At 44.1% G+C, this 576,716-nt stretch overlaps 6 protein-coding genes, 1 long non-coding RNA gene and 2 pseudogenes across 28 annotated transcripts in view; 6 read left to right on the top strand and 3 right to left on the bottom strand.

Moving 5' to 3' along the window:
• Nucleotides 1–14,322: 14,322 nt before the first annotated feature.
• On the bottom strand, nucleotides 14,323–172,956 carry EFCAB11 (EF-hand calcium binding domain 11). Of its 10 annotated transcripts, none has more exons than XR_006599914.1 (7): nucleotides 172,753–172,956; nucleotides 172,125–172,220; nucleotides 167,346–167,391; nucleotides 148,355–148,456; nucleotides 147,376–147,466; nucleotides 132,754–132,934; nucleotides 14,323–14,544 (listed from the first exon to the last, which is right to left on the bottom strand). XR_006599914.1 is itself a non-coding variant. In XM_006933051.5 (6 exons), the coding sequence occupies exons 1-6, from the start codon at nucleotides 172,825–172,827 to the stop codon at nucleotides 14,463–14,465; spliced, it is 492 nt and encodes a 163-aa protein (XP_006933113.2). In that variant the 5' UTR covers nucleotides 172,828–172,953; the 3' UTR covers nucleotides 14,323–14,462. The 10 variants fall into 10 exon arrangements, 8 of the variants coding, with proteins under 8 accessions (XP_006933113.2, XP_011281743.1, XP_044916296.1 ...); XR_006599913.1 differs by lacking the exon at nucleotides 14,323–14,544 and adding an exon at nucleotides 67,729–72,994; XM_006933051.5 differs by lacking the exon at nucleotides 132,754–132,934 and having other exon boundaries at nucleotides 172,753–172,953.
• Nucleotides 94,321–98,716, top strand: LOC123386178. 2 transcript variants are annotated; one of them, XR_006599915.1, is made up of 3 exons: nucleotides 94,321–94,969; nucleotides 96,268–96,431; nucleotides 97,261–98,716. It is a non-coding gene; the product is annotated as an uncharacterized LOC123386178 (long non-coding RNA). The 2 variants fall into 2 exon arrangements; XR_006599916.1 differs by lacking the exon at nucleotides 94,321–94,969 and adding an exon at nucleotides 95,575–95,765.
• A 1,074-nt stretch (nucleotides 172,957–174,030) lies between the features above and the next one.
• Nucleotides 174,031–267,387, top strand: TDP1 (tyrosyl-DNA phosphodiesterase 1). 9 transcript variants are annotated; one of them, XR_002743235.2, is made up of 18 exons: nucleotides 174,031–174,169; nucleotides 174,462–174,803; nucleotides 180,650–181,212; nucleotides 184,710–184,753; nucleotides 185,935–185,990; nucleotides 187,621–187,717; nucleotides 192,147–192,181; nucleotides 196,880–196,972; nucleotides 200,819–200,986; nucleotides 201,436–201,514; nucleotides 203,326–203,511; nucleotides 204,114–204,162; nucleotides 206,741–206,807; nucleotides 208,461–208,568; nucleotides 246,551–246,653; nucleotides 259,238–259,346; nucleotides 265,445–265,552; nucleotides 266,131–267,387. XR_002743235.2 is itself a non-coding variant. In XM_011283442.4 (17 exons), exons 3-17 carry the CDS (start codon nucleotides 180,654–180,656, stop codon nucleotides 266,202–266,204), a joined length of 1,827 nt encoding a protein of 608 aa, XP_011281744.2. In that variant the 5' UTR covers nucleotides 174,031–174,169; nucleotides 174,462–174,803; nucleotides 180,650–180,653; the 3' UTR covers nucleotides 266,205–267,387. The 9 variants fall into 9 exon arrangements, 8 of the variants coding, with proteins under 8 accessions (XP_011281744.2, XP_044916294.1, XP_044916295.1 ...); XM_011283442.4 differs by lacking the exon at nucleotides 265,445–265,552; XM_045060358.1 differs by lacking the exon at nucleotides 265,445–265,552 and having other exon boundaries at nucleotides 174,072–174,169; nucleotides 174,624–174,803.
• Nucleotides 267,388–277,657: 10,270 nt separating this feature from the next.
• On the top strand, nucleotides 277,658–280,898 carry LOC101085639 (annotated as a pseudogene).
• Nucleotides 280,899–284,394: 3,496 nt separating this feature from the next.
• On the top strand, nucleotides 284,395–392,928 carry KCNK13 (potassium two pore domain channel subfamily K member 13). Its single transcript, XM_011283476.4, has 3 exons — nucleotides 284,395–284,528; nucleotides 284,944–286,020; nucleotides 391,151–392,928. The coding sequence occupies exons 2-3, from the start codon at nucleotides 285,681–285,683 to the stop codon at nucleotides 392,041–392,043; spliced, it is 1,233 nt and encodes a 410-aa protein (XP_011281778.2). The 5' UTR covers nucleotides 284,395–284,528; nucleotides 284,944–285,680; the 3' UTR covers nucleotides 392,044–392,928.
• Nucleotides 295,879–296,561, bottom strand: LOC109501083 (annotated as a pseudogene).
• Nucleotides 392,929–447,000: 54,072 nt separating the features above from the next.
• Nucleotides 447,001–460,718, top strand: PSMC1 (proteasome 26S subunit, ATPase 1). Its single transcript, XM_003987910.6, has 11 exons — nucleotides 447,001–447,106; nucleotides 451,086–451,139; nucleotides 452,386–452,482; nucleotides 453,955–454,079; nucleotides 454,329–454,514; nucleotides 454,668–454,796; nucleotides 455,616–455,712; nucleotides 457,906–458,095; nucleotides 458,590–458,741; nucleotides 459,290–459,444; nucleotides 460,366–460,718. Exons 1-11 carry the CDS (start codon nucleotides 447,104–447,106, stop codon nucleotides 460,498–460,500), a joined length of 1,323 nt encoding a protein of 440 aa, XP_003987959.1. The 5' UTR covers nucleotides 447,001–447,103; the 3' UTR covers nucleotides 460,501–460,718.
• On the bottom strand, nucleotides 452,219–508,333 carry NRDE2 (NRDE-2, necessary for RNA interference, domain containing). 4 transcript variants are annotated; one of them, XR_006599917.1, is made up of 15 exons: nucleotides 508,133–508,332; nucleotides 494,518–494,626; nucleotides 492,003–492,233; nucleotides 488,848–488,997; nucleotides 482,579–483,029; nucleotides 481,333–481,738; nucleotides 479,086–479,219; nucleotides 476,587–476,707; nucleotides 471,120–471,295; nucleotides 468,781–469,167; nucleotides 467,108–468,036; nucleotides 465,856–465,994; nucleotides 462,946–463,017; nucleotides 461,135–462,494; nucleotides 452,219–460,136 (listed from the first exon to the last, which is right to left on the bottom strand). XR_006599917.1 is itself a non-coding variant. In XM_045060367.1 (14 exons), the coding sequence occupies exons 1-14, from the start codon at nucleotides 508,194–508,196 to the stop codon at nucleotides 462,369–462,371; spliced, it is 3,495 nt and encodes a 1,164-aa protein (XP_044916302.1). In that variant the 5' UTR covers nucleotides 508,197–508,332; the 3' UTR covers nucleotides 452,219–462,368. The 4 variants fall into 4 exon arrangements, 3 of the variants coding, with proteins under 3 accessions (XP_044916302.1, XP_044916304.1, XP_019689039.2); XM_045060367.1 differs by having other exon boundaries at nucleotides 452,219–462,494; XM_045060369.1 differs by lacking the exons at nucleotides 492,003–492,233; nucleotides 494,518–494,626; nucleotides 508,133–508,332 and adding an exon at nucleotides 485,941–486,014 and having other exon boundaries at nucleotides 452,219–462,494; nucleotides 488,848–488,977.
• Nucleotides 508,334–576,147: 67,814 nt separating this feature from the next.
• The window catches only part of CALM1 (calmodulin 1), a 10,686-nt gene continuing 10,117 nt past the window's right edge, over nucleotides 576,148–576,716 (top strand). Inside the window, exon 1 of the mRNA XM_023255948.2 lies at nucleotides 576,148–576,345. Within this exon, the coding sequence (XP_023111716.1) occupies nucleotides 576,343–576,345 (3 nt within the window). The 5' untranslated portion in view covers nucleotides 576,148–576,342. The remainder of the gene's footprint in view (nucleotides 576,346–576,716) is intronic.

Genomic DNA, 576,716 nt, shown 5'->3' on the forward strand with positions numbered 1-576,716 from the left:
AGAGACATAAATCCCACATCCTTGCAATTGGAAGAAAATATCTTGTTTCTCCCAAACCACGTTGATTAACGGCATGCTTGATTTCAGCTCGGAAAGTGTCCTCGCTGGTTTCCGTGGGGGCAATGACACAGTGCAGGCAGCATGGAATCGCCACACAGGAGGGAGGGGGGGACACACGTGAGAATTTCTGTCAAAGTCTTCAGAAGAATCGTCTTTTCCGAGAAACTCATTATTCACTTAATTATTCATTCTGTTTATTTACTGTATAGTTATTACACATAAATATGGTGCAAATCCCCAGAATCCTCAAACACCAGATGCCAGTTTCCCTCTGCAGTCCCAAAAGACATAGCCAAGCCATCACTGTGAGAATTAAAACAACAACAACTAAAACCCAATTAAAATTGTGCCAGCATGTTCATTTCCAAAAGAAAAATCCTGCCAATGAATAAGCTTTTAGTCACTCCCCTGACTGCTTCTGTAAAGGAACAAACAAAAAAAAGCCCTTAAAATGAAAACTGGCATATAATTAGTATTTAAATCACAGCTACAATGGGCTTCGTATCTGCACAGAAAGGGCATTGGCTAAGTCAACTTTGTATCATCTCTTCCATTTTCAAAATCAAATGATTGAAGAAAACGGCACTTTGCTTTTCAGAATTTCCATGTGTCTGGCAAAGCCCAATGAGGGTGGGGGGTTGGTGGCGGTGGGGAGAAGCCAAGATGGCGACAGGGTTGTTGGGATTTTGGAATCCGTGGGTCACGCAATCTCTTCCTCCCAAGGGTCTGAGGGGGGTGAGACCGGGTGCATCTCACCCACCTGAGTATATGACTGTCACGCTGGGCAGGTGGGGAGGAGGTGGGGGGGGGGTGCATGTGTGTAATTTCTGATGGGTCACCCATCCCCTGGTGATGTTGGTCTCGTGAAGAACAAAATGGCCTTTTAGGTGAGCATGTGACTGTGGACATCTCTAGTATAGCGTCACGATGCAATTGGAAGATCTTTCTGGAGCACTACCCCCATACTAACATAATAGTCTGCCCTGTGGCAGGTGGGGGCTGGGGGGGGGGGTCACTGTAAGACCCGAAGTGACCTCTGAGATGCAGGCAAAGGAGTCCAGAGGCCCGCAGTGCTTCCCCGGAGCTCAGACTTGACAGGACAGGTCTCCATTCTCCACGCTGAGGTTATGAGGATAGGCTCAGACAGACTGTCCAGGTTCAAATCCCACGTCTGCCACTTACTACTAGAGACTGTTTTCACATCTCTGTGCTTATTCCCCGTCATGAGAATAAAGATAACGCCTCCCTCTTAAAGTTGCCACAAGAATTCAATATGACAACACAGAGAAGTGCTTCGAACAGTGTCAGCCCAGGGCCGGCATACAATAAACATTGTTTTTCACGATCAGTGCTACTAAGTTTCAGTGCGTGTGGCAATTTAGCACAGCACAGGGACTAAACAGTAGCCCTATTGTTTTCTATTTTTTTTCTTCCATTTTTTTTTTCCAAGGCAGCTGATAGAACAGTTCATTTCACTCCTGAGTAACAAGAATATTCCTATTCCTGGCACCTCAGACTGAAAGAAGTTCATTGCCTCCTATCCCACAATGCCTCATAGCCCCTTTTGCTACCTGTCGCTAATACTTTCTAGTCACGTAACCTGATTTGGGGCCTTTTTGCTGAGATGGCAAAAACATTTTCTCATCTATTCGGCAACCACATCATAAAGTATCAGGCCCACCAAAACACAAAGGTCTTCATTAATAATATATGGAGTACGAACTCTGTATAATATTTCATTATTGCTTTCTTATTAACATAACATTCATAATCTGTTGCTGCTCTAAGAATCCATGGGCAGGAAAGCCTGGTATATTAAGTTATGGCTCAAATTGGATACATTAAACAGCGACACCTGTGATATCATGAAAAAAATGTGGTAGACCTGGGAAAATCAATTTTAAATTAAAATAAAATCATTCTCTCTGTCTTACGCTTTAATTTGCAAAGCAGCTACTCTTCTAGATGAGGACTGACACTACCTCACGATCAGAGGTCCAAAGTTCAATGCCTGCACCTCGGCCCCTGCCTTCCTGACAGGCATTTCAAGTACAGTCATTCCAGTTTGTTCTCCTGGGGAGGTCAGGGGCTGCAACAGCTTGAGGATGCTGGGGCTTCGGGAGGGAAGATTAAGTGTGGGGTTCTGGGAGTTCACAGCCATACCATTATCCACGTTGGGCATCAGGAACAGTGAAACTGGGCAGCATCTTTGTAAAAGCCATAAAGCTATGGAACTGGAAGAAGATTCCTTAGAGACCAACTAACCCACCGTTTCCCAAGGTATGATCCGTGGAACATTAGTCCTTTAAGATGGCTCTCTCTCTCTCTCTCTCTGGACACACACATGCACACAGTTCCAATGTCATCAAATGAGTCTGAGAAACTCTGTGCATTCTACCTGTTTCTTGCAGTGCCATAAAGGGACCTTAGCATTTTAAAGTTTGGGGGACTCTTACAGTAAAAAGAATACCTGTGTATCATCTTTGGTCAAGTATCCCCAAGCTTCCTTAGCCATAGTGCTCTTTGTTTCATATAGCACCTACTTAGGTAGAATGGGCAATGAGGAACTTTATCTCAGTCAACCTTTATAGTAAAATTGATAAGAAGGAGGAAGCAGGTCCGGGAAAAGTGGTTGACTTGCCGGAGAGCACATGCACTGAGTGGAGAGTAGAATTCAGATCTTCTGATTCTTAGCTCCAAATCACACGGCCTCTCAGAGATATTCCCCCCATTCTTCAGTGTACCCAATCCCATCATATAGCAGGCCTGGTCAACACTAAGGACACAAACGTTAAAAAGACACATAGTCCAGGGGCACCTGGGTGGCTCAGTCGGTTAAGCATCTGACTTTGGCTCAGGTCAGGATCTCGCGGTTTGTGAGTTCGAGCCCCACGTCGGGCTCTGGGCTGACAGCTCAGAGCCTGGAGCCTGCTTCGGATTCTGTGTCTTCCTCTGTCTCTGCCCCTCCCCCACTCTCAAAAATAATAAAATAAACGTTAAAAAAAAAATAGACACAGAGTCCTGGCTTCAGGAAGGTCACAATCCAAAATTGGAGACAGATATGAAATGTACCAATTACACCGCAACACAGGCAGAACTCTGAAGAGACTGCAGTGCGTCTGGAAGAAAGTGTGACTAGTCTTTCTTTTAAAGGAGTAAGGAGATGGGGCGCCTGGGTGGCGCAGTCGGTTAAGCGTCCGACTTCAGCCAGGTCACGATCTCGCGGTCCGGGAGTTCGAGCCCCGCGTCGGGCTCTGGGCTGATGGCTCGGAGCCTGGAGCCTGTTTCTGATTCTGTGTCTCCCTCTCTCTCTGCCCCTGCCCCGTTCATGGTCTGTCTCTCTCTATCCCAAAAAATAAATAAATGTTAAAGGAGTAAAGAGAATTGGCATACAGGAGGTGGTGCTGTCGTGGGACTTGATCAGGAGTTAGCCTCAGAATGTTTTTCTATCCCTCAATCAGTTTCTTCTTCTTTGTTTTAAGTTTATTTATTTGAGAGAGAGAGAGAGAAAGTGAACGGACAAGGGGCAGAGATAGAGGGAGAGAGAGAATCTCAAGCTGACAGCGCGGGGCCCGATGCAAGGCTCGGACTCACAAACGGTGAGATCATGACCTGAGCAGAAACCAAAAGTCAGACTGAGCCACCCCGGCACCTCCTCCCCACCCCCACAATCGCTTTTTAAGTTCTCACAAGAGTCTCTCCTATGGGGGTCATTTCTGCATAAATTACCATGCTGGTGCCACATGACTGTCACCTGATTGAACCAGGATCAGGGCTCAGAGCTGCCAATCTAAAGGCTGGCCAGCACCCTATAAGAGTGTGTAGGGAGCACTGCCCAATCGAACTCCGAGCAATGATAGAAAAATGTTCTATTTGTCACTGTGCAATATGGTAGCTGCTTATCATATGCAGCCATTGAACACTTGTAATATGGCTCCTGAATACAGCTATTCAATGAGGAACCGAATTTCAAATTTTATCTAATTTTGATTAGTTAACAATTAAATTCAAGTAGCCACCTGTCCCTGGTGACTGCTGCATTAGATAGAATTTTACACTGACGAATAGATCCACTCTGTGCTTCTAAGTTAAAGTACAAGTTGGTTTAGATGTATAATTTTATGTTGAAGTCCAGGTTCACAAGTAGTATTGGAACATTCATGAAAATTAAGATTGATCAGATTGTAGAGTTTAATTAACTATATTGAAACAGTTATTTAAATACACGGAACGATGTCTTTGCTCATTGGAAAGTTAAAGGACTTCAAAGAGAGTTGACCCAAGGATTGAAAATATTCAAAAGAAGTCCTCTGCCCACAACGCAATTAGCTAGAAATCAATAGCGAAAGCTAGAAAGCCAGAATTAGTTTTGAAAATTTAGCAAATCATTTCTTTTCTTTTTTTTTTTAATTTTTTTTTTCTCAACGTTTATTTACTTTTTTTTTGGGACAGAGAGAGACAGAGCATGAACGGGCGAGGGGCAGAGAGAGAGGGAGACACAGAATCGGAAACAGGCTCCGGGCTCCGAGCCATCAGCCCAGAGCCCGACGCGGGGCTCGAACTCGCGGACCGCGAGATCGTGACCTGGCCGAAGTCGGACGCTCAACCGACTGCGCCACCCGGGCGCCCCTAGCAAATCATTTCTGAATAGCCCATGTACCAAAGGAGAAATGACAACAAAAATTAGCAAATACTTTGAAGATAAGGATAAGGAAGATAAGACACATTAAAACTTGTGAGATGTAGCAAAAGCAGCGGTTTAGGACATTTATGGCTTTAAATGTAAGTATAAGAAAAGGAAAAAGGCTGAAAATCAATGATCTTAGCCCCTCCAGTAGGTAGGGGGGAGAAAGCAAATGGGAAGGTAGAAGAGAAAAAATCAGGACAGAAGCAATGAAACAAAAATAAAGACACAAACCTGAAAGTTGATGTTTGATAAGATTAATAAAACTGATAAATACCTACAAAGACCAATCAAGAAAAGACAACATTGGGGCACCTGGGTGGCTCAGTCAGTTGTGTCCGACTTCGGCTCAGGTCATGATCTCCCGGTTCGTGGGTTCGAGCCCCACATCAGGCTCTGTGCTGACAGCTCAGAGCCTGGAGCTTGCTTCCTATTCTCTGTCTCCCTCTCTCTCTCTGCATCCCCGCCCCCTGCTCACGCTCCGTCTCTCTCCCTCTCTCAAAAAATAAACATTAAAAAATTTTTTTAACAAAGTGTGTTATGTATATATAAAACACACGTTATGTATATAAAACACAATACTATTCCATTATTCTATAATATTGCATATTTATGTAGTATTTGTAGTCCATTGATGGATTCATGGATACAGAAGTTGTTATATATATATATATATATTTATATTTATAAAATATATTACCCATATATATATTATCCATGAATCCATCAATGGACATTGAAGTTGTTTCCATGTGTTGGCCATATTAACAGGCCTTTTGAGACGACACAGGCATATCTTGTGGGGGGATGACCCCTTACAGTTTTCTCAGTGTTGTGAGGAATTATGAAGTTCAAAAGAAGAATAAAGGGCTTTCTTTTCAATAGGTCCAAAGCTAAGGGATTTCTTTCCTTGAAATGTATATTGAAAGTCATATAATAGGAAAGCTGGGGACTTTTTTCTTAGTTTTTTTGAAGGTTCTCCAAATGCAACTCAAAAGCAGGTACTTTAAACTACATGAGGTCTCTTCTTTGTCAGAAACCAACCCAGATCATATAAGAGGCTGTGAATATACTTCCCTATGGCAAAGGCTTGACCCTTGAGAGTTCAAAGAGTCCTCTAAAGGTACCATATAGAGTGGTGGTCTTCAAAGTTTTTTGCTAATGTATCCCATAACATTATATCAAAAAGTTATGTATTCCTTTGCATATTAAAAAGTTTTTTTGAATGTTTTATTTATTTTTGAGAGAGTGAGAGAGACAGAGTACAAGTGGGACAGGGACAGAGAGAGAAGAAGACACAGAATCTGAGGCAGGCTCCCAACTCTAAGCTGTCAGCACAGAGCCTGACGTGGGGCTTGAACCCGTGAACCATGAGATCGTGACCTGAGCTGGAGTCGGACACTCAATCTAATGAGCCACCCAGGCATCCCTCCTTTGCATATTTTTAATTGATATCTATCTACACTTTGATTAGGAATTTAGACAGTAGCATGGGATATAATTTCTGCCATACAGTAAAATATGAAATTTTTAAATAAGCTTTTGATTTTGTAAGTTTTAGATTTACAGAAAAATCATGAAATAGTACAGAGTTCCCAAGTATCTCAAACCCAGTTTACCCTATTATACCTCGTTATAATGAATGAAACAATATTGATACAAAAATATTAACTAAAGTCCTTACTTTACTCAGATTTACTGAATTTTTACCTAATTTCTTTTTCCTCTGCCAGGATCCCATCCTGGAGATCATGTTACCTTTAGTTGTCACATCTCCGTAGTCTCCTCTTGGCTGTGACAGTTTCTCAGGCGTTCCTTGTTTTTGATGATCCTGACATTTTTGAGGAGTATTATTAGTCAGGCATCTTGTAGAATGTCTCTAAGCTGAAGTTTGATGTTCTCCTCATTGTGGGTTTGGGGGAGAAAATCTAGAGAGGTAAAATGCCATTTTCATCACCTATGTAAGGGTTTATAGTATCAGCATGGTTTATTACTGTTAATATTGACCTTGATCACCCGGCTGGGGTAGTGATTGTCAGGTTTCTCCACTGTTAACTCTGTGCCACCGCCCCCCACCCTCCCCCCAGGCCCCGCCCTGCTTCTGTACTGTACTCTTTGGGAGAACGTCACTATATTCAGTCCACACTTAAGGAATGGAGAGTTATGCTCTCTCTCTTTGAGGGCTGAGTACTTACATTGATTATTTGGAATTCTTCTGCAAAGGAGCTTTGTCTCTACTCTTCCATTTATTTCTTGACTCAATCGTTTATCAGTATTTCTTCACTCAATCAGTGTGGCCTCACGGACATTTATTTTATACTTTGGGTTGCAATTCAATACTGCTTTATCAATGTTGTTGCTCACATTATTCCAGCTGTGGCCATTGGGAGCTCTTTCTGTTGGTTCCTACAAACCTTTGTCATCCCCCCTGTCAACAAAGGGGCTCTTGTTTATGTGGTTTTTTTGTTTGCTTTTTGAGCACTTCCTTACTTTCTAGCACAACAAGATGCTCCAGGCTTTTCTTGTATTTCTGCCACACTAAAAAAAACTTCCCTGTGCTCCATTTATTATACCGACACTCTGACAAAAACCCTGATCATCACTGACCTTTTAGTTGTCACTATAGTTTTGCCTTCTCCAGAATGTCCTATTGGTATCATAGTTTTTCACACTGGCTTTTTTTACTCACCATGCATTTTAAGATAGATCTATGTCTTTTTGTGGTTTGATAGCTCAATTTGTGTACTTGCTATCTGGATAATAATTCCATTGCATGGCTGTACCACATTTTGTTTATCCATTCACTTCCTGAAGGACATCTTGGTAGCTTCTAGTTTTTGGTGACTATAAAGGAAGCTGCTATAAACACTCCTGTGCAAGGTTTTGTGTGGAGAGAAGTTTTCAAGTCAGTTGAGTAAATATGTAGGAGTATTATGATTCCTGGATCATATGGTGAGACTACACTTAGCTTTGTAAGAAACTGTCAAACTGTCTTCCAAAGCGGCTGTACCATTGTGCATTCCCACCAGCAATACATGAGAGTAAAAATTACTAAATGGAAAGTGAAACTAAGAGAGATAGGAAGAGCAGGAAAAGGAGGAGGAGAAGGAGGAGGAGGAGGAGAAAGGGGAAGAAGGTGGAGGAGGAGGGAAGGGGAAGGAGGAGAACAGAGAGACATTTCAGATAATATCATCAGTATAATGTATGTATAACTGGAGCCCGAGAGGACATTTCTTCAAGAATGTGGTAAAAGATGTATTTGAAGAGATAATGGTCAAGAAGTTTCCATATTTAATGAAAGACACAAAGTACCCTGGAATTTTGTTTTCTATTTATAATAAGGGGGAAAAAAACCTGTTGATCTAAGTTTGCATATCAGCCAAAAAAGCAGGTCAGATTGAATCTTGGATGGCCCGATGTATTTAATTCTATTTATCAATGTGAGAGGGACAGTAAAAACAAAAGAAAGAAGAGGGAAGGAAAAAGAGGAAAAAAGACACGAATAAACAAACTTCACCTGACGAGCAGTCCAATACAGATAGCAGTAGGGAAAGCTTAGTAAACAAATTGACTATTGCTGCCATGTTTGACCTTCGAAACATTCGAAAGCAAGGTCAGCTTCTTTCTTTGAAATGAAGATGAAATGAAGATGGCGGCCAAACCTGACTTCTATTTTACAGTGCCTGTTACTGTTCCTATGACACTATGTGTTTTTAGACCCTTGGTCAACCGTTTTCCAATATGTATTGAAACTGTTCATCTTCAAGTCACATACCATAGTTGATTTGTATTTCACTTTATGTTTTCATGTAAATCAATCTGCAATTTCTGTGAAGTTACAATAATGTTCTTTCTGATTCACATTTCTGAGTATTTTACCAATTTAGTAATCTAAGGAATTTAGATTGAGCACTTCAACTGTTTTGTGTTAAATTGCTTTAAGCCACTTTTCAATCCATGGGGCTAAGTCAATTTAAATTTGTGTGTAAGAAAGGTCACTTTGTGAGTGGCTACTCTCATGCCATTAAATTTCAATTCATGTGTTATTTTAATTAATTCTGCAGTTCTAAACAGATTTCTCAAAAGTTACAAGAAAAAGTTAAGTAACCAATGTTTTGTTATTAATCCTGAATTATACTTCTGTAAGTGAAGTGTGAACACCAAGTAGGGTGATTGGAGAAACATACTACACATCTATTTTTAAAAATGTTTCCATTGTTTAGAGCATTTCTAGAACTCTTCTTTGAAAATTGTCTTTAAAGCCTGCAGCACACTTTAAAAGAGATTGTCTCTGGTGGCAAATCTTTGATTAATAACCCAATGGAAAGTGCATTTGATTAATTACCCAATGGAGTTTGGGTTGAGCCTGGTGATGCGTAAGATGGGAATTAATATTTAATACCTATTATGTGCTAGATGCTTGACTTGGGATGGCCAGTGAATCTGAATTTGGTTTTGACTCAGTTTGGGTCAAAACCAAAATGTAAATATAGAATATGGGCCAATGTCACGATTTTCCCACTGGAGGCAATGAAGCATGGTAGGAAGGAATTTGCATTTAGTCAGGCTGACTGGTTTGAATGGTCACCCTGACACCCTCCACCTACCCTCATCACTCGGCCTGAGTCAAGTCACTTAGACTCTCAGAGACTGTTTCCTCATTTGTAAAAGAAGATGACTGATATCCATCTCAATAAATTTTCAAGAATACAATTTTTTAAAACACAAAATAGTTAGCATAATTAGTCCCCATCCCTCTTCTGAAGGTGACAACTGTGAGGGAGAAATACTCATTAGGATGAAGGTGGCTCAATGTTTCCTTAACTGAATCTTATTATTTTATAGTTGCATTTTCCTATATTCTCGTCAGAGATTAATTCTAAGGCTATCTGTTACTTTCCTATTTGGGGCCATTTTGGTGTTTGGGGGCCAAGGGACTGTGTGCATGTGTGAGTCACCCAGTGGTGGGATGGGAGGATAGAGGTATTGGGAAAGATGAAGCTGAGTGTGTAAGTTGAGACCTGACTACAGAGGGCTTTGGATGACATATTAAAGGTAGAGACATTATCCAGTAGAAAAGGTGGCTACTAAAAGCTTTTGAGAGGAGAAAAAATAATATTGTCTGTGCTTTGGGAAGATAATGGACATGCTAGACGAAATTTCCTGACAGCCGGGTCTGTTTCTTACTTATCAGCACATCCTTGACTCTTCTTTATACCAATGACAAGAGCAACGAATGGGGGTGGGAATCAGAACGCAGTGGGGGAGACCGTGATGGGATAGGAGACAATGGCATGGAGTTGCTGCAGACACAGACACAGATGGGTTCAGCGACTGGCTGAGTGTCAGAGCGGAGGAAGATGGGGGAGACTTGAAAAGAACCCCGAGGCAGCTGGCTTGGATGACAGCTCGGGTGGGTGGCCGGGTGGTTGCCATGAACAGAAATAGAAAAAGCAGAGTGAGAAACCAATTTTGAAAATTAGAGGAAACAACAAGTCTGGTTTTAGTTCAATGAGTTTGTAATTGAGGTGGAAATGTCCAACAGGCAAATGAAAACACAGGTCTGGGCTGAGCAGAGGTCAAGACTAATGATGAAGATTTGTTTGTGGAGTCACAGCCATCAAGGTGTTAGCTGAAGTCTTGAGAGCAGATGGAATGATCCTTGGAGAATGTTGGTCAGGAAGACTGGCCAATTACAGGAGAACGGAGAATACAAACACTTACGGGAGGCCATAGAAGGATCAGTAAAAGACAGCAGGAAAAAATGGGCACGGAACTACCACAAGAGGGTGATGTCATGGAGACTGAAGAGAGAGGGGCCCAGGAGAAGGGACGAGTACAGTGAGGTCTGAGAGGCGCCGGTGGATTCGGCCTTTAGGAGATCACCAGTGAGCTCTTTGAGAAGTGTTCTCACAAGGGAAGACTGAAACTGATTATGGTGATAGGTCAAGTAGAGGCTTGGGTGTTGGAGAGAGAAGTGCAAACAGCTTCCTCTTCCATCTTCAACTATTTCTTCCCAGTCTCTTTAGAAGACTCTTTTCTCTGCTGCCCCAGTAAATGTTGATGTTACCTAGGACTCTGTCCTTGGCTCTATGCTTATAACAGTTAGGGTTCTCTTGGTTTCAAATAACAGAAAGCAACTCCAGCTGGCTTGAGGAGAAAGATTTATTGGAGGGATACAGCGTTACCTCATAGGACCCAAAGGGTTATGACTGGGCTTTGCACACAAGCTTTCACCAAAAACCAAGTATCAAAGGGTTTCCCCAGCTTCTTTCTTGTTCTCTTCTCACTAGTTCATTTTCTGCCCTCATTGCAAACCAGCTGCCTCAGTTTTCCAGGCCACGTGGTGGAAAACATGTCTGCCATTTGCTCCTGAGTCATAACCACCCGCTCAGCCACTCAGAGGAGCACAGCTATGTATCACTCACTCTTGCTCTTGATGTCTTCCAAGGGAAGGAACGGAGTTGATCAACTTGCATAAATGCCCACCCTTGGACCATTCAACGGAGGGTAGACCAACAAGGTCACACTAAACAGACAGCATCCTGTGGCCTGGGCATGAGGGTCAGGACTGGGGCCTGGAAGTGAGAAGCTGAGGGGAAAGCTTACAGGATGATTTGGATTGGGCCTAGGGGGAGTGATAAGGAGGGGGAGGTGACATGAGCAGCTTCTCACCTCCCCTTTCTTTTTGGTCTTTGCTCTCAGAGCCTGGATCCTCCTAAGCAGCAAATCCTTGGGGAGGGGGGGAGGATGGGGGCTCTCCATCCTAGACTCGGTGCAAATTCTTCTAAGAAAGAAAATGGAATGGCTGTCTAGCTTTTATCAACTTCTGCTCCCTGTGACTAGCCCTCAGTACACCTGGGAGTGCCCAGTGACCATGTCTATAGCCTCTAGAGGAACCAGAGTTGACTGATCCAGAGGCCAACCAGGTCTCCTTTCTGAGGTCTTTGGACTTGGAACTGGCCAGATCACGGGACGACTGCTTTTTGGAACAGTGTGAAGCCGACGGTGCTTATGGCACAGAGGCAGAGTCCGGAGGTACTCGCACTGCAGGTTCTAGTTATCTCGAAACTCAGCTGTACCACTGCCCCCCCTAAGTTAGCCCAGTATTTCCCAGTAAGTTCCCTTTCCATCTAAGCTAGTTTGACTAGGTTTCTGTCATTGAGACCGAAAAAAGCCTGGACTAATCCAGGGTCAAGGGAGTTGCCTGATAGCTATTCCCAGCCTGGCCTCTTGCCTCCCAAAGCAACTGGAGAAAGTGAATCCTCTCTTTCTGTTGTCATGTTTCCCAGGAGAAATGAGGTCCAAATAGACTGCAATACGAGGTTGTGGTATTCTGACAATTACTGAAATACTGGTGCTTTGTTGGTGGTTTACTCTAATTTTGATATTGAAAAAATCTAAAAATCAGTATCACTTATATATGGAGATGAAGACCAATGACTCAACCATTTAAGTTATGATGAAAAGACTTCCTGAACAAAACTCTTATCCAGAGTCAGAGAGGACTTGCCATCAGCTGGAACAATGTGCACTAAAACACACGATACTAGGGGTGCCTGGGTGGCAGAGTCGGTTAAACATCCGACTTTGGCTCAGGTCATGATCTCACGGTTCATGAATTCAAGCCCCGCCTCGGGCTCTGTGCTGATGGCTCAGAGCCTGGAGCCTGCTTCGGATTCTGTGTCTCCCTCTCTCTCTGTCCCTCCCCCACGCAAGCTCTCTCTCTCTCTCTCTCTCTCTCTCTCTCTCTCAAGTAAACAAACATTAAAAAAAAATTAAAACACACATAATACTCGAAGATACCCTGGATCCTCTTTGTTTTTGAAACAATATTTCATTTGTACTTCTCAATGATTTTCAAAATTTTCTTCATTTTTGATAATGTTTAGTTTGTTAATTTCTGAATAAGATCTTTTATTTTTTTTTAATGTTTATTTACTTTTGAGAGAGAGACACTCAGACAGGCAGACAGAGAGCGATTAGGGGAGGGGCAGAGAGAGAGGGAGACACAGAATCCGAAGCAGGCTCCAGGCTCCAAGCTGTCAACACAGAGCCCGACACGGGGCTTGAACTCACAGGCCGCGAGATCATGACCTGAGCTGAAGTCGGATGCTTAATGGACTCAGCCACCCAGGTGCCCCAGAATAAGATTTTTTAAACAACCTTTTTATTGTGGAACAGTTTTAGCTTCACAGAAAAATTGTGAAGATAGTACTTATTATTAACGAAAGTCCATTCATTATCAGTGTTTACCTAATGTCCTTTTTTTTCTATTCCAAGAACCATTATCAGTGTTTACCTAATGTCCTTTTTTTTCTATTCCAAGAACATCCCATTATATTGTTTTGTCTCCTTGGGCTCCTTTGACTTATAACAGTTTAAGACCCGGTTGTTAAGTGTATTTGCTAATAGTGTGTGATAGATCGATGCGTGTTTAATGTTTCTATTTTACAAATGTACGGTTTTACTTGATCTTTAAACATGTACTACTTTTAAAGTGGGAATTATATTCGATGTTTTCCTAACGTTCATGCTATGATTTCTGAACACTTACAGACAAAATACCGGCACTGATACCGGTATTTATTTAAAAGCGCTGAAGGTCCAGTGTCGCAGTTTTTGCTCCAGTGCAGCAATTATCAGATCCCACATACGGACGGGCCGAAGATGGAGTGTGTGAACACAGATGGCTAAGGCCCCTGACGCAGGCAGAGCCACCCAGACTCGGGAAGTGTGCCGCACGGGGCAGCTGGGTCCCTGCAGGAACCCCAGGCCCAAGTCATCCGAGAGGGCTGTGCAAATAAACCTTTGGCCTCCAATACCCTTCCTTCCTACACTCTGGTCTTCCTCTGCGTAGAGCTGGACAAGGCTTGCTTGTGTCAGCCCAATCTGGTTTTTTTTTTTTTATCTTGTACAGCGAGTGCCACTGGGGACACTTTGCAGTGATGATTTTGACACTGGGTACAAGATCTTAAAGAAATCTTAAGTCTTTGTTTTCTCCATGCTTTGCGCTCAGTACACACGGGTGCCATTCCTTGTTTGACCAAAGCTGAATGTGTGAAGGAAACGGGTACCATTGGCAGGAAAAAGTGACCTCTCTCCAGACAGTAGGAACCACTGAGAATCAGGGAGCACGTGTGTGGAGTGGGGAGGACTAGTGAGTGGAGCCTGTAGTGTGGGTGGGTGTGGGGGGTTGAGAGTGAAGGGGAAGGTGGGGCCGGCCCCAGTGGGAGTGCCAACACCAGCCTGGCTCAGGGCTGCTGGCTGCATGGAAGATGATCTGTCATGACCCCCTCTAGGATTCTGAGACACAAGTAGTGTCCGCATTGGGGGGCCTGGGTGGCTCAGTCGGTTAAGCATCCGACTTCGGCTCAGGTCATGATCTCACCGTTTGTAGGTTCGAGCCCCAAGTCAGGCTCTGTGCTGACAGCTCAGAGCCTGGAGCCTCCTTCAGATCCTGTGCCTCTCTCTCTCTCTCTGCCCCTCCCCTACTCACGCTCTGTCTCTCTCTCTCAAAAATAAATAAAAACATTAAAAAAACAAACCAAAACAAAAAACCAAGCAGTATCAGCATCTGCAAACCACGACCAAGAGTTTAATCACAAGCACGCAACCTTATTACATCATTAGCAGAGCAGAGGGGTGGAGCCTGTCAAGGAAATATACATTACAATCTCTTTGTCTCCCAGAAGTTGCCAAACGCAGTTCACCATAGTCAGGCTTCATTTCGTCCATAGTTCATGGCATATTCAAAGTCTTTAAAGCTCACAAGATCATCTGAATCTTGATCTACTTCCCTGGAAAATGAAATGCAAAGTTATTTAGCTATTTACAAGTTATTTTTGTCAAACTTATGCATCAAGAGCACTCCAGAATCTTTATTGCTTTGCATGTCTATTTGGGAGAGGCCCCTACTTGAAGGCAAAAGGTGATGCCTATTTGTTTTTTTCCTACATCGATATACCTAAGGTGGGACGGAAAGGAAAAGGTATTGATTAAAACCAACGAAAATAATATGTTCCATACATTTAAAGGAATGAAGCCAAATGCACAGGTTTTTAAAGAAAAGCAGACATGATGTTCTTCTTCTAGTCATCCTGCATGTTTTTTCTGTGATGTGTCAATAAATACATATGCATTACACAACAGAAATGTGGAATAAACCAACGAGAGAGAAGAAAAACGTTTTGGGAACAAGCGGCGATAATGGGAGTGATTGATACCTGCCCTGTACTGCCTATACGCTCCTCGTCTCATTGAATGTCTGCATGATGCAGATGGGTCCACTTTACAGACAGAAACACTGAGCTGAGAGCGGTACACCAGTTTCACAAGACCGCACTGCTACTCAAGTAGCAGACTCGGACCTCAGATCAAGACGGGTGCATTTCCAGGGGCGCCTGGGTGGCTCAGTTGGTTAGGCGTCCACCTTGGGCTCAGGTCATGATCTCATGGTTTGTGGGTTCAAGCCCTGCATCAGGCTCTATGCCGACAGCTCGGAGCCTGGAGTATGCTTTGGATTCTGTGACTCCCTCTCTCTCTGCCCTCCCCCACTTGTGCTCTGTCTCTGTCTCTCTCTCAAAAATAAACAAACATTAAGAAAAAAAAAAAAAAGACCATTACATTCCCAAACCAAGGCTCTCTATGCACTCTATTGCACGTTGCCTCTCTACTTATATGGAATATTCCAGAGAAAAGTGGTTGTGTTGCAATTTCACGTGGCTAACTCTAGCTGCCGATGTTTCCGCTGGCTTCACTTGTGGCCTCGGGAGTTCTGTTAAATCCGCACAGACACCTAGGAAGCTTTGCTGACTGACCATGAGAAGCAGTGAAGATGTGAGCTTCTGGCTGGTTGGCTGAGAGTGTGGGTGGCCTCAGCTGTGTGTCCCTAGAACTGCTGAGACAGGACCATCGCTCCCTCGACAGGGACAGAAATAGCGCCCACACCACAGGGCAAGAGAACTCACATCGCACGGCATTAGCGACACATTTCGACCATTACCGGGACAAGTAACGTTTATTTAAGAAGTGTGTTTGAGAGGATACCTGATGAGTAGTGGTCACAGTTCCTGGTTGGGGGCAGGGGGGACGGCATTCGAAAACAAGGCATTACATTCCTTACGTGGAGCATTTGTAGTTGATGCCAACTCCGTTTTGTTGACATCCACCACGACAGAGGGCGTTTTACAGCAAAGCCTGGCCCAAGTAACAGAGCCACTAATCACTGTAATAGTTTTAAAGCAGGCTTTTAAAATATTGAATTCTAAAATAAACTTTCTGAATATTTCATGCCAAAGTCTCTGAAGTCTATAATGGTTCTGGGTAGTGATGATAATTTTTCATTCTTTTGAAGTAGAGAAAATCCCTACTTCTCTGCCCCAGGGCAGAACCATGTTGCAGTGTGTTAGTATAAAATGACTACAGACTGCGGACGCCATTATTCTTGCGACTCCTTTTGGTAACATACACATGATGATTTCACGCTATACAGGACCAAAAGCAGAATGTCAGCTCTCTTCTAAGGGATTAGAAATAATCAGTATCACATGTGGCTGACTATGGAATAGCAACCATCACTTTTATTAAATTAGATAATTGAAGATTTCTTAATATTGCCTAAGTATTTCCCCCAAGGAATTGGATTAGATAACTGGCCTTTTTTCCTTTCCACTCTGAACTGGTATGGTTGCACTATAAATCTCAGAGGGTGAGTTAAGAGGACGACCTAGAAAAGTAATGTTTAGGATAAACTGCTTCCGAGAAAAAAAAAATATATATATATATTATATATATATATATATTATATATATACATATATATATAATATATATATTATTATTTTTTTTTGGTGTGTTTATTCACTTACCCAGATGCTGAATGCTTGCAGAAAAGGGAATCCCTTTAACTGATTTTTCTCAGTGAACAACCTTCATTGTGATTAACTTATTTTCCTCGCTGTGTTTGCCAAAGCTTCCCAGCAGAAAATGGACATAGTGTAACCAAGATGTGTTAAAATGGAAACGTTTACTCACAAGGTCTGTGGTGGCATTTTATTCACATAATGAATGGAGGAATGTTATGTTTATATTTGTAATGAGACATGGTACAATACTTTCTATCTTCTGACTTTTCCTCCTCCTCATATACTTGTATATATACATACACACACACACGTATATACATATGTAAATATAATAATATAATATAATATAATATAATATAATATAATATAAGAGAGGGCTGGCTGTCTCAAGGAGAGGGAAGAGGAAATTCACATTTCAGAGCTATAATTTGAAAAGCTAAAATATACTGTTTTTCATTGCAGGCGGAATTACTCTGAAGAGGGAAGGTTTCACAGCACCCACACTTGAATCACGCCGTGACAGAAGGGCAGATATGGCTGGTGGGTAGAAGTAGTGTGCACTGAGACGAGGAGACGTCATTAGGTACCAAGTTGCACCATTTCCGTTCACCGCATTCACCCTCAACGGTTCCCTCTAGTTCTGAGAGGCGAGGGTGCCGTCTCTTCGTCAGCAGCACAACATGTTGCGCTAAAATCCTCCACCAACTCGAAATGAACTCAGGGACGGGGAGAACTTTCTCTGGTTTCTGGCCGTGTCCCCACCTCTCAGCCCAGGGGAGACAACAAATGTCTGCAGAGTGGAAGAATTTGTGGAACCAACGAATCTGGAGCAAGAGTTGACAACATTATGGAATATCTACTACCTCCCGGGAGGGGGCTGGGGCGGGGGGGGGGTGGGGATCAAAGAAAGAGAGCACCTCATCACTGTTTTTATGGAGTCTGGAAACTAGCCAGAGAAAGAATACACACCGCAGAAGGCCCCCAGGAACCACCCCTCGGGGACCCGTAAGCGAGAGTCAGTTACGGTCTCCACGCCCAATCGCATTTTGTGAACACAGACTAGGTACAAGAGAGACCAAGCGAGAGACGAATTTTGGAAAATGAGACTGCAGAGCAGAACACGGATGGAAGGAGTCCCTTGAGTGTCGGGCTGAACAATACAGAGATAGATACAGAGCAAGACATTGGAAACTGAGGCAGACACCTGTCTCGTCTGAGTCTACCCTGCCCGAGAGCCGAAGCCTGGGCACTTGAATCCAGCTATGTGGTAGCTCTTCACCAGACACGAGGACACGGATGCAGACGAGTATATAAGCTTCTATCTCAGAACTGGCTTTTCAAAGGAATTAATAAGGCTCCTGCGGATGTACGAGAGGAAAATAAATGCTGTTAACAACAATAACGGCTTTCCAGAAATGTCGGTCCAGCTAAATTAAAGGCCTTCCGGCTGGCTTGTTTCTGAAATGCAAAAGGGACTGACTTGTGGAGCAGAGACTCAGGAGAGCCGAGCTGTTCTGTGTAACTCAGCACGAACAACTGAGGACCCTCGGGGTGGAAGGGCATGACAAGCCAGATAAAAGGGAGAGCGCGAAGAAGGGGCCGCTGAGAAGCGGGAGGCTGGGATGCTATATGAAGGGAAATGGCCCATGAGAAAGCCTGCACTGATGCAGCGATCAGAAGCCCTTTAATCAACCGCTTCGTGTACCGTGTGCTTCAAAGGCGTCCGTGTTACTTGGTATAACCTCCCCTATCTTCACCAAGGGGTGCGACAGGCTCGCACTCTACTAGGGATGGTGTTTGGGGTGGGGTGGGGGTCTGTGTGGACCTAGAGGCTGAAGACTGAGTTAGGAGGTGAGTTCCACCTGAGCAGGTGCAGAAGCCAGCAAGAAAAGTAAGTGGGGAACGGTCAGATGCATCAACCGAATTAATGCAGAGAAACAAGAGCTCAGAGTCATAGGCCTTCCAGGAGCTGTACAAAAGCGTGGGAAGTGCTTTAAAATCCCGCAGGGCGTAGACTGGGGCTTCCAGACGACGCTATTTGAACTGTGAAGTACAGAAACACCCAGGCGGATACTGGGCTATCTTGAGAATTTCAGGCAAGACCAGACTCTGTCCATTTAGCTAGGTTCTGGCAGTTTTCTGTTAAATTATAAACATTTTCTGACTCATAAGTGGTTATAATTACTTTCATCAGCATGAGCTTTAACATTTGTCTCTTTTGTCCTGATTGGTTAAGCAAGATTCTGTTCTCTCCTTTTTGTGACGCTGTGTGGACTCCAACGTCCCTGCCTTGCAAGGAGCCAGGGTTTCATACTGTGAATCTTTTACTAAGGTAGGACATAGTGTTGCTTTAATACATTCTGAAGAGAAACATAGGGGTTTTTCTAATTTTAAAAATATGTAAAGAGTGTTTTTCACAAGCAGTAAACGTTTCTTGTACAAAAATATTTACGGGATAACCATTTCTTGTGATGTCTTCAAAGTAGTAATTTCTTGGAAAACAAGTTTTTGTAAAATAATTTAAGAGTGCCGCCTGGCCAGGTCTCCAAAGCCAGATTTCAGATTGGAGTACGTGCTTTTGCCCAAGTTACTTAAAAAAGATTACATACATGATTTTTAAAAATTAAAAATGAGGAATGGAGTGTCTGGGTGGCACAGTCGGTTAAGCGTCCGACTTCGGCTCAGGTCATGATCTCGCAGTCTGTGAGTTTGAGCCCCACGTCGGGCTCTGTGCTGACAGCTCGGAGCCTGGAGCCTGTTTCAGATTCTGTGTCTCCCTCTCTCTCTGACACCCCCCCCCCCCGTTCATGCTCTGTCTCTCTCTGTCTCAAAAATAAATAAACATTTAAAAAAATAATAAAATAAAATGATAGACTATAAAAGTGACATTTTTAAGTGCCAACAAGAATACGAACTAGAATGTATTATAATTGCAATCTGAGAAGCATGTAACTCATTTGGGCAGAACTTGAATGTGAAATGTTAAGTGGAAACTTCTCTTACGGGTTACTTTGTCTTAAAATATTCCTTAATATTATTGATATTTTTCAACCGAAGGAATATTTTCTTTTAGTCCCAATTTTCTAAAAAGATGGCCGTCTTTTACAATGCATAAAGCCTCACCAGCTAGGGCAGGGTTTGGGCCGGATAATTCCCTATTGTGGGGGCTGTCCCGTGCACTGCAGGGATCAGGAATTTTAGCGGCATCCCTGGTTTCTACCCCTGAGATGTCAGTAGCACACTCTCTCCTCGCTCCCCAGCTTTGACAGCCCAAAACGTCTCCAGATATTGCCAAGTGTCCCTTGAGGGACAAAATTATCCCTGGTTGAAAAGCACTAAGCTAGAGGAACCAAAGTTGGAGACGATTCTTTGGAACATTCCAGCTAAATCTATACTTACTAAAATAATTGCTTTAAAGACTTTTTTTTTTTTTTAAACAGGTGATTTCAGGGGCAGCTGAGGCACACATGTTCCTTGGATGGATTATGCAGATAATTGCCTCAACACTCTGCTTGCCGACGCTAAGGTTCTGAATTGAGCCCAGAGAAGACCGCACTTGAGAGGCAAGCTCGTGGTATGATAACAGAGCCAGTGACAGGCATATCTGTGTTCCCAGCAAACACACTGACAGACAGCAATTATTTTGAGTCACTGTGATAGTCACACAGGGTTTTGAAAGTTGACGGTGTATTTGATTCACCTGAAACATGAATGAGAAATTTAATGTGGAGGCAAAGATTTAAATTAGAAAAGTTTTCTTAGTGGAATTTTTGGGGTGGGGAAAAAGGAGAGAGAATCTCTCTCTCTTTGATTCTTTATGGAATAATTTAAACTAAAGTCAAAACTGCCATCACATTAGGGACAAAGCTGTCATCCTGACTGAACAGTGAGAATAAAAATTACCCTCCGAGCAAGAAGCCCCTGCTGGGGATGAGAGGACCCGCCAATTGAAGATGTGATGATGACAGCTTCTCCCGCAAGCAGCCTTCTCTTCTGAGGAACCCGCTGGTTCTTTCCACGGGCGTGCTTGCCTCTTTGTTGATGAGAGTCCTGCAGGGCTCTATGGCAATCCAGTTGGTAATGTGTTTATTAATTTTACCTTTTTAAAGACATGTGTTAAGAAAAGCCATTCAGACACGCAGGAGAGATTAAAAAAAAAAAAAGATACGTAGATGATTTCTGGTCTTTTCTAGGCGCCTGCGTGACTTTGGCTGTGCAGTGTGAGGTTGACTCCCCACGTGCCCACCTCGTGTTCTCGCCCCCCATCATTTAGCCCAGCCATGGCTGGAGGGCCTCCCCTCAGGACACCCCACACCAAGTATCTCTCACTGGCTTCCTGGGACTGCTAACACTGGGTGTGGTCCTCACATACACGCAATCTGGAAGGATGAAAAACTAAGGAGGTAACACACCCCACGGGACGACCCTTGCCCAGTGAGGGGACAGGCGTCAGTGGATATCAGCTCGCTCCTGTCCCTCAGGCAGGCAGACAGCTCTGAGGTCGTAGTCTTGGCTCACTGGAGGTTCTCGTGGGATTGAGCTCTAGTTGCTTCCAGAAGGGACAAACTCTTTGTTAACAAACGGTTAACAGACCCTTTGTAGGGGCTTTGGCCTTCATTCTCTGTTCTGCTCGTGCTCCCTGCGGCCATCTTCCAAACAAACAAACTGAATGTGATTGATTCCTCATTGAAAGGTCCGCTTTCAGTAAGATGCCAGGCTGAGACATAGTAGAAAGCTTATTTCGAGAGGTGAAGTTCCCATGGGGCACCTGAATCGTCATCAGCAATAACATGCCATGTTAAGGGTCTCATTCGGTAAGAGGGACTACTTGAAATAGATCAGTGGGTTCCTCTGCTTGGAAAATTTTTTAGAGCCAATGAAATAATGCCTCTAAGAAGAGCTCTGAAGTTTTAAGCTCCAGACAACTGCCATGTCAGGGGTCACCAGCAAATGACAGGAGAGGCATTCTCTAATATACATGGCTTACTTAATGATATTTAGTCTGTCAACAATTAATTGTTCCTTCAGCATGAGACAATATATCCCTAAGTAGAAGAGAGGGCCTTTTGGATACAGAGGCACAGCTATGGACTGGCCATGAGTCGTAGGTGCTAGAATTGGCCACGTAGGATGAACTGTGAAGGATAAAAGGATGGCCAGATCACGTCAGGAACAAAGAATGACACAAGCCAGGCAAGACTTTGGCCTCATTAGGACCGGGCTCGGCTTTCTAGATGAAAGACAACAGTGGATGCTGTTAGGTCCTTCCCCAGCATCCATCCTACACCCTCTGTGCTGCTCAGCAGCTATGTGATTTGGGGGGGATGGTTTCCCATCCCAAGTTCCAGAAGTGGGCTCTACAGCCAATGACTAATAATCCTACCATCCTAACCACAGCGATTGGGTTCAAGGATTGACTGGCCAATCGGGACATGACATCTCTCCCCTGGCCACTATGGACTGGTAAAGAGTTGGCTCAACCATAATGAAGCCTAGGAGTTTTGTTTGTGGGCGAAGGAGAAGCCCTTCCTGGGATGCAGAGGCGAGGCTTGGTACGACCATAGCCCTTTTCCTACCGCACCGATGCAATCTCCACAGTTCTGGGAGCCAAGGGTGCATTGATCCAAAAGTTTCTGCACGTGCTTGTAAATGTCAATTATCAGCTTTGCGAATGGGGTGAAAGAGTCAGAACAGCAGAGCGAGCTGGAGCCTAATCAAACCAGGCTGGAAGCAGCCTGAGGTCAGAATTCTTAGTCACCTGACCCAGTAGTGTTGCTTGGTTGTTCAAGATGGTCTGAAATGGACGCCTGACGCCTTTCAGTGCAAGTGTCCTGACAATACCAGGGATCTCGTCTGAAATCTTTTCTGAACCTTGCAGTATCTGGAACTGGGTAGACATAGAATAGGCACTCATAAAGACGGTATTTTTGAAACGACTATTCCACTTCAAAACGAACCCGGAAATAATTCAGATTTTCCTGTTAGGTGCTATCTCAAGATTCTGGATTATTCTCCACAATCCTGCATTCAAAGAAGTTACTTTTCTTGCCGTATCCGGCAAAAATCCCTATTTGCAGTGCCTTAACTGTGAGGCTATTGGTGGGACCAATATGGTTTTTTCCTTAAAGAGCGACAGGATAGATTCCCCCGTCCAAGACAAAAAAGAAAAATGGATGCGAAATGCAGTCACAGCTGGCAAAAGCGATTAACTATAAATAATGACTCACTTGTTCCTATTTACTAGGTTTTAAAAATGAGGAGGCTTATTTAAAGCTAGAAATATTTTAAAAGGAGGAAAGAATGTAATTTCAGTATGCTTGATTATTGACTACTTGTGGGCATGTGGATAAATGCAATCAACATACGGCCCAGTGCCTCACTTCCGGCAAATAGTTTCATATTCCTTCCCTGTCAAGTGTTTTAGCAGAGCCGCTAATAAACAGTGACATGGTCTTTTTTCTCAGTTTGAATCTCTGGAAGAGAAATGGTGATGTAAGAAAATAGCACAGATCAGACAGCTTTAAGGATAAAGAACAAAAGCCAAAGTGAACATCTTTGAAGTAATTATAAAAAAAATCTGGTTCCTATGCTTTAGGGTCACAGGCTCTTCCATTCTTTCCCCACAGCAGATCTGTATGACAGGCTCACTCTGAATATGGTGGGGGTTGGGCTGGGGGGCAGCGTGGTTCAGCAGACATGGCCTAGGAGTGAGCTTTCATCTCAGGGAGGCTGTGTGACCTTGGGCAAGTGTCTTAGCTGCTCTGAATCCCAAGCTCTTCACTTGTCAAATAGAATGGTTGGGCTATGACTTGCCAAGATTTGATACAGCTCTAAATTTTGACGGATCTAAGCTGGATCTTAACTTAGTGTCTTTGTGCATAGAAAATTCAAAAATACAACCAAACTCCTGTTAGCTATTTTTGCCTTCAAAAAGTACTCTGAATCTTTAACCCTGCAGACAGTTGTAAAGAACCACACACATATATGAATGTAAATGGGGGAAAAATGATCCTGCCTTCAACAGTGTGAAATATGAATGGAGATAAAGCCATTTCTATTTCAAATATATAATCACTTCAGCTGAGATATCTAGTATCATCTTGAACTTGATTATGAGATAAAAGAAATGGGACAGAGATGGCAATCATTTAATCTCTTAAGAACAGCTATTCTGAAGAGCTTTTCACTCTCTGCTCAATAGATTTCTCGCAGGTTATGATCCGGCTAGAAAGAAAGCATAATGATGAGGAAAATTATGTTTTCAATAACACACGCTTTTACAGTACAAGTCCTTCCACAAAGGAGGCAATAAAATGAACTCTGACCACTTTAACAGATGGCGTAATGGCTCAGTGCACAGATGTGGCCTCTCTGAAAGCAACAAGTTCATATCCTTGACTGGAGGTTTAGGAATGAGCTGAACTTTCAAGTGTAATGTGGGAACGATTACATACTTCCAGACAAGAAAGCTGAGTATTAGCGGGTTCAGAGGCTTGGAGAGATGGACCAAAAGAATAAGGCTTAATGAGCTTCATTTTGCTAATGCAACAAACAGACTTGAAGTTGAAATATGAACTATAAACATTCGAGCCGTTTATAAATCCCTGCTAATAACATTGTTAGCCACTGTGTGCTAGGAAGCTTGCTTTTTAAAAGCATACTTCCTTGGAGTCAGAAGACACCAATGTCAAATAATGCTTATCTTCTCTAATGGTGTCATGTTTTCAAATAGAACATGTTTTTAATGATACACGACAGGAAGGGTTTTCTGTTTGCTTAGTTGTTTGTTTCATTTTATTTTTTTTTAAATTTTTTTAATGTTTGTTTATTTTTGAGAGACAGAGAGAGACAGAGCATGAATGGGGGAGGGTCAGAGAGAGAGGGAGACACAGAATCAGAAGCAGGCTCCAGGCTCTGAACTGTCAGTACAGAGCCTGACGCGGGGCTCGAACTCGCGGACCATGAGATCATGACCTGAGCCGAAGTCGGGCGCTTAACCGACCGAGCCACCCAGGCACCCCTGTTTGTTTCATTTTAAAGGAAATTTGATAAATCGTACCGCAAGTTTATCTGGAAAAGTAAATGCACCAGAAGATTGAGAATACTTTTTAGGAAATAAACATGTATCAAAACATAACACAGAGCTTCGGTAATTAAAAGTGTGATTAAGGCCCAGCAATCAATGAGCGAGAACGGCATCCAGACCGTGCATATAGGAACTCACCAAAGGTGAGAGGAAGCAAGACAAGGAGCTGGGATAACGGGTCATCCATTCCGACATCGGTAAAGTTTGATTCCGTGGCAGAGCCTGCCACGTGTTCAACGAAATTTATTTCCTTCTCTTCCTAAACCACACGCTCCAGCCTCCCTGACAATTAGATGAGACTGGGAGTTCTGGCAACAGAATGATAATAATATAATAACAGAGAAACAAAAACTAGCCATTGCCCCATCTAATTAAAAGCACTCACATTTCAAAGGAGAGCACAGGACCTGACAGTCACCCTAGGGACTGTGACATGGCCAAATCACACTATGTCAGCGGAGCCTCACCAGAAATCCGAGGGACTTGCTCTATATAGCTTAAAGAAACATTGTTTTAAAATTCTATCGGGTCAGGTTTTTGTTTTTGTTTTTCCATTAAATGAGGATGTAACAATTTATAAAAATTAATGCTTTTAATTGTTTACACTTTAGTTTTAAATAATCCATTTAGGAAAATAAGATTTTACATCTCAGCCCATTTCCAATTGATGTGCATCACTGAGCCAGTAGGAAATCTGGCCTTAGTTCAGAATAATTATAATAAATTACTTATGCCTTCGTTTACAACATGCTCCCACCATTTGAAACCTCTGTGTCTGTGGACAGTAATAAACAACATAGAAAATAAATAACATTTCATAATGAAACAATTCCCTCACATTATCAGAAGCTCTCTATTAATAAAGCCTACCTATAATCACAAAGTCACGCCAAATGGAATGACCACGAGGGCTTTTAATATGAGAATTTCAGTCGAAAGAGATAAAGAAGGTTCAGAGGGCATATGACAAGTGTTTAGAATATTATGAGATGCAGAGAATGTGCACACGGCTAAATTAATCAAATCCTAGGCTAAGACCAAGGGACTCCAAGTGTAAGTTCAGAGGGGATATTTTAGGACTGAAACCTGGGAGTGCTTCTTCATGTAACAGCTAGAAAACAGGACTTGTGTTCTATCCCTGAAATGAAAATGAAATTCTCAAGGTTGATACAGGGATGGGGGAAGATAGGAGGATGCACCCTCCTTAATAAGGTCTCAAAGATTCCATGATACCCCCTCCTGCCCAGCGCCGAGAATTACTTCTGAGGTGGGTGACCACTGTACTAGAAGCTGGCATGGCATTGACCTTGCTGGGTAGGTGGATGGGGCAGAAGCGCTGAGCAAAGGAACTGGCTCATCATGAGGGTTTCAGCAATGCGTAAATCACTAAGGGATACTGGGGTGCTGGTGGGCTCTTTCTAGCCTTGAGAAGAAACCGGCCTCTCCTATAAATGGCCACGCTAATACTGATTTCAGGGATTCAAATTACTAGCCCCATCCAGCGTGACATTTTCTGCCCATTATCTAGTCTTTCATGCCTCCAGGCAGGGCCACATCATTGATTACAGAGATTTTCAGCCACTAAAAAAGATCTAGATCATCATTAAAGACATTAAGTGTTGATCTGCGCTGACTAAGTGAGTTAAAAGGTTCGTGCCCTTCTAGTAACAACTCAAAGAGGATGTTTCAGGATATTTATTAAACAAATTAAGTATTTACATTATGCTCGAGCACAGAGGCACAGTCACTGAGTGTGTAAGTGTGAGAAGATGAAACCCAGAGAATTGATGGTGGCAAAACTCTGCTTTTTCGGTTTCCTAGAAGTGGGGGCTGAGGACCCACCAAATGCTTGGGAAGGAGTCTGAACTGGGCAGGCATCAATGGCATCCTGATGACCACCTGCACAAATCTTTTTAACGTCGTCGAACTAAGTTAACCAAAAGAAGTTCACCTTGACTCCCAATGTTTTCCTTCTAGAATGTACAGAAAAACGTTGATGAAGAGTTGGAGAGACAAGTTAGGGTATCCCCTTCAAAGCCTAAAGAAAATGGTATTATTTCTCCTACAATTCCCCACCCTCCACAATTAAAAATTTTAATGCCATAGGGGTGCCTGGGTGGCTCAGTCAGTTAAGCATCTGACTTCGGCTCAGGTCACAATCTCACGGTTCGTGAGTTCGAGCCCCACGCCGGGCTCTGTGCTGACAGTTCAGAGCCTGGAGCCTGCTGCGGATTCTGTGTCTCCCTCTCTCTCTCTGCCCCTCCCCTGCTCATGCTCTGTCTCTTTCTCTCAAAAATAAACAGACATTAAAAAAATTTTTTTAATGCCGTAATGATAACGGACCCCCCAAATAAAAATATTTTCTTTAGCCTGTGGTGCACGCTATGGTAAAAGAACCCATGTTTTCTCGAATACAGCAACAGTCCATGAATACTAGTCCATCTGTGTGATGATTATTATTAGTTTTCCTCCTTACTGGGCTGTAACCTTGCAGTGGGCAGAGACCACATACATCTTCACTGCGTGTTCTCTACACCTGACGCAGTGCCTGGCCCACAGTGGATGCAAGAAATGTGTGCTGAGTATCTGAACACGTGAACTGGAAAGTCTGGACACAGGAAAAAAGAAATATTCACCATCCCATGATCTAGAACCAATTGCTATGATCATTTTGGTACTTCTTCTGCTGATTAGCATAAGAGTATTTAATATCCTTCTATTTTAAACACAATATAAACATTCCCCCTCCCCCCCCCCCAATGCTATGGCTTCATTTCCATTTTGTGAAGTTTTTTTTTTAAGTTTTTATTTATTTACTGAGAGAGAGAGAAAGAGAGAGAGAGAGAGCCAGCAAGCAGGGGAGGGGCAGAGAGAAAAGGAGAGACAGAATCCCCATCAGGCTCCATAGAGGGCAGAGCCCGATGAGGGGCTCGAACCCATGAACGTGAGATCATGACCTGAGTCGAATGCCTAACCAACTGAACCACCCAGATGCCTCATTCACTTTCATTTTTAATGGCTATATATGATTTTATCAAATGGATTTTTAATAATTTACTTATTTGTTGGACTTTGAAAAAGCCCCAGTCTTTTTGTTTTTATAAATATGTCAGTGAACACATTCACTAAAAATGCTTTTTCTTAGAAATAGGCTAGTGAGTTTATTTACTCATTCGTGGGACACACACTGAGAGCCCACTAGGGACCAGGGGCATTAGGTTCTGAAGATACATGGGTGAGCAACAAAGAAACAGAGTTCCTTGCAGCTTTTAGCCTACCAGAGAGAATTAAGTAATTCTGAGCAAAGTAAAATCACCACTGTGCTAAGTGCTCTGAAGGAAAGAGAGAAGGTGCTTCTAGACGGTGGGATGCAGGACTGGGCGGGGAGGTCAAGGCCTCGATCTTAAGGAAGCAGAACGGGGCCGAGATCTGAGGGATGAGAGCTAGTTGGGAGGTGCAGAAGGGCTTTCCAGGCAGATGGAATGGCCTATGTGAGGGCCTCATGGCAAGAGAGAGCAGGAATGTTCAAGGAATGGAAAGAGTGACTGTGGCCAGAGTACAGAGTGAGGAAGAGGGTGCAGCCGAATGAGGCTGGGGGCAAGGGGGATAAGACTTTTCTGGAGCTCGCAAGCCACGTAAGGGTTTCGGTCATAATCCAAAGAGCAGAGGAAGACGTGGCGAGCTTCGAGGAGAGAGCTAATGTGCTTAAGTAGAAATTCTGAAAGTTCCTCCTTGCTGCGGTAGGCAGAACCATGGCCCTCCCAAAGACGTCCACGGCCTAATCCCCAGAACGTGTGGTGATGCCACATGGCAAAGGAAGACTGGGGCTGCTGGTGGGATTAGGGTTGCTGACCTTAAAATGGGGGAGATTATCCCAGATTAGCCAGGTGCATCCAATGGAATCTCGAGGGCCCTTAAAAGTGGAAGAGGGAAGTAGGAGACTCAGGAAGAGTCAGAGAGAACTTGGGAGATGTGAAGACATCGCCTATGAAAATGGAGGAAGGTGCCACGAGCCACGGAATGCAGGCAGCCTCCGGAAGCTCCAGAAGGGAGAGGAAGTGTATTTGCCCCTAGAGCCTCCAGAAGTGAGGCAGCACTGCTGACCCCTTGATTTTAGGCCAGCGGGGTTGCTTTGCATTTCTGACTTCCAGAACTAAAAGGCGATACGTGTGTGCTGTTTTAAGTCACTAAGTCAGTGGTGAATTGTGACAGCAGCCACAGGAGATGACCACAAGGGGGAGGACAGTGAGTTTGGTTTTGGATATTTAAGCTTTACATGTCCCTGACACGGAGAATACGAACATTTGGAAGCATTCGCCTGTTTAGCCACTCACCTCACAAGCTGTATGATCTTTAAATAAATCAATTTACCTTTATGACCTCACTTTTATCATATATGCAACTATATTTACGGTTGGTTCCGGTTCTAAATCTCTGAGTTTATAACCTTGGAAAGAAACAAATATGCTTTTCACTTAGATTACTGTCAGTACTTGGCAATCACTGGGGAAAAGTGATATTCAAAATAGTGGATCTAAACCGAAGGGGGAAAAGATTCTGTTTTTTAAAAAGTACCCCAAATATAAAATAATCTGGAAATACCGTAAAAAGAAATGTGTTGAATTTGTATACAGAACACCGCGAAATTCCACTGAGCCGTAGAAAAGGATATTTGAAAATGTGGGGGGATGTGCCCTACGTGTATTCCTGGTTGGGAAGGCGAAATGTTGTAAAGGTGCCATATTCTTCCCAATTAATTTATAGGTTGAATGCAATTTTCATCAAAACCCCAAAGGGAGGTTTTTGGAACTCCACGAAAATGACTCTACCATTCATCTGGAAAATAAACAGGGAGGAAGAGCTGAGAATGATTTGAAAACAAGAAATACTAAGTCTGAGAACATATGATAGCAACTGGGGAGAAAAAGCATGTCTTTGGCATAAGGACACCAGGGGATACAACGGATCACAACCTGGAGAGGTCCCCCGGTATGTAAAAAAAAAACAAACTCAGTACAGACTATGATAATGAAGGCACTGGAGATAAATAGGTATGGTTTAACAAATGATCATGGAAAAACTGGCTCTTTGGCAACAAAATTCTTTAGATCATCACTCCATGATATATACTAAAATGAATTCTAAGGGGGCGCCTGGGTGGCGCAGTCGGTTAAGCGTCCGACTTCAGCCAGCTCACGATCTCGCGGTCCGTGAGTTCGAGCCCCGCGTCGGGCTCTGGGCTGATGGCTTGGAGCCTGGAGCCTGTTTCCGATTCTGTGTCTCCCTCTCTCTCTGCCCCTCCCCCATTCATGCTCTGTCTCTCTCTGTCCCAAAAATAAATAAACGTTCAAAAAAAAATTTTTTTTAAAAAATGAATTCTAAGTACATGAAAGTGCCAGAGAGTCTTAAAATTCAAACCACAGATTCAAACCAACCGCGAAAATGGAAGTGAATCTTAACCTGGTCTCAAGATGAGGAAAACATTCTTAGGATAAAAGTAAATGGAAGAAACTGTGAAGGAAAAGATCACAGATTTAAATATATGAAAACCTAAAATGTCTGTACTTCAAAACATTATAAAAAATTAGGAAAAACTGGAAAAATTGTTGTGATAAAAAATGGAAACAGGTACATATTCTCATAGAAGAAAAATGGGGGGGGGCGCCTGGGTAGCTCAGTCGGTTAAGCATCCGACTTCAGTTCAGGTCATGATCTCACAGTTCATAAGTTCGAGCCCTGCATCGGGCTCTGCTGTGACAGCTCGGAGCCTGGAGCCTGCTTCAGAGTCTGTGTCTCCCTCTCTGTCTGCCCCCCCCCCCGGCTCACACTCTGTCTCTCTCTCAAAAAAATAAACCTTAAAAAAAGAAGAAGAAGAAGAAATGGGCAAATGGCATGAATAGAAGAAAGAGTAGAGATGAAAAACATGTGAAAATGTTCAATGCTATAAGCAATCAATGAAATAAAACAAAAAATGAGATACTATTGTCACCTGTTAGACTTGCAAAGATGTGAAAAGGAGGTAACATTGGGTCATTGCTCAGAACATGGCTAGGGACGCACATGCTGCTGGAGAGACTGTCATTTGTTAATCAGGAAACTTTGCTAATTAGGCAAAATGGTAAGAAGAATCAAGAGTTGTAAAAATGACAAAATAAGTTCATACTCCCTACTATGGGATGCCCACATCCAGGAACCTCTCCTAAGGTAATAACAAAAGTACAAACACACTCATTGTAGAGGTATTTAAAAAGTGAAAATAGCAAAATGATCACAAAGCAAAGAGGTAAAAAATACAACAAAACTCGCATTTATTTTTTTTTTTAATTTTTTTTTTTAACATTTATTTATTTTTGAGACAGAGAGAGAGAGAGCATGAACGGGGGAGGGTCAGAGAGAGGGAGACACAGAATCCGAAACGGGCTCCAGGCTCTGAGCTGTCAGCACAGAACCCGATGCGGGGCTCGAACCCACGGACCGTGAGATCATGACCTGAGCCGAAGTCGGCCGCCCAACCGACTGAGCCACCCAGGCGCCCCAAAACTCGCATTTATTTTAACAATAAAATCCTGGAGAGCAACAGGAAATAATAAATAGCAAAATATTAACACTGATTATCTTTGGTTTGGAAGGAATGTGGTTGCTTTGCATTTTCTTTTTCGTACCCTTCCCTATTTCCAAAGTAGTCTACGAGCAGCAGTTGTTACTTCTGTAACCATCTCTCTCCCAATACGCTTGCCCACGCGCCCAAACACACGCACGTACACACACACACACACACACACACACACACACACACACACACACACCAGAATGCTTGAGCCCTCAGAGCACACACAGCCACCTCTTGTCTACCCTGCCAGCTCCCCCCTGCATGCAATCAATAGCTAAGGGAAAAATTCATGTTTGATAAAATCATCCGGAGAGTGATGGCCAACAAAGGAAAAACATTTAGCACTCCGAGGGCTTACATAATGTGAGTTTATAAGAAAGGAATGAAAGGAAAGACGTTATGGACAGAACTTTTAAAGGAATGAGCGTGTTCGAACGTGCAGCGGGCAACGCGGGTCCAGGGTGCTGCCGTCTGGGTGCACATTCCTCCGCCATAGTTTTCTTTCTGTGACTGCATGGTCTGACTATTCGGATCACTTGACACTCCTTAATAATAAATATATCCCCGTATGGAAGTTTTACTGAACACGGCTCCCAGGGGAAGAGAAAACAAAACAAAAGCCTTTTCTTAGTTAGAATTGAACCACAGGGATAAAATAACTCCACTTGGTGCTTGGTGTTACAATCTCTGGAGCACTGGACTCAACAAATGTTCCCAGACGGGAACTTTCCATCTCCATTGATTCCCTGCCCCCCACTCCCACCCTCCTGAAGTGCTCTGTCTTGAGGGCTTAAGGGCCTGCCATTCGTGAGTCTCACAGACTCTGGAACATGGGAGGAAAGAAAGGCCTCTCTAACCTGCCTGCCATGCTTCCAAATTCCGACCTTCTGGCCTGAGCAATGGCATTAGTCATTCTTTCCCTTTAAGGAACTTTAGAAATTACCCAACCTACTTTTTTCATTTTACAGATGAGAAAATGAAGGCTCAGAAGCATAAAACAGCTTTCCTAAAGTTACCTGTTCAGTTGGCAACAAAATCAGGATAGAAAACCCGGTCTCTTTATGGATAGCAGGGTTCTACACCCAGCTAATAATAATTCTGGGCTTTCGGAGGTAAAGAAGACCTTTGTCAAAAATCCACCTAGGTCCTATTTGACACTGAAAGAAAAGCCAAGTTGCAGAATACAACCAGCTCAAAGCTATGTACACACTGCATGTAGTACTAGGACTAAGATCTCAGGACTCCTCACTTCCAACTCGTTCTCGGATTATGTGGGGATGTGGGGTAAACTCTGGATCAGGATCACTTTGCTGTGCAATCGCTCCATAGCTTCTCACAGCCATGCAGAATTGCAGGCTGCATAAGATATGGACCTGGAATGCCCTGATCCTCCTCCCATCCAGGGTGCTCCCCAGATCCTTGCAGAATAATAGCACGGACATCATTCCAATAATTTGGGGGTGAGAAAAGAAAACACGAAAACATTTCAAAATATTAGTGCTTAAAAATTATGCAGTAAGTGTACATTTGAAAATTTTCCATTCAAGTTCTTAATTATGTTTTTCTCCCGCAGATGCCGGGTTGTGCTTAAGAAAAGAGCCCTTTAGCAAAACTTGAGTTTAGCAGAAGCACTGCTATCACAATTAGAGGAATTTCATTATGAAATCGTTTTTAATTAATACTACACGGATAGCTGTAAACTGGAGTTTTGAGCAACGGTGAGCAAATCCCCCATTCAAGGGGAATGACTACCCTCGAATGTCCCGAAAATTAGGGTTTTGCCTGCATTGGTAGAGCACCTAAATGAAAAAATAAAAGTCAATGAGAAGAATCACGAGGAAAAGTCAAATGAGCAGACTGGAGGCGCTGCTGAGGCAAGGGGAGAATTGGAAGTCTTTAGGAGCTTTAGCAACAAGACAAATGCTAATTAATGTCTCCGCAAAAAGAAAATTTGGGAAAATTCACGGCAAACGATGAAAGTTTTGTGACCCAAAAAAGACTTGTTCTTTTTATAATACGGTTAATTCACTCCATTCACCCCTAGCGTACTTTGCTGCCATTTATAATTACAGTTGACCCTGGAACAACGGGGGTTTGAACAGGGAAAGTCTATTTCTATGCAGATTTTTCAAAAAGGGTTAAAGCCACAAGGCGTTCGTTTATGATTGCCTGCCCCAGTCTCCATGGAATCCACTAGAAAGTGACAGGTACTGAGGTCTCCCTTACTGCCCTCTGAGGATCTGGGGAAGTTCACAGAGGCCATCAGTAGCAGCCTGCCGGGGGTCCCAAGACCAGGGGTCTGGACTGAAGCAGAGGAAAGCACACAGAGGGCAGGCACAGTGCTGCGCAGGGAGCTCCAGGCCCCAGGGGTCCCCACCCCCAGAGTCCTCTGCGTGCTGGGCTTCCCAGGTACACTTGGGTGGCTGTGAGCCTTGGGCCTCTCCAGGGAGGCATAGACCCCTCCCCGTGGGGGCCCCTCTGCCAAGCACCTCCTCGTGGCCAGGGAGGCACTCGTGTGTGGACACAGCTGCTGATGGTGACAGGCTGGTGGCACACCCCCAGGCAGGTGAGGCAGCTGTACTGTTACCTTTTCTGAACCAAGGCCACCAGGCTGCAGAACATCACCATCCCCCTAGGTCAGGCCCATGGCTGCCCCTGGCCCAGCCTAACCTGCCTGTGCACAGATTGTTTTCAATAAACAGAGATACTTTACTGTAAATATATTTTCTTTTCCTTCTGATTTTTTTTCTTTTTCTTTTTTTTTTTTTTTTTTGGAATGTTTATTTATTTTTGAAGGAGAGAGACAGAGCATGAGCAGGGGAGGAGCAGAGAGAAAGGGAGACACAGTCCAAAGCAGGCTCCAGGCTCTGAGCTGTCAGCACAGAGCTGAATACAGGGCTCGAACTCACAAACCCTGAGATCATGATCTGAGCCAAAGTCGGGTGTTTAACCAACTGAGCCACCCAGGCACCCCCTTTCTGATTTTCTTAATGACATTTTCTTTTTTCTAGGTTACTTTATTGTAAGGATACAGAACATGATACATATAACATACAAAACAAGTGTTCATCGACTGTTTATGTTAGAGGTCAGGCTTCTGGTCAACAGTATGCTATCACGGTTTAAGTTTTAGGGAGTGAAAAATTATACCCAGATTTTTAGCTGCAAGGGAGCTGAAACCCCCATGTTGTTATGGGGCCAACTCTATTTGTATATCAGAAGGCTTAAAAGGGAATTTTATAAAATATAATGTACATTCTTGATTCTTAATTTCTGAAAACTAAGCAAAACAAAAACTTTAAAATCAAAAGCCATTGTTGCTCTTAATGGAGGTACAGATATTAGCGGCATGTTTCTGAAAAGCAAAGTCAAAACAAAGCTACTCTTTATCAGACAGGTTACTTAATAAACTGTTAGAGGGTCATGTCAGGGTGATAAGGGAGGAAAAACAAGCAAGAAAAATTGAAAAGAAAGAAACATGGCTAATTGCCAAAGTCATGATTATACAAACACAAGAAACTGAAAGAAATCTACAAAAAATTTCAGAAAAAAAAGAATTCAAAAATACTTATCATAAAACCCTTTCCAAAATAACAAGTAGCATTCCTTTTTAGCAAAAACAACGATTAAATTTCTGCTTCAAAAATCTGTTTCCCTTATAACAAGGACAAAATATATCTGTACTTAACACACATTTATTGAGTACTTACTTGGTAACTAACCTAAGGTGGGCTATATCGGCCCAACATAAATAAAACTACAAATATCTTGTAGAAGAAAAATAAATAAAAATATTGTAAACATGGCAACAGGTCAAGTTAATTCATATATTTGATACATTTTCCCCAATAACAAGAGGGCAATTTGTTACATAAGAATTAAAAATCTTATCAGAGATTAATTTTGACAATAAGTGCAGGGGTGGAGACGGGACTTGTGTTAGGAAATACCAGATTGTGTCATAAAGCAACCCACATCGGTGTATACTGCTGACTTCAGAAACAAGGGAACCAGGGTGCCTGGGTGGCTGAGTCGGTCAAGCATCTGACCTCGGCTCAGGTCATGATCTCACCGTTTGGGAGTTCAAGTCCGGCATCAGGCTCTGTGCTGACAGCTCAGAGCCTGGAGCCTGCTGCTTTGGATTCTGTGTCTCCCTCTCCCTCTCTGACCCTCCCCTGCTTGTTCTCTCTCTCTCTCTCTGTCAAAAACAAAATAACAAAATAAGTAAATAAATAAAGAGAAACCAGGGAACCAAGTGGAGACTTTTGAAAAAGCACCTAAGTTATATGAGAATTTAATACAGGGCAATCTGAGCGCAGCACAAAAGGAGAGCTGCTTAAGTTATTTCTTAATAATATTAAGAAATATAGGGGCGCCTGGGTGGCACAGTCGGTTGGGCATCCGACTTCAGCCAGGTCACGATCTCGCGGTCCGTGAGTTCGAGCCCCGCGTCAGGCTCTGGGCTGATGGCTTGGAGCCTGGAGCCTGTTTCCGATTCTGTGTCTCCCTCTCTCTCTGCCCCTCCCCCGTTCATGCTCTGTCTCTCTCTGTCCCAAAATAAATAAAAAAACGTTGAAAAAAAAAAGAAATATAAACTTAAACCCTTACTTTACACGAAACAAAATTATAAAGCCCTAATGACATTATAGTGAAGAAAAATTTCACATACAATTTCCCAAATTTAGAATAAAACAGAAAATCTAAGTGGCCACTTGGATTTACTGTTTAAAAAACAAGAGAAGTTGCAAATAAGTGGTAGCTGGAGTAGGGGATGAAACTAAGAGAAAAGGCAAATATTGATATGGAACTATTTTGTGATAAACATTGTATATCAATTTTGACATCTAAATTATATAAAAAGCTCTTACAAATTTCTAAAAAGGAGTCAACATTCCCAATGATAAATGGCCAAAAGTACAAAAGAAAAAACATTTAAATATACTAAATTTAAGTCAATGTTCAACTTGCCAACTTGCCACGGGAGTGAAATAAAACTGTAATGTAACACTTTACACTCACAGAAATAGCAGACACAAAGACAAGTGATAAAGTCCGGAGTTGGCAGGACCCCAAGGAACACATTGCCGTTACCCAAGAGCAGTGTTTCAAACTCTTCCAAAGGCGGTCCAACTGGAGGTAACCACAACCACGCACACACAAAAGATGATACTCTCTGACCCTTTGAGCCTGTTTCCGAAAATCCTGTTTCTGTGTATCCAAAGAAAAACACACTTAAAAAACTTCGGCTCTTCAAAAAATACTGTGAAGAGAGTGGAAAGATAAGCCACAGACTAGAAGAAAATCTTTGCAAAGCTCGTACCTGATGAAGTAATATATAAAGATTTCTCCAAATGCAATAATGAGAAAGCAAACAACCCAATAATAAATGGGCAAAAGACTTGAGAAGACACTTCACTGAAGAAGATACATGGATGGAAGATAAGCACGTGAAAAGATTTTCAAAACCATTAGTCATTGGGAAAATATGAGTGGAAACCATAATGAGGCAAACACTGCAAACCTCTTAAAATGGCTACATTTACAAAGAGCAATTATGCATGAAGACATAGGGCCGCTCCAAGTCTCACTCACTGCTGGTGGGACTGAAAACACTTTACAGAAACTTAGCAGTTTCTTAAAAAATTCAACATACAAATGGATTAAAGACCCACATGTGAGACCTGAAGCCATAAAACTCCTAGACAAAAAAACAGGCAGTAATTTCTTGGACATCAGCTGTAGAAACATTTTTCTAGATGTCTCCTCAAAACAAAGGCAAAAAGAAACGAGTGGGACTGCATCAAAATTAAAAGCTTTTGCACAGCAAAGGAAGTCATCAACAAAATGAAAAGGGAACCTTCTGAACTGGAGAAAATATTTGCAAATGATGTATCTGACAAGGGGTGAATACCCACTTTATGAAGAACTTCTATACCAACACCCAAAAACAAATAATTGGGCAGAGGACCTGTAGAGACTTTCTTCCAACAAAGACACACAAATAGCCAAAGACACGTGAAAAGACGCTCAACATCATTAATCAGAAAAACGAAAATCAAAAGCACAGTGAGATAGCACGTCACATCTGTCAGAATGGCTAAAATCAAAACCATAAGAAATAACAAGAGTTTATAAAGATGTGGATGGGAAAAAAAAAAAAAACCAACCTCATGCACTGTTGGTGAGAATGCAAACTGGTGTAACCACTACGGAAAATAGTCTGGAGGTTTCTCAAAACACTAAGAATAGAAATACCAGGGATCCCTGGGTGGCTCAGTCGGTTAAGCATCCAACTTCGGTTCAGGTCATGATCTCACAGTTCATGAGTTTGAGCCCCGTGCTGGGCTCTGTGCTAACAGCTCAGAGCCTGGAGCCTGCATCAGATTGTGTGTTTCCCTCTCTGTCTCTCTGCTCTTCCCCTGCTCACTCTCTGTCTCTCTCTCAAAAATAAATAAACATTAAAAAAATTTTTTTAAAGGAATAGAAATACCATATGGTCCAGTAATTCCACTACTAGTTATTACCCATAGAAAATGAAAACACTAATTTGAGAAGATATATGCACCCCTATGTTTATTGCAGCATTATTTACAATAGCCAAGATATGGAAGCAGCCCAAGTGTCCATCAATAGATGAATGGATAAAAAAAGTGAATGGATACTATATGTATGTGTACACACACACACACACACACACACACACACACACACACACACGCATACATACTGGAATATTACTCAGCCATGAAAAAGAATGAGATCTTGCCATTTGTGCCGACATGGATAGAGAGCTAGAGCATATAACGATAAGTGAAGTAAGTCAACCAGAGAAAGACAAATACCATATGATTTCACTTGTATGTGGAATTTGAGAAACAAGACAAACAAATAAAAAAAGAGAGACAAACAGACTTTTAAATACAGAGAACTAGTGGTTCCCAAAGGGGAGGTGGGTGCTGGGGATGGGTGAAATAGATAAAGGGGATTAAAAGGTACAAATATCCAGTTCTAAAATAAATAAGTCACAGAGATGAAAAGCACAGCATAGGAAAGATAGTAAGATTGCAACAGTGCTGTCTGGTGACAGATGGTGACGACACTTATTGTCCCGAGTAATGTACAGAATTGTTGAATCATTATGTTGTGCACCTGAAACTAATATAATACTGTATGCTAAGTATACTTTGATTAAAATAAACAAATAATAAAATATAAATAAAAATAAAGAAAGGAAAAGAAAAGAAAAGAAAAGAAAAGAAAAGAAAAGAAAAGACAGTTCAACATACACCTACCATATAATCCAGCCATTCTATTCCTAGGTATTTAGCCAAGGGAAAAGAAAGCTCATACCCATTCAAAGACTTGTGCCCAGATGTTCACAGCAGCTTTGTCTGCAACAGTCAAAAACCAAAACAATCTAAATGTCCATTATAGATCAATAAACTGTGGTGTGTCGACATAGTGGAATGCTACTCAGTAATTAAAAGGGAACAAACCGCTGATACACACTATAAAATGGATAAATCCCACATAATTACGCTGTGTCAAAGAAGCTAGACAAAAGTCGAGTGCATATCGTGTGGTTCCATTTATATAATATCCTAGAACATGGATAGAAAGCAGTTTGGTGTTTGCCTGTGAAGGGGGAGCAGGGAGATGGGAATAACTGTAAAGGGGTACAAGGAAACCTGTGATAGTGATGGACATCTTCATGATCTTGACTATGGTGATATTTCATGAGTGAATACATGTCAAAAATTAAACTGCACACTTGAAATATGCGTAGTTTATTGTGTGTCAATTATATTGCAATAAAGATGTTGAAAATGCTTTAGGTAGGAAGCCATGGATACCGCCACCTTTTATAATGGCAAAAACCCAGTAGGAAATCCCTGTGTTTGCCGGAAGGAATACAGCTCTGTAAATGATGAGTCGTCAATTTACCATGAAGCTTTTCTGTTATTAAGTATAATGTATGTGAAGGTCATATGGATACAAACTTCCTTAGAGGAGAACGTGAAATGATACATACAGCATTATTATAACTATACAAAATCCTATGACTAAAGACGGGAATAGGCCACAGAGAAACCCGACCAGTTTCAAGTACGGGATTATAGGTATAAATGTGGAGTTGTTGGAATAAATTTCTTTTTTCACAAAGAATCACGTTGGCCTGTTTTTTTAGTTTGATCAACATCTTTCTAAAGCCTTCTCCAAAGTGTTTGGGAAGTCCTGGCATTAAGGACACAAAGAAACCAAAGGAAATGTAAATGTGGAATTCTCCAAGAAAATATTAATCATGTGCCTCTCTCCTCTCTCTTTACACTCTCTCTGCGGGCTCTCTGCTCATTCCGACTGGTCCCACTACTGCTGTGCTGATCTTTGCATCCCCAGGACATTGCATTTTTCAGGTCCCTGCCATTCTCTCCCCCTAGCTACCATAACAATTCTGCACACTAAACCTCGGTCTCCACACTGCCTTCAAGACGGGCGACATCATGTACTTCCCTCGTAGAAACTGTAAGAAGACTCCCACTCTGCCCACATAATACAGTTAACTCCTTCACATAAGTCTCTCAAAGATACTGCAATCTTCCAGCCTTATTTCCAATATTATTTCCTTATACCCAAACTCCAGCTTCTTATTTCTCAGCTCTTAATTCCTATATACCACCCTAGGACCTAGGGGTGTAAAAGTAAATAAAATTTGCGTGGTGACTAATTTTATGTGTCCCCTTGGCTAGGCTATGATGCCCAGTTGTTTGGTCAAACGCCAGTCTACGTGTTGCTGATAAGAAAATTTGTAAACCAGTAGACTTTGAGTAAGGCAGACTGCCCTCCATAATGTGGGTGGGCCTCATCCAATCAGTTAAAGGCCTTAAGAGCAAAGAGTGAGGTTTCCTGAAGAAGCAGTCCTTCTTCAAGAATGCAACAAAGAAACCTTGGTTGAGTCGCCAACCAGCAGCCTGCCCTATGGACTTTGGACTTGCCAGCCCCACAGTTGCATGAGCCAATTCCTTAAAATAAATCTCTCTCCCCTTACATATGCTTCCTGTTCTGTTTTTCTGGAAAACTCTAATACCATATGGCTCCGACACTTATGGAACCCATGGGCTAGTCCAGGAAACAGGAATATAACCAAATAATTAAATCCAACTTGGAGGGTGCCAGACTAGCTCTTCCACTATAAACAATGAAAAAAATTTTTTTTATTGGCTTTCAGAGATGGAACAGAGAGCGAGACCTAGAATCCCTGAGAAGAAAAGCAAGTGAAGAGTACCCCATGATGACCCTGGCTCCCTGCCTGGAGTGAGGTACCGAGAAGGTAAACACAAGCAGGGGATGGTGGACTAGCTGAGTTGTGACAAGAAGCATGTCATTTTTGACACATTGTCCGCTATATGACAAAATCGCTTCCAGCCATAATCATGTGATCATCATTCTCTGGTTTTAAAACAAACCATTAACAGTGCCAAAAATAAATAAATAAATAAATAAATAAATATCACTCTACAAAATGTTATTCAAATTTAATAAAATAAAATAGGTCAGGTATAAATGAAAATTTATACATACCAAATAGGATGGCTCACATTTCCCACTCTGACTATTTCACATTTTACACACAAATTTCATCCCCTATGTGGTCATATACTATGACAGATTTTAATAACTCAACTAGTTTCTTGGTCTTTACAGCCATGTGCTATCACTGTTTTCAACAAATTCATTTTTAACCATGGGAGTTTCTTGTGTCACAGGAGATGGGAACACAAACTGTAGTTGAAGCCAGTTCAAATGATTCTGGACTGTGCTAAACGCACTCCCTAAATGAACACATGTAGCTGTTTAATACAGTGAAGAAATAATAATGTGCGATTTAAAGTTTACATATGTGTTATTAAAGCTCAAAAGGAACCTCAGAACTTGTTTAGAACATAATCCAACAAAAGTCCTACCTCCCAACCCCCACCCTCACCCCAGCAGTATTTTATGACTGATTAATCGGAATTACAGAGACATGGTGATAATTATAAGAAGACAGACTTTTAGTCATTTTTATAATTATTTTAAAATTATCTTCAGACAGCGTACCTTCAACCTTCCAGCACCCTAGGCTGGACTGCTCCCTCCACCCCACCTTCTGTGCACCCCTGTTTGGGGTGGCCAAAGGTCTGAAATCTGTGGGGTCGAGTACTGTAGGCAAAGAGCTATGCAGAAAAAGAACTCCAGAAATCTGCACGGGTCTTCCTTGAATACACCCTGTGGACATGAAGAGGGTGAGAATCCAATGACTTGGGAAAGGAATTTACAGCTGAACCCCCTCCAGACCTCATAGAGGGCTTGTACATGTTGGGGTTCCTACTAGTGAAACTGGAGTGATCTTGTTAGACACCTAGGTTACTGAGTAGACACCAGAATGGCCACACCTCAGGATTAGGTCTAAATTAGTAGCAAAGCTTATAAATAGGCCTTGAAAATCAAGCTGATTTACAAGTAGATTTTAAAGGCTTCCAGACCAAGTTTCAATACTCTTTAAAAGAAGACATCAAAATCTTGACTCTTAACATCATAACATTCATATGGTGGTAACAGAATTTTTAGGGATGGCACCTCGAGATTCCATACTCCCTAGTTCCCAGAACTTATGGGTGTGAGGTAATGGGATATAATATCACTCTTGTGATTGTCACATTATTGAGGTGAGATAAGCCAGCTTGACTTAAACTAACTTACACATGAGCCCTTAAAAGCAGAGACCTTTCTCCAGCTGGAAGCAAAAGAGGAGGTCAGAGAGATTCAAAGCACAGGAAGGCTCTAACACACCACTGCTGCTGTGAAGACGGACAGGGCCACATGAAAAGGAATACAGGTGTTCTCTAGGAGCAGAGAGTAGACCCTGGCTACGAGCCAGCAAGAAAAGGAGGACCTCCAACCTACAGCCACAAGAAAATCCAGTTGTAGAATCCAGTTGTTGGATTCTACCAACAACTGAATGAGCTGGGAAGCAGATTCTTTCCGTGAGCCCAGCCCAGGTAAGAGCCCAGCCCAACCGGCACCTTGATTTTGGCTTTCTGAGACCCCACGCAGAGAACCCAAGTGAGCACACCAGACTTAGGACCTATACAACTGCAGGGCAAAAACAGGTGCTGTTTTAAGCTGGTGACGTTGTGGCGAGTTGTCTATACAGCGATAGAAAGCCAATAAAGCAATGTTAGAATCAAATAAAAACATCGCTATACATGCTAAGAAATGGAAAATGTGACCCATAAGGAGATAAGTCAGTCCACAGAAACAGAACCAGGAACAACAAAGATCATGGAATTTGTAGACACAAACTTTTAATTATAAGTATGCTCCAAGATTTAAAACAAAAAATTTTTTTTAACATTTATTTATTTTTGAGAGACAAAGCGTGAGCAGGGGAGGGGCAGAAAGAGAGGGAGACACAGAATCTGAGGTAGGCTCCAGGCTCCAAGCTGTCAGCACAGAGCCCGACACGGGCCTCGAACTCACAAATTGCGATATCACGACCTAGGCCGAAGTCAGACGCTTAACCGACTGAGCCACCCAGGCACCCCCCACCCTGATTTTTTTTTTAAGTTATGACCATACTGAAGAGAGAAATGGAAGTCATAAAAATGAACTGAATGAAATTTCTAGAGATGGAAGTATAATACCTGAAGCAAATAATTCATGGGATGGGAGCAACAGCATATTAGACTTTCTAAAAGAAAACTTCTGTAAGGTTAAATAAATACAAATAGAAACTTTCCAAACTAAATCTTAAAAAAAAAAAAAGGCTGAAAGGACATCAGTGGCTTGTGGGGCAATATCAACTGGTTTAACATACGAGTGATTGGAGGACCACAAAATAGGAGAAGAAAAACTTTTTTAAAGAATGATGGCCAAACTTGTCCAAATTTGATGAAAACTAAAATCTCACAGACCCAAGAAGCTAAACAAATCCTAAGTAGGATAAAGAATACTATAAAAAGGAATACCACCACCAAAATGGTTAAAACACAGAATCTTCAGAGCAGTCAGAGAAAAAGACACATAGGTTCAGAGAAAGAAAATTACATAAAAATTACCACTGACTTCTCATCCGAAATAATGGAAACCAGTTAGAACAACAACTTTAAAGTGCTGAGAGAAAAAAAAGTCCTTCAAAAATGAAAGTAAAAATTTTAAAATTTCAAACAGAAGGTGGAAAAATTTGTCACCGGTAGATATGAACTACTAGAAATTTTAAGGAAACTCTTTAGGCTCACGAAAAATAATACAAAATGGAAAACTGGATCTACACATAGAAAAGAAGGGAGCTAGAAATAAAGGTAAGAAAGGAGGAAGAAAGAAAACTGAAGACAAATAGAAGAAACAGAAACAAGTATAAAGATGGGAGGCTGAAACCCAACCAGATGGATAATTACGTTAAATGTGAATACACTAAATGCTCTAATTAAAAAGTAGAGGTAGGCTGACTAAAAAAGGCAGACTCAACTTTACCCTATCCTTAGGAAATCCACTTTGAAAGATATAAATTAGTCAATAGCAAAAGAATAAAAAACATATGACAAAAAAAAGGAGAGACTGGGGCACCTGGGTGGCTCAATCAGTTAAACATCTACCTTTTTTTTTTTTAACGTTTATTTATTTATTTTGAGAGAGACAGTGAGAGAGTGCGTGCAAGCAAGTGGGGGAGGGGCAGAGAGGGAGGGAGAGAGAGAATCCCAGGCAGGCTCCATGCTGTCAGGGCAGAGCCCAATATGGGGCTGTATCCCATGACCCTGAGACCATGACCCAAGCCAACATCAAGAGTCAGAGATGCTCAACCGACTGAGCCACCTAGGTGCCCCCGTCCCATTCTTGATTTCAGTTCAGGTCATGATCTCATGGCTGTGGGATCGAGCCCCAAGTGGGGCTCTGTGCTGACAGTGTGGAGCCTGCTTGGGATTCTCTCTCTCCTCTCTCTGCCCATACCATCACTCACCCCCTCATGCTCTAAAAAAAAAAAGAAAAAGAAAAAAAAAGGAGTGACTACAGCAATATCACTTCAGAACAAGGAATTAGACTGTCAGGGATAAAGAGATATTTCATAATGATAAGACAGTGAATCAGTTAATCAAGAAGACATAACAATCCTAAATGTATATGTACCTAATAACAGAGCTTTAAAAATACATGAAGTTAAAACTGAGAAGACTAAAAGGAGAAACAGACAAATCTATTATTATAGATGATTACCTTAATATTCTTCTCTCAATAAATGATAGAAAACAGAGGCAGAAAATCAGTAATAATAATAGGAATAAGTAACACCATCAACCAACTTGACCTGACATCTAAAGAGCCCTACTCGCAACATCTAAAATATATTCATTCCATTCCAATGCTCATGGAACACTCACCAAGACAGATGATGAGACATTAAAAAGAAAATTACAGTAAGTTTAAAAGGATTTAAATTAAAAATCAGTAACAAAAAATCTGGAAAATCTCTTAGGTATTTGGAAATTAAACAACACATTTCTCAATAAGCTATGGGTCAAAGAAGAAAACACCAGGAGAATTAGAAAACTGTTTTGAACTGAATGATAATGAAAACAAGAAAACTGTGGCATGCAGTTAAAGCAATGCTTAGAAATATAAAGTTTTTTTTTTATTTTATTTTTGAGAGAACGAGAGAGAATGCAGGCAAGGGCCAGAGAGGGAGAGAGAGAATCCCAAGTAGGCTCTGAGCTGTCAGTGCAGAGCCCAATATGGGGCTTGATCTCACAAACCATGAGATCATGACCTGAGCTGAAATCAAGAGTCGGATGCTTAACTGAGTCACCCAGGTGCTCCAAAATATAAAGTTTTAAATCTTATACCAGAAGACTAAAATCAGTGATTGAAGTATCTACAGATATCTATATATCTATATCTATATAGATGCCGTAGAAAGAGCAAGTACACCAAAATAAATAGAAGGAAATAAATAGAAGCAAGTAAAGCAAAATAAATGAATAGAAAAGCAAAAATCAATTGATCTAGAAAACGGAAAGAATACAGAAAATGAATGAAACCAGAGAGGGTTCTTTAAAGATCAATAAAATTGCTAAACCTCTAGCTAGACTGATCAGAAGGAAAACCCCCCACAAATGACTTCTATCAGGATTGACAGCAAGGGGCAGATCCTACAGTCATTAAAGATATTATGAGACTAGCATGTATAGCTTGTGTTAATAATTTTGAATGTAGATGAAATGGACAAGTTTCTTATTCTTTAACGGTTCTTGAAAAAATGAAACAGAGAGAGAAAGAGAGAAGAAAGTGCAGTCTGAAGTAAATATGGCCAAACACGAAAACCTGTTAAATTTGGTTGGCAGGTATCTGGGTTGATTATGGGATTTTTCTGCATGCTGGAAATGCTTTGTGACTAAAATTTTAAATTAACTGATGGAAAATTATTTCCCAGGATCATTCAATCAACAAATATTGGTTGATCATCTACTATGTGGTAGATATTACATAGATACTGGCTAATACATTAGCCAACAGGTCAGACAGGTCTCTGCTGGATGGAGAACAGTTTGGGGGAGGGGCACACATACAAGTACACACAAGAGATGGGTACGGACTGTGGCAAGTGCTATATAAGGTACTTTGGTCGCTATGAAGATGAATTTTCAGGATGGGGGACTCTAAGGGGGAGGCCACTGCAAACATCAGGGGAGGAAGGGGGTGGCTCATGTAGGGTAGTGATAGTGGAAAGGAAACAAGTAGAATCATTTGAGATTCGCCATTTATGGCCTGGGCTGGGTGTTTAAAGACTGGAGTTTGTCATTTTTTTCCCCCAGGAACACACCGCCCAGGCAGAAAGAGACCATTCTGTACCCTTAGTGTCATCGCTACTACAACGGTGGCCTCAAGTTACTTGCTTCAGAAGCACTGCACCTCACCACCCACCTCATGGGTTGGGCTGACGAATCACGATGCCACCGTGTGACCCAGATTACTAACATTCCACTTTGCACTGGTGAGTGGCTCAGCTCGGCATTCGGAACCAAGAGGCAACCACACCAACCCCAGACCACCTGGACCCCCTCCGGTACCAAGTCAGGATCAGTCAGATTCAGTCAGGAAATAAACACAACAGTTATTTTAAAAGAGAGTATATATTATAAGAAATAGGCTAGACAGGTACTGGAGGGCTACAAAGGCAAAAGAGAAATGATACAGTTTTTAAAAAAGGTTGTAAAAAAATGGTAGTAACTATGTCAAATTTTTTTTATGTTTGTTTATTTTTGAGAAAGAGAGAGACAGAGTGCAAGGAGGGGAGGGGCAGAGGGAGGGGGAGACACAGAATCCGAAGCAGGCTCCAGGCTCTCAGCTGTCAGCACAGAGCTCAACATGGGACTTGAACCCACAAACTGTAAGATCATGACTTGAGCTGAAGTTGGATGTTTGACTGAGCCACGCAGGTGCCCCTCAAATGGTAGTAACTATGAATCCTTGAAGCCTCCACTGTCCTCAGGACTGAAGAAACAAAGAGAAGAGATGGACCTAGAAGGCCTGGGAAGCTGGAGCCCAGCCCATTGCAGAGGGTGCTGGGGGCTGCAGCTGGCATCTCTGAGGCTGCAGGGTGGGAACCAGCGGGAACTGAGAACCATCTACAGGTGTGGAGTGAAAAATGTTGTTGGGGCGACCCAGCAGAACTGAGAGCACTGACAGGAAGGAGCCACTGCTTCCCCTCTAGCCGCCTGGTATTCTCTGCAGCCCTAGGAGACCTAACAGGATGAGAGGCAACTGGTAAAGGAGAAAGGTGGTTTCCAGAGTCTTGGTTCCAGTCTTACCATGCAAAGGGCAAGGAAGGGCAGGTTTAGGGCGGAGAAGCCACAGCTTAACAACTAGCACGCGGATGAACTACTGGGACCTCATCAAAATAAAAAGCTTCTGCACAGCGAAGGAAACAATCAGCAAAACTAAAAGGCAACCGACAGAATGGGAGAAGGTATTTGCAAATGACATATCAGATAAAGGGTTAGTATCCAACATCTATAAAGAACTTATCAGACTCAGCACCCAAAAAACAAATAATTCAGTGAAGAAATGGGCAAAAGACATGAATAGACACTTCTCCAAAGAAGACATCCAGATGGCCAACTGACACATGAAAAAATGCTCAACATCACTCATCATCAGGGAAATACAAATCAAAACCACAATGAGATACCACCTCACACCTGTCAGAATGGCTAACATTAACAACTCAGGCAACAACAGATGTTGGCGAGGATGCAGAGAAAGAGGATCTCTTTTGCATTGTTGGTGGGAATGCAAGCTGGTGCAGCCACTCTGGAAAACAGGATGGAGGTTCCTCAAAAAACTAAAAATAGAACTACCCTACGACCCAGCAATTGCACTACTAGGCATTTATCCATGGGATACAGATGTGCTGTTTTGAAGGGACACATGCACCCCCATATTTATAGCAGCACTATCAACACTAGCCAAAGTATGGCAAGAACCCAAATGTCCATCGATGGATGAATGGATAAAGAAGATGTGGTATATATATACAGTGGAGTATTACTTGGCAATCAAAAAGAATGAAATCTTGCCATTTGCAACTACATGGATGGAACTGGAGGCTATTATGCTAAGTGAAATTAGTCAGAGAAAGACAAAAATCATATGACTTCACTCATATGAGGGCTTTACGTGACAAAACAGATGACCATAAGGGAAGGGAAACAAAAATAATACAAACACAGGGAGGGGGACAAAACAGAAGAGACTCATAAATATGGAGAACAAACTGAGGGTTATGGGAGGGGTTGTGGGAGGGGGGATGGGCTAAATGGGGAAGGGGCACTAAGGAATCTACTCCTGAAATCACTGCTGCACTATATGCTAGCTCATTTGGATGTAAATTTTTAAAAAACAAAACAAACAAACAAACAAAAACAACTAGCACTCGGTGCTTTTTCTGCAATCAGGTCTCATGAAACAATATGTCCATTCTTCAGATGCACCTTCACAGAAATGTTTTCATTAGCACCAGAGCCACTTGGGAGACCTTACCTCTGTTTTCCAGGGCATGTGGTCACCTTCACATCCGCTAAAGTTACTGCGGTACAGGACTTTGTAATTCTGTGCCTGGTACTGACATTGTACATTTTTATGTAAAGCCATTTTATAGCTATTTGCATCACATTACAAAGGGTGTGTTTTTAAAAATATTATATAATATATATAATACCTGAGAATTATATATGTGATCTCCAAATATGAAACCATTTACTGTATTGCTCTTAAAATGATTTTTAAAGGCTTGTCTATAATGATAGCCAATATTTGCAATTATGAATTTACAACACCAGGCACAGAAACTATATCTGTGTTAACTTTCATTCTTCCTCTATTTGCCGGTTTCATCAGGTGATCTCTGCAGGCATCAGAACCTCACATTGCCAGAGGCTGCTTCAGGCTCAACTACTATTTTCTTTTTATTCTTTTTATTTTATTTTGTTTATTTATTTGGGGGGGGGGGGCGAGCAAGTGGGGGAGGGGCAGAGAAGGGGAGAGAGAGAATCCCAAGCAGGGATGTGCAGAGCCGGATGCTGGGCTTGAACCCATGAACCTGTGAGATCACGACCTGAGCCAAAATCAAGAGTCAGATGCTTAACCAACTGAGCCACCCAGGCGCCCCATTTGATTTTCTTTTTAAAATAAAGTTACTGAGAGCATGTCTGGTAGTCTGAGAGACTTTGTAAGAGAATTAATTCTTACAAAGGGAATTAATTCTCATTTTATATTCAGTTCCATAAGGAAGTGCTGCTTAAATTCTCTGTGGTGAAGGACCCTTTTAAAAATTTTCCAGTCTGCTGCAAACTGATACTTTGTAAAAATTAATAAAAATGAATTATTAGGAAAACAAAATTAAAACAAGACATACAAGATAAAAGCTGCAATTTTGTGTTATTAGTTTAACAAACAGGAAATTACAGTGCAATAAATATTAACCAGGGTAAACATAATATAGAGAAAAAGAAAGAAGTAGCAAAATTGTACATGTCGCTGATTTGCTAAAGGTATGCATATGGGCCACTGATATCATAGGCTCACTATTATAGCTTTTTTTTCATCTTAAGCTTTTTTTTCATCTTAAAGGAAACGTGAATCCCTATATTAAATGGTTATAGGCACAGTCTGAATGAACAGTATATAGAAATATTTAAAGTTTTTAGGGTGGCAAACAGACTTGAGTCTTGATTAATAATTTATCTCAGATCGCCAAGACCACTAGCAGGAGGTGGTGTAGGTTTAAACGGTTTCTATGTTTTATTTTGATAATAATTAAGAAGGAGAGGGAGAGGAAGAGGAGTAAGGAGGAGACATTGCAGTCTCCCAGAGTGGAGTAAGAGACTTTAGAGCAATTTTAATAAACTCAGTTTATTCCCTTTTAAATTTTATCTAAAATGAAGAAAGTGCTGCTATGTTTTCAGAGTCCTTTAAATACTTAAATAGAAGTCAGTTTCAGCAATGTATCCTGTAAGTTACAGTTACATCTAAATCATCTTTTGATGAAAGAAATGGATTCTGGACCCATGAATTTTTTAGGCACAGATCTTCTTTTGATGGAAAAGAAAATTTAAAATGCTTTATCAAACTTTAAGGTGTTTTGTGATAGCTTTTCACAGATGTGCAATATCAAGATCATCACCTACATCATTGATAATTGTTAAATTATGGAATATGTGCCATAATAATCTGTAGAAACTGTTCTTCCAAGCTTCTAACTTTCGTTTTTGCCCTTTGATCTTATCTTGAAAAACATGTTGCATTTCTTCTTTGCATGGAAGCACTGAGACCATTAAAAGTACTGAAGAGCTTAAGCAACCCTGCTTGTCCAATTCACATTTTTGACAACCTGGGACCAAACCGTCCTCTGGTTTTGTAGAAATGGTGAGTTGTTCTGTAGATCAAACATTCTCAAACATTTGTTCTCTCAATTATCATCAGACCTCAGCATGCCATAATAGATCTGGTTCCAAAGTATCATGTAACACGAGAGAATAATCCAGGATGTAACACACCAGCTTTTACCTAATTCATGACTTTTAGTAAGGACACGATGCCTACTGTTTAGTTCCATCATTCTTCTTTCTCACAAGAGAAACAGTACTTGATTTGTATTCTCATGTGAGCCCCTTAATCAGGGTAACTACTCAGCACCATCAGAATGTGCTCCTACGCAGAATGTAAACTCCAAACCATCCTTGTAGACAAAAGTAATCCTTCCTAGTGTTACATAGTTCAGACTTGCTTATGTTAGTCGGCAACAAAGTTGAAAAAAAAGAAATCTCCCTTCCTATCACCATCACAAACAGGAAGATGAGTGAGATTATCGTGCCGCAATGAAAAACTATGTTGATGGTTGGAGATGCTCTGTGAGTTGGTCGTTCCCTTTACTGGCCAGTTCCTGAACAGCTGAGCGATGGAGGTCCCAGAGGTAGTACTTGAGCTACCTTCTTTGCTGTGGATTCACCCAACATTTCCAAACAAATACCTCCGATACACTCTCCACCAAGGTCTTGGCCGCCGTATACGGATTTTAGTCTTGGCAAGCTGAAATACTATTTATTAAGAAGCCTGAGGAAGCCCTAATGTTTATATGTGAAAATATTGAACATCTGCTTCAATCAGACTTTTAGGCCAATATTCTTTCTTTCAAAACATTTTTGTGGTTTTGAACTTAACGTTTGTAAGTCGGTGACTCACACGTTTTGATGGTTCCATTGCTTCGTAGCCACTACAAGTCTACAAATAATTAAACACTAGGTTTTCAGGATGTCAACATCAATGATGGCTATAAACTGAACTCTGTAGGTGAGGGATCATAGTTTCAGGGAAAACCAATATGAACTCTTGGGTCTTTTCTCTTTCAGAATTACTTCCATTTTCACCATTTGGTTTATACTCTTGCTACATTCAAAAAAGCTAAGTATTTTCTTGCCCCCCCCAAACCTCCTGAGACAAAAAACAAAACAAAAACAACCTCCGGTGGGGATTGTTTTGCCTTCAACAAAGTGAGGGTGAAAAGTAGCTAATATAAATTTTATTTCCCTAATTAATAGTGTTAAATCATGAAATGAAAATTGCCAATTAAAAATTAAAACTTGTAAATCTAAGTTGTAAAAATAAATGCTTACGTTTTCACAGATCTTGATAAACTTTTAGGGTACAAGTTGACAAATCTCATAAAATATCACGTTACAATATGGTTCTATTGCACATGATTATTTATTACACAACTTGTACTTTATGACTCACCATTTGAGCTTGCCAATACTGAGGTGGTCTATACCCCGTTCAGTGAGATGAGTTTACCCTGGTGAACTTGGCCATCGTAGCAATTTGAAACTGCTATGGAAGCCTCCCAGTGCTTACTCTCAATTTCTAGACCTAACTTGTCACAGATCAGTAAGACTTCACGGACCAGCACCAATCTGCAGACCACACTTTCAGTAGCACCTCCAAAAGTACTGTGGACACAGAACCAGTGGTATTTGCTGAGGAACTACATCAGGGATGTGGGATAGGGAGGCAGATAAAGGAAAGGTAGGATTCTAGGAAGCCCTTTGGGCAATTTTAGCTTGAATCAGTGGATGGATGGTGAAGCCATTTACTGAAATAGAAAAATGTTTGGATATGTTGAGTTTGGGATGTTAGGAGTCACCCAAGCAGAGATGGCTAACTATGAGCGAGTCTGGAACTTAGGTAGAGATCTGGGGGCACCTGGGTGGCTCAGTCAGTTAAACGTCCAACTCTTGATTTTGGCTCAGGTCATGACCTTACAGTTTGTGGGTTCGAGCTTTGAGTCAGACTCTGTACCTGACAGCATAGAGCCTGCTTGGGATCCTTTCTCCCTTTCTCTCTGCCCTTCCCCTGCTCATGCTCTCTCTCTCTCAAAATAAATAAATAAACTTAAGGAAAAAAAAGGCTGGGAAGTATATTCTTTATAAATACCATAGCCGGTGAAGACCTCACGGAGAAGGGGCAGCTGAGCAAACACTTGAAAGTGCTAGGAAGCAAGCTTTGTGCATATCTAGGGGAAGAGCACTGCTGGCAGAAAGCAAAGCATGTGCAAAGGCCCTGAGACAGGAACACACCTAAAGGAGGGAAAGCGAGAAGGCAAGGGTGGCTGGAGCAGCATGACCAGGGACAGGGGTGGGGGTAGGGGGAAATCGTGGGAGAAGGGGAGGGACCATTTAAGGCCTTGTCAACCACTGTAAGGACGCTGGCTTTATGCAAGTGAGATGAAAAGTCACTGGAGGGTTGGGAGCAGAGGAGTGACCTGACCTGATGCACGTTTGAGGGGCACCTGGGTGGCTCAGTTGGTTAAGCATCTGACTTCGGCTCAGGTCATGATCTCATGGTTCGTAAGTTCGAGTCCCACATTGGGTTCTGTGTGGACAGCTCAGAGCCTGGAGCCTGCTTCAGATTCTGTGTCTCCCTTTCTCTCTGTCCCTCCCTTGTTTGCGTTCTGTCTCTGTCTCTCTCTCTCTCTTAACAAATAAACAAACATTAAATTTTTTTTTTAAAGATCCCTTGGGTTGAGGACAGAATTGAGAACAGACGCAGGGCAAAGGCAGAAGCATGGGGCCTGACTGGGAGCCCGGGCTGGTGGCTGCAGCCTGGACAGGGTGCTGACGTGATGGATGTGAAATGCAAGAGAAAGGGAGCCTGGGGTGAGGCCGAGGTTTTTGGCATAAGCAACACAAAGGGTGCAGATACCATTAATTAAGATGGAAAAACTACAAGAGGGTGGTTTTTGGGGGGAAAGATGAGGAGTTAGGTTTTGACCACGGAGATGCCTATGGCATATCCACGTACCGAGCTAAGTAAGAACAGAAAAATAGGAGACCCCTAGACGCGATTTAAACGTCACTCATAGGGACTGGTTAAGTCAGTCACTGCACCAATACGCTACTGAAGGAATGGCCGTTATGAAGCATGTGATATAATCGTACTAGTACGAAAATTTGTATTATATGAAAAAGCAAGTTGCAGAATGGTACGGTAGCATTTTAATGAAATTATAAATAACCTATGTATGTAAGTATGTGCCTGTATATGTTAGCTTATATGCCCAGAAAAAAATCTGGATATATACACCACAGACAGCTAATTGTATCTATCTGCGGAATGGGATTGGCAGAGGGGAGAAAGGAATGAACACATTTTACTTTATTTATTTCTGTATTACTAGAAGTTTTCAATAAAGAACATGTATCACATATGTAATATAAAAACTAACAAAGATTGAAAAAATTTTTACAGTGTTTTAGTTTTAATTTTTATTAAAAAAATTTTAACGTTTATTTTTGAGAGAGAGACAGAGCCTAAGTGGGGGAGGGGCACAGAGAGAGAGGGAGACACAGGATCTGAAGCAGGCTCCAGGCTCTGAACTGTCAGCACAGAGCCTGATGTAGGTCTTGAACCCATGAACTGTGAGATCATGACATGAGCCAAAGTCGGATGCTTAACTGACTGAGCCACCCAGGTGCCGCTTTATTTAAAAAAATTTTTTTAATGTTTATTCATTTTTGAGAGAGATAGAGGGAGAGTGGGGGGGGGGTGCAGACAGAGAGGGACAGAGAGGATCCAAAGTGAGCTCTGCTCTGACAGCAGACAGCCCAACGTGGGTTGAACTCACAAACTCCGAGACAGATCATGGCCTGAGCTGAAGTCAGATGCTTAACTGACTGAGCCACCCAGATGTCCCTTTACAGGGTTTTAAATGCTGCTTGGTTCATACACACGCAAACACTCTCAAACCCAGGCACATTGTGTAAAGGCTGCTCTCTGAGACAGGTAGAAATTTTCTGATCGCAGCTTTTGTCTGAGGCAGCAAGCAGGAGATCTGGGGTGACCGGCACTGGGAAGAGGAAGTGTGAACCAAGGCAACCGCAAGGGGAAGACAGGAAATAAGTCAAGGGACAGGCATGATACAGAGATTGAAAACTCAATCTTGGGCAGGATTGAATATGGCTGGCATAGGGTTCATCAATTTATTTTTTCAAGTTTTTATCGAAATGCTAGTTATTTAACATATATGGTTAAGTTGGTTTCATGTGTAGAATTCAGTGATTCATCACTTACCTACAACACCCAGTGCTCATAGCAAGTGCCCCTGTTAATACCCATCACCCACTTAGTCCATCCCCGCCCACCTCCCCTCCAGCAACTCTCAGTGTGTTCTCTATCATTAAGAGTCTCTTCTGGGGGCGCCTGGGTGGCTCAGTTGGTTAAGCAGCCGACTTCGGCTCAGGTCATGATCTCGCGGTCCGTGAGTTTGAGCCCTGCGTCAGGCTCTGTGCTCACAGCTCAGAGCCTGGAGCCTGTTTCAGATTCTGTGTCTCCCTCTCTCTGACCCTCCCCCGTTCATGCTGTCTCTCTCTGTCTCAAAAATAAATAAATGTTAAAAAAAAATTTAAAAAAAAGAGTCTCTTCTGGGTTACTCCCCACTTCTCTCTCTTTTCTTCCCCTTCCTCTATGTTCAACTGTTTTGTCTCTTAACTTCCACATATGAATGAAATCATATGGCATTTGTCTTCCTCTGACTTATTTCACTTAGCATAAAACATTCTAGCTCCATCCACGTCATCGCAAATGGCAAGATTTTATTCCTTTTGATGGCTGAGTAATATTCCAGTGTGTGTGTGTGTGTGTGTGTGTGTGTGTGTGTGTGTGTGTGTGTGTATCTTCTTTATCCATTCATCCGTTGATGGACACAAGGGATCTCTCCATGGTTTAGCTATTGTTTATAGTGCTGCTGTAAACATTGGATGGATGCCTTTAGGCAACTTGGGAGCTCTTCGGTTTGGCATAAGCCTCACCACTCCCCATGACCTCACACGCAGCCAAAGTCACACATTTATGTCACTGGGGACAATGACTTTTACACTCTTCTACTGACACGCATCGAGTTCCTTCCCTGGGCTATGTGCCGTATTCAGTTCTGCCATGTGCTTTGAGAGCAGGAATATTTTCCCCCATGAATTCTGCACCTGTCTCAACTATCTGTTAGCCAGATTCATGTTCTTGCTCATGTGCATAAAAATTGACGTGGTCACATTACTTTTTTAGTTCATACTCAGGCTGTAAATGGGTGAACTGTACAAGTCAGCAGGCAATGGAGTCCTGACTTCTGATTTAATTTTCCTGGACTGATAAGAGCGTTCCTTCTGCTTAAGCACAGAAGTAGCACAAAGCTACCATGACCCAGGTCATTGTTCCGATGACTATGGCAGGGAGAGACGGAATCCTGACAACACAACACATGTGCCCATGCAGAGGGGATGCTGCTCACCGTCTGAAGGTGGGGGAAAGAAACCTTGGCAGGTAAAGACCCAAGAAAGTTAAAAATAAACTCAGCGTCTCTTTTGCCAAGCAACTTTCCACACATTAAATAATATCCATTCTAAGATGACTGTAAGTGGCTATTAACATAATTATTTGTTGAATGAATGAATAAACAAATGAATGCTCTACATGTGGTACCTCTTTATCTCAATGAAAAGAGAGCCCTAAATAGATCTCTGTGGAATTCTTTCTTTCAAAGTGGGTTTCAAGATCTAATGATGGCCCCCAGGCCAGCGTTGGGCCCTCAACTTCTGCGTATGGCACATAAAGCTACGAGAAACTTTACAAGACCTGGACGGGAAGGGGCCATCGCGTTTAACCGCACGTCTCCAGGGGGAAAAATACTCTGAAGATGTACTATTTCCAATAATCATGGAATACACATTGTCTTTTAAGATTTGTTTCTCAGAACAGCAGAGATCATTTAGTCTGAGAGAACAGAGAGTGGCTTAATTATTTTTTTTCCTTCTTTAGATTCTCTGCCAAAAACCACAGAGCAAAATGAAATGACAGTGTGGGTAGACAGCTGCTAAGTAATCTCTTTGTTGTATTTCTAATAAGATAGCTACATCATTTCTGTTGCTAACGTATAGCCATATTAGTTCTGAAATAAGCTATTATGGTTTTTTCCCCTCAGTGGACTCCAGTCGCAATAAGTAATACATCATTTATAATTGGAAATGCGTATCCTTATGAAAAAAGTTTGCTCCTTCTTGCTTAAACTTTTAAAGACTTTTGAGCATATTGCTTGAATTTGAAGCCAGCAGCTTGATTTGCGCATGTCATTTGAAACTGACTGAGCACCTTGTACGGGTCAGGCTCTGGGGGTATAATGAGGAAGAAGGGAAGCAGGTGAGGGCGGGACTCTGAGGGAGACGCACTCAAGGGAAGGAGACTGGGAAGGCTGGCCAGGAGAGCAGAAGAGCGTGGAGGTCAAGGGCAAAGAGCGTGGTTAGGAGGGGGTGAGCTCGTATGTGTCAAATGCTATGGAGAGCAACTAAAGCAGCCGCCGGTTTTAGCAGCAAAGAGGCCATTGTCGAACCTGGTCAGAGCGGTTACGGCGGCATCCCTGGGGCAGAAAAGAGGTCGCAGTGGACTGGAAGGGATTTGGATGCGAGAACAGAGGGGTGGGCATGGCCTAAACGCGTAGCTTCAGACAGAGTGGCTAACTGATGCACTTGGGTCCACAGGAAGCAGACAGGGGCTCCTGTGGAAGGGTCTATCCGACACTGTGGGGCAGAGGGAACAGCACCTTCACTACTGTGGCAGGAGGGAAGGACTCGTAGTGGCAGGTCAGTGGTGAGTGGTGGGATCTCCAGCCTCCTCCTCACCATGGCCTTTATGGACAACATACAGTAGAAACACAGAGGGAGCAGGGAGTGAAAGGCATTCCTGCTGGGAGAACTTCAATTCTCTTTCTTCCTTTTTCTTAAAGCCTGGGTTAAAAAAAATTTTTTTTAATGCTTATTTAACTTTGAGAGAGAGAGAGAGAGAGAGAGAGAGAGAGAGAGAGAGAATATGAGTGGGGGAAGGGAAGACAGAGAGGGAGACACAGAATCCGAAGCAGGCTCCAGGTCAGCACAGAGCCCGACGCTTGAACTCACGAACTGTGAGATCATGACCTGAGCCGAAGTTGGACGCTTAACCGACTCAGCCATCCAGGTGCTCCTGGATTTTTTTTAAGTTGATTTATTTATTTTGAGAGAGTGTGTGCACAGGTGGGGCAGGGGCAGAGAGGAAGAGAGGGAGGAGAGAGAGAGAGAGAGAGAGAGGCAGGGTGAAATCCCAAGCAAGGCTCCACACTGTCAGCACAGAGCCCGATGAGGGGCTTGAACCCACGAACTACAAGATCATGACCTGAGCAGAAGCTGAATACCTAACTGACGGAACCACCCAGATGCCCTAAAACGTCAATTTTCTTAAGAAATGGGAAGCAAGGTCACTTGCTGAGTGTGACAGGGAAGATGGTGGGGCAGGAGCCAGACATAAGCGGCAAAGGTTTGAAAATACTCCTGTGGGAACCAGGAAAGAGCTGCCTGGAGGATGAAGAAGGACCCACGGCGGCACAGAGGCCCAGGCGGGATGGACGCATTTATACCGTGTATCCTGTGTATACTGCAGGCACTCAGGAACTTCAGTGGAAGGCAGAAGACAGAGAGTCGAGCTGAGCTGTGGCTGTGGTTTGGCCAGGCTGGAGTGATGGAGGAACAGGGGGCGGGGGGTGCTGGGAAGTTGAGGGCATTGCCAAGAGTCTAGACCCTAGACAGGGAAGGAAGGCAGCCTCACACGAGCCTCACCGTCCGAGAAAAACACAGAGTGGGAAGGGACTGGAGGGACTTATGAAGTTAAGATCAAGTGTAATGGGACCAGTACTAGGCCCGGGCCAGACGGGACCCTGCCCTGGACCCCACATTCTGGAAGGGCTCTGCTCTGGCCCTTATCTGGCTACACCCCTCTCCATATAACAAAGAATCTGCAGGATGGGCCGACCCGAGCCTACACCCTCCACCTTTGAGAGGACATTCCAGGTACCTGGGGCCCTAGGATTGATTCCCTACCCAAAAAGCCCTAGGCCCACGTTCAGTGCCTCTGTGGGCCTCTTCCCGGGGGCCTCCTCAAAGGGTGGCTGTTTGTAAGAGATGTAGATGAAGCTTGGCGTGAGGGATGCTGTTCACATAAGTGTGTGAGACCCCTTGCCACTGGGAGCAGAGCCAGGGGACAGGGGCCATTGATGTCCCATGTGGACCTTCAAGGAATTGATGGTTTCTAAATCAAACCTTTGCCTTCTAGCTTGTTATTAAAGTATATTTTTCAAGGTAGGAAGAGAGAACAAATTTAATAACTTACCTTGCTTTACAATATATAGATAGATACGCTATATAGATAGATAGACATATGCACACACATACGCGTGGGATTCCACATGTACTCTTGTCCCAGGCGTGCCAACGTTAGGGGTATGCCTGAACGAGGGGGTCATCTGGGTAAGAGGTTGAAATAGGGATTCTTAGATTTCTGAGTCAACGTGGCAGAGTAAACACTTGCTGAAAATTCTCAGTCTGAGGCAACATACAGAAACAACAGGTAAAATATTTTGTGAAATCCCATGAGCCTTGTTCGTTTATTTTCTATTTGCATTCTCTGCTTTGCTCTGTGCCCCTCCGGATTACATGACTTGGGCTCCCTGCCTTCTAGTTGCATTTGGCCGGCATAAGGTACCAGCAAGAGATAGGAGGGTATGAAGAGATAGGATGGGATATTTGTTTCCTACTCCCTCCCTGTTTCGGGCCTGCTTTCTAACAGTGGCTCCTTCCCTCCACACTCAACTTCTACCAGGAGGCCCCTTGTCGCAGTGCAAGCTATCCCTGAAGGCCAATAATCACATCTCCTCCTGTGCGTCTGCAGGACTCGGTGTGGTTACAGCCTTCTCAAATGACCTTATTGGATTCTTTATTCCTGCCCATACTTCTGTAAATAGTTTCTTCATTAAAATCTCTTGAATTTAAGTATCTGAACGAGATTCTATTGTTTGCCAGGGCCTCAACTAATTGAAACCATTTTTAAAAACAAGAAAAGAATGCCTCTGTAAATTGGAGAAGAGAATGACCCTTGGTGGAAAATAATGATTAAGACTCTGGGGCTTTTGTGAAATTGGGGTGGGGGTCTCGCGTTTCTATATCTGCAGAAGAAAGGGACTGAATATGCCCCACAGATATCAGGGAGTGGGGAGGGTGGGATGAGATTAGTTTTCTGTTATTTCAGTTGGGGTTAAGTCCCCAAATTACCTGCGACTAGAAATGAAGGCAAGATGCCTATACTTGACTAGCCGCTGAGTCTGTACTGCTCTTGAGCTCAGAGACTTACTTCCCTGCAGTGGGATTCCCAGGTTATGCTTAATTTATGGCTTGTTTCAGAGCTAAGGATCTCCACACCACCCCTCAGAGGAACCCTTGGGGAATCCATAGGGGAGTTATGCCCTCCAGAAAAGAAAAGAAAATTACAAAATATGTAAGGATGTGCAGCGTGATTAAAGACAGTCCAATGAACGAGACAACTCACATCTGAGAAAGCAGAACAGAACACTCTGAAGAAGACTTCAAATCCTCAAAATCATAATGGAAGAATGGTAGGTATCAGATGAGGCTGTAATATGTAGAAGATCGTGGATAAAATAAAATAAAAGGCCTTGGGGATGGAATACACAACACGGTGACTAGTTAATAGTACCATACTGCATATTTGAAAGTTGTTACGAAAGGGGACCTCAGAAGTCCTCATCACATGAAGAAAATAATTTGTTATAACTGTGTAACATAAGGAATGTTAACATTGTGGTGATCATTTTGCAATATGTACAAACATCTAATCATTATGTTGTGTACTCGAAACTAATGTTATTTGTCAATTACACCTCAATTAAAAAAATGTTAAGGTTATGAAATATAGAAGAGATAGAAAGAAAAAGGAACCAACTGAAAATCTTGGAATGAACAAATATAACTGGCAGGTTTGACACAGCTTAAGAGAGATTTAATGAGCTGTAAGATAAAACTGGAAATCTCCCAGACTGCAGTACAGATATCTAAAAAAAGAGAGGGAAAAACCAAAAGGAAAATTAAGGAGACACAGGTGATGTAAGGGAAAGCAAAGACCTTAAACTAAAAGAAGTTTCAGAAGGAGAGAAAAACTGGAGGAGAAAATATTTAGTGCTGCAAATATCAGATTAAGGGAGAAAAACAATATGTGCATCTCACGTGTATAGGAAAAAACATTCAAAGAAGCCCAGTGCCTGTTTATAATGGAAAAATTTAGCAGATTTAGACTATAAGGGATTTTTCCTTCCAGCAAAACCCTATATAGCAACAACACACGAAGTGGTGAGACTTTAAAAACGTTCTTATGAAAAGCCAGAAACGCAATATGGATGCCACTAAACATTCCTACCACCTAATATTGTATTAGAGGTTCTAAATCGTGGAAAACAGATATCTGGATGTGAGATTTCAGAGATGATGCATTTCCTGTAGTGATCCAGGATACGGCTAAGGGAGCAGACAGCTAAAGTGATGGAGGTGAAGGTCACTGAACTGAGAGCGTGGAGGAACTGAAGAGCTAAAGCGCCGGGGAGCCCCCAGATGATGTCAGGGCGTTGGGCCTGGGGGAGGCTCTAAGTGATTCAGGTGACGTGGAGGTTGGTGGATGACAGTGCAAAAGAGTAGGGTTTGTCACAGGGTAGGAAATGATGGTCTCCAAACAGCATCTTGCGTCTTGAGCTGTGTTTGCTCAAAAGACCACGTGAGCAGAGCTCTTAGGAAAGAGCCCAATGCCACTTAAAGCAAGAAGGCAGACGCAATGTTTTACTTGCCGGTTAAGGATGCGGCAAAGTTCATTTATGATGGGGGAAAAATGATCAGAGATGTCCTCTGACAGTCTGAAGGAGGGGAAAGTGAAGGTGGGTCCGAACAAAGGAAGATCAAAGTGGAATGGGGATGAGGCAACCGGAGAGAACAGAGGGGCTTGTGGTTTTAACCGGATAATAGGGCCATGAGCCTGGTGGGATTAGGCGGGACCACGTGGTGTCAAAGACAAAGCCCCCTCCATCAGTATGTTGCAGCTTCGCCAACAGGAGAATCCATTATATGGATTTAGAAATGGAACACAAGGCCTCTTTGAGGCTACAATAGGAAGAAATGGAAAAAAAATACACTGACCTCCAGATTAGATTCACTAAGCATTAATGACAGATTTTTTAAAAAACATTTTGAGAGAGAGAGAGAGAGACAGGCATGTGTACATGGGAGAGGGAGAGAGAGAATCCCAAGCAGGCTCCTGGAGCTCGACTCAGGGCTCTATCTCGTGACTGTGAGATCATGACTTGAGCTGAAATCAAGAGCCAGACGCTTAACCTACCAGGTCACCCAGGCGCCCCAGCAGATTTCTCATTCAACGGTGACCTTGTACCATACTGTAGTTCACACTTAACACACATTCAACACAGGCATGCCCACATTTACCAACATTAGAAATCGAGAGGAATTAGGGTATGTCATTAAAGAATGTTTCTGGAACAAATACCAAAGTCTTACAGATAATGCATGTTTAATAGAGGGCTGTAGACTTGCAATCTGGAAATAGTAGTCAATGGGTTAATTTTATACGGAAGCTGCTTGAGATATTTTTATTTCACAATTTCAACGAAGTTGTTTTATACTTTGTATAATTAACCTCAAGAGAAATAGATTTTGGAGACCAGCCTCTCTGTTGACCACTTAGCTGCCCCCCAACAAGCAACTGTCTCCATTACATCTGCCTTATCATTTCCTCTGATGCACAGCATGGCACACGCAAGTCTTAGGAAGCATCCCTTTCAGTAAGGAACAAATATCAAAATAAGCAAGGATTGGCATCTGTTAGCCTATGAATCTGGACTGTTAATTATGTAAGACAAACATGATGTATTCAAGAAAATAGTACCCATTCATCTGCTTTTTTTCAAAATGGAAAAGCACTACATTTAATTTGTGGTTCTCTGCATTTTAAATAGGCAACTCAATGAAGCAATAAATGTGTTCATAATGAATAGATTTTTCTACATAGGAAACTCTTAATGGCAGTAGCATAACTGAAGATTTAACCTGGTGAACATAAAAGTAAACAACAGAAACACATAAGGATAATTTGAATTGGCCAGAAAATAACATTTCAGCAAAAGAAAAAAAAATCACCATTGTTGAGAGTAATTTTTAGGTTGTGATATAAAAATGCATCACTGTGTAAAAAGATAAGACTGCTGTAATTAAATTACCAGTATCTAAAATAAGATACAGCTCTATGCATCCTGCCTCTCTCCTCATAACTGCTGAGCTTGGTCACTCTGGTGAGCCCCTCTGGCCTTCCTATCTCTTCATCTTCTTCCTCACGCTGCTGCGTTTTTTTCTTCTTTCTTTTGGTCCTTTCTCTAAACTCCCACTGTTCTCCTACTCCTAAACCTTTTCACTGAGCATCGTGGAACCTCCACTTCTAATTAAACTAATCTATGCTAATGCCCTCCCTACATCATGCCTTGATTGGAACTTGGTTCCCTGTTGGAGACATGGTTTCCTTCCACCTGCTCTCCAAATCTCCTCCCCTCCTGACTCTTCTGGAGCCTCGCTCTACTGATTTCCCCCTTCTCTCTTGTGTCGTTAATCTTCCCTCTTGAATGGGCTCCTCTCCACAGAATCATAATAATCTCAAATCAATCCCTCTCCGTTTTCCCACCTCCCACACCCTCTGCGATCTTTTCCCCTCTCTCTTCCACCAACCCTCTCCCCTCTCTTCAAGCTGTTGGAGCCTACCACTCCACAGACGTTGTTCTGGGTACGGTCAATGATTCAATAACTTCCTTGTTGCTAAATCGAAAAGATACTCTTAATGTTCATATTACAGACCTCCTGACAGCACTGGTCACCCCTGATGCTTCCTCCCTTCTTGAAACTCTTCTCCCTTGGTCTCAATGACCCCATCTGTCTCTGGATTCCCCTAATTCTTTGGGTGCCTTTTATCCCTGGTTGGTGTGCCCTATGTTTCTCTCTTAGGCAGTCTTCCCTTCTTGCTTAAATCCTCTCTCTGAGAGATCTCACTCAGCCCCTGGCTTCAGCTGCTGTTCATATGCTGATGTCCCTCAAAATCTATGCCTCAAGTCCAGATTTACCTCCCCGCCAACTTCAGAACTGCAGATCCAAATGATGAGTGGGCATCTACTCTTGGACAGCCTGAAGGTGGCCCAAATGGACTCCATCTTTCTCCTTTTTAAGTTAAAACAATTTTTGTTTTTGTTTTTGAGAGAGAGAGAGACAGAGACAGAGACAGAGACAGAGAGAATGAAGAATGAGTGGGGGAGAAGCAGAGAGAGGGAAGGAGAGAGAATCCCAAGCAGTCTCCATGCCCAGTGCAGAGGTCAACGTGTGGCTCAATCCCACGACCCTGGGATCATGACCTGAACCAAAATCAGGAGTCAGATGCTTAACTGATTGAGCCACCCAGGTGCATTGTCTCCTTTTTAAAGCTGTACTTTTTATGTTCCCTCTGTCAGTGAACATTGTCATTACTCCCAAGTGCTAAACCTGAACTCTAGATTTGATCTTGATGCCTACCCCACTCTTCTCTAATCACAACCCAACTATTTACCTAGATCTGTAAACTTCTCCATGCAAAATATCTCTTACATCCATCCACATTTCCCCAACACCTCAGCCATACCATAGCCCAGACTCCATCAGCTCTCTTTCATGGCCACAATGACCCCCAACCAGTCCCCCTACCTCTAGATATCCATTCTCTATAGTCAGGGAGATCTGTCTAAAACACAATCTGATGTCACTCTCCTTTCTTAAAAACAGTCCAAGATTCTCCATTTCCCCTAGAAGGAGGCCCTAGCTCCTGATCTAACAAAGCCCCTCGGAATCTGGCTGCCGTCCTCTAGGCTGGCTTCATAGCTTGCCTCTACTCTGTGCTCCAATTACACTCGACTTCCTTTATTTCTGCAATGAAGCCATGATCTCTTGCATGGGGATCTGTACATGCTTTTCCATATATCCAAAGCAATCAACCTCTCTTCTTTGCCTGGCTAACTCTTATTCAACCTACAAGAATCAGTAGAGGGCGCTTGGGTGGCTGAGTTGGTTGAGCATCTGACTCTTGATTTGTGGCTCATGATGCCAGGGTTCTGGGATCAAGCCCTGCATCAGGCTCTGTGCTGAGCATGAAGCCTGATTGAGATTCTCTCTCTCTGCCTCTGCCCTTCTCTCCCACTTGTGTGTTCTCTCTCTAAAGTATACATGTTAAAAAAAAAAAAAAAAAAGAAAGAAAGAAACAGCAGAGACATTACTTCCTGCGGAGTCGTCCTTACACAGGGCCAAGTGCCCCAGCAATGTGCTCCTGTGTCACCTGGTGCTTCTCCCATCACTGTGCTTCCCACACTCCATGGGAACTACTGTTTAACTGTAGGTGACCATTAGTTCTGTGGGCAAGTTCCACGTCTGTCCAGTACACCACACTGTCCCTGAGTGAGCCCAGGCCCAGGTATGGTAGGTACTCAATATACTCTAGATCTGTGGTTCTCAACACTTTGTGGCTTCAGGATTCCCTTACACTCTTAGAACTCGAGAGCCCTGAAGAGCTTCCGTTTTTATAGGCTTTATCAATATTTATCATACTAGAAATTATAGCTGAGAAAATTTCAAAATATTATTTCATTAAAAATGACAATAATTTCACTGCATTTTTAACCAAAATAACATGTTTTTTTTTTTTTAATTTTTTTTTTTCAACGTTTATTTATTTTTGGGACAGAGAGAGACAGAGCATGAACGGGGGAGGGGCAGAGAGAGGGAGACACAGAATCAGAAACAGGCTCCAGGCTCTGAGCCATCAGCCCAGAGCCTGACGCAGGGCTCCAACTCACAGACCGCGAGATCGTGACCTGGCTGAAGTCGGACGCTTAACCGACTGCGCCACCCAGGCGCCCCAAAAATAACATGTTTTTAAATGAAAACTAGGTAGATTTTCCAAAACAAAACAGCGAGAAGAGATTTTATATTCGTGCCAGTCTTTTCGATATATCGCTTAACAAATTACAGTTAGGTTCTCGTATCTGCTTCTGAATTCCCTTTGTGGTGGCATGATTGTAGTATGTGAGGAAAAATAGTTTACACAGACATGTAGCTGAAAGGGTAGGAGTATTTTAATAGTCTTTTCAGATAATTGCAGATATTCTTTTCTGATGCTAGACTGTAACTCCATATGTGGTAGTTTCTTAAAGGCTGGCTGCAATGTAGAATATGAAACCGTATCAATTAACTTTTCATACTTTGTTACATTAAAATCCAGTGGTATATCTTGTACTTTCAATAGATCCTTTACCCAAGCACGATTTTGTAATATCATGCTTTGGTTATCTGAGAAATATTAATTCACTGAGTGACACAGATCTTCTAAATGTTAACACCTTTCATTATACAATATAAAAAAAAATCACATTTGTTAATATCACCATTGAATTCACCAGAAAAGTCTTTACGTATTGAGAAACTGTCAAGCTCACAGTGGTGGATACAAGTTTCCCAAATTCTAATTTTCACTTGAAAGCTTGAATTTTATCATTGGCAACAAACACTGTCAGTTGTTTTTCTTGAAATGACAGGCTCACATCGTTCATTTTTGAGAAAATGCTGACCAAATACTCAAGTCTGAGTAACGATAGCTTGTCAGTCATTCTTTCAAATAAAAATAGTGTTTCATTAAAACAGTAGCCGGTTCAGATCTCAACTTAAAGAGCTTTTCCTGGAGACAACCATTATGCTTCGGCATGTAACCCAAATGCTGTACAAATACTTCCTAGCATATTAAAAAGATGTATGCTTGAGGACTGAGATTTAATAAAATAATTCTTTTTTTTTTAACATTTATTTTTGAAAGAGAGAGAGAGTGCAGGTAGAGAGAGAGGAAGACACAGAATCCGAAGCAGGTTCCAGTCTCTGAGCACAGAGCCCGATGTGGGGCTCAAACCCACAAGCCATGAGATCATGACCTGAGCTGAAGTTGGAGGCTTAACCAACTGAACCACCCAGGAGCCCCTAGTAAAATAATTCTTATTGCTTCACCAAGGATATTCTTTTTTTTTTTTTTTTTTAGTGTTTATTTATTTTTGAGAGAGAGAGAGAGACACACACAGAGAGAGAGTGAGCATGAATGGGGGGGGGGGGGAGGGGAGCAGAGAGAGAGGGAGACACAGAATCCAAAGCAGGCTCCAGGCTTCAAGCTGTCAGCACAGAGCCCGACACGGGGCTTGGACCTGTGAACCCCGAGATCATGACCTGAGCTGAAGTCAGACACTCACTCAATCGACCGAGCCACCCAGGCGTCCCTCACTAAGGATATTCTTAAGTGAAACTGGCAATTCTTCCCCCCCACCGAGGGGCAAGGTGATGCAGAACGAAATGATTACGAGCACAGTTCGGTGCTACTGCCTTGATTCATGCTACAGACCGGTAGAACAGTTCCTGCGGGTTCATCTACCACAGCTTTTGCAGCACCGATGCAAATGTCAGCAGTGTGAACCAAGGTAAACAGTGCCTGAGCATCAGGAGAGTCGTTTTGACCTCACACACCCCGTCGGGCATGGATCATCTGTAGAGGGCCTCTGGGCCAGATGAATGACACAAGGAAGGAGATAGAAGCCAGTTTGGGTGCCTGCGACAACACTGCCCGGGGCCCTGGCTCTCCCCACCGGACCTCCATCCTGAGCTCCTTCCGCAGAGCTCATTCTCCTGCTCTTTACTCTGGGGCTTTTTGATTGCTTCCTTCCACCCAACCCTTGGTTTTGCCTCGACCCTGGGGTGCTGACACCTGTGCCTTAATAAAGTCCTGGCTGCAACTCAATTTTCTGGCTGCATTTTTGTTATTATTTCTGGGACCCGGCTTTGGATATCAGCCCTCTGGCCCCAGGCCCCACGATAAGGAGTAAGGCAAATCCTCCTCGGCATTTTTTCTGGACCATTCTGGGATGGACTGTGCAGGTTTACTTCTCACTAGCTCTGTCTCACACTGTGCACACTAGAGGAGGCCGGATTAGAGGGATTAGGGATTTGGTACAAAAGGATAATGTTTAGGAAGATACCTAACTTTGGAGGTAAAACAAAACTGTCTTGCTGGTTGTCTTCTTGAAAGATAAGATGAAATATTCTTTTACTCTTGCAGATATGGGTCAAAATAAAAAAAAAATCAAGTGGTCAATGAACATATGCTAAAAGAAATGCTCAACATAGAACAGTTTTGAATTGTGTGCTCATCCATTTCTCTTCCATCACTACTTTCTGATTATGCATCAGAAGTTCATCCAAGTATGAGACTTTGGTAAATGCATCTTTTAAATATGAAAGTTAGAGTTGGGCGTGTACAGGACAAGGTATTTTTTTTTTTTTTTTTTTTGCTGAAAACAGCTTTCAGCAAATAGCAAATTATTTAGAAGCAAATTAATATGATTTTCCAGGAGGTCTGTCCCATTGAACAAATCATTTTTTATCATTACAAAAGAAATGCTTTCTTCTCTTGGCATACCTCTTATATTCCTTTTCTGAGCATTCTTGAACTAAGGCTTCCTTGTACTTTGAACAGCCAAGCTCTATCACAGTAATGTATCTGTGTGAAACAAACCTCCAATATTTCTAAGAGTCAGTGATAGAATGAAATGCCTTTCATGTCATTGCTCAGCTCTCTTCAAAATGAGCCCAGAGGCTTAACCTCAAGGGGCTTTGGGAAGATATCTCTCTCTGCCCCTGTCAGCGAGGGGCACTGTTGTAGGAAAGCAGAGATTTATGGGGTGATGGTTGCTCAAAGGCATGTGAGGTGTATTCCATGGAGAAGCAGGCTGAAGATGGAGAGATAGAGGCCAGTCAGGAGCCCTAGTCCAATGGTGTGTCTATGGGACAAGGACAAGGGATCTCAAGGGTGGCTAGTTTCCCATTCCTTCATAAACAGGAATATACTGATGTCCTACATGAGGCTGACCTGGGTCTCCGAGACATCGAGAGGCAGTTTTGCATAGTGAGGGTCTTGAGTTGTAGAGGCAGACCACCTGGGTTTGAATATTGGCCCCATCATTTATAGGCTGAGTGACCCTGGGCAAAGGAGTTTTCTAATCTGTGTTCATCTCGGAGAGTTGTTCTAAGGCTGTAAAGATACCATCTACATAAGGTGCTTAGCATAGTAGCTGGCATGTAGCAGGTGCTTAACAAATGACAGCTATTATTATTCACATTATTCTTCTGAAAGCATAAGCTGTGCATCTCCTAGAAGGAGAAGAAACAGATCTAGGACTTTTATATTCTTTTGCTACCAATCCCAGGGAGAGGATCCTGAGAAAAAGAAGATTCTATCAGATCTCTCGGGCACCAATTAAAGAACACGCCACGCGGCTCTCCATCAGCAGGATTTACACCCTCACTGGGAGGCACATCTCTAGGCATAAACATCTGGATTCCTAACAAAGAATTATGAGAAGATACAGTCTTGTTGGGTGAAGAGTCGGGAGGATACCAGCCGGTGTCAGGTCTCAGTCAGAACTCTAGGCCTAGAGTCCCTTGATCTCCCCAATTTTGATAAACTTCATCTCTACTCTGCTTCAAAGACTGGCCTTCCACGCTGGACCAGGGGCCTTGTCGATGACATAGAACTTCTCTACGTATGAACTATCCAGTGTCAAGATCCAATCCACTGTATACAGCTCCCCACTCCTACAGCTCTATTGCTCTTTGATTCTCAAGTTCTTTCAGCATCTTTTGAGTCTCCTAGGACCCTGACCATTCTACATTCTCTTAGTCTTCAAGTACCTGTCTGGTTTTACTTTTTCTCTAGTTGGCCTAGAGTCTATGGTGCCATGCCGTTAGTTATATGGACCATTATCCTCAACCCTCCACCTGCTCCTTCTTCTAGCCCACCCAACCTATAAAGCCCAAACCCAGTACTGATCCAGTCATAGTTCCTCAGACAGGTTTTGGATCCCATTCCACCCGCCTCTTAAGGGACTTGGCTCCTTCGGTCATATTCCTCTGCCTCCACTTCTACGTATTATTTCTTCCCAACACATCTACGTTATGAAATATCTCTCCAGATTCCAAATTCTTCTCTAGCATCTTCGTCTTCAAAAATAGTCTTATACCAGTTCCCTCCACTTCCTCCTCATCAATTCACTCCTTAACCCAAAAAGCAAGCTGGCCTCTGTTTCCATGATCTTATCCAAACTGCTTTTCTTGAGGTTGGTCATATCACCAAATCCAAGGAATCCTCTTTAATTGGCATGTCCAACTGCTGACACTGCTTCCTCTTCTAAAGGGTATTTCCCTTTTCCATATCCAGGCTGCATCGCATTCTTCTCACTCTAGAGACCCTTGCAGTGTGACCGCATTCAAAGCTAAGACTTCCACAACTCATAGGATTCAGAAACTGATACCGTGGACCTTAGACGTCTCCGCTGACTGGAGACCCCATATGCACACTGGTTAAGAAGGCAGACTCTGAACTCAGGTAAACCTGCATTCCAACTCCTGTCTCTGCACTGACCAGCCATCCAGCCATGAGAAAGTGACTTCACTTAAACCTCAGGCTCCTCAACTACAGAATGGGGTAATTATATCGCTGGTATCCACCTCTAGAGTTCTCTTGGGGATTAAATTAAATAATGCACGGAGAAGCATATAATTAACACTCCATAACGTTAGCGATTGTTGTTATTACAGGATTCTCTACCCAAAACTCCCAAAGGAACTCAAACTTCAACTCAAATTACAAAATCAACTTAATGCCCTCATGCTCCTCCTTCATTACAGTAATCATCATAATAGCTTCTGTCTCTCAAGGATACATTTTGACAACTGATCTGTAAGTTAAATATTAGTGACCCTATTTCATATATATATATATATATATATATATATATGAAACAACTGAGGTTTAGAGAAGTTAATTACTCTGCTGGAAGTGACGGAAAACGACAGTTACGATTCAAACCCTGGCCCTTCTGACTCCAAAGTTAATGCTTCCTCGCTCTGGTAAACCACATCAGTGTCCGAGTCCCAGGCCAAAACCCAAGACCTTTATTTTGGGCTTCTTCCCGTCTCTCTCGGCTATGTCGTGTGCTGGGGAACTGGTGTTCATGGGAGAAAATTCCCTGATTTGTAACACTTGCTGATTTCCAGCTCCCAAGGCGATGTCACTGAATGTGAGCTGAGCAAAGATGGGCAGAACTGGCATGGGAGCCCGCATGGGCCGGCTCTGGCACACCGTTGGTTCCAGCGAGGCCCCGAATCCTGTTCATTTGGATCAAGATAGTTTGACTGAAAGCAATTTGCCAGAAACAACTTAGTCAGAATGACGTTGGTGAAAACAACGTGTTAAAACGACGTGACTAAAAAGAATACCATTCAGCGATCGGCTACACACATTTTCTCTGTTCTACTCTCTTCCTGAGTGACTTACTTCTGGCCAATTATTGTCCAGGACGTCCAAGCAGAGGCTGTTGGTGGTAAGGTCACAGCCTCTGCAGCCTCCAGGCCTCTTGGTCTTCCCTGTCTGGGCTCCAGGTACACAGGAAACTTCCCATTCCTCGGGGGCCAACACCTCCTCGCCTCCCGGTCTCCGCTCGGGCCTGGAATGTCCTTCTGTCCACCCCATCATCTCTGCCTGGCTGACTCCTCTTCCTCATCTTTCTGAGTAGGGAACCGCCACGGGGGATACTCAACAAACTAAATGTCAAACAGCGAGAATTAAGGTGGAATTTTGTACGCGTCCAACGACTGGCAGACTGCTTCAACACATTTTGCTAGTTTTTCACAACATATGGTATGACCCTATTTCAATAGCAAAGAGTGCACACGGATATAGAAAAGGATCTGGGAACTTAGTCTCCAGGGGTTTTAGCAGTGATTTTCTAAATAACAGGTGTGATTATGTGAGGGTTTTTTCCCCCCCTTTGGTCTATAGTTTCTATAGTAAGCATGCATTGCTTCTATAATAAAAAAAAAAGCCTATTTCTGTAAGATATTTTTATTGTTAATGTCTTCGTGTTTCAATTGTTCACTACTGTAAACAATTCTGGACTGGCTGCCCATTCATTGGATAGAAAAAGAGCTTGGAAAATAATGAAAAATGGGTAACTTTTAAGACCACAGAAATCATCACATGGTGGACAAAAAACCACCAGAATGGAAGAAACCAGACTCCAGAGAGGTTCACTTTCAACGGCAGTGTGATTTCAGCAAGATTATTGGGTTGACTAAATTATATTTGGCCAAATTCTATGCTATTGTTAACTCTTCCTCCTTGAAATCTTTTCTGATTCTTCAGATTTTTGTCTTTTTCATTTCCTTTGTTACCAGGTTAAAGAAACAACCAGATTCCTTATGGGACACAGACGTGTTGTGATCAGAGCCTTACCTAGTTCTTGGCATCCCTCTTGCTGCACTTTCCCCTTCACCCCCTTCTCCCCGGTCACCCACTGGCCAGCCTTGAGCTCCTTGCTCCAGGGACGCAAACTCTATGTCCCTGAACACGTCATGTGGTTTCAGTTCTCTGTACCTCTGTACGACCTGCATTCCCTGAGATGCCTTTAAAACACACACATGCACGCACACCCAGTAATACAAAGCAGCTACTCACACTGCAAAGTATTCCTGTTAATCCTATCTGCCTTATGGATATGACTGCGTCTTCTTCACTCGGGCGTTTGGAGTGTCTCCAGACCCAAAGTATGGTTTGCACACCTGCAGTGTCAATATTCCTTGCGAGCTTGTGACATATGCACATTTTTCAGGCCCCACCACACTATCTACTGAGGCAGAAACTACGAAGATGGGCCCCAGGAAGGATGTTTAAAAAGCCCTCCAGGTGTCTCTTACGCACCTAAGGTTTGAGAAGCACTGCTCCAGGGAATCGGTAATGTTGGCTGAATGAACTGATGGTGAGGAACCTGGAATGCTCCTTTACGTTTCTTTAAGACCTACATTCATTCCAAGCTTTTGCTTTTGTTGATGTCAGTCCACACACATTTGTATGTTCGTAAACAAAATGAGTAACCAACCTTTTCAAAATGTCCAGTGAAATTTTACTTAACTATTGGATCACTTTGGACAATAAACTTTCTCCTCCAAATGAGACAGTTAACATAGGGCTTCATTTATTATTATCAGCTATCGTTTAGTAGCTAACTGTGCGTCACAGTTCTGAATTTTGGTTGGAGGAGCGGAACCCCAGGAAGTTACAGGCACAGTGTCTTGCCTAGCACCCCGCAGCAGTTTAGTGGGAGGCCAGGCTCAGACTAAGCAGCTTCAGAATTTCCATTTACGCTGAGCCCATTGAGTCACTCACAATGCTGCTGTCCCTTCAGGTGGATCACAGTAATTAACTTGGTGGAGAGACCTTGGAAGGTTACAGTAAACACTTTATTTTGTGGTCAGGCAGTTAAATGTGTAAAGGTCCCTACCCTCTATCTGATCATTACTTAAAGGACATTCCTATCGGGCTAGAAGTGATTTGTTAGTGCTGTAATATAGGCAGCCTTTTCACATCTCCCTCTGTAGCTGCTGGAATCTTGGCTCTCACCCAAATGCCCCACTTGGGTTTTGTTCAGGGAAGATTTTCTCCAGCTGCTTTATTTGTTCCACGATTACATGTATGAGCTTCCAGAATGTAGAAGATCACAAGTCAAATGAAAGGCTTCAGTTCCCCATTCACCTAAAGAGATAAAATTCGAAACCAAGGAAACAACAAAACATGGCTAAATGAAGGGCTAAGTATAAATGAGACTGAACAGTATTCCTACTAAAATGTCAGCACACGCCAAAGCACGGAAGGAAAACAGACACTGTGGGGGTAATCAGAGTAGCCTTGGGCTCCACTTATGGCCACACTTGCAAAGGGATTCATATTTCTTCTTTACCATTTACAATTCGAGGCAAAGCAAGCTGACAAAAACAAAAGAGCTTCGTATTTAAAAATAAGCAAAAACTTGCACGGCCGTGTTCATAGCAGCGTATGTCACAAAAGCTGAAGAGGTGGAGGCGGCCCCACTGTCCCTGGACAGATGGATAAACAAGTGTGCTGTCCACATACGATGGAATATTATCCAGCCTTTAAAAGGAAGGCAATGCTGGGGTGCCTGGGGGGCTCAGGAGGTTAGGTGTCTGGCGCTTGATTTCAGCTCATGTCATGATCTCAACGGTTCGTGAGATGGAGCCCTGTGTCGGGCTCTGTGGCAGAGCCTGCTTGGGATTCTCTCTCCGTCCCTCCCCCTCCCTCCGCCCCTCCCGTTAGCATTCTTTCTCAAAATCAGTAAATAGTTTTTAAAAATGGTTAAGATCGTTAAAAAATAAACAAGAACAACTACATAAACTGTCCTGAGGATTGAAAGAGTACATTCAGATATGACATTTGGGCATCCTGGAGATTGGCCATCATTCACACTGAGAGCCTGGGGATCAAGATGAAGAGACGCAGGTCTGAGGGGAAAGGGCGGCTGGTTACTTGTGACAGATGGAAGACTAAGTGAAGACTAGGCAGATAAAGACCTATGGGTCATAGGGCAGGAAAGGAAGATGACTGTTAGCATAAAAATAGAGGCTGACCCCCCACAAAAATCATCAAAGGCCAACGACATCTGGAAACCTAAAAAGCAAAAGCAAAAATTTGAGGGCTCACGAATCTCACAATATATACTGGAAAGTATTTCAAAGTCCACAGAGTCCAAACATCAGTTCAGCTTCAAACACATCACACACGCTTGCCAGTGTCGTTAAGCCACAGGGTCTCTCTACATCACAAACGGGACAGCTGATGAATGTAAAGAACATCAAACACGGTGAGACCTTCAGAATGTTGCCCCTAATCAGTGAAGATGCTCTTATCTGAAGCAATCTGGACCAAGAGCCAATCGGCTAATTTTTTAAAAGTCTGTTGAAAGGGAGGAAACACATAAAAAACGGTACACAAGGCTGTGGATGCTGCGGGTGCTGCCATCAGATCCCCCAGCTGCTGGAACTGTTACCTGCTGAGAGTTCAACTGAGAAATTCAAGGGGCTCACCCCTAGCCAGAGGAAGTTGCCTCGCTAAGGCTGATGGCCCCCTTTCCCCAGGGGCAGCCCACACCCAATGCCTGGTCAGTGCAGGAGGACAAGCACCGATCTCTCTGCCACATCTCTGTGCCTTAGTTTCCAGTATTTAAAATAAAGAATAATATTTGCCTCACGGATCATGGAGATTGAGGGATACAGTGCAAGTTGCACAGTACCAATCACATAATAGATGCTCAATCAATGCTGGAAATATCTATTTTTATACAGTAGAAGAAGCTGTCTTATCCAGTTCACCAGCTTAAAAGAAGCTTCCAGTCCCATATGCAAAGCAGTCCTGCAGATGCCCAGCACTGGGTGGTGAGCCCAGCATTCCCTACGGCATTGGTGCAATTCACTATCTGTTAACCCTGCCTCCCCGGCTCCCGTACAGGCCTGGGTCCAGGAGCACCTTCAACAAACCTCCTGAACACTTGTCTCTGTCTCGGGGTCTGTTTCCCAAGGCCCAATCCACACACATCCATAACTGAAGTGTTTAATTTTAAATTTGAAATATAAGCCTACATTTGTTCCCTGAAGCTGTGGTTTATGTCAAAGCCTGCAATCTTTGAGACCAGGTCCATGGATCAGCATGCCTTCTCCTCTTTCTTATATAAACTACACTGGAAATGAATTACCTATGATTTCCTACTTTGGCTTCCTCAAAGTATGCAAACTGAAAGACCACTAGAAGGCAATCTAGATGTGGAATCCCTCTAAATATTTTTTTACCCACCCTCCCGCCCTGCAATCTAACAGTTATTTCACCCACAGCTAATGTAACAGCTTTTTCTAAAAATTTAAAAACTAATAAAATACACATTACATAATATTTACCTTCTAAACCATTTCTTTTTTTTTTAATTTAAAAAAAAATCTTTATTTTTGAGAGGGAGACAGAGCGTGAACAGGGGAGGGGCAGAGAGAGAGGGAGACACTGAATCCAAAGCAGGCTCCAGGCTCTGAGCTGTCAGCAGAGAGCCTGACGCGGAGCTCGAAGTCATGAACCGCGAGATCATGACCTGAGCCAAAGTTGCATGCTTAACCGACTGAGCCACCTAGGCACCCCTGGCATAGGTAGGTTTGAGAACAAGCAACACAAACAGGTTTGGGAACAAATACACCTCAGTTTGAGTAGAAGTACAGGAGTGTACTAGAGACAAGCCTCCCAATGACAAGCAGTCAACATGTTATGGGCAACTGCAGGACTGCTTTGCATATGGGACTGGAAGCTTCTTTTAAGCTGGTGAACTGGGTAAGACAGCTTCTTCTACTGTATAAAAATAGATATTGCCAGCATTGATTGAGCACCTATTATGTGATCGGTACTGTTCAACTTGCACCATATGCCTCATTCTCCATAATCCGTGAGGCAAATATTATTCTTTATTTTATATGCAGGAAACTAAGGCACAGAGAAGTACTCAAGCAATTTATCCAAAGTCAAACCACTAAGAAGTAGCAAGACTGACATTTTCAAATTGGTGTGAACCAAAGCCTGTCCCCACTCCCACTGGCCACACTGGCTCTCCAAATGAATATTAAATTTTTTTTCAACGTTTTTTATTTATTTTTGGGACAGAGAGAGACAGAGCATGAACGGGGGAGGGGCAGAGAGAGAGGGAGACACAGAATCGGAAACAGGCTCCAGGCTCTGAGCCATCAGCCCAGAGCCCGACGCGGGGCTCGAACTCACGGACCGCGAGATCGTGACCTGGCTGAAGTCGGACGCTTAACCGACTGCGCCACCCAGGCGCCCCTCTCCAAATGAATATTAAATAAAAGGGGCAAAAGGTTAGAAATGTAAGAAGTGATCCTTCGTTTTCTACTGGCATTGTACAAAATGACAAAAATATGTCACGTTTATTTTTTTTTAAGAGTATAATTAAACAAGGAATGCACTTAAAGGATCCTCATAACACAGGAGCGAAGGCAGTGCAATCTGCAATTGTTATTTGTTTACATAGGAATAATTTCGGTTAATGAAAGACGGAAGTGTTAGGCAGCATTTGCAAGGAAAGAACTGAAGTCAGACGTTTTAATTGTGCTCTCAGACGAATACCTACACAAAATAAGGTGGAAATTTTATAGAGCATAATAAAAGCTAAGCGTGTTACATCTCAAGATAACTCTTTGAATTAAAAAAGAAAACACAAAACAAAACAGAAAGCCAGCACATCTAAAATAATTCAGAGTCAGCTAGCAAGTGACTAATCAAAGATGTCTCATTACAACCAACTGCACCAACACCCACGTAGAAAACCCAAGCTATAGTTTTTTCTTTAGAAGTATTTTCCCAAGAAAATAAAGCATGAATTTGTGGTTGCTTTTAAAAAGAAAAATGAGTGACATTTCAACACAGATACAGACAACATTGTAAGCCAACATCCCCCCGCCCTACCCACCCACCCACCCACAAGGAGGTATATAAGACTGCCGGATCATAATGAGTAGAAGCAAGCTCTGTGTAAGAACCTATGGGAGGCTGGCAGAGAGAAGGGCCCTCGTCTTCCAGGGCCATGTGGCAACTCCCTTTTACAACCTCAAGCAGGAGGTCACTCATTGCTCCCCAAGACGTCCAGGACACTGACATATGTGTGGCAGCAGAGGAGACTGCCAATAGCACAGCACAGCACAGCCCAGAAAGGCTACCTGTGCCATTCGGCTCTTTTCTGTACCAACAATCCATGAAATGGAACATCAACAGACACACATCTAAGACCCAGGCGCGCTCCCAGATATCCGGGGGCAACTTCTTTTTAACGGAGCCATCTGACCTCCACGCCCATTTCTAGATGGATGAACACCTTCCTTGGACATCAATCCCAAATTGATGCAATCATCAGGCCCACACTTGCTCTCCCCTAGTGTCTGTCTCTGTCGCACTGAATGGAGCCACCATTCACTCAGACGACCAGCACAGAACCTGGGAGCCCCTAGTTCCCTCCACTGCACATCCTATCACTACGGTCCTCTGGATTTGGATGCAAAACCCCATTTCATGCATCTGCTGTTTCTCCATTCCCGTAGTTTGGGGCCTGAACTCTTGCAAGAAGACCTCTTCTTAGTACTGATCAGATTGGCCAAGGGCTCTGACACATAATCTCCTTATTTACTGGGTTCCCACTTTTACCTAGGTACCATGGTCGATTCCTTCATCACCCAGGGTAGACTCTCTGGGAAAAAAATAGGAAAAGCGATGGGATTTCCCTTAGCAGTTACAGAGGAATTTTTAGCATCCCACTGAGAGGCAGAAAAACATCAGGTAACACCAAAAATTCGCTTTTAGCCCAAACACAATAGGCCAGCTGAGTCTCAAGATCCTTTTAGCCGATCGAAAAACTATCTCCTGGCAGTCTCTCTTAAACCACGGTGACTCATTCTGGGTCAACACAGAAATACCTCCTACATAATTTCTCCCAGGTAAGATCTGTAAGGATGCTCCTGGGGCCTCCCGGCACAGTTGCCTCATGGAATCTTCCCAAGAGCATCTGTGCTGAAGCATAGACTGCAGCCCCGAATCTGAATCCCAAACTCTGCCACTTGGTAAGTGTGGGCCTTCGGTCAAATTGCACACTTTTTTCAGAAAAAAAGAAGATAATGGTACTCACTGATAAATATGGCTTGTTAAGTTTAACGACAATAAACATCGGCTGAGGGCCCTGCCTCCAGCACCTGGGACCGAAGGTGAAAGTTCCAGCTCTACCCTAGAGTTTCAGTCTAGTGGGGCAGAGAGAGTACAAGAGGGAGGAAAGACCGACTGGGGATGATGGAGAAGAATTGAAAGAGAACTCGCTGAAAATGAGGTAATCAGGTACAAACCCGATGCCTGATACCTGGCTCACTTAATAAATGCCTTTCGGTTGATTTTTAACCCCTCCATCCCACTAAGAGGTCAGTTAGGTCAGCTGTGACTGACCTAACTTTTCTTTTATCTTTTTGAAAGTTCACATCTATAAAATCGCCAACAAAATATCTGATGGTCACTGGCTCCGCTTTTGGGAGAAGCTTCCATTTCCCTTTAAGATGCTCCTCTCTGAAGGCTTGTTATTTCTGGCACCTGCTCTTACAATCATCCACGTGTACCGTGTAATTGGTGCTCACTGGTTCACTGGGAAACAGTTTTCTCAAACTTCTTCCCACCTCCATTAAGAAGGTTCCTCAGAGAAGATACGTTCTGAATTGATTTCTAGACAGGAAGAGCTTGTAGTCTGGAACGCAGAGAGAAAACGACACCTTTTGATTCTAACACTTCATGATTTTTACCACCGTACCTCATTATCTTACACGATCTGTTATGTTACACAAGAGAAGAAAAAGGAAGTAGACACCGGAAACAATAAAGCGAGAACCAGAAATTCGGATATCCAACATCTGTTCATGGATAAGAAATGAAATGAATAACTTGGTTCACAGTTGCTTCTACGTTCTGGACAGTATCACAGGCAGCAAACAGTGTTTTATGTTATAAGCTGTGGTGGTTTTAAGCCACATCTGCAAATTATTTAAGGCCTAATAGCCCTCCCTTTAAGTGTGGGCACTGGGATTTCCTCCACGCTCTCCCCCTCCTGGCTCACTCAATCAGCCCTGACGAGAGAGCCCCCTGTAAACAACAGGCACTAAATAAATCACCAGGTGTCTGAGTGAGGCACCCCGTAAGCGAATCCTCCAGCCCCAGTCAAGACTTCAAATGACTGTGACTCTGGCCAACATCTTGAATGTAGCTTCATGAGAGGATGTGAGCCAGAACCGCCAGCTAAGCCACTCCCAGATTCCTGACCCACAGGTACTGAGATGCTAAGTGTTTATTGCTTTAATCTGCTCAGTGTCAGGGTCATTTGCAGTGCAAAAATAGATAGCCAAGACTCAAGTCAATAGGGGATTAGGGATAGGGTTTTTGTCATCAGGATAGCATAATTTCCTTCATTAAAAAACAATTCCCTCAATTTCTTTTCTCTGGAGCACAGAATTGTGAGTGGCAAGACAACACAGAGTTAATGCTGGTTCTATTCCTTCCCTGTTTCAAGTCTCCCACCCTCAAAAAGAAACTACAGTTTGAAATACTGGAACTAGAGAACAAAAAGATAGTGGTGGGTTGTAACTTCTTAAAAAAACAAACAAGAGGGGCGCCTGGGTGGCGCAGTCGGTTAAGCATCCGACTTCAGCCAGGTCACGATCTCGCAGTCCGTGAGTTCGAGCCCCGCGTCGGGCTCTGGGCTGATGGCTCAGAGCCTGGAGCCTGTTTCCGATTCTGTGTCTCCCTCTCTCTCTGCCCCTCCCCCGTTCATGCTCTGTCTCTCTCTGTCCCAAAAATAAATAAACGTTGAAAAAAACAAACAAGCAATTTAAACAAGGTATATGGCACATAGGCGAGTCGTAACGGAAGCAAATGACTCATTACTAAATTGTTAAGAATTGGGCAAATAGAGCAAAGTAATCCTAGACAACAAAGCATGGGTTTTGAGCGTTATCAGAACTAGTGATCAGCGCGTTCAAATAATTTCATTTATTTAAAAATATAATTTCTTATGGGCAATGTGAATCAGTGTTTAAAGTTTCAAGGTATCATATCTGCTACCAAAAGAAAGGACATTTTATTATTTATCTCAAAATTGGGGTTCATTTATTCACAATCATTTACACCTAATTTCTGCCAGAAATTAACCTAGGGCTTGGGAATGAACTGACAGAAACTATCGTCTCTGACATCCAGGAACTCACAGAAGGTAGACAAATGTGTCTCCCATGAACAAGACCTATGGGGAGATTTTAAAATGTGGATGCACATTTCTAGAAACTCAAATACCAGAGGCGGGGGAGTGGGACCCGGAGATCTCCATGTTTTTAAACTCATAATCGATTCCAATGCTTAGGCTCGTGTCTCTCCACCGCAGGGGTGGACAATAATAACAGTATGGCCCAAGTCATGGGGATGAGAGGTACAGGGAAGAGAAGAGAGTTCTCTTGATCTCTGATGATACTGTAATAGTGTTGTAGGGTGACACATAGTAGCTACATTTGTGGTGAGCACAGCATAACCTATAGAGCTGTTGAATCTCTATATTGTACACCTGAAACTCATATAACATTGTGTGTCAACTATATTTCAATTTAAAAAAATAGAATGCAACCCATTTATTCGATCATCAAATATTTACTGAACACCCGATCTGTACTGGAGGTGCTTGGTGCTGGGGGGGAGGGGGGGGTACCACTGAATACGGGAAAATAGGCACCACGAGGTCAGGGTAAGAAGGTAAGAGCTGGCCACATGAAGGGGGAGATGATGGTCCCTCATAAGCGGAGGATACACTACCTTTAGGGAACAGGGAAGGGGGGAGCTTACAAGGAACCCGACCACATCTTCAAATTTGGAACCATACTACATGGTAGGCTTGATGATTAAGTTAAAGAATAAAGTAGTAGATTCATGCATTCTGAGATTTTTCCATTGGAAAGAGACCTAATTGTTCCTCTACTATAATCCTCTCACTTCAAAGATGAAAAACTCTAGATGTTGACCCAAGGTCATGTAACAAAGACAGGCACAGAACCTAGTTCCTGTGACTCCAGTTCTAATGTACTTTATTCTTGACTGGCTCCTCTCAGGAGTAAATGGTGTCTTCAAGAACCAGAATGAGGCCAAAGTATATTTCTCAATTCTAAAAAGCTGTGTCATTACTATAGCATACTATCTCAGAAGCTATCAATCTGGGTCATTTTTGAAAAGATACAATCAAGAAAGAAAAAGTAAGGTGGATGTAAAAACCATCTTTGAAGCTATTTTGGTTGCTACTGTCGGAAAATGTCTGAATTTAAAGTCTAGTAGGCATAAAATAAGCTTACAGAAAATACTAGTTTTGGAATCTGAATCAATGACCTAGAAATAAATCTCAGAAAGGGATAAGCAAAATTTTGAAAGAGAAGAATCAAAGAAAATAAAAACGTTATTTCCAAATGGTTTGTAAAAATAATGTTTTTGAGTTACAATGTGAAAATAGGTACATTTTAAACCTACAGGTATTAATAACAGGCTAGCATTTTGTTACTAGTCGGGTAAGGAGTGGATTTCCTCCAAAAGGGTTTCTTACTGGAAATAAATGACTCTGACTATTCCTCGTCTGGCTTCCCTCCTCACCATGGGTATCCTCTCAGTGCGCTGCCGGGTCCACTTCTCTTTTTAATCCTCCATTTATGCTAATGGAGCACCATGATTGTCCTACTTGCCTAGGCTCCCAGCCCTTGGAGCTAATCTTGGCAGTTCTCTTTGCATTGCTTCCCAATATCCAGTTCTTGAGGCTATCGGCTTCTTTTTGGGTAATATTTCTAAGACTTGACTTCCTTTCACATGTCCATTTCCTTTCCCCTTGAAGCAGGACCTCATCAGTTAGGCCCCAGTGACAACGGCTTCCTGTGGACCAGCCACCTCTTCATTCTATGGTATAGCTTGCAGCCAGATGAAGACCTTCCTCATCATGTCCCTTTCTTGTTCAAGAATCAGTACACACCCTGCTAAACCCAACCTCGGTGCCCCTAACATGGAAAGACTTTCCCTTTTGCAAGCCAAAACTAATACATTCTTACGGTCCACCATCTTGGATGATGCCTTCAAAGTCTAACCTACTTCCATACTGGATTTTATTTTCCCCAGCAGTCACATCTGGAATGCTCACATCTCACACTCAATTACTGAAACTAAAAGGCAGTTCTGGTAGACACCACAGTAACGGGGAGCCAGCAAAAGGGTTTCCATATATATTTGCTAAATTGAACTGAATTATATTGCAGCTATGCCAAAGCTTAATTTTAATCATGTAAAGATGGAGGGAGAATGGAAAGCACATCTTGCTTCAATTTAACGGTTATTACTTTGATTTCTTAAAGCTTAATAACAGAAATAGATACACACTGAAAAGCTTTTTTAATTAGAAAAATCACGGGGACAAAAATCTCTAAATATTTTTCTTAGTTTTCTCTCCTCTGATGTTTTAGATAGATTTTATCACTCTGAATAAAAGGGGGTCTTTTGCCATCTGAGAAGCTACAGATTGATGACAATGGGTAGACTCAAATTTGTGAAGGATGAATTGTGTCCAAAAAACTGCAGGTCAGAGAGAGATTTTCCAAATGGGAAATGAATTCTGACAGGAAGCTGACTGCTGGGAAATGAAGGAAGGCTTTGAAAAGCCAGTAATCACGATCAAATTTTAGTTGTGTTGACTAGTCTGAAACACATATGTGAAATCTACAATATATAAGTTGTTCTGAAAAGAACTTAATTATGCAGAAGAGGAAGCCAAAGACCTTTTAAAAATCTGAGCATCCATATCATCGATGTGGTAACATGTCACAGATAACAGGTCTGCTTTACAAAATAATTGATGTTCAAGCATCCTCTGCCAGACTTACAAATCTCACTGCCATTATATCAAGTTTAGCTCCTGGTTAGGTAAAACTAGCAGGAAGTTGCTATGACAAGATAGATTGTTCAAAATCATGTGTGAAAATTAAATCATAAGATGTACTTGTACCTAATTTCCTCAGCATTATTTCTTTCTATTCTTGTGTGAAATGTTGTTTTCATTCATTCACTGAGCACTCACTGAGCGCTGTCCAAAGCTCCAGGGATTCAACCATCCCAGTCCAAGAGGAATTCACAGCCAAGTACGGGAGCTCACGGGTTTGCTAGGAGGAAATGAACAGGAAAGGACAGGAAAGAACTTAAAAGGAGAAACATACGCTAAATGGAAACTTTCAGCTTTACTTCTAGATTTACTAATTGAAGAATAATGCAACAACTCGGCGTTAAATAAAGGTAGCTAAGAACTCTGCCAACTTGGTTATAGTCAGATTCAGTTTTCTGAAATTCTCATGTCTTATAAAATTCACATGAGGGTGTCAGGAGGCCAAGACATCCGTGAGTGACAGCACCGAACATTTTAAGATGCTATCAAATAGTGACTGTGTATCTGGGACAGTTTTTAGCACCTACAGATAAGTAACTATCCCTACCTTTACTTCATGAGAAATGTAACCGTTAATACTTTTATTTTCTAGTTTGCTTGTGACAATACTTTCGTCATCATTGTAAGAGAAATGTAGAATTACATTAGGATACCGTCGCAAAACAATTCTGAAAGGATCATAGGGAATCATTACAGAAAGGTTAGAAAACCACACAAACGATTGGAGGGGATCCACAACGATCCAATCTAACAATTCTGCGGAAAATATCAACAGCAAAGAAAATCTTGGAATTAAGCAACGTTGTAATAACAAGTTGAGGGAAGACGGGATAAAAGCCAACTAACTGCAAAAGTGAACTTATTTGGCCGGAGATGTTCTCCCCTGCCTTGCGATGCCCACACCTCTCCCATCCTCTGCATCCCCGTGGGCCTGCCCTCTCACCCCGGCAACTGTTCCTCCTTTTATCTCGCTCGGTGGCACTGGGCTGTGGATAACCTGCCACTGTTTATTTTCCATGTTTTTGCCTTTCTTCCCAGATGGAACCTGTGATGTTCCCTGAGGATAGGAAGTGTGCCTTTTATTTCTCTGTATCTCCAGCAATAGGAAGCCTCCTGTACATCATCTTTTTGGTGAGGATGTGTATGCTCCTTTTTATTTTAATATCTATGTGAATATTAACAACATATAGTTGGTCAGGCAGAAAAGAGCTGGGATTAAAATTTTTAAATGCCACACACACACACACACACACACACACACACACACACACATGCACACATGACACACACCCCCTTTTTTTTTTTGCCTTATTTGGGAATATTTCTGAAAAATTCAATATAGCCTTGTAGTAAATGTTATAAGAAATGAAACCGAGACGCCTGGTGGCTCAGTTGGCTAAGCATCCGACTTCGGTTCAGGTCACGATTTCTCGGTTTGTGAGTTTGAGCCCCACGTCGGGCTCTGTGCTGACAGCTCGGAGCCTGGAGCCTGCTTCCCATTCTGTGTCTCCCCCTCTCGCTGCCCCTCCCGTGCTCATGCTCATGCTCTGTCTCTCAATAATAAATGAACATTAAAAAAATTTTTTTAAAAAAAGAAATAAAACCATTCCCGTTAAAAAAATCTGAAAATTCATTTATTTGAATTTAAAAATCTATTTTAACTTAGATAAGGTAGATAGAGAACAAAGACCATCAAACCTCTCATTAAGCAGTAACCCTCATTTGCACCTCCCTCCCCTCCTGCCAAACTCCAGTTTATGAAGTTATTCTAACACATCCAATGAGGGACACTGTAATTTTTAAAAATAGCTTTAAATAATGCATAATTGTCCCAAACAAACAGGACCTACATCTTTTTTGAACTCCATCTACCACAGCCACACACTTAGCCTCTTTGAAGGTCACAGACACCTGAGCTCAAATGCTTACAGCACAGGAATGTCACAGACAACACTCGCTGGATAACCTGAGCCGTACTAGCAGATTGGTGACTGAATGTCAGGACAAAGGACACTTAGATGGCTCCAACGCCCACTCTAAAAACAATTCCCTTCCCATCTGCTTGCTGATGCCCACATTGCTCTAACATTCTACAAGTAGACAAAAAGTTTAAAATAGAAATACCCCTGGGCCATCAGCTTTGTCTGGCACTGCCTTAGACCACACTTGACCCTGCCCCCACTGCTGATATCTAGCAGCCCTGGGATTTGGGGGGAAAGGATCTGGCCCACAGCTCCAGGGGTGCTATCAGCAGAACGCCACCCCCTTGCTCACAGTGACTGGTTCTCAGATTAGCAAACACTCCTGGTCCTCATCATTGGTTCAGGGGGGTCCCACCACCTCAGGGAGAAGCCCAGGACTTCTGACCCTCCCGAGGAGAGCAGCTCGCAGCTCAGGCTGGTGATGCGGTGGCTGTGAGGGTTGGAGACACTGCAGTCAGTACAAGGGCATCAGACCAATCACATTGGACACGGGGGAGGAAGGGCAAGGCTGAGAATCCTAGAGATCCAGAGCGGAGCCCCAGCCTCGATAAAATTACACCCAAGCCCATCTCACCTCTGCTGGGTTCAGTTGTGTGAACCAACAGATTTCATTTATCACTTAAGGCAATTTGAGTTACAACGGGTTGCGCATTTACATGCTAGGAGAAGGCAACAGACCGATTGAAAATTGCATCATAAAGTTCATGTAAGTTCTATCGGGTCCTTTCTTGAAATCCTGTGTTGACTGACAGACTGACAGATGAGCTCTGGGCATCTGAAGGAGGAGATGTCACGGAGAGAAGAAAAAGGCACTTTAGAAAAGGATGACTAGGGTTCTGAACAATTTTTTTTTAATGTCACCTTATGCCTAAGCCTTGGTTGTTAGCGAACCTGAGTTTTAAATTACAGGATTTTAGACACTGTGTCAGGAGTGATTGGAAAGATATTTTGAAGTGGGGGCCTTGATGGGCACCCCTCAAATTACAAATCACACAACAACAGCATGTCCTGTGCTCCCTTCAGATTTTAATTTTAATCCACGAGTAGGGGTGCCTGGGTGGCTCAGTCGGTTGAGCCTCCGACTTCAGCTCAGGTCATGATCTCCCGGTTCGTGAGTTCGAGCCCCGCGTCGGGCTCTGTGCTGACGGCTCAGAGCCTAGAGCTGCTTTGGATTCTGTGTCTCTCTCTGCCCCTCCCCTGCTCACACTCTGTCTCTCTCTCTCTCTCTCAAAAATAAATAATAAACCTTAAAAAATTTTTTTAAAAATCCATGAATAGATTTCCCTTCTCTAAACCTCAGTTACGTGTAGAGTCAGGGCCACATGCTCTATGTGTGGGGGTCGCTCTTTTGCTTAAAAGCTTGAAGTCAAACCTCAGACCTTTGAGATTCCAAGCCCCAGACATGGCTACAACACTTGGCGACCAGCGCTGGTCTCTCTCTGGGCTCCTGAGCCCACGGGTCCTGCCTCTCTTAAGCCTCCCCTGGGGGCTCCTTCCAATTTGGAACATGGATGTTATGCACCCTGTGCATTCTCCCTGAGATGCTCTCCCCAACCTCTTCGTGTGGCTGCCCTGACTTGACCCCAAGTCTTTCCTGAAACACCCACCTCCCACTGGGAAAGCCATTCAACCCCCATGTCCATCAGGGCCCCCACTTACAGGCGGTCATGATAGCCTTTGCTTTATCTAATGTGGCAGGGGGACAGATGTGTGATGGCCTAGTTTTTGTGTGATTAGTTACCTAAGGTCTACTCTCCTGAATAGACTGTACCTAAGTATGAAGGCAGAAACAGGGCTACTTGCTCATTGCCAGTTGACAGGCCCTGAATATGCTGAATGATCTCACGATCTCTATTTAGCGTGATGCCTCAGTCTCTTTGCTTAGGCCAGTGTCCATGCCTTGCACATAATTCATACCTACAGTCACTTGGTCATTTATGTCCTCAGCCAGTGCTCTGGCCCTCCCCAGCCCACTCTCCAAACCTCATCTCCAGCAATGCAGCTTCTACTGCTGCCTTACTGCATTAACACTTGGCCTTTCCTGGAACTATTGAGTTCAGAAGCAGCACAAAGAAAGAAGTGATAAAAAGCAGGACTGGCTTAGGGAAGCTAGCCCCAGGGAGCAAGTTCCATGCTGAGCCCTTCTTCCAGGTTACATCCCAACATAACGTCCCTTGCTCTGCCTTAATCTTTTCTTTCACTTCATTTTAGGTCCTGAATAATCTATACTTGTTTAATTTAATAAGCATTTTCCCTTAATAATGCAAAGGCCTTTGGGAGGATTAAGGGGCTATCAGTCATGCACACTTCAGTGTGAATTAGTTTAATCAAAATACATCCCTACTACCATCCAGCTGAGATCAGCTAAAATGAGGAAATTAGGGGGTGGGGAGTGGAGAACAAGCAGCTGGTGATTTTGGAACACCATGATACAAGGACACTGGAGATCTCTGAGGTATGAGGACAACAAAGAAAGGGTGACCCGAGAGCCCAGAAAGGCAGAGGAGAGACTGTGCCTCCTTTTCCTTCTGTATTTTATTAAAAAAAATTTTTTAATGTTTGTTTACTTTTAAAAAAAATTTTTTTTAATGTTTTATTTATTTTTGAGACAGAGAGAGACAGAGCATGAACAGGGGAGGGGCAGAGAGAGAGGGAGACACAGAATCCGAAGCAGGCTCCAGGCTCTGAGCTGTCAGCACAGAGCCAGATGCGGGGCTCAAACTCACGAACCGTGAGATCATGACCTGAGCCGAAGTTGGACGCTTAACCGACTGAGCCATCCAGGCACCCCAACGTTTGTTTACTTTTGAGAGAGAGAGAAACAGAGTATGAGGGGGCGAGGGGCAGAGAGAGAGAGGGAGACACAGAATCTGAAGCAGGCTCCAGGCTCTGAGCTGTCAGCACAGAGCCTAACGCGGGGCTTGAACCCACGAACTGCGAGATCATGACCTGAGCCAAAGCTGGACACTCAAGCGACTGAGCCATCCAGGTGCCCCTTTCCTTCTGTATTTTTTTGTTTTTTGTATTTATCTTTCTGTATTTTAACACCAACAGGACACACAGGCTTGAGGGTATGAGTCAACCACACTAGGAATTAAAGATGCCTGGTGGGCTAGCCTGGGAAATTAAGCATCATTTTATTACACTCTCTGGGTATTACATTCCAGGTTCCAGATTCCACTTCCCCAAACCTTGGGAACCAACCCATTCTTAGCTGGGGACTATACTTTGTTTCTTCCAAAGGGGAAAACTCTCCGCTATGTCCATGAACAGTGTGCCGTAAGCAACTGTTTAGCTGGTGGATCCACAGCGTGTGACGTGGCAACTGAATTGGAGAACTGGCCCTGAGGAGAAGCCCAGAAGGACTGAAACGAATTTTTTTTTCTTTTTGATCACCGTCCAAGGCCTTCATGTATTTGTAGGATGGAGTGGCCTGCACTTCAAATTATGCATCATATTTCAACAGTGACCGTGTACGAGATTGTGTGGTCCTCGGGAAGAGCTTATGACGTGAAATATTCTTCCTACAAGGAAAGATATTTTGGTTTTGCATCAAGCCCTACCAAAATGAGGCACGTACAAGTATATATCAAGAGAAAATCACTCCACAGAATTAGGCAGTGAGCTGTCTTCTGTAAAATGCTCTCCTGAATCTACTGTAACTGGGGGTTCTCCTCCTGGGTTCTCAGGCACCGAGCACTCACCTTCAACACCGTCGCCAGCCTGGGGGGCCTCCTGGGGGAGGCTCACTCCTGCTATCTTTCACTGCAGTGCCGTGTTTTAAGTATTCTGTGGGTCAGATTAAAGTCTTTATTTGTTTTTTCGGTAGCCAAATAAAGACAAATCTGCAAGCCAAGGATACAGACACTTTAAACTCTGCCTTTGATACTCATTTCACTTAAAGTAAATGAGTTCCCTCATAGGGATCAGGAGGAAAGGGCCTTCACGCTACTCACGAGAATATCGGAAACCAAGCACTGTTCAAATGCTGCTTGCTTTCTTATAGAAACAAACTTGGGGACACTTGGTCTCATTCCAGCATGGTGAGGAAATAAAACCATTCTCAGCAAAATAAAAATATCCCTCATGTGCCCGTTCCCTCCCCCCGCTCACACTTTAGGAATGTTAAATCCTGCTTATCTCAAAACATTAGCCATCCAGATACTGATGACACTGTTTTGATGAGAAGGAAATGAACTTAATGGCATTCATTAAAAAGAGGGGTGATAGGATCTCAGCAACCCTCAACGTAGCCTCCCCCCTGCCCAGAGGCTACAGAGGTTGGCCCACTTGTCCTTACCACACCACTTCCGATCGCGCGTCTTAGGCACTCTGATTTCCATCAGAATGGAAAAGTCTGTACACTCACAGGATATTATTAGAATTAGCAAATTAAATGACAAGGCTCTGGCATTGCTAAAGCACAAGTTTTATAAGACCCAGTTTGCATTCTGGTGAGGAGAACATGAAAAGTCACCTCGTCTATACCAAAGCTGTGTTTCGGGGCGCCTGGGCAGCTCAGTGGCTTGAGCGTCCGACTTTGGCTTAGGTCATGATCTCACGGTCTGTGAGTTCGAGCCCCACATCGGGCTCTGTGCTGCCAGCTCAGAGCCTGGAGGCTGCTTCGGGTTCTGTGGCTCCCTCTCTCTCTGCCGCTCCCCTACCCGTGCGCTCTCACTCTCAAAAAAATAAATCAACATTAAAAGAAATTTTTTTAAAAAGAGTCAGATGTCAAAGCTCTGCTTCGATGTAGAGGAGGGGGGATGATAACAGCCACCACAGGTTGATGTACAGAATAAATGAAACAAAGTGCCAACAGCATTTGGTCTATAGTAGGTGATAAAAATATTTAGCTAGTAGTATGATGACAAGATCCTAAAGGTGACCTCACAAAGAAATCAGTGTCTTGACCCTCAAGGTCAGCCAGACCAAGGAGCGTGCAGTCCTCACACATGTGGTAAGGGATGAGGTTCCTGGAAGCCTCGTTGTAGACGAAGCTGCCAGCAAGGCGCTCCACTCATTCTCGGAAGACACCGGAGGCACAAAATTCCCCTTAGAGTTTGGCCTCCTGAGCAGGTTCGAAGAACTCTTCTCTGTCCTGACTCTATAGCAGACAGAATTTGGAAGGGAAATAAGACAGGCTTCCCCAATCCCCAAGGACAGAGACGTTGGTAGAGTACACATAATATTTTCCCAATTTCTCAAATGTCTGGGCAATGTCCCCTCAGCACTATAAATATAGAAAGCACTCACAATCCGTTTTTAGGAATGATGAAAATGAACCGTATCTAGAATTAGACCTCCAACTAAAATAATTTCTAATTAGTCTTAGCTTAAGCAAATACGCGAGCACTTAATCTGCAACGCAACCATCCCTCTTTACCCATGGGGGACACATTCCAAGACCCCAACGGGTGTCTAAATCGGTAGGTAATACCAAACCCTATGCACACTTTTTTTCCTACACATACATACCTATGATAAGGTTTAATTTATAAAGCAGGCACAGTAAGAGATTACAGGCATACCTCGGAGATATTGTGGGTTTGGTTCCAAACCACCGCAATAAAGCCAGTATCACAATAAAGCAAGTGAAATGAACTCTGGTTTCCCGGTACACATAAAAGTTACACGTGCACTCTACTCGTGGTCTGTTAAGGGTGCAATAGCATTATGTCTAAAACAACAACAACAACAACAACAACAACAACAACAACAACAACACAAAAAGCCCAATGTCTACACCTTAATTTTAAAATGCCTTACTGCTAAAAATGGTAACCATCAACTGAGCTTTCCGCAAGTTGTAATCACCGATTACAGATCTCTACGGCAGTAATAATGGAAAAGTTTGAAATAGCACAAGACTTACCAAAACAAAGTGAGCAAATGCCGTTGGAAAAATGGCGCCAATAGACGTGCTTGATCCAGGGTTGCCACAAACCTTCAATTTCTTAAAAAAAAAAAAAAAAAAAAAGCAATACCTGCAAAGTGCAATAAAGCAAGGTGTGATAAAATGGGGTATGTCAGTAGCAATAACTAATAATATAGAAAATTAAAACATTGTAATGAAAGTTAGGTGAATGTGGTCTCTCTCTCAAAATACCTTATTGTGCTGTAATGGATCTTCTTGTGATGTGAGATGACAAAATGCATACGTGATGAGGGGAGGGGGGTGAATGACACAGGCGCTGAGATGTAGTGTGAGGCTGCTACTGACCTTCTGAAGACACATCAGGAGGACCATCTGACTCTGGACTGCGGGGGAGTGTTGGTAACTAAGACCGCAGACAGTGAATACGCGGATAAGGGGGGCCACTGTAATCTCAGGACCTATCTATTATCCAAAAAGGTAAAAAACACTGAACCTCTCCAGAATTTCTCCCACTAAGGTATGTAGATATACCCTTTTCCTGTTGGATGCTGTAGGGATCTTATGGGAAGACATTAACCTCCACCCTACAAATATCCACACAGAAATCTAACAGCTGTTACATAATCCATTGAAATCCAGTAATTCTAATTAAAAACTCAGCGTATTGCCAAAATGTACCATGTAATTCTTGGAACAAAGAGTAAATATATGTGACAAATAACTGCCTTATGAAGCATGATAATAAAACCCAAACTTGCAAACTCATCCCCAACTTAACTAGAAAATGACCAACGTTACTGTAGCTACCTGTGAGGTCCTTCCTGATCTCAGCCCTGTGCCTCACCTTCCAAAGAAACTGCTCTCCTGAATTTTGAATGCATCATTCCCTTGCTTTTCAAAATAACTGTTTTCCAAATAAGGACCTCTAAATATATGTTAATTAGTTGGCTAAACAATGCAAAAACTTTGAGACCTTATCTCCCAATGGATCTACATTTGCACCATAGAACGCAGGAGAAGCCCAGCCATAATATGGCTTGGCTGTCGCCATTCTTCCTTAACGGGCATTATGTGCCCTGCTCCTGATCTCCCAAGAGAAAGAGCCAAAGTTCTAAGGCCACTTACTCTTGGTCTCTGCCTAGAGCACTCACAAATTTCCCTTCATTCTCACTCAGTCTATGTAGGTGTTGTCTGAAAAAGGAGTAGAACTTTCCGCCCACCCAATACGAATCTTTTCATCAGTCATTACTACCGAGCAGACTCAAGGTGGCCCACCATATTGGTGAGAAGTCCTCTTGCCCAGAAGAGAGTCAGCAGCAACCCAGACACTGTCTCCATAACTGTATTGCCACCACCTCCCCAGTCCTCTTTGTTAACAAGTGACAAAGCAGAGGACCATTATTGCCTGGCTGCCCGTCTAATTTGGTCAACACATTGCTACTAACTCCCATGGACTTTCTTCATCTCCCATTAGAGACCGCCATTTCCTCCTCCTTCTTCCAGAAAGCCACGTCACAGTCAGCATCCCAAACCGTTAAACTGTTGATCAAACTGTTAAAAATTGTGAAGGGCCTGGGAATTCAGCCTCCCTGCAAGCTAGCAAGGTAGCCTTGCCACAGATTCATGGATGCTGGCAGCGGACCCATGATTACTGGCTCACAGACAAAGGACTCCATTACCCACGGCAGCAAGCAGCACGGGGGTCAGCACATTTGTGTCGGTTCCCTTTACCCCGAGTCCTATGGGATGATGCAGATGGGCCCAGATGGGTGCCTACACATATGGAGGGCTGCATTACGGAAGGGGAAGCCTGAGTTGAGGGAGCCGGTTTCTTTTTAAATGGTTGATAAGCATGCCTACCTTTTGTTCTGGAGGAAGACCCTGACTCTATCTTCTAAGCCTGTTCGCTATCCAAACACCTTTGAAAAGATATTCTGGAAAAAGGAAAGTCAGTGCCTCACTCGCAAGATGTTTCTTTTTTTTTTTTTTTTTTTATTTTTAACGTTTCTTTATTTTTGAGACAGAGAGAGACAGAGCATGAACGGGGGAGGGTCAGAGAGAGAGGGAGACACAGAATCTGAAACAGGCTCCAGGCTCTGAGCTGTCAGCACAGAGCCTGACACGGGGCTCGAACTCATGGACCTCGAGATCATGACCTGAGCCGAAGTCGGACACCCGACCGACTGAACCACCCAGGCGCCCCACTCGCAAGATGTTTCAAAACAAGAGAGGTCCACTGAGAATAGTCTCTCATTATCTGCTATGCTTCAAAATTGTTCTTTAAGAGTTTTATTATATGATGGTTTTAAATTCTATCTTGAGCCCAGATATGGCAGTCCTGTTCATAAAGCCTCTTGGAGGAATGTGTGTCTGTGTGCAGCAAAGGGTTCCCCCCAAAGGGGTGTGTTTATTAGGGTTGACAAATACGAGGTTTATAGGTTCAGGCATTCAGAAGTTTGGAAGGAATCATTCTGTTTTTTCCTCTATTAGGCCAGAATAATGATTTTTCTCTGTAATATTAGCTTGGAGTTTAATCAAGAGTTCTGAAAGACATAAAGCTCTGCTGTAAGACGGAACCATAAAAATACCGGAAGCTCTAGGAGTGGCTGCATGGCCAGGGGGCCTCCTTGATAGGATGGAAGCTCACCATTGCAGTGAAGCCACTACCGTGCATTATCCTACAATTTGCACTTTTTCCTCCCAAATCTGCCAGTTTTCCCATGTTACTAATGTACTGACCTCTTCTTCACATTACCCTGTAATTTATACCTTTTCTTTAAGTCCATCATATTCCTTGCATTACTAACGGACTGACCTCCCCTTTATGTTATCCTGCAGTGTCCACCTGTTCCCCCTGACTCCATCAGATTCTTCACGTCACTCCTAATGTACTGACATCTCCCAATGTGTACTGCATTTCTTGCAATTTGTGCTCATATTTTCAGAAAAGCTGGGGGAACGCTGCATTGTTACTGAGTATCTAGAGCTAAAGAACAGAGGCTGCTGAGAGGGAGTGTGAACTTCACCACAACCCTTTGGATGGCGCTCCAGATTTAGGAAGGCGTCAGGAAGTGATTAAGTACGATGAGGGTCCTGAGCTGATGGCTAAGTACATGATGAAAAGGAAGACGAAAGTTTCCTAATCTGTCCTTTAGGAAAGCTCCGGGGGCTCTGCAGAATGAGAAAAGTCTGTAACAACTAGCTTAATTTACATTTAACATATTCTTTTTTATTACATTCATATGAAAGAGATGCTTTTTCATATATTAACATTTTCTCTCAGCTTGTACTACTGCTATTTGCCATATCTCCTCCAGGTTACTCTATGGCACCACTTCCTACAGAATGTGCTACCTGCATGGAGTCTTAAAGGAGTTGGAGGGGTGCCTGGGTGGCTCAGTCGGTTAAGCATCCAACTTTGGCTCACGTCGTGATCTCGTGGTTCGTGGGTTTGAGCCCCGTGTTGGGCTCTGTGCTGACAGCTCAGAGCCCGAAGCCTGCTTTGGAATCTGCGTCTCCCTCTCTCTCTGCCCCTCCCCTGCTCATGCTCTGTCTCTCAAGAATAAATAAACATTAAAAAATAATAATAATAAAAAAATGAGTTGGAGATGGCCCAGAGGGAGGTAATTAAGAATATTCCAGATATAGAGTGCTACATGTGCAAAGGCAGAGGTGCAGGTCTAAAACCTTTAGAGAACTTTAAATATTTCACAGTGGTTGGAGTACTATATGAATAGGACAGTGGCTGAACCAGATCATGGAAGAATGCCCTTTGAAGGAATCTAGAGGTTATACTCTATGTAACTGGGAGCCATTAAAGAGTTTGAAGCAAAGAGACTCATGTGCTCACATCTAAAATCAGAATAATCTTTCTGATGGTGGTATGGAGGATATATTAGAAGGGAAAGGATACTGGAAGTAGGGAAACTAATTAAGAGAGCACATATTAGCTTGTAAGGACATGATGAGGGCATGTGCTATGGGCTGAATTGTGTCCCCTAAAATTCATGTTGAAGTCCTCAGTGTCAGTACCTCGGAACGTGACTCTGTTCGGAGATAGGATCTTTAAAGGGTTAATTAGTTTAAAGTGAGGTCATTAGGGTGGCTCTAATCCATTATGACTGGTATCCCGGGAAGAGGAAAATAGGACACAGACACACAAAGAGAAGACGAGGAGAAGACACACAGAGAAGACAGCTATTTGCAAGCCAAACACACAGGCCTCAGAAAAAAACCAACCCCGCTGGTATCTTGATCTCAGACTTCCAGCCTCCAGAATGGTAAGAAGGTAAATTTCGGTTGCTTAGGCCACCCAGTCTGTGGCATTTGTTACAGCAAGTGAGCACAGCATGGATCAAGGATGGTGAGGAGGAAAACCATCTGAGACAGACCTGGGTGGTAGAATAGACCAAGTCTGATGGTTTTAAGTGGTCAAGGGAAGAAATTGATTTAGAGGACTCTGGAGTGGGTAACTAGGTAGATGGTGATATTGCGAACCAAGAAGAGTAATACAAGAAAAGATCAGCAGGTCTGAAGGGGAGGACAACAGAAAGCACTTAGAACATGTGGAGTCTGAGGGGTCGATGGAGACATCCAGAAAGAGAGATGTTTAGCAGTAGAGAAAGCTATAGGGCTGGAATTCAGAAAACAGGACTGTGATAAAGACTTGGAGCTGGGGAGTCTTCCACATGAAAGGGAAGACTGTGAATGAAATCTCCCAGAGGAAGGAGATTGGTAAACGGGAGACAATTGGAAGGGTCATCCAGGCAGTCCCAAAGGTCCCATACAGCCACCAAAGGATACAGTAGGACCAAGTGCAGGAATGAGCACTGTCACATACCGGTGGAAAAGGATGTTCCAGGGAGGGCGTGGTCACCAGGGTGAAGGCTGAAAAGAGGTCAGAGATTAGAGAGTATTCCTTGAATTTGGTAATTAGGAGATTACTGGCGAACTCCGCAGAATCATAGAGCAGAGCTCTCAGAGGTGGAAGCCACGCTGTACTGAGTTGAGCAATGAGGAGACTGGGGAAATGAACACGGCAAGCACAGATCACCCTTGGCTGAGTTGGAGCTGGAGGTAATGCGGGCTCCAGAGGGGGTTCTATTACTACCAGTAGCAGTGGTGCTGGTGCCGCAGAAAGGGAGGGAGTGGAGCCACTAAGCAGATGGGGGCTGCGGAGGTCATACACGAAGGTCAGAGGGTGCTGGGCCTCTCTGACATGTTATCTCTCCAAGACTTCCGATGTCATCCTTACAATGAGTTGCTCCTGCTCCTGTTTGGGGTGGCTGATTTGAATGAGAGCAAATTCCTTTTCAAAGAGTGTTTATGGGTGGAGGCAGCCCGCTGGTGGATCATTCCACACAGGCTACTCTGCGGGGTGAGGGAGATCACAGCCATTCGATGTTCTGAAGGGGTAAGCTGGGTCAGAGGAAAAGAAGAGAGGGACGGTAAATCACAAAGGAGGTGGAGAGGAACTTTATCCCCTAGCGGTGTCGCCCCTCATGGCCACAACTGGGTGAATTCTAGTTGCTCTCTGTGCGCTTACTCTCCCACCACGCTGCAAATCCCTTGTCTGCAGTGACCTGCCATCGTTGTAGCCTCTGCCACCCGCACAACGCCAGGCAATTAGAGGGAGCGTGACCCACCCGGAATGGAAGTTCTACCACGGCTGTGTAGAGATCGGGGCCCTGGGTCTTCACCCCCTGATACCCAGGTTCTGCTCGCAAGGAAAGAAAGAGCCCGGTGAGCATCCACAGTGCACGTCTACACCCTCTAACGAGGCTGAGCTAGGTCAGGAAAGGCTGTGTGACCGAAGGGTCAGAGACCAGCTCTCCAGGGAGGTGACCAAAACTCTCTTTGAGCGAAGTCAAAGTTACATCTGGGGAAATAAGGTAACGAGGCCAAGGAGAGGGTTTTAAAGGGCAGAGTAAAGTAAACTGGGTGGAGATAGGATTTAATACACAAAACCTGAAAACAATTCAGAACCAGGTGGCTATGAAATGTTTGTTTGGGCTTAAGGTGCATATTATCTGATTCCTTTGCTTCTCAGGGCACCTTTTCCACAATTTAAAAATCTCTCAAATTGTGATGCACTTTACAATCATTGGTATCTTAGCATTGTGTCATGGTTTAATGGGCAGAATTTCTTCTTTCATTAGGGGTACATAATATGATGGTGCCCGAGAATCAATGTGTCTCAGACTTAATGATACGGTATTTTACTCTATGAAAGGGTATAGCAGTTGTTTTGATCTGCTGCTGTAATTAGAAGTACTCAGCTTCAGCAATGGGTAAATTTTGAGTACTATCTGAAAAACAGAGTGTCTCAAAAGGCACCCCTTCATATATTAAGACATTGAGGAACTGTTTTGAGAGCCAACTGTGCACTTTAATTTACCACTCTCCAAACAGTGAGCAGTAAGGACTCTAATTGGCAGAAAGGGCTGTTATGCTATACCATGAGTGATGACATTCAGGTCCCAAAACTCAATAATAAAAAGAGCCTGATTATTGCCATTTTTTTTGTGCAGTCGTTTGTATGTCTGTAATTAAGTCTGTGCCTTCTCTCCAGCACTGTGGAATGCTGATCACTTCCTTCATGGGTGGGGAAGAAAAAGCTTGGAGAGTCTGCTCTTTCAAAAGTCAGAAGACACATTTTAGCTTGCAGTTGGGACAGACTAGAAGACAGCTCTGAAGAATACTTTGAGACAGTATCTTCCACCAGATGAACCCTGTGGTAACTGTGGTCTTTGAGTCTGTATTGCTTTCAGTGTTTACAGGTCAAATCTAAATTTATATATTGGAAATGTGTTCTATTTTCCCTACCGAATATGGGATGAATTGATTTATTTGCTTATTTTTAAATGCGTCTACTGGCCTTTAGAAGCTATTATTTACATAAAGGTACTTTTGAACTTTACAAACATGTTGGAGGCTACCTACTGTCCAAATATTTTAAATAAGGTATTAGATAGGTACAAAGCAACATCCGTATCTGAAATAATAAAATGAAAGACAGAAATCATTGCCAAATGCTTTCCTAAATAATATTTTTGAAATAGTCATTTTCACAGATCAGCTTTTGTCGTACTAAATTAAGATATACTTTCTTAAAATGTTAAACCATATGAATATCTAAATGTATTTTCAATGTTTTATAGAAAGAATATGGAGTATATTTTTGGTGGCAATCAATACATCTATATTGGGCAGTTATTTTAATGGCTATTACCATTCAGTGTCTAACTTTATTTTTTTAGCTGATGCAAGAGACAATTAACAAATATGAGTATTTATCTTAACCTTTTTTGAGGTCTGAATTCACTTTTCATCTTGGCTTTTCTCATTTTCATCTTGTACCTGATTACTTCACAAGGCGTATGCCTCTTTTCTTTCCTTAATTGCTTTTTGTACTTCCTTCTCCATTCTGTTTTTCAATTGCTTGTTGCTAAGCGATGTGCACAACAGTAGGATATACATTCATTACCTTTGAACATGGCCCACTTGGTATTATTTTCCTCTACTCCTTTACCTCATTTGAATTGACCTCAACTGCACTTTCTGCTTTCTTTTGACCTTTCTTTTTGCCAAAACACCCATCTTCCTGTCCTTTGATCATGACTCAGGGGCTAGTGTATTCAATACTTACCCCCATTTTGTCTATGCTCTATTGTTTTTGTTAAGCTCTGGTGGCCAGACTCATTTCACAGGACTATTTCTCTTTGTTAGTCTCTCCTTTTTGTCTTACTACTTTCATTTGTATTTAAAGACATTAGAAAGACACCTCTTCTTTGATGAAATTTAGGTCATTTCTTATTATTTTCCTTTGATCACTTCTGTTGTTGTGGATGTCGGTTCGTCTCAGTACGCCGGCACCTGCTACTCTCTTATAATATCAATTCTGGTATAATCTGATAAAACCACATCACTCACTCAACATAAATTTGTTCAATTTTTCAATGACCTATAATGTATTTAATTTATTTAGCCACGGTAAACTGCCAAAAAAAAAAAGCTCCCCCACCCAAACCAAGCAACCAAAAAACACCCGAACACCTCAATTAGTTACAAACACGTACCATAATTTTCTTTTTACGTACATGTCTGAATAAATATTTTTGAAGAATGCAGAGTATGCGTCACCTTTACCAAATGAGGCTAACTTATACTGATGGCCTCATACGGACTCTTGTTCCTATTATTATTGTTAGAGACCATTATTTCTTTAAAAAAATTTTTTAATGTTATTTGAGAGAGAGAGAGAGAGAGAGGGAACGCGCACACAAGTGGGGGAGGGGCAGAGAGAGAGAGAGAGAGAGAAGAGAGAGAGAGAGAGACACACACAGAATCTGAAGCAGGCTCCAGGCTCTGAGCTGTCAGCACAGAGCCTGACGCGGGGCTCGAACTCACGAACCATGAGATCACGACCTGAACCGAAGTCAGATACTCAACTGAGTGAGCCACCCAGGCGCCCCAACAATAATTTCTTTTCTTTCTTTCTTTTATTTATTTATTTATTTATTTATTAGTATTTTTTTAATGTTTATTTATTTCTGACACAAAGACGGAGCATGAGTGGGGAGGGGCAGAGAGGGAGGGAGATACAGAATCTGAAACAGGCTCCAGGCTCAGAGCTGTCAGCACAGAGCCCGACGCAGGGCCTCGAACTCACAGACTGTGAGATCATGACCTGAGCCAAAGTCGGTTGCTCAACCGACTGAGTCACGCAGGTGCCCCTGACAGTGATTTCTAAGTAGGATGTGGATGGGTTTATGATTCAGGGTTCCCTAATATTCAGCTTGACTCAATCTGGCCATAACCTTATAAGGCCTTGCTATTCTAATTCTAAAATATTTTTTTCCAATGTTTATTTATTTTTGAGAGAGAGAGGGTGCAAGCTGGAGAGGAGCAGAGAAAGGGAAGCAGAGGCTCTGAAGCAGGCTCCAGGCTCTGAGCTGTCAGTGCAGAGCCCGATGTGAGGCTGGAACTCATCAACTGTGAGATCATGACCTGAGCCGAAGTCCGACGCTTAACTGACTGAGCCACCCAGGCGACCCTTGCTATTCTAATTCTAAAAAGAGACAAGTGATACTTCTTTTCCTATTATGACACGGGGATGTCACAGAGTTACAGAAGAGCTTTAAACAAGATTCAATATATATAAACTCCCTGGAACAAACTTGTTCTATCAGAAATGTCAGACATGTGTATGGGTATACAGGTTACTACTGGTCTACTCTGTTTCACATCTGGCCTATTAATAATTATTTTTATTTCTGTTTATTCTAAATTTTGCAAGTATATCTTTCTTAATATTTATTGTAGGACTCCTTTCTCTTGAATACTGGATTGCATAACCAAGTGAAAGAACTCAAATTATTAACTGACCTCATAATCAAAGGATCTCATATTTCAAATTGATCGTAAACGGAGAATTTACTTCCACTTTTTTCTCTTGAAGGTGGTTTATAAGTTGAAAAATGATAATAAAAACTAAATAATAAAATGGAAAAAAATGTTAACTACTTAAAAGGAAACAAATGATAGAAACATGCCAGCTATAACTATCTATAAACTCTATGGCTTACTGAGAGGCAGTTAGTGTAGTTATTAAGAGAACAGGCTTGGGGATTAGTCAGCTTGGTTATCTTCGCTGTTTCACTAAAATGAAACAAGTATTACTTATGAGGCAATAGAACACAGTAGTTAAGAATGTAAGCTTGAAAACTTACACAATGAGTTAAGAACAGTCGAGACAATTCCAAAGAAATTACGAAGCTCTAAAAGTTATGCTACCAGATTATCAAGACTTATTAAAAAGGTATATAATCAGGAGAGTGTGCTATTGGCAAGAGGACAAACAGACCAGTGTGAAATAACAAAGACCTGGGAAGGGCTAATGTTACAGTCTCTAAAGTCCAAAGGCTGTCTAGAGGCAGAAACCTTTCTTGGAGGACCTGAGTCTTTTTTCTTATGTCCCTCAAGTGATTAGATAAGGCCCACTCACATTATGAAGGGTAATCTGCTTTACTCAAAGTCTAATGATGTAAACGTTTTTTTTTTATTTTTTAATTTTATTTTTTTACTTTGAGAGAGCGAGCACGTGAGCAGAAGAAAGGGGCAGAGGAAGAGGGAGAGGGAGAATCTTTTAAAAAAAATTTTTTTTCAACGTTTATTTATTTTTTTTTGGGACAGAGAGAGACAGAGCATGAACGGGGGAGGGGCAGAGAGAGAGGGAGACACAGAATCGGAAACAGGCTCCAGGCTCCGAGGCATCAGCCCAGAGCCCGACGCGGGGCTCGAACTCACGGACCGCGAGATCGTGACCTGGCTGAAGTCAGACGCTTAACCGACTGCGCCACCGAGGCGCCCCAAGGGAGAATCTTAAGCAGGCCCCACGCTCAGCGTGGAGTCTGACACAGGGCTCAATTCCAAGACCCTGGGATCATGACCTGAGCCAAAATCAAGAGTCAGATGCTAAGTCAAAAGAGCCACCCAGGTGATCCTGTAAAGATTTAAATGGTAATCACATCTTACAAATATCTTTGCAGCAATATCTGGACTGCTGTCTGATCAAAAACTGGGAAGTATGGCCTAGCCAAGTTCAAACCATCACTCTTGGCATTAGGCAAAGATTTCTAAAATCTAAAACCAAAAAAAAAAAAATCATGAATCAGTTGAAAATTGATAACTTGGACTTCAAAATAAAAGACTTCTCTCTTTTAGGGATACCCGGGTCGCTTCAGGGACACAAAAATAAAAGTCATAGACTGAGCCTGTATCTGGCATATGTTAAAATCTCTTACAACTTAGTACTTAAAAATTTTTTTTAAATATGGGCAAAAGATTTGAACATCTACTTCATTACAAGAGATATGGATGGCCAACAAAAACAAGAAAAATTGTTTAAGTCATGAGGGAAGTGTAAATTAAGAGTACATAGAGATACCACTATACATCTATTAGAAATGGCTAAAAAACAAAACAAAATAAAAAATTAACAATTCCAAGTGCCAGCAACAATGAACTGGCAATCTTTTTTCTTGCTAGTAAGAATACAAAATGCTTTGCCAGTTTCTTCTAAAATTAAAACATAAACCTATCACGTGACTCAGAAATGGCCTTAGTTAACCCCAAAGAAATGAAGACAACCATCCAAACAAAAACTGGAACACAAATGTTCATAGCAGCATTTTTCATAAATGCCCCAAACTGGAAACGACCCAGTGTCAAACTGTAGTAGAATTCATACAATAGCACGTGACTCAGCAAAGACGGGGAACTAACCACTGACACATGCGACGACAGGGGTGAATTTCAAACACATTATGTGAAGTGAGAGAAACCGATACAAGAGATTACTGTGCGACTCCATTTATGTGACAGTCTGGAAAAGGCAATAATACAAGGATGGAAATAAGATTGGTGGTGTCAGAGTTTGGGAGGAGAGGTAGGGAACTCAAAGGAATAGAAATATTTCATATGTCGATTGTGGGGCTGGTTACACAGCTATATATATATTTGTCAAAACTCATGACTGTACACCCATTAATATAATTCTGTGATATGTAAATTATACCTTAAGAAGGCTCATTTTTAAAAATTAGAAGTGAAAGAAAACTAAAGCAATGAAAGAAATTTACATTAGGGTAAAATTTAGTGGGAGAAAAAAATAGAAACAGGAATTCAAAAAGAAGAATCTAAATCTTCACATTGTTAAAGAAGAATCTGTTCACATCATTTTAAATGTTTGTTCACACATTTTTGAGGGAAAAGAGATGAGTTTCAAATCACAATGATACTTAAATTCCACTGGATACACTTAAGGGTGATACGACAGTTTTATTTTGAAATGTCAGTATTTACAATACACTGGAAGTTATATGCTTGGCAAACATTTAAAAAGTTTTGGCTATCGATCTTAAAAATGAACAAGGAGGGGCGCCTGGGTGGCGCAGTCGGTTAAGCGTCCGACTTCAGCCAGGTCACGATCTCGCGGTCCGGGAGTTCGAGCCCCGCGTCGGGCTCTGGGCTGATGGCTCAGGGCCTGGAGCCTGTTTCCGATTCTGTGTCTCCCTCTCTCTCTGCCCCTCCCCCGTTCATGCTCTGTCTCTCTCTGTCCCAAAAATAAATAAACGTTGAAAAAAAAAATGAAAAAAAAAATGAACACGGAAGTACACTGTTTTTAAGAATTCGTTTAGAGAAATACAAAGACCACCACCCTAGGCCACGCCAGAGATGGTTTACAGGTGTGACAACATATTGAGCCCCAAAGCCTCTTCTCGGGCAGGCAGGCAGTCTGCCTTCAGTCAAAAGCAACTTGTCTACATGAATGTGTTTTATAAATACTCTTATTGTCTATGAGGGCAATAAGGTGAAAAAGATTGTGAAGCACTGCCCTTGAGAAATTCTTCCACGTGTGAGTAGTGGAAAGGTAAAGAACGCTCAACTGTAGCATTTAGTTGAAATAGCGAATCACTGAAAACAGTATCAATGTCCATCCATAGGAAAGTGTATAAATAAAATGTAGAATTATCTTTCAGTGAGGTTTTATATAGCAATGAAAATGCATGAACTCCAAGGGCTACATGTATTATTGACGAATCTCAAAAACTTAATGTTGGGCGAAAAAATCAAGATCTTGGCTATGAACAATACAATACCACGTATATAACACTGGAAAACATGCAAAACAAGATAACATATTGTTTACGGATAAATATCTATGCAGTTGTATTAAACATGTACAAGATTGATAAATACCAAAATATAGAGTATCACAGTTCACTCTAGAGAGAAAGGGTAAAGAATCAGGGAAGGATGCATAGGGATTTTCAACTCTACACGTACAATTTTATTTCTTTTAAAAATCTGAAGTAAACATGGCAAATGTTAAGACTGGATAAAGCTAGGTGGCTGACGCACAAGAGTTACATTGCATTACTATCTATACCTTTCTGTGTTTAATATATTTATAATGAGCACACACAAAAAATGAAAGCATGCACTTGGTATCTTGAAATTTGGTAGGAGTCCCAGTTTAAAATAGATTTGATAATTTATGACAAATACACAATCCTCAGAGCCCAAAGCATCAGAAAACTTAACCAAGCCTACAAATGAAATAGAACCATTATTTATTTTTTCATTAGTTGCTTATTGGAACCCAAATCCAACGTCAGTCTGGATACCCTTTTTGAGTTCTAAGAAACCCAAAGAAAATCTTACACGTTTGAATGATAAAGATCATATATCATATCTAACATAAATGACTTATTTTTGTTGTTGTTTTTAAATCATTTTATTTAATTTCTTTTTTAAATTTACATCCAAGTTAGTTACCATATAGTGCAACAATGATTTTAGAAGATTTCTTAATGCCCCTTGCCCATTTAGCCCATCCCCCTTCCCACAATCCCTCCAGTAACCCTCTGCTTGTTCTCCATATTTATGAGTCTCTTATGCTTTGTCCCCCTCCCTGTTTTTATATTATTTTTGCTTCCCTTCCCTTTTGTTCATCTGTTTTGTCTCTTTAAGTCCTCATATGAGTGAAGTCATATGATTTTTGTCTTTCTCTGACTGACTAATTTCACTTAGCATAATACCCTCCAGTTCTATTCATGTAGTTGCAAATGGCAAGATTTCATTCTTTTTGTATATATATATATATATATATATATATATATATATATATATACCACATCTTCTTTGTCCATTCACCCATTGATGGACATCCATCGATGTCTCTTTCCATACTTTGGCTATTGTTGATAGTGCTGCTATAAACATTGGGGTGCATGTGCCCCTTTGAAACACCATAGCTGTATCCCTTGGATAAATACCTAGTAGTACAATTGCGGGGTTGCAGGGTAGTTCTATTTTTAGTTTTTTGAGGAACCTCCATCCTGTTTTCCAGAGTGGCTACACCAGGTTGCATTCCCACCAGCAATGCAAAAGAGATCCTCTCCGCATCCTCACCAACATCTATTGTTGCCTGAGTTGTTAAGGTTAGCCATTCTGATAGGTGTGAGGTGGTATCTCATTGTGGTTTTGATTTGTATTTCCCTGATGATGAGTGATATTTAGCATTTTTTCATGTGTCGGTTGGCCATCTGGATGTCTTCTTTGGAGAAGTGTCTATTCATGTCTTTTGCCCATTTCTTCACTGGATTGTTTTTTTGGGTGTTGAGTTTGATAAGTTCTTTATACATTTTGGATACTAACCCTTTATCTGGTATGTCATTTACAAATACCTTCTCCCATTCTTTCGGTTGCCTTTTAGTTTTGCTGATTGTTTCCTTCGCTCTGCAGAAGCTTTTTATTTTGATGAGGTCCCAATAGTTCATTTTTGCTTTTGTTTCCCTTGCTTCTGGAGATGTGTTGAATAAAAAGTTGCTGCGGCCAAAGTCAAAGAGGTTTTTGCCTGCTTTCCCCTCAAGGATTTTGATGGCTTCCTGTCTTACATTGAGGTCTTTCATCCATTTTGAGTTTATTTTTGTGTATGGGGGTAAGAAAGTGGTCCAGGCTCATTCTTCTGCATGTTGCTGTACAGTTTTCCCAGCACTATTTGCTGAAGAGACTGTCTTTATTCCATTGGATATTCTTTCCTGCTTTGTCAAAGATTAGTTGGCCATATGTTTGTGGGTCTGTTTCCGGGTTCTCTATTCTGTTCCATCGATCTGAGTGTCTGTTTTTGTGCCAGTACCATAGTGTCTTGATGATTACAGCTTTGTAATACAGCTTGAAGTCCGGGATTGTGATGCCTCCTGCTTTGGTTTTCTTTTTCAAGATTGCTTTGGGTATTTGGGGTCTTTTCTGATTCCATACAAATTTTAGGATTGTTTGTTCTAACTCTGTGAAGAATGCTGGTGCTATTTTGATAGGTATTGTATTGAATATATAGATTGCTTTGGATAGTATTGACATTTTAACAATATTTGTTCTTCCTATCCAGGAGCATGGAATATTTTCCTTTTTTGTGTGTGTCTTCTTCAATTTCTTCCATAAGCTTTCTATCATTTTCAGTGTATAGATTTTTAACTTCTTTGGTTAGATTTATTCCTAGGTGTTTTACGGTTTTTGGTGCTATTGTAAATGGAATCAATTCCTTAATTTCTCTTTCTGTTGCTTCACTGTTGGTGTATAGGAATGCAATCAATCTCTGTGTATTGATTTTATATCCTGCATCTTTGCTGAATTCATGGATCAGTTCTAGCAGTTTTTTGGTGGAATCTTTTGGGTTTTCTATATCAAGTATGTCATCTGTGAAGAGTGAAAGTTTGACCTCCTCTTGGCCAATCTGGATGCCTTTTATTTCTTTGTGTTGTCTGCTGAGGCTAAGACTTCCAATACTATGTTGAATAACAGTGGTGAGAGTGGACATCCCTGTTATGTTCCTGACCTTAGGGGGGGAGCTCTCAGTTTTTCCCCATTGGGGATGATATTAGCGGTGGATCTTTCATATATGGCTTTTATGATCTTGAGGTATGATCCTTCTATTCCTACTTTCTTGAAGGTTTTTTATCAAGAAAGGATGCTATATTTGGTCAAATGCTTTCTCTGCGCCTATTGAAAGGATTATATGGTTTTTGTCCCTTCCTTTCTTGATGTGATGAATCACATTGATTGTTTTGTGGATATTGAACCAGCCCTGCACCCCAGGTATAAATCCCACTTGGTCGTGATGAATAATTTTTTTGATGTATTGTTGGATCTGGTTGGCTAATATCTTGTTGAGGATTTTTGCATCCATGTTCATCAAGGAAATTGGTCTATAGCTCTCCTTTTTAGTGGGATCTTTGGTTTTGGAGTCAAGGTAATGCTGGCTTCACAGAAAGAGTTTGGAAGTTTTCCTTCCATTTCTATTTTTTTGGAACAGTTTCAAGAGAATAGGTGTTAACTCTTCCTTAAATGTTTGGTAGAATTCCCCTGTAAAGCCATCTGGCCCTGGACTCTTGTTTTTTTTGGAGATTTTTGACTACTAATTCGATTTCTTTACTGGTTATGGGTACATAACTTATTTTTCTGTGGTCTTTAACAAATTCACTGATTCACTCAACAAGAACTAAGCCACCATGTGCTTTGTGCTAACGTGAACCTCCAGAGGTAATCAAGATAGAATAGATAACATCATTTTATATTCAACTGTGAGAAACAAACAATGAGAAAAGATAGTGTCAGAGATTGGTAAGTGCTGTGAATGCTGTAACACCAGTAGTAGAGATTTAGTAGAGTGGTGAGGAGGTGAGGCAGGGCAAAGTCACTTTGGACAGGGAAGGCCTTTACTGTTGATGCAATGTTTAAATTTTTTTGAATGTTTATTTTATTTTTGAGAGAGACAGAGACAGAGCGTGAGCAGGGGAGGGGCAGAGAGAGAGAGGAAGACACAGAATCTGAAGCAGGTTCCAGGCTCTGAGGTGTCAGCACAGAGCCCGACGCGGGGCTCGAGCTCACTCACAAACTGTGAGATCATGACCTGAGCCGAAGTTGGATGCTTAACTGACTGAGCCACCCAAGTGCTCCTGCTAATGCAATGTTTAAACAGGGAACCACAACTGCAAAGACCCGAATAGAAGGTAGCAAAGGTGTCTAGATGTCTGAGACCCCATTAGCATTAACAAAATAGACATAAGCCTTCTAAGCCTATAGAACTACAAGGACATTTAGTATCATGCAGTAGTTTGCAAGTTTTACGATTCTTTTAAAAAAGTTAAAACTAGAAATAATTTGTTTCCTATCCATGAATATTTAAATAAGTTTCACAGCTCAGTCATATATCAACACTTCTGATATGGTATTTAAGTAAAAACAATTATTACAGCATGATACTGAAATAGAATCACTGAAAATAAATAATAAGGAATCCTTAAGGTATTTACTGAATGACACTGGTAAAACTCAACCTTTTCCTAACATATGTACCAACCATTTAGAAAAGACAACAGGCTGTAAATATATTCTTGGGAACAGGTGTTATGGAATAAAGCAAGCAGGCATAGGCAGGGATCAAAAAAGCAGGTGATTCTGAACAGTGAAATAATATTACGGTAGGACATTAAACATCTGTATCATATTTCAGCACATGTGTTAACACTCCAACTTTTCTTGAAGCTATAATGTATTTTCTTGGGAACGGATATAAATAGTGGATCTCTTCCTTTCAGTCAGAAAAGAAATAATCTAAAGTACATTTACAGAGAGGCAAGCTCCATCAGTCATGCCAGTTATCAGCTATATCCCAGATGGTCATCTAGGGGCATTTAAAGACCATTCTCTACGTCATTGTCCAATCTCCTGAGTAGACAATATGGCTAGCACAATGATGAGAATTACAAGGAGGGAAATAAAATGCTGAAAATACCGCCCTGTCTTTGTTCATAAACCGTGGTGCAGTGGTACCTCCTTTGTTGGCAGTCCTAATTGCTACAGCCCAGAAGATACCAAAAGGAGGTATAGAAAGAATAGTGGAACTAAATTAGTGGTCAAGGACCAAACAGGCAGTCTGTAGGGATATGGAAAAAAACTGATTCAGATCCTCTAATCCAGAAACACAAAGGTTGAGAAAAGCTTAGGAGATAAAGGTTTGTGTATGATAATGAGAATGATTTTTCAAACCTAAAAATTCAGAGCCATGAAGCAACACTGAAGAATAAAAGAGGTTGTATGAAGACAATTTCTTTCATTTTTTATTTGATTTTATTTTTTTTAACGTTTTATTTATTTTTGAGACAGTGAGAGACAGAGCATGAACAGGGGAGGGTTCATGAAAGGGAGACACAGAATCCGAAACAGGCTCCAGGCTCTGAGCGGTCAGCACAGAGCCCAACGCGGGGCTCGAACTCACGGACCGAGAGATCATGACGTGAGCCGAAGTCGGCCGCCTAACCGACTGAGCCACCCAGGCGCCCCGAAGACAATTTCTTTTAATGACAGTTTTATGGAAATGTGTGAAACATGTTATCCATGAGGTGGGACAAAATGAAAACGAGAAAACACACACCATAAAACATTTGATAAGTCACAGAACCTAAAACCTAAGTTTGAATCCTGATTTACTACGTATTAGCCGTGCAACCGTGGACAAGTTTCTTAACCTCTCTGTGTCTCAGTTCCTCACCCAGGAAACGGTTGTTGTGAGGATGAAATGAATAAAGAACAGTGCTTGCCACATAGCAAGTGCTTTAAACACTTTAGCCGTAAGTCTGTGTGCAAAAAAAGAGTTGATTACTCTCCTGCTTATAAGGATAGCCCTTGGCTGGCATCTGGGAACTTGGATTTCCAGAAGTTTCTCACCAACATCAACTCCTAAGGGTGGATCGCTGTGCTTAAAACAACGTGTGCAACAATATGGTTTAGGTTGAACACATGCTTTCCTTCTGGGATTCTGGAATTTTGGTACACGCCAGGTAGAGACTGTTTGCATAATCATCCCAATAAAACTCCCGGATGCTGAGCCTTGAATGAGCCTCCCAGGTTGGCAACACCTGACGCACGTGGTCACAACTTGCCGTCAGGAGAATTAAGCATGTCTGGTGTGACTTCACTGAGAGAGGGCCCTTGAAAGCTTGCACCTGGTCTCCCCTGGACTACACCCCACGTGCCTCTCCCTTTGCTAATTTTGCTTTGTATCCTTTTCCTGTTACAAATTGTAGCCGTAAATAAATTACATGCTGAGCTCTTCCAGTGAATCATCCAACCTGGTGGTGGCGGCCTTGGAGACCCACCAGCAGTCAAACATAATTATTTTATACTTAAGGTAAGTATAGTAAAAATGCATGTTAATAAATCTTGAAGACAAGTTCAAGAAAAGTGGTTTTTAGATATAATACCTTGATGAAAACAGAAAACGTTGTACTGTTTCTCTCATAAATAATAGATGAAATTAAAAAGTTGAAAGTCAGTGGCATGTTCATTAAATTATGTCACTATTTCCTGACAATATGCTTTCACATCACATGAAAGTAAGTAATTAGCTTACGCCTTCTTTTTTTTTAAGTTTTTTAAAATTTTATTTATTGGGGAGGGGCATAAAAAGAGGGAGAAAGAGAATCTGAAGCAGGCTCCATACTCAGGGTGGAGCCCGACGTGAGGCTCGATCTCATGAACCATGAAATCATGACCTGAGACAGAATCAAGAGTTGGACACTTAACTGACTGAGCCACCCAGGTGGCCCTAGCTTACACCTTCTAAATGATATTCAAAAGAGGAACCATCGTGGTGAGAAATACTTAGGTATATCCTTTAGGTAGCGACAGAACACAGAACACAACTGAAATGCCAGAACCACCAAACTAGAAATGCGTTACTAATTTTATATATTTTCTACATCTCTTACAAATAAGCTGTTAGTCTTCTCCAACACTTAGTAAACCCAATGCTCTGCCCAATAAATCAATATCTGGAAAAGAGAATTTACAAAAAAAAAAGTTTGAGAGAAAAAGTATTTAATAATTTATGTGAGTTTCTGTTTCAGGATAGTCCGATCAATTCCCCCACTTAAAAAAAAAATGCTGCATAAGAACTAAAACAAAACTACCTTAAAGGCACTGAGTTTAAAAGATGGTGGGGCCAGGCCACATGCTTGGGGTAGCTCAAACCCAAAGTGGTTAGTGGAAATTCCCCCAACCACTTTTGCCCTGAGGGTGAGGGTCCATATCTGCACCTGGGCTTTGGTTTGGTGGCTTCATAGGAGAAGAGACCAGGAGTAAAGACCCAGGGCTTGCCCACCATGGATTATCTCACAGGGTAACTTCCTCACATTAGCTGATACCCATAGGGCTACATGGAAGTTGCCCTGAATAAAGTAGCAAGAAAAAAATGAAAGGAAAAGTGATAACCCGTATCCGAGAGGTCTTATGGATGTTGACTGACCCTCATGCAGACTGGCACTTTGGATCTAAGCATACCTTGAGTGGTACAGAAATTTCAGTCTGAAAACTTGTTTTAACGTGGTCCTGTACTAATAGTGTGTACGCGCGCATGCACACACACACACACCTTAAGTAAAATATTAACAAACTGAATCTAACTACGTAGAAAGAAAGATAATAGCATGACCAAATAGGGTTTAAACTAAAATACAGGTATGTCATTCACCACATTAACACATTAAAGTAAAAACCAATTATCATCATCTCAATAGATACAGGAAAGGCATGTTATAAAACTTAATGCCCATTCTTGCTAAAAACTCTATGTACTAGACTAGGTGGCAACTTCCTTAATCTGACACAGGATCTAATTATAAAACTCTATAGCTATGATCAAATTAAGTGATAAGATGTTGAAGTCTTTCCCTCTGAGTTTGGGAACAAGACACTATCACTACTGGAAGTATTCATCTTAGTGCGTAAGTCAAGAAAAAGAAATTAAAGACATAAGAATTGGAAAGAAAGAAAATGGTTACTATCTTCCACTGATAGTATTATCTTCATAAAAATACCCATAAAAATCTACAAATTCAACAAGATATCAATATACAAAAATCAAGTATGTTTCTATTTGTTTTTACAAGTAATTTTAAAACGATTTTCAAAAGCTACCATTTGAATAGTAACAAAAACTATAAAATACTGTATGATGAACTTCAAAACTGCTAAGGAACTAGACTTTGTTCTCACCACAAAATGGAAATGATCATCGTGTGACATGATATAAATGTAAGCTAATGCTACTGTGGTAATCATATTGTAAGACATAAATGTATCAAATCAGCACACTGTAGGAGTTAAATTTATACAATGTTGTATGTCAATTATATCTCAATAAAGTATGTAGGACTCAATCCAACACAAGAAAAAAATCTATTTGTAATACAGATTAGTGATGAAAAACACAAATTCTGTACTAAGCACCTTGGCTCAGATCCTGCCTCTGCCATTTACTAGCTGTTTGATCATAGGTGAGTCAATTGACCACTACGTGCCTCAGTTTCCTGTGTAAAATATCTCCTGTTACTAGGACCTACCTCATAAGGTTGTTGTGAATACTGAATACAAAATAATAGAATAAGGCCTGGAAATTAGAAAACCTTATAAAACTGAAAAATATAATGATTATGACGGTGATAGTGGTGGTATGATGGTATAGGCAATTAGAAAACTTTTTGGAAAGGTTTTAAAAAAATAATTAAATGGAAAATACACCATATTCATGGATAGGAAGACGATGTTAGTAAGATATTAATTCTCTAGAAGTTGAAAAATTGATTTGTAGACTCAATGAAATGCTAATTAAAATATGAACAGGGTCTTTTTTTTTTTTTTTTTTTTTTTTTTTTTTTGGCTCTTCACAAGCCAGCTCTAGAATTTATATGGAAAAGCAGAGAACGGGATATAATCAACACACTGCTGAAGAAGAAAAGTAAAGAGGGACACTTGCCCTACTAATATTAAGATTTTATGAAGACATCGCAGAATTGGTGTTTGGTGACCAATCGAACAGAACAGAAAACACAGGAACAGAGGCAGTGTGGCAGAGATGTACAGAAAAAAGGGCACAGTCAAAAAAAAAAAAAAGCTTAAAATAATGGTCAACCATATGGAAAAAGTTCCAACACACCACGCAATACTCAAAAATCTACTCTAAAGTATGAAGGACTTAATTTTCAAGAGCAAAACTTTAGCTCTTATGAAGAAAATATGGGTGCCTCTCTGACCTTGAAATAAGAGTTTCTTAAAAAAGACACAATCACCCTACTACAAAAAAGATTCATAAATTCAACCAAATTAATTCATGTTTCAAAAGATATCTGAAGATAGTGAAAAGATAAGCCACAAAATGGGAGAATGTATCTGTTAAAATGACAAAATATTTGTACTGAGAACATCTATAAAGAGCATGGTCAAATCAATAAAAAATACAGCTGAAAAAGAGGTACAAACCATGGACAGATATGTCACAGAAGAGACCAATAAACATGAAGACATATGTTAGATGATCCACTATTAATATAATTATAAAATCAAGCCCACAGCAAGATACTATACCCACTCCATTGGAGAAGATTAAAAAGTCTAATAATACCAAGTGCTGGAGAGGGTGCAGGTCAACAGATTCTCTCATACATTGATGAGACTGCAAATTAATGGGATGATTTGGAAATATCATTTGGCATTATAAAACGCTGGCACTATCTAAGTAAACATTGGCATACCTCATAACCCAGGGATTCTACTCCTAAGAGAATCACTTGCACATGGGCATGAGGAATTATGGTACAAGACTGTCCATAAAGGGAGCACCAGGGTGGCTCAGTCAGTTGAGTGTCCGTCTCTTGATTTTGGCTCAGGTCATGATCCCAGGGTCATGGGATTAAGCCCTACATTAGGCTTTGTGCTGAGCATCTCTCTCTCCCTGTGCCCCTCCTCCCTACTCACGCTCTTTCTCTAAAATAAAATTAAAAATAAAAAAGACTGTCCATACAGTGTTACTAGTAATAGTAAAAACAGGCAAATCTAGGGGGAAAAACAAAATGCCCATCCATAGAAGAATAGATAAATTACGGTAAATTCATACAATGGACCGGTACACACATTTAAAATGAGTGAATTCTAATTCCACACAAAACAGGGATAAATATTAGAAACATATCACTGAGTGAAAAAAGCGTGTCACTAAAGACTACATACATTTGACACCTTTTTTATATAGTTTTAAAATGAGAAAGTTTAAACGTTAGGGAAATACATATGGGTGTGTATGTGTATATACATATATGTATTTGTGTGTGTGTGTGTGTGTGTGTGTGTGTGTAGTGGGTCCTATGGGAGGAAAGCAGGGAAACAGAATGGAGGGGAACCTAGGTAAATGGGAGTTAACGGTAGTATTTTAGTTCTTGGATTGAATGTGCTCATTGTATTATTAAACACACTAACTTAAATAAAAGATAGCTATTCATGGAAAAAGTATATTAAAAAAATAAGTACCTACATTTACAAATTTACATCTTATTACATCAGATTCAAACTATTACATCATAGGCTTAATGTACGCAAACTGTTGATACGCCATTTTGGAATAATTTATCTTCACACTTCACTTATTTACACAACCTGTTGGAAAGACTAGCAAGTAAACACCCGTAGAAAATAAGGAAGGAAAAGAGTACACACTACTTCCATAAGGCTAATTTAATGAAGTATGATAAACAGTTCCTTCAGTGTTGAGAAACAAAAAAGATGCCAGCAATGAAAAGCAAAATGCACCGAAACCTATCAGTCAAGGAAATGTAGCTGTAAAAATACACATCAACACGATAAAAATAGAGAATAAAGCTATAATTTTATAATCCATTTGCATAGACAGAATGTTTTATGTCTTCTCAAAATTCATATATTGAAACCTAATCCCCAATGTGACGGTATTTGGGGGGGGGTGCTTCTCGGGGATGCTTAGGTTATGAGGGTGGAGCCTTCATTCTGGGATTAGCGCCCTTATATAAGGGACCCCAGAGAACTCCTTTGCCTCTTCTACTATGTGAGGATACAGCAAGAAGGCAGCTGCCTATGAACCAGGAAGCAAGTTCTCACCAGACCCCAGAACTGTCAGCCCCTAGATCTTAGACTTTTCGGCCTCTGGAACTGTAAGAAATAAATATCCGTTGCTTAAGCCTTCCCCTATCCCCACCCCCCACCCCGTCCGTAGTCTTCTGTTAGAGCAGCCTGAATGGACAAAGACACCATTGCAATGGGGAGCCCGCTGCACCAGGGCTGACAGACCTGAGTCCCAACCTTGACCTATGTCTGCTTAGATGTGTGACCTTGGATGGGTCATTTAACCTCACATGTGTAAAATAAGAGACTGTACCAAGTTTTAGGGATCTTTCCATTGGTGAAAGTCTGTGACCCTTTAAGAAACCACCCTTACAAAGAATTAAGAAAATCATGATGCAATTTCCTTATCTAAGTAGCATGATATGTAATTTAGTACTTGAGTGCCTTTGGATGACAACAATGTCTACAGGCTCTGAGGAGAGAATAAAAGCATTAATACAGCATTAGTACAGCATTACCATCGGGTTAGTTAAAATGGAAAAGGTTTGTTACACATAGACAGTTTCCAAGTGGTCGATGAATTTGCTTTTTGATAGATCAGAGGTGTTTTGTGGTATACAGCCTTTCATGTAATTACACTAGTGGAGGCAAAAAATGAGAATTTAGGCCTTATGATTTAAACGTTAAGCCTTAAATTCTATAATGTAAAGGAATTTGATAAGTAAGGTCAGTCTTGCAGAGATTCTCCATCTTTATATTTCCATGCAGAGGAACCTCTTTTGGAGTAATATTCCCAGCCTCTCCCCTTGTCCTCACCCATTCCTCCTAGAGACTTACCTAATTGGCGTACCTCCTCCTTTTCTCTGTAAGAGCCACCTGACTGTGGGGGCATGCGCAGTGCTCTGCTCCCCAGTGCCAGAGCGGCAGGCTTTCATGTGGGGTGCCTGTGTCTGAGGGGAAACCTATTTAATTCTGGCTGCAATCCAGCACATCCACCCCTTCAACAGAGCCATCCCACAGATAGTGCTGACATTTTTAGCTACTACTCGTAACACTTGCATTTCTTTCCCGATTTACTCTGGATGGCAAAAGAGGGTGCTAGGCTACTGTGCCCCTCCAGCCCCAACAGAATACTTTGCAGCAGAAAAAGAAAATGAACGATACGTGTATATTAACGTAAGTAGGTCTCAAAAATATAACGATTAGAGAAAAAGCAATCTGAGTTTATGTAAGGCTTACAAGTAAATAAAACAATACTATATATTACCTAAAACACATAAATCTGTGTCATAAAATATAAAGGCACACGTGAGTGAGCTTAAAAATTCAGGATAGTGATTATCTCTGGGGCAGAGGAAGGGAAAGGCCAGCAGACAGGGCTCCCCAGGGTGGTTTCAACCACATTTGAAATGGAATGTTTTGTTTCTTATATGCACTTTTTTTTCTGCCTCGATGATTTTACATATACGTGACACACACTGACATACCACATGTACATCTACAAGAGAATGAGGGGTGGAGCTGAAAAAACTATGCCCTGTCACAGGGAGGCCTGGTCAGCTCCTTTCCAGAACCCCTGGAACAAAGTCAGTGAAAAGAGACATTGCCCATGCCTGGACATAAGACACTAAATGTAGCACTGGCTTCTACAGTTTTATTTTAAACGGGGAAAATCCATGAAACCACAGAATGAGAGTCAGAAAGAATAAAGCCAAGCAATCATCCAAGGAATGGAGTTACTAGCAGCAAACCATGGAAACTTCTAGAACTTACCTTTGCCAGAAGGAACCCTAAATTGTTGCCTTTGATAACAAAATCTTTTTATTAATTATCTCTGAAGGAAGACTCAGTAAGTGTTCTTAGTAATGCATTTCAATGTCTTATAAATCACTAGAAAGTTTAATTCAGTGGACATTGTAAGTCAGTATATCGTGACTAAGATGGTCTGAAGACACACAGAAAGGAGATGGGCTGTATTGTTTCCTGATCCCCTAGTCTAACTCGGACACCCTGAATCATAAGCATAATAGAACAGAGTCTACAAATCTGTGTTGCTTCATTTAAAAGTGCACATATTTTTTAAGCTTTCATGTATTGTATTTACTTGTTAATTTTTTTTAAATGTTTATTTATTTTTGAGAGACAGAGACACAGAGCACAAGTCCGGGAGGGGCAGAGTGAGAGGGAGACACAGAATCCGAAGCAGGCTCCAGGCTCTGAGCTGTCGGCACAGAACCCAATGTGGGGCTCGAACCCACAAACCATGAGATCATGACCTGAGCCAAAGTTGGACGCTTAACCAACTGAGCCACCCAGGTGCCCCTAAATTGTTAATTTTTTAAATAAAGTTTATTTATTTTGAAAGAGAGTGTGCCCTCACACGAATGGGTGAGAGCCAGACAGAGAGGGAGAGAGAAGGGGAGAAAGATACCCAAGCAGGCGTCACGCTGTCAGTGCAGAGCCTGATGCAAAGCTCGATCTCACGAACCGTGAGGTCATGACCTGAGCTGAAATCAAGAGTCGACGTTTAACTGACTGAGCCACCCAATGCCCCTAAATTGCTAATTTTTAACAAGTTCCTTCCTCAAGGAGAAAAATAATTCAAGTGATAAACCCTTTGGGGACTGATGCCCATGCAGGTCTCAAAATCATTTTTTCAAGTCTTGTGTCTCCAATGAAGAGGAACAAATGAAGACTACATTAACATTACAAATCACTGACATTTAGATTAGGTGTCTGGTCCTTCAAATCATTTTACAATTTGTAACCTAAGGATAAAAAAGACGTTATAAAAGGTAGCTGACCACGGACTGAAATGATCGATACAATCCAGGAAAGTTGCCTTCCAGGGAGGGTCTATCACATTTTCTGCCACGTTCATCCGTAACAGCCCAGGAGATTTAGTCCCTTGTGCCCAGCATGAACTCTGGACATCCACTGAACTGAACTTCACTGACAACTAGAAACTAATGTGGGGAGATGGTGGGATACAAGAAAGGATACTATGGCCCACTGCTGTGACTTTGTATACTGGAAATGCTCAGAAAACCTACACTTCCTGAGGACCCTTAATGTCCTTCTTTAACCTTTCATCTCTCTCTTTACAAGGTTTATAACCTTAGAGAAGGTTACAAAAATAAGTAATAGTAATACCATATACACAATACGATAGGATATATAATAACATACAGAACGTGATATGATATAGTAAAATATAGTAACTGCATGATATAACATCCTGTGGAGGGGCATCCATGTGTCATTGTGTGTCATTGTGCCCCCATCTACTTTTCGAGTCTCGCCCCCAATCCTGCTCTTACTCACTGCAATCCAGCCACTCTGGTTGTCTTTTACTTTCCCTATCCTGCCAAGTTTACACCCGCTTCAGAGCCTTTTCAATTTTTTTTAACTTTTATTTTTGAGAGACAGAGACAGAGAGTGAGCGGGGTGGGGCAGAGAGAGAGGGAGACAGAATCCGAAGCAGGCTCCAGGCTCTGAGCTGTCAGCGCAGAGCCCGACGTGGGGCTCGAACCCACGAACTACAAGATCATGACCCTAGCAGAAGTCAGACGCTTGTCTGAGCTGTCAGCGCAGAGCCCGACGTGGGGCTCGAACCCACGAACTACAAGATCATGACCCTAGCAGAAGTCAGACGCTTAACTGACTGAGCCCCCCAGGCGTCCCTAGAGCCTTTTTAAATGCTCTTCCGGTTTCTGGGTGGTTCTCCTCCCAGTCAGCTTTTCATCACTTCCGTCTCATTCAAAGGTTACCCTTCAAAAAGGCCTTCCCTAGCCTCCCCGTCTAAAACTACCCACCTCCCCCTCAGTCATTCTCTCCAGTATTATTTTACCTTCCTCATAGCATGTTATCCGTATCTGAGGTTAACTCGTTTACTCAGTTACTGTCGGTCGTCTTACAACTAAACTCAATTCCTTGAGAGCAGGGACCTTGTTTGCTTTGCTCACAGCTCTCCCCGCAAGCACCCTGAAAGGGACTAGGTGCACAGTAGGTACTAAAAAACTGTTTCCTAAATGGATGAACGAATCCCTCCATTTTAAGGCTTTGAAGCATGTAACAAATGCATTCCCTGTTTTATCAAATTCACGGTCTTGAATACTGGGTTTACTGGAAAATGGGGGAGGGGAGAAGAAAATGGACGCCTTCCGATACAGACGAGCGAGAGCCGATGCCACAGAGAACAGCACGGAAATGAATGCCGTTATTTAATTTACATATTTTAATCACATTCATCTGATCCATTAAAAACTAAAAATAAATCCTTTCACTATTTTTACACTAGGCACTAATTTAATTATATTCTGTGACTACAGCTATCACATTACGTATTTTCTATCCAAATTACCTTGTACTTTGCTAGCGATGATAGGAGCTATCTCCGTATGTCGCAGGTATTCTTGTAGTCTGAGAAATCGCATGAGGCAAAACGCAATATGAACATATTACTGAATAAAATGCTTATAAATGAGATCCCTTCTCTCGGCCAGAAAAAGGAGACACAACACATTAGGTCAGTCATTAGGAGTCAAAGCCCCGCAAACAGTGCTGTCTGCGTTATGCATGAATCTGGAAGTCCTCCACATCCACCAGAATTTGAATTACTGTGCTTTACCAAATACACATTTAAAGGAGAAAACTATCCCTTAAGAAACAAATTCAAGAATCGTTGAAACACAGTTTTACTGGCGCAGTTTCAGAATCTATCGTGAGGTATTTTGTCTAAGTTAAATTTAAAACTCCTCATTTTTCAAGCTGACCTGTTACAACTAATAGGTTTTAAAATGATGAACAGCCACAGAACCGTAAAAAATATTCCACTTTCATAAAACCAAAGATCATTCTGTCTGAAATGAAGTTTCATTTTTAAAACTTCATGCATTTGAAAAAAAAATCACATACTCCTGGAAGAAATGGTCATTTTCCGTGAAAGAAAATGTTAGTGGGATTCAACGGCGGCACAAAAGTAAAATGTACATTGTCAAACAAAGGCTGTTTTGCTATTTGGCAAATACAGGCCTTGTTTCCACAGAATGGGCAGGAGAGAAGGGAGGGGAAATTCCAGGTGTTTGCACACCAAGAACACAAGCGCTTTTTTTTTTTAACTGAGCCTTGTGAAAATATTAGCATTTTTAAAATCAATGTTAGCTTTGGATTACATTTAGGAAATTATAGAGACAACACAGAATTGTAGTATTAGAGTGTGTAAACAATCATAATTTATTACCTACTTTTAAGACCCTTTCTATAGAAATGCAGAACTTTATTTTTTTTTTAATTTTTTTTAACGTTTATTTATTTTTGAGACAGAGAGAGACAGAGCATGAACGGGGGAGGGGCAGAGAGAGAGGGAGACACAGAATCGGAAGCTGGCTCCAGGCTCTGAGCCATCAGCCCAGAGCCCGACGCGGGGCTCGAACTCACGGACCACGAGATCGTGACCTGAGCTGAAGTCGGACGCTTAACCGACTAAGCCACCCAGGCGCCCCGAGGTGCAGAACTTTAAAACGCACTGTCATTAAAGAAGCTTCTCAAACCACCTCTGTGTGCACACAGTGGGACGAAACCTCAGTGGCTGATGGAGCTAAAGGCATGGCTTCCGAAGGGATCCTTGGAGAGGGGGATTCCCAATGTGACCCTCAGGTTTTGGTGGTTTGCTACTTTTTGCCACAACCTTTGGTCAAATTAAGTCACAAAGTCAGCTCAGACTCAGACGGTGGAGGAAAACTCCACCTCTTGATGGGAGGAGCCATGGTACTCTGCAAAGGAGGGTGCCCACAGGGAAGGGGTGGAGGGAGTTGTTACCGCCATCTTTGCAAACAACCGAACGCCTCATGAATGCTTGTGCTCCTTTTCCAGTGAACTGGGTTTGTGAATAATAAGGTTTGGGGCATTAATGGGAGAGTTCGTGACTCAATGAATTACCATACAGTTACCATAAAAGCTGCTGTCCTCATACATGCACGTGGGGCCTGGAAACGTGCACTTCCGGGCACACAGCAATGTTCCAGATGTTCATGAGGGGTCCTAAGCACCACTGGGGGAGAGAGGCAGATCACAGGCAGGAGGAGCCGTATGGCATGCAAGGCAGGTGGCATGTGCTCAGTGCACAATGAGATAAAGAAGTACCATCACGAACACTGAGAAGAGGGGACAGTCACTGAGGAACGGACACATCAGGTCACACAACAGAGGAGGGAACCCAACCTCGCCGGAAGGGCTCACAGAGAAGGATGCAGAGGAAGGGACATCCCAGAAAGGAGTCATGCGCATCATGAGTGAAGGTCCTAGCTCATCAGGAGAGAAGTTAGAAGAACCTGAGGAGAGGGGGCAGAGGGTGACTTTAGCACGCACCCTTATAAGTGGGGCCTAGATACTTACCACACCAACGTCATGGGAAGAGGGGTTGACAGCAGAAAGACACTGCATGAGCAAAGGGACCAGTGGCTGAACAAATGAAGAGCCAGGGCAGAAAAGGAAAGATCAATGCTGACTGCACAAGTGAAGCTGGGAAAATCATGGTGTCACTGACAGAAATAGAAAGGAAGAGCCGACTTGAGGATAAGGATAATGGCTCTCACTTTAAATATGATGAACAGAGGGTGACAACAAGCAACTTAGAGCATTGCCAGCTATTCATTAACCGTGTGGCTTTGGGAACATTATTTAACCTCTCTAAGCTCAGTTTTCTTATCTGTGAAATAGGAATCATAACAATGGTGTACAACGCATTAGCTTATTGTGAGGAGTGAATGGAATAGTGGCAATGCCTGGCAATCAAAAAATGACAGGTGCTTTTGCCATCATCATTATCCAGTTTATTATTTGACAAGCGGCCCAGTAGCTGTTTTTTTGCCACGTGAACTTATGGTTATCTGATATACCCCTTACCAGGTCCCCCCCCACCCCGCCCCCGCCAAGTACAACTGAGGTAACTTAAAACATTCTATTCTAACGGCAGTCCTTGTAAATTTTCCATAGCATTTGAGTCTGAGCAATTTACAACCCAGAGAAGGTTCCAATCCGATGACAAATTTATCACTGCAAACCATTAAAACTAGTATGTCAGCTGACCCATCTGGATTAGATGCGAACATCTGACGGCTATGGTTTTTCCGGTAGGTTGAAATGGGGCTGCTTAACACCGAAAAAAATGGAAAGAATACGATTTAATCATAATTTGCAACATGCTAAGGATCCCTTTGAGATTAGAGTTTTCTGTTTGGCTCTGTTTGCTTGGGATATAAGAAAATAAGATTAAATAAAGAGTATAAGATTCTATAGTATATAATGCAGACATGAGAATGGGGAAACAGAGAAGGTAAATTCCAAGAAATCTGAGGATTTAACATTGCCATGACTGGTAATGCTGGGCAGCGAAACACATAATTTATCATGCACATAGTAAGTGCTTAATAAACATTTGTTAAATAATGCTGAAATTGACGATGTTTGATGACACTGATGAGCAAATTATTTGCATTTTTTTCATTTCTTGCCAAAGACATTAGAATCACTGTTTTCTTTAAAGAGCAAGCCAACAAGGGGGCCTGGGTGGCTCAGTCAGTTAAACATCCGACTTCGGCTCAGGTCATGATCTCACAGTTTGTGAGTTCGAGCCTCGCATCGGGCTCTGTGCTGATGGCTCAGAGCCTGGAGCCTGCTTCGGATTCTGTGTCTCATTCTCTCCCTGCCTCTCGCCCACTTGTGCTCTGTCTCCCTCTGTCTCCCAAAAATAAATAAATGTAAACAAGAATCTTTTTTAAAGAGTAATCCAACAAAAGGTATGAAAACAGAGAATCAAGGTATTTAAAGCTAGAAGGAGAGGCAACCGAAGTATAGGGAAGGTAACAGACATGCCCGAGTCAGTTCCCCACAATACGGGCTCCAAGCCTGAACAGCTGAATGACAGCCCAGGGCACATCCCACTCCCCCACCATGGAGAAGGCAGAGGAATGGAGAAACTCAAGCCAGTCACTTTGGTGATTTGTCTGAAGGTCTAACAAAAGGTTGAGAGGAGTAGATGGATTCTGAGAAACGTGGACTTCAATTATTTAAGCCATAAATGTTTCCCATTATGATGTTTAAACAGTTCATGACAGTCTAAAATACAGAATTTTTTTTGGCCCTTAACACAGTCACATTTTACAGTTTTGCAGTATGAGGTTTTTGAGATTTTTATCAAAAGGTTTTATGACCAAATTGTCAGAAATCAGGGAATTTTACAAAAAGGGTGTACAATTCAGCTAAAGTGTTTTCATATATCCACAGCCTTAGGTCTCTGAAAAGGGTTATAGCCATAGATTATACAGCTCTATTTTTTACTGTGAAAATTTATATGCTGTCCAGATCTTTATTCCATTGAAATTGAACTGGAAAGAGCCCTTAAATAAAATGATTCCTTCAAAAATCTGTAAACTGTAGTAGACGTGATTGATAAAGAGATTCAAAAATCCCTTTCAAGGGTGCACATGGGGCGAGATATAAAAGGGAAAGACAAAAAGGTTCTCCCTTGCATGATGGATGTGCTTATTTGCGCTTCCAATCTGGGGTCAGACTGTCTGGGTCAGGGCCAATTTCTGTCCGTTCAGGTGACCTTTGCCAAGTCACCCAGCCGCTCTGCCCCCCTTGGTCTCCTCATCTGTAAAATGGGAGGAATAACAGTCGCCACCTCCCAGGGCTGCTGTGAGGATCAAAGGAGTTAACGACAAGCAAAGGGTTGGGGACAGGGCTTGGCACCCGCGTCGTGTTCACTATTTTATCACGTCCTCGCGACCACTGCCTCCCACTCCCCTCCATCCGCTCACCGTCTGTGCTGTTCTCTCTCTCTCTCTGGGTGCCTTTCCTCCCAGGGTTTTTCAAATCCGGACTCCGTTGCTAAATTCTGCGACTGCCCTGGCTGGAATTAAATCCTCTCAGGCTTTCTGTGCTTCCGCAGTAGGTACTGTTTTCTACCTAATCTTACAGTCACTCCCTGAAAGACTGTCCTGTCTGATTTGCTCTTATAGACCAGAAGGGACCCTCTTTAGTGCCTTACACATGGAACTCATTTGTGGAATGAATCAAGAGAGAGAGAGAGAGTTGTCATCTACTCTCTGATCAACTAGTGGCTGTTATTATCACTATTAAGAAGCAAGAAAGGCTGGTCCTGGGAGGCTCAAACTATAAAGTTGAGACAAATATCGTGACTGTCTTTTGGAAGAAAGCACAATTGATGAAATGCACAGGGGATTTCATTTCACGAAAATGCAGCCGATCTCTGGAACAAAATCAACAGAATAAAATCTCAGATCTGAAATGAAGCCAACTTGGTCAGGACCCCTGACTGGGCAGGGGGTGTAGTATTGCTGTCATCTCTCCATTATCCGCAGTGGAGAGGCGGAGAAGACCTTTCAAGATGAATATCCATTCGGTGGTGGCAAATTATTCCTGAACTCAAAAGCCTTTTATGTTCTCCTGTTTCTTGCTCTATGATGGGCCGGACACCTTCACTAAAACATTAACGAACGGTGGGTGCCTATTAGGGGCCGCGCACGGTGTCCTCCCATGTGGTCCCTCGTACGACCCCCAAACAGCTCCGTGACGTACGTTCTCTCATAATCGCATCTTACACGTGAGGTGACCGACACACACAGAGGTCAAGTAACTTCCCCAAAGTCTGTTGGCTAGTTCAATTCATCTCACTTCAATCCCTCTTCTCATTTTTATTGTCCTACATGGGAGTGTAATGGAAACCAGCGTGGAATAGCTAGTGAAGTAAGAGGCTACGGGAATTCTCCCAGGTCAAGTCTGACCTGGTCTGGTTGGGCAGGAAAGGCCAAGTGTGTGAACTGCAATGAATTTCAGGAGTCAGAGCTCAGGTTACATCCAAGTTGGCCTCCACGTCCCCGGGGACCCAAGCTAGTCAGCAAAGTAATGGACTCTCCGGGCCACACGATGATAATCTAGTGGATGTCCCAGATGACTCATTTATTTTAGCACAAGTGCAGCTAGAAGCTTAGGAGAAGGCAGAGTTCTGGGTTTCAGGACAGGAAGCTAGAAAAGAGGCTAGAGTTTAGGGCAAGTCTTTGTGCTAATCAGGAAACTGCAAGAAGCTGGACTGCTGATCAGGACACGCAGTGGGGTTAAGGAGAAGAGGAGTATGGGAAGGTGGTCCCTGGGATCAACCCTAATAGAAGCTACGCTTGCCACATTTGAATCCACTCTCCACACTGCAAACCACAAATCTGATCACGTCACTTCCCTACTTTGTCAATGATTTTCCATTGTCCTCAGGACAAAGTTCAAACTTCCTGAAATGTACAAACCCTCCATGATTTGTCCTGTGGCTACCTTTCCAGCCCCATCACTCTGTGTTTAGCCTTCTGGCCCTAGCCACCCACCCAGACAAACGAGAGCGAGCGGATTCAGTAACAGACCAGCTGTATGGAGGAACTCTCAGCTGGTAGAATCGCCAGGCTCTGCTGCTGACCTCTGCAGATGCATTCTGCGTAGGACACTCTCTCCCTCCCTATTTCCATCCTTCACTCTCACACTGGCGATCGCTTTCTCTGAAGTCAGCCCCATGTCCATCCCCAGCCCCCATTAGGCATCCTTTGCGTACATTCCCATAATGCTTTGCAGTCACCTTTCAGGATTAACCATCTTGGATACTAACTACCTATTTCGCCAACTGGACTATAAGCTCCTCGAGGGCAGGGCAGTGCTTGTCTTGTTTCCTTTCATATCCTCCCAGTGTCTGCAAAGCAGTAGATGATAACACATCTTTATTTCTAAGACAGAAAAAGACATAAGTGTGAGGACAGAAGTGCACAGGGCAGAGACCCCTCCTAACGTGACTGGGGGCAAGAAGACAGGAGTCATGTTGCACGTTAAGTATACGGTGAGGACCACACATACGATCAGGCATCCAGGGAGGATCTGGAAACATTACCAGGTATCCACAGAGGGTCTAAATTTCAGTTGCCGATTTGAAAGCTGTATACGCTGTGTCCAATGCAGTCATCCCAACCAGCAATGTGTAAGTGTTCTGGGATATCGTCAGACTTTTACATTTTTGCTTATGCGGTAGGTGTGAAATTGTATTTCCTTGTGTTTGCGCATCTCTTCCGGTTTCCTCTTCTATGAATTGCCTGTTTGGGGTGGTGGGGTGTGGTGTACAGCTTTCTTTCTTTTTAAATTAAATTGCAGTAGTTCTTTACAAAAAATGTATTAGGTGTATTCTGAGTACCCATGTCACTTTGAGTGTTGAGAGCTTCACACGAAAGATATGAGAGTCTGACTTTTAGCGTCTTTCACCTGTGGGAAGAAGCAGGAAGGACATCCGGGAAGGGAGAAAACAGGATTCAGAAGAGTTCAACTACTGTCTCTTTTTCAAAACTGACATGAGCCTACTGGCTAGGGGAGAGGAAACGACAAAGAAAGAGAACTGGGGACACTGTGGTATAGTATTAGGATGTGGCAAAGGGGAAAACACAAAGGCCATTTTGTTCTTATCATTAACAAAAGTGAGCTACTTCCCATGCTATGGATCAGGCTGGCGAGAGAAAAGACCAATGAATCTAAGGCTACTCATTTTGTGATCGCTTAAAGCAAACAACTTTTAGCAATACTACGAAGCCAGCCAGCAAAATAAATAGAAATGAGGTCCAAGGAATCGAAACATGAAAATTTGGAGAGAAAAAGATCTGCACAAAGCAAAACAGACCAAATACAAGGCGAACCAAACAAAAGCTAAATCAAATAAATAGGCATTGCCGTGTGCCCTGGAGGACTGCCAAGGAGAGTGAATTTCAACAAAGAAAGCGTCTGCCACCCGTTCGGAAAACTTCAATTCTAGAAGGGCTGAAGGAGGGCTGCAGCCACTGCAAAGCAACACGGGAGCTTTAGGGTGGAGAGACGGCAGATCAGAGGCTATTTCAGGCTCTGTAGACAAACACTAGAACCTTCCCCTAGCAAGACCGGAGCAGGTAGCCCACTCCCCCCATCTCCATCCCAACACAGCCCTTTGTAAGAAACAGGTCCAGTCACAGAAACTTGCAACATTGACATTGATGGCCAATTTGCAGATAAAAGGCCCACTGTCAATACCCCTGTCAATACCAAAATCCTAGGAGACAAAGTGTTGAGATAAAAGGAGTCTATACAGCCCAAGTAACAGCACTGGCAATCACCTGTGAACTCGACCCTAAACACAGAGTCCTGGGCTTTGGGGATGAAATCAAGGGAGTCTCACTCCACATGTTAGCACTCAGCCCTGGCCTGGCATAGTTACAGCAGTGAGAGCAGTAATCTTACCAGTAATAACCATCACCACCACCACCACTATCCCCCACTGGAGCATTCATATTGTGCCAGGCAAGGAGCTAGGTGCTTTGCAAGAATTATTATCAACAACCCATTATTATCCTAATTTATAGCTGCACACTCTACAGTTAAGGGAACCAAGGTAAATTGAGATATTTCTCAAAGGTCTCCCAGCCAACAAGCAAAGGAACACTTACTCCAAACATGCTCTCTTAACCAAGAGACTTGGCCAGAAGCTCCATGAAATAAGGCAGATAATTGGCAAATATTTACTAATTGTTGGCATGGTAGGTACTATGAACTACGCTAAGTTAAACTGGGGCAAAAAAAAAAAAAAAAAGAGGAAGAATAACCAGAATTCCTTTTACTTACTCTGTAAAAAAATCTTGAACTTTATTAACCTTTAAAGAAAAAAGCCTCCCTACTCTTTAAAAAATCTACCATCATCTATCCAGCAAATATTCAGGTTGTTCAAACTCATAAGGAGGCTAACTAAACAAAACAAAAGGAGAGGTGATAATATATAGCTTAAGGGCTGTTTTTGGTTGGCATTACCCAAAATGCAGACTTATTTAGTTCCAAGCACCGGGAGGCCCAAGAGTCTGAAGCTCCTGAATATTTCCTGAGCGTAGCATTGCTTTTTGCTCAGATTTCTCTATTGCTCTCTTGATTGAAATTTCTGTACATTAATATGTGCTTTTTTTTTTTTTCTACATGACCTATTTTCCAATGGGACTGAGGGGGAAAATCACAAATGCATATTTAAAGCCACACGGGTATTTAAATTCTCCCTATTTTTGTCAGACATTTTTAGTACTTTCTATTTGAGATGAAAGATAAAAACTTGCGTGCATGATTAATTGTAACGATGAAAGAATGCGAGGCTGTTGCTTAAGAAACGAGAACAACAAAGGAATAAACTACTGCGGGCATCACCAGGACTGGAATGACACTGCTCTGTGTACTTGATTTCCATGGCAACTAGCAGTGGGAAGATGAATGTTTCATAGTCACTCTGCTCTGCAGTACACGTCTATAAATCAAACTTGCATAAAGAGCACAAGATTTCTGCTGTGGGCTGTACTCAGAGCTGGTTTATTTTCCTGTTACTGTATAAGTATGGAAAAGCAGCACAAAACAATGAGGTCATTTTTAGTGGGGAACAAACTCAGAAATTACTAACACACCTGCAGCAGAGGATGTCATTCATCTAGCCAGAGATGAGGAGCAGAGCAGGTAAGGCAGACGGGGAATGAAAACCCCGCCTGCTTCTGTAAGGGTAACAGACACAGGCACTTGTTTGCTCTGAGAACTGTGTGTTATGATGTGCCTCCCGGCCCTCCCCTAACTCTGCTCCAAAATGTAGGTAGGAGCATCTTAATTAGCTGTCTTGGATACAAAGTTTCCACTGTGATAACCCGGCAGAAACAATGCTCTGTGTTTAGTATGAAAGTTTATGAAGGCTGAACATACACACACTTGCTTTTATTTACACTGAAAATAACGCCTTGTGTAGAAGTTAGGACAGAAAAAGAACACGCTGGCGTTGAATTGGGAGTCAGGAGACCGGAGTTTTGATCCAGGTCTCTATAACCTTGGGTAAGCCATTAAGTTCGTTGACCTCCATCTTCTTAGCTATAAGAGAGATGGTGTACATGACGTCTCAAGACTCTGCCACCATTCGATGCCACAATTCTGTGATCTTTAAATCAAAGAAAAGCAAAGACCGAATCAATGAGCTCTAACCAAAGATACCAGCTGTGCCCTTTCTAAAAACTACGTACCTTACACAGCCATACTATTAGTTAATAGTGTTTAATGATTCTACCATCACAATGAAACCTCTGCCAACTTGTTTCAAACTTCTAAACGCAGAATATGCTGCGGAAAATTAAATAAATTTTATTCTCAGAGTTTTTAAAAGTTTTAAAAAATTTGTAATCTCATAACTGATTTTTATAACATTATAAAGAAGGTTTTTTAAGTTTATTTATTTATTTTGAGAGAGTGTGTGTGAGCAGGGGAGGGGCAGACAGAGAGGGAGAGAGAGAATCCCACGCAGGCTGTGCACCACCAGCACTGAGCCCAATGTGGGGCTCGTTCTCACAAACCCATAAGATCATGACCTGAGCTGAAATCAAGAGTTGGACGCTTAACCACCTGAGCCACCCAGGTGCCCCTAACATTGTAAAGAATGTTTAAATAATCTTCCTGTTACACAGATAAGGGCTGCCTATCAGTTCCTGCCAAGCAGGAAGCATCCTGTTTCTTGAAGTCTGCAGCTCTTAGAGATATTTTGAAGCTTTTCTGGAGTTCATCTTTGGAACAGTAAGTCTCAAAAAGAGTGAAACAAACAAATGAATGGATAAACCAACTCTGAGGGACCACCTTTTGCTACAGCTTTCAGCAATCTTGTATTCCCTTCCCCAGTCTTCAATGCTTAGGCAGATTTTGACCTACAGGTAAGTATCACCAGGATAGAGAGGGACATATCTGAAAACCAGATCAACTATCTCTTCTGTGAGCCAGCGAGTCTACAAAATCCCTGTGGAACTTCACAACCTAGAAATATCTTTTCATTAGTGGGGCACGAGGCATTATCAGACCCAAAGAGGACCTGCTGTCCTCAGGCCTGGCTAAGTCCAGGGGAGAGCAGAGGCTCAGATGACTGAGTCCCAGCCTGCGCCTCGAATGAGGGCAGCGCAGGGAAACAACACCCAAGGAGGACTCATTGTCTCATTTAATGCTTATGCCAACTCTGGGGAAAAAGATGTTTACACCTGAGCTGTAAAAGAATGTATGTAAGTGACTACAGGAAGACGGTTATGAAATGCATGGGGAAATTCAAAACCTGCTCTCCCTGACTCTAAGGCCTCTCTGATCTGCTACCTGCATCTTAGGACACATTCAAGGAACAGACTATCGCTCTACTGGACTTCTTTGGCATTAAATAAACAAGGGGTTAAAAAGAGCTAAGCAAAAAACCTAGCCCTAAGAAGCATGTTAAGGGTAAAAAGTAGTAATCAATATTTCTCAAGTCTAAATTTGGATCGTAAGTAGAACCAGGTATGCTTCTCGGACATGCATTATTGTCCATACTTCAATTCCCTAGACAACAGGCTAAAGGCTATTTCCAGGATGAAGCCAGATGTTACACAACCACGTAATTTCCAATATGTGAATACTGTGGGAGCCAATGACATTTTTACAAGAGTTTACTAGAAATGTATCCTGCTGTCTATCCAAGAGATTTGGGTTGCTTCCTAAGCTTAGAAGACGTAATACTTTGGTACTAATACATAGACTTGTGGTACTAATTTTTCAAAAACTAATAAAATAACATTTATTAAGGAAGGCTCCAGATTAACCTCCTCTCTTTCCAATTAGTTTCTTATCAGAGTTTTTAGCACCACCAGCTGGCTAAAGAGATCTACTACAAACTTGTTTGGTTCTCAACCTGCTTTGTTCATTAAGAGAGGATCATATGTTTATTTCACATTTAATTTGTGGTAAAGTAATTTACTTCAGCTTCTAAATAAAATTAGAAATGCCTTTCCTTGTCAGTCAAATAAGTAGTAATCCGCTTTGGCTTTTTTACATAAGAAGGAGATATACTGTGGTTAGTAAGTCATTAGGGAAAACTGAATCTACCCACTAACACTAATTTGATTTCTTACACCGTAATCGCACCCTCAAAACACAAAGACTAATAAGAACTACAATGAAAATCTGAAACTAAAAGAGAGAGGAAACTAAATGGTCCTGAATACTACACTAGCCTATAGTGTTTATATCAAACACTAATTTAATTGGGAATAAAAATGATTGAGGAGGTAATTTCACTTTTAAAAATTTTGAGTTTAGGGGAACCTGGGTGGTCAGTCAGTTAAGCATCCAACTTCGGCTCAGGTCATGTTCTTATGGCTCATGGGTTTGAGCCCCATGTTGGGCTTTCTGCTGACAGCTCAGAGCCCAGAGCCTGCTTCAGATTCTATGTTTCCCTTTCTCTCTGCCCCAATCCTGCTTGTGCTCTCTCTCAAAAACAAACATTTTTAAAAAATTATTAAAAAAATAAAATAAAAACTTTTGAGTTTTCCACCAAGATTCCTGATTTGCATCTGACATGCATATATATACACCACTATCTTTCCATTTATCTTTCCTTCCTGTTTAACTGAACCACATCTAGCAATGAATAACAGTACAAAGAGAGCACAACTAAGCCCTTAGGGTTCAAATCTGATCTCCATACAATGAAATCAGTCAGTGAAAATAAATATTCCTGAAGAACTAAGTCTGGTGATTTTCCCCAAACAACCAATTTGTCCATGAAAAGTACATCCAGCAACTTGTCGTCAGGACCAACTTCTAACCTGCAGAATGAATGGCACCAATATTGTAACAAATTTGGTCACTACGGAAACTTTTCTACTACTCTACAAGGCAATGCACAAGAGAGAAAGAAAAAGAAGGTTCCGTCCAATTAATCAAATCTCACTCCGATGGTAGAGTTCTACTAAAAGCTTTATGATAGAGTCTGAAACTACTGTAATAATTTTATGATGATAGCAGTTCCATACAAATGTGTGGTCAAGTTCATATTTTTTAAACTCTCTGAGTCTAAATCTGCATTTGAAAGCCCAGTAAAGAATACAATGTGTAATAGTCTCAGATAAAACTAAGGACCAGCAGATGCTCTACCCAATTTTTTTAAGTCATCTCTACACCCAACATGGGGCTCAAACTCATGACCCTGAGATCAAGAGTCGCAGGTGCCACCAACTGAGCCAGCCAGGTGCCCCTGATGCTCTACCCAATTTAACACATAATTTGAAGATGCAAACTTTGATCAATTTCATTCTATTCCTTCGCTCACTTGTTTACTCGTTCATTCATTCGTTCATGTATTCATTGAATACTCCATCAAACACAGTTAAATTTCTGCAAAAAGGGAGTGAGAGAGAGATTTTTCTATGGCCCTCTCCTCTCCTCTCCTTGGGTTGGAGTCTTGCCATGTCATCTCCAAGGCAGAGAAGATTTCTATTTGAAGTCATGAATGGGTTACAAGAAACCTCAACAATAATATTGACTTGGGTTGAGAAATACATTTTGTAACTTCTATTTTTGTTCCTACATAGGTTCTTTAACATAATTCCTGAATGCTACTAAAGGCTAAGTGTGTTCAGATATTTTATTTTAACTGCAAATTCAGCCTACTCTACCATTATCAGGCAGTGGTATTCTTAAATCAAAAGATATAAATTTGAGGTGTAAGAAAAACACATGACCATTAACAAGTACCAGCAACATGAGTGCCATCAAATAAAATGTTTTTGTTATTTGTGAGTTTCCCATGTTAGTTTTCTTAAATTTTTTTTAATGTTTGTTTATGTTTGAGACACACACACACACACACACACACACACACACACACACACAGCATGAGAGGGGGAGGGGCAGAGAGAGAGAGAGAGGGAGACACAGAATCTGAAGCAGGCGCCAGGTTCCAAACTGTCAGCACAGAGCCTGATGTGGGGCTCGAACCCATGGGCTGTGAGATCATGACCTGAGCTGAAGTCGGATGCTTCACCGACTGAGCCACCCAGGCACCCCATCAGTTTTCTTCTTTAACCAAAAGATAAAATAATTGAGAATTAGGTCCAGTATGGCTTGAAATTAGCAATAAAGGGTCTCAGCTTTATCTGTAGAATGGGTATGAGTAAGAGGTGATGTGTGGGATCACTGCACGGATTCAGGAAGATGACTCTAGCAGGTGTTTAATGAACAGGAGAATGAACCGATACAGGCCAAGAAAGCTGAGGGGGTCTGAGCATCAAGGACAGGGTTCCCTGGCAAGATGCTCAACACCCTGAGAAGCTGACAAGAATGAAACCTGAGAAAAAGAACAGGGGGAGCTACCTGGAGGGACTTAGGTGGTTGGGGGCAGCTTTCTAGGCTGGGGGATTAGAGTATGTGTGCAGACAGCTATGGAAGTTATACACACAGGAGAGGGAATGGCGGATGGAGAAAGGTCTTAGATCAGAAAAAGGGGAGGGGGTGAGATCAGAACAAAGGAGGGGAATTAGAAAAAGAGATCAGAAAAACAGAGAGATTAGAAAAACAGAAGAGATCCTCTTCCTTACAACTAGAATTGAAAGCAAATTGAGAGGTTTGGGGGCAAAGAGGAGGCAGGAGACATAACCCAGGCAGAGGCCACGGCCCTGTCCATGAAGCAGAAAGGCAAGCTCACCTGCAGAGCAGAAGGAAAGTTTTGGTACAACGATGACAGAGAGCAAGTTGATCTGATCGCGTGTGACAATGCTGAGGAACTGGCTTAGGGTGTGATGCCAAAAGTTCTGAGGCCCCTCAGATGAGTACAGGCCGTGGGTCCAGGAGAAGATGCTGACTCTCCTGCCAACAATTTGCTATCCCTGAAACAGGAAATCAAAGACAGATGAGACCAAGTTCTCCTGGATGCTGATAAGGGCAGGATATGACTTCGAGTGACAGCAACGCCAAACCTGAGCATGGAAAGGAAAGCATTCTGGAATTACACAGGACCAGGGCTGCGAAACTGTGTACAGAAGTGTGCCAAACACTGTGGTCAAGTAGGTACAGCAGTTTCTGCCTGAACTGAGAATGTGGTCCCATTCTGGGATTGGCCATCAGAGGACCAAAGCAGGCAGCAGGGGATCTAAGAACCGGGATCCAGGAAGGTGGACATAGAGTTCACAGACATTACTCTGGATGGGAGAGGGAGAGGAAAACGTACCATGGTGTGTTTGGGGGAGGGGATGGAAGCATTGGACAAAGAAGACAAATGGTCAGCTCGCTCCGGGTCACAGACTGGCAAGGAGCAGGTCCAACTAACTACCTAAGGCCACTTGAGAGCACGGGTTCTGCAATACCGGGCTGTGGGCAGGTCAAAACCAAAACCCCCTCCACAGAGGCTCAGCCTGAGGCTAAACTACAAGTGAAGATAAGGAGGGGAAAGTGGTGTTAAACATTCCGGGGGCTTAGTTGCAGCCAAAAACAACTGAGGCGGAAAATGCAGACACACTGGGGGAGAAAGAATGATGGGGTCCAGCACAAGATTCCAACAGCCATGTTCAGCCACCAGTAACTAGTTCTGGGATCCTAAAATCCTAAGTTCCATAGACGAGGGTGGGGGTAGAGGTAAGTGATAAGCAGGAGAGAGGACTGGGAAAAGTAAAGGTTATCTGAATAGACCTTTTTCCAAAGAAGACATACAGATGGCCAACAGACACATAAAAGGATGCTCAACGTGACTCATCAACAGGGAAATGCAAATCAAAACCACACCTGTCAGGATGGTAAAATCAAAAACACAAGAAATAACAAGTGTCGGCGAGGATGTGGAGAAAAAAGAACCCTCGTACACTGTCAGTGGAAACACAAATTGGTGCAGCCACTGTAGAAAACAGTATGGAGTTTCCTTGAAAAGTTAAAAACAGAATTACCATATGACCCAGTAATTCCACCACTGGGTATTTTCTCCACAAAAACAAAAACACTAATTCCAGAAGATATATGCGCCCCTATTTTGCTGAAGCACTATGAACAATAGCCAAGATATGGAAGCAACCCAACTTCATAGATGAAAGAAAATGGGGTGTAAAACAGCACAATACCTAGAAATAAACCTAACTAAAGAGGTAAATGATCTGTACTCTGAAAACTATCAAACTCTTATGGAAGAAACTGAGGACACAAAGAAATGGAAAAGCATTCCATGCTCATGGAAGAACACACGTTGTTAAAATGTCTATACAACCCAGTGCAATCTACACGTTTAATGCAAATCCCCATCAAAATACCACCACCATTTTTCACAGGGCTAGAACAAACAATCCTAAAACTTGTATGGACCCAGAGAAGGCGCCAAATAGCCAAAGCAATCCTGAAAAAGAAAAACAAAACCAGAGGCATCACAATTCTGGGTTTCAAGCTACATGAACAGACACATGAAAAGAGGCTCAACATCACTCAGCATCAGGGAAACACAAATCAAAACCATAGTGAGATACTACCTCACACCTGTCAGAATTAACAACACAAGAAACAACACGTGTTGGTGAGGATGCAGAGAAAGGGGCACCCTACTGCACTGTCGGCAGGAATGCAAACTGTGCAATTGCTCTGGAGAACAGGATGGAGTTTCCTCAAAAGACAAAAAATAGAACTACCCTCTGACCCAGCAATTGCACCGTTAGGTATTTATACAAAGGATACAATAATACAGATTCGAATACATGCACCCCAAATTTTATAGCATCATTATCTACAATAGCCAAACTATGGAGGGAGCCCACATGTCCATCGAATGATGAATGGATAAAGATGTGGTCGATATATTTGATGTAATATTACTCAGCCATCAAGAAGAATGAAATCTTGCCATCTGCAATGATGTGGATGGAGCTAGAGTGTATTATGCTAAGTAAGTCATTCAGAGAATGACAAATACCATATGATTTCACTCATGTAGAATTGAAGAAACACAACAGATGAACATATGGGAGGGGGACAAAAAAGGGGTGGGGGAACAAACCATAACACAGTCTTAGCGATAGAGAACAAAATGAGGGTTGATGGAGTGACGGGTTGGATGGGTGGAAACGGGCTGGATGGGTGACGGGTACTAAGGAGGGCACTTATTATGATGAGCACTGGGTGTTGTACGTAAGTGATGAACCACAGAATTCTACTCCTGAAACCAATACTGCACTGTATGTTAACTAAAATTTAAATTAAAAAAAAAAAAGATGCGGTATACACGTACAATGAACATTACTCAGCCATAAAAAAAAGAATGAGATCTTGCCATTGCAACAACATGGATGGATCTAGACAGTATAATGCTAAGTCAGTCAGAGAAAGACAAATACCATATGATTTCACTCAACATGCGACTTCAGAAACAAAGAAAAAAGAGACAAATAGACTCTCTCTCTCTCTCTCTCTCTTTTTTAAGATAGAGTGTGATCGGGGTAGAGGAGCAGAGGGACAGACAGAATCTCAAGCGGGCTCCACACTCAGTGCAGAGCCTAATGTGGGGCTGTATCTCTCCATCCTAGTATCGTGACCTGAGCCAAAATCAAGAGTTGGATACTCAAACACAAAGAACAAACTAGTGGCTACCACAGGGGAGGCGAGTGGGGAGATGGGTGAAATAGACAAAGGGGATTAAGAGTATGTTTTCATGATGAGCACCTAGTAACGTATACCTGAAACCAATCTAACACTGTATGTTAATTACACTTCAAGTTTTTAAAAAGGTAAAGTTTTATCCATATTAGGGCCTACCCTGCCTCTCCCGGGGTCAACTTAGGCACTGGGACAGGCAGAGGCGAGGGAAAGAACAGGAACTAAGAGGCGCCACGCGAAGTCCATGGTGCATTTAATTACTACTTCACCCTGATTGTCTCTAGCAGCAGACTGCAGCCAAGCAGATAATGTGGTCAAGCCAGAAATGATAAAACACAATGCTGAACTCACAGCTACTGATGAGAAAGGTCTTCCGAGTGAACCAGAGCAGAATCCTACCTTACCAAGAGACAATCATGGATTTAGATTAGCACCCCCACCCCAGTTAAAATGATAAAAACCCATATGTCATTAAAAATTTTTTTTTTTTTTTTTTTTGCTTTCACAGCTTATTTGGCAAAACACTATTATGATGTAATTCCCAAGGCAAAATGCGTAACACATGGGTTCCTATCAAAGCAACCCGACCTGGGATGAATGCTCCGGTTTCATGTGATAAAACACTACATCAGCTTCCTTTTGTATATTTTGTCAAGGATTCCTTTTGTTTATAGTGCAGATAACCAAATGAAGTCTCAAGTATAACAATCCAAACCAAACCAATTCATATGAACAGAGAAAAGCTATTTCATCATGCAACTGATTTAACAAGAGCATTTCTGGGCAGAGCAGGTGTGCCTTGCTTCCTCATGTTTATGCTCAGTATTGTGGGGATAAAAGGCATGGTTCCTGTCCTCAGGGCGATTATACCATTAAAAGAAAAGAGAAGGGAATATAACAGTGAGTAACAGCACAAGCTTGGTAGTTAACCTGCCTGAGTTTGAGTCTCGGATCCATTACTCACCAGCCGGTGACTTTGAGCAAGTCTGTGACCTCTCCAAACTTTTCCCTCCGTAAAATGAGGACAGATAGGGCCTAACCCATGAGGATCCTGCAGGGATTCATTCAACACAGTGCCTGGTACACGGTAAATACTCAGTAAGTGTTAGTGGCTAGTATTATCGTGCTTACTATTATTAGATACCTTAATGCTACAGGAGTTCTAAGGAAGGTAAAGAAACTTTCTGGGCTGGAGTGATCAGGGAAGGCTACATAGAAGACAGAGTTCAGCTAAGCTCTAAGGAATGGATGCCATTCAGGCATGTGGATGAGGGAGTCAGAGCAGAGAGGGCAGTGAACCTGGCACCAGCAAAAATGCCAGAAGAGGAATGATAAAATCAGTACATGGCAGGCAGATCGGAATGGTGGAGAATTTCTGATTTGAGAAAACGATGGGAGACACGCTAAGAAGGCACACAAGGCCTCTGTGTGTGTGTGCGTGTAGGGGCTTTGCATGACAGGCCAAGGACTCTAGGGGTTAGCTGGCAGGCAATGAAAAACTACTGAATTCAAAAAGTAAAATTAAAAAATAATGCTAAAAAAAGAAAAAGTAACGCTAATCTCCCTCATGCAAAACGTAACTGGAAGGGCAAACCAGTGATTTTCCAACGTGAACGTGCGTGTCTATCACTCAGGGATCACGTTAAAGTAAACACATTTGATTCAGTAGGTTTGGAGTGGGGCCTGAGATTAGGCGTTGCTAATAAGCTCCTTGGTGCTGATGCTGCTGGTCACTGGAAGGCTCTTTAAATGGCAAGTGTGTGTCTATTCAAGGTAGCCTGATAGAGGAGGACTGGGTAGGAGGCACGCAGACAAGATGGCTAGACGTGAGGTGGCAAATCACCGGTCCTTATGTCACAGTAAAAACACAGTACTGAAAATTTTAATTTCATTGTAGGAGATAGATAAGAAGGACAATCAAAACTCTTAAGTGGAACTCCTAACCCTGAGCCTATTTTTTTCGCATCTTAAAATAATATTAAGTATCTCACGTAAAATATAAATTTATTTTATTAAATACGAGCTTTTCTTATTTTACTAATACAACACACAGTATCATTAGGATTGTTTTAGCCAGAAGTTAGCTCTCGACTACAAAAGAAAAGCCTAAGAAATGGATTCCTCTTTCTATAAAGGAAAATGGCATGAATACATTCATGATGTGTGGCTATTAATAACTTCAGGGATGACTGAAAGGGTTAGCAACATTTGGTCATAAGAAAGAAACCATGGCAGCAGTATCTTATGTGACAGTTGGAGTAAAAGAAAAATAGCCCTCATGCTATTACAGCAGGAACAGCGTATTCGACCATATATGTAGATGAGGAATTAGATACGTCGGCCATAACACTTGTTATAGTGACACCTCAAAAACCAAACCCAGGGTTGGATAGCTGTCAAACCCAGTAATTTCCTCTTGAGAGCAGTCTTTGTCACATTGACAGACCACATCTGTATTCAGGCGGCGGTCGCTTCTGAATAATATCTGTGATACACAGAGAAAATAAAGGAGACTGCCATGCCACTCTCCATGATAGATGACCCCACCAGCGGGTTCTGGAACTAGAAGAAGCCTGCCAGATAATATAACACAACACCCTCATTTCTGAGATGAGGGGAGTGCAGGCCAGAGAGGTGCGGTGATTTGTGGCAGAACTGGGACCAGAACTCAAGTCTTCCTGCTCCCCGGCCCTGGGGCTCACTGCTCAACGTGACCTCAATATGGCGCTGGGTGTAGCATTTAGAGAGCAAAGCAAAAAATATAGAGAATAGAAAGCCCATTCGCTACATAAGCCATCATTTACATAAAATGGAGTTATCTGTTCAACATGTACGAAACTGCGCTGTGCTGTCTCTAGCGTGATAGTGAACACTTTCCTGTGCCTGCTCACATTAAGCTCGTGCCCTAATACTGGATTATAGGTATCCAAATTAACTATGAATAAGCATAAAGGAGAAAGATATTTATGACAGATTAGAAGTTTAAAGCAGAAGGTGAAGACAATTTCCCTTTGGGGGTTGGAAGGTGGTTGGTAGGGTAGGGCCAACTTTCAGGATAAGAACTTTATTTTAATTTAGTTATTTTGAGAGAAAGAGAGACAGAGCATGTGAGCAGGGGAGGGACAGAGAGAGAAGGAGAGAAAGAATCCGAAGCAGGCTCCACACTGCCAGCACAGAGCCCGACACAAGGCTCGAATGCACAAACCATGAGATCATGACCTGAGCTGAAGTCAAGAGCCCGACGCTTAACCGTCTGAGCCACCCCAGTGCCCCCTTAACAGCTGGGCTGTGAAGGTGAGTACAATTTGCATCTGGGTGGGTTTAACGTGAAACAGGACTACAAAATCTGGATATCTGAAATGTAAGAGGGATTAAATATTCCTTCCAATCAAATACTATATCCTTGATAATATAAACGAAGTTAGCTTAACTAAAGAAACCAAAATAGCATGTTCTATTTGAAAATCTACGTAATGAGGCCATCGCTCTTCTCTACCTGTATCCTGTCCAGATTCTGAGCTTCGATTCCTGTGGCACCAGTTCTAAAATACTGGGAAACGGACAATCTGCAAATGCAAGGATAGAAGTCTTTTCCCCAACTCACCACCTTTTGTTTGATTGGCCAGCACTTCAGATACGGACATGGACTCCTGTCTTACCACCAGGCCCCTCAGGCTGATGTTGATTTATATTCACGGTCTCCAGCCAGGTCACCGGCCGCCCTCGGTGCATGGTGTCCACTCAAGAAAATGCCCCAAGCCCGCACTTGATCCCCAAGGAGATAATTTTTCTCCATGGTACAAAAATCAATTAAAAGCCCTCAGAAAAGCTGGGATTTTCTTAAAATGATTCGAATCTATTTCTATAGCTGGATTTTTTAAGTAGTTGTATTCAATATTTTACATGTGAAATCCCCAGAGAGAGGAAGTTCTGAGGTCAGCCTGAAAAGCTCACACACATTAATACTGTCCACTCAGGAGCCATATGCACGAGGATCATCAGAAAAGGAAATCTCTGACAATAAGATTTTGAAACCAAAGAGTGAAATAAAAATTCAGGCATTACCATTGCCGAGAAGGTAGGAAAATTTGTAAAATAAAAATTGGCAACTCAGTAAGTCTACTTCTTTGGTCATTACATTTACATAGGTATAGCTGGTAATGACTATCTATGCATGGCTACAAAAAAATGACATATGATTTCTAGGCTTTTTTAATACTTTTCTAGGCACAGAAGCATGTAGATACTGCTGGGCCAATAATCACATTCATGCCAGTAGGTACTCACTATAAGAACGGTGCTCTTGTTGAGGTCACATGACTACAGTTAGAAGAGAACTGTTCTGATGCACAAAATAATGACTGAGAAATTTTTTCTTGTCCAAGAAAATGCTATGCAACAAGTGTGCTATCGGCAGAAAGGAATTATAGAAAGCTAAAGAATATAGGAATATTACTTCAAAAGAGATGCAAATAAATTGGAAAAGAAATGCTATCTTCAATGACTTTCCTTTTGGGCCCTGGGCTCTGTGAGACTCTCTTCCACTTAGCATAACAGAACTGTCTGTTAGTCTATTTTACCCAAGTTCGTGACAACCCTTGCCTCTATAATGGCCACGATAGGAGACATATCTGATCTTTCTGCCAAGAGGATAGCGGTCCCTCCTAATCCCCTACTCCCACTGAAACTTTGACATTGAAAACATATTAATCAACGAGTCGTGATGCTCTGATTGTCGACCATTGTTTAATAACCAGAAGAGGAGAGTTAGATGTTCTTTGTTTTTTGACCTTCCCACGTAACATGAAGAATGGGATTCTTATACCAAAATGATCAGATATAACTTTAAATGTCTCCGGTCATGATTAGAGAGCCTCGTGGAGCCTCGATATTTCCAACATGACATTAGTGTCTGGCAATCTGCCTGCACACTCAGAACCTGAGACAGTGGGTCAGGAAGTGGGCCTTCTGCACATCCACATTTCGTTTCATGGCTGGAAAGCAGAAGCTTCCCAGAGCTTTTCGCCAATTGACAGGTGGTGGGAAAGTGCAAATCTCAGTGCTTACAATGAGATGGAGAAGGCTCCTAGGCATGGAGGAGTAAATATACCCATGCAGAGAAAAATGCCTGCCAGAAGTATCACAGGGTGCTGATGGCAGGCAAAGTCAGGAAAGAACATTAAGCCAGCTCCTTGATAACAGCTGAGGCTAAATTGTGAATTGCAAGCGACCACAATATAAAGCAAAGAGAGGCCATCAGAGATTAATTTGTGAAAACCACATGCAAAAAGAGAAAAATGGAAGGCAAAGCCACATGTGGTTACAAAGCTCCTGATTGCATTTTAAAGTACTTTTTCCTAGTTTAGAAGAAGTAAATTAAACCATTAAAAAAAAAAACGCAAGTGAGAATTTCACTGTCACTGGATATTCGGAGTGACAATGAACCAACAATTATTTATTAAGTAACTACAACGCATGAGGCAACATGCTGGAGCCAGCGGGTTACGGATAAGCTCATAAACTCAAAGAGCTTGCAGTATCTTATGAAGATAATCCTAAACGCTGCATTTTGTTTATCAAGTAAGTGAAAAAATATACAACCATAAATAGTACCAAAATTCAGTGAAAGGAGACAAGACTATTCAGTATAAAGAGAAAGAAACTTTTATCGAGCAGGACCTTGAAAGATAGGTCTAATCTGGGCAGGTTGGAAGTACAGAAAGGCATTGCCAATAGGGGAAACAGAATGAAGTTCAAATACACATCACACATTCAAAGGAACAAGCATTACGCCAAGGGAAACACGGGAATTTGGGGCTAATGAAAGAGGAGTTTGAAAAGGAATCAGATTTTGGAGAGCCAGGTTAAATAGCTTTAATCCTACCTGTTAGAGGCACTGAAGATCACTGAATGTTAAAAACAAAAACAACAACAACAACGACAACAACAAAAACACCACCACTATAAAATCTTCTCTAAGTTCCAGCAGTATTTTTTTTTTAATTTTTTTTTCAACGTTTATTTTATTTTTGGGACAGAGAGAGACAGAGCATGAACGGGCGAGGGGCAGAGAGAGAGGGAGACACAGAATCGGAAACAGGCTCCAGGCTCCGAGCCATCAGCCCAGAGCCCGACGCGGGACTCGAACTCACAGACCGCAAGATCGTGACCTGGCTGAAGTCAGACGCTTAACCGACTGCGCCACCCAGGCGCCCCCTAAGTTCCAGCAGTATTAAAGACAAAAGATATTTTTTGTTTTAACCTTTTAGTGCTAGAAACAGCCTATTATCTCACATTCATTCCACTGCACCAACAATACTACCCACAGTTCTCAAACTCTTCTACCATTTGTAGTGGGTAGGGAAAAAGAGAAAAAAAAATCTTCAAAAAAGGAATTCCCTAAGAACTTCTGAATAATGAAACAACACCTCTGATACAGCCTCAGTTATTTTAGTACACAAATCACGATTATCAGTCCTAAGTGGAAAGCAAAGTTTCAAATACTGAAAGGATTCTCAAGTTTTGAAATCCATATATTAAACATTTTATGATATCTTTAGAGATAAGATAAACCAGTACCAATTTTTGTCTTTGTTTTTTGTATAATGTATCATCTCTTGGTTTAAGCAGCAATTTGTTCTTCAAAACCCTTTCCGTGGTAGAAAACTTGTTTCTTTAATTTACATGAAAAAAGCTATACTTAGCAGCCCCCAAGCAATCACTAATTAAAAATAAAATCTCAGGGTGCCTGGGTGGCTCAGTTCATTAAGTGTCTGACTCTTGGTTTTAGCTAAGGTCATGATCTCACAGTTCTTGAGTTCAAACCCTGCAGTGGGCTTTGTGCTGACAGTGTGGAGCCTGTTTGGAATTATCTCTCTCCCTCTCTCTCTCTGCCCCTCCCCCACTCACTCTCTCTGTCTCTCTCAAAATAAATAAGTTTTGAAAAAATAAAAATAAAATCTCAAAAACCATTGCTTCCCCTAATAAAACAAACACCTCTATAAAACAAGAATTGAAAGTATGTATAGAAAGGCTTAGGGAAGAGACTATAAAACATTATGATACAGCAAAATAACAAAAGGAAATTAAACATCAGTGTATATACCTTAAGAAAGAAATATAAAAGAAAAATAAAACCATAGCAGAGAAAAAAGAAAAGCCATATTGATCACAGCACAAAGAATAGACTTTGCTGAAAATATGTGATGAGATATAGTGAGCAAAACAAGCCAATGAAGGAGACACTGATAGAAAATTAAAAGGACTTCCGGGGTGCCTGGGTGGCTCACTAGGTTAAGTATCTGACTTTGGCTTGGGTCATGATCTCACAGTTCGTGAGATCGAGCTCTGCATCAGGCTCTGTGCTGACAGCTCAGAGCCTGGAGCCTGCTTCAGATTCTGTGTCTGCCTCTCTCTCTGCCCCTCCCTCACTCATGCTCTGTCTCTCTCTGTCTCTCACAAATAGATAAATGTTAAAAAAAATTTTTTTTTAAATTAAAAGGACTTCCAACGTAAGCATAATCAGCATTCTCAAAGAAAAAGAAAGTGACTCAAAAATGCTAATGTTCAATCCACTATGTATTTTTATTTAAGGGCAATGATAGCCCAGATATCAACATTTTGAAACATGAAAGACACCAGAGAATACAGTTCTCATGATCCCTACTAGAGGACAGACTTCAGCTAAGCATAAACTATGGCACAAGGTTTGGAGGTGAGCTTTGAATCCACATAACTGTAGAATTAAGACTAAAACAAGAGATTATGACTGCTAATCATAAATGTTATACTATATATACCCATTAAAAATGTGAGTGTTATAAACCCTGACAATATGTATTTTTAAAAATCACATTGCTGTTGAGGTGCCTGGGTGGCTCAGTCAGTTAAGCACCCAACTTCAGCTCAGATCATGATCTCATGGTTTATGAGTTTGAGCCCCAAGTCAGGCTCTGTGCTGACAGCTCGGAGCCTGGAGCCTGCTTTAGATTCTGTGTCTCCCTCTCTCTCTGCCCCTCCCCCACTTGTGTTCTGCCTCTCTCACTCAAAAATAAGCATTAAAAAATTTTTTTAAAAAGAAAACACATTGCTTTTATTCATGATAAAATCAATAATGTAAACATTCCCAGAATACTTAGGAAGCAATTCACAAACCTTCTACAAGTATCTCATTTAGCTCTTATGACGCTTTAATGAATGATCCAACAACTTAAAACCAAAATGATTCTTTGATGCCTTATGCCCCAAGTCTGTCTTCTTGAATTGGTTGTTTGGCTGGTTTTATTGTTGTGGTTCGTTGGTCAGGCTTAAAAAATGAAGGTGTGATATGGACAACTACTTCCAAAAGAGACCATTCTTGATCTTTAGAAGTTTCTTTAGGAAAAATATGGCAGTATATGAATGGAAGGTAATGAAAATTTCTTCAGTTATTCACACCACAGATGACTCTAATTAGGATTCTCCATCTCTGGCTGTCTTCTTCTAGTGTCTTTAGATATCAGCTTTCTTTTGGGTAACTATGGACCTGGGTAATGAATTCCATTCACAGTGGTCAATTAAGTCAAACTCTACTCCAGGTGTGCAAAAACTGAGTGTCCAACCTTAGAAATATTATGTAATTTTGTACTACTAACAGCCTCAGCAGCTGATTTTTTTCCTTACTTTTGAAAATTGTTGGGGTACCTGGGTGGCTCAGTTGGTTAAGCATCTGACTCTTGATATTGTCTCTTGTCATGATCTCATGGTTTGTGAGATTGAGCCCCAGGTCAGGCTCATGGAGCCTTGCTTGGAATTCTCTCTCTCCCTCTCTCTCTCCCTCTCTGCCCCTCCCCTCACACCCCCACCCTGCCCACGTGCGCTCCCTCTCTCTCTCAAAATAAACAAACATTTAAAAAAAAAAAAAAAGAAAATTGTTGGTACTACTGAAACAGAGTTGTGTGGAAGACAGACATCTCTGAGTCTTTGGCCTACTTCAATCTACACTTAGAGGAACTATTTTTCTCTCCTTATTTGGTTTTACAACTTTAATGCTTATTATGCATCATTTATTCTGGTTTAGGGTCCATGGTGCTAAAAAATAATAAAAATGAGAGTTTAAAATGGGCACTTTCAATTAACTAAAATGTCTTATTTGGCTATGGTCTCCAAACTGTTTTGATCCATAACCCTAGGAAGTATAAGATCTGTGGGCATGTGATACAGTTATTTACAGGTTATATGCACATGTGCTATTAATATAGCATGTACATTACAAGTCATAATATAGAAATTCTGAAGAATTAAAGATAAAAATATTTACTATTAGTGGCAAATGATTTTTTTGCTGTCAGTAAAATTGTTAACAATACTAATAAGAATGAAGTGATTTAATATACTTTATTTCTGAACATTTCAGTTTAATCTTTTATGATTGAGCAATTTGTTTTAATACCTGGTTTTAATGGCTGTCAGAGATACCTCATGAAGATATGTGGACCCAAACAGGAAAGGGACACCATGACACTGAGTCCCTTGATTTACAATTCCATCCTCCTATAAGGAAAAGGTTTAGGGGTGTTTTGTGGGGTTTTTTAAAAATTATTATTTTGTTGTTATTGCTAACTGAAATTTAGCTAGTCGATGTCCATCTCTCCTGATATTAGTTGCTCTTGAAAGCTTATTAAAGTTATTCAATTTTTATCTCTTCAGGAATTGTGTTCTAAAACCACTGAAACTTTAGAAGATTTTTTTCCACTGGGTTAGGACGTTCCGTTTCCAACTTATTGAACATGCGGGTGTGAAGGGCTTTAATAGGTGACAAATCATGTTTTAAAATAGAATCACATTTCCAAACACTCACGTTCAAAAATATGCTCCCAGAAGCGCAGATTTCTTTTGAGAAGTTGTTTGTCCCTCATTGTTAAAACTCTACTTCTACGTGGAAGGGATAGTGTATTTGAGTGTATTTTTCAAAAATACACTTGAGGTATGAGGTTGCACCTACTGAAACTGTTTAACACATAAAAGTCAGCAAACGTGGGCACTTGTTTTTGTAAAAGAAAACTGAAATAATAATTCTATGTTCCATGTGTAGAAATACATTGAGGTTTGGGGCACCTGGGTGGCTCAGTCAGTTAAGCATCTGACTTCGGCTCAGGTCTGATCTCACCGTTTGTGGGTTTAAGCCCCGCATCGGGCTCTGTGCTGATAGCTCAGAGCCTGGCATCCATTTCAGATTCTGTGTCTCCCCCTCTCTCTGACCCTCCCCCACTTGCACTTTGTGTCTCGCTCTCTCAAAAATAAATAAACATTAAAAAAAAAAAAGAAATACATTGAGGCGCATTACTCATCTCATCACAAAGCGTATCCGAAGATGTTACTAATCTCAAATGTCTTGTTGTTCTAGAATCAACTAAGTAATACTGTCCTATGGCATTCTGTCTACATGTGGCTTTAACTCCTTTGCTCTCCTTCAATAGCTTGTTCAATAACTGACTTGTGAATGTTGCAAAGAGCTTCATACAGGTCACTGTTAATGACAGTGAGCACAGACCCTTACTTCAAACAACCTGCTTAATAATTCCTATGGAGCAGGGCTGGCTTCTGGTCAGATTTCATGAATTTTTTTTTTATTCTGAATGGGAACACCGGCCGTATGTTCCTACTATCCCCTCTCTCCTTCCTCTATATCCAAAACTCAGAGGGCACATGACTACTCAGAGCAAAGACTACATTTTTCAGTCCCTTCTCTCTTGCAGCTACCTGTGGCCTTGGAACAAAGTTTGGGTCATTGGAATATACGTAGAAACAATGGATAGCCTTCAGAGGAAGGGGATATCTTTTGCTCCCTTTCCTCTGACCTAGCTGGAATTCAGATGTGATGGCTGAAATCTAAGCAATCATGTTGCAGCAAGGGGGAGAAGCCTGGTACTGAGGCAGCCGGAACAGTAAGAGACAAGGGGCCAGGGTCCTTCGTGACTACATTGCCATCAAGTCAGCTCTGGACTGCCCATGTTCATGTGGGAGAAGTACCCGCCCGTCTTTCTTGAGTTTTGTGATTCTGGGTTTTCTGGCTCTTGCTGTAGTATTGACCACCAACTAATGCACCTGGTAACAGTTGACGGAAAGCTCACGCAAAGACCCAGAGAAGGCTCAGCCCTCCCACCCTGTCACGTCAGCCTATGTTTGTGCCGTTCATACTACTTCGTTCTGCAGCTTCCTAACAGAAACTGCGTATAAGCCACTTGCCTACGTCGTCGGGACACGTCTATAAAAACGACATAATATAACCATGATGTCTCCTCTCTCGGGGATGTGTGAACGGAAACGCGTACCAACAACTTTGAAAGCAAATGAACGAGGGTGCCGCCACCAGGCAACCTCAACTCCACTCTCCTCCTGAGAGAACTCAAGACCCAGGTGGGGCCTGTGTCTGATGAAATAGACCACAGGGGAACACCAGCATCCATGTTAAACGTTAATAGAGACTCATTTTTTTTTTCTTGGTCAATACATACATCCAGAAAGACATTCCACTCTCCCCTGCTCTTCTCCCACCCTTACCAACGAATGTCTCTATACACCTCCCTGGTGTGCAAGCACTCCACTATGAAGCGTACAGATAGGGGGGAATCTGCATAAATACGTGCTCTCCATAAGACTGAAACCTTGCAAAGGCAAATGGTAAATCAAAGGGTGGGTGTACATAAAGATTGTGGTGCCTTACCTGAATACCTCCAGAATGGTCCGTTCTGATAACTTGGGAGCCACCTGCCTAAATGCTTTCTTGAAATCTTCCAATGTTAAATATCCACGGTCTGTTTTGAAATCAAAATATAAAACATTCACTTACTTCTATAAACCCTAGGAACTGTTATCTCCGCCATATTTGAGCGAAACTTCATTACTCCGGGAAAAGCAATAAATATAAGGTAATCTGAGACCGTCTCACTGGAAGAATGTAAGAATCTGGTAACACTCCCCTTCTGTGCAGTCCCAGATGATCTCACAGGCTACTTCTAGCCCTATCATTTGCTGATTCTTTAAGTGCCAGGGAATGGACCGCAGACATACAGTGCAATAATGGCATATTAGGCTTCACGTCTTTGTGAACTGCCAGAACAATTTATTCTTCGAAATCCATTTATTTTCTTGCTTGGTGTTAGAATTATAATATATGAATTTTTAGAGGGAAACCATCATCGCAGCAAAGACGCTGACCCTGGACTCCATGAGTCTTTCCATCCTGTGTGTGATCTGTGGGGTTCAAAGCCACTTCTCTTGGCCATAACCGGTGTGAGGAAACAATTCCTCCGATCATGTGTGGGTCAAGGTAAGAGTCAAAGGAAAAAGGCCAAATGATCTCCCACACCTCTGTAGGTGGCTCATGACCTATATCCCCATGTGGCCAGCCCTTTTGCTGTCCCCATTACAAAGTAGGCAAATTCCAAGTACAATCACATCACTGTAAATATTATTTTATCCATGGCAAATGTCAAGAATTTAAGACTGTGATAGAGAAAGAAATTCGCCCCAACATCTAGATGATGGCTAATGAATACAGTAAAATAATCTTCCAGGTCTATCGATCATTTTATTTAGTAAAATAATCTTCCAAGTATATTGATTATTTTATTTACTGAGAGTACATGGCAAGTTGTCTTAATAGCAATTTTTTCATATCAAAATGATTTAGAGATACTTACAGTGCCTGTCAAAAGCTGTGAAGATGTGTCTTATCTCGTTCCGATGGAGTTGAACTTCCTTCTTTTTTCTTACAATACTTAAAAACTCCTCAAGTGATAGGCCTAGAAGTTAGGAAAAACAATTTGCCAAAGATGACCATCTTCCTCTTTAAGAACAAACATAAATGAAAAGTGATACATATTATGAACAAACTTTATGTTAGTTTTAACGAACAGTGCATATTCCTCAAGATCTATAAGGATGAAAAGACATTTTGCTAAACAGACCCAACCCTACCAATCAGTAGCAACAACGATAGGCACGGTTGGAGTTCACTAAGATTTTCCAGGGAATAAAGAAATGGTGACCTCAAAAAAGCGTAACACTCTTCCCTCTAGAAGATGTGAAAGACAGGCCTGAAACTACTTATTAAACAAGGCGTCCTAATTTTTCTTTCCTTATGGTTCTTTGATCCCTTTTTTCCTGGCCAGATGTCACTATGGCAGTTTTTTCTTTTTCCAACTGGGAGATCGGGGCGAAGAAGTCGCTTCTCAAAAGTCAATACCAATTGCACGCCAGAGATAAAGGTGGAGAGAATGTTCCATAAACAATAGAGCCGGCACCATCCGCAGCCTTGGGTGCACCCCGCCACTAGTCTGCAGCCTCAGGCTCTGCTTCCTGTGATTCTCATAATAAAAGAGCCCAGCATGATCTTACGAGGTTGGATACTGTGATTACAATGTCTATTAAAATGAATTCTAATGTGATCTTTGTAGTAGGTCTAAAGAGTAGAGCCAAGGATTTAAGCATTGTAGTGAACTGAGCCCTAAATATATAAAAAGAGCAGTTCATTTTAGTAACTCAGAATTTCCATTACAGAATATATCACTATTTTAAAAATAGCCCCAAATCGTACGATAACCACATGCTAATTTCTAAGAACTTGCATTATGGTGAGGTAATACTGGGCTGTGTACCTTTCCTAAAATAGTTTCAATTATTAAAAAAACAACAACAACAACATAGAAAATAGTCTTCTTAGGGGAACCCTCGGGCAATGTTGGTAAGGATGTAAATTGGTGCAGACACTATGGAAAACAGTATGGCAGTTCCTCAAAGAATTAATAGAACTACCATATGATCCGGCAATTCCTCTTCTGGGTTATTTACCCAAAGAAAACAAAAACACTAATTTGAAAAGATATCTGTATCCTCATGTGCGCTGCAGCATTATTTACACTAGCCAAGGTATGGAAGCAACCTAAGTCTCCATTGATGGATGAATGGATAAAGATGTGGTTATATACACACACGATGGAATACTACTCAGTCATAAAATGAATGAGATCTTGCCATTCTCCACAACATGGATGGACCTGGAGGACATTATGCAGAGACAAGTAACATATGATTCCACTTATATATGGAATCTAAAGAAACAAAACAAGTTATGCTACGTGAAATAAGTCAGGCAGAGAAAGATACCATATGTTTTCACTCATATGTGGATCCTGAGAAACTTAACAGAAGACCATGGGGGAGGGGAAGGGGGAAAAAAGTTACAGAGAGGGAAGGAGGCAAACCATAAGAGACTCTTAAATACTAAGAACAAACTGAGGGTTGATGGGGGGTGGGGGAGAGGGTTTCGAAAGTGGGTGACAGGCATTGAGGAGGGCACCTGTTGGGATGAGCACTGGGTGTTGTATGGAAGCTAATTTGACAATAAATTATATTTAACATAAAAAAACTTGAGAGGATGGGGGGTGGGAGGGAGGAGAGGGTGGGTGATGGGTATTAAGGAGGGCACCTTTTGGGATGAGCACTGGGTGTTGTATGGAAACTAATTTGTCAATAAATTTCATATAAAAAAAATAAAAAAAAATAAAAAAATAAAAAAACTTGAGAGATACAGAGAACAGATCAGTAATTATCACAGGGGCTGAGAAAGGGAGTAGGCAAAATGGATGAAAGGAATCAAAAAGTACAAACTTCCAGTTATGAAATAAATAAGTCATGGGAATGCAATACACAGCATGGTGATTATAGTCAATAATATTGTATTACATATTTTTTAATGTTGATTTTTGAGAGACAGAGACACAGCACAAGTGGTGGCTGGGACGGGGGGGGGGGGGGCAGAGAGAGAGGAGACACAGAAACCGAAGCAGGCTCCAGGCTCTGAGTTGTCAGCAAAGAGCCCCACATGGGGCTTGAACTCATGAACCATGAGGTCATGACCTGAACTGAAGTAGGATGCTTAACTGACTGAGCCACCCAGGCGCCCCTCCCCTTGTATCACATATTTTAAAGTCACTAAGAGATCTTGAAAGTTCTCATCATAAGAAAAAACAATTTTGTAACTCTGTATGGTCACAGGTGAAAACTAGACTTATTGTGGAGATCATTTCACTACACATACACACACTGAATCATTATGCTAAATACCTTAAACTAATATAATGCTATATGTCAATTATACTTTACTAAAAAAAATAGTTGTATTTTTCACGCTTTTCTTATTTGTAGTTAAAGGTTTAGAAACTTAAAAAGCCAACCTATCTTCATGTTTAAATGCTCTTCTTACAACTCTTTAGGACCCACTGTGTGCTGTGTGCCACACAGTGTTAAGCTCTGAAAATAGAGGGTAAAGAGAACACACACGATTGCAGTTCCAAGGGAGTTACTGGTCTAGTTGGGGAGACAGTGATTATAGATTATACAGGCTCAACTGCAAATGTATACATAATCATAATCGTGGCATGTGAATGAGAGGGAAAACAGGAAGTTATAAAAGGATCACAGGACTCCTCCTGCAGAGTAGACTCTGATGAAGGAGGGCTAAGTGTTAGGAATATTTAAGATAATATCTATGATGAGAAGGTGCCAACTGGAAACAGCATGTGCCAAGGCCATGCGGTGGGAAGTAGGAGAACAAAATGGCCCCTGTGGCTGGAATGTGGTATTAGAGGGCTGGGTCGGTCTCGGTAAGGCAGGCAGGGCCAGAGGGCACAGGCCCTCATGGGCCACAGGAAATAGTTTGGGTTTTATTTGGGGTACGATAGGAAGTCAATGAAAGGTGTGGATTGGGAAGTGACATAATGTGATTTAAATTTTTTAAGGACCTTCATGGCCATTTTCTCAAAAAAGGAGAAGGGAGGAAGCAAAATGAAAGGGGAGACCAGTTCAGGAGCCTACTGGCTGGAGAAGAGGTTGCCAGACCATTAGCGGTGGGAACAGAGGAAATGGAAAGTTTCCCAACACAGCTCGGGAAAGATGAGGGGCGAGACGTAGTGGGTCAGAAGGAAGGAGACACCAAGAATAACCCCTAGGTTGAGGTTTGAGGAGTCATTTAGAGATGACGGGGAGAACTGCAGTGTGGACATGCCAACTATTTGATGCTTTGGCGAGGAACCACGGGCACAAGTCAAGAAGGCAGCTGCGTATACCCTAGGCAACAGGGCACACCTCCCAGCGCCTCCCAGACTGTCTGCCACGTGCTCAGTAAATGTGTGTTGTGCAGAATTAGCAGCCTCTCCCGTCACAGCTAAGGACACGCAGTGACGCGGCTCTGTTTTCATCTCGTCGCTTGTGAGACCAGAGAACATACTTAGACTGCTTACTGAGGACAAAACTGAAGTCTAGTCATGCCATGTTCCCACAGGATCAAATCTGTTAACTTTCAAATCTGTTTTACTTTCATGAACACCAGAAGTTAATCAGTTAGACAGCATCTAGATTAGTTAAAATTCCTGAATCATATAGTCACTGATCACACCATGCCCTACGAAGCCCTTCACAATCTGCCCGGTCCACCTTTCCAGCCTCCCTCGCAAACTTCCTGAGGCTTCCCCAAGGCAACAGGTCCTTTCATACTTTCACAAGAGCTGGGCACACACATTACCTGCAATGAGCTTCTCCTTTCTATCCTTCTGTAGGGAATTAATGCATCACCTCTTCCTTGAAGTCTTCCCTGATTTCTCCCAGCTGAGTGCCTTTTCTGTGACCCAACAGCCCTCTGTTCATAACACAATTGCTGGGTAATTTTTTAATCTATTAGGTCCTATGGTAATTATCTGATCACACACACGCTGCCTGAGACACACTAAGGGAGAGCACTGTATGGGGTTTAAAATTTTATCCCTAGTGTGTAGTGTGATACCTGACGCACAGTAGGCATGGATTACATGTTTGTTATATAAGTAAATAAACGAATAGGAAAATGTTATTTCTAGTTTTCAGCAAAGAGCATTACAATGTGTGTTTTAAAAGATCTCCCGGGGCGCCTGGGTGGCTCAGTCGATTAAGCGTCCAACTTCGGCTCAGGTCGTGATCTCGCAGTCCATGGGTTCGAGCCCCGTGTCGGGCTCTGTGCTGACAGCTCAGAGCCTGGAGCCTGTTTCAGATTCTGTGTCTCCCTCTTTATCTGACCCTCCCCTGTTCATGCTCTCTCTCTCTCTGTCTCAAAAATAAATAAATGTTAAAAAAAAAAAAAGTAAAAGATCTAAGTCTGTAGTACTAATGCCAAAAAGTAGGTTACTTTCTATTCACCTAGCCAGCAAAATAAACCATCCTTTTGGAAACCCCAACTTATTAATACCTATGGTATAGTAAAAAACAAGTGAAACTCAGAGAGAAAGGAAATGCATGCATAATATTTGCTCTTTACTTACCATTGTGTATGATTTAGGGAAATGATAAGAAACAAACAGGACAATGCCATTGTTCTATGTGTGATTCTCACACACACGTACATGAGTAGTGATATCTTTTAAAGCACATATTCAGGGGCGCCTGGGTGGCGCAGTCGGTTAAGCCTCCGACTTCAGCCTGGTCACGATCTCGCGGTCCGTGAGTTCGAGCCCCGCGTCAGGCTCTGGGCTGATGGCTCAGAGCCTGGAGCCTGTTTCCGATTCTGTGTCTCCCTCTCTCTCTGCCCCTCCCCTGTTCATGCTCTGTCTCTCTCTGTCCCAAAAATAAAAATAAACGTTGAAAAGAAAAAAAAAAAACTAAAAAAAAAATAAAGTACATATTCAGAAAACCCATTGGTATTTGAGGCCATAAAGCAGTGAGGGTCTTTATTTCATAATCTCGTGGGATAAAAAGCAAATGTTCTTTAGTTTTTCCTAGAAGGAAATGTGGGTGCCAACTGTATGTTTACTCCCACTTGGAAAAGGAAAACAATCTAATAACACAAATAACTCTATATACGTAATCAAGTTCTTTTACACTATTTTCCCCATAGGACAAGACACCTTTTTTTTTTTTTTTAAGTTGATTTATTTTTTGAGAGACAGAGACAGCGTGCAGGCCAGCACAAGCAGGGGAGGGGCAGAGAGAGATGAAACCAGGGACCCGAAGTGGGCTCCACGCTGCCAGCACAGAGCCCGATGTGGAGCTCAGACTCACCAACCGCCAGATCATGACCTGGGCTACAGTCAGATTGTTATGTTTTAATAAGGGCATCAAGTAATATTAAACCATGCAAACACATCCCCACTGCTCCCTCCACTCCCATGCCCTTATCTTAATCTTCCATGGCAACACATACCCAAACGCAAGCCCCTTTTCTAACAAGGATAAAGTTTCATTCAGCTTGGCTCTCACACTGTAGCAGCCCAATCACCTTCCGCAGTCAGCGCATAATGGTTTGCTACTCCTGCAGCTCCGAGATGCAAACACATTCGTGTAAGTTTTCTACATCTTGCTGCTCTTTAAATGGCCTAGAAATACACTTTCTACTGCTAGCTCCACCTGCTGTCACAACACTCAAACCTAAGATTACCGCTTCACAGAGACTTGCAATAATTCTATTGCCCTCAGATTTCATGCTCAATGACAAATGCATTACCTGTGTTCGCCCCTGGACTGAAAGCATATGTTCAGAAAATTCTAACTTCAAATACAACGTTGGGTCTCCTATGTGCATTGTTCCACTAATAACGGTTACCTAAATATGCTTTACTGCAGTTACACATTAGGATCATGACAACATCAGGAACCACATAGACCTGTGTGTTTATCTGAGCTTCCTATTACCCTGTTTACAAAAGGTGTTCAGAAAACACCTGGGTAGTTGGACTCTATCGGTAGTTTGCAGGGTTTTTTGTTTTTGTTTTTAGTTGTAGGAAATGTGTAAACCAGAAAGCCTGATGTGCAGACGAAATGAAGGCAGAACTATCTTGTCTGGAGCAAGGTGGCCCCTCCACCATTCCCTGTCCAGCAGTGTCTGTGGAAGTGTCCCCACAGGACCCAGGATTAAGGACCATGACTTAAAGACCACTGACACCAGTGACCTTTACAGATCCTTCTAGGCTCTGCAAGTCTATGCATTTTCCTTACCAATGGAGAACACGTCCTTCCATTTTATAAACTCCTCTTAGCAAAACGGACTCTTCGTGTTCTATAACAAACACGTATATTTTACTTTGCAAGCTATTTACTACTTGTGATATAGATATGTCATAGAGGAAGGCTAGGAATGTCTATCTTTTCTACCTTTTTAAGTAGTTTCCTAGGAGAATAATCATCTTTTATCATAGGGGTGGATATATTTTAAAACTATATAAATTTTTCCTTGAAAGTTTCATTATGTATATATTTTTGAGGTTCAAAAGACCACTGACCCTATGCTTCAGGGCCCACAGAGAAATTCTCTTGAAAATGAAGGCATCTAGTTTCTGGCTATCACAGTGAGCTTAAATTAGAAACTGCAATAAACCTGAGGAGAGTGAAGGAGAAAACAATAAAAATGTCAAGTTATTTAGACGGTAGGTCTGCTCCTAGATTTAGTATAAAAAGGAGGGTTCATGTTCATTGTGCCATATATTAATTTTTCTGGGGCTTGAAAACGCCTAAAAATGAGCTTTTAAAAAGATAAAGTGGCTTTTTAAAAGGTGTAAGGCAAGCCTTCTCTACCTTGAGAAATAAAATTCAGATTGTGACTTCCAGAGGCCATGAAGGAAAAGAAGGGACACAATATGTTCCCATAAAAAAGATTATAAGGACAGGGGCACCTGGGTGGCTCAGTTGGTTGAATGACTGACTTCAGCTCAGGTCATGACCTCGCAGTTTGTGGGTTCGAGCCCCGCATCAGGCTCTGTGCTGACACCTCGGAGCCTGGAGCCTGCTTCGGATTCTGCGTCTCCCTCTCTCTCTGCCCCTCCCCCATACATGCTCTTTCTGTCTCTTTCTCAAAAGTAAAGAAACATTAAAAAAATTTTTTTTAAAAGATTGTAAGGACAGAAGGAGCAAGTGGCATCAACAATGGTGAGCTATCCCCTGTTTTGTTTCTTATGGGATAAAGAGAGAGAAGCAAACCATAAAACAGACTCTTACCTACAGAGAACAAGCTGAGGGATGCTGGAGGGGAGGTGGGCGGGGATGGGCTAAACTGGGTGATGGGGATTAAGGAGGGCACACACGATGAGCACTGGGTGTTGGAAGTCATAAATCACTAAATCCTACCCCTGAAACTAATATTACACGTACGTTAACTAACTAGAATTTAAACAAAAATTTGAAAAGGAAAACAAAAAATAATGGTGTGCTGTCATATTAAGGTGGATAAGTAAATTCAGAGAACTGATATTTTCTTCTGGCTTCCTGAATAAGAGTAAGGGAATAAAGAGAAAAGAATCTACTTTAATGGAAGAAGTCAAGTTTTACCATATCATTGCGAGGAAAATGAAAAGGAAGAGTAAAAAACAGGTTATAATAGAGGAATCTGAACCAATAAAACCTTACTTCTGTCAAACAGGGACTGGAATCATTACTTTCTTTTATCATGTATTATCTCCTGCTTTTATCATGTATATCTCCTATATCTCCTGCTCATAAACCTGCACAGGTTCCTCAGTGTTATCACTGCAAAGTCCTGACACCTTATTCTGGAATTTAAAGCTTCATTATTCCATCTAGGCAGAGTGGGCCTCAATCCCCCTTCTTAACACTCAGTTTCCATCAGGGTAACTTACTCTGCTGACACAACAACTCATTTATAGGTAGGCACTATACTCCTTGCTGGTGTGGGAGGTAAGAATATTCCAAGGAGGGTAGAATCCATTTATGCTAGGACTCATTATTAACAGTATGACAGTTGATAGCTCTGGATATGCAAATCTGGGGGTGGGTAGGCAGGGAAGGCGGGGGGTCTTACAACCAGAGATCTGGGAGAAGTCTCCGCCTCCGAGCTAGCGTGGGCCCTGGGGGAAGAAGGTCTGGGAGAGAAAGTGCACAGAAGTGGACTGCACAGAGCCCTTACAGAGGAGACAGCACCAGCCAGGCCTTTCCCACTTCTAGCTGTGGGGAGTGAGGGATAAAGCCCTTCTCTGTACTGTTAGCAAACGCCTCGGCAGTCCCATGACATCCATCGTTTTTACGAAGAGTGTGCTGGGTAAGTAATCCACACTGAGTTCCGCATCCACACTGACCTAGCACAGACAGCACCAGGAGCCAGGAGCCAAGCGCAGAGCTGGCATCTGCATTCACTCATTTCACTATGTCCTCTTCTTTGCTTCTCCACCTTTGCAAATCCCACCCATCCTTTTCCGTCCAGTTCTGGCCCTCACCTCGCATCTCCCTCCTCCAATCTCTTAGAGGTTTTCTTGTCCATCGTAATTATTTGACATCTGGCCATAAATGAAGTGACAATACCCTTTTATGTTTCCTATCTTAGGTCAGTGTCTGTGTCTCCTACTTTTTTTCTACCCTACAGTGAAACGTGGTCAGCGTCCTCTAAATGAGTAATGAGATAAATTCATTTAGGGGTGAACATCTATGGGCAATACCACAAAATGGCCCTATGGTTAGGATTTCAAGATAAGGTAAGTGTGATGTGTATGCATTTCCTGATCACAGGAAAAAACTAAGAGGTCAGTAAATAATACTATACTATACCGTGGCTTTAGTTTGTTAGGCAGCAGCCCAAAACAAGAAAACATCCACAACCAAAAAAAGGTGTTTACAGTAGAATTTAAAACACTAGAAAATGGACATTTAAACTTAGGAAAATAACACAGTTCACAGTCAACTAGGGAGCTCCAAACAATTCAGATGAGATAGTAATAAATAAAAGTATACAAGCCAACTGGCCATTAAGCTCATGCATAAATTATTTTCCAATTGCACTGACAATGGAGAGCACAATTGAGTCAAATAGTCCACAATCACTGTTATGTTGAATCAGTCTCTTTGATTTTTCCATTAAGTTGAAGGTTAAAAGTAAGTTCCTGGAAGGTTTTTTCTTCTTTGAGTATGAAAGTGAAATATGTTCATTGTTTTAAGAGGGAAGTGAGAAAACAAAAAGAAAAAAAAAAACCTCGATCTAATCACCTTGTGAAAAGAAAATTCTGATGTACTTTGTTTTTTTCCATAGGCATATTTTATATGGATCCAGGATAAACACATACAGACAGCTGTGTAAGGATTCAGTGGGGGCAATGTTCATGTAGTTCTTATTCACAGCATTTGGCATACTAAGCAAAAGCTCTATAAATCTTATTTTTTTGTTATTCATATAAAATGCTCAACAATTTGTCATACAAAGAAGTCAAATCATCTGATATCACAAGTGGTCTTTCTTTGCCCTTCATGCTGAGCCATTCAGATGTGTTTGACATTAAACCACTGGCCCACAAGGAAGAAAGTTCAAGGAACAGCCTTACAAAATTCACCAGTGTATTTACCGAACAGTTTGTGGAACATCAATGTCCATTCATCAGTCTCTCTTCCATGTGACATTGTGAAAGAAATACACTGTACCAGGGAAAACTCTCTAGATAAGAAGTTTCTATTGTATGGACGATGATCACTGGACTGTCATTCCCTATTTGTTCTGGACATTAGGTAGCTCAGAACCAAATCTGTTATCAACCTCCAACAATGGCACAGAACCTTCTGTATACTGATCCACTCCTGACTTCAACTTGTTGGTTAAGTTCCTGGGGGATGAACACTGTCCTCAACTCTGTCTAATGACTAATATGACCCATGGCACCATTAAAATCAAGGGTTTAGCCAATGTTTGAGAGGGTAAGTTTGGAGATCAGACTGCTGTGGTCTGTTACTTACTTAGATAGCTACACTATGCATACTTAACCTCTCTGAGCACTGGTATTTTTTTTAACTTATAAAATGAGGTTAATCTTGGTATCATAGAGTTGTATTAAATTTAACAATTCGTGCCTAGCACTCAATCACAAGTCTGCACATGGTAAGCATTCAGAAAATCATAGCTGTAATTATTATCTATAATAAATATTACAACACATGTAGAAGTATTTTGCAAATAAAGAACCATCAAATGCCAGGATTGAGATATTTTATTATTCCTCTCTAGAGCCTAATCTCCTCATTAAAAAAATTTGTTTTGATGTTTATTTACTTTTGAGAGAGAGAGACAGACAGACAGACAGAGACAGAGCTCCAGCAGGGGAGGGGCACAGAGAGAGGAAGACACAGAATTCGAAGCAGGCTCCAGGCTCAGAGCTGTCAGCACAGAGCCCAACGTGGGGCTTGAACTCACGGACTGTGAGATCATGACCTGAGCCGAATTGGGACCCTCAACCAACCGAGCTACCCAGGCACCCCCCCTTAATTTCCTCTTTTTTAAGAAAAGGTAACAAATAACAGTTTTTTAGGTCTCTTCTAGTTGCAACCTTCTTTTGTGCTCTATACTTAGAGAAGGTATGAAATGTATCCCAGAGAGTGAGCACTGCAACAAAATACAACCCTTTAAAATAGGTAGCTTTAGGGGCGCCTGGGTGGCGCAGTCGGTTAAGCGTCTGACTTCAGCCAGGTCACGATCTCGCGGTCCGGGAGTTCGAGCCCCGCGTCGGGCTCTGGGCTGATGGCTCAGAGCCTGGAGCCTGTTTCCGATTCTGTGTCTCCCTCTCTCTCTGCCCCTCCCCCGTTCATGCTCTGTCTCTCTCTGTCCCAAAAATAAATAAATGTTGAAAAAAAAATTTTTTAAATAGGTAGCTTTAGTATACATTAGAACCACCCCAACAGTGATCTGTTGCTTCTTAAACAATTGACTTTTTTTTTTGTCTCCCACTAACATAATTCCTTATTCCTGCCGCCTAAACAGTTTTTGCTGACGGATACTTGCTTGTTAGGTTACAGGCATTAAAATGCCTTCTTGCTACTTATCCTGGCTGCCTTCAGACTCTCCCCGTGTGACTTTTCTGGAGACGATCTACTCTAACTTCTAAAGGTTTTGACTTAACTTTTCATTCTTCTTAATTTTAACAAGGAAAATCTACAGAAACGACCCACCTGTTAGACCAGAAGCTCCTGGAAAATAGGGCCCGGGCACCCAGGTTTAGGTACTAAAGTGTGTGCATAGTCAAGACTCGGCTGAGTCAGGGTCAATCCAGGATGTGCGTATGGACCTCACCCAGGAAGCTGCGTCTTCCTCACCCAGGAACTGGGGCCTGAACAGAGAATCCTTTAGGGTGGCACGCTAGAGACATGGCATGACCTTGTCTGGATGTAAAAAAGAGCCATAGCTAGCTGGAGAATTCCCAGGTCAAGGCTACCAAGAAGGACTATGGAAAAATTGATTACCTGAATAAATAGCTCCCAGAAAGCCAAGGCCACATTTCAGTTCTTTTTCAAGATCAAAACATGAAAGAGAGAGATAATATAGCTGACAGAACATTTCATCTGTGCATAAACCCTCTTCCTGCAAGAAAAATAACATGTAAAAGGTGACTCGTGTATGGAAAGGGAGAAAAGATGGAGCTGATGACCTGAAAGTTGTTCAGCTGTGAAGAGTTCTAACAGAAAAAGAAGTTATGTTAGCAGCAATCAGAGTTCAGCAGTGATTTCTTGCTAGGATGACTTTATTCTTTCTTTTGAGTATTTGTGGTCTTGAGTCTCCCTTTCAAATAAACATGAATTAAAGCTAGTTGGAAAGGTAGCACCCTGACTTTAAGTCTATTTCCTTTAAACAAGAAGGATATGATGCTCTGAGAAGGTTAATTTGCCATTGATACCAAGACCAGGAGAGGAACTGGGGGAGAAAAAGAGAAAAAAAAAAGAAGATGAAGGGAAAAGACTGGAAATCTGTAGACTGAGGAGGGTTCCTTCACACTAATTTTGAAGCCAGGTGCTAAACATCTGCACTTTGATCTCCTTCCCCCCCAGACCTTCCCCTGAATTTCTCAGATGGCTTGATTACTGTGACCTTTTGAAATTTATCTTTTTAAAAAAAATTTTTTAACATTTATTCATTTTTGAGAGTGAGAGAGACAGAACATAAGCGGGGGAGAGGCAGAAAGAGAGGGAGACACAGAATCCGAAGCAGGCTCCAGGCTCTGAGCCATCAGCACAGACCCCGACGCAGGGCTTGAACCCACGAACCGTGAGATCGTGGCCCGAGATGAAGTCAGATGCCCAACCGACTGAGCCACCCAGGCGCCCCTGAAATATATCTTAAAGTTAATTATTAGGAAAAGACACTGTGAAAAGAAGCATCCTCATGAACTGACTGAGAAGTGGATGTGAGAACAGATATAATACCCTTGATATTAAATGCAAGAAAACGCATACAGAGGCAGGGGCAGGAGCATATCATTAAAGTCAGAAAGGCCTCATAGGGAAGACTGTGTTCACTATTGAAATATTCCAGTTTTGAAGCAATCCTTGGGCCATAAGGAGTTTGAGAAAATGTTCCATATCCAGGTACTCTTCATTATATATGAGAGAGCTCAGGCCTGGAAGAGACCATGCGAACATAGTGAATGGAAAGAAACTCTTTTCCAAAGCATAAAGCTCCAGTGGCCATCAGAACTAGTTTCAAATGGAAGCTCTGTGACTGCAACAAACGTGAGAAATATTTCTGCCTGAAGTCGGAACTCAAAAATTAGAGAATTCATAAAGGAAATTTTGTAACTTTCATGAACACATCTTCGGCCACAAGTCAAAGTCAAACCTCTCTCAAACGTCAAGGACACACACACACACACACACACACACACACACACACACACACACACGAATCAGTCCTCACTTTGTATCAGAGTATATGCACACACGAGAAACCTTTAGAAGGTAATGAAGGTAGAAAACCTGCCTTCATTTAGGATAATTGAAGGATATGAAGGATAATTTACCCTTCAAATTATCCATACAGGAGAGATATTGTTCATATCACATGAATGTAACATAGACAGGGAGAGCTTTTTATGAAGTCAGATCTTGTTAAACATGAGATAATACATATGGGGGGGGGGGAATCTTCTGATATTGAACCTGGGGAAAAGTTCTGTCAGAAGTCAATCTTGGCTCTACATTAGAGAATTCACTCCAGCTGTAAAGAACATGGGAAGTCTTGGGGTGCCTCAGTGGCTCAGTTGGTTAAACATCTGATTCTTGATTTCGGCTCAGGTCATGATCTCACGATTTGTGGGATTGAGCTCCACATCAGGCTCTGTGCTGACAGCTCAGAGCCTGGAGTCTACTTCAGATTCTGTGCCTCCCTCTCTCTCTGGAGCCTGCTTGGGATTCTCTCTCTCCTTCTCTCTTTCTGCCTCTCCCCGGCTTATGTAATTTCTCTCTCTCTCTCAAAATAAGTAAACGTTAAAAAATTAAAAAATTAAGAAAAGAAAATGGTAAATTTTTTTTCCAGAAGGACACCTCTTTCTACATCAAAGAATGGCTGGGGAAAGAAAACCTTCTGTGTAAAGGCAAATCCTTAATTCAGAGAACACACATTAGGAAGAAAGTCTATGAGAATAATGAATGATCTGAGAGTGCCTTCAGCAGCAATACCACTGGCTTTATCAGAAAAGTTGCAAAATGGAGAAGCGCTATATATGTAACATGTGGGGAAGACCTTCACCCAGACAGAATCGAGAAAATCACTCACCATTTAGGGGACTGCTAATAGGGAGAAATGCTACCAAAGCAAAAAATGTGGGAAATTCTTCTGCCAGAAGACAGAAATCAGTTTAGATTCAAAAATTCATATAGCAATCCAGAGGAAAATATGTAGGGAAGGCATCATGCAGAAGTTACAGGGGCGCCTGGGTGGCTAAGTCAGTTAAGCATCCGACTTCATCTCAGGTCATGATCTCACAGTTCATGAGTTCAAGCCCTGCATTGCGCTCTGTGCTGACAGCTCAGAGCCTGAAGCCTGCTTCAGATTCTGTGCCTCTCTCTCTCTCTCTCTCTCTCTCTCTCTCTCTCTGCCCCTCCCCCACTCGTGCTCTGTCTCTGTCTCTCAAAAATAAATAAATGTTAAAAAAAAAAGTTACAACTGGGGCGCCTGGGTGGCTCAGTCAGTTGAGCATCTGACTTTTGATTTTGGTTCAGGTCATAGTCTCACGGTTGTGGGATCGACCCCCAAGCCAGGCTCTGAACTTGGCTGGGTGTGGAGCCTACTTGGGATTCTCTCCCTCTCTCTTTGCCCCTCCCCTGCTCGCTCGTGCCCTCATTCTCTCTCTCTCTCTCAAAATAAATAAATAAACTCCTTTAAAAAAAAAAAGAAGTTACAATGAATTGAACATTACAGACACAATATTTGAGCATTTTGAGTGTGCAAAAATTTTTACGTGAAATTAAAAGGGAAATTCCATCAAGTTAGGGAGTTTGTCAAAAACACATTCTCCTAGCAATAATATTGTTCTAAGAGTCATGGTCCATATGGGGTACTGAACCTTGCATACAAAAAAGGAATCCAGTAAACTCTTTTGTAAATCTACCATTTACAAATAAAAAGATTTGTTCAAAGAAAGAAAAAGCCAAACCGGTCAAAAGGACACAGGAGCCAACTTGAGGAGGCATTCAACGCCCAAGTCTGTGACAAGGTGAAAACTAAAATAATTACTGATAATTAATGGAGTATAAATCATTAAAAAACATGCAATTCATGAGTCTGTGCTGATAATAAACAGATGGATTGATCAAGAAAAAGGGAGGTCTCCTGCTTATAGCCAAGGTTTAACTGAAGCACTAGGATTAGAAAATCCTTATTTTGCAACTGTTATGACAAAAACTGGGTCAGACGAGAATCATGAACAGTTACCAAATCTAGGGGCAAATTTTGATGAGAAGGAAAATATTTGCAATGTCTTCAATGTGTCTCTCCACACACCGCTTGTTAGTTGCAAGGGAAGAAAAGATAAACAGAATACATTGGAGAAACTGGACAACATCTGCCCTAGTGGCAAAAATTAATACCATCTATGAGAGACAGATGGTCCTTGTGGGCCTCCAGACATGGCCCCCAATGAGGGACAGGCCACCTAAACGGTATTCTGGCTCAGAATGCTTAACCCCAACATCAGGCAAACACAAAACAAGGACCATTCTTAAAAAACTAATAGTGAAGGCCTTTGACAAAATTCAGCAACCTTTCTTAATAAAAACCCTCGAGAAAGTCAGGATAGAAGGAACATACTTAAAGATGATAAAAGCCATTTATGAAAAGCCCACAGCTAACATCATCCTCAATGGGGAAAAACTGAGAGCTTTTTCCCTGAGATCAGGAACACGACAGGGATGTCCACTCTCACCGCTGTTGTTTAACATAGTGTTGGAAATCCTAGCATCAGCAATCAGACAACAAAAGGAAATCAAAGGCATCAAAATTGGCAAAGATCAAGTTAAGTTTTCACTTTTTGCAGATGACATGATATCATACATGGAAAATCTGACAGACTCCACCAGAAGTCTGCTAGAACTGATACATGAATTCAGCAAAGTTGCAGGATACAAAATCAATGTACAGAAATCATTTGCATTCTTATACACTAATAATGAAGCAACAGAAAGACAAATAAAGAAACTGATCCCATTCACAATTGCACCAAGAAGCATAAAATACCTAGGAATAAATCTAGCCAAAGATGTACAAGATCTGTATGCTGAAAAGTATAGAAAGCTTATGAAGGAAATTGAAGAAGATATAAAGAAATGGAAAAACACTCCGTGCTCATGGACTGGAAGAATAAATATTGTCAAAATGTCAATACTACCCAAAGCTATCTACACATTCAATGCAATCCCAATCAAAATTGCAGCAGCATTCTTCTCGAAACTAGAACAAGCAACCCTAAAATTCATATGGAACCACAAAAGGCCCCGAATAGCCAAAGTAATTTTGAAGAAGAAGACCAAAGCAGGAGGCATCACAATCCCAGACTTTAGCCTCTACTACAAAGCTATAATCATCAAGACAGCATGGTATTGGCACAAAAACAGACACATAGACCAATGGAATAGAATAGAAACCCCAGAACTAGACCCACAAACGTATGGCCAACTCATCTTTGACAAAGCAGGAAAGAACATCCAATGGAAAAAAGACAGTCTCTTTAACAAATGGTGCTGGGAGAACTGGACAGCAACATACAGAAGAATGAAACTAGACCACTTTCTCACACCATTCACAAAAATAAACTCAAAATGGATAAAGGACCAGAATGTGAGACAGGAAACCATCAAAACCCTAGAGGAGAAAGCAGGAAAACACCTCTCTGACCTCAGCCATAGCAATTTCTTACTTGACACATCCAAAGGCAAGGGAATTAAAAGCAAAAATGAACTACTGGGACCTTATGAAGATAAAAAGCTTCTGCACAGCAAAGGAAACAACCAACAAAACTAAAAGGCAACCAACGGAATGGGAAAAGATATTTGCAAATGACATATCAGACAAAGGGCTAGTATCCAAAATCTATAAAGAGCTCACCAAACTCCACACCCAAAAAACAAATAACCCAGTGAAGAAATGGGCAGAAAACATGAATAGACACTTCTCTAAAGAAGACATCCAGATGGCCAACAGGCACATGAAAAGATGCTCAACGTCGCTCCTCATCAGGGAAATACAAATCAAAACCACACTCAGATATCACCTCACGCCACTCAGAGTGGCCAAAATGAACAAATCAGGAGACTATAGGTGCTGGCGAGGATGTGGAGAAACGGGAACCCTCTTGCACTGTTGGAACCCTCTTGCACTGTTGGTGGGAATGCAAACTGGTGCAGCCACTCTGGAAAATACTGTGGAGGTTCCTCAAAATATTAAAAATAGACCTACCCTATGACCCAGCAGTAGCACTGCTAGGAATTTACCCAAGGGATACAGGAGTACTGATGCATAGGGGCACTTGTACCCCAATGTTTATAGCAGCACTCTCAACAACAGCCAAATTGTGGAAAAAGCCTAAATGTCCATCAATTGATGAATGGATAAAGAAATTGTGGTTTATATACACAATGGAGTACTACGTGGCAATGAGAAAGCATGAAATATGGCTCTTTGTAGCAACATGGATGGAACTGGAGAGTGTGATGCTAAGTGAAATAAGCCATACAGAGAAAGATAGATACCATATGGTTTCACTCTTATGTGGATCCTGAGAAACTTAACAGAAACCCATGGGGGAGGGGAAGGAAAAAAAAAAAAAAGAGGTTAGAGTGGGAGAGAGCCAAAGCATAAGAGACTCTTAAAAACTGAGAACAAACTGAGGGTTGATGGGGGGTGGGGGGGAGGAGAGGGTGGGTGATGGGTATTGAGGAGGGCACCTTTTGGGGTAAGCACTGGGTGTTGTATGGAAACCAATTTGACAATAAACTTCATATACTGAAAAAAAAAACTAATAGTGAGGGCTGGGCTAGTTCCTCAAAATTTCCATGTTATAAAAAGCCAAGAAAAAAAAAAAAGTCTACAGAAATGTTCCAGATGAAAGGAGTCTAAAGAGACATGGCACCCAAGACTAATTCCTGTATTAGATGAGGGATGATGTGTTTAAGGACATTATCAGATCAAATGACAGTACCGGAATATAAACAGTACATGAGACAAAAATATAGTATCGGTCTAAGTTTCCGGTAAGTGTCCTGTGGTTTTAGGTTCAGAGCAGTGAGAGGAGGGCATAGTGGTAGAAAGGGCCAAAGGGTTAAAATGTCAACAGTAAGTGCATTGAGGTAAAGAGTATACAGCTCTGTGTTATTTTTATTTTGCAGTTTTTTGTAAGCGATAAATTATTTCCCCAAAAAGGTAATTTTTAAAAAGCCAATCCAACATGTTCTGGCCCCTATCTCCAAAACAACAGGTACTCCTCTGTCTGTCTCATCATCCTTTTCCCTCTTCACTAGAGCATTCTGCTAAGCTCAGAAACATCTTCATGTGCAAAAAAACAAAAACAAAAAACAAAAAAACCACTCCTGATCCCCAGGCACTCTGGACTTACTGAAAGACTTCTACTTACACTGTCACACTTTCTCAAGGTTTGGTTTGCCTTTGACCACTCCAGCCTGGCCTCTGCGGTCACCAGGTACCGAAACCCGTCTTGCAGGTCGCCAACCCCAAGGGACACTTCAGTTACTATCTACCTGACCTTTCCAAGGTGTTGACCACACCCTCTTCCTGGAAATAATCCCCTTCTCCTTGTTTTGGATCAGATACCTTTGAGTTTCCTCCCGCCCCTCCCCGCCTCTAACTTCCTCTGCCATTTCCTAACTCTCTCCCTGACTTCAAATGATTGCGGTTCCTGAAGGTTCTCCTTCCACTCTGTCTTGCTATGTCATCTCATCCATCCCTAGGGCTTCAAACACCATCTACATGCGAACAGCTCCCAAATTTATTTCTCCAGCCCACACCTTTCCTGAATTCCGTATTCACACAGCCTGAATGCCCGGATATCACAGACTGAAATTTCTCAAACGCAGCATTTTCAGACGTGAACTCTGGCTCTCCCCCAACCCCAAACCTTCTCCCCAAGTCTTTCCATTTCAGTAAAGTGCCACTTCTGCTCATCTAAGTCAGAAAATACTGATCAACAGTTGGATGTTCACATTACAAGCAACATTTTTTTCTTTATGCTTTTCAATGGTTTCAAACTTCCCCACAATAAACATCCTATTACACTTATGAATACATTAAAGAACCAAAATCTTTCTTTGAAACAGAACAAGACAAAGATGTGCTTTATAGTCTCTATTTTTGTTCTTAGTTTTGATTTTATGAAGTCTAAAAATTAATATTAACTTTCATATTACCAGAAGTGTTTGGATTTACTGAAGACATCACAGAATCAGCTTCTATCTAGAAAAGAAGAAAGAAAAGCACATATAATTTCATCAAATGTTTTCACAGTGGGAGTTCTTAATTCCTGGGGAGTGGAGAAGGATTATATTTTATGAGAAACAAACTGTGTTGAGTCCAGCAGACAACTAATATCACAGGACAAGACAGCTATAATAGTCATTTTATTCTTCCATCTGTATCTAGGGTGGGGGGGGGGGGTATGGGTAAAACAGGTGATTGGGGATTAAGGAGGGCACCTGTGATGAGCACCGGGTGTTGTAGGGAAGTGTTGAATCACTATATTGTGATTCAACTACACTTGAAACTAATGTTACACTCTATGTTAATGAACTGGTATTTAAAAAAAAAAAAATCTTTGAAAAAAATCAATAAAAAATTAAGTGGCATTAAAGCAAGAAATATCTATATACCTATATGACACAATATGCTAATCTGCTACAGACCCTAATGGCCCCAATACTATTCCATTGACCAACATAGTTTAAGCATATACCATCAACTTGGCTGTCACATGACCTAAAAGGTAACTTTTCAATTTTAGACAAATACAAGCAATTGTTGCAATGAGCTCTATGGCTTTGTTTTTTTACCTCTTTTTTCCTGATTATGAAAGTAATATGTAGAAAACACAAAAAATATATAAGATCATGAGAACATTTTTTTTAAATTTTATTTATTCATTTTTTTTATGAAGAACATTTTTAAAAACAGCCATCCAATGAGAACCAGTATTAACATTTGGCCTAGTGGGCATTTTTCTTTTCCTATGGCTTTAAAAAAAATTTTTTTTAACGTTTATTTATTTTTGAGACAGAGAGAGACAGAGCATGAGTGGGGGAGGGTCAGAGAGAGACAGGGAGACACAGAATCCGAAACAGGCTCCAGGCTCTGCACTGTCAGCACAGAGCCCGACGTGGGGCTCGAACTCATGGACCGTGAGATCATGACCTGAGCCGAAGTCGGACGCTTAACCGACTGAGCCACCCAGGCACCCCTCCTATGGCTTTTTAAACATGTTTCAGAACATACCCTATATAAGTGTCAGGAAACTGCTTTCGCTATATATTAAAATATAAGCACTTCCCTTTACTGTTACAAGGGCATTATAAACATTATGGAATGAGAAAGTTGGCAATACCTGACATAGTCTCTCTACCTTGGATTCCATGCCCTGCACTTTCCTGGTTCCTCCTGCCCCTGCCTACCCTTAACTGTCGGTACCCCCAGTGATCCACTGCCTTTCACGCTGTGTAGCACTGTTTTGGGGCTATGCCACCCAGGCTCATGATCTAGCACCTGTAAACTGAGGAGTCCACAAACTGTCTCCAGCCCTTACCTCTCAATTCCTCACCCAGTTCCAGACTCCTACATTTACAAGCGGTGGCACAATCTGAGAGCCGATCTTTACCACCATAACCTCAACACCAGCATAATATTTAATGAGTGAATTCACTTAGGATGCTCAGAGCCTCCTTAAACTTAATGTGCCCCAAATTGAAGTCATTGACTTTCCTCTAAGCCTACTCCTTAATTTTCCTACTTGGTGGCATCACTATTGCTATAGTCCTGGTTTCACACCCCTCTCTTAACCACCAACCACATCAAGTCATCAGGGCAGATCATCTCCCAACACCACAAAGTGCTTCTGGACACCTCATATCAGAAGAGTCTAGCTAGCTCTTTCAGTCTAAGTGACTGCTAGACTCCTACTTTACACTAGGATTTCAAGACCCTCTTCCTTGTCCCTTTCACTTTGGGTTCTTTCTGTTCTTCTCCATCTCAGTATTTATCACAGAGTTTTATAAGTCTCTCTACACTAAACCGTGAACTGCTTCACAACAGGGACTATATTTTATTCGTCTTTATATCTCCAGCAACTAGCAAGTGTTCATTTTATTAAACAGGAACACTTAATAGATTTCATTGTGTAAACAACTGCGTGAGTGTATAAATGATTTATTACATTCCATGCATTCAATAAATATTTCATTTGCTCAAAAGCAATATTCAAAAATAAAACCCTAGGGGTGCTTAGCTGGCTCAGTCAGGAGTGTGAGGCTCTTGATCTCAAGGTTGTGAGTTCAAGCCCAATGTCGGATGTAGGGATTACTTAAAAATAAGATCTTTAGGGGCGCCTGGGTGGCGCAGTCGGTTAAGCGTCCGACTTCAGCCAGGTCACGATCTCGCCGTCTGTGAGTTCGAGCCCCGCGTCAGGCTCTGGGCTGATGGCTTGGAGCCTGGAGCCTGTTTCCGATTCTGTGTCTCCCTCTCTCTCTGTCCCTTCCCCGTTCATGCTCTGTCTCTCTCTGTCCCAAAAATAAATAAACGTTGAAAAAAATTAAAAAAAAAAAATAAGATCTTTAAAATTAAATAAAATTAAACCCCAAACCTCAACCCACTATAAAAGTAAAATTCTGCTACATTTCACAGAGGGTGTACATTGTCATTTAACAAAATGATTGACACATACAAACGATTGGGACAGGTGTACCGGTGACTTGCTATCACTTTACTGCTTAGTCATTTGCAGTCAAAAGACATTTAAAAAATAAAAGCCAAGGGGCACCTGGGTGGCTCAGTGGGTTGAGTGTCCATCTCTTGATTTCGGCTCAGGTCATGATCTAAGAGTCCTGGGTTTGAGCCCCCCGTTGTGCTCCACCCTGGGTATGGACCCTGCTTGAATTTCTCTCTCTCCTTCCCCCTATCCTTCTCCTACCTTCTCAAGTACTCTTAAAAACAAAACAAAACAAAACAACAAAACCACCAAACCTCAACCAGGCATGAAAATACAAGTAAAAATCTGTTAAATCTCATGAACTGTACATATATATGTATGTGAGCGCATCACTGTACTTGTCATTCAATTCCTCACTTATAGTCTAAAGTTAAAGCCAATTAAGTAGGCTCAAGGGTGATCAAAGCAAAATGAAACCAGTTATCTTTCCAGCAAGGTTAAATACAATGCTTCAAAGGCTGGGCCCATTAAGCTGACCTGCTTTGGAATTCTAGCTGAAATACCTGCAGGTTAACAGGAGAGCTGCAATTTCTGGGAGTCAGCCCTGACTACCGCTCCGAGCTCCGTGATCAGCTTCTCAGTAACCAAGCATCTGCCAGTAGGTGAACCACCTTGAGCCCACCTGATACGTTCATGGGACATATTTGTATCAGCAGAACTTATTTACCGTGAAGTGGTGATACATTCAAGCATAATGAAGGACGGAGACGTGAGACATCACCTGGTCCCTGGCTTTGCTGGGCTGGTAATCTGACAGGCAGAGCCCGCTCATGAGGAACAGCTGGGCCAAAGTGATTGCCAAGCTGTTTGGTTTAAGGAGGGCACGAGGGAGGGCATTCCAGAGCCCTCTGTTTGATGGCTGCAAAGGAATTTCTTAAACCTGGACAAGATCTTGTCTCTGATGAATTTCAGTTCAGCACCTTAACAAGAGGGATCCATCTTTAGAATGAATGTAACAAAGGGAGTAGCACAAAGACAAAGGGGAACAGGAAATTTGCCCTCCTAAGGCAGGACGTTCCTTGAAGCTCAGTTCAACTCTCATTATTAGTGAATGAGGGCAAACTTTCCTGAAGAATAATATCCAACAAAACTTCAAATTACCTAGCAATTGTACTTCCAGGAATTTATTCCACAGATATACATCCACAATAGCCATATAAAAGGATGCTCATCACAACGTTTGTAGGAATGAAGAATAATGGGGCAATCTAAGTGACCAAAAACAGGAAACTGGCTAAAAAGAATACTACGCAACTACTTTTTAAAACATGGTGATGTGTGGGGTGCCTGGGTGGCTCAGTTGGTTAAGTGTCAGACTCTTGGCTTCAGCTCAGGTCATGATCAAATTGTTCGTGGGTTTGAGCCCTGTGTTGGGCTCCATGATGATGGTGAGTGGCCTGCTTGGTATTCTCTCTCCCTCCCTCGAAATAAATAAACTTAAAAAAAAAACACAGTAAAACATGGTGGTGTGTGCTCTTATGTTAAGTGAAAATAAACAAAATAAAACAGGCATACAATGCATCCACTTTTTCAATAGAATGCCAAGCATGTTATGCACTGGAAATTTTGAATGATGCATAAAAAATTGTAAATGATAACCCCTGAGGAGTGGGACTCTTTGGTAGCAAAGAGATTTTATATTCAACTTCATACTTTGCCTGGATAGTTTGAATTTTTTGACCATATAAATATATGTTTTATAATTTAAATGAATTCCTCCTATTACCAATGCCCTCCCCCAGCCTTCCGTCTTGACACCTTCCTAGCATCTTGTACTTATTATTAGTAACCAGTGGTGCGTTGGCTTCATGAACTTGAATTCATCCCTGTGTTAGGTTCTTTATTTTTTTTTTATTTTTGTTTAATGTTTGTTGGAGCATGAGCAGGGGAAGGGCAGAGCAAGAGAGGGACACAGAATCTGAAGCAGGCTCCAGGCTCTGCTCTGAGCTGTCAGCACAGAGCTGACGTGGGGCTCAAACTCACCAGCCCTGAGATCGTGACCTGAGTGGAAGTTGGACACTTACTGGACTGAACCAGCCAGGCATCTCTCATCCCAGAGTTAGGTTCTTAAAAGTCAGCACTGGACATATCTCTGAAATTGCTCTGAAAGGCAGGGATTTCCTTATAAACATCCTAAACTAGCCACTGGGCTTTACTTACAAACTACCCCAACTGTATTGTCTACCCATTCCCAAATATAGGAAGAAAGCTCTACCTTGGTGGGCTTGTACCCAAACAGCATTACAACAGCCACTTTAAAGTCCTCTCTGCTTAGATAGCCTTTGTTATCTTCATCGCATGCTTTAAACACCTAAAGAACATTAAATATCTTCAGTTAGATGGAAACCGTTTGTTCTATTATCTTTATTACTAGTTTATGTAGATCTCCAAAATCTAAAACTCAGCTGAGCAGGAGGGTTCGGCAATGGAGTTTGATTATTCTAATTTTACTTCTCCAAAATTCTTAATGTGCTAAAATTTACCCCCCAAAAGCGCAAACGACTTAATCAATCGCTACACTGACGCAAATTAATTCATTTAAACCACTGGGGTAAATTCTACCTAAAATTCTGTTCTAGAATTAGGAAGGTGAGATAGATACAGGGTAGAGGTTATTATTAATAGACTACGTAGCGGGGAAAAGAAGGAACCTGGAAATAGCCAGAACACTGGACAGGGAGCGAGAAGCCTTGCAGGTCTAGGCTCAGTCATTAACTATGACACTTTAGAAGGCCAGTTCACTCCTTGTCAGTGCAACCGAGCTGAGTGAGACCCAGGCAGGTGACGGAAATGAGAGTTCTTGGTCAAGTTAGAATCCGAGTACCAGCTCTCCGGACACCTACTTTCACCCACTTCTTGTGTTCTGAGGGGCTGGCTTCCCACGTCCGTGGTCGGGCCCCAGCCTCAGAAAAAAACATCGTGACCGCCACAACCGAATCGGGATAGCAGAACCCGCGACCTCCGAGGCCAGAACCCGGCAGCTGCAGACCTCTGGCCAAGCTCCCCGCTGCTAAGGAAGCCGAACTTGGCCGGACGCCCCCAATGTCCTCTCCCATTGGACGACCTGCTAGCCACTGGCGTTGATCCAGCAATCCTATTGGCCAGAGGCTTTAGGCCTGTTTCCTTGGAACAGCCTATGGCAGAGAGGCTCCGGAGCCCGCCCCCAGCCTTGGCTCCGCCATTCTTTCCCCCTTAACTCCTCGCGCGCGGGTGGCATCCCGCTCACCTACGTCCTGCTTCAAAGTCTCTTGCAGGATTCCTTCCATGTTTCTGCCCCCCACACCTTGCAATAAGTAACTTTGGTAATTTTTATCTATGGCACTGTGGATAACATTATAGGAAACACAAAAATGTGAACAAAGCATAAAAGCAACCAAAGAGAAGTCCATGATTCACGTGTGGATCGGCTATTCATTGGGGTCGAGCCCTCCAGGGTAGTCACTATGTCTGTTTTGTCCTCCCAATAACCCAGGCACCTAGCACGATGCCAGGCACAAAGCAGATGTTGAGTAAACGAACCACGTCTTTGGGACGTTTCCACAGAGTTTTTCACTCAGTCCTCTGGGAGCGGTGCCTAGTTTGAAAGAAGAAAAAAAACAACTCTGAAAATAGTTATCATAAACATGATATTCAAGGAATATGGGGAGTGTTCCGTTTTGCAAAAGTTTGTTTCAGACCTCGGTTCTGGCAAACCAGTAAGATTAAACACACACCTGTTTCAAAGAAACAGGCATTCGCGGTTGAGTGTGATGGGAGCTCATTTAACCTTTTCCTTTGCAGCAAGTTTTACAAGCTTGCGTCCCCAGAGAGGCCCCGCTCCTACGAGGACACAGGTCTCAGCCCTCAGCTGATCCTGTACCTTTAAGTAAATACCCCCTGCCTCGATCTCCAGGTAGCCTGAAGCTCTCTATGAGAACCACTGTAAAGGGGATGCGTTTTGTTAATTAAGAGAGGAGAGAGAAGACTTAATTTTCTCTCTCTTCCTTTTAGGACAAGTGGTCAAGTGGTGAGACGAGAGCTGGAGGCTGCGGGGGGGGGGGGGGGGGGAGGAGAGGGCTCCCTTGCATCCCTTCCTGCAGGAAGCCCCGATAGTCCCTTAGGACACGGCGGTCTTTAGGACCCAGCGGCCGGCGTCCCGGAACGGGAAGGGGCAGGGCCAAGAGGTGCGAGCCTCGGCCGGGAGGGTTTAAACGGCGCGCAGGCGCGCGTCGCGGTTGAGAAGGCGCGGATCTTGGTGGCTGTGGGCCGTGGAAGTTTCAGGTGCGTGTTCGACTGCTGCGGGAGCCGGGCCGGCGAGACCCTGCTCCTTCCGGCCTGGTCGCGGTGCGGGGGCTGCTCTGGTCCCGGGAATTCTGGGGCCCGGCGGGGCGGGAGGTGGAATCTGGGAGAAGCGGGGGTAGCTGGGCAAGACCCTGGGGAACGCCCCCTCCCGGGCCTCGGCTTCCTCAATCCGAGAACCTGTTGGGCGCCGCGGAGAGCAGGGTCCGGCGGGGAGTGTGGGTGTGAGGGGTCCCCGTGCTCGGGTTCTCACTTCGGCTTCTCCCCGCGGTAGGTGGGTGGTGTCCGCAGGTGGTGATGCTGGTGCGGGTGGGGTCGCTGACCCTGTGTCAGGCCCTGAACTTTCCTGGGCTCGGCTGTCCGCTCCATGAAGACAGTTAGTCGCGGGACTTCGCAGAGGCTTGGTGCGAGCGCGAACGGAGTTTATTCCCGGCAGAGCGCTTCGAAGGGTGCTTGGCCCGAGGTCGGCGCACGGAGGGGGTAGCCCCTGTCGTTACTGCCGCGGCGTCCCCGGAATCAGTCCGCTTCACTGCATCCCCACCGCCCCTGCCGTCTCACTCCGGGGTTCGTCTCCAAATTGTTCACCCCCAGTTAGGGAACGTCGTGTACTAAAAGGGTAAGTCGAGGGGCGTCTGGGTGGCTCAGTCGGTTAAGCGTCCGACTTCAGCTCGGATCGTGATCGTGCCCGCGTCGGGCTCTGTGCTGACAGCCCGGAGCCTGAGCCTGCTTCTGATACTTTCTTTTCTCTCTCCCCCCTCTCCTCTCCCCCTCTCCCCCTCTCCCCCCCCCCCGCTTGCACTTGGTATCTCTTTCAAAAACAAATGTAAAAAAAAAAAAGGGTGTACCAGGGTACTCCCCCTGCTTGTCAAAGCATTTCAATGGGCCCTCCCCCTTTAGACTGAAATCTAGAATCTTTAACACTTGATTTAATTCCCCACTCCCTTCATCCAGAACTACTGCCTGCTTTGCCCAAATCCTTTTGTCTGCTTTAGGAGCTATTACAGCTTTGTTTCCACCTCCAGGCTTTGTCAAGTTGGATTCCCTCTACTTGGAATACCACCTTTGTTCCGCTGGGTTTTTTTCATGCTCCAGATCTCACTTAAGTGTTATTTATCCAGAGAGTATTCCAGAGTAATTATGTCCCTGTTATTCTCTGCTACTTGAAAAATGCTGTGAGTGTCTGGAAAGACAGCTTGTTTTTTCTGGGTTCTTCTCCCCAGCCCCCCCCCCCCCCCCCCCCCCGCCCAAATATTAGTCCTTGTAGGGCAAAAAGAGTTTCTGTGTTAATTCGTCATTCCCAGTGCTTGGCCTATAGTAGCTGTTCGATAAGGATCTGTTGTACGAGTGAATTCTGGGAGGTCTGTATGATACTCACTTTATGGATACACGCTTTATGGAGGAGGAAACTGTCTCAGCAGTAAAGTAACCTGCCCAGTCGCACATTGACCACCTAGTAATGACTGCATTTGAGATGGGGGTCCATGTTTGCCCAGGGGTGGCCACACAGGGCCTTTGTTGAGAAGCCTGACCCCCTATACTCTCCTGAGGGTCTGCACATTCTGCAAGGAGCTGCTGGAGTGCAGAAAAGATATGCCCCAGTTGGGTCTGGTGTGGTGGGGGGAGGGGGGAGGGGGGAGAGGAGGAGCTAGCAGCTTTGAGAGGAGTATGCATTTGCGTCCACAGCCCTCCCCACCCCCCGTAAGAATCTCTAGTGTTCACAGTTAGCATTGGGTGGGAGAATATGCGATTTTCATCCTCCTTGGCAATGTAGCCTAATGCTGTTTGCCCTATTTCCGTCAGTATTTTGGTCACACGTTTGCCTGCACCCTCCCCAGTTTTTGTCTCCCTTGTAATACCAGCACTGTTGTTGAAAGTGTTCATTAGAATACAATTTCACGTGAATATTTAAAACTAAGTTTCATTTTGGTGTAAATGAAATGGAGTTAGAAGGTACTTTGTGGTTTATTTTTATTTATTTTTTTTTTTAATTTTTTTTTTCAATGTTTTATTTTTTTATTTTTGGGACAGAGAGAGACAGAGCATGAACGGGGGAGGGGCAGAGAGAGAGGGAGACACAGAATCGGAAACAGGCTCCAGGCTCTGAGCCATCAGCCAGAGCCTGATGCGGGGCTCAAACTCACGGACCGCGAGATCGTGACCTGGCTGAAGTCGGACGCTTAACCGACTGCGCCACCCAGGCGCCCCAGGTACTTTGTGGTTTAAAAAAAAAAAAAAAAAAAAAATCCTGGTGCCTGCAGAAGAGCCCAAAGTCTATTGAGGCATTTCTGCAACACTACAACTCTATCAAAGAGACAGGAATGGAAAAGGGAGGTATTTGTTTATTGTTTGAGTTATTTTGATTTAATGTTCGTTTTTGAGAGTGAGCACGTGCATGCATGAGCAGAGGGGAAGGGTCAGAGAGGGAGAGAAAGAAACCCAGGCAAGCTCTGCACTGTCTATGCAGAGCCCAGGGGTTCGAACTCTCAAACTGTGGGATGACCTGAGCCGAAGTCCAGAGTAGAATGGGTAACATGGCCACCCAGGTGCCCCAAGGGAAGTACTTTTATAACGTGATGTTACTGTTGTTTGTGTCCGTCCCAGTCACCTTCACTTCGGGAAACCCTGCTCTTTGCAGACCCGAGTGAATGTTGGGTCTCAGAATTGGCCCATCTGTATTGCAGTTGTCTCATTTCTGCGACACCATTTACCCGAATTGTGATGTCAGACCTGTGCCGGTCACTGCCTAGGGAAGACCAACGATAAACAATTGAAGGATTCCTCTTGAGTTCTATCTCTGTAACACTGTAACTTGATAAAAAATGGCTCGGAGAATGCCTGTGTGGCAGAGAAGTAAAATTCTGATACTGGAACCAGACCGAGTCCTCCAAAGTAAATTCCTGATCTTGAAGTTTCAACCACTCCTCCTCATCAGGCTAAACACCTTGATTTCGTGAAGAGCTTGGTAACCTGCTGGATGTAATGACTTGTTATGTTTTGTGTTTTTTTTTTTTTTAATTCCTAAGGTGTTTTGCCTTTAATGACTAAACAGCTCTACTTTTTAAAAAAAAAAAATTTGTTTTTAATGTTTATTTTTGACAGAGAGACGGAGCACGAACGGGGGAGGGGCAGAGAGAGAGGTAGACACAATCCGAAGCAGGCTCCAGGCTCTGAGCTATCGGCACAGAGTCTGACACGGGCTCGAACTCACAGACCGCAAGATCATGACCTGAGCTGAAGTTGGACGCTCAATCAACTGAGCCACACAGGTGCCCCATAAACAGCTCCTACTTTTGAGTGTGAGCCAATTTAAAACTTAAACCATGTGTACAGCAGATAAAAACTTTTTTTTTCTTGAGGAAATGTCTTTTTCAAAACTTTTTTATCTACTCCTCCTACTTTTGGGGGAATGGTCTTTCTCCTTCCTCCACGTGTTCTAGAAAAAGTAGATCAGAATAATCCTGAAGTTTGCAGTTTTAGCTACTTTTTCTAGAACACTTCAGGATTCAAAATAGCTGGGTCACTAAAGAGGAGTATCTGGACTCCTCCTACAGAGTTCTCTGGACTCTTAAATTCCACTTAATTTAGATGTAATTCATCTGGGAGAGGAATAGTTGTAGGCTCTAAGGTGTCTGCATACAACTTAGGCTGGAAGCTGAACCCTTTCTCACCTAAAAACTGTTCTAGAATAAGAAGGAATTGAAAAAGAACAGCCTCTGAGGACTCTTAATTGAAGATTTTATTACTAAGTGCCTAGCTTTACTGCTGTTTGAGAATTCATTGAAAGCTAGAGCTAACGGTTCTTCCTAAGGAGGTGGTCCTATTCTTAAATTTTTTAAAGTCACAAAACTGGGCACAACAGTCATTCCTTCAAAGTTCCTTCAGTTCAGGGTGAATTGTGAGAGCATAAATACCTCTATCTAGCAGCCTCCAAGAGTCTAGAACACAAGAGAAACCAAAGTTTAAAAGAAATGAAAACAAGCTTTTAAAAATCTGAGCTGGTTAAATGTGTTTGGTAGTAAGTGTCTAAATAGCTTTCATGAGGAAAACATGGCTAAGATCTTGTTAACTCGAATAGTTCTAACAAGTTTGGTTATCTGATTTCTTTCTTTTTTTTAATTTTTGAAGGAGAAAGAGAGCATGAGCGGGGGGAGGAGCAGAGAGAGAAGGAGACACGGAATCTGAAGCAGGCTCCGGGCTCTCAGCTGACAGCACAGAGCCCGATGCAGGGCTTGAACTCACGAACTGTGAGATCGTGACCTGGGCCAAAGTCAGATGCTTAACCGACTGAGCCACCCAGGCGCCCCTGGTTTCTTAACTCTTAGCAGACTAGAAACCATTTAGGGGCAAAGCCTATTCTCAGTTCTAACAATGTAGAAGTTGGCTGGACAGAACACTTTGGGAAAGCAAAAGACTTAGACTCTGAGTCTAGGGCCACTAGTGCAAGAGCAAAGCGAGGTCTACAGTCCCTGGGGCTTTATAAAACAGCCATGGCAGGCAATATTAATAGGTACCCTGAGCCCTGAAGAACAGGTCAAATCATTGTGTAAATGCACTCTGCTTTATTTGTTTTTAATTTTTTTTTTAGTGTTATTTATTTTTGAGAGACAGCATGAGCGGGAGAGGGCAGAGAGAGAGAGAGACCCAGAATATGAAGCAGGCTCCAGGCTCTGAGCTGTCAGCCCAGAGCCCGATGTGGGGCTTGAACTCACAGACTGCGAGATCATGACCTGAGCCGAAGTCAGACGCTCACCGGACTGAGCCACCTAGGCACCCCAAATGCACTCTGCTTTAAAAACAACTCAGAAATAGGTAACTTATAGGAGAAACTTAGCTTAACTGGTCATTAATTGAAAAAATGAGAGGCACCTGGGTGGCTCGTTGGGTTGCGCATCGACTTCAGCTCACGTCATGTTCTCACGTGGGTTTGAACCCCACATTGGGCTCTCTCCTATCAGTGCTGAATCCTTCTCAGATCCTCTGTCCCCTTCTCTGTGCTGCTCTCTTGCTCACATGTGTATGTGAGTGCATGTGCACTCAAAAAAATTTAAAAAGAAATTGTGATAGGTGATAAGTACCTTAAATATGTCAGCTTGATAGCCACCTGGCTGACTCATTTGGTAGAGCACTCAACTCTTGATCTTGGGGTCATGGATTCAGGCCCCACCTTGGTTAAGGGCCTACTTAAACCTTTTTAGCTTGAAACCTGCAAGTATATTCATTTGCAAGTTTTTTGGTGTAGAATTAAGGTTTTGGGGATTTTGGGGGGAGGGCTGGGGGTCCTGTGAACAGAGTGCTACAGTCCATGTTGGTGTACTCTACTTGGATACGTGACCTCAGTTTCTTGAGAAATGTTGACAATTTGAGCACAGACTCTTAGGTTTAGTTTTCCTTTGGGTCTTGTATGAGAATGGTTTTGTTTTTTGTTTTTTGTTTTTCTTAAAAGAACCCACTAAGGAGCTATCCTTGAGCTATCTGGAAAATGTACTTAGATAGGTCTTTACACATGAATTGGTGAGATTTTGTAGGTAGCGAGACCAAAAGTAGTTCATATGTTTTCCTCTTAAAATAGAAATTGGGGGCACCTGGGTGGCTCAGTCAGTTAAGCATCTGGCTGTTAATTTCGACTCAGGTCGTGATCTCACGGTTGGTGAGATCAAGCCTGCCTGGAGTTGGGCTTTATGCTGACAGCGAAGCCTGCTTGGGATTCTCCCTCCCTCTCTGCCCCTCCCCCATGTGTGTGCACTTTCTGTCTCTCTCTCCCCCTTTCTCTTTCAAAATAAACATTTTTTAAAAAGTAGAAATTCGACTCTGGTCGAGTAAAGGAGTGTTTTGCTTCAGCATAAGTTCTCTGCAGATTTTAATAGTTTGATGTAGGTCAATGCCAATATGATGGCTGGGTCCTCGTGGTAGTAATTCTATATAATGTATATACAGAATTGATCATTTGACACGGTCTTGAGAATTTTGTTAAGCTTAATGGTAAGTAGCTTTAGGGGAGTAGGAATTGCTAAAGTCCTGTGGGCTCCATGCTTGGGTGAAGGATAAATTCGTAAACTCCAATTTAACCTCAAAAATTTGAATAGTCAGAATTACTCTTGAAATTCATTAAATTATCTTAACCTCAAGCACCCACCAGTTTAAAAAATTCAGGGTCAAGAATGAACATTTTGATTTTTGAAGTTTGGCCCCCACTCTTTTCCTCAGGCTTCCAGGGGCAAGGTCTGGGTTGAAAGGAGAAGGTGAGTAGGATTTTTGCTGTCACTTTATTTGCCAAAGTCCTGTAGTAAAATCTGGTAACGTGTGTCTGAACACTTGCAAAACAGCTGATGTTAGTTATGTGGTTCAGCATCTAAGTGTCAAGTGTGCTGTGCGTGTTGCAGAAACTCATACTGACAGGGAATTTGAGAGCAAGTTTGTCATGGCCTAGAGAATGGAAAAACAGTATTTGTCTTTTATTTCCAGAACTATGTCTCAGGAAGGCGATTATGGAAAGTGGACAATATCCAGTAGTGATGAAAGTGAAGACGAAAAGCCAAAACTAGACAAGCCCCCTACTTTTTCCCTCCCTCGTGCTGGGCAGGGAGCAGCAAATGAGCCAAGATACACCTGTTCCGAGGCTAGGAAAGCTGCCCATAGAAGGAAAAGGTCACCCGTGAAATTCAGCAACGCAGATTCAGAAGTTTCACCTCCCAAAAGGCAAAGGAGTGGTTCCCAGGAAGACCTAGGTTGGTGTCTCTCTAGCAGCGATGATGAGCTGCAACCAGAAACCCGGCAGAAGCAGGCTGAGAACATTGTGGTCAAAGAGGAGAGAGGCATCTCTTCTAAAGACAGTGCTGCCCAAAGACCTGGAAATCCCACCCCTCCTGCACACCACAGGCTCGAGGAGGAGGAAGAGGAGTATGAAACTTCAGGGGAAGGCCAAGACATTTGGGACATGTTGGATAAAGGGAACCCCTTCCGATTTTACCTCACTAGAGTCTCGGGCATTGAGCCAAAGGATAACTCTGGAGCCCTCCACATCAAGGGTAAGTGGATGCTGGGTGTCCAGGAGGTGTCAGACTGCACTTAAGAGGGTCCCCCATGGCAAAACAAGGAGGGTAGCCCAGAATGGTCTCCAAGAACCCTCGTTAGCAGTCTTAGCTACTTTCAGGGGAAAAAAGCATTTTGACAAGCAAATGCAGTAGTTTGACTGTAAGCTGTTTCCTTGGGTCAGGAAATCAGGGTGTTGCTCAATCCAGTTGGAATATTTAGACAATTCTAAACATTGTGTGAACTTGTAAAGATGAAACTTACTACTTTCATGCAATAGCAAATGCTTGACAGTAGTTCTTTGGTCCATGGATGAGCAGTGGTAGAATCTGCTAAAACTTAATGCAAATTCGGGCTTCACCCGGGTTCATTGAGTCCCACTCTGGGAGCAGGACCTGCGATGTGTTTTTTTTTTGTTTTTTTTTTTATATGAAATTTATTGACAAATTGGTTTCCATACAACACCCAGTGCTCATCCCAAAAGGTGCCCTCCTCAATCACCCACCCTCTCCTCCCTCCCACCCCCCATCAACCCTCAGTTTGTTCTCAGTTTTTAAGAGTCTCTTATGCTTTGGCTCTCTCCCACTCTAACCTCTTTTTTTTTTTTTTTTCCTTCCCCTCCCCCATGGGTTCCTGTTAAGTTTCTCAGGGTCCACATAAGAGTGAAACCATATGGTATCTGTCTTTCTCTGTATGGCTTATTTCACTTAGCATCACACTCTCCAGTTCCATCCATGTTGCTACAAAAGGCCATATTTCATTTTTTTCTCATTGCCACGTAATATTCCATTGTGTATATAAACCACAATTTCTTTATCCATTCATCAGTTGATGGACATTTAGGCTCTTTCCACAATTTGGCTATTGTTGAGAGTGCTGCTATAAACATTGGGGTACAAGTGGCCCTATGCATCAGTACTCCTGTATCCCTTGGATAAATTCCTAGCAGTGCTATTGCTGGGTCATAGGGTAGGTCTATTTTTAATTTTCTGAGGAACCTCCACACTGCTTTCCAGAGCGGCTGCACCAATTTGCATTCCCACCAACAGTGCAAGAGGGTTCCCGTTTCTCCACATCCTCTCCAGCATCTATAGTCTCCTGATTTGTTCATTTTGGCCACTCTGACTGGCGTGAGGTGATACCTGAGTGTGGTTTTGATTTGTATTTCCCTGATAAGGAGCGACGCTGAACATCTTTTCATGTGCCTGTTGGCCATCCGGATGTCTTCTTTAGAGAAGTGTCTATTCATGTTTTCTGCCCATTTTTTCACTGGGTTATTTGTTTTTCGGGTGTGGAGTTTGGTGAGCTCTTTATAGATTTTGGATACTAGCCCTTTGTCTGATATGTCATTTGCGAATATCTTTTCCCATTCCGTTGGTTGCCTTTTAGTTTTGTTGGTTGTTTCCTTTGCTGTGCAGAAGCTTTTTATCTTCATAAGGTCCCAGTAATTCACTTTTGCTTTTAATTCCCTTGCCTTTGGGGATGTGTCGAGTAAGAGATTGCTACGGCTGAGGTCAGAGAGGTCTTTTCCTGCTTTCTCCTCTAAGGTTTTGATGGTTTCCTGTCTCACATTTAGGTCCTTTATCCATTTTGAGTTTATTTTTGTGAATGGTGTGAGAAAGTGGTCTAGTTTCAACCTTCTGCATGTTGCTGTCCAGTTCTCCCAGCACCATTTGTTAAAGAGGCTGTCTTTTTTCCATTGGATGTTCTTTCCTGCTTTGTCAAAGATGAGTTGGCCATACGTTTGTGGGTCTAGTTCTGGGGTTTCTATTCTATTCCATTGGTCTATGTGTCTGTTTTTGTGCCATGCGATGTGTTTTTAAGAAGCTTTTCAGGGGATTCTAATACCCAGTCAGGTCTGAGAACCACTGCTTGGAAGCCAGGTCTTGGTTCCTGGTGAAGAATTAAAAAGAACAGCATGCAAATAGATTGCAGTTCTGAATCCAAAGATAGTTTTTGCTTGGTTTGCTTATTTCCCAGGGTGTCTCTATGTGATGTTGTGATGTATATGTATATGGTCTTCGTTCCTCATTGTACTTGGTTTTTGTCCCAGGCTCCTCCAACAGCTCTAAAGTAATAAAGGTCAAGGAAGGGTCTTCAGTTACTCATAACAAGCCCCTTTCAATCACTCCTGGGTCAATGAGGTGACTTTTGGAAAGCCCTAAGAATAGAGGACTGATTGCCAAGGGGAACCAACTGTGTCATTAAAGTTGGAACTTTGAGTCCTGCCCCTTATCTCCAAGGAAGTGGGGAGAGGCTGGCGGGCGTTAATCACTAATGGCCAATGATTTCATCGGTCGTACCTGTCTAATGAAGCCACCATCTTAAAAAAAAAAAAAAACCTGTGAAGAGGTTTGGAGAGCTTCCAGGTTGGTGAACACATGGAGGTGGACGGGACACACCCCTTGCCCCATACTTTGCTCTATGCATCTTTCATCTGGCTGTTCCTGAGTTGTATCCTTTTATACTAACCTAGTAGTCTAGTAAGTAACACGCTTTCCTGAGTTCTCTGAGGCATTCTAGCAAATTCTCAAAGTCGAGGAGGGGCGAAATATGGGATGCCATCAAGAAATTGTAGTACATTCCTTGTGTATACCTCTTTCGTAAAGATAGCTTCCTTAAGGGTACTGCTGAAATCTTTGTACCCCAGCATGTTGCTGACATGTGACAGATAGGAAGGACTCAATAAGCATGGGTCAAATAAATGAGTCATGGGTCAAATAATCCTCAGGCAGTTTGATGGTTAAGAGTACAAGTGCTGAAGCCAGATAGCAGCCTGGCTTCAGATTCTGACTGGCCCTTCCTAGCTCTGTGGCCATGGACAGCCTTCTAAGCGGAGATGACCCCTCCACAAAAGGGGAATGACCAACTCCACCTCCACAAAATCCACTGTCAGCACCATGGACATAAGAACAGTACTTGGCACCTAATAGGTCCTGTACAAATGCGGCAGTTAGTGGTAATGACCGTGTAATTCCTCTCCTGGTACAGTTTATGAGAAGTGACCTTTTTGATCTTACTTGAAGTCTAGTTGGAAAGATTGAGGTGGGACCCCTTAGAGATGAGCTGGGATGCTAGAAATGAGAGCTTGGAGTCGTAGGTGAGGAAGTAGGTGCTCTCAGGCTGCGGAAGACGGTCTTGCTAGTTGTGGGTTGGGAGGTTTCTCAGAGAGGGACTTGAATATTGAAGGAGATAAAAACTAGAATCTGGAAAGAACAACACATATCGTTATTGTCATTATTGGCAATTTCTAGAATTGACCAGTCATTGTGTTCTGAAGTTGGAGGTTTTAGTTTTATGTTGTATTTTGTTAAAACTCAATAAATAGCCCAGAAATTTTCTCTTGAGTTTTAGGGAGCATTAAAGTCTAGTTTTGTAGTCATTGCTCAGTTCACTGTTCTCTCAGCCAAATTTTGACTGTCCATGACTAAATCAATTGTGATTTTTACCAGAGTTTTATCATTTATTAGACATAAACATTTTGTCTTCTCAGATATTTTATCCCCTCTATTTGGGACACTTCTGTCTTCAGCTCAGGTGAGTTTATGGTGAAGCTTTTTCTTTGGATGAAAAGGGATAAAGAACTTTACGGGAAAATATGAGGTCCTATCTCAGTCCTGTGCAGGGTCCCCAAGATGGCATATACCAGGAGCCTGGCACCAAGAGCCACAGTTTTGGTATCCAGCCATCAGCATGGAGCAAGGATGCCTCTATCAGGAGAGCTTCTCGCTCTCCTGATACAAGGGTTACAAGGACTGGACAAGAAGTCACTTTGGAAATTCCAGCCTGAGAGACTTTTGGGGATACAGTTAATCTCCTGGGACTCTGGTCCCTGGGAGACCAGGGACCAAACTCCTGGGGAGGTTTGGGTAGGTGGGTGAAGGCCAAGTCGTTTGATTGAATTTAGAAAAGGGTTTCCTACACCTACCAAAAAGAATGGAGTAGAAGTTACAGTTACTTCGGCATGTTTGATTGTTCCTCCTTTATAGAGCTGGTCCCCTTGTGTTGATGAATTACGTTCATGATTCCAGGCTCTCAAATAGAAAACCAGTCACATCCATGAAGAAAGCAAAGCTGTCTGAATGGTTTCTGTTCAGCTTGACCTCTGAAATCCTAGTCTCCAGATGGAACATGGGGTGAATTTGTGTTCTCTTAGCTAGACTGAGGTGCTATGTCCAGGTAGAGGGCCAAGGATTACCAAGGCATAAGGAGGAGTCCCCACAGGTAAGTTCAGTGCAGAACTTGGAGTCAAGATAGAATTGTTACAAGCCTAGTGAGTGTCCAGTCCCAGAGGCCTATTCACAAAGCTAGCTCATAAGTTAGGCTTAAAGGAAATGTTCCTTTGTAAAAGGCCTCGTTTATAATTACCTACGGGGAAAGGGATAAATCTGTAAGCCCTTTTACTTAAATTAATCTGAGGCTGTTGAAAATACGTAGTAAGACTATTTAGAAATACAAATACTGCCAAAGCATGCAGGATCCTTGCCTCAGACCCTGTTTTCTCACGCACTACTCCACTGATTCAGATCCCTTGCATTGGGTATTATTGCCTTCAAGATGTATTTAAGGTTTGAGTACTCCAGCATCAATGTCCAGGTTTATAAATACTTTGAGTTTATTTGTCTAGAGTTGCCTTCAATTCAGTTGCCGAACTATTCTCATTACAGATTGCTTGGCTGAATTACCCATAACTCCATTCCTTTTCTTTCCCTGCCTAGTTTAACTACTGCTTTGATGTGGACTGGCTCGTAAAACAGTATCCACCACAGTTCAGGTGAGTACCACAATATGACTGATAAAATCGTAACTGTAATGGGACATTAAAACACAAGATTAGCATTTCTCAAGCAACTGCTGTTCATCTTAGAGTATCTTTTGAAACTATTAAGCATACAAAATCAGAGTTACGTAGGGAAAACAGCATTTGTTGAGCTCTTCTAACTAATCACATGCATTCCTAATACAGATTTTTGCATTTGTCTTGTTGTGTCCTGAAGCACAGAAGGACAAATGCCAACCTAAATGAGAACTTTGACATTAGTGTGAAGGAAAAGATCATTGCGACCTGCTTTCTAGACTTGGAAGCGTGCCATGCTGCACTTAGCACAGCAGTGTTCAAAGAATCTTTGCTTTGCAAATGATGATTCCTGTAGTTGAGGAGCTAATGAAGGGAGTCTTAGAACCTTCCTTTATCCAGATTATGGAAGTGATGGATTTTTCAGTGTTGTTCACGGTTCCTTAGCCTGGTGTTAGTGCAAACAAAATAAAGATAGCGTCACACAGTGACCTGCCACCTGTCTTGTTTCCGACATTCACCTAGCAGAGTCCCATAGCAGCAGGTGGAATGGAGGAATGGAGGAATTTTCCTACAGGAAAATGACTGTAAGGGTCCTCAAAGTCCTTGGTGCATTTAGGACATTAGATTCTGGAGACTTCTAGTAATAGTAGATAAAATGATATTGAAATTTCCCAAGCAGCTTGGACCATCAAAAGCTTGTATTTGACCTGTGACACAAAGAATTAGTTTTAGCTGGATGTCACAGAAAAGCGAAAATAACTGTGGCTTAAATGAGAGGAAATAACTTCTCCAGCCTAACAAGTCTAGATGGTAGACATTCGTGGTCTGGATTGGGGGCTGCCGTGGTTCTCAGGGACTTAGCCACCCATTCTGTCTTTCTGTCCCACCATCCTGGTGCATGTCTTCAGATGCCTTCATGGTCCAGGATGGCACCCAGAGCTCCAGGTCACCGGTCTGTGTTCCAAGTGGCAGGAAGGAAAAAGGACAAAAGGGCCACATCCCAGCTCTGCTCCCTCTGAGCAGCCTCCTAGAAGTCCCACGCAACACTTAAATTTCATTGAGCTGCACTTGGTCACAAGATGATGCCTTGTTTCACTGAAACATAACCACCTCTTAATGAGTCTGCATCATGCCGTGGGCCTGGGCTTGTTCACTGTTGTATCTCCCGGGACTAGGATAGTACCTAGTACACAGGAGTTGAGTACATATAAGTCTAATGAGGAAATGCTCTTTGACTTGGTCCAAAGGAAGGGAAAGAAAAGAACATCATACGAGATAACAATAATTGTTTATCTTTTAATCTGTCTAAGCCTGAACCCATGAATACAGAGCAAACTGTGTTATTTTGGACCAAAGATGATAATTAGGAATTTTCTGGAGTCACAACATCTCTGGGTCACAGCAGAGTTTCGGGATCAGGCCACATGACCCCATTGTAAAGGTAACTGGTTAGTGAAGATTAACTCATTAGTAGTACTCTGTTAGCTCTGTACTCAGCTACCACTAAGGCCAGAAACACGTGTGGTAAGGAAACTAGCATTCCTTAACTGGCCAAGACTCCAGCTTTAGAAAAGATGTATTCTAAATATTTCTGATCTCCTTTCAGGAAGAAACCAATCCTGCTTGTGCATGGAGATAAACGAGAAGCCAAGGCTCACTTACATGCCCAGGCCAAGCCTTATGAAAACATTTCCCTCTGCCAGGTGAGCTACTTCTGTTTGCAATCATGCTTACTCTGTTAGAAGGACATGTAGACATGGAGTCTGTCCACCCATCTAAGGGCAAGAATCTTTTCTCCATCATCAACAGATACTTGTCTAGCCTTGGCTTAAAGGCTTCCTGGGATAACCTGTCTTGTGTGTGGGTAGCCCTGTGTTGGAAGGATATTTCTTTATGTTGACCTGGTATCTCAGTATTAGGTTCTCCAGAGGAACAGAACCCATAGGGTATGTTTGTGCAGAAAGACTTATTTTAGAAGAACTGGCTCGCATGATTGTGGGGCCTGGCAAGCCCAAATCTTGTAAGGGTAAGCCTGCAGGCTGGAGACTGAGAAAAGTAGATGCCACAGCTTAAGTCCAAAGACAGTCTGGAGGCTGAATTCTCTCTGCCTTGAGGGAGTTGGTCCTTCACTTAGGCCTTCAACGGACTGGTTGAGGTCCCAAACAAAGAGTAATCTATTGCATTTGGTCTATTAACTTAAATGTTAACCTCATCTAGGGGCGCCTGGGTGGCTCAGTTAGTTGAGTGTCTGACTTTGGCTCAGGTCATGATCTCGCAGTTTGTGAGTTAGAGCCTCACTTTGGGCTCTGTGCCAACAGCCCTGAGCCTGGAACTGCTTCGGATTCTGTCTCTCTCTCTCTCATGCGCTCTCTCTCTGCCTCTCCCCCACTTGCACTCTGTCTCTCTCTCACAAAAACTTCAAAATATTAAAGCTGTTAACCTCATCTAAAATACCTTCATGGCAACATGTGACCAAATGTGTGGGTATTGTGACCTAGCCAAGTTGACACAGAAAATTTAATCCTCAGCATTTCCTTTTACTTTTTGTACGTGGGTCCTGACTTCCCATCTCTGGAGCCACATAAAAGAAATCTTCTTGCAGAGGTGACTGATGTTTGTATTTAAAGTTCTCCATTGTACCTTAGTTTTCTTTCAGGTTCAAGCATTCTTTAGTTGTAACAATCCCAATCTTTTCCCAACCTGCTGGTACTCCTGTTTGCATCTAGTTTGCCACTGTCCTCGAACCTGACCAGGTTATCTGGATGCAATTCAGTGGCTGTTGTTTTCTGTGAGTGCAACTTGAAACTTTTTATTTTGACGACTTATCTGACTGGTATTAGCTGCTGCTGACAGTTGACCTGTAGTCCTTTCAAATTTTCCACCTGAATTGCATCCAAGGTCTACACTGGACAGATGAACAAATTAAGCCTGTTAAAAAACTAGCTGTGTGAGTCATGATGGAAATGATCCAAACTTAATGAGGGGACACTAAGTGGTCTTGTAACAGGTATATCTGTTTGGTTCGCTGGGACCAAAGCAAAGCAGAAAAGGCCAAAAAGTTGGCCAGGTTCTTGATACAGTTCCTTAATTCTGTCCTAATGCTTTTCAGCCAGTACGTAAAAATATAATGTAAGTCTTGGACTTTGATCATAACTGGTTGCTTTTGATGCCATGCCTGAAGGAATATTACGTGTGGCACTTCATGCAAGAAGCAGGCAAACTGGGGAGAGAGAAGCAAGCATTTTTCATAGTAGGATTTCCTTCTTGTGGCAATAGTGGTTCTGAAGTGCCTGGTGTGATGTTGACCTTTGCTATTCAGGAGGCTCATCAGTCTGTTTGTGAACAGCCGTGATAAGACCCTCCCATAAGCCCCTTTGTCTCCCTGCCATGGTAAAATTGCCTCAAGATTTCTGCTCTTGGAGTGCACTGACCAGAGTGAACTGCATAGAACCTATTTTTTTTCCCATTTTCTTTCCAGTGTCTTTTCTCCTGTCCGTATAAAATGTAAGAGTTCCAATTCCTTTTAATGTTTCAACTACAAAATGTTACCTGTGCATATGTGGTTATTTTTAAACATTGAAAGTGAGAAATCTCAATCGGATCAATTTGGAACCTGTCTCAAATTTTTCCTGTGATATAACCCACAGTACTTTCTACAGTTGGAATTTTAAAACCGGCATTCCTTTACCCAACATGTTGGTGGCTCACCTACATAGATAAGCCTCTGCTACGAAGTTGCTAAAATCCCATTGTTGTGCTTATGCTTCCAAAACAAGAAGAGGTTAAACTGCAATAGGATAGTTCTCATCAGATTAATAGTGGACAGAAAATAACAAAGGAATCCTAAAAACCAGTGATGAAATCAGTGGACATAGAAAGTGTTTTTCAAATACGAGGTACCTAATCACGAAAGTTGAGGTGTGGGGCATGTCTGGTGGCGTGTACCAGGCCGGCCACTAGAGGGCATGACGACCCACTGTGTTCTTTACCTCTTGCAAAGAGCTGTTCAGAAGGTCCCACCCAGCTCTAGTCTGAAGTGTAGGATTGTGGCCCCATCATAACTTGTTAAAATACCGTTATACCTTGTCTATAAGATGAATTCTTGGCTATTTTGTTTTTTTGGCAACATAGTGTCATTTGATGAAATGGAGGCATACCAGGCACAGAATCAACAGATACTCACATTTTGCATATGTGGGGACTGGGTCAGAGGTTGAGGCCTTATGGTGGTCAAGGTCATATCGCCTGGGTTCTGTCCCAGTTCTCCACCTACCGTCATGGAGTCTATCACTTAACCTCTTCAAGCCTAACTTGTTCATCTTTAGGATGGATTGCTAATAGTCTTCTTTACTAGGTTGTTGAGCCAAGGATTTGGTGCATTTGCCCCATTAACTATTACCTGTTGAAATTATCATCCATGTGCTTGTACTAAAATTTTGCCAGAGAGGCAACAACTTACAGCAAAACTAAACTCAAAAGCCAAGTCTCCCGACCATTGCTCTTTCTGAGCTAATCATCAGTTTACAGAGAAGCAGTCCTCATTCTAATTTTGTAATTTTAAAGACCTATTTTTTTCCCTGTCATCTTTGGCAGACCACACAAATGGGTTCTGGTCTGTGAGCATCCCTAAACATGGAGTTTAAAAGTGTATGGAGCGGGGCCACCTGTCTGAGCAACCCCAAGACAGGCTGTGTCCTACTCACTTGTGTGTTCCAGTTGCCCATTTCTGCCTCCAGCAAACAGGTCCACACATCTGCCCTATTGGGGTGGAGGGCTTGATTTTAGTAGTATTTTCTTCCATTTGTAGAGTGCTTCCCCCATTCAGGCCCTCTCTTCCAGGCACTTCATGTTATTGTCATTTACTCCTAAAATTCTGAATCCCCTAACAGTATTCTTATTTTAAAGAGGAGAAGAAAGACTTAAAAGATGAGGCTTAGAGATTTAAGTCTTGCAAAGTTGTGAAGATGCAATCTGTGTCCCACCTGCATTCCTCACTGTTGGGGCCTTTCTGTTTAACTCTTTCATGGCCTACATCTCGGGGCATATTCTGCTTAACTAAGGTCTTGCTGTATTGGGTGTTAAAATGTTTTAAATTTAAATTTAATACCCCTATTTGTGAAGGTACCATTTTGTAATAGGAAAATTGTTACCTCTTTTCAGCAGTTGCTATGTTACCAATAGAAGACCACTTTTAACATGATAATGTGTGCTGCTACCACATGAGTTCTTTTAAATATACTCTGGAAACTATGATAACTTTAATTTCTGTATAAACCAGATATGTAATTGTAAAACTTTGCATAGGTTCTCGTTTGTTTTGTTTTGCCTGTTTTTTTTGTTTTGTTTTTGGTTTTCAACTAAAGAAATCAGGCTTCTTGTTTCTGATTATTGTAATTAAAAATGTGGTATGTATCAGGGCAGGTGGGTGGCTCAGTGAAAGTGTCTGATTTGGGCTCAGGTCATGATGTCATTGGTCATGAGTTCAAGCCCTGCGTTGGGTTCTGTGCTGACAGTATGGAACCTGCTTGGGATTCCCTGCCTCCCTCCCTCCCCCTCTCTCCCCGCCTCCCACCCCCTCCCCCTCTCTCCCCGCCTCCCACCCCCTCCCCCTCTCTCCCCGCCTCCCACCCCCTCCCCCTCTCTCCCCGCCTCCCACCCCCTCCCCCTCTCTCCCCGCCTCCCACCCCCTCCCCCTCTCTCCCCGCCTCCCACCCCCTCCCCCTCTCTCCCCGCCTCCCACCCCCTCCCCCTCTCTCCCCGCCTCCCACCCCCTCCCCCTCTCTCCCCGCCTCCCACCCCCTCCCCCTCTCTCCCCCCTCCCCCTCTCTCCCCCCTCCCCCTCTCTCCCCCCTCCCCCTCTCTCCCCCCCCTCCCCCTCTCTCCCCCCATCTCTTGTGGATTCATGCTCTGTCTCAAAATACTTTATTAAAATGCAGTATGTATAAAATCATTCTGGCTAACTTTAATGAGCCTCACTGGATAGGATTATTCAAAGTTGTATTGTCAATCCAGGGCCTTTCCACTAGAGGGCAGTAAAAACAAAGTTGTCCTGAATCTTTTCTAACTTAATTTCCAATAGATAGGGATATTGAGTTTATTAAAAGTGACTCAACTTCTTTTTTTTTATCCTAGGCAAAGTTGGATATTGCATTTGGAACACACCACACGTAAGCAAATTTTTTTGAAATGGGGAGGGTATGATTTTAGTAGAGCAAAGGATGCTTTTCTAAAAGTGCCCTTAAAGGAACTTAGGGCTGACAGTTTTGCCAGGGGGGAAAAAAAGCTATCAATAAGAAAGTAGAGACTGGAACTGTTCACTGTCTCAAGACAAAGTCCTTGGATTCTGGCTCTCAACATGAAAGGCTGAATCCATGATGCGGTCTCTGCTTTCTTTCTGTTTAGGGCATTTCTTACAGCCAACTGCGGGGTGGGGAATAGATTATGGTTGTGTGGTCCGTGGTTATGGATGACTGTACGTGTCAGTCATGTTCCTGTGGATTCCACAACTTAAAAAAGGTCTGGTGATTGCTTAAGATGCTGAGTTGCATTCAATAGAATATTGTTAGGTCAGCTGTGATGTAAAGAAAAACTATTCTACAAAGTTGACGGGAGAAGCTGATGCTGTCTCTGCTCAAGCACTATCAGAAACTTGTTTTGGAATAATTTTGAGACTTTATAAACTAGACAAGAAAAACTTCTATTACTTCCTACCTGACATAATGTGTCTAATGATCAGTTTGACTCCTGTTTTGCTGAGACTTTTTACATATTCTATAAATAAGAAAAAGATATGGTTGTCCCTGTTTGTATAAATCACATTTTGCTAGAAAGCATTTTCAAAAGAACAGGACAGAGCCACCTCTTCTAGACCAGCAGTGGAAATGGGTTGGTGTTGCAGATGTATTCCTTCAGGTGTCAGTCTCTAGGGCGGCAAGCAATCTCCTAAGAGGAATTAGCCCTCAGTCTTGGTATGACCATTGTTTTCTTGATGTTATGGTGACTTGAAATAAGGATGTCTGTTCACCATTCTTTGGCAAAATACAGTTTGAAGTATACAATCTATCTTAAAATGGAAGAATGGAGCCATTTTTTAAGAGGATAAATATCGGCCCTACATTATCTGCTCTTAGATGCCCTTGGATAAATGTTATTTACCAACTATCCCTAATCAGTAGCCTCTAACAGGACAGGGTTTGAGGATTATTGTGAACTTAAGCATTTAGCTCAGGTATAAATTTACTCATATAGCATCCTGTGAGCTCAGTGCTAATTTCAGCAAAAAATAGATAATAGCCTTGAATAGACTGAATAGGCATCTTAGGCTCCCCACCCTGCATCACGAGAGACCCAAGTGGTGGATGGCAGTTGTCACCTGTCATGGGTAGGCAATTCTACCAGTAATGGATTGCGCCAGATGGATCCTAGTCCATTGCCCTTAGCTGGAACCCTAGCATTAAATACGGATTCTAAAATACTGTTACTCACTCGGGCCCTGGACGTGATTTACTAGATCTTTAGTGCCAGCTTTCTGCCCTGGCCACATGTTCTCTGCCAGCAGTTGGCATTTCATGGGCATCATCACAATGCACCTGCACGCTGAGGAGGCAGGGAGCCTGCGAATTCCATCTTCCTTTCTTTTCTTTCCTTTTTTTTTTTTTTTTTGTAAGTTTGAGAGAGTGAGCAGGGGAGAGGCAGAGGAGAATCCCAGGCAGGCTCCAAGCTGGCAGCTTAACTGACGAAGCCACCCAGGTGTCCCAAACCCATTTTAAGTTTTAATTCTCATTTGTTCACTGCTAAAATTGACCTCATTTTTTCCTTTGGTCTTTTCCTTCCTCATCCCTCCCCCCACCCCGCTACACACATACACACTTAGCAGGTTACACTCCACAGAGTTGCTCACTTGGAGTTGTAAATGCCTAGAGAAGTAATGACAACAGAGCCCTTCCCAGACACATGGTCTGTGTAGTTTATATTAAGATGCCAGTAGCCCTAGGAGATTAAAATTCTTTTTTTTTTTTTTTAACTTGGGTCTTAGTGACTTTCAGTGGCTCATTTAAAAAATTCTAAAGAGGGGTGCCAGGGTTGCCCAGTCAGCGAAGCATGTGACGCTTGATCTTGGCTAAGGCTGTGATCTCACCGTTCATGAGTTAAGCCCTGCATCGGGCTCTGCCCTCCTGGCGCAGAGTCTGCTCCGGATTCTGTGTCTCCTCCTTTCTGCCCCTTATCTGCTTGTGTGTTCACTTTGTCTTTCAAAATGAATAAACTTTAAGAAAAAGTTTTTCAGGCATTCATTAAATACCTGTTATACTGAAATAGGGTTCTCATGTCTTGGGACTTAATAGTTCTTGCAGCTCGTAGTGTTTTGGTGAGAGGGGCAAACCTAGGATTTAGAAATAGAGGAAACCTTCCGGCTTGTGTGGTGCTGGGTATAAAGTGCCTCCCCAACTTGACAGTGTGTGGTTACCACAGTAAACAGGAAATAGTCTTTGAGATGACATTCACTTCAGCAAGCATGCCTTGACCATGTACTGTGCACAAGGCATCTGGAGAGGACCACAATGTAGGCCCTGTCGTAGTCTTGTTAGGTACAGGAAACATGCTTGCTCCAGGTTTCTGTAGGATGCCACGCAGTCCCAGGGCCTGTCACCCAGTGCTTTAGAATTCGGAAGTTTTCAATGTCCCCCAGAGCTGGGAGGAAAAATGCCTCTGGCCCTGAGAATCCATAGCAGGGAAGGAGGGCAGCCAAAGCAGCTGGCCAGTGAATGTCTCCACCTAACTGGGAGCCAGTGGCAGATTGTGGGGTGGGCAGGGCACCTCTCTGCTGGCAGCTGTAGCCAGGCCTCCCGGCACACGTGACTTCCTGCTTCATCTTGCCTAGACCACACTGTCCCAGCCAGCTGTCCGTTCACACACCGGTTGTGTGAAGGATCTGTGGCCCGTTCTTCCCTGTTGAAGCCGCGCCCAGTGAGATGATCCAGGCACGGGGGATCCAGACAGGCTCTTAGGACTCATTGGGGAACCTTGATCATTCCCATTACCTTCTAGCCATAGACTGTGCAGTTGCAAGCGGAGACTGCGAGGGCCTCCAGGACGGGTGTGAGGACTGTGCTATGGAGCCTCTGGAAGGCCTGGCACACGGGCTCTGCGTAGCTCTGTCGTCTCGCCCCTTTACAGGAATGGTTTCAGATTGGGGAATTGTCCCTTTTGCTTCCCCCACAACTTACCAGATAGTATGTACGTCAGCATTTCTCCAAGGGTGCTCTCATTTCTTCTACCTTATCCATTTTCGTGATTTTATTAGTTTATGCCATTTTGTCTGAGGAGGATCTGGGGCCCCTGAGATTAGTTCAGGATTCTGTTGGGTGGGATTCGCTGACAGCAGTACATGATTTTCCTGATAATTGATGCCTTGATTAATGGAAATATTTGTGAAACTTCCATCTTGAATTCATAACTGGTCGTCGTCTTAATTACAGTCAGCTGCTAACTTGGCAACTGTGTATGTAAATCTGCCCAGATTTCGGGGAGCACGTTTCATAAATGGAGGAAAGATTGGTTCAGCAGCTGTCAGTTCTCCAGCTTTGCATTAACTTACTGTTTGCTGGCTTGGGTTAAATTCTCATTTTGCCCAGAGCTATGTATCTCCTCTTTTCTTTGCCATACCTTCTTATGCTGACCCTATCCTGTCCAAGTATTCACGTTATTTGGAGAGAACCAGTGGTCCATTTTGCCCCCATGCCTGAACTGACATCGGTAGGTATTGAGTAGCATTTTGGCCCCAATGCATAGAAGGTGGAGCTACTGCCTTGAGGAGTCTCTAGTTATATTGAGAGAACTTAGGTTCCTGAAATAATTAGGAAACCATTGGGAAGCCAGGAACCTTCCTGAAGTAGTAGTAGATGACATAATAAAGCAACGAAGGAGTCGTGGAAATACACTTGTGGGAGAGTTGGTTTCAAGAATGCATGTTAGTTACATTTTCTTCTCGCAACAACACCACAGCAAGGAAGGGGTTGATCCTTCACTTTGTAAGTGAAAAACTGAGGTACACTGAATGATTTCCTAGGGTCATACAGTCTCCAACTGATGAATGGAGCTGAAGTCTCCCAGTTTCAAATAGAAAGCGGTTTGTTTCCTGTTCCTTCTCTTGCTGGAATTAAGAGAACTCTGATGACTGGAGGCCTGGGGAAGGAAGGCCCACGGCAAAGGGAGGACTCACCTGGGTCTGACTTGAGTAATGAAGAACAGGAAAGCCTTATTTCAGGCTAGACACATTGGTGAAGAAGTGTGGCGTCTGTGGAGTGTGAGAAAATGTCAGTCCTAGGACAGTGAAGCATTTAAAGTCCATCCCACATTAGAAAAGACCATGTACATTTCAGTCTATTACACGTGTCCATACTCCTGTGCTGAAACAAGAGTTACTTAAATATCTACGGTGTATTTTAGAATTTCTAACTTGATTACCATTTCTTAAAAAATGCTAGCCATGATGTAGTGGGAGATGGTGACCATACTTTGAAAACCACCGGACAAGAAGATTCCCATTGTCCCAGATAGTAGCAGATAATGCTGAATAGATAAAGAGCCAGACTGGAGGGGAAGGGCTCAAAGTCTCAGGATTGGCCATGTGGGTGGGACATAGCAAAGGTTCACTTCTCAATACTCAGAGCATTTTGGAAGGTGGTTTTCTACCCATCACTTAAGTAGACTTGGATTTTAATGTGTAGAAGAAATGAAGATTATAAGTATTAGAAGCTTGAGTAATAGAAGAGTTTAAAAATTCCTTTAGCCATGATATTTGCACTGAAAAATAGTATGTGTTTTGAAAGTAGCGTTAATGCCTTTGTTCTCTTCTGTTTTTAAAGGAAAATGATGTTACTGCTGTACGAAGAAGGCCTCCGGGTTGTCATACATACCTCTAACCTCATCCATGCTGACTGGCATCAGAAGACTCAGGGGTTTGTGGGCTTCTGTTTACTTCACGGCAGTGGCTGTGGGTGGCATTCACTTTATTCTGCTTTAACAAAAAAAACAAAAAAAACACCCACACATGTGGCATAAAAAAGAGACCTACACAGAAATAGTATTTTACTACCTCCCCTCAGCTCCACTCTCTTGAGGTAACGGGTGTTAACAGTTTAGTACATACACATCCATGACGAATATATATGTAAATGTACTTTTAAATGGGATGACACACTCAACAGCCAAGCACAGGGAGCAAGCCTGTGCAAAGGATCTGAGGCAGGAAAGACAGTATAAAATGGAAGGTCTGAACCCATTATTTTTCTGGTGAGACCTATCAGTAACTTCCTTGGTCTCCATTAACCCTTTTCCCCACTTGTACTCTGGCTTGTCATTTCCCAAATGGTATTGAAGGGAAACTTCATGGTTAATCATATGCTGAAAACTTCTCCTCATCCCCAGTTTATTTTTCCATAAAAGAAAGCTAAATTGATATCTTTTTAGGGCCTTTAATAGGTTCATATAGTTGTGAATCTCCAAGAGGAAAAACTGACTTTTTTGTTGTTCTTTGGTTTTTGTGTTTTTGTTACCAACTCTGTCCTTGGTATACTCAGGCTAGATCTGGTCTTTTGAGTTCTTTTTAAAAGAGGAGCTTGGTTTTTTTTTCTGTTACTTAGTAACTTGCCCAAATCAAGTTCTAACTGTTCTCCCTCTTGGTAAACTCTTGATTGTGGCTGGCTTTGATTTCCATTTGTTTACATCATTTTGTACATCTCTGCTTTCTCCGGGGTTAGAAGAAAGTCCAGGATTCATCTGGCCTCTTCCAGGGTCTGCGTGCCCTTCACTCTCCTCCTCTGCCTTCTCGTCCTCCCTGTCACCACCCAGGCTGGGCTAGAGCTCTTAGCTCTGGCAGAGCCCAAGTCACACTGTAGGTTGAACTGAAATACAGGACCTTCCAGCCTCCATCCTATGGGTTTGCTTCAACCCCAGTTGAAGCATGTAGAACATGCTTCAGTGCCATGTAGAACATGGCATGTTCTACAGTACCATGTAGAACAATGGTACCCTCTCTCCCTTCACTGCCTTCAAGTTGGAAAGACAGGCTTTTCCCTGAGCCCGACATCCCTAGTTCTCTCTCTTCGCTCTTTCCCCGCCACGGCAAGTGGCTTAGAGCCCCATCACCAGTGCCTGATAGTTCTCTTGTAAGCGTGTTCTAATTTCTCAGTGTCCCACTTAATTGCATCTTGAGAAGCATATTTTAATTCCAACTGGTTCAGGGTGGAGGGCATCCCCATGGTCTGTAAAAGCCTCAGCCACTGGGTCTGAGGTCAACTATGCCTTTGCCACTCCGAGAGCTTCTGAGCTGCTGGGTTGGGTTTTTGAACCCATGAGTCATATGGAGTTTGTGAAGTTGGCCTGTGTGACTCAAATAATCCTACCTGTGGCCTCCAGCTTATTTTGGAGTGAGAAGCTCGAGCCATGTTCTTTAGGTCTCTCCAGGATGGCTGCTCTGGGGAAATGGATTAAGGGTAAGGATTTGGATATTCGGATTTTTTTCCTTTAAAATTTTTTGGGGGCACCTGGGTGGCTCAGTAGGTTGAGCGTCTGACTCTGCTCAGGTTGTGATCTCACAGTTTGTGGGTTCGAGCCCCACATTGGGCTCTGTGCTAACAGCTCAGCCTGGAGCCTGCCTCAGATTCTGTGTCTCTCCAAAATATTGGATATATAGAGGATTCCCTCTCTAAAAATAAACATTAAAGACAATAAAATTTTCTCTAAAAAAATAGTTTTATTTTCATTTAACTTTTTAAATTGACCAGGTAATAGTTTCTATTGTTTAAAACTTAAAGTACCAAGGGTATGAAATCTTTCAACTTCCCTCTGCCCACCACCTCTGAGTAGGGTAATGTTACCTCATGTTTAGTCTAGGTTCTGGTCTCTCAAACTTGCATTTTTGTGTTGTGGGTTGTAATTTTTGTAAGACATTTAAAAGCAGTCCTTTTGGGGCGCCTGGGTGGCTCAGTCGGTTGGGCGTCCGACTTCGGCTCAGGTCATGATCTCACGGTGCGTGAGTTCGAGCCCCGTGTCAGGCTCTGTGCTGACAGCTCAGAGCCTGGAGCCCATTTCAGATTCTGTGTTTCCCTCTCTCTCTGCCCCTCCCCTGTTCATGCTCTGTCTCTCTCTGTCTCAAAAATAAATAAACGTCAAAAAAAAATTTAAAAAAAAAAAAGGCAGTCCTTTTGTGTAACCTTCATGATGGTTCTAGTAACACTCTGCTGATGCTTTTCTGCTGTACAGGTGTTCCAACCACCCTTTCAGCTGCTGCTTGTCTGCCTGTTAATTTCTCACATTTAAAATTATTTGGCCGTAATGATTTCACATCTTACTTGGTAAAGTGCTAAAAACACTTTGCATCTCAGTATCCTGGGTTAGTAAGTTGTCATGTGTCAAGTTCCTCATCCACCCAGACACCAGAGAGTGAACCTCTAATCTGGGAGGAGCCCACCAGGTTGTGGGCTCTGAATTGCTATTTGTGACGGAGAGACTTCTTCATCCAGCCCAGTGGGCTCATTTTACACAGAGAGGCAGGTGCTCCCGGAAGGCCTTGGCCTGACCCCAAATGACCCAGATCTGGCCCCAGAACCTGGGCTACAGTCCTTGTCACACGTGTTACCCCTTGTACAAGTGGTCTTCTTGAGGTGGGAAGGGAAGGTATGACCTGCTACCCTGCCAGAAACACACGCAGAGTTCAGAAGACATGCAGCCAGGGTCCTTGCGGTTCTGGATGCTTCCTGCCCTGGGGGCCTTCGTCTCCCCGGTCTCCTTTGAGGGCTGCCGGTGAAAGGAATCGGGTAGTTTCTCTTTGGGCTTAATGGGATAATGGATTAAATATGGCTCAGTGGGATAGCTGCTGGAGGGGAAAAGCAGGGACAGCAGATAGATCCTCAGTACTTGGGTAAGCCTGACGTTGGTCATAACCTCCGGTGTGAAGCACACGTGTCCTGTGAGGCAGGACGGCTGATGTGGTTTTGCAGTTGAAACTGAGCACAAGAGGTTTGAAGCCATACTTGTCTGTGATCTGTCCTGGAGCACTTCACAGAAGGGTGGGGTTTAGATACGCTTTTCCCACTTGTGGGTGTAATATAAAAGTTTGGGAGAAGGGCATTGTTTTCCTCTTGAAGAGAATTGATGAAAGATGTGTTTAATATTTTGCTCACTAGATAATTTGAAAGTCTGAGGTCAGTGTAAACATAGTATCATTAAATGTGGTGTCACTCCTTCCAGACACCAGGAGAGTACAGGATATGAAAGTATCTCCAACTGCTGTAGCATATACATCATGAAAAGGAATTTCCTTACTAAAATCGGATTTGTATACACATTTTTCTTCGTGTAGATGACTTTTCCATTTGGCTGAAGAGCTGCATTGGTGTAGCTTGCTGGGTCACCACAGGTGGTGTGGATTTACTACAGCAACTAGAAGAGCTATCACCTGTGTTGTCACCAGGCCTTAGCAGTACCGAGGTGGGGCTGGGGGCAAAGAATAACGGTGTGGTGCGTAGAGGAAGCATAGAGCATTCAGTTGTGAGATGTGGGCAGAGGCCAAATATTCTGGGTTCCTAAGTTCATGGTGAGGTGTTAAATTGAGAAGCATTCTGAATACTATGGAAGCCACCGGAGTGGGTGTGAGGGGGTCTGTGCTTCCTGTTTCCTCAGGATCCATCTACTTACCGTGTGGACACAGCCGATGAGATTTGCCTCTTCCTTAGGGTGCATGTGCAGTCAGCACGCGATACCATTGTGTTCAGTTGCATTCCTGTTGTTTTTTTCTGTTCCAGAATATGGTTGAGCCCCTTATACCCACGAGTTGTCCACGGAACCCAGAGATCTGGAGACTCGACAACACATTTTAAAGCCGATCTTATCAGCTACTTAATGGCTTATAATGCTCCTTCTCTCAAGGAGTGGATAGATGTTATCCAAGAGCATGATCTCTCTGAAACCAAGTACGTATCATTTGGGTTTCTTAAAGTAGGTGAATACCTTGAAAGCCACATGGTGTCTGTACTGCAAGGGCCTTGGAAAGAGGTAGAATGGTATTTGGCTGTCCTTTATAATATGAGAGCAGATGGTCTCCGTGTCTGTGTCTCCTAGATCTGAGGCACTGAAGTGGATGCCAGTAAATCTTCGTGCTCACCATCAGCCTCCCTCTGGAGTATCTGAAAGTCACTTATTTCTTTGCCTGGTACCTTAAACCTTGTGAATGTTCCACCATGATTTGATGTTCTTGAAGATCCATTTGAGTATCAGTTACTATTCTGAGGAGGCATCTGAAGAAAATAGGTGGTCTCTCAGAACATTTCCTGATTACATTAGTTTTATGTGTATTTTGTGATTTGGGGGTCTACAGATCCCATCACTGTGCTCTATTAACTTGCATTTTATATCCTTTTAGTGTTTATCTTATTGGATCGACCCCAGGACGCTTTCAAGGAAGTCAAAAAGATCATTGGGGACATTTTAGGCTTAGGAAGGTAACAGAATTTTTACTATTTTAACTTGTTCTTTTAACTTACATTTTTCCTTTATAATTACATTTTGATGGCAGCTTCATGATAGCACAATTCTGAGTGAACTTGATCAGTTGATTGTAGTTCTCGGTGATGACTTGCTCCTTAATGTCTTGCTGCCTCTTTTAGAAGTGTAGACTGCTCTAAATGGCAAAAGCATAAGGACTTTGTTAGTTTTTATTTCATAAAGAGACCTCTCGTTTATTCAGCTATTGTAGTTTTGGATTGTTGTCAGCATGTAAAGGATTTTTAACATGACAAATTCAACCAAGAACAGAAAAACACTGTTGAGTAAAGGCTACAGCTGTGCTAGCGTGTATTTTGTTTACTAACCAGTCCCTGTAAGAGTTAACGACAAAAGTGGCATTTGCTGCTGCTATGAAAATGAACAAAGAAAAGTCTTCACCAAATTAAAACCACAAGCAAGTTAAACATTAAGGTTTTCTTCATCTCTGTTTAGGAGATGTGGTACTGACATTAATGAACCTGAAGTGGCTTTCTTAAAAGCTTCACCTTTTTCCGTGAACTGTTTGTCATGTGAGAATTAGCCTTGGTTGATGACACTTTAATTTGCTTTTTTGAAATGAGACCACAGCTGCAAGCAGGTGAGGTCTTGAAGCCAAGAGAAGCCTAGAGAAGGCATTAGAGCCTACTAAGTCCATAGCTTTGAGGTAGATCCCCATACCTGGGCTCAAATCCTCACCTATGAACAAGTCCTGTGACCTGACTCTCGTCTATAAAATGGGTATAATAACAATACCTCACACAGAATTTCGCAAGGGTTAGACGAAATAGAGAACGCAAGGCCCGCGTTGAACGTTCACTGTGCTGGTTAGTGGTTACCAGTTTGTGGACTGATGGTTGCGACAGGCTAGATTCTTGTACACATTGTCGAGGATCACAGTCTTCCTGGAAGATAAAGAGCATCTTAGAGTTTTCAGACCATTTCTCACACACAAGCTCATGTTGCATCACAGCTGCCTTCCGGGGAAGACGGGAATGATCAGACTTCGGTTCCACTGACCTGTAAATGGACGTACAGGGACACGTCCAGGGCTATGTAGCCGATGAGGGGCTGAGCACCAAAACAACAAGTGGGTCCTGGAGCTTACCGTTCGGGCCTGTTGCTTACACCATGCTGCCTTAGGGTATAATTTGAGACCTAGGCTTTTGGGCAAGTGTGTTTATAAATATTAATGTCTAAGCTGTGTTAAAATACTACATATTAAACTAAGCAATCAGAATACGAGCTTCATTTTTCTTCAGCCTCTAGGTAATAACTCTGTATGTGTTTAAGTAGTTAAAATTTCCAAATGTTTTTGAACTGTTTCTGTAGCTTTGCAGATCACACACCTGCAGTGCTTAAGGTGGTCTGTATATATGTAAACATATTTTTTTTATAGCATCATGTGGAGCCCAAGTGTTAAATCTCTTTCAATTGCTAGTCAAAATACCCAATAGCTTTTATTTTTTAAGTATTAAACAGTTATTTCAAAGCAAGATCCCATTTCATATGGCAGGCTAGTGATTTATCTGACATTTCTACATTTTTCTTTTAAAAAAAATGGTTTTACTTTAATAAAATCTTGGAGTTTTGGAAGAATGCTTCTATCCACCTACTCCATTAAAATATTTTTAGTACTGAAAGAGTATTTTCCAAAGAAGAAAAAGTGTGAGGATGAAATTGATCTCTAATATTTTCAGCATTTTTCTATTGATTGCGTTCCAAGGACAGAAAGCTGTGTTCTGAGTTGTTAAACCTTTTCTGTTGACAGCTTCTGAAAGAGCATGCCTCGTCCATACCTAAAGGAGAGTCTTGGCCAATAGTAGGTCAGTTTTCAAGCATTGGCTCTATGGGAGCTGACGAATCAAAATGGTTGTGTTCGGAGTTTAAAGAAAGCTTGGTGACCCAGGGGAAGGAGAGCAGGACCCCAGGGAAAAGTGCTGCTCCCCTCCATCTGGTGAGTGCTTTTCCCGCTTCAGGTGTGTGTGTGTGTGTGTGTGTGTGTGTGTGTGTGTGTGTGTGTGTGTGTTTGCTAGTCCAGGAGAAGAACGAGAATCCGTCCTCCTCATGCAGGTTTTCTTCCATGAGTCTGGGGTGGAAATGGCAGCACGTTAGCACCAGCACTGGTGATCAGGTGGCCCTGGCGTCATCTGGTGCTGGGCGTGTGCTGCTTCAGCCATAGATGAACCTGTGATTTTTCATTCCTTCAGGTTTTTGAGCAAGAGAAAATATAGTTGCTAAAGCATTGCCAACAGAATGATGAGTATTAGAGACTTTTGAATACACAATTTTGCACTGAACTCTGCGTGAACTTGGTATTTTTGAGGGAAGAGTACTCAAACCGAAGTGGTTTTTTTCTGTCAAATATAGATACTTCCTGTAGTTGACTAGAAGTTCAATTTTTTCATAAGATGAAACTTTTTAAAATTTAAAGTACTTTTTCAAATTTTGTAAAAGAAATATTTCTAATGGAGACTTTCATTTTCTTAGAAACATTCCTTTTAAGAAAGTTTCTTTGACGTACATTATGAGTTTGTTTTGTCTTTCCTTTGTTTTTAGATCTACCCTTCTGTGGAAAATGTGCGGACCAGCTTAGAAGGCTATCCCGGTAATTAATGGAAACCGTCTGAGTTGAAATTTTTGTGTTTATTTCATAAATGCCCTGGTAAACTTTTTAACACAGGTAATAAAAATGCCATTCTTCTGGAGAAAAGTACTGATAAGAAATTTAGAGAATATTTTCTCCGAACTGGCTAAGGATCATAGAAATGCGTAGTAAGCGCTGCCATGTTCCAAAGATGGTACCATGCAGTTGGGCCATTTGGGTAGGTTAACAGTAACTCTCGGAGTACTTTCTGTTCTCGTTTCTACAATAAGGCGGTCACTTCTGCCAGCAGTGGGGGGCTTGTCCTGACAAATAAAACCACCTTTCCCTGCTGCATCCTGCCTTTCCAGAGAAATTCTAACATGCCTTTCTCTGATTTCTCTCTCCATATCTTCCCTGCTTGTGTCTGTGGCTCTGTGTGGTTCTTCCAGTTTTGAATCCCAGATACAGATATATTTAAGGTCCAAAACTTCTGCTTAATCTTGGGATGCACCTTTGTTGTCACATAGTTGATATCTGTACTTTCTAAAGCACTTCATCTGTAAGTGTCTGGATGATTTTGTAGGCAACTTTCAACCTTGTTCGCAACTTCTCTTGCATAGTGCTGGACAGCGAGCTTTTATGTGGAATCCAAAGCCCTTCAGATAGCACATTCAGGAGGTGATAACGAAAAACCCAAGCAGTGTTTGCCTCTGGAAAAAGGAAACCTGATTGGCATTTGCTTGTGGCTGGAAGCAGAATGCTCAGAATTAGACTAATTTAGTCCATTTATTGCTTGTAATACTAGATACAACTCCGCCAGAAAAGGCTTGGTAAGGTTTGGAGTGTATCAGCTTTGCGTAATGGCCAAACCAAAATTATTATAACAGGACTCAAGGACATGGTGATGTGTCGGTTTGTCTTGTCCTTTGTCAGCTTCTAATACGTTGGATCCATTCAAAATGTACTTCTTAATGGGGGAAAACATGGTATTTCCAATAAAGCTATTTCATAACTGGTCCTGAATAGGTTTTTAGTTTTGTGCAGTAGAGGAATCGACATGCCTTATTTGATGAGTCAAGAGAAATTTAAAGCTTTCTTTGGAGATAGATTACTTATGGGGAAGTTTTTTTTTTTTTTTTTTCCCCAACGTTTTTATTTATTTTTGGGACAGAGAGAGACAGAGCATGAACGGGGGAGGGGCAGAGAGAGAGGGAGACACAGAATCGGAAACAGGCTCCAGGCTCTGAGCCATCAGCCCAGAGCCTGACGCGGGGCTCGAACTCACGGACCGCGAGATCATGACCTGGCTGAAGTCGGACGCTTAACCGACTGCGCCACCCAGGCGCCCCACTTATGGGGAAGTTCTAATATGTGTTTGAAAAGTCACTGGTGGATCTACAATGGTACTTTCTGCCTTTAAAACATGAACAAAAATAGTCTACTAATTGTGTTTCCATTTGGAACTGTATCTTTTTTTTTTTTTTCAAGTTTATTTTGAGAGAGTGTGTACAATCAGGGGAGGGGCAGAGAGAGAGAGAGAGGGAGAGAGGGAGAGGGAGAGAGGGAGGGAGGGAGAGACACCATCCCAAACAGGCTCCATGCTGTCAGCATGGAGCCCAACATGCAGGGCTCAAACTCACGAACCGTGAGATCATGACCTGAGCTGAAACCAAGAGTTGGGAACTTAACCGATGGGCCACCCAGGTGCCACTGGAACTGTATCTTTATTTCCTATGCAAGAATAGGGCTTTTAGAATTCCTTTTTAAAAACTTCACTGTTGACTGAACATGTTAATTTTATTGATGATTCCATTACATTTGTGAGAATGTTAATACAAACTCTGCTTAGAAAGGGCAGAGGGTAAAAGGTGAAGGAAGCAGGAGGACCGCGTTTTGTCCTAGTCTACCTTCCCAGCTGACCTGTTCTTGGGCCAAAACGGAGATGCTCCAGACCAGTGTGGGGGCAAGGATTTCTCACCTTCGTGAGGACTGCAGGATAGGCCAAGATTTTTTATATAGTTTTTGTAACACTTCAAATCTGTGCTGTTAGAGATGTTAAATTACCACCCCTGAGTGATTAAATAATACCTTTCTCTTTTCAGGTCATAAACATTTATATGTATCCCTAAGAAAGGAAACCCCACTGAGGGAGCATACCTAATACAAGTATAGACCTTTTTGGGGTTCCTGGGTGGCTCAGTCGGTTAAGCATCCGCCTTAGGCTCAGGTCGTGATCTCGCGGTTTGTTGGTTTGAGTCCCGTGTCAGGCTCTGTGCTGACAGCTCAGAGCCTGGAGTCCGCTTTGGATTCTGTGTCTCCCTTTCTCCTTGCCCGCTCCCCCCACCCCCCTAGCATACTCATGCTCTGTCTGTCAATAAATATTAAAAAAAAAAAAAAAAAGTTAAAGGTTTTTTTTTTTTAATAATAAAAAAAGACAAGTATAGACCTTTTTTTTCCAAGTACTGTTCCATGAGATGAAATAGGAAGTGGTTTGTTTTTTGTTTTGGGTTTTTTTTTTTTTTCCAGTATTTACTATAGATTCTTAATGAAGGATCCTCAAGTTGTATTCTGTAATTCTTACTTTGTTTTCTTTTAAAAGCTGGTGGCTCTCTTCCCTATAGCATCCAGACAGCTGAAAAGCAGAATTGGCTCCACTCCTATTTTCAGTAAGTAATTGGTTTAGAATGCTGCTATTGTTTCTTTAGGAATAAGAACATTATTTATTGTCAGTCTGATGTTTTAAAAAAGAACCTTACATAATGTAGCTATGTTTTTTTTTTTTTTATCTACATATGTTAGTGATAGAAATAATTTAAACAAGATTTTGAACACTATTTGGAATAGGTTTTTAATACCAAAGAGTAAAATTTACCCCTGTGAAGTTTCTATTTAAATACTGGAACTCAAAAAAAAAAAAAAAAAAAAGATAATGTTGGGTAGTTTAGAATTTATGTAAGCAGCATTTTTTTTTCTAGTGTTTATTTATTTTTGAGAGAGAGTGAGTGTGAGCAGGGGAGGGACAGATAGGGAGAGAGACACAGAATCTAAAGCAGGCTCCAGGCTTAGAGCTGTCAAGCACAGAGCCCTGTGTGGAGCTTGAACTCACAAATTACAGGATCATGACCTGAGCCAAAGTCGGATGCTTAACTGACTGAGCCGCCCAGGTGCCCCGTAAGCAGCTTTTTAAAAAAAGTTATTTGAGTATAACTGTCAATGGTACATGAGTTACGGGCGTAAAACCTAGTGATTTGGCAGCATTGTAGCTCGTATTTCCAGAATGTAATTCTTCTGTTGGCACATGCACGTACTGTGACTGCAGCTTGCATAGGGTGAAACCCACACTGCTTTCTCCAGGATGTAGGATAGTATTTGGTTTGCTCAGTGGTTGAATGGCCAGGTGAAGGGAAGGTCTTTCGTCCCTCTCTTGTTCCAGGGTTGCACTTGCTCTGCGTGTTCTTGGCCCATCCAGGACACTTGTTCTGAGTGTTCTTGGCCCAGTTTCTTGCTTGCTTCAACGGGTGTTAATTACACCACACCACACAGTTGGAAACAAAGGCAGATTGCATCTCGGTAGCTCACAGTCTAACTTGGTGTCCCCTTGTGGGTCTCTTGGGAGGTTATTCCCTACAGAGGACATTCCCTTATGTTGAGCTCTTTTCACTATTCATTCAGGTGAATTTAATGATCCAGAGAACAGTCTACCTGATCCCAATTCTGGCCTCCGTCTCTTCTCATGAGGAACCATCCTCTTTAAATTTGTAAGCAGAGATGGTCACCTCACGACCTAGGTCCTTTTTCCCCCACAGAACCTCAGTCCTGCAGTATTGCACACTAGAAACCAAACTCAGTTACATGATCGTCATCCTTGGACTCCAGTGTTTCTGAATTATCCTCCGGCTTTTCAACATTGCTCTAATATTCATCTTGTTGGCTTTTTTCCCATTTTGTACTTTATTTCAAAAAGCTTGTACTGAGCCTGTACTTAGTAATACATGTGGGAGCATGATTCCTGCTTTGGAAGAGCTCCCAGTCCACCTAAGAGACAAGACATGCAGATGGGCAGTTGAAGTCACAACTGAAGTAAATACGTGTGTGAATATATGAGTCTTAGTGGCAGAAAAGAGATTGGAAGGCTACATACCAAGAGGTCACAGTGCTTTTTTCTGTTCTCTAAACAGTTTAATAAAACACCACAGGTTCTAGCACAGAACTGTGTACTCACTTTTTAGATTACGGGATTTTGCTTTTCATGAAGTGTCCTAATAGGATTATGATGGGTTTATATTTTCTTATTAGTAATATATTTTTCCTGTCACTAGCAAATGGTCGGCTGAGACATCTGGCCGCAGCAATGCTATGCCACATATTAAAACTTACATGAGACTATCTCCAGACTTCAGTCAAATTGCCTGGTTCCTTGTCACAAGGTAAGCAGGCCTTATATTCTTGATGGGAAGAATTTTTAAAATGTGTTTGTAACTCCTGCTGTGAATACCGAATAGGTTTCCATTAGGTTTCCAAAAGGTGGTGTTGTAAATGGTTAGTTTTCAAAGTGTGTGTATGTCTTCTGAGCCTTATTAAGAGGCCTGTGACTTCCCCTTCACAAAGCCTGTAATCATTGCCTGATTTTAGGAGTCTTGAAGTTTTTAAGGTTTGCACAAAATTTGTGTTTACTCCTGTTTTTTAATACTTCAATAGTAGGAATTAGGCAAGTTAACAATTGAGGTAAATCCAGAACAAAAATGATGCGGTAAAACTAGTATTCCTTAGTTACTTTCTCTCAGAAAATTGACACTTGACCAATCCAGTCTCTTCCAATGCGTTTTTTTTTTTTAATTTTTTAAAACGTCTTTATTAAGATATAATTTTCTTTAAGATTCACTTATTTTGGGGCGCCTGGGTGGCGCAGTCGGTTAAGCATCCGACTTCAGCCAGGTCACGATCTCGCGGTCCGTGAGTTCGAGCCCCGCGTCGGGCTCTGGGCTGATGACTCGGAGCCTGGAGCCTGTTTCCGATTCTGTGTCTCCCTCTCTCTCTGCCCCTCCCCCATTCATGCTCTGTCTCTCTCTGTCCCAAAAATAAATAAATGTTGAAAAATAAATAAATAAATAAATAAAAAGATTCACTTATTTAAATTCTGAGTTAGTATATTCCTAGAATTGTGCAATCATCACCATAATCTAATTTTACAATTTTCATTACCCTCTATAAGAAACTCGTTATTAAGCTTTTTTTATGTTCATTTTTATAGCAAGGTAGATTGTTGTGCTCTCAGAAAAAGAGAACTGGACTAGAACTTTAGTTCCTGACTCCTAGTCTGACCAAAGGCCATTAGGCATCTCTTAATGATTCAGTGACCCAATGATGTCAATGCGAATAATTAAGGTATGACTAAGTAGAATAATTTCTTTAATGAACAGACTTTGAAACAAAAGTTTAAGAATACTCAAGAAGAAACTTTGAAACAAAAGAGCCAGTTAGAAGCAGAACCAAGTTCCCTTCCTACTTTCTGGAAATTAGTGGCCTTCCTGGCTCAGGATCAGGAACAGTGACCTGAACTGTGTTTAGTGGTATACATTAGATGCAAGAGTGGGCTTCTGGACAGTTTGTAAGGCACCATAGTGTAATGAAAATATGGCTCCTAAAAACTTAAGATGCTTTTCTATCATTTATTAGCTCTGTGGATTTGGGAAATTTACTTAATCTGTGTCCATTTCCTATTATATAAAATGGGCAAAGTAATGGGTGCCTCCTGGGGCGGTTAAGTGAAATGAGACATGCTAGAGGCTCAGTGCATATGACCTAATAGGCCCCAGGACACGACAGCTGTGGTTATGCTTGTCCAAGCTTCACCATCGAGACTGAAGGATGGCCAAGGGGAATTAGTATTCATTTCTTTGCTGTGGGTCTTTAAAGAGAAACTTTTTTTCTTTAATTTTTTTAATGTTTGTTTTTTTTTGAGAGAGAGGCAGAGTGAGAGAGAGGCAGAGTGTGAGTGGGGGAGGGACAGAGAGGGAGACACAGAATCCAAAGCAGGCTGTAGGCTCTGAGCTGTCAGCACAGAGCCGAACTGTGGGGCTCGAACTCACGAACCCGGAGATCACGACCTGAACCAAAGTCAGACACTTAACCAACTGAGCCACCTAGGTTCCCCTAAAGAGAAACTGTAGCTTCTGAAGAAGTAGGCTTCTTGATGGGGTGCCTGGGTGACTCAGTTAAGCATCTGACTCTTGATCTCACCTCGGGTCATGATCTCGCAGTCCCTGAGTTCGAGCCCCGCATCGGGCTCTGTGCTAACAGTGCGGAGTCTGCTTGAGATTCTGTCTCTCCTCTCTGCCCCTCCCTTCCTTGTGTGCACTCTCTCTCTCAAAATTAATAAACTGAAAAACTTTTTTTAAAAGAAGTAGGTTTCTTGGTTGTGCTCTTCCTGGGTAGAGAGGCCAGTGCCTGAGATGGATAGTGCCAGGGAGAACAGAGATCTGAAATGTGTGTGTCCTCTGGGTAAGTGAGTATGAGATTTTCATTAATCCCTCCCACACTTGTATTTTACATAACACCCTAAAAGGTAAACTGTTCAAATATTCCTCAGTTAAGAGAAGTTATCAATATGCTACCTAGCCTTCTACAAAGCTAACCAATAAGGAAATAAATTTGGATATATTATGGACCCTTGAACATGATTCAGAGAAATTAGATATTGAGAGAGCTCACATTTTAATGTCAGCTCACCTGTTCAGTAATTATCTTTTAAGCTAAGTTATTAAGTTTCAAGTAGTAAAAAGTAAACCATATTATTAAGTTGTAATATGAAAAGCCTGGCTTTTCCTATCCTGATGCTGTGTGTGACTGTCACTTCCTGGTGATGAGTTGGGGAGACCAGATGAAATCTCTACCTGCTTCCAATTCTAACATGGCTACCACTGGAAATACTCCTGACTAGTGAGCCATCGGTCATCCCAAGGGCTACTTTATTATACAGCTCTTGTTATTTTGTTTTGTGCAGAATACCTTAAATGACGGAACAGTTTTCTCAGTGTGGTCTGACAATTCTCTGATTAGTGATCCCGTCCATTATAATACTTATTTGTGCTAGTCAAGGTTCTTTCTGAAGTCATACCACTTTGAATGTCGAATTGAATTTGAAGGCTATACTTTGAACTTTGGTTAAAATCTTACCTGATTTTCCTCCATGTAGGAAAAGATACATAAAGAAACACAAACATTATTTGGTAAAATTAGTCTTATCTAGCTGGCAGCATCATGTTATCCTGCTGAGAAACCTGTTGCCTGGAGAACTCTCCGAAAAGCACACAGTGACCAGAAGTGTTTTTGTTTCTTCCTCCATTGGTCAAATGTTGCCTCCAAGATGTAAATGGATAGGACTCCTTTGTGTAAGAGTCCTCAGTGTGGGTCTTTGACGTTAGAGATGGAAATCCTGGTGCTGGGGATCCATGGATAAAGAAGAGGAGATGATGTTTGAAGTGCTGGCCTTCACGTGAAAATGAGAAGGTTGAGTCCAGAGAAAGCAGGGACAGTTCCCTCGTACATTTCTGTGTTAGTCATGGTTCTCCAAAGAAACAGAACTAGCAAGTGAGATAAACACACGGATTTACTTTTAAGGAATTGACCTGTGATTGATCGTGGGAGCTTGAAAATACAAAACCCGGAGGGCAGGCCTGCATCCTGGTGTAGCTGTTGGAATCTCGAGTGTCTACTTCATTGGAAAATTGAATTTACCGTCTATTTGGGGATTTTGTTTTCCTCAGGGTGGAGTTAAAAGATGGTTGTGCTTCACTAAAGTTGGGTATTTATTGATCCTGTGTTAAGGGTATGAAGGGGGGTTGAGAGTAACACTGAGGAACCCTTTTCTGAGGGCAAAGTTTTTGTAGTTTAATGATGGTGTTCATTCAGCTCCAGGAGTAGAACAAGACATGACCCATGCCATGCGGGGGCTGCAGAAAGAGATAGAACACTGATTGTATGCTAGTTGTTTACCTGTGTAATGATCTGGTGGAAGCACCCTTAGAAGTGTATTATTGTGGGGAGGGGGGATGCCTAGGTGGTTCAGTCGGTTAAGCATCTGACTTTGGTTCAGGTCATGATCTCACGGTTCGTGAGTTCGAGCCCCACATCGGGCCCTGTGCTGACAGCTCAGATCTTGGAGCCTTCTTCAGATTCTGTTTCCCTCTTTCTCTGCCACCCCCGCCTCCACCTCTGCCGTGTGTGCGCATGCACACACACGTGCTCTCTCTCCTCTCAAAAATGTTTTAAAAAATGTATTATCCAGTTGGCGTGGGGTCAGGGTGGGTCAGAGACCAGCTGAAGGTAAGGCAGTGATATTTCAAGTAGGCCTGGAAGTACGCCTCAGAAAACCAGATGGATTGGAAGGGAGATCTGAGCAGAGGAAGGGGTGCGAAGGCCATGGAGCCGGAAAAGTGCATGGGCTTTTGAGGGCAAATCTGAGGGAGTCTGCAATTGGGCGAAAGAAGATACTCCCATACCTCCAGAATGGATTTTCTCAAGCTATGGCACCATATGTTCTTAGCCATAAGTCCAAAAAGCATCAACTGTAAATTTATAGAATATTAGTTTGTATTACGTGAATGTGTGCTTTCATGTTGACTAGATATTACTAAACTCTAACTTAGAAGTTAATTTGTTAAGAATTTGAAATTTGTCATGGATTTGTGGCTTATACTTTTGTTCCAGAATAGCGAGGCTAAAAACTGTCTACTTACCAAAATGTATAAGGAAGAATTGCAACAACTATTTGATTTTCATATACCAGACACTGTTCTAAGCACTTTTCGTATTCATTTAATTTTCACAACTGCTCCATGAGAATATGGAAAAAGAGCGGTTAGGTAGGCTGCCCATCCATGGTCACACAGTAGTTACCTTGTGGCAGCAAGATTTGAACCCAAGAAATTGGACTCCTCAGCTGGCACTCCTCACCCCAACCTTCGGATGCCTCTCCTCATTAACAGTGGAAGTGTACCTGTTTTCTGTGAAGACCAGTTAAGTCAAAAACTGCATCACACTCTGTGGTATTTAAAAAAAGAAGAAAGGGAGGGGGTCACTTGGGTGGCTCAGTCAGTTAAGCATCTGACTTCGGCTCAGGTCATGATCTCGCAATGCGTGGGTTCAAGCCCCACGTCAGGCTCTGCTGACAGCTCAGAGCCTGGAGCCTGCTTCGGATTCTGTGTCTCCCTCTCTCTCTGCCCCTCCCCTGCTTGCTCGCTCGCTCTTTCAAAAATAAATAAAAAACTTCAAATAAATAAATAAAATACCACCTGGCATTCCAGTATTAAAGGATGTCTGAGAGACACCTGAAAATAAAATACTTGGAGCCCACTCTCAGCCCTTCTACAATAACAAGGGTGTAGATCCACAATACAAGTGACCTGTATCAGGAACTCGCTTCAATTTTTGTTTCTTGGTTTGCCACCTTATCCCCAAGTCAGAACATCCCAAACTGAGCTCTTCTTTTCAAGAAGAATATGTCTTTCCCTCCTGGCCCTGGTGGCACCTGCCCATTCCTTTATCCTCCAGTTTACAGCCCAGCCATCCTCTTGCTGTTTCTGCCTTTGCACGTTCTGCAACGTTCACTGGGGTCCTTCCTCCTGTGGATGCTGAGCCCTCAGGACAAAACAGTAAGATTGAAGCAGTCCTTTAAGATGCTTTTCTCAGATGACAGACACAGAAATAGTTAAAATAGGAAGAGATCGATTCTGTGCTTGAGGTGGGCATGTGGATGCTTTGTATAGGACTGTCAAAGCCCGTTCATCCTTAAAATGGTCTCACTTTATTGTTCTGGTCCCTGAAACTACCAACTCAGATACTCACCACCTGGACTTGTGAGGTGATTGCCACTTTGCCGTCCCATCACGCAAATGGTCTGCTTCCCAGGCCACCTTTCCTTTCCTGGTTGTCAGTGACCCAGCGTCTTTCAGAAAGATGAATTTTCGTCCTTGGCACTCAGACCCTAACCATACCATTTTCACCTTGTCCTGCCCTCCCCAACCTCGACTGTCAGAGGCAACCGACCTGGCTGCCTGTGCCCCTGTAATCAACCTTCCATCAGCTCCCTCGCGCTGCCTCTGTTCTTTTTCTCTGCTTTTCTGGTTGCTACCCCTCTCCTAAGAGTTATGCTCAGTGGGGCGAGCCTTGGTGGCTCAGTGGGTTTAGTGTCAGACTCTTGATTTCGGCTCTGGTCATGATTTCAGGGACATGAGTTGAAGCCCATGTCGGGTTCTGTGCTGCCAGTTGTGGAGCCTGCTTGGGATTCTCTCTCCTTCTCTCTGCCCCTCCTCTGCTTTCTCTGTCTCAAAAATAAATATTTAAAAATGTGCTCACGGGGCACCTGGGTGGTGTCAGTTAGGCGGCTGACTTGGGTTCAAAGGTCATGATCTCACGGTTCGTGGTTCGAGCCCCGCATTGGGCTCTGTGCTGATAGCTCAAAGCCTAGAGCCTGCTTCAGATTCCGAGTCTCCCTCTCGTTCTGCTCCTCCCCTGCTCGCACTCTGACCCACCCCACCCCCCTCAACTGTAAACAAACACTAAAAAATGTGCTCAGGCCTGATGTCCTTCTCTTGGGGGGGCTCTGCCAGCCTCCTGCTGCCTTCCCCAGAGCCTTAGAGCATTTACGCAGGTACTGCCATTGGAGCTTGTAGCTCCTACATCATTGTCTTATCTCCTTGTAGAGAAGAGTGACCATGAGCTTTAATGTTGTCAAATAGTACTGTGTGATCATGCCTACTATTGAACAGGTCTTTTTCCTGGAACAAGTTTCTTAACCTCATTGAGCCTCAGATCTCTTATTTGCACAACAGCTGTACGGATGAAGGGACATACTCCGTGACATGACCCACAGACCAAAGAAAGTTAGTCTCTACAGTTAGAAGTTAAATGTGATACACTGACAAAGTATAACGAAAGACTAGAAGTGGAAGTAAAGTACAAGCTCCGGAGTTACTAGTGACAGTGTAGTGTGACCACTGTGTATTGCCTTCTCAGCCATTAGGATGAAAGCATCTTTACCAAACAGCTCCTTGTACGCACATCCTCTGTTTCTCCTTTGAGGCACTGTGTTCCAGGCAGGGTGGTCTCTGTGTCCCCGCATCATGTTTGCTCCACTGCAGTGCCTCTGCTAATGATGGCCATTTGCCTCACACATGCTGCCCCTCCTGTCTCCAAGAATCCTAATTGTTTCCTTAAAGACCCAGATTAAAATATATAGCCAGCAACTACTGTCTGGCACTGCTCGTAACAGTAGTGCCCCTGCTTCGAAGTGCCTTCGAAATAACCTCCCTGCCCGTAGTTCGTGTGCCAGTGTTGTGAACTGGTTACTGGAACAGAGGAAGATCAAGTAATCGGCTCGTGCGGATCTGGGACCAAGTCATCATCTTGAGTAGCCCATAATATTCAATATGATTTCTTGAATGCCAGTGGTATGCCAGGCAGAGGGGACACAAGGGTGGTATAGCATGACTTCCATTTCTTCAAGAAATCGGGGTTCTGGGTATCAAGAATTAAAGGGACGCAGTTGTTGGCCCTCAAAGACACTAGTAAAGCCATATAGAGCTCAAGACCCTATATTTTCACTAACTGCTTGAAAGCATGAAGGATGTGCCCAGGGAAACCAGCTTCATGCTGCTGCCCTGTGTCAGGCACTGTATATACCATGTGGAACAAGAGACAGCCAACCTATCCTAACAGCTTTCATTTTAGCCAGAGTGAGGTAGGAGAGAGAGGCAGACTGTATAAACAGGAGTTAGCATGAAATCTCACACGAGGATTAGAAACAAAATGGGGTGATGTTGGAGCCTGTCTGGAGGGGTCAAGGTCTCCTGCAGGAAGTGATGTTTGTGCTGAGTTGATTGATAAAAGGTGGGAGTGGGCCCTCAATTGTAGAGTATGTGGGATGTTGGAGTGGTCCAGCGTGGCTATGCACAGGCCATACCAGATCCGGGAGGGCCTTGAAGGCCAGACTAAGAATCTTATCCAAAGTGCCGTGGAAACACTTTAAGAGTAGATCTACCGTGTGTCTTGTAAATGTAACCCAAGCTGCTGGAAGGAGAGTGGATTATTAGAAATAAGAATAGAGGTGAATGGGCCAGCTGGGAAGCATGGAGAGATTATGGTTGCTTAAATGCAGAGGCGAGTGTTCCTGGGGAGCAGCAGGCAGATGTGGACTGTATTGTGTGTGTGGGTACTATCTATATAGAAAATACCCCACAATCTCCTTTGAAGAAAGGCAATCAGGATGGTGGGAAAAACATGGGTTTGGAATTAAAAAGACCCACGTCCAAATTTCGGTTCAACCCCTTAACATTTGTGAATTAGTAAATCTTGCCAAGCGCCAGTTTCCTCCTCAACCAAAGTAGGTTATGACCTTTAACTGTAAGTTTTGTTCAGAGGCTTGGAGCAGGTTACATAGAACAGCTATCATCAGGGAGTGGTAGATGTTGAACAAATGATACTTACCTTCCCTGCTTACGTTTAATTTCGAACATTACAAGTAACCATATTTGTAATATTTCATTGGAAGCACATGAACCCACTGTAACAAGAATGGGATAGTAATACTTTACAGTAGCAGTTCAACCTATGAAATCACATAACTATGGGACCCTCAGAATCCGCCATCAGGCACTCACACCAATCACACGGTGGTCCTGAGGCTTTTAGTCACCTGGAGAATCACTGACAAAATGTCGGGCACCGGTCAGGAGATGTTTAAAAAGCCTTTCTGCTCTGTGGGGTAAAGAAATGGTCGAGGGAGACGCCTGACTTTTTTTTTTTTAATAATTATTTTGAGGAGCGAGAGAGAGAGAGCACAAGCAGGAGAGGGGCAGAGAGAGAGAGAGAGGAAGACACAGAATCCAAAGCAGGGCTCCAGGCTCCTAGCTGTCAGCACAGAGCTGGATGCGGAACTCGAACCCACGGACCGAGATATCATGACCTGAGCCGAAGTCAGATGCTTAACGAGTGAGCCACCCAGGTGGCCGACATTTGATCTTCTTTGAGCAGTTGCCACGTAGGAGAAAGTTCTGGTGCTTTAGCTGCGTTGTTTCAGTCGTCACAGGAGCCTGTGAGGTGGAAGTGTCCCCTTCCACGGGTGAGATACAGGACCATAGAGCTGAGGCCTCCCTCTATTACCCAGCAAGTCTCTGTCCACGGTGGCAAAGTTGCCAACTTTGCACGGGGATAGAGGGATTCGCAAAAATGCTGTTTCTGCTTTCTGGGTATTTATAGTAGAACAAAAAAGGTTTTGTCAAACAACTCATGCACGTTATTTAAGTGCAGCTGTAACAATTTTCTGAGTATTGTGAGTAAATAGACTTTTACCCAGCAAGGCCTTAACTGTCTTTCGTTTCTCGGTTCAACAGGACTTGAGACTTCCCTTGTTTTCCTTAGTTAGCTCGGGGCTTTCCATAATGTCTTGAGCTTCCTGGCTGGCCAGTTTCCTTTCTCTTTCGGTGTGGTTGCCTATGTAATCATTGGCTTCCACTCCAGACTCAGAGTCAAGTCCATGTCTTGACTGACCTGCCCCCACACTTGGCATGTGAGGGCCCTCGGTACGGATTTGTGAACAGGGAAGCTACTGAAGCCCAATGCTGAGTCTGCAACAGTGAAAGAGCTGCCTAGACTTCGCCCATAGTTGAATATGGGAGAGGCTTCACATGTGATTCCTGTGCTTGGAGTATGGTGGTAGGGAGATGAAAGCGGTCAATTCATCAGTACGGAAGTCAGAAAATGGAACTGGTTTCAGTGGGAGGATGGCTCACTTGGAGTGCAAATTGACCTACAGTGGGAATGTCGTGTGGAATGGTCTGTTGGAGCTGTACTCAGAAGCTTGGTGTGCAGATAGGACGTTTCGGCGTTTTCTGTAGAATTACCAATACCCCGAGCCTTTGTGGCGTTTTCAGGGGGAGAGTGTAACAAAAGGTTGATTTCTGGGAGTTGAGAGAAATACCGGAAATACATACCAAGTGGGCTTTTCACATTTACCAGTGTTCCACTGCCAAACAGATCAGATCAAATTTTACCTCCTGAGTTAAAGAGCAACTGGTCACCATTCGCCAGAAATCATCTTTCTTCTACCTAAGAGAAATGTTACATGTTCTGTATGACATCATAGAAGTTAACCTTCCCAAAAAAAACAAAACCTTCACTCAGTATATATTAAGCACTTATTATGGACCAAGCACTCTTCCAGGTGCTAGAATTATATAAAATAGCCCTTGACTTTGTTGTGCTGAGAGTTCCCCCAAGTTAGTAAGTATAATTACCTGTATCGAATGGTGGTAGATGCTATAGAGAAGAACAAAGTAGAATAATTCAGGGTCATAGTCTTTTACTCAATACTTTGGACTAGATATATTTTGGTATTTGGAATTTAGGACGATAACATGGTATATATAACACTAAGGATGTTAATAGATGGCATTGCAAGTAGCCTCATGTCTGTTTAGGTCAACTTTTGCCAGCAAATGAGCTAAGAAGGTTTTTTGTTTTGTTTCGCCACTAAAGGAAAAGAGTTAAGTAAAAGTGTAACTTCGAAGTTGGCTTTGGTTGTTTTTAGGTTCAGAGCCAACATTTAATGCTCGCTATCAGATCCAGGCACTGTTGTAGACTTACTTTAAACACACACACTTTTCTTCCCCTACCACATCTCCTGTAATCCTCACCAGTTCTACATGTAGGTATCCGTCCTGTCTGTGGATAGGGGAACTGAAGCACAGGGAGGTTAAACAAGGGCCCAAGAACCCAGGCACACCCCCAAACATGGTACTGTCGGGTAGTGAGCGCTTGGGTTGAGGAGGGAGTCTGCTCATTACATAGGATGGTCAGGGAAGGCCTCACTGACAGTGATATTTAGGAAGGGAGGGTGCCATGTGGATGGATATAGCTGGGGGAAAGCATTCTGAGCAGAGAGGTAGAGGTAGGAATTTATACACTGCTATGGTCATTGCCTTTGAGTTAAACCAAAGTGGTGTTGCTGGAGTGAATGGGGTGGGAGGGCAGGTGAAGTCAGAGCAGTAGCAGGCCACCAAACTACCTTTTACCTGCTTGAGAGGTAGAATTGGTGTTGTCTTGATGTCACCTGGGTTTCCTGAAACTTTTAGTCCTGGGTCTATGGAGGGAGTTCTATGTCCATATACTTACAATTTGAATTGATTAAAACAAATAAGGGCCCCTTAAAATATATATCTTTTGGGGCACCTGGGTGGCTCAGTCAGTTGGGTGTCCAGCTCTTGATTTCAGCTCAGGTCACCATGTCACAATTGTGAGATCAAGCCCCGTGTCAGGCTCCACGTTGCACATGGGGTCTTAAGATCTCCCTCCCATCCTCACAAGCACGGGTTCTCGTTCTCTCTCTCTCTCTCTGTCTTTCTCTCAAAAACAAAAAAAAAATATCTTGTTAAAGGTGTTGTTCCATTAGGCTTTCTGGAATAAGACATGGTTTTAATGTAGTTGGATTTAGCTTACACTCAACGGGTTTCTCAGCAGGGCACTGTTGGCATTTTGGTCAAGATCATTTTGTCATGTGACTTATCCTGTGTATTATAGGATATTTAATAATCTGGCCCTCCCATACCAAATGGCACATCATGGTGAAAGCAAAAAAAAAAAAAAAAAAAACCTTCTGTATTTGTAAATATTCCCTAGATTCTCTCCTGGTGGATGGTATTGTCTTTGAAAATAAACTCAGAACTTGATGAATAACTGATCTATGAGTGCTGCTTCCCTTTCATTTAATACATTTTCCACTTGAGAGAGATGAGACATAGTTATACAGACAACCGTGGGTTCTTGTCCAAATGAAGTGATGATGTCTAGCAAATCTAACAGTCCGTCAACAAAGTGGCAGATGGATTATGTTTTATGAATTGGATTTTAGCAAAAGATAAATACATCAAAAGCTACATAAATCTAAATTTTTTTGCCATTTTTCTGCTTTGATGTATTATCAGTCCATATTAATGTTCATATTTGGGATGAATAATTCCTTCTTAAGTGCCACAAAATTAAAACAAGTTCACCCGAAAAAAAAGTAATAAAGATGGATGATCACCAATATGAATCTTGACTCTGACATAATAATGAAAATTTTTCTTAATCGAGATTCATACATCAAAGTATTGCCTTTCAAGGTGGTCACCCATTGACACTAAGTACTTTTACCGAAAATACTGTCATTGTTCAGATCTTCCTGGCAGTCTTGAGAATTTCTTTCAAAGTGAATTTAAGGCATATTGTTTTTGGCCTTGTATTTCATATTTTCTGTTGATGTCTAATGAGCTACCAACAAACTTTATTATCCTGCAGTTCCTATGGGTCAGGAGTCTGGACACGATCTCTGCGCTGGATCAAGGTGTAAACCAGGTTATGATCTCCTTGACGGCCTGGCATCCTCTTCCAAGCTTATAGGTTCTTGGCAGAATTCTGAGGGTCCTGCTTTCCTGGTGACAGTCCAGGGGGCAATCTTGGCTCCAGAGTGCTTCCTCTGGTGTCTGTGCCATTGCTGTCTGCAATGGACAGGTCGCAGTATAGCTGTTTGCTTCTCTGAAGCCAGTAGGAGAATCTCGGTCCTTAGGAAGGACCTTCTTCCTCTCTCAAGGCTTTATCTGATAAAGTCAGGCTCACCCATTGTCCTCCCAAACTTTTTGGTAAACCCAACTTACTCTTAAGCTGATCACAGGAATGAAATCCCATCATATTCACAGTTCTGCTCATGCTCCAAGGGAGAGGTTTATACCAGATGTGACATCGGGAGCAAGAGCAGGAATTCTGGGGGCCATCTTCCAATCTTGCCTTCCATAGGTCTCATTGGTACTTATTACCCAGGTGGATCTCTCTATACTATTCCCCAGCCTTGACTTGCAATAATTTCTTACTGTTCTCAAAATTGAGGTTTCTTTCTCATAGGCAAAACTACCGTTGAACATACTCAAAAGACTGAACCTCAGCATCCAAAGACTATTTGAAAAATGAAATTCTATAATTATTTGGAGCCAAAAGAGACTGCTTTATTAGAGTGAGGGAGTAACCCTGCAGCGTAATTGCTTTAGAGAACTACATTGACTTGGCTATGTAGAATTGTTCAAAGTAAGTCTTATGAAAGATCAGTAGAATCCCAAAAGATCTAATTTCCTAGTCTAAAGAAAAAAAAAAAACAAAACAAACCTTACCACCTTATGAGTGAACTTCACTCATTGCATATAGTGTATTCATCATATCCCATTACCTGTCATTTCTCCACACATTTTGTAAGTAGAGGTTTCTTGGTCATGGGGACTTTGTTTTACTCAGATGACATTTCACAGATATGGAAAGTGTCTACTGAAGATCCGGTATTGAAATCATAAAAACACTTGGCTAGCCTTACTGTGGCTTTCGTCTTCCATTTATTCTTTTAAATATACGTGAATCTCAAAGTTTTAATAGCCTCTCTTTGATTATGTGTTCTCACTGATAGCCTTTTGCATAGATCCTGGGTTAGGTTTTAGTATATGATTGCCACTGAGAATTCTAATATCTGCACTGAAACCATTTTTAATGAAGTTTCTATTTGGTTGGACTGGATACTTGAAAAGTTTTTGTCCTACTCTAAAAGAAAGTGAGTTTGTAGTTCCTATCTATACTTGTCCAGCTAAAAAACTCATCCTATTGGTAATTTTGTGTAATGTCTTATGTTTTCATACAGTGCCTGGTCTATAGTGACCCAGAAGTTTTTGAGAGGGTGATAATCCCTATAATCAAACTGCTATTCATTTGCTCACTGATTCTCAGGTTCTAAGTTTTTCTTTTTGTACTATCTAGAATGGTTGTGCTTATCCTTAAGGTCTGTTTCAGGTGTTCCCCTTTGAAAATTTTTCTAGCTCAGCAGACATAATTCATTGTTTTCTATTGTGTTTTTATAGCACTTTTTTTTTTTTTAATTTATCTTGAGAGAGCACAAGCATGAGCACCAGAGGGGCAGAGAGAATCCCAAGCAGGCTCTGCACTGTCAGCGTGGAGCCTGATGTGGGGCTCAAACTCATGAACTGTGAGATCATGATCTCAGCCAAAATCAAGAGTCGGACGCCGAACCGCCTGAACCATCTGGATGCCCCTATAGCACTTTTTGCTTGGTCCTTTTTACGTATTCCTTCTTGGTTCTTTGTGGGTTCCTTTGCCTTGATATATTATGAACTGTTTGAAGACAGCTGCCAGGTTTTACCTTCACATCCTCAGCATCTAACACTGTGCACAGCGTATTGTTAGTGACCTATATGTACTTGAATGAGAGCCCTTCACAAAATGTTGTTCACATAGGTGTATATATGCACATAACGAGAAAAGGGCAGGTGGAAAAAGTTTGTCTTCCCACTCCTGTTCCCCAGCCGTCCTGCTCCTCAGCCTCAAATCACTACTAGTGTCTTGGATTTAATAGCTTTTAACCCCATGAACCGTCAAACCTAGGTACCTCAGAGGATGGCTGATGTTACCCAGACAGCCAACCTACTGTTGAGGAAACAATACCGAGATGGAATCTAAAGATCCGCATTCCTATTTGGGACTGCCACTTACTAGCCTTGCCACTTAAGTTTGGGGAATGCCATTTATAACCTGGGTTTTCTCTCACTTCAGGAATGTTGCAAAGATGATGATGGAAGATAGATGTGGAGGTTTCCTGTTATGCTATATGATTATACTGTATGTAACTGCTTGGTTTTTAGGGCCTGTGTTCACAACTCTGTGTTAGGTCGTTGTTCATAAGTTCCCTAAGGATTCAAGAAAACGATGTAAGGGACACCTGGGTGTCTTAGTTAAGTGTTCGACTCGATTTTTGGCTCAGGTCATGATCTCAATGTGAGTACAAGCCCATCGGCTCTGCACTGGCAGTGTGGAGCCTGCTTTTGGGATTCTTTCTCTCTACCCCTCCCCTGCCCAAACTGTCTCTTTCTCAAAATAAATAAATAAACTTAAAAAAAATTTTTTTTTAAAAGAAAGCAGCTTTTAAAAAGCTTTCCTGTTTAAAAGGATATGTGTGGAAGGATATGTGATTTAAAGACTTGTCCATAGTTAGAGCCTTTTCTAAGTTGAATATGTGATTAATTTACAAATTGTTGAAAATTATTCTATGAAATCAAAACCAGTACGTTCAGCCAGAAGTATATTATTCAAATAACCTTAAAACTAGCACTTTAGCTTGAACATATTAAAATGTTATGTTGGCTGGCAGTTTTCTCTTTTGTCTGGTTGCTTTTATGTCAAGCTATTTATAGTTTTTGATCCTACCATGAAATCATCCCATGTTTGGGCAGCCTGTTCTTGAAATTACTGAGACATGATGACAAATCAGTGTTAAAATTTTACCATAGGACCAAGCAGGCAAGAAGACGAACTTGAGAAGCAGCCTTGGCTAAAAAGATAGTTCCTAGGAGTCATTGGCAAACCCGACGAGAACAATTATGAAAGCTGTGCATTGTGGGTGGGCAGAAAGCAATCGCAGTTACGGTTGCCTAGCAACCGACAGGCATTGCGGGATGGTTGGAGATAAGCAGAAATGTTGGTGCTGCCACTCTGGGGGGAAATGAGACAAGTGCTTAACTATAAAACCACCGTGACTTTTTGAGGAAACATAAGACATTGTACCCTGCTCTGATTTTCGGCATTGCCGTGCAGTACTTCTCTAACGTCTGTTCCTTTGGATCTGGAACAGTCTTTTTTCTTCCTTTGATTATTTTTTTTTTTTCCAGTGAGAATCAAATTGGGTCACACACAAAAAAATCTCTGCAGATGTCATTGGGTCGACTTGGTTGCCTGGCACTGTGGCTCCAAGATATTGGGGTTAGTTGCTATGCCTCATGTCCTTTATTAAAAATAATGGTATCAGTATGAAAGCCTGTGGCTGACTTCCTTTACACGTTAATGATGATTTGAGGTCATATCCCCACCCTTAACTTTCTTGGATTATGGTACAAGTAGACCAAAGACAGAGCATGCCCCTTTTCATGCTAACGGAAGCATGTCTGATGGAGCATTATCCCTGAGGAGGAAAAAGTGTGAGACCCCCCCTGACCTAGGACCTTTAGATCCAGGTACAAGGGCACTGCTAGTCACGAAGTATCCCTGTGGCTTGAGAGGAGGACGTTCTATCTGGGCGTCCTTCACCGGGTTCTAGCCCCCGAAGGAAACCCATTATAAGTAATACCAGATACTTGTTTGGTGCTTACTATAAGCCGACCAAGTGGTTTTTGTTTTAGTTTTGTTCTTGTTTTAGATTGTTAAGTTAGTTTCAGGTGTACAACAGTTCAAGTTTAGACCTTGTGCTGTGTTCACCAAGTACTTTTTTATTCTAACTCCTCTAATCCTCTCAATTAGCTAGATAATAGTAACGTTCCCGTTTTAGAGATGTGAAAACTAAAGCCTGAAGAGTTTGAATAACATGTCTGAAGTGTCCCAGTTGGTAAGGTGGTAGAATAGGATTCAAACCCAGATAGTCTAGCGGGACAATTTCTTGTCTGTGTCCGAGGCACTGCGCTAGGCTTTGGTTATGGATAGCGAGCCAGGCATGATCCCTGCCCACAAGGAACTCTTATTCTGGTTCGTGTAGTTCTGTTGTCCTTCTGCTTTGGGATCAGCGCTGCTGGCTAAGATGGTGGGGAGAACACACAGCTTAGAAACGGACTGCAGCCCCCTTTTCTTTAAGTACCTGCCAAGCCTTCCCTCTTCCCTGCTGACATCTTTTAGTGCTGTTGTACCAGGTCTTGCCCTGACTTCTCTTACCCTGCCCTTCAGAATGCTGGACCTTCCTACCCATTGCTTTGCCACAGCTTTCCCAACCTGTAAAGGTTTTAGTTTCTGCCATAGCAACCATTTGTGGCCCTTGCTGAGTGAGTGCAGAGAACTGTGGGCTGGCAGTGAGTGCCTGGTTGCTTTTTCTCAGCCTCTGTGTGTCCTGCCTCTTAGTTCGTTGACCAAGTGCTCGCTGAGCCTTCATTTTGTGCCAGGCTTTGGTGGCGGATAGCAGCTAAAGCTTCAGTGCTTTTTGAAAACACTCCTTCAAACTGGCCATCCAATTCCCATTTACTGGTCAACCTCCAGGCAGCTGACAGATGTCTTGAGTACCTAATCCTCTAACTTCTCATCTAAGCTGTTTACACCAAACTCAGCCGTGTTGCATAGTCGTTAATGCCACCCACAGCGTCTGCCTTTGGGATGTTTCTGTTCCTGTTACGATTCACTGTGTGTATGTGTATGTATGTGTGTAAACAACATTTATTTTTTCACACTTATGGAGGGTAGAAGTTTGAAATCAGGGTGTCAGGATTGGTTTCTCCCGACTTACAGGTTGTAGATGGCTGTCTGCTAAATCTGTGTGTATGTGGTCTCCACCGTTTCTGTGTCATGTCTTTAAGTTTTTATTCAAATTCCAGTGAACATACAGTGTAATGTTAGTTTCAGGTGTACCATATAGTGATTCAACACTTCCATAGAACACCTAGTGCTCATCACAAGTGCACTCCCCAGCGAATGGATGGAGCTAGTGAATTTTCTAAACTGGGTTTTATCTCATTTGGGGAATGTTGTGAAGATGATGGAAAATAGATGTGGAGGTTACTTACTACAGTATATTATCGTACTGTATGTAATGCACTTATTCTAAGTGAAACAAGTCAGAGAAAGACCAATACCATATGATTTCACTCACAGAGTGTAAGAAACAAAACAAACAAATGGGGAAAAAAAGAGGCAGGAGCGCCTGAGTGGCTAAGTCTGTTAGGCAGCCAACTCTTGGATTCGGCTCAGGTCATGATGTCACAGTTACTGAGACTGAGCCCCATGTCAGGCTCTGGGCTGGCAGCATGGAGCCTGCTTGGGATTCTCTCTTCCTCTCCTGCCTCACCCCCACTTGTGCATGCACGCTCTCAAAATAAACTTAAACCAAGAAACAATTTTTTTTTTCCTTTAAAGGAAACCGGTTCTTAACTGTAGAGAGCAAACTGATGGTTACCAGAGGAGAGGTGGGTGGGGGGATGGGTTAAACCATTGACCTCTTTTACTCCTCTTTTTTGCCATTTGCAAATACGTATTCAGTACTTCTTCCTGATGACTGTGCTGGGCCTGTGAGCCTGTAGGTGTCCCTCAGCTTGGTATGTCACTAGCTAGATCTGCTGAGGTACTGAGAGCTTGATCAGTCCCTAGTGAGAGACAGGTAGGTGTTGTGTGTGTGCGTGCAAGGGTTCCTGGGAATTTCTTACACTGTAGCAGTTAAATGCATCCAGAGTGTTACTAATAAGGTGTGGTGTCTTTCAGAGGAAAGAGATCTCTCCTGCATTAAATAACTAGATGAAGCTTCAGAAAGGAGTACTTGAGGTAGAAGAAATCCTGTTCTTGAGTCCTGAGACCAGATGTGCTGGGGGAGGTAGAGATCATCTGGGCTGGCATGAAGCCTTGGGTGGGAAGGATGAGAGAGAAGCCTGATGGTGGATGGGGCCAGGCTTGTGGATCTTGTGTGACAGGCAGAGGACTTCAGACTTTGCGGATAAGGATCACTGAATGTTTTTGAACAAGGGTGAGACAGCCCACACTGTTAATGACAATATTACTGGTAAAGCCTGTCGTTCAAGGCTTTATGATTGACACACTGTTCTCATCATAATGTTGTCATGTGCTCTGGGATCTAAATGGAGCAGATCTTATCCTAGCTATTTTATGGAAGTAGAAACAGGTATGAGAGTTGAGGCTGCTCATCTAGTAAATGGTTGAACTAGAAGTTGAACCCAGATCTTTAGTTTCTTCTAAGTCATGCTGTTTCTGGAGTTAGTTTATGGGATGGGTTAAAGGCAATAAAGCATAGAGGCAGAAAAATCTGAGCAATTGACACGGAATTCCAAACATGGTAAAGATGCCATGGAAAAGAAAAACGGAGGGGTCTTCACCCAGAGACCTAATTACAGAAGCCTCTGAAAGACTCGGATCAGGTTGAGAGAGCAGGAGAAATTGGGTTGCCTGCAGGGTTGTGAGCATAGCTCTCTAGAAGAGAGAGACCCCATCGAGCTTTGTGGGGCTGGTCACTGACCCCAAGGAGGCTGCTCCTTAGCCCATCTCAGAAGGTGCTAGTACAAACCATCCATCTGCTCAGCAGCACCACTACTTTGTGCTGTTCTCTGGGAGACTCTGAAAAGGATGAGAAGGGTTCCCAGCAGGCCGCACTGCTGTGGGACCCGGGCAAACAAAGGCAAGGACCTGCCTACACAGACTTTGTTGGGACGTGAGGGGGAGACTGCTCTTCAGAAAGCTTTTGAAGGCCTCTAGGGTAATTGAACAAAAAGTGACTGTACAGCGGACTTGTAGTGTTACCTGTCTATAACAGTCTGCTGTCTGCAACCACTGTTGCTTCAGCCCTCTGGGCTGTTTCCCTATGAGTAAAACCAGAGATGGGACTAAACCAGGGATTTTCACGCCGTGTTCCTTGGAGCCCTAAGGATTCTGGAAACCCCTTTCGGAGCTCACTACCACAGAGGGTAGAGGGAGGGGAATGCAGGTAATTCCGGGTGCACCTAGAGACATTTGCCTTTTGTCTGCATTAAATGTGTCCTTTGGACAAAGGACTCTCCAGATTTTTCTTTTTTTAAAGATTGAAAAGCCATTATAATAATCTCCTGGGCCCAGTCTCCTATTTTACAGTTCTTCTTAATTATGAATAGTTTACAAACCTTACCTTTGTGTTTTCACAATTTACTAAGGACTTTCACCTAGATTACTTCATTCATTCCTCATTATTAACCAGGGAAGTGAACAAACAGCGTTAAACCCATATCACAGATGAAAAGGTGGCATCCAAAGGACATAACCCCAAGGGGGTAACTGGATAAAACCAGAACTCAAATCCTACGAATCCGTTGCTCTTTTCAATTCTTTGTATTGGCTTTCCACCATAGGAGATGGACCAAAATAATGGAACATGTCTGTAGAAAATGAAATAGTAAGCAGTTTTTGGTTATCATAGTGGTTACTGTGATAAACACACATTGAAACTCTTTGATAGGATGTTCCGAATACCAATTTTGACCTAGATTTGCAAAGCAACTTTTGATTCTTTTTGACAGTATTTTTTGTCCTTTTGGATTCTGGATACTGATGTGATGACTTCTTTTTTTTTTTTTTTTAATTTTTTTTTTCAACATTTATTTATTTTTGGGACAGAGAGAGACAGAGCATGAACGGGGGAGGGGCAGAGAGAGAGGGAGACACAGAATCGGAAACAGGTTCCAGGCTCTGAGCCATCAGCCCAGAGCCTGACGCGGGGCTCGAACTCCCGGATCGCGAGATCGTGATCTGGCTGAAGTCGGATGCTTAACCGACTGCGCCACCCAGGCGCCCCTGATGTGATGACTTCTAAAGCCCATGTAATTCCATTTGTGGGATCAAGGGTAGACGGATCCTTTTAAAGACCAAGTTGACAGCTGAGCTGAGCTTTGCAGTGGAATGAAAGCTAGCCTTCTGAATTCAGCATGGATGTGGAAGCATTTGCTTGAGGACGTAATATGCCTGTGTGAGGAACAAAACGAGGTTGCGAATAATTTCTCAACGTACTTGGTGACTTGTCAGAACTGTGACTTTAAAGCCCACACCCAAGTATCAGGTCTCCTTTGGTGTCCTGCTCTTGCTTATCTATGGGAAAACATGGGTCATAATCACTTTTCATTTGTCTTTTCCTTGGGCGTTTCTTTGTTAATGCCCTGTATCTATATGACAACATATCAACCCCCAAGACAGTTGACCTTTTGTGTCCCACTTGGTACTTAATCTCACAAGATTGGCGGACATGTGCAGAATTGGTTTAGTTTTAACCACACCATTAAATTCCTGGTCACTCAGATGTACGTTAAAAATTGGGGAACAGGGGCACCCAGGTGGCTCAGTTGGTAAAGCGACCGACTTCGGCTCAGGTCATGATCTCGCAGTTTGTGAGTTCAAGCCCCGTGTCAGGCTCTGTGCTGATGGCTCAGAGCCTGGAACCTGCTTCAGATTCTGTGTCTCCCCCTCTTCTCTGCCCCCCCCCCCCCCATGTTCATGCTCTGTGTGTCTCTGTCTCTCAATAAATAAACGTTAAAACAATTTTTTTTTAATTGGGGAACATATCTATATCAAGGGGAACAAAATCCTCTTGATTTCTTTGACAGAATAAAATAGGAGCTTACTAGATTTCTGTCCTGGGACTGGGGCTAGGATTAAGAGATCAGTAAAGCAGTCCAGTGAAGAAACTTTAGACCTATCTGCAACTGAAATCTAGGATTTAGGAGTCCTGGATGGACCTGCCTTCTGGAGAATTCTATTGCTTAGTCACAACAGAGAGGATGACCAGAATCAGCCTCCCGTAAATTTAGCAAGGTATTGGTGATGGTAATAGCTAACATCTATTAAGCATCATTTATGTGCCAGAGACATTTTACACACCTCTGAATCCACACAGTACCTTCATGAGGCAAGTACATTACCATATTTTCCAGGGACAGAAATTAAAGATTGACACTTGGCACTAATTGTGATAGAAATGCATGCAAGCTCAGATTCCGCTCTTACCCACTACCCGACTCTGCCTTTGTGCTTAATTTTCAACAGACTTTTTTCTCTATTTTGTGATTTAGAAGTTTTAATTCTATGACCATAATGAATAAAATAGTCTTGATAATCTCTGTCTTCTAGGCCTTTGTATAGTCGTCTCTTTTCTTGAGTTAATTAGATGTTTCTTGCCTGTGTAACATCTGCAGGATTCAGTTGGGAGACATCTGTGGACTTCAGTAGCCACAGACAGCTTCTTGAAAGAGATGGGGTTTGTGGGGGAGGAAGGGGCTCAGCGACAGGAGTGGGTAGGGTGGTAAGCATCACGGACTAGGAAATGTTTTTGTAGGTGTGGATGCAGTCATTAAATTCAGTTAAGAGTAGGGGAGTCAGGAAAAGGCATAATAGGAAATAAGATTGAAAAACATTAATTTGGTCTGACTGAGGAGGGCCCTAAATGCCAGGCCATATATTTATGCTTAAGTAAAAAGGACACGTCGATACTTGGAGAGCTCCTGGAGGAGGGTGTAGAATGAGAAACCAGGGAGCGGGCAATCCATCTGGATCCAGACTCTCGGGTGAAAGGGGCAGGACTAAGATCACTGGACATAGAGGATGTTACAAGAGTGAAATAGCTTGGTGACTTGCTGTACGTAGTTACTCTGGAGCAGAAAAGTCCAAAATGCATGAGATTTCTGAGCCTGGCTGAATGAGACTGTGGATAGAGGGGAATGCGGGAGAGGAGCTGGTTTTCAGAGGGGAAAGGGGTGCTGATGGGTTCTGTTTTTGGAGTGTTGGGTTCGGGGTGACGATGTGACCTCCCAGTAGAGAAATCCAGCTTACGGATGGAGATGTCAGTTTAATTTGATGAGAGGTCAAAGCTGATGAAGTCTGGAAGTCATACTTGTCAACATAATGGGTTGCAGTTGGTGAGCAGGGAAAGTCCCCAAGGAAGAGAAGACAGTAGAACAAGCCAAGAGCAGAGCATGAATTTAGAGGGTTTGTGGTAGGACGGGCACTAAATAAGAAGCTGAAGAGTCAAGAGAAAGCCAAGGAAGAGAGATGGAAAGGAGGTGGAGAAAACTATCCATCCTGCAGAGAAGTCTAAAGCAGTTTCTCAGTCATGGCCCTGTTGACTTTTGGGACCAGATGACTTTTGTTACGGTGGTTGCTTTGTGCATTGTTGGATGTTACTCACTAGATGCTAGTAGCAGTCGACAGTTGTGATGACGGAAAATGGCTCCAGACCTTGCCAAATGTGCCCTTAGCAGCAAAACTGCTCGTAGGTGAGAACTGCCGGTCTAGAAGAAGAATAAGGAGTATGAAAAGACCACTGGATTTGGCAGTTAAAGATACTGAGTGGAAGTCAGACCACAAAGACTTGAAGAGGGAGAAAGAGAAGAAAAGGAGACTAAGGATGAGGACAGTTCACCTAGTACATCAGAGAGGAGATAAAAAGCTGTGTTCTACCTACAGCAGACACTTGAGCTCCAAACTTGGCAATGGTTTTGTGTGGTAGAGCCAGCTCTCGTACCCTGTTCTCTTTTGATAGGTTGCCCTGGCTATTTGTTCTTATGTAGAAACTCAACAGTCTCATCTTGCTCTAGGGAAGTAAAGCAATGGATGTTTATTGGGATTAAATTGAAATTACAAATAATTTAGTCCCTTGTCTCTTCATGTACGTAAATAGTTCATTGCTTTTCAGAATTAACAGACTATCTTTTTTAAGTAGTTTAATGAAAAATTGAGCAGAAAGTACCCTTTATCATCTCCCTTTCCTCCATTGTTAACACAGTTGGATTGGTGTGAGACCTTTGTTGCAGTTGATGAGCCACTATTGACACATCATTATTAACTAAATTCCAGAGTTTACATTAGGGTTCATTCTTGGTGCTGTACATTCTGTGGAGGTTAACAAAAGTGTGAGGAGAGGTATCCACCATTACATTATAGTGGGCTAGTCCACTGTCCAAAATTCCTCTGCACCTCACCTATTCATCTCTCCCTAACTACTTACTCTGTTGCCTCATGCTCTGGCAACTGCTGATCTTTTTACTCTGTATAGTTTGCCTTTTCTAGAATGCCGTCTAATGCTGGAATCACACAGGATATAGTCTTTTCAGATTGCTTCCTTTCACTTAGCAATATGCATTTAAGGTTCCTTCATGACTTTGATAGCTAATTTCTTTTTAGTGCTGTATAAGAGTCCATTATCTGGATATGTATCACAACTTGCTGTCCATTCCTGCTGAAGGACATCTTGGTGGCTTCCAAGTTGTGGCAATTAAGACTAAAGCTACTATAAACACCCATGTGCAGGTTTTGTGTGGACATGAGCTTTCAACTCCTTTAAGTAAATATTAAGGAGCAGGATTGCCGGGTTGTATGGTGCAACTTTATGTTTAATTGGAAGAAACGGCCAAACTGTCTTCCAAAATGGCTCTATCACTGTGCATAGTCACTGGCAGAAAATGATAGTTCTTGTTGCCAATATTTGTTGTCAGTGTGTTTTTTGATTTTAGGCCATTCTAACAGGTGTGTATTGGTATTTCCTTTTAGGTTGCAGTTTCCTAATGACAAATGATGTGGACCATCTTTTAAGCTTATTTGCCGTCTGTATATCTCTTAGCAAGGCATCTGTTCAGATCCTTTGCCAATTTTTAAATCAAGTTATTTCATCACACCCGGAATTCGCAATAAATTTTTTTTTATTGAAGTGTAGTTGAAATACAATATTTTCAGGTGGACAAACTCAGTGATTCACCAGTTATATACATTGCAAGATGCTTACCATCAGTGTAGTTACCATCTGTTACCAAAGTTATTAAATACTATTGATTATATTCCTTATGCTGTACTTTGCATCCCCATGACTTACTTATAACTAGAAGTTTGTTCTCTTAAATCTTCTCACCTATCTTACCCAGCCCTTGACACCCCTCCCCTCTAGCCCCTCTGAATCTAGTTTTCTTTCCTGAACTATATCCTGAAGTTCATTAAAATCTTTCCACTGGTAATAAGCTCTGAGTTGTTTTTGTAAAACTACCTTTATTTTTGCCCTCATCTTTGATAATTTAACTGGATTTAAAATGCTAAGTTGACCGTTATATTCTCCCACTTTCTTTTTCTTTGGCTTTGAATTCATTTGTTGCTGTTGAGAAATTACTGTTGAATTACTATTCCTTTATGGGACATCTGTCTTTTGCCTCTGCCTACTTTTAAGATTTTTCTTTATCTTTGGGGTTCTGTATTTTACAACAACAGATCAATAGATGGGGTTTTCTTTTTACATAGTCTCGGCAGCGTGTGTTGTACTTTAGTCTAAAAATCTGGTTTTTCAATACTTCTCCAAGATTACTCGGAGCATAACTTACCTTTTTTTACTTTTGCAACTCTTACTAAATGCATGTTAAACCTTTCCAATCTTTAGCAATTTATTTTTCAGTGCTTTGCCTCTGGGTTGCTATCTACATGATATCTTTAAGATCTCTCTTCTAGTCCATTAATTTTGTTTGTAGCTGCAACTGGTGTGTTATTTTATGTATCAGTTGAGTTTCTGATTTCAGTGGCTATGTTTTTCACTTTGGGACTTTGTAAAAATACACTGTGCTTTGTGGTTTATAACTTAGAGTCAGGCTGCAGGGTTCACATTCGTGCTTCATCACCTACTACCTGTGAATCCATGGGCAAATTATTTAACTTTGATTTTTCTCCTCAGTTAAATTAGGATATTATAGATATACTATAAGTATAGACATCTAATAGTTTAGAATGAGAATTAATAAATTAAAAGATAAAAAACAGATGAAACAGTGGGAGGTATGTAGTATGTGCTGGGTATTAACTGCTGTTGTCACATTTGCATTTTTGTATCATTTTTTATTTTACTCAAATCATTTTAAATACATTTAACTTTAAATTTCCATCTAACCAATTACCCGAAGCTCTTGGAAATCTAATACTATTTTCTATTGGCTTTTGCTCATGATAAATTGAGATTATTTTCTTATTGTTGTGAAACTTGGGGTTTTAAGTGTCTCTTCATTGAGACGTTAAGAATCTTCTGTGGTCTGTCTCTGCCCATCTTTTCAAGAGCCCGGAACCAATGTTTTTTAGTATTTTGACATGGGGTAAGACACATTCCTGGCACTCCAGTATTTAGAGATCAGGTACAAGTGACCAGAGAGATTAGATTGAAAGTAGAAAACCACAGTTTACCTTTGGAAACTCAAGGAAAAATGCTTCCTTTTTAAGGGAGGATTCTGGATGGGGTATGAAAGTTTCATGCTGCTAAGAGATCGAATAAGATGAGGTAAAAGAAATTTCCATTGGATTTGATAATGTGGAGGATTTCTGTGACTTTGAATGATTGCAGTATAGTAGTATGGGGAGAAGCTTTATGAATGGATATAATAGATTGAAGACTAAATGAAATTTTTTTTGTAATATAGCTAGTATAATAAGATGAGATATTTGAAGGCACAAAGATCATAAAGGAAGTAGAACTATCTTTATTTGTAGGTTGTAAATAAGGAGTTAAAAACCATCAAAAGCATCAAATAGCTAAAAATTAATAAAAGCTGTGGAAGACATCTACACTGAAAACTACATAAAACACTGTTGAAAGAATTTAGAGAGGCTTCTGGGAAGATGGCGGCGTAGGAGGACGCTGGGCTCACCGCGTCCTGCAGATCACTTAGATTCCACCCACACTTGCCTAAATAACCCAGAAAACCTCCAGAAGACTAGCAGAACGGAGTCTCTGGAGCCAAGCACAGACGAGAGGCCCACGGAAGAGGGTAGGAAGGGCGGCAAGGCGCTGTGCGCTGCACGGACTGGCGGGAGGGAGCCGGGGCGTAGGGGCGGCCCGCCGGCCAAGCAGAGCTCCCGAGTCTGTCTGGCAAAAGCTGAGGGGCCGGACGGAGTATGTTCGGACAGCAAGTGGGACTTAACATCTGGAAGGTTACAAGCTAACAGCTCTGCTCGGAGAGCGGGAGGGCTGGAGGACAACGGGAGGGAGAGTTGTTGAGCCTCTGCCGACAGAGCTCAGCTTGGTGGGGAACAAAGGCGCTCGCCAGCACCATCTCCCTCGCCCATCCCCCAGCCAAAATCCCAAAGGGAACCGGTTCCCGTCAGGGAACTTGCTTGCACCGCGCAAACACCAAACGCTGTGCTTCTGTGGATCCATCCCTCTGGCGGTGGGTCTGACTCCCTCCCGGTGCCGCAGGGCCCCTCCCGAAGCGGATCACTGAAGGAAAAGTGAGCTGAGCCTGCCCCTCCCGCCCCTGTGCACCTTGCCGATCCACCCCAGCTAATACACCAGATCCCCAGCACCACAAGCCTGGCAGTGTGCAAGTAGCCCAGACGGGCCACGCCACCCCCCAGTGAATCCCGCCCCTAGGAGAGGGGAAGAGAAGGCACACACCAGTCTGACTGTGGCCCCAGCGGTGGGCTGGGGGTAGACATCAGGTCTGACTGCGTCCCCACCCACCAACACAAGTTATTCAAGACAGCGCAGGGGAAGTGCCCTGCAGTCCCGCACCACTCCAGGGACTATCCAAAATGACGAAACGGAAGAATTCCCCTCAGAAAAACGTCCAGGAAATAACAACAGCTAACGAACTGATCAAAGATGATTTAAATAATATAACAGAAAGTGAATTTAGAATAATAGTCATAAAATTAATCGCTGGGCTTGAAAACAGTATAAAGGACAGCAGAGAATCTATTGCTACAGAGATCAAGGGACTAAGGAACAGCCAGGAGGAGCTAAAAAATGCTATTAACGAGCTGCAAAATAAAATGGAGACGACTACAGCTCGGATTGAAGAGGCAGAGGAGAGAATAGGTGAACTAGAAGATAAAATTATGGAAAAAGAAGCTGAGAAAAAGATAAAAAAAATCCAGGAGTATGAGAGGAAAATTAAAGAACTAAGTGATGCACTAAAGAGAAATAATCTACACATAATTGGTATTCCAGAGGAGGAAGAGAGAGGGAAAGGTGCTGAAGGTATACTTGAAGAAATAATAGCTGAGAACTTCCCGGATCTGGGGAAGGAAAAAGGCATTGAAATCCAAGAGGCACAGAGAACTCCCTTCAGACGTAACTTGAATCGATCTTCTGCATGACTTACCATAGTGAAACTGGCAAAATACAAGGATAAAGAGAAAATTCTGAAAGCAGCAAGGGATAAATGTGCCCTAACATATAAAGGGAGACCTATAAGACTCGTGACTGATCTCTCTACTGAAACTTAGCAGGCCAGAAAGGAATGGCAGGAAATCTTCAATGTGATGAACAGAAAAAATATGCAGCCGAGAATCCTTTATCCAGCAAGTCTGTCATTTAGAATAGAAGGAGAGATAAAGGTCTTCCCAAACAAACAAAAACTGAAGGAATTCGTCACCACTAAACCAGCCCTACAAGAGATCCTAAAGGGGATCCTGTGAGACAAAGTACCAGAGACATTGCTACAAGCATGAAACCTACAGACATCACAATGACTCTAAACCCATATCTTTCTATAATAACACTGAGTGTAAATGGACTAAATGTGCCAACCAAAAGACATAGGGTATCAGAATGGATAAAAAAACAAGACCCATCTATTTGCTGTCTACAAGAGACTCATTTTAGACCTGAGGACACCTTCAGATTGAAAGTGAGGGGATGGAGAACTATTTATCATGCTACTAGAAGTCAAAAGAGAGCTGGAGTAGCCATACTTATATCAGACAAACTAGACTTTAAATCAAAGGCTGTAACAAGAGATAAAGAAGGGCATTATATAATTACAGGATCTATCCATCTAGAACTAACAATTATAAATGTCTATGCGCCGAATACAGGAGCCCCCAAATATATAAAACAATTACTCACAAACATAAGCAACGTTATTGACAAGAATGTGGTAATTGCAGGGGACTTTAATACCCAACTTACAACAATGGATAGATAATATAGACACGTGGTCAATAAAGAAACAAGGGCCCTGAATGATACATTGGATCAGATGGACTTGACAGATATATTTAGAACTCTGCATGCCAAAGCAACAGAATATACTTTCTTCTTGAGTGCACATGGAACATTCTCCAAGATAGATCACATACTGGGTCACAAAACAGCCTTTCATAAGTATACAAGAATTGAGATCATACCATGCATACTTTCGGACCACAATGCTATGAAACTTGAAACCAACCACAGGGAAAAGTCTGGAAACCTCCAAAAGCATGGAGGTTAAAGAACACCCTACTAAAGAATGAATGGGTCAACCAGGCAATTAGAGAAGAAATTAAAAAATATATGGAAACAAACGAAAATGAAAATACAACAATCCAAATGCTTTGGGATGCAGCAAAGGCAGTCCTGAGAGGAAAATACATTGCAATCCAGGCCTATCTCCAGAAACAAGAAAAATCCCAAATATAAAATCTAACAACACACCTAAAGGAAATAGAAGCAGAGCAGCAAAGACACACTAAACCCAGCAGAAGAAGAGAAATAATAAAGATCAGAGCAGAAATAAACAATATAGAATCTAAAAAAACTGTAGAGCAGATCAATGAAACCAAGAGTTGGTTTTTTGAAAAAATAAACAAAATTGATAAACCTGTAGCCAGGCTTCTCAAAAAGAAAAGGGAGATGACCCAAATAGATAAAATCATGAATGAAAATGGAATTATTACAACCAATCCCTCAGAGATACAAGCAGTTATCAGGGAATACTGTGAAAAATTATATGCCAACAAACTGGACAACCTGGAAGAAATGGACAAATTCCTAAACACCCACACACTTCCAAAACTCAATCAGGAGGAAATAGAAAGCTTGAACAGACCCATAACCAGCGAAGAAATTGAATCAGTTATCAAAAATCTCCCAACAAATAAGAGTCCAGGACCAGATGGCTTCCCTGGGGAATTCTACCAGACATTTAAAGCAGAGATAAAACCTATCCTTCTCAAGCTATTCCAAAAAATAGAAAGGGAAGGAAAACTTCCAGACTCATTCTATGAAGCCAGTATTACCTTGATTCCTAAACCAGACAGAGACCCAGTAAAAAAAGAGAACTACAGGCCAATATCCCTGATGAATATGGATGCAAAAATTCTCAATAAGATACTAGCAAATCGAATTCAACAGCTTATTAAAAGAATTATTCACCATGATCAAGTGGGAATCATTCCTGGGATGCAGGGCTGCTTCAATATTCACAAATCAATCAAGGTGATACATCACATTAATAAAGAAAAGATAAGAAACGTATGATCCTGTCAACGGATGCAGAAAAAGCATTTGACAAAATTCAGCATCGTTTCTTAATAAAAACCCTCGAGAAAGTCGGGATAGAAGGAACATACTTAAACATCATAAAAGCTACCTATGAAAAGCCCACAGCTAATATCATCCTCAATGGGGAAAAACTGAGAGCTTTCCCCCTGAGATCAGGAACATGACAGGGATGCCCACTCTCACCGCTGCTGTTTAACATAGTGTTGGAAGTGCTAACATCAGCCATCAGACAACAAAAGGAAATCAAAGGCATCAAAATTGGCAAAGATGAAGTCAAGCTTTCCCTTTTTGCAGATGACATGATAATATACATGGAGAACCTGATAGACTCCACCAAAAGTCTGCTAGAACTGATACATGAATTCAGCAAAGTCAAAGGATACAAAATCAATGTACAGAAATCAGTTGCATTCTTATACACGAATAATGAAACAACAGAAAGACAAAGAAACTGATCCCATTCACAATTGCACCAAGAAGCATAAAATACCTAGGAATAAATCTAACCAAAGATGTACAAGATCTGTATGCTGAAAACTATAGAAAGCTTATGAAGGAAATTGAAGAAGATACAAAGAAATGGAAAAACATTCTGTGCTCATGGGTTGGAAGAATAAATATTGTTAAAATGTCGATACTACCCAAAGCTATCTACACATTCAATGCAATCCCAATCAAAATTGCACCAGCATTCTTCTCAAAACTAGAACAAACAATCCTAAAATTCATATGGAACCACAAAAGGCCCCGAATAGCCAAAGTAATTTTGAAGAAGACCAAAGCAGCAGTCATCACAATCCCAGACTTTAGCCTCTACTACAAAGCTGTAATCATCAAGATAGCATGGTATTGGCACAAAAACAGACACATAGACCAATGGAATAGAATAGAAACCCCAGAACTAGACCCACAAAAGTATGGCCAACTCATCTTTGACAAAGCAGGAAAGAATATCCAATGAAAAAAAAACAGTCTCTTTAACAAATGGTGCTGGGAGAACTGGACAGCAACATACAGAAGAATGAAACTAGACCACTTTCTTACACCATTTACAAAAATAAACTCAAAATGGATAAAGGACCTGAATGTGAGACAAGAAACCATCAAAACCCTAGAGGAGAAAGCAGGAAAAGACCTCTCTGATCTCAGCCGTAGGAATTTCTTACTTGACACATCCCCAAAGGCAAGGGAATTAAAAGCAAAAATGAACTATTGGGACCTCATGAAGATAAAAAGCTTCTGCACAGCAAAGGAAGCAATCAACAAAACTAAAAGGCAACCAATGGAATGGGAAAAGATATTTGCAAATGACATATCAGACAAAGGGCTAGTATCCAAAATCTATAAAGAGCTCACCAAACTCCACACCCAAAAAACAATCCAGTGAAGAAATGGGCAAAAAACATGAATAGACACTTCTCTAAAGAAGACATCCAGATGGCCAACAGGCACATGAAAAGATCCTCAACATCGCTCCTCATCAGGGAAATACAAATCAAAACCACACTCAGATATCACCTCACGCCAGTCAGAGTGGTCAAAATGAACAAATCAGGAGACTACAGATGCTGGAGAGGATGTGGAGAAATGGGAACCCTCTTGCACGGTTGGTGGGAATGCAAACTGGTGCAGCCACTCTGGAAAATACTGTGGAGGTTCCTCAAAATATTAAAAATAGACCTACCCTATGACCCAGCAGTAGCACTGCTAGGAATTTACCCAAGGGATACAGGAGTACTGATGCATAGGGGCACTTGTACCCCAGTGTTTATAGCAGCACTCTCAACAATAGCCAAATTGTGGAAAGAGCCTAAATGTCCATCAACTGATGAATGGATAAAGAAATTGTGGTTTATATACACAATGGAGTACTACATGACAATGAGAAAGCATGAAATATGGCCCTTTGTAGCAACATGGATGGAACTGGAGAGTGTTATGCTAAGTGAAATAAGCCATACAGAGAAAGACAGATACCATATGTTTTCACTTTTATGTGGATCCTGAGAAACTTAACAGAAACCCATGGGGGAGGGGAAGGGGGAAAAAAATGAGGTCAGAGTGGGAGAGAGCCAAAGCATAAGAGACTTTTAAAAACTGAGAACAAACTGAGGGTTGATGGGGGCGGGGGGAAGGAGGGAAGGGTAGGTGATGGGCATTGAAGAGGGCATCTTTTGGGATGAGTACTGGGTGTTGTATGGAAACCAATTTGACAATAAATTTCATATATTAAAAAAAAACTTTCAAAGAAAAATAAATAATAAATAAGAACTTAAATGTATGGAGATATAACCTGTTCATGGATTAAAAGAGTCAATATTGACATCAGTTGCTCCCAGCTTCTTTGATAGATTTCATTACAATCCTGATCAAAATCCCAGCAGAGTTTTTGTAAAAAATCGACAAGCTGATTCTAAAATTTGAATATGCAAGGTGTTCAGAAGTGGCAGAAGAATTTTAGAGAAGAACAAGCTGATACAAAATTTACATGTATATTGGGGCAACTGGGTGGTTCATTCAGTTAAGCGTCCAACTTCGGCTCAGGTCATGATCTCACGGTTTGTGGGTTCAAGCCTCACATCAGGCTCTATGCTCACAACTCAGAACCTGGAGCCTGCTTCAGATTCTGTGTCTCCCTCTCTTTCCTCTCCTCCCCTGCTCGCTCGCGCTCTCTCTCTCTCTCTCTCTCTCTCTCTCTCTCTCAAAAATAAACACTAAAAAGAAAAAAAAAACTTACACATATATACAAAGGATCTAAAATAGCCAGGATGGTTTTAAAGAAGCATACTTACAGTACCTGATTTGAAGATTTGGCATAAAATGGGAATAAGACTGGTATTAATATAAGACTAGATATTCTTATCAATGGAATAGACTCCAGAAATAGATGTAATCAGAGACTTTTGATAAAGGCACCTGGAGGAAGGTTGTTGTTTTCAGTAAATGGTGGTAAGGCATTTGGATATTGATGCAGAATAATCAAGCCATGGCCTAACTTAGGCCATAAACAGATTAATTACAGATAGATGATAGACCTAAGTAAGAAAACTAAAACTATGCTGTGAAAACTGAAGGATATTCTCATGCCATTGTAGTAGGCAAAGATTTAGTAGTTGGCACAAAAAATACACTTGGCCATTAAAAAATTGATGGGCTTTTGGACTTCAAAAATATTTTAGAAATTGATTTCATCAGAAGACACCCTTTGAGGATGGATGAGGTTTTCTACACAAGACCTCATCCTCACAAGATGTAAAGGAAAAAATTCCAACTTGGATAACTCCTCCTCAAAAAGGGAAAAAAATTAAACAAGATCTTCTGAAATATAAAGAATTTTCGTAAATAACTTTTACCAACTGGGAGAACATTTGCAGCATAGTTATAATACATGAAAAGCCCTGGGAGGCAAAGTAATGGCTCCTCAAAGATGCCCTAATTCCCAGACCCTGTGAAGGTAGCAGATGGAATTAAGTTTGCTAATCAACTGACCTTATCATGTGGGAGGTGACCTGAAAGGGTTCAGTGTAATCACAGAGGCGCCCCAATGCAGAAGAGGGAGAAGTCCAGAGTGAAGGCAGTATGACTGCTGACCTTGTTGGCCTTTGAGGGTGGAGGAATTGGAGACGCAGAGAATGTAGGTGGCCTCTAAGAACTGGAAAAAACGAGGAAATGAATTCTTCCCTAGAGCCTCCGGAAGAAATACAACCCTGCCAGCGCCCTGATTTTAGTCCAGCACATCCCATTTCAGACTTGTAATCTCCACAAGTATAAGATAGTAAATTTGTGCTGTTTTTCGGTCACTAAATTTATGGCAGGGCAGCTATAGGAAACTAATGCATACCTGTGTACTAATAAAAAAGACAAGTAACATAATTTTAAAATGGTCACTTCATAGAATTAAACCTAGATGTCCAATAAATATGGTTAAAAATACTGACCACCACCAGTAATCCGAAATCAGATTGAAATGAGATCTATTTTGCCTATTATTTAGCAAAAATTTTCATAGGTACCCATCCAGTGTTCTCAAGGATCTAAGAAAAGAGTGTCTTCTACATTGTTGGTGACAGTCTAAATTGGAAAGACTTTTTAGAAGAAAATGTGACCGAGTCCATCAAAATTAAACCTTATTTCCTTATGTATATCTATATACAGCTTGAATCTTCACGGTGAGTATCTTCCCACATCACTAATGAAACTTTCTTTCAGTACATAGAAAGTAACAGAGCCCAAGGGCAATACAAGAAAAAAATGCAATACACATGCAAAACAGAAGGTAACTGGGGTGGGGTGAGGGGACACGCATACTGCCTGCGGAGTTTTAGGACAGGAGTGACGGCACCATTAGCTAGAGTTTGTGATTTTCTCTCCTTGTCACACAGCCTTTCTGTCCACATCTCCTCTTACATCTACTGCCAACATTCTGTTTTTTGCATCTGTCTGTGAAAGTATCCCATCCCCCAGCCCTGGTCGTCTAAGATGTCTTGCTAAAAGCTCAGTCTGCTAGCTTTGTCTGCGCTCTTTGCAGCTGCTGCCTAGATTGAGGGCTAATGATGAAAGAAATCTTTTCAGTGGACACATGTTCCCATAACAGTCATCCTTACGTTTTTGTACACCTTCTAACAAAATCTGAACTCCTGCTTCTTGTGTGAGCATTTTGTAATGTATGTAATTGTCAAATCACTGTTGTCTACTCAAAATTGATATGTCAACAATACTTCAAGTAAAAATGAAAATATATAAGTAAAGTTCTGAATCTCGAAAGTAAACTCAATGAGCCGCTCAAACCAAATGCTGGGAGGTGGGGAGGTGGGGAGGCCGGGCTTGGAGGTAGCAGATGATACTACTGGAGATACCCAATGTTAAGCTTTTAAAGATTGTCTCAGAGGTCGCCTTCATTGCTCCCTTCTCCATTGTGGCATGGCTCTTTCCCCAGCATGTTCCCCTGAACATGGAGATAAGGCTCCCAGCAGTGACCTCCCAGTGAAAATCATGGGTTCTTTCTGGCTGGAATACATAGGGGGAGGGCAGCTGTTTAGTTAGATGTGAACGTGTCTAGTCATTGTAGACTGTTGTCCAGGAAGGGATTATGGCCTCATGGACCAAAACCCCCTCATTCTAGAGATAAGAAATGAATGTCTGGGAAGAAGAGTGCCTTGGCATGTTGCTGTTAGTGGGGAAGCCAGGACAGAAATCCTCTCTCCTGATTGGGGGTCCCCGGATCTTTTCTCAACATTGGCCTGCCTGCCTTCTCCATGCATCTTGGGTGGAATCCGATGCTTTCCTGAGCTTTCCTTTAGGAACTTTGTTACACATTGTCAGTCAGTTTGAACATAGTCTTAAAGGTTTAAGTGTTGGGCAAAATTTCCATATTAGGGACTGAGATCAGGTCCCTAATTAGCAGGCATGTTCTATGAGCTGTGGCAGGGTCATCTGCCAGATGGCCTCTGTCATTAAGGGGTCTATAAATTGCCGAGTTGAATAACTGACCATTGAGTAACTTAGTTGGGGACTCGGCAGCAAATCCTGTCGTGGGTTTGCAATGTGTCTGTTCAGCTTAGGCTGAACTTCGTTTTTCCGGAATTCCCTTGTATGTTTCTGGTTGGGGTGGGCCCCAGATGAGATTGTTGTTGGAGATTTGGAGGGCAGATGAGAAGTAGCAGCCCTTTTTATAACCCACACGTTGTCCTTTTGAGCCAGCTCACTCTGTTGGCAAGAAGCAGCGGCAGGACTTGTGACTTTTGCACCCTCTGCAGGATCCTGTTTCAGCTTCTCTAACTCCTGGGTCTCACCTGGTGTGTTTAGCTCTGTGGTGAAGGGCCCAGCTTCTGCAGGACACCTACACCCCCAGTGCCAGAGGCAACATGAATAGGCATGGTTTTAGTCTCTACTCGTGGCTTTAGCTCCTTGCCTGTGGTTCTAGCTTGTGTATCCATCCTTCCCTGACTTCTGTCAGCCCTACAGACTTCAAACTCCAGCATCAGGGCAAAGATGGCCTTTAGAGACTGCTTTAAAAGCTCCTGCAATTACTTAAGTCAAATTTCTGTAAATTATATGTATTTTGTACACACTCTAGTGGTTCTGCTTCTCTGGTTGAACTGTGACTGCCACCCACCTGTCCCCCAGAAGCCAGTTTGATTCACCTTTACTTAGCAGCTTGGGCAAAGTTTCTGTTGGGCAGTACAACTTTGGCTGTCCTCTAGAATCCTCAACTTTCAGAATCCTTCCATACCCTCAAGAATATAAGTAAATGAAAAACCAAATCCTCTTTGATGAAGCATCATTTGACCCCCAGCAACAACAAAATAAACCTGAGCATTGGCAAGGGAGAGGGCAGCTCCATCCAGTAGGAGTCAGAAGAAAACTGAAAGAACAAGGACAGAGAACAAGGTAGAAATGAACTTGAGTAATGGCAGTGGCCGCAGCAAGAAGCCAAGACCTGCTGTGGGCATAGATCCTGAATGGAAGAGAAAAGTTATAACTCTTTTGGAGTTTTGGAAACAAAAGAGTTTGTCATAGGCAACCTCGTGGTGTCCCTGTGACACCCACAAGATACCTGGGTTTCTGCTGGACACTTAGAGGTACCTGTCTACACCACACACACTGCGGGCAGGGTTAGAGTTTGGGAAAAATACCCCTTGTCCTGGCTGCCCTGGGTACCAGTGATCCAGAGTGTATTTAGATATTAAAAAAAAAAAAATCATTAGAGATGTTCTTTCAAGGAATATTGATTTATCACCTCAACAGCTTACAAGTGACTTTCAGTCCAATTATAAAGGATATAGTTTAAGGCTCCGGATGCTTAGAATTCTATTAGAAGCTAAATACCAAGGAGGGATTGGAAGAAACCGTCTGAAGAGGGATCTTCATAGTCTCCTTTGACCTTTTTTGTTTGTTTGTTTTTGAGAGAGAGGCAGAGCATGACCAGAGGAGGGGCAGAGAGAGGGAGACACAGGATCTGAAGCAGGCTCCAGGCTCAGCACAGAGCTTGATGAGGGGCTTGAACTCACGAACTGTGAGATCATGATCTGACCCGAATTTGGCCACTTAACCAACTGAGCCCCTCCATTGATCTTTACCTTGGAATAAGCCCTCAAGAAGAAAATGTGACTACTAAAGAATGAAAACCGGCCTGCTAGAAAGTACCTCTGGCCTGTGATGGTTAGATGCTACAAGTCAAGGGAGCAGTCAGGCACTAACATAGAAAGTGGGGGAGATATTCCAAAGGAGACTGCTTCTACTTCACACTCACTAGTTGGTTGTGCCGTTAGACCTGTGGCTTTGCCCAGGAGGTCACCGTGTCTTACTAATGGGCGAGAGCCCTAAAAGCAAGCTTTCATCTTGGACTTGGAAAGTAAACCATTTTCCTAGGGTCCTATGACCCCTGCATTTTCCATCTTTATGATCCATCATAGACCATGGTATTCATGATAGTGGCCCTTGAGCATCAAAGTATAGTTTCTTGTTCTCAGTATGGTCCATTAAAGGAGGTAGGGATGTCTGTCCATATACTTTGTTAGCTTAATTGTTTTAACGGTTTTCTTAGCTCTGATTTCCGTAGTCCTTCTCTGTTCCCGTAGGACCTTCAACAGAGATGACACTTTTCACCTTACTTGGTAACTGTTTCTCTTTGACTCTCTGATTTCCTATTATGGCTTGCTTTAGAAGAATACTTGATGCTCCAGTGAATGAATCTTGAAATAATTCTGTTTTCCGTGAAGTCAGGCTCTAAGGGTCTAAATAGCTGAGAATATTCCATATTCTTAAAACAAAGTAGAATTTGGGTGAGCCTTGTTGAGGAAAAACCCGTTGATGATGGGTTTACAGTGAGTGGTAAGTGAGAGTCCTCGGCCTGGTTTGGTGCAGGAGAGCATGTTTCTAGGGAAGATGCTGCAGAGCTTAGGTCTGTTCCGAGCATCCTGATGGCATCTTGGCACCTTCTCTCTGGTCACCTCCAAGGCTCACTTCCGCTGCATCCTGTCATTTTTAGGCATATCGACCACTCTCTGCCCGTATAAAACATGATTCTGAACACACCATTACTATATGGATACAGATGCCAATCAGGTACCCTCAGTTGTTTTCTTTAGATTGAAAGTAGAAATGAGCACTTCCTGCCCCAAACTAAAGGCAGAAAAAAGGAGTGTGAAGCGTAAGATGTTATGTAAGATTATATTGACGTGATTTTTTCTTACATGCTACTTTGTTATGTAACACAGGCACCCTGGCTACACCAGAGTCATGGAAAGAAAGGCCTTTGGACAGGGGGAAAAAATAATCTAAGAAAGGCTGATCATTTTAATAGCTGTCCTCGGGGGAAAATGCAGATGAGGATGAAGCTATCCCAAATTGATTAGATACATCTTGGGGATTATAGCACGGCAGGATTTAACATTCCATTTCTAAAAAACGCATTATTCTGCCAAACACTGAGTGAATGTGATTGCAGCTATCTGTGTTTTTGACCAGGGTCTTGCAGCTGCGAAAGTTTGACCTGCACTGAAATACCTCATCGAGTCAGCCCTTTCTGTGTCCTTGTCCCTGCAGCGCGAATCTGTCCAAGGCCGCCTGGGGAGCATTAGAGAAGAATGGTGCCCAGCTGATGATCCGTTCCTATGAGCTTGGGGTCCTTTTCTTGCCATCAGCATTTGTAAGTTCACGCTTGAAACTGCCTGAGTGGTCCTATGTGGAACAGGTCGGGTGTGTATGTTCTCTTCCTTTGGTCCCGGTGACCTGAGGCCGGGGTTCTAGCCTAAGCCTGTGCTGACACATACGTTTAGCATTCACTATTCTGGGTGCAGCAAGATTGCTGCTCTCGCGGAGTGTACCTGGTGAGAGACTGAGGGTAATTGGTTTGGGTAAAGTTAATCACTGTATGTACGTATGTATGTATGTATTTATTATTTTATTTTTAAACTTTTTAAAAATGTTTATTATTGAGAGGCCGAGAGACACACAGCATGAGCAGGGGAGGGGTAGAGAAAGGGGAAGGCACAGAATCCAAAGCAGGCTCCAGGCTCTGAGCTGTCAGCACAGAGCCCGACGTGGGGCCCGAATTCAGAAACTGTGAGATCATGACCTGAGCCGAAATCGGTCGCCTAACCAACGGAGCCATCTGGGCGCCCCAGTTAATCACAATATTTAAATATTGCGAACCATAATGTGAAGATGTGTTACAAGGCGGTAGTGACAGGTCACCAAAGGGATGACTCAGCCAAGAACAAGACGTTCCTTTGGAGGAGGTCTTTGGAAGCTGGAAGGCTTGAGGAAGGTTGACGGATACTTAGGGAGAGGAGCAGGCAGGGTATCCCAGGTTAGGGGAGTGTCAAGAGCCCGAGTCGGGAGGCTAGGAGGCTCACAACAGCTACTCGAGTAGGAATTCAGGGGGGTCACAGGACCTGTGCAATCAGACTAACTGGTAAGCCCCCTGGAAACACACCGTGTTGGAAGCTGTGACTCTCTCAAGGTGTCTGGCACAGCCAGCTTATCTCCCAGCCTGGAACAGCTCTGTTTCTGCAGCTGAACACCAGACAGGTGGCTGGTTTTCACGTCAGAACTGGTCGCACGGGCCCTGATTTCTAAATATTAAAATCACCTTTGGCCCAGAGAGACCTTCTCACTCTAAGGGGCATACAGACCCCAAGACCACCGTCTCACCCCTCACATACTTGGTGGAATGCAGTCGGAACTGCCCACGTGACAAGATGGCCAATGCTTGTTTTCTTTTTTCGCCATCTGCTATACTTGAGCTTACGATAAACATACATATGATGCAGCGCCATCGTAAACCACGTGACTAGACCAGAAGATTCAGTGAAGGAGCACTGCCTGCTTGTTGTCAGGCTTCAATCCAGATCTATGTGACACGGCATGCCAGAGAACAAGCATCCCCACTCCACCCTGCCCAAGTGTCCTCACTATCCCCTCCCCGCTGTAGTGAAGTTCTTTTCTCCCTCTCTCCTCCTTCGTCAGTCTTTATCCATCCTTTTCTTCTCCAGCTCAGAGGGGTTTTGCTACAAGACTGTCAAGTAGGCCTCTCCAGAGGGTAATGTAAGATTCTAGCACATCTTGTTGCTTTCCTACAGAGTCAGAGCAGATCCTGACAGTGCTTACAACTGAAGACTCCCCTCCGTATCCCTGGAGGCAGATGGTTCCCCTTTTTCTGTAGACAAGGATGTGACTTCCCAAGGGTTCCACAGCTGTCCGGATTCCAGCCCTGAAACCACAGTCTCTCACTGATCCCTCCTGTGATGTTTCAGCATTATCACAGGAAGTAGTAGATTCACAACACTAGAGTGATAATGGGCAGTAATTTGGTGTGACTTAGTGACTGTAGCTTTGAACTAAGGCCAAGATTATCTCCCAGTAATAATTTAAGCAATTCAATAAGTTCCAGGTCCCTTTTGTTTGGCTTTTGTTGTCCGCATTTGGAAAATTGTAGTTGTTTCTAACTATTCTGACTCAATTCCTCATCATGAAAATGGTAGTGGGAAAGAAGTATATTGTGCTTTAGGTCCTCTAGACCCTTCTAAGCTTCTAATTTTACTTCTGATTCAGTTTCTGACTGTACATTAGACCCAGCTAATAGAGGAAAAACTGGGCACAGTCATTTAGAATCCCCAAATTAGATTCTTTCTTCTATACTGTTGGAATAAGAAAGAGCCCCCATTATAGCACATCTTAGGTAGAATAGATTCAGTTATTTACAAAGACTATCAGGCAAGAATAGAAAAAAATGGATTCCACCCCTACTACGCTAGGCCGACAGATTCAAGAGTGAGGCCCCAAGCACGGTGACCATTTAATTAATGTAGTGACTAAAAAGATAGGGTTTTATCCAGCAATCCGAGTTCCTTGGCTTGTCTGGAGATACAGATCCTAGTACAGTGCTTTATAGCAGGCTTCTTACATAACACTAGTAAGGACCCCAGACTGTCCCTGTCTTGTCATCAGACGTTTCTGGGTGTATTGTCTGTGTCCTTCACTGAACCATAAATTATTTGGGCAAGGTGCCAAAATGAGGCGTGTGGACAGTACACAGAAGTGCTTGACCTCACCCTCCCAAGGAGCTTCCTGGTCAAGTTGAGCTATAAGGGCATTTTAAAAAGGCACTTCTGTTGAGAAATGTCCATGTGTGGCCTAGGTGCTACGACCTGTGAGAGAAGTAACTGGCCTGAGTGAGCAGAACCCAAAGGGCTGAATGTGGATATTTGGGTCTTTTTCTTTGCTCTTGACAGCATCCAGCTTGAGCTTACACAAGCCCACAGAAGGGGGCAGTTTCCTGAAAAGATGTGAAGGGGAAGGTCATGGAATCGGTGGCCCAGCGGAGACTTGGGAGGGTGGAGCCGGTCCAGCACCGGGGACGCCCGCAGTACGCTGCCTGTCTGGGTCGCTGCCCTTGGTGACTCCTCCCCTGTGGCTTCTCCACTCATTTGCCGGCCGTTCCGCATGTACAGATAGCTCAAGTTTAGGTCTGCCTTTCACGCCTCTCTACTGTCCTGACCCTGTCCCAATAGTGGGCCTGTTTCCAGAGAAGGGCAGATGTTGTGAGTTAGGAAGCCACCCCAGAGATAGCTACTGCCAGAGGGTTTCCCCCGGAAGTGAGTTGATGTGTGTTTTATCAGTCTGCATAAAACCGTGTCAGGATTTTGCAGCATAGGAGCCTTTGTCCTTAAGCTACTCTATCACAGCATCTACGTCACTTACCGGTATGTGAAGTTTCTGGAAAGCCAGTGGACCTTTGCTTGGCCTTCACAGAATTAACATATACGGTTTTGACTCTGAGGGTAGCCCAGAGATCTCTGCCATGAGGTGATTTGTCATTTGGCTGGGGTAATTCGAACACAGAACGAGACACTCAGCTTCTGAAAGAGAGACTGTCTAGTACAACAACTCCACGGCCCCCTCCTCAGAATGTATCCCAGGCTCATAACTGAACATTCTGGCTGCCTGGAAGGACCATTCAGTCACTTGGTTCAGCTCCACCAGCTCCCCATGCCTGCAGTTCAGTAGCCCTGGGGATAGGAGGAGGAACAAGATGGAGTCTTCATTCTCATGAAAGCTCCTGGAGAATTTCAGGAAGCAGACAAGTTATCATAGTACATGACGACAGCTGTAGTGTGTGGGGTTCAGAATACAAAGACTCTGAGAAAAGACCTGGGGGCCCCGGGGAAGCTTCTTTAAGATCATATTTGACCTGGGTCTTGAAAAGTGAGTATGAGCTTAGCCTGCCGTCAGGAGAGAGGATGCTTCTAGCCAGAAAGAGCAGTGCATGTTATGTTCGAGAAGCAGCAGGCCATTCCGTGTGCCTGGGAAGGGGCTGGGATGTGGGCCAAGGCCTTGAGGTTGGACTCCTGTTTGGAAGGAGACCGGCAGGCAGGACCCACTGGAATTGTACTTTGTCCCATACAGACAATAGAAAGCTGCCAGTTTTTTAAGCAGCATTAGTGATCTCATCAGGCCATTTCTCAGAGAATTTGAAGCTTATAAAATACACCTCCAATCATGATAATTTAAATTATATTATTCAAAAGATACCTGAGAATAATGAGGGCCTTGTAGATCTCCTCAAATCCTCTTGATCACTTAAGCTACGTTATTAAAACAATTGATTGGGGCGCCTGGGTGGCGCAGTCGGTTAAGCGTCCGACTTCAGCCAGGTCACGATCTCGCGGTCCGTGAGTTCGAGCCCCGCGTCGGGCTCTGGGCTGATGGCTCAGAGCCTGGAGCCTGTTTCCGATTCTGTGTCTCCCTCTCTCTCTGCCCCTCCCCCGTTCATGCTCTGTCTCTCTCTGTCCCAAAAATAAATAAACGTTGAAAAAAAAAAAATTTTTTTTTTTTAAAAATAAAAAAAAAAAAATTGATTAATGATTACTATTACCCTCACCCCATCATCCTGACTCAAAGTGTGCAAAGTCATTTCTGAGTCCTCTTTTACACCCAAGCTTAGTGCTTAATGCTACTTAACTTCCTTAATGCTGCTTGATAATGGGTCACCTCTGGCATTCCTGCTGCTACCGTGACCAGAGACTGTCAGTTCCTGCCATAGTACCCTCCCATCATCCTTCCCAAGGCTGCTTCCAAGCTGCTCTCCACCCGGCTGCCAGAATGTCTTTGTAGACCACACATCAGATTGTGTCCCCTACCTTCAAATCTTGTAAGATAGAAGCCAGATTCCTTAGCATGTCCTACTTTTCAGGCCCTGACTCCTGACTACTCGGGCCTGACCACTTCTCTCGTCTCCGGCCCTTCATGTTCCAGCCATGTGGAACTACGAGTTTCCGTTATGGGTCGAGCCCGTCTGTGTTAGGGTTCTCCGGAGAAACAGACCCGAAAGGATGTGTAGATACATATAGAAAGAGATGAATTGTGAGGGATTAGTTCACATGATTTTGAAGACTAACAAGGCCCAGCCTCAGCCATCTGCCAGCCAGAGACCCAGGAGAGCTGTTGATATGGTTCAGTCTGAGTGTGGAAGCCTGAGGGTCAGGAGAGCTAATGCTTTCGATCCCAGACTGAGTTCGGAAGACCCGTGTCCCAGCCAACAGAGCAAATTCACCCTTCCGTGACCTTTTTGTTTACTCGGGCACTCAACACGTTGGACGATGCCCCCTCACACCGCGGGGTGGGGGGGCAGTCTTCTTTATTCAGTCCACTGATTCAGATGTTAATCTCATCTAGAAACACCCGCAGAGACACCCAGAGTGATGTTTAACTGGTCGTCTGGTATCCAGTGGCCCAGTCAAGTAGACACCTGATAACCACCATGTCCTCATTCACCAGCCTTAATCTGTGTCAGGAACAGCACCCCTACACCCCCCACACCCCCTTGCCTCCGCAGTCTCCACCCCAGGTGCCCCCACCCCACCCCACAGCTTTCTAGAACCTTGGCTCATCACATATCCCCCGTGTTACTGTTTACTTGAGTGTCTCCTTGACTAGACTCTGAGCCGCTTTCTCGTAGAGCTTGGCGCATCTGTTAGTTGATGTCACTTCCTTTAAGTTCCTGGAGGGCACACTGTCCTTTCTGTGAGGAGAACAAACATGGAAGTCCGTAGCTCCGGAAACCACATAATTTAGCACAGTGGCTGTTGTGTGTCATAGGTGTTCAGATACGTTCATAAGTAATACGCACCGTAGAATCACTCACCTAATTAAAGCTCATGTGCATACGTACACTTAAGAGTCCCTTGTGGTACTTACAAATGCCGATGCCTATATATTTAATAGATGTTCTTAAAATTTCTGTAGCCATTAATGTCAAAATGGTTCCTGATGAGAATGCAGGTTGTTGTAAAATGAGGCCTTATGTTTCCCTCTTTAGTACTAGCAGGACCTGCCTTTTAATGTTGTCCGTTACAAGTTTGCCAAATAGACTTAATACCCAGTTCTGTAATCATTTCTCTAACTGGACATCATCCAGAATCCGGTTTCTTGAGGTCAGCCCATCTTTGTGCTTCTTAGGCAGAGCTGCACGTCCAAAACACCCACGTCTCTGAGTTATCAGCAACTGGAGTTGCCACTTTTGTCCTTGTTTAGTAGGGCATCCTGATCCTTGTGTTCCAGAACACTGCCTTGAGGTTAGCATTGCAAACAGGCAAGTTTTGGGTACAGAATGAAGGGTCTCAGACACTGCTGAGGCAGTCACCTAGAAGGAACCTCAGCTCTGCACTTTCCCACAAAATAAGGACCTGTCACTCAGGAACTAGTCATTGGCTGAGTGAAGGGACATTTTCTGTGGCCTCAAAGTAGTGGATGGAGAGCCACCATTTTTCATTCGTCAAAATAAAGATGCTATTTGAAATCTCTGGGCTTGATCTGAAAGCTAAGTCTCTGGTAACCAAACATTGATTTGTTCACATTTTTTTTTTTTTTCTGCTTTTAAATGAATGAGTTAGTAAACACATCATTTCAGGATGAACCTAACTTGCCATTAGAGCCAGGTAGTCGACAGCTTTTCCTTTGTGAACACTTTCAGGAGCTTTAGGGATTAATGTCAAGGGTACATTTGACTGTGTACCTAGCACTCAGCTATTGTTGTTACACAGTAGGTGGTTAAAGACTGTTCTTTTGGATCTAATATTAACTTATCAAGTATATAATTTGGTGGGGGGGGTTGTCCCTTTAAATGTATTTCACTATTAGACTAATTCATTTAGGTCCAAGAAAATTAGAATATAGGAAAGATCCGATAATTTCCAAGGGTGGTAGCTGTATTCCAGATCTTAAGGCATCCTTGAGTACATCCAGGAGATACAAGTTTTCTGTTACGGACTTCATACATTTTGGTGTTTATTAAGCACCTACTTTGTCAGGTGCTGACTTGTCCTGGGCTTGAACCTGCCTGACACTTTGTGACTGCAGCAAGCTGCTCCTGATCTCTGCAAATAATGTGCATGACCATCTGAGAACCCCAGATCAATATCCAAGTTGGTTTCCTCCAGACAAAGGTAGCCTGAGCTTTCCTGCACTTGCCTTAGCGCTGAGGGGCACCCCGGCCCCTCCTGAGCCCTAGATTCATTTGCCCCCAAGATGGCAGGTTCTCTTTTCTGTCATCAGAGTCAAAAATGCTTCAGTCAAATCCACAGGAACTTTGTCTTCAAGTCTCTCTTTTCTGTTCTGGTTAAACTATTTTATTGTCTTTTTGTTGCCAGAATTGGTAAATGCCACAAGTATTTGCTCTCCTAGGACTGTGGCCTGGCTGGAAGAACTAATGAAATGCACAGGAGCCACCTTCTTAGCTTCCTCCCCTCCCCACCGCTTCTGCCCACCTGCTGTCTGTTGAGGCTGGGACTCAGGGTTTCCCAAGGGGCCACAGCTGGTCAACACCGTTTCGGGTGGAGTTTTTTCCTAAGCTTTAGTGTGCTCCCACTGAGCCAGTAAAGCCCCCTTCTGGCATCCTTCTCTCCTCTCCTGTCCTTGCCCGGTTGCCACAGCCTGTCCCTTCGGCCCTAGCAAGAGTTTCGCCGCCTGCTGCTACAGGTCCTTGTCGTCTTCTCTGGACTGATTCCGTCTGTCCCCTTGCTCCCTATCTTGGCTACGGCTTCACTTCTGAAGCTCCTAGTGCCCCTGCCGGGGTCTGTGTTCCTCTGACGTTAAATCTGCAGTGTCTCCTCTTGGCCCACGAGACGACATCCAGAATCCTTTGTGTGACACCACGGCCCCCTGTCACCTGGAGCAGCATGCCTCCCGGCCTCCGTTCTCTCCCCTTCCCCCCTCCCCCCCACACACCCAGGGCTCCGGGCACCCGTGAGTGCTTGTTGGCGGATGGGTGAGGTAAGCTGTGGCACTGGTGGCACACTGCCACTTACTAGTTGACTGATCCCGCGCCACTGTTTGCCTCCATTAGAAACTGAAATAATGTGGAAAGAGAGCAAAGAAGAACAGGTTGGAGAAATCCCAAGGATCAAGCAGAGGAACTCTCTAGGAGCACACGGTGTTAGAGGAGCCAGAGTGACAGTGGAGTTGGAGTTCTGCTTGCCAACTGTTAGGCTTTGGACCTGTTACTTCCATAGGCCTCCTTTTCCTCCGTGTGAGGTGGGGACAGTGCAGTAACGGACTTGTAGCATCGTTTGAGAATCGAGAGCTAATTGCCCGTAACCTGTTGAAACAGTGCCTGGCAGTCAGCAGTAGCCGGGTCAGCATGTAGCCCAAGCAGTTCAGTGGAAGGTGGAAGGCAGAGGTGAATGCAGTGAATCCACATCTTGACATCATACCCATGGTGACGGGATGCTCTTCCTTTCCTCCTTCTGTACTGCACCCCACCACAGGGACGTAGCCCTTTGCTTGCCAAAACCCCACCCTTCTCGGGCCTGTTGGGTTCGCTGTCCTCCGTGAAGACTTTTCTAAGCTCCCACCTGGAAACACTTGCACTTGGTCATACACTGCGTTATAGGAAGGACAAGACAGCTACCTTCCTGTAACTCGCTTCCTGGGCAATTAGTCCATCTTTGATTAAGAACCTTCTAGAAGGTTCACTGTTCTTGCTCTTTTACCCAGGAAAACTTGATGCCTTGTATAGGGTTTTACTGTTTGAGGATGCTAGTTGGATGCAGCTAAAAAGTAAACGACATCTCTAGATGAAATTTGAGCGTGTTTCTTGTTCTCTGTGATTGAGCTAAGCCTCTAAACCTAATCCGTCATGGTGATAACAGTTCTTTTCCTCCCGGAGCTGAAGGCAAAAGCCAGTAATTTCTCCAGTGTGATAGATGTCCACCCTCTCACCTGGTGTTTTATAAATATATTGTCTTAAGTGTCTTTTAAGTATCTGTGCCTGGGAGGGTGCCTTCCTCTGTTTTATAAAACGCCAAGTGATATCACTCTGATATATAAATAATGATAATTAGAAGACAGCCTCAAATTATTTGACATCCAGATTGAAGGGAAAAGTGGTACTTCTTTTTTTTTTCCCCCCTGTAATACCCTAGAATTTGGATCAGAAATGGCATTCAGGAAAAAAACATATTGCTCCCTGTCAGACATGGATGGCTCAGAGCTTCTTCTATGTGAAGTAAGACACCACGGATGGAAGCATGTGCCAAAACCTGTTGGGGCATCAGATCTGGGCCAGACCATAAAGAGTCTCAGTGCTTTGCCATGATTTGTTTGAAAATAACAGAAATAGACCAGGAGCCAGAGAAGAGGGAAGTTGTTTTATGTAAAACTCCACGTAAAGTACTTCATAGTCATTAAATTGACCTCATTTCCCAAACTCTGGCCTCTTTTCAAAAATGTCAAGAACCAGGGTTTCCAGAATTTGGTGCATCCTGATTTGGCCTGCTTTAATATAGCCTCGTAAATTTTCAAGGAATTCTTTTGTTGTGGCTCCTGGTGGGGAATGTGAGACCATTTGTTTGCTTAGTTGAAGAACAGAAGACTAAGAATCAGTAAGTCAGGGTTTGATTTCTAGCCTTACGACTTAATAGATGAATGGCCTTGGGCGACTATTTAACCTCCAAATGTACTTCCTCCCCTGTAAAATAGGAGTAATTTCATCACAAGAGCACCCTGAATATACTTCCTATACTAATTTATATCCATGTGCCAGTCACTGTTCTGAATAACTGACTTACTCTCAACATACCATTTAATAGCTGAGGAAACTCATGCCCAGAAACGTTAAGTAATTTACCTAGAGTCACACAGCAAGTAAGTGATAACGCGGAAGAATAGATTAAGGTCCAGAACTCGTTGAAGGTAAGCTGTGAAGAGGGATGCCAGTGTGACTGTTGTGCAGATGGCCCAGCAGCCCTCTGCAGGGTGGAAGTGTGGGTGAGGGGCAGGCTGCAGTGTCCCTTTCCAAGTGTCCTTGGTCTCCCTGCCCGCTTCCTCCTCTGCCCTCGTATGTCCCTGATTTTTTACTGGGTTTTCCTTCAGTCTCTTTCAAATCCATTTCCTTCTCTTTCCACTGACCTCACTCTCCCGAACTCCCCTCGTTTGTGTCTCAGCTTTTGTTACGATGCTTGATATTTGTATCCACATTACCGTGCACTAATCCATCTCCCGGTGGCGTAGCAGCCGCTCCCGGTCTTCTGGCTCTCACAGGTCCCAGTTGGGTCTGTTCTCATCTGTGCTCGGCTGCATTTATATTGGAACTTCACAGTTCAAAACCCTGCAACTCCTCACTGTATGTTAGAGTAAGGACCACGCTCTTTAACTGGGGTCCTGTGATGCTTTGGTTTGTAAGTGACAGATAATCGACTAAAACAGTGTAAGAAAAAAGGCAAACACAGAGAGTGAGTCCGTTGCTTCAGGCACAGCTGAATCCAGGGGTTTGGGGCCATATTATCAGAGTTAATTTTGAAATACCTGAGAGCCCCCAGCAGCTCAAGGCTCCCATGTTACCAAATGAGCTCCCCAACAGAAGGATGGTCTCCCCGCCAATGGCTCAGACTTGGCCCACATGCCCGGATATCCTGAGTCACCGTGGCATGGGGTTGGGCCCAGTTAAATAGGTACGAGCCACAGATGTCCATACTGCTTCCCGTTCAAAACATTGACGAATCTGGTTCTCTCCAGCGTTCCTCAGTCCTCTCCCTGTGCATTAGGTTATTCACTCCCCATCCCCCTCACGTGGCTGCGGTATGCTTTTCCAGCTCTGCCTTCAGTTATGCCGGTCTCCCTTGATGTTCTTTCTTGCCATCTCTTTGTTTATCAAAATTAGACCAATTTCTCAAGGCCCAGCTGTAATCTTTGCTACAAAGCCTTTCCTTATCCTACTACTGGCAAAAGGCATTTCTTCCTTTTCTGTCTAGAGTCCAGCAGGCTATCACTTACTGCCTTTCATTGTGTTAATAGTCTCCACCTTCATCATTCTGGACCTTTCTTCATCACACTTACCTTTCTATAGGCCTTCGTGGGTACTGAGCACTTAGGCATTGATTTTCTCTCTGCAAAAGCCTGTAGAGTAAGCAAGCAAGGTACCTCTGTCCTAATTTTGCAGTTCAGCGTTGCTTGAACACCAGCTGCGCACCAAGACTGGGTGTTGACATGAAAGACATTTTACCATGATGACATCCAGATGCTTTATTCAGATTTTACAAATGAGAAAATTGAGCCCAAGTAAGTAAGTGGTCAGGTGTACCACTGACCATTGTTTTTAGCTCCTGGAACATGCAAACTCTTTGCTGCCTCTGCGACTTTTCAGAAGCTATTCCTTCTGCCTGGAATATTCTTTCCACTCTCACCTCTCCTAACCCTACTCCTCTTCCAGATCCTGATTAAAATGTCACTTTTTTAGGGAGACTTTTGTTGATCATTTCCTTCCCCCAAGTCTAAAACAAGTCTCCTGTTCTCTCCCAGTACTCCTCTGTTTTTCCTCACAGTGCTCATCACAAATTGTAGTTACTTTACTTTGATAAATGCATATGTTTGATGCCTCCCCACTAGACTGTGTACCCCCATGAAGACGGGGACAGTGGCATCTTTAACTCTTAAGCACTCAGTGCCTGGCACTGATGCCTGACACAGAGGGGGCACTCAAGAAATACTGTGTCGAGGGGCCCCTGGGTGGCTCAGTCCGTTAAGCATCTGACTCTTGACTTTGGCTCAGGTCATGATCTCACAGTACATGGGACCAAGGCCTGCGTCGGGCTCTGCACTCAGCGTGGAGCCTGCTTGGGATTCTCTCTCTGTCCCCCCTCCCTCAGCCTGTCCCCTGCTCATGTGCACTCGAGTGTGCGCACTTTCTCACTTTCTCTAAATAAACACTAAAAAAAAAAATGTGTTGAACGAAAAAATGCAAATATCAGCCGTTCTCACAGCTCAGTAAATGCCAGAGCAATGTTAGAGCTCAGGTTGCCCGAAGCCCCAGTTAGCGTAACTCCCGACTCTTACCGTGTCCTACTCTGTGCCCATGAGCAGCCTCCCCTACTAAGTTATGTGATCACCAAGACTAAGAACTATTCGAGTTCTTTGTATGGGTTCCAAAGACATTAACCCTGTTGAATATGTGGGTATTTAGATTATGGATGGTAGGTACCTGTTTGGTTGTGTGGACAGAAGGGACGAGAGACAGACAGACAGACTGCCTTGCAAGCAAGGTGCCAGGATAACCCATAAAGGAAACCAGAGGAGGATGATAATGTGTGGAGGCAAGAGGGGAATGAGTCTAACGTATTGAGCGCCTGCCCTGCTGCACAGGCCCTGTGCTGGAAGGCAGTGGTGGTTAGAAACATCAGCCTAAGTACAGCACGTTAACTTGTACCCTGATAAGATCCAAAAATAATACCCTATTCTGGAGTTCTTGGAATAAACCTTCCATTTTGGTGAGTCTTGAAGAGTTTTTGTTTTCATATTCCTATCATATTATATTGGAACACTTTCGTTATACATGAAGGCAACTTTTATTCTTACACCAGAGTGAGCAGCCTGTTACTATAGCAATATTGAAAGTATTTTGAGGTATTTATATGCAGCATCTTCTACACACTCCTTCAAACTGTACATAGCAGTCAGTAGAAATAGGCTATAATATCCAAAATTGTTTTTCTCTCTCTTTTCTCTATTAAACTTCTGTGAACTTGGTTATAATTTAGTTTTTAAAATGTGAGCCTTTTATTTTCGGAAAGATTAATTTAGGGGAGTCGTGAATATATCTGACCTATGAAACATCAAAAAATAGCTCTGAAATAATTTGAATTTTGTTGTGAGTACCATCAAGATATAATTGCTGCATGAGATCTGTCTTTTTCAGCAAATACGGTGCAATCATCGATTCCTTCTGTGTGTCTGCAGGGCCTGGACAGCTTCAGAGTAAAACAGAAATTCTTCTCAGGGAGCAAGGAGCCAACATCCTCCTTTCCGGTGCCATATGATCTTCCTCCAGAACTGTATGGAAGTAAAGGTAGGACACAGGTGAAGGGAAAGTGTCCGTGTTTTACACCAAAAGAGAAACAGTGCCGAGGAGAGAGCCGTTGGTCTCCCAGTGGGAGGTTGGCTCATGGAAAACTTTGGAAACGCAGGTTTGAGGAGGCCCCTTTGCTGCCCTGTCTGGGGTCGCAAGAGCTGTAGTTCTTGAAACGGTTGGTCCCCAGGATCCCTCTGCACTCTTATTATTAAGGACCACAAAGAGCTTTTATTTACATGGGTTTTTAGATCTCTTGATGTTTACTATATTAGAAATTAAAACCAAGAATTTTGGTTAGTTTTAAAGTAATAGTAATAGACCTAATTATATATATACACACACATATATATATAATTTCCCCTCCCCCCCCCAAAAAAAAAGAAAGTGAGGAAAATGGCATTATCTACAATTTTTGCAAACCTCTTTACTAGCTGGGTTAATGAAAGATAGTTAAATTCTCATAAATGCTCTGTTGTGATATGATGTAACAAAGCATCTGTACACTCATGAAAAAGTGAAAATGAATAATGGCTTAATATTTTGATGAAAATAATTTTGACTTCACAGATACCTCCCATCCTCTTAAAAGGGAGATGCCCTGGCTGCCCAAGGCTGTGACTTTCTTAAAGGCAGTGACCAAGTATTTTCTGTCATAGAAGGTCATTGGAATGTTGGTTCAGGTTCGTGGTGTTTTTGGAGGCAAGCTGGCTGGCATGAATGGCATCTGGTTCTGACCCAGCCCCACAGGCTGCAGGGCCACTTTCCTCGGGCCCAGAATGTCTGTCTTTGAAGCGAGTTCACGCTTACTAGACTCACATAGAGCAGATGTATAATCAGGATGTGCTTGTTAATTTAAAATGGCGAAAGGTCCTATTACAACCAGCGTATTTCTCCTGGAAGGTAGGTGCCTACGCAGAGAGCCAGACCATAGTCGACCGTTTTTGAGTGAATGCGGAATCTGAACGGGAAAATCTTTGTTCTTGATTGGAAAGTTTTAATGACCTCACGCCATTAAGATTCAAAATCTCTAATTCCCTAACAGAGTCAGCCTGGCACAGTGGGTCCCTTTCTTCCCTGGATGGTGCTCGCTGGGTTCTAGATACTGCCCCACCCTCACTCACCCTTTCTGGCTTTTTCATGGTAACCACACCAAACCTGCCCCTGCCAATGGGCCTGTTTCTTAGATTGTACTGACACATCTGACCCAGTTTGTACTGTCTCCTGCTGTTAGTGTGCCGACTGCCTCTGGCGGGTGACTTACAGCTATAAACAGTTGTGTTGATAGTAAATTTCAGAAGGCTTTTCTTTTTCCTGTTTTCTAAGCTGTGTATGTTTGAATTCTCTAAATTTGTTAAATCCTCTAAATTTGTTGTATATTCATGCATTTTCATTTTTCACTAGCAAGATTATATCGGTTTTGTCACAATTCCAGAAAATCTACCCCCACCCCCACCCCCTGCACACGCAAATGAAAACTACTGCTAGAGAACCAGGCTGTGTTTCTGTGTTGCCAGCTGTGCAACTTATTAAGTGACCTTGGGCAGTTGTTTGCTTCCTCTAGGCCTTAGTGTCTCTATCTATAAAATGGGAAAATAAGAGTGTCTACTTCAGAGAGTTGTTGAAAAGAGTAACCAAGATGCTATCTTATCTGTCAAGCACCTAACACCGTATCTAGTGCAGAGTTAGCAGTTCATAAACGTTAGCTATTGTTGCTGTTTTTTAAAATATCCAGGTCAGTTCCTGGCCCATCATGGTGGATCAGTGTTCATTTTCTCTCCTTCCCCTTGGTGAGCTGATGATGAAAAGAGCCTAAGGCCTGTGCAGGACAGTCCCTGAATTGCCCAGTGTCTCAGGACATGAGCGTGAAGACCTCTCCTTCCACCTTCTGGCTTTACGCTGTGGCTTCGTCTTTTCTCCCCTGTCTGTTCTTCATGCTCCTTTTGTTTTTTTTGCCTTAAACCTGAATTCTGAATAAGCTTAGCGGAGGTGGGGACTGACTGACTTAAGCTTGACTTCCCTTAGTCTGGCCTTGGGCTATGTACTTGCCACCCCCAGCCCAGAATCTTGGGTAGAATTCCACCTCCTCCACTTAATCATAATCTCCAAAGGACTTCGAAAGCAAGAACGAAAGAGATCAAGGAGCCTTAAAAACATCCCAGAGCTTCTTCAGTTCCAGTAGAAAAAGCATTCCCCAGGGGTGCCTGGGTAGCTCAGGCAGTTGGGCATCTGACTCTCGATTTCCACTCAGGTCATGATCTCATGGTTGGTGGAATCGAGCCTTGAGCTGAGCTCTGTGCTGACAGCTCAGAGCTTGCTTGGGATTCTCTCTGTCCTCCCTCTCTCTGCCCCTCCCCTGCTTGCATGCATGCACACACATGTGCACGCGCGCTCTCTCAAAATAAACTTAAAAATTAAAAAATAATGGGACATACAGAACTTCAGAGGCTTTGGTTATATTCTATTAAGTGATCTATCCCCCCCTTTTTTAAATACATACAGTATATGTATGCAGTTGGCCCTTGCACAGTGCAGGGGTTAGAGGCACCGACTCCCAGTGCAGTTGAAAATCCACATATAACTTCTGACTCCCCCAGAACTTAACTACTAATAGCCTACTGTTGGCCAGAAGCTTTACTGATAGCATGAAAAGTCGATTAACACATACTTTGTATATGTATTATATACTGCATTCTTAGAATAAAGTAAGCTAGAGAAAAGAAAATGTGAAGGAAATCATAAGGAAGAGAAAATACACTTAGAGTACTGTATATATTTATTGAAAAAAGTCCACGTGTAAGTGGACCCATGCAGTTCAAACCCATGTTGTTCAAGAGTCAACTACAATATTCTTTTCTCTGAATTTCTGACATAATTTTAGATTCAGAAAAAAGTTACAAGTACAAAGAATTCCCATGTTCTCTTCACCCAGGGTCCCCAAATGTCAGTGTTTTAGAATATTTGCATATCTCCTTTCTCATGTTAACTTTTTTCTGATCCATTTAAGAGAAAATTGCAAGCAAATACTTCAATATATATTTCTTAAAAATACTTTTACATAACTACAGTACAGTTATCAAAAGGAATTAATATTGATTCAGTACTATCATCTACAGAATTTATTCGTATTTCATCAGTTGCCCCAATAATGTCCTGTATAGCAAAAGGGAAGTTCCAGATCACGGGTCACATTTGGCCATCATGTCTCTTTAGTCTCCATTAATTTGGAACAGTTCCAGAAGCTTTTTGTTTTATGATAGTGACACTTTGCTGAGCACAGGACAGTTATTTTATTTTATTTTTTAACATTTATTTTAAAAAAATTGTTTAATGTTTATTCATTTCTGAGAGACAGAAACAGAGCCTGAGCAGGAGAGGGTCAGAGGGAGAGAGGGAGACACAGAACCCAAGGCAGGCTCCAGGCTCTGAGCTGTCAGCACAGAGCCCGACACGGGGCGCGAACCCACAAACCACAAGAGTATGACCTGAGCCAAAGTCAGACATTTAACAGACTGAGTCATCCAGGCACCCTTCACAGGCCAGTTATTTTATAGTCGGTGAGGGACGTTATACATTTGGTTTGTCCACTGTTTCTTCACAAGTAGATCCAGGTTGTGTACTCTTGCCAAGAATACCACACAAGAAATGTGGTTTTTTTGGTGCATCATATAAGGAGCCACGTGATAATTACCTGATTACTGATGAAGTCAATATTGATCATTTGGTTAAGGTGGTATTTGCCAAGTTGTATATATCTTTTGCAGGTTTAGTATATTTCAGATTTAAGTTTTAAGTGTGTGGAACTAAGCTGATTAGCTGTGTAGGTAATTGCTCATTTGAAGAGGTCATTAAAACCTTGGCATATGTGATGCACATGGTCTAGATTAAGCACATACGTAGTGTATGATTATTTCTCTCAAGTGCTTTAAACCATTGGTTCCCATAGAGTTTAGCCACTCCCCCTACTGCTTGATTCACTTGCAATAATTTCTTGAATTCAGAAACTTCAGTCTAGACCTATCAGAATTATTGCTAAATAGTAGAGGCGGATTCATAAACTGTTTTTGAAAGGGAAACAGCTGATTGAACTTTCTAATCCAAAGAAAATGCAAAAGAAGTCATATAAAATCGTTGATACACTTTTAAAGACCTGTTTTTGAAAGCTCTTTGGAAATGAGGACTTTTTTTTTTTTAAATCGGAGAACCAGGAAAGGTTTTTAGACATGATTTTGATCATCTCTGTTAATAAAATCTATTTTTGTTTCATAGTACAAACAGAAGGCTGACACCAAACTTCTAGCTTAGTTTTTTTTGTTTTTTTTTGTTTTTTTTTTTAATATTTGTTTATTTAGAGATGGGGAGGGAGAGAATCCTAAGCAGGCTCCACGCTATAAGCGCAGAACCTGACACAGGGTTTAATTCACAAACCATGAGATCATGACCTGTTCATCTCCCTGGTTTGGGCTCCTTCCTACTGGACATTGTCTTCTACACGGCTGCCATGCATATCTTCTATCACACTCCTGTTTTAAATTGTTTCATTGTATCCCAGGAAAAAGACAGCTTCTCATCCCAGACTGTCAGATCCCAGACTGATTGTGTTAAGATCACCTTTAGAACTTGGTAAAAGCATGTATTGCCAGGGCCCCACCCAGACCGACTGAAACAAGGTCCCTCGAGGTGAGTTGTGGAGAAGTGCACCAGCAGTTGTCACGTCAGCCAGCTTTGGGAACCACAGCACAGACATGAGGTTCAGAATTCCAGGACCATGGCCTGCCTGCTGTGTGTCTGCCCCACGGGACTGCACCCCCGGGGACCACAGCCTTGTGCCTGGCTCCCAGCCAACACTCAACAGATCCCTCAGATCTGCGCATGCCTATATCATGAGGCACGTTTTTCTCCCATGGGACAGTTTTGGAGGGCTGCTTAAAACAGGCTTTCCTCTAAGCCCGCAAGTATTAACGCTGATTTCCAGGAATAATGGGCAAAAAGACCCAGCAGAGAGACAGCCAGCATGGCAGGTGATCAGCTCACAGATACAGACATTTGCTCACTTACAAAGCAGAGTGTCCAGAGATTTGCCAATAGCACGGTCACCTTACTCGATCATTGTTGGCCACCAGGGAGAGGAGGAAATGCAATGGTGGTCTCGAAGTTACTGGCTGACTGGCAGATGTGTGCATCACAAACCCTGCATTGGTGGTGAATCTAATAGCTGCTCTTACAGCAAGGATCCTGGGGTGCTCTGCCTGGGGATGAAGTAGAGCCGATGTTACCAATAGAGCAGTTTGCAGAAAAGACGGGAGAAGTGTAGCCGCAGAAGAGGTGCTCCCAGTGGGAGAGAGTTGGTGCCCTGTTGAGGCCGGTGTAGCTGTGGGGAGTCTCCAGCAGCATCTTCCCGGGACTCCAGCCCTGCCAAACCCTCACCTCTTACGAAGCGAGCTTGCAACACAGTTCCACACGGGCCGGGCTTCTGGCTTTCTAACAAGCTGGTTTAACTGTGTGTGGTTTCGGGCTTTCACACCCTCTCAAGGTCAAAGAGGAGAACAGAGTCCTGATAGCTTGTTGCCATCTTTGGCATTCTTTCCCTGCACGTCCTGCTGGATGCTGCTCTGCGCATGCTGGCTCTGCAATTATTCCACAGATGATTCAACACTGAACTGTGAGGAGAGCCTCGCATTGTTTGCCAGGCCATCCTCTGAGCTACCGTGTTACCTCTCTGTTCGGGAGGAAGGGAGAGCTTCCCCTAAGAGCGGGCTGGCAGGGCTGAGCAGCTGCTCGTGTGGATGGTAGTTTCAGCTCACCTGCCAAGTGGTTGGTTCCCTGTAAGCACTCAGCCTTCTGGAGTTGTGTATTTGAGACTCAGTGGGGAGATTCCACGGGGATTTATTTTTCACCCTCGCAGCGTATTTACACCCTAGGCATATATGGTTCTTTTGAATTGGTTTGATTCTAGCAGCAGTGAAGCGTGGTAGAAGTAATTTGTTCATATTTTTTCAGTTTCTGAAACCTCAGTTAGAGGGGGGAAAGTTTGCATTTTGGAGCACCTGCAACATGTCAGGAACTTCTACAGGTGTTCTCTCATTTATGTTTCACAGTAATCCTGGGAGGTTGCTTGTGCAGCTAATTCCCATTTCACAGACGAGGAACCTGAGGCCAAATTTGAACATAGGTCTTCAGGGTTGTTTCCATCGTGTCGTATCAAGGTGTGTTGTCTTCTTCAACATTGCCCTGCAGTCATTATAGAGACCCTCCTGCCTCATCAGTTCCTAACCTAAGGAGCAGAACGAAACCATTTCACGGATGTGAAAATGAGCCCCTTGGTTATATGTGACCATGACCATGCCATCTGTTACTGTTGGTTTCTCCAGCTTCATAAAAGGAGAAAATAATAACTGCCCTTGTTAAGGTTCTTTCTCTGCTGGACACTACATGGCTTTATCTCCTTTAACTCTCGTGACAGTCCCACGGTGTAGGCACAGATAAGGACTCTGGGGCTGAGGGAGGTGAAGTCACTTGTCAGTGTAAGTGACAAGCCGGAATGTACCTCCTGGCTTCTGCTTGCCTGTTTCCACATTCACTTGCCTGGGTCTTAGCACAAACCTTTACCGACAGCCTTTGTCTGAAATGGACTGTTGTGTGGGGTTGGTTCAGAAAAGCTTTTTAACAGTTCGTAGACTCCAGCACATGGGTGGTTTTATCCTACGAGGTAAGTGAATTTTTTTAATCCTGTTCAAATAAGTGTTATACATATGTAATATGTTTTTTCTGCCCTGCCCCCCAGATCGGCCATGGATTTGGAATATTCCTTATACCAAAGCACCAGATACACACGGGAATATGTGGGTTCCCTCCTGAGAATCTTAAAGTACTGTGGAATTTAGGTTTAAGGCATCAGGCCCCAAATATTAGATGTTGTTTGTACTGGACGTTCACCCGTAAGTTTTATCTCTACACCCCTACAAAACTGCAAAAGTCACTCCTGTGAACATGGATGCTGGTTATACTTTTAATGGTCATTAACAGTGTCACTAAAAAAAAACCTCACTTTTCTAAACTTTGGAATGAAAACTGGACAGCGTTAAGAGAATACACGTAAAACCATCCTCCGAGCGACGTGGGATCTCACGGTGGTGCCAGCTCTTCTGAAGACGGACTCTGCGTGTCGCGCCCCATCGGGAAAGGCGCTCTGGATTCAAACGCAACTTGTCAGGGGAGGAATGTGATTGTCCGCTTATTACCCAGCCCGCAGCTGTGTGTCTCAGGGTTGGCGGAGGTTGGGGCGGCAGCTGTTGAGACGCCTGGGTCCTGCTGCCTCTCGTCTCCCCGCAGCCTCACGGGGCTTGTCCTGCTCCCGGTGCTGTGCCAGCCCCCTCTCTGCGCACGGGCGGGTCGCGCTGCCCCTTACCACCTGCCCTTTCCTCGCCCGTTCCTCCGAGTGGAGCGGTGTCTCTTTCATCCCCACAAAATTCCGGAAAAGACACACACAACCATACAAAAGTACAAGTATTGTACTTGGAAGAAACCCTGAAAGATGACCTAATTTGGTGCCTTTGATTCACAAGTGAGGAAACTGAGGCCCAGAAAGGTTCAGGATGACCACCCCCTCCCCACCACGCCCCCCATCACATAGCTGGTTTGGGTCAAAGCTCTGAGGGTCTCTCTCTGCTTTATGTTCCTGTGTCCTTCATACTTAGAAATCAAGTTCTCCTAAGATGTAGACCCTCTTTTATTTTTTTTCTACATGAGGCTGATTTCATTTTGTCACCACCTTCATCTTTGAAGCGTGTTGAATGTTAATTTTGAAAGATTTTTGAAGATAGCTTTTCAGACCGTTCCTCAGAGGCCTACGATTTTCACCTTTAGGAGCCAGCGGGGTGGGCGGGGGTGCGTTGACAGAGAAGACAGCTGCGGGCCTCCACCCTCGTCCTGTCAGAGCAGCTCTGCTTCACCTATTTTAGATTGTGGGATTCTGTCAAGGATATTATCGACGGGTGTGTGTGTGTGCACGTGTTCTGCTTTTTAAAAAGTTGAAAAGCCATTGGTTAGTTTAACCAGTTCATTACCCAGGTAAGAAGACGAAGGCTTAACCCTTTTCTGACCATGCCTTCTACTTCCCAGAACATGCAAACCCTACATCACGTGAGCCTGAAGGCATTGGGAAGGCACCCGGGGCTGGCCCGGAGTGGATGGCCGGCGGTCTGTGTGTCCAGAGGACTGGCTGGGGCGCCTGGCTGGCTCAGAGGAGCGTGGGGCTCTTGGTCTTGGAGTCATGAGTTCAAGTTCCATGTTGGCTGTACAGATTACCTAAATAAAACTTAAAAGCAAAAAAAAAAAAAAAAAAGGATGGGCAAAGTACCCCAGGATTCTCACCAGCATGGTGGTCCCATCCTGGGTGGGGGTGGGAGCAGCACCGAGCAGGCCTCTGTCAACAGGAGCGGTGTCCCCAGGACTGAAGAATCAGCCTGTTCTACAGCGGGATTCAGCCTGGGCTGTGCGGGGTGGGTTCGGCCCATCAAGAGGGCAGCAGATGGACAGCGGTCACAGCCCCCTGCTCGGAGGCGCTGTGTGGAGTCAGACACGCAGGCACGTCGCTCGTCTGCTCCATGTAACTGCAAGGTGTGTGGGAGCTCAGAGCTGGGCTGGGACTGCCGAAGTTTGAATCCCAGCCCTGCCACTTGCTGTGCGACCTACACCAGGCTGTTTAACTTCTCTGTGCCTTGGGCCCCTCAGCTGTAAAATGGGAGTGGTGTCAGTCCTCCTTGCAGATGGTTGAGAGTGGGGAGTTACTGTGTGAAGATGCTTGGTGCCCGCACAGAGCGAGAACTGTCCAGGGATTGCTACTGCGGCTGCCATAGTTGATTCGTTAGCATTATCCTCATTTTCCTGATAAGGGACTCATTCAAAACGGTGAAGTGTTTGTGCAAGGTCACACTTCCAGAAAGTGCTCTTACCAGTATTTGAACCCGGGGCTGGCAGAATCCAAGTCCTCTTTTCTGCCAGGTGGTTCAGGCTTCCAGGTAACGTGGCGTCTGAGGAGATGGGCAACCTTTACCCCCCAGGGTGTTGTAGACAGATCCTCTTACAGAGCACAACCAGCTGGTACGGCATGTCAGATTCTGATGAAAGTTTCTAAATGCTCATTTTCTGTGTGTGTGTATACGCATGTATATATACACATATATATACATATACGTATATATGCATATATATATACGCATGCGTATATATGTTTATGTGTGTACGTATATGTGTATATGTATACATACGTGTATATATATATATATATATATATATATATATATATATATATCGTTCTGTATATGTGTTTCTGGTTCATGGGCCATACTTAAGGTAACATTCCTCCACACCCCATGGGGACCCAGAAGAGCCCAATGGAAATAAGTTCTATAGAACAGGTGGGTAGGTACATCAAGGTAACATTAGGGGAAGTCCATAGTCAAGGGTTATGCACTCCGGGTGTCCAGGCCTGACTGCTAACAGCAGCCTCCTGTGCCCCTTGTCCTGGTCAGCATGGGCTCAGGGAAGGCAGGCCAGCATAGAGTCAGTAACATGAGCTTTCTGGGCACAGTTGATGGCACACATGGAAAATAATGCCCCAAGAGTAATCAACATGGGAACACAAAAAACAAGTTCTATCCCATCTGTTCCTTTTTTTAAATGGGACTGACCGAATTGCCCACAGTGCTACAAAAAAGCATCAAACATGCCTGTTAATGTTTGAGGAAACCCACATTGGGGTTTAACAGTCCTTTCTCCCTGCCTCGAGGAACCCTCACCCCTAGTGCCTGCCTGTAGCTGCCTGCTGCCTTTATCCTTTTTCCCCACCCCCTCCAACCTCCTTCAGATCGCATGGCAACACTCTCCGGTGACTATATATCTGCTGAGGGCAAACATCCACATCAAAATGCAACTTCCTGTCTTTTCATAAACTTCTATAGATTTATTGACTTATCAAAGAGTTCCTCGGGGCACCAGGGTGGCTCAGTTGAGCATCCAACTCTTGATTTTGGCTTCTCCCTTTACAAAGGTGGAGATGTAGCCTAAAGGTCTAAACGAGATTTTGATTCCCGATGATGAATGTCAACAGAATATTCTGAATGCTTGAGCGTTTAAAGAGACCTAAAAAATTTTTGAGGCAGAAAATAGCCCCTACACATAGCAACTTAGGAGAAGTCACTTGCCATTTTGGAAGGAGGGTTCCGTGTCCCCTTCACCTCCGACGTATTCCTTTAGGAAGAAAAGAATGCCCTTCCACCAGCTGCTTTCATGGGGTGACGGAGGGAGAAGGTTTTTAAGTCCTCACACTTCTGAAAAAGGCTGCCTGCGTTTAACTATAGTTGATATAAATCAGGCTTACAGTTCACTGATGGGCGGGGGGGGGGGGGGGGGGGGGGGAGGGTGCACCTGGGTGGCTCAGTCGGTTAAGCATCCGACTTTGGCTCAGGTCCCGATCTCACCGTTTGTGAGTTTGAGCCCCGCATTGGGCTCTGTGCTGACAGCCTGGAGCCTGCTTCAGATTCTGTGTCTCCTCTCTGCCCCTCCCCCGTTCACATACACTCTCAAAAATATTACAAAATTTTTTTTAAAGTTCATGTATTTGCAAAGCTGTCATTTTTCCACATAATGTAATAGCCGATGTTCCTGAGCTCTTCCTGTCTCCACTCCTATGCTTGCTTTATATTTAATCCTCACGTCCTTGCATTTAATCCTTCTGTTAAATGACATCCATAAGGTCCCGCAGTGCAGTGGAGCCCAGCTTTGTTATCCTGGGTTCTTGTGTAGAAGATCTGTAGTTCTCCTTAACAGAACTTCTGTGACTTCCAATGAATATGGTTTCTGCATCAGATTCAGCATGTGAAAACAAGGATCTTCTATGTGATTTTGTCACAACTTTTTTCCACATAAGATAAAAAGTTTACTCTCTAGGGAAATGACAGTAGTCCATGTGAAACCGTTTTTGGATGATCTGGGTGTTTGATTCAAATCTTAGGACATTTTAGTTTCTCATAACTGAAAAATCAGCTGTAACTCCTTGATTCAAATCTTAGGACATTTTAGTTTCTCATAACTGAAAAATCAGCTGTAACTCCTTGACAATTCAAGGAAGGGAATTCTTGAAAATGCTTGCTTTTAACTGATGGATACCTCAAAAAATTGGGCATTCTTTATTTACATTCACAAAATGTAACAATTGATGAATGATATGACAAAGTATGGTGGCAAAAGTCTTCAGGATAAAAAAAAAAAAGTCTGCAGGAACTCAAACTGGCAAAACTAAAATAGCCTGTTGTATAGGATTAAATCTAAAACTCTGTTGACAGTGTGCTATAACTACACATGCCTAGATACCATTATAAACTTTTTGACAAGTTTTCCAAATTTAGTAGCCTGCTTTTTTTCAAGCAATATCCAGGACAAAATACTATAAACAAAACTACAATTTCTTCGTGTTTTTATTTTTTTTTAATGTACCTGTTTTTGAGAGAGAGGGAGATACAGAATCCAAAGAAGATGAGAGAGAGCAGGGAAGGGGTGATGTGCAGCTATGTGTTCCTGGGAGAAGAGCGGCAGTGCCCACAACCAGGACCCAACATGGAGGCGGGCTGGTCCCCGAGTGGTAACCTAGACCAGCACTTATGTGTGCCAAATACTGTGCTATATTTGTATTGGTGAATCTTCATAGTAACCCAGTACTATTACCACCCCCACTTTACAGATGGGGAAACCGATTATTGGTCCAAAGTCACACAGCTGGCAAGGGGCAAAGCTGGGATTTGAACCCAGGCAGTAAGCGTGGCAGATGTTCCCAAGCTCCAGCCAAGGAGCAGGCCTCATCTATGGGATACGTAATTGTAGCTACAAAGCCAAGTATGCTTTCATGCACTGTAATAACCAATCATAGTTGGCGTGACAGAACCAGCCATCGGTGTGTAAAACCAGCCAGGAAACACTGCATTAGTATTCAGGGCTGAGCCACTGAATTAGAGCAAGAGCCTGACTGTGGAACTGGTTCCTTTCAAGTGAGAGCATTGAGGGCTGAAAACTTTGCCATGTTAAGTACGTTCTGTTAACTTCTCTGACTGAAACCTGGTGTTTCCACAGATTAGATCTGAAGCACAGAACAGAAAGGACTATGCCAAGTGTCAAAAGAGAAGGCAGCAAAGAAAACGCCGGGGGGGAGGAGGAGGGCAAGAGTCAGCCCAGGATATGAAAGGAGGGTGCCTCATGCAGTAATGAGGGTGGCACAAACAGATACGGGGCCAAAGCAAATGCAAGTCACAGTAAAGCCTGTATTCTGTACAGAGTTCCGATCAAGTCCATCTCAAAGCAGAATCCAACTGCTGCATCTCAAGTACACGCTGTTCTCTTAGGCCTACCAGAAGCCCTGCCAAAACTAGTCTAACCAACATTAATCATTCTAAGACACTGGACCCTGTTCCCTTTGTAGCTAGTCTTTCAGAGCGTTCCACTTGGATTTATTAACAACCGGAAGGCATCCAGACTAGTCTTTTTAATACACATAAAGAGAAACCCAGAAGGGAAAGGCAAGGGAGAAATTGGCATCCATAGGGAATTTATTACAGGTATAACCAATCAAAGGGAACTATATACATCGCACTGTGGGGCAGGTGATACTAACCTCATTTGATAGGGTGAAAGAGTCAAGGTCACAGCTAGTATGTGTTCCTTTGTGGCCCTGAGGACACAGACGATGCCACTGTGCATGCTCTGGTAGCTCTTTGTTCATAGGTGCTTTGGAAATTAACATGGTAGCTGAATGCTGATTGTGTTTTCTTAAGGTAATTGACATGAAAATTTAAGAGTCTATTCAATAATTTATCGGTATATTTATGAAAGAATACGATGCTTTTATAGTTACAGAAACCAGATTCATTAAGCTTAAATGATGAAAGAGACTTTAACAGTGTCTAACAAATGCTGGAGCCAGATGATCATAATGTTAACAGTCTATCTCCAAGTCCAGAATACCTGCTTTCAGGAATATGAACGTCATTCTCAAGTAAGCCTTATCCACCTGGAGGCTGAAATACCCTCTGCCCCCACCCCACTCCAGGATCCCCCACTACTTCCAGGTAGTTATTTAAAAAAAGAAAACACTTCTTTCCCAATAGCTCTGGCAAAAGTCACCTGACACACCTCACTCAAGCACTCCAGATTAGGGGACAGCCCCTGGCGAGAAGGGTGCAGGTGTGGAGTTCTCCAAAGACCAGTGGAAGATGCCTGAAGTCCACTCCAGAGCAACAAGTATCTCCAGGTGAAGTGTCAATATTGTGCCTAGAGAACCTTTCTATGTCCCGTCCTTAAGTAGTGTGTACAAGTGTGCAGATTTTGCTTAAAAGCGAGGTAAACCACAAAGGAAATTTTCAAGTCTACGTTTCTCTTGAAGGCTGCACAAATAAGTAAATCTTTATAATCAGAGTTTTCTGAAACAGTGGTTTTTCATACTGTCAGTCACAACCTTTTTGTGAATCATGAAATCAATTCAGGGAGTCATGACTAGCAGTTTTAAATATAGTAGAAGATCTCTGTTCTTCAGGGCTCAGGGTTATAATATAAAATGTATTCCTTCCCAGATTGCTAGTTCTACCACCCTGAGTGAAGACGGTTTCGTGGGTAATGGCTTGAGATTGACAAGCCTGAGAGGGGACTCAGCTCCAAGGCACTCAGGACTCAGAACTGTCTGATCCCAGCTCCGCTCCCTCCACACCATGAAACCGGAGGCAAGTCACTTGATGCCTTTAACTCTTCATTTTCCCATCTGTTAAGTGGGGGCCAATACCTACCCTTCCTGGGATTGTTTTAAGAATCAAATGAAATGAGACGGTGCTCTTAAACACCGGCAAGAACCCCATATATCTAAGTTGTAATGATTCTTATTCTCAAAAGTGCTGAGAACTGGCGATCTCTCTCCGGAGCATTTAGAGGATGGTAATTCAAGTGTAGAAAACAAAAACCACGCCCTTGGGAAAATTAGCATTTTCCCACAAATACTAAGTTTTTTTCATGTTTATTTTGAGAGGGAGTGTGCATGCGAGCGGGGTTGGGGCAGAAAGAGAAGGAAAGTGGGAGTCCTAAGTAGGCTCTGTGCTCAGCGCGGGGGGGTGGGGGGGGGGGTGGCACAATCTCAAGAGTCTGATGCGTAACCCACTGGGCCACCCAGGTGCCCAGACAAGTACTGCTTCTCAACTACTAAATGCAAGTTATTTCTGGAAGACAAGTAGATTTGGGTCTTGGCTGCAGCAGGGTAACCATCAGGCCTCTGGATTCCACAAGAAGGGGACTCTGTTCACAAGGAAATCTGCATCCTGGACCTAGTCTCTCAAACACCCTAAACAACTCCACAGAACTGATCTGTGTACTTCTGCCCTAAAAGTACTGTATCCATGTGGCCTGCTGCTGTTGTGTGGACTGAGGGTGTCACTGAGGAGTCCATGTTAATGTGAACCCCAAGGGTGAGTTGACACTTCGCCCATGGAGGAAGTACATTTTACAAATGAAGAAACAAGTTCTGATAGGTATGGGCTCCTGCCCCCTGAACTCCTCTGATGCCGTAACAGGCTCAAGAGATGGGCATCATCAATTGTGCTTGGACTGGTAGAATCCACCTTTAGGTAGGAGAATGGATTGTGTGGTCTCATTGAGCCACTCAACACCTTTCTAGAGATAGCCTGGGAACACTTCTGAAGAGCCCCAGCCTGAGCCCCGGCTCCACTTTTCCATTATTTTCTTCTCTGGTCCTCCCGGACATGTATGGCCACGGATGGCCTCTCTTCCTGCTAATTCCTACTCTTGGAGTGGAACCCTGGTTCCCACTCAGAGCAGAAGTGGGTGGCCTTAAGAATGAGAGTAGGAAGGGCGCCTGGGTGTCTCAGTCTGTTAAGTGCCCTACTGCATCTCAGGTCATGATTTCACAGTTCATGAGTTGGAGCCCTGCATTGGGCTCTCCCCTGTCTGCACTGTGCCCGCTTTGGATCCTCAGTCCCCTTCTCTTTCTGCACCCCCCCCCCCACCCCTCCCTCCTTTGCACGCACATGCTCTCTCTCAAAAATAAGTAAATATTAAAGAGTGCAGGAGTGAGGAGAGAGGATTGGCTGCATGACAGAACTTTTGGAGCAACAGAAATACTTCTATCATGATTGTGGCATTGGTTACATTTTACAAAACCCCTTGAATTTATACACCAAATTGGTAACTTTTCTTGTAAGTTACAGCTCAATAAAATGGATTTTTAAAACTCAGAGAATGCACAGTTCAGATATCCATTCATTGTATATAAATTTTACATTAAAAAAAACTAAACTGAATTCTAGTTAATAATACCTATGGCTGAAGGATTTAGGGGCAAGTACTAATGGCTGAAGTTTACTTTGAAATGCATAGAAATACGGTGTATTTATGGATACAGTTATGATAAAGCCTAGGAAATTTTAATTGTACAATTTAGGTTACCACTATAAATTTCTTGTACTTTTGGCGTGTGCTTGAAAATTTCATTAAAAAAATGTTTTGGGCTGGGTGGTTGTACCTGGGTGGCTCAGTCAGTTAAGTGTCCGATTCTTGATATCGGCTCAGGTCATGATCACAGGGTCCTGTGATTGAGCCCTGAGTCAGGCTCCGTGCTGAGCGTGGAATCTGCTTAAGAAGCTCTCTCTCCTTCTGCCCCTCTCCCCCACTTGTGCTCTCTCTAAAAAAAAAACAAAAATAAAAATGTTGTGGGAGAAAACAGATAACTTCAGGTTTCTGGCAGGGCCGAATATCTCCAGTTGAACCACCTCTTTCAGAAGTAAACAACATAAGCTCTGGGGGGGAAAAAGTCTTTAAAAACCAGCGGCTCAAGGGACTGAAAGCAGGCAGAAACTGATGGCGAGTCAACAACTGGAAGAAAGGCACCACACGAGGTGAGTTTCCTGTTTTTGTTTGTTTTTATTTATTTTTTAACCACTTTGGGCCTGAGGTCAGCTCTCAGTCTGCACCATGCAAGGCATGTAAACATCCAGTGGAAATCTATAGTCTTGCTGCCTGCAAGACCCAGAGTACAGGGCTTGGAGCAACCATAGTCTCTGAGCAGGAAGAGGGAAACAACAGAAAAGAGCCAGAGAGAGGATTCCCAAATTCTGTGTATCTGGCTGACCAAATCTCTGGCTGACCAGTAAACTGTTGATGCACAGCCAAGGCTAAAATAACTGAACCAAAACTTGAGCTATTTCCCATCGCAAGGGGAGACATTTTGCAATTGAGTTCAGCCAAGTTAACTGCCTATGTAAGAATAATTATTATTTTCAGAGGAACATAACAGAATTCAGAGTTTCTACAGCTTACCATAAATTATATATCAGTTAACAATTCTTAGCATATGATCCAAAATCAATACATAAATAAAAACACATGGCTCATTCTCAGAAGACAGGCAAAGGAGACCAACCCAGAAATTGTAGTCAAAGATTTTTAAAACGGCTAATATAATTGTGTTCGGGAGTGTAAAAAAAAAAAAAAAAAAAAAAGTTGAATGAAAAGATAGCAAATCTCAGCAGAGTGATCATTTTTAGAGAATTGGATGGAAACTTTAGAACTGGAAACTATCATATCTGTGTAGTGGGGGGAGGGGAGCGGTTCCCCCCTGTGCGCTCACATGACTACCACACTCAAAACACTTGTGCTCAGCAGATGTGTGCAGGTGTTTCCCATGTCAAGCAATTCTGAGATGCCAGCCAGGTGTCCTCCGGCTGAAATTCTGACGCTGTCTACTGGACGTGCCATTGGATCTCACAGGGACAGAGCTCAGTCCCACAAGGCTGCCCACCCCCCTTCCAATGCCAGGTGCAAGTCTAGGTTGTCAACTGTACTTCTGGCTCCTCTGTCCTCTGTTATAAATCTGAGGTTCCCATTACCCTTCCTCAGGTTTAATTAATTTTCCAGAGCAGCTCACAGGGCTCAAGGGAACACTTCCTGCAAGTTTGTTAAAGGAATGATAAAGGACACAGGTGCACAGCCAGGTGAAGCCGTATCTAGGGTGAGATCTGGAAGGGTCCTGAGCACAGGAGTACCTGTCCCTGTGCAGTTTGGGTGCATCACCCTCCCTGTGTGATGTGTTCGCCAACCTGGAAGCTCCCCAAACCCTGGACTATTGGGGTTTTATGGAGGCTGCCTCACAGAGGCACGATCAATCATAAATTCCATTTCCAGCCCCACTCCCCCACCCTGTAGAATGGCGGGGGTGGGGGGGTGCAGTGCTGAAAGTTCCAAGTTTCTAATCACAGTTTGGTCTTTCTGGTGACCAGCCCCAGTCCACGAACCCACCCAGAGCCACCCCATTAGAACATAAGATGTTCCTACTGTCGTGACCACTTAGGAATTTACAAGGGTTTCAGGAACTGGGGGCATGAACCAATCTGTGCATTTTCTGTTTTCTCACAATCTGAAATTAAAAGTTTCAGTAGATGGGCTTAAAAGCAGAATGGAGATGACAGAGGGGTCAGGGAACTTGAAGACAGAAATTGCCCAATCTGAAGAACCAAAAAAATAAAAGCTGAAAATCGGGGGCGGGTGGGAATTAGACACTTGTGGGATAACATCTAACGGTTTAACTTCGATGGGGCTGGAATCCTAGGAGATGAAGTATGGGGCAGAGAAGCTATTTAAAGCAATAATGGCTAAAAATTTGGTGAGACACAAATGTACAGATTCAAGAAGTTCAGTGCATAAGCAACAAGGTAACACACAGAAAACCCCACTGGGTGCCTCCTACTGAAACTAGTGAAGACAAACAAAGACAAAATCTTGAAAGCAGCCAGCAGGAACAGGAACAGTGACCTGACAGCTGAGCTCTCCTCAGGCACAGGAGGCCAGAAGACAACATGAAATGTTTCCAACGCGCAGAAGGAAAGGTAACGTCGGCAATGTATATCCTATCCAGAGGAAATATCCTTCAGGAATGAAGACAAACAACCACATTATCAGATGAAAGAAAATTAAGAGAATTAGCAGACCTGCACTGCAAGAAATGCTATGGTTCATTCTCCAGGCTGAAGGAAGAACATACCATAGAGAAGCTCAAGTATTCAGGAGTGACGGAAAATCATCAGAAAGAACAAATATCAGGGCGCCTGGGTGGCTTAGTCGGTTAAGCGGCGGGCTTGGGCTCAGGTCATGATCTCACTATTGGAGAGTTCGAGCCCCGCCTTGGGCTCTGTGCTGACAGCTCGGAGCCTGGAACCTGCTTCGGATTCTGTGTCTCCCTGTCTCCCTGCCCCTCCCCTCCTCCCAATCTCTCTTAAAAATAAAAAACATTAAAAAAAGAAAAGAGCAAATATCTGCACAAATATAAAAGACTTTTTTTTCCTCTTAAGAAATCTATATTGAGGAGGCAGGCTGGGCCTCACACTAGGTGGGTCTGCCCCCGGTGAGTGCGCTCCGCATCCCCTTTCTCTCCCCTGTGCAGCTGCAGCACTGGCCTTGTGGGACCACAGTTTCAGCTTCCAAAGATACTCTGACCACTCTCCCCCCTCCCCCACCCCGCCCCGCTATACCAGCCAGAGGACAGGAAGCTTCTTTAAATCAATGCTGATTGCAGAAACCGAGGGTCACTCCATTGCAGATGGAAGTTGGAAGCTTCAGAAAGATCTAGAAGAGGTGAAGGTACTGCTGAAAAAGGCCACTAGAAAAAGAGTACGTGCTACCCTTACAACTGAAAAATCCAAGATTGAGAAAGAAACCAAGAAGATGATGCAGTAGGAATCAGAGAAAAGCAGAACTTCTTGACAATGGAAAGCCAGCTGCCGTGGTTGCTCCCATTATAACGGGATATACGGTGAAAATCGGCAATGACTGATGAGATCGGGCAGATAAGGTAATGTAGATTTTCACAGACGTCACCCGAGTTCACCAGCTCATCACTGAGAATGTGCAGGTGCATTTCACAGAGAGGTCATTTGATCTTTTGGTAAAGAATCTAAATGAGAAGAGTTACTCCATGACTGAATAATCTCTTGAAACCCATCTCTGTGGAAGGTGCTTCAAAAAAAGTCAAGACTGTACAGTCCTCACCTTCTGTATAAAGAAAGCACAAAGCATGCAGTGGGCCTACTTGACTCGGGCTGAGAAAGGACACAAAGAAAAAGAAAAGCCCTCCTGTGACACTGAAACAGATCCTGGTGAGGGACTGATGAACATTCTCCAGAAAATGTATGAAGATGGAGATGGGTAGAATCAAGAGAGAAGCACGCCAAAGGAGGCACTGAATTTTGAGCCTTTAAAGTCCTCTTGGAAACTATGATATGGAAATACTGATGTTTCCAATAAGGCACTGCTGGTGAGCTGCACAGAGGATTTATTTAAATAAAATATGCTTATTAAACACTTCCTCCAAAGATGGTTTCCTTGGTAATCTGGGTATTTTGTTCAAGGACAATATTGCACTCTTGGTGAGAAATGTAAAAACTGCAAGTCTTGTCTAACGATAAAGCCACATTGTGTGTATTTTTTGTTCAGCTAGGAGGTAGAAAACAAGTTATTGTTTGCCTATAAATTCCTGACATCAATTTCGACCAATGTAAGAATGAATAAATATAAAATCTGAATTTTTGCATAAAAATGTATATTGCTATTTAAGCAAAAAATTGTATTGTGAGGTTTTAGCATATGGAGATGTGATTTGAATAACAACCACAGTAAACGTTGGGAAGAGGGTGGGATATGAACCTGTACAGTTGCAAGGTTTCTATATCTTACACTAAGTTGTACAATAGTAACTCTTAGAGGACCAAGAAAAGCTACTTCCTAGAGTAAACACTTAAAAATAATGCCAAGGCATAGAGCTAAAAAGTCAAGAGATAAAATGGAATTCTAAAAAATATTCAGTTAATCCAAAAGAAGATGGGAAAGGAGGATCAAAAACCAGTGGGGACAAACAAAACTAATAGTAAATGGTAGACTTGAATCCAGTCCCATAAATCACTACATTAATATAAATGGGCTCAACCTATGTTGTCTAAGATGATAGCCACTACCCACATGTAATATTTCAACTTAAATTATTAACATTAAAAATGTAGTTCCTCAGTGGCACTCAAATGCTCAATAGTCACCACCATATCAGACTGCTATATTGAACAGCACAAATATTTACAAAATATTTCCATCATTACAGAAATTCTTTTGAACATCATTGATCTAATCAATCCAGTTCAAAAGTGTAGATTGTCAGACCTAACCAAAAATAAAACCAGACCAATCAAACAAACCTCAACGATATGCTGTTCACAACTAATCCACTTTAAATACATAAAGAAACAGGATAAAAGTAAATGGAAAAGATACCACACAAATGCTAAGTACAAAAAGCCTGTGGTGACAGATTAACATCAGATAAAGTAAACTTGAATGTAAAGGGTATTACTAGAGATAGAGACATTTCATAAAAATAAAAGGGTTACTATATTGGTAAGATGTGATAATTATAAATGCTTATACTTAATAACAGAGCTTCAAAGTATATAAAATAAAAAACTGGCATAATTAGAGGGAGAAATAGACAATTCCACAATCATGGGTTGGTGATTTTAATACTCGTCTCTCACCAATCAATAGAATAACTAGAACAAACATCAGTAAAGACTGAAGATCTGATAAACACTGTCAACTACCTAGACCTAATTGACATTTATAGAATCTACACTATACCCAACAACTATAGAATACATATTCTTTTCAAGTGCATATGGTATGTTCACTAAGGTAGATCATATGTTGGACCATAAAACAATAAGTTTAGAAAGATTAAAACGTTGAATATGATTCTTTGACCACAGTGAAAATATTAGAAATAAATGATTTGTCTTAAAAAAAAAAAACACACCCAGATATTTGGAAATTAAGCAACACACTTCTAAATAACTCATGGGTCAAAGAAGAAATATTAGAAAATATTTTGAACAAATTTATATGAAAATACAGCATACCAAAAAATTTAGGGTGCAGCTAGCACAGGGCTAACAGGAAAATATAACTTTAAAATGCTAATATTACAAAAGAGGAAAGATCTAAAATCAGTGACTTAAGCATCTACCATAAGAAGCTAGGAAAAAGTAGCAAAGTGAACCCAGAACAAGTAGAAGAGTGAAAATAAGAGTAGGAACCCCAAGTGGAAGTTATCCCAGAAATGCAAGCTTGGCTTAACATTAGAAAATTAATGAAATTACACATTAACAGAATAAAGAAGACTATATGATCATTGCAAAAGATGCAGAGAAAACATTGGGCAAAATTCAGCCCTCACTTATGATTAAAAAAAAACAAAAACTCCCAGAAAACTAGAAATAAAAGGAAACTTAACCTGATAAAGAATATCTGTGAAAAACCCACAGTTAACATTCTATTTAACAGTGAAAAACTGAAGGCGTTCCCTTAAGATCATGAACAAGATAAGGGTATCTCCTTCCACCTCTCTTCACCATTATACTTAGGTCCTAACCATTGCAGTAAGACAAGAAAAATAAATCTCAGAAAAGAAGAAGCAAAACTCTATTTCTTTTTTTTTTTTAACGTTTATTTATTTTTGGGACAGAGAGAGACAGAGCATGAACGGGGGAGGGGCAGAGAGAGAGGGAGACACAGAATCGGAAACAGGCTCCAGGCTCTGAGCCATCAGCCCAGAGCCTGACGCGGGGCTCAAACTCACGGACCGCGAGATCGTGACCTGGCTGAAGTCGGACGCTTAACCGACTGCACCACCCAGGCGCCCCGCAAAACTCTATTTCAAATGGCATGATTATATGGAAAATCCTAAAGGAATTAACTATAAGTGAATTCACTAAGGTTGCAGGAACCAAGTTAATTTGCATTAAATGTTTATATACTACAGCAGACAGCTGGAAAATGAAATCTTGGTATTTATGATAGCATGAAAACACCTAAAATACTTTACAGTGAATTTACAAAAAGTGTGCAAGAGGGGCGCCTGGGTGGCGCAGTCGGTTAAGCATCCGACTTCAGCCAGGTCACGATCTCGCGGTCCGTGAGTTCGAGCCCCGCGTCGGGCTCTGGGCTGATGGCTCAGAGCCTGGAGCCTGTTTCCGTTTCTGTGTCTCCCTCTCTCTCTGCCCCTCGCCCGTTCATGCTCTGTCTCTCTCTGTCCCAAAAATAAATAAACGTTGAAAAAAAAAAAAAGTGTGCAAGACTTCTACATGAAAACTACCCAAAAGACTGAAGTAAATAGAGGAATAAACCTCATTCATTAATTAAAAGGTCAGTACTCCCCAGGATAGTTTCAACACAATTCTAATGAAGATCCCACAAGGCTTTTTCTGATGAAATTAAGAAGCTGGTTCTATAATTTTTACAAAAATGTAGAGGTCTTGTAATATCCGAAGAAAATCTTAATAAAGAACACAGTTGGAGGGTTCACACTTCCTGACTTTATGACCTACTGTAAAGCTACAAGCAATCTAAATACTGTAGCATTAGCATAAAGAGGGATGAAAAATGAACAAGATGCAGATTTCTGAAATAAATTCACACTTGTTTTTTTTTCAGCAAATGGCACTGAATAACTGGATATCCATATAGATAGAATGAACCTTAATTCTTGCCTCACACAATATAGAAACAAAATGGATCATAATCTGATTATAAAAGCTAAAACTATAATATTTCTGGGAGGAAAAATCCATGAAACCTATACACCCTTGAGGGAAGTGATGATTTCTTAATATAAAAAGAGCACCAAACATAAAAGAAATGATTGATAAATTGGATTCCACCAAAATTAAAAACATACCATCAGAAAACATCATTAAGGAAATAAACAGGCAAGCCATGGACTGACAAAATATTTGCAAGATGGGTATCTGAGGAGCGCCTGGGTGGCTCAGTGGGTTGACCAGGTCTTAATCTTAGGGTCTTGAGTTCAAGACCCATGTTGGGCTCCTCACTGGATGTGAGGCTACTAAAAAAAAAAAAAAGGTATCTGAGAAAAGACTGATCTCCTACATATATATAAGGAATCCCTACACCTCAATAATAAAAAAGAGAAATCAATTTTTAAACAGATATTCAACAGATAACGTACAATATTTCAAGAAATATTTTCAGCATTAATATTCAACAGATAATTTACAAAGGCAGATATGCAAATGGCCATAAACACATTAAGAGAGCAGGCAAATGCAAATTACACCACAATGAGAGAGCACCGCACACCCACCAGTATGTTTAAAATCACAATGACTGATCCTGCCAAATGTTTACAAGGATATGGAACATATGGAACTATTGTGCATTGTTGGTTAGTACAGCTACTTTGGAAAAATGTTAAGGAGTTTCATATAAAACGACACACCTCCCCTATGACCCAGCAGTTCCACTCCTAGGTATTTACCTAAGAGATACAAAAATGGATCCACAAAAATTTGTACCAGAATGTTCCTAACAGTTTTAGGATAGCCAAGAAATTCTAATAGCCCCGGTTTCTATCAATAGGGGTATGAATATTCAAACAATAAAAATATTAGCAAGAAAAAGGAATAAATGACCGAGACATATATCATGGGGAGATCTCAAAAATAATAATAATAATGCTTTACGTAAATGTATGGAAAGGTAGGATTCCATTTATAAATTTTCTTTTAATGTTTATTCATTTTTGAGAGACCGAGAGAGAGCATGAGCGGGGAAGGGGCAGAGAGAAAGGGAGACACAGAATCCAAGGCAGGCTCCAAGCTCTGAGCTGTCAGCACAGAGCCCGACGCGGGGCTCGAGCTCACGAACTGTCCAAAGTCGGACGCTCAACAGACTGAGCCACCCAGGCACCCCGGTAGGATTCCATTTATATGAAGATCTAGAACAAGCAAAACTGAGTTCCGTGAAGGCAAAACCAGTCCATGGTAGGGGAAAAAAAAAAAAAAAAAAAAAAGAACAGTGATTTCTTCTGGAGGAATGTGGGTGGGGATTTGCTGAGAAAGAGCATATGGGGAACACTGACCTGTTGGTGACACTTGGTTGATAGGTTGGATAGACAGCTGTTTAATTTGAGCAGGTGTATGCATTTGTCAGAACTCATCTAACAGTACACTTAAGATCTGTGCATTTCACTGTATGTAAGTTTTACCCCACGAGAAAAAAAAAAATCTGTAAATATTGAACTCTCCTTAATGATATGTAGGGAAAGGTATTGGCCAGCGTGGGGAGGTGGTTGCACGGACGTCTACAACTTACTTTGAAATGCATCCGAACGAGGTGGGTTGAAGGATAGAAAGAGGAATGGATAAATGATAAATCAAGTATAGTAAAACGTTCATTGTAAGAATCTAGGTGGTGGGTATATAAAAATCCTTTCAACCTTATGTTTGAAATTTTTCATAGTAAAATAGGGAGGGGAGTAATTGCCGGACTTTACACCTGGTTGTATACATGTCTCCATACTCACTACCACCTAAAGCTCTTGCCCCCAATAAGTTAAATAAAACAGGGGCATTCAGGAGTCGGTAACGGAACTGAGGGGATGGCAGATGTATTGGAATCCGGAGCTCTGTGTTTATTCTCTGCTCCTGGAGAGTTTAAGTGGGTGATGGGCGGGCTCTGAGCTTGGGACTACTTTCTCGGGAGGCAGGGAACTTCTACTTAGTTCGAAGATGCCCACGCGTCCATTGCTCTCTGTATCCGTATTCACTCCCACATGCCAAGGGCTGGTGTTTCCGGAGGGGCAGTGTGTGGCTGAGTACACAGGTGTGGGCGAGACGTGTCTGGAGGAGACGGAGCGCCCCCTTCTGGCCCAAAAGGGGCCCACTCAAGCCCGCAAAGCACCCAACGTACCTCTTCAGCACCCACTCCCCGGATCTGCGCGCCCGGGGTGGGAGCGCTGCAGCCCCCGGGTGGGTGGGCCCGCCCAGAGCCCGCACCTGCGGTCGGAGACCAGGGAAGGGAGAGGCCCGGCGCGGCCGGGAGGCGGAGGCCGGGGTGGAGACGCTGCCGCCCGCAGCCGCGTGGCTCCACCTGTTGCAGCGTCGGAGCGAGCCAGCCAGGCAGGGCAGTGCCCGGCGTGGACCTCTGCTCCCAGCGCCGTTCTGTAGAGCAGAGCCGCGCCGAAGAGGGGACCTGAGGACAGTCCCGACAGAGCGGCGCGGAGGGGGCTCTCCCCGGGAGGTGAGAGTCCAGCGCAGAGGCTGCGCCGGCGTCCCCTGAAAGGCGAGGTCTCGGGGAGGGAGCCCCTGGCCGGTTTGCTGGGGAGCCTCGCCGCTGCTCTGCATGGGGTGGGGGGAGAACGCTCTGCGCTGCGCCCCGGCAGCACAAAATCTCTGGCGCTCACTGAGGCGGCCAAGGCCGGATGGAGAGGATGGAACTCTCCAGCCCCCGGTCCTCGGCCCCCTCTCCGGGAGCTGGGGCTGGCTAGGGACGCGCGCTTCACACCGGCGGAGCGGACACGTGGAATCGGAAGACGCCCCCGCGCCGTACCCAAGGGCGCATGGCTCGGGCAAGGAGAGGGAGGCTGCCCGGGGGAGATGCCCCTAACTTCCCTGGTCCGCTCATTCCAACCTCCCTTTCTGGTCTCCTCCTCCAGCCCGTCCGCCCGCCGGATGCCGCGCAGCGTGGGGGCCCGGCGCGGCGTAGGAACCCGTAGACCTCGCTCCGCGCAGTCCCTGGGGGTGCGCCCGCCGGGAACCTGCTCCGGTCTCTAAGCCCCGGCAGCCGGTGGGTAACTACCCAGAGGCCTGAGTCCCCGCGCCACGCAGCGACTGGCACGCAGCACCACGGATCCATCTGGGGAGGCACCACCGGCGCCGGCACACTGACACCCCGCGCCCTGGCCGTCGGCGGCTTGAGAAGCGATGGTTGAAGCGACGGAGACCGCCGGCCCCGAGACCTTCGCCTCGGGAGAAATGCAAGTCCGCCCCAACTTGCGCTGAGGACGCGCCACGCCCCCTCCCCAATCCGAGCCGAGCTGGGCGCGCGTCGGGTGGAAACAGCGCCCGCGTCCTCGTGCCAAGAAGAAGCGGACTGTGCCCCGGGTCATTCGGACCTTGAGCGTTTAGAACTCCAAGGCGTGTGGGGACGGAGGCGACAAAGCGGATTTGAAACCAGGAGTCGAGGCGGACGTGGGGAGCTGGTGCAGCAGCAGCGGCCGACGAGGCGGCGGCCTGGGGAGCCGCGCGGCCTGGGGGAGCGCCCAGCGGTCATGGGCGAGCCGGCCGTCGGGCGTCCGGGGGCGGGCTGAGCCGCGAGCTCCCGGGCGGCCCGGGCGAGAGTCGGCCCGCGGCCACGGCCGCCCAGCGCGGGACTGCCCCCGGGGGCCCGGCCATGGCCGGCCGGGGTTGCGGCTGCAGCTGCGGCCCGGGCCACCTGAACGAGGACAACGCGCGCTTCCTGCTGCTCGCCGCGCTCATCGTGCTCTACCTGCTGGGCGGCGCCGCCGTCTTCTCGGCGCTGGAGCTGGCGCACGAGCGCCAGGCCAAGCAGCGCTGGGAGGAGCGCCTGGCCAACTTCAGCCGCCGCCACAACCTGAGCCGCGAGGAGCTGCGCGGCTTCCTCCGCCACTACGAGGAGGCCACCGAGGCCGGCATCCGCGTGGACAGCGCCCGGCCGCGCTGGGACTTCACCGGCGCCTTCTACTTCGTGGGCACCGTCGTGTCCACCATAGGTAAGTGGGCGTCGCTGGGGGGCGGAGGGGCGGCCGGCCCCGCTGGCATTTTCCCGGCTGGCCGCTTCGCGGTCTTGGCGTCTTCCGCCTCCGCGCTCAGCCCGGCTGCACAGATGTGAGCTGTTGCCTGATCAACAGGTGGTGTTGCCTCCCCGCTTCTCCGAATGTGCTCCCCAGAGCACCTGCAGCCGCATCACCTGGGAGATGGTTAGAAATGCGGTCTCAGCCCCTCCCCAGACCTCCTGAGTCGGGGCCTGCTTGTTAGCCCAGTTCGCGGGGTGGGGGAGGTTGAATGATTCTTGAATTGCTCTGAAGGGGTTTCAGCCTAGGTGAGGAGACAGAGCTTGAGTCCCTGTGACTTTAGGGGGAAAGCTTACAAATCGGAACAGGAACCTAGCAACATGTATTGCCTGAGGACTCTGCGTGAGGCAAGGGTTAGTTGGGGGGGGGGGCACGAAATTAAAAAGATTGTCCGTGGCTTCACACTTACAGAGAGAAGAATGGGACTGACTACCAAATGGGAACCAGGGAGGCAAAAGTGCTAATGAGGATGGGAAGGAAGGGGGCGGGGTGACCTTCGGGTTGAACCAGTTAGTGTTAGGTATGGTTTGGAGACTGAAGCGTTTTTGCACTCTAGAGGAGAAGAGAATTGCATTCGGGGGTTGCCCCATGAGCTACCTGATCTATATGGAGTAGTGGAAGGAAGGTCTCCTGGCTACAGGCATGAAGGGGGACCTTTACTGCCAAACTGAGGAGCTAGAACTTATCTAGAGGCAATTGGGAGCCATTGAGAGTTTTTGAGCAAGAGTGTGACAGGGCTATGGTCGGTTATGCCTTTATTCTCAGCAGAAGGAAAACGTTGGGCGTCTTTGTCCCGCATCTCTGAAGACTCTTCACCTTTGAAGCATAATCGAGCGCGAAAGGGGTTGGGGAAGATGGTATCGAAATTCTGAGGAACGGAGGGAGCTGAAGCGGATGAGGGGCTTTGAAAAATGACCCGCAAAGGTGGTAGCCGCCAGCCGCCAGAGCCTGGGGAACAGCAGCAGGGTGCGTCGAGTGCTCTGTGGCTCTGGACCCTGTGCCGGGGAGGAGAGCTTGTCAGTGAGGCGGGGTGATAAGGCAAACTTGCTGGGAGCTCCCACGCATGGTTGTCTTAGGTCGATGTTCTGCCAGGAGCGGGAGCACAAAGTATAACAGATCAGCCTCAGCCCTGATGAGTCCAGAAAGATTTCCCAGGGTTAGTCTAGAAAAGCCCAGGGTTTCAGCTGGGGAGTAGGAGGCAGGCCGGGGAGGATTGGCAGGGTGAGGGACACACGGGTTCTCTCTGAAGCACTTTGTGCTACACTGTCCCGCTCATAATCCCAGGCCCCTTCCACACCGGGCCCCTGCCCATCAGCAAGGCCGTATGACACGACAGCTACAGGGTAGCAAGACATAACTCTGGTAGCATTCTCTGTGATGATTAAAACACGTGCCCCCAGGGCGGGGGGCGGGGGGGCGGATAGAGAGTGCAAGTCTTCACGGCTCTCTGTCCCAGCCCACAATCTCTGCCGGGCTCTTGTCGCAGAATTCCCTAAATCCCCCAGTGTGTCAACTCCTTTGTCTCTGAAGATGGTTCCAGAATTTCTGCGTAGAGAGAGAGGACTTGGCGTGAACAAGCCGGCTGAGAAGTATTACTGTGGAGCTGACCTTGACTCTGTGTCCGCATAGCTAGTGCGGTGTTTTTATTCAGACTGACTATTCATTTGGGATAGCTTGGGGAGAGATTGGGGAGCTAAATCCACCCCACGCACCACAAGCCACCGCTTGGCGCTCCCCGGGGACATAGAGATAGGAAGGAGCAGCTTGTATGTATAGACTGGTGAACGTTGGTGCCTTCGAAACTGAGAATGTCACGGACAGGTGGGCAGGTACGGACACAGGCTCTTGAGGGGCAATGACACAATGGAGCCTGTTGGAGCAGAAGGAACACTGGACCAGGAGTCTGGAGTTGGAGCCATGGGTCCCGCCTCTTGGGCAAGTTTCTTACCCCTTCTGAGCCCCATGCTTCTCACCTGAGACATCTACAAAGTGGCCACCTTGGCATTGGCACGTTAGCCATTGAGTAAATATTAGCTTCCGTCTCCTGCCCACTCCCTCTCCCTAACCCTGATCCTCCTGCAAGGGTTCTCAAGGGAGAATGAGCTCATGTAAGCGAATGTTCTTTACAAAGCCTGAAGTATGGGTTGTTTGTTTTTTTTTTTTTTTACTTTCTCAATTCTAACATTTCCTCTTAGATTGTTTCATTAATTGCTTTCGTAATTACGGCACCTGCTACCCTTTATTAGGGTACATATTAGGCACATACTGTGATTATTATGTAAATATGTGATACAGCTAATTACTGCATTACACTTACGCTTAATTTCGATCGACACAACTCCGTGAGGCAGGTATGACTGTGTCCTCGTTTCACAGACAAGGAGGCTTCATGTTCCTTGTAACATAAAGAAGAAAAAAAGTGAAACCATCTGCAGTGACATCACCCCAAGTTAATCATTGTTAACTGGCGCATTTCTTGCTTTTCGTTTGTCCCGTGCATACACATATGTACGTAGGTATTTTTTAAAATGGGGATCCTATTCAGTAAATCTTTTGTCTTGTATTTAAGTGTAACATTACATGATGGGGTTTTTTGGGCGGTTTTTTGTTTGTTTTTTTTTTTCTTGGGCTAAAATAGTTCCACCATACTTTATTCTGCAAAGACTTTGAAGTATGCAAGAAAGCATACAGTGGAAGAATTTTTTTAAAATGTAAATAAAACTTCAACGTTTATTTATTTTTGGGACAGAGAGAGACAGAGCATGAACGGGGGAGGGGCAGAGAGAGAGGGAGACACAGAATCGGAAACAGGCTCCAGGCTCTGAGCCATCAGCCCAGAGCCCGACGTGGGGCTCGAACTCACGGACCGCGAGATCGTGACCTGGCTGAAGTCGGATGCTTAACCGACTGCGCCACCCAGGCGCCCTGGTAAATAAAACTTCAGAACCAGGGTAAAGAAGAACAGAAATATGGAAAGCAAACGGATCTAGGAAAGTTGCTACAAGGGAGCTTTGTCTTCATGTAGGTTCCTTTCAGAAGCAGACACTGAGTCAAGAATTTGAGAGGATCGGCAGGTGCAGGGGACACAGGCAGGTGAAGGAGGAAGTGACCCAGAAAGGGAAGTAAGTCACCGTGGGGTCTGCTGTTAGGGCAGGAACCGTAGTTGGCTACTGACACTCAATCCCAAGTGGAAGCTTGAAACAATGCAAAGCTCGTGGCCCAGAATGACCCTAGGTAAGGGTACCAGGGTATCTCTATACCCACACCTGTCGGGAATTGGTTAAAGTGGCTTGGAGAGCAGGGAGAGCACAAGAATAATTCCCAGGTAGGGATTTCCCCCACCATCCCAAAGTGGAGTGGTTTTTGCTTTTTTTTTTTTTTTTTTTTTTTTGCTTTTTTTTTTTTTTTACTGAACTGGCGTAAAAAGATGAAACAATTAGCATTTCCTAAGGTAAAAACCCTCTGGTTTCTTTCAGTTAGCAATGACAAGTACTAACGTAGGGCTTTCATAAAAGCAAAGAGGCATAAGGCAGACTTACAGATAATGGGGAAAACCTGTACTTTTGGCCTTTTTTTTTTTTTTTCTTCGTGGGCAGCCCAAGGGCAGTCCTCTGACAAAGATACAGGCGCTGCCCATTTGAAGTCAGGCCTGAGTGCCCAGAAGTGGTAAAGGGGGTCCCAAGAGGTGTGGTCGGGGCATCAACAGTGACTGTTCAAGTTTGAAATCTGGCTGTAAGCTCCCCGGCGGCATCATGATCCATTCTGGAATTCTTATCAGAAAACAGGAAGCATCAACCTTATCCCAACGCCTAATCCTCAAAAATGTTTCCCCTGGGGATTTTATATAGGCAACATTGCATAGGATAGTGGGTGATGTTCACAAGCAAGCAACGTTTTCCTGAAAATGCAACAGAGGATTTCATGCACCGATTGTCTGAGACCTTTGATTTAAAAGTCAGAGCAGGGGCGCCTGGGTGGCTCAGTCGGTTAAGCGGCCGACTTCGGCTCAGGTCACGATCTCGCGGTATGTGAGTTGGAGCCCCGCGTCGAGCTCTGTGCTGACAGCTCAGAGCCTGGAGCCTGTTTCAGATTCTGTGTCTCCCTCTCTGTGACCCTCCCCTGTTCATGCTCTGTCTCTCTCTGTCTCAAAAATAAATAAACGTTAAAAAAAATTTTTAAAAAGAATTATTTATTATAGCCAAAAGGTGGAAACAACCCAAGTGTTTGTCAACAGATGAATGGATAAACACAATGTGGTAGGTACACACGATGGAGTACTATTCAGCCAGGAAAAAGGAATGGAATTTTGATGTATGCTACAACACAGCTGGACCTTGAAAACATTATACTTAGTGAAATAAGCCAGACACAGACAGACACATATTATATAATTCCACTCATATGAGGTACCTGGAGTAGGGAAACTCCATAGGAATGGAAGGTAGGACAGAAGTTACCAGAGGCTGGGGGAAAAAGGGAAGAGTTGTTTTATGGAGAGGGCCTTTCTGTTGGGGACCATGATGGCTAAACAACAGAGTGAATGTATTTAATGCCATTGGATTATACACTTAAATGAATAGGTAAATATTATGTATGTATGTTTAAAAAGAGCAGACTATGAAAACACAACTCGGGGATGTTGATTCTGAAAGAGGCTGGTGATCAGATTGAAACAAGAACAAATCCGAAGTACTCAGAGAAGTAGGGTGACCGTGTATCCTCAACATAATCTTCTATAAATATCTTTTCTCTCGAACAGGCTTTTGTTAGGAGTTTGTGTCTATATTTGCTGTGTATTTATAACTCAGCTTCTCTCCAGAAAGGACTTGAGGTCATTTGCCTATGATATGGTCAGGGTAGGCTTAGGTTTTAGGTTATCCCCAAATCTCAGCAACTTACCACAACAGGAGTTTACTTCTTACTCTCACGAGGCTCCCTGGGGTGTGGTGACTGCCCAGACTGGTCCTCTGTGGGCCCCGTGGTCCAGGTTTCTTTTATGTTGTGACTCTTCTTCATTAGCTCACGCTTGCAGGACTGCCCAGGAAGGGGAAGGAAAGGCTGAAGTGTGGAGTACCAGCAACTCAGTGGCCACCACCTGGAAGTGACACAAGTCCCCTCCACACACATTTCATTGACCAAATCAAATCACAGGGCCACACCCAACTTCAAGGACCTGGGGAACCACACTACTCCCCTGAGTCCGGCAGTGGGTAGGACTCGATATTGGTGGACAGCCCAGATGCCTACCACCCATCCATACGTACAGCGCACTAGCGATGGAGGGTGACGGATTTAAGACACTGGGGAGATGAGAACACGTGAGTGGGAGAGTCGAGCTGAGCCGTATTGTTAATACTCAGAGGTTTAGGTCAAAAGGACCTGCGTAATTGCCAGAAGTGAGCCCCACGTTTGGCTCTGAGCTTCCAGTTGTCAAAATAAAGAGACAAAGACAACCGTTAAATGGTTCCTCTTCTCCAGGCTGGCTGTTTGGAAAACACCCAACTTTTTTTTAGCCGCGAATGAAATTTTTCTCGCAGATGGTCATGAATGGGAGTAGGTATTGTGATGAGTCATCCTCTCCACAGCTTTTAGCCTGTAAATATGAAAGAGAAGTGTGTGCTCCTGCGTGGCATAGGACCCCCCAAGGCAAGGTGCAATTCAGCAAAAGCCCTTCTGCCAAACTCAGAAGCCACGCAAGGCAGGCACGCAGCTCCCCGTGGTGTGGCCCAGTAAGGACGTTTAGAATTCTCTACTGGCAGTTCCCAAGCTTTGCCGTCTACAAGAACTCACGTGAGGGGAGTATGGTGCATGTTAAAATGTAGGTGTTTGGGCCCCTCTCGGAGCTGCTCATGCAGTGGGTCTGCATTTTAAGAAACTTCCCCAGATGGCTGTGATGTAGGCGGTACAGGGAGCACTTGAGGCCCGTTTGATGGGAGTGGGCATACGGTTGAAGACTGACATTTCCCTCCGGGGATCCTTGCTGTTCTGAGAGTGGTTGATGGAACCCGTGGTATCGGCATCATCCCGGACCTTGTTAGAAGTGCACATGAAAGTTTGAGAGCTCTGAGGTCCGGACGGCTGTGGCTTGGGGATGTTGCTGACTAGGGCAAGGCCCTCTGTGCTTCAGAGCATAGGCAAACTGGTGGCCGGGCTGGAGTGGAGAGGAGGTGAGATGTGCTCGGTTCTTGTCTTGGTGGACCTCCTCACCAGCTGGTAGTTAAGTACTCGAGGAGCAAGCTGATTTAGCCCAGAGCAGCCTGTCCAGATGCAGGGATGCTCTGGCTTGGGCTAAGAAGGGGGACATGGCTTGTGCCCGTCTGAGAGGCTCTGGCAGAGACCGGCCAAGCCCCGCTTCCGGGGTGTAACACTCAAGGTAGATTTCCAGATTTGCGACAACGGTCGTATTCATTTCAGTCTAACAGAAATAATTACGCTGGACCCCTTTCTGGCCCTGGCTGTGGCTTGTGACAGGCGCTCCTATAGCAGCATCCTACAAGGCTCGTGGGGCTCAGGAGCTGGGCTGACAAGTTTGTGATGTGGCCTGGTCAGTATGCAAAGCTACCTGGTGCTGAACTGAATTTTGTTTCTGGCATCTGTTTTTGTTTTCCCTACATGGGAACAAAGTTGAAGAAAGAGCTTTTGCAATCAAGTTATATCCGGTTCAAACAAAATACTGAGAAACACCATTCTGCAGTATAAAGCTATAAACTGACATCACGAACAGGCATTCAGCAAGAATAAAAACATCTCGGGGCGCCTAGGTGGCTCAGTCAGTTAAGCATCTGACTTCAGCTCAGGTCGTAATCTCGGGATTGAGCCCAGCGTCAGGCTGTCTGCTGTCGGTGCAGAACCTGCTTTGGATCCTCTGTCCCCCTCTCTCTGTCCCTCCCCACCCCCACCCCCCAGCCTCAAAAATAAATCAACATTAAAACGTTGGGGAGGGGCACCTGGTTGGCTCTGTTGGTTAGGTGTCTGACTCTTGATTTCAGCTCAGGTCGTGATCCCAGGGTTGTGGGATTGAGCCCCGTGTCAGGCTCTGTGCAGAGCATGGAGCCTGTTTAGGATTCTCTCTCTCCCTATCTCTGCCCCTCCCCCACTCGCTCTTTGTCTCTCTCTTTCAAAATAAATAAACTTCAAAAAAACAAAACAAAAACAGTAAAAAATTAAAATGTTGGGGAAAGGTACGTCTTCAGGTCACGGAAATAGATCATATTTTGTATCTGATTGTTTTCCATATGGCCATTTTTTCCCATATGACTTGAGCATATTGTTGTAATTTGGTAAAAATGAATCTCATAATTAGAGTTTCTTTGTACACTAAAGATGATTAGTTTTAAGTGCTTATTAAAAACACTTATAGTTCATCTTCCCTAAATGAGCCAGCGAATTCTTCCCCTCTGTTGCCATTGGGAACGAGGGGGGTGGTGTCATGTTAATCATCGTATATGTGTGCTTTAGATTTTTAGGATTTTGGCCCTTTGTGGTGTTTGTGCCATACTTGCCACCCACTTCTGTTTTCTGTTCAGCATCTATTAGATTTAGAAACGCTTTTTAATTTCTGTGCAGTTTTCTGCTTCCTTGCGGTGTCTTCCATTGTGGTTGTGCTTAGAAAATACCTTTCCATCCAGATCGTATAAGAGGGCTAGTTTCTGTTCGGTACTTTCCCAAGTGCTCCCCACCCCACGCCATAGCAGTAGCTTTCGAAGCGTTTTACTGTATGGTCCCATTGAACCGTGACGGTGCATGGTGACACCTTGTTTAAGGAGTGGTGGTGCCTGGTGACGGGGAAAGAGGGGGGGCGTGGCTTAGGCGATTGCATTCACCCAGGATTGATGAGAAGATCATCTCTCTCGGGAGCTAGCTTCTAAAACCTCATGAAGAAGCTCACCTGTGAACGCTGTCCGTCCTGCGAACGCTGGGCTGTTTCAGTTATTTGTTTCCTTCTTGGAAAACTTCAGGATCTTGGAATGGGAGCTCTGTTGCAGGACATCCCTCTCAGTCTCCCCTGTGCACACGCTGGCTCGTCCACAGATGTGCTAATCTCAACTGGTTTCACCAAATTCTTCTCCTATGGAGCATGGTGCCTTCTCCATCTTTTGTCCTGGATGCCATCCTGTTCTCTCCCCACCAACCCCCCCCCCATACTTTTCTCCACAAGAGACAGATCTGGTGTGAATGTAACCCGAATAATTCTTGCGCCCCTTGGGGCCCCAAGGGTGGTGTGCTATTCAAAGAAGCATGGTCAATTAGCCCAAAGTAATGAGAAAGTAAATTCAGTTTTTGCTTGCATATCTCCAAAGAATCTTTTTTTAAAAAAATGTTTACTTTTGAGAGAGAGAGCGAGTGAGCACGGATGCATGCATGGGTGCGCACGCGCACCCTGGCACACACCCACCCACAAGCGGGGGAGGGGTAGGAGAGAAGGGGACAGAGCGTCTGAGCTGGCTCTGAAGAAGGATCTGAAGCGAGCTCTGCTCTGAGAGCCCAACGCGGGGCTCGAGCTCACAAACCCTGAGATCATGGCCTGAGCCAAAGTCGGACGTTTAACCGACTGAGCCGCCCAGGCGCCCCTCTCCAAAGAATCTTAGAGTCTCCCATTTATAACAGAGGAATGTTTGGGGCGCCTGGGTGGCTTAGTCGATTAAGTGTCCGACTTCGGCTCAGGTCATGATCTCACGGTCCGTGGGTTCGAGCCCCGCGTCGGGCTCTGTGCTGACAGCTCGGAGCCCGGAGCCTGCTTCGGATTCTGTATCTCCTTCTCTCTCTGCCCCTCCCCTTCTTTTTTTTTTTTTTTTTTTTTTATATTTTTTTTTCAACGTTTATTATTTATTTTTGGGACAGAGAGAGACAGAGCATGAACGGGCGAGGGGCAGAGAGAGAGGGAGACACAGAATCGGAAGCAGGCTCCAGGCTCTGAGCCATCAGCCCAGAGCCCGATGCGGGGCTCGAACTCACGGACCGTGAGATCGTGACCTGGCTGAAGTCGGACGCTTAACCGACTGCGCCACCCAGGCGCCCCATCTGCCCCTCCCCTTCTTGTGCTCTGTCTCTCTCTGTCTCTCAGAAAGAAATAAACGTAAATTTAAAAAAACAGTACTTATAACAGAGGAATGTTCTTTCTCTTCTCTCAGAGTCTCCCATATGTCACAGGAGTTCTGCGGCGTCTCATCTCGGATTCTCTCAGCTGGCCTGCCCCTCTGCACCCCCCTCCCCCATCTCTCTCTGTTCTCTGTCATCATAAGTGACTTCACCTCTCCAACGTGTTGTAGCTTTTTCTCATTGAGCTTCTCATTCAGCCTGTTACCGGGTCTCGCCACAGGGAGAAATGGCCCGGGGCCGGCCCAGCAAGCAGCATCCCATCCCTTAGGCCACTGGCGAGAAGAGGAGGGCAAGACTGTGGTCACCGTGCATTAGTGACTTTACACACGGGGACACTCTCAGCTTGCACAGGAGGACGTTACCGTAGCCAGAAGCACACAGTTCACTGAGGACAGCGGGGGACGCGCTGGGGACCTCAAGCGGTGTCTCCATCACGAAGGGGCTCTCCTTTTACCCTCCAGTCTTCCGCCTCCTTCAGTTCAGCGTATCTGGATTCCTAGATCGAATCACTTTTCTGAAGGGTCGCACCGTTAGCATACCCCCTGCGTCTGTAGACGCTTAAGTGCTCAAATTCTGTTGTCCCCATTCTCTGATCACCACTCCTGCCCTCCATCTCTCTTGTTTTTTGGGTTTTTTTTTTTATAAGAATTTTTAAAACTTGAATACGGTCCACATCAGTGTGCTGGGTTCATTTCAGCTCCTTTACTGCCAAACCTGGGGGCAGGGACTGCTTCAGTTTCTCTGCCTTCTCTTTGTCTGTGATGACCAAAGTGTAAAGGTATCTGCTGCATCGGGCTTTAAACTTCACGTTATCCTTATTTTTCTTGATCTTGACGGACTTGGCGTCCTTTCGCCCGGCCGTGAGCAGTAAAGTCCTTGATTTCTTCAGCTTTGCGAGCGTGTGGCAGGCAGTGCCCAAGAGACACTCGCGGCAAATGGCAAGAAGGGAGGACGGAAAAGAGCGAGACTTTCCGTCCGTGTCTCTTCTATTGATCACCTCTCCTTAAAGGGAAACCCTGTGGTCAGTGAACCCAGGGGCCAGGCCACGAATGAAAACGAGTGTCACTTGGGGTGTGGGCCGTCAGGGGACAGCGGGGCCTGTGTTCTCAAAGGCATTTGGATTCTCCCTGTGAAACAGCCTTGGCCTGGCCAGGCAGGTCTGATGATGGCTTAACGCAAGAGTTTGAGCCTCCCAGGTGGAATTTTGGCCATCTGTGAGTTCTGGCTCCTTTCCCTTTGGAAGCAAGACAGACAAGAAGCTCTGAACCCTTTTTAGTCAGCAGTGACGTCTGGATTTCACAGTTCACTTGAGTACCTGTTTGTGTAGGACGCTTGATCAGCAGTGACGGTGAGCCTAGCATATTAGCTGTTTCATCATGTGCCCTCTAATTTCTGAAAGGACTTGGGGCAGTTATATTCTCCTGTGATCCTCATGTCTACACTGAAGTGTTGTAATCTAGAAGTACATACTATTCTGTTTCTTTCTTTTATATTATTTACTATACACTTTCTCAAGAATTTCCTGTGTCCTGATTGATGTAGAATGGTTTATTTAACAATCCTCAAATTGGCGGATATGGGGTGATATAGGGTTTTTAATCTTGTGTGTCATAAGATTTATGAAATGTATTGAGTGCTTACTATCGGTTAAACACAGCACACATCTTTATATATGTTTTATTTCTTTTTAAAAAAAATTTTTTTAATGTTTATTTTTGAGAGAGAGAGAGAGACAGAGCATGAGTGGGGGAGGGACACAGAGAGAGGGAGACACAGAAGCAGGCTCCAGGCTCTAAGCCATCAGCACAGAGCCTGACGCGGGGCTCGAACCCAGAAACTGTGAGATCGTGACCTGAGCCGAAGTCGGACGCTCAACTGGCTGAGCCACGCAGGCGCCCCTATATATGTTTATTTCTTATAACAGCCCCAGGAGGGTGAGTGCTATTAATATTCTCATGTGATTGACCATGATGCTGAGGCCCCCAGAGAGCTTCTGTGTAGCGTCTGAAGTTGCCCAGCTGGAAGAGGTCTGGAGGCTCCCTTCAAAGGTTCCACTTTGAACCACTACTGCTTTGCCATTTCTTTCTTTCGGGCCCTTGTTGTGGGAAGAATTGTCGGCCAAAGATCCTGTGACCTCTTTTTTCAGTTGTGGTGGTCCTTGGGTTGACTTAGGATAATATAGGAAGACAGAAATGGTCTGGCTAGCAGAATCTCGGGAGAATATCTGTGGTTCCATGGGTAAAAGGTTTGGGTAATGCCCATCGTGCCTCCCAGGAGTCCACGTAAGTGGAGATTTCTACCTCCTGCTGCAGTTCATGCTTCTCTGGAACTTGTGACCTTGTTCAGTCCGTCACCTTGACAACCGATGTGCCTTGAATGTTCCTGCCCCCAGGACTCTCATCTCCAATTCTTCTGTATTTGATCCAGGAGTCACTTCCTGACTCTGCCTGTGAGCTCTTGGCCAATTCACAGCAAGCTTTTCTGTGTCTTGGGTCTCCCTCGTGTTAAGCATCTGATGAAGATCGCAAGGCATTGATCTTACATTACAAGGCTGTGGTTTTCACGCTGTGTTCCAAGGGGCCCATGGGGTTCTCCGCGGTATCTTAAGAGCTATCCTGAGATCGGAGGGGACCCCTCAAGTTTTTATCTCTGTTGTATATATTTAGTTATATATGCCCCAAATATTTATCTTGATCTGCTATCTTTTTATTGACTATTACATTGGGGCATGCAGAAAAAGATTTTTATGTAGCCAAATATGTATGCTCAGTTTGACTGGCAACTTTTTCTATGGTTTTTCATCAAGTCAGATCCTCTCTGTGGTTGAGATAAATATTCTTCTCCATTCTTTGTTTAGCTCTAACTCATTTCAAATGTTATTCAAAAAGATTGCTTTTTAAATGGTTTTGTGTGGTTGACTATATAATTATGATTTGATTTATTTCTAAAATTATCACACAATGATTTGAGAATGTGCATTTTCCAGAATTCTCTTTTCTGTTTTGAGTGTTTCTTTGTATCCTGGTATCTGTATGTGTTTCAGCTGGCTTTGCTCTTAGGTTACAGAATTTTGGAGCAGGAGGGAACATCATCCTCAAACACCCTCCAGACCTAGTAAACACACCCAAAATAACATTTCAGTGTGTGTTTCGGGCATATAAATTCAGAATTATTGATGTCATCACTCACATAACTTTTGTTATTACTCATATCTTTGTTTATTTCTTCATGCTTTATATGCTAATATCTATTTTTAAACATAGATATGATTAAGTTCGTGTATTATGTTAGCAGATATTTGCTGACTTTTAGACCATCTCTTTAGTTGTGATTTTTAATATATTTTTAAGTAAAGTACTTAATACATTTTTTTTTTAACCAGTTTTAGATTTTTGTTTTTACAGGGGAATTTGGCACATTTAGTATTTGGTCTCATATGTAATTATCCTTTTTTGTTGTTGTTCTTTTTTCTCTTATTTTTCTGTTCTCTCTTTTTTTAAAGCTTATTTACTTAGAGAAAAAGAGAGACACCGCATGCAGAAGGGACAGAGAGAGAGGGAGAGAGAGAATCCCAAGTAGGCTCCCCCCTGTCAGCATGGAACCTGATGCAGGGCTCAAACTCACAAGCTCTGAGATCATAACCTGAGCTGAAGTTGGTCACTTAACTGACTAAGCTACCCAGGCACCCCTGTTCTCTTTTATTTATTGTTTTAATTTTTTTTAATGTTTATTTTTGAGAGAGAGAGAGAGAAAGTGAGTGAGAGAGAGTGCGTGAGCAGGGGAGGGGCAGATAGAGAGGGAGACAGAATCTGAAGCAGGCTCTAGGCTCCGCACTGTCAGCACAGATCCCTACGTGGGGTTTGAACCCACAAACCGTGAGATCATGACCTGAGCCGAAGTCGGACGCTTAACTGACTGAGCCATGCAGGTGCCCCTGTTCTCTTTTCAATGCTATACCTTTCTATTACAGTGGATTGGGTATTCTTTTTTTTTTTTTAATGTTTATATATATTTTTTTTGAAAGAGAGAGAGAGAATCCCAAGCAGACTCCACACTGTCAGTGCAGAGCCTGGTTCGAGGCTCAACTCACAAACGATGAGATCATGACTTAAGCCAAAATCAAGAGTCAGAAGCCTAACTGACTAAGCCACCCAGACATCCCGCGTATTCTTTTCGTCATTTTTAAGTGTGATCAGAACGAAATCTTATCTAAACTTCCTAGGGGTAAAAACAATTTCTGCCATTATTTTTCATGTTTCTAAATAAAATTAAGACCCTTTTCTCTGAATGATATTGAATATTGAGTCTTGTGCACTCGAGTTCAGCTCTAGTCCCTCAACCGCCTTGTCTCCCAGGTTCCCTGTTTTGGTACCTTGTTCTCTGGAAACACTTTTTAAGATTACTTTTTTTTTTTTTTTAAACCTGGGAACCTGCCTTGTGTCATGGCATCTGATAGCTGAGAGCACACCGCCGCCATAATCTTTTTCTCCTTAGTGATCCTTAGCGCATCTCTTTCTGACTTTCCGATCTCTTCCTCTTCGTCCAGTCAATTCTTTCTTCTCCTGCCTCTGGACCTTTCAGGCTTTGGATGATCATGTACGTGACACCATGGTGCATTCTTAAGCCTTGCTTCTGCTTCCAAACGGAGAGCGAAGGCAAGATGTCTAATTGTTTGAGAACCTCTGTTGTTCCATTTTCCATTCTGCCTGTACGGATTCACATTCCCACCGGCAGTGCACAGAGGTTCCCCTTTCTCCACGTCCTTGCCACCAGTCATTCTTTCTTGTTTTGAGAATAGCCCTTCTGAAAGGGTATGAGGTGATGTCTTGTTGTGGTTTCGGTTTGTATTTTCCCCGTGGCCAGTGATGTGGAGCCCCTGTTCATGCGCCTGTTGGCCATCCGTATGTTTGTCTTTGGAAAAGTGTCTGTTCAGTTCCTCTGCCCATTTTTAAATCAGATTGTATGTTTGTTTGCTATTGAGTCGTATGCATTCCTTATATATTGTGGATATTAATCCCTTGTCATTGTTTGTTTGCTATTGAGTCATATGCATTCCTTATATATTGTGGATATTAATCCCTTGTCATTGTTTGTTTGCTATTGAGTCGTATGCATTCCTTATATATTGTGGATATTAATCCCTTGTCATTGTTTGTTTGCTATTGAGTCGTATGCATTCCTTATATATTGTGGATATTAATCCCTTGTCATTGTTTGTTTGCTATTGAGTCGTATGCATTCCTTATATATTGTGGATATTAATCCCTTGTCAGCTCTGTGACTCGCAAATCCCTTCTCCCACCCAGGAGGCTGCCTTTTCCTGGTCGCTTTCACTGTGCCCAGGCTGTTTACAGTTTCATCCAGTCCCACTTTTTTAGTTTTGTTTTTCTGGCTTTTGCTTTGGATGGTTGCTAACTCTGTTCTCTCTTTTCTCCCAAAGTAGGTTTTTTTTCATCCAGTGTTACTCATTTGTGGGGTTCTTGTTTTCTTAATTTCCCTGGGTATTTCCTATAAGCCGCTTTCAGTCCCAACAGAATCTTGAAACCTTTCTTTGGGACCTAACACTTAAAAACCGAGTTTGTGCTACTCCTCGCATTGTCCTCACTAAGGCCTGTTTTATTAATTTTGGGCTGTGGATATTTTCTGCTCCAGATGTTCTGTCTCTGGTGTTTGGTAGGGAAGCATGCTATCCCATTTCTTGGCCTGCTGTATTTTTAGACTTAGTTTCTTTCGTTGAACAGTCCGTGACCTAATACCCAACACCTGTGAGAAGAAATGTGTTCAAGGCCTGCTTTGACCACGCAGGGACATGCTGTGTTGCATGTCGTGAGATGACGGATGGAAACGGAACTCAGGGAATTGATCCCTGAAAGGAACCACCATCACTGTTTCTTCAATTAAGACAAATTTCCTGGAGAAGGTGGGGTCTTGGGGCTGTTTGGAAAGAGCTGATGGCCTGCTCATTCTCCCAACTCTCTTTTGAATTGGGAAATCTAAGTCTCAGAGAGGGAGAGAGAGAAAGAGACATTTTCTGAAGTACACACACAACGGGGAAGTAAGGGAGTTTATCAGTTAGGAGTTTTGTTTAGCCTCACGTTGCAAGACACAAAAAACAGTGGTAAAGCCCAGGAAGTTTCCCTTGATGCGGGAAAGACGTCTGCGCGGCACGGAGGCAGTTCAGGGCTGGCACCGTGGCTGTATGGTGTTATCAGGGGGTCAGGCCTCTTCAGCTCAGCTAACCCTAGGGTGTTACCTTCGTCCTCGGGGGCTCAGTGTGGCTGCTGGAACTCTGGCCATCACATCTACACCCCAGGTAGTAGGATGAAGGAAAGGAGAGGCAGAGACAAAGAGATGTCTTAGGTCACTTTTCCTGATAAGCAGACTTTGGGTTAAGGATTTAGGTGGAAGTGATTTGTCAAGGTAGTGCTCTCAGAAGAGACTAGTGGGTGGGTAAGGGAAGTAAGGATGTGGAAGGAGAAGCCAAGTAGGAGGCTATTTTATGGAGCTCTGGAACACAAATCATGCCCTGGAATCTGTCCCACCTTGAGGCAAAGGAACTGGGCTTTTATATGCCCACAGCAGGCACTGGTTATAGCTGGGGGTGGGAGGGACCCAGTCACAGGCACGTAGCCGTCTGCAGTCACTGGTATAAGCTGTTAGCAGTTAAGTCCTGCAGCAGCCTGGGGATGGGCACACGGAGCTGGTCAAGGGGTTCGGGGTATCTGGGTGGGGCACAAACAACAGTGTCCACTACAGGGGGTTCCAAGAAATCTCAGATAATCCTTCCCTTACATTTCATTGTCCAGAACTTTGTCACGTGGTCATGCCCAGCTGCAATCGTGGCCGGGAAACAAAATCATTATTCCAGTTAGTAATCTGGCAGAGAATAATTGCTAAAGAACGATGAGGGAAGGAATGTCGGAGGCACCTAACATGCTTGCCACAGGAGTGTAATCAATGAGTGAGTCACAGAGAGCCTTGACTGTCAGGCCAAAGGGTAGGAACTCTGCACAGTGGGGCCCGCCTGCTGTTAGAGACGGGGGAAGGACCGCGTAGTAAAAGGAGAGATTAATCTGGCAGAAGTCTCATCGCGGATCTCTTGGAAGAAGAGAGAAGAGGCAGGGAGAGCAGTGAGGGAGCCCCCAGGCCTGTGCCCACAGGGTCCGAAGGCCAGACTGGGACAGTGAGGAAGCAGCGATGGGGGCTGACCAAGGGCAGGTGGGAGGTCCACTGGGGACAGCCTGGATGCGGACCTCAGAACCAGGTGCCTCTTTGCCTCGCACAGGGAATGGGGTAGAGTTTGGTGAGGGCAGGATGCAGGGGAGCTGCCCAGGCAGGCGGGGAGCAGAACTGGCTGCAGAGTTGGCCTGGGGTCTTCAGGGCCGGCAGATGCCGTGGCTCCAACCTGGGCTGCTGGCAGGCCTTCCTTCTCCACCCCTCTTTCCATCCCCCTTCCTTCTCTTCTTAACCAAGCTCGTTAGTCATGTGAGTCTCCAGGGGTGCCTGGGCGGCTCAGTCGGTTGAGTATCTGACTTCAGCTCAGGTCATGATCTCACGGTCCGAGTTCGAGCCCCGTGTCAGGCTCGGTGCTGACAGCTCCGAGCCTGGAGCCTGCTTCCGATCCTGTGTCTCCCCCTCTCTCTCTGCCCCCTCCCCTGCTCACTCTCTGTCTCTCAAAAATGAATGAACATTAAAAAAAGAATAATGTTAGTCTCCAAAGGAAAAAATAATGCAGGTGAAAAGGAATATTTAATTTTTCATTTCTTGTTTAACTAAGGCTGTTGATATTCTCTGATAAAAAGAACGTAGTTAATGAAAATGAAAAGATAATTGATTAACCAAAATATCCACAGGCTAGGTCTGTGGGTTTAAATAATGTCACCAGGTGTCTTTTTGTCTGTCTGTCTGTCTCTCTCTCTCTGTCTTAGCTTCTCATTTTTCTTACAAGGGTAGGTCTCAGGGCCTTCAGAGCAGCGAAATTGGCACCAAGAGCAGCAGGTTGACATGGTCTTTAGCTTCCAAGAACTCAGAAGGAAAAAGACCCCATCTTTCCAGAGTTCCTGAACAGAGCTCTGCAGGGGGCCCTGCCTGGGTCCTGTTTGCATGACACACTCTTGGCAAGAACTGAGGTCGGGGTCACATAGCCACCTCTGGTGTGGACAAGAATGCGGGGGGGGGGGGGGGAGTCTGGGTGGCATGCAGTTGAAAGTAAAAAAGGGAACAATTCCCAGATTCCCAAGATTCTTGGTAGACAGGGAAGGCAGGATGGCACCCGGACACGAACCAGTGTGAGGCAGAAACGGAATTCCAAAGTGGGGACAGTGGAAGGGACCCTGGGTTGAGCTTTGTAAGTAAGTCCCTGACCTCAGGGAGCCTTTGGGATCCTGGAAGGGAGACGTTCAGTAACCAGTTGGGGTAAGGGGAGGGGAAGAGCCTGGAGTCAGGAAAGAGGTTAGGACTAGAGATTCTGATGTCAAAAATAAAATTCTTTGTGTCAAGAGTTGGGGGGGGGGGTGGCGGTGGGGCAACAGAGCGGTCAGGAGTCCTGTTGTCAGACTCCCCTTTGATGTTTCAGCCTTCATCCTTTTAACAACAGCAAGTTCAAGAACGCTCTCCTATGTCTCTGTCTTCTTTGCATCCCAGCCCCTGGGTTCCCCAGCCTGAGCCCTTCCCCCCATCCCTACCCCTAAGATGTCCAGTTCTGCATTCCCCTGGGGCTAAGAGGAAACTCTTTGTTCTGTCCCCACCCAGAAAACCTAAGCTGCCCGTGCCTAGTTCCTTAAAAATCTCAGTGACCCCAGAATAGCATTTCTCCACCTTGTCACTATGACATTTTGGGCCAGATGACCTTTTGCTGTGGAGCTGTCCTGTTAGAAGATAGTTAGCAGCCTCCCTGGCCTCTGCCTGGAGGGCCCCCAAACTGTCTCCAGCCCCTGCCAAATGCCTTGACCCCTTTGACTTGGGGTCAAAATCCAACAACTGCCCTAAGAGGAACAAGAAGACAGGGAGTCTTTAAGGAGGGAGAGACTCTGTGGTTTTCATCTCCTCCTGCCTTGCAGGGCGTGGGCTGGGTGAGGGGTGCTGAGACCACAGAGAGGAGCAAGCCAGACTGAGTTCTAGAAAGTGAAAGTACATGACGATTTCCATTAATAGAGGAGTTTCAGGCCAAAGACAAAAGTTTGAAAGTTTTTTTCTTTTCTTTTTTTTTTTTTTTTTTTTGGTGTGTGTTTGCCCCTTTTCCATGACTCACCCACACACCCACACCCCACCCTTAATGGCATTAATGGCAAAGTGGCCTTTTTTTCTTTTTTACAATTATTTTTTCTGTTCTTAAAAATTCCTAAAGTAATACATGCGTATTTAAATAAATTTTCACATTATTCCAAAGTATTTTTTTTAACGTTTATTTATTATTGAGACAGAGAGAGACAGAGCATGAGCAGGAGAGACGCAGAAAGAGAGGGAGACACAGAATCGGAAGCTGGCTCCAGGCTCCGAGCCATCAGCCCAGAGCCCGACGCGGGGCTCGAACTCACGGACCGCGAGATCGTGACCTGAGCTGAAGTCGGGCGCCCAACCGACTGAGCCACCCAGGCGCCCCAATTCCAAAGTATTTAAAGTGAAAAATCAAAGCTCCCTTTACTCCCCTGTCTAACTCTCCAGAGGGAACCACTGCTTTTTTAATACTTGTTGGTGGGTGTTTTTGTTTTTGTTTTTTGGTAACAAGTTTATGGAGCTGAAATTCACATACCATAAAATCCACCTATTTATTTTTTTTTTAAGTTTATTTATTTTGAGAGAGAGAGAGTGTGTGTGTGAGAGCCTGAGGGGTGGGGGGAGGGGCAGAGAGAGAAAGAATCCCAAGCTGGCTCCATGCTGTCAACACAGAGCCTGATGCAGGGGTCCATCCCACAAATCATGAGATCATGACCTGAGCCCAAATCGAGAGTCAGATTCTTAACTGATTGAGCCACCCAGGTGCCCCAAAATGTACCTATTTAAAGCATACAATTCAGTGATTTTTAGTAGTTCACAGAGTTTTAAACTATCATCACAATTAATTTTAGGACATTCCATCATCCCCCAAAGAAACCCCGTACCCTTTAGCAATCACCCCCACCCTCCCCTCAAGCTCCTGGAAACCACTGGTCTACCCCCATCTCTGTAGATTTGAACATTTCTGATAAATGGAAGAATAAAATGTGGTCTTTGATGCCTGGCTTCTTTCACTTACTATAATATTTTCAAATCATTCATGTAATATGGATCAATACTTCACTCCTTCTTAATTGCCAAATAATGTGCTGTTATATAGATGTATATACCACATTTTACTTGTTGGTTAATCAGGTATTTGGGTTGTTTTCATTTTTTAGCTTTTGTGAATAATGGTTTACAATGGTGAATAAGAGTGCAGGTTTTTGTGTGGACACATGTTTTCATTTATCTTGGGTATATACCTATGTTTGGAATTGCTGGATCATATCTCTATATGATTCCATTCTTTTGTTTTTGAGAGAGAGAGAGAGAGTACGAGTGGGGGAGAGGGGCAGAAGGAGAGAGAGCATCTTTTTTTTTTTAATGTTTATTTATTTTCTAGAGATGGAGAGAGTGTGAGTGGGGGAGAGGCAGAGAGAGAGGGAGACACAGAATCCGAAGCAGGCTCCAGGCTTTGAACTGTCAGCACAGATCCCGATGTGGGGCTTGAACCCACAAGCTGTGAGATCATGACTGAGCCAATGTCAGACACTTAACCGACTGAGCCACTCAGGTGCCCAGAGAGAGAGAGAGAGAGAGAAAGAGAGAGAGAGAGAGAGAGAGAGAGAGAGAGAGAGAGAGAGAGAGAGAAAGAATCTTTTTTTTTTTTTTAATTTTTTTTCAACGTTTTTATTTATTTTTGGCACAGAGAGAGACAGAGCATGAACGGGGGAGGGGCAGAGAGAGAGGGAGACACAGAATCGGAAACAGGCTCCAGGCTCTGAGCCATCAGCCCAGAGCCTGACGTGGGGCTCGAACTCACGGACCGTGAGATCGTGACCTGGCTGAAGTCGGACGCTGAACCGACTGCGCCACCCAGGCGCCCCAAGAGAGAGAAAGAATCTTAAGCAGGCTCCATACTCAGCTCGAAGCCCAGCCCAGGGCTTAATCCCACAACCCTGGGATCATGACCTGAGCCGAAATCAAGAGTCAGACGCTCAACTGGCTAAGACACCCAGGTGCCCCTAGAGACTCTGTTCTTAATGTATGGATGAACTGCCAAACTGTTTTCCACAGTGGCCGTACCATTTTATATTCCCACCTAAAATGTCTGAGAGTTTTATTTTCTCTGCATCCCCACCAACACTTTTTTATGATTGTTTCTTTGATTATAGCCATTCTAGTGGATATGAAGTGGTATCTTCTATGGTTTTGATTTGCATTTCTCCATTGACAAATGATGTTGAACACTCTTCATGTGTTTGTTGGCCATTTGTCTACTTTCTTGAAAGAACTGTCATTCAGATCCTTTGTCCATTTTTAATCGGGTTGTCTTTTTATTATTGAATTATAAGTGTTCTTTATATAGTCTAGATTCAAGTCCTTTATCAGATGATTTGAAAATACTTTCCCCCTCTCTGTGAGTTATCTTCTCATTTTCTTCATGGTGTCTTTCTTTTTTTTTTTTTAATTTTTTTTTTCAATGTTTTCTATTTATTTTTGGGACAGAGAGAGACAGAGCATGAACGGGGGAGGGGCAGAGAGAGAGGGAGACACAGAATCGGAAACAGGCTCCAGGCTCTGAGCCATCAGCCCAGAGCCTGACGCGGGGCTCGAACTCACGGACCGTGAGATCGTGACCTGGCTGAAGTCGGACGCTTAACCGACTGCGCCACCCAGGCGCCCCTTCATGGTGTCTTTCAAAGCACAGAAGTTTGTAAATTTTCGTGAAATCCAGTTTTTCTGTTTCTTTTTGTTGCTGATGTTTTCCATGTCCTAGCTAAGACCACTGCCTAATCCAGCACCACAAAGATTCATACCTATGTTTTCTTCTCAGAGTTTTGTAGTTTTGCTCTTAAAATTAGGTTGTCAATCCACTCTGAGTTAATTTTTGTGTGAGCTACCGGTCCAATGTAATTCTTTTGCACATGGATATCCATTTACAGCACCACTGGTTGAAGAAACTATTCTTTCCCCCCATTGAATTGTTTTGGCACCCTTGTCAAAAAGCAGTTGACCGTAAACCAGAGGGTTGATTTCTGAATTCTCAGTTCTAGTTCACTGATCTCCATGTCTGTCCTTATGCCAGGACCACGGTGTCTGGATTACTGTAGCTTTGTAGTAAATTTTGAAATCAGAAAGTGTGAGTCCTTCAGCGTGGTTCTTCTTTTTCAAGATTGTTTTGGCTGTTATGAGTCCCTTGAATGTCCATGTGAATTTTAAGATCAGTTTGTCAGTTTCTGCAGTGAAGCCTTGCATTGAATCTGTAGATCAATTGGGGAGATATTGCCATCTTAAAAATATCAGGGGTTCTAATCCAGGAACATGGGATCATTTAATTTTCTTCCCCAGTGGTTTATAATTTTCAAGGTGTAAGGTTTTCACTTCTTATGTTAAACAGATTCCTAAGTATTTAGCACTATTGTAAATGAGATTTTTTTGGGGTTGTTCATTGCAAGTATGTAGGATACAATTGATTTTTGTAGATTGTCTTGTATCCTGTGACCTTGCTACACTCATATTAGTTCTAATAGTTTTTTAGAGGGTCCCTTAGGATTTTCTGTACACAAGATCCTGTCATTTATGAATAGAGATAGTTTTCATTCTCCCTTTCCAATCTGGATACCTTTTCTTTCTCTTAATTCATACCTGGCTGGAATCTCCAGGACAGTATTGCGTAGAAGTAATGAGGAGGGTGGACATCCTTGCCTTGGACCTGATCTTAGGGGGAATGAGTCTTTCAACATTATGTATGATGTTAGCTCTGGTTTGTTGGTAGATGGCCTTTATTGGGTTGAGGAAGTTCCCTTCTCTTCCTAGTTTGTTGAATGTTTTTTATCACAAAGGTGTGTTGGATTTTTGTCACATTCTTTTTCTACACCTGAAGTGATCATGTGGTTTTCTCTCTTCTGTTATTGATATTTCATATTGAATTAGTACATTTTTAGGTACCAAACCAGCCTTGGATTCTGGGGATAAATCACACTTGGTCCTTTTCATATGTTGCTGCATTTGGTTTGCTAGTATTTTGTTGAAGGTTTTTGCATCTATATGCAAAAAAAGATAGTCACCTATTTTTTTTCCTTCCTTGTGAGATCTTTGTCTTATTTTGGCATCAGGATAATGTTGGCCTATAGAATGTGTGGTTCTTATATTCTGCAGTTTCCCTGGATATGCTCTGTCCCTCCTGTTGTAAGACATGTCATTGATTTCTAATTATTTGCTAGTATAACAGCTTTATAAAGCATGTTTTTATTTTAAATATGTATAGAGACTGCCAAATTTTGGACAATCTTTAAATTGAAATATTCTCTTAACCAGTTTGCAAGAATCTTGTTAGTCCCAGGACTACCATGTAGTTTTCCCCTTCCTTGGTACTGTACTAAATACTATAGATACATAATATTTAGGTAGCACTATCATTTTCCTCATTCTTTGGACGAGAAAACTGAAGCACAGAGGGTTCAAGAGCTTGCATAAAGCCACACAGTTAGAAAGTGGTGGAACTTTGATTCAGACTTTGTTCAGCCATGATTTAAATTTTGGAGAAGTTCATCTGAGATCGAATTCTACTGGAAACTGAAATAAAACCCATGGCCCTGGTTCTGTATTTATTTTTGTCAGTAATGGATTTGAATTTGATGCTACTGATGAATATTTTCTGCACACTCTTGTTTTGAAGAAGCTGCAGTTGTCAGGCTGTATATAGTCAGGAAGCTATCTGGATGTCCCACACTAGGTTTGAACAGTGTCTTCTCTCCCTTCTTAGCCCCTTAGAATGACACCCAGCACCCCTCCCATATCTAACATAAAATTCAGTTTAGTCCAGTGAAAATTTATGGAGCTTCTGCTGTGTGCCCAATTTGACTGCAGGGGTTCTTAACCTGGGACCATGGATACAAGTCAGAGGGTCTGTAAATTTGGGTGGGAAAAGAATTCTGTCTTTATGTTTACTAACCTCTAACCAAGCAACCTCTAGCATTTCCTTCAAGAAGGAATACAGACAACAATGCAGGACTCACATGAACAGCCCCCGTAGCCTTGTCTCCAGTAGAAACCAGATGTATTCCTGTTACTTCATAATGCAGCATATGCCCCCATGGCCCCTTCACCACTACCTCAAAATCATGGTCATTGTTGTTTAATGATTTAATAAAGAAGTACATGCGCTCTATCACATGCACATTTCATAGTTTACCCACTGTGTTTTAATATGGTTGCTTTTGTAATCCTATGCACTGTATTTCATTCATTTAAAAAAATCATTCTGAGGGGTCCCTGGGTGGCTCAGTCAGTTAAGCATCCCCTCTTGATTTTGGCTCAGGTCATGATCTCACGGTTCGAGAGTTCAAGCCCTGAGTTGGGCTCTGTGCTGCTAATGCAGAGAATGCTTAGGATTTTTTCTCTCTCTCTCCCCATCTCTCTTTCTGCCCTTCCCCCACACATGCTCCCTCCCTTCCTCCCTCCCTCTCTCTCTCTCAAGAATAAATAAATAATTTTTTTAAAAAATATAAAAAATTTAAAAATCATTCTGAGAAGGGACTCATAGGCTTCCATAGACCACTGGAGGATCCATGTAACAGAAAACAGGAATTGAGAACCAGACCGAAGTTAGGCCTATTTTGAATGCAGGGAAAAGGGGAACTTGCAACTCCTCCCATCCCTGCTCCATACATGGTGAGTGAAGGGCATTAATCCATTTGTAGTTGTTTGAACATGGACTTGGATGCTTGCATTGCTCAGTCATTATGCATAGTCTCAGCTTTTCCTGATGATTCAGAAAACCTTTCAGGATGTTGCAGTGTCTTGTGGGCCATCGTTGGGAGGACAGATTACCACTCACCCTCAGAGAAGTGGGGAAGAAGCAAGCATTTGGAAATGTCCTATTTATAGAGTTCTCTTTGTATAGGGTGGTGGACTTGATTCAGATGCCTCCCTGTGTCTTTATCTCTGTGTCCTCAACTGGTTGGGATGTGCCTCCGACTCTTCGTCCACACCTCCCCTATGGCTGCAGTGGCACACGTACTCTTTGTTGTAAATACTGGCCTTAGAATATGTAACACTTCCTCATGGTTATTTAATACTACTTCTTATTTAATATTTAAATTAGGAGTTGCAACTTTGGCCGAACACAACATGGTCTATTTGACCTGTAGATGATAATGTGCTGGCAATGTGTAAGAATCAGCTTAAAACAAACAAAGCCCTGATTTGCAGCATTCGTCTTATTTGTGTGGTGTAAATATTCCCCAAGTGGCTGGCTTCAAGCTATGAATGTGAAGTCCGTGAAGGCTAGAGTGGGGAAAAGATCTGCATAATTGGCTCTTTATGAGTCTATAACAGCCAGTTCCAGGATATGGTGTTTGAGAAAATGTGAATTTGTTGTCAACTTTTAAAATTAGATTTCTTTCTTTGTAATGTTTATGTATTTTTTAGAGAAAGAGAGAGAGAGAATGCACATGAGCAGGGGAGAGGCAGAGAGAGAGGGAGGCAAAGGATCTGTGTGCTGACAGCAGACAGCACAATGCAGGGCTCAACTCACGAACTTCCAAGATCAGAGCTGAAGTCGGACATTTAACTGACTGAGCCACCCAGGCACCCCTAAAATTAGATTTCTAATAAAAATCTTGATTTCTGATTTCTCCTGGAAAATTGGGAAATCTGACTATGCCAGACAACCCTCCCTATATGCCAACCACTCACTGAAGATGAGCTCTGGATGCTCCTGTTGGGGAGCCCACTGGTACCCTGGTTCCACTGTACCTAGGCTGACTGTCACCTGCTGTTCATCTCTATATTTGACTTCTTTCCTTTCCCTTCGTGTAAGTGCTGAAGTTCCTCTTGGCTTTTTGAGATTTAAGAACCAAGTGATCTTGTCTCTGGGCTTTTTATCAAAAAAGAGTTGTGAAATTGAGTCCTCTACGATATATATTTTTTAATTGCTTCCAGTTTGATCACAGAGCCATCAAGTTTCTCCTGATGGGGTGCGTGAAGTTTTTATTCCATTCTTGTGGATCTCCCTCTGGTCATCTCAAATCAGCAGACAAAAGAGCTTTTCTCCTTAGCATAGTTAGTAAATGAGAATTGAACCAGAAAAGCTTGAACTTTGTGACAGGCTAAAGGTCTTCCTATGGGAAATTAAGATCTATTAACTGGAAATGGTGAAAAGTGACAAGCTCAGAGGAAACTCAGTTGAGTAATTAAGAATGTATCAAGCCCTGTACAGTAGGCAGTTGACACAGCATAGTAAAAGAAAAATAACATCTCTGAGGTCTTGTTGGATACCGTCCATGTTGATTTTGGATAGTGTCCCAGTGTCTGGGGGAAAAACTGCTCTTAAACCAGAAACGTAGAACATCTAGAGATGTCAGCCCTGCCAGAGTGATTATACCATAAATACCTCATTATTTCTGAGTATTAAGGGATCCCTAAAGGGTATTGAACATTTTAATACCCTGTTCTTGGGTGGGATGGGGTGCTTCTACAGGTGATTTAGGAATATGAGATTTAGAACAAGGGGCTCAGGGAAAGTCTTGGAGTTTCCAGTGTCAGGGGATGTGGGAAGTCAGTCAGAAAGGAGTGGGGTTAACATGAAAGAAATTGAAGAGAACACAAACAAATGGAAAGACATTCCATGCTAATGGATCGGAAGAACAAACATTGTTAAAATGTCGATACTACCCAAAGCAATCTACACAGTTAAATGCAATCCCTATCAAAATAGCACCAGCGTTTTCCACAAAACCAGAATAAACAATCATAAAATTTGTATGGAACCACAAAAGATCCTGACTAGCCAAAGCAGTCCTAAAAGGGAAAACAAAACCGGAGGTATCACCACTCTGGATTTCATCCAGACAGTATGGTACTGGCCACAAAAACAGACACATAGATCAGTGGAACAGAATAGAAAATCCAGAAGTGGACCTACAACTGTATGGCCAAGTAATCTTCAACAAAGCAAGAAAGAATATCCAATGGAAAAAAGGCAGTCTCTTCAACAAGGTGTTGGGAAAACTGGATGGCGACATGCAGAAGAATGAAACTGGACCATTTTCTTATGCCATACACAAAAATAAAATAAATTCAAAATGGATGAGAGACCTAATGTGAGACAGGAAACCATCAAAATCCTACAGGAGAACACAGGCACCAACCTCTTTGACCTCGGCCAGAGCAACTTCTTAACTAGACATGTTGCCAAAGGGAAGGGAAACAAAAGCAAATATGAACTATTGGGACTTGATCTAGATAAAAAGCTGCTGCACAGCAAGGGAAATAACCAACAAAACTAAAATGATCTTGTGGTTCATGAGTTTGAGCCCTGCATCAGGCTCTCTACTGTCAGCTTGGGCAATGGAAGAAGATATTTGCAAGCAACATATCTGATAAAGGGGTTAGTATCTAAAAATCTATAAAGAACTTATCAAACTCAACACCCAAAAACCAAATAACCCAGTTAAGAAATGGGCAGTAGACATGAATAGACACTTTTCCAAAGAAGACATCCAGATGGCCAACAGACACATGAAAAAATGTTCAATATCACTCATCATCAGGGAAACACAAATCAAAACCTCAGTGAGATACCACCTTACACCTGTCAAAATGGCTAAAATTAACAACACAAGAAACAGGTGTTGGCGAGGATGCAGAGAAAGGGGAACCCTCTTGCACTGTCAGTGGGAACGCAAACTGGTGCAGCCACTCTGGAGAACAGTATGGAGATTCCCCAAAAAACTAAAAATAGAACTACCCTATGACCCAGTAATTGCACTATTAGGTATTTACCCAAAGGATACAAAAATACAGATTTGAAGGGGTATATGCATCCCAGTGTTTATAGCAGCAGTATCAACAACAGCCAAATTATGGAGAGAGCCCAAATATCCACTGACTGATGAATGGATAAAAAAGATATGATATGTACACACACACACACACACACAGGAATATTACTCAGCCATCAAAAAGAATGAAATCTTGCCATTTGCAATGATGTGGATGGAGCTGGAATGTATTATGCTAAGTGAAAGAAGTCAGTCAGGGAAAGACAAATATCATATGATCTCAATTAAACGTGGAATTTAAGAAACAAAACAGATGAACATATGGGAAGGGGGGAGAGAAGAAAGGGAAACAAACCACAAGAGACTTAATGATAGAGAACAAACTGTGGGTTGATGGAGGGAGGTGGGAGGGAGATGGGCTAGATGGTAATGGGTATTAAGGAGGGCACTTGCTGTGATGAGCACTGGGTATTGTATGTAAGTGATGAATCATTGAATTCTACTCCTGAAATCAATGTTGCACTGTATGTTAACTAAAATTGAAATTTAAAAAAAGAAGAAAGGCAGTGGGGTTAAGAATTGCATTTATGGGGGCACCTGGGTGGCTCAGTCAGTTAAACATCTGACTTCAGCTCAGATCAGGATCTTGTGGTTCATGAGTTTGAGCCCTGCATCAGGCTCTCTACTGTCAGTGCAGAGCCCACTTTGGATCCTCTGTCTCCCTCTCTCTATGCCCCTCTCCCACTATCTCTCTCTGTCTCTCAAAAATAAATAAACATTTTAAAAAAGAATCACATTACTTATGTACTTACTTAAACATTGACAAGAGTGGTATTTACAAATAAAACCAATTTCATTTTGGAAAGGGAGCTCCAGTTTTAAAGATACATTTTGCAAATATTAACCTAGTGAAACGTTTTTAATGTCTCCTCTGTAAAAACCCTCTCTGTTTGTATAAGCTGGTATGTGTTTGGGAGGGAGAGAGGGACCCAGTGCTAAAAGACATTCATCCATTTCACATTCTTTCCAACAATTAGTATTAAACGAAGAGGGGAGAGGGACTTTAACCGATGAATGAAGCCTATTAAACACTTGAAGCCAGTTAAGAGGAAAGAAAAATACTGTGGTTTGCAGGCAGAAGATAAGGAAACATGGTGGACAGATGTCAAAAGGAGCATTTTGAAGTAGCAGGAAAACCTGCAAGGGAATAAAGATGGGTATATAGGGTGCCTGGGTGGCTCAGTCGGTTAAATGTTCTCTTCGGCTCAGGTCATGATCTCACAGTTCATGAGTTTGGGGCCCTGAATCAGAACCTGATTCAGATCCTCTGTCTCTCTCTCTCTCTCTCTCTCTCTCTCTCTCTCTCTCTCTCTCTCTCTCTCTCTCTCTCTGCCCCTCCCCTGCTCACACTCTCAAAAATAAATAAACATTAAAAAGAAAAAAAAGACGGGTAGGATGCAAGATATAGAAAACAGACATTTCATTTCTTTGTCTTTAAAGAAGCATCGTAATGTCCTGAAAGAGAAGGAGACCACACAGCCACCATTTATTAGGGACCTACTTCGTACCAGCTGCTGAGTCTCTTCCGGGCTCTGGGCACGCACTCCCAGTAGGCACCCCAATTATAATAATTAAATCTGTTGAGATCTTCAGTGCGCCAGGCGCTGTCCTAAGTGCTGATTTACGTTTGGGCCTCAGAGCAACTGTCTGAGAGATGAGGGAGGGCATCACCATTTCACAGACGAAGAAATAATGGAAACTTCAGGAACTTGGTCTTTGCCCCACAGCCCCAGATGGAGCAGGTCCATCTGGCTCTTTTCTAGAAAAGCCCGTGCTTCTTCTAGACTGCTGTGTTACCTTCACAAGCATCTGACTGTACTGTGAACTAGTAAATTACTTGAGCACACTACTCCCCAAAACATGCTGTAGTATTACTGTTGTTCACCAAGCACTGATGAAGAAAGATTCATTCAAAACATCCGTGAAGGTGGATTCAGGCCCATTTCCACTTGATTTTATTCTTCCTCAATAGTTTGGTTTGTTTTTGTTTTTTTTAAATAGAACCTGTTTTCTCTTTGCCACTCTTCATTTTCAACAAATCAAAGTTGAGTCAAGGAGAATGGTGGATGCTTTTAGTGCTACCTTCCAGGGAACCCCTGTTCCACTCCAGTGTGCCCAGCCTAAACCAGATGTGGTGTGAATGTCACTAGAGGGCTGAAGGGCCCCGTGGAGAGAGGACAGGACTGGGGTTGTTTGAGCTTTCCATTCTCTGCCTCCCATTCACCCATGGAGAACATTATGAGCCATCTAGTTCTGTAGGGTTGGATTCCTCCCATTCCCTCTCCCAGAAGACTGGGATGGTCCCCTTGCCCATGGGTGGAGATTTATGGCAAATCTTCAGTAATGGAACTTGGAGATACAGTCCTAAATCTTCCTTGATATTCTGAATGTGCTTATTCTATAACTGAACTTTTAGGAATACTGATTTATTATAAGATTAGCTTGGCTGTCCTGGGACTTGTTTTAATCGGATTTGGTGGGTGCCACTTTTCCCTCTGGCTTCTTTCTCTTGCTACATCACATCTCCTAACTTCTGCATCAGTCTTCCCTCTGTGGAAGAGTGTGGGTAATCTCTCAGGTACTCACTGCCTGCATGGAACCATGAGCCCCAGGTCTTTCTCACTCACTTCTGTATGTCTTCACTGTGCCTGGCACACAGTAGGCCCTCAGTAGATGTTTGTCAAGTAATTAATAACTAGAAACAACCTTCCATGTGCTTTGACTGTGATATCCTTATACCCTTCCTTCATTGCCACCAGATGGGAACTAGGCATTCATAGGACCTCTCAAAATGACTGTTTCTTCTGGCAGCACTGTATAGTTGTCACTCAGTTATCAGCGGTGAGGCAAGTACAAAGTGCCTTATCTTCATAATAAAATGGACTCTCTTTCTTGTAATCTGTGAGAGGAAACACCAGAGTTCTTGCTTAACTTCCTTTTCCTGTGTCTTAACATGATGGAGTCCTCTTCCCAAGTCAGCTGGAAGGAGGCAGGACTCCATCCACATAGCGCATGTGCTACAGCATGTGGAGTTTATTGTCCCTGTCAGGGATGATGTGCTTCATTAGTGAGAATTTTTCTAGAAATTAAGGTTTTGTCTAGAAACGTGTTTGTCCCAAACTTGGGTTTAATTAAACCATTTTGGTGAAAGCATTTAAATTATTAATTATTTTTTACACTGATGTTTATCATGTATCAAGATTTATTATGGTATCATAGTGAGAATTTAGCTTTGTAAGCCTAGAATTCACAAAGGATAAGATTGACAGATGTGACCAGTGAAAACGTAAAACTTCTATATACTTAACACTTAAATAAAAAGAAAAAACAATCAGATGAGAAAAATGTTTCCAGATAATGAAAAGAATCATTTAAGTATCTATTATGTATGTAATAAAGTAAAAGTTAATACCCCCACCCCTGGGAACAACTTAATAATTCCATCAATAGGGACACTATCAGCACATTATAGGAACAGTACTAAGTGCTACCATTTTATGGAGTACTTATCACCTCCCTCATATCCGTTGTCTCATGTCATCCTCACAAATCCATCCATAAATGGAATACTATGAAACTATAAGAAGTATATACATGTTTTTGTTATTTTTAAAATATTTATTTTAAATATTTATTTTGAAGAGAGGCAGAGAGAGAGGGAGAGAGAGAATCCTGAGCGTGGAGCCTGACTGGGGGCTTGATCTCACCACCAGGAGATCACAACCTGAGCCGGTATCAAGAGTCAGACATTTAATTGACTGACCATCCAGGCAACCCATATATATTTTTTATTGAAGTATATATGAAGTATTTTTGACATAAATATATGTTCATAATATACAGAATGGAAAATGTTATAAAACAATGTGGTCCCATTTCCAAAAGGAAAAAATACATACATAGTCTGACAAGGTAAATATAGATATGAATCTAAACAGTGTGATAGAAATTACAAAACAGTGGGTGATGTGATTTTAAGATGTACCTTTTTTCTTTATGCTTATCTTTATCTTTCGATTTTCTGCACCGTAGAAGTTACTTTAAAATTTTACGCACATTGCCAACTTAAGTCCTATTGTTTAAAAAATGGATTACGTGTTCCCCCGCCTCTCCAAGAAGCGTGTACTGAGCATAAATGAAGCCATTTTGGATGTTTAAATGTCCTTATTGTAGGCAAGAAAGTCACCGTTTCCCAGCTAGAGAGGAATTTTATCACTGTACAGAAAGGCTGTCAAGGAACCACTGGTTAATGTTATTTGTCCCTATATTAACCTGTGAGCTCTGGAGCCCTTTCTTTTTTCAGATGTCCCTCTGTCCTGGCATCAAGTGACCCTTCCCAATAGGGGTGCACGTTAAAATCCCCTAGGAAACTTTAAAAAAATGTATAACAGGCTTGACCCCTGGACGGGAGTTTTTGATTCAGTAGGTCTGAGATGGAGCTTTGGTGGCTCTATTTAAAATAAACACCACGGCTTCCTTAGGTGACTGTGACCTTTGCCCTTCCTTGAGGGCCAGTGTTACCATCCCCCTATCTTCTGCTGCTGTTAATCAGCCTGGTTTTTCTCAGATGTGTTGGGGTGAGGACCCGAGAAGGGCTTCTTGCTTCTCCAACAAGTCCGAACAGTTATTCTGAAACTTGTTCAGATGATGCGACACCTGAAGTCTTAGTCCTCCTGGCAGGATGCAGTGAAACGCTTCGACACATAATTTTCTTTAAACACTAGGCACAAGTTTATTAGCAGTAGGCAGGAGCACGTGTTGTGTGTGGCCTCCGTCAAGCCTCTTTTGCTTGCAAGTACTTAGGAACTCACTTGGATTCGCTCAAGACAAAACGCAGAATGTACTGTAAGGATCCGGGGGTGGTTCATGGAACCGTGGGGCAGGAAGCACAGGAGCCCCGAAACCAGAGGGAGAAAGCCAGATGGAATGGGCAGCCATTTTCTCGCTCCCTTGCCTTTGCTTCTCTCTTCATGTCTGCTTCATTCTTTCCTCTCGCTTTTCACTTCTGCTTTCCCCTTCTCCCCACTGTTGGCTGCGGATGGCCACCCCTCAGCCTGTGCAGTTTACAAACCTCCTCAGTTGAAACAAGGCGCAATGGCTGCCTCCTCTTTCTCAGTCCTGCGTCTACTTCCTTTAGAGAATCTGATTGGCCAAGCTTGGGTCACATGTGTATCCCTCACCCAATCAGCTGAGTCTTGGTGGGGGGGGGGGTTGGCTCAGGCGGAATAAATGTGGATGCCACAGGAAGAAAAGGGGGTGGGGTGGGGTGAAACCCTAAATCTTCTATATTTTATCTCCTAGCATAAATCCTGCTTCTTATATACCCAGACACACCTCTGCCTCCTATAACCAGCCATCTGATTGGCAGCTACAAATCCCCCACCCCTCCCCCGGCCATGGGAGACTATTCAAAGTCCTGTTGAGCTGCAGCAGGCAGAGGCTTCCGGTCCCCAGGCTGCCATATGTGTAAGCAATCAGGTTAAACCACCACAAGAGACCCAGTATGTAGCACTGGCAGGAAAACAGACAAAATTGCCGCACAGACTCCCCTTGGGAAAAAGGAATGGGGGGTGGGAAACCCTACTGTGTCATGTTCAGTTATCACCCATCGGTGCAGAGCCTGTACAGCGTCCTGGACGCCAGGGAGAAGGTGAAAAAACATGCCTATCAAAACCCATTCAGACTGACTTAAGCAGACGGGGAGAATTCATCACAAAGATCCAAGCCCTCTCTCGATGTCCCAGGGTGAAAAATTTGGAAGATCCTCAGGAGAGGATCACTCGGTGTCTCTCTTGGCCTCTTGTGTCTGCTTCACTTTCCCTCTTTACTTCTGCATGTGCCAGGCTCTAACCTAGAGGTGCCTCATTAGGTTTAAAACACAAATTCAGAGGACCCAGCATTACTTTTGCAGAGCTATCCAAGTACCACTGGGGCCACACACAATTTTGGATAATACCATATGGAAAACGTATTTTTTAATGGGTATTCAATTGGCATTTATTTAATTTTTATTTATTGAAATGGCATACATACAAAAAAAACCTCTGTGGTTCTCGCTCTCATTGCTTAGGATGAAATTTAGTTACAGTTTTAAAATGCAGCAGTTTAGGGGCGCCTGGGTGGTTCAGTTGGTTAAGCGCCAGACTTCAGCTCAGGTCATGATCTCATGGTCCGTGGGTTCGAGCCCCGCATTGGGCTCTGTGCTGACAGCTCAGAGTCTGGAGGCTGCTTCAGATTCTATGTCTCCCTCTCTCTCTCATCCTTCCCTACTCACACACTGTCTCTGTCTCTCTGTCTCTCTCTCAAAAAATAAACATTAAAAAATTTTTTTTTAATACAGCAGTTTATATAACAATATTAGGTCCATGACCACACATACTGAAGGTCAAATGGCTACATCACAGAGCCCTCTGGAGATCATAAAAGTCTCATCTGAATTGCTTTGGGAACATAGTTGGTTTCATTGATCAGCTTCTCTTGCCATCGAAAAGTACTAGAATCCCGTTCCAGATCTTTAGAAGACAAGTTTGTATTCACCTTTGAGATTAAAGAATAAAAATCACCCATTATCTCATTAAGCAGACTGATGGCTTCCATCTTTGTGTGTTTCCTTCCAAACACTCTGTACAGTTTTCACGTAGTTAAGACGAAATATTTCTAAACTATGTTAGTCCAGTCTCCTGTCTCAGTAACTAGAGTTTTGTTTGGGATTCTGTGTTGCCTCCAGCACTGTAATGAACGACAGCAAGCGTACATAGGATCAGAAATGGAACACTCTCCAATGCATTTTCAAGCCACGCCCTTGGTGACTTCAGTCAACGTCCTAAATAAATCTGAGACACCCTCTTTCTTGTTCTAATGGCCTCCTTTTTCCTAAAAGTGGAGGGTATGAGAAGTCCCAGGAAAAATAGAATGCCCGTTCTTTGGGTTCCAGGAGAGTGAGGACTGGTTTATTTCGATGAATTTTTAGAAGGGTTGTTTCTGGCTGAACGATTGGTTTTGTATCATTGTGTTTTCTGTCTGGCCCAACTGGGAGAAAGGTGCTGATTGTTCAGGCAAGTTTCGAAGACTCTGGATGAAAGACATTGCTATCACAGGGCAAAGTGAACTCTGTGTGACCAAAGCAGCAAGCCAGCATTTGTGAAAAAACCTGGCCACGGAGCAGAAAAGTAAAATACGGGTGGGCGTGATGTTCACAGAATTATTCAGAGGGGTTTGGAACATCTGCTTAAGAGAGAAAGTCCCAGGAGCACATTCTTTCTCCTACCAAACGAACGTGCTTCTTCCTTCCAGGAGGAGGCAAGCAGTGTAAACAGTCCCAAAACTTGTGTGTATTTGGCTTTGACATACAGAATGGTTCCCGCCCACCCCCAGCATACACCCTGCCCTGATCGGTGTGGACAACTTGACTAATGGCACAGCTTGGGATTTCCTTGAGCTGTTGTTTTATTAGCATTTTACCTAAGGCTCCGGTTTCTCCTGCCTTTCTCTTCACAACTCAATATTAAAATTAATTTGCTTTTTCTATGTTAGGAAGTACCTAAGGGCTTGGATGAAGTTTCTTTGGAGTGAACCCCATTTTGGCGTAAATAGTGTAGATAATCTCACGTGGATAGTTAGGTATTAACCATAGTAAAAAAAATAAATAAATAAATGCAACTAAAAGGATCTTTTGCATAGGAACCCTGGCGCAAAGAAATCAGTTTGCTTTAAAACTCTGTGATAGGCGCCACGGCTGTGTTTTTGTGACTTAATTTTTTTGTCATTGGCCAATTCTCAAGCCTCAGTGATATTTGATCCCTAATGAAATCTGAACTGGAAAGAGATTCTGCATAATGAAATTACACTTAATAAACCACTTTCTCGCTGGTGCTGGTGACCTCCAGGACATAGGCTTTTCCATTTCCTGGAGAGAAAATTGCCTGCCTCCTGAATGACAAAGGCCTAATCAGCCCCAAGGTTATTAGGCAGGCCACTAAGTATGAAGCAGCAGACTGAACAAAGGAAAACAGTAATTTTGCCAAATTAGTAGTGGCTTTTTTCATAGCTTTCATTTGTATACATGAAACGGTGCAATGATTTTGAAAAATATTCTGAACAGCTGCCACTTTTAAAATCGCATTTACACCCGAGGGTCGGCTATATGACTCAAGCAGACCGTACATTTGACTCTACATTCTTAACAATGACGTGGGCTTCAGCTTACTGAGAGGATTACTCCTGTAAGGTGCTTTGATCCTCTGTGCCTTGGTTTCCCCATCTGAAACCAGGTGGGCGATAATAACAGCTCAGAGTTGTACCGAGGCGGAAGGGAATGACATAGGTAAGGCATTTAGAGCCGCGTCCGCTATGCAGCGGGCATTCAGCCGGTATTAGCTCTGATCGCTCTTTCTTGCTAAAATCGCAGCCAGTACAGAACAGGCAGGAGGCTGTTTTTCTGGAATCCTGATCAGAAGCCCCAGCATGTCTCCGCTCTGATATCTTGTTCTGGATCAGTGATTCCAGTGAGTGTGTCCTAGCCTCGTCTGTCAAAACCAGTACTGAGACAAGGGGTCAGGGTCTCCTATTCAGGAATGGCCCATCGAAGTGGACTCCGGATATGTGGGTGCCCCATTAATTCAGGTTAAAGGCAGAGATACACGTCTTGGTGTGGTACTGCTAACAATGACCACCAACGTAAAGAAAGCTCACGGATGCCAGACTCAGCACACATCTCTTCTTCCATTTACTAGAGTATCTCAAAGGAGTGAAGCAAAACTCTTAATGTGCTCAAATGCCTGGTAGCAAAGGCAGGACTCAGTCCTGGATGGTCGTACCCCAGAACCCGTAAACTCAACTCCTACACTGACAGACACGATCGGAATGTCGTCCTTGTTCTTGCCCTCTTCCTGGTTATTGGCGGTCAGTGACACGGCCGGTATATTCTTTCCCGTGTCCTCCTGTAAAATTCTTCCCCTTATCTACACATAGTCCTTGGAAACTGGAGCCTTTCCATGGAGCTTCTAAATCAGTACGTGTTCCCTTGGATGTTCACACTAAGCTTCTATCTCTTTCTTTGGTTGCTCTTTTCCAGTTGAATTGGAAAGCTTTAGTCTGAGATGTTAGACATATGAGTTTGAGGAATTTTCTTTTTGTCAACACTTAGGGAATTCCAAAGGCAACATGAATTATTTTATCCAGGGGGTTTTTCTCGTGAAAAAATAATGCAGGTGGTTTTGGAGATTGAAAAGTACATGGAGACTAGCCCATCCTCTTCCCCCCAAGGAGAGAATGGAGTCCCTTTCCCTCTCTTGGGCCAGAGAGATCTAGAAGTGTGTCTCCTATCTCTGAAGACTCTCCTTTTCTTCTGCTATAGCTTAAATGAAGCATGGATTTTATCCAAATGGTTGAACCTCAACCTCCCAGCTTCCTAAAGCCCCCGTCTTTGCACATTGGTTGGCAGGACTCAGCTTCTTTTGTCCAATGTCATCCTAAACACTTTCTCTCCTGATCTTTCTCTTTGCTGACAGCTCGCATTCCTCTCTCCTCTGTCCAGTTTCCCTTCAACATCTTTTCTCCTGCTGAGTTGAACCTTGCAATCTTGTTCCTATTCAAGGACGCCATGGAATAAAAGCCTTTAAGTGCCTCACTCAACCCCTCATGCCTTCTTTTTGTGCCGTCTGTCCCCTCTCTATGTTCTTCTTAGGTGTCAGGAACTGAGTCATTTGAGGCTTTCTCTCTGGACACTTTCCTCCTTTAGAGCAATAACATTATCTGTTTTAAAAATATATGCTTATTTACTTACTTTTGAGAGAGAGCATGAGAAGGAAAAGGGCAGAGAGAGGGAGAGAGAGGGAATCCCAAGCAGACTCCACGCTGTCAGCACAGAGCCCGACATGGGGCTCAAATTCACTAATCGTAAGATCATGACCTGAGCTGAAATCAAGAGTCAAGACACTCAACTGGCTGAGCCACCCAGGTGCCCCAATAACGTTATCTGTAATAGATGCTAGTTCAAATCCATTATTCTATGGGTCAGCCTTTGATGAGTTTCAGCCTCACTAAGAACACAAGTTCTCTGAAGCCAGTTTCCTCCCTTCCCATGACAAGCACCCAGCTGGCAACAAGACACATTGTCCTTGTCACGACATGTCTGGGGACTTTTATAATTTGCTTGGTAATTTTCTCTTTTGAAAATTTCTTTGAAGCCTCTGTGTGATACTCTGAAGAGTTCTTGCAGAATTGTCTCACGAGGTTCATATCCATTCTCGGTTTCTCTCCCTAGCCGCGTGTCCTCATAGGATGACCAGAAAATCCCAAGGGAAGCTTTGCTCCACTGAGGTTTGGCAAGGAATGTGGGAGAGCCCCAGGGAATCCTTTGCCTGGTGAGACGTTGTCATCTTAAGTTTGAGCACTGACTACCAGCTCCATTTTGCCATTTACAGTCTTGGGGGTGGGAGGGGATCCATCTGTACCTCCAAGACCTTCGACAATGGTGTCTCCCACCCACAGTGTCTTCTTTCTGTTCCAAATCCCCTAAGCTCCTTCCAACTTCAGCACCTTTGGATTTCCCTTTTCTTCTCTTGGCTCTTTATGCAACTGGTTCACCATCCTTCAGCCTCACCTGAAGACACGAGATCTTCTCTTACCACCTGTGGGGAAGTGGCCCCCTGCCGAATTTATCTCCTGTGTAGCCCATGCCTGAAATGATGAGTGTTAGAGGCAAAAGATGTCACTTGATGTTCATATTCAGAATAAAGCAAGTGGCAGAGCAACCAATGTTTGAGCACACAATTTCTTTCTTTCTTTTTTTTTTTTTTCATTTTAGAGAGAGAGGGAGAGAGCACAAGCAGGACAGAGGGGCAGAGGGAGAGGGAGAGAGAGAGAATCTTGCAGGGCGTGATCCCATGGCCCTGAGATCACGACCTAAGCCAAAATCAAGGGGCGGATGCTCAACTGACCAAGCCACCCAGGCACCCCTAAGCAACATAAGCCCTTGTACATTTCTGGGGACACTCTGTATATGCAGATTAGGTGCCACCCATCCTGTGGTCCTGGGTTGTTGTTGAGAGCTGTGGTATATTAATAAGCTTAAAGTCCTAGGCTTTGTGTCTTTGGCTACAAAATCCATTGCCTTCCAAGTTCAAGGAAGGAGTTGTTTTTCTTCTTGCCATCTTTCTTGAAGACCCGTGAGTCCAACTCCAAACAGACAAGGATAGGCAGCATTTTGTGTCCAGAGAGAGCCAGGGCTCCATTTATTTTGTAATTTATAATTCGTTTCTAAGGAAAAGATCCTGGGTAAAAAAAATTATAATAATTGAGAGTCCAGAAAAGGTTTTGTGCTTCCTTGTGAGGCTGCATGATGTTATAAATCATCCCAGGGCCTTGGCAAGAGCAGGGGAAAAAAAGTTTGCAGTGGAGACAGGGAGCTCCCCAGATAGCTGGGCAGATGGGGAGGGCAGTTACAGGGGCAGGAGGCCAGTCCTGGTTTCTTTTTTTTTTTTTTTTCTAATGTTTATTTATTTTTGAAACAGAGAGAGAAAGAGCTTGAATGGGGGAGGGTCAGAGAGAGAGGGAGACACAGGATCTGAAGCAGGCTCCAGGCTCTGAGCTGTCAGCACAGAGCCCGATGCGGGGCTCCAACCCATGGATGGTGAGATCATGACCTGAGCCGAAGTTGGACGCTTAGCCTAAGACTGAGCCACCCAGGCACCCCAACAACTTCCTTTTTATATCAAAAATTTTTTTATGATACTACAATGAAACTTTATAAGTAAAATATTTCTTCACTATTTTGAGATGAAATGTGATAGGTAAAATAAGCTATTGATATGCATAATTTTAAAAAGACAGTACACAGACCTAATGATAATAGAAGAAACAAAGGAAATATTTTATAGTAAAATAATATATGTGTTAGTGAATAAATGCTAGGGTCTGAATCTGAGGAGGCAGCGAGGTGCTGCACCTACAGGTAGGAATTGGCGCAGGTGGTTATGAAGGTCAGCAAGGCCCACAGTCTGCTGTCTGCAAACTGGAGAACCAAGGAGGCCAGTAATGTGATTCAACTGGAGTCCAGAGGCCTGAATATTGGGAGTCTGATGATAGAAGTCCCAATCTGAGTCTCAAAGGCTAAGAACCAGGAGCACTGATGTCTAAAGAAAGGAGAAGACAGCTCTTTCAGTTCAGAGAGCGCAAACTCGCCCTTTCTCACCTTTCGTACCCCCCATTCAGGCCTTCAACTGATTAGACAATACCCACCCGCATTGGGAAGGGCTATCTTTCATCAGTCTGCTGATTCAAATGCTAATCTCTTCCAGAGTCATGCTCATAGATACACCTAAAAATAAGGGTTTACCAGCTCTCTGTGCATTTCTTAGCACAGTTGAGTTGGCAAATAAAATTAACCATCACAGATGGTGAATAGCTCTTGGTAACACTTAAAACTCAACATTTGTTGAATCTTCCCTCAATTTCTATGCCAGTTGCATTCCTGGAAATTTCTGTGTCTTTAAAATTATGCAAAAAAACCCCCAAAACCCAAGGTATGTTTATTTGTAAAACGAGAATTAAGTTCTAAGCTCAGATAAATACAGGTAGTTTTATATACATGAATGTCCAGCGGGATGTTTGAAAGTCGTGCAGGATGTGGGACAGTTCTTTAATGTGCTAACCACACGCTACAGGACATCTAGCATCCCTGGCCCCTGCCCACTGAATGCCAGATCCTTCTGACAAACACATGTTTCCAAAATGGCCTGCAAGGGCAGCACCGCTCCTACTGACAACTTGGTCTTCAATAAACCCAGAGATGTACTGGTAAAACTTTAATGTGCACACAAATTACCCGGAAGATTGCATTTAAATGCAGTTGGTTCAGGTGCTCTGGATTGGGCTCACAATTCTACGTTCCCGTCAAGAGTCCACGACCACATTTTGAGTAGCAAGGACCTGAAGCATTTCTGTGGCACCTCCTTTGGCTAAACTTCTGTAGATTCCATGTATCTCCCTCCAAGGTAGGGCGTCTTTGAGAACCACCTGCTATCCAATCTTCTGGGGTGCTTATCAAAAACGTGTAGCCCCAAACCCCACCCCAGATGCCTTGGATCAAGAACTTCCAGCATCTACGTTGTAATAATTAATTCTTCAGTATTGCCTTAAAACCACCAAAACTTGCTTTGGATTCTGTGTCTTCCTCTCTCTCTTCCCTTCCCCTGTTCTCGTTTGTTCTCTCTCTCTCTCTCTCTCTCTCTCTCTCTCTCTCTCTCTCAAAAATAAATAAACATTAAAAAAAATTAAACTACCAAGGCTTAAAACTCCTGAGCACATATCTAGATGTCTCTAGATCTTAAGGATCTTTATGGAACAAAGCCATGTTTCTCCATCCAAATATCAGATGCTATGCAAGTCACGAAACTGTCCTGGGACATCAGCTAGAGGTTGGAAAGTCAACCATTCATCTGGCGCTCTGGAGATTTTCACTTTCTTGACTGGGTGGTTGCTGAATAGATGTTCAAGCCACTTGTGCATTTATTTGCTTTTGTCTCAATGTTCCATCTGTCATTCAGGTAAGAAGACCTTGCCTTCATTGGCTTTAGTGGATGTGCTCGGTTAGCCCAGGGAGAGCATTAGGGGAATTGTTATTTACTACTCAAGCCCAACGATTCTTAATTTCCCAGCTGTGCCCTTTTTCTGACAGTTTCGTTTATTCTAATCTGCCAGTGAGAGAGGACAGCGTGAAAGAATGGTGAAATGTTTCCTTTTGTTGTCCTGAGGCCAAGCAGAGAGACGTTGACCTGCACTGCTTGGGAAAAGGGGCATCTAGAGAAGGGTCGAGTCTTTGTTTCTCTGGGTGCAGAATGTTCCCCTTCTTCCCCAGTGTAGCAGTGTGGCCCTGGGTGACTCAGCCCCAGCAGTGAAGCCACCTCCCCTCTGTCCAGGCAGTTGGCTACCACGAGGGCATTGTAGCTAAACCTTCTGACAACATTTTTACCGAAATCAATAAGGCTCCTGATTTCCCCCAGATGAATCACTTTCTCTAGTAATTTCCCAGCTGCACCCTTGTCTATGCAGCCTTCACACATGGGCTACTAGGCCAGGCTTCAGACTCTGAAATAGACTCCATCTTGAGGGAGTTTAAGGAACCCTACATCAGTAGTTCAGTAAATCATCCTTGGACCTTGGACCCTGATTTCAAGAACTAGCCTCTGCCTTGGCCCCATTTCTGGTCCTTTGTCTCTGCTCAGTATTCAGGCCAACATCCTACTCTCCTCGTTCTGATATCTTTAGCTCGTCTTCCATGGCTGGGTATTCAACAGTCTGCCATCCGGCACAACTCCAAGGGTGCCATGGACTCTGTTCCACGGGGAAGGAGGTGCTACTGATGCACGGGCATCAAAAGGAAAAGAAAACATTTTTTATGAAGTGGGCCATTTGACCTTTTTCACCCACCATTTGTCCGTGTTCTGCCGGTCCGTGGCATGTCAAGTGAACTCCAGCATTCAGAACTGGATGAGTGAGCACTTCGATAGATTCATCCTGGACAGTAGGGAGTTCCTGGAATATTTGAGAAGTGCCACTCGATTCCACGGCTTACCTAAAAAAACATATGAATTATCTGTCTTGAATCCAAGTTATCAGTAAATATTATTGGTAGAAATAACCAGTGCAGAATGAAACTGGCAGCAGTTAGCACATCATGAAATTCATCACAAATGAGAAACTAAAGAATATAAATTTGTTGGGGCGCTCGGGTGGCTCAGTCGGTTAGGCATCCCACTTCTGCTCAGGTCATGATCTCGCGGTTCTTGAGTTCGAGCCTCGCGTCGGGCTCTGTGCTGACAGCTCGGAGCCTGGCGCCTGCTTCGTTCGGATTCTGTGTCTCCCTTTCTCTGTGCCCCTCCCCTGCTCACGCTCTCTTTCTCTTTCAAAAATAAATACACATTAAAAAATTTTTAAAAATATAAATTTGTTGGGGCGCCTGGGTGGCGCAGTCGGTTAAGCGTCCGACTTCAGCCAGGTCACGATCTCGGGGTCCGTGAGTTCAAGCCCCGCGTCGGGCTCTGGGCTGATGGCTCAGAGCCTGGAGCCTGTTTCCGATTCTGTGTCTCCCTCTCTCTCTGCTCCTCCCCCGTTCATGCTCTGTCTCTCTCTGTCCCAAAAATAAATAAACATTGAAAAAAAAAATTTAATAAAAAAAAATATATAAATTTGTTGGCAAGGCTGAAAAGTGCAACAATTGAACTGGGAAAAATGGAGACATGAAAGAAAAAACCTGTGAAAAATAAAACCTACAGAAGAAAACTTGCACGTGTAAAATTGATTTTTTGAGGAATCTGTAATGTTGGCAAAATCTAGATATGCACAGTTTGATCCAGGAAAAGTTGATCTTGGTAGAAATATGGTCATCAGGAAAAACTCAGATTGAGAGAAGCCGTGATAGACAGCTCTCAACAGAGAAAAAGAGACTGATGAACCATATATTTTTGGCAATTTTTTTAGATGAGAAAAAAAATCCTGTTGATAAAAAAATTTACGGGTGAAACATGGTAATAGTTTAACAGCACAGAATAGAAAAATTGTTGAAGAATGAAAGTGGTTTATAATGGAATTGACTGAGGAAAATATTTTGCCAAGGTGATTTCTGCAGTCTTAGTAAAATTTAGATCAAAGTCTATATATTCATAAAGAGAGAATGATAAATGTGTTTAAAGGCAAAGCCCTGGAAGTCTTCCTTCCAAAGCACTAGGGTCCAAATGAGACATGACCTGATGCCCTTTTAGATTGGATCCTGGAACAGACAAAGGACATTGGTGGAAAAACTGGTGTAGTCTGGGTTTCAATGAATGTACCAATGTTAGTATTTTTCATTTTGACAAATATATTATGGTAAGGTAAAATGTTCACATTAGGGGAAACTGGGTGAGGGGTATTCGGGAACTTTCTGTATTATCTTCACAACTTGTCTGTAGGTCTAAAATTATTCCCCAAGATATCATGGGGTCAAAATACCCCAGACCAAAGGAAAACGCAAACCAGAATTCCCACGGCAGCTCTCGTGTGACCACCGTGGCTCACTTCCCAGTGGACCCCCTGGGTTGTGCCCTATCAGTGTATTTCTAGGGAATCCCATCTGATGCCATGCCTGCCCTCCAGCACCCCTTTAGAGACTGTGCACTGCCAGCCGCTGGCCTCTCCCCACGATTCTTTCTCCAAGTTTCAGAGAGTATTCTCTATCCATCACACCTCAAACTGGCTCCCTTGGACTTCCCGAAGTGTGGACCAGGGCACCCAAACTTGGCCACAGCCTCTCCAGGTGAGTTTAAGTACAGCCAAGTTCAAGAACCACTGATGTCGCCTAACTGTGAATCCTGTGGGCCCCTAAAAAGCCCAGCTAAGCCCTGCCTTAGTTACAGCAGCCCTTCCCGTCCTCAGGACGGTGGAGATAACACGTGTTCTAACACAGATGCCTGCATTTGTACATCGTACCCACTCTCCTCTCATGTACGTTAATCACCCTGGGGGCGGGGTCTTATGGCATATTTCTTTGTGTCCCCGCTGCCAGGAGGTGCCTGCTCCTGATGGGAGTCATCCTCCTGAGTGAGTTTGCTAGTTTCTTTTCTGGAAGCAGACGGCCACGACCATCCTGAGGGAGTTCATTGCTAGGTGATCACCGGCCTCGCCGTTAGCGACCCCAAACTGCCGGTTTCCTTTTCTGCGAGGTGGCCCTTACCTCTCCATGCCGTTGGTGGTCCTCCTTCGATCGTTTCCCGTGCAGAGCGGGGACTCGGGTGCCCTCCAGGCATGGCCTGGGCAGAAGCTACTGTCTTGATTGCAGTTGATGGACCCTCCCCCAGACTCACTGACTCAGAATCTCTAAAGGGTGATGGCTGGGAATTTGAGTTTCCTGAAGTTCCTCACATGCTTCTGGGGGAGCCATCCCACTGTTGCTGGTTCTTAAGCTTCGCTAGGAAATGCATTACCCCCAAAGCATCAAGGGTGATGGTTCAGATCTCAGGGTTCCTCCTGAAAATCTCCAGGAGTTTGCAAAGAAAACTTGCCCAAGCCCCATCCCTAGAGGGTAGGCATCAGAGGTTCCAGGTGGCACTGAACATTTGGGTGATTTATAAACGCCCCAGGTGATTCAGGTGTGTGGGCCTGGTCTGATTTGGGGATCGGCAGACTTTTTTTTTTTTAATGTTTATTTATTTTTGAGAGAGAGAGAGAGAGGGAGACACGGAATCCGAAGCAGGCTCCAGGCTCCGAGCTGTCAGCACAGAGCCTGATGTGGGGCTTGAACCCACAAACTGTGAGATCATGACCTGAACTGAAGTCGGACGCTTAACCGACTTAGCCACCCAGGTACCCCACGGCAGACTAGTAAATATTTTAAAGGGTCAGCTAGTAAATAAATATGTTAAGCTGGAATTCCTAATGGTCTCTGGTACAACTGCTCAGTTTTGCCACCATAGTGTGAAAGCAGCCATGGATGTTACATAAATGAATGTGCCGTGTTTGTTTCTAGTAACACTTTATTTACAAAAAGAGGCAACAGGCTGGTTTAGCCTGCAGATGGTAGTTTGTCCACCCCGATAGAACCACCTGGGAACTACAAAATGATCGTCTCGTCCCCGGCCAATTGGATTCTCCATGGGTGGTGCCCAGGCACTGGTTTCTTTAGAAAACTGCAGGTGAGTTTTCAATCAGCAGGATTAGGAAACTGAGCTGTAACACACACTATCATTGCACAGATTCTAAAGAGCGGTGTCTTGCTCTGATACAATGTTTAGTCTGCTCTGCAAGAATTTTTATTTGTGTAAATGGAAGGATTCCAAGTATATTCTTTTCAAAAATGTTTTTAAAGTTTATTTCTTTTGAGAGAGAGAGAGGGAGAGAATCCCAAGCAGGCTCTGCGCTGACAGGGCAAAGCCCGATGTAGGGCTGGAACCTGCAAACCGTGAGATCATGACCTGAGCCAAAATCAAGAGTTGGACACTTAACCGACTGAGCCACCCAGGCACCCCCAAGTATGTTGGGCTATCCCTGCACTCCCCCCATTTTTTAATGAGATAAGACATATATGCAGCCAAGTGTACAAATCTTAGGTATATGGCTTGATGAGTTTTTACATTTATTGTTTGCACACTTGCCACATATCCGTGTAACCACAGTTCAGATGAAAAATATAAGACACTTAAAGAAGCTCTTGTTCCCCTTCCAGGTAAGAGCCTCCTGATGTCTTCTGGAAATTTGCTTTTAAATCTGTATTCTTGGCATTGGTGTCACCAAGTCACTAAGTATTTGGCACTTTCTTTGCCCACGGATTTTCTTGGCATTATGTGGGTGAAAGCAAGCACAGGGTGTGACTGGAATTTTCTATCGCACGTTTCGTTGCGTTGGCACCCTGCGCCCTTGGGAAGGATGTTTCGTGGGCCCTGTTGGTCCGAGTTCATCAGGGGATAGTGACGCCTTTCAGGCAGCAAGGAGGTTGTCAGGAGCAGGGCTCTGCTAGGTCAGCTTACTACACTTCTGTAGATCCTTCCAGAAAGGAAGCAACAAACCCAGGTGGATTCAGATGGCTTATTTCAGCCTACAGGAAGCATAAGCTTTGGGTTCACACAGGTTCCCTTGCCTCTCCCCCCGCACACACACATCCTGCAGAAGCAGTGCATGGCAGGCCCAGGTCAATGCTGCACACCTCGTGGGTCTGTGTCACAACTGGGGAGCCCTGAGCACAGGAACCCCCCCATCTTATAAGGGGCTACGAGCCAACAAGCTCAACTTTTCTCCCAGGGGAGACATTAACTTTATTTTCTTTAAACTGAAGGGGCGCCTGGGTGGCTCAGTCACTTAGGCGTCCGACTTCGGCTCAGGTCATGATCTCACAGTCCGTGAGTTCGAGCCCCACGTCGGGCTCTGTGCTGACAGCTCAGAGCCTGGAGACTGTTTCTGATTCTGTGTCTCCCTCTCTCTCTGACCCTCCCCCATTCATGCTCTGTCTCTCTCTGTCTCAAAAATAAATAAACGTTAAAAAAATAAATAAATTGAGATGAAATTTACATAACATTAAGCATCGCGAAGTGTATAATTCAGTGGCATTTAGTACATTCACAATGTTGTGCAACCACCTCTATATAGTTCTGAAACCTTTTCATCACCCTGAAGGAAAACTATACCCGTTAAGAGTCACTTCCCCCATCTTTCCATCCTCTTAGCCCCTGGCACCCACCAATCTGCCTTCTGACTCTGTGGGTTTATCTGTCCAGGATGTTGCGTAGAAATGAACTCATACAAAATGTGGCATTTTGGGTCTGGCTGCTTTCAGCTAATGTTTTCAAGGTTCATCCACATGGGAGCACATATCAGTGCTTCTTATTTGATGGACGTTTGGGTTGTTTCTACTTCGGGGCTATTATTTAAAAAAAATTTTTTTTAAATGTTTATTTATTTCTGAGACAGAGAGACAGAGCATGAGCAGGGGAGGGGCAGAGAGAGAAGGAGACACAGAATCCAAAGCAGGCTCCAGGCTCCAGGCTCCAGGCTCCAAGCTGCCAGCACGGAGCCCGATGCGGGGCTCGAACTCACAAACCGCGAGTTCATGACCGGAGCCAAAGTCGGACGCTTAGCCAACTGAGCCACCCAGGCGCCCCAACTTCGGGGCTATTATAAATATTGCTACAGTGAACATCCACATATAAATATTTGAGTACTTGTTTTCAGTTCTGGGGGTATATATCTAGAAGAGGAATTGCTGGGTCATAGGGTAATTCTGTGTTTAATTTTTTGAAAACCACTGAACTGTTTTCTATAGCAGCTGCAACATTTTATGACCCACCTTAATGTACAAGGGTTCCAGTTTCCTTACACCCCTCCCCAATACTTACTTTCCCCCACCCCTGTTTTTTATTATAGCCATCCCCAGCCCCAGTTCTCCATTATAGTGGGTGTGAACGGTTATCTCATGGTGGATTTAATTGGAATTTTCCTATTAACTAATGATGTAGAATATCTTCTCATGTATTTTCTGGCCCCTTGTGTATCTTCTTTGTAGAATGTCTGTTCAATTCCATAGCCCATTTTTTGAATTGGGTTGTTTGTCTTTTTATTGGTGAGTTGTAAGAATTCCTTATGTGTTATGGATATACAACCCTAATCACTAGACCCTTATCAGGTATATGACTTGTAAATATTTTCTCCCACTTTGCAGGCTGTCCTCTCCCTTTCTCGATAATGTCCTTTGATGCACCAAAGTCTTAAATTGTGACGGAGTTCAGCGTATCTGTTCTTTCTTTCTTGCTTGTGGTTTTGGTATCATACCTAAGGCGGCATTGCCGAATCCCAGAATGTAAGCACGTCTGCCCCCTGCCTCGGAGCAGTTTTAGAAACGTCCTTGAACAAAGCTCGGGAGATATGCAGAAACACTAGAATTATCTCCCAACAAACTACCATGCAAAGAAAACAGAAATGAGAAAGAGGAAAATAGTCTTTAAGACTATTAAAGAGGAAAATAGTTCAGGGGCTGGGGCCAGCTGTCCCAAAGAAGGACTGTTTTCTCGTGGTTTGGTCATATAAGCCATTCCCCCCCTTTTCAGCTTAAACGGGCTTAAATCAGGAGGCCCTTTCTTGCAAGTGATTGAGTCCTGGACCATGCGGTCTGTGCACCACAGTGGTCTTCTGTCCCCCTAAGTTTTCGTAAATCCGGTAACCACAACTGGCTCGTAACTGGTGTCAGGGAACCACCAAAATAATCCCCCGACAGTCTCACTTAGCCAGCTCACTGCTAGACTTAAATTTCCGTCTTTGATTTAAGATTTCTTACAGGGCATCTGAATTGCCTGCCCCGGGTGCACGCCTTACCTGGCCAGGTGGGTTTGGTCACCCTAAGTCACCCCTGGATCCTGCCCCTTAATGAGTGTTCTCTGTGTCCCTAGCTGTGCTTCCATGCTGAGGTATCTGAGGCTTCCCCACAAAAGCCCTTTATTTTTTTTTAAGGTTTGTTTATTTATTTGAGAGACACAGAGACAAGTGAGAGTGGGGGAGGGGCAGAGAGAAAGAATCCCAAGCAGGCTCTGTGCTCCCAGCGCAGAGCCCAACACAGGGCTCGAACTCATGAAACCGTGAGATTGTGACCTGAGCCGAAACCAAGAGTCAGCCGCTCAATGGACTGAGCCGCCCAGGCGCCCTTTGTTCTAAAGGAAAACCCTTTAGAACAAACCCATCTGGGCTGGATGGTCAACCTGAAGTACGAAGTGGCAACTATATCCCAAGACCGACTCACTGATGGGAATACAGTGTTCGAGAAACGTTCACTTTTAAGAATAATAGCTAATAATCGTTCGCATTGTCTGAAGGGCCCCTTCATTCAATCCTCACAGCCTCAAGAGATAGCGTAACTCTTTTACATGGGAAGAAACTGAGGCAGAGGGAAATTTGGTTTCTGGTCCAAGGTCACAGAAGTTGCAAATGATAACTATTTTACATTGGAAGAAACTGAGGCAGAGGGAAATTTGGTTTCTGGTCCAAGGTCACAGAAGTTGCAAATGATAGAGTGGAAATACAGGCCTAAACAGGATGGCTTAGAGCCCCACAGCCCAAATGAAACGATGATGAAATCTACTTTGATTCAGGAAGTTCACCTTAGCTTAGAAATTTCATAGCCTTTTTTTTTTTTCCTTTTTTCCTTTTTATTCTTACTGAAGTAACTAGCCATCCATTTTTCTTTTATTAGTTTTTGGTACATGATATTCGAATCAACCAAGTATGCACCATGTTCCCAGTGTGTGCCCAGTGCTCTCAAGCTGGGTACACTTCGATTCTTGGTTTCTAGTCTATTCATTCTTCAGATGGGTGTGTGTGTGTGCGTGTGTGCGCTTGTGCCATTCCAGCAAAGATAAACAAGTAATCTCAAAGAGTTCACTTCGAATTTTATCTGTTTACCCAAAAGAATCGCCTTGTATATATTTTACTCATAAAAGTAGTCTCGTAACAAGCTGTGAATACGGGTCACTGGAATCTTGCTTTGTTTTTCTGATGGTGGAGTTCGCAATTCTGTATTTAGCCGTGTGGCAACTTATGGTTAGAACTTAATATTTGGAACCATTAAGAGGTCTCTTCTTACCACCAGACACAGCGTTGGTGACCAGGGTGTTAAGTCCTTGAGTCTGATGAACCGCAGACAAATGCAAATGTCTCTGGCTGAGCAGGGAAAGGGAAGAGCACAGGAGCCAAGGAACAGAAGAGTCTGGGTATTTTCCCTCGTCATGTTGATCAAGCTGCCATAGCCATGGAGATGCTCTCTTGTCTAAGGGCCCAAGGAGACTTCTCAGCTCTGGGGTTCAAGTAAAACACAAACCACAGCTGGAGTGGGTGTTGCTCTCTTAACGGGCTGACCCCATAAGCACTTCTCTTCAAACTTTTTGTTCACATACTTTCTATAAGAATTTTAGAAAACTAACACTTTATTTAAATGTTTATTTATTTTGAGAGAGAGAGAGAACACACACACACAAGTGGGAAGACGGACAGAGAGAGAGGGAGAGAGAAAATCCCAAGCATTAAGGATGCTTCCCATGCTGTCAGCACAGAGGCTGACGTGAGGCTCGAACCCGCGAACCGTGAGATCATGACCTGAACTGAAGTCAAGAGTCGGACGCTTAACTGACCGAGCTACCCAGGCACCCACAGCTAACACCTTTTTAAGGTGTCATCTACAATTTCTTCATAAATATGGGGGCTCCTGGATGGCTCAGTTGGTTGAGCGTCCGACTTCAGCTCAGGTCATGATCTCACAGTTCATGTGTTGGAGCCCTGGATCGGGCTCTGTGCTGAGAGCTCGGAGCCTGGAGCCTGCTTCGGATTCTGTGTCTCCCTCTCTCTCTGCCCCTCCCCTGCTTGTGCTCTCTCTCAAAAAGAAACATTTTAGAATTTCCTCTGAAATATAAATAGTAGAGATGGCTTTTTTGATCCATTATATGGATACTTACAACTCTCATGTTTGTCTTGTAAATGTACCTGATGGAACCTAACCACCATAGCAATTTGATATCCACCAATGAGCACTTATTTAAAAAACCTATGAACAAGATGTTCCTTAGCTGTCCGAGATTTTCTAGTGTTTCATTTTCTCGTGGAACCTGCATATCCATTCCACTTCCCCAAAGAAATTTATACTGATAAATACATTTTATATGTAAGTCTGTCTTAATCACCCTTCTACAACACAAGCACATACGTAAGTTGAAATGTGATGTTTCTCATTACCAGTGACCATCAGGCTTAAATTTTTTTTTTAACTTCTTTCTGATTGAATTATTCAATTATTAGCCTACACAATTGATCAAGACCGCATGAAGGTGTAGCATACTTGGACACATAACCATTAAACATAAAAAGTGAGCTTTTATTGGAAACACATTTCTAAATGAGATGAACGGGGCTTTATAATTCTCTTGCAATTGATGTATCAGTGAATGAATGTTGCTTCATGCTAGAAAGAGATGGGTTTAGTATAAATTCTATTCCTATTTTTTCATTTGTATGTGAGTATCCAGGACACCTCGTTTATACGAATAGGCAAATGAGGATGGAAGGAATTTTGTGAAGCATTGCCACTCGATTCTTTGAATGCCTTCTGGGTCATACGCCAAAATCGCATGTGCATTTTCATCAGAAATTAATGACTGTGGTAGGCTGCATAATGCCTCCCCCCAGCCCCACATAGCTCCATATCCTAACCGCTGGAACCTGTGAAGAGTGCCTTATATTGGAAAAGGGACTGGACAGATGTGATGGCGTTAAGGATCTTCAAGTGGGGAGAGAATCCTGGATTGTCTGAGTGGGCCTGTTGTAATCACAAGAATCCACGCATGAAGGACACAGGAGGAGCCTCATGAGCGGGGGAAGGTGATGTGATAATGGAAGGTTTCGAAGATGGCGCTCCACTGGCTCTGAAATGGAGGCAGGGATCGTGAGTCAAGGCATACAGGGAACACGGCTCTAGACGCCGAAAAAGACGAGGGAAAGCTTTCTCCCCTCAGATCATCCAGAAGGGACGAGCTCTGCCCTTACTTTGACGTTAGCTCAGTGTCTGTTTTCAGGCTTCTGACCTCCAGAGCTATATAAGGCAATAAATTTGTCTTGTTTTAAGTCACTAAGTTTGTGGTGTTTTGTCACTGCAGCCAAAGGAATCTCATACACCAGCCTATCAGCTGGCGGCTCAGTGGTGTCCTCCTAATTTGCAAGGAACCGGACAGCACGACCGCCCTGTCCTTATTCCCCCTCATGGGAAAGGGACAGGGGAAGATGAGGACGCACGTAATCCAGAAGTTGCCACATCACTTCTTGTCGCCGCATAGACTCAGCGAATTGCAAGGAAACAGGGATGTGTCGTTTTCCCCTTAATGCTACGTACCAGCTCGTTAGGAGGTTCTGTTGCTGTACAAGGAGGAGAGGAGGTATTTGGAAGGAAAACCAGTCTCTGGCTTGGAAGATGATTGCACTTGTCGAGGGAGAGATGGCCACAGAGAGAAGCGGGCCGAGGGAGAGAGATTCAGAGTCCTTCAGCCGCAGGGCTTGAGGGACTGAGGTGGCACTGAAGACAGAGGCAGCGAGTCAACGCTTAGACTTCTGGCTCATGGACCAGAACGGGTGGCCGTGTCGCTCACTACAGGGGTGGGGACCACTCTGCAGAGAGTGCTGCAAAGTGTACGAATAATATACGTGCCTTATCAGAGCCACAGGTTTATGTAAATATTGACTTTCGTCGACAGGTTTCTGTTAAATTAATTAAGGAGAACGTTTTGTTACAGGGATAGGAGAGAAGTTGCCGAAGCAGCACTTGGCAGTGTCTGCCCTTTGCCTCCCTTTAAGCGCTGGGACTTCCTTAGGATGTGTTTTACACCCACTCCAGGAAAACGTCCAGGGAGGGACGTCATCGTGCCAGAGCCCCGTGGTTAGCTAACTGGCGTCCCATTGCTGTGTGCAGCCTCACGGGCTAGCTGAGTCCCCAAGCAAAAGGGGTCTCCTGGGCCCTGTTTCTTTTGGTTGTTGGTTGTTTTAGATTAACTCCGTTTTTATTTTTTCCCATAATGAATGTAGTATGTACACATCGTAGGAAAAAAAAAAATCAAACTCCAGAGAACTAGAAGGAAAGAGGGAAATCACATAAATCCCACCGGCTCAGGCACCCACTTTATTAGCACCTCGTTGGATTTTCTTTCAGCCTTATCTGTATGCATTTTTCTAACATACGTATTCTGCATCTTTTTCTTAAGTAAGCTCTAAAATATAAGCATTTTTCACACTTTGATAGTTTCATAACAGTCTGTGTTGAGCACGTACTGTATTTTATTTATCCTCTCCTACTGGGCACTTAGATCGTTGCTGATTTTTCACTAGTATATATGACGCTGTGAGTACTGGACTTACGAATAGACTTATTTCTCTGTTTAGTATTTTTCCTCAGAATTGAGTAACAGAAGTGAAATTGCTGGGCAATGGGATATGAATATTTTCATTGCCTTTTACCGTCATTTGACGTGGTTTTCCAAAAGGGCTGTAAGCCATTTATATTTTAAGGATCGTGTGTGAAATCGTGGGGTCTTATTTGGAATGTGATATTCCCAGCCCGGCCCGAGGCGTTCAGTAAACGTGAAAACAGAGGAGAAAGCTGTAACTTGGAGGAGATCAGTGTGAGAACTGATTTTTAAAATGGCAGCCAGGATGATAGCAGAAAAAAGTTGGCACGGACTTTGCCCCGTGACACTCGGTGCACTCTCTCAACACGTACCCAGCCAGCCCTCCGTCAAGATCAAAACCACACGCACCGTGGAAAGACCTGGGTAGGTTTTCCATCCCACGTTATCTCTGCAGTCACAGGAGGTCATGGCGTTTTACAGGTGAAGACCGTGAAGCTTGGGGACGTAGCCAACAATCACACACACAGCTGACGAGTGGCAGAGCTGGGGCAGACCCAGGGTGTGGCTGCTTCGATTGTATTTCCCAAAGTACTGCTGTATTCAAAACTGCATGATGAACATTAGGAGAAACAAAGATGGAAAGGCAACCCCCGCACCCCCCAACCCCTCACCCCTCACCCCTGCCGGCCGCAGGCGCCTACACTTAGTAAGAAAGCGGAGGCACCAGATGCTTGCAAGTTGTATTAGTTTGCTAGGGTTGCTACAAAACAGCGCCACAGACTGGGTGACTGGAGCAACAGAAATTTCTTTATTTTTTTAACGTTTATTCATTTTTGAGAGAGACAGAGACGGAGCGTGAGTGGGGGAGGGGCAGAGAGCGAGGGAGACACAGAATCCGAAGCAGGCTCCAGGCTCTAGGCTCTGAGCTGTCAGCACGGAGCCTGACGCGGGGCTCGAACTCACAAACAGTGAGATCAGACCTGAGCCGAAGTTGGACGCTTAACCGACTGAACCACCCAGGCACCCCTAAATTTTTTTTAAATATTAATTTAGTTTTGAGAGAGAGAGAGAGAGAGAGAGAGAGAGAGAGAGAGAGAGAGAGAGAGAAAGATAGAGTGTGAGCAGGATCGGAGAGAGAGGGAGACACAGGATCTGAAGCAGGCTCCAGGCTCCAAGCTGTCAGCACAGAGCCCGATGCGGGGCTCAAACCCATGAACCATGAGATCATGGCCTGAGCCAAAGTCGGACGCTCAACAGACTGAGCCCCAATCACTTCTTCTTATGAGGATACTCATGTTGGATGAGGGCCCACCCACATGACCTCATTTTAACCTAATTACCTTATTAAAGAGTCCCTCTCCGGGGTGCCTGGGTGGCTCAGTCAGTTAAGCGCTGGACTCTTGATTCCAGCTCAGGTCGTGAGATCGAGCCCCGTGTCATGCTCTTTGTGTGGAGCCTGCTTGGGATTCTCCCTCTCGCTCTCCCTCTTCCTCCCTCCCCCGCTCACACGCTCTCTCATTATCTCATCCTCAAAAAAAGAAAAAGAGAAAAAGACCCTATCTCAAAATACGGTCACATTCTGAGATGCTGGGGCTTAGGACCTCAACATAGGGATTTGTGGGACACAGTTCAGCCGATGACAAAAGGTAATAGAATCTGAAAGGTTGCAAGTCCTCCGTTATGAAACATGGCTAATTCTAAGCCAGGGGCCTTCAGCCCCGGCTGCACTTAGACTCACTTGGGAGGGGTTTCGTTTGGTTTGAACAACGCATTGCCCCCAGAATCTCGGTTGACCGGCCCAGGGAGTGCCCTGGCAGAGGTGGTTTTTAAAGGCCCCTCGGGCATTCCAGTGTATACCCAGGACCGAGAACCCTGTTTAACTGAAATACTCAAGTGAGACCTGAGTTGCTGTCATTATTCCCAAACATCAGGCTGTCTGCCCAGCAGACGCTTTGCGCTATACCCGGAATACCTTCCAGTCAGCAGCATAGCGCAGCACCCGGGTCCCCGGCCTCAACTGCACGCACTCAGCCGGCAGCGTTGTCTCGCTCATTCCTCCATCAACGTGCGTCGTCATTGGGTGAAGGCCTCTGAGAGACTGGACGCCATGGCGATGTGATAAACCAAATAGCGCCCCCCCAAAGATGTCCCTACGCTAATCCCCGGAACCTTGAATGGGGAGATTATTCTGGATTATCCACGTGGGCTCAATTCAATCATACGAGCTCTTAAAAGCAGAGAAGCTTTCCTAGAAGAAGTCAGAGAGATTGAAGGAGTCAGAGAGATTGAAAACACGAGAGGGACTCCATCCACCATGGCTGCCTTTGGAGACGGAAAAGGGGGTCACCAACCAGGGAGTGCAGGCGGCCTCAATGAACTGGGAAACTGGGCAGCCGGGAAGAGCCTTCAGCTTTCGGCCAACAAGGAAATGGGCCCCCCCACTTCTACAGCCACAGGGAATTGAATTCTGTCCACAAGCTGACTGAGCAAGGACACCTGTCTCCCCCCCCTGCAGCTGCAGAAAGGAATGTGGCCCTGCGGACGGACACCTTGGTTTTGCTCCGTGAGACCCAGGTCGGACTTTGGACCTCTACAACTCTGAGGTGATAAATTTATGTTGCTTTAAGCCAGTAGATTTGTGGCCACATGTTTACAGAAGCAGTCGAGAATGAACACAGCTGAACTCCGAAAAATAAACTACCAGTACATTCTCCCCGTTGCCATGGAGCTCGGCAACTCAAGTTTGCAGAATTGATAAGGGGAGAAACAAATCAAGTTGTGAGGAACTCAAGTCTTGGGCTCAAGAAGTTTTTTTTTTTTTTCCTTTTATTCCAGGGCTCCAGGTGGTAGGTGATGTGTGATGCCCAAATTCTGCATTTATTAGCAGAAATTTTCTGCTAAAAAGAAGTAAGAACCGGTCGCTGTCTATTGAAGGAAAAGGGGAGTTTTTGTAGATAAAATATAGAAAGGACGGATCGCTTAGAAAGGGTTGGCTTTTTATAAAGAAAATGTCGTAACAGTAGCTCCTCAGATTTCAAACGAATTCCTATTCTCTCCCGCTGTCAGCCCCCAAACCTGCTTAATTTTAGGATGAAAGTTTATGGTGATATCCTCGGCACCAAGTAAGGCAAGGCTCGGAAAGGAAGAAAACCCCTCACAAGGATGGGGGGGGGGTGGTATGTCAGAGAAACACAGGAAGCAACTGAAAGAGCTTTTAATGCCCAGAGCTGGAACAATTTGAAAATAAGATTAAGTAGTTGAGCAATAAAATGAAGTAAAAATGAGTATTTGGATAGTAACCCAGATATAAAGTAAATATCCAGAAGTCCATATTAATTTTAAGTAAAGGATTCGGCAAATAAATGGGGAAGACTAGAAGAATTCCAAATAACGAGTGTAGATGCTCTCCCTGACAACGATGAATGAACACAGCTACCCCCACTTATGTCGGGGTGCCCAGTGACTTCCCCCCACGAGCACCAGATGAAAGAGGCTGGCTGGGGGTGCGGGAACTTTATAGTGAAGGAAGCTGGCATGCTCTCCCTCAGCTGGGTGACCAAGGTTCTAGCATCATCTGGGGGAAGTCGTGTGGATAGTGAGTTCCTTTGACGTCATATGGTAAGAATAGCCCTTCCCCTCTGTGGTCTTCCTCCCCAAAAGATGGGATCTTAGCCCTGTCACTCCAGCCTCGTCTTGCGACAGCATCAGACCGATCTCACTGCAGGAACATTCTACACGACACCTAGCCAGCGCTCCTTCAACATCTCAAGGTCACCAAAAACAAGTCTGAGGAGTCTGGGGAGGTGTCACAGACCCAGCGGTGCCAATGGATGGAGAACGTGGCACCTGAGTAGAAGGTGGTGTCCTGGATGGAATCCTTCAGTAGGAAAAGGACATTAGATAAAAACAAAGGAACTCTGAATACGCTGTGGATTTTAATGACTTAAGAACGGGCCAGTAGGGGTTCATTAATGCTCACAAATATGCCATGCTCCCAGAAGCTGTTACTCATAGGGGAGGTCAGGTGCAGGGTATAGGGGAACTCTGAAACCTCACAATGTTTCTGGGAGTCTAAAACTGCTCTAAAATTCTCGTTTTTTAAGTGCAAAGAAAATCATATGTACCTCACACGTGTTTCTTCTCCGGTACCATATATGTTCTGTAGAGTAGGACGCACCTTTCTGCATTTTCTGGAGGGGAGGGGGAGAAAAAGGAGGCCTACGTGCGTGGATCTGGGCACAGCCCCCGGAGCGATTCTGTCTGGGGGAGGAGACATTTGTTCCTCGGCGAGTCTAAAAGCAAAAGCACTCATCATGCTTTATTTTTTGTACACTGCTTTCTCTGCTTAGCATACGATTCACTCATCATAGTATATTAAAGCTATTTGGTGTTCCAAGAGCCTGTTTGGTTTAACAAAGTACAGCCTGTGACCATCTGAGGAGAAAATATGGAAGTAAGGAGAATACACGGCCCAGAGCACAGATGGGGCTCTGGGGCTTGCCCGAGGTGAAGGCGAACCCGGCCCAACCCTGGGCCTGTGGGGACCCCCCTGGAGCCCTTATCATTTAGAGTCGCTTTCCACAGTTTTAAATCAGTCTGCCCAGGGACGTAAAAACAGGTGCTTTCTCCTATTTATTCCCTAGGAACCGGAATGGTGCATCTTCTCTTTAACCGTGGACTCAATGGCACGAACACTTAAGTACTTTGTGAGCCGGTTAGGTCCTGTCTTCAAAGGAAACGTACTCTTTCATTCGAGGAAAGATTGACAGTTTTCCAAGCAGCAGTTTATTTGCAGTCCCAGGGAGGATTCAATTGGCGGTTAAAACAATGTTCTTAAGTCAGAAAAGCCCCTCTGTGTCTCGTTCCTGCTGTTTCGGGGACCTGGGTCTCCTCTTGATTCCTCTCCGCACTGCCTGTCTGCTCACTCCTTGTCACTGACCCCCGCTGCCCGGCACATCGTGGGCTCTCACGGGTCCCGTGGACGCGGTATCCAGACACGGCAGGGTGGCAGAAAAGGAGCCAACGCCAGCACGTGACCTACCCTTCTGGACCCAGAGGTTGAAGGGGAGGAGAAGGGAGGGGATTCTCTGCGTGTGTCAGCCTCCAACTCTCCACCGGTTCCCCGGAGGGCAGTAATCCTTCCAGCCTGGCTCCCCTCTGGAGATTTTTCTCATTCTTTCTCTTGCAAAATACCTTTCCTGAGCATCATTGTCCTAATCAGGCAAGAGATGGTGTGGTACTTGGCAGAATTCACCCGCTTCCCGCGCCCCCTTTTAACTTAATAGTTGACACAGAGGGAACGCCATGTGTAACATCCATGTAACTAACCAGTAAGAGAGGCTGCAGCCGTGTGAATGGACGTCTTGGCTCTTGGAGTCCCCCAAAAGATTTATGTGAGGATCCACACTCAAATAGACAGAAGGGAGGAAGGCAGCAAGCACAAAGCAGTTTATTTTTTTAATGTTTAATTTATTTTGAGAGAGAGAAAGAGAGAAAGAGTGGGAGAGGGGCAGAGAGAGCGAGCGAGAATCCCAAGCAGGCTCTGCACTGTGTCTGACATGGGGCTCGATCCCACGAACCGTGAGATCCATGACCTGAGCTGAAATCAAGAGCTGGTCGCTCAAACCAAGTGAGCCACCCAGGAGCCCCAAGAACAGAGCCGTGTATTAAGGACTGGACGCTCTCCAGAACAAGGAGCAGGCCGGCCCAGGGGCAGCACCTGCCCTGGGGTTAGGGTGTCTTTTGTTTTCATATTGTCACAGATTACAGGTCATGGCCAGGGCGGTCTCTTACTGAGGTTGCTTCCTGTCACCTAAGGGACTCCTACTGGGCGGGAGGGGGAGCTTCTGGTCCTATAAGGTTCTTTTGGGGGGGGGGGGTTCTTGAAAGAAATAGTGATTTGGGTTAGGTAGAATCTTGGAGAGCTTTCTAGAAGAAACTGGATACTTTTTTTTTCAGAACTGTCATGAGCATCTTGCGGTGCGAAACTGCACTGTAAATTCTAAGGAAGCTGTAGGTTACCCTGGGGCCGAGGTTGAAGAGGCGAGCGAGTGTGCTGTGCCTGTGGCCCTTGGTCTGTCAGCCCCCAGCTGATGGAAGGCCTTCAGGCCAGGATGTTAAAAATCACAAAGTCAGGGGGCGCCTGGGTGGCGCAGTCGGTTAGGCGTCCGACTTCAGCCAGGTCACGATCTCGCGGTCCGTGAGTTCGAGCCCTGTGTCGGGCTCTGGGCTGATGGCTCAGAGCCTGGAGCCTGTTTCCGATTCTGTGTCTCCCTCTCTCTCTGCCCCTCCCCCGTTCATGCTGTCTCTCTCTGTCCCAAAAATAAATAAACGTTGAAAAAAAAATTTAAAAAAAAAAATCACAAAGGATGCTGAGCCCTCAGGCTTCTAACATGTCCCCCGTGTATCATCGCCTTTGCCTCCTAACTGCCTGTTCTATCCTAGCTTCCAAATCCTTCGGATAGGATGGATCCCCATGAACCCCACCCCTGTGACACCTGCACGATATCATCTCCCTACCCGTCCCCACCTCCCTTCCCCCACCCCTTCCCGCCGATGACCACTAGCCAGGCTCCCGTGATCATTCCTCTGGCTTTTCAAAATCTATACTTTCCTCACCTACGTGGATGACCCTAAGTAATATATTGTTTCATTTTTTTGGCTTTGAGAGTTACAAAAGAAGCATCACACCGAATACAGTTGACTGCAACGTTCTCCGCCCCCCTCAATATTACGTTTCCAAGACTTGTCTGTAGTGCACTGAGCCTTTCACTGTAGTGCATTTATTTTTGGTTCTGTGTAATATGCTATCACATACCTATCCCACAGGCTACTTCTCCATTCTCCTGACTCGGGGCATTTGAGGGTTTATTTTCCAGACTTTTGCCAGTATGAGCAGTGGCACTGGGAACATTCTTGGTGAATGTTCTCAGGTGTGTCCATGTGAGCATTCACTGGAGTGGTAGTTTTCCCCCCTGAGTGTGCATGAGAATCCCCCCCGGAAACTTGTTAAAACACAGATTGCCAGGCCCCATTCCTGGACCTTCTGGTTCAGTCGGTCTGGGGAAGGGCCAGAGATTGTGTATTTCTGATAAGGTCCCAGGGAATGCTGATGCTGCTGGTCTGTGGCCACACTTTGGGAACCACTATCCTAGGGTGAATACCTGGGGGTGGGGGGTGGGGCGGGGTTGGGCCACAGGGTGTGCACCTATTATGAGAATGCCCAGCTGTTTTCTTACATGGCTGTGGCATTTCGTTTTTTCATGACACTTTAGAAAAGTTCCATTGGGGGGAAAAAGAAAGAAAAGTTCCATTGAGCCGTGCTTTCATTGTCTTGGTTTTATTCACGTTCTTTCTCTGTATTCAGCAGGACTGAAACTGTAGGGAAGGATTTGTACCCTGAGAGAAGTGTGTTGAAGACAGAGCTCTTTCCACTGTTTGGGTCTATTTTCCTGAGCTTAACAAGAAAAGGAATGGATTCTAGCAGGTTTATCAAGGAAAGTACACAGTGAACGACTCCTAGAACTTGCGGGGAATGTCTGTTACCAGAGTCAGAGAACTGGATGGTTTGCTCATTGAGGCTCACTCCAAGGAGCCGGGGCAAAGCTGGAGGAGGTCCTCGCCTGAGTGCTGCATCCATCAGTAGTCCTTGTTGACTGTTCTTTCATGAAAATATGGCTGTTGTTTGGGGCACCTGGGTGGCTCGGTCGGTTAGGCGTCCAAGTCTTGGTCTGATTCGTGAGATCGGGTCATGATCTCATGAGTTTGAGAGTTCGAGCCCCGCGTCGGGCCCTGCGCTGACAGCGTGGAGCCTGTGTGGGATTCCCTCTCCCCTTCTCTCTGTCCCTCCCCCACTCGTGCTCATGCTCGTGCTCTCTCTCTCAAAATAAATAAGTAAACATTAAAAAAAAATAAAGCGTACACTTTAAATGGGTGAGCTTCATGGGTTGTGAATTATATCTTGTATCTCAGTAAAACTGATTTTTAAAAAATCTTATTTTAGAATCAATGCAAAACAGAGCGGTCAAGGGGCTTGCCCACGATGACAGAGCTAGCCAGTAGCTGAGCTGGAGCTTGACCCAGGAGGTTGCCTTCCGAGCCCACACGTGATGCTTCTGGGTTCCTCTCTCCCCATCTGTCTGCCCAGCAAACTCCACCTGCTGCTTCAAGACTCAGTTCAAGTCTGTGTCTTCCACCAGGCTTCCTGCACTTCCTTACATCGCCGTCCTAAAAGCACCTTCCCTAGAGTACTTTTCACTGTGTCCTGTAAGGCGGGCCACCTCTTTGCTGCCTCAGTGTAACTCCATATGCTTCTCCAAAAGAGATATTGGGTCCTCGCCACCGTGCGATCCCCAGCGTCCAGCTCGTGTCTGGCGTGATTAGATATGCCAACTCCTGACTCTGGCTGGAATCATGGCTCCCGGGCCAGTCCCTCCCACAAAGCATCCTTTGGTGCCAGCGTCACAGAAGACTCACGAATGAAATGACCCCACGTGGGACACTTTTATGTACACGGTTGGGTTTGGTGAACCTCACACCTGATGAGGCCAAGGAGGCCAATCTGATCTGCATTGCAGGTCACAGAGCTTTGCTTTCTTTCCTGTGGCTGCGACTTGAAACCTCACCTCAGACAGCTTTCTTGTAAAGCCTGTGCAGTTGATAAGATAGGAGACTAGGCGCGAATGTGTACAATTTGGGAAAAACACGTTATTGCCTCTGGAAAAATCATCGGTAAGCTTGTGTCCAGGTGGTAGGAATAAACATTATTCCCTTATAATTTTTAAAAAAAAAATTTTTAATGTTTATTTTTGAGACAGAGAGAGACAGAACATGAACAGGGGAGGGTCAGAGAGAGAGGAAGACACAGAATCTGAAACAGGCTCCGGGCTCCGAGCTGTCAGCACAGAGCCCGACGCGGGGCTCTAACTCACGGAGCACGAGATCGTGACCTGAGCTGAAGTCAGACACTCAACCGACTGAGCCACCCAGGCACCCCAACATTATTCCCTTATATACAGAGATAACACGGCTTGAATTTTGACTCCCGATCTTTTCTTCCCGTTGTAGTTTATGGGCCGTCGCCCCAGAATATTAGAACCCAACTGAAATTGGACATACGTAGGAAGTTTAAGAACAATTAAATTTCTCCGTAGGAAAGATTCAAAGCTTATGAAATATGGATGTGTGTAAACACTCACGTGTGTACAAAGACTGAGAGGAAATACATCAAGGTATCAGCCATAATAGCAACTCATGCTTTAGCCCTTATGTCGTGCTCAATTCTCGATAAACTCATATAATCCTCATTCTGCTATACGACTGTTTGTCCCTCGCTTTACTGATGGGACTCCAAACGGCAGACAGATGTGTCCCCTCTCTTCCGGGATGGTAGGATTGTGAGCGTTTTTTTTTTTTCAACGTTTATTTATTTTGGGGAGAGAGAGAGACAGAGCATGAACGGGGGAGGGGCAGAGAGAGAGGGAGACACAGAATCGGAAAGAGGCTCTAGGCTCTGAGCCATCAGCCCAGAGCCCGACACGGGGCTCGAACTCACGGACCGCGAGATCGTGACCTGGCTGAAGTCGGACGCCTAACCGACTGCGCCACCCAGGTGCCCCATGTGAGCGTTTTTTTACTGCTCTGCTTTTCTGCATGTTCTGAATCTTCTACAACAAATATGTCTTGTTAGGAATAACACCTGTCAGGGGCACCTGGGTGGCTCCATCGGGTAAGCCTCTGACTCTTGACTTCAGCTCAGGTCATGATCTTGTGGTTCATGGGACCGAGCCCCACGTTGGGCTCTACGCTGACAGTGCTCAGCCTGCTTGGGATTCTCTCTGCCTCTCTGTCTGTTCCTCCCCTGCTCATGTGCCCTCACCTGCTCGCTCGCTCGCTCTCTCTTCTCAGAATAAATAAACATTTTTTAAACAGGAATGACATAGTAACCGTTACCATAAACAAAAGGTTATTAAAGCAAATTAGAGAATGTAGCAATGGCCGAGGAAAGACATTTGCACATATGGGGGTGCTCCCTGCTCCCCGCAGTGTGAATTGTAGGACTCGAGACTGCCTATCAGTCGTGCCCAGGACTGATTTGAGAGTTTTACCCTGGCTGCAACGCTTACTAAAACCTCCCAGCTTACTTTGAAAGTCATCCGTGACTTACTTTAAAGTCTTCACGTTGTTAGATAGGAGAGGGATTGGGCCTCGTGGCTCATCTGGGGGACACTTGCCTCCATGCCGCTGACCCAGGGCTTCCAATAAAAACACACAAATCTGTGCCTAATCCCACAACTGGGACGCATTCGAAGGGAAAACAAAGATAAGGATAAAGTGGGTTTCATGAAAGAAAACACTCCATGTGCTTGATGACTTCTTGGCAAAGGAAAGACGGGAAGTGTGTTGGCGGCCAGCCTCTCCTTGGGCCGCCTCAGGGCCTGTCTCACCGGCCATGGCGTGTGCTCGACATTTATCATGCTGAGAACCGAGGGAAGGGAGGTACAGAGGTTCACCCATATCTCAGACTGTTTCGAGGCTGATAACGGGTGCTACGTCAGTGATTGTGCAGATTATGAAAACGTAAAGATGTCAAGGGTCCATTGTTTTCTGTGTGCTGATGACTGCCAGGTATGAGAAGACCTTTCTCACCTTCGTCAACATAGGGCGGTGATTTTCACCGACTCACCGGCGTTCGACAGAAGGTGGCCTGGAATGTCATCGGTAGGATGTGGTTCCTGCGTCATGTGTGGGCATGAGAAATGTCTGGCCTTGTGGGGAAGGTTGGGGAGCGCTTGGTTTGCTTTTCAGCTCTAGATTGTGCTGATGGCCTCTTCACGAAAAGGAAGCTTTTCTGGCCTATGTTTAAGTTTTTACTTCTGATTGAGTGCAGGGCCATGGCATTGCTCGTGGAGTGTTAAAGAAGTTTCCCAGAGTGCTTGAAAGGACTCTTCGGAGGGGTCCACGTTCACAGCCAGGGATGCTGATAAGCCACTCTCCTTCCCCCAGGAGAGACGAGAACACGCATCCTGCTGTCGTGACTCGCCCGACATGAATGGAACCACTCCACAGGTGCCAGAAACAGAGGCAGGCCTCAGGCCACCTGCTGCCCACACAGGCCACCCCCAGAGCACACACACCTGGCCTGGGGCAGCGGTGGGGTGGGTGGACAAGCCCAGTGGGGCTGGGAAATAGAAATGTGTTCCCCAAGAGGGAGGTTGGTCTGAGGGTCGCAAAAAGTAGCCAGAACATGGGCGAGAGCAAATGGGACAGGGGCAAGCAGAAGGCTGACCCTCAAGGAAATGTGTGTGTGTGTGTTAGTTGTGCACACGCCATATCTCTGGCCTGCCGCTTCCCTCATTTCCTGCAGAATGAACCGGATGGAGTAGGTGGTCCCTGGTCTACTTTCCAGGTCCCGCATTTGCCCATCACAGAGCTTTGCTTCAGCTCCTTTGGCTCCCACACAGCAGGTCACTTCTACGTGGAAACAGGCGGCTGGGAGCAGGCGGCTGCTGATTGAGGTGGGGCGTCTGGCGACAGGGAATCTGGAGACTCACCAAGCGATTCCTGATCTCAGGACGGAGTAACCTTTAACAAGGATCCGGTAGAAAACATAAGCCTCTTAGCACAGGGACACAAGCTTACTAATTGATTATAGGGTTGTTGTTGTTGTTTAAGTTTATTTACCTATTTTGAGAGAGACAGAGGCAGCATGAGTGGGGGAAGGGCAGAGAGAGAGAGAGAATCCCAAGCAGGCTCTGCATGGTCAGCACAGAGCCTGACCTGGAGCTCAAACTCACGAAACCTTGAGATCGTGACCTGAGCCAAAATCAAGAGTCGAACACTTACCCACCTGAGCCATCCAGGCACCCGCTCCCCTCACCCATTTTTGTTTTGTTTTTAGTAAAATCTGAATTGTCTAAAGTCTTACTGAAAACGAATAGTCTGTACCAATGGTGATGACTCTAATAAACACCACATGGCATCATGTAGTAAAGCAAAATGATTTCTTCCTCCGGTCTCCCCAAAGAGGTGTTTTGAGCTATTTGGAAGTGGGCGCCTTTCATCCCCACCCTCCGTGCTCGCAGGCATAGATGCTGAATGTAGGCTCCGGAGTGGACTGGGGTCGTGGCGGGGAGACCGGAGAGAGAGGGAAGGCTCCCCTCCCTCCAGGCCGAACCGAGGGTGCATCAGACCGGTCTGATCTTAGGCGGCACTTGGGGTGGCGAACGGCTGTTACCGGGTGGGGTTTTCAGGTCGCCAGGCTACTTACGTTAGCACCTGCGTGTGTATTTTTCTGGCTCCGACAGGCAGTGAGAGGGAAACAAAAAGAACAAAGCAGGAGTCACAAAACAGCAAAACTGGCCGCGAACGTACAGTTTGTGTCATGCGTTGCCCACGGGTCAGGAGCAGTGCCGGAGTCTTTCCTGATTCATGTTCCTTCTTTTTATGTTTGTGCCCGTTTAAGAAGAGCCGAAGCAAACACTCAAAGTCGTGGCGAACCTTCTTCTGCCTTCGTGGCCCTTGGCTTTCTTCCTCCTTGCTGCCCTGGGGACACTCGGGGGCTCCAGTCCACTTGTCTTTTCCGGCCGGTAACAAAGGACACCCTCACCTTAGCTGCCGAAATTCTTTCCCCTGCTTTTCTGCACTAAGGCCAGTGCTTGTATTCTTTTTTTTTTTTTTTTTTAGTGTTTATTTTTGAGAGAGAGAGAGACAGAGAACAAGTGGGGGAGGGGCAGAGAGAGAGAGGGAGACACAATCCAAAGTAGGCTCCAGCTCTGAGCGGTCAGCACAGAGCCTGACTCAGGGCTCGAACTCACGAACCGCGAGATCACGACCCGGGCCGAAGTCGGGTAGTTAACGGACTGAGCCACCCAGGTGCCCCAGCTCGTCCCAATGCCACACTGGGAACCCATGCAAGAAAACTGTGAAGTTATTCCTAAAAATGGAGGAAATAAATGAGCTGTAAAAATGTGAACAGTGTGACTGACTGTCAGCCGGGGTCAGAATTCACTTTTCCATGCAGCAGCCTGACACGGTGGTAAAGAGCTGCTTAGACCCACGATGGTGCATCTGAAAGGCCTGTGGCTCCTTATAATTAGAGACTGGTTTCACTGGTACCCTGGCAAGCGGTTTAGCTGTTAGTGTAAGACAGGGCAGGGTCTGCCCGGCGTGGCCGCTGACAGCGTTGAGGTGCGGACACGTTCTGCACCTCGTTATTCAGCCCTTGGCTGTAACTCATCCTCCGCCCTGAGTCACTCGGGGTCATTTCCACGTTTGTCAGTACCCATCACAGGAAGTAAAAACAAAGGTTTTCACGTACAGTTACTTTTCCCTATAAAAGAGCCTGAAATTCAAAGCAACGGATCTGACTTTTTATTCACCGTTTTTTTAGTCCACGCTGATTTTTCCCCCAATAGAAATGTCTTTATTATTATTTTCTGCTTATAAAAGTAATCGTAGGCTCATTGGAAACAAAACCGAGTTAGACAATTCAGAACTGTATCAACTGTAAGTACCATTGTTCCTCTTCCCCCAGAGTAAGCCTATTAAAAGTGTTCTGTTGGGGCGCCTGGGTGGCTCAGTCGGTTAAGCATCTGACTCTTGGTTTCGACTCAGGTCATGATCTCACGTTTCGTGGGTTCAAGCCCTGTGTCTGGCTCCATGCTACCAGTGTGGAGCCTGCTTGGGATTCTCTCTCTCTCTCCCTTTCTATCCCCCTCCCCTGCTCATGCATTCTCTCTCTCATTCTCTGTCAAAATAATAATAATAATAATAATAATAATAATAATAAACTTAAATTATTAAAATAAATAAAATGGTTTTAAAAAAAAGGAAGGAAGCTAAAAATCCATCCTGTGGGGCTTGACATGGGATCTCTGGGATAACCACTCAAAGATGCTAAGTACAGCTGTGTGGTGTGCGCACTGAACAAAGACCCCCCCCCCCCCCAGCAGAGTTGAGTAGAGAGCTAAACCCAACCAATGTGCACTCCACATCCTGCACCCAGGGGGCTTTATCTGCCTGGAGGGGAGCCTCTTTCTCATCTGCACATAAATTCCCACACCAGCTAGTGGCATCCTCTTGATTACTACTAAGTGGTTGCTTCTTACGGGGCAAAGTCTCTGTTAGGTGCTATGGCCCAGCACCATTACCACCCCGAAGAAGTTGGTTTGGAACTTTGAGCTCCCCTAAATGGGGTGCTGCTAACTCCAGCAGGTGCCCCAGGGTGCGGCTGGGCACCGTCTATGCCGTGGCGAGGCCTAGGTGGCGAGGGCCTGGGGCTCCTGCATTCTGGACGTGCTGGGGAAGAAGGGGAAGAAGGATGTGTTGAAAGAAGCACAGCCTAGGCAGGCGGTTCTTAGCAATAGTGGGGCTCCAGGGAGGTCGGCGAAGCCCAGCAAGGCATGAGGTCTCGGGTCCATCAATCACACAGCGTGTAGCTCAGAGGACTCGAGAAGGACAAGACCACATGGGAGCCAGGATGGTCTAGGCGTCTGCCTAGCCCTGGAGAGAGCAGAGAGTAAGACCAGGAGCTCCGTGGACTCCTGGAGCTTCCATTCCACTACAACAAGTGCATAAAGAGGTCATTTGAGATAGAAGAAAGTGCTGTAAAAAACAAAGAACAAAAGCCACTGGCTGAGATGACAGTCTGCAAGTGGGGGGAGGGGCAGGCTATTATTTAGGTGGCCAAGGGCCTGGGGAGGGGATATTGAAACGGAGACCTGAAATTAGTAGTGTGAATGAAGACCTGAGGACGATCCTTCTGGGCAGAGGGGATAGCAGATACCAAGGCCCTGTGGCAGATCAGCGTAGCCAGAATAGGGAGCAAGGGAGATAGAAAAACCGAACGAGGGAGGAGAGAGACAGGGTAAGATTTAGAGCCTGCGGGGCCCTGGAAGCCATGGTGAGGGGCTTACGGCTACTTCCTTTGGTGCAGTGGGGTGCCACTGAAGGGTTTTAAGCAAGGGGGTGACAAGACCCAATTTCTATTTTTAATGTTTGTTTATTTTTGAGAGAGACAGCACGAGCGGGGGAGGGGCAGAGAGAGGAGACACAGAATCCAAAGCAGGCTCCAGGCTCCGAGCTGTCAGCCCAGAGCCCGACGTGGGGCTCCAACCCACAAGATGTGAGAGCATGACCTGAGCCAAAGTCGACGCTTAACCGGCCGAGCCACCCTGGGGCCCCTCCAATTTCTGTTTTTAAATGCTCTCTCATCATGAAAAATGAACCATGAACTCTGGGCGCTGGAAGGAAATGGTGCTGGAGGTGGGCAAGGGCAGAAGCAGAGGGTCCATTAAGAGTGTCTGCGGTGGTCCGGGACAACAGTGAGGTCTTCCGTGTGGGGTGGCTGCACAGATGGGGAGTTGTCAGATTTGAGATGTCAGGGACACGGGACCCACAGTCTCTGGGGAGCCTCAGAAGCCATCATGAGAGACGCTAGGGCGGTGAAAGTCAAGACGGCTCCCTGATTTGGGGTGTGAGGTTAGAGGTTAGTTACCAGCACAGGCAGGAAGCCATACCCCAGAGCCTCTGAGCCATCATGCAGGGCTCCTTAAATAAGAGTTAGATTCTCCCAGTACCTGGTCTCGTTTACATAGTGTAAGACTGAGGGACTTGTTCATTTTTTCTGGTTTTTGAAGACCTACCCCCTATTAAGAACATTCTGGGTCTTGGGGCACCTGGGTGGCTTAGTTCAGCATTTGACTCTTGATTTTGGCTCAGGTCATGATCTCACAGTCGTGAGATCAAGGCCCAGGTTGGGCTCTATGCTGGGCATGGGTCCTGCTTGGGATTCTCTCTCTCCCTCCCTCTGCCCCTCCCCTGCTCGCTCCTGCTCACTCGCTCTCTCTCTCAAAAACAAAAACAAAAACAAAAAAACATTCTGGGTCTTGAAAGCCCATTAAGAAGCAATGAATTTAAACGTTTCTAAAAAATGAAGCCAGTCATCTAGATCCTGGGGAAATAGAGCCAGGGAATGGTATTATTAACTGTTACACGTTGGTGGAGACGCTGGGACCATGAGTCACTGTCCCCTCCATGCCCGTCTCCTCTCCCTGAAGAGGTAAATCCAGTACTAAAACGGGACAAGCACAGAGATACATGGAAACCCGTTTCATTTCAATGCTGCTCCTCTAAAAACCCCACAGGACTCCCTGTAAGATCCTGATGGAGCCTCTGAATTATCTGAGGAAGATTGATTATGTCCAGTAGGGTTTGAGGGTTAAGGATATTGGAACAGAACTGAAGATAAATTTGCCAGTGACTTTCATAGGTTTTAGGTTCTGTAATGAAAAGTGAATCAGCGGGGCGCCTGGGTGGCGCAGTCGGTTAAGCGTCCGACTTCAGCCAGGTCACGATCTCACGGTCCGTGAGTTCGAGCCCCGCGTCAGGCTCTGGGCTGATGGCTCAGAGCCTGGAGCCTGTTTCCGATTCTGTGTCTCCCTCTCTCTCTGCCCCTCCCCCGTTCATGCTCTGTCTCTCTCTGTCCCAAAAATAAATAAACGTTGAAAAAAAAAAAAAAAATTTAAAAAAAAAAAAAAAAAAAAAAAAAAAAAAAAAAAGAAAAGTGAATCAGCAAAGGGGGCAGTGAATCTTTGACGATCATTCCTCTGGCCACTTTTGGCAGAGTGTTGACATTTCCTGGGGAAGAAGTAAATAATGGCAACTTAAAAGCAGCATGTGGTGGTGGGGGGTTGTTGTGGAGCCTCTCACAGCTGACAGCTACCACCTCTCACGTTAGAGGAAGGTCTGCTGTTTCTCAGTGAGCCGATTTAAGCTCCCACACCAAGAGTGAATGAGAGGGAGGACATAACTCCACCAGCCTGGTGCCCTTGCCCCCAGAGGTGGGGTGGACAGCTTAACAGTTTCTCTAGGTCAAAGCTAAGATAGCTGGCCCTTGCTAGTGGCCCACCTTCCCTCGCAGCCCCTGCCTCTTGTCCAGGAGGTGACTCTAACATGAACTACATTCCCAGAAGTGTTTGCCCCCGGGCAAACACATACAAGGATACGACACTACATTTCAAGGCTGCATCGCATAACCAGAGAACTATTTGCCATAGATTTTGTCTTTGACCGCTGCATTGACATGAAATTGACACACAGTCATCTACACAATATTCAAGATGTAGAGTTTGATGGGTTTGATGTATGTTATACTTTTGTGAGATCATCTAAACAATTAAGATAATGAACATACCCATCATTTCCAGAAGTTTCCTTATGCCCCTTTGTCATTCATTTCTCTCTCCCTCTCCCTTCGCCAGGTAACCACCTTCTGCTCTCCGTACCTGTGAATTAGTTTGCACTTTCTGGAATAGTATATGACTGGAATTATATAGTATGTGCTCTTTTTTTTTTTTTTTTTTTGGATGACTTTTTTTCCCTCAGGATAGCCATTTTGAGATTTAGCTGTATTGTTGCATGTATCAATAATTTATTCCTTTTTATTGGCTGTCCAATTTTCCTAGCATCATTTGTTGAAAACAATCTTAATTCTCAATTGAATTGCCTGGGTACCTTTGTAAAAAATCAATTGAGGGGCGCCTGGGTGGCTCAGTCAGTTGAGTGTCTGACTCTTGATTTCAGCTCAGGTCATGATCCCAGGGTTGTGGGATTGAGCCCCACATCAGGCTCTGTGCTGAGTGTGTAAGCCTATTTAAGATTCTCTTTGTCTCTCTGTCTCTCTATCTCTCTCCCTCTTTCTCCCTCCCTCTGCCCCTCCCCCACTCATGCATGTGCTTTCTCTAAAAAAAAAAAAGCACTTGAACATGTATGTGTGGGTCTATTTCTAGACACTATTGAGTTTCATCCATCTTTGCATGTATCTTTACACGAGTACCACATCATTTAGGTTATCGTAACTATATCATACATCTCGAAATCAGGTAGTACAAGTCTCTAACGTTGTTCTTTTTCAAAGTTTCTTTGGCTCTTCCAGGCCCTTTGCATGTCTATACAAATTTTTTAATTTATCAGTTGCTACCAAAAACAGTGCTGCTGAGCTTGTGATGAGGATTGTATCGAATCTATGAATCAGTTTGGGGAGAATTGGCATTTTAACAATACCAAGTCTTCTGATCCATAACCATGGAGCCTGTTTCTCCATTGACTTAGATCTTCTTTAATACCTCAGTAATGTTTTGTAGTTTTCACTATATAGATCTTACACGTCTTTTGTCAAATTTTATATTTTTGATGCTATGGCAAATGATATTTTAGTTCAATTTGTTTATTGTTCTTAGCTCGTGTATAGAAATGATGATTGTATTTGTATCCTGCAACTTTGCTACACTCAAAGTGTAGTCCTTGATTTTAGTCCTTGATTTTTTTTTTTTTTAGATTCTGTTGAATTTTCTACAAAATCAGTCATGTTTTCTGTGAGTAAAGGCAGTTTTACTTCTTTCTTTGCAATCTGTCTTTTATCTCTTTTTCTTGCCTTATTGCATTAGAACTGACAGGACAGTGTTGAATAGAAATGGCGAGAGAGGTCATCCTAGCCCTGTTCACGATCATGCAGAGTAAACATTATCTTTCACTATTAAGTACAATGTTAGGTATAGGTTTTTTTTGTTTTGTTTTGTTTTGTTTGTATTAACCCATTATCACACTGAAAAGTTCCCATCTATTCGTAGTTTGCTGAGAGTTACCATGAATTAGTGTTGGATTTTGTCAAATGAGGGTTCTGCATCTACCGAGTAATCCTATGGTTTTGGTTTTTCAGTCCATCAATGTGGGAAATTACATTGATTTTCCAAATGTTGAATCTGCTGAGCATTCCTGGGATAAATCTCCCTCAATCATGATGTATTAGCCTTTTTTAACACATTGTTGGATTCGACTTGCTAAAATTGTGTTAAGAATTATCTCTGTGTTCATGAGAGATACTGATGTCTTTTATCCCCCTTGGGTGTTAGAGCAACACTGAACTCATAGAATAGGTTGGAAAGTGCTCCTTCCTTTTTGATTTTCTGTAAGTTTGTGTAGAATTGGTATTCTTGGTTCCTTAAATGTTTCATAGTATTAAGCAGTGAGGCCATCTTGGCTTAGTGTTTGTGAGAAGTTTTTTACCTACAAATTGAATTTCCTTGGGACTTGGGCAATTGATGTTTATTCCTTCTTGAGTGAGATTTGGCAGTTGGTGTCTTTCAAGGAATTGGAATATTTTATTTAACTTGCGGGAGGTATTACCTATAGTAGTTCATAATATTCCCATCTATTGTTTTAGTGTCCTTAGGATCAGTAGTGATGTCCCTCTCTTGTTCCTGATATGGGTAATTTGTGTCTATTTTCTTTTTTTCCTGTCAGCTTGTCTAGAAGTTTATCAACAAATCAAACTGGCTTCATTGATTTTTGTCTATTTTCCCTTTTTAATTATTTTAAATACCTTCTCTTTTTGTGTTCTTTCTTCTTCATACCTTGAGTTTAATTTGTACTTATTTTCCCCATTTTGTAAGGCATAGCTAATGTTGATTTGAGACCCTTCCTCTTTTCTAATGTAAGCATTGAGAGCCATAAATTTCCTTCTCAGAACTGTTTCACATGCATCCAACTTTTAATTTTCCATATTTTGACTTTCATTCCATTTGAAATACTTTCTAATTTCTATTTCTTCTTTAATGTATAAGTTATTTTGAAGTATGTTGTTTAATTTTCAAATAATTGTAGATTTTGCACCTATATTTCTCTTTCTGTTGTCTTATTTAAGCCCATTGTGGTCTTCAACATGCTTTTTATTTTCCAATAATGCTTGTTACGACTTGCTTATTTTATTTTAGTTCCAGTGTAGATAACATACAGTGTTATGTTAGTTTCAGGTATATAGTAGAGTGATTCAACAATTCCATACATCACGTGGTGCTCATCATGACTTTATGATTTACTTTTAAATTTATTGAGTTTGTTTTATGGCCAAGAATACTCTCTATCTTGGTAAAGGTTACCTTGTACTTGAAAAGACTGGCTATCCTCCTCTTGTTGGGAGTTTTCTATAAACATTAGTTAGGTCTACTTGGTCAATAATATTGTTCAAGTCTTCTATATTCTAGATGTTCTGTCATTTATGGAGAACTATATGTTCAGATCTTCAACCATAATCAAATATTTGTTTATTTCTACTTATAGTTCTAGCAATTTTTGCTTCATGTATTTTGAATCTCTGTTATTAGTTCCATAAAGAGTTAGGGTTTTTATGTCGTCTTGATGAATTGGTGCCTTTATGCATTACACTTCTTCCCCTTAGAAATGATCTTCATTCCCCTGGTAATATTCCTTTCTCTAACTTATACTTATCTTCATGAATATAACTACTCTACCTTTCTTTCGGTTAGTATAAATGTGAAATATCTTTTTCCGCCCTTTCACTTCTTTCTTTTTTTAAATTTTTTTTAACGTTTATTCATTTTTGAGACAGAGAGAGACAGAGCATGAACAAGGGAGGGGCAGAGAGAGAGGAAGACACACAATCTGAAACAGGCTCCAGGCTCTGAGCTGTCAGCACAGAGCCCGATGCGGGGCTCGAACTCACGGACCGTGAGATCATGACCTGAGCCGAAGTCGGACGCTTAACCGACCAAGCCACCCAGGCACCCCTCTTTTTTTAAATTTTTAATGTTTATTTATTTTTGAGAGAGAGCGCGCGAGCAGAGGAAGGGCAGAGAGAGAGAGAGAGAGGGAGATACAGAATCTGAAGCAGGCTCCAGGCTCTGAGCTGTCAGCACAGAGCCCTACGTGGGGCTCAAACACACAAATCCTGAAATCATGACCTGAGCTAAAGTCAGTCACTTCTAACCTCTTTGTGTCTTTATATTTAAAGTGGGTCTTTTATAGGCGTATGCCTATAGTTGGATCTTTCTTTTCTTTTTTCTACTGTGGCAATCAGTGCTGTCTAATTAGATGTTTAAACATGTAGTGTGATTGTTGGTATGACTAAATTTAATTCTACCATTTTGCTATTTGTTTTCTATCTATCCCATCTAGTTTTTGTTGTATTTTTCCTCTTTTTCTGCCTCTTTTTGGATTGAGTGTTGTTGTTTTTTTATGATTCCATTGTATCTTCTCTGTTGGCTTGCCAGCCAGAATTCTTTGCTGTGTTATTTTCATGGTTACTTAAAGCTGATGATATACATGTTTAACCTATCACAGTCTGTAAGTATTATTCCACTTTGCATATGGTATAATTACCTTAAAATGTTTGCATTTGCATTTCTCCCCTCCCCAACTTTTTTCTATTCTAAAGCTGTCATTTTACTTCCACATATGTGCTGCCTGCTGTCCAATATCCCCAAACTGTTGTTTCATATATTTTGTCCAGCATTTTTAGTTGTTTAAGGCAGGAGGGTAGACATCAGCCCTGTTAGCCATCACACTCAGAAGAAGAAGTCCTACTAAGAGTTTTTCAGCCACATTTTATTATTAATATTTTACCATATTTCCCTTGCATCATTTTTTTTTTTACATTTTCACATAATTGAGCCTATGGATAGTCTCATAATAATGGGGAGGAGGGACATTTTCTTAAAACATTAAAAACTCTTCACCAAGACATCAAGCATTGGCTGCCTCCTAATCTGTCATTTCTTGCCTGTTTACTTACATAGTATTGCCCCAGTCTGGTTACTTCTGTTGATATTATCATTTCCTATTATGAATAGTGTTGTATTGAACATTTTTGCAATCACTGTCTGATTTTCTCATTTCTCTAGAACAGATCCTGAAGGTCCCAAGGGAATGGCTGTTTTTGAGGCTCTTGATGTACACATGTTGCCTGATTGCTTTCTAGCAACGTGGTTCTCATTAACACTTAACAGTGTATACAGGTGACTAATTCTTGGCATTGAAAAAAATCACTAGTGTGACAGGCAAAAATGACACATTGGTTCAATTCCCATTTCTTCACTAAAGGAAAGTTAATTCTTTCCTGCATTTTAAAGCATTTGTATTTCTTTTCTTTTTGTTTCCCTTCCCTATGTTCATCTGTTTTGTCTCTGAAAGTCCTCATATGAATGAAGTCATATGATTTTTTCTTTCTCTGACTAATTTCACTTAGCATAATAGCCTCCAGTTCCATCCACATAGTCGCAAATGGCAAGATTTCATTCTTTTTGATTGTCGAGTAATACTCCATTGTATATATATGCCACATCTTTATTCATTCATCCATCAATGGACATTTGGGCTCTTTCTATACTTTGGCTATTGTTGATAGTGCTGCTATAAACATGGAAGCAATCATGTTTTTATTATCCATTTACATACACTTAATATTGGAAAGGTATTAGCACTTTATAACATTTATGATAAATAACTTTTCTTAGACTGTTGCTTGCCTTTTATTTTTTAACATATAAGGTGTTTTAATTTTGTTTAACGTTTTATTTATTTTTGAGATGGAGAGACAGAGCATGAACGGGGGAGGGTCAGAGAGAGAGGGAGACACAGAATCTGAAACAGGCTCCAGGTTCTGAGCAGTAAGCACAGAGCCCGACGCGGGGCTCGAACTCACGAACAGTGAGATAGTGACCTGAGCCGAAGTAGGACGCTTAACCGACTGAGCCACCCAGGCGCCCCAACATATAAGATGTTTTAAAACTGATATGTAGTCATGGCTACTACAATATTTCTTCTGAGATTTCTGGCTTAGAGAGATCTCTCCAAATGTATGTCACTGAGGTATTTGTGTTTATTTATCTTCAGTATTTTTAAAGCTTGATATTTTTATATTTAACAATTTGGTCTACTCATGATTTAATTACATTCTGGGCGGTTAAGTTGTAATTTGATTCTGTAAAAAATATATATCTACTTTTCCCAGTCTCACTGGTTGAATAAGCCTTCCTTTCTCCTCCGGTTTGTAACACCACCTTTTCCACACATAAATCACAGCTTCTAGGGGTCTCCTTTGGAACTCTAATTTCTTTATGGATGTGCCTTCACATTTCCACCCCAGTACCACAGGATTAGTCCACAGAGCACAAATCATTCAGTCAGGAGCCCTTTCCAGGACACCCTCTCCCTTATAGGGCCTGCTATAAGTCGTGAGGCTGTGAACGAGATCGTCTCCCCGTGTTCAAGGGCCTTTAGGCCCATCAGGTCCAAGGAGAAGAGAGGGACCTGTAAACAGATCATTCCACGTGAATACCAAATGCTTCCAGGAACAGGAGAGGAGAAGTGGCTCTTTCAGGAGAAGCTGAGCCAGGCTTCACAGACAAGGTGGCCCTTGAACGAGGTCTTGAACACCAAGGAGAAGGGCACAACTGGCCGGGGGTGCAGAGCGACGCCTGCCTTTGGGGAGGGCCCACACCCTGCTGCAGGGAGGGGAGCAGGAGGTGGCGGGAGAGCTCGGAGAGGCTGGATTCTGGCAGGCCCTCCTCTGTCAGGATTTATATTTTATCCTACAAGCAGCAGGAGTTCACGGAGGTTTTTACACAAGGGAGTAATCCATACATCATATTTGCCTTGGTAGTTATCACTCATCTTGTGAGACACGCAAATGAACGAGCAATAGCCATATAGGCCTTGCCCTCCCAGAGTTCCCAGTTGGACACAGAAGACAGGCATTTTTTTTTTTCTAATTTAGATCCAAGTTAACATATAGTGTCGCATTGGTTTCAGGAGGAGAATTTAGTGATTCATCACTTACATACAGCACCCCATGCTCATCCCAACAAGTGCCCTCCTTAATGCCCATCCCCCGTTTAGCCCATTCCCCCACCCAACACCCCATCAGCAACCCTCAGTTCTCTATATTTAAGAGTCTCTTCTGGTTTGCCTCCCTCTCTGTTTTTATCTTATTTTATTTTTCTTTCCCTTCCCCTATTTGATTTATCTGTTTTGTTTCTTTTTATTTATTTTTTATTAAAAAAATTTTTTTTACATTTATTTATTTTTGAGAAACAGAGTGAGATAAAGCGTGAGCAGGGGAGGGGCAGAGAGAGAAGGAGACACAGAATCTGAAACAGGCTGAAGGCTCTGAGCAAGCAGTCAGCACAGAGCCCGATGCGGGGCTCGAACCCACAAACTGTAAGATCATGACCTGAGCCGAAGTCGGACGCTCAACCGACGGAGCCACCCAGGTGCCCCATTTATCTATTTTGTTTCTTAAGTTTCATATATGAGTGAAATCATATGATATTTCTCTTTCTCTGATTGACTTACTGTGCTAAGCATAACACACTCTAGTTCTATCCACGATGTTGCAAATGGCAAGATTTCATTCTTTTTGATCGCCGAGTAATACTCCGTTGTATGTATTTCCCACATCCAGAAGACAGGCATTATGCATGTAATTGCAAATGCACACTGAAAGTGCAGTGATAGAGATGTGTTAGTAGTTGCATCTCCCCTAGAGATGAGGTCCAGAAAGGCTTTGCCTCATTTGTCTGTTGCTCAGCAGGAAGAGAGGCAATGAAGTGACCCAAGGAGGCCTCGTAAGGCCCGAGGAAGGCCTGAACTGAGTGATGGTAATGGAAAGAAGAATTCAGGAGGCATTTGTGAGAATTTAGGTACACACGGATTCTGGGAATTGGGAGAGGACAGAGGATGATTGAGGTTTCTAACTTTATTCGCAACTGCATACAGAGCACCTGCCCTATGCCAGATTGGGGCTAGGCGCTGGTGACGTAACAGTGGTCAGGCCCTCCCCAGCCCTCGAGCTGCTTGGAGTCCAGTGGGTGAAACACACGAGAAAACCGGCAGTGACAGCACAGAGGGAGGACTGCCACAGGGACGTGCACAAGTCGCTCCCGAGGCCGTACACAGGAGCTCACGGGAGGGACACATAACCCGCTTATCAGAGATTTCATAGAATCGTGATGTCTAAGCTGAGATTTGAAATACCCTGTAGACATTACTCAGCCAGAGAGATAAGTGGGTAAGTAAAAGAGAGTCCTAGGCTAGAATGAGGAAGTCGGTGAGAACGTGACTTGCTTGGGGATCAGTGCGTCAGGATGTAGGGTATGAGACGGCTGAGCAAGAGGTCTGATCCAGGAGGCAGAGGCGGGCCAGATGAGGGGAGGAATTAGAACTCTCTCCCGAGGGCACTGGGAAACTACTGGAGAGTGTGAAGCAGCACTGGAAGACGGTAGAGTCACGTTTTAGGAAGCTCTCTGGGTTCGTGGTTCGCAGCACAGAGAATGTTGGGGTGGCGGGGGGCAAGAGTGGTGCCACCCTGCTGGCCCGGGGACATGGCATTGAGGGACTGGAGAAATATTCCAGTGCTGGGATTGATAGGACTTGAGGTTTGACCAGATGAAGGACGTGGGGTTATGCTAACCTCAGGGGTTCTGGTTTGGATGAATGGTGATAACTCTTCACCCAAATGGGAGGGACAGGTGTGGGGGTTGAAGGGGATGACTTCAGTTTGAGGTGTCTAGACATTTAAAAATGGAAATGTCCAGGGGCATCTGGGTGGCTCAGTCAGTTAAGTGTCCGACTTCAGCTCGGGTCATGATCTCAGGCTCGTGGGTTCGAGCCCTGCATCAGACTCTGTGCTGACAGCTCAGAGCCTGGAGCCTGCTTCAGATTCTGTGTCTCCCTCTGTCTCTCTGCACCTCTCCTGCTCATACTCTGTCTCTGTCCCTCTCTAAAAAATAAATAAATATTTAAAAATATGGAAATGTCTGGCAGGTTTGGAGCTTACTGGAAAAATCTGGGTTGAGATAGAACTTTAATGACACCAGGAGAACCAAAGCTTAGAGAATGTGTTAGCTCTGTCCGGTGTATTGAAAACGGGAAAAGGACAGAACACAGAGAGTTCTGAGGAAAACTGACATTGAAGGGGGTAGAAGGAGAGGACAGCACTAAGGAGAACAAGAAGGCGAGTTCATATTAGAGCTGGTGAGGCTCTTCCATGGAGGAAGGTTCTGAACCTGGGTTGTCCAGCTGAGTGAGGAGTACAGCACAGTTCACTTGCTCCTTGCTTGGCTCTCGAAGTTCCCTGCCCTGGAACATTTCACCTGTCACTTTTTACCTGGACAGCCCAGCTCAGGCATCCATTGCCTCCCAGGGGAAGCCTTCTCTGATGCACCTGCCTGGCCTCCATGACCTTCCCCAGAGCCCAGTCAGAGCTAGGTGGCCCCCTACTGTACCCCTAACACCTCAAGAGTCAGTGGGGCTTATTGGTTAGTGCATGGACTTTGGAGTCAGAAAGACTGTATTTCTCAGACAGGCTCTGCCTCTTATGAATTGTGCGGCTCTGGGCAATTGACTTTACTTCCGTAAATCCCCTGTGTAAATGGGAATAATCCCAGTAGTACCTCCCTCATGGGCTCTTAAAATTAAACAATGCATGTGAAGTGCAGAGCAGAGTCAGCACCTCATGTTTTATTTTTATTTTTTTAATGTTTATTTATTTTTGAGAGAGAGACAGAGCATGAACCAGGGAGGGGCAGAGAGAGAGGGAGACACAGAATTCCAAGCAGGTTCCAGACTCTGAGCTGTCAGCAGAGTCCCACACGGGGCTCGAACCTACAAACTGTGAGACTGTGACCTGAGCCAAAGTCTGATATTTGACCAACTGAGCCATCCAGGTGCCCCTAGTGTTTTATAAATATTAATGCCCCCCATCACCATCATCATCATCATCCACTCATAGCTGGTGAGTTTCCATCTCCCCCACCCCCCCACCTACACTTGCAGGCAGGATCCATGCCTACTTCCTTATGACCTCAGTGTGCAGCACATGGTTTCATTTGGATTGTGGCCTCTAGCTGCTCACTCGTCTCCGGTTTGACCCTGTGCCCTGACTTCTGTCAGTACTCTTATACTTTGCTCCTACCTGTCTATAATTAGGTAGCACGTGTTTGCTTTGCTTTGGTCTGAAACCATTGGTATCTCCTGACTCTGCCAACTTAATGTGACCAGTACTGAATGATTTCTGCCAACGCTGCAGGTAGGATTTCCTACCACAGTAGCCGTGTTCGCTTACCCACAATGCTGTGCTCTCCTCCCCACAGTGCTTTCTCTTCTACCCATAATACCACTGTGCTTGCTCTTCTACCCACAATGCCACACTCTCCTACCCACAATGCCATGCTGTCCTCCCCATAATATTCTCTCTTCTACCCATAATACCGGCTCCCCTACCCACTGTGCTTCCTCTGCTACCCATAATGCCATGCTCTCTGCCCACTAGCCTAGCCAAGCCTACAGTCTGGTTGGTTCTCGGTCATCCCTGTTCAGCTGTTGTTGTGCTGATAGACATAATAACCATAAAAATGGTTAATAGGACCGTTCAAATGTTTAGACTGCCAGAGTCACCAATAAGGATGGTTTACAAGAAAAATGTTAACACTTTACATAAATGGTTATTTGTAGTTTGAGGATATTTGAAAATTACTTATTCTCTTAGGTAATTTCACTACTTTTCCTTGAACACTTCACCCTATTAAGTCACTTAGCAAACCCTTTTGCTGCGAGAGGCTGCATTGGAAAAGTTATCGTGGGAATGGTTGTGGAAGTTGGACTGGGGGGGGGGGGTTGAAGGTAAACAGGCTACTTACAGTGTTGCAGATAAAATGATAATGTTTATTGAACACCTACCATGTTTTAGGCATTGTCCCAGGCCCTGGGGATACAGCAATGAACAAGATAGGGAAAAAAAATCCCTGACCTCTAAAACTACCATATGATCCGGCAATCCCACTTCTGGGAATTTATGCCAAAAAAATTGAAATCAGCATCTCAGAGAGATATTTGCACTCCCATGTTCAAAGAAACATTATTCACAATAGCAACCTAAATGTCCATTGGTAGATGAATGGGTACAGAAAATATGGCATATCCATACAGTGGAATAAGATTCAGCCTTAAAAAAGAAGGAAATCCTGTCATATGCTACATGGATGAACCTTGAGGACATTAGGCTGAGTGAAATAAGCCAGCCCCAAGAAGGCAAGTATGGTATGACTCCACTTATAGGAGGTATCTAAAGTGGCCAGACTCCTAGAAGCAGAAAGTAGAAGAGTTGTTGCCAGGGACTAGTGGGGGTAGGGGGGAAATGGGGAGTGGCTACTCAGTGGGTATAGAGATTCAGCCATGCAAGATGAACAAACTCTAGGGATCTGCTGCACAACACTGTGCCCATGGCCAGCACTGTAATGTACACTGAAAGTTTATTGGGATGGTAGATTTCATGTTACGTGTTTTTTACCACAATAATTAAAATAAAACCCCTATCTTCGTGGAGCTAGCATTCACATGGGGAGAGACTGACAATAAACAAAGATGGAAAACACACAGTATATTACATGGTGATAAGTGCCATGGGAAAAATTAAGCAGGAAGGAGGGATGGGAGTTCTGGGAAGGGGTTATCACTAGAACAGAGTGGTTGGCATTTGAGCAAAGACTTGCAAGAGGTGAAGGGGTGGACCTTGCAGCTATCTACGGGGAAAACAGAGGGAGCAGGAGGTACAGGAGTGGATTTGGGATATAGAAGGAGCAACATAAGCCATTGTGGCTGGAGCAGAGGGAGGGACAGTGGGGACTGGAGTCAGAGGTGTGATTAGGGAGGAGGAGGCAGGTTGGATCTGCTTTGTAGGTTCTTGTATGGATTTTGGTTTTCATACCAGTTGAATGGGGGCCACTGGAGGGCTTGGGGCCGCAGAGCATGTGACATATTTCAGAAGGGTGACTCTGGTGTTGTAGGATGTGTAAGGACAAGCAGCAGGGAGACCAGTTGGGGGCTACTACAAGAATCTATGGAAGACATAAGAATATCTTGGACCAGGGAAGGTGGTGAGAAATGGTTGGGTTGGGACTCGATTTTGAAAGGCAGAGTCAACAAGATTTCTTGACAGATTGGACGGGAGGTGTCAGAGGAAGAGAGGAGTCCAGGGTGACCATTTGGGGCCTGAGCAACTGGAAGGATAAGGTTGCTATTTATTGAATTAGGGAAGATAGTGGGTGCGCCATGTTGGAGAGGAAAGTCGAGCGCTCCATTTGCACTTGTCAGTTTGGAAAATTACTATCGCATACCCAAGTGGCAAAGTAAAAGAGGGAGTTGGATAGAGGAGTCCTAGAGTTCTGGAGACAAGTTCAAACTAGAGATGCCACCTAGAAGACATCAGCATTTAGACGGAACTTAAAATTGTGACATCGGTTGAAATCATCAAGGGAATTAATACAGACTGGACAAGAGCCCCAAGGATTGAGGGCTCAGGCACTCTGACACTTAAAAGACAGAAAGATTCAGCAGAGCCAGAAAAGGAGACTGAGAAGAAGAAGCCACGGAGTTAGGAAGAAAACTAAAAGACTTATGTCCTAGAAACCAAATACACCCGGGGTGGGGAGGTGGGGGGAAGACCCGGGACTGGAGAGGCCACGCCAGGGTGTCCATAAGGAGCATCTATTCTGTATGAACACTGAAATGGTCTAGAATTCTGACATAAGTTGGCGAGACTGGCGACTGTGAGCCAGGGATGAAAATGTTCAGGGAATGTCAGGGAGAAACCTGAGGGAAGGGCAGTGGGTGCATGGTACACCCCATTTCAGTTGATATGACCGGTAGGTAGTATGATCGTCATCCCATTTCACAGATGAAGAGACTGAGGCACATGGAGGTTAAATACCATGTTCAAGGTCACCCACGCATGAGTGGCAGGGGCGTTCCCCCTCCCCTCTATCCACATGTGGGATCCTTGCATCTCTGGGGCACCTTCCCGGTCGGCTGTATGTGACTCCACTCCAGTGGCTGTGCCTTTTCGTGTTGCCTAATGAGTATGTTTGGATGGCAGATAAACCGGAGCTATTCGATGTACAAATAAATGTGGAGAAACGCATTTACTGGATATCAAGCAGTGAAAAATCTCATATAATTAGACACCCCCACCGGTGCTATTCCAAAAGAATTTGTGCTCATTTTAGTGATGCTGATGATGTACTGCAAGACTCTGAAACTCCATCTGTACCATCGAGGATAGTTTTAAATATAATCTGGCAGAATTTGTGTAATAAACACATTTTGATGGCCTCTGACATTTGCATGTGTGTTTCTACTATCTATTGTAATTCTAAGTTAACCAGAATATTAATTGAGCTAAGTCTCATTCTCCATAAATAGGCTGCTACGCTTGTGCTGGAGGTTTTTATCCCATTAGACTTATTCTGTCTTAGGATTCAGGATCACTGTAACCAACAAAAATGTCATCTCCCCCCCCCCCCCCCCCACGCATCAGATGGTCACAGTGGTAAACCAGCCCCCTTCACCCGGAAATCCCCTAGTGAGGTTTAGTCCCATATCCTGGACTGAAGTGAACAAGCAGGTCAGAAGGGAAGTGAACACCCACAGTCAAAGCAGAGCTGTAAGTGGCCCAGGGAGAAGGTGGCCCAGAGCACCAGGGGCCCCTGTGAGAGGCTGTGCTAAGATACCAGGGCTGAAAGTGTTCCATCTGCCCCCACGAACATGCCTTCCCAGCTGGTGTTTATCAGGGAGAGAAGTGGGAGAGCAAAGATTATTTGTTTATTTTCTGTCCCTGATGGGGAGGCAGAAAGTGAGAAAAGTCCACGTTCCTAAAAGGAAGCATTCATGAATTGACTCACGCCTTGACCTGTGAATGTGGCCAGAGCTGGGCTGGCCATTGGGGGGCCGGAGGGGCAGAGATAGAACTCAAAAATGGGCACAGTTCCACTTTTGAATAGTTTACAGTCTTGTTTTCATGGATCTCAGCAACTAGAGAAAAGAAAAACGAGACTGTGGAGAAGGAAAGGCTGGGTACCTCGAGAAATGCGGGCTGTTTGCTCTGTAGGAATTTAGGGTCAGACCAGAGCTCTGTGAAGTGGTAGGTAGGACTTTTCCAGCAGGTTGAAGAATCAGGGAAGGCTTCTTGGAGTGCAATGTCTGAGGCAGGAGTGGCTGAATGGGTGGCTTCGAAGAGGAAGAAGGGGATTTGCCTGCCCACCTGCCTTCTTCCTCTCCGAGCATTCAGCAAACATCTACCTCCTGCCTGCTCTGGGCTAGGTGCTGAGGACAGAGTGGTGAGCACAAAAGACAAGTGCTTGCCCTCATGAAGCTTATGTTCTATCGGGGGAAGACATGCAAACAGCCTAATAAGCAAGACAACCATAGACTGGGCCAGGCCATACAAGGAAGGCCTCTTTGAGCCCTTGACTTTGGAGCTGTTCCAACTGGGCCTGTGGGAGTCAGCAGGCCCCTCATCAGGGGAGTGTGTATAAAGGAGCCTCTGGAGCTGCCAACCAGCACAGCCATGGATGGGCTTTTTGCTCAGGTTAGAAATCAGAAATGGAGCCTGAGGACTCTGTGCCGGGCCCCCCTCTCCTTCCAGGCACCTGCTGCTCCCAGGGCCATGTGCCCAGACAGTCAGTGGATGTTTTGGGCCACTGCATGCTGTCTATTACTAGGGGCTGGCCTTGTCAAATACAAGTGGAAATGTTATTCCAGATCCCGTGGCCAAGGCAGGAGGGCAGAGTGTCATGGGTTCCATGTGATTAGGCTGTTGCAATGATGTAAGAAATTTTCCCAAGGTGCCCATTGAAAATGCAGGTCCACAGAAAGCATTACTTAGCCAACACCGTGTGCAACTGGGTGGTACCACACACATCAGTAACAGCTGCCCCTTAGAAAGGGCAAGCTCCTCAAACTCCAGGGCACTATTCCAGGTCTTCCCTACATTAGGCCATTCAGTCCTCACAAAAGTCCTATGAGGAAGGTGTTGTTATGAATCTATTTTACAGATGAAGAAGCTTGAAGCATAGGTTAAGTAATTTGGTCAGTATGAAGGTAATGATCAAAAACTGCTTTTTTGATCACATCCTCCCTGCAGCCCTTTCTAACTGAGTGTCCTTGGGACGGTGATGGGGCTCAGATCTGACCCAGACAGTCTGGTTCCAGATTTGGTGTTCTTAGCTGTCAGGTGTCTTTGCGTAGGCGTGTGGGGGTGGGGACTGTAGGACAAGATTGCTTATAAGGGACTTAAAACCTACCAGGATACAAGAATGGCTGATCAGGAACCCACCCCAGACCTGTAGGCCATGACACACAACAAGAACACCCATTTTAGAAAGAAAAACGAAGGGCGCCTGGGTGTCTCAGTCAGTGAAGCATCTGACTTCTGCTCGGGTCATGATCTCAGGGTTCGTGAGTTCAAGTCCCGTATTGGGCTCTGTTCTGACAGTGCGGAACCTACTTGGGATCCTCTCTCTCCCTCTCTCTCTGCCCCTCCCTGACTTGCGCTTTCTCTCTCTCCGAATAATAAACTTAAAAGAAAGAAAGAAAATTGATTTGTAGGAAGGCAGAAGAGAAGTGCAGTATGCTCTAAGTGAGCCACCAGGTCTCCGACAAGTACCTAGACATTGATGGGGCCACCTGCCACTTCAGATAAATTCTCTTGCCTTCGGGCCTCACATCACTTGGGCAAGGTTGAAAAAATCTCTCTATCGTGCCTACTCTAACCAATCCCTTTTGCAAGGAAACTTATCCAGAAGATTCAAAAACACAGAGAACCAGCTTTTTTATGAACAATTACATGTTAAAGTTTTGATTATCTGGGGCATGCTGAGCTCATGGTCTAGGAATGGACAAGAGTTTATCAACCATGGTCACAATGAGGTCAGGGAGGTCAGGGCCTCACAGAAGCAGGAGAGGCCTTTCGCCAGGGCCTGGCAGGATGAGTGCATATATTTTGGTTTTGTTTGGGGGTTTTTCTTGGGGAGGGAGATGGTAATATTTTTTCTAACCAAAAATGCAATACCTTCCCCCTGCTGTATGCTACTAATAATAAGTTGTGAGATATGTTAAGTTTTCTAGTTTTCTTTTTGGGTATATACCCGAAAGAGTTGAAAGCAAGGACTCAAACAGATACTTGTACACCAGTATTCACAGCATTACTCTCGAGAGCCAAAAGATAGAAACAACCCAAATGTCTGCTGAAAACGAATGGGTGAACCACCTGTGGCACATCCATACAGTGGAGTATTATGCAGCCATAAAAAAGAATGAAGTTCTGGCACCTGCTGCAACACAGACGAACCTTGAGGACATGATGCTAAGTGAAAGGAACCAGACACAAAAGGACACATCCTGTCTGATGCTAGAATCATAGAGACAGAAAGCAGAATAGAGGTTGCCAGAGGCTTGGAAGAAAGGGAGAACAGGAAGTTATTGTTTTGTGGGTGCGGAGTTTCTCTTTGGGATGATAACACAGTCCTGGAAATTGGTAGCGGTGATGGTTGTACAACATTGTGAATGGATTCAGTATCACTCATTTGTACACTTTAAAATGGTTAAGATAGCAAGTTTTCTGTTATATATGTTTTATCGTAATTAAAAAATCAATATAAATAACCAAAAAATATGTACGGTAGAGGGAAAGGCTCATTCATATCATCTACAAAAAGCTGTGAAACGGGAATCAGTGTGACAAGATTTGGACAGGATTCATATGAAGCAATGACAAAATAATAAGGCTCACTTTTAAAAGATTTCTATAAATGGAGAGAGATACACTGTGTTCCTGGTGGAAAAACTCAATTTGGTAAGGATGTCATTTCTCCACAAATTAGTCTCTAAATATAAGGCGACTCCAATCAAAATCCAAAGATCTTTTCTGGAACTTAACCAAATTATTCTAAAGCTCGTCAGGAAAATTGGAACATAAATAAGCTGGGAAGTTTTGAAAAGAAAAAGGAGAAAGGAGCAGGAAGAGAAGAGAAGAAAGCAGAGTTTTCACAGATATTCAAAGGGAACTGTTTAGATTTTTGGTACCAGTCCCAGCAGGAACAGACAGATCAATGGGACAAAAATACAGAATCCAGAGCCAAATATAACAAATTTGCCTTTGATAAAAGTGGCATGTCAAAGGGCACCTGATTGGCTCAGTTGGTAGAGCGTGCGACTCTTGATCTCAGGGTCATGAGTTCAAGCCCCATGCTGGGTATGGAGCCTACTTAAAAAATAATAATAAATTTTTTGAATGGCATTTCAAGAGAGCAGAGAAAGAAAAGACCATTTAAAAATGGTTCTGAAGAATCTACACGTGTGACAAAGTTTTATAGAACCAAACACACACACACACACACACACACACACACACACACACACGTAAATGGGGGAGAATATAAGACCAGTAGATTGAATCAATGTCAGCATCCTGCTCATGATATTTACTGTAGTTATACAAAATATTAGCATTGGGGGAAACTGGGTAAAGTGTAACTAGACTCTCTGTGTTATTTCTTATAATTGCTTATAAATCTGCGATTATCTCAATACAAATTTCAACTATAAATGGTGCTGAGAAAAACTATTTTTAAAATTTTAGATCCCTGCAGTTGGAAAGGCGTTAATTATTAAATTGCTTTTAAAAATTAGAGCCATAAGTGAATACTAGTATATTTCTGGAGGACTTTTCCCTCCATGACTCCCAAAGACAAAAGCCACAAAAGAAAATTGGTGGAAACCAATGGCTTTGCCTACATAAATATTAAACTTTGGCAAAGCAACAAAACATTTATGTAAAACTAAAAGTCAGGCATAAATTGGGAAAAATATTTCAGCATATATACAAGATGACAAGTTAATTTTCTCAAAATAAAGAGCTCTTACAAATCAATAGGAAAAAGAACAAGTATTATCATCAGAAAACGGACTAGACATGAATAGGAATTTACCAGTGAAGAAAAATAAGAGGCCAATAAACATGTGAAAAAATGGCAAGAAAGCAGAAGCTGGTGAGGAAAGAAAGCGTTAACCTCTGGAAGAAATACAGTTGAAGGAAACTGGGAGCTGATGTCTTATTTATGGATAACAATTAGCTGAGTGCATAGCACATGCTGCTTAGTTGTGGTTTGTCCAACGAATAAGTCAGTAGAGACGAAGAACACAGATGACCTATCAAGGAGAAGGAACACTTCGGATGCACGCTGGAGAGAAGAGAAAGGTAGAGGGGAAAAAAAAAACATTTTAAGGGGGAAAGGGGCAGATTAGGTCAACATTCATTGTAGAGCCTATTCTGCCTAAAACTAGATACGACGTCATCAGAAGAAAATCCTTCCGCGTTACCTCCTGAAAGCCTCCAGTGAGAGTATACTCAGGAGAGTCACTGAGATAAAGTGTAGGCTTTAAACCGTGCCCTAAATGCTTTCTGTCTGAATGTGTTTCTGCTCATCCCTTACACCATTCCCCAGTGGATGACAGCGACTTGGTCCTTCTCCAGCCCCAGGTTTTTGCCACCAGATCCCACTTCAGCATTAACAGTGTGGTTGACAGGCAACACAGCAGATCCGGGGTGAACCTGAGTTCTGGTTTGCACTGGGCATCTCAGACTTGCTAACTCTTCATACTTCCATTTTTAAAAATATTTTAATTAAAAAATTTTTAAGTTCATTTATTTATTTTGAGAGAGAGAGAGAGAGAGAGAGGCGGGGAAGGGGAAAGAGAGAGAGAGAGAAAATCCCAAGCATGCTCTGCACTGTCAGACAGAGCCCAGTGGGGGGCTAGAACTCACAAAAGGTGAGATTGTGACCTGAGCTGAAACCAAGAGTCAGATGCTTAGCCGACCGAGCCGTCCAGGAGCCCCCATCTTCATACTTCCATTTTTTAACTTCCTAAAAAGACCCTCATGTTTGGGCTTTATAGCCGGGAGTTCATGGGAGGTGTCTGTCTTCGGTGTTGTCCCTTCAGTGGAAAAATAAATCCTAATGAATCAGCCTTTTCTTTCCCGATGACTAGCTAAAATACCATTGTGTAACAGTATTTTCAAACATTTCTTCTGGCAGTTGAATTATTATGCCAATTCCATTTGTGCCGCAAATGCCACAATGCTTTCTGAAATGGGTTCTCTACTAGCTTTGGGCAAAAGAAAGTTATAACTGCTTTCTGGAATTAATAATATCAGAATGAGATGTTTTTAAGAAAAGGCCTCCATCGAGCCCCCTCAAAGAATAGTTTATTACAGAAAAATGATTGTATCATGTAGATACAGCCAGGAAGGTGCCTCTAAAAAGAATGAGGTTTGAGTGTCTCCAAAGACTCTTTTAAAGAAATGGAAGAAAGGAGGGGAGGGAGGAAGGGACGAAGGAGGCCAGAAGAGAAAGAAAGAAGCACTTCCATTTTCTCCAGGGAGCTTTGGTTCCCTAGAGCGAGAGCGAATTCTCATAGCAAATATGAGGATGTTTGCCTAGCGTTTCTAGGAGATTCTAGGTAATGCAAGGTGGCGTAAGAGTAACATGCTGTCGGGGCGCCTGGGTGGCTCAGTGGGTTAAGCATCCGACTTCGGCTCAGGTCATGATCTCTCGGTTCGTGGGTTCGAGCACCGCATCGGGCTCTGTGCTGACAGCTCAGAGCCTGGAGCCAGTTTCAGATTCTGTGTCTCCCTCTCTCTCTGCCCCTCCCCCACTCGCGCTTTGTCTCTGTCTCAAAAATAAATAAACATTAAAAATTAAAAAAAAAAAAAAAGTAACATGCTGTCGTCATAGGCTGCTGTAACAAATACCGTAGACTGGGTGACTAATAATTGTCAGAAATTTATTTCACACAGTTTTGGAGGCCAGAAGTTGAGAGATCAGGCTGGGTTTGGGGTGAGAGCCCTCTTTCGGTTTTCAGACTGCTGACTTCTGGATGTACCCTCACACGGCCGAGCGCAGAGAACGCAGGCAGTCTCTCCCTGGTGACTCGTAGAAGAGCACTGATCCCATCATAAGGACTCCACTGTCATGACTTTGTCTAATCCTGTTCACCTCCCCCAAGCCCCACCTCCTAGTACATGCCACTGGGGAGGAGGGTTTCGACATATGAATTGGCGGGTCCATGAACATCGGTCCATAACACACAGAAAGTTTCAAGAGTTTGTAGCGAGTTCCAGACTAGGGAGAGCATGTCCCGATATTATGAATAACACATATATTTCTTCAATCTCATATGATGTAGTATGCCCAGGCCGTGCTTTGTCCTTACTGTTTCATTCATCTTAGTAAAACCATAACAGATGAGAGAGCCACCAATATTCTGTAGGTCTTTGGCTTTCAGACTGGATTTCCGGAAGCACTGGGATCCCACAAAGTTGAGAAGGGGAGCTGGGAGCCTCTCGGGTTAGGCAGAAGACGTGAGCTTTGTCCGTGGTGTATCCCCACTGCCACCTCTCTGGAGAAGCCTGACCTCCCTCTCGTCTGCAGCAAGCAATTCAAAAAGGCAGTCAGATTGACCTGTGCTTCCTCCAGATGCCCATTAAAATGCAGATATTTCGTAACCCCTCAAAATGTCCAGATCCTCTCGTTCATGCCGAAGAAGAGGGACCTGTGATTAGTTCCGTGCCCTCATTGTAGTAACATTCTGCTTAATTGAACCATTTCTTCAGAGTCTGGGGGAGGACAGTTTTGTTCAAGAGAGAACGTGATTATAGGCACTTGCTTTTAAGGAGCAGTTTCATAATTTAAAAGTTAAGCACTGGAATTAGGACACCTACCTGAGATGAGTAAATCAAATGATCCCCCCCCCCTTTTAAATGAGGGCAGACTCAGAATTAGTGACAGCATTTATTCCAGCCTTCATACTAGCTCAGTGTTTGAGAGGAGGAAAAGGGCTCGAGAAAGCATAAAACACAGAGCTGATTGCCCCCATGACTCAATGTTCTCTCAGAGAAACGAAATTCGTCAGACTCCTCTTCAGGCGCTGACGTCTTCTGATTCCCGTGAGGCTAATTTCTGTTACCTTCTGAGCACAGAAATTACTGTGGTTGGTAATAATGCAAATGACTTAAAGAATCCATACGTGTCACATCCCAGTTTTCAGCTTTTATAGGCAGGAGGGTAGTCACTCATTTCTGACTTGTAAGCTACTTATGGTCCAGGAGGCTAGAAACATCCCCTAGTTCAGAAATTACCTGGAAAATAGTTTAATCTTTACTACAGATGATACCATCTTTTGTCAAAGATGCTTTACTGTTAACGAAATGAGAGAGGAGTAGCCCTAAAAATAGCAAATTCCAAATATATCCTGAACCTGAGAACCCCTAACTTTTGCATCCATAGCAGTAACTGGCTGCCGAAATGTTGTTTCCCTTCAGTTCCCTGGCTGCTTTGCAAAATGCTTTAAATTTTTTTAATGTTTATTTTTGAGAGACAGAGAGAAAAGAGAGAAGATGAGTGGGGGAGGGGCAGAGAGAGAGAGAGAGAGAGAGTGAGTGAGTGAGTGAGTCCCAAGCGGGCTCCACGCTGTCATCACAGAGCCTGATGCAGGGGCTCCATCTCACCAACCGTGAGACCATGACCTGAGCCAAAATCAAGAGTCACTTAACGGACTGAGCCACCCAGGATGCCCTTTGCAAAATGCTTTAAATTAGCCTGTGAAGTCTTTGTGGTTGAGAAATGTTGCAGAGAGAGATGTATTCCACGCAGACGAGAGCTTCACCTGCCTGGCCTGTAGAAGGAGGGCCTGGGACATACGTAGTGGGCTCTCCCCAGATTCCTGGGATGATCAGATACACAGAATGAGCCCTGATTCATGCTCTGCGCACCCGAGTCACAGAATATTGGAATCTCAATGTCCCTAGAGTTCATCTGGGCCACCCCGTCCTCGTTTGACCAAAGGGACAACCAGAATAAGTTGTACCATCACACACTTAAGTTATTAATAGTCTGGACTAGAACCCAGGGCCCTAACTAGCCAGCTCCATGACTGCAAATGAGTTTTGTCATCTCCGTGTACTTCAGATTCTCATGTGCAAGAGGGGGGACATAGGGGCACCTGGGTGGCTCAGTCACTTAAGCATCTGACTCTGGATTTCGGCTCAGGTCGTGACCTCATGGTTCGTGAGATCAAGCCCCATGTCGGGCTCTGTGCTGACAGAGGGATTCTCTCTTCCTGTCTCTCTCTGCCTCTCCCCAGCTCGCTCGCTCGCTTGCTCTCTCAAAATAAATATATAAATAAATAAAATAAGAAATAAAAATAAATAAATTTAAAAGAGGGGTATGTAATATTCCTACTTCGCAAGTTTGGCATGAGGATGGAGGAAATGAGTTCATGTAAAGCACTAAGCATAGTGTCTGGCTCAGAACGGGTTGCTTCAGACATGTAAACCACCATCATCACCATCGTCCTCATATGACATTAATCTGCCTGCTCGAGGAGCTGGAATAAACAGTCAGATGGCCTTGTTCTTAAGAACCCAGAGGGGTTAACCCTCATGCAGCACTCATGAACCACTAGGTCGTAGAACAAAGGAGGCAGTTCCTAAAATCAGTATTTCCATTGCTTTTCTCACCGCGGACGGTGGAGCTATGAACTGTGTAACTGGAAATGAGAAGTGCAGTTATCAACTTCCCAAAGCAGCACATTATTGCTAGGCCTCCTTTGGTCCTGTTACATCACTGAGCGATCCTGTCTTGAGTGGAAAACTGTAGAACAGTGATTCTCTAGCTCTAGGGTAATCATCGCTATCCAGACAGGAAACTGGGATGCTGACCCAGTAGGTAAGGCTCAGGGGTTCCTTATCTCACAAGCTCCTTGGGTAGTTCTGGTACCAATGGTTCAATGCCACAGTCAAGATGCACTGCCTAGAACCCCCTTGTTCCTTTACCCAGGTGGACCCCATGCCAGCAGGTGCTCAGCAAATGGCCAGACAGAAAGCTGGTCTAGAACCAATGCCCACCTCGGCCCTCAGTCGTCCTCCAGCATCTCCTCCTCCCCCACTCTCCAACCCAAATAACCCAAAACCTCACTTCACAAAAATAAGCCAGCACCCACCTGGTTCCGTTCCAGAAATGGATTTGCTGGGAAGGAAGTACCTCTCTCTCCCTTCTCTTTGTTGCATTCGTCACCACAGGTAATGTAGGAAGTAGAAAGTCCTTGATTATTTTGGAAGCCCTTCTCATCCAAGGGAAGGAGAGAGCTGTCTTCATGTCTGCTGTGGTCCTGGCACCACAGTTATCCCACAGGAGCTGTGTCTTCTGAAGACAGCTCATTCTGCTGTAGTGCACCATCTGAAATGTTTTCTGCATCATATATTGATTGATACACCAAAGAAATTAAGAGTTGCCTTTGCCTCTAGGACCCTGGAAGTATCATATCAATACTTCACTGATTTGCAGCGGCCGGGGTGGGGGGGCCCTACCTTAGAATCTTCCCCAAGCAGACATGACCTTTATTTCCAACCCTTATGGCCTTGTGCTCTGACCCCAGCTAGTGGTGTCTCCCTGAGAGGTGTCTGTGGCCCTTGTACCAAAATCACTCTGGGAACTAGCTTAAAATGCAGGTTTTCTCCCCCCATTCAACCTCCTGAATCAGAATCTCTGAGGGTGAGGCCTGAAAATCCCCAGTTTGTAACAAGCTCCTCAGGGAATTTTCACGTGTACTGAAAGTTCACAACTTTTGTCCAAAGTGACTGTGGTTTGCTTCTGCCTTATTCACCCCTCAGTTAATTTTCACACTGTAAATAAAGGTGTGATTAGACCCTCCAACCTCCCTGAAGCTTGATGGAAGTTTTCCATTTGACTTTTATGTTGTTTGCAGGTGGCTCAGAAAAGGAGTTTACTTGATTTGATAAACAACCTAGTGCAGGTTTCCGTCTTGTGTGTTCTTTTAGTACTTAATCTCCTGGACCAGGTTTGATGCTCCTGGAGGGCAGAAACTATCTTCTAAGCACCCACCCCCCTTCCCACGTTCTTGGCTCAGTGTGCACTACCTGATAAAATATGGCAGTATTGCCTTATTTGACTGTCATGTCAGCCCTTGCCTCCAATGGTCCTTTCCTCAACATCTAGAAATAGTCCAAGAGGAAGTAATGATTGTGAACACTTGACCCTCATAAACCCCTGCTTTAAGCATTTTCTTTAGAAGACTCATAAAACTGGGAGCACCTGGGTTGAGCCTCCAACTCTTGATTTTTGGCTCAGGTCATGATCCCAGGCTCGTGAGATAGAGCCCTGTGTCGGGCTCCTCACTGAGTGTGGAGCCTGCTTGGGATTCTCTCTCCCCATCTCTGTCCTTCCCCCCACAAATAAAAAAAAATAGAAAAGGGAAAAAAAGACTCATAAAACTTGATGCACACTTTTGATAACCTGTGACATATGGATGACCACCATCTCTTCACACAGTGTACCTGCCTCTCCCTCCACGTGTCCTTGTACACGCATCCTACCATACTTGTTTGTCTCAGTTTCTCATTACCCCAAGTTTCTTTGAAGGGACATCCATCACCACTCTGGTACTCCCTGAAGTGTTTTTGGGTTTTTTTGTTTTGTTTTGTTTTGCTTTGTTTTGTTTTTAAGTAGGCTCCATGCCCATTGTGGGGCTTGAACTCACAACCCTGAGATCAAGAGTCACATGCTCTACCCACTGAGTGAGACAGGCGCCCTTCCCTGAAGTGTTCTTTAAAAAATTACTAGCATGCAGTACTTTCTTTCTCTAAAGGGATGGGGTCCAATCTTCTCAACATTCAGTATAAGTTGCTAAGACAAGGTTTTACCCATCTGACCATCCAGTAAGTATCTGTTCACTTACCTGATCTTTTCACTTACTCCTCCAGTTCATTTCCAACTAGGTGAGAGAAGTCAGGGCTTGTGTACCTGCACCTGGATGGAATCGAAGGACCTGCCATGCCCCTCCTGGGGGAAGCTTTTCTCCTGCACGCCTGAAGCTGTACTGAGCAGACCTGATTCCTTATGCACATGGGATCCACAGGGCATATTACTGGACTATGGAAGAAAACTCAGAGAGGCCAGACAAAGCTAGTTTTACATCCCATTGTTTGTTCTGGGTAATTTTCCAGTGGTGGTTTGTGAAGAAAGAACCAGGCCAAAGGAGAGACATTCTTAGCATGATTTTAATCATTAGTAGGGACTGCTTTTTTTGGTTTGTGTAGGAGAAGTTATGGTGAACCCAAATATGATCCAGTGTGAAATCCTATCAAGCCAAAATGAAATTCTGTCTCTTGGCAGAATTCAATCTTGAGGAACTCCACAATGGTATTTGGGATGGGAAAGGAGTGACTTTTAAAAGTTGTAGAAGGTCTGCAGGTGCCTGGCTAGCTCAGTTGGTTAAGCATCCAACTCTTGATCTCATGACTCAGGGTCATGAGTTCAAGCCCTGCGCTGGGTTCTGTGTTGGGCGCCACTTTGGGCCCTGCGTGGGCTCAGTGCTGGGTATGAAGCCTACTTAAAAAAAAAAAAAAGAAAAAGAAAAGAAAAAAGTTGTAGAAGGTCTTGAAAAAGGATTCTGAGTTGATTAGCTAGTACCTTTGCCTTAGATTTACCAGTGTGCAAGGGGTTCCCCAAGTGTGAGGTGAATGGAAATTGTTTATTTCGCACAGAGTGTGTCAGCATCTGGTGCACAGCCAGAGTTTCCAATTTAGGGTCCCAACCCTGGTTTTGTCAGATGAAAATTTTCACAGGGTGTTAACATGAGTATTTTCTGCTGTTACATTGTCTGAGTGGTCACGTACCATAAAACACTTCATTATAAATAGGTAAGTGTGTGTTTGTGTAAGTTACCAGCATATACCCTGGCAGCAGTTAGCCATCAATGGGAGTATCTATTCCAGAAGTCATTATTAAGCACTATAAATATTGTTATCAAAATCTGCGCCATAGGGAATATTGGCTAGCACAGGAAACGTTAGAAATAATTCTCCACTGGAGAAATGGATGCTGTGCAAGGTAAGGTTGGCCAGACAGGTTGTGTGAACCAACGCTCTTGCTTAGATGGGGCAGTAAATTCATCAACCAAATCTGGAACCCTTTAGGCAGTGCTCAAGGCCTAGACCTTCATTGTTTCTGTCACCTAAAATTCAACAAGAAAAAAGGAAATGGGCAAAATAATTGAACAGGCACTAAAAAGGATGCCCAAATGACCACAAAACATATGAAAAGAGGCTCAACTTAATAGATGTCAAGGAAATGCTAATTAAGACCACTATGTACCCACAAGAATATTGGCAAGAATATGAAGAAACTTGGACCCTCAAATCTTGATGAAGGCAGGGTAAATCGGGGCATCCACTTTGCTGAACATATGATATCCTGTGAGTCCTCCCTCCCACACCTGAGTATAGGTATCCAAGACAAATGTGTACATATTTCACCAAAAGACATGCACCAGAGTGTTTGTAGAAATACTACTCATAATAGTCCCAAGCTGGAAACCATCCAAATATGTATCAACAGTACAGTGCCCTCTTTATCCCACCCCTCCAGTGCCCTCAGCTGGTGTCTGTTCCTTCATAACACACAGGCTCAACAGCTTACTCCATTTGCGAGTGAATTTCCATTAAATTCCAAACTCCATGCAGACCTCCTCTTGACACTCCTTGCTACTGGAGGTCAAAAGAAGGATGGAGTAGTCATACTTATATCAGACGAACTAGACTTTAAATTAAAGGCTGTAACAAGAGATGAAGAAGGGCGTTATATAATAATTACAGGGTCTATCCATCAGGAAGAGCTAACAATTATAAATGTCTATGCGCCAAATAGGGGAGCCCCCAAATATATAAAACAATCACAAACATAAGCAACCTTATTGATAAGAATGTGGTAATTGCAGGGGACTTTAATACTCCACTTACAACAATGGATAGATCATCTAGACACAGGATCAATAAAGAAACAAAGGCCCTGAATGATACATTGGATCAGATGGACTTGACAGATATATTTAGAACTCTGTATCCCAAAGCAACAGAATATACTTTCTTCTTGAGTGCACATGGAACACTCTCCAAGATAGATCACATACTGGGTCACAAAACAGCCCTTCATAAGTATAAAAGAATTGAGATCATACCATGCACACTTTCAGACCACAAGGCTATGAAACTTGAAATCAACCACAGGAAAAAGTCTGGAAAACCTCCAAAAGCATGGGGCTTAAAGAACACCCTACTAAAGAATGAATGGGTCAACCAAGCAATTAGAGAAGAAATTTAAAAATATATGGAAACAAATGAAGATGAAAATACAACAATCCAAACAGTGGGATCGGGATGCAGTGAAGGCAGTCCTGAGAGGAAAATACATTGCAATCCGGGCCTATCTCAAGAAACAAGAGAAATCCCAAATATAAAATCTAACAACACACCTAAAGGAAATAGAAGCAGAACAGCAAAGACACCCCAAACCCAGCAGAAGAAGAGAAATAATAACAAAATTGATAAACCTCTAGCCAGGCTTCTCAAAAAAAAAAAAAAAAAAAAAAAAAAAAAGGGAGAGGACCCAAATAGATAAAATCATGAATGAAAATGGAATTATTACAACCAGTCCCTCAGAAATACAAGCAGTTATCAGGGAATACTGTGAAAAATTATATGCCAACAAACTGGACAACCTGGAAGAAATGGACAAATTCCTAAGCACCCACACACTTCCAAAACTCAAACAGGAAGAAATAGAAAACTTGAACAGACCCATAACCAGCAAAGAAATTGAATCAGTTATCAAAAATCTCCCAACAAATAAGAGTCCAGGACCAGATGGCTTCCCAGGGGAATTCTACCAGACATTTAAAACAGAGATAATACCTATCCTCCTCAAGCTGTTCCAAAAAATAGAAAGGGAAGGAAAACTTCCAGACTCATTCTATGAAGCCAGCATTACTTTGATTCCCAAACCAGACAGAGACCCAGTAAAAAAAGACAACTACAGGCCAATATCCGTGATGGATATGGATGCAAAAATTCTCAATAACATACTAGCAACTCGAATTCAACAGCATATAAAAAGAATTATTCACCATGATCAGGTAGGATTCATTCCTGGGCTGCAGGGCTGGGACACTCCTTGAAATCCCTTATGCCTAATTATCAATGAAACATGAAGGGAGAAGCTGGAGTGGCCTGGAAATAGTGGGGAGAAGATGCCTTATTGAAAAAAATCACAAGTCCCAGAGAGAGCACATTTCATTATCTGTTGCTATGTATAACTTCCCCAAGTTGATGGCTTACACAGCACCCGTGGACATTTTTCACGGTTCTGTGGATCCCCTGGGCTCAACTGGTGGTTCTCTGGCTCCATGAGGTACCAGCTGATATGATATATCTCATGCTTGCCTGGGGTGGAATGCCCAAGATGGGTTTACCCAATATCTGAGGACACTAGAGTAGCTGGGGAGGGCTGAGCCTTCTCTCCAGCTAAGTGGTCACATTTTTTACACAGTGGCTCAGGGGTCCAGAGAGAGAAAGAGAAAACTGCTAGACTCCTTACCATCTAAGCCTGGAACTGGCGCAGCATGACTTCCACCCCATATGATTGGCCAGAACAAACCTCAAGGTCATCCAAAATTCAAGGGGAAGGGAAATAGGCTTCATGTCTTACAGAGATGGGAGCAGTTTGCTCAAAATCATCTTTGGAGAAAACAGTTTACCACAGGCAACAAGAGTAAGGGAGGGCAATCTGGATGGGGAACCTGGATTCAAGCCAAGCCTCCACCCCTCATGAAGATTACCTGGTTTATTGGTGCCTCAGTTTCCCCACCTATAACACAGAAAGCTTGGACTAGAAGGCTGTGAAGTTCCTCTCAGCTCTAACACTTGTGGTTCCCCAATCCGCATAAAGACTGTGCCTGGTAAGAACCCCAAGTCTTCCATCACTGGAACCCCGTTCCCATCCCCCACACCCCCCTAAACATTATCCATGGGGTATGTTCTTGCCTCCTCTTTCCATCCCAATTGAAACCAGAAGGTGTTTTTTAAAAAACACCCACAAACCCCTATGTAGTGTCATCTCACACACAAAAAAAGGCTTAAAATTTCCAAGTCAAAAAGATTATGAAAAGTTTATGCAAGTCAAACTTTGCTTTCTCAGTGTATTGAGAAAAATGAATCAAGAGAGATGATGGTTTTGGGCAGATGTTTGCCTCCCTTTCAAGGGAAACATCCAGAATATTGAACGTATTTTTCTGAGTTTAAAAGTAATGAAAGATGTAAAGGATTAGGAAAAATTGAATCACCCAAATTATCACCACCTCAAAATATCCTGATTAAAATTTTTGTCTCTTTCTCTTTATGTTGTTTTTTTCTGTGTATGTTTGTGGCAGGACCTTGTTGGTTCTGGGGTCCACCTCTTTCCCGAGAACTCTGGTAAACCCTGACCAGTCTAAGAGGAAATCGTTCCTCTTGTGGATAATTGGTTTGAGAAGTGGGTTTGTACTGATGAATGATATATAATGGGAATTTCGCCAGGGGGGTTCTGGAAAGGATTCACTGCTATTATAAAGACATACACAAGGCAGGAACACAACATTTTCTGGCTCTGGACATTAGTGTGTGAGGAGTTAATGCCTGAAGCTGTTGGCATGGGGTGGGGGTGGGGAGGAACTAGCTAACATGTTGATGGGGCCAGAACCAGAAAAGTGAAATGCTCTTGGTTCATAGATCATTTGGAAAGACACCCAGTTAATCCCTGGAGCTTCCCATCTCCAAATTTCATGTTCTATGAGATAATATGTCCCCTTCATGTTTAAGCCACTTCTATTTATGATTTGCTATTACTGACAACCAAAAGTCTCTTCACTGTTGTAATATATGTAGGTGGTTAAAAGTAGTTTCGAAAGTTTATTCCCTCATCCAACAAATATTTAATGAGGATGCCCCATGCACTAGGCTTGAGTCATTCGTCAGACACACTTTGGCTCTGCATTTTTCCACTTAACATTTTCTCCAGTCATTAAAAACTCTTTGTATATGTCATTTTAATGGGTTCATTTTAATACTTTATTTAGTCATTTCCCTATTATCTGACATTTAGATTGCTAAGAATATTCATTATTAAAAGCAAAGCCATGGTGAATATCAATGTACATGATGAGTCACATTTCTGATATTTTTTGGGACATACTCCAAAAAAAAAAAAAAAACAGAAAAAGACGCAAATGTTTTTAAGATATCTGAGACATTCCCAGATTGCTTTCTAGACAGTTTATGCCAATTTATATATCCCCATGCAGTGTTTGATATTTTCTGCTGCATGTGAGGGCACTCTCCTAATACACATTAAAAAAAATGTTTCTAGAAAGAATTGTGATTCAAATCTACAGGACACATGTACCCAAAAAATCAATGGCATAAAAAAAATGGGAAGGGATGCTGTCAATGAATAAAGGAGACTTAAAAGATATGATGCTTGGATCTTATTAGCATCCTGATTCATACAGATCTGTAAGAAGATATTTTTGAGAAATTTGAAAATAGCCTGGGTATTATTTGGTTTTAAGGAATTAGTGTTAGTTTTATCAGGTGTGACAATGTCATAGTGGTTATGTTGGGAAAATAAAGTTCTTGTCAGTTACAGATGCTTCATTATTAATGCATGAAATGGAGTGATGAGATTTCCTTGAAAATACTCCCACAGAAAAAGGAGGTAGGGTGGGATAGGAGAACCATGCCTGGCAAAATGTTGACAATTGCTCAAAGTTGGAAATGAGGGTTTATTCTAGAATTCTCCCTACCTTTGTGCATGTTTGAAAAATATCATAATGCAAAGCTTTTCACTTTTTTACCTTGATTAACTTTTTTAAGGAATGGTGGTCAATAGAATATATGTAGAAAGCTGGGAGACTGCAGGCCTGCCCTCCTCTCTTCATGGTCTAAATGAAGGGCTCTGTTGGGGTTGACTGGGACCCGGGAAGTCTCTACCTGCTTCATTCCTGGCCCCAAGGACACCAGAGAGCCTGATTTGGTCCCAGCAGCTGCCCTAGGGGTTATAGTCACAGTAAAACAGATCTGAAATGGTTCAGGGGAGCTAGACCAAAGTAGATTCCAGGCAAGCTTCCTCGGACTCCAAACCAAATTCATGAGCCCTTGGTCCTCCCGTCAGCTAGCTCATGTGTTCCCAGACTCAGGGGTTGGACCTGAATCAAAAGATCTCAGACGTGAAGCACAGAGAATAAATTATATATTGAAAAGCACCACGTGTGACAATCAGTTTCCTTTGTGTGCCTATGAAATACAAGGAGACCAAAATGCATGGGGTGTAGCACATTTTTAAAGCCAACTTAATTACATCACTTGTTGGAAGAGGCACACATAACATTCAGAAACATGTGTTTTAGTAAATGAAAATTGTAGGGTTTCAGCTTCTGATGCAAGCCGATCCCCTGATTTGGGTACCAGATTTGGCAGCCACTGTGGTCTGGGTGTCTACGTAAAGCATGGAACTATAGACGCTTGGTTAATATCCCTCCCTCAAGGCTACTCCTGATCCGCACATCTGACAGCGGCTTGCACTCACTTAGCACAGTCAGGTGGAAAGAGCGCAGGCCTGGGAGACAAAACAGATCTAGGTTCTAATTCCAGCTCTGCGCCTTTCGGCAAGTTACTCAGCTTCTCTATTCTTCTTTTTCTCATCTGTCAAATGGGAAGAGTAGACTAATAATCAACTCCCGGCAAGGGTGCAAGGGGCCGGTGATACCTGGCAGAGGGCAGGTCTTTGGTGATGCTCCTACCTTTTCCCTCCACCAGGGAGGACCGTGAGGCTTCTTATTCCCAATCCAAGGCATCCCTAATGGTCAGCCTTATGGGGCTCAAAAAAGCGGAAGGCTTCCTATGAAAAAGCCTGTGTTATTAGCTTCCACACTTCTAAGCTCTGACAGTAATAGAAGCTGTGGAAACGCCTCTTAACTGCGAACCATAGAACGCTGCCTCCTGGTGCTTCCCCCACACAACCTCTTATGCCATTTTCTGTTACTTTTGCTGATTGAAAAGATGGCAGTGATCAAGCCAATACAGCAGGTAATCAAAACTCATGGCTCATCAATTCTTTAGTAAAATTGAGTGTTTAAAAAAAAAAAAAACCCCAAGATAGACTCTAGAGATTTTAGAGCCCTGGAACACGTCTAGACATGTCATTTATCGGAAAAGTCAGTTTACCGAGCTTGCTAGCCTGGCTTCAGTCACGCCCCTGATTGTCGTCACTCAGCCCAAGTGAGGTGGCGTTCGAGACCCTAAAGCCGGGATAATAACTCCGTCGTGCCTTGTTTTGGCCGTTGACTCGCTGTGCCTTGTTTTGTAGATAGCCGTGGATTTGTCCCAGCCTGGAGGCGAGGCTCCTTGAGGTCGAGGACCTTCTCCAGTTCACCACTGCATGGCCCAGACAGTTAGTGCAGGCCCTTGCACTTAACAGTTGCTTAATAAATTACTGCTGTAAACTTTGAGAGCTACTCTTAACTTCTCTACTCTCGAAGACTAAAATAATTAAGCCACCTCTGGGGTCAGAAAGGAAGATTTTGGAGAAGCAAACATTTGCCCATTTAAATCTCACGTTCTCTGATTAATAATCAGAGGGAGGCAAGCACCTCCCTCTCCCTTGTTATTCCTGGGCTTTCCCCATTTTCAATACCCTTATCCAGTTCCTGGAATATTGTTGGGTCAATAAAAGGCCCCCAGATAAATGTTTCTCTTTTTTCTGCTTGCTGCCTCAGTTCTGTCTCCAATGAAGAAATCCCGAAGACTCCTCTGGCCTTACAGCTTTGGGGCAGGGGCTCCAGCTTTTATTTTTCATTTCATCCATCTTTCTTTCTTTCTTTCTTTTCTTTCTTTTCTTTCTTTTCTTTCTTTTCTTTCTTTTCTTTCTTTTCTTTCTTTTCTTTCTTCTCCTTCTCCTCCTCCTCCTCCTTCTCCTTCTCCTTCTCCTCTCCTCCTCCTCCTCCTCCTCCTCCTCCTCTTCTTCATCCTTCTCCTCCTTCTCCTCCTCCTCCTCTTCCTCCTCTTCTTCATCCTTCTCCTCCTTCTCCTCCTCCTCCTCCTCCTCCTCTTAAGTAGGCTTCACACCAGCACAGAGCTCAATGCAGACCTTGAACTCACGACCCTGAGGTTAAGACCTGTGCTGAGATCAAGTCAGACGTTTAACTGACTGAGCCACCCAGGCGCCCCTCAATTTTCACTTCTTAGCACAGAAAGATTTGTAAGCTTTACTGCTTCTGGGAATTCACTGGGCCAGAGGAGGTGCCCCAACACCCTCAGATCACCAGGAACTAATTACTCGACACCTCAGTGACTCCTCAGTGTTCTCTGCACTGGGCAGAGGAGGATATCGCTCTCAGCTCAGTCATTAAACTCAGGAAGTTTTCTCTGTCTCTAAAATAAACGTTAAAAAAAAATTAAACTCAGTAAGTTTTTTTTCTTAATTCTCCACTGTTACAACCACCTCATTTGAGCTTTGGGATAAGAATTAAAGGTACTAACGGGGCGCCTTTAGTGGCTCAGTTGGTTAAGTGTCTGACTTCGGCTCAGGTCATGATCTCGCGGTCTGTGAGCCCCGCGTCAGGCTCTGTGCTGACAGAGCCTGGAGCCTGCTTCCAATTCTGTGTCTCGCTCTCTCTCTGCCCCTCCCCCACTCACACTCTGTCTCTCCCTCTCTCTCTCTTTCTCAAAAATAAACATTAAAAACAAAAGAATTAAAGGTACTAACAAGAGAACGCACAGCAAAGGCAAAGTATTTCTTTTTACATAAGGAAGCTATCTAATAAATGAAATCGATACTACCAAGAGTTGCCGGCGGCCTTTCATTTTGAAAACAGGAGTTCCCAGAGAAGAGACGAGGGTCTAATTTTCTCTCTACCGTTAAGGTCCACAACTGTAACTCCCCACGAAAGTATCCCCGGCCCCTTGATCCTTCCTTACCAGATCATCCTGTCCCATCCAGCTCAAAAGCTAGATTTACTATCTTCTGCTGGTCTCTTGGCTATAGGCTGTTAACACCCTACCCTCCTGTAGATGTTTGTATACTGTGGAAGGAAGATCAAATTTAATTGGAAAACTAGATGGTTACACAGTATGTGTGGCTAGGTGTTTGGGAGGGGTGCCCCCTTGGCTCTGCCTGAGGAGAGGAGGAGGTCATCACCCCAGAAGCCCACACATGGCAAGATCTGATCTGACCCCTTCCCAGAGTGCCCTGGGAGGCAGCCACGGTGAGCTGTGGCAACAAAGAAAAGTGCTGGCTTGGGGACAGGCAGGGTGTCATCGTAAAGAGGATAAGGGATGAGTCCTCAAGATCCCAATGATGGGGCTCCGGTTAGGAACCTGAACCTGCTAATAAAGCAAAAATGGAAACAAGAAGGTTTGGTTCAAATACAAGGCTGCACCCAGGGAGGCATGTTCAGTACTTACTTTTTGAATGGCATTTGTGTTCCGAGACTTTGATGCCCTTCCCTTCAAACAGATCAGACTTCTCATGGTTACTGAATCATTTGCTTGGAAGGATTCCACGTCCCTCCAAGTGGGCTGACCCTTGGTACCCCTCAGTGAGAAATACTGAATGTATCACTGCTCCTTTCTTTTTTCTCCTTGTTCTTAGTGATGTCCGTTGTCCTACAGTTGGTATTCTTAGCAACATGTCTGTGTGCCTCGGTAGAAAGATCAAGAAGGTGGAAATTGTGAACAGTCAGAGGCAAAGGCAAGAAAGACATTTTCTATTTTATCAAACTATAAAAACCAACACCTCGGTTTCCACTCCCAAAGCATAAGGTGTGTGTTTGAAGGATTTTGTTTAAAAGATGGGAAAAACAGGGGCGCCCGGGTGGCTCAGTTGGTTGAGCTTTTGACTTCGGCTTAGGCCATGATCTCATGATCTCATGGCCCCGTGTCGGACTGTGTGCTGACAGCTCGGAGGCTGGAGCCTGCTTCGGATTCTGTGTCTCCCTCTCTCTCTCTCTCTCTGCCCCTCCCCTGCTCATGCTCGCTTGCTCACTCTCTCTCCCCTTTAAAAATAAATAAGCATAAAAAATAATAAAAATAAAAGATGGGAAAATCTTGAGCAAATTTGTCATTTCTACGTATGCTGGCATTTGCTGTTTCTCTGCCTGGAGCACCACCACACGCACACGCACACACACATGCACACGCACACACACATGCACATGCACACACACATGCACACGCACACACTCCTCCCTGCCTGCCTCACTCCTCTTTAGCTTTCAAGTATCCCTGCTTAGTCTTCTCAGAATCCCAAGCCTGAGCTGGGTTCCCCCTCTTAGCCGCTCCCATAGGACCCTGCACCTCCTTCAGCACAACACCTATACGATGTAGTAATCCCCTCACTAGGCTAGAGCTCCATGAGGGCAGGGACCAGATCTGGCTTTTTTAGAGTTCAATCCCCCGTTCCTGGAATGGCACTGAACAAGTATTTGTAGAATAAACGAATTCTGAGGAGTCTGTATGAGCCTTTTCTTCGTATGAGCTGTTGTTTGTCTGAACAATGTCTGCTGAGTATGGTGGCTCAGGCTGTGCACTGTACAGGACGTCCAGCCCGGTCGGGAGGGGAGGCTGAAATCCAGCTCGCATTCTCATCGCCCGGCCATTTTTCGCTGACTGTATCCACCCGGAGGAAGAGATGCCTTTTTCTGATCTGTACGATGGCACCATACACGCTTTCAGCCGGGCAGCTCCAGAGAAACACGTAGCGTCTTCAAAAGGAAGGGAGCATCCTCTCCTTTGTTCCTAGAAAGGCTAGGACCGAGTGCTTTTACGAAACTCTTTCTTCGGATCTTTGGCCAGTCATCTATGCCGAGACCCTGGCCACATTCCCAGCAAAGGCCTCCCTCACTCTTCTCTCCTCTGATTTTTGTCTCCCGCAGGGTTTGGGATGACCACTCCGGCGACGGTGGGAGGAAAAATCTTTCTGATCTTCTACGGCCTCATTGGGTGCGCGAGCACCATCCTGTTCTTCAACCTCTTCCTGGAGCGCCTCATCACCGTCATTGCCTACATCATGAAGTCGTGCCACCAGCGACGGCTCCGGAGACGAGGGGCCCTGTCCCGGGAGAGCCTGAAGCCCCCGGGCAGGTGCGAGGGGGATAGCTCGGCCGGCTGGAAGCCCTCCGTGTACTACGTGATGCTGATCCTGTGCCTGGCCTCCCTGCTCATCTCCTGCTGCGCATCGGCCATGTACACCTCCATCGAAGGCTGGAGCTACTTCGACTCGCTCTACTTCTGTTTTGTGGCCTTCAGCACCATTGGCTTCGGGGACCTCGTCAGCAGCCAGAACGCCCAGTATGACAGCCAAGGCCTCTACCGCTTTGCCAACTTCATGTTCATCCTCATGGGCGTCTGCTGCATCTACTCCTTGTTCAATGTCATCTCCATCCTCATCAAACAGTCCGTGAACTGGATCCTGAGGAAAATGGATGGCGGGTGCTGCCGACGATGCCAAAGGAGGCTCCTGAGGTCCCGGAGGAACGTGGTCATGCCGGGCAACATCCAGGACCGGGGCAACATCTCCATAGACACGGATGGGGTGATGGACAGCGACACGGACGGGCGGCGTCTCTCGGGGGAGATGATCTCCATGAAGGACTTCTTGGCCGCCAACAAGGTCTCGCTGGCCATCCTCCAGAAGCAGCTGTCTGAGACGGCCAACGGCTGCCCGCCCCAGGCCAGCGCGCCGTCCCGGGACAACGAGTTCTCAGGGGGGGTTGGGGCCTTTGCCATAATGAACAACAGGTTGGCGGAGACCAGTGGGGACAGGTAGGAGCGAGGAGCGGCCGCCGGGCGTGGAGGCCAGGAGAGTGGGCGATGGGGGGATTGGCACCGGCTCAGCTCTGTGCCGGGGTGGGTTCCCTCTGGAGTTGTCCTGTCACCCTCTGCAGGCCCGGCCTTAGAAAGCTCTTCTCCTCGGACAGCCAGCCACCTTCTAGGGCTGCAGACCGAGGCCCGAGGCCCTTCTCCTTGTCTTTATTCTGTGAGGTCTGAACTCAGTCTTGAGAATGAATCCCAGAGGCAGCCTAAGACATTGCACAGTTGTCTTACTCCCCTTCCTCCAGTGCTTTAACTGCCTAAGGGAAGGGGGTTTAAGTACGTCTCTGTTTCCCTGCTGCTCTGGTCTTCGTTTGGAAATAAAAATCCTGAACGGAAATCCTCATTTTCCCCCCTGGAACCCTGAATGGCTGGACCCACTGCCCTTCGCAGCCCCTTCAGAAAAGAGGGTGGGGGGGATGCTTCAGAAGGTGCCTGGGCCGTGGGCTTCCTTTAGAGCAGATATGTCCACGGTGCGACGGATGGGGAAATCACCTGGTCTGCTCTCTGTGTCTGCTTCTCTGCGTTTCGTTTTTCCTTCCTTTTATTTTTAAGATCCTAATGCTGGGCTAAGGTGTCTGTGGGACCTCGGCGTGGTAAGAAGAAAGCTTCAGGCCTTTAAACTGCAGCCAAGTAGTGGACAGGCTCTTTTTTTTTTTTTTTTTTTTTTTTTTTTTGCAAGGAAAGAATATAGCTTAACGTTCTTCCTTCCAGTGGTCACAGAGACCATTTCATTTTTTTTTTTTTTTTTTTTTAACCAGGGCATGGAGCCCATTGGAAAGATAATGGCTGACTATTTATTAGAACTGAAAACTGAATAAATCCTCACTTTATTAACTAAGATTACATGAGTGCTCATTATGGACAGCGGGGCTGGGGGCAGTGCCTAGCTAAACAGGCATTTATTGTGCACAGTGAAAAAAGAAACAAGAAATTAACCCTTGGGGATATGAGCATCATCTTGGATTCTTGGCTAGAGAAACATTCTAGGCCAGATAAGGAATGGCTTCTCTTTGTGTAATTTGTTTCGGCTCTGCCTCCTGGGAGTGTAACAAGTCTAGTTACATAACCTCCTGAGCAGTTAAAACATCCGTGCTGGGAACAGGGACTCTGGATCTTCGTATATTCAGGAGAGAACATTTTGAGACCCGAGAGCAGCATTAATAAGACATAGCTGTTATTTTTATAAGATGGGGATGGTGTACACGCGGCACTTTTAGGAACGATGAGGAAAGTCGGCATCGTAAAGACAATAAAGCCGAGAACGATACCCAGTGAAACTGAAATGTTGAGCGGAACTCATCAGAGCTGGGAGGACCTTAGGGACCATCCCACACACAAGAAAGAAACACAAGAAAGACACAGAGGCGTGAAGGGAATGCTCCCTATCCGAACTCTCAAGGCTGACAGCATACAGCTAGGAGAACCCAGGTGTCCTGATGGCAACATCTGGGCTCATCACCCGTGCTCCCCACAGCTTTAGAACCTCCCTCAACTGCTCCCTCCTAAGCTGAGTTGCCTTTTCCTTCCAGCTGGCACCCTACCCCCCCCCCCCAGCCTTTTTTTTTTTTTTACAATGCTGAAAGTACTCAACGGCAGGAGTCCTATAAACAGCAGCCTGGGCTTCGAACTAAGGGCTGTGCGGCTCCAAAGTCAGAGATCTTCAAGTCTTACTTTGTGTTGCTCTCAAAGGAAGCATCCTGTAGCTACTGCAAAACCAAGCTCCCGGGGGGCTCTGCTCTGGGGGAAGGCACCATGGGCATAGGGAGAGGAGCTGGGTCCCTGCCCTAGGAGATTTCTTTATCACCACATGCCTGGGACAGGGACTGGCACAAAGCAGGTCCTTGCTTCTCCAATCCAGTACAGTGACCTTCTGGGAAGATGACGCCTGCTGATACAAATGCTCCTTGGCCCCCTGGCACATGTCCCAGCCAGGGGGCCAAGGAGCATTTGTATCAGCAGGCGTCATCTTCCCAGAAGGTCACTGTACTAGGTGATCTTTGCAGAGAAATGTTATGTCAAAACGCACGGCTCTTTGTCAGTAGGATCCAAAACTGGAGTCAATTTTTGAGCTAAACATGAAAAAAACGTTTTTTGAACTTTTGAGGAGTTTCCGGAGGAGTCCTCTCAGGGTCCTGGAGAATGCATTTGTTTTGCTCTGGGTTGAGGTTCCCTGATGGAAACATCTGAGCACCGGTGGAAGGAGAGAAGTGTGGTACATTCACGATGGATGAGTGGGAATAACGTATGTTCCCAAAATGGCAAAACTAGGTGTCTCTGTAGTTACTCTTAGGCACGAATTGGTTCAACGAGGGTATTTCTAGGTATGAATGTAAAGCTGGAGTTCAAAATCTGGAGCCCACAAATCCTCTAACATTGTGGTGTATGTATGGGCACATCTCAGAGGTGCGACGGGTGAGGTCCCAGACCACTGCAGTATGGTGAATATCGCAGTAAAGTCAATCAGATCAACTTTTGGCCTCCCAGTGCAGATGGAAGTTATGGTTACCACGTACTATAGTATATTAAGTATGCGACGCATTGTGTCTTTTTGAAAGTACATCAATTTGTGGAGCCCGGGTGGCTCAGTCAGTTGGGTGTCCGACTTCGGCTCAGGTCACGATCTCACAGTCCGTGAGTTCGGGCCCCGCGTCGGGCTCTGTGCTGACAGCTCGGGGCCTGGAGCCTGCTTCGGATTCTGTGTCTCCTTCTTTCTCTGCCCCTTCCCCACTCACGCTCTGTCTTGCTCTGTCTCTCAAAAACAAACGTTAAAAAAGAATTTTTTTTTAAAGTACATCAATTTTGAAATACTTGACTGCTAAAAACCGCTGACCATCATCTGAGCTTTCATGAGTTGTAATCTTTTTGCTGCTGCAAGGTCTTGCCTCCGTGTCGACGGCGGCTGACTGAGAGGGGTGACGGTTGCTGAAGGTTGGGGGTGCTGTGACAATTTCCTAAAATAAGACAGCAATAAAGTTTGCTGCATGGGGTGACTCTTTCTTTCACGGATGTTTCTCCGTGGTGTGTGAGGCTGTTTGATAGCGTTTTACCCACAGTAGAACTTCTTTCCAAACTGGAGTCGAGCCTCTCGAACCCTGCTGCTGCTTCATAAACTACATTTCTAAGTCCTTTGTTGTCATTTTAATAATCTTCACGGCATCTTCACCAGGAATAGAGTCCATCTGAAGAAACCACTTTCTTGGTTCATCCGTAATAAGCAACTCTTCATCCATTAATATTTCTTAAAGATTTTATTTTTTAAAGTGAAAAAGTTTTAATCATTTTTTTTAATGTTTATTTATTTTTGAGAGAGGGACAGAGTGCGAGCAGGGGAAGGGCCGAGAGAGAGAGGGAGACACAGAATTCGAAGCAGCCTCCGGGCTCTGAGCTGTCAGCACAGAGCCCAGAGCGAGGCTAGAACTCATGAACCGTGAGATCATGACCTGGGCTGAAGTCGGCCGCTTAACCAACCAGGTGCCCCAAGATTTTGCTTATTTTTAAGCAAACTCTGTACCCGACGTGGGGCTTGAACTCGCGGCCCTGAGATCAAGAGTCACATGCTCCACTGACGGAGTCAGCCAGGTGCCCCTCATCCATTAGGTTTTTATCATGAGATTCCAGCAAATCAGTCCCATCTTCGGGCTCCCCTTCTAATTCTCTTTCTCTTGCCATTTCCACATCTGCAGTCAGAACACATACAACATCTATCCATAGAGGTCGCCATCTAACATGGGCGTGGTCTGTGGCACCCCGAGACAATTACAGTAGTAACTTCCAAGAGCGCTGATCACAGATCATCATTAAAAATCTACTAATGATGGAAGAGTTTGAAATATTGTGAAAATTGCCAAAATGTGACCCAGGGCCAGTGAGCAAATGCTGTTGGGACGATGGCGTTGACAGACATGCTCAATGCAGGGTTGCCACAAACCTGTAATTTCTGAAAACCACAGTACCCGCGAAGAGCAGTGTGGCGCAATAAAATGAGGCGTGGCTGCACACGCAGGTGTGAGAGGCAGCACACACGTGTACATCCGTGGGTGTAATGAGCTTCATGGGTTTTTCTTCACGTTTCCAAGGCGGTCCTTCCGTCCTCACTTAGAATGTTTATCGCTGTTTTCTCTTGTCACCTCTGTCCCCACTCTGCACGTCTCTAGCCTCCTCACCGATTCTCTCTGTCCCCTTCTCTCTGGACTGTGTCATGTGGCCTCGTCATCAGAAGTCATGCTCGGCTGCCCTGGCAGTTTACTGGCCAGGAGGAGAGTGACCATCGGCAGAAGGTTGGCCTGGACGCCTCTGTCCGGGAACCCAGAGACTCCCCAAGGTGATGAAGGGACCCACTGACTCGATGTCCATGAAGCTCTCGGACTTCATCCGTGGCTGGGCTCGCCGCTGGCCTGTCCTCAGTTGTCTGTGGTGCTGTGATCGTGAACTGGCCTTTCATGGGAGGCCATGGACCCAAGACATGTGGTGTCTCAGGGGACCCTCATCCTACACTACTTACTTGCACAAGTTTTTCCATATTCCCGTACCACCTGAAGTAATATCTTCTTAATATTTTTAATCAACTGTGTTTTGACCAGTTTTGTTTTAAGAAGAAATTTGTCTTACTAAATGGAGGGCTCATATCACTTGTTATAAATAGAAAATACAGTCTTTGTAAAAACCAATAAAGTGAAGATAAAATTATCATTAGATTCTATCCAGATCCTGTATCCTAGCGAAGACTCGAACCCTGGGACCTTTTCCCTCGGTTAGAAGCGCAGATTGGCATGTGTGGGAGAGGTGTGAAAGATGCCAGCACCAGACATGTGATGGAACGATGACTAGGAGACAATGGAAAAGGGGATAACTTCCTCATTCTGTGCTTCTGTGTGAATGCATCCCACCTCTGAGGGCCCCTAAAATCATTCCACATTCACCTAGATCATTGGTGCACATCCCACACTGGGGGCTACATAAAAGCAACAAAGTACATAGGGCGCCTGGGTGGCTCAGTCAGTTAAGCGTCCAACTTCGGCTCAGGTTATGATCTTGCGGTTTGTGGCTTTGAGCCCCGCATCAGGCTCTGTGCTGACAGCTCAGAGCCTGGAACCTGTTTCAGATTCTGTCTCCCTCTCTCTCTGCCCCTCCCCTACTCGTTCTGTCTCTCTCTCTCTCTCTCTCTCTCTCAAAAATAAATAAACATTAAAAAAATTTTTTAATGAAATAAACATTTTTTTAATCTTAAAAATTTTGTATATAAAAAAAGTAACAAAGTGCAGTAGTTTCTGAGGTCAGGCTAGCCACCTGGGGAAGAATAGTTCTTGGGCTTGAACACCAGCCCACGAATACCAGTTCCAATGTGACACAGGGTGGGCAAGTCTCCCTGTGCCCCAGTTCTCCTGCACCTGTGATGTGCAAATGGTAAGAACATCAGATCAAACGGGGTGATGCTCAGAGCAGGGCTCTGTGGCCCCTAAGGAGCTGCCCAGGCAGCAGGCACTGGCTGTCCACATGCTGGGGGGCTGGGGACGAGGGTGAGGAGGACATTAAATCCAACAGTGAAGGATTTTGTTTTGTTCCTGCCCCGACTTCCAGTGCTTGCCACACTGTGCTTTATTAGTGGTTCTCGGTTATTAAATGGCATCACTCTTGGTGATGGTTTTATATTAAACCAAAAGACTACAATAACTTCATTTCTGTTCCACTGAGTCCTTTCACCTCAGGATTAGCTGAGTTAGCTTGTACAATTCGACATGGTAAAATGTTTGGGGAAAGCTATAATATCTTGTATATTGCTAGAACTTCATGGCTTTTAAGGCTTATCCATCTGCAATGGTAATATTTTTACCTTCATTATCACATTGTGAAGTAGGCAGGGCACTTATCTTCAAACGACCGTTAGCCTTTTCTGAAATAAGAGTAATAAATAATCACACTTTACATAAAAAGTAACTGAGATTCAGATTGACAGTAGATTGGAGAATAAGCTTTAAAATTACACAGACTGGGTTTGAGTTTCAGCTCTAAGAACTTTAAAATAATGTCGTGTTTCAAAGCCTAGTCTCTCTTCATGTGCAGTGTGGGAATAGTTGTATGTGCATTACAGCATCAGCAGATAAATGGCATGATCTGGGTCTGGGCTCTCGTGTGGTACCTAAGTCCCTGAAGGTGAAGGTGATGTATTACGGCACTCCAGAAGCCAAAGAATAAACAAGATTGGCTTCTAGAAGAGCCCATTTTATTCCAAGATTTGGGAAGAAAAAGAAGTTTATTTTAATTAATTTAATACATTCTTTTATGATCAAGTGGCATTTATCCCTGGATGCAAGGATGGTTCAACATTCGCAAATCAATAAATGTGATACACCCTATTAAGAGAATAAAAGATAAAAATCAAAAGATCTTCCCAATAGCTGTAGGAAAAACACCTGACAAAATACAACATCCTTTCCTTGTAAAAACACCTTAACAAATTGGGACTGGAAGAAATATACCTCAACATAATAAAGGCCACATATGATAAACCCTCAGCTAACATCGTACTCAACAGTGAAAGGTTGAAAGCTAATCCTCTAAGACCAGAAGCAAGACAAGGATGCCCATTCTCACTGTTGTTATTTGACATAGTCCTGGAAGTCTTAGCCAGAACAATCCGGCAAGACAAAAAAAGCATCCCAATCAGAAAGGAAGATGGAAAATTATACGATCTTATATGTAGAAAATCCAAGACCACACACACACACACACACACACACACACACACACACAACTAGTCAGTGAATTCACTAAGGCTACAGGATACAAAATTAACATAGAAATCAACTGTGTTTATGTAAACAATGAAATGTCTGAAAAAGAAATAAAATTCCATTTACAAGAACATCAAAAACAATAAAATACTTAGGAATGAATTTAGCCAAAGAGGTGAAAAAGATCTGTGCACTGGAAACTATGAGACTCTGATGATAGAAATTGAATAAGACACAAATGGAAAAATATTCCGTGTTGATGGAATAGAAGAATTAATACTGCTAAAAATGTCCTTACTACCCAAAGCTGCCTATAGATTCAATGCTCCCCTATTGAATTTCTGATGGCATTTTTCACTGAAATAGAAAATAACAACCCTAAGATTTGTAGGAAACCACAAAAGATTCCAAATAGCCAAAGCAATCCTGAGAAAGAAGAGCAAAGCTGAAGGCATCACACTTCTGAGCTCAAACTATATTACAAAGTTATAGTAATCAACAGTATGCTAATGGCATTAAAACAAACACATAGAACAATGGAGCAGAATAGGGAGCCCAGAAATAAACCTGTGCATATATAATCCTTTGATAACGTGCAAAGAATACTCAAGGGAGAAAGGACAGTCTTTAAATGACACTGGGACAATTAGATATTCACATGTAAAAGAATGAAATTAGATTCCTGTCTTACACCACTCACAAAAATTAACTCAAAAGGGATGAAAGGCTTAAATGTAAGACCTGAACCCACAAAACTCCCAGAAGGAGACATAGGGGAAAAGCTCCTTGAGATAGGTCTTGGCAACAATTTTGGGGGGTATGACACCAACAGGACAAGCCACAAAACTACGAATAAACAAGTGGGACTACGTCAAACTAAAAAGCTTCTGCACAGCAAAGGAAACAACGAAATGAAAAGGCAACATGCATAATGGGAAAAAACATTTGCCATCCATCTACCCCAAAAATATAAGGAATTCATACAACTCACTAGCAAAGAGGCAAACAATCTGATTTAAAAATGGGCAAAGGGGGTCACCTGGCTGGCTCGGTTGGTGCAGCATGCGACTCTTGATCATGGTTTGAGCCCCATGTTGGGTGTAAAGGTTACTTAAAAAAATAAAAGTGGGCAAAGGACCATGAGAAAACATGTTTTCAAAGAAGACATACAGATGGCCAACATATGGGAAGGTGCTCACCATCACTAATCACTAGGGAAATGCAACTCAAAACCACAATGAGATATCCTACCTGCTAGGATCTCTATTATCAAAAAGACAAGAGATAACAAATGCTGGACAGGATGTGGAGAAAGGGAAACCCTTATGCACTGCTGGTGTGAATATAAATTGGTACAGCCACTATGGAAAACGGTACAGAGGTTCCTCAAAAAATTTTAAAATAGAATTACCATGGGATCCAACAATTCTATTTCTGGTTATATATATCCAAAGGAAACAAAGTCATTTTCATGAAGAGATGTCTGAAGCCCATGTTCACTGCAGCATTATTTACAATAACTACCTTATATATAGCATATATATATATATATATATATATATAGTTTACATATATATAGTTTATATATACTAGATCTGTTGATAAATGGAATATTATTCAGCCATGAGAAAGAAGGAAATCCCTCCGTTTGTGACAACGTGGTGGACGTTAAACTAGTGAAATACGTCAGATAAAGACAAATATTATATGATTTCACTTACAGGTGGAACCCGAAAAAGCCAAACTCAAAAACAGAAAAGTAGATTGGTGGTTTCCAGAGGCTGAGGGGTGGGGGGAATAGGAGGATGTTGGTTAAAGGGCAAACTTCCAAGAATAAGGTAGATAAGTTCTGGGGATCTGACATACAGCACGGTGACTATAGTTTACAAGTGTTATATACTCAAAAGTTGTTAAAACAGGAGATCTTAAATGTTTTCACCACACAAAAAAGGATGGTAATTATGTGAGGGGGTGGAGGAGTTAACTAATTCTATTGCAGTGATCAGTTCATAATATATACAGGGAGCAAATGATCACGTTGTACGCCTTAAACTCACACAATGTTATATACATCAGTTGTATCTCGTAAAGCTAGGACATTTTTTTTGCTAAAACATTAAAAAAAATACAGAACAAAATATGTAATTCACATTAATTTTTATGATAAAACAGAAGACCTCTAGGAAATTTTAAGGCTGCATTGGACTGAACTGCCAGCCTCCTGGAAGTTAATCTACTGTTTTCCCACCTTAGGGTACTTTGATGGAAATATGTGAGAGGCACCCTTATAAATAAAGGGCTTAAGATACTCCCTGAGCCATAGTGAATGGCTCCATATGGTGGTTCTTGTTTTTATTAAGTGATCTCAAAATCACACCAGGACATAGTGGAAGGAAGATTACAGCCTACCTCTTCTGCATTTCAGGCTCTTGATTCTAGACCTAAAGAAAGAACACCCAATCTTAAACCTTCACCCATTTCCAGATGAATTTTGAACGTTGAAAGGAGGAGGCCAGAGAACATTGCCCTTGGAGTCACATCATTTCTTCTGATTTACAGGTCTGGCCCCTCTCTCAGGGATCAGTGGATCCAGGCTGCCTGCAACAGAAGTCTCCATTCCTGGGCTAGCATGGTTGGACAAGAACGTTTCTCTGGAAAGGCTTAGCACAGGACGTGGACTTTTCCCTTATTTTCTCAGACTCCCCACTACAACTGAAGATCAGCCCTCTTGGAGTTTCCTCCAAAACAAGCCATACTCTCCGTGATCCCACAGGAACGGCGTTATCTGTAGCCATGTACCTAACACATGGGGCACAACGAGGACATTCCCACCCCTCATTTAAACAGAAGAGTGTACTGGAATATTCAGTTTTCTGATACAGAAAAGTGACCCAATTACTTTGATAGATTATCTTGGCATCTTCTCAAAAACATTTAGCTACTGCTTCCTGGGTACACACTGGTTGCTAATGATGTGGGAAGGAAGCATGCCAGATGAGATGGAAGTTCTCACCCCTGAGAACATCAGCATCATGTGGGGACCTCTATTAACATGATAGGATCCCCAGGTCCTATCCCAGACCTAACCGAAAAATATTCTGACACTGGAATCCCAGAAGTACACTTCGCACAATTTTCATTAGTGATTTTGATGTGCAGCCAAGGTTGAGACCCCCCCCCCCACATGGGAGCTTATTATCTCAGGCTCAAGAAATTACTATATCTTATTAATAATGAGGATCTAATGAGAACAGTACTTTACCTGACATAATCTTTCATACTTCGTGAAGACTTTCCATGTGTTCCATGAGTCCGTGAATTGTGACAACAGTCCTGTGAAGGAGGCATCACCATTTCCATTTTGCTGGTGAGGAGAGCGAGGCTCAGGAAAATTTAATGGCTTGATGACTTGTGCTCCCTCTGTTCCTAGATGGGGAGAGCTAGAGGGAGCGTCACTCCTGGACAAACAATGAAAAAGAGCTGCATTAGTTTCACATTCACCATCTTTGGGGGAAACCATCTGTGAGCTGAGGTTGCAGGGCAACCGGCTGGCCCAAAGTATGAGGAGAAACAGGCATCTACAGAGAGGGAGGAATCACAAGGGCTCACTTACCTGGGGCGGAAGAGTTTAGAGCAAGTGTGAATTGTGGATAATTGTGAATTGATGAGTGCAGCCTGGGGGGGACAGCTTGAAGCCTCTGACAGCCACAGAAATTGGGAACACACCATTTCTTGTAGGTCTTCTCCTCCTAGACTTCACGGGGTGCTCACAGCAAAGTCCAGCCTGAGCTCCAAGAAAATGTCCACTATGGTGCAATCCTGGGGGAGGGGCACGGCAGCCATGTGGGAGAAGAAAGTCTACCAGGACTTTGCTCTCATGTCTTTTCTAAGGAACAAAAACATCAATGAGGGGAAGGGAGGGCAACGAGATCTGCTTATTTTGGGCACTGGTGAAAAATCACTGAGGCAGGGGTCAAGAATCCCTACTCCTGGGGGGAAAGGCAGGACTATGCAGCACCAACAGCTACAGCCAGGGAACAGGCAGGAGAGGGGAGAAGACCACACCCCTGACAGCCAAGGACACAGTGTCCACCTAAAACTGAGGCTGAAGCAGGACCACAGAAACACTCCCAGCATCCTCTCTACCGAGCTAACCAGTACAGGTAACAATTAACATTAACAGTAGGGTGGCTCAGTGGGTTGAGTGTTCAACCCTTGATTGCAGCTCAGGTCATGGGATCAAGCCCCGAGATGGGCTCTGAGCTGAGCATGAAGCCTACTTAAGATTCTTTCTCTGTCGGCCCCTCTCCCCCACTTGTGTTCTCTCTCAAAAACAAAAACAAAAACAAAAACAAACAAAACTGAAACAATTCACAGCAGAATACAGCTGAGAAGATGAGAGAAACCCTCTCTGAGACACAGTGCAAGACCTAAAGCTCACGCCAACGGACATGGCTTTGGCAAATCCAGTTACACCCACGCCTAAGACATTGCTGCTGGGGACGGGGGGGGCGGGGGGTGGCACCTGGGTGGCTCTGACAGTTAGGTGTCTGACTGTTGATTTGGCTCAGGTCATGATCTCATGGTTCGTGGGTTCAAGTTCTGCATCAGGCCCAAGACTGTCAGCTTGGGGCCTGCTCAGGGTTCTTTCTCTCTCTCTCTCTCTCTCTCTCTCTCTCTCTCTCTCTCTCTTTCTGCCCCTCCCCTGCTCCTGCACTCTTTCTCTCTCTCTCTCTCAAAATAATTAAGTAAACTTAAAAAAAAAAGATATAGCTGCAGGAACATGAAGCACAGAGGGTAAAAACAGCATCAATAAACCTCAAATCCGTCCCAAGTCCTGAGTAGATGAATTCGAATATCCACACTGTTTATTGGTAGGAAAGGCATGCTCATATGTAGGCATACAGACTCTTTACCCCAGTCTCTGCTGACAAGATGTCAGCTTTCAACGACAAAAAATTATGAGACACACAATTCAAAAACATTCTCTAGAAACAAAGCAATAATTGGACCCAGACTCAGACTTGAAACAGATGTTGGAAACACCCTGGTAGGAAATCTTAAATAACTATGACTGGGGTGCCCGGGTGGCTCAGTCGGTTGAGCGTCTGACTTCGGCTCAGGTCATGACCTCATAGTTCGTGAGTTCGAGCCCCGCGTTGGGTTCTGTGCTGATGGCTCACAGCCTGGAGCCTGCTTCAGATTCTGTCTCCTTCTCTCAGTACCCCTCCCCCACTCTCTCTCTCTTTCAAATATAAATATTTTTTTTAAAAATTTTTTAATTAAAAAAATGGACTTGCACACAAGTAACTGGAATCCAAGAAGGAGAAAAGAGAAAAGAGCAGAAGAAATAAGCAAAGAAATAATAGCTGAGAATTTCCCCCAAATTAATGACAGAAACTAAGATCCAAGACACTCCCAGAATGCCTAGCAGGTGATTTATGTAAATATACCCCCCCACACACACACACAGACACACACCACACTCAAATTACAGAAACAAGAGGAAAAGAAAGTAAAAAAGCACAGCTGGAGAAAAAAAGGACATTACGCTCACAAGAACAACGTAAGAATTGTAGCAGATTTCTCATCAGAAACCGTGCAAGTCATAAGACTATAGTGTGACAGCTTGAAAATGCTGAAATTTAAAAAAGGAAGTCTTTCAATCCAGAGTTCTATATCCATCAAACATATCTTTCAAAAATGAAGGAGAGGGGCACCTGGGTAGCTCAGTCGGCTAAGCATCTGACTTCAGCTCAGGTCATGATCTCGCGGTTTGTGAGTTCGAGCCCCGCATCAGGCTGTCTGCTGTCAGCACAGAGCCCGCTTCGGATCCTCTGTCTCCCTCTCTGTTTGTCCCTCCCCTGCTCATGCTCTCTCTCTCTCTCTCTCTCTCTCTCTCTCTCTCTCTCTCTCTCAAAAATAAATAAAAACTTTTTTAAAAAGACCTAAAACAAAGAACACGAAAGTAAGCACTGCCACAGACAAGATTGACTGTTGATGCTAAAATTAATGAGGTTAGAGTTGAAGCAGAATCAGGATATTCATAGTCTAAAAGGATCTCCACCAAATATTTAGCAATTACAAAAAGAAGCAACAGGAACTTTGCAGTGGAGAATTCTGGCAGACACCAGATGAATCAGGTGAACAGAATGAGCAACCACAATAGTACATACCAACGCCATGTGCCACAGAAATGACGCATCGTGAAGGGCACGGCATCTCTGAGGCATCCGTCACACCAACTGCAGTCTAATCGAAAGAAAACATCAGACAGACTAAAACCGAGGGACGTTCTACAAAACAGGGACGAGAATTCTTCAAAAGTCTGAAGCTCATGAAGGAGAAGTAAAAAAGAACTGTTACAGATTACCGGGAAGCGTAAGGAGTCATGACAACTAACTAGGACCCCAGATTCTAGCACCTGACAAGGACATTTGTGGAACCCAGTAAATTTTGTAGTCTAGTTCATAGTATTGTACTAAGGTGAACGTCTTAGTATTGACAATGGTCCTGTGGTTACAAAGTTAACAGGAGGAGAAGTTGGGTGAAAGGTATATATGGAAACCCTTGTACTATTTTTACAACTGGACTGGAAGTGTAAAATTATCTCAAAGTAAAAAGTTAAAAAGAAACAAAACAAGGGACGCCCGGGTGGCTCAGTTGGTTAAGCGACTCTTGATTCTTGATTTCGGCTCTTGATTTCGGCTCAGGTCATGATCTCAAGGTCATTAGTTCAGGCCTCACATTGGACTCCATGCTGAGTGTCGAACCTGCTTAAGATTCTCTCTCTCTCTGGGGCACCTGGGTCACTCAGCCGGTTAAGCTTCGGCTCAGGTCATGATCTCATGGTATGTGAGTTCCAGCCCCGAGTCAGGCTCTGCGCTGGCAGCCCAGAGCCTGGAGCCTGCTTCGGATTCTGTGTCTCCCTCTCTCTCTGCCCTTCCCCTGCTCAGCTCTGTCTCTCTCAAAAATAAATAAGCATTAAAAACAAGTTTGTAAAAGTAAATCAGTGGTTCTGAGAGTGCCCCCCCCAAGGGCACCAGCAGCCCCTGCACCTGGGAAGTTGTTGGAAATGCAGGTTCTGAGGCCCGCACCTAACTTCAGGGATCAGAAGCTCTGAGGGTAGGGCCAGGCCATCTGTGTTTTAACAAGTCCTCCAGGCAGTTTTTTTCCAGTGAAGAGTGCTGTCCTGAGCATGAGCTCTGAAGGACGGGTAGGAGACTCCCCACCCCCTGGGGTCCTGCCTGTATCCCCATCAGGCTATGCCGCTGTGGCCAGATCCCAATGCCTCCCAGCCCTGAATCTCTTTTCTGCATCTCAGAGCCATTTCTAATTATTTTGAATTGCCCGGATGCAAAATAACTACGCTGAAAACTATGCTTCCAGTAAGCTATTAGATGAAGGTAATGATTTAGCATCCCGGATTCATGCAGAAGGTAGCACTTTTTTTAAGGGATTTTTTTTTCAATCAGCTCATAGCTGTCCTTGGTAGATTTCTGTGTATTCCTAGGGCATTTGATGAGTGAATTTTGTTTAGTCTTCCCAGAAGCTGCCCTTGGATTTCAGTCATTACAGAATGACCTACCAGCAGCAGAAGCTGTCCATCCAATATGTACCACCTTCCTCAAAATCCTCAGAATCGCCATGGGAGATTTTTTTTAATGCGATTTTCAGGCTATTCCCAGACCTTCTCAATCAGAATCTCTATAGGCCAGGGAATCTGCATTTTTAATATGCATTTCCTGCCTTCCCCCAGTGAAAATCAGTTTTTCTGCATATTAACATTTGAGAACCACTGCTTTGGGGGATGGGGGGGGGGGGCTGAAGAAAGGCATAGCCTTCAAGAGGATACAGGACCAGCCTCAGATGTGGTGAGAAGGATTTATGGACACTGGAGATAACTACAGCAGAGATTTTTGCATCCAGGCTGGTTAGGTTGATGGCCACTGAGATGCCCGAAAACTTGCATGGTGCATCTGTCCCCATGATTGATTCCTGGCATTCTCTGACCCGTGTGGGAACTTGGGCACCACCCCACCCACTTGTCCCAGCATTCACCCCTGCTGTCTCACAGGCTCTTTAAGTCAGTTCAATATTCAATAAATATCAAAGCCTGCCCCTGTGTGCGCTGTTTGAAAGTGCGGAACAAATCCCAGGGCAGTCCCTGACTTCAGGAACACAGTGAACACTGCGAGAACACATTACATAACTAAGGGCTGAAACAAACTATAAAAACAAATTCCCAGGGTGATCAGGAAGGGGTGGGAGTCCATGTGGACTGGGAAAGTCAGGGAGGTCTGCATGGAAGAGGTAGATGAGGGCTAGGACCGGGAGAATGGATACAAGAAGCAAAAAGCTCTCTGCTGAAGGCATAAGGAGGTAAGAAAGGAAGAAGGGAGATCAAGGATTCCAAGGAGAGAGACTGTTTGTGAGCATCTCCCCCTGTGCAAGGGAAGTCAGGAGTGAGAGGCAAGAGCTAGGGGAAAACTGCTTGTTCCTGATTCTCCCTCCTCTAAGGACCATCTGCTCCCACTCTTCTCCCTTTACTGGAGTCTCTGGCTCTTTTCTTCCCGGTTACCCTGGCCCCTCCGGGATATTCACTAACTGCAAGGGCTCTTTAAACTTCCACGGAGCTACTTACGCTCTATCTAGTGGGGTAGAGAGCAGTAACCAGCATCAATGCCTCATACTGCCAGAGGAGAAAGAGTGGGACAGAGGAGTGCTGAGCTGAGAGGCACCAACCTGGGTAAGATGGACAGGCAGCGGCCCATTGTGTCAGCCAGGGATCTGCAGAGAAGGAACCAGTGGCATGGTAGATACACAAGACAGAGATTTATCTTAAGGAATTGGCTCATGCAATTGTGCGGGCTGACAGGTTCAGATCTGCAGGGTTAGACCAGCAGTCTAGAGACCCAGGGAGGAGATGATGTTGGAGCTCTTGTCCGAAGACAGTCCAGAGACAGAATTGCCTCTTCCTCCAGTGACACCAGTTACTTTCTCTGTGTCTTCAACTGATTAGATGAGGCCCACCCACACCCTAGAGGGAAATCTGCTTTACTCAAAGTCCACCCATTTAAATGTTCATCTCACTGGGGCACCTGGATGACTCAGTCGGTTAAGGGCCCAACTCTTGATTTCGGCTCAGGTCATGATCTGATGGTTCTTGAGATCGAGTCCTGTGTCAGGCTCTATGCTGACAGCATGAAGCCTGCTTAGGATTCTCTCTCTCTTCCTCTCTCCCTCTCTCCCTCTCTGCTCTTACCCCACTCACACTCTTTCTCAAAATAAAATAAGTAAACATTTAAAAATAAATAAATAAAAATAAATAAATAAATGTTAATCTCCTCTTTAAAATACTTTCATAGAAACATCCAGATTGGTGTTTGACCAAATATTGGGGCACCTTGGCCTGGCCAAGTTCACACACTAAATTAATCATCTCATGCATTAAACCCCTCAGAGCCTAAAGAAAAAAAAAATCAGAAACCATCCTAAGCCCTGAAATCCCTCTCTACTTTGGGCTCACCAAATGGCACACTCTCACTTGGGAGGACTCGATGTCAGCTTTGAGGGAGGGATGAGCACTCCTCCCAGTTTCCAGGGACCTCCCTTGACCACCCCCTCAGCTCTAGGGGTTCAGCCACTGCCTCCACACCCGAGAGCCCTCTTTCCCTGCCTTGAGTAGTTAACCACCTTTCATCACGTAACAATGATTTCTGTTCAATTTTCCCAGTTCAAACTGCCAGTGTGGTTTCTGTCTCCAAATGGACACCAAGTAAATCGGAGGAGAGCCCTAAGGAGATGGCCTCTGATCCTTCCCTTCCCTAACACAGCCTGAGGGGGGAGGCTGAGGGGAAGGAAAGAAGAGAGAAAACTCTGTCCTCTGTGGAGAGGGAAGCTGCTGTCTACAGCTCCCCCGTCCAGTCTTTCCCCTGGAACAGGGCATTCTCCAGAATCATTTGAGAGCTTTAAAAGAACATGATGCCCCATTCCTGTCTCCAGAGATTCTGGCTCAGTTGGTCTCGGATGACACTCGGTCATGAGTATTTTTTAACAGCTTCCATAATTGTTACAAGAGAGATTTGCATGAAGCTCTACATGTATCCTCTATAACTTACTATATAGTGTGTTTTTTATATATTTTTAAATTTACCCTGAGCTACTATATTTTGCAAGATTGGTTTGGAAAATTTTAGCCTGGCTGAGGAGAGAGGTGGATTTGTCCTCCCCGCCTAGAGGGAACAGTGTGATTACAAGATTCAGATCAGACACCCGTCCATTGTCTCCTACCGCAGCTCCTACATTGTCTCCTACAGGCTCTTCTTGGTGTGGCTCATGTGTTGAAATATAATTTTCAAAACAGGAAAATCCTATGTCTCCTACAAGCATACAGTGCACAAAAATATTAGATTTCTTTTTTTTTTTAGTTTATGTTTTGAGACAGAAAGCGAGAGGGAGAGGTAGAAAGAGAGGAAGAGAGAGAATCCCAAGCAGGTTCCGTGCTGACAGCGCAGAGCCCGGTGCGGGGCTCGAACCCACGAACCGTGAGATCCTGACCTGAGCCGAAATCAAGAGTCGGTCGCTTAACTGACTGAGCCACCAGGCTCCCCAAAGATGTCTTTAACTCAGTGAAAACAAACAAGAGGAGACAGACAATCGAGGACAACAAACCTGCCTGAAGAGACAATAGGAGATATATCGTGCGTGTGTATACACACACACACACACACACACACACACACACACACACACACTCACACACACACCGAGAAGGAAAGGCTGCCAGAACAAGATTGCTAAATTAGATACAAAGCTGGTGAATGCTAACGGCTCATTTTTATAAATCCAGTAGAGGGATTTTTCTTAAGAGACCAAAACACAAACAAACAGACCAACCATCCCTGGAAACAAATATACTACGATGCTAATAGTAATTAATTCTGAGTTGCAATATGGTTCACTCTCAGTTGCTTCTTTGTAGTTATCTGTTGTTTTTAAATATTCAAAAATTAAAATAAAAATATAAAATAAAACAGGTGCAGTACTAAAAGGTGGAAAAATCAGACAGATTCAGATTTGAATATTGGCAAGTCTGTTAATTTCCCTGACTTTTAGCGTCCCCATCAGTGACACAGAATAATGAACATAACCTTACAGCTGAGCCTCGCAGCTTAAAGACTGTAATATGACCAGAAGTTCCTGACTCGGAGTAAGCGCACAATGAAAGGATTAACTTTTGCTCTGTTCTTGAAGACTCCATGCTGTGTTTATGGACATTTGACTGTCTCCCTCTTGCCTTAACAGTCATCCTAAAAGCTCTCTGTCTCTCTATCTCTTTTTTTCTTTTAAGTTTTATTCATTTATTTTGAGGGAGAGAGAGAGAGAGAGCAGGGGAGGGGCAGAGAGAGGGAGAGAGAGAGAATCCCAAGCCTGACGTGGGGCTCAGACTCACAAACTGTGAGATCATGACTTGAGCCGAAATCAAGAGTCAGACGCTTAACCGACTGAGCCACCCAGGCGCCCCTGGAAACTTTCTGAGCTGTCACTCTACCTATTGGACCAGCCACTCTCCACTGCCTCTCCTAATTAGTGCTCGTAAAATGGATGCCTCTCCAAGTATCCAGGGTATCCAGTGTATTTTAAATTATTTATTAAATATGAGTTAATGGAACTGAAAGAGGCTCTAAACAGGGATGCCAGCTTTACTGTTGGGGTTTTATGGCGGCTCATCCAAGCATTTTCGCGCCGGATCTGTGCAATGCTATGTTCATGCAATCACTCACTCATTTAGAAAACATTTAGTGAGTTCTACCACCTGTCAGCTACTGTCCTGGGCATTAGAGGTAGAAAGATGAATGAGGCGTAGTCCACTCTTTTGAGATTCGTGGACTTTAGACTTTATTCTACACTATGGAACTTGTCAAAAACTTGGCCTCAGATGCTTAGATCAATGTTAATGTGAATTCCTCTGGCCTCTTAAGATCTAGATGAGATCAGTTCAAAGTTCTCCCCTCCTTACTCCCAAGGTTGCTGTGAATTCTAGAGGGACTAATGTTTGTAGTCATCTGGTTCTGAGATTCTTAGTAATCTAATTAGCATTCTCTCTCTTTCTTTTTATTCTTTTTTTAGAGGGAGAGAGCACAAGCAGGGGAGAAGGGCGGGGGGGGGGGGAGAGAAAAGGAGAGAGAGGGAGAATCTTAAGCAGGTTCCATGCTCAGCGTGGAGCCCAACGTAGGGTTCGACCCCATGACCCTGGGATCATGATCTGAGCCAAAATCAAGGGTCGGACACTCAGCTGACTGAGACACCCAGGTGCCCCAGAATTCTCTTTTTTTTTAACGGCTCCTTAAATGCCTTCCTGTGTGAACGAATGCGTTTGTGATTCCTGATATGTGTCCCCCCCACCCAAAAGCACATAATACTATTTTTTCTGTCTTCTCTCTCCCTCCTGCCTTCTGTGATGGTTAATTTTATGTGTCAGCTTGATGGGGCCACCGGATGCCCCGATATCTGGTTAAACAACCTTTCCGGGTGTGTCTGTGAGGGTATTCCTGGAAGAGGTTAGCATTTGAATCCACAGACTGAGTAAAGCAGATTGACCTCCCGCGTGTGGGTGGGCATCATCCTATCCCTTGAAGGTCCCAGTAGAACAAAAAGGTGGAGGAAGGTGGAATTTGCTGTCTGCCTGGCTACTGGAGCTGGGGCGTCCGTCTCCTCCCCTCAGAGTCCCTGGTTCTCTACCCTTCTAGCTGGTTCTCAGTTTGCAGACGACAGGCTGGGCGACTTCTCAGCCTCCAGAATCACATGTGTCAGTTCCTCATACTAAATCTCTTTGTATTATGTCTATCTATCATTCATCCATCTATCTCCTATGGGCTCTGTTTCTCTGGACACCCTGACAAATACACCTTCCCACCTCATATTCTCATCCTCTCCTGGATTATTCTGGGGAACTATCAGTTCCTCTAACCTTCTGTGAATTGTAATACAGTAAAATTGTAAATTTTGTGAATTGTAGTACAGTAAAACCTTGCAAAAATTTGCAAGCATAATTCATTCCGGAAACATGCTTGTAACCCAAAGCACTTGTGTATCAAAGTGAACTTCAAGAACCATTGGCTCAGTTGTGATCGTGTGACATTCGGCGTTGCGTACTACGTGTATGGCAAGACATCACTTGTTTATCAAGTTAAAATGTATGAGAAATGTTTCCTCTTTGGGGTGCCTGGGTAGCTCAGTCGGTTAAGCGTCCAGCTTTGGCTCAGGTCCTGATCTCACGGTTCGTGGGTTCGAGCCCCACGTCGGGCTCTGTGCTGACAGCTCGAAGCCTGGAGCCCGCTTCGGATTCTGCGTCTCCCTCTCTCTCTGATCCTCCCCTGCTCGCTCGCTCTCTCAAAAATAAATAAAATATTTTAAAAATTGTAAAAAAAGAGAAAAGAAATGTTTGCTTGTCTTGCAGAACACTCACAGAACAAGTTACTTACAACCCAAGGTTTTCTTCCTTGTCCTTCCCTTTTGAACGATACCCCTTCAATGAGACTCAGCCTATCGCTGAATCTATTTTTTTTAAATATATGACATTTATTGTCAAATTGGTTTCCATACAACACCCAGTGCTCTTCCCAAAAGATGCCCTCTTCAATACCCATCACCCACCCTCCCCTCCCTCCCACCATCGCTGAATCTAATAAATATCTCTAGTTAGCTTCACAAAGGAAAAGAGTTCTTCAAATTACTCCTAGTAAGGATGCCATTATATATTAAAAGTCAAAGACATTTCTCAAATACGGAGTTATTGGGGGTGGGAATATCCAGTTACAACCACGTGTGTTGATTCAAAACATTTCCTTGGGGCACCTGGGTGGCTCAGTCAGTTGAGCGTCTGACTCTTGATTTCAGCTCAGGTCGTGATCCCGAGGTCATGAGGTCAAGCCCTGCGTTGGACTCTGCTGAGTGTGGAGCCTGCTTGGGATTCTCTCTCTCTCTTTCCCTCTCTCCCACTTCTGCATGCTCTCTGTCTCAAAATAAATAAACGTTTAAAAATTTTTTCTATTTCCTATTTTACTTTCTTCTCAGATTAGTGGTGGGAGCTGATTCACAACCCCTTGTGTAAAGTGACAGACAGCTTCTTATTGGACGTTTCAAGTATCCATTCTCTGTGCCGAAAGTTGTAGAGACAATTGTTCTTCATTTCTACAGAAATTGCCTCTTACCCAGAAGCTCTCCAGGAAAAATTTAAGAAACGTTCCCCCAACCAGTTCCATCTTCAAAGCCTTACATAAGAGGACTCTTAGTTAGAGCCCTCAATTATTCCATGAGTAGAAGCTATAATGGGTGGGCTGGGGGTGGGGAGTGGATGCCACTTACTGGACAATCATAATCCAGTTACTTGATAAGTGTCTTAGCCTAAGCAGCATTGACAGGCTCACTGCAGGGCAGTTCCCAGTGTCACTGTTAGTGCAGTCGGTTGGGGGCATTTCCGCCACAAAGCGCCCTTTGACTCCACTGCCAAGTAAAGGAAGAGATTGGCAGATGTTATAACCTTTCCACCTCTCTTAGACCAGATGCCACCCTACAAATAGACATTTATTGAATAACTACTTAGTAGCGTGCCGGTCCCAAACCTGCCTGTTCCGTGAGCTCGATGAAGTCCCAGCTTCTGCCCTTCACATTCTCTGACCACACTCCTCATCAAACATTCAACAAGACAGACAGACCAACAGTCAGCACGAGGTAGTCAGGCCCTCTGTGTTAGATGCGAGGCTGTCTAGGAGCTTGGCTGAGGACTGGGCTCCATCATTATCCCTTTCTCTCGTGCACATTTGGTTTCTTTGATTGGCTCTGTCTGGGATGACCGCCGACACTGAGTTCTTGCTGTGTGCCAGGCATTGTGCTAAGTGTATTATGTACATCATTTTATGCAGTCTCCATAATAACCATATGACTTGGGAACTGTTTTTTTCTTATTTCATTTAAATCCAAGTTAGTTACCATATGGTGTCATAATGGTTTCAGGAGTCAAACTTAGTGATTCACCACTTACCTATAACGGCCACTGCTCATCCCAACAAGTGCCCTTCTTAATGCCCATCTCCCATTTAGCCTATTCCCCGACCTAACACCCGTCCAGCAGCCCTCAGTTTGTTCTCTGTATTGAATAGTCTCTTATGGTTTGCCTCCCTCTTTGTTTTTATCTTTTTTTCCCTTCCATTCCCTGTGTTCATCTGTTTTGTTTCTTAAATTCCACATGTGAGTGAAATCATATGGTATTTGTCTTTCTCTGGCTGACTTATTTCGCTTAGCATCATACATTCTAGCTCCATCCATGTTGTTGCAAATGGCAAGTTCATTCTTTTTGATTGCTGAGTAATATTCCATTGTATCTATATAGCACACCTTCTTTATCCATTCTTCAGCCGATGGACATTTGGGCTCTTGCCATACTTTGGCTGTTGTTGATAGCGCTGCTGTAAACACTGGGGGCATGTGCCGTAGAGACACTTAGGATTCCTGTTTTACAACCAAGGAACTCGGTTGGGGTGACTCAGAGGGGTGACGTGTGCCAGGTTACAGAAATAAAGGTGCCAAAGTGAGAGGAACCAAGAGGTAGGTCTGGCTGAGTCCAAAGCTTTAAACACTTAACCACACACCGTATTTAACCTGCACCACACACAAGTCCAGTCCCCATAAAACAAAGTAAACAAGAAACAAGAAACAAAAGAAATCCCTTTGATTGGCCACCGCGTCTCTCTCCTTCCCTTCAGAGCCACTCTTGCCCAAGCAAGGTCTGGCGTGGCCATTCCTTTCTCTACCCGTCCCCTCCCATCCTACCACGCTCAGGCTTTGCCTCCGGCACACCACTGTGGTCACCAACACCAAGAGATATGCTCACCAACAGCCTCCATATCACCAGATCCGAGGGACGCTTCTGCACAGAACTTACTCCGTCTCCCGGAAGTATCCACTCTGTGGGCCCCAGGCTCCCTGAGATTGTGTCTGCCATTTTGTCCCTACTTCTCTGGGCATGGTGCCTCCTCAAGACACCTTTTCCTCATCCATCCTGTAAACATACTCCAGGGTTTGCTCACATGCACCCAAGTGGCTTTCACTTCTGCTCTGCGGAACTCTAGAGCTCCGTTGATATTATTAACTTGTCCTCAGGGTTGTGGAAAAAAAAAAGAAGCAAAGTAGGTTTGAACCTGTGTAAGTAAGGGATGTTTTCTTTTTCTTTTTTTTTAAGAGACATTAAAAAAATTTTGTTTGTTTGTTTATGTATTGTTGAGAGAGAGAGACAGAGACAGAGATCTGAGCCGAAGTCAGAGGCTTAACCGACTAAGCCACCCAGGCTCCCCAGGGATGCTTTCTATGCAGACACTGTCTCCCTGTAATATTGTAAACACTATGGGATGAGAAGTGTAGTGGACAAGGCTACATCCACAAGTTCATCCAAACCTGTAACAACTCCTTAGGGTTACCTGATTTGCATAAGCGATGACAGAAGCATACTTTGGTTAATGGAGTTATAGGTGAGGTATCGGGACCCCTTGGGTGATTAAAGGGTGAACGCTGGCCAGCCCTTATGATCAGGAAACTTCTGGACCTCTGGACCTCTGGTTTGACCACAGGGCTTGCCTACCCTGCCATAAGCATATTTGTTGCTCAAAGTTTTTGTGTCTGGGGTAGATCTGTGTCCCTGAAAAAGAGACACTTTTCCTGAAATTCCAACCATTTGTGAGACGATCTAGGTAGTTTACTAATAAAGGCCTGCATGCTTGGCAGAATTTGGCATGAGACTTGCTTTCATGATCACATACCCCCCATAGGGGTTGTGTGAATGGGGTCATAGGGCTCCTCCCTGCCCCCAAACACCACAAGCTGCCCAGAGTCATCAAAAGGACCTGACATTCAATGAATACAAGATTAGCTTTTGGTATACAATACTCTCTTTGGAAAGGATAGAATCCAAGGTCAAAAAAAATGTCCTACCTGTGGATGTTTTGTGATATTTTTAAAAATAAATGTTCTACTTTGGAATAATTTTAGATTTATAGAAAAGTTGCCCAGGAGTGCCTGGGTGGCTCAGTCGGTTAAGCGTCCAACTTCAGCTCAGGTCATGATCTCGTAGTTCATGGATTTGAGCCCCGCGTCGGGCTCTGTGCTGACAGCTCAGAGCCTGGAGCCTGCTTCGGATTCTGTGTCTCCCTCTCTCTCTGCCCCTCCCCTGCTCACGCTCTGTCTCTCTCAAAATAAATAAATAAACATTTAAAAAATTTTTAAAAATAAAGAAAAAAAAGTTGCCCAGAGGGGCGCCTGGGTGGCTCAGCCGATTGAGCGTCCGACTTCGGCTCAGGTCATGATCTCACTGTCCGTGGGTTCGAGCCCCGCGTCGGGCTCTGTGCTGACTGCTCAGAGCCTGGAGCCTGTTTCAGATTCTGTGTCTCCCTCTCTCTCTGACCCTCCCCCGTTCATGCTCTGTCTCTCTATGTCTCAAAGGTAAATAAACGTTAAAAAATTTTTTAAATAAAAAAAGAAAAGAAAAGTTGCCCAGATAGTTCAGAGTTCCCATATACCCCTCAGCCAGCTTCCTTGAATGGCAACCTCTTACCCAACCCTGGCACAAGTGTCAAAACTAAGACATTAACATTGGTACTTTACTGTTAACTAAACCATCCTATTCGGGTTTCACTAGTTTTTCCCCTGATGTTCTTTCTCTGTTCCAGAATCCAGTCCAGGAAATCACACTGCCTGTGGTCGTCATGTCTTCCTAGTCTGCTCTGATCTATGACAGTCTCTCAGTCTTTCCTTGCTTTTTAGGTCCTTGACCGTTTTGAAGAATACTGGTCAGGTATTTTGCAGAATGTCCGTCAGCCTGGGCTTGTCTGGTGTTTTGTCACAATTAGACAGAGGTTGTGGGTTTGGGGGAATAGTCAATGTCTGAGGTGTCCCAATAACACCTCCACCAAGTGGGTGGACCCCCAGAGGGCTCTGCAGTAGCCACAGACTGGGAAGGGAGCCTGGGGGGATTAGGAGACAGTGCCCAGGAACTACATGATGGGATGTCATCCTGAAGACCTGTGTCTGTTTTGTGGCCAGTGGCAGTCCCAGGGCCAGAGGAAGGAGTGGATCATTGCTGAAGGAGATACATATGTCTGAGGCTCAGGGAGGACATGGCTAGCTGTATGTGGGAAACCACAGCCCCTGTACACACAGAGTAAGTAGAGAGGCCAGGGACGCCTGGTGGCTCAGTCGGTTAAACATCTGGCTTTGGCTTAGGTCATGATCTCCCGGTCCGTGAGTTCGAGCCTCACGTCAGGCTCTGTGCAGACAGCTCGGAGCCTGGAGCCTGCTTCAGGTTCTGTGTCTCCCTCTCTCTCTGCCCCTCCCCCGTTCATGCTCTGTCTCTCTCTGTCTCAAAAATAAGTAAACATTAAAAAAGAAGAGAGAGAGAGGCCAAACATTCTGGTTAGAGACTTCTGCCAACTCAGATCTTCTACAATAAGGATGCATCTCATGTCAAAAAAAAAAAAAAGGAAGGAAGGGAGGCAGGAAGGATGGAAAGAAGGGGGGGAAGGGAGGGAGGGAGGGGGGAAGGGAGGGAAGAAGGAAAGAGGGAGGCAAGGAAAAAAAATATAAATCACCCTGGACTATATTTGACTTTATACCGTAAAATTTTTTGAAAAACTTTAATGTTTATTTATTTTTGACAGACAGAGAGTGAGCAGGGGAGGGGCAGAGAGAGAGGGAGACAGAGGATCCGAGTGGGCTCTGTGCTGACAACAGAGAGCCCGATGTGGGGCTCAAATTCATGAACTGTGCAATCATGACCTGAGCCAAAGTCAGATGCTTAACTGACTGAGCCACCCAGGCACCACATAAAATATAATTTTTAATATGTTTTACAGAGGAGAGGTCCCAAAAGTCATGCCGCAACGCTACTCCAAGTGCAGGCAAGTGAAATTCCACTCTTTGGTATCCCTGGATTGAATGCAGGCCCCTGAAGAACAGAGTTCCAGGGACTTTAACTTGGGGTGAATGTTTATCAGCCAGTGTCTCTAATAAGTAGGGAAAGATACAGCCAGAGAGACTGAGGTGCCCACAGAGAAGGGGAGAAGAAGCAATTAAAGGCAGAGTCCACAATACTGCTAAGGGCTGGGCTTGACCTTGAGAACACTTGTTCCATTAGCTCCACTGGGACTGAATTCCTGTTCCACACTAACTAGATTAGTGGTAAATGGCAGAAACAAATAGACAATTAGCTAACAGGTTAAATTAGTTTAAAATCAGAAGTGAAATTAAATGCACAGAGCCCCAGTCTCTGGAGGAAGAGGCAAGATTATTGTTAATGGAGCACAGCCAGGCATGCCATACCTTTGGGGAGCCCCCTGCCTAGGGAAAAAGACACAGAAGTAAACAAATAACCACAAACTAACATTACATTAAAGGGATTATGAGAATACAGAAGTGGAAAAACCATGCCTCAGAGGGTCAAGAATGATTTCACAAAGAGGTTACACTTAGACTGGGTCTTGATGGATGTGTAGGAGTTTGCTGGGTGACAGATCACTGTGAAATGGTGAAAGAGCAAGGGTTTTGGAGCCAAGAAGACCAAAGCTAAAATCCCAGCTCCATTCTTTACTATTAGTGGAACCAGAGACAAGTTATTTAGCCTCTGAGACTCAGCTCCCCTGCCTATAAGATATCTAACATGAGACATCCTTGGTACATATAGTATCCAGGAGCTACCCAGCACCCACTAAGCTTCTTGTAAATAGTGGGTGCATTAGAAGTTGAGGGTATATGGGGTGCCTGGGTGGCTCATCAGTTAATGAATGTCCAACTCTTGATTTCAGCTCAGGTCATGGTCTCACAGTCGTAAGATTGAACCCCATGTGGGGCTCCGCACTGGGCATGGAGCCTTCTTAAGATTTTCTCTCTCCCTCTCCCTCCCCCTCTGCCCTTCCCCCCAACCCCCCTCAAAAAAAAAGGAATTTGAGGGTATGTATAAAAATATGTTGGAGGGATGAGTCACACAAAGGTTGGGGAGAGGATGTGTTGGAAGGTTTTGGGGGTCCAAAGACCCTGAGTTTGAATTTCTTCCCATCCTTGACTTGCCAACAGTGTGATACTGGACTAGTTATAAAGCTTCTCTGCAACTATAAAATGGGGATAATAACAGCACCACCATGTACGGCTGTCATGATGGTACAATGAGCTAAGGCATGCGAAATGCCCAGCACACCATGAGCCATCAGTAAGTGGTGGCTATTATTTCTGCTGTCATCATCCTTATTCTTTCTGTCATTACTGGGAAGAGGAAGTGAGAGAATGGCGCTGAGAGCCAACTGATCATATCTGGCCCTGCACATACACTAACGGTATTTATCGATGGGCTTACCTCTCCATCGTGTCTCCCCACTAGAACATGAGGTCTGGTGAAGGTGGGCTCTTTGTCTTGTTCACTGCAGTGAAGCCAGTATCTAGCAGAGCACCTGACACACAGTATGTACTCCATAAACATATTTAGGGCGGATGGATGGATGGATGGATGGATGGTTGGATGGATGGATGGATGGATGGATGGATGGATGGATGGATGGTTGGATGGATGGTTGGATGGATGGATGGATGGATGGATGGTTGGATGGATGGATGGATGGATGGATGGATGGATGGATGGTTGGATGGATGGATGGATGGTTGGATGGATGGATGGATGGATGGATGGATGGATGGATGGTTGGATGGATGGATGGATGGAGGATGGTTGGATGGATGGATGGTTGAATGGATGGATGGATGGTTGGGGAAAATCACAGGCCCATTGCAGGGAGGATTCAGAGCAGAGCTATGAGTATGGCCCCATTCCAGATGCTGTTAAAGGTTCAATAAAGGCTCCGAGTAGTGGTCCCTGGAGGATGGAGCCGGGAGGAGGCAGGTGGGAGCCCTGGGAGGTGGGTAGGAGAAGTGGGCAGAGACAGAACATAGCCAGCTCCTGAACACAAGTGCAGAGTCAGCTGGACCTTCAAGGGGATCACTGCCAGCCCCAGTCCCTGGCCCAGGCAGCCTGCCAGCCCTGACCTGGAGTCCCAAGGAGGAGTGGGAAGCAGCGGAGGTGGGGGGCATGGTCTCTGCACCTGCTCAAACTCTGACTACCCTTTGTCACCCTTTTCTGAGCATTAGGAAACCTGTCCTCAAGTCCTGATTCTGCCACTCATTGCTGTGTCACTTAGGCCATTTGTATGACCATCTAGGCTTCAATTTCCTCATTTGTGGCCGGCGTGGGCAGGGGGTGAAAAGACCTACCCTCTAAATTGCTGTGAGCACTGAACATAATGAGAGCACCTGACACAGTGCCTGGCATGAAGCGGGCACCCAGCAGAGGTGGCTGCTGCTATTACTACTGTTAAAATTATCATATCATTAATAATGAAAAGGCACTTTGTGAACTGCTATCATTATTACTACAGCCCCAAAGAATCTCTTGTTTGAGCTGAATGGCATAAAGACAACTGCTCCTACCTCAGCTGCTAAATTCCCCTTCAGATGGAAAGCCACTTAGGGCTGTGGCCTGTGAGAACCATCTGTGTGCCATTCTGCTTTTTCCTGGTCCCCTCTCTGTCCCTCTCTCTGTCTCTCTCCATCTGTCTCTCTGTCTCTCATCTCTCTGTCTGTACCTCTGTATCTCTCTGTCTGTCTCTGTCTCCCTGTTTCTCTCTTCCGCCCCTCCTAACTCGTCATCCTCAAAGGCACTTTAAGCATGCTCTCTTTCTGAGGGCTTCCCAGCCCCACCACTACCACCATCTACCAGAAGCGACCCTCCTCCCCTCTGCTCCCTCCCCGCTTCCGTCAGTCCTCTGGAGGGCTTTGCACAGAGCCTCTGTTTCCTCATCTGTAGAAGTAGATATGACACCACCCATGTCCCCGTCTCATGGGCTGTTGGGGGGGATTCAGTGAGATGAAGCAGAGAAATTGCTTAGCCTGATGTCAGGCCCATAGTGTTTGGTAAAATGGCAGTCAGACAACTGTTTTCTTATTTCTTATTTCTTATAATTTCTTATTTCTGTGTTTGCACCTAATTCCCTCTATTTCATTGTGAGTTTTGAGGTCAGGCGCTGAGCTCTGGAATCAACTCTGGATGAATCCCAACAGGGGTCATAGGGTCAGTGTGCGGAGGGAGGGAGGGAGGCACAAACGGGAGAGAACGGAGGTGGTGATGGGCTGTTTCTGTGCCAGAAGCATTTCCGAGAGAACCCTCTGTTGAGGAGGGTGGGTGTTTGAAGCAAAACGTGGTTCACACTCCCTCTTCCTTCTTGCCACATGGAGCCACCAGAGGGATGTGCTGCCGTGGGTGGGACCAGCAGGTGAGTTCAGGTAAGGGGTTCAGGTAAGACCCCAGGATGAGGGCGCCTGGTCTGGCCTAGCCCACAGATGTTAGTGATAGGAGGCGCCGTCCTAAACGCTGCCACAGGTGAGGACATGAGGACGTCCGACCCTCCCCTGTACTGAACGGTGTGGCAGGAATAATGGCCTATACTTCCCAGATGAGGAAACAGAGGCCCTAAGAGTTTAACTTGCCTGAGATCATGCCTTTCCCCGGTGCTGCATCAGGGTCTCAAATCCAGCCCCCACCCCCAACGCCTAACTGTTCTTTAACCTCTCAGTGTCACACAGAACAAGCTGCATCATGAAGCATGGGCAAGGGGAAGGGCCCAGACTCTCCAAGGACATGAATGAAGGGTGTCCAGGTTCATAGGCAAATAAGCCTCCCTCAGGCCCCGAGCCCTTGTGCAGTTGCGGCAGGCAGCTGGCAGACAGACAGACAGACACACGTCCACACCCCCGTACTGAAGCCTAATCAGTGTGAGGTCTAACCATTTCACTTGCTACAGAACTACTGAGACCTACTGTGTGTCAGGTGCTGTGCTATCCCTATTCTATCTCATTTAATACTCCAAGCAATCCTACAGACTTCCATTGCCATTTTACAGATGGAAATCTGAGTCAGGGAGTTTAAGGAAGCTAAGGTCATACAGTCATTAGGTGTCATTCACGTGACCATATTGTTAATCCTCAAATCCCCAGGGAAGCTCAAGGGCACACCATCACTGCTATCTGAGTCTCACCGTGTGTCAAAGCTCCAGGTGACCATCATTTGCACGCCTAGATTTATAAAGGAGGAAGTCCCCGGGGGGATGGGAGGTTGTATCAGTTTGCTTTGGCTGTAATAACGCTACATAACAAACAACTTCAAAACTTCAATGGCGTACAACGATGAGCACTGATTTCCCTCAGGCGTGCACGGCTGGGGGTTGGCTGAGCCAGGCTGTGCTCCCTGGCAGTGGCTGTGCTCCAGGTGTCTCTCATTGTCCTCCTGGAATCAGCAAGCTTCCCCAGGACACTCTTCCTGTGCTGATGACAGAGGCACAAGCGAGCAGGTAGAAATGCAAAAGATTCAGCACACCGTCATTTCTGTCTCATTCCACTGGGTAGCAAGTGACACCCCACCCAAAGGCCAGGGAAGCATGCACCACCCACGGAGGTGAGAACTGCATGGTCATGTGGCAGAAGGGGTGGCCTTGGGGAGCCATTCCCTCCCCCTCTGTCCCTGTAGGTGGCAGCATTTGGGCACATAGATGAGGAGCATCTCAAGTTCTCTCTAGAAGACAACAGTGTGTGGTTTGTCGCCCACCTCCCTCCCATTGCAACGGACTGGTGTCGCTTTGACAAAACATGCTTGGGTGGGCTGTGAATTTCTGGACCTCGTTGTCTCTGATAATATTAACAATAATATACCTCAATGGGGAAAAACTGAGAGCTTTTCCCCTGAGATCAGGAACACGACAGGGATGTCCACTCTCACCACTGTTGTTTAACATAGTGTTGGAAGTGTGCCATCAGACAACAAAAGGAAATCAAAGGCATCAAAATTGGCTTTCCCTTTTTGCAGATGACATGATATTATACATGGAAAACCCGATAGACTCCACCAAAAGTCTGCTAGAACTGATACATGAATTCAGCAAGGTCGCAGGAGACAAAATCAATGTACAGAAATCAGTTGCATTCTTATACACGAATAATGAAGCAACAGAAAAACAAATAAAAAACTGATCCCATTCACAACTGCACCAAGAAGCATAAAATACCTAGGAATAAACCTAACCAAAGATGTAAAAGATCTGTATGCTGAAAACTATAGAAAGCTTATGAAGGAAATTGAAGAAGATATAAAGAAAAGAAAAAACATTCTGTGCTCATGGATTGGAAGAATATTGTCAAAATGTCGATACTACCCAAAGCTATCTACACATTCAATGCAATCCCAATCAAAATTGCACCAGCATTCTTCTCGAAGCTAGAACAAGCAATCCTAAAATTCATATGGAACCACAAAAGGCCCCGAATAGCCAAAGTAATATTGAAGAAGAAGACCAAAGCAGGAGGCATCACAATCCCAGATTTTAGCCTCTACTACAAAGCTGTAATCATCAAGACAGCATGGTATTGGCACAAAAACAGACACATAGACAAATGGAATAGAATAGAAACCCCAGAACTAGACCCACAAAAGTATGGCCAACTCATCTTTGACAAAGCAGGAAAGAATATCCAATGGAAAAAAAAAAACAGTCTCTTTAACAAATGGTGCTGGGAGAACTGGGCAGCAACATGCAGAAGAATGAAACTAGACCACTTTCTTTTTTTTTTTTTTTAATTTTTTTCAACGTTTATTTATTTTTGGGACAGAGAGAGACGGAGCATGAACGGGGGAGGGGCAGAGAGAGAGGGAGACACAGAATCGGAAACAGGCTCCAGGCTCTGAGCCATCAGCCCAGAGCCCGACGCGGGGCTCAAACTCACGGACCGCGAGATCGTGACCTGGCTGAAGTCGGACGCTTAACCGACTGCGCCACCCAGGCGCCCCTAGACCACTTTCTTACACCATTCACAAAAATAAACTCAAAATGGATAAAGCGCCTGAATGTGAGACAGGAAACCATCAAAACCCTAGAGGAGAAAGCAGGATAAAACCTCTCTGACCTCAGCCGCAGCAATTTCTTACTTGACACATCTCCAAAGGCAAGGGAATTAAAAGCAAAAATGAACTATTGGGACCTCATGAAGATAAAAAGCTTCTGCACTGCAAAGGAAACAATCAACAAAACTAAAAGGCAACCAATGGAATAGGAAAAGATATTTGCAAATGACATATCAGACAAAGGGCTAGTATCCAAAATCTATAAAGAGCTCACCAAACTCCACACCCAATAAACAAATAATCCAGTGAAGAAATGGGCAGAAAACACGAATAGACATTTCTCTAAAGAAGACATCCGGATGGCCAACAGGCACATGAAAAGATGCTCAACATCGCTCCTCATCAGGAAAATACAAATCAAGATACCACCTCACGCCTGAGATACCACCTCACGCCAGTCGGAGTGGCTAAAAGGAACAAATTAGGAAACTATAGTTGCGGGCGAGGATGTGGAGAAACGGAAACCCTCTTGCACTGTTGGTGGGAATGCAAACTGGTGCAGCCACTCTGGAAAACAGTGTGGAGGTTGCTTGAAAAATTAAAAATAGATCTACCCTATGACCCAGGAATAGCACTGCTAGAAATTTACCCAAGGGATACAGGAGTACTGATGCATAGGGGCACTTGTACCCCAATGTTTATAGCGGCACTTTCAACAATAGCCAAATTATGGAAAGAGCCTAAATGTCCATCAACTGGTGAATGGATAAAGAAATTGTGGTTTATATACACAATGGAATACTACATGGCAATGAGAAAGAATGAAATATGGCCTTTTGTAGCAACGTGGATGGAACTGGAGAGTGTGATGCTAAGTGAAATAAGTCATACAGGAAAGATAGATACCATATGTTTTCACTCTTATGTGGATCCTGAGAAACTTAACAGAAGATCATGGGAGAGGGGAAGGAAAAAAAAAAAAGGTTAGAGAGGGAGGGAGCCAAAACATAAGAGACTCTTAAAAACTGAGAACAAACTGAGGGTTGATGGGGGGTGGGAGGGAGAGGAGGGTAGGTGATGGGCATTCAGGAGGGCACCTGTTGGGATGAGCACTGGGTGTTGTATGGAAACCAATTTGACAATAAATTTCATATTTAAAAATTACAGAGCTAAAAACAAAACAAAACAACAATATAATTTACAGTTGTCTGGATCTTGAAAGATTTCCAAGCGTTCATTATCTTCCTGACCCTCCCTCAACCCCGTGAAGTGTGCAGAGGAGGGAAAGAGCCCATGATAACTTATAACTAATAGCAACAACTCTAATAACAACTAAAATTTCCTTAGCTCTTGCTGTATTCCAGGAGCAGATTTACACAACTGACTCATTTAAGAAAGACTCATTGCTTCTTGCAGGAGCTCTGGAATCAGAGTCTGCTTTGGAATCCCAGGGTTTCTGTTTCCCAGCTGTGTGCCCTTGGGCAACTTATTTAACCTCTCTGCATCTCTGTGTTGGTTTCCTAAAGATGCCATAACAAATTACCACAAACTGGATGGCTTAAAACAACCAAAATCTAACCTCCAGATCTGTGAGGCTAAAAATCCTCTTTTTATAAGGACACTAGTCATACTGGAGTAAGGGCCAACCTTACTCCAATATAAACTCCAGTCTTAACACACCCAGTTTAACTAATGACATCTGCAAAGCACCTATTTCCAAATAACCAAATAAGGTCATGTTCTGAAGTTCCAGGAAGGACATGAATGGGGGGCGGGGGACAGAGGAGACACTACCCAAACCAGTCCACACTCAAAGCCTTGTTTTTTCTTTTCCATCTATAAAATGGCGCTGTTAGTGGGTTCTATCTTAGGAGGACTGGGTAAGGTATAGCCGGAAAACTTTTGGCACAGAGCCTGGCACATTAAAAGTGCTCATCAAACAGAAGCTTTCACGTCACTGTCACCATCATCCCCACTTTACAGCGAGGGAAACAAAGTCCAGACAGGCAAAATTGGTTGCCATCTCATACATGGCAGAGCCAGGTTCTTTAATTCCTGAGCCAGTGTGCCATGCATACAGTAGGTGCCCAATAAATGCTCCATGACAACAACTTGAAATCCAGTGGGCACAAACCAAGCCGTGGAGCCCTGTGATCACTCCAGGATGAAGGAGATGGAACCTGGAGGGCCTGGAGCCCGAGCCCCCTGCCGGAACAGCGCCCCCCGCCCCCCCTCCCCCGCCTCCACCTCCACCTCCACCCTGCAAGCTGGCTCCCAGCCTCTCAGCTGTCTTTGAAATCAGCTCCTAATTCCACTGCTCTCTGTCTAGTGGGTTGAACCGACACACCTGGGGAAGGATGTTTACCATTAATATTGCAAATTGGATTCCACGAATTAGTCAATCCGCTGCTGGCAGCCGTTTGGCTGGAATTTTTCCAGCAGCTGGCTTTTCAGCTGTTGCAAAGCCGCAGGGACTGCTGCCTTCCCAGGGACTTTGCTCTGTCAAGAAGGCTTTGCTGAGACAGAGAAAGCCCAGTTTTGACATTTGGGGGAATGCTCTTTTAACAAATTGTAGCTAATCTTACCTCCACGAGGGCTTCCCCAGGCGCACAGCTGATTTCTCCTGCGAGTTGTGGGGGAGCCTAAGGGAATGGATGGGCATGCATTGGTGGGTGGCTTTGCTGCCACGATGTGCGTAAGTTCAGGTAAAGCCAGACCCAAGCAGACTTGGGGCAGTGGTCAGCTTGGCTTCTGCCCCAGGACTCACCCGTGTCCCCCATGATCTCAGCTTCATTCTCTGAGAAGTGCAAATTTCCCCTGTACACAAGCCACTAAGTCAGGTACAGGTCACAGGACGCATACACAAAACAGTTATGGTCCCTACTCCAGGAGCTTCCAGGTGCAGAAAAGATATGTGACATGTACAACCTCCCTAATTAAGTCAACGAGTAAAAAAGTCCTAAGAGAGGAGCGCAGGAGCACAGCTTTGGGGGCAGGGGGAGGGTATCAGGAAAAGCTTTATTGGCAGGTGGCACCTAGGTGGGTCTTGCAGGTTGAGTAAGAGTTCAACAGCTAGTGGCGGAGTTAGAAGTATGAGTAAAGTCAAGGAGGTGAGAAGCCCAGGGCACGTACAAGAAACAAGAACTGGTTCAATGTGGCTGAAAAGCAGGAAATTATGGCAGAAGCAACTAGCGAGGTGATAAATAGTAATGATGATAATAATCCCCTCTGAGGAGTCACTCCAGAAATCTGCAAGCTCTAGAAAATGCCTACAAGCTCATCAGAGTCCTGAGTTTACAATGTGATGGATAATTCAGAAGCCATCGTCATTGTTTAGGAAGGGCCCGTCAAGGCCCTTGCATCCTGCACCCCCTGGGGTGAAGCACCCAGCAGCCTAGCCCCCAGAACGGGCTGCCCATCCAGCCACTTCCATTCCTTCCATCCTCACTGCACCTGAGAACGCAAGGGTTGTAAGCCCACTTCACAGATGGGAAAGGTGAGGCCCAGGGTTTCCAAGTAGAAAATGGCATGCTTAGTAACTAAAGGGAGGTAGATTTTTTCCCAATGACCTCACAGTCATTGCAGAGTTTTCTTCCATCATCCAGAACGCGTTTTCATTGAGGTGCCGGGGGTAACGAGGCTGGGAGAGGAGCTGACACATGAGCCAGTGACTGGAGCAGCTGGTACTTGTCCTGAGGGAATGGGAAGGAGGGGCTCCTGATGCCACTCTAGCAGTGAAGCCTGACCTGAGTCTGGAAGAATCTCATCGGGAGCATACGGATGAAAAGAGCCAGGAACTCTGGGCAGAGGGAACAGCCTGTGCAAAGGCACAGAGGAATGAAAAGCAAATCAACTAGAACGTATGCTCCACAAGAATAGGAACTGTGTCCACCCAGCCCCAGGCCCAGTGCCCAGCCCATAGTAATTGCTCAGTGCATACCGAATGGGTGAGTGAATGAACAGCTAGTTTACTAAAATTCAGGGAGAGTTCAAACCAGAAATGGTTTTAATTTCCTCCAAACCTGTGCTTTGGCCCATGCCTTGAAAAAGCCTCCTTCCCACCCCTGGATATCTTAGGCAGATCCCAGCATTTTTGGTCATTTCTAGTATTAAGAACAGTCCTATTTTCGGAAGAGTCACTCTGATTAAAAAGCCTGCTCCAGTCTAAAGCACCCCCCATTCCCCCCTAACTCAGACCCAGTTCACAGCTCAAGACCCCTCCTCCCCAGCAGTGGGAAGGGGCAGGGCCTTTCCTTTTTTTCCCTCCCTCCTCCCACTCTGCTGCTGACACCACCTGGGAGGGGGGGGGACTACAGGGATGCCGCAAAAGTCTGTTACCAAATCTGAGCTCCTCAAGGGCGTGTGTTGCATATTATTCTTTTATGGAGACAGAGTTGACATATAACATCAGTTTCAGGTGTGCAACATAATGAGTCTCTATTTGTATATATTATGAAATGATCACACAGTAAAGACAAAATTGTTTTCTTGTGATGAGAACTTTTAGGATCTACTCTCTTAGCAACTTTCCGATATAAATACGGTATTGTTGACTAGAATCACCATGCTGTGCATTCCCTCCTTAGGACTTACTTATTTTATAACTGAAGTTTGGACCTTTGACCCCCTTCACCCTTTTCACAGCCCCCCTTACCCACCCCCTGCCTCTGGCAACCCCTAAGCTTTTCTCTGTATGTATGGGTTCAGGTGGTTTCTAATTTTTAAGATTCCACATATAAGTGAGAGCATATTGCATTTGTCTCTTTCTGTCTGACTGATTTCACTCAGCATAATACCCTCCAAGTCTATCCATGTTATCCCAAATGGCAAGAGTTCCTTCTTTTTTATGGCTGAATAATATTCCCGTGTGTGTATGTGTGTATGTGTGTGTGTGCGCGTGCGCACATCATACTATAAACACATTTTCTTTATCCCCTCATCCATCAACAGACACTTAGGTTGCTTCTGTGTCTTGGCTGGGAGGGGGGCAGATATCTTTTTAAGTTAGTGTTTTCATTTCCTTCAGACAAATACCCAGAAGTAGGATTGCCAGATCATATGGTAGCTCTGTTTTTAAATTTTTGAGGAACCTCTGTGCTGTTCTCTATAGCGGCTGCACCAGTTTATGTTCCCACCAGTGGTGCACGAGGCTTCCCTTTTCTCCACATCCTCACCAGCATTTGTTACCTCTTGTCTTTTTGATACTATCCCTTTTAGCAGTGATACCTCATTGTGGTTTTGATTTTCATTTCCCTGATGATGCGTGATGTTGAGCATCTGTTTGTGGCCCTCTGTGTGTCTTCTTTGGAAAAATGTCTGTTCAGATAACTTGCTCATTTTTAATTGGATTGCTTGTTTTTGTTTTGTTTTGTTTTGTTTGCTATTGAGTTGTGTAAGTTCTTTGTATATTTTAGATATTAACCTTTTAATCAGAGATTGTTTGCAAATATTTTCTCCCATTCAGTAGGCTGCCTTTTCATTTTGCTGATGGTTTTCTTCACTGTGCAGAAACTTTTTTGTTTGATGTAGTCCTTTTACTTGCTTAGTTTTGCTTTATGGCCTTTGTTTTTGGTATCAAATCCAAATAATCATCTCTAAGACCAGTTTCAAGGAGCTTACCCTCAATCATTTCTTCTAGGAGTTTCAGGTTTCAGGTCTTGCATTCAAATCCTTTTTGTTTTTCTTTTGCATTCAAATCTTTACTCCATTTTTAGTGAATTTTCTTTTGCATGTGACTGTCCAGTTTTCCCAACACCATTTATTAAAGAGATTGTCTTTCCCCAGTGTGTATTCCTGGTTGCTTTGCCAAATCAAAGCTAATAGACCATATATGTGTGGGTTAATTTCTGGGCTTTCTATTCTGCTCCAATGACCCATGTGTCTGCTTTTATGCCAACACCATACTGTTTTAAATAGTATAGCTTTGTAATATACTTTGAAATCAGAAAGAGTGATTCCCTCCAGCTTTGTCCCTCTTTCCCATGATTGCTTCGGCTCTTTGGGGTCTTTTGTGATTCCAGAGTGTGCTGCATTTTAGAAGGGCCATCCTTCTTTAAGCTGGACTGTGTCATGCCACACAAGATGTCCAGAATCCCTGCCCACTAAATGCCAGGGCAACCCCACCCAGTCATTGTGACAATGACTGTAAGCATCTTCATGCTTACAGATGCTCCCCTAGGGAGTGATATTATCTTATTTTGAGAAGTGAGCCTTAGCTGGGGCTATTTGTCATCCTCTTTTGGCTGACATCCACTGGTCAAAATGCCAGCTATTCCATGAAGCACACTGGGCTTCTACTGAGGCTCCCTGTGGATACCTCCACCATGCCCTGTCCCCTGACTTTGGCTTTGCATTCTCCAGCTGACCTCTCACAACCCCCCCTGGGAGTCTGCCATGAAGACTGTTCCTGCCAGGGCTTCCTCACGCCGGCACACAGCTTCTTGGTCAGGATCCACTGAAGGATCAAGCCAGCTACTTTCTGTCGCAGCCACTTGTGCTGTGACGAGCAAGAGGTATACAGGCTACCCGTGACTGTCATCTCTTTCCAATTGCCATAGTGAGCTGCCCCAGTCATGCTCCCATGTGGGTTCCCCAACTCCAGGCACACATGTCAAGTTCCCACCAAAATTACTCTCTCCCATGTTACAACCTGCAGACATGTCTGCAATTTAGCAGACCTGTGGCCAGGGAATAAGACACAGTCCCTGTTTTCACAGGAACCACCTGTCTCTATCTACTTGAGTTTTGCTCACTTCACTTGGAAGGTGGAAGGGAAAATCTAGAGTGCTTCCTGCTTCCATGGGTGCCCTCCTCTTTCCAATGTCTACTCTTCCATGATAGCTGCCATTATGGCTGCTGGTGGGAGTTTATAGGATTGAGCCCTAAGGGATGTATCTGACATCTCTCTTAGCAGGTGGAAGAACTCATCTACCTTCCATTTTAGGGTTTCTCCCAACTTCTGGAACTGCTACTAATATCTTTTTCCACTTCCCTTTACAAACGAATGAACAAGCACAGTCCTTTGGGAAACAGTAAGTAGATCTCTGAGCCCAGAAATCAGGTTGTATGTAGAGTAGATGAGAGTAAATGAGTCAGGTGGAATCTTGGAATATGTGTACTACACATAAGTGACGTTTATGTGCTAAACTCTACAGTATGGGCTTCCAATATGTCATCTCGGTTAAAACCTAATTTTACAGAGAAGGAAACTGAAGCTCAAAGAGGTCAGGGGACTTGCCCAAGTTCACCCAGCTGTGAGGTCGAGGGGCTGGGCTGTGAACCAAGGTGGCTCAGGAATACCGTGCTCTGAACCTCTGCTCTCATTGAGTGAAGTCCCGGGAAGATCCATCCTGCCAGCAGCCTGGACCACAAAGCCCTGAAGAGGGGCTCAGAGGGGTCCTCATTATGCCCGTGTTTGTTATCCCAGCAGCCACCAGTCCCAGGCTGAAGGAAGTCATGCTACCATTTTACTAATGAGTTCAGCCCTTATAGAACGAGTCCCCACTCAACCATTGTTCCCCTGTAGCCTCTTCCTGGTATGTTGGGTCATTAGGCCTGTCCTCAGTCTCTTGCTGATGTCTGATTGTCAGATGCTGCCATCCAGAGGCACCAGCAGAACCGCAAATCGTGCCAACAGTGCAGGACTTTGGGAAGTTGATGACCAGGGCTCCAGGGAGCTGTTCACACCTCCCTGCAAATGCCTGGCCCCTGGAGGATGTGCTGAGGATGTGCCCAGCGAACACCCCAGGGCCAGAGCTTTGACAAGAATGACCTGATTGTGCCATGAAAACCAACTGAGAAGTGAGAGATTTAGTATCAAACTCTCGTATAGCCTGGCACGGTAATTACTGGAAGGAGACACCTCCAAACAATCAACATCAGATTCATGCTTGCTTCACTTGTAAAACGGGTGCAGAATGCCATTATGCCATAAATTTCTGATCATTTTCATAATTATTCATTATATTTCTAAAAAATGGATTCTTGCCCATGTTTTTTTTTTTCTTTCTACTGTCTATTCCATTCCAGTCCTTGCTTTCAGAGACTGGTCAGACTGGAGAGGAGAGGAAAGACAGAGGCCTGGAGGCAGTCAAAGGGGAAATGGAAAGAAGGAGGGAGGGACAAAGGAGCTCACACCTGCACACATCGCTAATGCCACCACCAGCAGTGACATTGGGATTGGCAGCTGATGAAGGGCATTACTGAGCTTGGTGGGCATGAGACAGACATGATAGATCCGGGGGGCCTCAGCCATGCCTCATCCACAGATATTTACTGAGTGCCTACTGTATACCAGAAATAGTGCTGGGGCACAGAGACAGGAAAGACCTATAGCTCACAGTGTGTTAGAAGAGAGACATGTATGAACAGATAATTCTATATTGGCAGGGGCGGGGAGTTGTTTCTTTTTTTAAGATAAGCTAATAATGAGTCTCTAGGGAATTATGTTGTTACAGGTTGAATTGTGTTCCCTTCCTTAAAAGATATGTTTAAGCCTTAACTCCCAGTACCTTGGGATGTGGTCTTACTTGGAAATAGTCATTGCAGATATAATTAAAATGAGGTCATGCTGGACTAGGGTGGGCCTCTAATCCAATATGACTGGTGTCCTTATAAAAAGATGGCCCCAGGAAGACAGAGACACAGAGACCGAAGTTGTGTAGCCACAGCCAAGAGACACACCAGAGGATGATGGGGTGGGGGGAGGGGTGGCAGGCATGGAACAGATTCTCCCAAAGCTTTTCTGAGAGTGAGGTCCCTCCAACACCTTGAGTTTGGACTTCTCACCTTCAAAATTGTGAGGCAGTACATTTCTGGTATGTTAAGCCACCCAGTTTGTGGTACCTGGTTTCCACAGTAGTCCTAGGAAGCTAATCATACGCTGAGTGAAAAAAAAATCCCCAAGGTTACAGTCTGTATAATTCTATTAGCACTCTTGAAATGACAAAATTATGGAAATCAGAACAGATTTGTGATTGCTAGGGGTTGAGGAGGGGGTGGGGCTGAGCGCAAAATGAGTGTGGCTGTAAACAGGATGCTGGTGGTGATGGGCATGTCCTGTGTGTTGCCTCCATCAATGCCAGTATCCTGGTCGTGATACTGAAAGACCTCCGTCTTGACCTCAGTCTATACTTTTGAACTGATTACATCCCAGTTTATCTTTTAACTCGGGCAGAAGACCAGGCGGGCAAAGCATCCCATGGTGGGAACCAAAACTACCCCCTCTAGCAATAACAACTGTCTTCATGCCATCAAGACCCTGCGTGATTGACCCCAAGACAATGACCAACCTGACCTCTACTGCCCAGCTGCATGGACCCACCGACCTTGGCCCCACAGTTTTCTTACATAACCTAACAAGTATTTTCAGCACTCTGGAGACAGGCTTTAGGACACTAGTCCACTGTCTTCCACATGATGGACCCACTGAAATAAACCCCTGTCTTGTTTTACCACTGCCCCCAATCTCTCTCTCTCTCTCTCTCTCTCTCTCTCTCTCTCTCTCTCTCCCTCTCTTTCTCTCCCTCTGCCTCTACATTTACTAGGGCAAGTGACCAAACCTGGTCTGTTTGTGACCCCTGGACCCAGGTGCTCTTGGTCTTTGGTAAATCACCCCCAACTAAAGATGAGAGAAATTGGGGCTCAGAAACCATACAGCTGGTGGGCAGTCAGTCCAACTTAGACATTCTGGCTCCCAACCTGTATTTTCTTTGCCTTTTTATCCCCAGAAAATTCAGAGAGCCTTTGGGTTGGGATGCACCCTAAGTCCACATTCTACAACTTTCCATCCAGCTGTTGTGCGCCTCCACTAGCTGCTGGGGACCCCACCACTTTTGCTTGGAGACATCTCTGCCTGGCTCCCACCTACTTTCAAATCTTGTCTTAAAAACACTATCAGAACCCCACTCAGAACCCCAGAGTTAGGGTAAAGATTATTTTAAGCTGAAAACATTTGACATTCAACAGATGGCAGAAAGAAGCCTTCTCAGCCTCCCTTATCTGATGAACAGCAGCAACTTCTAGGAAATGAGGCTTCCATGAATTCCCTCTTTGGGACAAGTCTACTTCCAGGAGAGAGACCAAAGATAAACCTACACTAAACCCCTCTGGGGGGGGGGGGTCACAGTCCTGAAGAAGATGGAAAGACTACACATACCTGTATAGAAACATCATCTCCCATTTGTTTTCCTAAAAATCCATTTGTCTTTCCCAAAGAAATCTGTTTGTTCTCCCCCCACTTTTGTCCCACTAAGTTAGGTCTATAAGCCTCTAACTTTACATGTTTATTGAGCTACCTATTTCTTTTGTTAGCTCCTTTTGGTATGCATACAAATAAGCCTTTTGTCTCCTGTTACTATGGCAGTTTAATTTGCATGCCCCCACGGACTGAATCTAAGAGGGTAGAGGAAAAGTTCTTCCTCTCCCACAACAGCATCCACCCCAGGACATCTTGTCCCTGACCCTCATATCTGATCTCTACCCTGGCCATATCTATTCACCCTATTCTCTGAGCGCTTATCCCACAAGAGTTGATGGTTATTATTGGGGACAGAGGTTTATAATGCCCAGACACTGTCTTTTGGTTGCCACATCTACTACTCACCCCCTGTATCCCTGTATCACTGCATCCCTGCCTCAGGTGCCTGGTGGGGCTTCCCTGTTTACTGGTTGAAGGAGTGGGGTGTCCTGCTCAGCTGTGAACAGCTCTGCTGTTCTCCACTGTGTCTGGCCAAGTGCAGAGACATCTAAACTGCAATCACTTCCACACCCCTCCAGTGTTTTCAAACTTGGCTCTTCAGGCTTCTTTCCCTCTTACTCTTAGGTTCACAGGATCCTCATCACCTTGAAAAAGCCTCATCATCTGACCCAGCTTCTGTTTCTGTTCCTGTCTGACTCATCTCATTTTTGCAGCAGGACTGCTGAATCAGCCACGACTCCAGGTCCCCAGACTTTATTTCTCCAGAACGTTCCTTCCTGCTGTGACTTCCATGCCCTCCATTCTCCTACCCCTGCTCATCATACATAATGTTTCTTTTTTTCTACCTCTGAAAGTAACATGTTCATTATAGGAAATTAAAAAGTAGCGAAAAAAATATAACGAAGAAAATATAAGCATGCCATTTTTCTACCACCAGATAGATACAACCCCAGTTAAAAGTTTGGTGTGTTTTTTTAAGCTTTTTTTTATATATATAAAATTTTTTTAATGTTTTATGTATTTTTGAGACAGAGAGAGACAGAGCATGAGCAGGGGAGGGGCAGAGAGAGAGCAAGACACAGAATCCAAAGCCAGCTCCAAGCTCCAAGCTGTCAGCACAGAGCCTGATGCGAGGCTCGAACTCACGAACCGCAAGGTCATGACCTGAGCCAAAGTCGGATGCTCAACCCAGACGCTCAACCGACTGACCCACCCAGGTGCCCCAAGCTTTTCTTTTAAAAAAAATTTTTTTTTCAATGTTTATTTATTTTTGGGACAGAGAGAGACAGAGCATGAACGGGGGAGGGGCAGAGAGAGAGGGAGACACAGAATCGGAAGCAGGCTCCAGGCTCTGAGCCATCAGCCCAGAGCCTGACACGGGGCTCGAACTCACGGATCGCAAGATCGTGACCTGGCTGAAGTCGGACGCTTAACCGACTGCGCCACCCAGGCGCCCCAGCCCTTCTTTTTTTAATGTATAATAAGTAAGTGAGCAAAATTGAGACCATACAATATATTTAGTGTTATATTTTCCTTTTCTATGTAAAATAGTATCACAATCATTGATCATGAATATTTTTCTCATGTCATTAACTATTCTTTGAAAGAGATGAATTTTCATAATCTATAACATTCTATCATATAGGTTTATTTCCCTCATCCAACGAGTATTTACTGAACATCTATTATGTGCCAAGCACTGTTTTAGGCACTAAAACAAGTCAGATGAAGTCTCCACTCTCATGGAGCTGAACTTCGGGAGGGAAAAAAGCTATGACAAGGTGATATTTTGGTTGTTAGATATGCCATTATGTATACGAGCCTTTATTTTTGGACTTTATGCTGCTTTCACATTCAGGAGCAGGGGTTCCGTGTCAGAAAGATCTGAGCTTTACCTTTGTGCCTTTGATAAGTTACTTAACCTCTTCCTGTGTCAGTTTTCTCATCTGTAAAATGGGTGTAAAACTAGCATTTCCTCACTGAGGTAGATGAGATACTGCCTGCAAAGCACTCAGCACCTGGTAATCACTTAACACAAGTCAGCTGTTATTTTTATTGCAACAAAGGAACAGAAATCCATGTGCCCATGCTCAGTAATTTTTGCAGGATAAACTCCTAGAATTAGAATGAGGTGGGTCGAAGTTAGTATTTGTGAAACACTGACATATTGCCAAATTGCCCCAAGGAAGGTGACACTCCCATTGGTAGGGGTCGGAGGCATTGGTGGACCGTGCCCCAGGGATCTCCTTAAGGGCCATATCCAGTGGCCTTTGGGTTCCCTGTCCTATTCCTCAATGCTGCTCTGTGCACCTGACACCATTGACCCCCTTGAGAATTCTCTTCCCATCGCTTCCTTGACATATACACTACCAGGACTCCCCTCTTGCCCTCTCGCTGCCCCTCCTCATGCCCCCCTGACACCTCTCTACTGACAGCCATTCCCCAGAGTCAGTCCTGGGCTGACTGGCTCCTTCCTCCACGTCCCCCCCCCCCCTTGGAAGATCCCGTGACTGCGGCCAGCACCTCTGTGAAGACGCGTCCACGGCCGCTTCCACCTTCTCTCTCAATTTGTGACCATCTTACCTGGAGTTCGTCGAACTTCTTGGATCTCTGAGTTAATGTTTTTCGCCAAACTGGAGGTGTTATTGACAATTCATTTCCACAATTTTTTGGCCTCTTTTATCCCCCTTTCCTTGTAGGACTGCATTTCTGTGTATGTTGTAACACTAGATTCTATCCCAGGCCTCTGAGGCTCTGTTCCTTTTATTTTTTCACTCTTTCCTGTCCTCTGGATTGTTTGTTTCTATTCATCTTTCTTTAAATACGTGGGTTCTTTCTCCTACCCACTGAACCCACCTAGAGAGGTGCTTGGGCTTTTGAGCGATTCCAATCTCAACCTGCTCCACTTCCTAGGCAAGTCTGCCTAACTTCTCTGAACCTCAGTGTCCTCATAAAATAGGGGTGACGATACCTTTTCCTCAGATCTCAGACTTGAGATGGAAGTGTGCGAAGTGGGTTCACATAGTAATGACTTGATCAGTGGTAGTGATCTACTTTTCTAAAAATTAAACTTTTAATTTTGAAATAATTAGGAATTCACATGCAACTGTTAGAAATCAAACCGAGAGACCTTGCAGGTGCTTTGCCAGCTTCTGCCAGTGGTAACTTGCACTTGCACAACTGAGTGCAGTGTTGTTAGTGGGGCCCAAACAGACCAGGTTCATCCACTTGCCGAGGATAAAATCCACAAGCAGAGAGACAAACGGTGGCAAAACAAGAAAGGGCTTGATTTCGGTGAGGCCGACGCTGGGAAGACAGTGGACTAGTGTCCCAATGTCTCCAGAGTGCTGAAAATACTTGTTGGGTTATGTCAGAAAACTGTGGGACCAAGGTCGGTGGGTCCATGCAGCTGGGCAGTAGAGGTCAGGTTGGTCATTGTCTTGGGGTCAATCACGTGGGGTCTTGATGGCGTGAGGACAGTTGTTATTGCCGGAGGAGGTAGTTTCGGTTCCCACCATGGGATGCTTTGCCCGCCTGGTCTTCTGCCTGAGTTAAAAGGTAAGCTGGGAAGAACTTAAACAGAAAACACAGACTGAGGTCAAAATGAAGGTAGTTAAGGCAACAACTGAGTCCTGTTTCGGTAACACATGGAAGTCAAAGCATTGCTGTGCATCATCTGGGCACAAGTCTAAGATGGGAGCCACTGGGCACCCAGTAAAAGTGCAGGTGGAATCTGAAGTCTTCAGCTTTAGTTCATCTCTGATGATCCAGAGCTCAAGACAGAAATGAAGTTGAGGAGGGGGGGAGGGGGGGGTGGGACCGGGGGTCCAGTGACAATGTGGTGACTTGGTTCCAACACCAAGAGGAGCTCAGGCAGGCCTTCCTCTGGTATGGGGGGGGTCAGCCTGATGGAGCCTGAACAGAGAGGGACAGAGGGTGGCACAGTGATGCCACTGAAGTAGATTCCAGAAGTGCCTAAAGGGTGTGGGGGAGAGAAAATAATTTTCCCTATACCCTTCTAGGTTCTTGGCTGAGACACCCCTGTAATAAAAAGACTGATTAACAGGAGAAAAATAAACAAAAGTTTAATAACATGTGTACCTCCTATATACTGGGGAGAAAACCGAGTATCTCGCTGAAGTGGCCCAAGCCACCCCCTTAGATTTCATCTTCAACTAAAGACAAAATGGGAGGTTACCAGGGAAGTACAGAAAGCAAGGGCATGCTTGTTATGCAGGTCTAAGTCTTTGCCTTCTCGTTTGACAAGAGTTCCTAGAGATTTGCTCTGTAGCTCTTCGGGGTATGAGGGAGATGCCCTTACGAATGGAGATTTCCCTTGTATTTGTAAACGTCTCTTACAAAAGGGTAACTTCTACCCACTTATCAGAGTTGCTCCTGTGTCTGCGGTTTCTAAAAATAACCAGCTTTGGGGGCGCCCGGGTGGCTCAGTCCGTTAAGCTGTTAAGTGTCTGACTCTTGATTTCGGCTCAGGTCATGATCTCACAGTTTGTGAGTTTGAGCCCCACGGCGGGCTTTGCACTGATAGTGCAGAGCCTGCTTGGGATTCCCTCTCTCTGTTCCTCCCCACCTTGTGCTCTCCCTCCCTGTCTCTCAAAATAAATATAAATAAACTTTAACGTTTTTTTAAATTAACCAGCTTTAAATAATTCTTATGCCAGAGGGGCATGTTTCAGGGTGACAAATTCCGCTCCCCTTCAGGGGCCAGGGTTTAGCCAGTTAGAGGCCAATTAGCAGGCTTCCCAGCCAGGCCAAAAAGGCCATCGTAGGAAAGAGGACTGGCCAGCCCAGGGGGCGGAGGGGGAGAGAGTGAGTGAATAGAGGGTGCAGGGGGAGAGAGCCCAGGGTCATTTGGAAGTCCAGCACCTGAGACCAGCTCCGGAAGGAACTTCTAGTCCGGACAGGAGAAACCGGCCGCTGCGCAGAATTTGGTTGCATGGCTCCATCTGCCGGCGACTCTCTGAACTGCATGCAGCCACGGGCCTCTCAGTCAACTGGCCGCTGTTCATTTCTCCTTCAGTGACCAAGCACAGAAGACATACCCACGGTGACAAGCAGCCTGGGCACTAAAGCTGGGGGGTGTTTTTGGTGACAGATGATCAAACCTCAGGTCATTTTGCCCAAACGCTTCATTTAAAAAAGTATTTAACAAACATATGTCGTACTTAACACATGGGGAAGGCACTGTTGTAAATACTTTATGTCAAATGTCAAGTCGTTCTGTGGATAGGGTGTGTTAGTACACCCATTTTACAGATGGGAAAAGTCATGCCTGGGGCCACACACTGATGTACTATGTGAGTGGCAAGCTGGGGTCAAATCCAAGTGACCTGACTTCAGTCTGTGCCCTTAACCATCACGCTACTGCAGAGACCAAGATGGTCTCGCTCACGTCAAGCAGTGACGTCTGCAGCCACGGGCGTTGCAGCTGAGACCAGATAGCGCCCAGACCAGCACAGGTGACAACACCCAGAAGTGATGACCAGCAGAACCAGAGAAGACCTGGAAAGGCTCAGGACAAATTAAACGTCTTTTAAAAGAGAAGACTTTGGAGCAAACTGTCAGACTCTCCAGAGGGTGAGTTTTCACATCTGACCACATCAAAAAGACGACGGCCACCAAAGGCGCTGTCCATTGATCTCCGAACATACCGGAGATCCTCCACTGCTTCGACATAAAAAGCAGTGGGGGCCAAAGAGCGGCCCTGGGCCGGACGGAGGCCTCACCCCAACAACCGCGTGCTTGCAGACTGAGCGCATTGGGTTCGTTAACTTCTTACCTCTTGTATCTTGTGTGCTATGTGACTTTGTCTTGTGCTTTGCTTTGTGTGACACGTATGACGTCAACTTAAATGCATAGTGAAATGTCATTGAATTTGGAATCCTGGACCCGCTTTACAAGTATGGCAGCCTTGGTTTAGGATGGAATCAACTTGACATTGTGGAAAGACACACTCGTGTGTGCGCCCTCGTAGCGTGCTCACGACAGTTTGCACAGTAGGCAGGATTCTGTGCCATTGACTCACTGCGTGTTAGACAATTTAGAGGAATCAGAAAAGGCTCCTTGAGTATTGCTTGAATTGACTCTAGCAGAAGTAATCAATAATAAATTGGGGAGTAGATTTGTGTGAATATAGACTTTCCAGGCATCTTGCGTGGGGTGAGATCCTAAGGTATCAGCAAAGGCAGAGGAAACCCAAACTGGTTCTATGCAGGGAGCAGCCGGCAGTGAAAGCTTATCCTGGGCTTTACCCCTTTGCAAGCAGGGCCGGAGGCGGAACTAGCCAAAGCTGAACCCAAGAGACACCTCTTCAGAAGGGCAGTTGGAGGGTTAAGAAAAATGAAGCCGTTTGGAAACGTTGCAGAAATACATGCCACTAGTGGCCAAAATAATCTATAGCTTGGCAGAAAGACGTGAACAAAAACCGTGGAAAAATATGTACACATATCCCAGGTATAAGTGGGGCATAGAGCTCTACATAGTTAGGAAATTGTGTATCGCAGCTGCGAGGGTACAAAAATGGAGGAATGTGCGGGCACTAGGTAAATGCCTTACAGGGGCGCCTGGGTGGCGCAGTCGGTTGAGCGTCCGACTTCAGCCAGGTCACGATCTCGCGGTCTGTGAGTTCGAGCCCCGCATCAGGCTCTGGGCTGATGGCTCGGAGCCTGGAGCCTGTTTCCGGTTCTGTGTCTCCCTCTCTCTCTGCCCCTCCCCCGTTCATGCTCTGTCTCTCTCTGTCCCAAAAATAAGTAAAACGTTGAAAAAAAAATTAAAAAAAAATGCCTTACAAAAGCGGGAAGGGCCCAGATGCTGGACACCATACTTGGTGTAGAAGACCCGTGGTACCCACAGAGTTAGAAGTCAGAAAGAAACTCACTACCAGGACCCCGGGATCCTAAAAACATAAAGCCCTTACAGTCAAGAGCGTCTACTGCAGACTTCACCATCTTACCAGTGAAAGCCATCTGGCAGGAGCTTCGGGGTGGCTCAGTCGGTTGAGCAGCCGATTCTTGATTTTGGCTCAGGTCATGACCCCAGGGCCGTGGGATCGAGCCCCCAGGTGGGCTCCACGCTCAGCGTGGATGGAGCCTGCTTGGGATTGTCTTTCTCTCCCTCCGCCCCTCTCCTCTGCTCTCTCTCTAAAAAAAACAAAACAAAACAACCCAAAACCCATCTTGCAGCCAGACCAGGACCAACAAAGGGGTAAAAAGTAGTCCTCTATTACTAATAGAGGAACGAGGACGTTCCAATCAATGAATAATTCAAATGTAAAGGACAAAACACCCTTGGGACCTTCCATCCTGAGGATCCAGGAAACTATAGTAACCCAGGGAGGGGTTTGGCCGGGAGGATTATCAAAGCAGACCTATTATCACAAGAAAGAGTGTTCAATTTAATCACAGTCAAGGTTAACCCGCGAAGTAACAGAAGATGGAGAATATACTTGTGCTGAGCTTCAAAAACTTAGGGCAGATTTCCGTCAACAAAGTCTGTCTGATGTAGACCGATTACTCCGCGCGTGCGCTGTCGGAGCGCACCCGAGAGCCCCGGCAGGTACAGAAATGAATCAGGGATCAGGTCTTAGGGGCAACACCCTTGGCTGCCTGCTTGACAAGTGACTCTATCTTGCTCTCTGCATTGCCCAATCTACGTTCTATATCCTAAGATCTTTCCTGACCCCTTGAAGCTTGCTCGTAAAACTCAAGAACCATTTCCAGACTGTTATCCCACTGCGCCACCTCCAGGGGGAGCCGCGTGAACCAAGAGCAAAGGCAGCCAGTGTGGCTGACAGGTGTTCTCAGTTCAGGAGGTGGACTTCACCCAGAAGGAAACCCTGCAGGAAACGCGCCCATCCTTGCAGCCCCAGTGCTTAGCACAGTGCCCCAGGCACTCAGCGAATGCAGGCATGGAAGAAAGGAGAGGGCAGAGGGGAGGAGAGGGAGGCCAAGGGGCCTGGAGGGAAGTGGACAAATATGGAGGCTGGTGGTGTCGCTGCCTTAGATGCTGCACCTATGTCCTCTCTTCTGCAGGCCACCTCTCCAAACTTTCTTGCGGGCTCGGCCATCAGTAAAGATTTTTGAAAAAGAGTTGAGCATCAAGTCCTATTTGTGTGTTTATTTATTTTTGTAAACAAATCCCCGTACATGCATTTATTATATACACATGCAGAGGTCTTCAAAGCGAGGTATGCAAACCGCTAGGATTTGGGAATCTGTTTCTTGTTCCCTAGTGGCCATGTTTTCTCCATGCTAAAATCTGCTCTCTCCGAGGCTGAACCTGCATTCCCAAAGTTCTTCTCCCTCCTAACAGAAGGAAGCCCACCCCATTCACCCACCTGTATCTTGCCATGTCTTGGGCAGGGGGACCCACACAGAAATGACGGAGAACATGGCTTTGGGGAAAGCTCCTTTGAGGACTAAAATCAAAGCACCATAAATACTTGGCGCTTAGGGTTTCCCCATCATATACCTATTTCTGCAGGGGGTGAAGTTTGGCATTGGGAAGGAGGCCCCACAGACCATCAGGGATGGTGGCCAAGTGGGAGTGAGGAGAAGTCTCATTTGATGGCCCGTCCCCTGTCATAAAACACGTAGACATAAAATGTATCACTCCTGACAGAGTGTCCCCGGAGAATAAAGCAAACCAACAGTGGTAAGAGATGCCGAAGCTGAAAACAGCTCTTTAAAATGTGTTTAAATATTAGCAATTTTTTCCAGTTAATCTCAATACTTGCTCCTAGGATGAAACATAATTTAGAACAGCTAAAGTAAGATTGGTTTATGACTCTCTTTTCAGTGTAGTTACAATGTTTTCTGAGACTACTCAATATTGCAAGATACTTTAGATAAAAGCAAAAACCCACAGATCGAATTTTAACATGGTTTCTTTCAGATTCAGTGGATGTTCTTTTATGAGGTTATGGAAGCCGATTTATCTAGTCATATGAAATATTGATTCCGACTATAGTCCTAGTCAAGCCTCACCTTCTTTTAAAATGTTTTCTATTTTCTGCTTCCTGTTTCTGAAATTCTATGTGCCAGAAAATTTGAAAAATGCACACATACACACGTTTACCAAAGGAATGCCATACATTTTCTCATAATCCTTGCTTCACAGAGAACTTTTAGTTTTAGCTCTGTTACATTGCATTATTGAAAATCAAAGAGAAACAAAGATTAATTTACCTTGTTTTGAAACAAGACAAATTGTGAAAAAATGGACACATTAATTGTTCCAAATTGATGTTAACTGCCTTTGATCACTTCTTACCAGATACAGTCTATAATTCATATCTCAGCAGTTTTTGCAAAGAATATCCCTGCGTTACATATTAAGAAGTTTAGGGACACCTGGGTGGCTCAGTTGGTTGACTGCCTCACTCTTGATTTTGGCTCAGGTCATGGTCCCAGGGTTGTGGGATCGAGCCCCTCCTCGGGCTCTGCGCTGAGCGTGAAGCCTGTTGAAGACTCTCTCTCTCTCTCTCTCCCTCTCCCTCTCCTTCTCCCTCTCTCTCTCTCTCTTTCTCTCTCTCTGCCCCTGCCCCCGTTCCCACATGCTCCCTTTCTGTAAAATAACCAACACAGATAAGGAGGCATCTTGGAAATTAGCAACAGCAGGAAGTCCCTGTGGGCACTGGGGCGGAAGGACAAAGGGAACTTCAGGCCCAGGGCCCTGTCACTCTGTGGGAGCCGGAGCTATGGTTGTCCTGACAGGTGAGCACTGAAGCCACCGTGGCCAGGCAGCCGCTGCCCCCGCCACTGGAGGCTGAAAGAGAGAGAGAGAGACATTTCTGACTCCTCCGTCTACTCCCTTCCAGTCTCCCACCGGAGCTGCTCATTGACGTGACCTGGCTGATACGGTGGCCCGGAGAGGGAAAGGAATGGATCTGAGGTACTAATATTATCCTCTTGAACATATGGGGAAACTGAGGCACAGACAGGGAAGTGACATGCCCATGGAGAGTAAGGACTCCCCAAAGATGTCCACATCCTAACCTCTGTAACCTGTGAATAAGGTAAGTGGTAAACTCGCTCCAGGGGGTGGGTCACGCATGGAATGATGGGTACTAATCAATTGATCTAAAGATAGGGAGATTATCCTGGATTACCTGGGTGGGCCTGATGTGATTGCCAAAGTCCTTAAAAGTGAAAGAGGGAGGCAGATGTGGAGTCAGAGAGAGATGTGAGGGCAGAAGCAGGGGCAATGTTACCAGCTTTAGGACGGAAGAAGGGCTACAAGCCAAGGAATGCAGGTGGCCCGTTGAAGCTGAAAAAGGCAAGGAAATGGATTCTCCCTAGAGTTTCCAGAAAAGACTACACTAAATTCGTAGTAGTTTCTTAGAGCAACGATAGGAAGCCGAGACAGCAGTAAGCGATGGAGCCCAGTTTCAGACCCAAGTGTTCTGATGCCAAAATCTGTTGCTCTCTTCCCTATTGGGTAATAATTTATTAATAATAAATGTATTAATGATTAAAATGTATTATTAATTCCCTATTGGGTTATATTGCTTTGACTCTAACCCCCCTTAAGCCTCCATTGGGAGTTATGTGTCCGTTTTTCAGTTCTTCACCACATGGTGTCTCCAGTCCCTGTCACTTGCCGCTCTCACCTCAGGGCCTTTGCACTCGCTATTCCCTCTGCCTGGAAAGCTTTCCTCCAGATACCTGAATAGCTAACTCTCTGATTCCTTCAGTTTTTGTTCAGATAACATCCTATTTAAAGTCAGAAGCACCTACCGCCACTGCTGCACGATCTCTAGTCTTCCTTCCTATTGAATTTCCCGCAAAGCATTTATCTTCGTGTAGCATGCTATATACTCATTTACTTGTTTATTGTAAAATCCGTTAGGAAAAGGATTTTTGTCTCTTTGTTCACCGCAGTATCCTCAGACCGTAGAGGAGAGCCTGGCACATGGTGTGCTCAGTCATTATTTGCTGAATGAATTGTGAGATGGGGTGACAAGGTGGGGATGGAAAGAGGGACGAGATGATGCAACATGACAGAAGCAAAGCTATAAGACTTGACCAGTGAGGTGGCCGGGGAATGGGAGAGGTTGGAGGGGAGGCTTCCGGCTTAGGTCTCTGAATGGTGTCATTAGCCAGGATAAAATATATGTGAGGTCCTAGGGGAAGACACTAAGTTTGGCCTTGGATACTTGAAGGGCATCAACGTGTGTGTGTGTGTGTGTGTGTGTGTGTGTGTGTGCATGTGTGTGTGCAGAGGTACAGAGAAGACAATAGATACGCACACCTACTCAAACACAAGCAGAAGTATAAGTCCATATACAACTGTACACATTTATATGTATACGCTATTGTGATATTCAGTATCGTGTTTCAATTCCTGGATGTCCTAAACACAGCCTAGGCTAACTACAAACAAAATATTACTTCTGTGAGCAAGGCAAAAGTCACTAATGTGATTCTTCATAATCTCTCATCTTCTTCCCAGCCCTACCCTTTTTTTTCCCCTAAGGCAAATGGATATTCCCTGAACGGGTCAGTTTCTGTGCCCCCTTTTCAGGGGAAATCCAAGAAATTGGAAAAAGGGGGGCGCCTGGGTGGCGCAGTCGGTTAAGCGTCCGACTTCAGCCAGGTCACGATCTCGCGGTCCGTGAGTTCGAGCCCCGCGTCAGGCTCTGGGCTGATGGCTCAGAGCCTGGAGCCTGTTTCTGATTCTGTGTCTCCCTCTCTCTCTGCCTCTCCCCCATTCATGCTGTGTCTCTCTCTGTCCCAAAAATAAATAAACGTTGAAAAAAAAATTAAAAAAAAAAAAGAAATTGGAAAAAGGGAGCTAACACTAAGGAGAGTAGGGAAGTTACGTTTATCTACAAAATGAATAGCTAAGAAGCAGGGAGGGGGTGGAAAGACTGGAGCACGTGGTGCTTGGGGAGGTTGGAAGCTGCAAGAGTTAGGGTTACAGAGCTGGCTGTCATTGGAGTGGAGAATAGTGACGGGGCCAGCAGGAGGGAGAAAAGAGATGAATGTGTTTTCTGTGCATTGAGGGGCTTCTTAATGCAAGCCCTCCAGGATTTAAGTTTTCTTAAGTATTATCAGCCTGTGCTTCTTTGAATGTGACGCCACCTCAGGACCTCTACACTTCTTCGGGTTATACACAGATTGCTTAGACATTCCATACAACTCTGGCGTTTCTCTCAGCATTCGTGAAGGGGGAGTTGTCTTGCCCCTCACCTATCATACTGGTTCACATATCATGTAGATGCCAGATTTGTTAGCGGAGATCAACAGTTGTCCAGACATAGTTTTTATAGATGATGATGAAAAGGAAAGAGTGAGTTCCTATTTTTGTACCTGTTGGGTGTTAGTGAAATATTTTTAGCATTTCACAACTAAAATAACTAAATTAATCAGGAGCAGAGAAAAAAAACAAAAAACAAGAATGAATTCCATCTCTCCAGTTCAGCAACAGGCAACATTTTGAGCACCAGTTGTGGAAGTTTCCAGAGGCCAAAGGGATGCTTGCTATCTTTCTAATGTCCTGGTGGGTGTAATAAATGATCAACGTTACCAACCAGGTGCAAGTCTAGTTATTTTAAGACAACATGTGACATCATCACAAGCCACAAAGCATCAAAGGAAAAAAGAAAACGCATCCAGGTAACTCATTAGACAAGGAAATACTCTCAGATGATCACGTCTATTCCAGAGCCCAAATAATAGCTTAAATGTTGATCCAAAAGTTTATGTCACCTTCGCCGTTATAATTCCATTCCAGTTCTTGGAGCAACACGTGAAATTCTTCTCAGTTAAGATTTTTGCAGATTTTAAATATTTTATATCTTCACAATTGTCTTACTTCTTTCAAAGTCTACGTCGTCGTCTTAAACTGTTGACAACAGCCTAACAACTTCGATTTAAAATTTTTTTTCAAGTAAAATATTTTACAAGATTCACGTGTTGCTTCTAAGATCTTTCGTTGCCCCACCAAGCCCTTGGAGAGCGACTCCGTCAGGGAGGGATTTGGCTCCTCTCGGCTTCCGTAGCGTCACTAGGCAACTTCCGCTTCTGTCGGCCGCCTTGGCAGATGCATATCCGGTAGCGGTGGTTCAAGCGGCCGGAGCAAGATGGTGAGTGACTAAGGGTTTCGGCCGGTGGTGGCGGTGCGACGGGGTCGAAGCGACCCGAGACGAGAGGGCGAGGCGGCTCCCCGAGGCACTCGACCCGCCCGCCTTCCTGCCCGCCGGCCCGCTCTCCTCGGGGGTCGGGGGCTCCCGGAGACAGTGCTCAGGTCCGCCGGGGCCGACCAGCGGGCCCGGACCGGGGTTCCTGGGGCCCCTGGCGCGCAGGGTCCCCCGGGAGGGCTGCTAGTGGGGCGGCGGAGCGCGTCAGGGCGCCCGGCTTTGCTCCTCCGTCGCCCGGGGCCCCGCTGACCGGCGCGGGGAGTTCCGGCGGGAGCCTCCCTGAGCACCTGGGACCAGTGCTTTCTGAGCCGCTCAGGTGAAGGGCTGCGCGACCGCAGAAGAGGGAGGGATTCGTTCCGGCCGAGGAGGGGAGAGCGCGGCGGTGGACGACCGCGGGGAGTGGGGGCACTTGGGGAAGGCATTCAAGACTGACGTCTTTGTGACTGGGGCACCTCGGAGGGGAGCCTCCCGCTAGCAGTTGTTCGTTAGTTCAGTAGGCAGGTGCTTATTGAACGCCTGCAACTTTTTTTTGGGGCCAAGTTCTGCTGTAAGCGGTGAGGGCGCAAGAGGTGAGCGTGATTGGCGAAGTCTCTGCCTTCATGGAGCTTCCGTTCTAGACAAGGCGAACACACACACACACACACACACACACACACACACACACACATCGAAAAGCAGACTTGCAGTATGATGGCAGGGAACGGGAGAGAGATGGGTGGGTGGCCAGTGCTATATGGTTGTTTATAGAAAGGGATGGGATGGCTATTTTACATAGGGTGTTAGCAAAGGCCCCTCTGAGGAGGTGAGATTTGAGCAGGGGTCTAAACAAAATGAGAGTAGCCTATGCAGACATCTGAGGGGAAGGGGCTCCAGGCAGAAGGAATAGTTAAGCGCAAAGGGCCTGAGATGGCAGTGTGTTCAGCCTGTATCCTGAACATCAAGAATGTCGACCACATAGTCTTCTAGGTTTTGTAAGGACTTCGGGGGTAATGTTCTAAGCATGTACTAGGTACTTTTCCAGCGTTATTCTCCTTGTCACTGTTATTATTGGAGTAGAGCTGGCACAGTGTTAGTTTCAGGTGGACAACCCAGTGATTGGACGAGTCTGTTCTCTGCTGTGCTCTCACTGTAGCTGCCATCTGTCCCTTTACAGTGCAGTGCTATCCCAGTGCCACTGTCTGTATATTTATATGCTTTATGTGCCGTACCTTTTACCTTTTATCCCCGGGATTTATACCTTTTATAACTGGAAGCCTGTGTCTTCCATTCCCCATCACCCACTGTCTGTCCCTTTCCTCTGGCAGCCACCATTTCTCTGTGTTTATGGATCTGTTTCTGCTTTGTTTTTTTTAATTTTTTTTTCAACGTTTATTTATTTTTGGGACAGAGAGAGACAGAGCATGAACGGGGGAGGGGCAGAGCGAGAGGGAGACACAGAATCGGAAACAGGCTCCAGGCTCTGAGCCATCAGCCCAGAGCCCGACGCGGGGCTCGAACTCGCGGACCGCGAGATCGTGACCTGGCTGAAGTCGGACGCTTAACCGACTGCGCCACCCAGGCGCCCCTCTGCTTTGTTTTTTGATTCCACATACAAGTGAAATCGTGTTGTATTTGTCTTTCTCTGTCTGACTTCATTTAACTTAATACCCTCTGGGTCCGTTAATGTCACAGATGGAAAGATCTTTTTTTTTTTTTTTAATGGCTGAGTAATGTCCATTGTGTTTGTGTGCATTTACACGCCTCACCATCTTTATCCATTGATTTATTGATGGACCCTTAGCTTGCTTCCATATCTTGGCTACTGTAAATAATGCTGCAATAGACATAGGGTTATATTCCAGCATTTTCTTCTTATCCTTACAGTAATTATTATCATCCTCACTTTACCAAGGAGGAAACAGAGACACATTAAGTGGCTGTGCTATTACACAAACCCTGCCAGTCTTTGCTAGAGGCCATGCAGTAAGATATTGGTGTCCAATAGACCTTCGTGATTCCTGGCTACATCTCTGACAAGCTTTGTGATAATAGGCAAGTCACTTAACATCTCTGGGCCTTGGTTTCCGTATCTGTAAACCAGGGGTTATGATTGTGCCAATTTCATGGGGTCTGTAAGAAGTAAACTAGATGATACCCTGAGAATGCACACTGTTTGGCCTAGAGTAAGGGCTTGAAATGGGTATATTTGTTATTGTTATTTGAGACTGAGAAACATCTTGTAAAATGCCCCAGAAATGAAGAGGCTTATGACCTGTACAGGAAGATGCCCTCCTGTGGGGCCAGACTTGCGGGATCGCGAGTGGTAGATGAACCTGGGAAAGGTTAGCTGCAGCCAGTTTGGCAGGGGCCACGTCTGCCACTCTAGAGTGTGGACATTACACCATAAATGCTGGGGAGCAGCTGGAGGTTTTTGAGGAAAATTCAAGGATCAGCTCCTTGTTTCACAAAGGAATAGCTGGATTGGTGAGGGGAGAAAATGCTGTGGGAGAGTGAGTGGGAGGTCGGAGTTCTGGATAAAAACAGAGATGGGTTAAATGAGAGTGAAGAACTGAACCAGATAGATTTATTTCAGAGCCCAGATTTTGTAACCAGGCTGGTCATTAAAATCCTGACCCTAATGTTTCTTGTTCACTGGTGATATTGTATTGCTGAGGAGTTACTGTGAGTCAGGCACATGCCGAGTGGTGTCTGTGCCCTACCTCATCTTCAGTAAGGGGAGCTAGAATCGTCCCCACTTTCTGGTTAAGAATGCTGAGGCTCAGGGAGGTGACCTGCGTGATGGAGTTTAAAGCTGGATGCATCTGATTCCATAGCCCATGTTCTTAGGCTCATCACAGTTCCTCGTCTAAAAACTGGGAATGATAAACCCTACCTTGAAGGGTGGTGTGGAATTAATGAAGTAGTAAAGGAAAATGTCTGGTACAGACTTGGGCACATAGTAAGCACCCCACAAATATTATCTGCCCCAGCCAACAGCACATTTCTTTAGGAGGTGTAAGTATTAAAGGCCTGTACTTTGGACGGCCTACTGCGGTATAACTAACTCTGTGAGCCACAGTGTTTCAGAGCCTGCAATTACCTTCTTCAGAATAAAGCATAGAATTTTAAGAATCCTGCAGGTGGGGAACTATATTTGACCCTAACTCTTCTAGGTAACAATGATACATTGTTCTGTCTTGATAATTAAACTGGTGGTGTATTAATTTAGAGGTGCTTACGTGGAAGTGATTTGAGGGGACTGAGGGCTCCTCTATTCAAGTAAGTTCACTATTGTTTAAAATGCCACCAGCTTTGAGATACTGTTCTTTATTAAGCCATCCCTTGTAGCCGAGGGGTCTGTTTTAAAATCCCCAAATCCCACGAGTGTATTAATACACTTGAGTTCTTGATACCTTAAGGTGATTTAGCTTTTCAGGTTGGGAAGAAAGACCTGCCTGAGAGCCCCAGGCTTTAGAGATGGGAGGTATGTAAGTTGCTTTTGAAAGGAAAGTCTCCTGGGTCTTGGTGTGATCTTAGTAAGGAGTAAACGATTGATAAATGATTGTTAAATAGGTAAAATGACTTAGCTTTGATGGCCTAATTTCATGAAATATACTCACTCAAGTAGTTTTATATTAAAGAATGTCAAGCTCTACTTTCCCCTCAAAAAAGGGGTGGTCTTAGAATCCCAACCTCATTACGATACATCAGTTTCTTAGTAGACTTGTCCTTGATTTAAGATGCAAACAGTTGCAGGGCACACCATTGATCCACTAACAGCTTTTCAGGAAGAAAAGAAATTTCTACGATGCTAAATGTACATGTTGACTGCAAGGTACATCTTAAGTCCAGAAATGTGAAATGGTGTCATGGAATCATGGGAATATAAGGATGTTCTTTTGAAGTGATCACATTCCGAATTTATACCTCTGATTTCTTTTTTCAGGGTCAAAGTCAGAGTGGTGGTCATGGCCCTGGAGGTGGCAAGAAGGATGACAAGGTAAATAAGCCAGATGTGTCTGTGATGTGAGTAAACATATCTTGTGCAACATATCTTGGCTCTCAGCTGAGAAGTTCTTTGGGGACTCGTGAGTGTCAAAATGCAAAATAAGTAATCCTGTAGTTTTTTAACCAGCCTGGCCTCACATACAGTATCCATTTCATGTTGTAGAAGATTGTTGACCTGTCAAGTAAGTAATTATGAATTAATGATTTTTATTTTTTTATTTTCATTTTAGAGAGAGAAAGGGGGTGAGTGGGAGGAGAGGGGAGGTGGGGGGGTTGAGAGAGAGAGAGAATGAGAATGAGAATGAGAATCTTAAGCAGGCTCCACACTCAGTACAGAGCCTGACACAGGACTTGATCCCACAACACTGGGATCATGATCTGAGCCGAAATCAAGAGTCAGATGCTCAAATGACTGAGCCACCCAGGTGCCCTGAACTAATGATTTTTTTTTAAATTTATTTTGAGAGGGAGTGTGGTTGTAGGACAGGCAGAGAGAAAGGGAGAGAGAATCCTAGGCAGGCTTCGCACCAGCAGCATAGAGCGTGACACAGGCCTCAAACCCGCAAACCGTGAGATCGTGACCTGAGCCAAAACCAAGAGTCGAATTCTTGTTTAACCAACTGAGGCCTCAGGCCCCCCACCCTGAATTAATGATTTTTTAAATGTGTAAAATAACACTACAGAGTGTTAAAATAAATTGCCAGTAAATTAGTGTTTAATATCCTCAGATGTGAAGAAGAATTGTCTCATTTCAGCTCAAACTTTTGGTATATAATTCTGAATTCTGACCTCTAGTCCTTATTGAATAGTCTATCATTGTGTATTGTAAAAACAAAGATCAAGAGGTGTCAGTTAAGCGTCTGACTCTTGATTTCAGCTCGGGTCATGATCTCACAGTCCGTGAGATTGAACCCTACATCAGGCTCTGCCCTCACATTAGAGAGCCTGCTTGGGGTTCTCTCTCTCTCTCTCTCTCTCTCTCTCTCTCTCTCTCTCTCTCTCTGCCTCTGATACGGACTCCCTCAAAATAAATAAACTTTTAAAAATAAAAAGATCAGTTACATTCACCAATTGCAGAAGTGTAAAACCTAGCTTTATTTGTAAAAGGAGTTTTTAATAGCATTCTGAAAGATAAGGAAAATTACAGCCCCGAGAAATAGATGATGGCCCTACAGAAGTTTGTGTTTTGATATGATTGGTGTGGTTTTTGTTTTTTCCTGCTGTTCTAAAAATTCAAGGACAAGAAAAAGAAGTACGAACCTCCTGTACCAACCAGAGTGGGGAAAAAGAAGAAGAAAACAAAGGGACCGGATGCTGCCAGCAAGCTGCCACTGGGTAATGGTTCCTCCCTGCTGTGTCGGTTCCACGAGAGCCGTCTGTGTGTGTAGCGTAGAGGTCGGAATGTGGAGTCAGGAAACGGGGTGGCTGCAGCTCTGCTCGCGGGTGTGGCCCTCCTCTGGGCTGCGGTAAAAGCCGTGTTTTGGTGTTAGCAGTGTGCAGACGGTATACAACCATGTCTCGCTTAAACAGCCAGCTCCTCTGAGGTATGAAGAGTGTAGTTTGAGATTAGAAAAGTCAGATTGAGCTTCAATAACTTAGAAAACACGCTTATTCCCCGAAGAAATGGAACGCCACTGTGTTGGAATGTCCGTCTTGGGATTCCTGAACACCAGCTTTTTCAGTGGCTTCATGCTGAACATAGACTGAGATTCAGATCAGGTGACCTGACCCAGCCCACCTCTCTGTCCTCAGCCCGTCACTCCCCTTGCTGTCGTTCACACGGCCCTGCCTTGTGTTCTTTGACTCTTATCCACATTAGGGCTTTTGCCCTTTGCTTAAAAACATTCTTCCCCCCTCTCCTTCCCATGGCTGCCTTTTTCTCATCACTTCGGCTTACATAACCCTCCCATCCCCATCTAAACAAGTCTCTTCCTGCTTAGATGAAATAATTTTTTAAATGTTGGTTGGTTAAGAATGAAAGGAATCCGACAATTTGAAAAAATGAATAATGAGTCAATATGGTATCGATAAAGACTAGGTCCTCAGATTGCCAGAAGAACATAGGAAGTCACGTTGCATGGGTCATTACTATATGGTAAGGTGATGTCTGAGTTCTGTGGGAAGAGGACGAAGTATTTAACACAAATGGCTGGCATATTTTATTTGCTGTTGAGGGAAAATGAAATTAGATCCCTTTTTGCCAGCTGTAGTACAGACGTGAAAATAAGTAAATGAACAAAAATTCAGGAATATATTTAACCTCAGGGAAGGAGAGACATTTTGAGGAAACCTAGGAACCACAAAAGAAAAGATTGGCATTTTTGTCTACATATGCTAAAATTCCTGTGCAGCAGGGGACTTCAAGCCAAAAGAACGCAGAAGAGTGTGGAAAAAATGTTTGCCACCTATGTTAATACCACTGATATCTCACGGTCCTCCTACAAGTGGATGCTTTTGTTCTAGCTAGCATGCAGCATGTATTCTGACTGAACAGCACTTGTAGCTATTCTTATTAGCACCTATGGGGAATAAAACACCGAAGCAAACTATCTTTTGGGTCCTTGAGTTCTTTTTTTCTTATATATAAAGACAGTTCACTTAGTGTATGTCATTTTGTATTAGCTGTCTGGTCATGGAACTCGTCCCGTTTTTACCTGCTTACTTAGAACTGCCAAAGTCTCTCTTCCCTTTGCATTTAGGCACCTGCTTATTAGCTTATTTTAAGTCTTAACCTTTTTTTCTTATGAATGGACTTAATTCATTGCGAATGTCAAGCTCCACATACAATAAAACTTTTTTAATTACAGTGACACCTCACACTCAGTGCCGCTTAAAATTACTGAAGTTAGAGAGAATTAAAGACTATCTTCTCATGGAGGAAGAATTCATTAGAAATCAGGAACAAATGAAGCCTTTAGAAGAAAAGCAAGAGGTAAACTGAGAAATTACTGTAACTTTGATTTTACAAATTGACGGTTTTAGTTATTAAATAGAATTCAGTGAATAAGTGAAATTCAAGCAGTTGACCTGTGCAGGCTCTTATGAATCATAAATTAGCTGCCTTTTAAAAGCACCACCTGCTTTGTAAACGTAGTAAAATCTAGTAACTCTAGTAAAACTGTCAGCATTGTCTACTTTTTAGGTCTAACGCGCTTTTCCTTCGTGGCATCCTCTTACACAGGAGGAGAGATCAAAGGTGGATGATCTGAGGGGGACCCCGATGTCGGTAGGAACGTTGGAAGAGATCATTGATGACAATCACGCCATCGTGTCCACGTCTGTGGGCTCAGAACACTACGTCAGCATTCTCTCCTTTGTAGACAAGGACCTGCTGGAGCCAGGCTGTTCGGTCCTGCTCAACCACAAGGCAAGTTGCCAGTCTCGAAGCCCCGAATTAGGGATGCTTTCTCCTTCCTCTCAGATCCGCCTGTTCGGGCCGTTCTGGTGACTGGCATTGCACTGTTGTAAATGGATCGTGTAAACCTCACGTCCCTGCAGTAAAACTTAACGTTCTCTGTAGGTACATGCCGTCATAGGGGTGCTCATGGATGACACGGATCCCTTGGTCACAGTGATGAAAGTAGAAAAGGCCCCCCAGGAAACCTATGCTGATATTGGGGGTCTGGACAACCAAATCCAGGAAATTAAGGTAGGTCTAGGCACCGGCTCTGGGTTTTTAGACTTTAGATTTCTTACTGCTGCCTCATTTAGGGTACTTAGAGTTATTTTGCATATTTTGTTTTTTCTGTACTGATCAAACAGTAACAGAGCTTGCCAGTGTGCTCTTCTGTAGTTGTTAATACCGAGTTAGGTAATGGAAATAAATGGGTGATCGTTGCTTCAGCAGCTGCAGCTTAATCCTTTTTATATGCAGTGTTTATTGTGTGTGTGAATATATAATGTTTCCATCTGTGTTAACTTCAGCTGTGGCCGTCTGGAAACCTCCGGTGATGTGGGGACGGTGTGAATCGGGGGAAGTGCAGTGGCCATTCAGGTTGGCTGTGGGCCAGCCACCTGCACGGCGTCTCGCCTGTAGGGAGGTCATGCACAGCTGTCCCCGGTCTCCAGCCGGCACCTCTCAGACAGCTCCATCTCTAGCCAGCGTGTCCGTCGGTGTAACGGCAACCAGAAAATCATCCCAGCTCCTGTCTGCAGTTTAAATGGAAAGGGTGTATTTTCACTTGAAGTTCTTTTGCTCAGGAAGAGCTTATTAAATGTCGCTCAAGGCTGGCTTCTGGAAAGTCTGAGGGAAATTGGGAGCAATAGGCAGGGGGCGGCAGCTCAGGCGGGACAGAGGTCCTCTTCAATGTGTCCTTGCTGCTAGAGGAAGTCACCCACAGTGTCTCTAACAGTAGTGAGGTTTTAGCTTATTTTTGTTGAAAGTGAGCTATATTCTTGACGCCGGTTAATGGATCTGGTAATTTTAGTAGGAAAGCGTTTTATTTTTACCGGTGTTTGTTTTCTGTAGGAATCTGTGGAGCTTCCTCTCACTCATCCTGAATATTATGAAGAGATGGGTATAAAGCCCCCAAAAGGGGTCATTCTCTATGGACCACCTGGCACAGGTACGTATGCTCCGTGTTTGACACTCTCTGGGCACTCAGCTGATCTCCTGAGCTACAGTATTAGCTTGTTATAATTAATTCTTGAGTAATGATGCCACAATTCCTTAGTTTAAAACAAAGTTCTCTAAGCGGCATTTTGGACGTTTTTAGAATAAGGACGGAAACATACCTATTACACAAAAGTATATTTATCTGTATAGTAGATGCTTAGAAACTGAATTATCTTAGACTTGAAATTGTAGACTTAACAGACTTAATGTGTTAAAAACAGTAGTAGGAATTGCAACAAAAAACGAACACCAGTAGGCAGCCCCCACCCCAAATGCCTGCTCAGTGTGAATACATTTACAGTTTCTTAGAACTCCTCTTGTATACCTCATTTACATGCTGTAAAACATAAGGCTTTCAAGTATTCATGATTCAAGATTAGTGTGAGTCTATTAAATATACTTTATAAGACAGGAAATAAACCAGGATGCTCAACCTTGGCTGTACACTAGGATCACCCTGGAGCTTTAAAAAATACCAGTATTTGGTCCCACCCTGAAAATCCCGATCTGCATCTGGAGTGTGTGGCCAGACATCAGAACCATGGTGGAGAACCGCTGATTTAAAACCTATTCTGTGCTGTTCAGATTAGGTTCATTCTCTGGTCCATTGGTACTGAATGAATATAATACTGTATACATAGATGAAGATAAAAACACATATATTTGGTTCACCGTGCGACTAGTTGACCTGAGTAAGTTGTACAGTCCAGGACTTAGTACATCGCTGTGTAAATTCCAGAGGAAGCAGTTATTTGAGTGAATTGAAACCACGTTCCCAGGAGGATCCTGAGAGGACTGGGGACTGCCCACAGTGGAGGGACTGGGAGACAAGTGGAGACAAGCTCCGGAGGCTTGGAGCTTCTGCAGCCTGTCCTCTTACAGCCCAGGAAATCAAGTGTCAGAGAGGCCAGTGACCACTAGCCCAAGGCCGCGGTCGCTCTGGGAGTGAGCTGGCAACAGGGCTGAGGCTGGAAGAGAGGCCTCCTTTGGTGCATGTGCACTGCTGGGGACCGATCTGAGGAGCTGGGGTGAAGCACAGGGTGGTGGGCCTGACGGGAGGAGGAAGAAGCCGGTTCGGTGAGCCCTCTGGCTACTGCAGTGCCACAGCAGCTGGCCTTGGCCGTTTCTGGACTGAAAGATGCCACCCACTTAGAAAGGTCCTTTTTGTCTTCTGTTCACCAGCCCTAGTCGGTTCTCTTGGGGAGTCTCCGCACTTTAAGCCTTCACACCCAGCCCTCTGTCTGTCTCACCACAAGGATGTCGTGGCCACATCTTGTAGTAAAGCTTAGCGCCTCGTCCTTCTTCCCACTTGAACTAAGTCTGTGTTACTCCCCGGCAGCCTCCTCCCCTTCCCCCGCGGGCCTAAGGTTGGTCCTTTACCAGCCCTGCTCTAACTGCCACCGTGTCCTGATGTTCCTGCTTGGCCCTGTGCCCCTGTCCTCACTCACCATCAAAGGGGCCAAGGTCTTCCAGCCCTAAAGTTCACAAAATGGCTGCCAGATCTCTTGGTTTTGACCTGAAATAGAAATTTCAAGGAACGGGGTAGGACTGGAAATGTTTGAGATCTTCCCTGAGATTGGTGAGAGGAAGTTCCTCACAAGGACACAACAGAGACTGAGAAAAGTCTGAAGAGCTATCATTTGTGGGTTTCACTGGGAGCTGGCCCTGTCTCAGCTGAGCCTCGGGGAAGCCCAGCCAGCACAGCCACGACTCCTCGGGTGGCCCTGGGGGCTGCAGGCCTGGTGCTAAAGAGTGTTTCCTTAGGTCAGACGTAGGGTTCTCAGGCCGTTTTTCCATCACTGATTGTTTCACAGAGTAGAGTTTGGATCTCAAACCCTGGTGGCATGCGTCGGGTTAATAACTTGCAACTTCTATGCAAGTTCGAATAACCCAGTAAAGTGTATTTTCTGACACTATGATGATGACTTTAGGAAGATGGTTAAAAATAATCAGAACGTTCTGAATTTCCTCTTATCTGCCTTGGAGAACATAATGTCAAGACACTGGAATGGTGGCATGCCTTTTCATCGGAGGGATCTGCCCGTTTTTTATGCCCGTTTTAGGTGGTAGTGACAGGGTTTTCAAGTTAAGACAGCACTTGAGGGTTTTTTCACTTTGTCTTTCTTTTTCTAACCTAAAATAGGTAAAACCTTATTAGCCAAAGCAGTAGCAAACCAAACCTCAGCCACTTTCCTAAGAGTGGTTGGCTCTGAACTTATTCAGAAGTACCTAGGTGATGGGCCCAAACTCGTTCGGGAGTTATTTCGAGTTGCAGAAGAACACGCGCCATCCATCGTGTTTATTGATGAAATTGATGCCATTGGAACAAAAAGGTACATTTCTCTCTTTGTGTCATTTAGAGGTAAAGACCTTGTAGCTCTTGTCTGAGAACGATCACGGAGCACTGCCTGCGTGGCCCGCACATGGGTTTGCCTTGGCTCCTTCTGTACGCGGCTGTGGCTGCTTTAGGCTCTGCTCCGGGGTGCCAGGTTGGCAACCACCCGGGAGTCGTGACCGTCTGGAGATTAGTGTGCAGCCATGGCTTGAGTTTCCACTCTGAGCCAGGCGGCATCTGCACTCTGGGGACACAGCCATTGTCACAAGGCTTTCCAGGAGCTCATGGTTGGGTCGGGGGCTCAGATACCAAACGTGCAATCTGAATTAATGATGCCATCTCAGGCACAAAACATCTACAGTTTAAGATTATGTGGTGGTTGGGAGGCTGTGCTGATTTTGTTGCTAGAATTGAGGGCATCAGAGGTGTTTTTATAATTCCCCTTCAGCAGGAGATCAGTTCGGTTTTCATCCCTTCTCTTCTTTTTCAAAGATACGATTCAAATTCCGGTGGTGAAAGAGAAATCCAGCGAACAATGTTGGAACTGTTGAACCAGTTGGATGGATTTGATTCAAGGGGTGACGTGAAAGTTATCATGGCCACAAACCGAATAGAAACTTTGGATCCAGCACTTATCAGACCAGGTCAGATTTGCTTTTGTCCCATCACAGAGAATGAGTGTGTTTATATGTGTTCGTGTTTAAGTGCACTTTCAGGGGATTTAAAAGTGATACACATCAAGGCAAGTACATTATTGAAGTGTAGAATGACTTCCCAAAAGCTGCGTTCCACTGAGGTAATGGCTAAGAGCATGATGTAGTAGGTGTAGTGTGGCCCTTTTCATCGCAGTCTTAAGTTGTGACCGTTTCTCTTTCCCGTAATGAATATTCTTTTTTCTGAAGAAATAGCTTCTGTGATAGCTCCAGTTAATTTTGCATTCGGGTAGCACCAAAAGCAGCAGTAGCTAGTTTGTGTGTTTCTGAAGGTACCAGAGGAGAGAGGATTTCTTTTAAACGGGATGAATTCAAACGTGGATATTTACAGAGAGCAGTGTTCACTTTTCAAGATTTGGACCCTTCCCACAAGGGAAGTTTCCCTCTGAAACTGCAGGTCTGAGGAGACAGGCTTCCCGAGCCACAGCGGGCCTGGGGGGAGCCACAGGGGTGTGACTGGAAACCTTTTATACCCGCAGGCCGCATTGACAGGAAAATTGAGTTCCCCCTGCCCGATGAAAAGACCAAGAGGCGCATCTTTCAGATCCACACAAGCAGGATGACGCTGGCCGATGATGTGACCCTGGACGACTTGATCATGGCTAAAGATGACCTCTCTGGGGCCGACATCAAGGTGAGAACCTGGGCTGGACTGTACCTCTTGGTTGTGTGTGCACGTGAGGACGTTTCTTCCCGGATGACCAGAATTAGGGCGAGGCTCGGCAGCACTGAGTGTGGGGCCAGCCTGCTTTGTATGTGAGGACCTGGGTTTCTGTCAGGTAGGGGTAAGTGCCACGGTCAGGTAGGGACGGCGCGTGTGGGGCCTTTTCACGCCGGTGCCTGCACTGAACTGCGTATCATTGGCATCTGTAGAACTAGGTTAGTGTCTTTGTCGGTAACTTCAATTTAAAGAGAGTTTTTAAATTTTGCACCAACTTTGTATTTTAGGAAATTTGAAGTCTTCAGAAAAGTTGCAACAGTAGTAAATGCCCACATACCCATCACCTCAGTTCACCAAGTGTTACTGTTTTACCTCTTTGCTTTATCATTCTGTTCACTTTCTTTTTTGCTGAACCATTTGAAGTATCCTGAGGGTCACAACCAGATAGAAACTTAGTGCTGAGATTGTGGTTTTATCACATCATGTTGTGTGGGTTGTTTTACTTTTGGCAAGTGTTGCGAGACAATAAATGCAGTAAATGGGGAGATTTCCATTTAGCCAGAACGCATGCTCTCTCCTCAGTGTAGGTAGGCGAACTGGACGTGTGCTCTGTTGCCGCGAAGTTTCCAGGTGTAACGGCATCTGTGGCCCGGGAACGTGGCTCCCTGTAACGACAGTGGGGCGTTGGTAGAGCTTCCCTCCCAAGCCACTCCGCCGGGTAGACCCCGAGAAAATCATTAGAAGGCTTCAGACATTCACAAGATCTCATCTTTTCCCAAATGGTTGAGGCAGTTTTAGTGTGGGCGTCTTACACCTTATTTCAAAGTAGCTCTCGGAATCATTAGAACACAAAGTCTTTCATTTTCTGAACATACTGTTTGTTCTTTCTCACAGGCGATCTGTACAGAAGCTGGTCTGATGGCCTTGAGAGAACGCAGAATGAAAGTAACAAATGAAGACTTCAAAAAATCGAAAGAAAACGTTCTTTATAAAAAACAAGAAGGTACCCCTGAAGGGCTCTACTTGTAGCGACCACATCTGCCTTCAAGGAAACGGTCGGGGTGTCCCGACTCCTCCGAGGGATGAGGCTGGGAAGCCGCCCAGAGGAACCCACGTTCCCGTTGGTCTTTCTTAGCAAAACCTCCCGTGTCCCTTTTTGAGCGCGGTGTGTAGGGTGCCCGCCAGGCTGCCCTCATGTGTTGGCCACATGCAGTGCTCTCCCCCCCAATAAAGTGAGCGCCTCCTCAGTTTGTCCCGTTTCTGGAGCCTCCACGCCAGCCGCTCAGCAGCCGGTCCAGCATTAGGTGGACCAAGGCGTTAGGGAGGCTTCTGGGCGACGGCCAGGAGTGTAAACCTGAACACCTCCTGCCTTGCTCTCCTCCCCAGAGCCGGCAGCAGGGCTGGACAACAGCAGCCGCAAAGCCAGCGGTGTCTGCTGTTTAAGCAACAGAGGCCGACTGTGTGGTTCTGGCTTCAGAAGGAAACTCCGCTTTCCCTTCTGGAAGGTCTGTGGAGCATGAGGGTTCTAGCATCCTTTGGGCAGGAAGGTATTGGCATTGCTAAGCAAGGTTCCCAACAGGAATCTGCCCTGCCTGCTCATTCTTAGGTTCAGAAACCTCACCCCCCTCAAGGGTTCTCAAAACCTGTTAGAGGTCCCCCTTACCTTTCTTCATCCATTTCCGGCACTTCTCCCCTCTCTGAACAGTTCAGTCTTGAAGCCGCGAAGGAAGTGGGCAGATCGAGGCAAGCGTCCACTTGGCTGGCCAGCCACCTTCCTCGGGTGCCCTGACCCGCCGCCCTTCTCCCCAACCAGTGTCCGCTGGTTTCTAGGCAAGATTCTCTTCCACGACACGGGCTTCTCTGGATGAGATGCCAAAGAAATACAACTTCAGCCATTCTAGAGATCACGATAGAGTCAGCAGCTGTCCGCGTTTCTCTTAGAGCAGGACCTCAGGGAAGATAGAGCAATTTCCTCCCAGTTCAGTGTCCTTAATAATGACTGCAAGGCGTGTCCTTTTCAGAAGAAAGTGGTCTGAATGTGGATATTTACGTTTCGTTCCATTCATACCCTCAGAAATCAAAACAAGAATGTGGCCTGGCAGGTCTGGGTCTGGGCCTCTGTGTCACAGCCCCCAGGCAGGGGTGGGTTTGGTGGGAAGGCGCTGGCTCCACTCTGCACTTCTCAGATGGCCGCCTGCACACTCCCCTGCCACAGGGGTCCTTTGGGCAGCACCCCCACACTTGGTGCACGTGAGTCCCCAGGGGGTCCTGTTCAAGTGCAGGCCCTGACTCAGAAGGGCTGAGGTGGGCCCGGAGGCTGCATCTCTAACAAGCCCCCAATGATGCTCCTGGTCCACAGAAGGGAGGTGGCATCAAGAGCCTAGCAAATAATGAGAAACGTTTAAAATGGGAGCGAGGCCAGAGCACCAAGTTTTAAACGGCTCTTAAGGGCAAAAGCTGCTCTCACCAGCTGCGGGGAGAGGTCCGAGTGCTCAGAAACCAGACCTTTCCTACCACGACGGCAGGACCACCAAGGGTGCCAGTGGGGAACGTTCACGGCCGGGCAGAGGAGTGGAAGAGACCTCCCGCACACCAGCCACGACGGGTTTAGTTTTCACTTGGCAGGATTGTTCCCTACGTACACACATTCACATATACAATATGTAAACAATGGTTTTGTGTCCTTCACACATCCAAACAATGTGCAAGAGGTAAAAGACTGATAACCCAGACCCAAATTACTAAGAATTAAGAAACTTGAAAGCGGAGGTCTCGTGACACATGCTCACACACATGCGTCCCTGTCCTGCGCATCCCGGCTCCGGTGGGGGGGGGGGGGGGGGGTCGGGGGCGGGGCAGGCGAGAGGCCCGGAAGGCAGGGCCCGTTCCCTCCTGGTCTAGTCCTCCAGCAGAAGCGCCAGCTCCTCGATGGGCAGGCGCACCCGGAGCTCCTTCTCCGTCATCAGGTCCAGGACCTCTTGCATCTCTTCGGGGAAGTGCTCCACGGCGTCCAGGTACAGCACCTAGGGCCAGGGGTCCAGCGCTAGCCAGCTGCCCCCACGCCACCCCCCACAGCCTGCGCTCCCCTTTGGCCTCACTGGGCAGGACGCCCAACTCACAGAAGTGGGGTGGAAGGGGTGAACTCCAGCAAAGCCTTCTCTTCCCGAAGTGGGGTCAGGACTAGGTGGACATCTCTGTCCCTGTGTTTGACACCTCCTGACCGGGCTTTGGGACACAGACCCCAATGCTTTCAGCATCTGGGCTGAGCTTTGGGGAAATGACGGACCCCTTGCCCACAGCAACGCGCAAGGAAAGGAAATAATCGCCCATCAGCTGAGGCTCCACGGGGGACAGCTGCACGATGAAAGGGTCTGGCATGGGCCCTGTCCACAAGGACACGGGAGAGGGGCGGGCACCGAGGCTTGGCGGGAAGGTCCCTGGGAATGTGCGGATCTCGGGGGCTCTGGAACTTACCTTCGCCCAGGGACAATTCTGAAGTGCTTTGTAGAACACGCCTTTGCTCCTTTCTTTGTTTCCTAAGGAAACCTGAGACAGGGGGCAAATCACAGAAATGATTACTTGAAGCAGAGAGTCTAGGGCTACAGAAACTACCCTGTGCTAATCCACCTGGGGGCTCGGCTGCAGTGGGCCAGCCCGTGGGGAAGGGCTGGTACCGCCACCATGGCGTGTGTTCCGTGACCCGCAGCACCAGGACAGGACAAGCACAGAACTGTAGAGGACACGGCTGGTGGAGGAGCAGAGGGCAGGGGTGTGGTGCTCAGGTGGATCCGGGATTCCGAGGGTCCCTCCGGAGGCTTACGTACTCAGCACCAGCGCGGTGAACCAAAGAGGCTCTCGTACATGCTGGCCTCTCAATATGTTCTAACTTCTGCTAGCGGTCAATGGGAAAGAAGAAATGAGAGCTGAGGGTAAAATGCAATCCGGTGACCACCGGCTTGGGTGCCCCTGCTCCCTTTTCTGTTAGTAAGACTGACTTCATCGAGCCCACAGCACCAGCGGACCGCTTTATACACTCTAGTTTCTTTCCCAATTGTGCAGGTACGTGATCAAAACACCCGAAGAATCTTGAAAATGATGGCAATTTCGGGGCACCTGGCTGGCTAAGTCGATGGCGTGTGCGTCTCTTGATCTTGCGGCTGTGAGTTTGAGCACCATGTTGGGAGTAGAGTTCACTTAAAATTTTTTTAAAAAAGAACGAGGGGTGCCTGGGTGGCTCAGTTGGTTAAGTGTCTGACTTCAGCTCAGGTCTTGATCTCCCACAGTTTGTGAATTCAAGTCCTACGTCAGGCTCTGCATGCTCAATACAGAGCCTGCTTGGGATTCTCTATCCCTCCCCAACTTGTGCTCCCTCGCTCTCTCCAAATAAATGGATAAACTTAAAAAAAAAAAAAAAATTAAAAAAAAAAAAAGAACTGTAATTTTATCCAAAACAAGGTTCAGTGGGAAAGCGCTGGTTACTGTGTAGGGAGAACAGCACATTTGGAACCGCCCCCCAAACAGGTTTTAACCTAAGTCCAAACCTCAGTGGGAAAAGTTAACTGTTTCCCCAATTCCTTTCTTCTCCTGTACTCGCCACGGCCAACAACAAACTGTAATTCTTTCCATCGTTCTCCCAAAGAAAATAAGTGAGTAAATCCACATGTGCGCACACGCACCTGGAAAGGCACAAAGACACAACCAGCCAAAGCACCAGCCCTCCTTATGGAGCCGGCTCCCTTCGGCCTCTCCCTGCACACGCGGCCTGCACCCCAGCATTCTGGCCCTATTCTGATTTTTCTCCCGGGTATCAGAGCCCTGGGAACCGACCCGGATGCCTCAGGAGCTGTGAGAAGAAGTCCTGCTCTAACTCGGCTCTAACTCCCCCTCAGTCCAGTGCTAACCTTTCCAGAAGGAGAAATCCCACAAAGGCCCCCATTCTTTTCTCCCAAGTCAACAAGAGTTTTTTTGTCCAAAATCCGAATCTGGCTCATGGAAGATCTTTGTAAAAAATACACCCGGTCCACCTCGCACCACCCATCTCTACCGACCAAGATGGGAGACGTTAGAACTGGCAGACGCGTGAGCCATCGCTTCTTACGCTTCAAGGTCTTTCACTTGCTGACCAAGGCTCGCGTGGTAACGGCGCTGGAAATGTTAGGAAGCGTCTCATCTCCTTCGGCTGAGTGGCTCCTGTGGCTCCACCCACGGGAGCGGAGGTGCACCTGGAACCCGTTCTGGCCGCTGCCTTGGCTGCACCCCCGGTTAACAGGCCGCCACCACGAGTGCGCCGTGAACACCACACCAGCACCTGGACTTCTGAAGGTTTCCACGTCACACACGGGCGTCAAAATACCAAATCTGAGCTCTGGGGTTTTTTAAATGTCACAAAAACACACAAACTTTTGCGGTAATTAATCTTGATGCCGACTTCCGCCCACAAGGAAGCGCCTATTTGTCCCCGGTGGGCCAGTAGGCGGCTGTCCCGGGATCACGCGTCCTCCCAGCCACTCGGGCCTTTCAGAGGTCGGGGGGAAAGGGGGGCACACCCACATGAATTCTGAGATCTGCGAAGATGGGGGGAGGCCCAGAGCTCTCCTAATCCGTAACTTACGTGCTCTTTACACCCGACTCTGTCCTTTGTCAAGTGGAAAAGTCCACAAACTTTGTCTTAAGTTACCCAGTGGAAACAGAGATAAGGAAGATCACTCCTGGCTTCTGAAAGCTACGACGTTCGTTACAGATCACGTGGTTTAGTAGCCTTCAGCTCAAACACTGAAGTGGCCTAGAAGCCTAGGTTTCTAAACTGCCATGCAACGTGGCGGCAGACGTGTTGTGGCAAATGAGGCCCGTTCCGAGGCCAGGTCCCGAACCAAAGGCAAAGTTGACTCACAGACGCTTGAAGCCCAGGACCCAGCCAGCAGCCCCCACACGCACAGCAGCAAAATTAAAGGGAACTGCACCATGTTCAATCACCATGGTACTTTTCAGTGAGACAAAGCTTCTCTGGAGAGGTCGTTGTAAAAGCGACATTCTAGGGTGAATCTTACCTTTCGTGACAGAACAGAATCAGGATCTGGGAACTCTTATGAACAGATGGCAAAGAACTAAGGTCTCTTTCCAATGAGAGCTCAGACCACTTCCAAGTTGCTGACTCAACAAAGTCAACCCCAAGAGATCCACAACCCGCGACCTCTTGCCCAGTCCTGAGACACCGGACGTTAGTCACCGGGGTTCCCATGACGATTAAGCGAGGCCACGGAGGCGTGAGGGCGAAAGCAAGCCCCTGCCAGCTTTGCCAGGAGGTGGCGACCGGACGCCTCTAACTTCTCACTTGTGACGAAGCAAAGCTCGGCATAAAAACAAAAACTCTACATATTCTCTTACCAAAAAATTCAGGTACATCCTCCACAGTAAGGGGCACTGGCTGCCGTTGTCGCTCCGCAACGCATTTTCAAACAGGGCTCTGATGCGATGTGTCAAGCCGGTCTCGGGAATTGTGGCGTGCACCTCTCTACCATCTACCCTGCAAGACACAGGCTCACGTGACTTCGAGGCCACTTCTCGCACCCACGGCGCCACAGGAAGAAGAGGTACGTTAGTGACGGCAGACAGCAGCATCGGCAGGACCAGAGTGTGTCAGGGATGGTGCTGTCCCAGGTGTGGGGGCGCTAGGGGTGCAGAGTACAGACATGATGTGGCCCCTCCGAGGCCAGAGGAAGGCAGCGTCCAGGGTTGTGTGTTTTCTACACCAGAGTCTGCCTAGACGTCACCCGCAAACTCCTTGCTCTCTGTTTTCTAAAGAAAGCCTACCCTCTGATCAGCGGAATGCAAATTCTACCTTATGGGGAGGAAAGTCCTTTCCATTTAAGGAAAACAGAGTGACTAAAATCCCAACGGAAGAAATAAAAAACGAAGTGAAACACCGTTCAGAGGCAACTCTGAGTAGCCAGCTTCTACGAGGTCAGGGTGAAGCGACAGCAAAGATCTGGAAGGAACAATAATGCCTAAGCTAAGGTGTCCCCAAGACCACCGCCCGACCTTCAGTCACAGACACTGTATCAAGAGGTAACAGTTAAGCCTGATACTATTACCATCTGGAACAACAACAGAGACTGATAATTCTTTCCTGCTCCCTCTGGACTCAGCACTCACCTCAGCGGCCCCTCCGAGCAGCCCTAAGAGGCAGGCTCTCAACTGTTCCCACGTTACAAAAGGGGAGCCCGTTAGAGGTGACTGGACTTGCCCAAGGCCACACGGCTGATAAGTGGAGGAATTGGGATCTGGATCCAGAGTCCTACTCCAGGCCCGGGCTCTTGGTCCATGTGCTCTTAGCACAGCTCCTCGGACAGCCGAAAGCCTGGCCGTCACCGCCCACAGGCCATAAGCAAGGTTCAGGATCCCAAAAAGCACGGCCTAGGGAGGCAGCCACGAAGGCCCCTAATGAAAGCTGTGGCCACTGGCAAGGCTCTTACTCCTCTTTCCACAGGTCATCCGCCATCACCCGGAACATCCACGGCGGGCGCTCCAGCACCGGCCCACACTCACTTCCGGATCCCTGGGGCCCAGCAGGGCAGTGGGGACCCGGCAGGCGTGCCCCAAAGGTCTGTGGACACACGAACAAGATGTCTGTACTCACCTCTGAACACTTTCCACCAGTCTCTTCCTCATTTTCTCGGCCTCGATCGCAAACAACCAAGGCTCCAAGAGTTTGGTAGACCTGGTGACCGCGTCGAAAAATCTTCTGGTCTCACTGGCTGTGTGGGACCTGCTCTGAATCTGCACGTATGCCCGCCAAAGCACCTGGTTGCCTGGGTACAACCTTAACGCCTCGGAGAGAGCCTGTCGCAGAGGAGCCAGGGGGTAAAGGCTGACTTTCGTGTGGAACCTGAGCAGGCTCGTGTGCATCAGCGTCACGGCCTCCAGCGCGCCGTGGGGGCCCTGGGCGCGGGCACCGTCCTCCGGGCCGGAGCCCCCTGGGGGAACAGAGCCCTTCAGTTTTGCGAGCACCTGCTCGTACACCCGCACGGCCGCGTCGATCCCTACGGTCAAGTACTGAAAGAGCATGAAGCATTTCACCAGGCTAGTCAGGTGGTCGAAGGAGTCGCTAGGAGCCGGAGCGGAGACACAGCCGTCGCCCAGACAGTCCTGCAGCGCGTGTTCGTACGCCTTCCGAGCTTTCAAGATGTGAACGGCCAGCGCCTGCCCGGAGTAGGGCCCGCAGGGCCCCTGCTCCGTCAGCCTGGTCAGTACGTGAACGGCTCGCGCCGTGGCGGCCCCTCTCGGGTCCGGCAACAGCTCTGCCTCCAGCCCGGCGTAGAGGAGGCCGAGCTCACACAGCTCACGGTCCCTCAGGTCTCTGCCCCCCGCCATGCTGAGCGCCGCATCGAACACCTTCCTGGCGTCCTCGGTGTTGCCAAGCAGCCACTCCAGATGTGCGTACTGCTTCCAGAGGCAAAAATTGTTGCGGTTTTCCGGCTCCTTCAGGAGATTTTTGGCTAGTTTCTTGCAGTTCTTTCCCTGTGACTTTAGCCTCTTCTTGTTTTTAGTGTGCAGACACCAAATGACCTAGACGTAAAAAGGAAAGGACTCCCGAGTGCCCTGGGATTTTACGGCAACCCCCCTGTACCGTCAGGGTTAGAAAGCCACACAGGTGTCGACACTTCCCGCCTTTCTCACGTGTTTGGTAAACCCTGAGGCTCCCTGAGCTGGGAAACAATTCAGGATTGTACCGAGGCCACAGGCGCCCCCACACGACTGCATCCGAACCTCTATAAACAAGGCTCGTACACCCCGAGTAGTCTCCTCCCGTGAGAGGTGGCCACCACATCTTATCAGACAGATGCAACCTGGTGTGTGGACCGGCAGCTCAGGCGTCAGAACTGTGGGTGTTAAGATTCACTACCGACTGGTGACCGGCAGAGGGCAGAAGAGCTCACCCTAGACAAATATCTAGCGAACGGATATGAGGAGCAGGGTCAAGTAGCTTATTTTATCTATTTTAATAAACCCCGAAATCCTCTAACCCCTGCTTACGCTTAGGCCTGGCTGTTCACACTAACTGCTCCCATAATCCCAGACATCTGGCAGCAGAAGTGCGAACACAAACGGCCCCAGTCACTGGCAAGCTGCACCCCCCCTTCCTCCTGCCCTCCCCCCGCCCCCCGCGGCCCCTCAGCAGGGGCAGCCACACACCAGGGGCCTCTGGGGTCCCTGAACAAGGAGGTGGTGTGGCCCAGTGCTCCGAGGAACACCAAGAGCCCCGTGATCATGTACGAAGCCCCCACGTGGGGTGGAGGAGGCCAGAGTTACCTTCTCGATCTCGTACCGTAACCAAGAGAAGCAGAGCTGAGACCTCTCCCGGCCTGAAAACAAAGGCATCACAAGGTGAAAGATGTTGCGGATGAACTCCTCGCCCTCTCGATTGTGACCCCGGGTCCAGCGCCGGCGGCCCAGTGGGTCTGAGCAGCCAACACAGCTGACACCGGAAAAGGAAAGGTTGAGAAAAGTCAGTGGCATTTCGTCATGAAGCCCGTCATCGAAGATGCTGTTCTCATCCATGGCCAGGTAGAGGCAGGAGGCTGGAGGGCTGAGGCCAGAAGGCACGCCCAGGAACTGCAGAAAGGCCACAACCAGCTGAAACTGAAGATCCTGGCTGGAAAGACGGATCATAGACTGGGCAATGTCATCAAACAGCACCTGCAAGAGAGACGAGATGAAGGGGCCTGCTCGGGAGCTCGGTTTGTCTACTGTGACAAACAGGGCTTCGTGACTTTCCCCACAGCTCTTTTTACGTGGATGGGCTAATGACTCGATATTATTCAAATTAAATTTTAAACGGACAAGAGCTGGGTTTCCTGAAAGATACAAAAAAAAAGTCAGAGGCCTCACAGGGCTCCAGAGAGCTGGAGGGAACTGTTGGCAGGCTTAAGCCAAAACCTTCCAAAGGAGCCTAATGGATTCACAGAAAATCTAGAATCATACTCACTTCTGAAAGCACACATATTTGCTTTTGTGGTTACTCTAAGTTAACGATAGTTAACACTGTTTATTAAGATAGAAAATAATTTTATTATTTGGTGATTTCCTTGTACAAAATTGTTTTCGGAAATGAAAACTATGCCCAAAAGGAGATAAAAAGTAGCAAGGCAGGAAGGAAAGGCAGCAGCCATGGACCACGAGGTAAGAGCAATTAGAAGAGAGAACGCTAACTGCAAATGTCCACAGATGATTTCATGCAGTAACTTGAAAAGGTAAGGCCACGGAGACCAGCCTTTGTCTGAGGGCGCTGCTGACCTGCTTGGTCCCTCAGCAAAGAGGAAAGCAAAGCACGAGCATAATAAAACTGGACGCCCTGGGGTTCTACTCGTCAGAACCGTCAGTTAATCAGAAAGCTGTTCTACTCCAGGCTCTGATTGGAGGAAAAGCTAAGGGACAAGGAACGGCTCACAGCAGCAGTTTGGTCCAGAGACGAACTTCCAGAAAATGGCTGGAATTCTGAGCCTTGAGAACGAACTTCTGGAAGGGTGACCCTGACACCTCCCGACACAATCAGCTTCAGCCAGAAAAGGGACTCGCCTGGCGATGGGCCATTCACCAAACATCCGAGAGTGGAGTGGAGGTTTCCCTGAAGTCAGCCCCTCCTTCCTGCGCAGAGCTCCCCACTTTCCTGATCCTAACTGCAGTCTGGCCACCCCATTCGCCACACCCCAAACATTCCAGGCACCCATGCTGACTCCTCTGCCTGGAGCAGATCTGGCTTCAAATATTCACTCACCATCCAGGAACATTAGCTGAGCACTCACCCCAAGAAAAGCACCGTCCACGCACTGTGACCTGGCAGCAGGCAAAAATCCCCACCCTCAAGGCAGGTAGGTTGTGAAGGTCACAGACCACAAACCAGGCCGAAGCCAACAAGCCTCGCCACTGCAAACACCCCCCCGGTCTGTACCTAGAACATGCTGTGAGCCACGCAGTATAGTTGGTGTCTTACGAAACTGGGTCAGTTTCAGGTCTCAAAATAGAATCTCTTCCTTTAATGTAAATCGTCAGAGCTGCTGGTCACTAGACGCAGCGCAGCACAGACCAAGTCATTCGATGATAGTAAGTGAGATAACGTGAGACGTAAGTCAAGGACTCGGTAAGTCAAGACGTAAGCCAGGACTCGGTAAATGCTACTTCCCTCCCCAGCAAGACAAGCGGTACACTGACTGTCCCGACACGGCCTCTCCATCCAGGTCCTCTTGTCTTCTGAAATCAAACCTATCTGCTGTACCTCTGAGGATCCCAGAGTGCTGCGGGGAAAGTGGACGCGGTTAAAGAATCTAGGACGGCGATACCACGTTTTAAAACCCTGAGTCCTCAGGCTTCTGTGTGAAAAAGTAACTGAATAACCTGGAAGACAATCTCCGGGGAAGCCTGCCCTCCTTACCTGGGGACAGGAACTACCTGGTCAAGTTCCTCCAAGCTCCCACGCCACCAGTGGCCCAGGAGGTTCCCACAGACAGAAACAGGAGCAAAAGCTAACACATCCCAAGCCAGGCGAGTGCTCAGTGAGCTCAGCAAGCTTCTTTCAGGTGACCAGACCCCAGGGGAACGGGGAGAAGGCAGAGACCCCAAGGCTGGCCTCCCTCCTGGGCCGGGGGACCTGCCTGTCTCTCTGGATCCTCACAGTCTTCCTCGGTTTGCTTCTTGGTCTTATCAGGGCGCCACGGCCGCCAGTGCCTCTCGTCTCGGGACCGCTCGGTGGCAAGCCAGATCTGCCACCTGGGCAGACTCTTCTCTCTTATTTCCTGGTCCTCATCTTCTGGCTCATCATCATCATCATCTAGACAAGAACGGGACTTTTAGCCCCCCTCACCAGCCACGGACACCCAACCGCTCTGCTACGCCAGCTGCTGTGGGGGGCCCTGGAATGCCATGAGGAGTAAGACCCAGGCCCAGCCTTCTGGGACACTCAGGGACTCAGAGGCACCGAGGGACTCTGCTATCATCCATCAAATCCCCAAAACTCCCTGGAAGATTGGCCAATGAAATCAGATGATTTTTAATGCTATCACAGCAATTAAAATGGGAATACGCACATTATAGAATGGCACTGCCCAAGAGGACTTTCTGTCATAATGACATAATATGTACCCATGTGTCTAATACGGTAGCAACCAGCCACGTGACTTACTGGGCCCCTGAAATGTAGCTGATACCAGAACGAAATTTTTTATTTCATTTTAATTAAAATGGCCACGTGGGGGCGCCTGGGTGGCTCAGTCGGTTATGTGTCTGGAACCGTCTGGCTCTTGGTTTCGGTTCAGGTCATGATCTCACGGTTCATGGGTTTGAGACCTACATCGGGCTCTGCCGCTGACAGCATGGAACCTGCCTGGGCTTCTCCCTTTCCCCACTCTCTCTCTCTCTCTCTGCCCCCTCCCTGCTCGCTCGCTCTCTCTCAGAATAAATAAACTTAAAATAAAATGGTCACATGTGGCTAGTGCCTACGTATTTGGACAACACGGTTCTAGAACGCTAAATGATATTTAATGACAGCACTGGTTCAGCCTTTCTAAAGCCACCAGAATTTTCAGCCAGTGGCCTTATGACTACAACTGGTGTCCACTTCTCAAAAAAAGGTAATTCAAGATTATCCTGTACTTTCATTTTGTTTCCTAATTTTGAACATGCAGAATGGAAGAGGAGAAAAGTTCAATATTTAAAAATAAACAAACAGGATATATACGTTGGTACAGCCACACAGAAAACAGTTGGCAGTTTCTTATAAAACTAGACACGCACTTATTCAAAGACCTGGCAACTATAGTCTTTGGTGCTGATCCCAGAAAAATGAAAACCTATGTACACACTAACACCTGCACACTAACACCCACGGCAGCTTTATCCATAGTGGCCAAGCCCTGCAAACACTCCAAATGTCCCGCAGTAGTAGGTGAAACGAGCTGATTCGTCTACACCTACTATTCACAGCAAATGTGAATACACTATGGACGCGTGCAACAATTCAGACGGATCTCAGGGGAATGATGCTAGGTGAAAAAAAAGTCAATCTTAAGAAGTCACACAGAACACAAATGTTGGTGAGGATGTGAAGAAACTGGAACCCTTGTGCACAGGTTGGGGAGAATAGAAGATGGTACAGTGCTCTGGAGAACAACATAGCGGTGCCTCGGAGAAGTTTTTAAAACTACCGCATGATCCAGCATTGCCGCTTCTGGGCACACGTGCAGAAGAACTCTAAGCAGGTTCTCAGAGACACGTGTACTCCATGTTCACAGCTGCAAAAGGTGAAGCAACCCAAGTGTCCGTGGACAGGTGAACGGATAAGTAAAATGTGGATGCCATTCAGACTTAAAAAGGGGGTACTGAGGGCCGCCTGGGTGGCTCAGTCGGTTGAGCGTCTGACTTCAGCTCCGGTCACGATCTCACGGTTTGTGAGTTCGAGCCCCTCATCAGTCTCTGTGCTGACAGCTCTGAGCCTGGAGCCTGCTTGGAGTTCGGAGTCTCCCTCTCTCTCTGCCCCTCCCTGCTCATGTCCTGTCTCTCTCTCTCAAAAACAGTAAAAAAAAAAAAAAAATTAATTAAAAAAAAAAAAAAGGAGGTACTAACACATGCTACACGTTGGACAAACCTGGAAGACATTATGCTAAGTGGAATAAGCCGGTCACAACACAACAAGTACTGTCTGGTCCCACTTATCTGAGGTTCCTAGAATAGTCAAATTCAGAGACAGGAAGTAGCATGGTGGCCGTCAGCCGGGGTGGGGTAGGGTGGGGAGAGGAACGGGGAGCTACTGCCTGATGGGTACCGAGTGCCAGCTGGGCAAGATGAGGAGGTTGAGGAGATGGACAGAGGTGAAGACAGTTGCACAAGAGTGTGCACGTGGTTAATGCCACCGAGCCATATATTTAAAAATGCTTTTTAAGTGGTAAATTTTGTGTGTATTTTACAACAGGAAATTGTTTTAAAAAGTCACACGCCCTATGATTCCACATATCTAACGTGTAAAATAACGTGACAACATAATAACGGGTGGAGGGCAGATCGGTGGTCCTCCGAGGTGGGCGTGGGGGCGGACATGGCTACCAGGGGTAGCATCAGGGAGCCCGGTGGTGACGAATCGTTCTCCGACAGCGGGGGTGGTTACAGGAAGCCATGCCTGCGATTAGGCCGCACAGCACCAAACACGCAAGCAAATGAGAGCTCATCAAGCCATGAGATGCGCGGGTGCGCACGCGCACTCACATGCGCACGCGCACTCACACACGCACGCACGCGCACACAGGGGACCACCCCAGGGTCACTTCCAGGCTGTGCGACTGCACAGTCGCTGGTGGGCCCTGGGGCGGGGGGAGGGGGCACAAAACCTCCCTGTGTATTTTCCAACTTCCTGCAAATCTCTATTTCAAAATAAATGAGTAACAAGAACTCCAGAGAATTTAAATGCATGACGTGTACATTAGCATTGTAAAGTTTATTTATTCTGAGAGAAAGAGTGCGAGTGGAGGATGGGGAGAGAGAGAGAAAGAGAGAGAATCCCAAACAGGCTCTACACTATCAGCACAGAGCCCAATGTGGGGCTTGAACTCACAAACCGTGAGATCATGACCTGAGCCCAAGTCAGATGCTCAACCAACTAAGCCACCCAGGCGCCCCTGTACATTTGCATTTTAAACTCAATATTCTATCTATGGCTCAGTCGGTTGAGTGTCCGACTTTGGCTCAGGTCCTTATCTCACAGTTTGTGGGTTCGAGCCCCGCATTGGGCTCTGTGCTGACAGCTCGGAGCCTGGAGCCTGCTTGGGATTCTGTGTCTCCCTCTCTCTGTGTCCCTCCCCCACTCATGCTGTCTCTCAGAAATAAAAATGTTTTAAAAAAATTTTTTAATAAATAAAATAAACTCAATATTCTATCTAAACACTCTTCTGAGTTATCAAAGAAAGGTAAAATTTAACTATTTATCACCTTCTAAAGAGTTACATTTAAGGTAACCCTTTAACCACACTGAAAACTTCTCACCATTAAGAGAAATCACCTGTGAGTCACACATCAGACTTAGATACCTGAACTTATTACATTAGAAATTCAAAAGATTACATGGTTTTAGAAAGACATATATAAATATGTAACAACACAGACTAACAGAAAGTGAGGGTGAGAGAAGAAATAAGCTGTGATGTATGAAGAAAAAACACCTCAGAATCAATGATAAATACCAACTACACTCTAAATGCTGACCTTGTCAAGATGGGCAAGAAAACTTAAAAATAAAGCAAAACCAAAGAATAGTCATCGTTTCATTTTTCTGGAAACAAGAAACGGTCAGCCTTTCTTCTGATCCTGTTGGTTTTCTGGAAGGATCCCACTAAATTCATTTAACTCAATAGAAGATTCTCCGTAACGGAAACGCCAACTTATGTCCGTAACTTGACATTAAAAATCAAGGTTTTACCACTTGCATTACCTTTCTGGGAAAACAAACTTCACATCTGATTATGAGTAACTATTGGGCCTTTGAGCACTTTTCAGAGAAGTAATGTTAACTTGGTCCCTGGACACTGCTATGCGAATTCTACTTTCTTCTCACAGAACATGGTAAACCTTAGAACATAAATTCCATGCACTTTAAGAGTCTTGCCCATTAAAACAGAAACAAAAAAGCAGCCGAAACACAGAGAGGCATGCTGAGCTGGTAACTCAAAGAGAAGTTACCACCAGAAAGACTTCCATTTTCTGGTCCTTCATGGGTCTTGCAGACTCACCGGCTTAAGAGGGTAACACCTACAAGCATTTTGCCCTGCAGGTCATTTTTCTTCATATAGGAACCCCTGGTGAGCCTGAAGAAGGTTTCCAGTTCTCTTTGGGAGAGAACACTCCGGGAGAGTCAAAGTAGCTGAGCCAAGCGAGCGTGACCTTCCCTGATGGCGCTGCCCCCAGCAAAGCTGCTCCGGGCACCTGAAGGGCCAGAGAGGCCACCCGGTCTGGAGCGCTGCACAGACACACTGACCGCGGCTAATCCAGAGTTTCCGTTCCTCAGGTGAAGACGCCGCGGCCAGAAGAGTGACGTCGTGAGGAGGGACCCCCTTGCACTTTCAACAAAACCAGGGTGTGAAATCCCAAGGAGCTGAGAGCTGCACTGGCCAGTACGAGAGCCACGCACATGCGGCTACGGGGCCCTTGGAAGTGGCAAGTCTGAACTGAAATGTGCTAGAAAGTGTAAGATACACACCAGACTTCAAAGAGCTTGTATGAAAAAAAAAAATGCAAACTATCTCAATGTTTAAATTATTAGTTACATGTTGAAATATTAAGGTTTTGACACACTGGGTTAAACAAAATATATTCCCATTAATTTCACCATTTTACCTTTTTATTATTATTTTTAGTTTTTTATGTTTATTTATTTATTTTTTTGAGAGAGGGGGAGGGAGAGAGAAATCCCAAGAAGGCTTCGCACTGTCAGCATGGAGCCCAATGAGGGGCTCAAGCCCACGAAACCATGAGGCCATGACCTGAGCCGAAAGCAAAAGTTGGACGCTTAACCGACTGAGCCACCCAGGCGCCCCACCATTTTACCTTTTCAATGTGGCTCCTAGAAAATGTAAAGTTATTTTTGTGGCTTGAATTATGTTTCTATTGGACAGTGGTGTCTTAGGGTGTAAATCTGGAACGTGCTTTGGGGTCACTTAGAATGAGTTACACAAATGCTAGTGAATATTTCACAGTATTCCTAAACAGGCAAGTGTTTGTCAAAGGATTCGTTGGTCTGTCCACTGCCAAGGAAAGAGAAAGACTGACTTAAGTACACACTAAATGGGGCAGGGAGAGGGGGGATTTCAGGAGCAACCTTATAAAAGGAAAAATGAAAATTACTGCCCTTGGAAAGAAACTCGAACCCTCCAAAGGCCTGGGGGGTTGACCCAGGGGTGAAAGACCCTAAGGGTGAGGGACAGTCTATTCTCCAAATGCAACCACTTAACGTAGTTTTGACATTCAATGTTCTTCAGGACTAATAAACAGCTTACGCATATAAAGAAATAATCATGAAGATATGAAAACACATTCCAGAAGAAAAAGGCGAAGGCATATGCATCCTGAGAGGCGCCTTACCTGGACTGATGACCACCCAGCCGCCCCGCTCCTGCTGGTGCATCCACGCTCTCCAGCCTCGGGCGCCCTTCTCGCCAACCCGGGGCTCCCCACTGTCCCAGAAGGGCTCAAAGAATTCCACCTGTTCAGGTTGAAAATATGGAGGTTAGCCTAAGTTGTACAAAACTGCTGAGTCACTGAGCAGAGTGCGTTCTGACTGGCGTAAGAGGGGCTCATGGCAGAAATCTTGTTCGCCATCAGTCTTCCTAGTAGATATGGGATACATCCCCAAAATAGAAAAAAATAATTACGTAGTGTGGTGGGCAGCCTCCAAAATAGCCCCCCAGGACCCTGACCCCTGCCCTGTGGCTTTCACACCCCTGAGCGAGGGCTGGACCCAGTGACTTACAACGAACACAATACGGCAAAAAGTGACGAGCTACCACTTCTGAGAACCAGTGACAAAAAGACCAGCCGTGGTCACCGAGAAGAAGGGCCTCCAGCTGAGTGGGAGAGGAACGGTTTCCCAGCTCTGACCCTGCTGTAGAACAGTCTAACTGGGAACAGTGACACTGCCAGTTCCCTTAAAGCCACTGGGCCCCTGAATACCTGAAATCATGTTGCTCTCCAGACCTTCTGTGGGGAAGGGGGTTGATTCAAAGTTTCAACGGGACAGCCTGGGAGCTCCTGATGGCATGACCTCTCAACGCTGTGTTCCTAACTGGCACAGTGCCCAATACATAGTAGGGACTCAATAAACGCTTGTCGGCAGAGAAAGGCACATGGCAGGCATCCGGTGAAGAAAATGGCCTGTGTGTTAAAGCCAGGCCCTGGGATCACACCTCAGCTCTCATGCGTTTGGGGCATTAGGTCTGCTGTGTGTGGACCCCAGTTCAGTGCAGTAATTCCCCGTGGAAGAGAAGTGATCACAACCACGAACAGGAGAGCAATCGTCTCATCAGCTGACAATAAGGACTTTAAAAGTAAACCAACCACTTGCTCAATGGAAGTTTTTATAAGAAACGTTTTGAAGAGGACGAGGTGGCCCACGGCCCAGGAGCCGCAGGACCGTCCAGCCTGAGGCCTGGAGGAGCACCACACACACCAGGAAGAGGGCTGGGTCCCCGCACCGAGGGCCCGTCAGCCGCCTCGGGAAGGGGAGCTGGGAAGACCACCCCCCTCTCCACGGGTCTTGTTACAGGAGGGATCGAAGAAAGTCACTCAAGAAAAAGAAGTGTATCTTTTTTTTTTAAGTGTGACGGTGATAACCAATTTATTCATCCCATTGAAACAGACCAGACTCTGCTTCTTTGATGTTATGCCGTGTATAGTAACGAGGTCTCTCAGTTATAAAGATATGGTACGTCATCAAAGAAAAAGCCTTATTTCAAAGTTGCCTTGCAAGTGCTTTGAGACTACATGTGCTACTAATATTTAAAATCTCCAGAGTGTGCAACAGTGGACACTCTGGGCGAGTGGCTCTTGACGCTTCACAGTCCCGGGCAGTGCCCTCCCCACAAGTCGCTGTCCTCATCACAGACAGCGAGTGTCGGCAAAGGGCGGCGATGAGGGCCATTCCGATCCTGCCCCCGCAAACACACACCCTGTGCCCCGCAGTCAGCTAAGACTCACGTCTACGGCACAGCATATTCCTAAAATAGCAAAGCACGTCTTAAAATAATGTTGTTATCTGGCTTATCATACTGCTAATCAGTTATACTAATATTAACCAATATTCTTTAACCCAATTTTGCCTAGGAAAAAACAGATCAAAATAATGATGATAAAAATAGTCTTCAAATGCAATTCACGGACATTCCACAAGATGGAGACCTCAGCCTCTCAAGACCTCTGTTTAAGTTCACCATAAATTCAGCTATCCTACCCATCTTCCACCAGAGCCCCTTCGCAAAGCAGGAAACTGAGATTTCTTCCAAGGAAAAAGGGAAAGGAAGGCTTTCTTATACGGCTCTGTGGTAGAATGTTTTTACTGCTTCAACATCACAAATATGGGCAATGTTCATGTGTCACCTAAATGATAACAGATCCCCCATTAGGACGTGTGTTGACAAACCACCACCAAGTAACAGCGTTTGCAATTCCCATGAAGATCTTAGGTGGTGGAAATGTTAACTGGGGAAATGATGTAAGACCGAATTTCAAATGCACGAAGGTAGGACAGAGTTAAGATGTGACTTCAGAAGCGTAACAACTGCTTCTCTGCCTGGTGAGGACAATGAGCACTGAAACAAAGCTCCTAAGAAAAAAGGGGGGACATAGTGAGTCTTTATATGGGGGGGGGATCCTTCATCTCTCCATGTTTCACCACCTTCATTACGGAATTTTCCTTGGATCACCACAACACTCTGAGAAACAATTGTCAGCAAGACTGATACAAAGGAGGACAGGGTATTTGAAAAATACCAGCACCATCTCCCAGGATCCACACTTGCCCCCAGGAGAGAGAAGAACGGGAGAGGGAGGAGAGAGGGAGGTGGGCCACGCAACCAGAACCCCCACCTGTCCTTTGGTGGGCAGGTCTTTCACACTGTCGGGTTTGAAGAAGGTGAAGTCGACCATGGCCTGGAACAGAGAGACCGCCTTCTCAGAGTGACCAGCCTGCCGCAGGAAGTGGCACTGCTGAAGAAAGAGAGCTGAAAACGGGGAGAGAAGGGAGACTCCTGGTTAACAGCATCAAAGGGAAAGAACACAGCTTCTAAAGCATGCATTCTGGGGCTCCTGGGCAGCTCAGTCGGTTGTCTCCGACTCTTGATTTTGGCTCAGGTCATGATCCCAGGGTCATGGGATCGGGCCCCACATCGGGCTCTGTGCTCAGCATGGAACCTGCTTGAGATATTCTCTCCTTCCCTCCCTCCCTCCCTCCCTCCCTCTCTCTCCCTCCACTTCCCTCCCTCCCTCTCTCTCTCTCTCTCTCATCACCCTCTGCCCTTCCCCCTGCCCCTCTTCCCCTCTCCCCCCGCCCCCTACCCTCCTTGTGCACACTCACTCACACTCTCTTTCTAAAAATAAATAAAAAATAAACAAAAATGTGCATTTCCACACTGAGAATATCTTTTCTCCAAATTTAGTTACTCTGGTAATTTCAAAGCTGTAATAACACATGTCCTTATTAAAAGGATTCACAATGGTACTGTAATCAAATGATGTACATTTATCCCAATTTTTATATGACACCATCGTGGAATACAAATACTGACAAAAACTACATATGTTATAGGAAAAGACGGCAAAAGGTTGGTCTGACCAGTTAATCAAATATTCAAAGCTCATTATGCCACGAAAAATTCTCGGGAGAGGATGACGTAGACTGTCATCAGAAAGCAGAGATGTGTGCCGAAAGCTAGATGGCAGTACCCATCGGCAGCTTTCATCATCTCTTCAGAGTCAGCTGTAAGCAAATCAGGGTTCCATGCTCGAAGACGTTGGTTTGTCTCAACTGTGGTACAATTCCATTTACTAAATACTACCAAGCTGTATGAGCATACCGCGAACAGTATCAAACATGAGACTCTACGTCAGCGTGGCAAGTGCTTATTATTTCTGGAGCAATATATTTCTATCTTTGGAAGGGAACAGAAATAGCAAGGGTTTGATCAAATAAATGCCTGCTGTGTGCCACACACTGAGCTGTCTCAGGTAATGTGCAGGTAATGTGCTCAATAACCCTCCAAAACAAGTACTATGCCACTGGTGCTGAGGGAGAAACTGGCACTCGACCAGGTTCAGGAACAGGCAAGGTTACCAGGGAAGGGCAAACCCAGGGTTCGAGTCAAGAGTGATATTCTCCAGCTCCTGCTTCACATGCTGCCTTCGGTAGCTCACTACTGGACACAGTTTATGTTCTAGCCTCCTTTGGGACACACCAGAACTGTTAACAGCAAAATAAGAGCTGCTGCTATGCAGGGGCACCTGGGTGGCTCAGTCGGTTTAAGCGTCCGACTTCGGCTCAGGTCATGATCTCGCAGTTTGTGGGTTCAAGCCCTGTGTTGGGCTCTGGGCTGACAGCTCGGAGCCTGGAGCCTGCTTCCGATTCTGTCTCCCCCCTCTCTGCCCCTCCACCCGCTCACGCTCTGTCTCTCTCTCAAAAATAAACATTAAAAAGAGGGGAGCGCCTGGGTGGCTCAGTCGGTTAAGCATCCAACTTCAGCTCAGGTCATGAATTCCATGAACTCGGCAGTTCTTGGGTTTGAGCCTCGCGTCGGGCTCTGTGCTGACAGCTCAGAGCCTGGAGCCTGCGTCAGATTCTGTGTCTCCCTCTCCCTCTGTTCCTCTCTCTCTCTCTCTCAAATAGAGATAAAAAAAAAAAAAAAAAAAGAAAGAAAGAGAAAGAAAAAGAACTGCATCTACACAACCTCCAGTCAGCTGGGGCTTCCCCCTGAACACCACAGCCTGAGATCCTGGAACGGGGGAGACGGCCAGACAAGCACCTCCACAGAGAAGGTCACAGACAGCCAGAACATTCCAGACTTCTCTAGGTTTCTCGGTTAACAAGCAGAAAGGCTGGAACTTCCAGACCAGTGATACTTCTCTAACTTTACTGGCTCTAATGCCCCCGCCCCCGACCAAGAAGCTGGAAAGGGGAACATCTGTGGTAATCACAAGGAATTCCAATGCTTTTTTGTTTAAATCAGTTTTATCCATGTCGACACTTCTAAAGTAAAGCAAAACTAAGTGTTCATTTCTGACGAAAGCCGAAAGAAAGGAGAGCTCCCCCCAGACCAAGGGACCTGGTCCTCGGCTTCTTACCAAACATGGCGTCCTCGGTGCCCGGCAGGGCGGGGTGCGACAAGATGCTGCCGTCCTTCACGGCAGACAAGGTGCTCAAGCACTTGCCGTACAGACTGTGAATTTTTGACACCGTAAAGGTGCTAAACTGGCTCTGGCAAAATAAAAGGTATTTCTGCCACAGGGCTGTATCGTTGGGATGCAGAAAGATCAGTTTCTGCCACTCTTTGGCCAGGGCGGAGGGCTCCCAGAACTCGGAGCAGAGCTTCAGCTTGGCGAGTTTCAGGTCCACGCTGCTCTGGTTGCTTTCGATGGCCCGCTCCAGGATGGCCAGCTTCTTCTCCAGGACGAGCCTCAGAGACCGCTTCCGCTTTTCCTGGTCTCCTTCCTCGATGGCATACAGGCCAGGGCTCTTCATGACCTCGTCCTCCAGACAAAAACATCAAGTTACAAATGCGAACGGCAGTAGGGGAGCCTCAAACGCTCACCGCCGGGACAGAGACGCTCACAGCCCTTCCGGGCCGCACCGCCCGTCACCTCTCAGAATCAATCGTTAGTCCTGCTTTCTTGATAAGCATTTATCAGTGTTTTGTTTTGTTTTTGTTTTGAGTGGAAACTCTGCTACTGGGGCACCTGTGTCACCTGGTATGTTTGATCTTGCGTTTATTTCCCTGTCTACGCTCCGGCATTTCAAACCTCGATCACGTATCAATAGCCAGGGTGCAGTATCTTGGAAACTGCTTCCCAAGAGCCAACTTTACCAATAAAACAGCCAAATGTGAGGCAAAATAGGATAATGGTACACGTGGTTCAGCAACAGAGAAGTAGGACGAAGACAAAGCCATGTACTTTGGGATGGGAGCAGCACAGCTCTGAGCAGGGAATGGTGTGAACACCACCTTCTCCCCTGGATTCTGCGTGTTTTGCACGCTGTCTATACCTCACGGGTACATCTCCCTGCCTGGTGAACGTCTACTCTTCTTTCCAGATTCGGGTCAGATTTCACCTTCTTCTGGAAGCCCTTTCTCACTCCCTAGTAGCAGGTCACTCCCTCATCCCACCCCCAAGTTCTGCACGGAAGCACGCGCTACCCCACACTGCATTTATTCAGTCTGACCAAGTTCAGGGCGAGGGCTCCAGTCTAATCATCCTCAAACGCCTAGTGCCAGGGTTCCTCCCAGGGGCTCGAAAACCGCGGCACAGCAAATCTGTTTTCCCCAAACTAGGACAGTCACTCCGGTAAGAGAACTGGGACGGCGACACTTACCTGAAAAGCAACAAATGCCATCCACAGCTGAATATCCCGGGGATTTTCCCGAACTCTCCTGTTAAACTCCTCCACTTTGGCCTTGAGCAGGGCATGCTCTCTGTCTGTCTGTGAGTCTGGCTGCTTTGATTCTTGCTCTGAAGGACCCTGTCCTTGTAACCACTGCGTGGTGGACTGATCGTAAATCCCCAGAGGGTTCAACCAGGTCGTAACAGGAGGAACCACATCATCCGAGCCCTTCACTGGGATAAATGAGACCGGCTCAGATGAGGGAGGTTCGGTTTTACCGCCAACGGCGACTCCGTCAATGTTCATCAGTCCCACGCTCTTCTTCGTGAAATAGCGCTCGACATGCTTGTGTGAGTGCTTCTTTTCTGTGGCAGCCCCCTCCCAGGATATGCACTGCTTCTTAGGGTTAATGCCAAGGCAGGAGTCTCCTTTCCTCTTGTATCTTATATTTGCAAAAGAAAAGAAGACACCGAGGGCGTTATGTGCACGGCCTCTGCACAGGCGAAGGCTCAGCTCAGCAGACCTCAGCTCTCATTAGACAAGTTAACTGCATGTATTCAAATTCACCTCACCTTCAAACGGTTTCTATTTAGAGAAATATGAGAATTAGCAATTAACTTTTTCTGTGTTTGACTTATTCCCCTAAACACTTCAATTCTTTGTTAACATCTCATGAATTTAAGATCATGCCTGTCCTCCAGATTCTAGTAATTTCTATTTTCCTGGAGCTTTGTAAAGTACTGCCCCACACGTTTTGTCATCGATCATCACAATCATACATACCCAGGCAAGGGAGAAATCCTCATCCCCTTTTACACTATTGCTAAGGACACTGAAACCCTGGGTGATAATGTGTCATCTGTCTCCCAGACCAGCCCCTTTTCTTCAATGTGGCCCTGCATCTCCACTTAAGAAGAAAATGGAGAGGGCTAAAATTGTAGTTTTAGTCCTGAAACAAAAGTATGTTGGATAAAATTACATTTGGCTAGTTTCTACTCTAGGGGAAAAGAGTCTGGGTTCTAAAATGCTTTTATGGGACATGTAGATGTCCCCAGATTTACAAACACAGGACCACCGAGTATCTGCACAAAAGCTAAGGGAAAGTGTGCACTTTTCTGTACGCATGTTATACAAACAGTCAAGTAAAAAATGGGCAAAAGATCTGGAAGGAATTCACCAGAGAGGACATGAATGGCCAATAAGCACACGCAGAACTGTTCAACACCATTAGTCATGACGGAAACGCAAGTTAAAACTACGAGATACACAGCATACCCACCAGAACTGCTAAAATTAAACACTGACTCTCATGTGCTGTTAGTGAGAATGTGAGTTGGTACAATCACTTCGGGGAAAGGTCTGTAAACTAAACTTAGACTTACCAACTGTGACCCAGCGATTCTATTTTAGGTATTCACCCAAGAAAAAGGAAACTGCATTTCTACACAAAGACTTGTGCTCAAATATTCTCAGTAGCTCTATTCATAACAGCCAAATACTGCAGAGTCCAGACGCTCAGCAATGAAAGAACAGATAAACAAGGGTATGGCCACACAATAGAAGACGACCGGCAGCGAAAAGCAACAAAGTACCGAGAAATGCCACAATGTGACTGAATCTCCAAAACATCACACTGAGTGAAAGGAGCCAGACACGAAAGGGTGCAGACTCCATGATTTCATTTAGACGGAATTCCAGAACAGGCAACGCTAGTTAATGATGGGGAAAAAATCAGAACAGCAACTGCCCCTGGGGAGATGGGGAGTGGACTGAATGGAAAAGAGCGTGAGGAGACGTTCCGGGGTCACGTTAATGTTCTATATTTTCATAGGGGGCTGGATTATACAGGTGTATCATGAAGATTTGTGTGTTACCCTGTATGCAAATTTTAAGTCAAAAGAAAAAAATGAAACAAATCTTGAATGCTAGTTAATGACATGCATTCTGAAGCACGGAGGGGGCAGCATACTGATGCTGGCATCAAATGAACAAGGTGAGTTAGAGGACGGACGAACAGATAAATATGTGATCAGGCGAGGGCAGCAAGATGTTAATGGCAGAACGTAGAGGGTGGGAATACGAGCTTCTTTCAACTGGTGCTGTATTTTTTTTTTTTTAATTTTCGTTAACATAATGCTGTGGGGAGCAGCATGAGGAGGAGAGAGCTGCCGCTGTCTACTGTCTTCTTCCAGAAAAATCTGTCTCCACCATCTCCTGGTCGAGGCCCAGCAGCTCCTTTGCCTCCCCATAGTCAACAGGTGCTTGTGAAGCCTCCCTCACCGCTCACACACGCCCGTTCTCTTTATCGTCTCCCCTGGCTCCTCCTAGGTTACTTCCTGATGGTCTCTCCCCAGCCTAGTCCATAGAGTGGTCAAAACAATTTTAAGGTCTCCCCTTCATGACTATTTTGTTTTCACTAAAAATGAACGGTATTACGACATTCACATAATCTCTTAAAAAATGTTTACAGAGTTTTCTGATGTTAAAGTGCATTTTGTAAAACCGATTTTAAGAGCTGCACTTTATAACAGATGAAAATGATAAAGGAGAAAAAAAAGAATCTTAGTGATATATATCAAGTGCCTACTTTCAGATATGTGAAAATAGTTTTAAAAATAGTTGATGTTAGGGGCATCTGGGAGGCTCTGTCGCTTAAGCGTCCGACTTTGGCTCAGGTCATGATCTCACAGTTCGTGGGTTCGAGTCCCGCATCGGGCTCTGTGCTGACAGCTTGGAGCCTGGAGCCTGCTTCTGATTCTGTGTCTCCCTTTCTCTCTGCCCCTCCCCTGCTCACATTCTGTCTCTGTCTCTCAAAAACAAAATAAATGTAAAAATAATAATAACAATAATTTATAAAAAAAAATAGTTGATATTAGGGGCATCTGGGAGGCTCAGCCGGTTAAGCGTCCGACTTCGGCTCAGGTCATCATCTCAAGGCTCGTGGGTTCGAGGCCCGCGTCGGGCTCTGTGCTGACAGCTCAGAGCCTGGAGCCTGCTTTGGATTCTGTGTCTTCTTCTCTCTCTTCCCCTCCCCTGCTCATGCTCTGTCTCTCAAAAATAAATAAATGTTAAAAATAGTTGATATTATGGCTTCAGGCTTTCCTCCCTACTTTAAGCACTTTGCCACACCATTAGTTTTAGCAAATATCATTTTTATTATAAAGCTTTAAATTGGCCCACTGGAGGGGTAAGCCCTCATTTAAGTTAACGTCCTTCTATTTGGGTTTTATCTAATTTATCACTTGTCATAGAATCTTAATTGGGCAAAACCTAGGATGTAATTTAATGCAATATTCCTCCAAAGGAAGGCATGTTTCCTGTAAAATCCTTATCAAATAGTCAGCTGGTCTTACCTGAATAATTCCAGAAGGAATTATTGGAGATTCAGTGAAGGATATCAATGGACATTTAATTTAAATGAATTCAGCTATAAGGAAAAGGGAAGGGATGGGAAGGGAAGAGAAGGGAAGAAAGAAAAGAAAAAGGGACAGGGTATGGGAAAAGAATATATTTAAATCAAGCATATAATTCTGCCCTGAATCCACTGAGTGGCTCTGAGTCCCAGAGTGAGCTGTGCAATAATAAATTTGCCTTTCTTTCAGTGACTTCAATTCACACATGGCTCTCATGGTGGCAGTCACCTGGGTCCACATTCCAACCCCATCATTTACTAACAAGATGACCCTGACCAAGCTATTTCAAACAAAAACCAAAAACCTGTCTGTGCCTCAGTTTCCTCATCTGTGAAACGGAAATAATGGTACCCATGTCATAGAACACAGGGACGATCAAAAAGTTTATAAATTTGAAGTCCTTAGCCATATAATAAGGACTAGATAAGTTTAAGTTATTATTATTTTATAAGACTTGGCTCTTAAACATAAGCCAACTATTTCATCTGGTATACAGCCAAAGAAACAATCCATTCCAAAAATGGATTAAAACTGAGCTGAACTTCACTGACAGCCAGGATGTTAGTCCTAAGGCATTTTCCGAAGGTAATTCTGACTCTTATACACAAACCCTAGGTCCCGTTCACTACAATACTCTAACACACACCAGGTCACTGCTGGGATGCTCCCACGATGAGAACATTTGCTCTGATACCGAGCCCAGTCTTTCTGGAACTTCCACTCATTGGTCCTGGCTCTGCCTTCCCAAGTCACACAGAACGTTGCCAACCCACCTTCCAAAGATGGTCCAGCAAAGCTTAAAAGACAGTGACCATGCTGCTGTCACAAGCCAAATACCCACAAGCCCTCATCTGGTCCTCACAGGACAGTGCTAGCCAAGTCCTCTCAATGCTCCTGAGTTGTCACTGCCCCTAAGTGTGAAAATTCACAGCCTGACAAAACACCTCCTGTTCTCTGACCAACTCACAATGCTGTGGGATCAATACCTTCCGAGATCTGGACATTTAACAGCTGTACAGCCATTAATCCGGTCAAGACTTACCTCCCCTAAACTTTAGGAATTAACTGGAAAATAACACCAATGCCCAAGCCCTTCCCATAGTATCTTTGCAATTCAAATGAATAAACTTGTCTCATTACTCTCTTCCTAAGATCTGGGCCGTTCATTAGCACAGATTTAAGAGCCACTCACTGTGAATACTTTTCCCTTTTCATCTATTAATAAATAATGCCTCTTTATTTTTGCAAACCGATTTCTAATTCATATCCATTATTTCTGATATCTGAGTGCAAGACCCAGCAGGAGTTAACAAATGAAGAAACAGAGGCTCAGACAGGGTAAGGGATTCACCTGGGATTCCATTATTAGTCAACGGCAAAGTCCATTTCCCACTCTAGAACACAGCCTACCAGACAACCAGGCCCATCTTTACTTGGGGACAGCAAAAGAACATTACTGGTTCGAGGAACACAGGTTCCCAAAAAAGCTGCTTCCAGGCAGTATGATCTCCGGAGGCTACGTAACCTGTCTGAGGTTGCTTTCCTCATTCGGAAAAGAAGAGTGCGGCCCTCCTCACACAGCAGCTGGAGGGTCAGACAGGCTAACGGGAGTGAAGGAACAGGCTGGGCCGGTGTGTGCTGGCCTCCCCAACTTTGGCTGGGTCCTCCCACGTCTGTGGCGTGGAAAGTCTAACGAGACTTTGAGGAGCAGGAAAATAACTCAAAAATATATGAGTACACTTGAACAGTCATGCCTCTCAGACGTGACAGTACGCAGCTATAAATACGCACTAAAATCTTATGGATATAAACACATCGTAAAGGAAATCTTTGTTGGAATCACTTATGTGGTGAGGAATAACGTCATGATGAATGGCAACCGTGAAAATTGGGAGGTGCAGCAAAGTAATGGAAACTGACATTTAGTTTAAAAAGTAATCAGCTTATAAAGAACGATAATGGTCTCCCTTTGGCTTTATATTCCAATATTCTCTACCTTCAATTTTCATTACCTGTAAACTGTTTAGGAACAGAGATTGGGTGTCACTGTTCTTTGTGTCCCGACAGTGTCCTACAACTACTAAGTGTCTAAGGGATTTAAGAAGCATTTAAATATTTTTGATTGGCAGGCTAGAAAAGTTTAATGAACTAATTACTGAAGCAAATACCATCACCCATTTTTTATCTGGTGATGTACACTAGAAACATTTTGAAAAAGTCGTTACTATTTAATGTCTTTTTTTTTTAAATGGCTTACGTGGGGGAGAGATAAATAAAAGTCTTCATAACTTTTAAAAACGGCATATAGATCAGGGGCACCTGGGTGGCTCAATGAGTTCAGAGTCCAACTTCAGCTCAGGTCATGATCTCATGGTTTGTGGGTTCAAGCCCCGCGTCGGGCTCTGTGCTGACAGCTCAGAGCCTGGAACCTGCTTCGGATTGTGTCTCCCTCTCTCTCTCTGCCCCTCCCCTGCTCACCCTCTGTCTCTCGTTCTCTCAAAAACAAACATTTAAAAAAAAAAAATGGCATACAGATCAGATCAAATGGTTTCTGGATAGTTTGTCACAATTACTTACTTCAAGGTATTTTTAGAGTAACTCGTTCAACAAATATTTACTAAAAACCTATTACAAAGGAGACCCGGATCCTGACCTCAAGGTTTAAGCTTTCATTTCAGAATGTGAGAGATAAGACACATATGTCAATACCTCGGCAATGGGGGCCACCCCCCGGAATCTAGAAGGGATGGGAGCAGACAGAGACGATGCAGAGAGGGCTCAAGGGGGGCGGGGGGAGACAAGTTACTTCCCACCAGTGAAAATCAGGAAAGACACCATGACGGATACCTTGCTATATCTCCTCGGTAGAGAGACTTATACTCCCAGTTTGCAGGATCCGGTTTCTTATCTGTTCTGAAGGTTTCCCCTGTGAGAGCCTGAACGTCCTCAAGCCAGACGCAGCGGTGCCCAGTATCAGCGACGGCGTTCCCTTCTCGGCTGTGGGGCAGAGGAAGGGGAAGCACAAAAGGGACATCTAGTTACACGGCCCACCTTTTCGGAAGTACGGAAGGTAAACATTTCAAACGCCACATCAAAGTGCTTAAATGCATAAACTGAAAGGTGCATGTATCACAAAGATGGAAAAAACTTTAAAATATAAAGCAAAAACTGTCAACGCTAAGTGGCATCTTACCAAGAAGTCAGCCTACCTCAGAAATTAACCTGATATAGCTGTTCAAGTATTCCATTAAATGACTGTAACTAGAATTTCGAGCATATGTGGTAAACAAGTGGGCTGCCCTTGCTTAGCCTAACTCATCCAAAAGCGGCTCCAGTTACTCCAGCCGAATCTTGGCAACAACAGCAAAGCTGCAGCTCTGAATGGGTCAGCCTCAGACATCACTGAGGCTCGGGCTGAGTCTTGTTTGGACAGCTGGGCTCTGTGGACGGTGCCTCGGCCTTGTGTGCTGACCCCCCTTGCAAAAGGGCAGAGAGAGTCCACTGTGAGACGAGACCCTTCGGCACCCCCAGAACCAACTAGAGAGTGGGCAGACTTCCTGCCAAGATGCGCATGGAATCACTTCCCAGGAGTCAAATGAGAGTGAGGGCAAGTCTTTCTGGCATCTAACATCCTCCCTGCTCTGAAGATCAACTCATAATGCTGCTGACACACAAGAGGCTGCCAGGGCAGAGTCGCAACAGCATTACCTTTGCTCTCTTTGCTGTCTGGCTCTGCCCAGAGAGAAATAACGACTCTAAAGGCTTCTAAATCATTCTTGGCTGGGAATACAAAGGAATGGCATTTCGGGGACACAGAGTAGGTTTCAATCAGTATTTGCTGAATGACAGCATCTCTGGTCACAACACACAGCGATTTTTAACATAGTCCCCTCTGGAACACCCGGAGGGTTTTCTGTTGACAAACACCGGAAGGGGCAGCAAAGGGAAGGAATGAGGTGGATGCATTCCAGAAAGAAATGGAAAGCCTGTGGCGGGGGCGGGGGTGGGGGTGGGGGTGGGGGGGCGGCTGCAGACCACTCCCGGGGAGGAGGCAAGGTCTGATCCGTCCCCTACCAGGTACTGAGGTCAAGAAGGAGGATGAGGTCTGGGCTGTGAGCAGGGAAGGGTCTGCCTCACCTGAAGATGAAGAGGTCGCCCTAGGAAACAAAGGTCCAGGCGAAGCGGTCGCCTTGGGGGTAGTGGCCCCTTGATCACCCTGAAATAGAGTCCCGTGGGGTATACTATACCCCTGAGAACCTACTTTCCCCACATCCTGGAAGTACTCTCACAACGCATCAGTATCTTAGTCCTTGTCTCTATGGAAACAATTCCTCCAGGCCATCTTTCCAGGGAGAGGCTACAGAAGTTCAGATCGAGAAAATAAGAGAGCAACAATCGATTTTGATCTTAATGGGGATATTCTGCAAAGTATCAGTGAACTTAAAAATGCCATTTGGATCACAGAAGTATCAAGAGGCTGTAAAGATCACCTCCGATGTGATTAAGCACAGGCTGAAAATAACTACCTTTCAAGTTCGAACGGTAGTTCCTGTGTGGGTTCAAGAAATCCTTTAAAATTCACTTTCCTCGACGGTAGGAAAAAAAAGGACAGGTAGCTAACGGTGAGTTTTCAGAAGAAACGATGATTAATGTATTTTTCTTTGAAGACATACTGAAAGCAAAAATAGCAGTAATTCACTCATTCACGTAACAAAACTGTATTGAGCGCTTACTACGTACCAGGCCCTGTGCCAAGCGCTGAGAGAACACAATGGCAAGCAAGACGGGAGTGATTCCTGCCCACAGAAATTCAGTCAAATTCAGAGCCCTTTTGCTGGATTCCCTTGTTCTCCCCTCCTAGAGCAAACGTGGGTTACAGGTATAGCACCTGAGACACAGAGAGAGAGCTAAATCAATCTGTGTCTTCTGAGCCACGGAGGCCTGCAACGTTCTCCACGGTCTGATGGCAGAAGGACCCAGGAAGACGGCAGCGTCTGCCTGTCTGATGGCAACTCTATGGGCCAGAGTCCAGACTTACTCCAACACAGAGCTCTCACTGACCATCAGTGAGACTTCTAAGCATACGATGAAAGCAAATCATCCCTAAGAGTCAAAACTTCTTAAGAGCACTGCATTTTTTTTTTTAAGTATGTCTTAAATTTTCTCTCTTCTAGCCCATATGAACAAAGGAAAGAAAAAAGTGAAGTGAGAAATCACTCAGGTAGTTTCACCACACGCCACCTGTCACAGGCCCCACAGGGAAAAGTGCCTCCCTGTGTGGGAGGCCAGGAGACGAGGCAGAGAGGAGCTGTGAGCACCTGTGCAGCCGCCGCGCTGTGGGACAATGTGAGCAACACGCTCACGGCAGACAGTGGAGCAAAATGTGGGGAGGAGTAAAGCCCCCAGGAAAGGAGACACTGTGGTCACGAGCTGGCCCACACTTTCAACAGGGGTTCTAAATAAATGTGGAGAAAAGGACAAAGGCAGCGATGAAGTGCTACATTAACCTCAACCAAAGAGAGAGAGAGAGAGAGAGAGAGAGAGAGAGAGAGAGAGAGAGTGTGTGTGTGTGTGTGTGTGTGTGTGTGTGCGCGCGCGCGCGCGCACACACATGGGGGTGATGCGAGCGATCGGAAGTGTGGGGGCCAACAGCCCCTCCCAGATGGGACCCTACACGACGCAGGAAAGTGGCCCATATTCCCAGGCTGTGCGTGGCCCATCCGCCATCTTTCAAAAACCCCAAAGACTTTTTGTCTGAATCAGATTTTGACACAACCATTACTGTGTCTCAATAACTTTTCTCAAATAAAATCATGACTCTAATTTTTTGTAATGAAACTTTTCTTCTAAATGCTAACCTAATGGTAGAGCTCTCTTTGGAGTCTTTTGGACTCCAGTTGACTAAGTGGCTAACCAGGCATTCAAACGTCTAATTTGTGGCAACAACTGAGGGGAAAAATTCAAACTTTGAAGTCATAGGTATTTACGAACAGAAAACCTACTTTGGTTTCTCGGATTCCTTTTTACTGTCTCTAATGCTTCTGGAAGCTTTATCCTTCTCAGAATCACTATCTGGCTCAGACCCACTGCTACTGGACCGCCCATGTTTTCTCCTGGCTTTCTTGTGGTGATGCTTCCTTTTCTTCTTTTTCTCTTTCTTCTTTTTTCTGCTTGTTTGTTTGGGCTTTTTGTTAGTGTCACTTTCATCCGAAGGCTCTGATTTCAGAGGGCTCCTGTTGGGGAAAATCAACATCAGAGTAATTTTCAAAAGAGAATTAGAAAGAAGACTATGTAAATAAGCAAATATGTAAAAGGGAACTCTGCAGTGCCTTCCTGGGTCACAACTCCCCTCAAGGACTTAAGAGTTGGACCTAAAACAACAGTAGGTGAAGAAATCCTAATTTCAACAGTTTCTAAACCTAGATGTGGGGCTCAAACTCATGAACCGCAAGATCATGACCTGAGCCGAAGCTGGACGCTCAACTGATGGAGCCACCCAGGTGCCCCACATCTATACATTTTTGAAGGAAAGTAATCTACCAGTCATTTTATCAAATATAGTATTTTTTTAAATAACATTATAAAAGGTTTATTTTCAGTCCTACATATTAAGGCAATATGTCCTTAATGATGAGGGAGGGTGGGGCAAGCTGAGGGCAAATTATGGGCTGGCACCCCGCCCCCCCACGTGGGATATGTGTGATGTGCCTGGGACACGCCTGGCTACCCAAGAACAGAGAAAGTGTTTAAGTACTTGCCATGGTGATGTGGGACACTAAGGCAAATTAAAACTGAAATTCCCTTACTGCCTACAACCCACTGACAAGTCCTTGAAACTGGCAGGGTGACCTCCCTCTAGGAGCTCAGCTGCCTCCAGGATGATGCTTTGCTGGGGGCAAAAGACAACCTTGGCTTAACATTATCCCAACCTCGAGGATCCTGTAAGTCGACTTCCCTCATCCCACCTGCCCCAAGATATATGCTGGCAATCCTGCTCCAAGCTTGTGCCCCACCCCCCATACATCTGAAGGGTCTCATGACTGAGGTTTTATTAAGCGGTAGTAAGCGGCATTTCCCTAGCAACAGCCAGCCCCTCAAGGTCCTGGAAACCTTGCTTCCAAAATTCCTTAGAGACTTACTCTATCCCTGACCTCCTCCCAACCTGAGGGTATAAAATGAGCTACCCATCAGGACCCCTGTGCAGCTCTTCCTGCCCATGGGTCCTGTCCCCATGCTTTAATAAAATCAGCTTTATGCACCAAAGATGTCTTCAAGAGTTCGTTCTTGGCTGTCAGCTCCAGACCACCCCACCATCACCCCAAAACTTCATCACTTAATGCCAAAAAAAAGATTTCATTCTGGTCCTTGCGTTTAAAAGCTCCAAGGAGCTCTTCTGCATTACTGAAACACCTACAAACAACTGCCTCACGCATCAACTATTCTCAATTTCCAAAGGCTTCCTGTACTTTTAGAGTCCTGGCTTCCCAGGGTTCATCATCTTAATTAATGAGACCATCTAGTCCGTATTTGCAAGAGAACTCATTTCTCAATTCAATGATCTACAACAATTTCTTTCTTTTTTTTAAATTTAAAATTTTTGGGGCGCCTGGGTGGCGCAGTCGGTTAAGCGTCCGACTTCAGCCAGGTCGCGATCTCGCGGTCTGTGAGTTCGAGCCCCGCGTCAGGCTCTGGGCTGATGGCTCAGAGCCTGGAGCCTGTTTCCGATTCTGTGTCTCCCTCTCTCTCTGCCCCTCCCCCGTTCATGCTCTGTCTCTCTCTGTCCCAAAAATAAATAAACGTTGAAAAAAAAAATTTTAAATTTAAAACTTTTTTTAATGTTTATTTTTGGGGGGGGGGGAGAGAGAGAGAGAGAGAGAGAGAGAGAGCACGAGCAAACGGGGGAGGGGCAGAGAGAGAGAGAGAGAGAGAGAGAGAGAGAGAGAATCCAAAGCAGGCTCCAGGCTCTGAGCTGTCAGCAGAGTCCGACGCGGGGCTCGAACCCACAAACTGTAAGATCATTACCTCAACTGAAGTCGGATGCTTAACCGACTGAGCCACCCAGGCACCCCAACAACTTCTTTCAAAGCTTAGTCCAGATATGTGCCATTCTGCTTTCCCCAAAGTTTCCAGGAGATTTTATCCTACATGCTACCACACCAGCATCTTGTTTTTCCAAAACTGCTAAAAATGCAACTGAAGAGATATCTGAGTGACAATATTCTAAAGGTTACTAATGAGGTTAGTCAAGTTACTCAAAGAATCACAACGATGCCGTTTCCCTTGGGGCTTAGTTATGGGCAGTAACTGTGTCACGTACTTGCCACTAACGCAGGGGGAAAAACAGAAAGAATTTAGGAATGAGGTAAGGAAAAACAGTCAAAGATCACCTCACTGCTTGAAGTGAAAAGAGTTCTAATTCGCTCTTTTATCACAGGGTTTACGGAGAAGCATTATTCAAACTAAGCTACAGACTACACACTGACAAAAACTGAAAATCCATCTTTCACAAAAACCTACCTTGTCAGAGGTGACCCTTCAGAAACCAGGGCTGTGGCCCCTTCAGTTTGTTGGCTCAGAGAGGTTATGGCTCCAGCACAAAAGCTTGGGTTGCTCAGCCAGTCTAATTCTGCACAGGCGAAAGAAAAAAGATCAATGAAGTGAGCTCGATGCGATTTCTAGAGCAGGCAATCCATCTCACCAGCTGACGTCCTAATTCACAGCCAGTGTCAGCCACACGTCGTGAACAGTCCTCAGAAGCCGAAGGGAATCCGTGAAATTTTTATTTCCCGGGGCATGGGGCTCTAACACACTCTAAAATATTTAAGACTGAAATCCTCTTGTGATAGCAGGCTGTGGCTTAAGCAAAAGCCACATAACAAGCGTGGCTTAAAAAGCAACAAGGCTTTATGGATTCCATCCACACTTCAATGAGCAGGAACGCTTCCAAAGCACTGGGTTTTAATGACCTCGCATTTGATTCAGACAATTCCAAAAAGTTTAAAAATCAAAGCATGCACAAAAGCCTGCCATGCTTGATACTGTTACAGGAGATTAAGATATTTTTCTTTAAAAAACATTCTGTTTTGGGGCCACCTGGGTGGCTCAGTCGGTTAAGCGTCCGACTCTGGCTCAGGTCATGATCCACAGTTTGCAAGTTCGAGCCCCACTTCGGCTCTGTGCTGACAGCTCAGAGCCTGGAGCCTGCTTCAGATTCTGTGTCTCCCTCTCTCTTGGCCCCTCCTCGGCTCATACTCTGTCTCTTTCTTTCTCTCAAAAATAAACATTAAAAAAAATGTTTTTAATACAAATAAAAATAAATATATTCTGCTCTTAGTAAGTTAACTTATAAACCTTTCCTTAAAACAGTACTCCTCTTTGGGGTACCTGGGTGGCTCAGTCGGTTAAGCGTCTGGCTTCGGCTCAGGTCATGATCTCACTGCTCGTGGGTTCGAGCCCCGCATCGGGCTCTGTGCTGACAGCTGGGAGCCTGAAGCCTGCTTTGGATTCTGTGTCCCCCACTCTCTCTGCCCCTTCCCTGCTCACACTCTCTCTGTCCCTCTCTCAAAAATAAACATTTAAAAAACAAAAACAAAACAAAAAAACAGTACTCCTCTTTGAAAACAAAAACACAAGCTGTCAACTTTTCCAATGCTAAAATTAAATAAAACGTTAATAATGATTATCTCTGGGGGTGGTGAGATTAAATGCCCAAAATTTTTCCTCCATTAATTTTGAAGTCCTCTGGAATGAACTATTTCTTAATTACTAATTTTCTAACCTTTTAGGAGCCTTAGCTGTGAAGGAAAAAAAAAAACAAACCCTGGGGTGGTGGCAGCAAGGGAGCTCCTGGGGGAGGTTTGTATTTTGTCCTGTTTTGTTCTAGGACAAGGCCAGAGCATGTTCATGCGCTCAGGAGAAAGAACCCGTGAGACGGCTAAGTGAGGAGATGCACTTCCTAACAGTCATACTGGGATATCATCTATATACCATAAGGGTCACCCATTTAAAATGTACAATGCAAGGGGCGCCTGGGTGGCTCAGTCAGTTAAGCGTCTGATTCTTGATTTCGGCTCAGGTCATGATCTCATGGTTCGTGGATCCAAGCCCTGTGTCGGGCTCTGCGCTGACAGTGGGGAGCCTGCTTGGGGTTCTGTCTCTCTGCCCCTCCCCCAGCTCACATTCTCTCTCTCAAAATAAACATTCTTTTTAAATGTACAATTCAATGGTTTTTAGTACACAGTAAAATATTGGATTGCAAGTTACTTGTTCTGTGAGTGTTACGCAAGACAAGCAAACATTTTTTTTTTGAAATTTATTGTCAAATTGGTTTCCATACAACACCCAGTGCTCATCCCAAAAGGTGCCCTCCTCAATACCCATCACCCACCCTCCCCTCCCTCCCACCCCCCATCAGCCCTCAGTTTGTTCTGTTTTTAAGAGTCTCTTATGCTTTGGCTCTCTCCCACTCTAACCTCTTTTTTTTTTCCTTCCCCTCCCCCATGGGTTTCTGTTAAGTTTCTCAGGATCCACATAAGAGTGAAACCATATGGTATCTGTCTTTCTCTGTATGGCTTATTTCACTTAGCATCACACTCTCCAGTTCCATCCACGTTGCTACAAAGGGCCGTATTTCATTCTTTCTCATTGCTACATAGTACTCCATTGTGTATATAAACCACAATTTCTTTATCCATTCATCAGTTGATGGACATTTAGGCTCTTTCCACAATTTGGCTATTGTTGAGAGTGCTGCTATAAACATTGGGGTACAAGTTCCCCCTGCATCAGTACTCCTGTATCCCTTGGGTAAATTCCTAGCAGTGCTACTGTTGGGTCATAGGGTAGGTCTATTTTTAATTTTCTGAGGAACCTCCACACCGTTTTCCAGAGTGGCTGCACCAATTTGCATTCCCACCAACAGTGCAAGAGGGTTCCCGTTTCTCCACATCCTCGTCAGCATCTATAGTCTCCTGATTTGTTCATTTTGGCCACTCTGACTGGCATGAGGTGATATCTGAGTGTGGTTTTGATTTGTATTTCCCTGATGAGGAGCGACGTTGAGCATCTTTTCATGTGCCTGTTAGCCATCCGGATGTCTTCTTTAGAGAAGTGTCTGTTCATGGTTTCTGCCCATTTCTTCATTGGATTATCTGTTTCTCGGGTGTGGAGTTTGGTGAGCGCTTTATAGATTTTGGATACTAGCCCATTGTCCGATATGTCATTTGCAAATATCTTTTCCCATTCCGTTGGTTGCCTTTTAGTTTTGTTGGTTGTTTCCTACAAGCAAACATTTCTAGCAAATTTTAACCTGATAAACAAACGGTGTCTTGCAATACAAGTAGTACGTGACTCAGAATGTCACATGATCACAACTGAGCCAATGGTACCTCTCTCTCTCTCTCTCACTGAGGGATTGTGGGTGACCTCCCATGCTCGGTCTCAGGCCGTGGTGTCTGGAAGAAATCAGTGATTTTTCAGAACGTTGGAAGGTGCCCGCAACGGACACTAGTGTATTTTTTGTCACTTCAAAGCACCTACAGACAGTCCTCTGCTTTTCCATTCAAGAGTAAGCTTAGGAATGCTTAGCTTCATTCTAGGTCAGGCTCCTTGTAGATATAGACGCTTTCCTCTGCTGCCTTAGTGCCAGTTACATTAAATACAGTATATGACAAGAGTTCATTAATACTGTAGTCAACTTCCGTGTGAGCGTATACAATGGCCCCATGCAGAAAAAGATTCCACTGAGCCAACAGACAGCAGTGATTCCATTAGTGATAGTGAATGTCGTCCTATACAATAATCCTCCTCTCTCGCCTCCCTCACACCAGCCACGAGGGTTTTCAAAGGTAAGTACAGGTTAATTTATTTTTCTTTATATGTTTTCTTTATTATTTTGTATTATATTATGGTACTGTATCATTTATGTGAATATTTGGGGGTTGTGGAATCATCTGAGTTTCCATGATTTCTCATAAAGAGACTCACTTTGCTACACAAGTGCTTTGGATTACAACCATGTTTCCAGAACAAATCATACTTGCAAACCAAGGTTTTACTATATTTAGAACTGGGCAGGGCACGCGGCTGGCTGAGTCGGTGGAGTGTGCAACTCTCTTTAAAAAAAAATTTTTTAACATTTATTTATTATTGAGAGACAGAGGGAGACAGAGCATGAGCATGGGAGGGACAAAGAAAGGGGGAGACACAGAATCCGAAGCAGGCTCCAGGCTCTGAGCTGTCAGCACAGAGTCCAACGCGGGGCTCAAACTCACAAACCGCGAGATCATGACCTGAGCGGAAGTCAGACACTTAACTGACTGAGCCGCCCAGGTGCCCCTGGAGTGTGCAACTCTTAATCCCAGGGTCATGAATTCCAGCTCCGTGTTGGGCATAGGGTTTACTTAAAAATATATATATTTCAAGTAAAAAATATCTGTTTTAGATTTTATATATATATGCTTGTGTGTGTGTATATATGTATATGCATATGTGTGTACATAGGTATAGATATGTATTATGTATATATGTATATACACACACACACATATATATATACATGTATATACACATATATGTGTGTATATGTGTGCATATGTGTGTGTATATATATATATATATATACATATATATATATAATTGTTCAATTATCACCATAATTTTAGAACATTTTCATCACCCCAAAAAGAAACCCCAGACCTATTGGCAGTCACCATCACTCATCTCTGGCTCTCCCACCCCCAGGCAACCACTAATCTGTCTCTACAAATTTGCCTATTTGGGACAATATGATTTTTTTTTTTTTTTTAATTTGAGACAAACAGAGGGGGAGAGGGAGGGAGAGAATCTTAAGCAGACTCCATACTCAGCACAGAGTCCAACACGGGGCTCGATCTCACGACTACGAGATCACGACCCAAGCTGAAATTAAGAGTCAGATGCTTAACCGACTGAGTCACCCAGGTGCCCCCAGGACATTTAATATGAGATCATACAGCATACAGTCTTTTGTAACTGGCTTCTACCTTGCATAATGTTTTCAAGGTTCATCCATACTGTAGCATGTATTACTACCCATTCCTTTTTATCGCCAAATAATATTCCATTTTATGGGTAGATCACATTTTGTCCACTGATCAGCTAATGGACGCTTGGGTTGTCTCCCTTTTTTGGTTATTATGAACAATGCAGCTATAAACATTCATGTACAAGTTTTTATATGGACATATGTTTTCATTTCTCTTGGCTACACAGCCAGAATTGCCGGGTCATGTGGTAACTCATGCTTAGCATTTTAAGGAAATGCCAGACTGGTTTCCAAATTGGCTGCACCAGTTTACGTTCCCATTAACAATGTAGAAGGATTCTGATTTCTACAAATCCTTGGCAACTTGTTAAACCGTCTGTGTTTTAGATTACAGTCGTCCTAGTAGGTGTGGTGTCTTTTCTCATTGTGCTGCTGGTTTCCATTTCTCTGGTGACTAATGATGTTAAGCATCTTTTCATGTGTTTATTGGCTAATATTTGAACAGAAATAGTCAAATACTTTGCCCATTTTTTAATTGGGTTGTCTTTTTAGTATTGGGTTGGAAGAGTGCTTTACATATTCTTTGTTCTAGTCCCTGATGGTTACTGCATCTTAGGAGGAAGGAACAGAATGTGTGCCCCGTGATGACAGGTACTTTGTTTTACTCAACTGCTGTATCCATGGGACCATGAGCAATGCCTCGCATAACATCAGGAGGCGTTTAATAAATATTTGTGGAAAAGAGGGGAGACAGGGAGGGAGGGAGGAAAATTCCTAAGGAGGAAAGGGACATTAAAACAAAAGGGAAAGAGAAGGATTGTAACTCTTTAAGTGCCTACTGTAGGCTAAACACCAGGTAAAGCACTTTACATTCTCGTTATACCTTTTAAGCATCAAAACAATCTTCTTTGGGAGGTATTACAATCTATATTGTACAGAAGGAAACTAAAGCTCAAAGGAATTAGGTAATTTGTAAGGTCATACCCACTGAGGGCTACACAGCTGTTCGTGCAGTCTCTTTCCTACTGTTTCCTTTTCCTTCTGCGGTCTGGATCTGATCCCTGGCAAGAGGTTATGTGAAAAGTTTCTGTAGCTCACTGAGATCATGATTATTGCCAAAACAACCGCATTGTGTCATGAACAAAGGAAAAGACGGAACAAGCAATATGCAAAGAGAGGTGCTCTCAACATATATTTTACATACATATACATATTACATATTTTACATAAATATTTGAGACAGTGAGGACAGCGTGGAGGAAATGTAAAGAAACACAGAGGTCAAAACAACATAAAGTGTGTAACTCTCCAAAGTCCTTCAGAAGTCCTCCAAAAATAAGAAAAAGGGTTTTTAAGGAAACAATCAAGGCTTTGCCAAATGAGACCACTGTGGGGAAAAAAGTAATGTTTACAGAACTAAAACGCTTGGGGTTCTAACCCAAATCATAACTGACCTTCTCTGTGACCTTCATCTCAATCAAATGACCTTTTGTTAGAGCAAATGGTATTTCTACCTGACAAGTTACTGCTACTGCTTTTTTTTTTTTTTTTTGGTCCTGGTAGCACATTAGCAGTGAACATGCATGGAATATTAGAAGTAATCATCACTGGATGTTAGGCATGCAGGAATTTTGGAGATAATCAGTTGAGGGATTTTAAAACTTTTTTTTAGCTAAAGAAAATGCCGCTCAAACAAAATCTTCCCGAGAGGCCCAACCTGCAGAACAGCAAAAGCAGGGATGCTTCCTGGGGTTCAGAGGGAGGGGGCAGGTCTGAGAAGGCTCTCCAGAGCACAGCCCGGGCACCACTCCCTCATTTACAGAACATGGGAGGTCCGAAGAAGTCCAGTCCTCTGGCCAAGGGCACACACCCAAGCCTCGATCTGCACTCTGCCCAGTTCTCTCCACCATACACCGTGGTGCAACTCTTCACTTCCTCAACGAAGGAGCTGGCTTTCCTGAAGTCTCCCTGCAACTGGTACACGGGGCTACCGTGGCGATTTTCATTCTATGATCTCATTACCTGCGGGGCTGTCTTCCCACTTCATTCTAAGGTCCACAGCTCAAATCCTTACAGGGACCAGGGGCGCCTGGGTGGCTCAGTTGGTTAAGCACCTGACTCCAGCTCGGGTCATGATCTCACAGTTCGAAGTTGGAGCCCTGCAACGCGCTCTCTGCTGTCAGCACTGAGCCCATTTTGAATCTTCTAGTCCCCCTCTCTCTCTCTGCTCTTCCCGCCCCCCCCCACCCAAAATAAACAAACATTAAAAGAAAAAAAAAAAAGGCTGTCTAAAGAAAATCTTTACAGACTGGATTAGTAATGATTCCTGTGATAGTACAGAGAATGAAAAAAAGAAAAAGACAAAAATATTTTGCCAAATAAGGAAATTGGTTTACAACTCTTACATCCAAGTTTTCAGCTCCCACCCTCCTCCTATTCCTTCCTTTCCAAGCTAAGTGCAACATGAGGGCAGAGGTCATGACTACTCACTCCTGTATTCCCAACCCCTAGCACAGGGCCTTGGCACAAAGCAACTAGGATCAATAAATATTTGTTGAAAAAAACAAAATGAGTGAGGATCTGAGCCATATCTTCCTATCTTTGTATCCCCAGCACCTAATATACTGAACTGAAGCAATTTGAGATTGTCAAAAGCATGCCATTATCTAGGTATAAAGTACAACCATTTTAATTCTTCCAGTCTTCACTGCAAATGGAGATTGAATCATTAAAGAATAAAGTACTGAATACCCACTATGTGGCCAGGCACAGTCCTAGGCTTTCGGGGTAGAGTGTGACTAAGGGAGGCCAGGTCTCTCTGCTCATATGGTATTTATACTTAATCATAACCTTACTGTTCACATAACACATGTGCATTGTGAAATTAAATTTTGGTTATATGGAATCCTGGAGAAAGTTATCTGAGATTAAACAATGCTTTATTAATCAGAATGCAGTCTTTTTCTATATTTACTTACATCCTCACAATTTACAAGTTCCTTTGACAGAAGTCAAATATGTATTTAGATAATTATATCAACAAATATTATATATTCAGATAATTACATCAACACCATGCAGGATGTAACATATTACGGACAGGTTGAGCAGGATACAACATGCTTGGGTTTAAATGGAGAAGCTGACTGGCTGACAAACCTTTTGTCCCTGCAGGCTGGTAAATAAGCATAGGTTGAACCTGCCTGGAAATGAGCACTCTGCTATACACACACACACACACACACACACACACACACACACACACACACACACACACACTCCTAAGAAAGGAAGCATGGAAGCATCAGGCAAAAAAACACTTTAGGAGCTTTAGAGCCTGGCTGGCTCAGTCGGTAAAGCATCTGACTCCTGATTTCAGCTCAGGTCATGTTCTCACAGTTTGTGAGTTTGAGCCCCGTGTTCGGCTCTGCACCGACATCACAGAGCCTGCTTGGGATTCTCTCTCTCTCCCTCTGTGTGACTCTACCCTAATCAAATGCACGCACTCTCTCCCTCCAGATAAACAAATAAAAAAAAAAAGAAGAAGAACCACAGCATGTGTAATTTTACAGAAAATTATATAATGAATCATCACTAAGTTGACATTCTTTTTATCACAAGTTTATTATATAATGCTATCTCTCCATCACTAGTGAAAATGCTTTAATTCAATTCCACTGGATACAGGGATGAAGAAATCACCACAAACAGATTTAAAAATTTTTTAACATTTTTTGAATCACAACTGGATGAAATATCCAAGGTCACCCCCTTCCCATTCTATTGTAATAAAATAGCACTGATTCACTGCTTTAAGTGAACTCAGGTGAGCACCACCCCTCCAGGAATCATTCAAAAAGGCATTTCTAAGGCTGAGTATAACAAACGAACATATATATTAGGGAAGGGGATGGTCCCTTTAGTAAGACTGAGTCAAGCTCTTCATTTTGATCGAAACCTTTATTTTCTGACAAGGAAACTGAGGGAGGAAACATTTGTTCAGAAAGCTCCAGCAAACATGGCTAAGCACTGAGTTTAAGGTGATTACAGAGAACCTAACCAAAGTCAGCCCTTCTACAGAGCTAACCTACAATTTGAAGAGAACCCAGGGATCCCAAAAGTAATGTTTACACAACCCAACCCCCAACACTCTAATATCACAGTGTGACTCAGAGCACAAGTTTTTGAGTCAGAAGGACCTGTGTTCAAATACTGGCCTTACCGTTTACTGGTTGGGCAACTCTTAACAAAATACTTAATCTCTAAGTCTCTCTTTCCTTTCATTCGGCATATTTTATTTTATTTTTATTTTTTATTTCTAGGAGCTAGGAACACAAAGCAAACAAGACAAACCCAACCTGACTCTCAGGGTACTGACACACTGGCAGTCACACACAACGTGACAAATGTCAAGATAAAGAAAATACACAGGGTACAAGGAGAGCACATGGTCCCAACCAGGTATGGGTCAGAGAAGGCTGCCTGGGAGAACATCTCCGTCGAGACCTGAAGGATGAGGGTAATCTGCTAGGGAGAGTCTGGGCAGAGAAAATGGCTGCTACAAAGGCCTGAAAGTGCAAACACAGGGCTCTGGGAAACAGCAAGCTATTATGTCTGGACCCCTGGGAGGGAGAGCAACTGGGGGCAAAAGGAAGCTGGAGAGGTTAGGGGCCTTCAAAAGGTGTCAGAGTTTGGGCTTCTCCTAACAGCCACAGACAGACAGTAGACAGCTCCGAACAAGAGTGACAAAGTCAGAGCCAGGATTCTAAAGATCAGCAGCCAAGAGGAGTATTTAAGAGCACGTGTTTTGGGGGTGCCTGGGTGGCTCAAGCCATGATCTCACGGTTCATGAGTTTGAGCCCCGCATCGGGCTCGCTGCTGTCAGTGCAGAGCCCGCTTCGGATCCTCTGTCCCCCCATCTCTCTGCCCCTGCCCCACTTCCACTTTCTCTCTCAAAAATAAAAGAATAAATTAAGAAAAAAAGAGCACAGGTTTTGAAGCTAGACTGCCTGAGCTCAGATCCTGGTTCTGAGGCTTAAAAAAGGATGGCCATAAAGAAGGATGAGATCTTGCCATTTGGGACAACATAAATGGACCGAAAGGGCTATCATGCTAAGTGAAGTCAGAGAAACAAAAATACCACACGATTTCACTTCTGTGTAGAATCTACAAGACAAATGAATAAACAAACAAAAAGCAGGGGCTCCTGGGTGGCTCAGTCAGTGGAGCGTCAGACTTTGGCTCCGGTCGTGATCTCACCATTTGTGAGTTCGAGCCCCACATCGGGCTCGCTACTGTCAGCACGGAGCTTGCTTTGGATCCTCTGTCTGCCTCTCTCTCTCTCTGCCCCTCCCCTGCTTGCACTCTCTCTAAACAAAACATTTTTAAAAATTAAAAAAAAAAGAAAAAGAAAACAAACAAAAAGCAGAATCAAACTTCTAAATACAAAGATCTGATGTTGCCAAAGGGGGATGGGAGGATGGGCAAAATGGGTGAAGGGGAGTGGGAGATACAGGCTTACAGTTATGGGATGAATAAATCACAGCAAGAAAAGGCACAGCATAGAGAATGTAGTCAATGGGATTGTAATAGTGTTGCACTGTGACAGATGGTGGCTACACTTGCAGCGAGCATAGCGTAAGGTATGGAGTTGTTGAATCACCATGTTGTACATCTGAAACTAAGGTAACATTGTGTGTCAACTGAAATCCAAATATAAAAGGAAGTCCAGTGCTTCTATGTACAAAAGAAGACCAGAAACAGTGTAAATGTCCTTAATAGAGGGTTGTTTGAATAAACCATGTGACATCACACGATGATGTTCTGTGCATCAGTCAAAAGAAATGAGGAAGATCTCATACTATGCTGTACGGTGATCTCTGGGATTCAAGCTAAAATGCAGACCAGCAGGCATTGAAGAAAGAGAAGGGAATACAGTCACTCATATTAAGGGAGAAAAAAAATGGAAGGATATCATTGACTAATTAAAATTCTAACTTGCAGAGTAAGGAAAGTAACAGGCTGGAGGAACAAAGATGGAAGCCTTTATTTCTCTGGATATACCTGGTTTACACTTTCAACCTCAGAACCATGTAAATGTTTCACAACACTATAAAACAGGATCGATTCAAAAAGAAGAAAAAAGCAATCCCTAAAAATTAAAAATATACCTAACTGTATAAAAAACTGTTGATAACACCACAGAGAATTACTTCAAGTGATCTTAAAACACAGTAATTTGACCACACATCTGCTGCAGGATAGGTCCTAAGGACAAAAAGAATCACAAAGAAATACTAAACTATTTTTTAAGCTTATTTATCTTGAAAGAGGGAGAGAGAGAGCATGACAGCATGCATGAGGAAGGGGTGAGAGAGAGAGAGAGAGAGAGAGAGAGAGAGAAGGAGAAACCCAAGCAGGCTCTGCACCATCAGCACGGAGCTGACATGGGGCTCGAACCCACGAACCAGAGATCATGACCTGAGCCAAAATCAAGAGGTGGACACTTAACCTACTGAGTCATCCAGGCGCCCCAAACTATTTAGTATTAGTCACAATACTACTGTTATTTTTAACATATACATAATTGTATTGATGGCATTAGGAACTAAGATTTTCAGTGTAAGAAGAAATATAAATATTAAATTACAAACTTATATACAAATTACATATTACATAATAAAAAGAAATTAAGTAAAAATCTCACGATCTTCAATTTGGCCCGGAAATATCAATGTGAATTCATGATGTATTTTTCTCTTCCTGGTTTTGACCACTCAAAATGTCTAGAAATAATGGCAACCCAGTGCAACTAGCACTCCGAACACCAATTTGTGGTTTCAACCTCCCCGAACCATTTTCCACTAAAAGAAACAATGGCTTGTAGAGAAACAGCCAGTTCCAGGCCATAATGGAACATATAAGTGATGAGCCCTGGGCATCCTTTAGACCAGAAAGCAAGAAAGCAATTAAAGACACCTGGGTCATGTCAAAAAAACACACACCAACTTAATTAGACTCCCATTAGCCACGGATGGGACAACGTGAGCAATAGAAAAAATATCTGCAATGGATTGAAATATAAGTGTTAAAAATTCAATAGTTCGTAACGAAAGCAGGGAAAAAAAGAAACACCTAATTGGTCACCTCTAAAAATTGTAAGGACCCCAACTCATTTTCTGAAAATTGGCAAACAGAACACATCAAGCATTGTCGTTCCTGCTTGAACTGTATTTCAGGGTATCCCAATAGTGTTGACAGGAAGTTTATAGAATAATTGTCACCTCGGTCAATAGCAAATACCCCAACGAAGTATTTTCAGTTAAAAAAATTATACCTGAATCTAATTAACTCTCTGGATCTAATTGCCAGCTCACAGGAAATACTGGGATAGAGAAGCATGCTAAAGGACACCAGGAGGATTTGGTGGGAAATGTCCACAGGACAGATGACTCAGTGTCCTCAACAAATAAATCACAAGGGAAAAATGGAGGGGAAGGAGAAACTGTTTTATATTAAAAAGAGACTTAAGAGATATATCTACAAAATACACTGTTGTATCTTTTTTGGATCCTGACTTGAACCAACGTTAAAAGACCATTTGCAAGACAAGTCGGGAAATCTGAACAGACTAGAAATTAGACGACATTAAAGAATTACACTTAATTTCATTAAGTGATGCTTAGATTTTTTTTTTCATAAAAAGCTCTTTTACAAACATTATCCTGATGCTGAAGACCCCCAGAAGACATTCGATAAATATCTTAAGAGAAATGACAAGAGTGACACTCCCCTTTAAACCTTCTATTTCACCTTCCCCCAGTAAAGGATAACCCCTTGGCAGTTACTGAAGTCACCACCCTTCCTCACCATCAGTCTCAATCACCTTTCCCAAGCCTCCTCTTCATGCCTCTGTATTTCCAAACTGGGCTGTTTGCAGTTTTCTGCATAGGTCCCATGATTTCCTTCCTGCGTGTCTTTGAAGGCCCTGGAATGCCCTTCCACTATCTCCATTTGTTCAAATCCTACCCTCTTGAAGACCCCTCGCAAAAGTTAGCTCCTATATAAAGACTTCTTAGAAATTCCCATGTTGCAATAGCTCACCTGTGCCACCTATAACATCTTACCTTTTCTGTTACTTTGTGAAATACCTATTATTGGTCTGTATATTCAGCAAACATTTATTGAATACCCTACCACGTTTTGGACCTGTGCTAGGGGCTAAGTATGCTATCATGTATAGACACTGTCCCTGACCACATGGAGGTTAGGGTCTAGCGAAGGCTAGCCAAAAACTACACTAACTATATAAGAAATGACTCACAATTATGAGAAGCATTACCAAAAAAGAAGCGTGTGAACTAGAAAGGATATAAAAAGAGGTGCCAGACACAATTGGACTCTGCCACGTGGGTGTACGATTTAGGATTAAATACTCTACATTACAATTCACTGTGCCTCACTTGTTAATAATGCAGATTTCCTGGGAATGCTTAAGGCTTAGAACGAATATGTAATACCATCACCTGGCACCCAGGAGACCCTCAATAAATAGTTCTGACTCCCAGCACCTGCGCCCTTGCGGAAAGAACTTGCTTTTTTTGATTAGGCTTTGGGTCCTAATCCCTAGCTCTGAGTCTGACAAAAGCTATGAACCCAATAAGCATTTCAGAAATGAACCCAATAAGCATTTCAGAAATGAACCCAATAAGCATTTCAGAAATCAGTAACACGGGAAAGGAAGAAAGATGTGGTAAGAACACCCAGCATCTACATCAGGAATCTCCTTGAAATGTAGGGTACTATTATCTACGTTTTATACATGAAGCAACTGAGGCTCAGCGCAAGAATGAGGTCCAAAAGCATGACAACATGCAAGTCCCAGCTCCAGGGCCTCTCCTCGGTCTCTTTTTCTTCATCCATTACACCGCAACTCAAACCCAGAAGCCAGGACGAGGCCAGGAGCCCTTCCCAGAAGGCTTTGCAGCGCCGCTGAGAACTCTGGGATACAAAGGGATAAACAAATCCAAGGCAAGGACCGAGACCTAAGACCGAGAAACTCCTTTGTAATCTCGCCGGGTGACTTCTTCACCCCTTTTGTTTCCTTACCTTTCCTGGCGCTGCCGCTACCGGAAGTCTCACCAATGCCTGCAAAGGCCGGGAACAGCGCCATGACGGCAGGCCGCACCGCCGTCCCCCTCTCCAGAAATGGCGCCGGCGAGCGGACGCCGGTAGTGAGGCCTTCGCGGTTGCGGTGCACTCTGGGAAGTGTGGTTTTTCCCACTCGCACTCCCGGGGGCTTGACCCGGGGACCTGGCAGGGCGAGGAGGGGCGGGGCGGGGCGGGGTGGGGCGGAGCCACATCGCCGTAATTGATACTGGAAGGCTTCTGTTAGAACCCGGAAGTGCAGAGACCGGATGTGGAATTGTTCAGAGCAGAAAGTAGTAGGAGCTGGGATTCCGGTTGACCCCTGAACTCGCACCGTCACTAAGTGGGTCAAATTAATCAAACTCTGAGGTTCAGTTTCCTCATCTGCAAAATGTTCGTTAGATTAAAAGAGCCTTAATAAGGTGCTTAGTTGGCATTGTGACTGGCCCATGGAAAGCACTTGATGAAAGTTAGCTATTATGTGATTGTGACTGCAAATCCAACTTAAAGCCACGTGAGATATCCAGAATTCCGTTTACCATTTAAAACATCTTGGGATGCCTGGGTGGCTCAGTCGGTTAAGCGTCCGACTTCGGCTCAGGTCATGATCTCCCAGTTTGTGAGTTCAAGCCCCACATTGGGCCCTGTGCTGACAGCCCAGAGCCTGGAGCCTGCTTCGGATTCTGTGTCTCCCTCTCTCTCTGCCCCTCCCCTGCTTGCGCTCTCTCTCTCTCTCTCTCTCTCTCTCTCTCTCTCAAAAAACAAACATTAAAAAAATTTTTTTTAGTAAAAAAACACCTCAGGTTCTACCAAAACCTCTGGCTCTAAGTTATCTCAATTAGTTGGAGCAGCATCTGCCTCCTTAGCAGATGACTGCAGAGCGGGGATGCTGATAGTCCTCCCCAGTGCTCCATGTCTTTCTACTCCAGAAAAATAAGTTATATGGAAGGTTTAGGAAAATCAAACCTTAATAGTAATGTTTCTGTAATCAGAAGGAATCTGGGCATGTTAGATATTTTCGGTGCTACAAATGCATAGGAGAATTGGGCTTAAGAGAGCACCCTTCTAAGAACAATTTAAAGGGGCGCCTGGGTTGATTACTTGGTTGAACATCTGGGACTCTTGATTTTGGCACAGGTCATGATCCCAGAGTCCATGCTGAGCCTGGAGCCTGCTTAAGATTCTCCCTCTCTCTCTCTCTGTCTCTCTTTCTCTCTTTCTTCCTCTGTCTCTCTCCCCTGCTCGTGCTCTCTCTCTCAAAATAATTAATGAAAAAAATTAAAAAACAATGTAAAATTGGGGGAGGGGGTTATTTATTTGCTGAGAAAGAGAGAGAGAGAGAGAGAGGAAGCTGGGCAGGAGCAGGAAGAGGGAGAGAGAACGGATCCCGAGAAGGCTCTGCACTGCTAGTGTGGAGCCCGATGCGGGGCTCAAACTCACAAACTGAGATCACGACCTGAGCTGAAATCTGGAGTTGGATGCTTAACCAACTGAGCCACCCAGGCACCCCTAAAAAAACACTTTAAAGTGTACAATCAAGGGGCGCCTGGCTTTGCAGTTTGACCCCCCCCCATTGGGTGTAGAGATTACTAAAAGCAATTAATTAACAAAAACAAAGTGTATAATTGAGTAACTGATACAAACTCCTGATTTTAAGTTGAAACTTTATGAAGTTTAGGCAGCGTTTCAGAACATCAAAGAATATAAAGTTTACTATATGTGTAAGTGTAATTGCTTAGCTTTATAAAAATTAATACCTGGCAGGTAATTGAAGTACCTGAAAAGGAAATGAAATATATTACATTTATAAATTTATATGAAATATATAAATACAAAGCAAAGGTCAGCAAGCTTTTTCCTAAAGGGCGAGAAAGTAAATATTTTGGGCTTTGTGAGCCAGAGGGTCTCTGTCACAATTACTCAGTTCTGCCGTTGTATCGGGAAAGCAGCCATAGGTAATAAACACATAAACAAATGGGAGCGGCTGTGTTCTAACAAAACTGTGGTTACAAAAACAGTGAGCCACAGTGGACTTGGAAAGTGTTCTCTATTACATTGGGCAGTGTTTGATTAACTGTCTTTATAAATTGAAACAAACATTATTCAAGACCCCTTCAAGGTATTGCTAAAATTTACTAGGCTTATAAATCAAATAAAATTTGTAAGCTGAACTTGAACATTTAAGAACATTGTTCTTCAATTAAAACATTTATTCCTGGGCACCTGGGTGGCTCAGTTGGTTAAGTGACAGACTTCAGCTCAGGTCATGATCTCGTGGTTCATCAGTTTGAGCCCCATATCGGGCTCTGTGCTGACAACTCAAAGCCTAGAGCCTGCTTCACATTCTGTCTCAGTCTCTCTCTGCCCCTCCCCCATTCAAGTCCTCTCTCTCTCTCTCTCTCTCTCTCTCTCTCTCTCTCTCTATCTTAAAAAACATTTATTCCTTTGTAGTCAATAGCCAATTTTCAGGAAATGAAAAAGAGGAAAATGTTAAAACGCCAGGGGACAAATCAGCAAAACCCTGAAACTGTATAAAACAAACCATCTGGTTCTTAGAACAAAGAAAATACAAGGGGAAAAAATCAAGTCAAAAAGAGACATACAGGGGCACCTAGCTAACTTAGTTGGAAGAGGCTGTGACTCTTGATCTCAGGGTCATAAGTTTGAGTCCCATGTTGGATGTAATTACTTAAATAAACAAATATAAAAAAAAAAAAAAAAGAGGGGCTGGGGCACCTGGGTGACTTGGTTGGTTAAGCATCCAACTCTTGATTTTGGCTCAGCTCATGATCTCAGTTTTGGGAGACTGAGTCCCACATCAGGCTCTGTGCTGACAGGGTGCAGAGCCTGCTTCAGATTCTCCCTCTCTCTGCCCCTCCCCACCCACCTGTTTTCTCTCTCTCTCTCTCAAAATAAATAAATAAACTTTAAAAAAAAAGAGGGGTGCCTAGCTGGCTCAGTCAGTGGAACGTGTAACTGAATCTCAGAGTTGTGGGTTTGGGCCCCAGGTTGGGTGTGGAGGTTACTTAAAATCTTTAAAATAAAAAAATAGAGCGACATACATTAAAAGAGACTTGAGAGGCATATTGAGCAACAGTAATGCACATATCCTATTTGGATTCAGATTCATACAAACTGTGTAAATCAAAATCATGACACTTATGAAACCATTGGTTGGAAATTTGAACACTGGCTGGGTAATTCATAAAATTAAGGAATTATTGTTAAAATTGTATAGGCATGATAAAGGTGCTGTGATTACAGATTTTTAAAAGAGTCTGTGTCTTTTAGATATACATACCAAAAGGTGAAATGGTACATTGCCAAAAATTGGCTTCCAATATGGGAGGAAGTTAAGGGGCGAGGTATGGTTGAAGCAAGATTAGCCCTGAGTTGATAACTGTTGTAGTAACGTATACATGTACTATTATTTTGGCCTTTTTTCTGGTAAAATGTTGAAATTTTCTATAATACAAAAGTTTTAAACTAAACATCAAAAAGTTTACTTTTTTAAAAGGCGTAACAGTAACAGGGAACAAATTACTGATAGGCACAACAACATGAATGAATCTCAAAATCTGTATGCTGTGCAAAAACAGGCAGACACAGGAGTACTTACCATATGGTTCTATTTATACAAAATTCTAGGAAATGCAGATTAATATATAGTAACAGAATATATAGTAGCAGATCAGTGGTTGCATAGGGCTGTGGGAGCACACGGAGGGATATTCTATGGGAGGCACGCAGAATCTCTTGGGGGTGATGGAAATGTTCTGTATCTCGATCATGATGGTGGTTGTTTCATGGAAGTGTAACCACCACCTGGCTTTTTAAAAGTTTAAGACCACACTAAGGTTTGGAATGTATTGTTTCAATAAATTAAACACCTTTTAAACCAGGGGTCACCAAGCTTTTTCTGAAAAAAGTTGCAGAGTAAATATATTAGACTTAGCAGGACATAGGGTCTCTGTGTCAACTACATTGAAATTTGAATTTCATATAGTTTTCACAGGTCACAAAATATTCTTCTCTTTTTTGCAACACTTATAAATGTAAAAAGTATTCCTAACCCGTGGACCATAAAAATCAGCAGTGGGTCAATTTGACCCATGGCCACAGTTTGCTGGATGGTTGCAAACTCTATATCATTAAACAAAACTAATTTTTTAAAAGTTTACTTTACTTATTTTGAGAAAGAGAGAGTTTATGAGCAGGGGAGGGGCAGAGAGAGAGAGAATCCCAAGCAGGCTGCACGCTGTCAGCACAGAGTCCAATGCGGGGCTTGATCCCACGACCCTGGGATCTTAACCTGAGCTGAGATCAAGAGTCAGATGCCCAACTCACTGAGCCACCCAAGTGCCCGTAAAAGTAAATTTTTGAAAGGTCTTTTCTGCGTGGGAAATTCCACCCCAGAGTACGTGGAAACAGCTCACTTTAACTGTTGTTGTTGTTGTTGTTGTTGTTGTTATTATTATTATTATTATTTATTTTGCCCTACAGACTTCGGGCATTTCCAGTGCCTATAGCAGGGATTTCTTAGAATAAGCCAAAAATGGGTTCAAATTCTGATTTGGCTTCATATGTAGTTGGACTAAACGGTGAGAGTGCACCACTCGACCCCTTGTACTTCTATTCTTTGTGGCAGGGATTGCTCCCTCTAGCTGGGCACGTTGGTGTTCTAGATCTATCTTACGTTCCAGTGTGTTCTCGTTTAGCCTGCGTTGCCTCATGGATTTTGATCACCTCCAGACACTGACAAGAACGAATCTTTTCTCTGAGGCTGGCGGGAGGAGAAGATACGTGAAGGAGGAGCGGTGGGAATTGTGCAGGAGAGATCTGCAGAAAGGGGCTCTGTTTTAGTTGCAGGAGTTGGAAGAGAGATGCTGTTCCTTTGGATCCCAGTGGAGTAGGCAGCCAGTGTGGCCACAAAGAATGAAAAATGAGTAGAGGCTATAGAAAACTATAGAAAACAGTCTTTAAACAATGTCATAGGAGACACAATATGAAGAAATAGACTGCCAGGAGGCACTTGGACACAAAGTAGGTAGGTGCCTAGTCCTTGTTTGTTGGTGAAATAATGCCTATGTGATTTCCATCTACTTTTGGAGAAAAACATTATAGGAAAAAGAATAGGTAGTAGACTCCTATTGTTTTGCCTAATTCACAGCCCTTTTCCTGAATCCGGGAAGTGGTCCTGTGTGTACAATAAGGCCGGGTGTCTTGGCCCCACCTGAGTTTTCCCGGTAGGTATGTGACCCAACTCAGTCAAGGCTTCGGTTGGTAAGGGCTCAACCCAGATCTGACCCAAGCCAGGCCCAGCAAAGTTCTTTTCCAGGGATTTGGGAACTAGAGCTGAGCAAAGAAACTGGCCTGTGTGTGTCTAGACCGCATGATGTAACAGCCCAGGAGCTGGCGGGGGGGGGGGGGGGGGGGGGGGGGGCAGAGGATACCTGCCTGTTAGTGGAGAAAGATGAAAACAGATTGAGTTGGAGAACAGAGTCCCAGTGATTTGGGGAAGCTCATTCCAGTTGCCCCTGGAGCCTCATTCCTATGCTTGGATTCTGGGAAACAACCTAAGATCCTTATAATACCTTCTCCATTTCAGTTAAATGGATTCAAGTTGACTGGCTTTCACAACCACGGGCCCTAAGCAATACAGAATGAATGAGTGCATGACATCATTTCCACACTCAAGGTCATAACCTCACAGTCTGGAGGTGTTCCGATTCGTTGGAGTGATGAATGAGACTTTTAAACTGGTCTACCTAGAACCTGTAAGAGCAAACTCCTTTCATCTTCTTCTTCTTAATGTTTATTTAGTTTTGAGAGGGAGAGAGACAGAGAGTGAATGGGGGGGGGGGGGGGCAGAGAGAGAGAGGAAAACACAGAATCCGAAGCAGGCTCCAGGCTCTGAACTGTCAGCACAGAGCCCGACGCGGGGCTCAAACCCACAGACCGTGAGATCCTGACCTGAGCTGAAATCGGACACTTAACTGACTGAGCCACCCAGGCGCCCCAGGGTTTTGAGAGGTTTTGCAGAAATTAGAGAAGGATGTCAGCAACAGGTGCTAATGATGCTACCATTTAGAACACCCTTTAGAAGGAAGCTCACTTGGATTTATTCTCCTATAAGGAGGGTTGCGTGGTCAGGCTGAGGGCATTTCCTAAGAGCCTTGGGGAAAAGGTGATTTTGTTGTTTTTAGTGTGAGCTCTACTCCCAATGTGGGGCTTGACCTCACAACCCAAGATCAAGAGTCATATGCTCTACTGACTGAGCCAGTCAGGCCCCCTGAGGGGGGAAAAGGTGATTTTAACCAGAGTTTCAAAAGGTTAAATGCATTTCCTTGGGCAGCTTACTCTAAACTAGCACCTCTTCCCAATATGCCCTGAAAGAATTTTCTACTTTTGTTGTCATGCAAGCTCTTCCAGGAAGTGGAATGTGGTTGTTTTGTTTTGTTTTGTTTTGTTTTGTTTATCTTGAGAGAGACAGAGACAGCACGGGAGCAAGGGAGGGGCAGAGAGAGAGGAAGAGAGAGGATCCCAAACAGGTTCCCCACTGTCAGCGCAGAGCCCAACGCAGGTCTCAAACCCACGAAACCATGAGATCGTGACCTGAGCCCACACCGAGAGTCGGACGCTTAACCGACTGAAGCCACCCAGGCCCCCCAAAAGTGGTATATATGTTTTATAGCTATATTGATAATGAAAGAAATCAACGATAAACCTTCTGTTTTTCAATAATTTTTACATAAGCAAATGGTTAAATCCCCCCTGGTCAGGCTGCCTTTCTTGGTCTAGAAAAGTGGCATTTTAAGAACTGGTTTGTCTCCATTTAACAACTTCTTTACCTTGATGATTTGTCTCTCTGGCTTGTGGTCCCATATCTTTTAAGTGCGAGGCAGGAGTGGGGTGTTTATGCCTCTCCACTTTGTTCCCATCTACACCTCTCTTTTCACTGCCTCCTGTCACTGCCCAAGGAGCAAAAGTGTGGATTTTTTTCCCCTGTAAATTTCTAGTTGCAAGTGAAAGTGTCTAAATTAAATCGGTTTCACCTTTTGCCCATCTATTTAGGAGTCCAGAAAGGAACTATCCTGTCCATTTTAAGCATGCAATACACGCCTGATACAGGAAAAGTTTTAAACACAGGGAAGTATGAAGCAAACGCAGAATAATCACCCATATTCCATTGCCTGAAGACAAATACTATTTCAGAGTATTTCTACACAGGGCTTTTCTTTCTTCCTTTTCTGCTTTTCTGATGTCTTAGGTTATGAGCATATGTTTTCATCACAGTTATGATTATTTTTCCTCCTAATATTCTATGCAAGCATCTCTCTGCTTTATTTATTCCCATTTCTAGATATTTAGCAAATCTCGCTTCTGTCATCTCGTTGATTTTATCTGTGAGATCTCCAAAACATGAATGGCCAGACGGGACTGTGAGTCACAAGATCGTAAATGGTAGACCCACCAGTGGCCAAGAGGGGTGTTTGTAATGATGAACTGCCTTGTGCTGGAACATGAGGAGTGAGGTGGCAAAATGGCAGTGATGGAGGGCAAGAGGACACTTTCTAAAAAGACAAATATAGGAGTGCCTTGGTGGCTCAGTTGGTTGAGCCTCCGACTTTGGCCCAGGTCATGATCTCGCAGTTCACGAGCCCAAGCCCCACGTCAGGCTCTGTGCTGACAGCTCAGAGCCTGAAGCCTGCTTCAGATTCTGTGTCTCCCTCTCTCTCTGCCCCTCTCCTGTTCATGCTCTCTCTCTCTCTCTCTCTCAAAAATAAATAAACATTAAAAAATAAAATAAATAAAAATAAAAAGACAGATATCAGAGTGCCTGGGTGGCTCAGTCGTTTAAGCATCTGACTCTTGATTTCAGCTCAGGTCATGATCTCCCAGTGTGAGTTTGAGCCCCATGTAGGGCTCTGCACTGACAGCTCAGAGCCTGCTTGGGATTCTCTTTCTCTGTTTCTCTGCCCCTCCCCTGCTTGCATGCTCTCTCTATCAAAATAAATTAAAAAACCTAAAAAAAAATTTATAAATAAAAAGACAAATATAATTTCAAATAATAAAGACAAAGCTCCACAAAACATTTATTGAGCAAAGTCACTATACTAAGTGCCAACACTACATCTCAACAAATAATTCTGGCCTGTAGGAGTAAGTGCAAAGATAATCCATGAATGAACAAGGGGCACTAACAAGACTGGGGAGGTGGGGGTTAACTCTGCCTGGCTCCACAGAGGCAAAGCTGCTTACCTGAGTCTTGAAAAATGATGAAGGAGGAGTTCCCTGGATAGACCAAGGAGAAAACAAATGTAGGCAGAGGAGATAACAAGTGCAGAAGTCTAAATTATGAAACAGCAAGGTGTGTTCAAGGACCCTCAACCAGGGCTATGTGGCTGCCGTGAAGTGAGAGAGGCTTTGGGCAGGTCCTTATGGACCCTGATGCCTTGTGGTGTACAATAAAACATTTGGTCCTTGTCCCTGGTTCTTCCTCAGAGGCTAATACTAAATCCTTGGAATTTTCCAAGATTCTTTGTTATTCACAGGCAGGAGGGGGACAGGCTGGAAAGACTAACTACATGATTAGAGGGCTGGGCTTTGAACCAGCTGACCTCTAGGGAATGGAGTGGGGCGGGAGGTTGAGTTCAATCACATAGCCAATAATGCAATCAATCATGGCTATGTAATGAAACCCAGTAAAACCTGAGATACCAATTCTCCAAAGAACATTCTGGTTGATGAATACATCAGTGTGCTGGGAGGGTGGTGCATCCTGGTACCATGAAGAAAGTGCACAGAAGCTCTACATTCAGGATGCTCCCAGGCCTCATCTATGTGTGCTTCATTTGGCTGGTCCTGATTTATATCTTTTATAATAAAATTATAATCATAGCTGTAGCACTTTTCTGAGAGTTCTTTGTTGTAGCAAATTATCATACCTTAGGTGGTTGAGGGATCCCCTGAACTTGTACTCAGTTGGTCAGGAGTGCTGATAGCCTGGGCACCCCCGAACTTGTGGCTGGCATCTAAAGTGAGAGCAGTCTTTAATTAGGGACAGAGCCCTTACCCTGTAAGTCTGCACTCACTGCAGGTGATTTGCATAGGACTCACATGGCAGGATCGCACCGTGCTCAGGGATTTTAACCTTATTTTGATGATTTTTTTTTCCTTAGAGAGAGAGAGGGAGCGTGAGCAGGGGAGAGGAACAGAGGAGAGAAAGAGAGAATCTTTAGCAGGCTCCATACTCAGCTCAGAACCTGACACAGGGCTCAATCCCATTACTCTGGGATCATGACCTAAGCCAAAATCAAGAGTCAGATTCAGATGATCAACCGATTGAGCCATCGAGGCGCCCCTGAACCTTACTTGGAAAGATTTTAAGCAAGGGAATGTCAAATATTTGTGTCTTAGAAAAACCACTGTGTGGCAGTGTGAAGAATGGATTAGACGGGGGAGAATATGAAATAGGGTGTTACGGATTGTTGGAACTCAGAAAGGAGCAATAAACTAGGCCAACACATAGCAAGCAAGAATGGGGATGAATTATAAAAGATCTCTGTAAAATAGAGTGTGCAGCATCCTGGGGGTTGGTTCCGCAAGGGTGTGTCCAGACTGTAGTGGGATAGAGACAACGGTTTATTGGAAACATCACTTTCAATGAGCAGCAAGCTAAATGATTTGGATCTTTTAAAAAAAATAATAAAAAGATATATATTTCCTTTTAAGTCCGCTAGAAGAGTTTAAAGATACCAAATAATACAACAAATTATCATGTGCTAACCCCCACCTGCAATTTAGCACACGGTAACATCTTCTTCCTTTCTCTTAAGTTGTTCTATTTGTGCCTAATTTTTAAAATTATTATATAAGTCAATGGCTCTCAAGGTGGGGAGGAGGGGCAGCTCTTCTCCACAGAGAACATCTGGCACTGTCTGGAGATATTTTGGATTGTCATGACTGGGGAGTTGCTACTGGCAATCTAGTGGATAAAAGCCAATGGTACTGTTAAACATCCTACAATGCACAGGGACAGCCCCCACAACAAAGAATTATCTGGCCCCAAATGTCAATAATGCTGAGGCTAAAAAACCCTTATTCACGGAAAAGAAAGAAAACAGTGTAGATAAAAGTGAGATCCTCATGTATCTCTCCCCAGATCCAAACCCACTTCCCAACCATCCTCTCCCCAAAGATAACCACTCTCATGAATTAGGTAGGACAGAGGTTTGTTGGTTTGGTTTTTGGTGGTATTTATTTTTCCAATTTCTTTTTTTGCTCAATTCTTAGGGTTCGAGTTTTTGAAATTTTTAGCTAATTCTCAGTGTCTCATACAGAAGTAAAAGTACCCCAAATAGACACCACTGTTGCTGTAAAAAAAAAGTATAATGGTGGGGGTGCCTGACTGGCTCAGTCGGTGGAGAATGTGACTATTGATCTCAGGGTTGTGAGTTCAAGCCCCACGTTGGGTGTAGAGACTACGTAAAAATAAAATCTTGAAAAAAAAAGTACAACCGTATACATCCTGCCTTTTAAAGCCTTGACACATTCTACACGTGCCCAGATCCATCCCCTTGCCACCTTAGTCTGCCCTGCCCTCTTTCTCAAGGTAAGCTAGGTTGTCCACCTAGGAACTTAAGAGGAGACTGTGTTTTCCTTTATTTATTAACCTTTATTTACTGTGGTAGAAGACCATGAAAAGTTATTGACAGAAACAAGATAAGACACAGGGCTAGCCATGTTCCAGCCCTGACCAAAATGTAATACAATATACATTCCCAGGGTACCCAAGTGGCTCATTCTGTTAAGCATTTCACTTCGGCTCAGGTCATGGTCTTAAGGGTTCGTGAGCTCGAGCCCTGCTTCAGGATTCTCTCTCTCTCCATCTCTCTCTCCCTTTCTCTCTGCCCCTTGTGGGATTCTCTCTGTCCCTCCCTCTCTCTCTCTGCCCCTTGCTCACTCGCGCTTTCTCTCTCTCAAAAAGTAAAAATAATAAATAAAAACAAACATTCTCTAATTCATTCGGTGTCCTTGGACACTGCCAGTAGGAGCCCATCCTAAAAGATCATGTGATTGATTCTTATACAGAATATAGTATGAGTTTAATAACATCTATTGGAATGGAATCACCAAAGATAGTCTTATGAAGCAAAGATGACGTAATTTGTTCTTTTCTTAATTCTTTATAGAGGGAGGGGGAGTGGCAGAGGGAAAGAATCTTAAGCAGGTTCCATGCTCAGCATGGAGCCCAATCCCACAACCCCCAGGATCATGACCTGAGCTGAAATCAAGAGTTAGGTGCTCAACCACTCAACCGACTGAGCCACCCAGGCCCCCCAAAGATGATCTAATTTAAATCAGAGTTTTACAAACTACTTACAAACAGCTGTTTGTGTTACAAACAACTTATAAGAATTTTGGATTAATTAATCCAAGAAATTAGGGTTAATACTGAAATGATGTGTCAATGCCAAAAAAAAGTTAATCAACTGAAATAAATGAAAAAGTAACCAATAAGATGGAGAACAGGGGCGCTTGGGTGGCTCAGTCGGTTAAGCATCTGACTTCGGCTCAGGTCATGATCTAATGATTTGTGGGTTCGAGCCCTGCAACGGGCTCTGTGCTGACAGCTCAGAGCCTGGAGCTTGTTTTGGATTCTGTATCTCCCTCTCTCTCTGCCCCTCCACTGCCCATGCTCTGTCATTTAAAAATAAATAAGTGTTAAAAAATTTTTTTTTTAAAAGATGGAGAACAAAAAATTGCTCCTTACTTTTTATTTAAAAAATTAAAATTCCTGAATACCTTTCAAATGCATGCTAAGTGCTGTGCTCTACACTGTGATAAAAATATCTTCTCCAAGTGACATAAATCTCACCTAAGATGCCTGTAAGGATCTCATGATCCAGAAGGGGAAACACACACATCAGCAGATAATGTTCATAATATGATGTGATGGGACAACGAAAGAGATATTTTTTCAGTATAGGTGCAGCAGAGATTAAATTAAAGACTCAGTTGGTAATAGCGACACCCTTCTTCATCACCATCAAACTCTGGTTCATAACCTTGTGATAAGAGCTGAGAACACCATTTAAATTAAAATAGTCAAGTAAGTGTGCCCTACCCAATTTGAAACACATTGCTATAATAATCTATAATAATTTGAATGATATGGCACTGGTTTAGAACTCAGTGGACATAATAAAACACAATAGAGATTATAGAAAGAGAATCTGGTCTCCCATAAGCATGGTATTTCAAACCAATGATTGGAATGTGAATTATTCAATAAATGATCTTGAAATACATTTAATTTGGAAGAAAAATTATATCCCTACTCCTCCTTAATATCAAATAAATTCTAGTTGGATCAAAGATGAAATATTTTAAAAACATGCAAAATTGAGAAGAAAATATAAGTATTTTTAAAATCTTTGGAGGATGGGCACCTGGGTGGCTCAGCCAGTGAAGCGTCTGACTCTTGATTTGGGCTTAGTTCATGATCTCACAGTTCATGGTTTCAAGCCCTGCATCGGGTTCTGTGCTGACAGCCCGGAGCTTGCTTGGGATTCTCTCTCTCTCTGTCTCTGTCTCTCCCTCTCTCTCTCTCTCTCTCTGCCCCTCACCTGCACATGCACACACACACACACACACACACACACTCTCTCTCTCTCTCTCTCTCTCTCTCTCCCCCAAAATAAATAAAATAAACTTAAAAAAAAATCTTTGGGCAAATAAGATCTTTCTAAACAGAACATCAAAGCTAGAATTCTAAAACAAAAAAGTTGATAGATTTTATTAGACTAAAATTTAAAATTCTGAACTATAGACAACTCCTGAAAACAAATATAAAACATGAAGCAACAAATTAAAAGAAAAAAAAAACTAGATCATAGATCATCCAGGGGAGCCTAGTGGATTCAGTTGGTAGAGCATACAATTCTTGATCTTAGAGTTGTAAGCTTGAGCCCCATGTTGGGAGTAGAGATTACTTAAAAATATAAAATCTTGGGGCACCTGGGTAGCTCAGTCAGTTAAACGTCTGACTCTTGCTTTCAGCTCAGGTCTTGATCTCGGGGTCCTGAGTTCAAGCCCCATGTTGGGCTCCACACTGGGCATGGAACCTACTTTTAAAAAATCGGATCGTCAGGGAAATACAAATCAAACCACAATGAGATACCACCTCACACCTGTCAGAACAGCTAAAATTAACAAAGGCAACAACAGATGTTGGCGAGGATGAGGAGAAAGAGGATCTCTTTTGTACTGCTGGTGGGAATGCAAACTTGTGCAGCCACTTTGGAAAAACAGTATGGAGGTTCCTCAAAAAATTAAAAATAGAAGTACCCTATGACCCCAGCAATTGCATTACTAGGTATTTATCCAAGGGATGCAGGAGTGCTGATTCGAAGGGGCACATGCACCCCAATGTTTATAGCAGCACAATCAACAATAGCCAAAGTATGGAAAGAGCCCAAATGTCCATCGACTGATGAATGGATAAAGACGTGGGATATATATATATATATATATATAGTGGAATATTACTATATATATATATATATTATATATATAATATATATATTACTATATATATAATATATATATTACTATATATATATAGTGGAATATATATATATATATATATATATATATATATAGTGGAATATTACTCAGCAATCAAGAAGAATGAAATCTTAGCATTTGCAATAACGTGGATGGAACTAGAATATATTATGCTAAGTGAAATAAGTCAGAGAAACACAAATATGTGATTTCACTCATGTGTGGAATTTAAGATGCAAAACAGATGAACATAGGGAAAGGGAAGCAAAAATAATATAAAAGCAGGGAGGGGGACAAACCATGAGACTCTTAAATACAGAGAACAAACTGAGGGTTGCTGGTGGGGTGGGGTGTTGGGTAGAGGGCAGGGCTAAAAGGTGAGGGGCATTAAGGAGGACACTTCTTGGAATGAGCATTGGGTTCTATTCCTGAAATTAAACACACACACACACACACACACACACACACACACACATCCCCACAAAGCTTAAGCTAACTAATCCAGGAAACTCCAGAAGTGGAAAATATTAATTAGCAATAATATAAAGTTTTGAGTACATTTTATATCATTCAATAAAAAATTTTAATTTATAAATGCAATTTAAACTTTTGCAAATTATGTGAAAAGAAATAAAAATCTGCCTAAAAAAGGAGAGAGAGAGAGAGAGAGAAAGACAAACCAAGAAACAGACTCTTAACTATAGAGAACAAAGGGATGGTTACCAGAGGGGGCGGAGGATGGGTGAAATAAGTGATGGGGATTAAGGAGGGCACTTGTAGTGATAAATACAGTGTGTTCTATGGAAGGTGTTGAATCACTATATTGTACACCTGAAACGAATGTTACTCTGTATGTTAACTAACTGGAATTGAAAGAAAAAACTTTAAAAATCTTTAAAAAAAAAACCCAACTAGATCATCTGGAAGAATATCCTTGACAGATTAAAAAGCTGTTCAGGGGAACCTGGGTTCCTCAGTCAGTTTAGCCTCCGACTCTTGGTTTCAGCTCAGGTTGTGATCCCAGGATTGTGGGATCGAGCCCCAAGTCGGGTTCTGAACTGAGCATGGAGCCTGCTTAAGATTCTCTCTCTCCCTCTGTCCCTCTCCCCCACTCGTGCTCTGTCTCTCTCTCTCAAATGAAATAAGAAATAAAATAAAATAAAAAGCTGTTATTTTTTAAATAAGAAAAATGTGACTCTCCCCCATAACATGGGGAAACGAGATGAAAATGCAATCCACAAAAAAGATACGCAAATAATCATGTGAAAAGATATTGTTCTTATTTTTTTTAATGTTTATTCATTTTTTGAGAGAGAGACAGAGACAGAGACAAGAGACAGAGCACAAGTCGGGGAGGGGCAGAGAGAGAGGGAGACACAGAATCCAAAGTAGGCTCCAGGCTCTGAGCTGTCAGCACAGAGCCCAGCGTGGGGCTCAAACTCATGAACTGTGAGATTATGACCTGAATCGAAGTCGGACGTTTAACCGACTGAGCCACCCAGGCGCCCCAAGATACCGTTCTTATTAATAGTGAAAGTTTCACCACCATAAATGATAGTGAAGATTTAAAAAATGGAAAATACTAGTGTGTGCAGAAAGCAGACATTATTATACAACGATGGTGGGAAGATAGCTAGGTAGAAATCTTCTGGGTGGGGATTTGGGAATATGTATGAAAAAGTCAAAGGAGGAAAACAAAACAAAACAAAACAAAACAAAACAAAACAAAACAGCAGAGGCAGGTTGAGGGGAGGAGGGGAAGGTGAAGGGAATATTTTGAACCAGCAAGTCCTTTTCTAGGAATCTCTAGAGTATGCATCTCTTATGTTTACAACCACATAGTAGTCGGCTCAGGCTGCCCTGACAGAATGCAGCAGACTACTGGCCTCAACAATAGTTTCTTTTCCCACAGTTCCGGAGGCTGGAAGTCCAAGATCAAGGTGGCCATCTTCTTGTGTGTTCTCATATGACCTTTGCTCTGTCATTTCTTTCTCTCATGAAGGACACCAGTCACTTTGGATTAAGTCCCATCTCCAAACACAGTCGCATTGAGGAAATAGTGCTTCAACATATAATTTTGAGGAAATACAATTTGGTCCATAACAAATAATGAAAAATTGGAAACAACCTAAGGGTCCATACAGTAAAACATTACCCAGCCTTAAAATTGATACAGTCAGTTTATATTTATTAACATGGAAAGCTGCTATGATACATGACATGTTTCTTAAAAGATTTTAAAATCATAGGCTTATATATATATATATATATATATATAATCTCATATATACATATTTGAAAAGCAAAGTTTCTGGACCCTAAACAGGGTAACATCTGGGTAGTGGAAATTGAATGTGAATATACACATTGCACTTTATATTTCTATGAATAATATATAATGAATATTTTTACCTTCACATAAAAAAGAAAAAAGCCATTTTATTTTTTTATTTTATTTTTAAAAAATTTTTATTATTGACATAGAGTTGACATAGGATGTTATGTTAGTTTCAGGTGCACAACATAGTGATTCAACAATTCTATATCTTATTCAGGGCTCACCCGGGTAAGTGTGAAAAAAGCTATTTCCCAAAGGACAGTTCAATCCCAAATTTATTTCTTTGAGGGTCATTTAAATAAATTTCCATTTCTGATTACTAATTTGTTGCATAAATAATTACAACCTATAAGCCAAAGTGGTTCTACCGGGTACACCAGGAAAGAGGCCACTGATGTGAGGCAGGTTACAATCTTGAGCAGAAGCTATCCATCTACAGGAAAATTATGAGCCTAAGTAAATATTAATTAACAATAGAATCTATGGGGATGCTTAGTGGATATTTGGCAATCCTTTGTTAATTTGATCATTTTAGCCAGTTAAACTAGATAATATAAGCCAAAAGTCCCTGAGAGTACACAAATACATTGACAAATTTCAAAGACAATAAATTGTTTTTCTAGCAACTTGGAATCCTATGGGCAATGTCAACACCAACCCAATGGAATTTCTCAGACAAATCCACTTCCACAAGTAGGAAAAAAACCCAACACCACAGTATACAGTATGCTGCTTTAGTTCTCGATTGGTTTATCAATGAATTCGGTCCCTGGAGTGACAACATTCCCTTTAGTGAAAAATCATCCCAACTTGCTACTTAGTTTGAATTAGGGTTTGTCAAATTCAAAGACCTCAGCAGCGCAAGGTCACATGGCAGTGACGGTTGTTCAGACTGAGGGACCCTGCCCCGGGTAGTTCCTGATTGACGCTCCCCATTTGCCTACACCTGAGAAACAGATCTTTCCCTGTGGGACCGAACGGTGGCATCAGGGGTGCAAATTCATCGCCGGATTTTTCAGCTTCCCACAGGTCTGGCTAACTGATTGATCAGAACGAATGAAAGCGTTATGTCTTCCAACCTCCCTTCCGATGATCAAGCAGCTGATTGCAACTTTCCACAGCCTTCAGCATATGGGTTGCATGACCCATGGCCGATTCTGCTGAATATGCTGGGAATAGCTTCCTCTTTGACATTCAAGTTAATTATCACTATTGAATCTTTAATACTTAAAAAACACACAGTGCTTAATTTGTTCATGAATCCGTGGTTTGATAAATGCCAGTGTATATATTAAATTATGTTAATGTCTAATATCTTTTTTGAGCAGTCAAAAGTGCATTAAAAATTAAAATAAAATTAATTCCCACTTTCCCATTCTTACACTGTAGGTAATGTTATTTTACACTGTGCTGTAGTGTTCTACAAATTGATGTTCGGTGCTTTGAATTAATGAACTTTGTGATTTATTTACTGCCTGGGGTGCTGTTCATTAGTTTTTCGATTACTGTAAAACTTTATATAACATGGCATGAGCCCCTAAGCAATCAGATGAACAGTACTGGGGAGTTTTTCTTTTAAATAGGATCATGTAATAAAGACAGAAGACTAAATTAGCATCTCTGATATGCCAGCCAGAGACACTGGGTGCCATGCTGGTAGGCTTGTGAATAACCTTCCAGAAGTGAATCTTTCAGAATCAGAATGCTCGGGAAAATCTGCTCTCCTGCCCTTGAGTAAAAGTCCTGGTGAACCATCTTTGTCCACAGAACTCAAAACAAGAATCTCTAGGATGCAGTGTATTAGCAAGAGGCAGGCGTGATGTGAAAGTACTGTCATATCACCCTACAAACTCTTAGAAAGGCCAGAAGTGATTGTTATGTGATGAGGGAGGGTGGGGCAAGCTGAGGGCAAAATATGGGCCGGCACCCCGCCCCCCCCAGGTGGGATATGTGTGATGTGCCTAGGACACGCCTGGCTACCCAAGAACAAAGTGTTTAAGTGCTTGCCATGGTGATGTGGGAAACTAAGGCAAATGAAAACTGAAATTCCCTTACTGCCTATAACCCATTGACAAGTCCTTGAAACTGGCAGGGTGACCTCCCTCTAGGAGCTCAGCTGCCTCCAGGATGACGCTTTGCTGGGGGCAAAAGACAACCTTGGCTTAACATTATCCCAACCTCGAGGATCCTGTAAGTCGACTTCCCTCATCCCACCTGCCCCAAGATATATGCTGGCAATCCTGCTCCAAGCTTGTGCCCCACCCCCCATACATCTGAAGGGTCTCATGACTGAGGTTTTATTAAACGGTAGTAAGCGGCATTTCCCTAGCAACAGCCAGCCCCTCAAGGTCCTGGAAACCTTGCTTCCAAAATTCCTTAGAGACTTACTCTATCCCTGACCCTCTCCCAACCCGAGGGTACATAATGAGCTCCCCATCAGGACCCCAGTGCAGCTCTTCCTGCCCATGGGTCCTATCCCCGTGCTTTAATAAAATCACCTTTTTGCACCGAAGACGTCTTCAAGAATTCTTTCTCGGTCGTCGGCTCTGGACCATCCCACCACCACCCCCAAAACTTCATCATTATGTTTTGCACTAAGATTGAAATGTGTCCATGTGTCGGATTTCTTTCAGTGTCTCTTTTGGTAAGCTCTGACATGATTCCTGGCACACTCCCTCGGGGTTTTCTTCAACTCTTAGATACCCTGTGTCCTTTCCAGGAGGGGCGCTGCATGTAAAACATGGTCCCTGCTGGAAAACTCCCAGGGAGGTGAGGCTGAGGCAAGGAAAGGTTAGAGGGAGCCTCGCCGAACGGCTCCCACAATCACAGAAGAGCTAGAAGAACAGTGGGGAGTGAGGGGAAGCTGTTGGCAAGGCGACAGAGGCAGCTGATGGGCTCAGAGGGAGTCCAGACTCAGCACCAGCAAGGGGGCGGGGGGTGGGGGTGGTAAACACACAGCCACCGAGGCCCAGGCTTCTTCCAGTTAGCTCGACCCGCTCTGCCCCATGACCCTAAATCTACATGTATTTCAGATGTGCCCACAGAGAGGGAAGCTTTTCATCTGACACAAGGGATTTACTATTCAAAGGTACAGTAATTTATACTATTCATAGGATGAAGGCAAGAAAGAAACGCTTGTTATCTGCATGGGGGGGGGGTGGTGGAAAGCCTGTTGACAGGACACCAAGAAGCTGAGTACCCCCAGGAGCTGAGTAGCTACTCAGGCCGCTTGAGATCAGACCACACAAAACACCAGAAGGAAGCCTATGCTTGGGACGAGGGGGGTAGTAGCCACGTAACTAATACGTGCTCATTAGTCTTTTGCAAAGTTATACAAAATACAGCGTGAGGAGACTTCAAACTCTAATTTTAAGAATTTTATTTCTGTATCAGAAATATAACGGAACCTCAGTTTTCTAGAACTTTCCTGGTTAGTCTGTTCTGGCATATCTTAGTTGGCCAGTCTGCCCTCACCTCTATGGTCATCCCCAGTGAAAACAACACCAGTCCCATTGCCTCTTCAGTCACGGGGCTGGTCCCAGTTCACTCGTCTGTCGTACAAGCGTCTGTCTGGCCTGACCCCTCGCTTCTTGTCCTCCAAACTGTTCCCTGCCCACAGCCTCTCCTGACCCTCTGACCTGATGTTCAGGATGGCTTCTCTGGCTCTTAACCCTGTCACCATGCTTCTTCCTTGATTTAAACACATCCCTTTGCTGACGCCTGGATGAGCCCTCTAGGAGCCCCTTGCCCAGGATAGGTCCCCACCAAACCAGCCCTGGTTCCTCCAGCTGAACAGACCAAGGCAGTTCTGTAGAATTTGTTTTTGGGGGCCAAGGGGGAAAAAAAAGTCTTCTTTTGCTCCAGCGCTTACTGTAAATAACGCTTCTAAAGACCTCGTGAATTTATTGTCTGATCCTTCCTCCATGATGAGGGATGGTGTGAATCTCAGCATCCTCATTACCAACATCAGTGAAGGCTACACAGGGCCGTGGTTCACCCAGTGATATGGTTCATCAGCTAATAGAACTAGACACTGGGGGGCACCTCGGTGGTCCCGTCGGTTACGCATCCGACTTCGGCTCAGGTCGTGATCTTGTGGTCTGTGAGTTCGAGGCCCATGTCGGGCTCTGTGCTGACAGCTCTGAGCCTGGAGTCTGCTTCAGATTCTGTGTCTCCCCTCTCTCTGCCCCTCCTATGCTCATGCTTTGTCTCTCTCTGTCTCTCAATAATAAATAAATGTTTAAAAAATTAAAAAAAAAAAACTAGACACTGGGATTCTGAAGTCACCTCTCCTGTCATTCGATGTTTTCTGATAAGAGATGAATACTACAAAAACAAATAAGCAATAGATTCTAGTTGCTGCAAGTTCTGAGGAATGGAGTTCTTTCCAACTTGTTACCCCGTAATATCGAAGTGGATCCTGAAAGCTAGGTAGCCTCTGGGCAGTAAAGGTTATCTTGGGCCTCCAAAATCACCACAATTACCTTGATAAATAAATCACTGTCTCCAGAAACACCCAGATAATTCATTTACAGTAGCAGCTATCAGATTACTTGAAAAATATAGGCATAGCATAGGTGATAGTGAATAAAGGGTGTGGGTTCGGAGAAAGTCACCAACAGTGCTCACCTCCATGGTGGCTCATGGGTACAGACAGGATGGCCGGTCCCAGCCTGGACCCACGCGAGGCTCTGCGTAGATTGTCCAATGACCACCAGACCCTGTGGGAAGGTGGCACCAGCACAGGAGGGGGACTGAGGGAAGATTCAGGGCTAGGCCCCACCTTAGCCTCTGGACTAGGCGTGTTACTTTGGACCCAGTCAGGAGAACTGGTGAATTTCCCAAATCCAAATGTCAGTCATGATTTCCTAAATGGAATGGATCGCAGCCCTCGGTATTTTGGAAACTAACCATATTGTCGCCCCTAATCTCTTCGGGGAGAGCTGTCTACTTCTGCACATCCGCTCCCAGGAGGTCAGACCCCAAGGAGCTCCCGTTCCAGTGCAGGTCACAGGGTCAGAAGATGCGGCTTCAGCTGCCAGCTCGAGGTGATGTAGGCAGAGAACTGGGAACAGGCGGGATGTGCTATTTTGATGTGCCTGGCTCCCACGGCAGCATAAAGACACCATTAAAGTGACTTTGAAAACTTTAGACATCTTGATGTATCTGCTCATCTGAAGCTTACTTTAATAACTCTAATTTAAAAAAAAATCTTAACGTTTATTTATTTTGGGGGGAGAGAGAGACAGAGTGTAAGTGGGGCAGGGGCAGAGAGAGAGGGAGACACAGAATCCGAAGCAGGCTCCAGGCACTGAGCTGTCAGCACAGGGCCCGACTCGGGGCTCAAACCCCCGAACCATGAGATCATGACCTGAGCCAAAGTCAGATGCTTAACCCAGCTTAAGGTCACCCAGGTGCCCCTTAATAACTATAATTTTAAATAGCTTCTATCCTGATCTTGATTCTTACAACTTATGTTTCATTTTTAAGCTTTATAATGACTGTTATTTAATGTTTATTTATTTTGAGAGAGAGAGAGAGAGAGAGAGAGAGAGAGAGAATGCGAGCAGGGGAGCAGCAGAGAGAATCCCAAGCAGGCTCCAGGCTATCAGCGCAGAGCCTGACCCAGGGCTCCATCTCAGGACCTCACGGACCTGAACCGAAATCAAGAGTCGGAGACTTAACTGACTGAGACGCCCAGCCACCCCTATAATGACTACAAATAAAACAGTTTACTTGGGAATTTACCTGGTGTCTATTTCTTCACGTACAGTTTTTATAACAGCAATCCCAAACTCCTCTAGGAATGTTACCAGCATATTTATTGCCTCCATTACTCACATTGGGAAATACTTGATTGCTTTCTGCTTTTCTGTTAACTCGAGAAGCTCATTGATTTTCAAAAGGAAAACTCTTTTTTTTTTTTTAAGTAATCTCCACACCCAACGTGGGGCTCGAACTTACAACCCCAAGATCAAGAGTCACATGCTCCGCCAATTCAGCCAGCAAGGAGCAACTCTGTTTCATCACCCACTGGGACTCATGAACCCCCCAAAATGACACATAATCCCCTGTCCACGTGTGCACATTTCTCTGGGGAGTAGATCCATAGCTTTCGTTCTATTCTCAAGGGTCCATGACCCCCTCTTCCTCCAAAAGAATAGCAATTGTCTGCCATTTTAATCAAAACTATCATTACACTATACTTGCAATATTAAATCACCCTCCTGGCTGATCTCCCTACCTCCAGTCTCCTTCCAGTCCCTTCTGGACGCTGATGTCACCCCACTGTCTCATCTGCCCAACACGAGGTTTAATTACTTTGGTTCTTTCTCCCTCTGCATGCAGTGCCCACAGGAGCCTGGTGGTGGCGCCACCACACCGCTTTTATTCCCAATTCTCTGCAGCTCCCCCATCTGCAACACCTCCCCCGCTCTCTCCGCCACCCTCGCCCACACCCCGAGCTTCCAGGCCCAGCAAAAGTCGCCTCCCAGACTAGGACCAGCCCCGAGGTAGAGTCCGGTTTCAGATGCAGACTACCTGAGTGGGGATGTAGGCCTGGAGGTCTACAGGGCTGGAAATGTCAATTGGAAAGTTTTTAAAAATCTTGAAAAAGGGCAAGCTCTCCAAGGGAAATAAAAACAGAAAACAGTCAAGGGCTTATCCTCAGTTTCTACAGCACTTAGGTGCTGGGATCAGTGCTCAGCAGAGAGCAGCACTCGAATGCTTACAGAATGAACGTGAGATGTCTTGTTCAAAACAAAACATATCTAAGCGGGTGGGGGATTATGAGGTCAGAATTTGCCTGCAAAATATTTCTAACAAACTGCTTTGTAAAAAAAAACAAAACAACAACAACAACAAAAAAAAAACCCCAGGTGAATTATTTCCCTAGTCTTTGCGTCACAAATTATTTATAAAAGCATTGGGTTGATAAGCAGTTTTAAGCAATGCACGTCAAATGACAGTCCCGAATAGGGGCAGGTTAAATACACATCTTTCATGAACATTTTTCCAAGACAAGATAAGAAAGTAAATCTAAAGTGGAGAGACAGAAAATACACGGGATTAGGAATCAGTAAACAGCTGTCTCTGGTATTTGCTCAATTACTGTTACGTATGCAACTAACCCCGGTCATAATTATTTAGGAAAGAATTCGTGTCTTCTTTAGCAACACACTCTACACCGATATCGTCGGTCTCTAAGGTGCAAATGGGTCCGCAGGTTAAGTTAGGTGTTTGATATTATGAGTCAATATTAATATTAAACTCGGGGCTGAAGAGAGAACAAAAACCAGGTCAGTGCGCAGCTAGGTAACCACGGGATGGTCTGCGACTTAGGCAGGCGTCTGTGAGCTGCCCAGTTTAGGTGGGAGGGAGGTGGCAGTCCCAGCAGGAGGCCGGTGTCTCAGCACGCGGGCTCCTCCTTCACCCTTCGCAGCAACGGTGCTCCCCAGTCTGATGTTCCTATAGGGCGTCATCTTCTTCATTTGCAGAGGATGATGGACAATATCAAGGTCAGGCAAGGTCAGGTCACTTGCACAAGGTCCCAGCCTGTAGGCACACGGTCACCGTGGAGCCAGGCCTCTACCTGACGATCGACTCCTTCCGGAACTGGCAGCGATCTATCTGTAAGTTCCTCTCGGGCTTAAGCATGCCCTTTGGTCCTCCGCACGCAGGAGCGTTTTTAAAAACCTTTGCAGCTGAGCTCCTGACAGCTCCTCAAAACCCTCATCCCCAAAGCTGGCTCCCTGCAGCATTCTGCCAGGGTTCGGACCACACGGCCCGACCGTGCCCCGAATCTAGAGGAGGATTTGCAAGCAGCAGAGCCCCCAACCATAACTGCTTCTTCCATTTTACACGTGACCAAATGGGGGACTGAAAAACCCAAGAGCTGGCCCGAGATTGTGCAGCTGGCTCATGGCATGGCCAGGGCCGTTCCAGGGGAGTCTCTGCCGCACCCCACTTCTTCCAGCTGTTGGTGGCCTGGGGGATACCGACCGAAGTAAGGCTGCGTTTTTAGGAGGCGAAAAGTGGGGTCCTTTAGGAGTCCTGAGCACCTGGGGATTTTGAGTCTTATCGGAAAGGCATTGTTCCAACTTACTGGATTTTTTTTTTTTTCTTTTTACAAACTGACTCCCTGCCCTTGCTAGACTCTTCCCACTCATTCCTTCGGAAACATGTCTACTTTTGACAACTCTTGACGTTAGTACGCAGCTGAGGCGAGCGCGGGGATTCCTGTCTCCTGGACTCCGTTGTATATTAATGAGCACTGGCAAAGAACAGGAGGAAAAGGTCAGAGCTCCCGAGCTTTTATGGGGCAGCCAGTGGCCAAATCCTCAGATCTGCAACCTGCGTAGGGTGCCCATGTCCTCAGGAAAGGCTTCGCACAGCTCAGAAAAGCCCTTCAGCTGATCAGCTTTGAGACATCTCTGAGCTTCCTGTTTCTACCAATTAAAGCTACCTCACCCCTTTCACCTTTCCTCACTGGTGTAGGAAGATGGCCCAATTTGTCAGCAACCAAAGCAGAGACGATGGCTGAGCTGACTCATTTAGGAACAGTAATTCCTTCCAGAGAAGATTCTCCATTCATTTAGACACCGGAGCAATTATTTGCTGGCTGACAGTTGTAATTACTTTTTGCTGCAGGTAGGTAACTGTTCCAGAAGCCAAGCTAATAGGATTACTGGTTTCTGAAGGGCTTTGGGAACAAGTAAGTTTCAAGTAGTCAGTGCGGCATGTTCAGTGAACTTTCCACCCAGGGTAAATTCCTTCCTCTGTGGCTCCCCACGGAAGGCCAGGCGTGGGTTCTTCAATGGGGCGCTTGGGAACTGCAGGACATTTTTCTTGCAGCCTCCTTTGTTTGAAAATGGGACCTGAGCAAATCATGCTTGGAGATGTTTCGCGAGCTTGCACATAATTTTCAACTGCTCGGAGACTTGGCAGTAAATTGTATCAACCAACCAGCCCTTTTGGCCACAGCAGGGTAAATCCCTTTCCCAGTCATGGCAGGTCGGGGTAACTTCTCCCTCCACGCTGCCCATTTCTGAAGGGAAATTAAGGGGGGGAAATAGACCCGGACAGCATTTTAGACAAGGTTTCTAACACAATTACCCTCTGTGTGCCTTGTAGATAGTGATTTTGCAACAAGGTTTTCTATTTGGTAAGAAAAAGGCCTTTTGAATGCTTGTCAACATTTGTCCCTACCACATCGTTTGACATTTAACAGAGCTTAAGCAGCACATCCACGGTCTGTTGGGACAACGGTTTCTTTTACTGAGGAGTTTGAGGTATTTTTGCTACTGTTGTTGTCATTGTTGGGATTAAACATTCTCACATCCTGCACTGCCATCCACTGATCAGTGGAATGCTGGTCTTGAGCGGGGCAGACGTGTTCTGTGTCCATGAGTTAGTCTGTCCAGGAGAGGCAGCAAAGGCAAAATTGCATGACTGGGACAACACGAGGCCTAACTGAAGGCCAGCGTCTCCAGAACAGCTCTGCTTTCAAGTAAATAAGAACACTGAGTTGTGGCGAATCAAGAGGCGATGAACTATACAGACTGACGGTGTGGAGACTATCTCCCTTGTAGCTTTCTTGAAAAATAACCGACACACGGGAGCGCCTGGCTGGCTCAGTCGGTTAAGCATGTGACTCTGGATTTCGGCTCAGGTCACGATCTCGCCGTTAGTGAGTTCGAGCTCCGCATCGGGCTCTGCACTGAAAGCACAGAGCCTGCTTGGGATCTTCTCTGTCCTTCTCTCTCTGCCCCTCCCCCCTTCCCTCCCTCTCTTTCTCTTAAATTAAGTACACAAACTTACAAAAAAGAACCAGTCTCAGCAACTTTCAAGTACACAATGCAACATTGTAAACCATAGTCATCATGCTGTCCATTAGATCCCCAAAACGTATCCATCTTATAACTGGAAGTTTGTTTGTCCCCCTGACCAACATCTCTTTTCCCCCACCTCCACCCCCCCAGGCCCTGGCAACCTGTGCTATCTACTCTCTATTTGTATCAGCTTTGCTTTTTGGGATTCCACATATAAGTGAGATCCTACGGTATTTGTTTTTCTCTGTAGAGATTATGTTTTAAGGGTTTGGACACATAGTCAATGCATAGGAACTTGCAAATAAATTTTATTACAAGTAACTTGTGCTATCAGTTTGGTCTACTGATACTCAAATTCATTAGATTCTGGGATCGCCGGAGAAGGAACTGTAACCCTGCAGCAAACTTCCTTCACAGCCCTTAGAAATTGAAAATCTTCACTTATTGTTAGGCAAGCTGAAAGTATGCTAGAGAGCTGTCCTCAAAGCCTGAACAGTGCTTAGCTGAAATTGTAAAGGAAGCTTAAGAAAATGTTTACTGTTTAATATCACACAGCCTTTAGCATTACCGCAACCTTTGCGAGTTGTTCTGGTGGGGACACCGAAGTCCCCCCACCAACTGTAGGACCCCAGCTCTAAAATATCAGGAGAGTAAAATTTGTAAATGAGAGTATAGGAATCAAAGAACAAGTTTAGAATTAGGGGCGCCTGACTGGCTCAGTGAGAAGAGCATGTGACTCTTGATCTTGGGGTCGTGAGTTCGAGCCCCACGTTGAATGTAGAGATTACTAAAAAAAAAAAAATTTTTTTTAAGTACAAGTTTGGAATTGGACAAAACTGGGTTCAAATCCTGCTCTATCACTTCCTACCCGTGTACAATCATATCTACCTTGAAGGGTAAGGGTGATGAGATAGTGTATGTGAAGCACTTAGTACTATGTGCCTGGCACATAGTAAATGCTCAGAAAACCGTGATCAACACATTAATGATACTGATGAATCACACTTCCTTCAATGACACATACCAGTAACATTTCTGAACAAAAGATGCACCGTTTGCCAGCCAAGCCTCCTTTGTGGAAGGAAAATTCTTTTTTTTTTTAATTTTTAAAAAATCTTTGTATTTATTTTTGAGAGAGAGAGACAGAGCATGAGTGGGGGAGGGGTAGAGACAGAGGGAGATACAGAACCGGAAGCAGGCTCCAGGCTCTGAGCTGTCAGCACAGAGCCCGACGCAGGTCTTAAACTCATGAACCTTGAGATCATGACCTGAGCTGAGGTCAGATGCTTAACCAACTGAGCCACCCGGGCACCCCAGAAAAATCTTTTTTTTAAGTTTATTTATTGATTTTCAGAGAGAGAGAGACGGAGGGAGAGAGAGAGGGAAGGAGTGGGGGAGGGGCAGAGAGAGAAGGAGAGAAAGAATCCCAAGCAGGCTCTGCGCTGTCAGCATGGAGCCCAATGAGGGGCTCAAACCCAGGAACCATGAGACCATGACCTGATCCGAAATCAAGAGTAGAATGTTCAACCCACTGAGCCACCCAGGTGCCCCTCATTAAAGAAAATGCTAAGGTACCCATGGGACATAGGCTATCCCAAAAGGTCATTCTGGTCACTGATCACAAACTGTGGCCAGTGGCCCCCTGCAGCAGAATTGCTAAGAGTACGTCATTATAAAACTGGTTTCTGGGTTCCAGAGAAGGCAGGCTGTATTGGTCAGGACTGGCGAGGCTATGCCGTGTAACAGACACACCCTAAAAGCTTAGTGATTTAACCTTGAGAGGTTTGTCACTCGTGCAAAGTCCACTGTGGCTCTGAGCACCCTCCGGGGAATCTCACTTTACGCAGGGGCTCAGGGGTACAGGCTATTTCTGCTCTGTGGCTCCTTGATGGTGATGAGGCAGGTGAAGACGGTCAAGGTGATCCCTGGCCAGGGATCTATTCACAATCCATTGGCCATAACCTGTCACATGATCCCACCTATCTCCAGGGGCTAAGCAGGTGGATATCTGGTGAACATTAAATGTCTCTGTCTCACCTACCTCCTCAATCAGTCCCTGGGGTGGGATCCAGGACTCTATGTTTTCAGCCTCCCCCGGTGATACGATTCAAAGTCGCAGCACCATGATTATCTGCTCTGGGCGATATTCCTTTATGGGATAAGTCATTTGAAATAATGGAAAAAAGAGTGGTTCTGTCAACATACTGATTTATTAAGATGAGCGTCGAAGGGCCTAAAACATCAGGCTTTTTTCTGGCTGTCGTTTAAGTGTCTGTCTTAGATACAGATGCCTCTCAAATCTATTTCTGGTCCAGATTCCCCCCTATATACACTCAGCCAAGGGCTCGAGGGTGCCTCCACATGTTTGTTCATCCCTACCAAGCCTGTCCTGTGGCCAGGGACAATGCCAACATCCACCCTCCCAGGTGACTTCCAAGGCGTCCTGACTTGGGAGTCTTCCTTGCCCCTTTTATTTCTTTCATGTCTCAAAGCCAGACATCAAGACTGCGTCTCTGTCTCTTTCTTACACAGTCGGTCTATTCTTTCTCTCTTCCTCCACTGCTATCCCTTTCCTCCAGGGTCCTATCATCCATCACTCACATGGTCCCCCTGCCCCAGTCGAGCGTTTCTGTCCTCTGTGTCCTGTGTTGCTGAGCGATGAATTCCCCTTCGTGATGATTATTTCCTCATCTTCTATGACTCAGCAAGACTCCCCTCTATAAGCCATTTCTGACTGTATTCTTTTCCCTTCCACTGCTCCCTCAGGTAGCTTGTCTCATGCAGCTCTACAGACGTCTTTGTCTCTGACTGCAAGTCCTATGGGAACAGACAGCAAATTTGCCTCTCTCCAGGTTGTCTTGACATAGTCTACACCATACTCAGCACATGGTACGTATGAAGGAAGAAAGGAATGCAGGTCATAAGCTGCATGGTGCCTGGCACACAGTAGGCGCCATATAAAAGCTCACTGAATGCAAGAATAAGCAAGTATCCAACCATCCTCCTGTGCTTAGTTATCTGAAATATCCAATAGTGTCACCAAACCCAAGGTGATGAACTAATTAAACTGACTATTCACCTTTATGGGTACGGCACTTTTTCTTTGGAAGACTTGATAGGCAAATCCGTCTTCACTGGAAACCGTGTTCTGCCTGTATGACCAAAGAATGAGAATCAGATGCGAAGCGAACCATCATGTTCAGGGTATCTGAGTAATATCACTGTGCAAGGGGAGTTCTATTTTAATTTGCAGGAAAATAGTTCTGAGCAAAATAAGGTGAATTAAAAATAGAATCGAGCGAATTAAAAATAAACTGCGTGAGTAGACTAATACCTAGTTCAAAAGGCGCTAACAACCGAAAGTGATATCATTTTTCTTAATTTACTATATAATCCATAAATATTTGGGGCAGTTAAAACAGTAACGTTAACATATCTACATGAGTACTCATCCACACATAATTAAAAATGAGCCACAGGGTGCCCGGATGGCTCAGTCAGTTGAGCGCCTGATTTTTGATTTTGGCTCAGGTCACAATCCAGGGTCATGGGATCGAGCCCCACATAAGCTCCATGCTGAGCATGGACACTGCTTAAGACTCTCTCTCTCTCTCTCTCTCTCTCTCTCTCTCTCTCTCTCTCTCTCTCTCCCCCCCCTCTGCCTCTCTCCCTGTTCATGCTCTCTCTCTCAAAAATTAAAATAAAAAGAAATGAACCAGAAATATTCTCAAAATGTATTTCTAGGGGCAAGTTTGTGAACCATTTATTATACAGTGTGTCTCATGTCTTAAATCATAATAAAATTTTGTTACAAAGTCTGAGGTATTTTAGTTTATTTTATTACCTCTAAGTCTGTTCTTTCATATATATATATATACACACATACATATATATATGTATATATATGTATTTTTTTTGAGGGCAAGAGAATGTGAGGAAGAGGCAGAGAGGGAGGGCGGACAGAAGGTCTCAAGCAGGCTCTGTACTGAGATCAGTGAGCCTGATGCGGGACTAGAGCTCATGAACCGTGAGATCATGACCTGAGCCGAAGTAGGAAGTTTAACTGCTTAACCGACTGAGCTACCCAGGGGCCCTTTCATATATTCTTTAAATGTTTATTTTGAGAGAGAGAGCGCGCGTGCATTGGGGGACAGGGAGTCAGAGAATCTCAAGCAGGCTCCAAGCTCTCAGCACAGAGCCCACGGGGCTTGTTCTCACAAACGGTGAGACACTGAAATCAAGAGTCAGATGCTTATTCAGCTGAGCCACCCAGGAGCCCCTGTTCTTTCATATTTTTCAGGGACCTCTAATCAGTAAAGATTTCCAGAAAATTACCCCCAAATGGAAGATTCTACACAAGAGGGTAATATTTAATATGTAGACATAAAGAGGTGAAGAAAGATTAACGAGTTAGAAAGAGTACATTGAAAATATGAAATTCCTCAAGAGTAATTTTCACAACACATGAAATGTTTAGAAACTATAGACAAGGAAAAATAATAAAATGAACATCAGTCAAAATCCTGCCAAACCAGATAACTACTATTAAAGTGTTGGCCTTTCCCCCCACCAACGAGCACATTTTAGGGAGCACAAAGTAGGGCCATCACGATGTTCACGATACTTCAGAATCTAATTTTTTCATTTAACAGTATACCACGAGGATCTTTGCCTGTTAATCATTTCTACGACATCAATGACATTCTACAAATCCATTAAAATTATCTTGTTGTACCATGATTCATGATCACTTCTCGCTGGTAAATTATATCCCACTTTTAAAGTACTATAAATAAGGCTGACATTAACATCTATAAATTAAATCTTTGTGCACATTCATCATTATTTCCTTAGGATAAATTCTAGGAAGCCGAATTTCTGGGTCAGAGGGAGTAAAAAAATTTTAATATACATGGTTTAATATATAAGGCTGAGCAGCTCCAGAAATATTATGCCATTTAATGTACAAATATGTATGGCTCTTCTCATTTCCTCTTTGAAAAAAATTTTTTTTTCAACGTTTATTTATTTTTGGGACAGAGAGAGACAGAGCATGAACGGGGGAGGGGCAGAGAGAGAGGGAGACACAGAATCGGAAACAGGCTCCAGGCTCCGAGCCATCAGCCCAGAGCCCGACGCGGGGCTCGAACTCACGGACCGCGAGATCGTGACCTGGCTGAAGTTGGACGCTTAACCGACTGCGCCACCCAGGCGTCCCGTCATTTCCTCTTTGGTACATTGCTTAATCATGACCTTTTGCCCTCATTATTACTGCAGAGTTCGTCTTTTTCTTATTGTAAGAATTCTTTATAAGTATGTATATGGGATCTTACATAATATATTAGACAAATATATTAAATATATCGTCTTACAGGGCAACTGGGTGGCTTACTTGGTTAAGTGTTCGACTCTTGACCTCAGTTCAGGTCATGATCTCATGGTTTGTGAGTTCAAGTCCCGCATCAGGCTCTGTGCTGGCCGCGTGGAGCCTGCTTAGGATTCTTTCTCTCTCTCTCTCCCTCTCTCTCTCTGCACCTCTCCTGCTCATGCTCGCTCTCTCTCTCTCTCTCTCTCTCTCTCAAAATAAGTAAATAATTTAAAAAACATTAAAAAATTTAATAGGTATATTGTCTCAGGTTTTTTGTTTGCCTTAAATTTTTGCTTACATTAGAGTTTCTTGTCCTGGGGAAGCTTTTGTGATTTCCTTTTAGTCAAATCCATTCATTTTGCTTTGTGGTTTCTAGCTTTGGTGTCGTCATGTTTAGAAAAATGAAGGCCAAACTCTAGCATATACAGTCACCAAAGCTCTCTTCTAGTACATTCCAGTTCCATCACTTACATCTAAATTTTTAATTTCTCTGAAATCTTATGTTGACATATGATGCAGAGCAGAAATCAAATTTTGTTTATTCTCCAAATACAAGTTAGCCAATCGTCTCCATTTACATCATGGGGCAAAGCTTTAGCCGTTTGTTAGTTTCCATTTAAACAAACTGAGCCGGCAGCAGGTGCCGGGCCCTCCTTCAAAGCCCGGAATTTTGGGTTTCTGCTTTCCAGAGCGCCTGTTCCTGGAGCAGCACAGGTGTTGGTGCTTCTCCTGAGGTCCTTTGCTTTTGCCACATTTTGCCAACTTTCTTGGTTCTCTGACGGAAAGGAATATGCCAGTGTTGGTTGCCACACTGCCCCACCCCCACCCCCCCAACGCCCAGCACCGCTGATGCCCCATTCCTGAAGCTGGGAAAACTAGTCAAACCAGAACAGGGAGTGTTCCAGGCCAGCATGCTTAGAGGGGGGTGGGGGTGGGGGTGGGGGTGGGGGGGGGACTGGGAAGAAAGGGCGCCAGAGATATTTTCCAAAATTTTAAATGCATATACTCAGGATACCACTTCTTTGAATCTAGCCTAAAGAAATACATTCACATGTGGAGAAAAATGCAAGGATAACACTGTCCGCTGCAACACTATCAATTACGGCAAAAAAACAACAGAAAATTGATTACATAGTGATACTTCTGTATTATGGAATATTTTGCAGTGATTAAAAAGAATAAGGGGGAGCACATGGGTGGCTCAGTTGGTTAAGCGGCCGACTTCAGCTCAGGTCATGATCTCGCGGTCAGTGAGTTCGAGCCCCGCATTGGGCTCTGGGCTGACAGCTCAGAACCTGGAGCCTGCTTCAGATTCTGTGTCTCCCTCTCTCTCTGCCCCTCCTCCACTCACGCTCTGTCTCTGTGTCTCAAAAATAAATAAATGTTAAAAAAAAAAAGAAGAAGAAGAGGGAGGGAAGTAGGGAGGGGCAAGAGAAAGACTGCAAAAACATATTAAAGGGGCAAATCCCACTTAGGAAATAACAAATGGCATTGATAGGGAGAGTGCTGGGACAAGGGATACAGATAATTTTTAAAAAATACTTCTTGCTCTAAATACTTCTGTATTTTCAAAAATCCTTTACAATAAGAATATTTTCAGGAAATTCTTGTGCAATTTTTTTAAGTTTCTTTATTTTTGAGACAGAGAGAGCATGCGTGCAGGAGGGGAAGAGAAGGAGACAGAATCCCAAGCAGGCTCCACACTATCAGCACAGAGCCCAACATGGGGCTTGAACTCACAAACCACGAGATCATGATCCGAGTCAAAACCAAGAGGCAGATGCTTAACTGATTCAGCCACTCAGGCACCCCAACTTGGGCAATCTTTTTAAAAGACAAAAATAAGCATGCAAAAATGAAGACTTTCATGGAAGTCAGTCCTAAACCCACTTACGCCAGTATGAACTAGAGTGTTCCCGAGTTGCCTACCGGCTGGGGCTCAGCATTTCCTTATCAGCAATTTCAACAAGCCCAGGCAGGCGCGGGTGAAGGCCAGCCCACGAATGCATACCTGGGACCCAACGTTTAATATAGGAAATGCAGAATGGAATACATTAGAACAGGAAAACATAGAGGCATCCCAGAAATGCTTATATTAAGGACCAGTTGAATCCAGAATTTAAAAAACAAAAGAAGCCAGAAATGATGAATACAGCAAAACAAATTATCATCCAGGTGGAAAGGACTAAATGGACTTTGTTCTGGGTTGGACTTGCCTACAGCATGGCATTCATATAATATAATATAATATAATATAATATAATATAATATAATATAATATAATATATATATATAATTTATATAAAATATATATTATATATATATTATATATATATAATATATATATCTTTTTTTACTGCCTCAGAAGAAAAATAGAAAAGGTATGCCCGAAAACCACAGTTTTATTTTTAAAAATGGAAATGACCATCTATTTTGATACTGTGACATCTCTTAGGACTTACTGAGAGTATACCCAAACTGAATTACTCAAGACCCGGCCTTTGTTTCCTCCTGCATTTATAGCAACTGTCAGATAAGACTCAAACACAGAAGTAAAAACACCTGCCCTAGCACGGAGTGTCAGCCAAGTGCTGAGGACTGTCTGTGACAGGAGGGGGAAGCCCACTTTGCTTTGTAACACAGGAAAGCCAGGGAGGGAAAATCCTAAAGAGTCCTGTTAAGTGAGAAAGGGTCTCCTCTACTACCCTTCCCTTACTCAAATATTCTCTTACCTCCTCAGCTGCAACTTTCAGCCTGCTGAGGCCTCTCATTTAAAAAAAACAAAACAAAAACAAAAAACAAACCTTCTCTTTTCATGGACTGAATTTTGTCCCCCCACAATTCATATATTGAAGCCCTAACCCCCAGTGCAGTGGTATTTGGAGACGGGGCCTTTGGAGGTGACTAAGTCTAGATGAAGTCACGGGTGCTTGGCTGACTTAGTTGCAAGAGCACGCGAATCCTGATCTCAGCGTCAGGAGTTCGAGCCCCATGATGGGGGTAGAGATTACTTAAAATAAATTAAAACTTAAAAAAAAAAAGTATTTAAAAAAGAGCGTTTAGACAAAGTCATGAGGGTGAAGCCTTCATCATGGGATTAGTGCCCTTATAATGAGGGACGCAGAGAAACTGCGCTCTCTCACTTCCCAGTGTGTGAGGACACAGTGAGAAGGTGACTGCTACAAGCCAGGAAACAGGCCAGGAGCAGAGCTCTCACCAGAAACCAGCCGTGTTGGCACCTTGATCTTAGACTTCCAGCCTCCGGAACTGTGAGAAAATGAATGTCTATGGCACTGTGTTATCGCAGCCCGAGCTAAGACAGTCCCACCCACACCCTGCTTTCAGCAGCCACTCTTCCCCCATTTCACGGCCAAGTTTCTGGAATGGCAGTGTCTATGCAGACTGTCTTCATTTCTTTGTGGCCCCCATCCCTTCACCACTCATTGCTCAAACCCCTCCAGTCTGCAAACCCCTCCACTTTACTAAGCCAAAGCCCCTTTCTCTAAGGTCACCATCACCTCCATATTGCTACACTCAGTGGACCTGCTTTGGATCTGACCACTCTGTCTTCTCCTAATTTTCCTCTTCTCTCTGGCTGTTCTGCCCCCACCTTCTGTGCAGGCCAGCTTTCTGCTGGGGCCTCAGGCCCTCTTCTTTTCTCCCTCTGGACTCTCACTCAAGGTACGCACCTCCAATATCACTCCCGTGACAATGATTTGGACTCTCATCTTCAGCCGGGACCTTTCCTCTAAGCTCCAGACCTACAGATGCCTACTGGACAGTTCCACAAGGTGCACTCAAGCTTATGTCCAAAATCAACTTGCAATTTTGCCCCCTAACCTGGCTCTTTCTTGGTGTCCCGCTCCATGGATTCAGCAAATGAATTGGAAACCTAGGAATGAATCATCCTTGACCATGCCCTCCTCCATCCTCTATCTGATCTATCACTGAGACTCACTGATGTGACTTTCTATGACCAATCCCTTCTATGTCCGCTCCTCTCCTACCTGCTATCGCGCGGATTCCTAACTGGTACATCCACATCCACCCTTGCTTCGTCAACTCATTCTGCACCCTGTATGGAGCCAGGGTGGTTTTTTTCAGAGTGCAGATCTGACCACGCCTTATTCCTGCTGCAATTCTCCGTAACTCTTCGTTGCTTTTACATTATGACTAGAACCCCTTACGTAGGCCTCACAACTAATCTCACTTCCTTTCCAGCTTCCTCTCATACCACACTTCCCGCTCCCTCTCCACAGCACACAGGCCGTGTTTCCTCCTGCCAAAGGACCTTGGCATGTTCTGTCTCCCTTGCCTAGAATACTCTTCTCCTCTTTATGCTGTTATGGGTTGAATTGTGGTCCCCAGAAAGACATGCTAAAGTCTCAACCCCCCAGTACCTCAGAATGTGACCTTACTGAAGACAGGGTCTCCTGCAGAAGTCATCAAGTTGAAATGAGGTCATTAGGGCAGGTCTTAATACGATATGGTTGACGTTCTTATTAAAAATGGGCCGGGGACCCCGGGTGGCTGAGTCGGTTAAACATCTGACCTCGGCTCAGGTCACGATCTCTCGGTTCGTGAGTTTGAGCCCCGCATTGGGCTCTGTGCTGACAGCTCAGAGCTTGGAACCTGCCTTGGATTCTGTGTCTCCCTCTCTCTCTGTCCCTCCCCTGCTCACGTTCTGTCTCTCTCTGTCTCTCTACAATAAAATAAATGTTAAAAAAAAATTTTTTTTTTAAGGGGCAGTTTGGGCACAGAGACAGGGAAGATGATGTGAAGGCACAAAGGGATAAGACAACCTCAAGGGTGCCTCTACAAGCCAAGGGACACCAAGGATTGCCAGCAAATACCAGAAGCGAGAAGAGGCAAGAACCAAGGGCAAGATGCCCTAGAACCATCAGAGGGAGCATGGCCCTCCTGACATCTTGATTTGGACTTCCAATCTCCAGAACCATGAGACATTTGTGAGGTTTCTGGAGACCCAGTTTTTGGTGTGGTGTCACGGCCACCCTAGGAAACCAATGCATCCTGTCATTCCATTTGTCTCATTAACTCCCACTCAGCCAAACTTTCTCGGGGAAGGTATCCTGGACCTCCTGGCTCAGGGGAATCCCCCATTGTAGACACACAGCACTCTGTTCCCCCCCCCCCCCCCCCACCGTCTCTGTAGCACTTACCACATTACCCCTTGACATTTATTTATGCAATTTTTTGATTGTCCAACTCTCTCACTAGACTCGAAAGCCTCTTACAGTAGGGACTGTGCCTCCTTTAGCTCACCGTGGTATGTCCTGTGCCCAGACCAGTTCATGACACATATTGGCAATCCACAGGTATTTGCTATATTGAAAAAATACAGCAAATATATTGAATACATGAATGAGAGGAAGAGGGGTGAGGGGGGCATGTTGGAGAGGTGAAGACTAAGACCTTAAGAGAAGGCAGGCGAGGAGACAGTTTAATGTGACATACTTTCCACAAGGGAAATGCCTCTGCTATCAGCTGGTGCTATCATTGCACAAGAAGAAAGGTTCAAAATGCACATATCCCTGGGAGAGATCAGGTATTAACCTAAATTTGCATTAGCATATTAATAACACATCCTTTCCAGAAAGCAAGCTGGAGTAGAGGGTGTGCTGAGGAGAATACTAAATCAAGACACTGAAAATCTAAAAGTGAAAGTGGTGACCAGTGAGGGAAAAACATGGGAACCAGGGTGAATGGTGTTAAAAAGTAACCTTTCGTAGGCCATAGTTTTGCTGAGGGTCACCTTCCATCGGCCAGAAACAATCCACCAGATCACAACTTACCGAGGGTCAGTGAGACCCCTTCCCTGGGATCTAACGTGCTTACGGACACTTGGCAGGTGCTGGCAGCCAGGAAACGATTTACCTCTTCAACCAGATGCATGCAGGGGGACAGCGAGAAGCTGTGCAGATGGCACCCACCCAAAAGGATTCTGATCACAAGGTTTTTCTTTAGGAATTAAAATGGAAGAATCTTCACCATTGATCAGCCTCCAGATCCTACAAGGTACTGGCCACCACCACACATGGCCAATTATCACAGAACGGTCATTTTTGGGGAGAGGTCAAACTCCAGAACCCAATAATGACAGGAAATGATCCTCACATTCTACTTAAAAAAGACTTGCTGAAGATCAGCAGACACAGAAGAGAAACTTGAAATGGATAATTGCTTTTATAAAGCACTTTCAGGGCTACAGGAGTTCAATTTTTTTTCCCTCTACTGTCAACATGCCTTTAATGACAATGAAAAGGGAGACGGATTTTTCTCCATTGCCCCAACTCAGGAGATAATTCCAGAATAATGATTAAACATTGCCCAAATGCCTCCCATTCTGAAATTAAGGTGAATTGCATAAAGTATTAGATTGAAGTTTACTAAAATCTTAGATTTTCAGAGTTTAGAAGGGATCTCTGAGACTATCTGGCCCAATCTCCCTCCAGTGAAAAAAAATACATTCTATAAAATCTCCAACAGTGACCCCAACTCATGCTTGAGTTTTCACAGAAACAGTGATCTAGTTTACTTCTTTTCTAACCAACTTATGTCATTATTAAGCAGTACTATTTAAGCTTTTCAGCTAAATTTTATGACATGGAACTCTATGAGACCAATTGGATCCATTTAAATTTTACACTGGTATCTTATTCCTCCAAAAATAATTGCCCAAAGAAAAACATTTTAATTGCACATTTAAGTGAAAGGCACAGGATTGGCAACAGTTATAAGTTTTAATTTGTTTATTCATTTTATGTAATCTCTGCCCCCAACAGGGGGCTTGAATTCATGACCTCAAGATCAAGAGTCGCATGCTCTTCTGACTGAACCAGCCAGGTGCCCTGGTAATAATTTTATTTTTAGATTCATGGCCACTGTAATACTCCTGTGGCAGGAATGAAAGTAAACTAAATTTTGAAATTTAATAGATAACCATACACTTATATTTCAACATGTAAATTATACGTTTGCATCCCTTCTCCAAAACTAGGTTTCAGCATGGGAATTATTTCAATTTTTACATTTTTTAGTGATACTTGAACCACACAGAACACTTATTTGTGAGATCTCTTTCCTATGGTGATTTGTTTTTGTGAACAATTTTATTCCTATAAAACATATTGTTGGCACTTGGTATAGTTGTTTGATTTTATAATATGACAGCATTATATCAAGAGGAAAAGCAATTGATGATTTAGAAATTTTGAAACATCAACTGAACAACTGGAAGTAAAACCAAAAACTTTCTCAAATATGTCTTAACGTTTAATTATTTTTGAGAGATAGAGAGACACAGAGAACAAACAGGGGAGGGGCGCCTGGGTGGCGCAGTCGGTTAAGCGTCCGACTTCAGCCAGGTCACGATCTCGCGGTCCGGGAGTTCGAGCCCTGCGTCAGGCTCTGGGCTGATGGCTCAGAGCCTGGAGCCTGTTTCAGATTCTGTGCCTCCCTTTCTCTGTGACCCTCCCCCGTTCATGCTCTGTCTCTCTCTGTCTCAAAAATAAATAAAAACGTTTAAAAAAAAATTAAAAAAAAAAAACAGGGGAGGGGCAGAGAGGGGGACACAGAATCGGGAGCAGGCTCCAGGCTCTGAGCTGTCAGCACAGAGCCCAACACGGGGCTTGAACCCACGAACTGTGAGATCATGACCTGAGCCAAAGTCAGTTGCTTACCTGACTGAGCCACCCAGGCGCCCGTTTTCTCAAATGTGTTTTAAGTAAACTATTAGAGTCAGACTACAAAAGAATACTTTTAACTTTGACCAGAATTTAACAATATTCGAAACATTTGTAAGAATCTTAAAACATACAACCGAAATAGGGGCACCTGGGTGGCCCAGTCAGTTGAGCCTCCAACTGTTGGTTTTGGCTCAGGTCATGATCCCAGTGTTGTGGGATCGAGCCCCGTGTTAAGGTCCACACTGAATGGGACCTTAAGATTCTCTCTCTGCTTAAGATTCTCTCTCTCTCTCTCCCTCACCCCTCTCCCCAACTTGTGCTCTCAAATAAACATTAAAAAAAAAAAATATATATATATATATATATATATATATACACCTCCAAAATAAACAAGAAAATGTGGATGTCACAAACTTTGATGGGACTGAATGTGGAAATAACACCTTACCTTGTTTCCTGAAAGTCAGTAACAGGCCTTAGTCATACTAAGAGAGAAAATTCTAAAGAAAGGGGATCTTATCATTAAATCATGAGATGGTTAGAAAAAGCATTAACCTTTCAGGAGGCAGTAGGAAGAAGGTAATCTCATCAAACATCTCTGATCAGTAAAGGGGGGAGCCCTGAGAGGCTAAAATGGGTTAGACAGAGCTCTGCTACAGTTCCCCACGATCGATACAGGCTGCTACTGTTGGATTCAGATGTAAGGGTCCATGCTGACGAAAATTAGTCACAGCAAGTATTTGTACTGCCAGCCATGTCCAAACACTGCTTTCTACTGGACTATAATAATCACATTTCAACTCGAAAGGGATGAAAACCTCCACAAATGCTGAAGCCTATTGAAAATAAATTGAAAACCAGTGGGATGTAGAATGCAGTTTAAAAAGCTTCCTGAAATCAGCCACCTTAAACAGAAGAATTACTGTGTGGGCCCTAGAGAAAATTTCAGGATGCCCATTGAAAGCAACCATTAAGATATTTCAGCGTCTCTAATCATTATATTATTGGGAAGGGAGGCTAAGCAGTCTTATTCGGATCTGCTTTGGACAAAACAGAGTGTAACTAAAGACAAATTCCATAGTTTGCTTGGGATGCATCTTTTATCTGCCATATTTTAAAGGTAGAATTTTGAAAGAGGCAAAAAATGTTTCTCACTGTCTAACTCCCCACCCCCCCCCCCCCGGCCCCCATGCTCACTGTGAACAGAAGTTCTGGGTTGTGGATTTCTTACGTGACAGAGGTAAGTGCTCAGGTGCATCAGCAGGGAAGGGAAGGAGTAAATGCCACAGATGCTCATCCCGGTTGCAGTGGAAAACTATCTAGCCTCATTGTTTTTCAGCTGCATAAAAAAAACAAAGGAAGACTGTTATATGTCGCAGTCGTGGATGATCACGGCTTTCACCAAACACGCACACCAGCGCCCTGCACCATCACTTCAAAGAGCCATTCTCTCGTTCCGAACAATTTGAAAAGCAAGGGAACTACCGAGAGCCGTTTAGAAAGTGAAATGTGGCCTACAAAATAATTATCGGGGTCAAAACTAAAACTGAAACTGAAGGCAGGGGCTTTCTCAGATTTACTTGGATTTCTTCCTAGAGGGTTAACATCAAGGATTATCAAAGAAAATGAATTTTAAAATACTGTATAAACTCCTTTGGAAATGAGCTACATGTACGCAAGCAGATATTCTCTGGATGTGTATAAAAATCATCTCCAGACACTGACAGACACACTACCCTGAATTTTGGTAGTACCACGTAGGATCCATAAGATGGCAGGCCTAGATTTCACAGTGATAACGTTTTTTTTTGGTTTTTTTCCCACAGCGATGTTCTGAAAGGTGTAAATCTATTCATCGCCTTGAAGTAGATAGTACATATTATCAGCAGCCCGTAGCTAGCAATAACACTAAGAGCACCTATCAGATTAAATTTGTAAATATTCAAAGATGGGAACTATTACCAAACCAATGCATTCTATTAGTTCATAACGCATCACAAAATTTTACAGCCAAAAGGAAACTTACAATCGCCTATCCCGGTATTGCCTTTGTCTAATACGGAAACCAGGGTCTGGGTTTCAGTGCTTTGGCCAAGGCCACGTGGCAAAGCGGGTAGCAGAGAGAGAACTGGGATCCCGCTTTCCCTCCTTCCAATCTGCACCGGTGCCATTGAACTGGCATCTCTCCAAGTCCTCGGGGTGGCATCAAAGTCCACACACAACGGCTGTGCACTAACTTACTGCTCTGAGCCCTACTTTTGCACTTCTTCACAGACCACCTTCTACCTGTCCGTGTCACTCACGAGTTACCCCGAGCCTGGAATCCCATGACTGTCTTCATAAATTCGTCCATGTGTTTCTCAAACTGGGCTGTGGTGAGGTACAGTGGTATTTGAAGCTACAACAAGAATAAATGATTGGCGGGGGGTGGTCACAATACCTTTTTTTTTTTAATGTTTATTTATTTTTTGAGAGACGGAGTGTGAGTGGAGGAAGGGCAGAGAGAGAGGGAGACATAGAATCCGAAGCAGGCTCCAGGCTCTGAGCTGTCAGCACAGAGCCTGATGCGGGGCTCGAACTCACAAACCGTGAGATCATGACCTGAGCCGAAGTCAGACGCTCAACCTACTGAGCCACCCAGGCTCCCCCCGCCTTTTTTGAAATGTCTATTTAGTTTTGAGAGACAGAGTGTGAGTGGAGGAAGGGCAGAGAGAGAGGGAGACACAGAATCCAAAGCAGGCTCCAGGCTCTGAGCTGTCAGCACAGAGCCGGATGTGGGGCTTGAACCCACAAACTGTGTGATCACGACCTGAGCTGATGTCAGACACTTAACTGACTGAGCCACCCAGGCACCCCTCACAACATCTTTTTAATGAAAAGAAACATAAAAATGTATATGAATTTTAAATACGAAATACATAAAGTTTCAAAGAGGTGTGTAGCTTTGGGTAGCCTCGCTCAGGCTACACCCTCAGGCCTTCAGAAGCAGACCCTTGGTCCCCTAGCCTATTGGGATACTTTGGTGGAAAGCTCAGAACTTGGTTAAAAGGTTGCTCTCCGTCAGAATGCAGCCAGGAGCCCGCCTTGTCTACTGTAAAGTACATGAAGAAGGTCACGTGACACTCGTGTCCTAGACAAATTGTCACACTGCTGTCTAAATACCTATCCTAAGATAAATGTAGAGTCTATACATGACAAGAATTACACTGTAAACAAACATCATAGTATAAATCAAACATCAACTCTTATACAGCTATTGTAAGGAATAACAGCTAGAGATCACTGGTAGGCAGAATTCTAGGGGCAAACCAAACATAGTAGACGGAATAAAAATAAACCAATGTACTACTTTCAGGGTTTTATAGTGACTTTTTCCATTTACATGTATGCTACAGACAGAAGTACAGGGATTCAGGAAGCAGGAGAGATGGTGGGCTTCTAGTCAATTATCTAAACTGTCTTAGTCTGTTTTCTATTTTCTCATAAAAGAGTAGATTGTGTCATGATGGGGGGGGGGATCTAGAATTCTAGATTGTTTTTTCTCATCCTTTGCTCTACCATTTCTTCAGGCATTACTTTTTAATGCATGTAACAGAAGATAATTAGCAGCTAAATCTTTTCCTGTATGCCTTGACAGTGATTAATTCAGTTACTTGAAATATACTTACTTCCTTAAGAATTCTCGTCATATCGATCGGTTAGAAATCAGTGAATTAGTCAATGTTGTGAAAAACAAAGACAAATTGAAGACGGATTCCACATTAAATGGGACTGGAGACACGACACCTGAATGCCACGCATGATCTGGGATTTTCTTTTGCTGTAAAGAACAGCATTGGGACAACAAAATTTGAATGAAGACTATAGATTAGACAATAATGGACAACGGTGTTATGTCCTTTTCCTGATTTTGACAATTATACCATAGTTATGTGATAGAATGATCTTATTTCTGGAGTTCTCCGCTGAACCATTCAGGGACAAAGGAGCATAATGTCTGCCGCGAGAAAGAGCACGAGAGGACATGCATGAATGTGCTTAATGTGGAAAATGTTAACAGTTGGGAAATGGAGGGGGAGGGTACATGGGAATCCTTTGCACTGTTCTTCTAACTTTTCCGTAACTCTGAAATTATGTCCAAAAAAAAAATTTTTTTTAAAAGAAACGGGGAAGGCAATTTGTTTGAATGGCTACATATAGAACTCCAATGGAAACCAAATGTAGAAAGATGAATGGGAAGGGCAAAACTGTCCTGGAAAGGAATCCTCTTTGTTTAGAATATTTCTTTGGAATGTATGAGTTTATGCCACTAGACGTGACATGCTATGCTGTCTATTGTATAAAAGTATGCTCCTAGTAAACATTGGTGTAAGAATTCTTTTAAGTGTATTTATTTTGAGACAGAGCGAGAGTGACAGAGAGAGAGAGAGAGAGAGAGAGAGAGAGAGAGAGAGAAAGAGAGAGAGAGAGAATCCCATGCAGGCTCCACACTTCCAGTGCAGAGCCTGATGCAAGGCTTAAACTCATGAGCTGCGAGATCATGACCTAAGCCAAAATCAAGAGTCAAATGCTTAATTGACTGAGCCACCCAGACTCCCCTTGTGTAAGAATTCTTACTGGAGAAGGCAAATGTTGCTGTAATGAAAGGCAAAACAAGACACGAGAAAACGAACTCTAGTATCTGCCTTCTCTATGTGCATGGTAGACTGTGCTGATGTCCCCAGGATTTAGCACATTGAAGTAACCTTGCTTACTACTTTCTGATGATATTCAAAGGGCCTGTAATGATCTCCCACGGGACTATTATTAAATGTATTTGGTTTTCAATTACTTACTGTGTAATTTTTTTAATGTTTATTTATTTACTGTGAGAGAGACAGAGAACATAGGGGAGGGGCAGAAAGAGAGGGAGAGAGAGAATCCCAAGCAGGCTCCATGCCGTCAGCACAGAGCCCAATGTGGGGCTTGAACTCATGAACCGTGAGATCATGACCTGAGCCGAAACCGAGAGTTGGATGCTTAACCAACTGAGCCACCCAGGTGCCCCTAAATGTGTAATTGTTAATGAAAAATTACATAGATTTGCCCTCTGTAAAGCCTTGTTCCTAGTTTATACATCTTAGGGTTAAAATACTCCTGAATTGAGAGTGCGGTCTGGGCTGGTGGGGAGGCAGAAGGATGACATTGGAAGGGTACAAGTAGTTCCCACAGTCTTGGTAATTTTCTAGTTATTTGAATAGGTGGTGGGTTCACCGGGGCTTATTATGCTTATTAATTTACATTTACTATATATAGCGTTTTGTATGTGTTAAATATTTATAAAGGCATTTGAAAAGAAGAACATAATGCAATATTTTCCTTTTTAGAAGCTGCATCACAAAATAGAAGCTTTCCTTTTATTTAACTCTCTTTTTCTCTCCAACTATTTTAATAGCTGTTGATTCAGATGCTCAATCTATATTTATTTAGCAACTATGACACGCCAGACATGGTTGTAAGTATTGAGGGTGTAAGCCAATATAAACGTTAACAGAAACCAACATAAATAAAACATGGTCCCTGCCAGCACGCAGGTGATGGTCTCATTATGAGCACTGAAAGGGCAAAGCTAGTGCGATTCTTTGCAAGCTTGGCATCTCCCCGAGTGCCTTGCCCACGTAAGAGTCTCGACGTTCACTGATGATATTGATGCTGTTTGCACCGCTTACAGATCTTTTTATCGGTAGAAGATTCTTTATGTTGTAATCAGATCATGCGGCCATTTAAAATAGATTTATCCAGGGCGCCTGGGTGGCTCAGTCGGTTAAGTGACCGACTTCGGCTCAGGTCATGATCTCACTGTTTTGTGAGTTCAAGGCCCGCGTTCAAGGCCCTGCGGCCTGCTTCGGATTCTGTGTCATCTTCTCTCTCTGCCCCTCCCCTGGTCACACTCTGTGTCTCTGTCTCTCAACCCTGAATAAAAGTTAAAAAGAAATATAAAAAATAAAATAAAATAGACTTCATCCAGTGACAAGGGGAGCTGTCACACTGGAGACCTAAAAGCCGCGTAGAATCTCATCCTTTTTGGGAATCTCATCTTACTGAAATAATCATCACTACGACAAGTTTCCAGGTAGAGTAAGGAGCTGTAGACGTTTGCAAACTTTGTTTGGTGTCCAGCTCATCCATCATTAATCATTCACGGAGAAGAGATTCTCAAATGGCAGCTTTTGTTGCCTTTCTGCACCTTTTAAACATACAAGTCTTACACAAATGTATAGATTTCAAAAGGGTTTCTCTGTCAGTCTTTCTGTAATAAAATTTAGCAAATACTGATATTAACTAGGAAGAGCAGCATGAGGGAATAAAAAAAAAAAAACCCACTGGGAATCTGTTCTGAAAATAACTCCTGTAGTCACTATTCATCCTCCTCAAAGAAAATAATTTTTTTTTCAAGATAATAAACAAACATTGATTGAACACATCAATAGTACTAAATCTTATGGGAAAATGTTCTGTGAAAAATCTCATTTATGTACCTCGGTTCTTAGTTGAATTATATACATTTCAGGTGGCACAAAATTTAAAACAAAGACTAGAACCTGAAAGTTTCAAAGACTAGCTCTACCAATATGGCATATTATAATTTGAAAAATATTTTTATCAGTGATGAATTAGAACCCTTACCTTAATGAATAAATGGTGCTATAATATCCCATCTTCCAAATTCTAGTAGTAGAAAGATGGCTATTTTTGCTTTAGTAGAGTTTTAAGATTTAAAAAACAAACTAAAGGGGTACCTGGAGGGGCTAAGCGTCTGACTCTTGATTTCATTGAGGTCACGATCTCACAGTCTGTGGGGTCGAGACCCACATTGGGCTCCCTCAAAGATAAAATGAACATACACTTAAAAAAACATTCAAGTATTGAAATATCTCCCTTAGTGCTAGATCGTTGAGTAATTGCATATGAATGCCTCCATATATAGTTACCTATATAAAATAGATCATATGTGATCGCACAGTGGTAAACCCTAAGCACATCACACTGAAGGGGATTTTTGGATTTTCTAAAATGCTTTTTGTTTTGGTTTTGATCGAGTCAAAGTCTAGATTCTATGGCAGGGGTTGCAGAATTACTTGATGTATGTATACTTTTCTGAGAGGTTTCCATGGCTTTTATTAGACTCTCAAAGGTGCTGATGACCCAAATAAGACTATGAACCACGACCCCAGAAGAAAGTAATCAACACTCACATTCAAAGGTACTTGACATATAGAATGAAATCAATAGACAAGGTTGAATGAATAACCTTATTCCAGAGTGTCATTGAACTTTTTAATGCTGTAATCAAGTTTTGGTTAGAAAAGATAAATCAGAAAAAAAAAGAGGAGAAAAATGACACATCAAAACTGACAAATCAAGAGTGACTACTATATACAGAGCAATGGTAAGGGTGGTAGGAGATCTTTTTTTAGGAGCGCCTGGGTGGCTCACAGCGTTAAGTATCCAGCTTCAGCCTAGGTCATGATCTCTCGGTGAGTTTGAGCCCCGCATTGGGCTCTCTGCTGTCAGCACAGAGCCCACTTTGGATCCTCTGTCCCCCTCTCTCTCTTTGCTCCCTCCCCACTCACTCTCTCAAGGATAATAAATAAAATACATAAATAAACGTAATTTGCTGTTAAGGAACTTATGATACAATCAGAATAAAACATAGACAAAATGCTGTGAGACTATTAGCAAAGGGGAAAAGATAGTCAAGGTGTAATAAAACATATGCTAGAACTTTTGAAGGTGAGCCTTTCCTAGAGTTGAAGGACTTTTGACACATACAGGGTTTAATTTGTCCAGCTACAATCAGAACAAGACAGGAAGTGTAAAGGGTAGGGAGAGGTGGAATAAAGGGATCAGAACAAACGAAACTTTCCCCTCCTTACTCCTCTTTTTAGAATCTTCAGTGATTGGGAAGATGGTACCAGAGGCAATCAAGCAATCCAGTGGTTCCTGAAGGGAACACTCACTAGCTCTTTTTAGTGCTTTTTTTCTTGGGGAGGCAAGGTGGGTGGAGATCACAGACTTGACCAAGAGCATAAGAAAACCACTCCTCCGGTGCCCTGAAACCATTAAACATCTTCACACAGGTACTAGCACAAGAAAATTTTTCACCCAAGGCAAATGCCTTGAAAAGTTCTAGTTCACGTTTAGGAGATATCCCCAGTAGGGCTATTTGGTAGCATAATTTGGTACACCCCCAAGCCGCTGCTGTTGCTTTCTTCTATGAGCTTTCTTTCTTTCTCCTTCTTCTTTTTTTCATGTTTATGTACTGATTTTGAGAGAGAGGGAGAAACAGAGAATCCCAAGTAAGCTCCACACTGTCAGCACAGAGTCCAATGTGGGGCTCGACCCCACAAACTGGGAGATCACGACCTGAGCCGAAACAAAGAGTCAGATGTTTAACCAACTGAGCCGAGGTGCCCCTCTTCTGTGAGGTTTCTGAGGAGTCCAAGTAGAAGACCCAGCCCAGGTTTAGCATCTAAAACTTTTCCTCATTTTGGTATTAGGAGTATAAAAAAATTGAGGTGAGACTTTAGCAACTGCATTTTGCTTACTGGTGTCTTATTTCTTCACTATAGGAAAGTATGTAGAAATCACATGATGAGATCAACATTTAAGAAGATAGTCCTGGGGGTGCCTGGGTGGCTCAGTCGCTTGAACGATCAACCAACTCTTGGTTTTGGCTCAGGTCATGATCCCAGGGTCGTGGGATCAAGCCCTGCATTGGGCTCATGCTGAGGGTGGAGCCTGCTTGAGATTTGAGATGCTCTCTCTTTCTCTCTCTCTGTCCCTCTCCCCCCCACAAAAAAAAAGAGAGAGGAAGAAAAAAAAGATGGTCATAGTCCAGGAATTCAGCCCAATCATGGTGGTATTTGTTGCTACTTCATTTTTTTACCTCAGACACAAAGTACAAAAGTACTATTACTTAAAAAGAGGGTCATTTCGGGGTACCTGGGTGGCTCAGTCGGGTGAGTGTCCAACTTTGGCTCAGGTCATGATCTCCCGGTTCGTGAGTTCGAGTCCCACACTGAGCTCACTGCTGTCACTGCAGAGCCTGCCTCGTTTCCTCTGTCCCCCTCTCTCTCTGCCCCTCTCCTGCTCACACACTCTCTATCAAAAACAAGTAAAACATTTTTTTTTTAAAGCACATCACTCTTGGATCTTCTCTAATTCCACTGCTAACGTTTTCAGATTATAGCTAATTTGCGGACCAAATACTGCAGACAGTAATGACTCAACTTCCAGTTCTGTCACCATGGGTGAACCTGGACAAGTTATTTATTCTCTCTAAGCTTAGATTTCCTCATTTGTGAAAACGAGTGAATAATAGGGTTTTTGTGAACAATAAACAAGATACTGCAAATAAAGATACTGCACGGCATTTTCTAAGTGCTCAATAAATGTTTGCCATTATTCTCATTGTTATTGCCTTCATCAGTCTCCCTGTCTACAGTCTCTCTAAAATTCACCTCCCACTCTGATGCCACATAATTATTCCTAAATCACGTTTGATTTTGTCAGTGTCTTGTCAAAACTCTTCAATGGATTCCATGCATACAAGAGAGTCTTTTCTTTTTGCCTGGAACATTGCCATTCTCCGTGTACCCTTAACCAACCTGTCACCAGCTTCCTCCATAGAGCTTTTTCTTTTTTTTTTTAATTTTTTTTTCAACGTTTTTATTTATTTTTGGGACAGAGAGAGACAGAGCATGAACGGGGGAGGGGCAGAGAGAGAGGGAAACACAGAATCGGAAACAGGCTCCAGGCTCCGAGCCATCCGCCCAGAGCAGGACGCGGGGCTCGAACTCACGGAGCGCGAGATCGTGACCTGGCTGAAGTCGGACGCTTCACCGACTGCGCCACCCAGGCGCCCCAATAGAGCTTTTTCTGATCCCTCTAGTAAAATGAGTTTTCCCTCTGCACTTCTGAAATATTTGGTTGTTTTCTTCTACCCTGAAAAAGTAGTTCCTAAGTTTACATTATCTATCCACTCGAATGTAAGTCCTTTAAAAACCAAGGGACAAATAAACTATTGGGACTACATTAAAATAAAAAGCTTCCGCACAGCAAAGGAAACAACCAACAAAACTAAAAGGCAACCTACTGAATGGGAGAAGGTATTTACAAATGACATATCTGATCAAGGGTTAGCATCCAAAATACATAAAGAAATTATGCAACTCAACACCAACCCCCCCCCCCAAATAATCCATTTTTTAAAATGGGCAGAAAACATGAACAGATATTGTAGCAGGATTCTCGCACGGAGGGTCGTGACACTGAGGCTTTTCTTTCCAGGAAGCAACTTTATTCGCTCCGGTACAGCTCAGTTGTTATGGAAATATAAACCTCTATACCAAGATGATGCTCTTTGACCCAAAAAAAAGGGGTCCGAGCATCAAAGGGAGGACTGTAGTAGGGTCCTGTCCCTAAGAAATGGGGAAGAAAAAAACTCTCAAGGCAACCCGTCTACACATGTACATGACAACACCCCTCACCACCTTGTAACATGAGATCACTTAATCAGACTGCATGCTTGTGTGTTACCATATATGGGAGACAAAGAAACAGAAAACGTATAAAAACTATGCCACGTGGTTTTAGGGGCTCAGTTCTTCAGTATGAACTCAACTGAGTCGTACCGGCCCAAATAAAGTTGCTTCCTGGAAAGAAAAGCCTCTGTGTCATGACTCTCTGTGAGAATCCTGCTACAATATTTCTCCAGAGAAGACAGACAGGTGGCCAACAGACACTCAACATCACTCGTCATCAGAGAAATGCAAATCAAAACCACAATGAGATATCACCGCACATCTGTCAGAATGGCTAAAACAAAAAAACACAAGAAACAAGTGTTGGTGAGGATGTAGAGAAAAAGGAGCCCTTCTGCACTGTTGGTCGGAATGCAAACTGGTGCAGCCACTATGGAAGGGCAGCAGTGAGGTTCCTCAAAAAATTAAAAACAGGACTACACTATGATCCAATAAATCACACTACCAGATATTTACCCAAAGAATAAGAAAACAGTAATTCAAAAGGATATATGTACCCCCTACATTTATTGCAGCATTATTTACAATAGCCAAATTATGGAAGCAGCCCAAGGGTCCATCGATAGACGAATGGATAAAGAAAATGTGATGTGTATACACACACACACATATGTATATGTATCTATACACACACACACATACACACACACATATATACACAATGGAATATTACTCAGCCACAAAAAAGAATGAAATCTTTCCATTTGCAATGACATAGATGGATCTAGAGTATAATGTTATGTGAAAGAAGCCAGTCAGAGAAAGGCAAATACCATATGATCTCACTCATACATGGAATTTAAGAAACAAAACAAAGAAACAAAGAAAGAAAAAACAGAGACAAACCAAAAAACTGGGTCTCAAACATAGAGAACAAACAGATGATTACCACTGGGGAGGTGGGTGGGGGATGGGTGACAAAGATGAAGGGGATTAAGAGTATACTTACCTTGAGGAGCACTGAGTAATAAATGGAATTGTTGAATCACTATATTGTACACCTGAAACTAATATAACACTGTGTGGTAACTACATTGGAATTTTAAGAAGAAGAAGAAATACAATTGTCCAAGGAAGACCAGTTTATGGCGGCAAGTTTCAGAAAGGAGTATTTTAACGCTACCCAGCGTGGACGACTGGAGGACAGTCTAGGAGGATGCTGAGGTAGTCCACGAAGACCAGTCTTAGAAGGGTGGGAGGGAGAATTAAAACGAAAAAGCAGTTGGAGCGCCTGGGTGACTCAGTCGGTTGAGCGTCCGACTTCAGCTCAGGTCACGATTTCATGGTTCATGAGTTCGAGCCCCGCGTCGGGCTCTTTGCTGATGGCTCAGAGGCCGGAGCCTGCTTCGGATTGTGTCTCCCTCTCTTTCGCTGTCCCTCCCCCACTTGTGCTCTGTCTCTCTCTGTCTCTCAAAAATAAATAAATGTAAAAAAAAATTTTTTTTAATTAAAAAGGAAAAAGCAGTGAAATTGGTGGTTGGGGGCTACTTTTAGGAAGCCCCCCCCTCATCTCCACCAGACCCCCCAAATCCTACGGAACTAAGCATTTAAATAAATTTGTTCTGCAAATTAAAAAAAGTAAACAAAAGTAAATAAACAAAACCAAGGTACGAATCGGTTTCATTTCATAGGCCCGTTGCCTCTAGTACACGGCCCCATTCACAACAGGTACTCGACACATACTTAATGGAATGAATAATCAAATACTCAGGAAAGGTAGACGGTGGTAACAGAAGAGGGTGAATGAGATAAAGCGCCAAGGGAACCCAGGGAAGGAAGAGGTTATTTTCACGGACTTTGCATTTGAAGTAAGCCTTCAAAGACACTAGAATTTTGTGAGGCAGAGATGGTGGGAATCAGAATTCCAGGCCAAGGGAGCAACGTGCATAAAGGATGCAGGGGGAAAGCTCAAATACTGAACAATTCCTCCGGCTTAAATCTAGGAGATGCAAAGGATAGTAGGTTATAAGGACTGAAAAGGCCAGATCATGAAGGACCCTGGAGGAACTAGTCCTGAGGAATCTGGACTTGGTCCTGGAGACCACAGGAAGCCAAAGCAAGTGTAAGGAGGGAAATAATCCGCTGTGTGCTTTGGGAAAACTACTCCGTCAGCTGGGCTGAAGTTGGAAGTAAGGGCGGGAGACCAAGGAAGGCTCAGTAAGAGGGAAACAGCAACAATGTTTCGAACTGTGCTGATGGCCGTGAGAATGTTAACCTGAAAGGATGCAAAAGGGAACAGAGTGGGAAAGAACGGCGGTGGGGGCAATGGAGAAGGAGCAGGGGCTCTCCACCTGGACTCCATGAGGCAACTCACAGGGTCCGTGAACTTGGATGGAAAAGTAGAACATCTTTATGTTCACTAACCTCTAAGTGACATGTAGCATGCCTTCAGTCGTGAAGAGGGGCAAACACCATAGTAGCAATTAGGCTTCCCCAGACTGGCTGGGGGACCCACGACATAAAAAAAAACAGAACTTAAGCACTCTAAAAGGGACTGAAGGGGCACCTGGGTGGCTCAGTCGGTTGAGTGGCCGACTTCGGCTCAGGTCATGATCTCGCGGTCCAGGGGTTCGAGCCCCTCGTCGGGCTCTGTGCTGGCAGCTCAGAGCCTGGAGCCTGCTTTGGATTCTGTGTCTCCCTCTCTCTCTCTCTGCTCCTCCCCTGCTTGTGCTCTATCTCTCTCTGTCTCTCAAATATAAATAAATGTTAAAAAAAAATTTTAAGGGACTGAAAGTGCAGTAAAGGCTCTACCAGCGATGGAGATTTGAATTAAGTAACAACAACAACAACAACAAAAACGTGCGGGGACAGAAGGGAAAATAAAGATGGATGGAAGTATCGGTTTGACTTTGGATGAGTTTCAGGTGTCAGCCCACGCTTATCTCATCTCTCGTGACCAGCAGCCTTCAGCCGCAGGGAAACCTAATCGCCGCTCTACGGTAGGAATTTTCATTTCCCATCCTGCTCATCCTCCCATCTCGCGGCACTGAAAACAGTCCAACGGTGACCACATGTCCTTGTTTGCCGGGGACAAGAGGGGATCTCTTGGACACGGGCCTTTGATGCTAAAACCAGGGAAGTCCTAGGCAAACTGACAAGCCAGTCACCCCAAGAGTCCTCAAACCTGGCACTGTATGCCAGTAAGGCTATATTAATACGATGCCTTCAATTAAGGGGAAAAAATATGCCATTTAAGATTCTGGATCTGAGTTTCTCCATCTGTTCTTCCCCCAAAGTAGAAAATCTTGAAGGAAAATCTCTCTCACACAAGGTCAGACAGCGACGGGTATTCAAAAAGCTGCTTTAGTAACTGAGTATCAGTATCAACATTATGTCAATAGTTCTGCAATTGACACAGTGCTGGCACATTCACATCTCATGCAAAACTCACAAGGACTCTGTGAGATAGACTGGATTCTCTTCATGCTACAGAAGAAACCACGGTTCTGGAAGATTTAGTCTTTTGCTATACTTCACGCAGCAAGCAAAGGGCTCCTGGTGCTGCAGCTGCCAAAGAACACTGAATTGCTGAGTGTTCCACAGAGGCACAAGTGGTCGCTGCTGGGTGGAGATGGTGCAAAGCTGCAATTTTCTTTCTTTTGCAATGTCCATGGAGCCAGTGCTCAGGCATCATATCCATACACCGTAAAGTGCAATGTTAGTTTTGGGCAGAAGGCACCCTATGGTAAAGTGTCGGCTTACCTATGGTTAAAAGGCATACCGGCCAATAATTACATGTTCCAAATTGGTTCAGATTAGGTAAGGGTAGCAATAGCTTGCAAATCAAAATCTGTGGCACGTGGTACCAAAACTATCTAATCAGAAGAGCTACACAAGGCAGTGAACCCACTGGTATTACTCCAGATGCAAAACCTGACACGCCCACGTGTGCCCGTACCGATCCAGGAAATCTCGGACAGAGATGGGAACGGTGAAAGCCAGAACACCCAAACCAGGGTAGTAGATTATTACTAAGGCTTCATACATGGGAGAGGCCCGGCCTTGCTGGGTTTAATGGGCCCTGCAATTCACCACCTACCTCTCCCCGTAGCCATGGCAACACCCACACCAAAGCAGCTCCACGACTCACCTTTGGATAGCCACACGCTACCGAATTTGCACCCGCGCAGCTCACAAGAAACCAACACAGACATCACCTCCCGCGAAACAAGACAACCGTGGTTTTTCTCCGTTTCCCATCTCTAACTCCTCCAGAGAACATATTCTTTCTTTTCACCCACAAGCACGGAAGGGGGGAGGTTGAGTCCTGAACAACGACTACTTTTGGTATAAAGATAAGAGGGTTTGGGTGTGTGCGTGTGTTTTACGAGGGGGTGGACATCGGAGATGAACGAAAACCGGATGCACGCATAAACATAACAGTTGCCTAAAAAGGCAAATAAACTGATATGATCACACTAATTTTCAGCCGACGTCTCGTGGCATGTCTATCAGGCAAGCTCAGTTTTGCCCCTGCAGGCCACTGTCTCTGGAGCCGATAAAACTGTTTCCAAGACGGCTGATTTGCAGTGCTAAGAAATAAAAACGCATTCGGTGCGGGCAGGATCGCTCACAGCATGAGCAAGGGCCATGACGTATTCGGCAGAGCTTTCCAGAATTGCTTTCCAGCTCCAGCAAGATGCCCAGGAAGCAAAACACATCTTTGCTTCCAGAAAATAAGAGGAACCGCGCACGCCGAGAACGCACAGCAAGCGGTTTTATTGAGGCGGCGGCTGAAACTCGCCAGACCCCCTCCTTCCTGGGTGGCTACTCTGCCCGGAGTTCCGAGCCGCGAGCCCTCCAGCTCTACCCCCGCCACATCCCTGGCACCGGAACCAACACAAAACAACCCCCCGCAAAGTAAAAAGGGAAAAAGAAACCCCAAACAACATTTCTGTCACACAGCCTTTCTCTACTGGCCAAAGCGCCGCGAAAGCCCCTCTGCGTCCGGGGCCGTCCGCACTGCCACTAGTAAAGATGGCGGCCATAGGCGGAGCCGCTCCCTCCCGAAGGCCGCGCGCTGCCCCGCCAGCCACGACCATTCACGCGGAGCCCTCCACGCCCTCCGCGGCTTGACGCATTGCAGGTGCGGAGCGGCCAATGAGGCGGCTCGACGCTTTCCGGCCAACCACTGCAGGGTCGCGCTGGCCTATCAGAGCGTCCTTGTCAAACTGAACGAGGAATGAAGGCTCAGCAGCGCCAACTAAGCAACCGGCGTCTGAGCGCATTTTGGGGCGTGTGTCTGCGGGCTGCCGTGTGCTCCTCCGCCGGGAGATATAGTGCCCTCGCCCGCGCCCCGCCCCGCCGCCCGCGCGCGCTTGAAAGCCTTAGGCGCGAGGCTAGTGTCTTGTGTCCCGCTCGGAGAGACCGGGGAGGAGTCGGTTGCCTTAAAAGCAATGCAGAATTCCTTGGCCTGGGCCCGTGGCCCTCCGAGGGGCGATCCCAACCCCCTGCCGCCCTGCCCCCTTGCTCAGTGAGGCCGCGCTCGGTGCCGTTCCTGTGGCACGTTTTGTGAAAACAGTTGCTGCCGGAGAAATAAGGCGGCCTCCCCTTATCTCGAAACCCCGACCCAAACTGCCACCGAGCTGACCCTTCCTGTTTACAGCAGAGGCCCGACCGCCCCGAGAAGAGCCCTCGTGGGCACTTTTGTTTCTCGGGGTGGGGGGGGGAGACGTTTCCATTTCTCTCCTGTGGTTTCTTTATCTCCCCCCGCGGGCCGGGTTTTGAGCCCCGTCCGAGCAAGGAGGGGGCCGCCAGGGACGCGGCCAGGAGCCGGCTGGGGACAGGCGGTGGTTCCCCGCTGCTGAGCTCGCTCGAAGACCGAGGGGAAGCTTCTAGCGTCCGCCCCCATGGAAAGCCCCTTGTGATTTCTTTGTGGAAAGGCCCTTCCAGATTGAGGACGAGGTTCAGTGGAACAACCTCTCAACTGGGCCAGATCTGGTGCCACAGACTGTGTGGTGGCTGGATCTCTAAGCCCTCATTGTGCAGTGAAAAATCTGAGACCCAGGAAGGTCAAGCGCCACGCCTACAGTCACATAGCGATTTAGTAGCGGAGCGCAGAATACAGCCTAGGTTGTCTGTCTCGCAAGCCTGGGGTTCTCTGCTCCGGTAAATACCCCCACTTTCTCGAGCCAGCGCTATAGTTGTGAGAGATGGTGGAAGCATTTGGGGAAGGAACTTTATCGTGAAACTGCCAAGATGGTGTGGGAACCAAGAATGGGGTTTCTCGGAACAGAATTTTGTCAGTGTCCTGTAGAGAAAGCAGCAGAGAAGAAATGTTACTTGGGTGTTCTCACTACTCTAAGAATCTAGCTGAGAAAATGAAATCTCGTGGCTTTCTTAGAACTGCCATTTCATTCAACATCCTCTATCTGTGATTTTGACACAATAGAGCTTTGATGATCTCATGATTCTTGCCATTGAACTATTCTCTATTCCCATCCTGTTTCTGAGAGTATGCTGTTAATGGCCTTTCCTGAGGTTTTACAACGAGTAGTGGTGTTTCTGCTGTACCCACGTAAAGGTTGTTCTTTGATCTAAGGCTGTAGTTGCCAGTAGCTGTTTATTGCCGCTTCTTAAACCTTTACTCAGAGCCTTGTTCAAAAAGGAGGAAAACTGTGGTTTTCTTTCTGTAGGCGGCCAGTAGTCGTCCCCAAAGATGCTTGCCAAGTGAGCAACGCATCATAAAAATACCTGGCCAAAGAAACAATGCATCGTATTTCTTTTGCAATATAAATGTTAGAGGAAATATATACCGTGACTTTTTGGGTTAGGCCAGACCACGGTGCGAGAAAAGAGATTTGGCGGGACGCCTGGGTGGCCCAGTTGGTTAAGTGCTCGACCTCTGCGCAGGTCATAATCTGGTGGTTTGTGGGTTGGAGGTCCCCCTCAGGCTCTGCGCTGGTGGTGTGGAGCCTTCCTGGGATTTACTCTCTCCCTCTCTTTCTGCTCCTTACCCGCTTGCGCGCTCTCTCTCAAAATAAATAAATAAACTTAAAAATATTTTTTTTTAATTTGAAAAAAAAAAGGGGGGTTTGGCTGGGCCACTAACAAATTGGGAATTCTTGCAGAAGTCTCTGTATTCTTGGGAACTCAGTTTTATATTCTGTAGAATGAGAGGATGGGATTAGATGATTTCCACGTTTCCTTACAGCACTATTATTTAATGTTGCTGTGAAGAAGTTAGACCACGACCCACTGTGTCATCATATTTAGGCTTATCTGCTTCTGTGCACAGTGCTTTAGACTTTTAAAGTGACTTTTGCATTTACTTTCACATTTAATCTTTGCAGTACTTCTAGAGGGAGAGTCTCCACTGCATAAGAAATTGGGTTTACTCTCAAGTGTGTCCCAAGATTATGTAAATGTGAATCAAAGTGCTACAAGGTACTCTTCTGGGCCGATTACTTCAATGCTAGTAAATGCCAAACTGCTGTTGCTTGGAGGTCAGCAATTAGCTCACTAAATTGTGAGCTCTTGTACGGATGGGGCCTATCCAATTCGTCTTCATATTCTCTGTGCTTAGTCAATTTTACTTTAGATTACAGAAGCTCAATAAAGATTCATTAAAGGAATGAATGAACAATAATTAGGACAGTAGTAGAAGAATCCAGATGTGAAAATGTCTTTTGAGTTCCAAGAAAATCGACCAACCGGGGTGCCTGGCTGGCTCAGCTGGAGGAGCATGTGACTCTTGATCTCAGGGTTAGGGGCTTGAGCCCCATGTTGGGTGCAGAGATTGCTTGGAAATAAAATCTTTAAAAGAAAAAAAAGAAATTCAGCCAACCAATACTTACTGATAGTCTACAATGTAGAAGGTACAGTTTCTTTTTCAACACTACAATTTTTTTTTCTTCATTTGCGTTGTTTCCACTTGTTATTTTTAAGTTAAGGAAATATTATCATTATGGGACAATAATGTCTTCTTAAATATCAAGGCTTATCTCTAAGCTTTTCTTTGTATGCATTCTGTTACATTCTTTGAACAATACAAAGATTTAGAAGAAAATATTAAAAAAAAATCAGATTCACTGAAACCAAATCACTCAATTTCCCTTACTATTGTTGCTTTTCTGGTCTTTATAAAGAGATAATGTCCTTTACCCAGCTTTTGGTCTTTTTTTGTAATTTGGGGGGTTAAGTGTCACGATTGATCAGTCAGTTTGAGGAGGCATGGCCTAGCCTGTTCTAAGTATTTTAATCAAGTATCACTCAACAAAGTGGGACTTCTATAATGATCTTAATTTTTACTGTTTATAAGAAGATGTAACTCTTGAGTCAAATCCCCTATGACCTTTAGTTCTATTTATATCCACATCTCCAGGGGTCTCCTAGTTACTGTGGAATTCTGCACAAATCCCTTGCAAAATTCACAAGTAAAATAATTAGAATCATAAAATTCTAAATCCGGGAGGAACCGCAAAATGTCTATCTGGTCCCCCTTTGCCATTTTACAGATAACGAAGTTCTGAGAAGCGAATAGTTAGGAACAGAGTGGGCTTTAGGATCCTTCTAGACTGACCTATGCTTTGACCTTTGAAAACATTTTAATCAGGGGCGCCTGGGTGGCGCAGTCGGTTAAGCGTCCGACCTCAGCCAGGTCACGATCTCACGGTCTGGGAGTTCGAGCCCCGCGTCAGGCTCTGGGCTGATGGCTCGGAGCCTGGAGCCTGTTTCCGATTCTGTGTCTCCCTCTCTCTCTGGCCCTCCCCCGTTCATGTTCTGTCTCTCTCTGTCCCAAAAAAAAAAACCATTTTAATCAAAGATTAATTGTAAAAAAAAAAAAAACCCACACTATAAAAAAAAAAAAAGATTAATTGTAAATGAGGGGAGCAGAGGAATGTTATCATCCTCAAGGCCTCCCAGTGACTGGAAAATCTTGAAATGACTTTGCTTTGGACTTTGTTATGCCATTTAGGGATTGGCACTCCTGAATTGTTCTCTGTGCTAGGCCTTATCTATACAGCTGGTTTAAAATCTTTGACCTTTATTTAAATTGCTGACATTTTCCTGTTGTTAAGCTTTATCAGTTTCTTTACTTAGGTCTTCTTCAGGCTAGCAGCGTTTCCCTGTCTCATTCCCGAGAGAAGCCCATTTTCTGAAATGAGTAACAAACACATGAAAAGGCATGTCACCATACCATTGCAATTTTTCCACGACATTCTGAAGTATTTTTTTTTTTAGGGTATTGCAAAGTGCTCATAAAGAATAACCGTGGTTTCGTCTTCATTGGTCGTGATGCAACTTTTAGGCCGGTTCCTAAAAATGTGGTTCTCCTCAGCTGACTGCAACAGGTATGAGTGGACTTGTTTAGAGCATGGTGCTGTTTCACAGAAAGAATAACTTGGTCCATAGCTCCAGTAGCACCTAACCCCCTCACCTAGCTTGGCTGTCTAGCAAATGTTCACAAGCCAAAAAAAAAAAAAAAAAGAGTTTCGAAAGAATAGCACAGCGTGAGCCTCTGTATACAAAATACAGGCTGAAACGCGTGCTCAAACCTCAAAGTCTCCCCAAATACAAAGCTCCCACGGGTACAAAGCACCGTAGAGTTCCATCGCGTCTCATGTTTCTTTGGGATTTGGAAATCAGAAATGCCTCTCTTCGAAACACTTGTCAACAGGCCATTTAAAATATGGCTTCTTTATTTTGCTGCTATTCAATTTCGAGGTCATCTCCTACGTCTCAAACTTGGTGTGAAACAGGTACAACCGTGAAACTTTGTGTAGCAGGGACGAGCTAGGGCAGCAAAGCCCAAACCGATAAATCAGTTCTCTGAGTCACAAATCTCTGAGGCGGCTCTACGGGCCGGTGATGACTCAGCAGCATTCCGCTGGAGTGGCGGAGGGAGTGAGGCCTGCTGGAGGGCTTGTTGCCCCGGGCAGCAGCCTGGTGGGGGTGATGGGAGACCTCTTGGATCTTCCCACTGCAGAGCTTTAGGGGGACTGCCTCGGATTCCCTGACTGGTCCGGAATGGACTTCTGCCCTGCCCTTTGCCATATTTAGCTGCCACAGGTTTTAATCGTATAGACAACCACAGCTTACATTTGCCTAGGGTTTTATTGTTTACAAACTAATGTGACATGTTTTCCCCTTTCATTTTCTCACTTTTTCTCGTACAAGTCCTTGAGGTATGTTATTATTATCGCCATTTTACAGATGAGATAGCTGAGTCTGTGTGGCTGAGTGGCCAAGGAAGCGGCCATCTAACCTAGCAAATAATATTTCACAGTGTTGTCCCCTCCTGGGAAACAACTGTTTGCTTTGCCAAGGTTAATAGAAATAAAACCTTGAATAAGCTTTCATTGAGGCAAGACACAATTTATTTCTATCCTCTTGCTTTATGGGGGAGAATGTGAGAAGGGAGGGGGCGTGCCAACAGGCATCTATACAACTTGCAAACTCTCCTGAAGGCAAACCTTTTCAGTGACCGAATGGTCCACTCATCCCGTTGTGATGCCTAAAGCTGGTTTATTAGCCAATGACTCAGAGTCTCTACTTAGAATGAACAAAACTCAAGAAGCATCTTCACTGGACTTGGGCGTAGATAGTTCAGTTTTCCTATTCAAATACAACTTGCCTTTGGCCATAGTTTCTCCATTACAGGAAGCTGGGAATGGATCCAGTTATGTGAAAGTGGGGAGAGAATTGCCGAAGAAGGAATATGCTTGCTCAGGGCTGTAGAAGGGTACAGGTCAAGAGCAAGGCAGGAACAGTCCAGCATGTTCCTGAGGAGATGTGGCCTGCCACCAAAGCTATGGAGACTGGTTTCAGGTGATAGTTCAGCATTAAAGTAAATATTTCCTTTTCCTTTTCTCTCTACTTTGGAAAATTCATGTCTAATACCTTCCTTAGTCCCAGGAGTGAACTGAGCTCAACACTAATCAATTAAATAATCTATCGGTATTTATTGACTCAGGTACTATGCCAAATTCAAGAGTAGAAGATGGATGGGGCGCCTGGCTGGCTTAGTCAGTGGAACATGTGACTCTTGATCTCAGGGTCATGAGTTCAAGCCCCCTATTGGGTATGAAGCCCACCTGAAAAAAAAAAGAGTGTAATATGGAGCTTCTGCTACTATCTGGACGAGGAGGTGAGGTACATGAAAAGATAATATCAGAAATGGATAAGAGGTAGAATCCAGAAATGGATAAGAGGTGGAATTTGGGAGAGAGGGAGTTCATTTGGAGCTATGATAATCAGGAAAATCTGTAAGGTGTGGTATTTAAACTGGGAATGAAGGACCCGCAGGGTTTAGACAGGCGGTGAGGATATGGACAGACACCTGGACCCTGGGAATGGCATGGAAAGGGCAATGAGTTGAGAGGGCACCATGCTTATTCAGGGGGCAGAGAGTTAACCAATTTGAAGCAGAGAATTCATATCTATAGAATAACAAAAGTAACTCAGAGTATATCGACAAACTGTTGAAGGGCTTTGAATGCTAGGCATGAGGACTTAGCATTTTATCTCCTGTAGGCACCGAGGAGCCACTAAAGGTTTTAGAGTGAAGTGACACAATGAAAGTAATCTGGTGGCTGTGTGCTGCATAGCTCAGAAGGAGACAAGTCATTGGGATGAATAAAGAATCATGGACCTGGCATTACAAATTTTGGGATCCTGGATTTTGGGATTCTGAATTCAGGCAAATGTGTGTATTTCTTCCCTTAAAAAAATCTTTAGAATGGTGCTGTCCAAATTGAACTTTTGTGATGACCGAAATGTTCTATGCCTTGCAGTATGGTAACTCCCAACCATGTGGGTCTCTTGAATAGTTGAGATGTGGCTAATGATCCTGAGGGACTGAATTTTTTATTTAAATTTAATATAAATAGCCACATGTGGCTAGTGGCTACTGTAGTGGACAGCATGGCTCCAAAAGGCAGGACAAAGGCCATTTGTTAGGATTCAAAACCAAACCACACAGTCAACAAACTAGACCTTCCCTCTGCTGGAATTGGTGAGGCCCATTCTTTGCTATAATCCAGAACAGCGTCAATTTATCTAATTTATCATTATGGTCAATTTTCTCCGTATCAAGACCTCATTGAACGTACCAATTTGTGCCAATCCCTGGCTCTGCTCTTCAGGCAAACTGAGTCCCCCAAAATGTGCTGAGTTACCACTATGGCCACATATCCCTCAACTGAACAGTTGTCAAATCATTTATAAGCTGCTAAATGCATAGTGTTATATGGACATCTGAGACGAGCTCTCTGGCTTGTCCCCCACTCTAGCACATATGGTAGGAATGAGAAGTTGCTGGTTACTGTTTGGATGTTGATTAAAGTTACTTTTACACTTGACTTTTGGGTTAATTGGATTTAATAGGGGAAATGGTGACTTACGAATTTCCAAAATAAGATGACTTAGAGAATACATTTCTCAGTAGGTCAGCTGCATTAAAAAAAAAAAAAGCTTGAATTTAGTGTAAACAACTAAAGCACAAAAACTGTAATCTTATCCCATTGGGCATTTTAGAATCTGAATTCACATACTTGTTCCCTTAAGTCTGTACAACCATTGGCTGCCTGTGACTTAAGAGCTCAGTGGGTGAAAGCACAGAGCTAATGAAGCCCAAGTCATGGGTCCAGACTTATTAATGGCCAGTTATTTTGCTCTGTTCTCTATCCCTGACCCCGACTTGCTGTGTTGCATATTCATGACCTTGGTCACAAGGGTGGAACAGGCCAGAGAGGGAATGGTGCAAATCCATCACCACAGCTACTAGCAAAACAAGCACAAGCCCTGTGAATGGAGGACAAGATGTGTCCTCTACTTTACAAAGGAAAGCATTAAAAAAAAAAAGCAAGAATGGGTAAATACTGCACTTTAGACTATTAACTAAATATACTGATGAACATTGCAAGCTGGAACATACCGCAGGGCATTTAGTCTGATCATGATTCACTTAAACTTATGGGGCACTAAATAGACATATGCTAAAATTGATAATGTTTTTCTCCTGGTACAAAGTGTTGGCCTAACACTTGCTTATTGTGTTCTGATGGTAACATATTTAAAATTTTCAATGTAATGTTAGAATTCTTCCTTTATCCTTTACCTTTATAAGAGCCATTCATAAAAGATAATAGCAAACACACACACACACACACACACACACACACACACACACAAACAAAAAAACCCCAAAACAGCAAAATTTGAAATGGAAAAATGAGGCATCTTGTCTGTTGTTAGAGATAGCAAAGCTTTTATAATAATCCTGTGGAACATTTATGAAATGTAAATCCACACACAAACAGCAGGAAATCTGTTCTGGCTCATGGAGATGATTAGCGAGGGAGAGAATCCCAAATAGTAGATAATCATGGAAGTATTACGGGGTGGAGAAGGGGGGAGCTGGGATGGTGGAGAGGGAGAAGACAAGACTCCTTTCCTGCGAGATCACTCCGGGGCTCCAGTTTGGCATTACATTATGTCTTGAGGAAAATCCTCTGGACAATCCACCCATGAACACAGCACCGACTATAGTTATGTGCAGTGAATGACTTTAGACTGGACACTTTGTAGAGAGTGGGTACAAGAAATACTCAATCGGAGCCCTGTTCTGAAGCAGATCTAAATATGTACATATATTCTCTGAATATATACTAGTGAAAATCAGGGCCATATTTCTGTCTGTATTCATTGATGTCTTAAAAGCAGGTTATGTTGGGGTACCTGGGTGGCTCAGTTGGCTGAACATCTGACTCTTGATCTAGACTCAGGTCATGACCCTGGGATGCTGGGATCGGCCTGCTTTGGGCTCCATGCTGAGCATGGAGACTGTTTGGGATTCTCTCTCCCTCTCTCTCTCTCATTCTATCTCTCTCCATCCCTCTGCCCTGCTCCCATACGTGCTCTCTCTCAAAAAAATAAATAAATAAATAAATAAAAAATCAGGTTTTGCGCCAAGACAGTTTTGTAAAAGAGACATTTAAAAGACCAAACGCTGGCGCTAGGGCATGGAGCAGGAACAGGGTTAGGGAGCCCTCTGTTATCTCTTTCTATGAAAGCACGGAGTCGTCACCTGAATGTGCCACAGTGAATACGTTCCCCCGCCGCCTTGGGCCTCATCTGCAAAACGAGCAATGTCCTCTAGCTATAAAACGCCACAAAGTAAATGTTTTGCCTTGAGTTTTCTTTCACAAACACTCTGCTCCTTGTGTGGGAGATGTAGCTATTACTACATTCCTATAATCTTATTTTAATTTTAAATCCTTGGATAAGAAATATTTCTTTAAAAATAAATTTTATTTTGGGGGGCACCTGGGTGGCTCAGTCGGTTAAGCGTCCGACCTGGGCTGGGGTCATAACCTCGCGCTTCGTCAGTTCGAGCCCCGCGTCCGGCTCTGTGCTGACAGCTCGGAGCCTGGAGCCTGCTTCCGATCCTGTGTCTCTCTCTCTCTCTCTCTCTCTGCCCCTAACCCCGTCATGCTCTGTCTCTCTCTCAAAAATAAACATTAAACAAAATTTTTTAAATAAATTTTGTTTTTTAATTTTTAAAAAAGATTTTAGGTAATTTCCACATCCAACATGGGCCCCAAACTCACAACCCCGTGATCAAGACTTGCGTGCTCTACCCACTGACCCAGCCAGTCACTGCTAAAAAAACAAATTTTAATTTTACTCTTTGTGCTTCCTCCTCCCCCCCGAAAATTAAATTAAACCTAAATTCTATTAAATTAAACCTACATTCTATTAAATTACAGGAAATAGTTATAGTGTAATGTTTAAAGTGCTTGGGGCTAGATTTTTGGGTTCTACCACTTAAATGAGGCAAATCATTGAAACTCTTAGTGCCTGTTTCCACATAAGGATAATAATACCTGACTCATGAGTTGAGCAGAACGAAATAATGCATTTTGCACAGGGCCTGGCCAGAGTCAATGCCTGGCAAAAGTTGTTTTTGCCTTTAACCTATTTCCATTTCTTCATTTGCCCCCTTCATCTTTCACATATGCACATTTGTGTATATACACACTAGGTGCATGATAAGTATATTTTTATTTTTTAATTTTAAGAATTTATTTTTAAGTAATGTCTACACCCAATGTGGGGCTAGAACTCACAACTCTGAGATCAGGAATCACATGCTCTTCTGACTGAGCCAGCCAGGTGCCCTTGATTTTATTTTTATCATTTTATAAAATAAAATGATTTTATTTTATCATTTTATAATGTTTGTTTATTTTTGAGAGAGAAAGGGACAGAGTGCAAGTGGGGGAGGGGCAGAGAGAGAGAGAGAGGGAGACACAGAATCCGAAGCAGGCTCCAGGCTCTGAGTTGTCAGCACAGAGCCTGATGCGGGGCTCAAACTCACAAACCGTAAAATCATAACCTGAGCCGAAGTCGGACGCTTAATTGATTGAGCCACCCATGCGCCCCGATATGTATATTTTATAATCATATATATTATAATCTCAGGCACAGGGTTTTATAGCTGGAAGGAATTTATAGATCAAGTCCAAAACTTTTGTCTTATCTTTGAGTATGTACGAGTTTTACATTTGTATTCTTACCATCAGACTCACTCTGACAGAGTGATGGAGTAGTGGAGTGGTGTGGTTGCTCAGGCCGAAATGATATTCCAACCTGAGATTCCTGGCTTGGGCTGCATTCTTTTAACTTCCATGCGACATTACTTTATTTAAATAATAACAATGATAACAACCATTTTCCTTTCAACATCATGAAATACTCCATAGGTTCTGGGTTCTCAGGAAATTATGATATCACAATAATGTGGCTTATTTTCCTGATTGATCTCTCCATAAATTAAGAAGTTTATTGACTTCAAAGAATCTATTTGACTTTAATGAAAACTCAGTGATCATCTAGGGAGAAGAATCTGCTTCACGAATGAGGCAAATCCTTCACATTGTATGTTTAAAGTTTTCAGATATTGATTTCACAAGTATATAATCTAATATTAGAGCCCCTGTGCAAGGGCCCATGCTCTATTTTATGCTCCATCATTGACTCATAGTAAGATCTTGGGCAAGTCACTGACCTCATATTTCAGTGTGTCAAACTAGCCAAAAAACTGCGTAAAGCATGACCTCACTACAAACCGAGTAGACTTGAAAGGTGAGATGTGCTTTGATACATGAAAGAATTACTAAAACAGAACTTAAGCTAGTAAAACATAAAGAATCAGAATAATGAATTGGACTGTAGTAAGTAAAAGGGTTCTAAAATGTATAGGTTTTAGCAAGCAAAGTCATGAAAAAGTTTCAAAGTATTTAATTTGGGTGAAATTGGTTAAAGGACAGTGGGAGAATATGATTTTGAAAATATTATTTGAAAAACCATGGCTTGTAGCAATTTAACCACAATAATTATAATGGAAGATAGAAGCTAGTGAATCCTTAATAATTAAATACATTTCATTTCTAGGTTGTTACTTATTCATTTCTAAGGCTGTTCCCCTTACTTATACGATGTATACTGTATTTTAAAATGTATTTCACTAAATACTATATGAAAAACCTGACAAAAGAATACAAATACCCTAGCAATGAAGCATTTTTAAGACGTGTTTGGCCATTTAGATTTGTAACACGCCATATCACGGAATATTCTTTACATTGATTTTCTATTCGTGCCTCTTCTTCTCTCTTCCTATTTCCAACTCTCCCCTTAATATATACACTTTATTCCCACTCAGGCTTTCCACCGTGAACAAACCTGAACAAACACAATGAAGATGAGGAAAAGGGAGGGGTAGAAGATGGGGGAGAAAGATGATGATGGTTGGTAGATTTGTGAAGCAGATCATATCTTTCTGCTCTGCAGAGAGAAGGCAACACCATTCCACCATTCCCTGGCTTGCTGCTGCAGCCTCTTTTTTAAAAATTTTTTAAGTTTATTTTTAAGAGAGAGAGAGGTGGTAGGGGGGAGGGTTGCAGAAAGAGAGGGAGACACAGAATCCAAAACAGGTTCCAAGCTCTGAGCTCTTAGCGCAGAGTCAGACTCCAGGCTTGAACTCACAGACTGCGAGATCATGACCTGAGCTGAAGTCAAAGGCTTAACTGACTGAGCCACCCAAGCACCCTGCTGCAGGCTCTTTAAACTGAACAGCAGGTTCACCCTCTCTGCAGCATTTCAGAAGGAACGCCTGGTAGAACAGTTCACAAGAGGTTATCCCAGAAGTCTTGTGGCATCTGCAATGTGCCTGAACATTTTTCATTTTTAAAAAATATCTTTCTGCAAATTTTGTCAGAGCCAGAAACAAACATAACCATGGGAAGCCCTTTCTAGCAGAGTTTGTCAATTACACACTTTGTATTCTCTGATTAAGTAAGCAAATGATAAATTGGAACTGTTGCCCAGGCCCTGTAAACAAAAGATCAAATTTTGTCTTCTGCCTTGGCAAGAAAACTAACTGCAGCATTTTGTCAAGATTTTTACAAGTGCTGATTTCAAATTAATTAACTGAAATTGTCCTTTTTCTAGTTTACAGAAAAATTGAAAACATTAGTAAATTTAAAGATAAAATATTTTTAAGAAAGGAACATAATCAAGATTGCACATTAAAATATTATCCAACTGCACTGTAGAGTCAATTTGCTGTTTGTTCCAGCTCTAACCTAGGAGATTCTAAGTGCCTATTTTCTCCCCTTCTTTGCTTTTATGGATTTATGAATAAAGGTCTGAGCCTTCTCAGGACCAGGAAAATTAAAAAAATGTATCAAAGCATGGGTTTTAAGGTCTATGGAAGATTCACAGGTACATTAATTTCAGTAAGACTGGAGCCAGGATGAACAATATTTTCCATAGGAAAAAAAAAACAGTAAAGGGAGAGATATTATTCAGGCACACAAAAAATATTCAGTGGAAACGTGAAAACATTAAAAGAAGACTGGCTAAGCATATGAGCATGACACAGATTTAGCAACTAAGCATACATCATTTGTTTCAGAAACTGCTTCACTTTTTTTAAAAGAAAAAAAAAAAAAAAAAAAAAACATCCGACCAATTTCTTGCGCGAGGAAAACTGCCATGACCCTTCCAGACCCTCCCCAAGGCAGCTGAGGTGTGCAGTCAATTCTTCTGTCCCCAGCTCCCCACGGCCGGCCGCCCCTTGCCCCAGGACCTCCTGAAGCTCCCCGAATGGAGGGGACCAGCTGGGGACCCAGGGGCGCAAGACCAGGGTGACCTGGTTGCTCCCGACAAGCTATAAAAGAGGCGAGGCGGGGGGGAGGGGTGTCCCACAGGTGGAGGTGGAGGTGGGGCTGGGGCGAGAGGCCGACAGCTTCTCAAGTCCTGGGCTGTCCCAAGTCGGGGCTACGTAAACACTCCGCCCTTGAGCGTCCCCAGAAGTGAGTCTCTGGAGATACCACCCCTCACCTGCCTCTGCCCCTGCCCCGCGACCTCGCGCCTCTCTCCAAACCCTAGGAGTCCCGGGCCCCAGCCTCGGCCAGCGGCCGGCGCGCGGGTGCAGCGAGAGGCGGGGCGCGGTAGGGGCGGGGCCAAGCGGGCAAGGCCCGGCCTCTCGCAGGGCCGCTCGGCGCGAGGCAACCGCGGTCGTGGCGGAGGGATACGGATCTCCATATATATACCGCGGAGAGCAGGCTCGCACTTCGGCAGTGGTGCTGAGAGCCTCGCGGGCGCGGCGCCGTTACTCGCAGTCGGGCGGCGGCAGCGGCACAGCGCTGAGCGCACACCGCGCCTTAGCAGCAGCAGCAGCGGAGGCACCCCCGCCGTCACAGCCTCTGCGCTGGTGCAGCCACCCTCGCTCCCTCTGCTCTTCCTCCCTTCGCTCGCACCATGGTAGGTCGGGAGTGGTAAACGGCGGCATAGCAGCTCTCTGCCCATGATTTCTTCCCAAATTTTTAGTTCAGCCCCCCCTTTTGGTGGAGGGGAGGTCCTTTTTTCCGGGTGTTACGCAGCAACTGCGGTTAAGAAGGACGCATTTCGGATTTGCATGTCGCTTTCCTCGGCCAGGGTATCTTCTTAAATTTTGGTCCCTCTTGGAGCTGGACTTGGCTGTGGGCTGTGCGCGGGCAGGGGCTCCGGCCGCAGCAGCACCGGGGCCTTCCGCATCCACCTCCTCCCCCCAGCCCCGCACCACTGCATCCAGCGCGCCGCACCCGGGCTTCCCGCAGCGCTGCGCCTGGGCCGGGGCCCGGGTGGAGGGGCGG

The sequence above is a fragment of the Felis catus genome, chromosome B3, assembly GCF_018350175.1.
Source record: "Felis catus isolate Fca126 chromosome B3, F.catus_Fca126_mat1.0, whole genome shotgun sequence".
Classification (NCBI taxonomy): Eukaryota; Metazoa; Chordata; class Mammalia; order Carnivora; family Felidae; genus Felis; species Felis catus.

What these genes read in the sequence shown, in the direction of transcription:
- EFCAB11 (XM_006933051.5), bottom strand. Translation starts at nt 172,827, where the DNA reads ATGTTTTTTTCTGAGGCTGGGGCCCGACCACGGACGTGGGAAGCCAGC. An exon ending in AACACAAGAAGTGGGTGAAA is followed by an intron (nt 172,221 to 172,752) that starts GTAGGTGTCCGG and finishes AATGTTCTTTAG; the next exon opens with GTGTTTAAAGCATGCGATGA. An exon ending in ACCATTCTGGAGGTATTCAG is followed by an intron (nt 14,545 to 147,375) that starts GTAAGGCACCAC and finishes TTCATTTTCCAG; the next exon opens with GGAAGTAGATCAAGATTCAG.
- TDP1 (XM_011283442.4), top strand. Translation starts at nt 180,654, where the DNA reads ATGTCTCAGGAAGGCGATTATGGAAAGTGGACAATATCCAGTAGTGAT. An exon ending in CAGTATCCACCACAGTTCAG is followed by an intron (nt 185,991 to 187,620) that starts GTGAGTACCACA and finishes ATCTCCTTTCAG; the next exon opens with GAAGAAACCAATCCTGCTTG. An exon ending in GCATTTGGAACACACCACAC is followed by an intron (nt 192,182 to 196,879) that starts GTAAGCAAATTT and finishes CTGTTTTTAAAG; the next exon opens with GAAAATGATGTTACTGCTGT.
- KCNK13 (XM_011283476.4), top strand. Translation starts at nt 285,681, where the DNA reads ATGGCCGGCCGGGGTTGCGGCTGCAGCTGCGGCCCGGGCCACCTGAAC. An exon ending in CACCGTCGTGTCCACCATAG is followed by an intron (nt 286,021 to 391,150) that starts GTAAGTGGGCGT and finishes TGTCTCCCGCAG; the next exon opens with GGTTTGGGATGACCACTCCG.
- PSMC1 (XM_003987910.6), top strand. An exon ending in GTGGCAAGAAGGATGACAAG is followed by an intron (nt 451,140 to 452,385) that starts GTAAATAAGCCA and finishes TAAAAATTCAAG; the next exon opens with GACAAGAAAAAGAAGTACGA. An exon ending in TCTCTGGGGCCGACATCAAG is followed by an intron (nt 459,445 to 460,365) that starts GTGAGAACCTGG and finishes TCTTTCTCACAG; the next exon opens with GCGATCTGTACAGAAGCTGG.
- NRDE2 (XM_045060367.1), bottom strand. Translation starts at nt 508,196, where the DNA reads ATGGCGCTGTTCCCGGCCTTTGCAGGCATTGGTGAGACTTCCGGTAGC. An exon ending in AAGGAATCCGAGAAACCAAA is followed by an intron (nt 488,998 to 492,002) that starts GTAGGTTTTCTG and finishes TCTGCCCCACAG; the next exon opens with CCGAGAAGGGAACGCCGTCG. An exon ending in CACCGAGGACGCCATGTTTG is followed by an intron (nt 479,220 to 481,332) that starts GTAAGAAGCCGA and finishes CCCCGTTTTCAG; the next exon opens with CTCTCTTTCTTCAGCAGTGC.